The sequence below is a fragment of the Trichomycterus rosablanca genome, chromosome 11 (genome assembly GCF_030014385.1).
Source record: "Trichomycterus rosablanca isolate fTriRos1 chromosome 11, fTriRos1.hap1, whole genome shotgun sequence".
Lineage (NCBI taxonomy): Eukaryota > Metazoa > Chordata > Actinopteri > Siluriformes > Trichomycteridae > Trichomycterus > Trichomycterus rosablanca.
The window spans coordinates 34,931,135-35,485,482 of NC_085998.1; the positions used below are offsets into that span (position 1 = coordinate 34,931,135).

At 38.9% G+C, this 554,348-nt stretch overlaps 19 protein-coding genes and 1 long non-coding RNA gene across 27 annotated transcripts; 9 read left to right on the top strand and 11 right to left on the bottom strand.

Moving 5' to 3' along the window:
- Positions 1-5,009: 5,009 nt before the first annotated feature.
- Positions 5,010-126,554, bottom strand: hipk2 (homeodomain interacting protein kinase 2). The gene is made up of 15 exons (XM_063004259.1): positions 126,235-126,554; positions 86,869-88,018; positions 33,424-33,547; positions 30,077-30,196; positions 28,948-29,034; positions 25,507-25,691; positions 24,622-24,784; positions 20,713-20,935; positions 19,732-19,853; positions 14,982-15,112; positions 11,968-12,147; positions 11,531-11,866; positions 11,177-11,424; positions 10,650-10,810; positions 5,010-9,962 (listed from the first exon to the last, which is right to left on the bottom strand). The coding sequence occupies exons 1-15, from the start codon at positions 126,251-126,253 to the stop codon at positions 9,498-9,500; spliced, it is 3,714 nt and encodes a 1,237-aa protein (XP_062860329.1). The 5' UTR covers positions 126,254-126,554; the 3' UTR covers positions 5,010-9,497.
- A 3,273-nt stretch (positions 126,555-129,827) lies between these two features.
- Positions 129,828-205,112, top strand: tbxas1 (thromboxane A synthase 1 (platelet)). Of its 2 annotated transcripts, none has more exons than XM_063004262.1 (14): positions 129,828-129,860; positions 133,757-133,888; positions 152,504-152,597; positions 166,353-166,405; positions 172,850-172,946; positions 175,482-175,598; positions 179,329-179,417; positions 179,562-179,710; positions 179,980-180,110; positions 180,211-180,534; positions 202,143-202,231; positions 202,428-202,565; positions 203,406-203,568; positions 204,684-205,112. In XM_063004262.1, exons 2-14 carry the CDS (start codon positions 133,794-133,796, stop codon positions 204,780-204,782), a joined length of 1,638 nt encoding a protein of 545 aa, XP_062860332.1. In that variant the 5' UTR covers positions 129,828-129,860; positions 133,757-133,793; the 3' UTR covers positions 204,783-205,112. The 2 variants fall into 2 exon arrangements, with proteins under 2 accessions (XP_062860332.1, XP_062860333.1); XM_063004263.1 differs by lacking the exon at positions 129,828-129,860 and adding an exon at positions 133,651-133,670.
- A 1,153-nt stretch (positions 205,113-206,265) lies between these two features.
- On the bottom strand, positions 206,266-215,670 carry LOC134322864 (protein mono-ADP-ribosyltransferase PARP12-like). Its single transcript, XM_063004261.1, has 12 exons — positions 215,357-215,670; positions 213,111-213,246; positions 212,276-212,546; positions 212,074-212,187; positions 211,441-211,567; positions 211,182-211,350; positions 210,957-211,077; positions 209,769-209,865; positions 208,419-208,506; positions 208,147-208,277; positions 207,280-207,431; positions 206,266-207,015 (listed from the first exon to the last, which is right to left on the bottom strand). The coding sequence occupies exons 1-12, from the start codon at positions 215,668-215,670 to the stop codon at positions 206,690-206,692; spliced, it is 2,046 nt and encodes a 681-aa protein (XP_062860331.1). The 3' UTR covers positions 206,266-206,689.
- A 5,853-nt stretch (positions 215,671-221,523) lies between these two features.
- Positions 221,524-229,888, bottom strand: LOC134322868 (protein mono-ADP-ribosyltransferase PARP12-like). 2 transcript variants are annotated; one of them, XM_063004266.1, is made up of 12 exons: positions 229,481-229,888; positions 228,192-228,264; positions 227,831-228,107; positions 227,439-227,537; positions 226,875-227,007; positions 225,922-226,090; positions 225,185-225,296; positions 224,358-224,451; positions 224,154-224,238; positions 223,646-223,776; positions 223,113-223,264; positions 221,524-222,798 (listed from the first exon to the last, which is right to left on the bottom strand). In XM_063004266.1, exons 1-12 carry the CDS (start codon positions 229,795-229,797, stop codon positions 222,545-222,547), a joined length of 1,896 nt encoding a protein of 631 aa, XP_062860336.1. In that variant the 5' UTR covers positions 229,798-229,888; the 3' UTR covers positions 221,524-222,544. The 2 variants fall into 2 exon arrangements, with proteins under 2 accessions (XP_062860336.1, XP_062860335.1); XM_063004265.1 differs by having other exon boundaries at positions 228,192-228,327.
- Positions 229,889-229,951: 63 nt separating this feature from the next.
- On the bottom strand, positions 229,952-242,796 carry LOC134322867 (protein mono-ADP-ribosyltransferase PARP12-like). The gene is made up of 12 exons (XM_063004264.1): positions 242,474-242,796; positions 236,785-236,920; positions 236,408-236,696; positions 236,192-236,293; positions 235,315-235,447; positions 235,042-235,210; positions 234,838-234,958; positions 234,590-234,686; positions 234,194-234,269; positions 233,673-233,803; positions 231,416-231,567; positions 229,952-231,177 (listed from the first exon to the last, which is right to left on the bottom strand). The coding sequence occupies exons 1-12, from the start codon at positions 242,794-242,796 to the stop codon at positions 230,894-230,896; spliced, it is 2,013 nt and encodes a 670-aa protein (XP_062860334.1). The 3' UTR covers positions 229,952-230,893.
- A 6,780-nt stretch (positions 242,797-249,576) lies between these two features.
- Positions 249,577-336,841, bottom strand: srgap1a (SLIT-ROBO Rho GTPase activating protein 1a). Its single transcript, XM_063004267.1, has 22 exons — positions 336,766-336,841; positions 310,956-311,151; positions 305,223-305,385; positions 296,897-296,959; positions 291,052-291,234; positions 287,871-287,999; positions 286,317-286,538; positions 284,038-284,139; positions 277,575-277,772; positions 277,247-277,331; positions 275,824-275,851; positions 273,517-273,544; positions 272,466-272,526; positions 271,417-271,494; positions 270,520-270,654; positions 266,009-266,114; positions 265,020-265,244; positions 261,371-261,450; positions 255,945-256,125; positions 253,001-253,135; positions 250,986-251,349; positions 249,577-250,878 (listed from the first exon to the last, which is right to left on the bottom strand). The coding sequence occupies exons 1-22, from the start codon at positions 336,833-336,835 to the stop codon at positions 250,537-250,539; spliced, it is 3,174 nt and encodes a 1,057-aa protein (XP_062860337.1). The 5' UTR covers positions 336,836-336,841; the 3' UTR covers positions 249,577-250,536.
- A 1,410-nt stretch (positions 336,842-338,251) lies between these two features.
- On the bottom strand, positions 338,252-344,102 carry rxylt1 (ribitol xylosyltransferase 1). The gene is made up of 6 exons (XM_063004268.1): positions 343,958-344,102; positions 342,309-342,476; positions 341,364-341,466; positions 340,416-340,730; positions 340,148-340,318; positions 338,252-339,444 (listed from the first exon to the last, which is right to left on the bottom strand). Exons 1-6 carry the CDS (start codon positions 344,100-344,102, stop codon positions 339,042-339,044), a joined length of 1,305 nt encoding a protein of 434 aa, XP_062860338.1. The 3' UTR covers positions 338,252-339,041.
- A 927-nt stretch (positions 344,103-345,029) lies between these two features.
- Positions 345,030-347,685, top strand: LOC134323320 (cytochrome b-c1 complex subunit Rieske, mitochondrial-like). The gene is made up of 2 exons (XM_063004808.1): positions 345,030-345,211; positions 347,000-347,685. Exons 1-2 carry the CDS (start codon positions 345,055-345,057, stop codon positions 347,608-347,610), a joined length of 768 nt encoding a protein of 255 aa, XP_062860878.1. The 5' UTR covers positions 345,030-345,054; the 3' UTR covers positions 347,611-347,685.
- Positions 347,686-348,856: 1,171 nt separating this feature from the next.
- Positions 348,857-353,230, bottom strand: zgc:112052 (protein C19orf12 homolog). Its single transcript, XM_063004809.1, has 3 exons — positions 353,144-353,230; positions 349,727-349,918; positions 348,857-349,407 (listed from the first exon to the last, which is right to left on the bottom strand). Exons 2-3 carry the CDS (start codon positions 349,884-349,886, stop codon positions 349,142-349,144), a joined length of 426 nt encoding a protein of 141 aa, XP_062860879.1. The 5' UTR covers positions 349,887-349,918; positions 353,144-353,230; the 3' UTR covers positions 348,857-349,141.
- A 1,297-nt stretch (positions 353,231-354,527) lies between these two features.
- LOC134323322 (mucin-2) lies at positions 354,528-362,259 on the top strand. Of its 2 annotated transcripts, none has more exons than XM_063004812.1 (7): positions 354,528-354,609; positions 355,448-355,671; positions 356,625-356,723; positions 358,104-358,205; positions 358,334-358,447; positions 358,767-358,875; positions 359,078-362,259. In XM_063004812.1, exons 2-7 carry the CDS (start codon positions 355,546-355,548, stop codon positions 360,805-360,807), a joined length of 2,280 nt encoding a protein of 759 aa, XP_062860882.1. In that variant the 5' UTR covers positions 354,528-354,609; positions 355,448-355,545; the 3' UTR covers positions 360,808-362,259. The 2 variants fall into 2 exon arrangements, with proteins under 2 accessions (XP_062860882.1, XP_062860880.1); XM_063004810.1 differs by lacking the exon at positions 354,528-354,609 and adding an exon at positions 354,632-354,772.
- Positions 362,260-366,647: 4,388 nt separating this feature from the next.
- Positions 366,648-373,140, top strand: tat (tyrosine aminotransferase). The gene is made up of 12 exons (XM_063004271.1): positions 366,648-366,736; positions 367,236-367,537; positions 368,068-368,172; positions 368,527-368,594; positions 368,677-368,835; positions 369,264-369,402; positions 369,579-369,631; positions 371,732-371,884; positions 371,977-372,105; positions 372,199-372,282; positions 372,467-372,565; positions 372,725-373,140. Exons 2-12 carry the CDS (start codon positions 367,243-367,245, stop codon positions 372,863-372,865), a joined length of 1,425 nt encoding a protein of 474 aa, XP_062860341.1. The 5' UTR covers positions 366,648-366,736; positions 367,236-367,242; the 3' UTR covers positions 372,866-373,140.
- Positions 373,141-374,856: 1,716 nt separating this feature from the next.
- On the top strand, positions 374,857-379,000 carry zgc:56622 (uncharacterized protein LOC326033 homolog). Its single transcript, XM_063004813.1, has 10 exons — positions 374,857-375,117; positions 375,554-375,724; positions 376,179-376,295; positions 376,404-376,481; positions 376,561-376,677; positions 377,484-377,596; positions 377,730-377,817; positions 377,928-378,011; positions 378,627-378,709; positions 378,809-379,000. Exons 1-10 carry the CDS (start codon positions 375,028-375,030, stop codon positions 378,840-378,842), a joined length of 975 nt encoding a protein of 324 aa, XP_062860883.1. The 5' UTR covers positions 374,857-375,027; the 3' UTR covers positions 378,843-379,000.
- A 677-nt stretch (positions 379,001-379,677) lies between these two features.
- klhl36 (kelch-like family member 36) lies at positions 379,678-385,069 on the bottom strand. The gene is made up of 5 exons (XM_063004814.1): positions 384,995-385,069; positions 383,722-383,795; positions 382,299-383,372; positions 382,050-382,207; positions 379,678-381,200 (listed from the first exon to the last, which is right to left on the bottom strand). The coding sequence occupies exons 2-5, from the start codon at positions 383,779-383,781 to the stop codon at positions 380,621-380,623; spliced, it is 1,872 nt and encodes a 623-aa protein (XP_062860884.1). The 5' UTR covers positions 383,782-383,795; positions 384,995-385,069; the 3' UTR covers positions 379,678-380,620.
- Positions 385,070-389,665: 4,596 nt separating this feature from the next.
- cotl1 (coactosin-like F-actin binding protein 1) lies at positions 389,666-395,906 on the top strand. Its single transcript, XM_063004816.1, has 4 exons — positions 389,666-390,000; positions 390,743-390,825; positions 393,601-393,758; positions 395,071-395,906. The coding sequence occupies exons 1-4, from the start codon at positions 389,924-389,926 to the stop codon at positions 395,179-395,181; spliced, it is 429 nt and encodes a 142-aa protein (XP_062860886.1). The 5' UTR covers positions 389,666-389,923; the 3' UTR covers positions 395,182-395,906.
- Positions 395,907-409,121: 13,215 nt separating this feature from the next.
- Positions 409,122-415,831, top strand: meak7 (MTOR associated protein, eak-7 homolog). Of its 2 annotated transcripts, XM_063004275.1 has the most exons (8): positions 409,122-409,176; positions 410,777-410,939; positions 412,108-412,335; positions 412,536-412,680; positions 413,732-414,130; positions 414,417-414,535; positions 414,741-414,929; positions 415,528-415,831. In XM_063004275.1, the coding sequence occupies exons 2-8, from the start codon at positions 410,781-410,783 to the stop codon at positions 415,639-415,641; spliced, it is 1,353 nt and encodes a 450-aa protein (XP_062860345.1). In that variant the 5' UTR covers positions 409,122-409,176; positions 410,777-410,780; the 3' UTR covers positions 415,642-415,831. The 2 variants fall into 2 exon arrangements, with proteins under 2 accessions (XP_062860345.1, XP_062860346.1); XM_063004276.1 differs by lacking the exon at positions 415,528-415,831 and having other exon boundaries at positions 414,713-414,877.
- Positions 415,832-419,839: 4,008 nt separating this feature from the next.
- Positions 419,840-452,908, top strand: plcg2 (phospholipase C, gamma 2). 2 transcript variants are annotated; one of them, XM_063004273.1, is made up of 33 exons: positions 419,840-419,902; positions 426,729-426,925; positions 428,835-428,984; positions 429,552-429,645; positions 430,329-430,376; positions 430,512-430,596; positions 430,743-430,826; positions 431,271-431,314; positions 431,419-431,491; positions 433,656-433,757; positions 433,847-433,965; positions 434,072-434,157; positions 434,878-434,995; positions 435,890-436,058; positions 438,635-438,730; positions 438,993-439,076; positions 439,212-439,390; positions 439,626-439,826; positions 440,806-440,925; positions 442,401-442,581; positions 442,718-442,783; positions 443,931-444,040; positions 444,151-444,247; positions 444,380-444,446; positions 445,482-445,642; positions 446,211-446,313; positions 448,258-448,461; positions 449,057-449,196; positions 449,296-449,410; positions 449,776-449,955; positions 450,052-450,140; positions 451,559-451,755; positions 452,667-452,908. In XM_063004273.1, the coding sequence occupies exons 2-33, from the start codon at positions 426,748-426,750 to the stop codon at positions 452,704-452,706; spliced, it is 3,780 nt and encodes a 1,259-aa protein (XP_062860343.1). In that variant the 5' UTR covers positions 419,840-419,902; positions 426,729-426,747; the 3' UTR covers positions 452,707-452,908. The 2 variants fall into 2 exon arrangements, with proteins under 2 accessions (XP_062860343.1, XP_062860342.1); XM_063004272.1 differs by lacking the exons at positions 431,271-431,314; positions 431,419-431,491.
- LOC134322875 (uncharacterized) lies at positions 426,665-439,688 on the bottom strand. The gene is made up of 3 exons (XR_010013990.1): positions 439,604-439,688; positions 428,625-428,723; positions 426,665-426,768 (listed from the first exon to the last, which is right to left on the bottom strand). It is a non-coding gene; the product is annotated as an uncharacterized LOC134322875 (long non-coding RNA).
- A 1,305-nt stretch (positions 452,909-454,213) lies between the features above and the next one.
- cmip (c-Maf inducing protein) lies at positions 454,214-497,967 on the bottom strand. Of its 2 annotated transcripts, XM_063004277.1 has the most exons (22): positions 497,188-497,967; positions 475,289-475,414; positions 474,986-475,036; positions 473,873-474,034; positions 473,061-473,102; positions 472,127-472,189; positions 469,462-469,542; positions 469,255-469,358; positions 468,078-468,182; positions 465,875-466,213; positions 464,503-464,568; positions 463,946-463,972; positions 463,605-463,653; positions 462,347-462,454; positions 462,149-462,265; positions 461,918-462,058; positions 459,731-459,778; positions 458,902-459,048; positions 458,420-458,525; positions 458,021-458,091; positions 457,090-457,139; positions 454,214-456,996 (listed from the first exon to the last, which is right to left on the bottom strand). In XM_063004277.1, the coding sequence occupies exons 1-22, from the start codon at positions 497,539-497,541 to the stop codon at positions 456,963-456,965; spliced, it is 2,391 nt and encodes a 796-aa protein (XP_062860347.1). In that variant the 5' UTR covers positions 497,542-497,967; the 3' UTR covers positions 454,214-456,962. The 2 variants fall into 2 exon arrangements, with proteins under 2 accessions (XP_062860347.1, XP_062860348.1); XM_063004278.1 differs by having other exon boundaries at positions 454,214-457,139.
- A 9,425-nt stretch (positions 497,968-507,392) lies between these two features.
- On the bottom strand, positions 507,393-520,942 carry gan (gigaxonin). The gene is made up of 11 exons (XM_063004353.1): positions 520,746-520,942; positions 517,271-517,385; positions 516,736-517,086; positions 516,394-516,614; positions 515,828-515,949; positions 514,807-514,919; positions 510,430-510,582; positions 510,193-510,329; positions 509,636-509,770; positions 509,428-509,537; positions 507,393-508,637 (listed from the first exon to the last, which is right to left on the bottom strand). The coding sequence occupies exons 1-11, from the start codon at positions 520,940-520,942 to the stop codon at positions 508,456-508,458; spliced, it is 1,836 nt and encodes a 611-aa protein (XP_062860423.1). The 3' UTR covers positions 507,393-508,455.
- Positions 520,943-527,095: 6,153 nt separating this feature from the next.
- On the top strand, positions 527,096-548,720 carry elapor2a (endosome-lysosome associated apoptosis and autophagy regulator family member 2a). Of its 2 annotated transcripts, XM_063004822.1 has the most exons (21): positions 527,096-527,268; positions 527,781-527,928; positions 528,384-528,473; positions 529,005-529,110; positions 529,194-529,346; positions 530,732-530,820; positions 530,928-531,108; positions 531,406-531,534; positions 531,750-531,840; positions 532,466-532,568; positions 532,664-532,801; positions 532,879-533,142; positions 535,545-535,718; positions 535,817-535,997; positions 537,147-537,243; positions 539,056-539,157; positions 541,532-541,658; positions 542,061-542,239; positions 544,163-544,328; positions 545,798-545,815; positions 547,666-548,720. In XM_063004822.1, exons 1-21 carry the CDS (start codon positions 527,111-527,113, stop codon positions 547,732-547,734), a joined length of 2,763 nt encoding a protein of 920 aa, XP_062860892.1. In that variant the 5' UTR covers positions 527,096-527,110; the 3' UTR covers positions 547,735-548,720. The 2 variants fall into 2 exon arrangements, with proteins under 2 accessions (XP_062860892.1, XP_062860891.1); XM_063004821.1 differs by lacking the exon at positions 545,798-545,815.
- The last annotated feature ends 5,628 nt before the right edge of the window (positions 548,721-554,348 follow it).

The following is a 554,348-nucleotide window of genomic DNA, read 5'->3' on the forward strand; positions in this document are numbered from 1 at the left end:
AAATAACATAACATTATAATATAGAGAACAATGAGTGCCATCAGGTAAACAGTTAAATAGAGTAATAACTGTTGAGACATTTTGTAAAATACAGTACAACAAAAGAAAAACAATATTACTAATGTTTCACTGATCGACTTCTGCCAGAGGGATTGTAGTGCAGATTTAACTTTGTATTACTAATACTTTAGAAAAAAAACCAACAGAATTCGTATTTTCTAAATCTTGGTATTGGCATTTTTGTTCAATATGGTTAATATGGTCCACATCCTTAATTTTATGATATATCTGCTATTGTATCATAAACTACACTGCTTTAATAGAGAATTAAGGGAACACTTAAATCATCCATTGGATCTCAATGAACGAAAAAGATGAAAGCTGAAAATATTTACTAATTTAAACTGTAATTTGTTGAGAACAAAATGACATAACGATGGTCAAAGGAAACCAAACTCAACCCACTAAGGCCTGGATTCAAATCCACACAGAAAATCAAATAAAAATGAACCAACTCTATTGACTTTAAATGTACTGTATATTACAACCCCTGGCAAAAATTATGGAATCACCACTCTTGGAAGATGTTCTGTCAATTGTTTAATTTTGTAGAAAAAAAATAAATCACAGACATGCCACAAAACTATCATTTTTCAAAATGTCAACCTTCTGGCATTAAGAAACAATAAAAAAAAGAAACAAATATAATAGTTGTGGTCAGTCACAATTGCTTTTTTTAGATCAAGTAGAGGAAAAAAATATGGAATCACTCAAATCTGAGGAAAAAATTATGGAATCACTCTGTAATTTGCAGTTTAAAAACAAAACATCTGCAGCAGATTAGATTTGCTAATTATTCTTCAGTTTAAAAAGAGTGCTTACACCTCGGAGAGCTGTTGCACAAAGCAGATTGTCATGAATCATGGTTCCAACACAAGATATGTCAGTTGAAACAAATGAGAGGATTATAAAACTCCTTCAAGAAGATAAATCATTGTGGAATGTCGCAAAAGATGTTGGTTGTTCCCAGTAAGCTGTGTTTAAAATCTGGACCAAGTACAAACAAAATGGGAAGGTTGTAAAAGGGAAGCATACTGGTAGACCAAGTAAGACATCAAAGCATCAAGATAGAAAACTTAAAGCAATATGTCTTGAAAACAGAAAATGCACAACAAAACAAATGAGAAACAAGTGGCCGGAAAGTGGAGTCAATGTCTGTGACTGAACTGTAAGAAATCACCTAAAAGAAATAGGATTTACATACAGAAAAGCCAAACAAAAGCCATCATTAACACCTAAAAAGAAAAGAACAAGGTTAAAGTAGGCTAAAGAAAAGCATACTTGTTAATTTCCACAGTTGTTGATGATATGGGCCTGCATGTCGGGTAAAGGCACAGGGGAGATGGTCTTCAATAAATGCCAAAGTCCACATTGAAATTTTGGACGCTTTTCTTATTCCATCAGTTGAAAGGATGTTTGGTGATGATGACTTCATTTTTCAAGATGATAATGCATCTTGCCATAGAGCAAAGGACGTGAAAACTTTCCTTCAAGAAAACATATAATGTCAATGGCATGGCCTGCAAATAGTCCGGATCTCAATCCATTTGAAAATCTCTGGTGGAAATTGAAGAAAATGGTCAATGACAAGGTTCCAACCTGCAAAGCTGATCTGGCAACAGCAAGAGACAGTTGAAGGCAGATTGATGAAGAATACTGTTTGTCATTAGTTAACTCCATGCCTCATAGAGTTTAAACCATTATAAAAGCCAGAGGTGGTGCAACAAAGTAATAATGGTGCAGTGTTTTCTAATGATTCCATAATTTTTTCCTCAGATTTGAGTGATTCCATATTTTTTTCCTCTACTTGATCTAAAAAAAAGCAATTGTGACTGACCACAACTATTATATTTGTTTCTTTTTTATTGTTTCTTAATGCCAGAGGGTTGACAGTTTGAGAAATGATAGTTTTGTGGCATGTCTGTGATTTCTTTTTTTTCTACAAAATTAAACAATTGAAAGAACATCTTCCAAGAGTGGTGATTCCATAATTTTTGCCAGGGGTTGTAAATGTTCAATATAAAATTGAATGGTTAAATTTCTTTGCTCAGCATTTTGCATGAACCGTAAAGAAACATCTGACCAAATAGGTAAAATCAAGCATATACCTACATTGGTTTAGTGATTGAAGGATATTGTAGTATTTTATAATTTTTTTTGCTCCAATTCCTCATAAAAATCCTAAAGTGGCAAGAATTGCAGGAATTCACTGAGCTCACGTCGCCCTCTTCTGGTAACAAAAGACAAGGACACTAGAGCGGTGTTAAAATACAGCATAACGCAAAAATAACTCCGGTATCATCAAATATTTTGTGACATTGTTGTTTAACAATTTCTCGTACCTTCGCTTGCAAACACTGGATGTTGTTTACAGACTACAGGATCAGCCTAAAATTCTTTAAAGAAGACTGATAACATAGCAGTTCCAACATTTTCTGTATTTGGGATGCACTAAAAGGAACTTGGAACGTTAGTATTATAATACAGTTAATACAGTTTTGCCCCCTAGATGTATGTATGAGTCTGACAGCCTCATGGACCTGTGTAAGCCATATCAACAGAAGAGCCATGCAAATAAACACACAACAGCTCTTTATTTCTACTGTCACAGAGCTGTAAAAGTAGATTGGTACATTGTCTGCCTTATTATTTGTAAGGGAAATGCATGATTACATAGAAATACAACGTACACCACATAAACAGTGTACATTATGGAATAAAAGGTTTGTAGTGTGCACTGAAAAAACTCCCCAAGTAAATAAAAGTGCACTGACTAACAAAACAAAACACTAATGCTGTAAAACATAGAAAAATGATAAAAGAGACCAAAAGACAGAGATTAATGGTGTGACTTAACAGTTTAATGTAAATCCAAGACGAAGTGTGATTACATTTCTACACATATACAATATGCATATGTGAGCATACAAATTTTCATTAATAACTCGATTCACCTTGGAGACCGAAAAAATGATCAAAAGTAACAGTGAATAACAAGCTATAACATAGTTCACCACAATGCGAGCCCCGTCTCACCCTACAGTTAGTAAATATAGCAATTAAAATAACTTTAATCTTCTATAATCCAGATGTTTGTCCATAAATGTACACTGCTCTTGTTAGTTGTTGAAGCCTATTATAAATTCACTCAATTTTTCTACAACGAAAATTAGGAGAAGCACACAACATTTCAATGGTAACACAAGCGCTTAGTAGCTAATACCTAAAACTTTTAGGAGTCAAATCATTCTTCTTACTATCAATAATATATTCATTTTAACATTCTAAAAAGCCAGTAAAATATGAATGTTCATAACATAATAATATTAGTCTAAGGTATAGGGTACACATAGCATTACACTAACAGATTGAAATGAGACTTGACACATCTTTATACCCTTAAAAGAACAACAAAATAAAAAGGAGACAAATAAAAGTAATATATATAGAAATACTGCTGCACACAATAGCTTTGACAATAACTAATGAGATACACCATTGAAAAACAATACAGTAATAGACAAAAAAAACTCGGATCAGGTCTGATGCTTCTAGAGGTCTTGATATGTTTTAGAAAATATTTTAGTTTCTATTTTACTGTTGTTTATTGTTGGTAAGCAAGTATAAAAATGTTCATGTTATAGAGAAATGCACAAAAGCTACAGACCATCACAGCAACAAAATATTACTGGGTGATTTGTGTCATGTCATTACCATTGTCTGGCTGATCGATTTGGGTTTGATAAACAGCATCTGCAGTGTCTTTGAAATAAGAACCTACTGTAGTTAGTACACCTTACTGTAAATCACCATCAAACTGAACTGTTAGTAAATGCAGGGGCCATTTAGGGTTGTTTAAAAAGGTTTAAGTCCATTATGAATCTTACCAAGGTTTAGGTTAAACATTTCTGGTTTGATTTACTTATACTGTACGGAAAACAAACAAATTCTATTTGACCTCCTAGCACATTTTCACATATTCTGACCCACACCAGAAAGACAAAAATGAGTCTTAAACATATACACTTAACAAAATGACTTTAAGACTGTGACAATGCTGCTTCTGTATCACTTAAATAAAATGATAAAACACTTGTCAGCGTCAAGATTCTTCAGCAGTGTGTGCTTTACAAAGTATTCTTCGGGTGATAAATAGGAAACCACGATTGGAAACTGCCAAGATGAGAATAAGCAGATATTTACTCCAAACATACAATTTGCAGATTTGATATAATAAAAAAAAATCCTGTTTATTGCAACGGAATTTTTTAAATCTATTTATCTATTAAATAAATCTTATAAAATTTTAATTTTCCAACAAAAAAGGCTCAGAGGTGTGCTAATTTGTTTCAAGTGTTTTCAGCCCACAAAAATCTAAGAATTGGTCAGTTGGCAATTAATGCACTTTTAATGATAACCAACACTTTGTCTTGTTTTGAGCTGGCAATCTGGCACAAGAAATGTCATATAAACTGGGAGAAATTTCTATACAGAGTATCACATAGAATTCTGGTTCTGGTTTTGAAAATGAATTACCAAAAGGCATGTATGAAAATATCTAATAACTACAGAGTTTTTTTATTTTAAATAGTTAAGTATAAAAAGGATGTTTTTCTTTCCAGGCATAACATTTTGGTCATTTAAGGTCACTACATTTATACTAGTGCTAAGAGTCAGTTTAGGGATTTAGGGATTTTGATTTTATTGGGTCTAAAGACGTAAAGCTAAACAAAAGTTGATCAAAAGCAGAGCTTAATTCAAGTTAACAATTTTTAGAAAATTCCAAACATAATAGTGAATCAAGTTTCACTCAAACTTATTGCATATTAAGAAAATGTACAGAGTAACAGTAAAAAGTACAATTAACTTCTAGTTATATACAAGACATTTAGTCTTACATTGTACATTCCTTTTTGTGCTAATGACCAATTTGTTAACAATATCTTATTTCGGTCATTAAGGAGCACTGATACATCTTTGCTTACTGATTTACATATTTACTACATTACAATAAAGCTAAAAAAACAAGATGTACTTTAAAATAAAGACGACAGGATAAAGCCCTGCTTTCATGAAAACACAGAGATAATTTCATACAGAAATTATCTGTCCATTCATTGTAGCACAAAAGACTAAACACAATAACATCTACGACACGATGTACATGCTGATTTATTAATAATGTCTACTCTTGTTTAAATAAGTACCTGTTGTGTGTATGTCATATGCTCTAATGTTGGACCCCCACATGCCACCAGACGAACTTTAATGTGCCTTAGGATAGACTTTACAAGTCTCTGGTGTTGTGCTAAAGTGATGGAACATCATTCTTCTAAAATATAATTTCTTTGTTATTGTGAAGATGGTGGTGAATAGTGCTAACACATCAGTGCAAAATTAGGTTTTTAGGAGATCTTTCGACTGCCTATAAAGCATTTAGTGACCCCTCATGCCCTGGAAGCACTGTCATCCTGGCAAAGACTATTTATGTCAGGAAAATATTTTTATATTAATAAGGTGATCAGAATAACATTGTATTGATTTGCAGTAACCCAAGTGAAACCAAACTATGACAGAAAAATGCCCATCACATGATGAACAACAGAGACACCAGACCTCCTCACTGCAGGGAAAACCTTAATGACCTTATCTGACCATATTTCTTAACTGTACATCATCTTATTTTTGCAGCACTTTTGCATTTTTAACTTAATTAAATATATTCCTCTTCCCACCTAAATGAAAAACAAAGGTGAACTGGGACTGCTTAGTATTTTATACATGACATAAAGCATGAATGATGTTAATTGCTGTATGACGCAGTAAACCTGTCTGGAAGCAACCCACACTGATTATAGTTCTCCTCTGTTTATTAGATTTTCCAGATATATTGTCACCTATCACTTACTTCAATGGACAATTTGACACATCAAAATACACCGAATGTCTTAGGTGGGAGAAACTTAAAATGTTAAATGATAACTGAAGACTAGAGACAATACAAAGATAAAATGACTCTTGGAATGTTACTGCAGGCGAGCCACTCCCTAGTGTTAAAGCCTTTATATATAACTAACTGAGTAAAATTCCTAAGCAGTCAGAACCAGAATCGTGTGGCCTTTCTGTGAATGTTAAAGACATTATTTGCACAATTTTAACCTGCAATTATTGAAATTTACTGTAGAAACTGTAGAAAGTTTGTCTACTTGCTGGTGCCACATAAAATCAGCCACACTTTAGTTGTAGTTTTGGCAAAAGCATTCGCTATTCATGACCATTAGTATTTGGCCCTGCTGTTTGGTGGGGCTGGCATTTCTCCTTAAACAACCATGTGACACTATCCAATCTTGTGCTTATGTAAATGGAAAAGTAGAAAACAGACATTTTATTTTTTCATCTTTACAATGGAAGAGTGGAAGTAATAAGCTGACTTGCTTTTGTAGTCCACAACAATGCAGCATGACATACAAAACAGTTTTCCCTACTTTGATATAATTGGCCCTTTCTGAAAAAAACTTCGAATGTTTGTTTTCATTTGCATTATTCTAGGTTTAGTGACATGCTTCAAATGCCCAGACAAAATTGGGAGTCCTGCAAATACAGAGGATTGGTTGAAAATGTTTGCTCTTTGCACAGGTACAAGCCTCCTGACAATACTAAAATTAGCTTAATTAATAAAAATAATTAAACTAAAACTTACACAAATAATGAATAAACACTTCTGACAATCTAAAAAGTACAAGTACATAACATACATGTATCAAAGCATACTAAAAAGCCTTAATGTAAAATAACACAACTCCAAATACTACGACATGACACAAAATAGACATGTGATCTCATTGAATAAAATCTCTAATTTATTGGCTAATAAACCGACCTGCATTCACATAAGCAGTAATTACAAAACACTGGCCCACAAATTCTGTGCCTTATTCACTTTACTGTTACCTCATAACATGAGCTCTGTGTTTAGACAAAGAGAAAAAAATATAATTTTGGCAGCCTGACTCTTCCAGATGTACACTACAGAGCCTAGATTTAGTTCATGCTGACTATTATAGCCTTTTAAAGCACATAAAACCAGCACAGATCTATCCAAACCTGTTCAGAAACCCTTTGGATTATAAAATAGTGTGTTTTTACACTGTGTCTCCTGTGGAACACTATAGCACAGCCTCCTCCAGGTCCTGCCAACATGCTCAAAGCCAACATGCTATTCTCATAGGACGTGGAATTTAGTCCGCCTCTCCTCTGATCCTACGATTTCCATGCACATCCATCCAGTGCCGACCCATCTTTTAGCACCTTAATCGGTCCTGTTCCTGACTCAAACCTCTCGCTTACCCTCCCAGGTTTACTGTTTCAACATCATTTCCACTCTCCGAGGCCATTCAGTGCTGTTCACTCTGCAAACACAGATACACTTCTGACCTCTCCTCGAAATGCCTGATGTGCTAAATCCAGACATAAAACAGTTACACTCCCTTAGCAAATAAGATTCTTTGTAATCAAACCCAGAAAGCCATCTTCATGACTGTTTAATCTAATAACACAGGTCTTTAACACATGTAATGAAAAAGTTATTCTATTAATGTCAAGGTCAATCATCTTTCATGATAATCAAGCAAAGCATCAGTGCAACTGGATAGCTATCAAGGTTCCTAAGACACAGCTATGATACACAGTAAACATACTTTACATAATACAGTAACAAGTGTTACTTTGCTATATGGCAACTTTGGTTTATTACCCCAGGCTAAAATCTATTTTTTATGTGAATTAACCTCATGCGAGCAAAACAAGAAGTACTGTTGTACAAGACGGCTTTGTGTACAGTGATACAGAGTTATATTAAGTTTGGGCTGCTTGAGTCAAATCACAAGTTTTGCTGATTTGCTAATTAAAAAGAAGTTTATGCTGTCTCTGCAAGAATCATTAAGTATTTCTGCAAATTTTAATGCACAACTTTATTTAAAAATAATTCTATTTATGAAATTTTACATATTAAAATAATAATACAACATTGGACCTTGGGCTTTTTTACTCTAGGCTTCTGCCTAAGAAGCAAAGAATTAAAAATAAATGACTTAAAATATCTATAAATGTAATATCAAGTGTCTATATTGTCCAGAACATATGGAAATTATGGGGATCTTTTAAGAATGAAGTGAAATCAGAATCAAAGACATCTGGGGACAGTGAAATTAAAATAAGAAATCCCAAACTTTTGCACAGGCCATATTTACAGTTATATTCCTTTTCTGTGTTAATCATTATGCTTTAAAATGTGCAGAAATTTATAATGTGTCATTTAATTGCAATTGCAAAATTAGAAAAACAACAATATGTGATTCAACAAACTTTCACATGCAGCTGTAGCTATTAATCACAGCTAGGACTATGCACACACCTGGAAGTTAAAAAAGAACACCTCAAACAAAGATGTTCAACCTAGATGTCAAACTAGACTCTTAAACTAGTTCCTGTATTTTCTAGAGTGTTTTCAGGCGAGTAAACTCTTGTTATCTGTGTAAGGCACTACAAGGGAACAACAGTAAATCTAAGACCATGAAGAACTTAAGGATCACATACAGGTGTACAGGAAGGTGTACCACACACATGACTGCACAAACGCACACAGACCATAATGTTGTACATGCTTGTTATTAGAATCACTTTGTGCAATCACATTAAAGAAGGATTAAATTCTATTGGTATCAGAAAGGATCTTCATAAAATAAATGAGTGCAGTCTGCTACATTCTAAAAAGAATGCTTAGCTAATATTTTCCTAAATGTGAACACAAACAGACAAGTCTATAAATACACTAGAAAGGTTTTTTTTTCTTTGTCGTCATATTTCCAGAAAATTCCTCTAGCTGTTGTTGGGAGAGGACGGTGGAGTATGTGATTTGGAAACATTTAAGACGCAAGTTCAAGGCCATCGTTATTTTTTTTACTTTGTAGAGCAGCAAATATCCGTATTACACCAAATCCAACGTTCTCGTCCATCATGTGACCGAGTCCGAGTCAGTACATTATTTTTAAAACCAAAAAAAGAAGTCTTGGGTTAACAAAACTCTTGGTCGCTTTTCCAAAATGCCAGCAGATATGACCATGCTGTGAACAAAACTGCAATACAGTTGCAAACAAATAATCATTTTTGCTTTGAGGATCACAAGAAACCAAATTAAACAAAACAAAACTGGCCTTTTCTTGACGTAAAGCAAACTCATATGCAAACGAGGCTCCTTTAAAACTCCTGTATTTCCTTGTAGAGTACTTTTCTTCCTTTTTATCAGCATATTCATCTTCAAGTTTAAGCGTGACAGGGAAATGGTTTGGGGATCTTTAGGCTTGAGCACATCTCTCTGTCCCAGTCCATAAGGGGGCAGACAGGAAGCAGCATTGGGCTTAGCTCCAGTGTTTTCAGCTCTAGAGGTACGGGTATTGGTTCACCTTGGTGGGGCTCAAAGGATATCCAGTGTAGACGGTGGAGACGGGCGAAGCACTGATGTACGTCTGGTGGGCAAACTGGGGCTGGTACTGACCATGATGCAGCGTGGGTGAAGGCAGCACACGGTGACCCATGCTGACAGGCACCTGATGCACAATGCCTGGTGGGTAGCCAGCGTGCTGGACAGAGTGGTGGGCTGAACCCTGAGATGTCACCAGATGTGCCACAGTGCCTGTGGAGCCCAGTGCGGCAGGGGTCGTGTACGTGTAAAGGTGGGGTTGGCCCGATAGGTGAGTGGGAGCTAGGTGTGGGTGCATGTTGGTGCTGTGAGAGGGACTGTTGTGATGAAAAGAGTATGGAGCTTGGGCAGCCATGGTGGGAGCGATATAGGCCTGTTGTCGTCTGTGCCCTCCGTTTCTCTCTACCGCCATGTGCTGTTGGGCCTGGAAAAGAGGAAGTAGTATAGAGCTTGAACCAATCACCCATAGCCCACAAAGCATCATATATACAGTTATCACCCAACCTCATCTTACAAGGTATTATTATGTATAGAATTGAAAGAAACTATAAAACAAGAGGTCTTGTTCTGGAATAGAAAGAATATTTATTGAGTAATACAAGCAATCCTAATAAGTTGACATAATTGTGGGTTTAAATAAAAAACATCCTAGTTCTCTTGATAAATGACTATGTGCACTATTATTTAAACCCCAGCCTTAGTACTTGATGGAACATCCTTCGATAACTTCTAATGAGCTTTTTTCTGAAACATCTGGAAAACATCTGGCCTTTGGGTGCAATTAAATGATGTTCGCAAGACACCCTGACCACATAAATCTTTAGATGGTGTTTATATAACATCAGAGCTAAAGCAAATTAAGGGTGGTTCCCAATGGTTTAATCATGTTGTTACCCAACTTTAGATCACACAGATTATTTTACACACAGGTTTTAAGATCAGTAATATTACGTAGGGGTTTAATATTTGTGACTTGGCAAAAACCAAAATCTAGCTCTGCATAAACGTTTCTGAAATCCTTCTGTATGTGTGGGTGGGGAGGGTGTTGGGTAAAGCACAATAATAAAGCAAATTAGGACAAAAAGTACACATAAGCTGCTATTTTTCTCACCTGACTGAGATTAAGTGGGTGTTGCTGGAAAGGGTGTGGTCCAGAACGCTGCTGCCGATACATCCCAGCTCCAGGAATTCCCCCTGGTAACTGATTGTTAACAGACAGCCCTCCATTGGAGGATTTTAATCTGTAGGCAGGATTCTGGTAGTTTAAGGTATCTGTAGTGACAGAAGTGTCAAAAATCTTGTAATTCGCATAACAGGGAGAAATCATTTTTTTCAAATATATAGCTGCTGTGTAAAGCGAATAGTATTTAACTATCTAAATGTATAATTTTTTGATGAATAACAGAGATATTTTAACACTGTTTATTACATGCAGCCTTTAGAAGTAGTGCAACCATTTTATAGGGAAAACAACATTAATGAATGTTAAACAGCACTCAAAATCTTTATAATAGATTTTATTATATTTAATGATGTGATTTAATGTATCCGCTTACTGGCTACAGCAGTAGGTTATACAAAACATCTGTTAGCTGCTACCTTAACTGCTGACATTTTGAGATGTGGTTAAAGCCTCACCTGGTAAAAGTCGGTCACACTCACTCAGGTTCTCACTGGCCTGGCTCTTCAGAGGAGGGATGATAATGGTGCGAGAGTTTCCATTGCTGTAGTTATCCATCACTGCGACCTTAGAGTCATAGTTGTTAGCGTTAGGGCCAACGGTCCGAGACTTGACACCATAGGGACTGTTATTGCTAAAGTCGGAGTCTGGGGAGTCGTGTACCGTCACACAGCTGATGACGTTCTTGCGCTGCTTGGATGACGTGCTGTGCGGAGGTGAACGTAAAAGGAAAAAAAAAATCCATGTTATTTTACAAATTACACTATAATTATCCTGTAAGGCATACGAGTGATTTGCTCCCTTCTGCTGACCTGGTGTTGCTGGGCTGCTTGTGCTCGTCCTCCTCGTCTGTGTCGCTGCTGATGGTGATGATGCTGACAGCTGGGCTTGGGGTATCCGGGATGACGATAGTCTGGCGAGGGGGTTTCTGTTGGTTCTGTTGTCCATGGTGGTCTCGTGTTGTGCTGGAGGCCTGCTCTTCACCCCACCCTCCTCCTACTCCTGTGCAAGCCTGGGGAGGGGCGCACGGAGCAGATGGGCCGTTCTGGACCACAGCGCAGCGTGGAGGTGTGTTCTCCTTTACACGCTTAGAGCGCTGAGGGGAAAACACCGCCTGAGACGAGGACACCTCATACGCTGGCACGTTCCTTAAAAAAACATTGAGTTTTTAACCTCCTTATCAGATATAGAAATTTTGCAAAAACATTTTAACAAATGAGACTCATGAGTTCATGAGACTCTTACTGACCTGTGGTTCATCTGGTGGGGCTTACTCTTTTTGGAAGAGGAGTTATTATTTGACGGCTGCCTCATCACATGGGCCACACCCACATTTAAAGGCTGCTGGGATGGCAGTGACATATGACCAGCAAGCAAGGCTGGTTGCTGCATGATAGGATTGTAATGGCTTCCATGGGGGTGAGAATTCCTGCAAGAAATTAAAGCAACGTTTATGTGGCCGTAGCCTTTCGAGGCAACAGTAAATACTGAGCAAGGACAATACACACTTTCATAGTTTTCATCATTTTTATTCTCTTTTCTATGTGTTGATATTTTAAATATACTGTTGCTAGAGATGTTTTTGAATTAAATTTGCAGTAATTTTGCTTAGAGTGATGTCAAACAAGGAAACCCTGTTAATAATGAATCTATCATTTAAACATTCCCAGTCTCTGTTTTTAGATTTTAATAATTCCTCCTAGCCTCAAGTATTCTTTTCTTTCTTTTTCTTTGCCATGTTTCACATAATTTAATTAATGCCAATTCCCCTGTTGCAATTCTCTTGTCGCTTGTACCACCCCCACAATGGCCAGGGAAATTTGACACTATTACCAGTTGTGGGCTGCATTATTTCACCTGCCAGTGGCAGTCTTCCAGAGAACCGGAACATGTTTCCACTATCTTTTGGTTAATCTGAGATGAGTTTGGGCCCTGAGAACTCAGTGGCATTTCTGCATAAAACTCATGTATAGCTTTCTGTTTGCATAACTAAATCTTGCTCTTTTTTTGATGTAGCTACAGACCGCACTAAGTGACAAACAAGTTTCTGAAGTAGTCCTGAGCTCATGTGACTATATTTATTGCAATAGCATGATTGTTTCTCATTCAATGCTGTCAGATGGCTTGCAGGTCTTGCACATTTACCAATCGTTTCTTCAAAGATTTCTTCAAATTCCCTGAATCCTTTTACAATATCATGTACAGTTATATTTTGTCAGTGATGACATCTTAAGCAAAACTTTGGATTGATTGAAACTTACACATGACAAAGACTTATATCTAGATAAGAATGTAAATAATAAATATATTATAAATAAATCCAGTAAAAATAAACTAAAATGTAAAAATGTTAGACTAAAAATACTTTTATCCTTTAAATCCTAGGGGCAGTTGTAGCCTAGTGGTAAAGGTACTGGACTAGTAATCAAAAGATCGCTGGTTCAAGCCCCACCACTGCCATGTTGCCACTGTTGGGCCCTTGAGCAAGGCCCTTAACCCTTACATGCTTAGAAAATATGCTATCACGGTACTGTGAGTCGCTTTGGATAAAATGCCGAAAATGTAAATCCTGCTATAGAGGTTTTGATCAGTAGAGGGCAGCAGTGTGTGTGAGACGCTGAGTGGACTAACAGTGGAGCGATGGCTCTCAGTGGGGAGATCTGTGGCTCTGCAGTGCGAGTGCGACACTCCTGCAGGCGGCCTCACCGAAGACAATGGAGCCGTCAGGGCTGGGCCGAAGCCTCCCAGCTCCTGTTCTCACGACATCAGCAAACCCACATCAGCCTGAGCTGGCTGCCCACACAGCAACATGAGCCAGCTGCAAACCACAGCCTTCTAGTTAACTTAGTGACCTGCACTGCCCGGAGAACCACTCAGGAACTTAAAAAGATTCTTAATGCAACATTCAGCACAAATTCTCCAGAAGTGCTGAACATAATATGATGTGATTCTGACTACCAGATTGAAACTAAAACTGTACTTCAGTGTGGATGCATAATTCATGTGCAAATCCTGCTGCTAGACTGAGTACACAGCTTCCTCAAACGTTTAACTTGCTCATTCATCAAAGTCAAAAAGCCATGAAACATTACGCCTTCCCCAGTGAATTAACGGGAATATTTAAAGGTGCAAATAATTATCAACATGTCTGTGACAGGACACAGAGAGGTGCACATTTTTAAGGTATTCGTAATAACCTGCAGGGAAATGAGAAATAAAAATAACGCATATCAGGATTTTTTTTTTTACAGACATGGAATCATTTTTACAGATTAAACATGGTCCTTTTTTTGGTTAAATTTTTTAAGTAGTTTTCATAATCCCTGCAATATTTACATTTTAAAGGAGCTCATTTTAGTTTAAGATTAAAAAATACATTAGTAAATTAAAAGACAGTAGCTGCTTTATGTGTCTTTCAAAACAATCACTAAAAAATACGTCATTCGTTTCAGGGTATGATGGAAATGTGGATTATAAATCTAAGGGGAAACATGATTTTTATCAACATGGATTTTACATGGATTTGTCTGTTTGGACCAGATGGGAAAACATGACATTTCAGATTCTTAAACTGTTTTTCAGTCATAATCTGCAGGTAATACAGCAAAGGCAAAGGGGTGTTTTAGAGCCAAACCTTAAGCTTGTACTTTTGTAGTAGAATTCAGAGACCTGGCAACCTAATCCTGAAATATCTTTTAGTTAATGCATGCTTTATTTGTTTATTAATACTTCAGCAGTTTTAGGTCATGTATAATCACTCTATCTTATAGTAGTTATCTTTAACAATGCATACATTTTTATTAACAAGCCATACATCTCAAACTTCATCTTTCTACACTATAGTACAGCAATGATGAGTCACAATACAAAGTAATATAATATGTGGCTTACCACACAGCAGGCAAATCAAGCATTATAGGAAAATTTTGTATTGTAATGTAGACAAATGGAGTTGCACAAATTGGTAAATGCATACTCAAATATATTAAATAAAATAAAACAATAGTGGGATTAAAAACTTTGAGCTAAGATTAAGCTAATGGTAAAACTAAAAGACTTTTGGCTGCAAGGCAAAACAAACAAAAAGACAACATCTTATTTCTTAAATCCCCAAACATGTGTTGATGTGCAGATGTTAGTTTAAATGACCAACGTGGGAGAATGAGGCACATTCTCCTGCATGCATTTTTTATTTAAAGTTATGAAAAAGTCATGGATTTGTTTGACTGTGTAAATGCAGGAGTGACTCAGGGACAGGTTTACCTCCAGTTGGTTAAAGGCTGAGAGCTGCTCATGGACTCTGGAATGACAGTGGCATGCTGTACAGACGTGTGGGTGAGCTGCTGCCATGCCGAGGGCAGCAGGATCTGTTGGGTACCAGAAGGCCAGGCCTGCTGCAGGATGAAAATAGACAGAAAGGTATATAAGGTTCATGGTGTAAAGCACTGCACTGCAGGTGGTAAACAAGTGTGTGAGTGTAGAATGACCAATCCTTAAAACATGGCAAAGACTCAACAATTGAACACCCACTGATTTAGATTAAGAAGGACAAAGCTATTTGCAGCATGACCGCTGGTAACTGTGCCAAAAAAGTACAAATGAGCTACCAAATGGGTCAAACGATGCAGTGACTGAGAAAGCAACACCAAAACATTTTTGCCTTTTTCTCTTAATCTAGTTATATCCAATTAACCAGCTGTATCTTTCTTCTACTGCTGCAAACCCCTACCCTGACCGAGGAGGGCTGTACCTAACAAACACTGTCTCCGATATATGTAGTACTCAACCACTTCTTTTCACCAGCAGGAGTTGGGTTCACACAGTAATCAGTGTCATATATCAGATTAATGCACCGATTCTCTGTGCAGCCGCCATCAACTAGCCAGCAGAGGTCGCAATTGCATCCCTCCCTCAGACACAGTCAATCACCTGTGTAGTTGCCTGGATGGCCGATAGCAGAACTGAGATTTGAACTTCACAACTCGTGATTTCACCAACACTTTTTCACTTAGTTGTTCTAAAAAAACTATTTAAACTCTTTACCACTGCACCTTCGGGCGTGTTCGTCAGTCACCTCTTTTTTTTTTCTTTTTTTTCTTTTTCTTTTTCTCCCCCTTTAGTGCATCCAATTGTTCAATTTGCATCGTGCTTCCTCTCTGTCTATGCCGAACCCTGCCCTGACCGAGGAGATCGAAGCTAACCCATATCCCCTCTGAAACATGGGCAGCAGCCGGACGCATTTTTGCCACCCACACATTGATGAGTGTGGCGCCACCTAGCGTTGCAACCGGAGAGACACACCCTAAGGGCACTCTTCCTCATCTCTGTGCAGGCGCCTCTAATCAGCCGGCAGAGGTCGTAATCACATTCTGACAGAGAGAGACCCGCATCCGGTTCTTTGTCCCACCCCCCAACTGAGCAACCGGCCAATCGTTGCTCATACAGCCACTCAGCTTCGAACCGGTGAAGCAGAGCTGGATTCGATACGAGGTACTCAGAATCCAGCCCTGGTTGCAGCGTGTCTTTTTACCGCTGCGCCACCTGAGCGGCGTCAGTCACCTCTTTCAAAAAACAGCTAAAGACCCATCTTTTTCTGACTGCTTTTCCTGATTTTTTATTTTAATTTGCTTATGTTTTGTTTGATTACTATATATTTGACCTTTATTTTAATCTGATTGTTGTCTGTTATTTTTATTTCTTTGTTTATGTTGATTAATGTCTGTGCTGTTTTAGACCTGTAGTTGTTGTAGAGTTTCCTGAAAGGCACTTAAAAATAAAATTTTATTATTATTATTATTATTAAAAACATGCTCAAGATAAATTATTCACAGCACAAACCACACAGTCCTCTTTTATCCACTGCCTGTAAAAACTCATTTTGCGGGTAGTGAATTAAATTGCACTGCCTGACAAAAATGAAACAACTTAGTAAGCAAAACAAGCACCTGCTTTATAAAGGACAAAAAGCCACTGTGGAATAACAAAAAGCTTTTGTCACCTACATTTTAACTTCACTCTCTTTCCTTGGCACCGATATCTTTGAGATTCATATTAAGCCTGGAAAAACTAAGCATGCCAAGACATAAAGATAAGACCCGGTCTTAATAAAGACACGTAGCATCTCCCAGGCAGTGCGCTGATGGGTCAGACATTTTCCAAATCAGCTCAGGATTTAATTAAATTCAGGGGCCTCCATTCATTGCTTTGTGAGGAGCTGCTCTGTATGGCTGGCATGCAGAGAGTGCCAGGCATAATTTGCTCAGAAACGTGGCAAGCAAAGAAGTGTCCGCAGCCCTAATGGCTTAATGTAGCTCTACTGATTAGCAGTTTAATGTACGAGTAATGAATTGTTCCTTTAATACCGTTCGCACATCTATTTTGCCATGCATTCGGTATGAGCTAAAGCATTCGGCTCAAGCAAAGGGGGCCTACCCCAAAAACAGCAGGGGACCATTATGATTAGGCTTAGCGACAGACCAAACATACCAAACAAGGGCCTTAGAAATGAAAAAGGTTCAGTTATGTTTGGCTATTAGTAGAGCACATTGGGAGGTCATTGGTAGTGCATAGCCCTTATTCTACTTACGTTTTAATATAATATTCTCAATGCTTTTTTACTGAGGGGCCTAAATTGCCTGGGTTTTTAATGGCACCTTCTATCTAGTTTGCTGTTAGTGCTGCTGAGAATTTTGTTTAAGGCAAAGGTTCAAGTAAAAGGAAAGAGTCATTAATATTGCTAATTTATTTCTTTCAAAACAGTACCAGACTCAAGCTGAGAAACATGACACTACATGAAAGAAAATGTCTTCTTTAGTTAGGTTAGTTATGTTTTCCCTGTGGTTTTGTGTGTAAGGAGGTGGTTTTAGCACATTTAGAAGCTTTCCGGGTCCAGCTAGAGGTGGTGGCAGTCGAACGCTTGCCACCCAGTGTGATCTTAATCCCCCTTTTATTATACTGTATACAAGGCTGTAGCTGCAGCGAAATAAGATATTAAACCTGTAGAGCACTAATAGGCACTAACAAGATTTAACCATTCAAAACTGTAGCCTTGTGGTTAAGGTACCGGACTAGTAATTGAAAGGTTGCTGGTTCAAGCTTCACCAGCTTGAGCAAGGCCCTTGACCCTCAATTGCTTAGACTGTATGCTGTCACAGTACTGTAAGTCTCTTTGGATAAAAGCGTCTGCTTAATGCTGAAAATGTAAAATAAATTAAGTGAACTTAATTTCAATCCTTTTGTATGGTCGCTGTACACACACTGACACAAATCATTATGTCTATACTAGACAGTATCTCCCTGCAGCTCCTTGCCTAAATTCCAGGCCTCCCTTCTCTCATTCACGCTAAGGCTTTGTAATATTTCTGTCCACGCTGGACCGCTAACCCAGATAAGCGTCCTTCTTTATGCAGAAGCATCTTTTTACACACCCTCATTTTTAACATGGTTGCAGTGTCGTCCTCGCTGGGTGAAAGGCCTTTTTCACTCCCAGAGGCTCTGAATGTGTTGGTCCTCCTTTCCCAATTGTTCCCACATTTTCTGCATTCCTGATCCAGATAAAGACCAGGGCAGACTGGGGCCTTCTGAGTCCAGCCTTCTATCCATACACACCAACATGTCTTTCCCTTAAAACATCAGCTTATTTATTGTAATCCCAGTAAAACCATGGGTATTAACATGGAATCTCATATCTAAAATAGCCTTCACTCTTCTAGAAAGGTATTTCAGAGTGTGTCTGTGGGAATTTGTGGCTTGCAATGAACATTCCAATTCATGCCAAATGTGATAAAAGGGACTAAGGGCTCCATTCAATCTTAACCATGTCTTTATGGACCTCTCTTGGTACTTGGCATCATAATGTAACAGAAAAGGTCATCACTGATCATTTATTTTACATTATTGATTTTTTAAGGGGGCACCAGGGCTTCAGGTTTGTTGACACAGTGACACTGCTGGCCCTTCAACCATCCAATTCTGCCCCTACTAATAACACTAAGGAGCATGTAGCTTAGTTGTTGCTTTTTAAAAAGTACACTATATGGCCAAAAGTATTTGGGCACCTTACCATGAGCTTGTTGGACAATTTAAAAAAGCAAATGGTAATAAAATTAAGTGACATCTGTGTGTTTTTTAAGCTATAAAACAGCCTTTCTTCTGAGATAGCTTTTCTCAAGAATCTGTGTCCATACACTGATGTTGCTCAAGAAAGCTCAAGAAAACAATTGTTCTGGTTCATTCCAAAGCTGTTCAGTGAGGCACAGTAAAGCTTGAAAGGGCCTTCCCTGGACTGTTGCTGCCACGTCAGAAGCATATAATTGCCTTTATATAATAGATTTATTACACGTGTTTGCAATTGTTTTGGTCAAAACACATACATTTAAAAATTAGAAGTGGTGTCCCAATACTTCTAGGTATTTTGTCTAATTTGGGCACTCTGCACTACTTTTGTAACACTGCTACCGCCTTCATCCCTCACAGTTGATTAGAAAGGAAGTACCAGTTCTTTGTTCTTTTATTATTTAATAAAGACATTTCAAAAAGGTAAATTATGAAGAGAAGTGATAACACATTTTTATAAGCTTTGTAGAGGTGAATTACTGCTTGTTAGGCTTTTTGTTAGAAAATCTCATCATCATCATTACAGAACGCATTACTAAAACATCTCAGATTCCACCTCTAGAAGTTAAAGCCAAACATCATCAGTCCACTGCAGGTCCTGCCTTGTGATCCCTGAGGGTAAAAACTCAGTCAGCATTCATAGATCTCGCCGAAAGCTAGCCTCCGTCATGACCATCAGACCATAACTAGCTCCCACTCCAGGGAATAAAAAACAAGAGCCTCAGCAGACACAGAACCTGCCTGGTAAAACAAGCTGAGACCAGCTTCTGAGACTTACATGCTCAAAGCTATTATATAAACGTCAGAGGAGGTGAACTGCTGAAAGCCCGTCTGAGTTTTTTGAAAAGCTACAGGGTTAAATTAGTTTGGGAAGTTTTCTTTGTGATGCTGAGGTTACCTGTGTGAGAAGGCCAGGTTGAATCTGCAGGGGTTGACCACCAGGGGCCTGGGTAACTATGGGAACAGCATTATCCATCCGCACCGAGTAGCCACTGTGTTTGGAGGGGGAAGCCTGCAACCCTGAGGACACAAAACAGCCAACACCGTTTTTTTAAAACCAGTTTTTATGTTTTATACTGTAAGGCTGTAAGGTAGCCGTGGGCACCTAGTGATTACACAGAAGAGTCTGCTAATTACTGGTGATACTCATGTACACAGCTGATGTATATATAAAAAAACAAAACAATGTAAATCAAATGCTTTTCAACAATATATGGCCAAAATATGTGGATGCCCCTCTTAATTATTGAGTTAAGGTGTTTCTGCCACACACATTGCTAACATAAGGCTTTTACAGTTTTGGAAAAAGCACTTGCCTGTTCCAGCATGACTGTGCCCCTATGCCCAAAGCAAAATTCATAAAGACATGGGTCAGTTAGTTTGGTGTGAAGGAGCTCCAGTGGCCTACATAGAGCTGTGACACCTTTGGAATGAATTGGATCATCGACTGCAACCAGACCCTCTTGTCCATAATAAGTTATTGACCTCACAAACGCTCTTTAGACAAAGACACCTTTTAAGGGTGTTATAGACACAAAAGGGCAGGGCACAGGCATTTAATGCTCAAGGAATAGGATCACCAACAAGATATTGGTCAGGTGTCTGCAAAGTTTCTGACATGTAGCGTATTTGTACCTTGTACTTGTGTCACAGATTTGATTTCAATGAATTGCAATTTGTTCCTCCTTGGACCACGAGCTATGAGTATTCATTATGCCTTTAATCATTATGCCATTAATCAGAATGGACACACAGTGCCATAATACTACATAATTGAGAAGAATAAAATATATTTCAGAAAACAACAGACTGTACTGCAGACCTTAAGCAGCTTTATTCATATTAAGTAAAACATTTTTTATTGAAATAAAACTCTTACCTTGGAAGGTGGGCGGGCAGACAATCAGAGCTTGCTGGAAGGGGTCGGGCCGAGTGGCACAGAGCTGTGGGGCAGCCGGCTGTAGGGGCATGGTCCTAGGTGCCACGGCAGCCATGGGTGCTGCGGAAGGCTGGTAGAGTGCAGATTGGTAGTTTAGTATTGAGACATCGGGATTGACAAGTGAAAGGGTGGCACTTGTGGAGGAGGAAGCCAGGTTGGTGGCCTAAAGGAACCGATGGAACCAACATACAAACAAAGAAAGACAAACAAACAAAAGTATGAGCAGTGGGTGTTCAGGGGGTATGGGGAAGGGGGGGGGGTGGTATGGATTCGAGCAGCAATGAGGGAAGCAAGACAAAGTATTAAATCATAAATTATAAAAATGCTTTGATTATAATAAGAGTTAAAGGGGTTTTATTGATGAAGCACATAAAGGATGTTTTAAAATGTAAAAAAATGCAACTTGTGATGCTGATAATTAAAACAATGTGCATTTCTAAACTTGCATTTTGGTGTAAATGTGCTAAATTGACTATTAATTGAAAATGTAAGCTTTAATAAGTTCAAAACATTTCCAATACTCATGGCCAGCACTTTTTGACGTCGGTACCAATTGCACTAGAGGATAAATTCTGAATTAAAGACAAGCACGTCATCAAAAAACATTACACTGCAAGCATCCTGTCATTCTGGTGATCATTAGTAATTCATTATGAATCCACTATTTTGCTTGGCTGAGGCCCAAAATACATTCACGACTCTGTACTGGACTTTCTCCCCAGTGTCTATTTTAAATGTATTTGCTTTGTGCACCAGGTATCATTTTAGCTTATGTTTGGGTCATGTACTCTCTTTCACTGCTATTAAAATTTTATGTGTTCCTAATAATACCCTGGTGTAATTGGTCAAATACTTATCTTGTCTTTAAAAGATATTTAGCATGCACAACTACCTTTGGAAATCTGTGCTTAATTTGTCAAGATCAAACCAGTCAAAAAGGTTTGTTTTTGTTCATATTTTATGTGTGTACATAGTAGATTTAGACAGTATTCAAAACCTTTGACTTTTTCCACATTTACCGCATTATCATTTTACCCATTGATCTACACTTAATCACTCACAGTGACAAAGTACACCAAACATAATGACCACTGACAGGTGAAGTGAATAACACTGATTATCTCTTCATCACGGCACCTGTTAGTGGGTGGGATATATTAGGCAGCAAGTGAACATTTTATCCTCAAAGTTGACGTGTTAAAAGCAGGAAAAATGAAGCACAAAGATTTGAGCGAGTTTGACAGGGGCCAAATTGTGACGGCTAGACAACTGGGTCAGAGCATCTCCAAAAGTGCAGCTCTTGTGGGGTGTTCCCGGTCTGCAGTGGTCCAAGGAAGGAACAGTGGTAAACCGGCGACATGGTCATGGGCGGCCAAGGCTCATTGATGCACGTGGGGAGTGTAGCTCAAATTGCTGAAGAAGTTAATGCTGGTTCTGATAGCAGGGCTGTTTTGGCAGCAAATGGGGGACCAACACAATATTAGGAAGATGGTCATAATGTTATGCCTGATCGGTGTAATAACGTTTCACAATTTTTTTGAAAGCTAATGAAAAATTCCATTCACAAAATTTATCTGATCTTTTATTTACTACTTTGTAGCAGCTTCTTTGGCAGCAGTTACAGCTGCAAGTCTTGGATAATTTGCTACTAGCTTTGCACATCTGGCTTTGGGCAGTTCTTCCCATTCTTCATGACAGGTCCTCTTAAGCTCTGAGACTGGATGGCAAGCATCTGTGAACTGCCATCTTAAAGACTCACCAAAAATGTCCAATAGGGTTTGAATCTGGACCGGCTGAGCCAGACAAGGTCATTCAAAGACTTGTACCAGTGCCACTCCAGTGTTGTTCTGTCTGTTTGAAATCAGCTGATTCATTTTTATATTCAGTTATTTCTCCCTCTACTAATAATGTTTGGATATTTTACAACGCTATGTAATAATCATACACAGAGCATCTGCTGTTCTATAAAATGCCGTATTGACCGCTGACCTTGGAGGTGGGAGACAGAGGAAGAGAATGTGTCAATCAATACTCTAGTGTTACATTTGATGCTAGCACATTGAACTAGCCCAGTGTCATTAGCAGCTAATAATAATTCCTCTTTACTCTGCACTGTAATTAGTCATACCCACACACATCTGAGCACTGAGTGTTCAGCAACAAGCTCTTCAAATAGCTCAGTCTGCTCCTCATTCCTCTACAGAGCACTTTGTTCTGTCTGATTCAGAAATATTTCACATGCTGTTTCATTTTTATTCATCTAGGCTTTCACAGTTAGTACATTTGTTTTAGTTCAGGAGTTATTCCAGGTCAGCATCTAAAGCCTTTTTCACTCATTTACACTGGAATTTACCAGCAGTTTACTGGGTAGGCATTTTGTGTGAACACATCAGGTAGACTGACACAGATAATTCTGGAGACAAGACCTGGTACAATTTTTGGGTATTTACCAGGTCAGATCATGTGAAAACAAAACAAGAGTCCGTTTTTTTTTCTTATAAATAAGGTCAAGATGGTGGCTGGTTATTAATTGGCCATTAGAAGTGGTTGTTGATGATGCCACTTGATTACAGAACCAACAGTCATCGCTAAATTGATGAAAGATACGTATATACATCAATAATAATAAATATGTTTGTAATTGATTACCTAATTGTACATTGGACTGATAAAAAGGTATTTGAGAATCGTTATAAGGCTGTGACAAGACTAACAGAAACTTTTTTCTAAATAAAATTCTATCCAACATGATAATTGAATCTGTACATATATTAGCTCTACTTTTATTTACATAATAATGCAACACTATCATGGTTAGAATCAATAGGGCTTTTAATCAGAGCAAAGCGGCACTTAAAAAACTAGATTAATAATAATAATTATAAAAAATAATAATAGTAATAAATAAGCTTAAACAAAGAGCTAAGTGGCTCTTTATAATAAAACTATAATACAGTGCTTTGGTTACAATAATACTTGACTGCACAATACACATAAAAATGCCAAAAGAAAATGCCTGCACCATGCGACCCTTAGAATATTGCTACAGTCGCAGCCAATTCAGATGCGCACAACATAATCCACAGAAACAACAAAAAAAAATTATAAAAAAGCCCTTGATTTACATTTTTAAATAGTTCAGCCTTATTTACTTAAATTTAGTGTTAAGGCAATCCTGTTTCACTTCATGCCATTGCTCGTAATTACAGCCTTTTCATTAGAGCCTGCATGGGGGGAAATCTGAGCGGCACATTTCATTTTTCATTCTCTCTGTTTAGCTCGGCCGGCGATCACCAGGGGAGAGAGTTAATCAATACGCCACTGTGGCATTCATCAAACAAAATAAATACTTCATCTGGCAGCCTGCTAATACAACCTGTACTAGGCCTCAGACACACTCGCAATCACATACGTCACACGCTTCACCCCCAGCAAGTACACTCAGGACAGAGAGTAAACAGTGATGGAGAGGGGGAGAGGTATCTGTTCTGTTTATGTACAAATTTTCATCACATTTTCTCATATCACACATATTATATTAAGCAATGCATTCAATACGTTACTCTGAATTTCTCACACATACTGTACACACACACTTAGTTGTACACACTTAGTATACAATAAACAATTGTTGAAAGCTTGGACATTTTGTAGTTTATGCAGTGTGATAAGGTAAACAAGTCACTAACAGTTAGTCATCATAAAATAAATAAGATAAAAACCATGTATGAGAAAATATCCTTTATTTACAGATGGTGAGGGTTAGTTTTTTGCCCGCAGGTTGTAGAAACAGAAAAATAGATCTATAAAAAATTGTGGTATTTATTATTTTAGAGAACAGACACTTACCTGGCTGTGCACAGTGTTGAGTTGGTTGTTGAAAGTCATGGTGAGATTGGTGGAAGTGCTGGGAGCTACATGAGTTATAAACGGAGTTTTGCTCTGGCTGACGGCATCGTACACGTTCACACGCCGCTTACAGATCTCCATGTTCTGGAAGCAGGATTTGACACTAAAGGAAATGATGAAGAAATAAGTGTTCATATTAACTTGTACATCACAAAGCAAATATGACCATTCATAACCATTCATTAATCTATAAAAAGAGTTGGAGGGGGCTGGGCCATGAGGAGGGTGAGGGGTCCTAACTTCACCTAGAAACACTGGGTGCCAGGCAGAAAAGCAGCTTGGACAGAGCGTCAATGTATTGCAGGGCATTACAGTGTAACCTGTCATGTTTTACACACTTTGGGTACATTCATGACAGGACAGGTAGTTACTGGTTACATAAGATTCATCAGTTCAAGTTTTTTTAATGTCAAACACAGTCATGGACAATTTTGTATCTTCAGTTCACTTCACTTGCACGTCTTTGGACTGTGGGAGGAAACCTGAGCTCCCGGAGGAAACCCACACAGACACATGGAGAACATGCAAACTCCACACAGAAAGGACCTGGACCGCTCAACCTGGGTATCAAACCCAGGACCTTCTTGCTGTGAGGCAATAGTGCTACCCACCGAGCCACTGTGCTACCACTTGGGGTAATTGAAAGCACTAATCTGCTTTTATAACAGGGGTGGGGGTGGTGTGACACCCACACTACCTGTTGTCCCATCCTTATATAGTAAAACAGAGAGTGAATCAGTTTAATTAATAATGCAAACATGATTGCCTATGTTGGGGGGTCGTTCTTCCAACGCTATGTGTGTGTAGTGTCTGTTGAAAGCTCACTGTGTGCTGTGGGGGAAGTCCAGCAGGTGTGTCATGGTAACAAAGGGATGGTTGAGTGTCTCAACAGGCGTGATCCTTTTATCTGCATCGATGGTCAGCATTTTGGTCAGCAAGTCAATGAATTCTCTCCGGTCTGATTTCTCCGCCAGCATGTCGCTGCCTTCCAGGTCTGTGCTCACGTTCACCTGCACGTGACAGACAGAGAATCAAGTTTAGACCCGACACCAGGATTTAATAATCCAGCCGTTAACACTCGGCTCACAACCAAGTGCTTGGGATCAGATGAGCCACAGGTGTTCTATTCAAAGACAAATTCCTTCAGCATTGATCCAAAAGAAAAGAAGAAGGTTTTGTGGGCCTAGCATAAAATTCCTACTCTGGAACTGGAAAGATACTTAAGAACATTGTTATAGTGTAACAAATGTGCTTCATAAAAAGGTGAATGAGTTTCATGTTAAAATATTTTTAACAGCTGTGTAGGGCACATTTTCTTCACTGTTTCAATATCTGAAAGAGGGGCAGGAATTTAACCAGTAAGTCAAACACACAGATACGTTATCAACTTGTCACCGGCCTCGGGAAAATATGGGTAACCTTGCACCTTTGTGATATTTCTAAATATTTGCATTATTATAAATGACTCTTCACAGAGACACTGGAATGTGTCTGGCGCCAGGACTAAGATCCTTATCAGCTGAAAGCAGTCAAAATAAACAATGATAAATAATTCTACTAATTAAAAACAGTAGATTTTAGTAACACCTACAATGTGTCTAAAAATTAAAATGCCAGGTTTACGTCATGCAAAATTATACCAATAATTGTCGAGATTATAGGTCACATCAAAGGAGGAAAAGGGTCTAAAATTATGTATCTTTGTCTCATTATTTATATAACAAAACCTGGTATTGTATCAGGGGTGTGTGGACTTTTATATCCACTGTAGTGTTCATGGAGCATGTAATGTGCTGTTTAAAATGATAAAGCTTTGAAAGGCTTTCTTTTATTTAGTAATCTATTTAGTGCTGATCCAGTGCTCCAAAAGAATTCCTGCCTGAATCTAAAAGCTGAGGAACGCTACTGGAGGGCAGAAAAGTGAGAAAAAAGTTAATATGTTTAGTAGGAATCTCTTCAATAGCACTGGTATTAAACTCTGACCACACCCCTCAAGGCCATCTAATAAACTGCTAGTCACTTCACTTTTGCCTCCCCTGCCCTCCTATTAACCCGAGCATGATAAAGAAACTTTCAACACACATCTCATCTCATATAATCAGCCTGACCTGTGTGCTGAATGAGGTACGATTGGGAAAACACACGGAAGGGAGTAAAAATATGCCGAAGCAACACTCACATTTCATTTTACATAAATACTGTACAGCATAATGGACAGCGAGTCCTCAGAGTAAACTGTCCCATCAGAAACAATCACGTCTGTATGTTCAAACTCAACCAGCACCAGATGCGTCCTTCAGGTAGGAATGTCTTGACACGGCTAACGTTACAAGATCAAACAGAGCACACTTTCCTTGACACTCTTACATGAGTGAATGCTACTTACTGGGCAAATGTTCACAATAAACTTTAATCACACGTTTTAACATATAAATACGCCACTGGGAATTACACTTTGGGTTAGTGAGAGGATTTGGATAGGACTTGGCATTTTAATCCATGCCTTTGGTCGTTGTTTGTGTGAAGCTTGACTTGTGGCCTGGTTATGCCGTGTTGCTCCTACATGTAAATGTGTGATGATTTGAAGCAGCCCCGGTTCTGGACTGCTTTGCTTGGGGGGGCAAAGACACAATTTGGGGGGGCAATGCCCCCCTCAGCCCCCCCTAGCCCCGGTTCTGGACTGCTTTGCTTGGGGGGGCAAAGACACAATTTGGGGGGGCAATGCCCCCCTCAGCCCCCCCCTAGCGCCGGCCCTGATTTGAAGGAATATGTTTGATGTTTATTAATAGAAGATTTTAAAAATGCAGAGTGGAATAGTAAAGCATTGCTAGTTCTCATAGGATGGTTAACGTAATGTAGTGTAAGCGTGAGGCAGTTGTAGCCTAGCAGATAAGGTACTGGACTAGTACCTAGTAATCAGAAGGTCACTGGTTCAGGCCCCACCACTGCCAGTCTGACACTGTTGGACCTTTGACCCTCAATTGCTTAGATTGTGTACTGTCACAGTAATGTAAGGAAAAATTAGTCCACTAAATGCCAAAAATATAAATGTAACGGACATCAGAAAATTATTATTATAACACGATTATGAACAATATTTTTTGCTGATTATTATTTATGGTTGCCTTGGGGAGGAAATACAGCATCATCATATTTCTGCTCCACTGAAACATAACTGTTAAAAAGGGCTCAATTCATTTTCAGTTAATGTTTTTCATAAACTCAAATGCATTAGTGTCTTTAAATGATATTATTATTCTAATTTATTCAGATAACAATCAACCACTGACTGGCACTGCAGACCATCACAGAATAAAGTGGATCCCTGTATAATGTGCATCATGCCAATCTAGAGATCATCTTGGCATTATATTGGCATGTGCCAGTCAATGCAGAGACAGGCTAAGGACAAGCATGACTTTCAAATGTTTTTTTACCTCTGGTTGCTCTGTTAACCATGTGCTTATACCAGATGTCCTTTGCTCAATATATCTCAGTATTTCCTGTCATTCTGTGGATGGAGAGCAGGCTCAGCTCTTCCACTTCCTGGGCAGTTATCCCAGCATTTAGGCCCTCAGCAGTCATCCATAACACAAACCACGTACATATCCCAAACATCTCACTACTCATTCATCCAAACCAAAACCTGAATCACCCTGTAATATCAACATTTTGTCTTTTAAATGTAAGCTCGGGCTTCGCCTTTATTCGTCTGTCCGTCTGGAGTCAGTAACCCAGGGGAGCTTTTGTCACTTGCTGTACAGAACAGAGCTGGAAATTTCCATCTAAGCACCGGCTCACTACAGATATAAGCTACAGAACATAATGTCAGAGGTTCTGACCTGAGAGAAGATAATGTGCTGTAACTGCACGGTTCTCAGAGCTCACATGTATGCTGACCATCCGTTATGTCAATTTCAGGAATTTATTTGATTTCATGGTCAAATGGCTCAGGGTCAAGCCAGGGGGGTGGGGGTGGGGGTGGGGGTGGGGGGGGGGGGGGGGGGGGTTTGTGAGGCTTGTATTACTGTTGGAAAATCATAAATTGCACTGAGAAGTCTGGGTAAAGATTAAGAGTTAATTGAACAAGCTGAGATTGGCTATGGATTTGGCTTGACGTAGCCAATTACAGTCTCTTGTAATATGCTTGGACTGGCTCTGATACAGATTTATCAGCTTGAGACATATATTGTATTTTACTGTTTGACTGATCTGAAAAATGGATATTTAAATAACAATTTTTTTTAAGATTTTGTTTGTGCTTACCTGTGCCATGTCATCCAAGCAGTTAAAGATGTATTTGCGGGCTTCCTTAGACTTAATGCCGGTCTCTCCCTCATGATCCTCTGGTGTCTGTGAAGGTAGGAAGCATCAGTCAACATGTACTTCTGAATGTTTTTTTAATGTTGATCAAAACCTATATAAGATAACTCAGCACTGCTACCGGCCGACTGGGCGTCCCCTAGTGGGCATAATTGGCAGTGCCTGCAGCAGACAAAAATTGGCCATTGAGTCTGCCGGGTAAGAAAAGACCGGACTGAAGAAAAGACCGGGTCTTCAACGCTGTGCAAGGACCCTGTTTAGTAGCCCGAGGAGCCTGTACACAAATTCTGGCCTCATGCACGAACTCACCAGGTTTGGGCGAATAAGAAGGGGTTGGTGGACTGTGCACGCATCGGGGAGCGTAAGTCAGGTAAATGTACCCTCCTCGGACACAACCGAAGTCTCCAGCAGAGGACAAATTGTCCACGTTTAATATAAACACATTTTTTTTGTTTTTAAGATTTTTATGTCAGATAAGGTGTTGCCTCGGACGTAACAAAAAGTCAGACATAAAGCTGATGTGTCACAATGTTGATTTTGACACAAGCTAATGATTGAACAGCAGGGTTGAATACATAGATTTAATCCCTTTTTAATGTTTCCAGCACAGTGTGAGATCGATACACGTCCACTCAGCTAAGCGGATTTTGCTGCTGCACTGAAACCTGTTCGATACTGGAATAGTCTGTTTTCACTCAAACTCTCAACTTCTGATGTACTTCTGATTGCATTAAGAAGCCTATACAGTCATAATGTGGAGGGTATATGGGGGTTTGGGTTTGGTGGGTATTTGGTGGGAGGATCGACAGTGACCAGGATCCTCTTCTTATCCATTTGCCAAATGATCTTACACTAAATCCACTCTGCTTCCATTAGGACGCGGGCAAGTTTGCCAACAGCTATATGAGCATCAGTGTGTAAGTCCTGGGTTTAGGAAGAGATAACAGGACAGGACATTGTTTCGAGCCCGTCCAAAAACAAACAACTACAGCAGAACAATCACTAATCGTGAGAATTGGGTTTGAGAATTTGGGAATGTGAATAGTGTGTGGGACTAAAGGTGTAAGCGTACCTTCAATCTCCAGAGTGGATAGGTGGACTCTGGGTCCCTGTTGAAGAACCTGGTAGTTTTGGTGCCAGCGCTCAGTAGATATTCTGCTGGTAAGCCTTGTGTTTGTGAAATGTAGCGAATCTGTGGAAAAGGACAAAAATATCTTAATAAAAGCATTTTAACTTAACATTCTTAACATTCAGTATTAATAGTTTTCTAGTTTTTTCTCTTACAAATAAAGCGAGTTTGTCTCTCAATCTAATATTACCCGTAAAAACTGAGGTAAAGGCAGGATTTTATGCTGTGATTGTATACCTTTTTTTAGTTAGTGGTATAAACACACCCCACTGGCACTGCATTCTCCAAAATGTGAACATCACTAACTGCATTCCTAAACCACTAGCTTTAGTAACCCCCAACACTTGACTGGCCAATAGAGCCACTTGTGGATTCAAACCCTTGATCCCAGCATCTGAGAACATTTGTACAAAATACCTTTTAATTTATTTCTATTCATAATTAATAAAATGTTAACAAAAATTTCTCTTGCTGTGATCCTTTTAATATTATTGCAATTACTATGAAATGTTCGAAATAGGTTTAAGATTGATACCAACCCGACAGATCTCAAATCAAGGCACCTGGCACACTCAATTTACAACACATGATTAGGTTTCCAGTTTTTAGTCCACAAACAGGTTTGTATTAAGTTCAGTTATAAACTATAAGTTAAATTGTTAACAAATAAGTGACCCTGTAGGGTGAGAGGCCACAATAAGCCACTACAGCAGCTTTAATAAGCCTTGGCATTAATTCTGCAGGTCTCTGGAATTGTATTTAAGGTAGGCAACATTAAATAAATACCCCTAATCTGTGTTTTGATGGTGGGGGATCACACTCTCTAACATTTTGCTAAATAAATTCTTGCACACGTTTAACTGGGTCATGATTTTGTGAATTTAAAGGTTGTGCCATTTGATTGACTTTATTTTTATACTCATCAAACTGTTTAATAACTTCTTGAGCTCTGTAGAAAGGAGCTTTGTCATCCTGGGACAAAGACTCACATCAGAAAGAAAGCTTCAAATTTAGCTTTTCTGAATTGCATTGTGGGGCTTGGCCATGTTGTAAAATGCTGATTTGTTGTGAAGTCATTTTAGTTCTAGTGTTGCAAGTGTTTCGACCATTGGCTGACATTACCAATAAACTCAGACAGAATCTACATCAGGAAAGTCCATGTCATCATCTCAGTTCCAACTTCTACCCAAAATCCCCAACATAATAGTTTTAGAAACAGTTACCAGTAAACAGTTTCAGAAGAGAATATCACTACCAGGTTTATTTTGTTCCAACCCGAGAGCTGCAATTACACTAAATGGCATTCATCCACTTGAAAGACATCTAAATGCAGGAGCCTGACAGATGGATACATTCACAATAATCATCTGTCCTCATTCTGTATTTGCTCAGCCAATCAGTGCCTCTTATCCTGATCCTCAACCCACTCCGCTCCTGAAACCCTGATCACAGTGTTGGCTTAATTTACACCGTGGGAAATAAAATTAGAATTTTTCAAACTTGTGGATGATTTTATCTCTTTGAATTTAAAGTTTTGATTAGAAACCGGCTCAATATGTGGTATTAACCAAAATACCTCCCACCAGCACTTTCAGGCTGAAGAATTAAAGTAATGTCCAGAGGTAAATGTTTACCAAAAACTTGAACCCTCCACTTTCATTCCAGCTTGCTTTTGTGTTTTAAGAGAAGACCTCGCTCAGGAGCTGTGGATTAATTGGGCTGCTTGTGGCATGTGTCCAGCACTCCTGAGTAATCTGGGCAAGATGAAAGTCTCAGAGCCAAGCAGACCCAACCCCACTGAACTGTGAAAAACCTGTGGGAACGGCAGCCACGCTAGGGCTTTGTTTTGTTTTCTCTCCCTGGAGCGCACGCAGTAATTGAGTGATGTTTTTATGGTCATTTACTGAGTGGGAACCTTCGCTGCAGGCTCAAACTCCACAGCAGATGCCCAACAGGAAATACCATTTCTCACTTACTTATAAACATTTTAATGCATGATGAATTCACGCATTTTTAAACAACAACCTGTCCACAGATGATCTGCACAATAGAACAGAATTAACTAGCTAGAATTAAGGACAAACATGATATCTGGCCATTTAAAGTAAATTTAAAGACTGTGGTGTTAAATTATGATTTTTTACTGGTAAATTTTAGTACTGTTATTACAATGACGCAACAACTGCTAACGTTGGCTCAGCTTACAAAATACTTTGTAACAGTACTACAAAAGTACATGACAATTTTTTATATGTCCCCTTTATTAAATGAACTGACATGTTACAAGAATTGACTTCAACATTAAAGGCAGAGAAAAAAAGAAGACGGAATTAATCTGGCATGAAAGAATCTCATTTTCTTACTTAATATCTCATCCATCTTTTAGATTTTGTTTAAATTTGCAACAGATACGGGAAAGATCCTGGCGTCAGTTTATTATTCTTTATCAGTCAAATCAGCACACACTTTAATAAATGCAGGCTGAAGCTTTTGAAAAGGCCCAGCAGTACCCTGACCGTAAGACCACTGAAATCCTCATGCACTCAAGCTCAAGCTGACTTAGCAAGGTGTCCAAACATTTGAACCGGCCACAATTTCTCTTTTTTTCCCTATTTATTTATGCATTTTCTCCCCTTTTCTCCTGATTAAGCATAGTCAAGCTGTCTTCCACTGCTGAGGATCCCTGATTGCATTCGAGGAGGGTATATAGCTGCTCACACCTCCTCCGACCCAGTCCTAGCGAACCCCTTCTTTTCACTCATGCTTTCTGCACAGTGTTTGAAAACCCCGTCCACTTTAGTTCTGTCATCCCACCCAGAAGACACGATAGCCAATTACTGTCTGCTGCAGGCACTGCCAATTGTTCAGAATCTTGGCGCTGGTGTGCTAGCGGAATATCCTGCTGCGAATTTCTCTTTTTTTAATTAAAGTAATAATAGTGCATTACATTGGTAAATTTTGTAAATAATTTCTACTAAAGGATTGTTTTATGAAAGCAATTGAATTTAAAAGAAATCCCACAAATTATATAAAAGCAAAATGATTCCACCATATGATTCGTGGAACAAATGTGCTCAAAATTCAAGTCATAAATTAGAAGTGAAATTTCTGATTTGCCTGACAATCTTGTCTGAACACTCAAATGCATTTGTTGGGGCGTGGTCACAGATGAAAAACCTTTATTTCAGGAAAACCTTTAAAACATATTATAGCTTTTTCTTCTCTACCAAGAAATGACTAAACAACCAGCGTTCTGTCACTGTGCAGAATACGTTTGCTGATTTTCTTACTTGATCATACTCGGATGCACCAGGGTACAGCGGCCAGCCCAGGAAAAGCTCTGCGATGACACAGCCCAGGGACCACATGTCTATAGCCTCACAGAAAGGCAGGCCAAGGATGATCTCTGGTGCTCTGGAACACAATCACACAGAAGCAGAAGGTCAGTAAAGGACACAAACACAAAGAGCAGCCAGGCTTTTACTAACCAGGATTTACATTTTCAACAGAACAGCCACTCAAAACAAATCATTAGTGGCTTATTTGTCCATCACTGGATTGAAAAGTTTGTATAGCGAGTGTGCAATTACCATAAACATGTTTACTATTACAGAGCTCAGGTGGGGCAGGGGTCTGTTATGAAAGAGCACCACCACTGAGATCCGGGTTCGAATGTCAGTAGATCAGATTGGAAAATCTGTAATCTGATCTGTTACCAGTTCATGATGTAAGGCCAGTATCTGCCCTGATATCAATACTTGACATCAAATTTAGACACCCCTACAGGTCATTCCCACTTAAAGAACATTACGACCAGTTATGCTCCCCTGAACTAGTGTGGACTGATAGCTATGTGCATGTAGTTGGAATGTGTGTCTGTATTGTTTGTTGGGTGGAATGGAGGCCTGGGTTCTGTATAGAATGCAGGGGCAGCTGTAGCCTCGTGGTTAAGGTACTGGACTAGTAATCAAATGGCCGCTGGTTCAAACCCCACCACTGCCAGGTTTACACTGTTGGCCCTTGAGCAAGGCCCTTGATCCTCAATTGCTTAGACAACATACTGTCACAGTACTGTAAGTCACTTTGGATAAAAGTGTCTGCTAAATGCCAAAAATGTAAATGTATATGAATGCCTTTTGTACTCACTCCAAAAACAGACCAGTATTTGGACTGGCTAATTCAAGCTGACAGTAAGAGTAAATGCATGAGCGTCCTGCAATGGATTGGTACCCTGTCCATACCCTGATAAACCACTTACTTAAAAAACATCTCTTTATTCATTAATTTTCATGTTGTACCACTGCTTTATCCTGGTCAGAGTCGAGGTGGGTGCTGTTTTCTCAGAATCACTAAGTGCAATGCAGTAACAAACCATGGGCAGGATAACCATCCATCAAGGAGCTCTCAATCATAGTCAATCATGTCTGTATGTAGACGCCCGATCTGCTGAGAGCACTGCTGGGGATTTGAATCCTGGACCCCCACCAGTAATGGGCGAGCGCAATTTACCACTGCGCCACCAAAACGCCTCTGTTAAAAATTATTGTTCATGGTAATTAGGCCCATTCTAGATTTTATTAGCAGAGATACGGTGGAAAATGATTCTGAATATTTATGTCCACTTCCGTGCTGACTTCAAATAACTGCAGTAACACGAAATTGATGCAATGAAACTTAAATCCAGCATCTGTCACCTAGGAAACACAAACCCTTGTACTTCATATATGTATACAGTACACAACAATGATAAATGTTAGGGCACTTCATTTCCACAGATCTAATGTTTTCATGTAAATTACAACCACTTCTCAGGCGATGCGCTGGAGCCCAGCAAATTCATTCGGAAAACCCTATGGGGGGCGAGTTTTGAGTTGAGGTGAATTTCCACTCAGTCGCATGCACTCTCTCCGGGGCACCACGCTGGTAGGAGAGACGCCGGGAGACTGTGTGAGACACAGAGCCACTAGGAACAGCTGGGTACCAATCCATCACTACTCTCTCAGTGCAAATCCATAGCGCATAAAATATATGATGAGCCGGAGCATGAGCTTAGGGTTAGAACAGTGATTGTAAAAAGAATGCTGGAGGAACATGCTGTTCTGAGACAGGAAGTGCATAACGAATCAGCCAACCCATCACCATTGTTCAGCACCAGCCGAGCATACACCCACGGTCTGGGTCAAAGCGGCCGGACATTCTGCTACCACATATTCAAACTGTGGTCCGTCCTCTAATCTTCTCTTACTTCTACTCCATCTGCAGCGACTGGCATATGCAAAACTGGCCAGCAGCTGCTAATGTAGCGCTTCTGGTGAGTGTGAGCTCACACATGCATCTGCACAACATGATTTTACTCCAGGCTATTGCCCAAAATGCAGAAATGATTAGTGGAATGTTCACTGCTCCACATTAGAGCCCTGTGTTCTCCTGGCTCTCCCTCCTTCATACAAACACACCCGTCAAACAGCAGAACATTATAAAGTAGTTAATGGAACACATTTGCATTGGGTGATGTGATGTTTTCCAAATTTTCCATTAAATTTAACGTTTTACTTTCAAAATCCCGATGTCAGTGAATATGTGAGTGTCAGTATGTTACAAATGCAATCACACAAACAAAACACAGAGTGCTCTCAGATTCCTAGTTCTGGATTTTCTGGTCTCATCAAGCATAGAGGTAAATCTCTACCTAATTCACGGCCGTGAAAATCATGTCACGAACCGTGAAATGAGCCGTTCCATGCGTAATTTGCTGTGAAATTCAAAATTTTAGGTTTGTGTTTAGTGATTTAACATTTTTCATTTGTGTAGCGTATGTAATATGAAGCGCAATATGAGGCTGTCATTGCAATCATACAGCATCTTAATTAAGTTAGAGTAAGACTTTTCTGTGGTGTAGTGTACTGAAAATTTTTGATTTATGTGTTTACATATTGAGTGCATTTTGTCTCTTCGTGGATTCCATAATCAATAGAAAAGTGTGCTTCTCTACACACGTGATCATCTCTCTGTAGTCTGTGCTGCACCTCAAAAGAACAAGCCAGTAAAGTAATATGCTCCCGATAGTTCGTCTATGTACAGTTTATTTCTTATTTTATAAACTCAGTACACTCTAAAGACGCTCGGTTACACTCGCAGTCGATTAGACAAAATGTGCAAGATGTCAAAGTCTAAAGCAGCTAAAAACATGACTCGGGTAACTGAGTTTGGAATACTCCAACCAATACTGGGGAAGGTGGTCAACACACAGACATCATTCAGTTTTTGAAAAACGAGGTCCGTGAAATGAAGCAAATTTTCCTGTGAATTTAGGAGAAGATCAGTGTTATGTTGGAAACAGAACTTGCATAATGACTAAAAGCAGAAATACAAACAACTACAACAAATATTTTATTTATTTCTATTTTATTTTCATATTTTACAGCCCCTTTACCCTGGTCAGGGTTTCGGTAGCTCTGGTTTCCCAGTATTACAAAGTGCAATGCAGTAACACACCCCGGACAGGATGTCGATCAATCGTGGGTCCTTCTGAATGTACTGTAGAAGCCTATTGGGCTGATCCCTGGATTTCAGCAGGAGCGGGTGAGCACAATAAACAACTGCGCCACCCGAGCGCCACACTATAAGTATATTTTTGTTACAAACTGGGCTTAAAGAATAATTTTTCAGGAAATTTATTCTCATATTGGGGTAATTTATGGTCACATTCATGGTAAGATTGAGCTTAATTTTTTCCAAGACCTGTTTACAAATGTCTAACAAGGGTGCCAATAATTCTGGTGCTGACTGTATCCACACACACACAGACACACACACACAGCTGCTATTCAAAGCTCTGACATCACGCTCTTTGGGCATGTCAGGATGCATCCATCACAACTGACCTTCAGTACAGAACGCTACACACTCGTCTCTTAATGCCATGTGGACTCCTAAATAAGCCTCAGAGTTATTCATTCAATCATTTTCCCAACTGTGAGCCTGGTCAGGGTCCAAAGACGGTCTGAAAACACTTGGCACAGGGCAGGAATACACCCTGAATAGGACAAAATTGACGCAGAGCATCACACCCTTACAATAAGTAATACACTGATTTTAAAAGGAGATGGAGGGGCACCAATCTTGCCTTAATTAGAATTGAAAACTAAATATCTTAATTCTACACACAGAGCCTGGCGGAACGAGTCCAGATTGCCCGGTACACGGTGAGACAGAGAAATCTCCCATTTTACCAGGCTGGATTTTTATTTCTCAGGTTTCTCTAGTTCACACATCTTCCTGCCTCTCTTTTTCTCAGATAAAAGCCATCTTTATCTTTTCTGAGCTCTGTGTACCTGTATCCTGTCTCTCTTTCCCCCTGAGATCAAGTTTAATATTTATGGCATCACAGCCAGGCGAAGCATCTAAGGTCAAAGCATCCTGGGTGCCTTTTCAATAAACAATGTGAAGTGGACAGAGCATGGACATGTCCAATCTACACACCCACTACAGTTTGAAGAAATGAATCTAAAGTGAGGGGTGCACAACATGAAAGTGAGAGGGACAGACGGATGGGGAGGGGAACCAGTGAGGCTCATAAGGAAGGGAGGGATCCAGACACAGCTTGAGATGATCCCAAAGCGGGAAATACGGGCTCGTCCACTAGTCCCCCTGATGAAAGCGATTTATAAATTTCTCTGAGTGCAGGAGACGAGCTGTCTCTGTAAAACGCACCAGCCGACTTTCGTGAGGGACCTCGGAGATCCTTCTGTCATGGGCACGCTCTTTCATTTCAAGGTCTCGAGAGAGCACAACACACCCAGGAAAATGCTGACAATGCTGACACCTTCTTAGCTCCTTCTCTTCTGTCATTATTATTCCCGGAATAGCAAAAAAGAGACGGAGTAAAAGAAGATGATGACCACTTCTTCAAGAGGCCACTTCTTCAAATGGAAAAAAACAAAACAATTTAAACTTAAAAATATGAGCATTGCTTATTAAAAAAAAAAAAGTGAAATATAACACGCTAGTCCACCAGGCCTGAGATCTGGAGCTCAATCAGCCATAACATTAAAACCACCTCCTTGTTTCTACACTCACTGTCCATTTTATCAGCTCCACTTACCAAATAGAAGCACTTTGTAGTTCTACAATTACTGACTGTAGTCCATCTGTTTCTCTACATACCTTTTTAGCCTGTTTTCACCCTGTTCTTCAATGGTCAGGACCCCCACAGGACCACCACAGAGCAGATATTATTTAGGTGGTGGATGATTCTCAGCCCTGCAGTGACACTGACATGGTGGTGGTGTGTTAGTGTGTGTTGTGCTGGTATGAGTAGATCAGACAGCAGCGCTGCTGAAGTTTTTAAACACCGTGTCCACTTACTGTCCACTCTATTAGACACTCCTACCTAGTTGGTCCACCTTGTAGATGTAAAGTCAGAGATGATCGCTCATCTATTCCAGCTGTTTGAGTTGATCATCTTCTAGACCTTTATTAGTGGTCACGGGGCGCTGCCCACAAGGCGCTGTTGGCTGGATATTTTTGGTTGGTGGACTATTCTCAGTCCAGCATTGACAGTGAGGTGTTTAAAAACTCCATCAGCGCCGCTGTGTCTTATCCACTCATACCAGCACAACACACACTAACACACCACCACCTTGTCAGTGTCACTGCAGTGCTGAGAATGATCCACCAACCAAATAATACCTGCTCTGTGGGGGTCCTGGGAGAGTTCTGAGCATTGAAGAACAGGGTGAAAGAGGGCTAACAAAGCATGCAGAGAAACAGATGGACTACAGTCAGTAATTGTAGAACCACAAAGTGCTTCTATATGGTAAGTGGAGCTGATGAAATGGACAGTGAGTGTAGAAACAATGAGGTGGTTTTAATGTTATGGCTGATCGATGTATGCGTCCAACTTTGCAGCAACAGACATACTTCTTCGTCTAAGTCTTGTAAAAAGCCTTCTCAGAAGAATCACGCAGAGGTCAGTCTATTTTAATACTACTTGTTTTTTTAAGTAGATGTCCAACCAGCTCACGATCAGGTGTCCAAATACTTTTGGTTACAGAATGTATGTTTGTCACAGAACAACACAAAAGACAGGATTGTACGTGCACCAACCTACATTCTAACATTCCTCCTCCTCTCTAATTGCTTTTTCTGTGTGTCAGTCAGGAACAGGAGAAGACGGGGTGGCGTAAGGCCACGTTCAGCCCATAGATCACACGGGCGTACATTAGCCCTACTAACAAAACAAAGAAAAGCAGGCAGGCAGGCAGGCTGGCAGTCTCCGCACTGTAATCACTTCTTCCTCTGCTCCTCATTATTCCCCCCACACTACCACACAGACTTATTCATAACACATCCATTACACACCCCCACACCGGGTCACACACGTACAGTATACAGTATGAGAAAACTAGAGAAAAAGGGAAACAGGTGACATTCAGAGGAACAGACAGTGGTACATAAAGCCGTCTGTCTGTATCTATCATGTTGTTAACATTACTTTGGGTCCCCACAATTGAACATTAAATAAAACTATTTCATCAACTGCTTAATCATGGTCCAAGTCGTGGCAGATCCAGTAGTGGCAGACTGGGTGCCAATCCATCCAAAAATGGTCAGCTTCTTTGACACACACTGTCAGACTGGTCAGCTGTGTACAGACTGTTAGAGATGCTGATAGGAAAATCCAGTGTTTGAGAAATCGTTAAACGTTGGTCTGGAACCTGTTTGCAGGAGCGTAAGTGGAAGTTTTTTATGGCTCCAGCTCTTTTTGGAGCAAAGGGCACTTGACTCGAAGGTGTCAGAGCAATAAAGGAGGGGCACAGCAGATGTGTGTGTGTAAAGTAAAGTTTAAAGCTGGTGCGACCTCCCGGAGGCTACCTGGAGCCCCCCATCCTACTGCATAGTACTTGTGCCCTACTATCCTCTCTATCTTAAATATCCAGACTCCCAGCTCTACAGCCATGTGTTCTCTTTTACAAGCATCACACAGCACAGACGCCTGTCATAACAGGTCTGGTTTTACCCACAGCACAGCCATCCAGTGTGCAGCCCTCCGTACCGAGCCGACAGTACCAGCCTGCGAGATTAATCTGTGACTGAAGCTTGGTGCTGTGCTGACATCAGCCTGACAAGCAGAGACGGGGGGAGTCTGGAGGCTGAGCGACTCACCTTCCTCCTCACAGTGGCGCCCGACTGCCAGGGAGCCTCCAGGGGGCAGCGCCAGCCTTAAACTTTACTTTACAGAAACACACACACACACACACACACACACACAGCTTTGCCCCTCCTTTAGTGCTCTGACACTTTATCACACAGAATTTACAGTTTCTTTTGAGTTTTTTGTTCAAGGTAACATGTTTATGTTCAATTATGAAGCCATTATATTTCTTATTCTTACACCTAGTCAACATGACGGGGTGGAGATGGTTAACTTAATGGATGAAAGAATACTGAAAAAATTAAAATGTTAAATCCAGTTCATCCAAAAGAGTTTAATGGGATTGAGGCCAGAGCTCTGTGTGCTGACCACTGTAGTTCCGCTACATCAAACCCATCGAACCATGCCTTTATGGACTTTGCTTTGTGCACAGGGGTACAGTCATGCTGGAACTGGTTTTATACACCTGCTAGCAATGGATGTGGCTGAAAGTAATTCCAATGAACTCAGTAATTAGAAGGAGTGTCCACATACTTTTGCCAAGTTGTTTAAATAAATGGTCTATAGAGATGAGAATATAGCAGTGATAGAGCTAATCTCTGGGATGCACATAAACATACATCTACAGGAATAATGGACCTAAAGTACAGAATTTGTACTGTGTGTAGGGCCATAAATGACTTGTGTGTTGCAGGTTGAGAGCTTGAACGCCGTGTTTACTGCTATTTTACTGATGTTACCTGTATGTAGTGCTAGTACAGTGGACAAGTATGTAAGATGAGCATGTTATATCGTATCCAGTCTACAGAAGCATATTACTCTGTGCTCTGTGATTTATAGAGCTGCCCAAAGCAGGTACCAAGCTCACGGCTCAGAGTGTGTATGTGCATGTACGTGTGTGTGTGTGTGTGTGTGTGTGTGTTGATTGTGCTAAAGCTGTAGAAGCCACAGTGGCATAAGAAAAGCAACACTGATGAGGGCAGCATGGGGCTCAGGGGAAGTATGTCATCATAACCCCCTACGCATTAGCATCCAATACCCTGAGTATCACATGTTCCCTGATTCTGCTCTGGAGATGAATCATGTGGGCTCTCTTTACACCTGAATAATCTATAACACTCTACCAAGCGCACACACACGTTCGCACAATACACACCTCTTACTCCTTACTTATCCATCCATGAATTACTCCCCCTCGCTGTCTCATACGACCTCTCATACTTTGTCTTTCTCTCTTTTCTCTTGCTTTCCTTTAATTCAAGTCCCCCATACTTCATCTGTAGCCTTCCAGCTGGTATCTGGTTCTTATATACCCCCTTCATCAACCTCTTTGTAAGACCTGCACAGATTTAATCAGATTGCGAGTGTGTCATGCTGCCCAGAGCTGCTTCTGTGTTCAGAGGGATATGAGAAGATGAGCTGGAGCTATAAGACTCTAAGACTTGTGACTCCCTAAGCTCATTCTTCTTCAGTCACCACTAATACAAGAGGGGCTTCGGGTAGTTTGTCTTCAAACGTACATAAGAACCGCATACATGATATAAAAATAAAGGAACTGGAAGAATGCAGTGGACTAATTATGTTAGAAGAATGAGACACAAAATCAGTAATGTCACAGACATTCTACAGTGTGGTCTGTGTGGGCTCACAATCAGAACTTCTGAGGTCGCTCTCTGATCCAAATACATCACTGGAAAGTCTGCGTACCTTAAAACTGAGATAAGATACCAGATACCATTCCACAAAGAATCCATTTTCCTCCAAGCATTTGAAGAAGCAAAAACAGTAACATCCCAACCTGCCATGCCCACATTGGCCAGCAGGCTGAGGAAATAGGAAGTGGGGGGTAAATATGGAGTTCTGAATGGAGTTCTCTCTAAACTACACATTAAAGCATTCTCTAGACCTCATTAGTGTTATTGCTGCACTTGAGGAAAATCATATTTGGGACTTCAATGCTCGATCCTTTGACTTCCTGTCTCGTCTGCTTGCTCACATTCTTTGGTTTTGAGGTCTCCCATGGTTGGCAAGGCAGCTTTTTTGGTTTAAGCTGCTACTGGTTTTCTGAGTTCCCCTGTCTTGTTCCTCTAGTAAGTGTTTGGATTTTAACTCGCACTGCCTGCATAGCCGGCAAAGTTGCACCCAAGTGCTCTTTTGTTTTGGCTGAAGTTCTTTTTCATTCCCAACTTTTACTTTTAATTATGTAGCGTGGAGTGCAGCGTTACTGCCCCCGTAACACGGTCGCCTTCTTTTCTTCTATTGTTCTTGAATCCTGCTTCATCCTTATTAAAAACCCCTTTTTTATCATTAGGTAAACAAAGAAGCAGCTATTACGCTAAAGTCTGTCCAAGCACCGAGCTATTTACAAGCTAGATTTGACTAAACTTGCAGCAAAGCACAGCATGTAACCACTTTTATAAACCAAATTATTTATCTGTAATTGCAACTTCACACAACATAATGGGTTTCCTGGAAGGAATAATAGAAAGCAGATTAGTTTTCAGATGAAATCATTTGTTTTCTCTTTCTTCAATTTGTAACAAAAATCCGCAATTTCAGGTTTAAAGAAGAATCATTTAGAGCTTTTTCATTTGAAGGTTTTCTGTTGTAAATAAAACCGGAGATGTCTCTTTCTGCAACACAACTGATATGTTGATGAATCAAGGTGTTTGCACCAGTTATTTACAATACCAGAAGTACTGTAATATTTCCCAGATACATAATAACAGCACTCCAGTCCACTTGGAGAAAAGCATTTGTCCATATTTCATGTCCATACTGTCCATAAGCATTTGTCCAAATTCATGATTATTAGTGGAGGAAATGTGACAAAAGGAAATGCATTTTACCCCCTTTTTCTTCCAATTTAGTAGGGATGTAACAACGCACCACAAGACAGTTAAAAATCGGTGCACATGTGCCATGATTCGAATCGGTTATTCATTTAGGATGATTCAATATTCACTTTAAACAGCAGAGGGCACTGGCGGTATTCACCTTGCCTGGTTAACAGCACTTACAAAGTTGCCAGGTAGGGGATTTTCCAGCCAAATTTATTTGTATTATTCATTTATTTATATAATGTTGGATTTTTTTTTTACACAATAAGCATTATTTGGCATAGTTTGTACCTACTCCAGAAATAAATGGGCGTTCATTATTTAGATAAATAAATACAGTGTTTTATTTTTTTAAAGAGAAATAATAAAAGGAAACTGTTATAATTTGTCTTCAATTTTCTTTTGTTTAAAAAAATCAGGAAAAAAACATACCGTGAATCGTATCGCATCGTGGGTAGAGTGTATTGTTACATCCCTACAATTTAGGGATGTGTAGCCTACAATTTAGTGTAACCAATCCATTGCTGGGGACCCCGACGGCATCCAGAGAGTGTTAATTTGCCTGTCACATACTCCCTCCGATGTGTGCGCAGTCCACCAATCCCTTCTTATTCACCCATACTTCTGTGGATTTGCACGTTAGGTCGGCTTCATGTACAGAGAAACACTAAGAAGACCCACACCTGCAGTACAAACAGTACACATCAATAAAACATATTCCCTCCTGCGTTCTGTTTCTTTATTCAGCTATTTAAAAACACTAACAACCAACCACGAGCAATTAATAACATAAAATCACAGTAAGACAAACAGAATTAAAGCTGCCGCTCAGCTTGAGCGGCTCCTAACAGTGCAGAGCATATGCACACAGTACTCATGTTCAGCCCCTTAATGTGACCATTCATCCCAACCTGCAGTCCTGCACGGTTCTCCTGCACGTCTCCATGAATGTGAAGCAACTTCTTCATTAATAATCGGTCAGAACGACAGGTGATTACTTCAGCTCTTTGTATGCACCCTGCAGCCAGGCACAGCTATAGGTGCAGTAAATCACCTCTTCAAAACAATGGCTCAGTGTCACTTTTTTTTTTTCTTCGCACACCAGTAAGCGATTATTCTGCTCCTGCTTGTTCTTGCCATCATTAAAAACGAGGACACACAGTGTCACTGATGCTGCTTCAGTGAGTGAGTATGTGTGTTAAACGTCAGGTCCATATGGTGCTTATAAAATAATATAGCTATTGTATTCCAGCCTAGTGCTCCACTAACATTACAAATATTAAGAAATAAAATTTTATGGTAGGGTAGCATTCGCAAAGACTTTAAGACTTGCACTGTAAAACAATTTCCAAGCCACTTTTTGTTGTGTACTGTGTACAGATGTTAAAGAGAAAGAGAGAGACAGTATGTGTGAAGTAAAGTGGGGGGGGGGGGGTGATAAATAAATGTGTGGCAAACAAAGTAGCCACATCTGTCCGTTAAGTCAGGGGTTTTTCAATCTTGGGTTGCGACCCTTGTGTGGATCGAGAGGCAAAAATGGGTTGCAGAGAAAAATAATAATGATTAAATAAACAAATATTAACACGCACATAAACACGAAATGAACTTGTACAGACACCCAGGTGGCACAGCGGGATATTCTGCTAGGAGATTCTGAATTCCTGAGTTTGAAACTCGGCGTTGCCATCAGCCGGCTGGGCGCCATCTAGCAGGGATGACCGGATTATGTGGGCGGGGTCTTCAAATGCTGTGTAAGGACCCTGATTGGTGGATAGAGACGCCTGTGCAGAGTGCATGGGTGGAAAAGGGTTTTGTTAAGGGCTGCACGTGGGTCGGAGGAGGCGTGAGGAGCAATATACCCTCCTCAACTGCAAAAAATCAGGGATCCCCAGCAGCGGAAGACAAATTGACTACATTAAATTGGGAGAAAATGCATAAAAATGTAATAATAAGAAATGAACTTGTACATGAATGCTCCCTTGTGGAGGCTTTAGGTTACATCTTGTAAACCACAGTGGGACCAGATTACCACCATTTGTATAAATTAAGTATATTAAGCTGTAAAAATAATCAAACATGGGTGGCTTGAAAAAAAGTTTGAAAAACGCTGCACTAACAAAGTCAAGATGCATCTGACCACCTCATCAACACCAACACAAGCTCACACGTGTACAGTGCTGACAGATGATGTGTAATCGAGGGCTGCACAGGTGTTCCACAGCGAAGCATTAGACACACCCAGTCACGCTCTGTGACGCGTGCATATGGCAGATATGCAACATAACTGGCTTTACCTCTTAGACTCTGCAAACACCTGGCTAGCACAGGAGAGAAAAACCACATTTATCAGATAAACAAGCCCATACAACAAAAGGGCAAAGTAATAATCTTCTATAACCTCTGACGACACTCCGCCTCAGCTGAACCCAAATGTGGCTGAGCTGAAAATCTCTGTCTGAGCTGAAAATCTTCCAAAGCTATCTGAAGGACGAATATTAAATTATAAAAAAAGTCTTTAGTTGCAGTCATCGCTACTCAAGGAGGTGCAGCAAGGTAGAAGGTTCAAGGGAAACGTATTCTATTATATGGAATTAGTTTATCCAAGTCAGGGTTGCAGTAATACCAGAGCCTACATAAAACTGTGTATAGGTCCTCAATCCATGTCAGGGCGTCACACACTTGTTTACTTAGTTACTCACACTAAGTAGCAATTAAAAAATACCTAGTGAGTACCTGCCTTCAGATCAGTCAAGACTGCTTTCTAAAAAAGTGAAAGAGCTTGCATGGCTCTGTCATGATGCTTATTGAGATCCTATTAAAATGATTAAGGATTTAAACATTTTAAGGCCCCTCAGTGGAACCTGCAAAGCCTTAAGTAAATTAAACCAAAAAAAACAACGGACTAAAATAAAACCACAATGCTGCGAAATGCTAATTATTCCCTACTGCAGATGTCTTGAAGCTGTCACTCTCAACAACAGCCTTCTCACTAGGAACTAGAATTATTATTCATTTATTTAAGCATATTTTTGTTTATGTCTATGCGTACATACTCTGCGTACTACAAGTCAATGGATATGTTCACCCTAAAACTCTAAATATTTATTTATTTCATTAGGATTTTATCAATATATCAAACACAGTTATGAACAATTTTGTATCTCCAATTCACCTCACTTGCACGTCTGTGGGAGGAAACCGGAGCTCCTGGAAAAAACCCACGAAAACTCCACACAGAAAGGACCCGGACCGCTCCACCTGGGATTCGAACCCAGGACCGTGACTGTGAGGCGACAGTGCTACCCACTGAACCACTGTGCCGCCCCTTAACTCTATATTTACAGTGGGGCCAAAAAGTATTTAGTCAGCCACTGATTGTGCAAGTTCTCCTACTTAGAAAGATGAGAGAGGTCTGTAATTTTCATCATAGGTACACTTGAACTATGAGAGACAAAATGAGAAAAAAAATCCAGGAAATCACCTTGTAGGATTTTTAAAGAATTTATTTGTAAATTATGGTGGAAAATAAGTATTTGGTCAATAACAAACAAGCAAGATATCTGGCTCTCACAGACCTGTAACTTCTTCTTTAAGAAGCTCTTCTGTCCTCCACTCATTACCTGTATTAATGGCACCTGTTTGACCTCGTTATCTGTATAAAAGACACCTGTCCACAGCCTCAAACAGTCAACCATGGCCAAGACCAAAGAGCTGTCGAAGGACACCAGGAAGAAAATTGTAGACCTGCACCAGGCTGGGAAGAGTGAATCTACAATAGGCAAGCAGGTTGGTGTGAATAAATCAACTGTGGGAGCAATTGTAAGAAAATGGAAGACATACAAGACCATTGATAATCTCCCTCGACCTGCAGAGAGCTGGGACCAAAGTAACAAAGGCTACCATCAGTAACACACTACGCCGAGAGGGCCTCAAATCCTGCAGTGCCAGGCGTGTCCCCCTGCTTAAGCCAGTACATGTCCAGGCCCGTCTGAAGTTTGCCAGAGAGCATATGGATGATCCAGAAGAGGATTGGGAGAATATCATGTGGTCAGATGAAACCAAAATTGAACTTTTTGGTAAAAACTCAACTCGTCGTGTTTGGAGGAAGAAGAAGAACCCAAGAACACCATACCTACTGTGAAGCATGGGGGTGGAAACATCATGCTTTGGGGCTGTTTTTCTGCAAAGGGGACAGGACGACTGATCCGTGTTAAGGGAAGAATGAACGGGGCCGTGTATCGTGAGATTTTAAGCCAAAACCTCCTTCCATCAGTGAGAGCATTGAAGATGGAACGTGGCTGGGTCTTCCAGCATGACAATGATCCTAAACACACCGCTCGGGCAATGAAGGAGTGGCTCCGTAAAAAGCATTTCAAGGTCCTGGAGTGGCCTAGCCAGTCTCCAGACCTCAACCCCAGAGAAAATTTGTGGAGTCCGTGTTGCCCCAAAACATCACTGCTCTAGAGGAGATCTGCATGGAGGAATGGGCCAAAATACCAGCTACAGTGTGTGCAAACCTGGTGAAGACTTACAGGAAACGTTTGACCTCTGTCATTGCCAACAAAGGTTATGTTACAAAGTATTGAGTTGAACTTTTGTTATTGACCAAATACTTATTTTCCACCATAATTTACAAATAAATTCTTTAAAAATCCTACAATGTGATTTCCTGGATTTTTTTTTCTCATTTCGTCTCTCATAGTTGAAGTGTACCTATGATGAGAATTACAGACCTCTCTCATCTTTCTAAGTAGGAGAACCTGCACAATCAGTGGCTGACTAAATACTTTTTGGCCCCACTGTATCACTTTGTATTAAATCCTTAATACCTACTCATTGCACATTCACAATCAATAACGATACTGGGCAATACACACCCACACAAGATAAACCTGGGGTGATGTCACTGACATGTTGCTTGCTAGTGTGAAAGCAGGATAAGAGACTGAATGAACAGACAATGACAAAGCCCAGCCGGAAGGGTATACATACACACACACACACACACACACACACACACACACACACACACACACATAGTTACTGATGTGGAAGGTTTCTACAGTGGAAGAGCAAATGCAGCTGTAACTGTGTCCACTACAAACACATGATGAGAGATAACACTTCATTTAAATGTAGAACATTCCATGCTTACAACAACACTGTTAAAGACAGAACGGGCTGGAAATTAGTGAATAATCTGTGAAGCATAAAAATATTCCAACTTATTACTGGGAAAAGAACTGATATCAGCTTCAGATTTATTTCCAAATGACTGTCATCGCCATGACTTCGTCAAACAAGCGTCATAATACAACGAATCATCAAACAGACAAGCCAAGAACATGATGATAGGGAAACAAATGATGCATATATACTATCCAGCTGTCTCACATCTTCACTCGCATTTACCGATACTCTCACTTCTGTCTCTCTCTTTCAATTCATCTCTCAATTACACCCTCACTATCTCTCCTGCTCTCTCACTATCTCTCTCTTCAGAAATGATGAAAGCTTCTCAAGAAATGAAACTCATTCAGAGAATGGTACTGGCTGGTGCGGGCACACCCGCCTGCTCTTGTCATACCCACATGCCTCATCCAAATGATAATCAGAGGATAACGTGAGGACAGTTGTGCGTTGGTGTCAGGGGAAATGACCAGTAGGTTTTCAGCAGTGGTGAGACACTGTGTCTCCAGAACTCAAACCTACAGACAGGACAGGACAGGCCAGGACGCCAGTTCAACCACAGTCAGATAAAAGAATAAAAATAGGTTGGTAGAGAGGACAAGCTCAACATCAAAGGAGGATTTGACCAATAAAGCTACACTTAAAATCCAGCTAAAACAATGAATTTATGGCACAAGCATTCCAATTAAAGAACAAAAGGAAAAATCCACTTTTATCTTTCAATCGTATAGATACTTTGATAATGCCCATAAGCATAAATTAAACTGTAGATATTTTATACAAAATAAAAGCCAGTTGTTTTAATTTTATTAGTGTTACTTTTTAACCTTTAATTACCACACACCTTTCCCCTTTTATCTATAGCACAGAGACGTAGATCAAGAATACAGAGACAGAATCTGTCGAGAATCTGTAGAGTCACATAGGCAGCCACATTTGTAGCACAGAGACGTTAATTAAGTGTATAAGTCAGAGCTGTAGCACAAAGACAGATTAAGATCGACAGAGAGGCCTTGCACAGAGACATGGATTAAGATTAAGACAGAGCACTAGCACAGGGACAGATAACAAGTGACAGTATGAAAGCTGTTGGAACAAAAAGAGTAATGCGGAGTGATGCAGAGCTGTAGCACAAAAACATGAACTGAGAGTCAGACAGAGATGCAGCACAGAGACACATTAAAAGTCAAACAGATGTAGCACAGAGACACATAGGGAGAGTAAATAAGAGATGTAGCACAGAGACACATTAAAAGTCAAACAGATGTAGCACAGAGACACATTAAAAGTCAAACAGATGTAGCACAGAGACACATTAAAAGTCAAACAGATGTAGCACAGAGACACATTGGAAGTCTAAATAAAGCAACTGTGGCACTGAAACACTAAGTCAAACAGATGTAGCACAGAGACACAACACAGATTGAAAGTCACAGAGACACACATTAGGAAAGTAAAACAGACAAATTAGGAGTGACAGTAAGAAAGCTGTTGCACAGAGACACATTAAAGAGTAAGAGCACAAAAAGCAGATTAAGAACAAGAGTGAAAGCTGTAGCACAGAGACACGGATATAGAGTGAACGTTCAGCTGTTGACCCTTTTGCAAAATAGTTCAGATAAATGGACAAATAAAAGACAGACAGAGGGGGCAGATAGAGAGAGAGAGGGCACACTGACCCCAACACAGGATGTGAGATCATAATGCAGCTGCCAAGAGCACAGCTGCATCTCCTCTCTGTATGTTACCTCTCCCAATTCCTCCATCCCTCAGTTTTCATCTCTGCCCTCCACCTCACTCCATCCCTTCATTACTACACCCCTCTCTCAATATCTACCCTCTACCTCACTCCATCCCTTCATTACTACACCCCTCTCTTAATATCTACCTTCTACCTCACTCCATCCCTTCATTACTACACCCCTCTCTTAATATCTACCTTCTACCTCACTCCATCCCTTCATTACTACACCCCTCTCTCAATATCTACCCTCTACCTCACTCCATCCCTTCATTACTACACCCCTCTCTCAATATCTACCCTCTACCTCACTCCATCCCTTCATTACTACACCCCTCTCTAAATATCTACCCTCTACCTCACTCCATCCCTTCATTACTACACCCCTCTCTAAATATCTACCTTCTACCTCACTCCATCCCTTCATTACTACACCCCTCTCTTAATATCTACCCTCTACCTCACTCCATCCCTTCATTACTACACCTCTCTCTCAATATCTACCTTCTACCTCACTCCATCCCTTCATTACTACACCCCTCTCTAAATATCTACCTTCTACCTCACTCCATCCCTTCATTACTACACCCCTCTCTTAATATCTACCCTCTACCTCACTCCATCCCTTCATTACTACACCCCTCTCTTAATATCTACCTTCTACCTCACTCCATCCCTTCATTACTACACCCCTCTCTTAATATCTACCTTCTACCTCACTCCATCCCTTCATTACTACACCCCTCTCTCAATATCTACCTTCTACCTCACTCCATCCCTTCATTACTACACCCCTCTCTAAATATCTACCTTCTACCTCACTCCATCCCTTCATTACTACACCCTTCTCTTAATATCTACCCTCTACCTCACTCCATCCCTTCATTACTACACCCCTCTCTTAATATCTACCTTCTACCTCACTCCATCCCTTCATTACTACACCCCTCTCTTAATATCTACCTTCTACCTCACTCCATCCCTTCATTACTACACCCCTCTCTCAATATCTACCCTCTACCTCACTCTATCTCTTCACTGCTACACCCCTCTCTCAATATCTACCTTCTACCTCACTCCATCCCTTCATTACTACACCCCTCTCTTAATATCTACCCTCTACCTCACTCCATCCCTTCATTACTACACACCTCTCTTAATATCTACCTTCTACCTCACTCCATCCCTTCATTACTACACCCCTCTCTCAATATCTACCCTCTACCTCACTCCATCCCTTCATTACTACACCCCTCTCTCAATATCTACCCTCTACCTCACTCCATCCCTTCATTACTACACCCCTCTCTCAATATCTACCCTCTACCTCACTCCATCCCTTCATTACTACACCCCTCTCTTAATATCTACCCTCTACCTCACTCCATCCCTTCATTACTACACCCCTCTCTCAATATCTACCCTCTACCTCACTCCATCCCTTCATTACTACACCCCTCTTTTAATATCTACCCTCTACCTCACTCCATCCCTTCATTACTACACCCCTCTCTCAATATCTACCCTCTACCTCACTCCATCCCTTCATTACTACACCCCTCTCTTAATATCTACCCTCTACCTCACTCCATCCCTTCATTACTACACCCCTCTCTCAATATCTACCCTCTACCTCACTCCATCCCTTCATTACTACACCCCTCTCTCAATATCTACCCTCTACCTCACTCCATCCCTTCATTACTACACCCCTCTCTCAATATCTACCCTCTACCTCACTCCATCCCTTCATTACTACACCCCTCTCTCAATATCTACCCTCTACCTCACTCCATCCCTTCATTACTACACCCCTCTCTTAATATCTACCCTCTACCTCACTCCATCCCTTCATTACTACACCCCTCTCTCAATATCTACCCTCTACCTCACTCCATCCCTTCATTACTACACCCCTCTCTCAATCTCTGCCCTCCACCTGTTTCAATACCTACACCACAACATCCTTTCGTCTTCATGTCTGCACACCAACTCATGTTAACTCATCCCTTCTACGTTGCTCCTACCCTTCATCACTGAACTCCCCTTTCATCTCTGCCCTAGACCCCTCCATTTCTTTATTCCCTTCTCTCTATCACTGTCTTCATCTCACTCGATCCCTTCATCCCTCCATCTCCATCTCTGCCCTTCACTTCAATCAATTCTCAGATTTTTCACTCTACATTTTTTGCCCTCCCCCCGACCACATCACTTAATCCTTTCCTCTGCATCTCTGTCCTCTACCTCACTCCATCCCACCCTCCAGCTCCATCCATCTCCAGCTCTCCCTCTCTCTCTCTCACCAGCTGTGGAGCAGCTCTGTCACAAAGGCTGGGCAGAGAACAGAAGCATTCACATCTTTCGCAGCGCTCCCCCTCTTCTCTGTATTCTCCATTCTCTGAGGGCATCTGTCTCTACATTCAGCAATAAAGCCATTCCCTGGCTCATAAATTTAAGATGGCAGTAGCCCACAGCTGGCATGCTTTGCCCTTAAAGACTTTCCTAAAAACACACAGCACCAGCACTTCTATCAGGTTGCAGGATGGTTTATATTTGCAAACAGTTGTATGAATCAACATTTACCCAAAATCCTTATTACTTTTAGGATCCAGTACTTCAAAAACATGGAATATTTATACAGTTTTACTTCCTTTCAGTTTCTACCACCACAGGGAAACTAAACAGGTTTATATCACATCAACCGTGGGAGCTGAAATATGTGATGTGTGGTACATTTTCAGAGGAAATGAAAAAGCATGTCATAATGGAAAACTGTAACGTTTCTGATTCATTTTTAGTTTTTTTTTAACCGTAATGTTTCCTGAGAGGAACCGTGGCTAAACAGGCAGTGCTGGTTTCAAACAGTTCCAGAGATTGTACCTGTGCTTCTTTTATTACCCCAAATCATGTCAGTAGGTGTGTCGGCTGTTTAAAATTGCCTACAGCAAAAGTAGGTAGGTGGGTGTGTAAAAACGACTTTTATTTCCTAACTACCTAATGTTTACATTGACGACCATTTGAGATGTTTTTTCTACTCTGTCCTGTTTTCTACTTTGTGCTTAGTGTTACCTAGAAGGGCTTTACATTTACTGTATGAAATTTAATGTCATTCAATAATGTATTTTAACTTTTTTTTCTATTTTATTTCTGCATTTTCTCCCAATTTAGTGTAGTCAATTTGTCTTTCGCTGCTGGGGGATCCCTGATTGCAGTCGAGGAGGGTATATTGCTGCTCACGCCTCCTCCGACCCACGCGCAGCCCTTAGCGAAACCCTTTTTCACCTATGCTCTCCGCACAGGTGCCTCTCTATCTGCCAATCAGGGTCCTTACACAGCGTTTGAAGACCCCACCCACATAGTCCGGTCATCCCACCCTAGCTGAACCGTGTCTGCTGCAGGCACTGATAATAATGCCCGTTAGATGGCACCCAGCCGACTGGTGGCATTGTCGAGTTTCGAACTGAGGAGTTTAGAATCTCGGCACTGGTGTGCTAGTGTAAAAGTCGTGCTGCTGGTAACAGCAGTGCCTGAGACCTAAAGGTTCGAATCCCAGGCTGGGCTCACAAATAAAGACGATGCATGGTGTTACTTGACTCTAGTCTTTGTGAGGACACACGTCAGCACACCCTTAGTGCTGATCCCAAACCCAGATCTATAGAAGGGCTGCGTCAGGAAGAGCATCCAACATAAAAACTGTGCCAAATCAAATACAGAAACATGATTTGCTGTGGCGACGCCTAATGGGAGCAGCTGAAAAAAATCATTCACAGCAGAAGCTCCTGAGGATGCGTGTTTGATGTTCTCCAGGAACTCTGGTTTCCTCCCATCTTCTAAAACACGGAGACGAATCGGCTGCTCTAACCTTCCACGATGTGTGAATTAGTGAATTAGAAAATGGGTAAGCACGTGTTGCTCTACAATGGACTGTTGGTTTTCTGGAGCCACCATGACCCCAACCAGGATGAACGAATGAACAGTATTTGAGCAGTGAAATGATTTCTGACAGTCGTGACACATCAGCCCATTTTACCCTCCCTGCCAGACGCCTGCTTTTCTAATTGAGCGTAGACGTCCCAATCATAGGAGGATCATTTACACAGCTATCAATCAGCACTCAGCCACTCACTCTCGACGGTATAATAAGTCAGATTGATTACTTTGCATGGTTCTTTAGATGAAATAAGATCCCTGTTACCCCCCCCCCCCCCCCACACACACACACACCACTCATGCTCTCCTCCTTCACCTCTGCAGTTAGAAATCACACCCCTGTCTCAAACAGAACCCCAGTCGTTCTTCTATTACACAGCGTCTCTTCGTTCTGTCCTCCAGCTGCTAACATTCTCTCCCTCTTACCCTGAAATCTCTTCTCTCTTCTCAGTCACTCTTCACCCCGCTCGGTGAGCTGAAAACGCTGAGTATGCATGCATGTGTTCAGTCGTGAGGGAATTTAGGAGCTACCTAGAGCACCACACGCTCTGTAAAATACAGTATTATACCCGCTCTTCTGCTACCCTAGCCACTCTCCCATCTTAACATCACGAGGGCTGTCATGATAACCACGGCAGCATCAAACTGAAGGTTATAAATCAGCTTGTTATGGTGTCACGGTTAGTTTGGGTGTCCTGACAGTCACCACACTGTCAGCTTTTAAAAATCCCAGCTGCATGTCATGGAAATTCATTTCAGCCTCCAACTGTAGCTATTATTATTATTTATTAGGATTTTAATGTTTACATTCATGACAGGAATGGTAGTTACAGTTTACACAAGATTCATCAGTTTTAATATCAAACACAGTCACAGATAATTTAGTATCTCCAGTTCACCTCACTTGTACGTCTTTGGACTGTGGGAGGAAACCTGAGCTCCCGGAGGAAACCCACACAGACACTGGGAGAACATGCAAACTCCACACAGAAGGACCCAGACCGCTCCACCTGGGAATCAAACCCAGGACCTTCTTGCTGTGAGGCGACAGTGCTACCCACAGAGCCACTGTCCCCAACTGTAGTTTAAAGTATATTTTAGCAATCTTGGAATTTTACTAGTTTATAAAACTCTTCTTTTTCTATGACTAAATAAAGCAATAAGCCACGAGAGGCCATGCATTACTGTGATTTTAGCACGGGGATGACGTTTTTGGCACGACGCGAAGCGGAGTGCCTAAAACTTCTTTCCCGTGCTAAAATCATAGCAGTAACGCACGGTCTCGAGTGGCTTATTGCTTTTATAAAACGGCGGTCAACATAAAATACAATAAATACAACAATGTTTAATTCATAAATGTATTTATTGTGTATAAACTTACAATAAAGCATTCTTCCGCGACGCAAAATAGTTCGATTAACAGTGTTGCTAGGCAACATGAGGGCGAAAATAACATTAACTTTTTCGATTCAGTGGCGTAGTAATATGGAATGATGTGAGGTGGTCCTAGGTGTGCGTTTATTGGGGATTTTACAACGGCTTCGAACGCGGCTCAGCCAATCAGATTTTAGGACCGGAACTATCCGTTTTATAATCATCATCGTTTTGTTCTACACCCATTAACATCTCAGTTTCCATAGCAACATGATACACATTTGTTATGATTTTTCCCCACCCATTTTTCCCACTTAGTTTAATGGCTCATTCCCTAATGTTTAGTTTCCTCTGATTAGAAGCACTGAGGAATCCCCCACTGAACAGACACAACCAATCGTGTCTTCATAGCGCCCGGCTGGTCAGTAGCACAGCTGGGATTCTAACAGCACATTACACCACTGCACCATCCGAGTGCAAAAAGGTTTATTGTGGGTAATTAATTAATAACAATAAACTACAGCTCGTGACTTCTCTTTGCCCACATACATAGGGCTAGTTTGACCGCACTCCGTACTTTTATATTTTGGTTGGTTTGAGGGCGGGAGAAGTAGTAATTGGTCACATCTGAGAGACTGAGAGATGCTTATAGTCCGGATTTAGCATCATCTGATTTCCACCTTTTTGGATGCTCAAAGAAGCTTTAAAAGGAAGAAGATTTTCATGTGATGAGAATGTGAAAGCAGCGCTGCATCAGTGGGTACACACTCAACCAAAAACATATTTTGCTGATGGCATTAAAAAGTTGGTACGACGCTGGAAAAAATGCATCGGGAGGTGACTAAGTAGAAAAGTAATAAAGTAAAAAAAAGAAGTGCTGTGTGTGTCGACAGATAGATAGATAGATAGATAGATAGATAGATAGATAGATAGATAGATAGATAGATAGATGTATATATAATATATATAATATATATATGTATATATATATATATATATATATATATATATATATATATATATATATATACGTATATACTGTATATATACATTAAAAAATGTTTTTAAAAAAAATCAGCACCTTAAATATTATATGAGGTTTGTATGAGGCTGATCAAGAGTACAAGTCCTGATTGCAGACTGCAGCATGCATAATGAGTTCTGTAGTGTTTTTGCATGAAAGCAATAATGCACTGCAAACAGACAGATGTAATCAGTGTGCAGGACTGTAGCTTTGCTTAACAACCTCACACCTCATGCAAAACCACCTTCTATTTTATCACGTCAATCAAAACTAAAGCCAGAATGTCACGGATAATGTTGTTTTGTTGTTTTCGTGTGTGTATATGTGTGTTTTTGTGCATGCTGGCTTATTAAAACGCCATGTTTACATGAACTAATCTTGGACTGGTTCTGATGAGATTCAAACCCAGATCCAGCGGTGGTGGGCTGCGCCACTCGAGCGGCTGCTCCCCCACATGCCATTCTCAATTAATATCACATAACAGGTCCTTCAGTGTTGTATAGAAGAAGAGCAACTCATTACAGCCTTCCTTTCCTTTTACTTTGAAATATAGATCAGGAAGCGCAGCATCAACCAGTGAGGGATTCATTTAAAAACTTCAACTTCTCTTTTCTGTAGCTCAGTTTTCATTATCAGTCTGCACATAATTCAATCCATAAAACTAAAATGCTGCAGACGTATCATTTTGCTGTCGGCAATTTTTGCGGCTGGCAGCTCATTTTCCATTAAATTGACTTTTTGTGATTAAAAAAAAGCTTTGTTTAATGACTTCATTTCCTAGAAAAGGCTGCAGGAATTTTTTGCTTTTTTAAAACGAGTGTTTGAGGTGTTTTCATCAATAATTTTCTACCGGGTTTTTTACAAGGTGCAACACAAAACTGTTCATCTTAGAGTGGGAGGGTCGCTAGTTCAAATTTTTCCATCACCTATTAATCACACACTTGACAATCGTGACCAAGCACCAGATATATTCACAAAATACGAGCCCGAGTCAAGTCACGAGTCTTTAGGCTAAAGTCCGAGTCAAGTCACAAGTCAATATAATCTACACAAAATATATATTGGAAGTGTAGTGTAGAAATAATCAAATAATATGTAAGTTCAGACAAAAAACAACAGATTAGCAACTGTATTTTGCCGTTTTACTTCGTGCCTTCACTGTCCTAGTCATTGTGAAAATGAATGTAATTTCTGTAACAAGAAGGTTCCAGTTAAAAGCACGTGATAAATCCCAAACAGAGCAAATAAAATCATAACCACTGCTTACCTTAGCTTATGTTCTTCCAGATGCTACTAAATTTATAACCGTATGTCCCATTAGGAATAGAATCCGTTATTTTGTAAATGTGCGCTTATAATGAAAAACCTCCAGACTTTTCCCAGTTGTGAAGTAAAACACGAACTCGTAAGAAAGCCAATCAAGTGTTTCATTGACACGTTATCTGTGTGACGCAAACTGAATAAATGCAAATGACAGCATTTCTTACTAAAAATTAAAATCAGAAGGTCTGGTTCAGAAAGCGCTCTTTCAACCTTTAGCGCCAATTCTGTAGGAGCGTTCCATTCACCCCAGTTGCACTTGTCACACGTAACTAATGTTAACACATGCTGATGCTAGGGACTCTTGTCTTGAGTCGAGTCCGAGTCAATTGAAACGAGTCCGAGTTGAGTCTGAGGTCGCTGTGTGTGTTTAGCATTTAGGCAGAAGCTCTGAGTATCGACACCTATTCAACACTACCACCCAGCTGGCTGACAGAACCAGAAGATTTTGTGTGTGACCCACAGCTGTGACTAATCATCTAGTGTGCACTACTCAGTCATTTCAAAATGTTCATCATACACATCTGAACGGCACAGCATGCCGTGTTTAATTATTTTCTTCTTTTTGCTTTTAAAATTGTGTAGTACGATCTCACTTTGATCCATCTGCTCACATTAGCTGTGTGTGAAAGGTGTGAAATGTGTGAAAGGACGAGCTGTGAACTTGTTTTCCAATACAAAGCTGCAGTTGTAATCTCTCATCACTCTGCTAATTGAAGCGTGAGAGGAAACATGTGACTAGAGCAGGTGCCACCCCTGTTCCTTTACTTCCTCTATCTCAGGAGTGTCAACCAGCATGCAAACACACACACACACACACACACACACACCTGTTCTGTAAGGTGCACAGTGAGAAGAAGCTAGCCAATTATTACAGTTTTCAGTTCAGATTGAAGCGTGAACCTACACACACACAAACTTTTATTAACTACGTGCAGTGTACACACACACACACACACACATTTTTGTTCTTACTGCTTACATTTAGTATTATTACTGTCACTGTACAACCCCAAATCAGTAAAAGTTGGGACAGCATGGAAAATGCTAATAATAACTTTTATTCAATTGCAGACAGGATGAACCTGAGATATTTCATGTTTTGTCTGGTCAACTTCACTTTATTTATTAAGAAACATCCATTTCTGCACTTCAGGCCTGCAACACATTCCAAAAAAAAGTTGGGACAGTAAAGCATTTACCACTTTGTAATGTTGCCACAACAATAAGGGGTCGTCGTTGTCGCATTTTTCGTTTCAAAATTCTCCACACATTCTCCATTGGGGGCAGGTCGGGCAGGCCAGTCCAGTACCCATACCCTCTTCTTCCGCAGCCATGCTTTCGTCATGTGTGCAACATGTGGTTTTGCATTGTCGTGTTAAAAAATGCATGGACGTCCCTGGAAAAAATGACGTCTTGAAGGCAGCATATGTTGCTCTAAGATCTCAATGTACTTTTCTGCATTAATGCTGCATCACAGAAGTGTGAATGACCTTTGGCAAGGGCACTGACACAACCCCATACCATGACAGACCCTGCCTTTTGGACTGCTGATAACAGTCTGGATGGTCCTTTTCATCTTTCGTCTTTAATACAAGTCTTTTGGGGTTGTACATTTTATTTAAGTACTATTATTATTATTATTATTATTATTAACAACATTATTATGGTTACACTGTTGTTACGACTTGCACCGTTTTTCTTGCTTTGAGTTTGAGTTTAATAGTGAGTGAATCTCACACCTCAATCACACACACACACACACACACATACACACACACACACACACAGCGAATAGAAGCAAAACAGTGGAACCTGAGAGTGCGGGTGTTACAGCAGGGACATTTCCACGGAATGATAACCTTGTCAAAAGTATGACTGCTTTATGGTATCTCGGTACATAGTAAACACTTCGAATTTAACAAGAGGGTGGACAGTCCAGTTTATCCTAAACAAGTTAAAAGATGTTGAGGGAAGGACTTTGTGGAGGCCACTAAAGCTTGCATGGTCATGCACAGTCAAGGGCATTTCCTGTTTCATCAGTTGGCACAATTTAAGAAGCCTATCATTAATATAATACTGTATAAATCATTTTAAACATCTGCTAGCCATGGGGGTGCAACAGAATTAAAAAGGATGCCCTTACACTTGTGGCTGTATTGTGTATCTATTAAACTTCACATTAGAATCATCATTTATAAACGACAAATTTTAAACAACTTTATATTGATATTTTTGATATTTAAGATGGTTAAGTTTGGTACTGTGACTGTATCTTGTACCACAAGTGGCTTTATTTGGAAAGCACTCATTGTTAACTATTAAATTAAAATGTCAGTTTTGAAATGTAAACAATTAAATACAGGTAATTGAATTAATTTCGGGGCAGAATGAAAACACGGTGGCTGGATCTTTTTGTTATGTGCTATCAATACAGTTTTGAAAGTAACAGCACCATTCTGAGTGCTCTTAAGGAGGACTGGGGGAAATGGAAAAAAACGCCTGCAACATAAAATTAATCATTCAGTTGGTTCAACCTTTCATTGAAAATAGCAGGTAAACCCCCCCACACACACACACACACACACAGCTTTGTTTTACCAGAGTTATACCTTTCTCCCCTTGAACTATAACATACACAATACACAAATATTTCACACTGTTCTGTAAGATTTAGAAGCCAGTGTGCCAACATGAACTTACAGTAAAGAACTGAACTGTCACATGACACTGTTACTGACCAAACTACTGTCACACAATCACAAACTAATGTCCAGCCGGCAAGAGTCACTGTTGTGTGACATTTACATTTATATCATTCAGCCAAGCTTTTATCCAAAGCAACTAAAAACTATGACAACTGAGAGTTAAGGGCCTTGCTCAAGGGCCCAAAAGTGGCAATTTTATGATGGGCGGGGTCCACCAGCAACCTTCTGATTACAAGTCCAATACCTTAACCACTAATGCCTAGTTCACACTACACAAGTTTTGCCCTGATTTTCGCTCGCCGACTGGTTGAGTCGCTCTCAATCGCTATGTGTGAACTGTTCAACGACTCGATCTGAGCAGCTCGATCTGAGCGGCTCGCCGAACGCTCACCGACTGAAGAGAGATATCTAGCATGTTGAATATCTGGATCAGTTGGTTGTGACTGGCAATGAGTGCGGTGAGGGGGGTAATATAGTTTCTATCAGAATACATCGGCACACACATAAGCTTTACAATATTTGTGAACTTGTCGTCCATGCCAAACCATAATACCAACACTGCATTACAAAATATATTTATTAACCTCCAACTCGCTACAGAACAGATGATCCCTGCTGGTCACGTTGCCAAATCCACTCAGATTCATTTATTTTTCTCTTTGCTTTTACGCTGCACATCAGCGCATAAACAACTTTGATCACTCGCTACTTGTTGGTGTGCATTTTTGGACGTGGTATCACTTAACCCCTCGTCACTTCTTGCGTTTGTTTTCATGACAAAATTTGGTTTGGGAGACCAGAGAAGCTCGCCTGCGATTCCAGTTGGTGATAGATGGTGTAGTGTGAAACCCCCTATCACTGATCAGTCGTGTAGTGTGAAATACACACCGACTTGAAAGACTCCCGATTACAAGAGATCCAGTTGTGTAGTGTGAACTGTACAGAGACCTAACCACTTGGTAAGTCGTGTAGTGTGAACTGCTGCTGTTGCACCAGTAAGGAGGTGATTCCCCATCCACAGCCTCCCTCAGACACACATTACAGTGTTTGTCGGAATGTTTTAGTGAAACCTGAACCCAGTATTCCGGCCTGTGGTGGTGGGCCTGCATAATAACATGCTTACTTATGAGTAATCAGGAAACGCTGACACTACAAGTCTGAACTGGGACTAGGGTTTGTGGAGCGGCAGGTTTTGTTAATGCAGTACAATTTATTAGTTTCATACAAGTAACGTCACTTGATATTTGATAAAAGTGTAAACATAATGCACACAAAAATAAAGAATGAATAAATAATTATAATTTATTTTTTAACATGTCAAACGTTTCACTCTGTAAAACATTAGGAACATTGACGGACTTTGAAATTACGATAAAACGATCTAGAGAACATAATGTAACAGTAATAAATATTAAATAGCCTCTGTGCTGTGCCACCCAACATAACCTTGTATAACCCAGAACTGCAAACAACCAACACAAACAATGTTTCACTGGCACCTAATTACCAGTTTTGTGTCTCGTGTGAATGGCATTTTTCCGTCATGCTCGCTCCACTTGGTCTGCCGTGTTATGTGCACATGCCTGTCTGCTGGTGCATGCCATATCTGTGCCACTTATATGTGATGTCTTTAATTAAGGAGTGATTTGCAGTACAGAATCAGGCTACAGTGTGAGACTCCCCATGGCTCCAGACTTCACCCCCACAATCCCTAGCATGGTTACACTGTTTCTAGGCTTCTGACGAAGGCTCGCGAGCAGGATTTTTCACGGGGGGTGAATGAGAGAATGCAGGACTGAGGCTGAGAGCAACGAGGCCAATTCTGTTCCTGATTTGCTGAATGCAAATGACACGGATCCCAGGAAGTGCCTCGGCCTCGGCGCGGCTTAATTGCTACAGCAATAACAAAGACCTGCCTCGGAGCGGGAGGCAAATTAAACGTTAGTTTAGGATTTTCATAGAGGCTGGTGGGATGCTCTAATTACAGTAAACGAACGCGTCAGCATTTTAAACCGGCGCCACACATTTCTGCTTAACCGCAAGTGCAACACACACAACAGCTTCACACGTTGTGGGGGTAGAGAACACATCTGTGGGGAACTGGGAGTGTGGATCAGCTTTTTCAGCTTTTTGAGAAGTGAAAGAACTTGGCATGTTTTTTAAAGCACCGACCTCGTTCCTAAAGCTGACCTTAAGCACCTCAATTAGCATGATGGTCACAGTGAGCAGGTTCTCTCTCTCTACACGCTGCACAGTCGCCGTGAACACAGGCGGAGGAAAAAGGAATTGTTTTTGTCAACTGTTCTCTCATACCCCTTTTCCACCAAAAAAAACCATGGTTCTTGAACCGGTTCTGTTCTGGTTTCTCTGAACCTTGGTGTTCTGTAGAGAACCGACGCGCGTTTCCACCAGTTTTTGAGAACCAAGCAGCGTCATCATCGGTGGGCGTTACTTACTAAGAGTTAAGAGAAGTAATAACATGGCGGAGTGTGTGGATTATGTGCGAGGATTTGTGCTGCTGTTACAGATGTTTGTTTTTATGTAAAAAGCAGCGATCTAACTATCGGTGATAAGAAGACGTGACTTGTTTGTCTCAGTTGTTGTTTTCTTTAGTTTATTGATGTGAGAGGAGTTTTGCGCTTCGCTTTCACCGCGACTCTCGCCGCAAATAGCCGATTTGCTCAGCGCTCAGCTTGAGCGGTGAAACATCATTAAAGTTCCACAACACGAACATCCATCTGTGTGAAATAAACATCAAATCCACTCTAAAATACCACGTGTATCTGTGTTTAACTGGATTTACTTCACGTGAGTTTATGCAGCTCGGGGAGTTGAAAAAGCTTCACGCTTTATTTTTCACGTTAAGCGGTTTTCGTTCTGTCTGGGTCACTTTTATCACGTAATATCACACAATTCACTTTTTTAAAGGCGCTTTGAAAATATAAGCAGCAAACTGGTTCAAAATGTAATCAGGTGAATTTTAAAAGATAAAAATGCAGCATTAAGCTCCATACGAGACTCCAGCGGACGGCATTGTTGCTAACGCGCTGTACAACATGACACGCCCACTGACGGACTTCACGGTTCGGGCTGAAAAACCAAGTATTCTGTGGTGCCAGATTGGCCCGCTAGTTCACTGTCTGAAACCTCTTTATTCCGGTGATAACACGCGGAACCGGTTCAAAATCAAGTTCGGGAACCGGAAAAAGCTCCGTGCCGCGTCTGTGGAAAAGGGGTATCACAGGCTCATTCCTCTGGGTTTGGCTCCTGCAGACTATAAAATTCTGCCATACCAACATGCACAATGAAGTGTGGGGCAGTACAACAGTAGGGATTTTTACTACGATTTTTTTACTTTTTATTACTTCAATGTCAAACACAGTCATGGACAATTTTGTATCTCCAATTCACCTCACTTACACGTCTTTGGACAGTGGGAGGAAACCGGAGCTTTTGGAGGAAACCCACACAGACACGGGGAGAACATGCAAACTCCACACAGAAAAGACCTGGACCACTCTACCTGGGAATCAAACCCAGGACCTTCTTGCTGTGAGGCGACAGAGCTACCCACCGAGCCACTGTGCCGCCCTGTGCACTTTTTAAAATGAATACAAAGAATGACTTATTACAGGGGTGGCTCAGTGGGTAGCACTGTCACCTCACAGCAAGGAAGTACTGGGTTCGATCCCCAGGCGGGGGTGGTCCAGGTCCTTTCAAAAGCATGTGCACACCTAACCATAAGCTTATTGGACATCCCACTACTCTCTCCTCTCAGGATTTTGGAGTGTCAGTCTGTTTGGAGAGCATTTGTGAGGGCAGGCACAGATTTTATATGAAACAGACATCATGGGAAATTTACTTGCCTTATGTTTTTGGATTGATGTTTTGCTGCAGGTCAAGACATTTATTCTTACATTTTTGGACGAGGCTTTTCTTTATGACCCACCCTGTTGCAAACACTAAAGGATAAATAACGGATTGCTTACGATGATCAAATTATCAGTGTAGTATCAGTGTAGTTTTCCTGCATTTTCAGTCGTCTCCCTCAGGTACCATTTATATTTATTTAATCCTGAATAACCCATCACCTTATGGCTCTCTTGACAGCTGCCCTGGCTGAAAAGTCCTCATCTAGGGAGAAGCAGATACTCATACTGGTGCAGCATTAAATCTAAAAAATATCCAGCAGCAAAGTCATTCCCCCACAACACACTTCACCCCCCATATCAGCCTGTAACCCTAACGCTAAGCTGGATAAGCGTCCCACCTCACAGCCAATGCAGGTCTACATGTGAGTCTAATCCAGAGTCAAACCCTGCAAATCTAATCATTGATCGCAGCTGGGTGTGTAGCATGACACATGCAAACATACAAGCAGGCAAACACACACTCACACACACACACACACACACACAACATGCTGGTTTTGATTGACACTGGCAGCTCATTCTGTTAAAATTTAGGCAGAAGAAGCAATCAAGCCAAAATTCTGAGCACAACATGTAAGCACACAGTTGTTTGTATCCACTCCTGAGCCAAAGCAAAATCTTCACTTCACTCACTAACATTTTTAGTAAATTGTCTGTACAACATTTGCATCCTTCAGTGCCAGTATGAGCAGATAAGCAATGGCTGCAAAAAAAGTCTGTCTGTGCTTTAATTTATTGGTCGCATTACTCAAAAAGACGGTAAGTGCTTCACAGTCATGATCATTTAGTTTCACCTGAACAGAACAACCTTGTATAGAACAGAACACTTTGTACAATTGGAACATTGAAGTGTGTGTGTGTGTGTGTGTGTGTATACACACATTTTGTTTTTATTTTTAAAAATCCTGAATTTATTTACAGTACCCTTTCTATCCAGAACAGAGTTGAGGTTAGTCCAGCTCCCACCCCGAAAACACTGGGATGAAAAAAAGACTTAGGACTTTGCACCTCGGACAGGGTACTAACCCACACGTACCTTTTTGTTAGTTTTTTTTCTTTTTGGGTTTGTTTTTTTTGCATTTTCCCCAATTTTCCTCCCAAACTAGTCATATCCAATTACCCGATTGCATTACGCTTACTGATGCTGATCTCCACTGCTGATTAAGGAGAGCGAGACTGACACACGTCCCCTCTGACACATGAGCAGTAGCCGACTGCATCTTTTCACCTGCACGAGGCGAGTTCATATGCGGATCAGCTTTGTATACGGGGAGACACACCCTGATTCTCATTATCCCTCGACTCTATCAGTCAGGAGAGGTCGTAATTGCATAAGTTATGAGGTCCCTATCCGGTCAACCCTGTAGGACTGTGGTGGGTCCTGCATCACCAAAAACACTGGGTGCAAGCCAGTAATTCAGCCTGGACCGGACACCAATCTGTTCCAGAGAATAACTCATCAATTTACTGACTCACTCAGTTATTTTGCTACATTCCAACACACTCTGGTACTAATAAATACATTCATAAGAATATATTGATTCATGTTGATATTAAATATTTATTCCTTTTCTTCTGGGTCGGCTATGTTAATGCTAAATGCCAACATTGCATACACAAAATAACAGACGGAATATTCTGGAACATTATTATACTTTTAAATCAGTTTCTGGGATTTTAATGATGTAACACTAGACTCCACTAATGGAGGTACATTCACAACAAGTTTATGAAGGCTAAATGGTTGTCTGATGCATAATGCATACCACACAGTGAATAGTTACAAACAACATGGCTAGTGCACTAAACTGACATACTACTTACTAGAAATGTGTGTGGTTTAGGACAGAGCCAAAATAGTGGATGTTGTCGTTTTAAGCACTCTTACTCCCTGCTGTGTTTAGCTGGCTGATGGACATGAAGGGTTTAAATATAATGTGGTATTTTAATGAGGAAAGAAAAGTAGTAGTAAGTAAATAGGTAATAAATCTTTTTTTTATTGTTTTTTCATTACCTGACACAAACATTATAAAGCCAAAAGCATTTGGACACATTTCAGAATGATTTAAGTTTAACAGGTGAATAAACTCATTATTTTAAATAAATAATTTGCATGAAATTTTGTGGCAGCAGTTTGGTAAATGTCATTTCCTGCTGCTAATTCTGGTGGCCTGTACAGAAGCTCTGGTCCTAACTCTATAAAACACATTTAGAATGAGTAGGAATGTTTAATGCACGTCAGGCCTTTGTGTTTATCACCAGTGCCTGACTTTACAGAGGCTATTTTTGAATAAATGGACAGAAATTCCAACAACTACTCTTGTACAAAGCCTACTTTAAAACCGGAGTTGCCCATCCCGATACAGACTAAGACGCAGAGCTTGGGGGTTCTAGGTCATAGAAACTTGTGGAGATCAGAGATGTTGGGTTGCTGTTGTTCTGCCTCTCTTGTCCGATCACTCAGGTTTGATGATGGTGGGGAAGGTGGGTGCTGATGTCCTGTGAAAGCCTTCATGACTGTGTTACCTGCTCGCTCTCCCTTTTAGTTATGCTGTAATAAATAGGGGAACTCCAACTGTTTACATTATTATTATTTTTTATTCAACTTAATTTTATGTATGTATGATTTGTGTAAATCCTATTTATTCAAACTATTCTCCAGGCCACCCAAGGAGGATGGGGCTCCCTGCTGAGTCTGGTTCCTCTCAGGGTTTCTTCCTGTATTTTTAAGGGAGTTTTTTCTTGCCACTGTTGCCCTCGGCTTGCTCAACAGGGTTTTTTTGGTCTGTTGGTCCTGGATTCTGTAAAGTTGCTTTGAGACAATGTTCATTGTAAAAAGCGCTATACAAATAAATTTGACTTGACTTAACCCTTAAAAATATTAAAGGAGATTTTTGGAATAGGATGTCCAACAAGCTTACACTCAGGTGTCCACTTACTTTTAACTGTACAGTGTACACAGACACTTTAATAAAGACCATAAACGGTTCAACGGTCAGTGCAAAACATCCAGACAGTATACATTTCAAAACAGATGCCGTCAGGCATGCTGAAATGCAGCATAAACGGGTACCAGTTTCACTGGTTGAATATGATCATCTCTATAGAATTTAGTACTGGGGGAGTCAGGGGGTATATGGTGTCTGCTCTGTTTGTTATGAGAACACCGGAAAGCACTTGGTCCTTCCTCCAAGCATCAGAGTCCAGCCAGCTCCATACACACACATCCTCACTATTATTACAGATTGCTCTGTTTGTTGCCAGCTCATGTAAAAATAAACCCAAACCTCCTCTTTCAGTGCAGGCAACTCTCACAGGGTTTCAACTGAGAAATGATTTTACAACCTGCCCCCCTTTAAACAGGGATGCGTGTGGTACTACTGGGGCGAATATGGTGGAAATAAAATTACATGAACCTTTAAGCTAGTTTCTGGGTTTAGATGCCAACCTTACACCCCTACACTTGTAAAAAGGGAACTGTTAAATGATCCAGTTGTAAAGACCTTTAAGTTTGTGCATCCCAGTATATTTAGAGTTGCCATATTTGTATCAAAAATCAGCTAAAAGATCATATTTATATTTAAAATTCTGGAATATATGTAAAAATGGTCAGCCAGCATAATGTGAGGAAAAAAGCTAGATGCACCTTTTTACTTATATAACTTGGTACTACCTCTATTTAACCATAATCACCTGATTTGGGTATTCATGGATCTGCATCTAATTTCTCTTCTTGCGATTTTCAATCATCTATGGAATAAACATATTGAATTACCTCAGGTACAATTTATCACAAACACAGCTCACATAATTAGCCAGCCTCCTCGACATTTAATTTATGGAGAAAAAAAGGAGGGAGTAAACGTCCTCCAGAAGTGGAGCTGGAATGGAGACGGTCCTGTTATGGCAATGCAACTCATTAGGAATGCAAGGAGCTTTGTTGCCGCCTTTCACCCGAGCCTGTCGATAGCACAGCGAGGGAAACAAGGTGCAGGATTTATGATTGATGGCTGTCACAGTGGGTATGCGCAGTTCCTGTCATGCAGAGAAAAAGGAAGTGAGCCAGTCCCACAGGCACATGTGGCCTGAAGCCTGAGCAGGATCCATCATTTCAGCATTTCATTAGAAAGATGATTTTGTGGCATCAGCCATTAGATGAATAAATGATCATTAGGGAGTCTTAAATTCACCGCTGTAAAAATCATTCCTCAGTGCTTCTACTGATGGTTAAGGGTTTAGGTTGGACCCTTCTAATAGTAAGATATAAAGGTTATTTTCTGTTCTAAAGGGTTCTTTGTACCTCAGATTAAACAATGTCATCAAGAAGCTGTTATCATGCTCATGCTGGCATAATGGTACTAATTACAGTACAGTCGTGCCTTGTAACTCGACATACCCAAATCTCAAAATCTTTGAAACTGGATGTCCTTCGACGAGAAATTTGTACCCTTAAACTCAACGTTTCCCTTAAACTGGACATGTGAGCGTTATGGCGGTTTCCTAAGCGGTGCGCACCGCACAAAGTGTTGTATTTTTTATTGATTTTTAACTGTTTTCATTGTATTTCAGTGTTTTTATATTATACTTGTGTTATTTTCAGTGTATACATGTCAAAAACAACCTCATTACATCAGCCTAAAAAATATGCAGTTCCACAGGACCATGGAACGCATTAACAGGAGAAAAAAATACATTGAAACTCAACATCTTTTAAGCTCGATGCCAATCCCAGAGCCAATTGACGATGAGTTTTAAGGTACCGCTGTATACCTAAATTCACTGTCCTTGCCGACACCCACAGCTGTGCCGGACGGGTATGAGTTGGATCGGGTCTGTGAAAAAATTAAGCTGAACCAGTCCTCCTCAGCAAAAGCAAGGTGGCAACCAGTCTACAGTGCAAATATCCCATGAGGAATCAGACACTGGGCTGGACTCACAAACACCTGCGTCAGTCTGATTACAGGCCAGAGAAGAGCTTAAGCTTAGACCTCACAAACAACTGGACTAGACTCACAGTACACTTACCAATGTAAACACCAAACAAACACATACTTACATAAAAGAAAAAACCCTAAGACACTGATGTAATGCAGCAGATGCATGTTTGTGTATGTTTAACTAGAACCATTTACATTTATAGAATAGATAGATAGATAGATAGATAGATAGATAGATAGATAGATAGATAGATAGATAGATAGATAGATAGATAGATAGATAGGTACTTTATTGATAGCATGATACAACAAAGAACAAAGAATTAACAGTACAAGTACAAAACAAAAACAAACAGAACAGCTAGAATTAAATATTTCTCGTACTTTACATATAATGTAAACCCTGGTGCTATAAAGCTCTCTCACTACCAACAGCCACAGTTACCCACAAAGCAGAGCTGGTAGTATTGGTGCTGCACAGCCACATGGGTTCTGGGTGCAGTCCTCGTCCTGATTCCCTAAAACATTTCCACCAGATGTGAATGAATTCCTGAATAAATATGAGTGTGAGTGTGTGATGCCCTGCAATGGATTGTGGCCCCCCTGTTGGTGCCTTGTGTCCAGTGTTGCCAGGTAGCACCGGACTCACTATGAGCCCAACCCTATTAAATCAGTTAATAAAAGCATTGAATAAACAATATTACATTTGATGTTATGCCTTTATTTATAAATGTATCCTATGAGGTACCCACAATGCTCAGAAACAATCCTGTATAAGCTGATTAAGTCAGCAGATCATTAGCAAAACCTCCTACAGCTTCAATTCAACTAACAGATTTGGTTCAAAGACTCACGTAATAGTGGAAATGTTCATGAGAAAAGAAACCGTATCTAAAAATCACTGCTAATCTCACACTAATGATCAAGTACAGAAAAATAAATGACAATATAAAAAGTACAAAAAGTGCATCATGTATTTTTTATTAGGTTTCTCAGAAAAATCCTTTAATGTGCTATTTAATGAACGGAGCATACTTTAAATTAAGTATAATTCTTTTCTAATCTTCTCACCGCAGTGCACGCTCCATTTACTCAGGCAACATGTGTCGGGGAAACATTACTCCTTGATTGTTCTAGGTTTTGTCTGCCGCTGGTCGATCAGCAGCTCTGTTTAAGTTGGAAGCAGCTGACAGCGCATATACACACTTAATGGGGTTATTGTGGTTGTTTATTGGTTTTCGGGGTTTCTTATATTCTCAGTAGCACAGCCTCTATCACTCTCTGCTCTTGCCATTTTCTCGGCAGAACAATCCTCTGTGTTGTCCTTAAAACCCCAATCAGGAACTGCTGCAACTCCTGGAGGCAAATGATTTTTCAAAAGTGCTGCAGCTTTAGAATATTAAGTATAAGACATGAGTGCAGGTACTCTTATTGTCCTGGATGTTTCTCTCTTTGTCTCTCAAGCTAGAAGATAGTCATTTCTAAATCCTGATTGAGATAGAAATAGAGCTGAATTATCATGCAACTCTCTGACGTGTGTCCAATCTGCGGCCGCTTCTTATTACCTGCCAGTATTAAGTTCTCACACAGAGCCATATTGCATACTGAGAGTCCTGCTAGGCTCCCTACTAGCCCAATCAACCCCCCCTCACCCTGGAGATTGCATATCACAGCGTTTGCATTGTATACAACTTCTTTAATGTCTGATTAATAGCTTTATATCTTTCGAACTGTCAAAAACTAGGATTTTGGCATAATTCTTTCACTAATTGGCAATTTAGATATATGTCGCGATAGAAAATGTTTCAATAACGGTGATATGATTTTTAAACAAATTCGATCGATATACATTACGTCAGTGCGTGATGACGTATGGCACAGGCACGAAGCCAGTGCTCAGCGTTACCGCTCTGATTACACTCCGCTACCTACAACACGGTGGATATTAACGGCTAAATGAGTTCAACAGCTGTGAGTGAACGAGCATCCACAGTCAGGGGCGGAGCCAGGGGGTGGCCAGTGGTGGCCACCGCTTTGCCGGTGTTACTTTTTTGCGGAAGCATTTTTGCACGCAGGTGTTCACACAGGAATTCAACAGCGCACCTCAAGCAAGTAGTTCTCCACCAAAACAGTGCAGTAGTACACTCAACATGTCAACCACCAACACTATTACAGAAAAAGTAGTACTACAGAGTACTAATACTACTTAGTACTATTACTACTTAGTAGTTGTGGCGCCCTACGAGTAAAGGCTCTGAGCGTTCCAGTTTAATAGCAGTTAAATAACACTTCTATTTAACAGAAAATATTCCGTTTAAAGAAGCCCCAGCATTGTAGAAGGCTATTAAAAGTAAAGTCCATTTTCAATGCTGATTTGGCTTAATAGTGTTGGTCAGTCTGTCATATTCTTGAAAGAAAATTAAAATGTGTTTTCCATGCATTCACGCTAGCATGTTCTGGGGTTCAAATGAGTCTCATCAGTACACACAAGTTTGCAGTCAAATGATCAAGTATTGCAAAGGAATATCTTTAAAATTCTTCCTCATAATGTTAAGGTTGCTATATTTTAGTTTTTTACTTGTCAGGGAAAATGAGAAAAAATAAAAAGCTTATTATGCTGGGCTTGATGTAATTCTACATGGCACTCACTACCTGTATAGGTAAATGAGTGAGTGACCAAAACACTACTAGATCCACAGCAACTTGCCACATAAAAAAATAAGGTATCAGACAGTTTCTGTGCCACCCCTGTGTGAGCAATGGTCTCAGTCTGGCCACCCCTATGAAAATTGTCTGGCTCCGCCACTGTCCACAGTTGAAAAAGAAGCAGACGAAATAGCTGATAAGAGAGGAAGGACTAATTCAGTGGTGTATTCAGCTTGTATTTCTTGCCAGAAACCAGAAAATAGGTTTGCAGGTACAGCCATCCAATTTTGGTGTTCTTGGCAGTTTTTCTGACATTTGTATTATTCATATCGATATCGGAATTATATCGTATCTACCGAAATTAGGAGTTATATCGTGATATACATTTTAGCCATATCGTCCAGCCCTAGTTATAGTCCAATATTTTACACCAGAACACGTTTTCAGTTATGTTGGATCTGTTGCAAAGATCCAAACTAATGATTTCCAGGCAATATCCACTGTGGTTGCAGATTCATCGAACTCAAGCAGTTGCTGACCAGAGAGTATTCCTGCCTTGCTGCTAATGTTCCTTGTATAGGTCTTTCCCTCACAAATAACAAAACCAATTACGAGTATATATTTTTAAATGTAATATATAATTCATTTTAAATGATATACTTTATATTATATATTATTCTGAATCGTGCCATCAACAGGATTAATAAGTGTGGCCTCTCAATGGGGGAATACATTTGATTCTACTTCTCAAACATTTAAAAAAGACAGGTTTTAATTGTAACTAATCAGAAAACTCAGCTCCGCCATCCGGCTAGTCGGCTACATGAACAACGATTGGCTGTTGTTCATACAGGGTGGGATAGGGGATAGGGGCCTCATAACTGTGGCAATTACAACCTCTGCTGGCTGATTGATGGCGTCCGCACAGAGTCGAGGAATAATGCGTTGATCAGGATGTGGCTCTCCGTACACAAAGCTGATCTGCATATGAACTCGCTTTGTGCAGGTGAAAAGATGCAGTCGGCTACTGCGCCGGTGGGGGCATGTGTCAGTCTCGCTCTCCTCAATCAGCAGTGGGGATCAGCATCAGTAGAGACAAAGAGTAATGCAATCGGGTAATTGGATACGACTAGATTGGGAGGAAAATTGGGGAAAATGCCAAAAAAAGAAATTATAGTTGATTTAATATTCAATGATTTGTTTTTCAAAAGATGGAATTAGCTGTTGGTTCTGCTTGATTAGAATAAAAACCTGAAGCAAGATGAGTTTCCCCCTCTGCTTTTTCAGAGAGGTGCATAGTTCAGTTCATTCATGAAACTACAACAAAACTAAGACAAGATCCAGACACTTCACCAACTCCAGACTAAAATTTTAACACAACAGCGCTAACAGAACTTTCACACACCAATGGCAATTGCAGGGCATCTAATTTTACCCTTTAAGCCTCTGCTTGTCCCCACAGTGGCTAATGAGATGAAGCAGTCTGACAGTGCACAGTTGCTGAAAGCAAGGACATTCGGTCTGGACATCAGAACAGACTGTTTCCACTTACTGTCGTCTGCAGAATCAGAGAAGGGTCCTTAACATTCATTCACTACTCGCCTCATCCCACCAGAGACTCTTCTAGCTGTGGCACCCCAGCTAGCCCTCTCAGGAATCTCTCTTTGTGTTCATGTTGCCATGGAGATCGCTGTGAATGATGCAGACTGATTGGGATGTGGAGAGGTCTTTTTTTGGAGTGCAGGGGGGATCGCACCTACAGTGTATCACAAAAGTGAGTACACCCCTCACATTTCTGCAAATATTTCATTATATCTTTTCATGGGACAACACTATAGACATGAAACTTGGATATAACTTAGAGTAGTCAGTGTACAGCTTGTATAGCAGTGTAGATTTACTGTCTTCTGAAAATAACTCAACACACAGCCATTAATGTCTAAATAGCTGGCAACATAAGTGAGTACACCCCACAGTGAACATGTCCAAATTGTGCCCAAATGTGTCGTTGTCCCTCCCTGGTGTCATGTGTCAAGGTCCCAGGTGTAAATGGGGAGCAGGGCTGTTAAATTTGGTGTTTTGGGTACAATTCTCTCATACTGGCCACTGAATATTCAACATGGCTCCTCATGGCAAAGAACTCTCTGAGGATGTGAGAAATAGAATTGTTGCTCTCCACAAAGATGGCCTGGGCTATAAGAAGATTGCTAACACCCTGAAACTGAGCTGCAGCATGGTGGCCAAGGTCATACAGCGGTTTTCCAGGACAGGTTCCACTCGGAACAGGCTTCGCCAGGGTCGACCAAAGAAGTTGAGTCCACGTGTTCGGCGTCATATCCAGAGGTTGGCTTTAAAAAATAGACACATGAGTGCTGCCAGCATTGCTGCAGAGGTTGAAGACGTGGGAGGTCAGCCTGTCAGTGCTCAGACCATACGCCGCACACTGCATCAACTCGGTCTGCATGGTCGTCATCCCAGAAGGAAGCTGACGCACAAGAAAGCCCGCAAACAGTTTGCTGAAGACAAGCAGTCCAAGAACATGGATTACTGGAATGCCCTGTGGTCTGACGAGACCAAGATAAACTTGTTTGGCTCAGATGGTGTCCAGCATGTGTGGCGGCGCCCTGGTGAGAAGTACCAAGACAACTGTATCTTGCCTACAGTCAAGCATGGTGGTGGTAGCATCATGGTCTTGGGCTGCATGAGTGTTGCTGGCACTGGGGAGCTGCAGTTCATTGAGGGAAACATGAATTCCAACATGTACTGTGACATTCTGAAACAGAGCATGATCCCCTCCCTTCAAAAACTGGGCCTCATGGCAGTTTTCCAACAGGATAACGACCCCAAACACAACCTCCAAGATGACAACTGCCTTGCTGAGGAAGCTGAAGGTAAAGGTGATGGACTAAACCCAATTGAGCACCTGTGGCGCATCCTCAAGTGGAAGGTGGAGGAGTTCAAGGTGTCTAACATCCACCAGCTCCGTGATGTCATCATGGAGGAGTGGAAGAGGATTCCAGTAGCAACCTGTGCAGCTCTGGTGAATTCCATGCCCAGGAGGGTTAAGGCAGTGCTGGATAATAATGGTGGTCACACAAAATATTGACACTTTGGGCACAATTTGGACATGTTCACTGTGGGGTGTACTCACTTATGTTGCCAGCTATTTAGACATTAATGGCTGTGTGTTGAGTTATTTTCAGAAGACAGTAAATCTACACTCCTATACAAGCTGTACACTGACTACTCTAAGTTATATCCAAGTTTCATGTCTATAGTGTTGTCCCATGAAAAGATATAATGAAATATTTGCAGAAATGTGAGGGGTGTACTCACTTTTGTGATACACTGTATTAGACAGACAACTGAAAGACATGGGGTGCAGACAGGGACTTTTTTGCCATGGATGATGCATAAAAAGATCCTATTTTTCAGCTTTTCTGTACATCTGCAACACTATTCTAGTCCACAAAATAAAGTCGACCACCGACCTGCACATTTTAAACTGTGAAACAAAAGACAAGTATCTTTTAATAAATACCTTTATTACCTTTATTTTACTACTTTTCTCAGGTTTTCTTTTGTCATTGGGCAAACCAGTGTGTTCAGGGAAGGGGACGAAGAACAATTTCCTGTACACACGAGCTCACAGACGCCTAACAGCACGGCCACCGTCACTTGATTAATAAAGTAGACAGGAATGTCATCTCTTCCACCCAGAGAGCAAAGACGATCGGCTCCCGGCTTCCGACCACAAATGACTCTGCATTCATCAGGGCTCACACTCAAAATTATCAACCAAATGCTTTTGTGCCAAACGGTCAAAAATAAACGGTCAAATTAGTTTTCATACTGTCCATATTTCACACCAGTGTTGTTTCCCCAGCCCTGGCTCAAAAAAAAAAAAAGTTTAATAATATTATGAACACCATCAAACCACTGCTATTTTGGAGTGTATTATAGCAAAGGTTCTACCTAATTCACAGCCATGAAAATCGCGTCACAGACTTCCTAATCCTCTGGTTCTGTCTAGTCTCTACCCGCATTAGACAGGTTCTAGATGTTGTCATTTGCTCTTTAGCCTTTGTTTTAATTATCAGTGTCATTGTTTGGGATTATATACAAATGAGGCACTAATATATAACAGGTCAGGGTTTTTTTAATTTTTGTTTTGTGTGGAGTTTGCATGTTCTCCCCGTGTCTGCCTGGGTTTACTCCCGGTGCTCCGGTTTCCTCCCACAGTCCAAAGACGTAAGGTAAATTAAGGTAAGGTAAGTAAGGTAAATTGGAGACACTAAATTGTCCATGACTGTGTTCATTATAACCTTGTGAACTGATGAACCTTGTGTAATGAGTAACTACCGTTCCTATCATGAATGTAACCAAAGTGTAAAACACGACGTTAAAATCCTAATAAAATAAATAATTCATAAGTGTAATTGACTGCTGTGAAATGTGGCACTTTACCTTAAAAATCTGTTAAATCTGTTTTTAAAGTTTTTAAAAACGAGGTCTGTGGAAATTAACCTGTGAATTTAGTAGTAATAGAGATGATTAGTATATAAAATAGTTGCAATGTAGCCTATATGCAGAGAAGAGGCGAGCCTCAACTACCTTCAATTCAGCTCTATCCATTCTGTCCTCCAATCCAATCTATTCTCTTTTAAATTGGACGGAGCCCCTTCAGGCTCTGAAGCTTCCATTCTCTGTACTCATAACAACATGCAGCTGGACTGGATGGTATTTGGCCTCGTGCTAACCCTTACAACAGCTGCACACAAAACAGTAATACCATGTAAATTAATCATGTAAATTAACCAAAAAAAGGAGCTGATTTATCTTTAATGAAAAACACTTTTCTACTAGGCTTAGGGCACCATAATGGGTCTGTCCAGTGATAAGCAACCGTTCCAGGCAAACTTCATCACATGCAGCACATTTCAAATGCTAACCACTTTAATTATTAACAAGGACTCAATACGGGGGTAATTATTTTTCCAAACAAACGGTGCCAAAGGCCCAAACTGCTGCAATATGATATATGGTAATTCAGTTCTGCACCACAAAGCTTTTAATCATATTAGATTATTTATTAACCTGAGTGAAATATGACTGGACTGGCAGTTATTTAATAATAATAGCTGACAACAAATCCTGGAAGTGGTGTGATGGGATCATAAATAAAAGGTGGCTAGGAGTTGTAAATTAAATCCTATATTATGGTTTAAACATGGGTGACTGACCATAGCACCACTTAGTATTACAGACCAGTCTGGTAATGGAAGATTAAAACAAAGAAGAAGGTAGAAAAGGTTCGTTTACTAATAGCGAACTAAACAATTCTGTAGTTCATCAATGTTTCTGGGTCAGGGCACCTTTACACCTTTAAGTCTATGTGGCAAGACTTCATGAATCTTTTGGGTTCAGGTTTAACCAATACCATTGCAAAAAGATAGATAAAATCAGTTTTCTAAAATAGATTATATGTTTTCAGATTTGTTGCAGCACTACTGTCAGGTTGCCACTGTTGGGCCCTTGAGCAAGGCCCTTAACCCTCAATTGCTTAGAAAGTATACTGTCACCGTACTGTAAGTCACTTTGGATCAAAGCGTGCACTAAATGCTGAAAATGTAAATGGTTCAGGACTGAAGGTAGAAGGGGGCAGTTAAGGCCACACTCACTCAGGGCCTCTGCTGGCACAGCTAACTAGGTCTGGTGTAAATTAGCCAAACTACTTAACATTGTACACACATTAACAAATTCTTCCACTTGAGATGGCAAACGGATGTGTTCCATTTGTGGGGGTTCATGGGAAAATGCACAGCTGCCCAAGTGCATCACAGAGAGCAGAGGAAACGGAATAGCCCCGCTGACCCGTTTACAGTGTCCTACTGCTGATTAGAGCCAACAAGAAGCAACTAAAGAGAACTTCAGAGAGCGTTCAGCTCCAACATGAACTCAGTTTAAGCTGAACTGACACTGCTGAGCTGTTGCACATCATTATTAATATATTTACACAGTTATATAGATGTTAATATGTTAGTCATTAACATAGTTATACATTAAGTTTTTTTCAGCTGATCTATACTGCCTATGTCTTAATTAAACAAATAGATAAATAAGAGGAAATGAAATCAACTGCGTGAAACCAACGCAGCATCCTGTCTAAGTGCATTACTGCATTGCGCCTAGTGATTACAGAGAAAACTGGACCCACTGTAATCATGACCAGGATAGAGCAGAAGAAAAACATGATAATGAAATAAAATGACATAAAAATCTAAATCTAAAAATCTAATCTCAGAAGAACTAAAATGACAATGTTAGCAGAGCACACCTCACTTTTACTAAATTATATACTATACTGCTCAATTCTATTTTATTACAAATACTTTACAAACTATATATGCAGATGGATTATGTAGATGATTGTATTGAAATAATTTAACAATATAATAATAAAAAAGTGTGATAATTATTTGTTGTATAAATAAACTTTGTGCAAGTAACACAGACACTAAAGAAGTTTCATGTGTTAGAAATAAGGTAGAAAAAAGGAGATGGATAAAATAAAAATTTTAAAAAGTAAAAGTAAAAAATTATCGGTTGATATTAGTGGGTTTGTTAATGACTTAAACTAATAACTTAAATAAATCTGCTGGGAAATTCTTACATCAAGCTTAATAATAAAAAAACATGAACGCAAGAGCCTAATTTTCTTTGCTGGCTGATCAGACAGTACTGTACATAAAACACTTTCCCATGAAAGAATGAAACTTGACACTTGCACAAGGTCTGCCTGCTGTTGATAGTGTCCAAAACATACCAGTATTCCTAAAAATCATCTAAAGAAATCAAAGCAATGCCTGACAAAAAATACCCAAACAATCGTCTGAATGTTTAATTTCTCAACCAAGAGAAGTTAATTAGCTACGTAACTGTAAAGCAGGTAAAACCTCACATGACCTGCTGGTTATTACATTTCTGTCTGTCATCTAAGCAAAGAAACTCAATAAAGGAAAAACACGCTTTTATTACCTCCCCTGTCTGTTTGCTTTTAATAAAATCTTGTAGTTTAGCCAGTTTAATCATTTTCATATCAAAAGAGCTTTTAAATAAAGTTAAAGATATGTCAGCATCAGTAACTTAAGTTCGCAAGTAAAAAAAAAAAAAAGGTTTTATGTATTTAATGTGTGGTTGTTTAGGTGGTACAGTGGTAAAGTGCACTAGCACACTACAGCTGAGATGGGGTCCGAATATGAGTGGTGCTATTGGCCGGTCGGGCGTCTTAATGGACATGATTGGCTAGAAAATGAATTGGCCAAAACAGCCTGGCCACTTGGAGTTCCCCTTGTCAGTGCACTCTCAATTTGATTTAAATAATAAAGGAATTTATTAAGGTTTGCGTCAGGAATATAACATAGCTGAATCTCATTCAAGGTTCATGGGTATTTATACTTTACAGGTAAACAGCATGTGTGCTCTCCAGAAGCTCACCCTCATTTTCAGATAAAATTCACCCTGAGTAACAGGATCCCACCGTTCACGTTCTGCAAAACTAAAAAAATGCTTTACTCATGCTTGAGAGAACAGTAACTAGTGGCAACCTCATTCATTAGCGTGCTCTTTAATGCCTGCCACGGAGCCACGGTAAATGTCCTGGAACGGCACTTCATTTATTAAAGCGGTTCTGACTGCACACCAGGCTTTATTGTTATGGGAAAAACAGATCATGTTCTCTGTTAAATGTAAAATCTAGATGGATACATAAACACGGGCTAGTTTTAGTTGTTTGTGCTTTTGTACGAGCTCTGATTGTGAACAGATTCTTATCTAGACACATAAAAGGTCTGGCTTCAGTCGGGTGTCTGGTTTGAATTAAGCAACATCAATCTCATGCTTGGATTTTTATTTAAAGTAGATACTAAACAAAGGCTTGCTTTAGGGTCCACCGTCAGCTTAAAATTAACATAAACTAATAAATAACAATCACAATATGCCATTTTTAAATGCTCAGGTGATGCAGCTGTCTATTCTGCTAGCTCACCACTGCTGAGATCTGGGTTCGATTCTCATCAGTGCTATCGACCGGCCAGGCACATAAACAGACATGACTGGCCGAAGAGGGTGGCTGAAGCTCTGTGAAGGATTGGTGCTTTGTCCAGAGTATTCCAAGAAGGTCTGGCTTGTTATAAGTTATACGGGAGGCCAGTAGAGTTCCTCCACATCTCATCAAACCATCTCTTTATAGACCTGTGCAAAGAGGCACAGCCATGCTGGGGGGGGCTGGGGTTCGGCAACTCATTCAAATCTCATTCAACGTGACATGAAATCAAGTGATCTTCAAAAAAAAAAGCAAATATATGAACTGTTTGGAAGAGGTTCCTAGGGGCAGGACTGCCACAAGACCATTATTCAAGGTCTGAAAACAATATTTGTCCTTATTTTTTATTTTTGGCAAATAAATGCACCAAATGGAAGTTCAAGACAAATGTTGTCAGTAGTTTATACAATGAAACAAAGAAGGTGAATCATGTCCATTAGGGGTACAGAATAAATACTTTTTGTGTGTTTGTTTTTTCTTGGACCATCCTTAGACTTGGTTTGTGCTGTTCTTTGCATTTCAGCTACTGATACCCATAAAAAAAATCAACAAAATCTAGGAAACAGAAAAACAGGTAAGCCTGTAAAACTGCTGATCCTTATTTCCTAGTCATGAAGTCATTAGGGACTGGATATGCATAAGGAAGCAAGCTGACATAAAGCAGATGCACCATTAGGCTGAATTTTATCATTAGGACGCCTGGTTTCCTTGGAGTCCTCCTATATAAAGCCTCTTGACGTCTACAGGGTATTGACTGACATGCTAAGAGGCCATGCTGTTTCTTCCTCCATGACCTCCAGCTGCCGTGACTCACACAGATAGCAGGGACCTCCATGTGTGTATAAGTGATGCAAAATGAGGACAGCAAGGGGGAAAGAGAGGAACAGAGATCTATGAAAGAAAAGGACAAGGAGACATGTTAACGTTTCTATCACGCCCCTCATTCCAACTACGACCATACAAATGCAATCTGCAAATGTAGTACCCTATAAAATCCACAACATGGAGAACACGAACAAAAGTGCACATTTGAGGCATAAATATAGATTCAAACTTGCATAGAATTTGAAGCTTCTGATATACATTCAGATAAGACCAGTAATGCTCAAACACTTTCTGCAGTGCTTCTTTTGGTCTGGAAAGCAGTGTGCAAATAGTCACCAAAATGTAAACTTCAAAGCAGAGAGATGCATTTGGGACACATCCATTGGACAGGACCTTGATGTGCCATGTGTACATACATCACAGCATGCACAACGGTACCCTTCATTCAGCAAAGGTGCATTTGTTCACTAGCTGCATTGAACCAATTGACAAAAAGTCAAAGTTATTAACACCAGGTACTTTCAATAGCTCATTGAGCTTTGTGGAGTGTGGAGTTAACTGAATAGCTGTACAAACTCACAATTCATAAAACTATGAACTAAAATCAGGCATGGATCATGCTGGATGAGAGGGCATTGCTGGTAATTGATGCTTCAATTCATCCCAAAAGTGTTCAGGCCTCTGTGTAAGTCACTGGAGTTTCTTCACACTAAATGTATCAAACCTTGTCTTTATAAACTTCACTTTGAGTGCAGTGGCACAGTTATGCTGAAACATGGAAGGGTATTTCACAAACTTTCAAAACCATATATATCCTGTATAATCCTTTTTTTATATTATACCAGTTAGCAGTGGGTGTGACTTAAATACCTAAACTCAATAATTCCAAGCAATTCACCATATTCTTTATCATGTATTTTATTTAGCATATTATTACAAATCAAGCTACAGTACCGTTGTTTTTGTTTGTTTTAATTAATAGCACACATCTACGACCCTATTAAACTTTAATTAGAGCATTTAGAGCAGAAGGTTCTTTTCTTTTCCTATTATAGATGAGCAGATAAAAGACATCTAACTGGAACATGCCAGTAATCCTTCTTATCTGGTATTGAGGACGTCAACCAGCTTTACCTGTTACATCATTTGCAAGAGGGCATTACTAACAGAATAGAAAATGCTAGCTAGCAAGCATAAACTCAAAAAACACACAGAAAAAGTCATTTGTTCAAGCCCCAGGATGCCAGTGCTGGGCGCTCAATACTCAGTCGCTTGGATTGTTTACTTCTGTTAAGTATTTACATTTACATTTTCAGCATTTAGCAGACACCTTTATCCAAAGTGACTTACAGTACTGTGACAGTATATTGTTTAAGCAATTCAGGGTTAAGGGCCTTGCTCATGGGCCCAACAGTGGCAACCTGGAAGTGGTGGGGCTTCAATCAGCGACCTTTGGATTACTAGTCCAGTACCTCAACCGTTAGGCTACATAGATGTAAATGCAAGTGTAAATGTAAATGTAAGGAGGACGGAGTATTAAGAGGAACAGACATGACTTCTGAATTACCTTGAGCTAAAGAAAAGCTTTGGCAAAATAGATTTCTTTCTAAGCTGTAGCTAATCTCCGTGCTTCTCTATGTCAGATCAATGAAACATAGAGAACGTGCCAAGTGCCCTCATCCATACACATGAGGTCTCAGACGCCTAAGATTGGCTAGAGTTGCATGACTGATCGGAGGAGTGCCAATAAGCTCCAAGCTTCTGCCCGTAGTCACCCAGCCTTTTGGCATTTAGAGAAAATGTATTTTTGTTGTATTACTCAACAACTACTGAATCTTTTTGAGCTTTTACTGCTACATAAAGTCTCCTGCTGCATTTCATGCAAACAAATACGCAGCTCATCCTCTTCACGTCAATGTTTACCTTAATTAGCTATGCAATGTTCTTATCTTTCTCTACATTGATGTATTCCCCAATGGAAAATCCATATCTGAAATGCAGCTACAGCCTGGAAATGTAAGCTTTTTAATCTTATACAACACATGCACCCACTTCCAATAGATCCAATTCCATCAGAACAGACAGGAGAAGAGCTCACAGTAAATACAGCCTATAAAGATATGAAGATCAGCTGATCGAGTCTGAGCTGCCGGTACCAGGGATAATTTAGTAGGAATAAAAATTTTAACTGAAAAGGTTTTTGCTTTCACAATCCTTTCTACAGCGGACTAAAAAGGAACTGTGAAGCAACTGGAGAGAGGACCAAGTTTAGAATACGCAAAGAGGGCACATGGTGCATCCTGTCATACAGTATCAGTGGTCATGAGGAATCGTCCCTCAGGTTTACCAGCACGACCAAAAGAAACAGAGGGACCAGACTGAGGGGTGCACGAGTAAGCACGGCTTTACATAATAATTCTCTATAAAAAGCAATTCTTTCCTTCAACTGAAACACTCACTCATCAGAGCATGATTAAAACACACTGGTACTCACGTTACTTTTAATGTTCAGTTTTTTCTGTTCGCCAATTAAGTACCTCTTGCAAACCAATATAGAATTAGCAAACAGAGACAGACTGGAAGAAAAAAAACAGATTCTAGTTTTCCTCTCTGGAGAGGCTTTACAGCTCTCTCTTTCTCTCATGTGGTCTCTTTTAGCACCAAACCAGCAGGGAGATTCGTTCACAACCTCCTCTCAGATCTGATCTGAGATGGGAAATCAGTCATTTATTCTCAAGGAGCTTCAACTCTGACAGCAATTTGCTTGGATTTTTGCAGTGGATTCTTCCAAAGACCTAAAATTTAAAAGCTCACCCTCATGGACTTGAGCGTTTGAATATAGAACGATAAAAAGAGACACAAAATAAGAGCTACACTATACAGTTTAGACAAAGTATTGGGACACATCTTCTAATTGCTGAATTCATGTGTTACTTTAATCAGGTATAGAAAGGAAATGATATTCTTCCATCTTTGCAGCAACAGTTTAGAGAAGGTACTTTTTTGTTTCAGCATTAGTGTCCCTGTGCACAATGCAGACATGAGGAAAATCTCAGCTTAAAGAAACCTCAGTGACCTGCACAGAGCTCTGACCTCAGCCCAACTAGACAGCTTTGGAATACCATGGAACTGGAACATTTGGAGCAATTGAGGCTTACTTGACAAATAAATGCTTTTATTGAGCTGAATGGGTACAAATTCTCATAGCCATACTTCAAAGTCTTGTGAAAAGCCAAGTCAGTGGTCGAGAAGTGGCTGTTGTTATAACTGACAAGATCACAGAGGTTAGTCTATTTTAATATCATTTGTTTTTAAACAGGGGTGTCAGACAAGCTCATGATTAGCTCATGGTACTGTGTGTTGAGGCTTTCCCACATGGGTCAGTTCTGGTGCACAGAAGCATTGTGGGACTGTGCGATGCTGCTCTTGTTCATATCAGATCCATTTTTCCTCTTTCACACAATTGTCTGCTAAGTAGTAAATATTAAAACTTAGCTCAGGGTCAGCTGCTTTTTATGTCCTTACTGCTGCCAGAAAAAAATTGGAGGGGAAAGTGTACCCCTCCATGCACTCCTACACAAGACGAGGGGTCCGGCTGATAGTAATTCCACTTCACAGCCCAGTTCTTACCAATTACTGACCTCCTTAACCCACCAATCAATAAAATGCAGCACATTTCTGAAGATTTGGCCCTGCAGTTCAGCATGTTGGGTTTGAGATGAAATAACTACTGTACAGTACAGCGGTAAAGTACAGACTGTACAGTCAGCTTTAATTTAAGGGTTTGTGCGGCCATTCTAAACAGAACCATATAAATTATACAGTGCTTTTCATATGTAGCAGTCATTATTTTAGGGGATCAAAAGTCAGGTAATGGGTTCCTTATTTAGTCTTCTTAAGTAATGTTTGTCCTTGCATTAACAAAAATGATACATTATTTTGAACTGTAGTGAATCACTGTTGCTGACCAAACTATACTGTGCCCAAACAGACTTAGAGAAGTATCATAATATTTGTCTGGCTAAACACTTTATTAGGAACACTTTATTATTCATTACAATCACAAGCACAGATCAAGATCTTCAGGTACTGTTAACATTCATCATCACAGTAGTGAAAAGTGTCTTTAATTGTGGCATGTTTGCTTATGCCAATGATGCAATGAGAACATGCAACGAAATGCCAAAAACACCAATTTACCAGCCTTCCAGAGAATGACCAGACTGGTTTGCACTGACAGGAAGGCTGCGGTAACTTTAAAAACCATTTATTACAGCCATGGTACAAAAAAAGTCTCAGAATGCTGAACTTGAGGCAGTTGAGCTACGATAGACACAAACTAGGACATTTAGGACTACAGTGGACACAGGCTCACTAAAACTTGACAGTTGAAAATTCTGAAAATGTTGTATGGTTTGATGGATTTTAATTTCTGGATCAGAAATTGGTGTAAACAACATGAATTGTGAAACTACGTTAATTGTTTGTCTATTTGATTTTTCCATTGTGGAGAACACTGACAGACACTGAAATGGATTTCATATATAAACATTGACATGTAAGAGATCTGGTAAGGTATTGATAGGGTTTCTGGATTGTTCGGCTCGCACAGTGGTCTAATGCGCTAGCCCACCACTGCTGACAATCGGCTGTGCCTCCTAAAATACGTGGCTGCATCAAAAAGGGCTTCCAATGTGATCAGCTCTGATGAGCCCTAAATGCAGGAGCAGCCAAAAGAACAAAAAGAACTTGTAAACCTCTTCCACTAATTATCCACCTACTTTCTTACATTCACATGCAATCTGTTTGCTGTGCTGGGATTACGACCTTATTAACATTAATTAGTAACTCTGACCTTGGCCTCCTCACAGAAGCACAGCAAGATGCACATCTGGCAGCAGTCAAGTTGACCCCTACCAAACTGAGAGACTTACACACACAAAAGCATAAATAAATGTAGGGTGACTAAGACTAAACCAGGTTCAATCCTAACAGCCCCTCAGTCCCTGGGACCACTGTCTTAGTAAACCCAAACACAGCGTTCTATACAGGAACGGGAACGTGAACAGTTAAACAGTAAAGGAAGCACAACACAAAAAGAAGCTCTCAATCAAATCATCTGTTTCTAATGCTGGTGCTCTGGTGTGGATTACAGGAAAGCATTACTGGAGAACTTGGACTGACCCCACATCTCCAACCCTGGGGAAACAGTTAGCAGTGACGTTGGGGTCAGGTAAAGGAAAGAGCACATGCCTAATGCAGCAGTTCCCATTTTTATTACATTTTTTATAACTCGTACAGACATTCCAGAGGAGACAAGCAAGAGACTGTAGCAGAAATCTCACAGGCGCTGGGACTGTAAACCTCCATGGTGTTGAAAAGCATAAACCAACCATCTTCAAAACAGCTATCCACCTTTATCCAAAGCGACTTACACTACAGTCACAGTATACAGTCTGAGCAATTGAGGGCTAAGGGCCTTACTCAAGGGTCCAACAGCAGCAACCTGGCAGTGGTGGGGCTTGAACCAGCGACCTTCTAAACAATAGTCTAGTACCTTAACCACAAGGCTACGGCATGCCCGGTAAGCATGATAAAACATGATAAGCAGCTGGATTCTTCTTATTTATAGTTTCTCCCAATCTAATCGTATGCAATACCCAGTTGTATATCCGCTACTGTTGCAGACCCCTACCTTAACAGAGGAGGGCCGTACCTAACACACAGACCCTCTAACGTGTGTAGTAGCCTACCGCTTCTTTTCACCTGCACTAGGCGGGTTCACAAAGTAATCAGTATTGGATACTAAAAGTCATGCACTGCTATCCGTTATTCCCCATCACCGTGCAGGCAGAAACAAGCAGAGGCAGCAATTGCAGCAACAAAGAGGAATTCCCTTTGGCCCGTCCTCCCTCAAACACAGCCAGTCATGTCTGTGTAGGCGCCTGGCCGGCCAATAACAAAGCTGAGATTTAAACTTTTAAATTTTGTTAGACACGCTGCCTTACCTGTAGTATCTGGACTGCAGGTAAGTGGAGCACACAGCTTTGGACACATGACTTGCAGAGCCGAAGTCGATGACCTTGACTCTGTAGGGTTGTCGAGCAGGATCCACCAGCATGATATTTTCAGGCTTCAGATCGGCGTGGATCAGACCCAGACTCTTCAGCTTCATCAGGGCTGTGGCCACCTGCTGCAGGATAGGCCGGATGTACTTGAGGGGCAGTGGGCTGAACTTGTTCTGCTTGAGGAAGTCGTACAGGTTCTGCTCCAACATCTCAAACACCAGGCACGTGTGGTTCTTGTGCTGGAAGCACTCGTACGCCCTCACGAAGTTGAAATCGTCCGCGCTTTCTGTGCTCAGACGTGCCAGGATGCTGACCTCGATCTGGCCTTGGCGTGCATATGATGGGTGGTTCTTCAAGATCTTGATAGCCACAATCTCACTGGTACCGCGTTTCCAGCACTTCACTACCTGACCAAAGGTCCCCCGACCTAGAAACTCCAAAACTTCATATGTATTGGTCATAGAGCAGAGTACCTCATGTTGCAGGAGCTGGTAGTCACCCTCGCTGTTTGCGCCGCTGGTCTTGGACGTGGCTGTAGTGGAGGCGGTGGCAGCAGTGCCCGCCGGGCCACTCTGTCCGTTGTTCTGGAGCATAGGTGCTGCCTGGGGCGGCTGTTGTTCCTCCACCACGTGCACGCTGCTTCCACTGCCGTTGTTGTTGTCAAGCTCCTCGCTCTTGCGCTTAAGCCCACATCGCTGGTACGTATCCAGCAAGCTAACAGTGCTGCGGCGTGTCAGGTTGTGTCCTCCACTGCCACTGCCACTGCTGCTTCCCGTGCTCCCCAGAAGCTGGCCAGCCACCCCAGAAGTGCTACTTGCCGAGGCCACTACAAAGTGACCCGAGCTGGCTGGGAAGAGAAGAGCCTGTTCGTAGGGTAGGGAGGCGTTTGAGACCTGGAGCGGGGCGGCGTTGATGCCCACCGGGGCGGTGGACACACACTGCTTGCTGTTCTGACTGTAGACCTTGCTGTGCGTACCGTACCCTGTCATATCCCAGTTGCAACTCTGCTCCACTTTTAATTTCTTCACGCTAAAGAAGGCACTTGATTGAAGAGTGTGGGGGGAGAAGACTTGCACTTGCGAGGCCATACCTGAGAGAGAGAGAGAGAGAGAGAGAGAGAGAGAGAGAGAGAGAGAGGGAGAGGGGAGAAACCAGAAGTGAATATGAGACCTTGAAACTTGAGTGTTAGCTTTAAATACAAACTGTACAGGCCAAGGCAGAGTCCTGACGCTAATTTATTGCAAAGATGCTTCGCCATTCATCTTTCTATTTATCTACTGCCAGATTCAAGATTATGTTAGAAGTACCTGCTTCAGAGCTGCATAAGGTTAAGACTACATCAAGATTAGCTTGAATACATTAAAAAATACACAAAGTAAACTAAATAAAATAAATTCAGCATTGCTGTTTAGTAGCTGGTTTACATTCATGCCTGTCAGGCTTTCTTTGTAAGGACTGCAGCAGGATAAAGAGCTTTGATGACACAAACGCTTCCAGGATTAGCAAACGTAGGATTTCTCCTTATGTCACAGCTCACTAGTCGCCGTGTTGTGTTTTTCTAATTTAAAGTGGAATCCACACAGTTCAGGCTTTTGTGAAACAGTGAGAATCAGTTTCGTCATGTCTGTGTTTCGCTTTTGACGAAGCCATATAAAAATGTGTGTTAGTGGTGGCGCTTTTAGAAGGTCAGTGGCAAATTTAGTTTAGGCAAAGTTTAGTCCGATTGCAATGGTAAGCTGTAAAAAATGAGCAGCAAATCTGTTGCTGATGTGCAAGGTTCAGGGTGGCATAGTGGCTAGGTAGGCAGAACCACCTCTGTAAACATGAAACAATGGCACAGTCACGCCAAAAGCAGTTTGAAGCAAAATGTTATGTATACAGTGTAAAATGTGCATATGCACAGCATCAGACCACTGCAAACGCATCAGCTATTCTTTTATTTACCCACCTAAATGATGATGAACTCCCGACGGTCTAAATGACTGACTAACAACATATTTATTATGTGAATTAAACAAACGTCCTGATCTTTTACTCAGTGTTTCTATGCTATTGAATGAGTGTATAGCCTATATTGTGCAAACATGAAGATTCTTTCAGTATGTGGCTATGCATACATTTCATGTTAATGTACAGTTAAGGTATATTAACTGTACCTTCATCCATCAATCCATCCATCCATCCATCCATCCATCCATCCATGCATCTATCTATCTATCTATCTATCTATCTATCTATCTATCTATCTATCTATCTATCTATCTATCTACAGTGCCTTGCAAAAGTATTCAGCCCCCTTGAACTTTTCAACCTTTTGCCACATTTCAGGCTTTAAACATAAAGATATGAAATTGTAATTTTTTGTGAAGAATCAACAACAAGTGGGACACAATCGTGAAGTGGAACGAAATTTATTGGATATTTTAAACTTTTTTTAGAAATAAAAAACTGAAAAGTGGGGCGTGCAATATTATTCAGCCCCCTTGCGTTAATACTTTCTAGCGCCACCTTTTGCTGCGATTACAGCTGCAAGTCGCTTGGGGTATGTCTCTATTAGTTTTGCACATCGAGAGACAGAAATTTTTGCCCATTCTTCCTTGCAAAACAGTTCGAGCTCAGTGAGGTTGGATGGAGAGCGTTTGTGAACAGCAGTTTTCAGCTCTTTCCACAGATTCTCGATGGGATTCAGGTCTGGACTTTGACTTGGCCATTCTAACACCTGGATACGTTTATTTGTGAACCATTCCATTGTAGATTTTGCTTTATGTTTTGGATCATTGTCTTGTTGGAAGGTAAATCACCGTCCCAGTCTCAGGTCTTTTGCAGACTGCAACAGGTTTTCTTCCAGAATGGTCCTGTATTTGGCTCCATCCATCTTCCCATCAATTTTAACCATCTTCCCTGTCCCTGCTGAAGAAAAGCAGGCCCAAACCATGATGCTGCCACCACCATGTTTGACAGTGGGGATGGTGTGTTCAGGGTGATGAGCTGTGTTGCTTTTATGCCAAACATAACGTTTTGCGTTGTGGCCAAAAAGTTCGATTTTGGTTTCATCTGACCAGATCACCTTCTTCCACATGCTTGGTGTGTCTCCCAGGTGACTTTTTATAGATATCTTTGAGAAATGGCTTTCTTCTTGCCACTCTTCCATAAAGGCCATATTTGTGCAGTGTACGACTGATTGTTGTCCTATGGACAGAGTCTCCCACCTCAGCTGTAGATCTCTGCAGTTCATTCAGAGTGATCATGGGCCTCTTGGCTGCATCTCTGATCAGTCTTCTCCTTGTTTGAGCTGAAAGTTTAGAGGGACGGCCGGGTCTTGGTAGATTTGCAGTGGTCTGATACTCCCTTCATTTCAATATGATCGCTTGCACAGTGCTCCTTGAGATGTTTAAAGCTTGGGAAATCTTTTTGTATCCAAATTCGGCTTTAAACTTCTCCACAACAGTATCTCGGACCTGCCTGGTGTGTTTCTTGGTCTTCATGATGCTCTCTGCGCTTTAAACAGAACTCTGAGACTATCACAGAGCAGGTGCATTTATACGGAGACTTGATTACACACAGGTGGATTCTATTTATCACCATCAGTCATTTAGGTCAACATTGGATCATTCAGAGATCCTCACTGAACTTCTGGAGTGAGTTTGCTGCACTGAAAGTAAAGGGGCTGAATAATATTGCACGCCCCACTTTTCAGGTTTTTATTTCTAAAAAAAGTTTAAAATATCCAATAAATTTCGTTCCACTTCACAATTGTGTCGCACTTGTTGTTGATTCTTCACAAAAAATTACAATTTCATATCTTTATGTTTAAAGCCTGAAATGTGGCAAAAGGTTGAAAAGTTCAAGGGGGCTGAATACTTTTGCAAGGCACTCTATCTATCTATCTATCTATCTATCTATCTATCTATCTATAGATCCATCCATCCATCCATCCATCCATCTATCTATCCATCCATCCATCCATCTATCTATCCATCCATCCATCCATCTATCTATAGATCCATCCATCTATCTATCTATACATCCATCCATCCATCTATCCATCCATCCATCCATCTATCTATAGATCCATCCATCCATCCATCCATCCATCCATCCATCCATCCATCCATCCATCCATCTATGAGGGTTCTTCATAAAGTTTTCTCACTTTTTTAAACTCTATTTATTAAGAATTTCAAAAACAAATAAAATAACTTTTCTACATCGTCACCCTCTGATGAATTTTTCCCAGCATTGTACCAACTTCTTGGTTTTGTTTTTGGTTGAGCACGTAGCCACTGATATGCCGCTGCTTTCATCATCACATAAAAATCTTCTTCCCCTTAAAGCTTCTTTGAGTGTCCAAAACGGTAAAAATCAGATGGTGCTAAATCCGGACTATAATACTCTCAGTCTCTCAGACACAACCAATTACTACTCCTCACACCCTCACCGCTTCCAACCAAAATCTATCTATCTATCCATCCATTCATCCATCCATCCACCCATCCATCTATCCATCCATCCACCCATCCACCCACCCATCCATCTATCCATCCATCCACCCATCCATCCATTTATTCTAAAAAACACTTAAAAAGCATATATCATTAGATGAGTAATTTTCACACAGATGCCCAGTGGAGACTAGAAATCTAAAATCTCATTTTCTATCCTCTAGTGCACTGTGTGCATGTGTTCTGTTCTATATGTAAACTGAGAACAGTTTAGGACTTAGTATATTAGCTTAATATCACTAAGCATCTTAGCTTACTATCACATTTAAAAAGAGGTTTGAGAGAAACTGTGCTAGTATGACACATACTGAATGACCTTTGACTGACGTTAAACCTTAGATTGAGGTCGTATTGCCATAGATTGAAAATCTAAAGTCTTGGACTTTAATATCACATATGAAAGTAGAACAGATCAGATTCACAGATGCCAGTTTTTATGTCATTTGACTGTTTATAGACACATCTGGGTTACATTTGGGGAAAAGATTTGGGCGACTTATTCTAGCGTGAACGCACCCCAGAGACTTGATCTTGGTGTTAAACAGCTGCATCACCCAAGCACATAACCTGCATATTTTAACTCTTATACTCAAAATGTATTATAGACCTCAATAGAAGTATGTGTTTCATTCAGTCAGTTACAGGAAAAGAACAGTTGCAGAAGTGATTATCTCCAGAGAACTTAAAGAAATATTTGAAGTATTTTAAGAAATAAAAGCAATGTGCCGTCCTTATGCCAGGATGACCGACCACTCAGCCTGCTTTCACTGCAATTCACTTTTGTTTACTGACAGGGCAAAGACGCCGCCCTTACAGGCGTATCAACAAACACGAGAAGCATTTAAACCGTATTTCAACCTCAAATCCTTTAAAAAAGGCAACAAAAGCAGAGCAGAGCACACTGGAGCTCCTGGGAACCCTCTACTTCAGAATAAGCAGCGCTTCTCCCAGCAAACAACAGCCCAAAAATAGCCCTTCCAAACTGTGCTGTTCAGAGCACTAAAATAATGATTACAACAGCTCTGGCAGAATTACACAGAGGGTATTGCTCCAGTTCCAGAATCTCCAACGTGAAGCAAATTAGTGATCTAACAAATCAAAGGAACCTCCTGCGCAGATCTCACACACCTGGAGAAACATCTAACACACACCAGCCGCGATACACACACTCCCAGACACGCAGCAGGACGGATTCAGACTGCATCAGGCAGCCTTCTTTTCACCGCTCTGTGTTTTCTTGTGCCAGCGAGTCTCAATTATGCTAATGTATTACCTGCATGAATTGAATTAATTCACTTCTCTGTGAGATGAATGTACAAGCGATGCTCTAAAATCTGTTCCGCTTACAATAAACCGCTTTGCGTCCATGCTGACTCGCTGGCGTGGGGACCTGCTGATGAATTAAATAAACAACTAAATGCCGGTCCTAATTTCAATTCAAACCTGCAATACATCTATGTAAAAACAGGTTTTAGATATTAAAATTTGTAAATGTAATCTTGCAATCCCCATTTCTCTGATTTGTATGCATGGACGTATGAACCTTGTTTAAACTGAGTTTGTCCATATTGCTGAAGTAATCATACAGCTGCTGTATAACGAGCCAAACACATCTGTGTCTGAGTGTATTTTTGTGTGTAATTTTTAAGGGGTGGATAAAATTACAGAAATCCCAGATGAAGATTGGCTTGGCTTTGATGCTTGAGTCAGCATGTGTCAGCTACACTATGTGTCGACACCCGACTATTAGCCAGTCGGACAGCCCACAAATGAATCAAACATATTTACAGGACCAGGTGAACCCAGTGGTGCGTTATCCTGTTGAGGTTTCTACACAGTCGAGTCACATTATTATGAGCACCAGCTGATTTCCAAAATAACCGCTGTGTGCAGCACGGACAGCAGCTAGACGAGCAGGGAGTGACTCAATAAGGTCCTGGTAGGTTGTCACAGGTATCTGGAGCCATGCTGACTGCACTGCATCCCACAGCTGCTGGAGGGTGTGTGGGGGAGGATCCATAGAGCACACACGACCGTCGAGGTGGCCTAACAGATGCTCAATTGGGTTCAAGTCCGGGAAATTAGCGGGCCAGGGTAGTACTTAGAGTCTTGGTCATGCTCTTTCAACTTATTTAGGACATTTCTAGCATTGTCTTGCTGGAAGATCCCATCCCAAAGATTTTTATTAATGGTTCATACAGAACATCCAAGATCTCTAAGATTTTAAAGCACCGCAAAAAAACTTGAGGTTGCGCCCCGGTGATTAGTCCACTAGCACACCAGAGCCGAGATTCTGAGCTTCCCAAGTTTGAATCTCGGCTCTGCTACCGGTCGGCTGGGTGGCTTCTGGTGCCTGTAGCAGACAAAATTGGCCTCTAGTCTGCTGGGTGGGAAAGATCGGACTAAGCGGTGGGATTATTAACGCTGTACAAGGACCTTGGTTGTCCGGGGCACCTGTACAGAAGTGGAGGAGTGCAGAAATCAGGGTGTGGCTCTCCACTGAAGTATGGGAGAATAAGAAGTGATTGGTGGACTGCGCACACGTAGGGAGGTGTGTTAAGTAAATGTACACCCTCCTTTCATGCCAATGGGGTCACCAGAAGCGGACTGTCTACGCTAAATTGGAAGAAAAAGCGCTCAAGCTTTCTCACCACAACTAAGTCTCGAGTTTGAGTTTTTGTATGCCACTGGCCAGGCTGGCTGTATAACACGGAGGAAATGCTGGATGGGTTATAGCCGCCTTCCAACTGAAAAACTGACTTCCACTGCCTTGTCAAAGTGACAAAATAATAGTGCTACTTATTTTAAAATCTCTATAATTATATTTTATAAATATTTCCTTATTTATTAACGTCCTGTAAAAAGGATCTCATATAAACATCACATTGCCCACGGCTGTCTATAAGAACAAGTTTCAGTTTGCTGCTTTATGTTCATCTCCAGAGAACATACAGAACCTCACTTGGTTTGAGGAATTCCTTGACACAAGGACATTCTCACGGAAGGAAGCGGAGGGAGGACGCTCAGCAGGGCACTCTGTCATTATTATGCATTTCTCACTTGTGCTGATAGCTACAGTTTCAAAGCCAGCCTGCTTTTCCTGGACTCCCTTTGCCCTTGGTTAAATCCCACAACGTCTCCTCCTGTACTTGTTCATGCAGACAGGTGGTGTCAGTTCTGACAGGCTCATCGCGACTACAGTCGTCCAGTCTCAAGTTAAACGACTCTGGGTTTATTTGTTGTTTTAATGGCTGTTCTGGAGCCATGATGTTCCTTTCTCCTTAAGTCCTTGTGTTGATCACATTCTGAAATCATTCTGTGTACAGTTGAAAGAAAAAGGTTTGTAAAGCATTTGGAATTACCTGGATTTCTGCATTTATTATTATTATTATTATGTATGTACTAACCGTATCGTGATTGATTTGTTTTTCTTTTCTAATATTCAATATACAGTGTATCACGAAAGTGAGTACACCCCTCACATTTCTTGTAATGAATGAAGGCGTAGGACCCAAAGATGCGGAGCAAAAAATGATATTTATTAACAATAAATATATATATACAGATGAACAAAGGAAAGGAGTTAAACAAAAACAATTCGGGAAATCCCGAACGACGCCTTTCTCGTCACTGGCAACTGAAAAGGAAACACAAAAACAGAAAATAGAAAAGCAGCCAACGCGAGGCGCGAACCCGGGTCGCTCACTCGCGGCAATTATAATCACCCCGCTACGCTACGGCGTTGCTGAGGTTACACACTCGCCTTCTGAATATGAGGCTGAAATGAGAGAACGGATCTCAGTAAATAATCCGTAGAAAGGGGCAAAACTTGTAAAGATAATTGTGAGGGGAATAATGGATCGGTTGTGTCACCAGTTTAAAAGACTGGGAAGAAACCGATGACTGAGTTTGGAAAAAGGGTTCAGGCGAGTGGATTCGAACCGGGGATTCACGCATGGAGGAGCGGCGACTTACCGCTCAACCAAACAGCAGTGAATAACCCTGACAAAAGTTCACGCCTTTAAAGGACTGCGGAAGGTGGCAATTAGCCTGATGCTAACCCGCTGCTAGCTTTGCAAGCGGGGACCATATGTGGCAACGCCAAAACAACCACAGCTCGAGGGCTGTAAGGAATCGCACCAGCTCTCCCTATTAAATGAAACAAAGACCCTAAGTTACCTCAGTCTTACGACTTACACACCCAACCGCGCTACCAGGCGCCTGGGGATACCAAACTAGCCCTGCAAAAGGAATGGCTGCAGCAGTGCAGCCAGTCGAAAACAAAGAACAAAGGTGCGACGCCTGCAGACTGGCGACGCCCCCTTAAGTAGGAAGCTGACAGCTGCAGGTCGTTGCCCTAATCAGCTGGCCTCCTATTTGAGGCCACGCTGCTCTTTGTTCTGTAACGCCTGCAACGCTGTGAATTGGTGGTACGTTCGCCAGACGTTGCAGGCACCCTAACAGGACCCCCCCCTCTAGGGACAAAACTTGTAAAGATAATTGTGAGGGGAATAATGGATCGGTTGTGTCACCAGTTTAAAAGACTGGGAAGAAACCGATGACTGAGTTTGGAAAAAGGGTTCAGGCGAGTGGATTCGAACCGGGGATTCACGCATGGAGGAGCGGCGACTTACCGCTCAACCAAACAGCAGTGAATAACCCTGACAAAAGTTCACGCCTTTAAAGGACTGCGGAAGGTGGCAATTAGCCTGATGCTAACCCGCTGCTAGCTTTGCAAGCGGGGACCATATGTGGCAACGCCAAAACAACCACAGCTCGAGGGCTGTAAGGAATCGCACCAGCTCTCCCTATTAAATGAAACAAAGACCCTAAGTTACCTCAGTCTTACGACTTACACACCCAACCGCGCTACCAGGCGCCTGGGGATACCAAACTAGCCCTGCAAAAGGAATGGCTGCAGCAGTGCAGCCAGTCGAAAACAAAGAACAAAGGTGCGACGCCTGCAGACTGGCGACGCCCCCTTAAGTAGGAAGCTGACAGCTGCAGGTCGTTGCCCTAATCAGCTGGCCTCCTATTTGAGGCCACGCTGCTCTTTGTTCTGTAACGCCTGCAACGCTGTGAATTGGTGGTACGTTCGCCAGACGTTGCAGGCACCCTAACATTTCTGCAAATATTTCATTATATCTTTTCATGGGGCAACACTATAGACATGAAACTTGGATATAACTTAGAGTAGTCAGTGTACAACTTGTATAGCAGTGTAGATTTACTGTCTTCTGAAAATAACTCAACACACAGCCATTAATGTCTAAATGGCTGGCAACATAAGTGAGTACACCCCACAGTGAACATGTCCAAATTGTGCCCAAAGTGTCAATATTTTGTGTGACCACCATTATTATCACTGCCTTAACCCTCCTGGGCATGGAATTCACCAGAGCTGCACAGGTTGCTACTGGAATCCTCTTCCACTCCTCCGTGATGACATCACGGAGCTAGTGGATGTTAGACACCTTAAACTCCTCCACCTTATACTTGAGGATGCGCCACAGGTGCTCAATTGGGTTTAGTCCATCACCTTTACCTTCAGCTTCCTCAGCAAGGCAGTTGTCATCTTGGAGGTTGTGTTTGGGGTCGTTATCCTGTTGGAAAACTGCCATGAGGCCCTGTTTTTGAAGGAAGGGGATCATGCTCTGTTTCAGAATGTCACAGTACATGTTGGAATTCATGTTTCCCTCAATGAACTGCAGCTCCCCAGTGCCAGCAACACTCATGCAGCCCAAGACCATGATGCTACCACCACCATGCTAGACTGTAGGTAAGATACAGTTGTCTTGGTACTTCTCACCAGGGCGCCGCCACACATGCTGGACACCATCTGAGCCAAACAAGTTTATCTTGGTCTCGTCAGACCACAGGGCATTCCAGTAATCCATGTTCTTGGACTGCTTGTCTTCAGCAAACTGTTTGCTGGCTTTCTTGTGCGTCAGCTTCCTTCTGGGATGACGACCATGCAGACCGAGTTGATGCAGTGTGCGGCGTATGGTCTGAGCACTGACAGGCTGACCTCCCACGTCTTCAACCTCTGCAGCAATGCTGGCAGCACTCATGTGTCTATTTTTTAAAGCCAACCTCTGGATATGACGCCGAACACGTGGACTCAACTTCTTTGGTCGACCCTGGCGAAGCCTGTTCCGAGTGGAACCTGTCCTGGAAAACCGCTGTATGACCTTGGCCACCATGCTGTAGCTCAGTTTCAGGGTGTTAGCAATCTTCTTATAGCCCAGGCCATCTTTGTGGAGAGCAACAATTCTATTTCTCACATCCTCAGAGAGTTCTTTGCCATGAGGTGCCATGTTGAATATCCAGTGGCCAGTATGAGAGAATTGTACCAAAAACACCAAATTTAACAGCCCTGCTCCCCATTTACACCTGGGACCTTGACACATGACACCAGGGAGGGACAACGACACATTTGGGCACAATTTGGACATGTTCACTGTGGGGTGTACTCACTTATGTTGCCAGCTATTTAGACATTAATGGCTGTGTGTTGAGTTATTTTCAGAAGACAGTAAATCTACACTGCTATACAAGCTGTACACTGACTACTCCAAGTTATATCCAAGTTTCATGTCTATAGTGTTGTCCCATGAAAAGATATAATGAAATATTTGCAGAAATGTGAGGGGTGTACTCACTTTCGTGATACACTGTACATGTTTTACACACTTTGGTTACATTCATGACAGAACAGGTAGTTACTGGTTACACAAGATTCATCAGTTTACAAGTTTAATGTCAAACACAGTCATGGACAATTTTGTATCTTTAATTCACCTCACTTGCACGTCTTTGGACTGTAGGAGGAAACCGGAGCTCCCGGAGGAAACCCACACAGACACAGGAAGAACATGCAAACTCCACACAGAAAGGATCCGGACCGCCCCACCTAAGGATCGAACCCAGGACCTTCTTGCTGTGAGGAAACAGTGCTAGCCACTAAGACACTGTGCCACCCTTTTTAATATTCCTCTATGTATTAATATTGCAGATGTTTTATCAGAAAAGCAGACTTACATTGAGTGTTGAAATGCAAGGCACCTCTACAACCCAATCTCATTTCATTTAATGTAAAACCTGACTTCTCAAAAAGTAATTTTACAATAGTGAGTTTACACAGATTTCCAGGCTGGACTGTAAACCATAAATTAGTGACTTTAACATGGACATGATTTACAAGTATTATTACTTGTGAATGTAAGACCATTTATTAGCAATTAACACTAAAATACAGTAAAATACAAAGTGTTAAGTTTTTTTTTATTTTTGTTGTTGTAATTCTAGGCCTGTGGTTGCCTGGTTGCTGACAGCGCATGTAACTGAGATTCTTTACCGTGGGTATTAGAACCATGGGCCTATGCTAATCCCATAAGCCAACGGGCCAGATGTCACTACTTGGATAATGTTTTTCTTTGCCAGCTCTTAACTCTAAAAATAACTGGATGTAATCGGGATGACTGTGACTACACATGCGCTGACGTATTTGTTTATTAGGAAGGCTGATTAGGAGGGCAAGTGTACCAAGCCGATAGTCGTTCAGACAGAACGTTTCCAGAAGTTGTCTGGTAATCGGCTCCTGAAGTCATCTGGTGGGCTCAGTACATTCCCACAAGCACAGATGTTTTTGAGGTTGTTTTTAAGATGTTGTTATGTTTTTAATAAAATGCCTGGAGAAGAACAGTAAAGCATGCATACTGCACAATATATGAACTGGTGGGTGGATTAAGATGTAAAGCTTAATCCAGCACTGGGAGTCCAGCATTAACAAACACACAACTGTAACCCTTTTATCAGCTGTCAGGTCTGAGCACATTTTCAGTAAACCAAGTACGAGCTGATGCTGTGACATTAGCATTTAAAAAAATTATGGTTTACCCTGTCCACCCCGAGACTAGGAAAAGTCCTTAGAAATCTTCAGCCTGGACGGTGCTTTTTGTGACTCACTCACTAACATACTCATATTTTTTAGGCTAAGTCTTCACAAGTTGTCTTTTTTAGGCAAAACAGTGTAAAATACAATTGGAGACAAAATAATGATGCATATATCAATACTGACAGCTATTTTAAATTTGCTGTTTGCTGTTTTTGACAGCAGTGTAAAAAAGATCCACTAACTGATGAGCACAGCAGGAGCAAGAAAAGAAGCTCAACCATTTTCATTTGTTAGCTACGGTAATGTGATCAAACTGCCGAATGTCTAATTATCTTGTCAATCAAGGTGGACCAGTGGAAGTATAAAATACAGCATATCTGTCATTAAAAAAATGAATAAAAAACACAGTTCATTTACATTTTCAGCATTTAGCAGACGGCTTTATCCAAAGCGACTTACAATACTGTGACAGTATACAGTCTAAGCAATTGAGGATTTAGGGCCTTGCTCAAGGACCCAAGGCAGTGGTAGGGCTTGAACCAGCGACCTACTGATTACTAGTCCAGTACCTTAACCGCTAAGCTACAACATCCCTACAATGTACACAGTAATGACAAAATAGGAAATGGGCACATCCTAGAGGCACCGATCAATTTTAGGGCTTCACACACATGCATTTACTTTCTCACCTAATACCTATGGGGCAGTTTAGAGTGGCCCATGTACATTTTAAAAGGTGAGAGAAAACCCAGAGAAAGCCCAAGCAGACCTGGGAAGAACAGCCGAAAAATCCTCACAGACTGTTACCTGAGGCAAGAATCACAAACTTGCTTTCACACATGCCTAAACGCAACAAAATCCACAGGTCAAGAAGGACTGGGTTTCCTAACAAAAAGGCAAAAGTAAAAAAAATGTTTTACAGAATAAAGTTACAGTTTTTGCATCAACTATTACCAACAGCACAGCAACCCTTGGTCTGGGGTTAAACTCACTAGAAGCTCCAAAGCTTGTTATGTTGTTACAGTCAGTGAACAGAAACATCATCAGTGAACAGAAACAAACCAGAGTTCATGTCCTCTCTTGGCTTTAGAACCGGCCTTTATTCAAATATGCCTTTTGAAAAATGCTGATAAGTCGATTCGAGTACAAAATGAGAGTTCACATGGCAAGAAGCTTATCTTTTAACAACATGCATCCGCAACAATGCGTTCAGTCCCACTTGACAGTCTCTCAGCGGTTAGTTATTCATAAGTGTTTATAGCCTGGACTACGACCATACGCTCTGCTCTCACTGGGTTCATTACCTCTGCTTACACTGTATAAAAGAACACAACTCAGCACACAACTTTTATTTCAATGTTTGAACTCAGTGGAGGTATAAATCTTCTACAGTCCATTGTTTTAGAATACAGGAATGTGAGCATTTATCATACCTGGCACGTCTCATCTGTCAAAGAGCTCGTTTCCTGATGATGGTGAACTGATACTGACCAGTATTTTTGGGTTGGTCATTTTTCTGTCAAATATTAGATCAATGCCACGTTTGACGTGGGAAGTAAAGATGAGGTTAAGGGCATTGGGTGCACAGCAGAGGTGGGAGAGGTACACAGAATCCTTACGTTAAATAGAAGTATTTTAGAAATATTTTATCCAAAAAAAGAATGATAATATTATTAACTCAAGTAAATGTATAACATAAGTACATTAAAATCTAAATGTTATCCTCTATATTTTCTCTTGAGTTTTAAAAATTAAATAAATAAATAGTATGATTTCATTTCTCAAATCACATTGTGGTTTAGAATAACATTAAGTGGTATTTCCTTCTACATCAAATAATGATTTTGTGGTTTAAAATTTCATTTTACTAAAATATCATTAAACTTTATAGCTGTCAGGATTGATGCTGTAGTGGTAAAAGCATTTGTAAAAGGTTTAAACATCATAGTTCTTGGATTTGGCTGAAGGAAACCAACATACAAATCATTTAAAACCACACACAGCTAAGAAATGCCAGACATACAAAAACACTATGTACCCAAAAGTATGTGGACACCCCTCTGAATGACTGATTTTGTTTTTTCCTGTCTCATCCATTGCTATATGGTGTATAAAAATAATATAAGGTAATTGATATGTTTTTAACATAGTGGCTGGTTGGGGGATTTCCCTCTTCTCTTTCAGCATGATGATGCCCCTGAGCACAAAGCAAGGTCTGACTAGTTTACATAAAAAACATGGTTTGACTAGTTGTGTTCAAAAGAGCTCCAGTTGCCTACACAGAGCCTCGATTTCAACCCAGCTGAACACTTATGGGATGAAATAAACTTGGACTGCACACCAGACCTTCACTTCCAACAACAGTGCCTCTACTACCTTGACTCTATTGACTGAATGGGCACAAATTCCCACAAATACACTGTAAATTATTGCAGTAAGACTTCCCAGGGACTTAAGGAGAGATTCAATATAAATACCCATGGTTTTAGAATAGAATGTCCAACAAGCTCATGGTCAGGTGTCCTAATACTTTTGTCCATATAGTGTTTATTGCTCAAATAGCATAAAATCACATAGTTACTAATGCCAATAACATACTCTTAATCATTTTAGTACTGTTGTATCCTTCCTCTGGGGTCTGCTCCTTATGAAGCCCCATTGCACACATAATGTCTAGTAAACAGCACCAGTTTTTTTGTTAGATGTACTTATATTCTTATTTAATATATAATAATATTAAAATAAAATAACATATTTTATTTCCTTGCACTACATTGACGTGTCGTTGTGTGATGCTTGTGATAATTGGGAATTGCTGCTGTAACACAGCAATTTCCCTCCGAGGATCAATAAAGAAATTAATCAATCAATCAATGAACTAGTGGCTCCTTTAAAAACGTATATTAAAAATAACCAGTCCTATAAAAGAAAACTGCCAAACTACTGTCTTTTTAATCAATCAGACCTTGGTTCTCTAAAAGCACTGCAATTTTACTAATAGTCATACAGCATGAATCACTTTACACAATCTCATGCCACATAATAAGTGTTATACTTAAAAAAAAAACTTCTAGGAAACGAGACCCTGAGCGATTTCTCAGAAAAATATTCAAAGAGAAAAACAAGACCTTGGTTTTATATCCTATTTAAAACTAGTACAATAATAACTTGGTAGCAAATATATCATTTATCTGAAGTGTGACCATGGCATTAAGGATTCGGACAAGGACAGAGTAAAGTCACATGTTTTGACTCATCTCCTCGGGCCAAGCCAGGAAAGAGGCATTTTAGTAAATCAGTCTGGTTAATGAATTGACCTCAGCTTGTCTAGACAAAGCCCAGTCCCCTGTGGCTCCGAGCGATGGCCAATACGGCGTCCCATTCAAAAAGAAAAAGAAGAAAAAACCCTCCAGAACAGAGTGAATTTTTTCTCTGCAGAACAACCTTCGCTCAGCTGTAATGTACTGTACTCCTGTCCTCGTATACTGAGCTGTTTCTTATGGAATTTATTACCACAGGAACAAGTTAAAGAAGTGCTTAAAGATGAACCCCAAATGGTCCGACTCATGCAACTGATTTTATACATGACACTGCCAGACTCATGGAGCATGATCTGGCACCCTGTTTATGGAGCCTACATTACACTCCTGTTAATATTTACTGCAAAGAACACTTTACAACAGTTTATTATATCACACATTACATATCTAATCTGATCATATTTACTGCAAATGACACTTTTAATCGTTTTTTTTATATTACATACTAAATTTCTTATTCTATTTATTTAATTACAGTGTTATACAATAGTACTTCTGTATTTTAATACTTTTCTTCAATGTATCTTGAGCTGATGTAATAACTGACTTTCCCTATGAGATTAGTACAGTGATCTGTCCATCCATCTATCTGTCTGTATATCTGTCTGTCTGTCCGTCTGTCCGTTTATCCATTCATCCATCCATCATTACCCCTGGATAATTTTGCTCTTTACCACCTGTAAATGTCCATTAGAAATCTGGGTTTAGTTTTATAATGGATGGCAATATGGCGCCGGTGAGGTCGACTGCCATCACAACTGCTCCGGCCACTTTTTACCTATTTTTATTTATTTTGCGCTCTGTTATCAGTTCTAGTCTCTTTTTCTTTTCACCACGGCTCGTATCAGCTATGATAGAAATACTCTTATTTCTATTATTCTACAATTCACTCACCTTCACCTTTTTAAACTCTGAATCAAAAGCATTTCACTGCTAGTTATAACCTGTATGACCTGTATGTGACAAATAAACTTTGATTTGATTTAATGTTTATTACATTTTAACTTAAAATAGATGAACGCCATGGTTTTAGGTGATAACTGTAAAATCTGATATCTGATAAAAAATAAAATCTGACTGGACGAACACTGTATGTTAACTTAATTAAACTGTAAATAAACTTTAAATTAACCTATAACATTAACCTTTACATATTTGCACTTAATTTAATATAGACCTGTTAACATCTGGCCAGCTTTTGGTTTTCCAAATTCTGTACACTTAGGAAACAAAGATAGAAGTAAAGACAACAGTTACTAAAAAATATAATAACTAAAGAACTGCTAATGTTCACTGAAACTGCTTCAGTAATTTAAGGTTGGTGTATACCCCCTTTGCTTTTCGGGCTCATCACAGCCTTTACTAACTATTTTACACACTGTACTGCTCAGTGTTCCCTTTAAATCCAGCTCCGTCTTTTGAAGCGTCCTTTTCCTGAAGTGAGACACATTTCCTTTTATGCTTTCATGGCCATTTGTCACCTCTTCGCCCCTCTGCCCTGGATGCCCTTTTGTTCTTGGCGCTCCCCTCATCTCATCTCTTCTATATCACTGACCTTGTCCACCTCCATTCTTTACTAGCCCCCAGACCTCATACCCCCCTCTTCTCATTCCTTATCAAATAAAACACTACGGTTCCTGGGAGAGCAGAGAGATGGATTCTCTACCATACGGTCTTTGTCTCGACACATCTCTCAGCCACAGCTTACATTCGTTTAAAAGGAACGTGTTCTGCATTTTTGCGATAATTGGATGTTAAAAAAGGGATTAAAAAGGCGGATGGTAGCAACTGACTACTAATTTACAAACACCATTTCCAAAAAAGTAGGGACATTCTAAAAATACATGATTAGTTAATTATCCTTTAATTAACCGACAAAACTACAAAGACAACCCAAACTTGTAAATGTAAACTATTTTAGTACTTGATGCCTGTGACAGACTTAATAGTATGCTATACTCTGTCATGGTATAGGGGTTTATTAGTGCCCCCAGCATGGGTGTGAAGGTACCACAGACGCAGAGGTGTATACTGGGATTTTAGAGAGACACATGCTGCCAATAAGGTGACGCCTTTTCCAGAGAACTCCATGCTTGTTCCAGTAAGACAATGCCAGGCCTTCTGCACGTGCAACAAAAGTGTGGCTTCATAGACACAGAGTGCGTGTGCTTGACTGGCCTGCTATCCGTCTTCTATTGTCTCCTATTGAAAATGTATGGTACATCATAAAGAGGAAAATCAGATACTGTCAGACTGTTTACATTTTTGGCATTTAGCAGACACTTTTATACAAAGTGACAGTATATAGTCTAAGCAATTGAGGGTTAAGGACCCTGCTCAAAGGCCCAGCAGTGACAACCTGGCAGTGGTGGGGCTCGAACCATCAACCTTCTGGATTACTAATCCGGTACCTTAACTGCTAGGCTACAACTGTTGAGCAGGTCGAGTCTTTTATCAAGGAAGAATGGACAAAAATTCCACTTGAAAAACTAACAATTAGTGTTGTCAGTTTAACCTTTAAAAAGTAAAATGAATATAAAAGTGAGTGTGTTGCAGGCAATAAATTCAAAATTATATAAATACATTATTTGTCAGTAAAATAAAAGTTCCAGTATTGAACAAATTTATGTTCATAGTTCATACTGTCACTGTGATGAACTGGCAACCTGTCCAGGGTGTTTCCTACCTTACAACCAGTGAATCAGACCCACCGCAACCCTGATTGTGACCTTAAAAGCCATGGTCAAACAGACAATGAATAAATGGATGAATAAATGGATGAATGTTCATATTGTTTTTTATTAAATGTCCCAACTTATCAGATAAATTGGGGTTTGTTCTTTCTGAGTGTCTTTCTCCTGCAGGCTGGTCTCAGTTAATCACATTAGGAGATCACATACCAGCATATTTTTAGATTAATGCAAACAAAGAGGCATCTAGTCTCTCTGAATCTCTCAGCACATACCCTCACAAATGCATGAGCAAGATTCGTGAATTTGTGAAATTCCAGTGCACACAAAGCACCTTTCAAAAGCTTTTAAAAGCTCAGAGTTTTGTGATCATGAGAGTAATTTGGTTTCTAAACCCCTCAGACTACACCGGTGATCATAATAGGAGAGTTTATACACCGATCACCTAGAGGTTTGGGCATCTTACCAAAATATGTTGGCAATTTTTAAACCTGGCTTAAATCTGAGCGGTGAGCTTTGAGCACCAGGCATAAGACCTTTCTGTAATGACATGTGGCCACTGTCTGATATTCCAGCAGCAGAAGCAGAAGGAGGCGAGCAGGCTTGGCAGCTGTGGCTGGTGAAGTGAAAGCCATTGACATGTGTTCCAATGGCCTCTGAGAAAGAAAAACAAACACAGCACTGTCACACGGAGCCCTGGCCTCAGCACGGCCTGTTACTGATGCCTTTATCAGGCCTGTGTGTGCAGGGGGGGTGGGGTACGCTTCTGTATGTGCAACTACCTTTCAGAGCTGCATTTATGTGAAACGGAGCACGTATGAGGGTCCAGCACGGCTAGCGTAAGTATTTTCCATTGCTCAGAAACTTTCCCAGTTCACAAGAGACAGTTTGAACAAACCTGTTCTGAAAAACAACAGGCTTTTAAAAATGGGGAAATACATGAGATCATATATAGAGCTCATAAACAGCCGTGATTATACACATTACACTTTCTCTTCTGGAATGCAAGCTATTAAACCATTTTTCCAATTACAACCTCTATTTAAACTAAAGATCTAAATGGTGAATGTGCACTTCTTTAAAGCCTCAGTTTCAGAAACATTTCAGATCAGTTATTTTCATAGACGTTTAAAAAAATTCAAATAAAAAACATAAAAACAAGAAAAAAAAGGCACAATTAGACTATTAAATATATACACCGATCAGCCATAACATTAAAACCACCTCCTTGTTTCTACACACACTGTCCATTTTATCAGCTAAACTTACCATATAGAAGCACTTTGTAGTTCTACAATTACTGACTGTAGTCCATCCGTTTCTCTGCATGCTTTGTTAGCCCTCTTTCACCCTGTTCTTCAATGCTCAGAACTCTCCCAGGACCCCCACAGAGTAGGTATTATTTAGGTGGTGGATCATTCTCAGCACTGCAGTGACACTGACATGGTGCTGGTGTGTTAGTGTGTGTTGTGCTGGTATGAGTGGATCAGACACAGCAGCGCTGATGGAGTTTTTAAACACCTCACTGTCACTGCTGGACTGAGAATAGTCCACCAACCAAAAACATCCAGCCAACAGCGCCCTGTGGGCAGCGTCCTGTGACCACTGATGAAGGTCTAGAAGATGACCAACTCAAACAGCAGCAATAGATGAGCGATCGTCTCTGACTTTACATCTACAAGGTGGACCAACTAGGTAGGAGTGTCTAATAGAGTGGACAGTATGTGGACACGGTATTTAAAAACTCCAGCAGCGCTGCTGTGTCTGATCCACTCATACCAGCACAACACACACTAACACACCACCACCATGTCAGTGTCACTGCAGTGCTGAGAATGATCCACCACCCAAATAATACCTACTCTGTTGTGGTCCTGTGGGGGTCCTGACCATTGAAGAACAGGGTGAAAGCAGGTTAAAAAGGTATGTAGAGAAACAGATAGACTACAGTTAGTAATTGTAGAACAACAAAGTTATTCTATATGGTAAGTGGAGCTGATAAAATGGACAGTGTGCGTAGAAACCAGGAGGTGGTTTTAATGTTATGGCTGATCTGTGTATACTTACTTCACTACACCATGATATCTGGGCAGTGGTAACTGGTAAACAGAAGGTTGCTGGTTCAAGCCTAATCGCTGCTAGGTATGTACTGTTAAGCCCTTGGGCAGGGCCCTTAACTGCTTAAATTATACATGGTCACTATAGATAAAAGTGTGTGCTAAATACCATAAATGTAAATATACTTATAACATGATAGCAAAGTACATATAGCGTGATTTTGATTTTATCATTACTTTACTATTTGTGTTATTATTTACTGATAGTTGATGTTGCCTGACTACGAGCTGTTTACATAGCTTGGTGTGTTTGAGGCTTTGTACCCTACTGTAGGTGTGTGTGTAGGTGTGTGCATGTGTGTGCGCGTGGGAGTCTGTATGTGCTTGTGAAATTGTTCTGCAGGTTTTGCAGTACAGGGCGACACTTCAAAGAGTGAAAACTGAAGAGCTTGCCAGAATCTAACCACAGAGCCACTACACCAGGGCCAAGCCTGGTACAGATAAAATTAGAACTGAGCACCTTTATTTTACACCTTGGTGGAATCAGAGCAGATGCAAACTATACCCTGCATGCAACTTTCAAAGGTGCACAGATAATAGCATGGTCCATAACTCACATTATTAAATATAATATAGCTCACATTATTTAATATACTAATTATTAACTGAAACCATTTTGATACCAATACAGATATGTAGTACAAATATTTACATTTTACATTTACATTTTCAGCATTTAGCAGACGCTTTTATCCAAAGCGACTTACACAATGAGTGGAACACGATGAGCAATTGAGGGTTAAGGGCCTTGCTCAGGGACCCAACAGTGGCAACTTGGTGGTGGCGGGGCTTGAACCGGCAACCTTCTGTTTACTAGTCCAGTACCTTAACCACTGAGCTATCACTGGCCAAATATCAATATCAACCAAACATAATGTTATGGTGAATGAAAGATTCCTTTCGACTGCTCCTGTTAGGCATCCCACAGCAGATTAATCATGCAAATATTTAATTTGGCATTGTTAAACCGGATGCCCTTCCTGGCACAACCCTCCTGTTTATCCAGGCTTGGGACCAGCATTAAGAGCGCACTGATATTAACATTAACATTTTTGGCTTTTATCCAAAGCGACTTACACTACTGTGACAGCATACTGTCTAAGCAATTGAGGGTTAAGGGCCTTGCTCAAGGGCCCAACAGTGGCAACCTGGCAGTGGTGGGGCTTGAACCAGCGACTTTTTTTGGATTACTAGTCCAGTACCTTAACCATTCGGCTACAGCTGCCCCCCGCATGGCTAGGTTTACGTCCCGCTACACGGCTTCTGTATTTGTAAGGGATTCAACCCCCTGGAACTCAGGCACCGTGGTGCACAATAAATCAACTGTGTTGGTATGTTCTGTATCACAAATATAACATGCAAAGTTTGCATGAATAACTTTTACTGGTTAGATAACTTCAAGTTAGAGTTGGGTGATAGCATTCAAAAGAACATGAGCTAAATATACCAGAAGTTTATTACTGTTTAAAACGTGAGCTTAAAACTCACTAACCCAGTGAAAGTGATCTATGCTTAATTAAGTATTGCACTTGTATAGACCTTCTTATTGTACATACTTTTGGAATTAAAATACTTTATTTAGATTTGGTCATGGATTGGTTGCAAACTTGGATGACTGGTGTTGGTATATGACTAATATTTGATATATAAATTCCATTTCATTTATTGTAAAATTGTGGTCAAGAATAAAAGATACACACAACATTGTGAGCATCAGAACTGACTGATATGGCAGCTGTTATGGTGTAACTCGTGTACTAAGGGCTCTTTGAAGTGGGCGAACAGAACTTTTATGGTTAAAGACCCCTTTGATCAAAATGTCTTACTGCGAGCAACAAGCAGCTTTGGGGTTTTGTTTGTGCCTAGAAGGAAGCAAATTACCAGAGTTTAAGGGCATGATCAAATGAACTGCAACTCAATAAACTCGTGTTGAAAATAGTAACTATTTATATAGGGTTGTGAGAAATCTGGCAACCGTAAGTGATTTGCTTTGTTTTGATACTTTATTGCCCCGAGACTACACCATGCACAACAAAGCACCAAAACAACAGCTAGGCTAACACTAGCTGGCTGGCTTAAATGCACACTCCGTCGCTTGAGATAAATATTTTTGTCATCAGATTTGTATATTTTGTTAATCATCATGAAGTACAAGAGTGGAAGTACATATAAATGGTAGTGTTAGCAAAATACCTGGCTGTTGTTTTAATAGCTATTAGCTTAGTAACTGGATGTTCTTTCCAATCAAGTTTAAGACATGCTGATATTTAATGTATCATGATAACCTGTGGTGAGTGCAACTCCAAACTCCTAGAAAATGGTATTTGACAGTTCCAAAGAAACCCACAGTAGCTCAGCAACGTTGTTAGAGCAACTTATCATATTTAAAAAGGTAACTTGCTCCATTATCAAATTTTACCAAAAATTAGCACTTACTAAATAGCTGTTTAAGGAAATGTCTAATAAGTAAGGTCCTACCTTATTCACGGCCATGAAAATCACGTCGCAGATTGTAAATTGAGCCTTTTCCCATGTAATAAGCAATTTGCTGTGAAATTCTAAATTTAAGGTTTGTGTTTAGTGATTTAACATTTTTCATTCACGTAGCGTTCAAGTGCCTTACATTTACTGATTAATTTGCAATATGAGGCGTCCGAGCACTCCAACATCAAATCATTTAGCAATCGGTTAATTACCTCAAAACATCCCAGTTTTTCGAAGTCTAAAGCAGCTAAAAACACAACTCCGGTAAACAAATTTGGAAATTCTGTGGACGCAAGGGGGGGTGTCAAAACACGAAGAAGTATTTTCGTCTTTGAGACAGTTGCTGAATCATTTAATTTAAGTGTAATTTATTTTATTTTATTTATTTTAATTTACTAAAAATTTTCTTTATAAATCTGTGAAATCTGTGATTTTTGAAAAAAAGGTCTGTGAAATTAAGCACATTTTTACATGAATTTAGTAGGACCCTACTTATAAATAAAGACACCTAAACTTTAGAAAGAAATTAACCATTTCCTCTTTGCCATAAATTGGTCAATTTTCTGCTAAATTCATTTTCATATTGTCCGTCGCTGGCTGAGGTTACACGTTTCCTCTGAAGCATAATCTTTATACAAAGCCTGTCCTGGTAAATACCACCAAGATAACACAGGCAGTAAAAAGACGTACATGACAAGGCAGCTTCTTGCATGTGTTTTTGAGTTCATAAGTTCATGGAAAACACTGGCGGGTTCATGGCCTCATCTCCTTCATCCATGTGTGAAGCTTCAGAAAGCCTGAGAGCGCTCAAATCCCATGAAAAGCAATCCCACGTGCACCATCCGGCTCCAGTCTTCCGTTAGATACACCGAGCTAAATGTAAACGTTCGGATATTTTCAATCCTTGCAAACGTACATGAAATAGTCTTCATATCAACAGACCACCAGTTAAGAAAAGTCTGTAAAATAAAATGTGCAATTTGATTGGAGGACGTTTTGTTCTGAGGCAAAAATTGAAATACAGACATAAAAAGATCAAAAACATTACACACACACACAAACACACACACACACACACGGCTTTAATTTAATGAAATTGAATGCACTTCCATCAGAGATTGTGTGTGAGGATTAATCAGGTCTGGGTCTGGCAAAAAAGCAGGTGAACAGGAGTGTATCTGTAAGTTTGTACTCCCAAACCATATCAAAATCAAACTGAATAACAAAATCAGTATTGCATATTTTGTAATTTAATCATTATCAAAATAAAAAGCATATGTAAGGTCATGACCTTTAAAGAGATGGGAAAGTTAGACATCTCGAAATCTATTAAATAAAAAGCTGTTAGCTGTTTCCAGGTAAGTCACTCCACACACACAACAAAATATAGTGTTCTGTTCTGACTGTATATTCTCTTACAGTATTATAGCTGTGACTGGCAATGCTGCACATATATTCCTTCTGTTCTTAGTAGTCCCACCATCTTCACATGCAGCTGTACTTCTAACCCTCAGTAAGCTGAGAATATACCCTCAATGTCTGATAGCCTTGTTGATAAAACATGCAGGCTCTGAGGACAATCATACCCAAATGACAGACTGATGTGCCCCGAACTGAAAGCCATTAACATAAATATGCAGCTGGGATGCCGCTGGAGCTCGACTGGGCCCACAAATGAATTACCAAATTGGTGCGATCGGAGCTCGTGTTCGTAAAACATTTACAAGATCAAGACTGTGGTGTTGTATCCCTTATCTAAGTTTAGTATTTTACTTATGCCAGGCAGATGGCTTTGTCTTATTACATATAAAATACATATACTCATTGTCTGGAGTACGCAGGTCTGTGTCATTTAATTAGTATTTTAGCAAACAACCAAAAAACAAGCAAAACAACCTTCTTTAGAGATTACGTCTGCGTTACCAGCAGAAGTACATTTTCAATGGACTGTTCTTTTCACTTCAGGGGAAATAGTAGGTCCACTAAACAAAGAATCAATCTAACAAATGAAAACAATATAGACACAGTAATCAAATAAGACTAAAACTTCCTATTAGTGCTATGTAACCTGTGTCATGTGACACATGGAAGTGCAGTCAACATTTCTGTACCACAGGCTTGTGATTACTGCCATGAGACTTGTGCTTTGGCACTGCTAAAGCTTAGCTGGGTGCTTGGGTGGCACAAAGGTCAATTATGAATTATGCTGAACCGACTACCACTAAGATACAGGGTTCAAACCTCAACTAGTCCACATACAGACATGATTGGCTATGGGGGAGGGAGTTGCTGGAGTGTTAAGTAGTTTCTCCTTTGGCATATTGGTAAGAGCCACACAGCTGGTAACAGCAGTACCTAAGTTCCAGAGGTTCAAATCCAGGGCTGGGTTCAGAAATACAGAAGGTGCATAGCACTTTATGAACCTAGCCATAAAGGTGACACACATCAGTGCACCCTGGGGTGACACACATCAGTGCACCCTAGTGTCAGTCCAAGCCCAGATAAATATGATAGTTGTGTCAGGTAGGAGCTTAAGATCCCAGCAGTCATGGGCTAGTGTGTTTTACTGCTACCCCACCTGAGCGCCCAGCAAGCAAGCCAGGCAGGGTTCACATATACATTATTAATAAAATGTGTACTGTATTTATAGATTCTGGTACTGAAGCATCTGTGTGTCTGAGGCCGTCAAGTTTTTGAGCTTAACAGCCAGAGAGGGAACTAATTAACCCTGTGTTTATTAAACCCTCTGTAAAATACAAAAAAAAGATATTAAATAAGAGTTTGCATATTTTTAGTTTTGTATCATATTCGATACATCCAGTTTTAATGTATTTTTTAATGTATAGTTCACAGCATGTTTTTTAAACAAACAAAAACATAATTTTTTGGGTCCTTGATCTAGGAACAGTGTTGGGAAGGTATTTGGTCAGGTAGAGATAGATTTGGGAACATACATGCAGAGACGGAGGTAATGGATGTTGTTAAATCTCATAAAAAACAACTCTGCTGGGGCAGATGTGCAGATAATATTATAAGTTGTGTCAATATTGATAATAAAATTTTCATACTGGTCTGACCCTAGTTATTACACAACTGAAGGAGCTAAAGGAGTAAAAGTGACGAATGAACTCGGGGAGTCGTCCGCCACACTAACTGATCCCTCAGCCTGAAGCTCCCACGCTCCCTCTGGCTCTGGCTCATGAAGTTTGCAAGGTAAAGACAACATTCTCTGAAACAGAAAAGGCCAGGCTTTTGTAACAAAAGGTCAGCACATGCCCTTTTTCCAAAGCAGCTACTCAGGGAGACGGCCGGGGAAAAAATTGTGTTGGCTGGGCTCGAGTGTGCCTACAGCTGCCATGGCACATCAAGGCTGATGCAGGAGGAAACCTTGTATGTGTCATTGATCTTCATCAGGAGGTGGAATGGGTCAGGGCTTCACACAAACTCATCTGGACAGCCTGCTTACATCACATATTTACAACCCATAATGATCATTTTACAAACTGAACACCAACACCCAGAATAGTGCATAATAGTGTATATAGCACACCCCTAAATCCTCTCTCTCTCTCTGGTCAGGACTGCTGTATGATGCCTCAGATCTCTGTATGGTGTCAGAGCAAGTGCCAACAGCAATGGAATAAAGAGTAAAAGTCTTGCACTACATACACCAGGGCAGGGAAACAGGGAGCATATATAACCTATAATGCTTACTTGTGCTTCTTAATGTTTCTAATGAAGACATTTATTGTATTGTCAATCTAGTGGTATACACGTAATGCATTTTGCTTGCACTCCTGAGCGAGGAGAGCTGTGACTATGATACGACACGTGTACAGTAGCCGACCGCTTCTTTTCACCTGCATGAGACGGGTTCATATGGAGATTTGTATCACGTACGGAGAGTCTCGCCACCGTGCTCCCCAAATGCAATAAGTAACAATACGTCTAACAGTACATACAGAAAAATTCTGAACTCATTAATTTATTCATTCATTCATTTTCTTATCCGCTTATCCAATTTGGGTCGTGGGGGGGTGCTGGGGCCTATCCCAGCTTTTCAATGTGCGCAAGGCACACAGTAACACCCTGGACGGGACACCAGTCTATCGCAGGGCATACACACAAATACACACACACATACACACACCCATTCACCTATAGGGCAATTCAGTGTCTCCAATTAACCTGACTGCATGTTTTTGGACTGTGGGAGGAAACCGGAGCGCCCGGAAGAAACCCACGCAGACACGGTGAGAACATGCAAACTCCACACAGAAAGGACCCGGACCGCACCGCCTGGGGATTGAACCCAGGACCTTCTTGCTGTGAGGCGACAGTGCTACCCTCTAAGCCACCGCGCCGCCCTCATTAATTTAACGTATGGCAAAAAGTCTGTTCTGCCTAATTCCTCTCACAATCCCCCTGTGCGAATAAAGCGCTGCCTGTCCCACAATAAATCAAGTCAAACATAATTAATGAACAAAGCAAAACTGCCAATAATTGCCCATTATATACAGCAGCCCAGATGCTACAGCTGTCAGACTGAGGTCAGAATTTACATCCAGACGATCATGTTTTTCACCTCTGCAGCTTGCTTTATTTTCCACTCACATACATGTACTCCTGTACTTCATGTATCCTCCCTAATGCACTCCCACTCAGTAGGGTGTTCCCACTTAGTCCATCCATCCATCCTTCCTTCCTTCCTTCCCTGTTTTTTAGTATGTACATCTTTCGGTGCAGAACAGCTGAAATCTAATGATGTCAGTGCAGCTCTAGACTGATATGTCCAGTCCGACTATTAAATTATACCCAAATAAAGCAGCACGTCTGTTCTGTTCTGCCAGGCCTGCCTGAACTGAAAGCCCTAAGCTAGTGGATATTGTAAAAAAACAAAAGGATTTAGAGCATAGATGATGTGCCCGCTGCAAGCTGGCAGCGTATGAGCAGAAGGGGGATGGATCTGCTGAAAGAGCAACAAAAACACTGTGAGCCATCCTGGCTAGCCCTCCTATCCCATGACATACCACACTCTCACACACACACACACACACACACACACACACACATGGCACATCCCTGGGCTCCAAATCTGCACATCAAGCTGTGTGTACATAAATGGGCCAAATCTTTGCTGACCAGATACATGTTATAAATATGTCAATGTTAGAAGAAAAAGGAAAGAACGGATTTGAACTTTAAACTGTCACTATTAAAAATAGCACATAATAAATGATAAAAGAAGAATGAACAAAATATATTGCTTTTATAAAAATGCAATCGAAAATGGGAATAACTCACACCCTTGGCTTTAAAGAGGGTTTATATAATATAGTGGTTGGACAATGATATTAGAGTTCCAGGAGTGTTTATATATCAGCCTTAAAAAATTGCAATAATGTTCTTTAGTGGTTCTGTCCAAAATCCTGCCTGGGGGCCAAACGCAGGCCGAAAACAGATTTGATCTGGCCTGCAGTTTCGTCTATATAATACATTTATAGGTGACACACAATACCTACACACCAGTACACTACTGTAAACTAGCACTTAACCTCTCACGAACCACAAATCATTCTGGCATGTAAATTATTACCTTATAACTCGCATAATAACAATGTTTTAGGATCTCATTCTTACAAAACCATTAAAGACCAGGTTCGAAACAGACCTAAATGTTTAATATAACAATTTATATGTATTTAAATGAATTTTAAATAACATCATATATTTTATATCATGCTACAGCTGTTTTTAATCCAATCCGTTATTTCAGCATAAAATATTAAGCAAAGAAAAAGTTACAAAAGTAAAGAAATGATTCCAGCTTCAGAAATTATTTCAGCAACCTGGTTCTGATTTATACTTTCTTCTTGCTCAGTGCTGAAATTGTTGCACTAAACCGTTCTGACCTCTGACGAGATGTTGCTTCACACTGATGCACCCTGGCAGACATGCTCACTATGCCAGTGTATCGCCTGAGATTTTACAATGATCACCATATTACCCAAGCCAACTATAAATTATCCTATAAAAATGTAGCAACAAGGTTGACAGACTGTCTGAAGCCTGAATTAGATGGAGATGATGTAAATGTCTTACACACACGAGTATTGTCCTGTTTGCCAAGTTAGCTTAGCTTGGGTAGGTGTACAATAGCATAATATATAACATGTTGTGTACATGTAGGACTGTATTGTATGAACTAATTTAGGAATGTTAATTTGCCTTTTCAACATGCACATATTTGACATCAGGCCAGCATTAGACGCAGACTGTGGTGCATTTTAAAGCCTAATTTAAACGTTTATAAATATCAACTCTTTTACTCTTTTTTTGACATTATGAAGAATAAAGGATGGTTACACCACACAATTTTAAACTGAGAAATAATCTAAAATTTGTCAAAATTAAAATAGAAATAGTGAGGAAATAAAATTTAATTTCTTAGTATTTAACATACAATTTATAATTTTTTTAATACATAACGGAAGCTCAAAATTACACTAAACGGCTTGTCAATGTGAAGAGTATTGTCATGTTTGCCAAGTTAGATTAGCTTTATGATAAAAAATCATAATGTATAAATCTTTGTGTACAACTGTATTATTTTTAAACTAAATTAGGAATGTAAATTTGTTTTTTCAACATAAATATATCTGACATCATGCCAGCGTTAGACTTGCCTGTTTGCAGTCTAGACCTGGTGCCCATTGAAAATGTGGTGCTTTTAAACGCCTAATATAAAGGTTTATAAATATTTACTTAATATTGTACTCTTTATTTAATATTTTGACATTATAAAGGACAAAGATGTTACATTACACAATTTTAATCTAAGAAACAATCTAAAATTAAAATAGAATTTGTAAAGAAATAAAACTAAATGTCACAAACATTAAAACAAAACAAAAAGTCACAATAAATAAACGAATCTCAAAATTAGACTAAACAACTTGTCAATGTGAAGAGTACTGTCATGTTTGCCAAGTTAGCTTAGCTTAGGTAGGTGTACAAAATCATAATATATAAAAAATTTGTGTACATGTAGGGCTGTAGTATTTTTTTAATTTAGGTTTGTTAATTTGCTTTTTCAACATGTACCTAACCAGAATTTATTCTCAATTTGCCATTTTGCCAAAGGTAAAATGTAAATCTCTGCTGAAATGCTAACTGTTAGCTCAAACTGTTAATGCTATATGATCACAAAAAATAAATACACCAACAAAACAGCTGCAAATTGGACCATCATACCAAATATCAGCCAGTCTGATCTTATTAAAGCTCTCTTATTAAAGCTCTCTTATCAGGGTAACATTTTAGTCAGGTCTTGCTTTATTCTGTTCACAGCAGCTCTTTTGTGTGAACCAGGAATTGTGTGTCGCTGTTTACATTCCATCAGTCAGTGGCCGGTGATATGAGTCTGGGTGGCAGTAACTATAGGTGTGAAGAGAGAATGAATGCTGCCCTTCACCAGGAGTAATTGCCATGTGATTATAGCCCAACAAATCCGGCCTCAGCAAAGCCCCCTTTCATTTCCCCTGACTGGCGGAACAATGTGTCAGAAAGAGACCCCGGCGTGAACCCATCTTCTCATATCTGATCAAAGGGAACATGTCAGCGTGGACCCCCACCCTGAAAAAAAAAAAAGCACAGCCACCACCGGACCAGGATAGAAGGATAGAGTTCGTTAGAGTTTGTAAAGGGGGCATTTGTAATCATCTTAGAGATGACTTTCATGCCTGTATTCCCTTTTCCGGCTTTCACTTTCCTGCATTTCTGCTTTAAAGTACAGCACACATACACACTTCACTCAAAGTTGCCAGGTAGCACAGTTTGGAGGTTAGCAGAAAACAGAATTTGTAGACACAGGAAATTCACAGCAGGAAAGCACTACGCTACCTGCAAATGCAGCATTGTGGGAATTGACTTTCACCTCAAAAACAAACAGGAGCCTAGCTTGAGGTCGGGTCGGATTCTTTCGTCTTTCTGCACGACTGCAGAGAGCTGCTGAACTCACACTCCAGCAGCTTTTACCCGAATACAAAGTGCATGAGGTGAGATTCACAAAGTGCAAGTCAGAGACAGATGTGCACAAATATTCAGTTACAGGAATAATCCAGCCGTTTCAGCCTTAATTTTTTTTAAAAATATTTTTTTCTGTAGAACTGGCAGTGAATGCCCTCAAATTGTAGCTATAACAGCTTCCACTCATCTTGGCTTTCTGCAAGATTTTGTAGTGTGTATATGGGGATGTTTGCCTATTCAGTTAAAAAAAAAAGCATTTGAATGGCGCACAGGTGCAGCAGGATATTCTGGTAGCACACCAGCACCGAGATTCTGAACGTCTCGGTTCAAAACTCAGCGTTTCCACCAGTCGGCTGGGCGCCATCTAGCGGGCATAACCTGTGCAGAGTGCATAGGTGAAAAAGGGTTCCGCAAAGGGCTGCACATACCCGGCAATATACGCACTTCGACTGCAATCAGGGATCCCCAAGCAGCAGAAGACAAATTGACTACGCTAAACTGAAAATGCATAAATAAAATAGAAACATTTTGACTGATGTCACAATAAAGTCCGGCTCACAAAGGGGATTCCAGTGTATCCAAAAGTTGCCAGTAAAACAATCATCAAATATTTGCTGACAACATATATATGAGGTATATGTACTTCCATTGATAACCCAACCTCAACATTCATAACCCAATTCTTTAAAAGGAATTCCATGTGAGGTACTGTCAAATTAATTAAAATAATCTGTAAAAAATATGGACTATGAGTGCATTGTGATTCTGGAACAAACTGCTCTCATTATGTTCCATGTTGATTAAGTAATCAATCAAATTCTTAGAGCTGATTTGCAGGAAACTTTCCTCTTAGCCAGAAACAAATCAATCAGATCTGACAAATCAATCTGAAAATCACAGAGCCAGGCCGGCCTGTTTCAATTCCTTCTGCTAATTACATTACAGACATGCACCCAAGAGCCCTTCATTACACCCCTCATCTGTACTGATCACAAATAGAAATACGGCTGACATGCCAAAAGAATGATCCATTGCTGTAGTTCACCTGGTAGCAACAAAAGCAAAATTCAACACCCTACACTCGTTTAATGGTCGTATTAAACACAGAGTATTTGCAAATGTGGTTTCTTTTTCAGCAAATCTGATGCCGGTACTGGACCTGTGCGATGCATCTTATTCATTAGCTCTGTCGGATTCATGCAAATGAATCTTTTTAAACGGAAGACTTAACCCTAACCAAACAACCCTGATAAACACACCCACCAGCAGGGAGCAGAGAGAGAGAGAGCTCCATACAACCACAGAAAATGCAAAAGTACCATTAGTCATGACACATTCAACACTGCTAATATTGTATACCCTAGACATTTCATTTCAGTTTCATCTTTACCACCACTTTATTCTGGCCATGGCCGTGGTGGGTCCAGTTTTGTGGAAACACTGGAAGCCAGGCAGGAACTCGATCCCAGACAGGGTGTCAATCCTTCACAAAGCTTCAAACATCCACCATCCCACTGTCCACCCCCAAGAAATAGCTAATTATGTCTGTGTGGATGCCTAACTGGCCGAATGGCTGACAGCATGGCTGGAGATGCAAACCCTAGATCTCAGAATAGAATAGAATAGAAACTTAATTTGTCATTGTACATACGTAGTACAGCAAAATACTGTGCAGTACTTCTCAACATAAATGAATCATATAAAAAGAAAAACAGCAACAAGAAAAACAACACACAACAGCACACACACATAAAACATGCAGTCAATAATAGCAGAATATAAGGATTTAAGGTGCAAAGTGGCAAAAATGAGGTGCAAGTTCTTAGGGGTTTGGGTAGGGGTGTACAGAGGGAGTGATGGAGGTCACAGCTCAGCAGAGGTAGGCTAGCAAAACAGACCACTGCACCATCCAGTCCCTAATTTTTTATTATTGTAAATATTTCCTGAGTGTCTTAAGATGTATTTGCCAATAACTTCGTATTACTTCATGGATTGTAGGGAAAAATCCTCATCTGCATGACTGTATCTCATGCAATCCAACATGAGGTCACAACATCAAGGCTGTAAACCTTTCTTAGGTCCCTGCGCTACACTTTTACTACACTTGTATACACACTACAGTTCACACATCAGATTCAGATTCCAGTTTTTCTTTCTAACAGTCGTCATGTAAATGAGCTTTTCTCATTACATCTAAATGTGTTCAAATTATACATCTCACAGACAGAATAGCTTGAATGTTTCTGATATATTTACTTCTAATTAGATTGAAAGACAACATTCCTTTCCACCGCTAAGGAAACTAATAGATCAGTACTGTGGGTGTAACAGAGCAAGTTAATTAGAGGATGTATTACAATGCTAGAAAAAGCTTCTAAAACATTTATAATCAAGTAAATGCAGCTAATGACCAGTGCACTTTTCACTGAACACTGGTCTCTGAGACAGAGGTGCAGGTTGTGTTGGTGGTTGGTGGTATGTGTCAGTAGAACATAACCCCCCATCTGCTCCCCACAGCACACCTGTGAGCCATTTCCCTTCAAACATCTAAAGGCTCAGATGTCCTTCAGCCTTCAAAAGGCTAAAAGTGAGATGCGGACAGTGTAATCACCCACACTCTGACCAGAACTCCCATTTACTTCAGCATAAATACCTGAAGGATTGCTCACTGGGGTTCATTTAGTTCTAGTGTTTAAAACAGTGTGTTGAACAGTCCTGCTAGTTTGGGTTTGAAGAACTGTCTATATTTTAGCCCAAACACAGCATTTCCTAACAATCAGCAGGATTAGAATACAAATTTGTGGTGATGACATTGAAATGTGGGGACTTTCCTGCACCCACAGAGGAAAGACCTTGGAACAGTGAGTACTGGCTGATGTCAGCTGCATAGTTTTTTGGTTAAAAAAATCTCCAAAACAGCAGCTTCAGCAACGGACCAAAGCCTGAATGATAAAAATCCACAGCACAGAGTAAATTACTGTATTATTTTGAATTAATTTAATGTTCATTTGGGTCAAACTGGACTCCTAGAAGTACTATCAGTGTAAATCCAGCCCTCGTTTTTTTGTCATGTGTGATTAAGACTGTGCAGGACCATGATGACCAGCATTCTTATATAGCACACAAATACCCACAAAGCACCCACACTATACACAATATGGCCAAAAGTATGTAGACACTACAAAACCCTCCGAATTACTGTGTTTGGGTATTTCAGGCACTCATTGGCAACGGGGGTTGAAACTCTAAATACTACATAAAACTGATTATATGCTTTCTGGTTCTGGTTAACATTACATTAATAAATGGCTTTACCAATTTGGTGTAAATAAACTCCATTATAATGTCCACTGTGAGTCAGGCCATCTCATCCATCATCAGTGTCTGATCTGATCTTGCAGAAAGCATTCACAGTAGATGGGAGACCTCCTAAAAAGAGGGGGCAACTCCATGCTAATGCCAGTGGTTTTGAAATAGGATGTCCAGCAAGTTCATGATCAGGTGTCCAAAAAGTCATTTAAAGACTGATTGGCATGATTTTTTTTTACATATTTTTATTACATATACCGCTGTACAATTTAAAGTGTGTCTTGAATTAAAATAAAAGAAATACACCTGGCAGAAGTGAATACTGTGGTGGACTGATTAAGACACAGTACGCCAAAAGAAAAGGAATTCATATATTTTTTATTAAATATGACACAAGGTCAGCCTGGATTTCTGCTAGTTTCCATCTATTCTTCAGAAATGTATGTAGGATGTATAGGGGTTTATAGTGTGTATTTGTGTGTGGAGACTGGACTGGAGTGTGTAATGGATTTAGAGAACTAATCATAATGTGGTTCACTGGATCCAGTTAAGGGGCACCGACAGCTGAAATACTGCGACATGGATCATGAGAACCTGGGTTCAAGCCCCGTCTATGTTCTGTCAGGAGTCTGTAAGGAGTTTAGAAAGTCATCTTCATGTCCATATGGGTTTCCTCAGGGTGCTACAGTTTCTTTTTACTCCCCCAAAGACATACAGAAGGCAGACTGGCAAGCCGGAATTGGCCGTAGAAGTAAATGTGGGACATGAGATCAGGATAAACTAATAACTTGTATTAACAAAATCCTCAAGCAAACTGTAAGAATGTGATACATTTTTATGAATAACCCCTTTTATGGATAACCAATTCTAAAAATAGCTGAATACTTTCACTTTCAGACTTTCTTTTGACCCAAACTCATCTTAGATGGAAAAGCTCTTTCTATTTGATTAAAATATACCCCATATGACCCAACAAGTCATCGAAAACTTCAAATCACACATCTAACAACCATTTTCCAAAATACAAAACCCCCAAAACTATGTCTTTTTCGACCTACTTGTACGCTCTGTACCTTTTCAACTGCTTAAGACAAGTCATCCTGTTCCTCCCCACAGGCATTCATCAACATGTCAGTATGGGTTACAGGGCCAGGCTCCTGGGCTCCTATGGGCCCAGATTACTCTTCAGTCTGAACATGAGAGTCAAAACAGTGGGCCTGAATCGCTGCAAAGACCTCCAGAAAAACCTCCAATCTGAGGGAAATAACAACACTGCACTAGAGCTACTGTCTAACACAACAACAACAGCAAAGTAATTAAGAAACAGCTGTGCTAATCATACAGGAAAGTGAGAAGAACAATGACTAAAGCACAAATTAGAAGAGTTCCTTTTAAATAAACAGCTGAAAATCACAATACAATAAAAAAACATCCATTGTCAGACATTTAAACAAACATAACACCAACTCTACAAACACAACTGCTGTTAAAAGTGTGCAATCTTCAAGCCCTCAACGCATTGCAGAAGAAACCGTCATTCTATTGTAATAAACACATGGGAAGTACTTTAAGTACAATTTTTTTCAAAGAGAAAGCCACTCATCAATCAATGCAGAAACGTTGGTGAGTTCTCTGAGCCGGAACTCTGACATAATAAGAAAGACAGTGGAAACAGGAGCTGTGGTCAGATGAGTCCACGTTTCAGCTTGTGTTCAGGAAAAACAGCCGCAACGTCGCGTTCTCAGTATCAAAGACAAGTGTCCAGTATCAAAGTCCCTCCAGACTGTAACCAGCCAAAAGTATAAAAGTCAACATCTGTCATGTTAAGGTGGGGGGTGGGATGGGGCATCAGAGTGATTTCATAAACTCAGAGTGTGGGTGCTTGATCAGTCTGCCTGCAGTCATGATCTATATTGAAAACGTATAAAGAGGAGAATCAACAACAACCTTAAAAGGTGATGGAACACAGTGGTCAACATACCTCAGTCCCAACTTTTTAGTGTGTTGCAGGTATCAAATTTTAAATTTGTTTATATTAACAAAATACAAATTAGGTGCTCAGTTAAATGCAGGTTCAAGAGAATTAATAAATCTCAACTTCTTGTATTTATTGCCTGTAAAAATGTTCCCGCTTTTTCATAAATGGGGTTTGTTTTTGTGTATGTAAAATCAAACGGTTCTTGTGGGACCAATGTCCATAATTAAATGGACTATAAGTAACAACAATAAATTATTTATTACTTAACAATATACCAAATATTTATTGGCAAACGTACTATTAAATGTGAAAATATGTAGAATCAAATACATGAATTCACTGTATTATTAATAGTAATAATAATAATAATAATAATAATAAGAAGAAGAAGAAGAAGAAGAAGAAGAAGAAGAAGAAGAAGAAGAAGAAGAAGAAGAAGAAGAAGAAGAAGAAGAAGAAGAAGAAGAAGAAAATAATAATAAATTATGATAAAGTAATAGACTGGTTGTTACAGTAGCAGCTCTGGAAACACTTTACATCACTGTGTGGGTCATGTGTCCATCACATATTCAAACTCAGATCTTTTTAAAGAGCGGTATCTAATTTTAGTTTTAGTTTCATATTACTTAACTTTAATATCCGTGCAACATCTGCAACTACACTCTGCTTGAAGCCAATTAAGTTTAAATTGGTCGGGTTTCTTATGACTTTATGGCCTGTTTATTGGCTTCTAAAATACCACTGCAGGATGTTCACAGCTATGTGTAATGAGGGCCAGAGGGTGATGGCTTTGTCCTTTATATTGTCTTTTTCTTCTACTCACTCTGTTATACCACCGGATCAGACTTTCAGAACACAACACACCAACACCGCACATCCTATATCACAGACATGCCTTCAAATCACAACATGCATCAACAATGCATCTTTTAAAAACACATTACACAAGTGTTTCATTTCCATTTAAGCTCTTTGAGTGCTTTTCTTGTCAGTGGCTTTAATGAAAATTATAATTATATTAACAACTTGTTGCTACGGTAGCAATGAACCTTGAATGAATATGATGCTGTACTGTTCTAGAAATTGGAAAATAAACTTAAATGAACTGAAAATGAAATTGGAAAAGAAGCACATTGCTTACACTGCTGGTAAAGGACCTCTGTCAATAATATATGATTTGTCTATCAAGCCATCCAGCCTTCCGTTTCTACAAAAATGCAAACTACTAAACTATTATTCTTCAATTATTCATCCATCCATCCACTTATTTACGCTTTTTGCTCTCACATGTAATAAACACTCCAAGTTAGGGATGTCAGAACAACAATCAATTGCAGGGCCTCTGCCATCCCCTCTTAGACAGAGCCATAGACATACACATGTATGTAAACGCCTGACCGACCAATAGCACCACTCAGGATTCAAACCACAGATCCCAGTGGCAGTGGGCTTAGTGTAATATACCGAGCACCATTGCATAGACTAAGCATGTCTGTACATATTTGATTGACTAAAGTGACTGAAAGTCAGTTTAAAATTCACTGTGTGTAAATTACTTGTGTTCATTTATGTTCAAAGGTATTTAGAAATGTGTGCGGCTGATTGTAAATGTGTGGGTTTTTTTTTTTCATTTTTGGCAATTAGCAGATGCTTTTATCCAATTTAATTGGCTTTTAGCCAATTACAATATTGTTTTAGCCAGTATTTTAGCCAGAAATTTTAGCCAATTACAATACTGTAACAGCATATTGTCTAAGCAATTGAAGGTTAAGGGCCTTGCTCAAGGGCCCAACAGTGGCAACCTGGCAGTGGTGGGGCTTGAACCAGTGACCTTTTGATTACTAGTCCAGTACCTTAACCACTAGGGTACCACTGCCCATTCAGACTGGGAGGAGATTCAATTTGTCACATACATCCAGCAGGTGTTGTACACGTGTACACGTGTTTTACACACTAACAGTCTGAGCTCCTGTGTGCTGGTGTTTGTGATTACTTCATGCATTTGGGCTTGATGATGTCTGAAGATCAGTAGTGCAAACTGTGGCACAGCAGACAGGAGGACTTGTACTGATAAAAGATTAACATTACAGTAACACTCGGTGCATGAAGCACATGGACCATAAACCAGGTACAACACAAAAACGTGTTCTTTACTGATGGGCTCTTTTAATGGATTTTCTTGCTCTATGACATGATGGAGCTTTTGACAGTTTAAGCCAATCCTGGTACAACCGGTGCTTTTTTACACAGATGGACAATCATCAGGATCAAAATCTAGACTACCTGATCAAACCGTCAATAGATTTAACTGATATGGATTGAGATTTACGCGCAATTTGCGCAAACAGTGCGACGTTTTGCAGATTAATCAACAGCACCATTCGGACTGCTCATTAAGACTTGTATTAGTTTTATCTATAGATTAAGGACAACATTTAACAAATATAGTGTGGGTTATTTGTTCACATAATAGCTATAATATTTACAAAGTAATTTCTGAGCTTTATATATAAATAAAGCTTATAATTTAAACCGCTGCGTGTCTGATCAAGATCCTGATATTCAGCCTGTTTCCAGCTACTTATTTACCTATCTCATCTATCTTATTTTGAGTCGTTATAGCTAATATTATAGACATGTCAAGAAATTAATTTAGTAGCATCTACAGAACAAGAAAAATAACAGAAGAACCTACAGAAACGTACTGAAGAAACCAACCAGCAAAGCGCGACAAGACACGGACCTTAAATATCTGCTAGAAATATAAAAAAAAAAAACATACTGACAAAACTAATACACATTTTATAATCTGCACAAGTTAATCCACAAGAAATATATTTACCAAATTAATTTCTATTAATAATCCAAAGGAAAAAGCCCGTGGAGAGAGTTCCGAACCCTGACATTCACATTGGCTGCATGTTCCACATTATAACCATGTTTTCATCCATTAAAACACTTAAATCCACACAGTTTCTTACCTTCGTATACAGGGGCCATCTGTGCAAGGATTCCTGCTATTCATTGCAAAACTGTCAGCAGATCTTTTAGTCCCGAACTCAGTAAAAATCTGCCATCTTGCGCCGCGGACACGATCTGATCATGATCCCGCATTACTGACCCACTTCAGCAGGGCACAAACCACAGCAGAGAGAAGAATATTCACATCCACAGCTGCAAAACCACACAAATCACGGATCCCTTAACTTCTCCAATCCCGAGCCAGTGAGATGAGCAGTAAGGCTCGGACGCAGAGGCAGGGTGCAGGGTTATGGTCAGTCTGAGGTGGACATGACTGCACACCGAGAGCCTGCAAAAGTTGCAGCGCTGAAGGCAGCGGAGCGAGACTATTAGAGCCGAGACTGTCACTCAATCAAGCGCCGATCTCATCCACCACAGCCGGACCGCCCACCTCTAAAAGGAGCGCCACACCGACTCACCATGTACACAACAATCAAACCATTCACATTTAAACTTAGAATTTTAGCTACTAGCTACTATGTCAGTTAACGCATATATTACATGCATTTCAGTGATCTCACTCAAATCAATAATAAAACAATTAAAAAGAAAGTGCCACAACCTGCATAGGCCACCCTGTTTTCATGGTTCTCCTATAAAATCTGATTATTTTGATACATATTCTCCTAGCATGAGGTGTTGAAGTGGCAGTAAGACCACTTATTTCTTTAAAAGTCATTTTTAAAACGACAATATAAGCACTTTATTGGCTATATAACTGAATGGATAATCAGTTAAAAATAGGTTGCTGTATGTACATTTTTGACTCCACAGATATGTACTATGACTAAACGCATAGTTTCCCCTTGACATAGAATTATGCTTTCCTATGACTTGTTTTCAGAATTTTTTTTTTTTAAATCAACTCTTAAGACAGCCATGACATGCACTGTACTTCATTTACAAATGTATGTAAACCTTAAACTTTTCACCTTAACTGTATTTAACATATTTATCAAATAATGCATTTAGATATAATATGCTATGTAAAAGCAGTAATCCTACAAAGTTTGTTTTGTTTATTAGGATCAGTTCACACAAGATTATATCGAACACAGTCTTGGACAATTTAGTATCTCCAATTTACCTCACTTGCACATCTTTGGACAGTGGGAGGAAACCGGAGCTCCCGGAGGAAACCCACACAGACACAGGGAGAACATGCAAACTCCACACAGAAATGACCCGGACCGCCACACCTGGGGATCAAACCCAGGACCTTCTTGCTGTAAGGCGACTGTGCTACCCACTGAGCCATTATGTTGCCCTATTGGCTACATAACTGAATGGATAATCGGTTGAAAATAGGTTGCTGTATGTACATTTTTGACTCAGCATATTTTTCAGTCAACCCACAATAATGTACTATGACAAAACCCCTTGACATAGGAGTATGTGTTCCTATGACTTGTTTACAGAAAAATTACATTTGCATGAATCAATTCAAACTCTAACAACAGCCGTACAATTTGCTGTATTTTATTTACAAATGTATGTAAGTTTTTACTTCAACTGTATTTAAGATATTTATTAATTGGTGCAATTTTAAAATACATTTAAAAAATAATGTGCTATGTAAAAACACAAATTCCACATTAAATACATTTAATTACATTTAATTACTGTTGATTTATAGTCATAAGTGGGTCAAATATATTTTGTGCCTGCTAATAAAACAGTCCAAAAAGTGGCTGCTACTCCTGGAATCACTGGTTTAAGATAGCAGGCTGGCTGTTAGTTTATGGCTGGTAAACATCTGGTTCATATTGCATTTGCTGGTTAAATCAGTTTGGCATCCCCACACACTGTTTAAAGATCTAGTGTTTTACCATAAACACTGTAAAGTCAGAGGATTTTTTTACAGATAAAACCAACTTCTGTCTGTATCAATAATTTATTTAAACAGATTTATTCAAACATTCATCCTATGTGATAATGAAAGCTGTGCAGTATGTCATAAATATATTACTAGAGATTTTCTTATTTTTACTCTAGCAATTGTTTAGATAATTAGTTGTAATTAGTTCATATAAACCAATTGTATTTGTAATTGAGTTCATGGATTTCTGATATTTCTGATACTACGCTAAGTAATTAAAATCTAATGCCCAATTTTGCTACCAAATAGGCTAAGTATTAAAATAGGTAAAATCCATTAGCTAAGCATAACTCAATCCAGTCTGATTATATAATTTAAGCTCTTTATTTGACTTGAACATTTCTGACTGATCAGTCACTCATGTTACAACTGGTGTAAAATGCAGCTGTAAAAATGTTTGAAATGAGAACTTGCCTCTATAGTTGGATTACTCTGGGCTCGGACAATTTGGTCTGAATGAGAAACTGGAGTGGAAGTGAGGGAGTTTACTGTGTGTGTGTGTGTGTGTGAGAGAGAGAGAGAGAGAGAGAGAGAGAGAGAGAGATTCCAGGCACTTTCTTAGCCAGCCGTCTTTCATCTATCAACAACTACTAACATCATCTAATTACATCTTCATCTGTTCATCAGAAATGTGACTACAACATACAGCAGGTCCTTCTGACTACTGCAAACAGTGTTTAACACTTAAGTCTGCTGATCAACTAGTACTTTCCCGTTACAATTACCAGCCTTTGCATCACTTAAACAGTATCAATAATGTCACTAATCAACAGCAACATTTGAATAAAACTGGAGTAGGGTGTATGGTGGCACTGCACAGCAAGAAGGGCCTGTGCTCAGTTCCCAGGCAGGGCGGCCAGGGTCCTTTCTGTGTGGAGTTTCCGAGTTCACCCAGTGTGTGTCCGTGTGGGTTTCCTCCAGGTGCTCTGGTTTCCTCACACAAGTCCAATATCTTGGAGTTACAAAAAATGCCCTACATTTGTATATTTGTGTGTCTGCCCTGTGATGGACTGGCAACCTGTCCAGGGTGTTTCCTGAGACACAGAGCAACTCTGAGCATGATAAAGAGGTGGTTAAACAGACAGTGAATAAATGAAATTATGAGTAAAATATAACAATTATATATAACATGTTATTTATATGTTAATTTTAATTATAATAAATATAATAATTATATATAACATGTTTAATGTTATTATTATTGTTTTATATTATTTGTATTTTGTCTAATCATCTTATTACTACATTACTAATATAATATTACTATATTATTATAAAAAATAATAGTACTACTACTACTAATAATAATTATTATTATTATTACAATTATAACTATTATTATTGTTGTTGTTGTTATTATTATTATTATTAATGTGAAACAGTTTTATGAACCTAATTTTGCAGACTATGGTATTAATAATTAAAATTATTTAGTTAAAATTACTTTAAACACAAGATCAGCAGCAACAATAATAACAACAGTAATAATTATAATTGTTTTACATTATTGTTTTATTTTTACTCATGCTCTTGATTACTGTCTGTTTTAGGCATGCTATCTAAGACACAGAGCTGTTTTAAAGGAACATCACGGTTGAACTACAAATACCAGAAGGCGATGCAGAACTGTAGTCATTTACACCCATAAAAACTACAATACCCAGATATCATTCATGTAAACAAGCACAGGGCACTGCAGAGAGCGAGGTAAGATTTAGTCAGCTCATTAACTTGTATTATCTGTACTAGGTTGGTGAAAGTCTGTAATATAATGCATATAAATTAATCAAACAAGAGGAAACAACGTTAAATTTGTACATTTAAAGCTTCCTGTAATAATCTGGGTTACAAGTCACTGCGTTTTAACCCGCGGCTACATGAGACGCAGAACATGAGAAACACATGATCACAACTTTAAAATGCGATGTGTGTACAGTTAGGTTCTAAATCTATTTAAAAAACATTTACACATTAGCTTCATTATTATTATACTAATTAAAGCATTTCGTTTAGGTTATTGCATTGTGTATGCTGGCTCATTCTGGAATGCCAGATCCCCTCCACCACACTTCTCCTCCACCCAAACTGTTCCATTATCTCTGTTAGGTTTCAGACAGAATACATTTAAATTACATTTTACTTATAAAGCGTTTTCAACAGTAGACACTGTCTCTTCACCTTGAGATAAACCAGACTTCTTATGGAAACCCATCCATGAAAATAATGCACCCTAAAATATAGGGTAATGTACAGATAGTAGATTTGCAGTGACCCTTTACTCCTTCCTCTAAGGCAGTGGTTCTCAAACTTTTTAGAACAAGTACCACCCATTATCAAACCAAAACTTCCAAGTACCACCTACGTTTCTCATCACAGAACCACATATGGCACACATTAATTAGGTGTGTGTGTGTGTATATACTGTATATTAGTGATGGGAATTATGGCTTCTTGAAGGGAGCCGCATCTTTTGGCTCGGTTCCTTTTAAAGAGTCAATCAAAAAAAATGGCTCTTCGTTCTTCGGGAGACGCTACTGGGTAAACTATAAGACACCCCCGATATTAATATCAAATTTTGCTACTTTGCCTTAAATGTATTCCTAATTCAAACAACACTTAAATGAAAAAAAAAGATTTATTTTAAAAGTAAAAAAACTACAGAGAAGAGACAGACTGTGGTTGCATTGCATTAAGTTTCAGAAAAATCCTTTCTTGTATTTAAAACAATTAAACAAGTTTATAGTTTATTTCTCAATTATTTGTCATTATACTACTAGCTCTCTCTCTCTCTCTCTCTCTGTGTGTGTGTCTCGCTCGCTCTCCGCGACACTGAAAGTGTTTCGGATTTGAATTTCGACAATAAACAGCTCTTATTACGATTTACGATTAATTCCCTCTACTGATGGAAGCTGAATGGGTTGATTAGATTACAGCCGATAAGAACGGCGCAGAAATAAAAGACTCGGTTCCTTTCGTTCATTTCAAAGATCCGTTCAATAGAATCGGATCGTTCGCGAATGACTCATCACTAGTATATATGCAGTTAGCATTTCAGTGAGTGCGCCTGTTTAGCGGAGCAGCCTTGTGATGTCAGGAACGAGAGCAGTGAGATTCAAACGCAGATCTGCTCTGATAAAAGCGAGAGAGCTACTGATAACTTTACTGATAACTTTACTGATAACGTTTCGGAAATTCCGAGATGGAAACCGCGAACGTGAAGTACGGTGAAGTACGGTGGCTGTGTACGGTGTACACAAGTACGGTGGCTGCGTAGCCCCGAATATTTTTAAAAACACATTAGTTTTAATACAATTTGTTTTCATTAAACTGATTTTATTAAAACAGAATTATAGTAATTTACACAATTTGTTTCATATGATTTTTTTTATTTATAATTATTAAATTATTTATTTTTTCGGTGCATGTAATTACTTTTCCGAGATTATCTGGCGTACCACCTCGTGCTGCTTCACGTACCACCAGTGGTACGCGTACCACAGTTTGAGAACCACTGCTCTAAGGTGACAAACATACTGAAACAATGGCAACAAAATAACCACCACAGTTTTAAAAGAGCCACCACAGTTTTAAAATAGCCACCACAGTTTTAAAAGAGCCACCAGCCCCCTTTTCTTTAAGAATCAGGGCAAGTGCCATTTTTTTGATGTACACCACTTGATTAATTGAAAACATGATGATGGACGACTCATCTGACTGCATCATTCGTTTCACACCATTTTTGTCACCTAGATTTTCCCCCTTTTTAATGAATTTTACAAAAAACACTTGACAATTGTTTTCTATTTTCCCCCCATTTTGTCAATATGGGTGATTACGTGTAGAATAATGGGTAAAAATGGCACTCATATGCAATCAAAATGATACAGGAGCACATACAATAAAATCAGCCTCTTTGGAAGATCGCATGGACAAAGAAATCAGAAGTAGGCGCTTCTTTCTTGCATTAAAAATTAAAACGATGGCTATGTAAAGCTTGCTTGACTAGGTCGTGTATATACAGGGCTACATTTTTGGAGATATTTTGATATGAACCAAATTTACTTGCATCCACTTTTTCTTAGATGGATAAATATGAATAACTGTTAAAAAACTTTTTATTTTTACAAACAAAATCAAAATAAATTACTGTGTTAAAATGTAGATTCAGAACGTTTAATTTAATTTAAACCCCCATTTTAGAAAAAAAGTCATATATATATATTTTTTTAATATTTATTTTTATTTTAACTTTTAAACAACACAGCAAAACATTCTGGATATCAAAGTGTACATAGTCGAAACAAATTACAAAGCAATACCCAGGAGAGAAAAAAATATATATATATATACAAAGAGTAAAATAATAAAAATAAACACAAATAAACCAAATATAGAAAAGAAGTGGGACAGTCACACCTAAAACAGAGCAAAACATGTAGTCCAAATACAAACTTCACAGTCAGAATCTTAATAATTACAGAGAAATCACAAGCTAGATGTAAATCAAAACAACATCTAGCTTTTAAAGTCTATATGTAAAATGTCTCAGCTTTACTTCTGGGTTGAATGAATAACCAGCTCAGCTAATTAAGGACAGTCTAATGTAGATAAATTTCTAATATGGTCTAAGAAAGGGTCCCAAACTTTGTAAAATGTGCTTACTGAGCCATTCCTAAGATGCCTAATTTTTTCCAGCTTCATTACATAAACAATCTCTCTAATCCACATAGTATGTGAAGGAGGTATAGGTGATTTCCACTTAAGCAATAACAATCTCTTGGCAAGGAGAGTGACAAAAGATATCAAATCGGCCTCTGTAGAAGAAACCGGGGCTGATATAGGAGGTACCCCAAACAAAGCTGTAAGAGCATTGAGGTACCCCAAACAAAGCTGTAAGAGCATTGAGGTACCCCAAACAAAGCTGTAAGAGCATTGAAAAAGTCATAATTTTTATCCAATGAGTTTTAAATACCCAGTTCAATAGGTTCATGGTGACTAAATGTATAAATATTTTTACATTGGTTTCCTTTTACTTCACATTTAGTTCACTTTGCATTTAAATTGCTTCTACGTAATAAGAAAGTCGGGTCGGTGGGAGTCTGGCACCCTGTCCAAAGTGGTTTCAAAAAAATAAATAATGTTGTAATAAAACAGTTGCAGACTCTCTGACAATACACCCCATATTCCACTTTAAAAATCATACCGGTTCCTCAGAGCTTTGTTTCTTTAAATTGCTTGTTGATGACAGAAGTTGAATACCTTTATGTTAAATGCTAGTGAAAAATAATGAACAAATTAAGTAGGGATTTAAAGATACATTCAATGCCCCAGCGTCATTGGTGTGAAAAAAAAAAACACTTTAGTCTGCAAGTCTTTGTTTCCTGACTTTTTTTGTTTGTTAATTATTTACAGTTTAACATGGACACATTGCATTAGTGAGTAAAGGTTTACTCTATTGATCAGAACTCTTCATTATAACAAATACAGCACCAGTTGCAGTTAGTTTTGTACAGCAGTGTATGTTTTTGGTCTTAAGTATATTTAGTTGTTTTGTGACGCTGTTTCATTGTTTCTGTCTTATTTTTCTTGTCTGGATTGTACAGGTTTCTGGTGGATCTTAAATTTGGCTCAGTAATTAACATGCTCACAGGCATTCTAACGATGTTTGGAGTTGAAGCAAGTGGATTTTCTGTCACCATCAGCCTTTTTCTGCTCTTTCTGGGTTTGCTGTACTGGTAAGCACAAATCTAAACATACCTGGCATTACACATTGAGCATACACAGATGAGCCAACACATTAGGACTACACAACAGATATGACCTGCCTAGATATTGACTCCACAATGTTTAGTGTTTTTGGATAGCGTGAACCCGCTGCAAACTTTTTAACATTGTTCATGAAGGCCCAGTGCCCTGTGGAGTTTCAGGTTTTTCTTGCTCCTAACTCACCACATTTAACTAACCTGGTTGAGCTTATACGTAATTCAGCTGAGTTGGGAGTCAGGAAAGGTTAAAACCTAGCAGGACGGTGGGTCTCTAGAACTGGAGTTTAGAAGTACCTGTACTAATCAGACATGACAATTAAATTTCTGTGACAATTATTTTCAGGTATCAGCAGCAGGTTCACACAAGAATAAACACAGACTGGAAAACAATATTTCAAATCATGAATTTATATCACAGTAAGATCTCCAGGAATTTGTTGGTCTCCTCTGGCTTTGTTATGTATGAAAGCAGCTCACCTCTTTAAAAAGAGGTTCAGATGTTCCTGTTCCAGCTTTAAGCCGTCCTGCACACACTTGGCCACTCAGAACAAGTAAATTCCTGCCTGCTGGCAAGATCTCAACTCCGATTCACACTGGACTGAAGGAGGCTGGTTATGTAAGTGCCTCTTGTGCTGTCATCTTGCAAATGAAGATTTATATCAGAGGATGAAACCCTCCTACATGTAGACAAACCATGACACTAAGGTTAAAAAAAGACAGGGTTTGGGATTTAGGAGGGATAGCGTTGATGGGCTGGGTTGGTATGTCCCCTGTCAGAAAGAAGCCACATTGCAGGAAAAGTTTAAAACTATGTTTGAAATTTTAGTTAACCATGCTGTGCTCATCTAAACTACAAACCACATGAGCTAATCCACATAGATGAGAATGATAGGCAGCATGAATTACTTTCATCACTTATGTAACTGGATTTTTGTGTAAAACAATGTAACAACAATGGGGGAATTATCTTTTTACACACTGTAAATAAATTTACAGCCTTTATGATTAACAGTATATTACATTTTTACTTTTACATTTTAAGCATTTAGCAGACGCCTTTGTCCAAAGCGACTTACAACTGAGACTGTATACATTGCAAGCAATTGAGGTTTAAGGGCCTTGCTCAAGGGCCCAACAGTGGCAAGCTGGCAGATGTGGGGCTTGAACTAGTAACCTTCCGATTACTAGTCCTGTACCTTAACCGCTGAGCTACCCTGAGGGTCAGGGGTAGTAAAGGTCCAACATGATTGTATTACCATCAGTGACATCGGTGTTATGGTATCCATGCTTCATCAAACAAACCTATAAAAAACTCTTAAACATACAGCGATACATTCAGTCTGCTTTTCACTGCCCCTGTGTCACTGGTGTGAAAAGAAAAACACTTCAGGCTTTGAGTCTTTGTTTCCTGACCTGCATTTTTTCGGTTAACCATTCACAGTTTAACAGTTAATTATACACATATGATTCCCATATAATACAGATGTTGTAGGTCAAGTCACGCCTGTAGGAGCAGAACATGTGAGAAAAGGTTGGGTTGTTTAATAACACTAAATGAGTTCTTGAAAAGCTAGTGTTTACTAGGTGTATCACAGCTGAGGAATGTGTATTAAAGCGGAATGGGCTAGGTGCTGGTTAATCAGACCACACTCCTGCTGATCACCAGTAAAATCTCAGCCGTGTCATTTCCTGTGTTGCTTGTGGGTTATATTGCTGGTGTGCTTGTAACAATGGTGAAAATACAGCTTACTTCTCATTCTGCCAAGAATTCCTCATGTGTGAAATGTGAGAAGGTTTTTTTTCTATCCATTATGGACTTATCTGATAAATCAGGAGTATGTACCGTAAAATTATTCTAAATGTAGACTAATTAGCCAAAACAGTAAGACCGCCCACAGAAATGTTCATGACAATGCTAATAATGTAACAGTCGTGCATGTGACAGTCGGGGATCTATTGAATGTTGGGCTGATGGCAGTTACTTGTGTCAAATTCAGCAGAAATGATCAGGCATTACGGCCTGAATGACTTTCCCCAAAACAGAAAGTGGTGCTTACAGACAGCTGTGGTGAGTACCCCCGACAGTGGTCTGACAGGGGACAAGCCACAAACTGGTGTGAAATATTTTGATATACAAAACACAGAGCAAAAAGAACCCTGCTTACACATCAAGCTGGAGGACTCAGCTGGGAGTGTCTCACAGTTGGGAGTGTCTCACAGTTGGGAGTGTCTCACAGTTGGGGGTGTCTCATAGTTGTCTCAGTTGTGTCTAAATTTGCACACAAAATCCTGTACAGTGTTCTTAAAACAATAAAGCACACTTTAGTAGTATGTAGGATAACAATATATTAGAAATAAAATGGATTACTTACTGTTAACCCTTGAATAAGCTCTTCTTTTAACATCGTTGGTTAGAAGTTTGGCAAGTAAGATGGTTAATGCGTTCCTACAAAAGTCACTGAGCACAAAAGGCCATGAGCCCCAGCTTACAAAATAGTAAATAATGAATGTGTTTATCATACACTGTTAGAATCCAAATCTGCAGGAGAGACAGTACAGAGTCACAATGACTGACTTTGACTGCTCTCCAGTGTGCTATACATTCTAGCACTGAAGCCCAGCTGATGCTGATTGGATCAAACTATGAACCGCTGACCCAGCAGTTACATAGTCAGTTTGACTTTCGTTGTCATTGGAACAGTTATTGCTTAATTGAGGGATTCTGGACGGACCATCCATCACAGGTGCTAATCATATGAAACCTGCCACCCTCAGCCCTTTTCCTGACCATAAGAACATAGATTCCTAACAACCGTCTAATAATTACCCAGATTTTACTGAGCTCTGTAAATAAATCCGACAGCAGTACAAACGCAGACCAGACCGCCACCACGCAGTGCAGTCCTGTTGTCTTCACACCTCTTGTGTTGCTTCTGAGCTCAATATGAGCGAGACTGAATTTCAAATTGCTGGATAGAAAATGCAGCAGGTGAAAATCATCCCTCTTCTCAGCTTGGCTGGGTTGGGCTGCTAATGTAACTCTGGCGCTGACGGGCCCTTTGGCAAGATGTGTGTCACGATTTGGCAGCAGACTGCATCAGTCTATTCACCTCTGAGGATTTTTTTCTTTTGAAATTGTCCTCTTTGTTCTTGACCTTTCTGTGTGTAATACTATGAAATTTTGTGCTTTTATGAAGTGTCCATAAAAGCCATGTCAAATTTTACTGACTCACTAGTTTTTAGTTTTCACTCAGACCATCCAGTATTATTATTATTATTATTATTATTTTATTTTACTAATCACCTTATCCTAGTAAGGGTTGCAGTGGGTCACAGGGCAGGGTATAATTTGCTGAACTCAATCAACTTGCTCTCAGTAACTTAATTACATACCAAACTGAACACAGACAGTGGCTGGAACCCCAAAGGTTTAACCCACGCTTCCCTGGACTCTGATGTTGTGTAGCACTCGCATCTGCTCTACCGTCTGCCCACTATTGATGAATATTAATGAACTGACCCCTCATTTAAAGTTTGTCTTTCTTGATTTGTGGGTCAAGATGAGCAAAGCTTGTGGCTTAAAGGTTTAAAGGCTCTTAAAAATGTTTTGTTTTTAATATAAATTTTCTCCATTCAGAGATGTTGGCTCTCACTGTGGTTATGTGGAGTGTCAGAAGTTCTTTGTAACTCTTTAGACTAATATATTTTCATAATTATTTCTATTCTATTTTTAAATAAAATGATGATTTAAATGCTTTTTGTGTGTACCTGGATTGTTTTTACCCTTCCCCAGCACTGTATTAAACAGTTTTTATTTATAAATGTATTGTTTATGTATGAAGAGCAAGTGTGAGCACTGCATGTGATGTATTAATGTATACTATGCAATAAATTTAATTTAAATTGCAATTATTTTATGAAAACATGAATTCCAAAAAACATGGCCATTTTAGGATTGGCTACTTTAAATCCCTGCCTGGTTTGAGTAAGTGTGAATAAGTGATTAAGAGAAGTGCAAGACTTTACAATGGGCTGCTGCCCTGCATGTAATGTATTCATTTGTTGTGCAGAGTGTTTCTGTGATTAGTTCTGGACACACCTTGAGCCAGACCATGATAAAGTGATTCCTGAAAATAAACAGTGAATGATTAAATTATTATTTTTTGTAAAAAGAAGCTGCTTATTATCTGTGTGATTATAATCTTCAGCCCTTGCTCTTTCTCTCTGTGGGTTAACGATCATCAGTGGCTGAGACAGACAGACAGACAGACGGTGTGGTCCCTGCTGAAAGCTGGAAATAGCACAATGTTTTTCCAGTGCTAATACCCCAGAAGAGCAGGTCTGGGATTTGAAGAGGTGTTTTGGAACTAGAGGGAATTGCATGACTAACACAAACTGAAGGGAAATTACGGCCGGGCCATTCGTTTGTCTGTTACACCTCTATTTTTGGTGATTATTGTCTTACAGCTGGTGATGTGCATGCATCTGCATGCCAAGTGTTCTGTAGCTGCAGGAAAACACAGTAGCACAAGATTCAGTGCTCCTCTGAGATATTTATTTTCTCTGCATTGTTTCTGCCTATTGTGGTCAAAATGCTGGTGGATTATATAGTAAATGCTGTATTTTAAACAAGCGGAGAGACATCAAGTAAGGAAAAAATCATTCAGTGTCCCAGATTGCTTTGACCAAACACAGCACGGGCCCACCTGCTTTTAAGACTGGTAGTTTTGGGGGGCAGGGATGAGCACGAAATTTGGCTGGCACCGGGGGCGTAGAGGCACAGATGATTGACATGCCAGTCGCCTCATTGACCATCAACACTCCCCAGGTTGAGATGTGTATGTGCATTTAATCATAGTTTCTTACTAATGTGTGGCAGTGTGGTTGGCTCCTCTGTTTGCACCTGTTCTTTTTCTCTGAAACCATGATACCAGACTCGATTCAGTCCAGTATTTTGCCAGTGCAGATGCTGACACTTTATCTTTTCCTGGGAAGCCAGCCGGCATTGTGGCACTTTTTTTAACTATAATGACAGAACTGCTCTGGACGGGCGAGGAGCGGACCCCATGTTTGGATCTGTGCTGGGTGTGGGCTGTGCCAGTTGGAGCATAAATTATAGAGAAAACAGACAGTGTAGGGCAACCCAACAAGCAGGGTTTGAAATCACATCACTGAGTTAGAAGAATGTACTAATTGGCAGTATCAGTCATACTCGTTAACAAAGGAAAACAGTTATGACAAACACTGTTGTGCTGGAACATTGTATCAGCTGGGTTTGTATCAGTTGCTGGGCATCACACACTTAACAATTTATACATGGGGTCAGTTTAGAGTACTCAATCCACTTACTGGTTTGAAGGGGGGTATTCAGAGAAAGTCTATGTGAATATGTAGAATACAAGAGAGCTTTCAAGCTGTGAGAGGCATCACTACCTGCAGAACAACCATTCTGTTTCTAATGAGGAGATAATAAAATCTATTAAAATTGAGACAAAGGTTTTCCAGGCACTATTTTTTTCTTTTCCCTTGTTTGATTAATATATATTATATATAACAGTGATTAGAAAATGTGCTTGTACTTATTAAGTGCAGGCAACATTATGGAAAGTGTTTCTCCAGAACATCCTGTCTTTTGTTTGGTTCTTCAGGCTTTTTAATGGCTCATTCATAATTCCTCTAATTGTATCCATCCATTGTTGTGCTGGCTGTCGTTTTTCTCCTTTATCTGTATTCCTGTAACTAATTGTCTTTTCCAAATAATTGGTTCTTTCCATAATGTGTCCAAAGTAAAAGGAGATTTAGTTTGGCTTTCTGGGCTTTGAGTGAGAAGTTTGGTTTGACTTGGTCAAGGATGAATTTGTTTGTCTTCTTGCAGTCCAAAGTACTCTCAAGTGTTTCCAGAACCAAAGTTCAATGGCGTATATATTCTTCCTGTCCTTTTTTTATCACAGAGAAGACCAGAGTCTGGACAGTTCTGATCTTTGTTTGGAGAGACAAATCATTCCATCTGAAGATCTTTTCCAGTTCCTTCATTCTTGTTTTGCCAAGTGCCAGTCTGTGTCATATTTCCTGACTGTTGGATCCCTTGCTGTTAATAATTGATCCAAGCAGGCTCTGTCCACCACTTCGACTTCTCCATCAGCTGTAAAGTTAGTGGTCTTTGCTTTTGTTGTGACTTTTCATACATGAACCTTTTTACTCTGTTCTTTCACTGTTTCTCTAAGGGCCTTCAGGTCTTCCTGATATTCTGCTAGAAGTTTTGTATCCTCCAGATATAGAAGGTTATTGATGTTTCTTCCACCAATCCTGAATCCTTGATCATCTTCCTTCATTCCTGCATCTTTCATGTTGAGGGTACCGCTAGAACAGAAATGGTAACCAAATGCAGCCTTTTTGCCAATGTGGAAGCAGTGTGTCATTTTTTGTCATGATTCAAATGACTCAAATACATAATGATGATCATTTTTGCCTCTAATATAAATTCTTGGTTTGGGACAGATGTTAGGATAGACAGTTTTTAGATTATGCACTGAATGGACTACGACCCTGACTAGAGTAATATTGTGACAGAAGATTAATATCTGCATTACTTGATTGTGTAATAAATGTTCTTGTCCTTGATCAGCGCAGTGTTAGCTCAGTGGTTAAGAAACTGAACTAGGGTGGCACCCAGGTGGAGCAGCAGGATAATCTGCTAGCACACCAGTGCTGTGATTCTGAACTCCGGTCGACTGGGCGCCCTCTAGCAGGCACAATTGGCTAATGCCTGCAGTAGACACAATCGGTTTCCAGTCTGTAGGGTGGGAAAGACCGGACTAAGCGGTTTGGTTATCAATGCTGTGTAAGGACCTTGATTGCCCAGGGCGCCTGTATAGAAAGTGGAGGAGTGCAGAGATCGGGCATGGCTCTCCATAACTATGGGTAAATAAAAAGGGATTGGTGGACTGCGCACATATCGGAGGGAACGTGTGTCAGGCGAATATACACCCTCCTTGGATGCCATCAGGGTCCCCAGCAGCTGATTGACTATGCTAAATTTGAAAAAATGGAAAAAATGCAAAAAAAAAGAAACTGAACTAGTAATCAAAAGGTTGCTGGTCAAGCCACACCACTGCCAAAGTGCTACTGTTGGACCCTTAAACCAGGCCCTGTCCCTCAGGGGTCCCAACTGTACATTGCTTTGGATAAAAACATCCACTAAATGCTGTAAATGTTCTGTAAACATTAATGATCTGAGATGGATTGGTGCCCTGTCCACATTGTATTCATACCTTATGACCAATATTATGTGAATGGATGAAACAAAAGCTAATTAACAGCTAAATTTAGGGATATATTCTACATTACACTCCAGCATTATCCAGGTTGTGGGTTGTAAATCTGGTGCTGCCAGCTGTTGAAACACTGTTGCTTGTTTACAGATGGTGTGTATTTGTGTGCACGGCTCTGTGAGACCATTCTTTAATCAAGGCTAATATTAATGGCAGTAAAAGTGAAGGCTGTGGCTCACCGCTTGAGGCGTGAGCTTTCATCTGCTGTGTGGATGATTGATAATGTGATCGTTCAGCATGACAGTAATGTGAAACTACAGGCCTGCTTTCGGCTCTGCAGCCCCGTGTGCTCGGCTGCTCAGTGACTCCAGTTCATTTGCCTTTTACACTCAGATTTAAGGCAGATTTGAGTGGGGTGCTGAGCAGGTCTCTTATCATATTTAAAAGATTAAATATGGTATTTATGTCAAGATTGCAGTGGTGATAAGGAACATAGTGTAGATAATCTAAAAATAGGGTGCACAGAGGCGCAGTGAGGCGCTGTTGCCTCACAGCAAGATGGGCCTGGGTTCAAATCCCCAGCTGGTGACCAGCATCCTTTCTGAATAGAGTTAGCACATTTTCCCTCCATCTGTGTGGGTGTCTAATGATTCATTGCTGTTTGTTTAATGATTCAGACACACCTTGACCCTGACCATAAAGCAGAGGTAAAACAGACAATGAATGAATGTTTTCTTTTATTAAACATGCATATTTACATTAAACCAACAAAATAAATCATACAATGTGAAAATAGAATGTAAAAAATGGTCTTTACTTAAAAAAAAAAAAAATACAGCTTTTCAGGCATGATTCAGCTATTCAGGTTTGATTCTCGGGTGGAGTGGTCCTGGTCCTTTCTGTGTGGAGTTTGCCTGTTCTCCCTGTGTCTGCGTGGGTTTCTTCTGGATGCTCCGGTTATGGCTCTGGATTTACTAAAAGCAATGTGTGTGTGTGTTTGCCCTGTGATGAACTGGCAACATGTCCGGGTTGTTTCCTGCTTTTCATCTAGTGAATCGGACCCACCACGACCCTTAATAGGATAAAGAGGTGGTAAAACAGACCAAGAATGAATCTATCTATCTATTTCCTCGGCTGCTCCCGTTAGGGGTCGCCGGCGGATCGTGATCCGCACTATTGATTTGGCACAGTTTTTATGCCGGATGCCCTTCCTGACACAACCCTCCCTATTTATCTGGGCTTGGGACCGGCACTATAATGCACTGGTTTATGCATCCTAGCGGCCAGGTACCTATAGAACAATTCAGTGTCTCCAATTAGCCTGGCTGCATGTTTTTGGACTGTGGGAGAAAACCCGAGCACCCAGAGAAAACCCACACAGACACGGGGAGAACATGCAAACTCTGCACAGAAAGGACCCGGACCGCCTTACCTGGGATCGAACCCAGGACCTTCTTGCTGTGAGGCGACAGTGCCACTGTGCCACCCAGACCAAGAATGAATAATTGTTGCAAAAAATTGTAATTAAAAATACTTACTTACACAATTACATTCTCATTTTCCCTGACTTTAGGTCTGCACCACAGTTAAAGTCTAGCTTTAATTTACCAGAGTTCAGATTGACAGACATTTAATAGATGACAGGATTAATTTGAGGAGCAAACCTGAGTTTGCACTGTTGAACCCTGTTAATGTAAAAATACACATCCTGTCAGCTCCTGAGTAATTGGCACCTTAATAACAATGGGTAAAGATAGTGAAGAAAATTCAGTGTGTTTAATTAGCTTAATCTCACACTCTCAGTAGATTTAAAATCTGATTTATGATAAAGTATTTTAGTCTTGATAAAAACCCCTTATGAAATACATTTTTAGGCAAAAATATGTTTTTGTTTTTATTGGCACCTCTACATTGGATTCCACTGGACAAGAAAATCAGAGCCCATCATAAACAAAACCCTGTCCAGATCCTCCAGACACATTTACATTTTCGGCATTTAGCAGACGCTCTTATCCAGAGCGACTTACAGAAGTGCTTCCATAATAAACATTTCATTACTCTAGTTTAAGTAAAACAACAGTCCAAGAACACAAATCTGCTGATCTTCTGCTCAGGTTTTTATGGGGTTTAGTATTCTTCTGTATGTACTGTATGTACACAGATGAGCCAAAACATTAGGACCAACCCCCTTAAAAATATGCATGACAAAGTCTATTTTGTATATGTCTCAGTCTTGGATATTAAATAGTGGTAGAGGTAGAGGTGACAAGTTAAATGCATCAGATGATTACTATCAGCATGAAGACCTAAGTAACTTTTATAAGTGCCAAATCTTTATGGTCAGACAACTGGGTTTAAATTGTAGATCATTTTAATACTGTTTATGAGGTGAATGTATCACAACACACTAGAGGGGCATTTTCTCTAGCAGCCATGTCACCATGTCTGTGTAGATTTTCTTTGGTCATACACAAGCATGCAGATGGTGGATTGGCAAGTCTCTTTGTTAGAAGTTAGTGAGTGAATGTGTGAGTGCATGCTGCCCTTTGACAGTCTGTCTAGGATGTACGAGGGGTCTTCAAAAAATAAAATGTATTAAAAAATTAAAAACAAATAACATCACTTTTCTACATCGTCACCTTCCGATGCATTTTCCCAGCATCGTACCAACTTTTTAATGGCGTCAGCCATCATCATACACCTCGCCTGGTCGACGTCACTGGCGCTATACGCCTGGTTGCCAGATTCGGGGGGTTTCAGCCAAATTGGGCTGATTAATTAAAAATTGTTTTGCATAGTTTGTACCTACCTCAGAAATAAAAGGGCATTCATTATTTAGATAAATAAAAGATAATCACAAATACAGTATTAAATTTTTTAAGAGAAATAATAAAAGGAAACTTTGTCATAATTTGTCTTCAATTTCAGTTTTAAAAAATCAGGAAAAAATCGTATTGTGAACCCAGTATTGTGAATTGCATCTCATCCTGGGTAGAGTGTATCATCACATCCCTACTGCTTTCACATCATCATCACATGAAAATCTTCTTCCCCTGAAGCTTCTTTGAGCGTCCAGGAAGGTGGAAATCAGATGCCACTAAATCCAGACTATAAGCGTCTCTCAGTCTCTAAGACACGACCGATTACTACTTCTTCCACGCTCACTGTTTTCAACCAAAATATAAAAGTGCGGAAACTTTTTGAAGATCTTTCATAGTCCTGCCTTGTGCTTAGTGTTTTTGGGTGGCACTGAATTCAGCACAATGCTAAAGAGAATGAAGCGGATACAGTTAAAGTAAGTATTAATTATATAGTGAATGTTTTAGTCACTTTTTTACTTGACCAAACACCTGGCAACCCTACTTCCAACATAATCTCATTAACAAGGTATGAGTCAACTTCATAAAGGGTTATTTTACTGGGGTGATACATTAAGGCATAATATTTCAGCCCACTAGTTTAAACACCCTGCATATAGCCCAGTTAATCATTAAGCTGTGTCAGTGATGTCTGTTTTTTGTCCCCTTATCAGAATTTTCCATGTGCTGCATCTATATTAAGAGTGCAGCCATTTTCAAGGACTCGTCTCAATGGCTTGGTTCAAAATTGGCTTTCCACAAACACACGGTGGCCATTTAGTCCCGGGGAAGCCACTGGAGAATGTCATTGCTCGTATCCGTGTTAATCCTACTGAGAGATCACAGTGGGTGAGAGTATAATGGCAGTAGAGTTGAGGATATAAGAGGCTGCTCTTATTATTCTGCTCTATCACTGGTACAGACTGTCCTGACATCCACAAGAGTCAGATTGGCTGTCTGTGCGCCACACTTTCTTCCCTGCGTTTTCATTCTCTTACCATGTCATTTTCACCTGTTTTACTAGTAGCACAAATTAACCATAACAGCACTTTATATTTACATCATTATACTGAGTAAAGTGACTTTAGGAACAGGCACAGAAGTGTAGCTGGTGTAGATAGTGTGGGTGTCGCACAGTCACATGCATCTGGTGACTTGGGTTTGATCCTCATTTTCAGTCTGTGCATGTGATGCACTGAAATATATTGTTGCCTAATCCAGTGTGTTTTGTAGACGTTGGACCCACCAAAACCATGATGAAATTTCACTCAAATAAATACATATATTTTTTTGGAGTTCCTGTCATTCAGTCCGTTAATAAAAAGCTACAAAGCTGCAACAAGCCATTCCAAGATTAGTAAATGTGGGATTGATAGCTAAATACACACTATACACACACACACACACACACACATACACTTGAAAAATAAATGGGTTTAAACCCTGTATTTGGACAGAGACTATATACAATACAAAATACCTGCACATACTGGTATTATTATATTACAGCACTATGTACATAAATACACATTCAGACATTATTGCACAACACAATACAATAATCTTTGCACATCCTGACATTTTGGACTTAAACCTTTACCTCCTCAGCCAGTCTGTGTCTGTATAGTGTATGACCAGGCCCGTAGCACAACTAAGACTCTACCCCTGGTCTCTGATGTAGTGATTAGCGTATTAGACCCCTGCACTGTCTGTGTGCTCCAAATCTTGTTTTTCTCTGATATTTTTTGATGTGCTGAGGTTTTTTAATACTCCGAGTGGCTTCCACTGAGCTCTAATACTGCCAGGCTTTGCAACTGTTTTTTTTTTTACCTACCAATTACATCTCACCTCAAAAGACCTTTTTCTGTCTCTCTTATACTTGCTGTGGCTGTCTTGCAAACTCTCTCTCTCTCTCTCTCTCTCTCTCTCTCTCTCTCTCTCTCTCTCTCTCTCTCTCTCTCTCTCTCTCTCTGTGTGTGTCTCTGTCTTTCTCAAAACTCTATTTTTGAGTTTAACAATCGACTAAGCTTTATTGGCATGACCATATTCTGTTACAGCATTGCCAAAGCATTATTAAGGAACACATATGAAAAAGAAAATGTATTAATAAATGTATGTAACAATAAAGAGGACATTTAGAACATTAAAGAGAACATTTGAAAATTCAGAACTCTAACAAGTATAACACTTAAACATGTTAACAAACAGGTCCATGTTTAACATCTCTAGTGTGTGTCTTATTGTTTGTTTATGAGGATTTTAACATCATATTTTACACAGGTTCAATTGTGGCTTGCGCTTTTGAGGAGGGTATATTGCTGCTCACGCCTTCTTCGACCCATGTGCAGCCCTAATGGAACCCTTTTCCACCCATGCACTCTGCACAGGCGCCTCTATCCGCCAGTCAGGGTCCTTACACAGCGTTTTAATACCCCACTTACATAGTCCGGTATCCCGCCCTAGCAGAAACGTGTCTGCTTGCAGGCACTGCCAGCACTGCCAACTACCGGTGGCAACGCCGAGTTTCAAACCGAGGAGTTCAGAGTCTCGGCGCTGGTGTGCTAGTGGAATATCCCGCTGCGCCACCTGGCCGCCTTAAACATTTAGAACATTAACAAGTATAACAACACTCAAAGTTAACAAACAGGACCATGTTTAATATCTTGGGTGTGTGTTTTATTGTTTGTTTATTAGAAATTAAAAATCATATTTTATACTGTGCTTACAGTTATGTTTAAGTTCTATGTGACCTGGACTGCTTCATCTGGGAATCAAAACCAGAACCTCCTTAATGTGAGGCAACAGTGCTACCCACCTAGCCACTGTGCCGCCTGTGTGCGTGATACATATCGTCCTGCTAAAGCACAGCTTTCACTCTTTTCTCCTAACAGAATGAGCAGTTTGTCTTAATGAGAAAAATGATTAAATTGGGGGTGAATTTGTTGAAATTTTATAAAGTAATTGTTTGTATTTTTATAATCAGTAAGAATGCTCAGCTGTTTCCACACTGTTTCTGTTACACTGCTGACAGAATCAGGTTCTCTTATAACAGCCGCTCTCTCTTTGTCCTCATTCATTCTGTTCTCTGTCTCTGTGCTGCAATTGTCTGCAGGTTTAATAAGTTTCTTGGCTGACCCGTGTCTTTTCTCTTCTTGGAAAAACAGCACAGTGACTCACAGTGAGACAGACAGGCAGTCAGAAGTGTCTCTCACTTTCTGACGGAGCGAAGTCAGATCTGAATCAGTCATTGCTCATTCGGTCAGGTCAGGTCAGTTTTTCTCAAGCAGCGACGTAAAACTCAAGCTGGACGTGTAGCATGAAGTGCATTTGAGACTGGACTTTGTGTTGGGAAATTTACCAACAGTGCTTATATCTCCTGATCTATATTTATTGACTGTGAGTCTGTGCATGGGGGCTTAATCATGGTCTTATGTCACACCTCTCAGTTCTTACTCAGTGGCGGTGAGACCCAAACCTGACATGTCGTGCTGAAACATGAATTTTTAATATTTAAAACCAATTTTTGATTTTGAGTTTACTGTTCTGATTTGATTAGCAAATAAAAAAATGTAAATTGCTGAGGTGTTTCACTTTATTTTGGGATTAGCTGTAGATGCATTTGATAACAATTTTACATTTATGACATTTAGCAGATGCTTTCATCCAAAGCGACTTACAGTCTACGCAATTTAGGGTTAGGGGCCTTGCTCAAGGGCCCAACAATGACAACCTGGCAGTGGTGGGGTTTGAACCAGCCTCTGCTTACTAGTACAATACCTTAACTGCTAGGCTCAACCTTCTTTACTTTGCTAGTTGGTGCCTGGCATATTATTGTTAGTAGTAATAAATTAGTAATAAAACACGGCGATAAAACACACTAGCACACCAGTGCTGACATTTTGAACTCGAATCCTGGAAGGCCAGGTGTCTATATGGACAATGATTGGCTCGTCCGAGGGTGAGAATACCTGAAAGGATATCTCATGACTGCTGCAATTATGACCTGCTGACTGATCGATGGCACCTGCACAGAGACGATGGATAATGGGGATCAGTGCAAGATTCTTCGTGTGCAGTACATATCTCCATATGGACCCAACATTACAGAGGTGAAAAGAAGCATTTTGCTACTGCACACGTGTTGGAGGGGGGGGTGGGGGGGGTGGGGGGGGGTGTCAGTCACGGTTCTCCTCGGTCAGGAGTGGAGGTCAGCAGCATTATAGGTCAGCTTGGGAAAATGCATTTTTAAATTTTTAGTTGCCTAAGTTGGTCGACATCTTAAAGATAATTTTGTTACACATAACACTTTAAGTGCTCCAGATAAATCATCATCAACATGTCAAAAGATTCAAAGTCACCAGCGCCGAGATTCTGAACACCCCGGGTCCAATCTCGGTCAGCTGGGCACATCTAGCGGGCACAGTTGACAGTGCCTGCCGCAGACTCAAGTGGCCACCCAGTCTGCTGGGTGGGAAAAGGCCGGACTAAGTGAATTGGGTTTTCAGTTTTTTGGGTTAGCAGACCGAGGCGCCTGTGCAGAAGTGGATGAACCTCATGTGCAAATTCACCGAAGCACGAGTGATAAAGAGGGGCCATAAATTATTCATTCATTCGTTTTCTTATCCGCTTATCCAATCGCGGGGGGGGCTGGAGCCTATCCCAGCATTTCAATGGGCGCAAGGCATACAGTAACACCCTGGACGGGACGCCAGTCCATCACAGGGCACACACACACACACACACACACACACACACACACACACACACACACCTATTCACTTATAGAGCATTTCAGTGTCTCCAATTAACCTGACTGCATATTTTTGGACTGTGGGAGGAAACCGGAGCTCCCGGAGGAAACCCACACAGACACGTGGAGAACATGTAAACTCCCCACAGAAAGGACCCGGACCGCCCCGCCTGGGCATCAAACCCAGGACCTTCTTGCTGTTAGGCGACAGTGCTACCCACTTTGCCACTGTGCCGCCCAAGCCATAAATTAGCTATATGATAAAAACTTGGTTCTCTCACCCAAATGTGTCACCCAAATAGTTCTTGCAATTTGACCAAACTTAAACTTAACTGTTTACCTAATTTTTATTTTATTTTTATTTTAATGTTTATCTTAATTTATTCTATTGTGAATTTTCCATAAGTGTAATACAGAGTGTAATTCAGTACCTTTGTTATGCTTCATATAAATATATACAGTAGTTCCATAAATCTGCAATAAAAATACATTTTAGTCACAATTATTTGGACCGGAGCGACAGAGCAAACAGTAATGTGTTTCATTTTCACAGAACATTTTGCTCTATTCTGCTTGTACTGAACACAGCTGGTCTTTTCGGACCCCCCGCTGCAATAGGCTATGACATAGTTCAGACAATTATGTGGCACAGTGTGCCATCTTTAAATGTCTACCAACTCAAACAATTCCTAAGCAGAATTTAGATAGAACCTCAGCGTAGTCAGTAGATGGTTTTACCGAAACTGTGAATTCATGTCTGTAAACCCAGAGCGAATTGGATGTCATTTTGCCAGACCCTAACAGATGCCCTCTGTCTCTAGTGCATTTTGGGTAGCTGTCAAGGCACGGCTATAGACGCCGCTGTCAGGATTCTTGTATTGGCCTGAAAGCATTTATAATCTGAATGAATCGAGACTGTCTGTCAGTGGAATATTTGGCAGCGTCTGGCAGCTGATGGTAAATATATGTGAGAGAAATGGGTCCAGGTCCGAATGCAGGCAGCTTGAACCAGTGATTCATCCTGATTGGTTGGAGGGGCAGTGTGTTGTGAAGCCTGGTGCTGCAGAGTAATTAAGGAGGTGTCATAAAATGAGCTACTGTTTCAGCTTTTTTACAGCACAGATAAAACCTCCTTAGCCAAATTTTGCAATTAATATGGTAATGAACTCCTGCTGAGTTGGAGATTGGAAGAGAGATTGGTATTTTTAAATACAGTAAAAAATTGGTGACTGTCAACACTTGGTTGTCGGTACGCCTACTTTGCACCTACACATATAGGACATTTATCATTTCCATTTAAAATTAAGTTTTTAGACAATTGTAAGTGATAGATTGCATTTTTGGGTTTTTAATGATTTCTGCAAAAAAGATGCATGCTTTACAGAGCTTCCGTTCCGGTAAGAGGTCAGTGCTCCTGCTTTTTTCTTTGTCTAAGTCAGTGATCCCCAACCACCTGTACCAGTCGTGGGTCATTTATTACCGGGCCACACAGAAAGAATAAATAATTAAAGATTGCTACAAAAGCAATGAAAACACTGCTTCCATTTCCAACATCCTATCTTTGTGAAGCGGGATTTTAAATCCTCCCACCCCTGACGATCTATAAAATTTTATCTTATATGAAACCGGTCCGTGGTGCAAAAAAGGTTGGGGACCGCTGGTCTAAGTGATGTGTTTACTCCTATTTGTATTAATCACAAACTACAGTTGATTAATTACAATTAGGAGACCATGGAAATATAGATTTAATAGGTTTAAGCCCTTTAATATTGTCATATAATATAATATAATTATATTATCAGATAGTCTATATTTTCAAATTAATATTATCACTTATATTACCATATAATATAATAATTTTATATTATATATTATACTGTAGATTATAATGTTATATATTATATTATCAGATATTCTATTTTATTACATTAGTATTTTCAATACCATTTTTTGTGTGGGGGGAATATAACCCTGTTATTTTATCATATAATATAATAATATTTTATATTACATTATAGATTATAATGTAGCACTTTTATATTATCATATAATATATTAATATTATATATTATACTATTAGATATTATATATTATCAAATTAATATTCTCAATACCCTTTTCTTTTTTTGGGGGGGGTATTTTTATCTGCAGAAATCATAAAAATCCAAAATCTGTCATATCTGGTGCTATGTTATGTATATCTCATTACCCTGTTTGTCTAAAAGTAAAGTAAAACCACCATAGGACCAACACTGACTAAAAGTTAATTGTGAGTTGAAGCATTCTCAGTACAGTTCAGATCAAGTCACACAGAATCCTTTATGGGTTTATGGGTTTATATCTGGACTCTTACCTATTTTTTTTATGGATTATTCTGTAGTTTTGTCTTTATGAATCATCCGACTGGTACCTCTAAAAGGGTCACAAACATTTTCTCATCTACAACCAGCTGTTGTTAGCATATTGATATCACTACAACCTGCAGTTGCTGAATTAGGTTGAGACGAAGTGACTCAATGCATAAAATATAATCAGAATATAAATCAGAATATAAAAGTTCCATCATCTGATCGAGTGATCCATCAGAATAACTTTGTATTCACTGGCGGTGGCTGAATCACCAGGACGAGGGACTAGTTTTGAAGCTGACCTCAGACCTGTCTGAGTGTGCTGCTATATAAATGTTAGCACTCATGGACTGTCATGTCAGCAGAAGCAGCACTTTTGCATAATGCAGGACTTGATGTTACATGGAGCAGATCCAGCGCTCTCCTGCGCTCACACATTCTTTATGTGTCATTATAATTCCAGGGTGTTTTTAAGCAGCACGTCTGTGTAATTAAGTCCTGTTATATCTGCTGTAACATTGATTCATATCTCTCATTTGGCTTGTTGTACACAGCTAATAAAAGCTTGTTTTTCTCATTTGGCTTGTTTTTCTTTCTTTCCCTCTGATTTATTGAATCTGCAGTTTTTATTCCTTATTTCTTGTCCTCTAAAGTCACCAATTTTACACACATTTACCTTGTCTACAGTTGAAAGAAACATGTCATGAGCTTTTGGAAAGTACCTGTATTTATGGATTAATTTGTAACAGCCCCAGCTGCCGTGGAGATGAGGGTGGCATGGGTCGGTTTTGGAATCATGTCCTTCTGCTTTGTCAAATATGGCCGACACAGGGGGCACAGAGGTGCAGATTTACTGTTAACTGACTGTCACTGGTGCCGCTGAGCATTAATTTGTGGAAATAATGGAAAGGGAGAAGTGTTTCTATTTGTTTATCAGTGTTTCTGTATCGCAGGTTGTCTGTTCCTTTGTTGGAAATTTGCTTGTTCTGAAACTTTGTTGCCAGGCTTAATCCATTCTGGTTTTCGGTCCACACAGATGCCCGCACACTTCAACCTTTTTTTTTTTTTAACTTATTCGGCATTTTCCGGAGTGGGTCTCACATTTGGACCCATGCTGGGCACGGGTTGCGCCAGTTGGTGGGTTGGGGTGCTGCTTTAGTGCCATCTCTGGCTTGTTCTAGGTTTTCTTTCTTCCCTCATCTTCCGAGAACTTGAAACAGATGTATAATAATTGCAGAAATCCACATTCTTCTACAGACTTCACAAACACGTGGATTATAGCATCACACAGCTTCAAATCACATTTTATCAGTTACGCACCTGCTTATAATGACTTTATTCTTCTGTGTCTTTTATAGGTATTCAGTCTATCCATACTCAGTCCTGCAGCGATGTGGGATCAGACACCCCAAACCGGCTCCATTCTTTGGAAACATGATGCTGTTCCGACAGGTAAGACTAATTACCATTTACAAACTACATTTCCAGAAAAAATTGAACATTTTTTGTTAATTCTTTTAAAACTTCACTCATGGTACTTGTATCTGATAAATATTAACAAATATTGAATTTAATGCCCGCAACAAATCCAAAGGCAAGGTCAAAGAGTGAAAAGTTTATGAGTTTATGCAATATTCAAGTCACACTATTTTAAATCTTTCGAGAACAAGCAGATGAGTTAGTAACAGGTAAGGGTATGTGTGTGTGTGTGTGTGTGTGTGTGTGTGTGTGTGTGTGTGTCTGTGTGTGTATATGTATGTGTGTGTAAGTGTATGTGTGTGTAAGTGTGTGTGTGTGTGTGTGTGTATATGTATGCATGTAATATATTTATAGGTTGTTACCTGTCGAATGTTAAACTGTAATACTGTTCTGTTTGGACTTTGATCATCACCAAAGGCCTGATTCCTTAAAACTGCACTTTATTAAATGTCCTCATTAAAGATGACTCAAAACTAACGAGTTTGATGCCATGTGATTCCCAAATAGACCACCAACTTAATTGCTTTACTTCTAGAAGGAGCATGTAAGAGATGAGAGATGAGTGGGTGGCTTTAATATTTATTACTGCTAATATTAATATATGCTGTTGTATATGGACTTTTGTAAAATTGTGTGCATAATAAAAAGCAGATTTAATAATTTACATTCTAATTGTGTGAACAAGTATTAATCAAAGCACTTATATAAACACAGGACACAGGATCGGCACTTTCCAAAAATGAAGTGATACGTAACCGTGTACATGCTGTGAACTGAAATACATACGACCAGGACTATAAAAGGAAATAGACTTTTTAAAAAACCTGATCTCTGACATGTATTCATTTATTTATTGTCTGTTTAACCACCGTGTTATCCTGGTCAGGGTCGCAGTGCGTCTGATTCACTGGGCGAAAGGCATGAAAATACCTTAGATAGGTTGCCAGTCCATCAAAGGGGAAAATCACAAACACACACACACACACACACACACACACACTCAGATTTAGTACAGTTTTTAGTATCCAATTGACCTGGCTGCATGTTTTTGGGAGACATAGTTCTAGAACTTGTGGGAGGAAACCGGAGCACCCGGAGGAAACCCACACATACACAGGGAGAACATGCAACTCAACACAGAAAGAACCCTGGCCACCCAGTTGGGGAATCAAACCCAAGCCTTCTTGCTGTTAGGTGACAAAGCTACCCAGACATCATGGTGATTTGTAAATGTGTAACTAATGTTTCAATAACAATCAGGCAGTTGTTGCCCAGTGGTTAAGGTACTGGACTAGTAATCGAAAGGTCACAGGTTCAAGCCCCGTCTCTGCCAGGTTGCCACGGTTGGGCCCTTGAGCAAGGCCCTTAACCCTCAATTGCTTAGACAATATATACTGTCAGAGTAATGTAAGTCACTTTGGATAAAAGCATGTGCTAAATGCCGGAAATGTAAATGTTATCAATTACATATTTGGGTCACATAAGATTCATCATACACTGACCCTAACTCACCTTAACCTTATTTAACCCTGAAATACGCCTGGATAGTTTGGTTTGGTGGATGTGCTTGCTGAGGGAAGTTACAGCTGAAGCTCTGTGCTCCTGCAGTGCTGATCCGGTCCTGATTACATTTACAGATCAATATTTTCCTGTCAGGTAGCCACGCCGGGCTCGATGGCTTATCGTTCATGGAAGGCTCATCTTTGTGTCTTTGTATCTTTCGGTTAGAAAAAGGGACAGAATGTTTGTTTACGCTTCATGTTGCTTATATTCCTTTTTCCTTTTTTATAAATCTGTTAATCCTGAGAGGAGCTTTAAAGGCATGACTGTTAGAATCATATGTCAGACTGGTGGTGAATGATCAGTAGTTTTTTTTCTTTTTCTTTTAATGTACACAGACAGCTACCAATATGAAGATTTATTATTATTTTTTTAAATGAAATGTTCCAATTTGTATTGTAATTTTAAGACATCGTAAGACGTCTAAGTGCACTCGTGCTGCGTTCGTACGCTGCCAGTGCACTCATACCAAAATATCACCTGTATTTGAAAATATTTTGACGTCTGTTACAGCTGCAATGAAAAGGTCATCTGAGAAGAATCGTCTTCAACACTTTATTTTATGGCAGCCTGTTTAAACGGTTAATAAAAATCAGCCATGAGCCAATTAGGCTGAAATGGAGATAAGAATCGGCCATAAAGATTGATGAACGGTGCACCTGCAAACTGATCCATTTATTAATTAATCCATCCATTAAGTTTAAATAATCGTTTTATCCTGATCAGAGCTGTATTTGGTCCAGAGTCTGTGCTAGAATTATAGATTCAGGACTGTGCTGCACCAACAATATCTGCTGCACTGGCACTTGTCATATTAACAGTTTGCAAGATTACTCACTCACTCACTTTCTTAACTGCTTATACAATCCGGGTCGTTGCTGGAGCCTATCCTAACTTTTCAATGGGCTCAAGGCACACAGTAACACCCTGGACGGGGCGCCAGTCCATTGCAGGGCAGACACACATACACACACACACATACACCCATTCACCTATAGGGCAATTCAGTGTCTCCAATTAACCTGACTGCATGTTTTTTGGACTGTGGGAGGAAACCGGAGCTCCCGGAGAAAACCCACGCAGACACGGGGAGAACATACAAACTCCACACAGAAATGACCCGGACCACCCCGCCTTGGGATCGAACTCAGGACTTTCTTGCTGTGAGGCGACAGTGCTACCCACCGAACCACCTTGCCGTCCAGTTTGCAAGATTATATTTTCGATTTTTCAGTTTGTCATGGCTTCAACGTGTTTAAATAAGAAATGGAATGTATCCGTTGATACTTAATTTGTTACTCAGAGTGTCATACTAAATAAGATTGCATGCACAAAATACTATAAAATATAATAAATATTTAATTAAGTTTATAATCGGATCACTGGCGGCACGGTGGCTAAGTGGGTAGCACTGTCGCCTCAGAGCAAGAAGGTCCTGGGTTTGATCCCCAGGCGGGGCGGTCCGAGTCCTTACTGTGTGGAGTCCAAAAACATGCAGCCAGGTTAATTGGAGACACTGAATTGCTCTATAGGTGAATGGGTGTGTGTATGTATGTGTGTGTGTGTGTGTGTATGTGTGTCTGCCCTGCGATGGACTGGTGCCCCGTCCAGGGTGTTACTGTGTACCTTGCGCCCATTGCTGGGAAGGCTCCAGCACCCCCCACGATCCTAATTGGATAAGCAGTTAAGAAAGTGAGTGAGTGAGTGAGTGAGTAGCTACTGAGTAGCGCTGATAAATCTGTTTATTTTATTTTCCCCATATTTTTTATTTACATGTAGATGTTAGAAATAAATTTGCTTTTGCTCTTGCTCAAGTTTACCTTGCTCCTTACCCCCACTTGCCCCCAGTGTTGATTGATGTGGATAGCAAGCAAGGGAGGAGAATGCAACTGCCAACGAATTCTATTTTAGGCTCATTAGCTTATTTATGTATAAATTTTTCTACTGTATTTTTTGTTTTGGTATTGGTTGTGGTGATGCCGAGTTCCGTTCACGGTCCTCTCTTTTGTCTTATCTGGCAGCATTTTGGCAGCATGTGAAACGATAAATGAATATGCAAGCAGCTTGTCTAGCACAATTACATCCCGGTCTCTGCAGCGTCAGTTCAGCTGGGTTCTTTGACCTAGTTCTAGAGTCCGTCCTCCAAGCCTGGTCTGGGGTCCGTGTGAGAAATGCATGTGTCTTTCATATCAGCGGTGTGCTGGTACACAGACAAGCCCTGAGCGTGAGGTTATGATGTGTCAGGTAGCAGGTAGGGAAGAAAGTATAAGAGAATGAGTCAGAGTGTTTGGTTAAATAAGGGAAATTCGGGTAGGGTAAGACGAGCTGCATTTACCATCATTTATTAGATTGGGGAAGGAGTTCAAGATATTGCAGGGTAAGTGGTTCTAATCCAGGGTTCATAAATCTAGATTATTATTCAGCGTATTCAATTCCAGACATGGCAATAAATATCTCATCACAGTCAGGGTTCTGTTCAACATTGTGGCTGATGTTACTCGTTACTCGTTGAACATGGGTTGACTGCAGCAGATATGATCATGCATAAAGACCAGAGTAAAGGCGCGTTCACATGAGAAGCGGCAAAACTGCTTTTGCGCCAGCTGTGTCGTTGTTTTCTATGGAGTGTGGCGGTGCTGCTTCACCTGATTGAACTTTGACCCAGTTTGCTGCTGACCTTTTTAAAGAGCCTCCAATGAGATGAACTGTTTGTTATGATGCAGTAAAAGCAACTCAGGCTTAATGTGAACAAAACTTAACGTGACTTATAGTATTAAAATAATGAGAGAGGAATTCCATTAGTGGAGAGAACTTATGAGCAATAATGATTAAGAGAAGTGTAGTGTTCTTGTGTTGTTCTTTTAGTTTGTTTGTTTATTAGGATTTTAACGTCATGTTTTACAATTTTGGTTACATTCATGACAGGAACGGTAGTTACTCATTACACAAGGTTAATATCAAACACAGTCTTGGACAATTTAGTGTCTCCAATTCACCTCACTTGCATGTCTTTGGACTGTGGGAGGAAACCGGAGCACCCGGTGCATGCGGACACGGGGACAACATGCAAACTCCACACAGAAAGGACCCGGACCGCCCCGCCTGGGACCTTCTTGCTGTGAGGCGACAGTGCTACCCACTTAGCCACCGTGCCGCCCTGTTCTTTAAGTACATTAAACCATGTTAAACTTTTTTTTTTACGGTAAGTGTTTTAGACTCTTGGAAAAGTCGATTCTTAGCGTTTCTCAGCACCCCGAGCTGTAACACACGTTTAAAAGTGAAACAGTGAGGAAATCCCAGCTAAACACAGATACATGTGGACACTTTCAAAGTACATTTGACGCTTATTTTACACAAATGCAGATTCGTCTCATATTTACACTTTGATGACATTTTACCATATGCTACGCAAAGAACATGCAAAAAGGGGAAAACATGCAAACTCCGCACAGAAAGGACCTGGACCGCCCCCGCCTGGGGATCGAACCCAGGACCTTCTTGCTGTGAGGCGACAGTGCTACCCACCGAGCCACCGTGCCGCCCACCTTAAAACTTACAACTACAAATGTATTAAAACATGACTTTTTAAACATCTCTAAATATTTTCTTTCCAAAATTAAAGGTAACCAGGCCTTTTGATTTGTATTCACAGTATAGAACGTAACAGCTCTACATTATTTGCCAAATTGTATCATGCGGTACACCTGATATCATCTAGCTGATGATATCCTTCAATTTGTCACTCATGTGTATTAAGTTTTGAGTACTCATTCTGCCTTTTTCCTCTTCGCCATCATTTTTTCTCATACACATCAACACTCAACAACCCACAATAGCACATTAGCAGGATGTGCTCCATTAGGAAACACAACACTCACAGAGGTGATGGTATATCCATTTAGAGCTTCAGGCATCTTTGTACAGCGTGCACGTACATCTCACTCTCATTTCCTGTCTCCATCTATCAGCTTTAATTGATGTTTGGGCACTGTAGATGTCACAGTATTCATTGCGTGTCATTCAGAAATAAAACAGGAATTCACACACCCTTGAAAATGAGAGAAAACGCTTTTAAAACACTGAGAAAAGCAGCACAGCGTCAAAACAAGTAAAAGTGGCTAATCTTTTTGGATTAGGAGAATTCCGATAGGAGCGACTTTCAAATGTGGCCTGTCTGCTTCAGTCAGGTCTGTTTTATTGATCTTGCCCATCTGTGATGAATCCTCAATTAGACCATTGGCAGGATGCTCTGAGCCAGCCAATCGTTTGAGTTTAGCCCCTCTGCACTGTCTTCTGTTTAATGTGCCTCACTTAGACATACCCACACACACCCACACACACACACACACATGCATGTACAAAGTGGACATACAAACATTCTATATATACAAGCACACACCAACATGCACATCCAAAAATCTATAAAGATTGTATTACGAGTTGAAGTCAATGCACAAGCTTGTAACTGCAGAGAGCCAAGTTTGAGTCTTAAGTGTCACCAGCATAGTCAGGTGCTTAACAGATACAATACTTCATCTACTTGAAGATGCTACAATGGTCTAGTTGACACATCTACACAGATGGTGGAGGGATACAGGATGCGAAGCGTAGAGCTCTCTGTAAGAATCTGCTGCTGGCTGGTGTGAAGAAGTGGTCAGCAACTTTTTACATTTTGGATGGGATGTGGGGCAGTCTGTGTCTCTTTTCAGCCAGTGTTGGTGTGATTTATGTGGCAGAAAAAAGCTGGGGATGTTTTTGATTTATGCTACTCAGTACCCCATAACTCCCAGTGACTGGTGTGACTCATAATGCTAATAAAGATCAAGAATATAGATTAATATAGATTTTAGAATATAGATTATCTACATAGCACACTATTTAGTAACTGTAAAATTCTACAAGGCAACATGCTAATTGTATTATTTGGTTATATCTACACAGTTTAATATAGTTTTATTATGATAGTCATTGAACATAGGACTGGCATTTCTTCTTTGGTGTCAATGTGTTATTAAAGCCACATTTTGGTGCTAGCCATACTTGCTATCAAAGATTTTTAATTGTGACAACTTTATTATTGCTGTTAGCTAAGGAATAAACTATTATTTTTATTTTATTATCTATTATAGATAGATTTATTACAGATATCAGTCATTACAGCAGCTCAAGGTATAATAAAGTAAAAAGTATTAAAGTAAACAAGTGTTACTGTACAATACTATGTAGTTGAATAAATAAAATAAAGAAATTTAATATATAAATATGTAAAGTGTCCTTTGTAGTAAATATTAACAGTTGTGCAATGTTGTGCAATACTATATAGTATTATATACTGTATAATATGTTGGTTGTAAATGAGGTTTTATTTATATATTTTTCACACCATTCACTGTCTGCTGACTATAATGAAGAGGTACCTGGAACTTTAACCTAGATAACTGCCAAAAGCTTCTAATAAAACTCTTCCTGGTCACTAATCTGCCAAGCATCAAAGACTAGTGTGACAACACCAGCAGGTGATCTGGACAAAGCAGTTCCAACCCAAAGCAGCCTGATACACCTGCAGTTAAAACTATTAATAAAATATACAGTATAATGTCAAACCTGACACTTGAGAGTATAGTAGACGTCTATGTTACAGGTACATACACATCTAATCGAGTCAGACGCTGGCTATTTATACACCTGCACTAAAAGAACATGCAGTTTAAAATGCATCTTGGAACATAAATAAACATAAATACGTCATACTTTTACGTTCTGAATCCATATTCTAAATACAGATGTGCAGATCCTGATCTCTCTGAAATGACAGAACAGTAATGAAAGCTTAGGGAGATAAGATTAGAACAAAAGGCCACATCCCACTGCTTAATGCTCACTGAGGAATGGACTCACACACATCGCTGCCTAATGCCCACCAGGGAATGGCACTGGCCAGTGTAGAGGGGGAAGGGTAAAGGGCACAGTGCCAGTACTGTTCAGTCCTTCATTAGCTCTGGGTCGCAAGCTGCCATGCATACAAAATCCCGACTTTGTGAGTGGGTTTGTATAGTGAGGGTTTTTTTCTTAGACTTTTTCAGCCAATCCTTAAAACCACGAGTTTTAAATGGTAACTTCTGTGACAGAGATGATACAGATTAGGACTCTGTGATATGATAATATTCTGAGGGGAAACTGCTGCTGTTCAAACATTTTTGTTTCTTTTTTCTCATTTAATATTCTTCTAGTGCAAGATTAAAAGGGTCCATCTAATGGATTTGCAATTTTAACGTCCCCCATAAATGTTTAATAGAATTCAGGTCAGGAGATTGGATAATCCCTGCAATCGCATCTTCTTTTTGGAAAATAAATGCAGATTTTAGCGGTATGTTTGTGGTCATCCTTTAGTTAAAGCTCCCTTGAGATCATTGACAAGCTCCTCCCGTGTAATTCTGGACTGACCTCACCTTTCTCAGAATCATTCTTACCCCACCAGGTGAGATCTTGCATGGAGCTCCAGAGTGAGGGTGATTGACTGTGATCTTGTATTTCTTCCATTTTCGAATTATCACACCAACAGTGGTCTCTTTCTCACCAAGCTTCTTGCTGATGGTCTTGTAGCCCATTCCAGCCTTGTGCAGGTCTACAATCTTGTCCCTGACGTCCTTTGATAGCTCTTTGGTCTTGCCCATGGTGGTCGAGAGATTTGAACGGAAGAAACTGATTCTGTGACAGGAGTCTTTTATACAGGGACAGGACTAATTTGTGTGCCTCATGGGCACATAACCGGTCTGTGGGGGTCAGAATTCTTGCTGGTTGGTAGGGGATCAAATACTTATTTCCCTTAATTAAATACAAATTAATTTATAACTTTTATTTAATGTTTTTTTTCTGGATTTTTTTGTTGATATTCTGTCTCTCTCTGTTAAAATAAACCTTCCATAAAAATTATAGACTGTTCAAGTCTTTGTAAGGGGGTAAACTTACAAAATCAGCAGGGGATCAAATACTTATTTCCCCCACTGTATGTATATATATATATATTTTTTTTTTTTTTTTTCCCCTAATCTAGTCATATCCAATTACCTCTACTGATACAACCCTCCACTGCTGACTGAGGATCTTCGCAACTGACACACGCCCCCTTCGACCGACTGCCTCTTTTCACCTGCACGAGGCGAGTTCATGTGCGGATCAGCTTAAATCGTGCACGGAGATTCACACTCTGATCAGTATTATTCCCCAACTCTGCGCAGGCGCCATCAGTCAGGCAGCAGAGGCCATAATTGCACCAGTTATGAGGATCCCTGGTCTGACTTTGTCCCACCCCTATAAACAACAGCCAATCGTTGTTCATGTAGCCACCCAGCCCAGACGGATGGCAGAGCTGAGATTCGATACGATGTGTCAGAGATCCCAGCTCTGGTGTGCTAGCGTATTTTACCACTGTGCCACCTGAGGATGCCACACCATTTTTATTAGATTTAGTTTCTTAGTTGATGAAATTAACCTCTCCTCTCATACTGGTACATCGCTGTATTCATGCTTTTTCTGTGGGTGTGTATTGCCTCAATACTTTACACAGTAGCAGCCCCATATCATGATGCTCTCACCTCTATACTTTACTGTAGGTATAGTGATCATGTGCACAAACTTTCTTCTTACAAACATACAAAGCTGAATTATTGTCAGTAATTATTAGTCGGACCATTGTACCTTTTTCTAAAAGTGTTCCAATTTGTCTAAATACTTGTTTGCAAATTTTAGATGCAAATCTCTTCTTTTTTGTAGAGAAGTTTAGTATAGGATGTAAAAATAATAATTTATGTGATGCATAATGTTGCTTCTCTTTTTAGATCCAGTGACTGGTCCTTTTTTTCCTTTCTTATCATTATGCAAGTTCACATGTTCTTAATTACATGGTTTCATGAACTTTTCACACGGGATGTTTTAAGTGTTTGTTATTGCTTTGTAGTTTAATCCAAAACTCGTGTGATTGTTATATATTTTCAATCACTGCCTTTGTAGGTCAGCTCTAGTTATTTGTACATGTGTAATACTGCTACACTTCTCTATATATCTTATATACAGTATATATGTTTTTTTATATACAACAACAATAAAGGCATTAATTAATTAATTCATTCATTCATTCGTCAGAAAAGCTCCTGATCTGAGATGTAGGAGTCACTTTTTGCTCTGCACTGCCCCCTAGTGGTGGACAGGAACTCTTAACCCTCACTGAGCTGCTTTAATCACAATCCTCTGCACCCGTCACATCCCTCTTTTAAACCACACTGCAGCTCTCATTATGGTTTTACAGATGTTTGAGTGGACTTTATGTTCTGCACTGTCAGGCATTGTTAGTTTCACCCATGAGGGAGTGAATAAAGAAAAATTAGACGTGAAGCACCAGTGGTGTAAGGTATTATACAGTATAACAGATGTTAGAACTGGACACTAAAATAGATTCCTGACTTTGATTACCAGTGTGCACATATCTTTATTATTTCTGTTCTGCAGACATTTAAATTAGGTGCTTTGCTTTTTTCCTGGATTTTTATAAGGAGCACCATACTGTTATTTATTTATTAGGATTTTAACGTCATGTTTTGGTAACAATAATGACAGAAACGGTAGTTACTCGTTACACAAGATTCATCATCTTATCTTATCTTTAATTCACCTCACTTGCATGGTTTGGACTGTGGGAGGAAACTGGAGCTCCTGGAGGAAACCCACACAGACCCTGGGAGAACATGCAAACTTCACACAGAAAGGACCCGGACCGCTCCACCTGGGAATCAACCCCAGGACCTTCTTGCTGTGAGGTGACAGTGCTACCCACTGAGCTACTGTGTCACTAAGCAGAATACTAATACTAATATTGCCACCAAATAGCCTCATGTTTTTGTGGCATGGGTTTCACACATGTTTGTAAACATTCCTTTCAGATCAAAATTTGGTAAATATTGACATGATTGTACCACAAAATGCTGTAAATTGTTTGTTTTACCACCTCCCAAATCTGCACTATTGAATTCACACTTTGTGAACTTCAAATATGTTTATCTGGTATTGGGTCCCTCAATGTGCGTCAAGAAAACACAGTTATACCACGCCCAGCCTGAACTGTTGATACAGAGTGGATTCCTACTGTTTAGACCAAATTTTGACCCTACCATGTGCGTGTTGCAGATTCATAATTTTTTTAACCCTTAACCACCCAGTTCTATTGAGGTTGTACCCACTGCAGCCTCAGATTACTGTTCTTAAAACCAAAAGTAATCTTCTGCTGCTGTGGCTCATCTGCTTCACGGTTTGATACCATGAGCATTCAAAGATGCTTTTCTTCTCACCATGAGTTACCTAAGCTCCTTATTTTGCCATTTTCTTCACAAATATCTAGTCAACAAGGTATTTCAGCCCACAAAGCTGTTCTTCTCTGGATACTGTTCAATTTAAATTGAATTTATTTATTTTTTTATTGCTTTATTGTGTGTAAATTTGGTGCTGTTGTGTATTGTGTGTATAAACCCCAGGAGATCAGCGGTTTTAGAAACACACCATGACCAGGACATCAGTCCATTGCAGTACATTTACCAAATTCACTCACTTCCTCTCTCTTAAGGGCAACCTAAAGCAGCCAATCCAAAGCTGACGTACCCAGAAAATATCCTTGGGGAAAGAACAAGGCAATCATTGTACATACAGTGACCAGAGGCAAGGTTTACAGCCAGGTCCTCAAGATCATGAAGCTGTCCAGCAACTACAGTACCTGGGTGATATCTGCTACCATATCACCCAGCACTATCTAACTTCGTTTATTATAAAACATTAATGACCCAATCAGGTCACATTTTGTTCTGTATTACACATTGATTAGGGAAGTATATAAATATTTAGTGAATAAAAATATGTAAATAATGCAGTCATTTTTTAGTTTTAATTAAATTAATTTTAAATGAATATAATGGTAAACACATGAAAGATTTAATATAAAAGTTGTGCTATTAATTTGCATATAAAATAAACAAATCTGTGTGATTCTTAAATAATTTAGTGTAATGTTTTGGTAAATTATTCACTTGTTGAACATCTTTATCCAAAAGCAGAGCAGCACAAAGGGCTCGGTGGGTGGTAGCACTGGGTTCGATCCCCAGGTGTGGCGGTCCAGGTCCTTTTTGTGTGGAGTTTGCATGTTCTCCCGTGTTTGCGTAGGTTTCCTCCGGTAGCTCAGGTTTCCTCCCACAGTCCAAAGACAAGCAAGTGAGGTGAATTGGAGATACAAAATTGTCCATGACTGTGTTTGACATTTAAAACTTAGAACTGATGAATCTTGTGTAACCAGAAATTACCTGTTCTGTCATGAATGTAACCAAAGTGTGTAAGACATGATGGTAAAATCCTAATAAATAAAGTAAATGATCCAAATGTAACTTCTAAGTGAAGAGTTAATGGTTACAGGTTTTAATAAGGACCCAAAAGTGGCATTTTCTAAATGTCAGAATTTGAACATACAACCCTTTGATTTTCAGTCTAGAGCTTTAAATAGTGAGCCGCTACCCTTGACACACTTATCTAACTGTAACCTAAATGATTTGGCAAGGGCTTTGATCCAAAGTTATTTAAAATCAAGACAGGATAAATACAATGAGGGTTAATACATACTATGAGGGTTAAAGGCCTTGATCAGTTAGCCAGCAGTGACTGTTTGGCAGTACTGGTACTTAAACCCTAAACCAGTGCAGTATATCTCACCCACTGAGCCACCGCTTCCCTCTGTAGTTTTGCAACATTCAAATTTTTATTTCATTTTTTCATGTCATTTCCATTTGTCAAATTGGTATCACATACCGCCTGTTGTTTGCTTTCCATTGTACATCATATTCCATGCTTGATTGAATTCCAAAAAGAGCAGGCATTGACCTTGGTGATGAGAGGGTGGGGTGACAGCGATTGATAGAAGAAGATTAGATGACAGGGCAGAAGTAATTACTGCCACTGCATAAACGTGAATGTATTCATCTTTGCAAAAGTGGCCACCCACAGAGTTTATTCTCCTCAACTCTGTCTGTCTTTGTCTTGTCCTCTTCCTCTTGTTTTCTCTTTTTGTCTGTGCAACATGTATGTCATCTGATTTTGTAGCAAGAAATTTCATCTTTAAGCTTAAAACCACCCTGGACAGCTGGGTTGATCTTGTATTATATATTACTAAACAGTCAAGACATAGAAGTGGAACAAAACAGCATTTAAAAATTCAAATCAATGCCGCTCAGGTGGCGCAGCGGTAAAAACACATGCATCTCGAATACATCGTATCGAGTCTCAGTTCTGCCTGCCGGCTGGGCTGAGAAGCCACATGAACAACGATTGACCTGTTGTTCAGATAGTGGTGGGATATTAAAGCTGGATAGGGACTCTCTCTCATAACTAATGCAACTACGACCTCTGCTGGCTGATTGATGCCGCCTGCACAGAGACGGGAAAAGAGTGCTGTCAGGGTGTGTCTCTCCATACACAGTGCTGATCAGCACTGCACTCGTCAAAGTGTAGGTGTCAAAATGCATACGGCTGCTGCCCACGTGTCAGCTTTGTTCTCCTCAATCAGAGCGGGGATCGGCATTGGTGGAGAGGAAGCATGACGCAATCGGGCAATTGGACGTGTTAAAAGGGGAAAAAAAAGTTTCAAAAAAATTCAAATTAATTATAGAGATCTATGAGTTCTGATATGAGCTACTTTACCTGTTGTGTGAATATTATCATAATCAAAATCTTTTTAAACATTTACAATATTTAATCACAGTTTCAGCTTACAGAAAATCTTTTATTCAGGTTTAACATTAGTCCGCAGAAAGTGACCTGGTGTACACACACTGAACCTGGGTTTATTTTTCATGGTTTATGATGTTAGATTTATTAACCTGTCAGTCAGCTGTCAGTCTCACCTATAAAAACACATCAGAGCTGAAAAGCAGCAGCAGCACAAAACAGAAAAACAAAAACAGCCCAGAGCTTTCACGCTTCTCACTTTCATTCGAAATCATTCTTCTTCAAGTGATTTTACATGCTTAAATTACTTAACTGACATTTTTAATATATTGATATATAACGTGATAATTTGATGTGTGTGTCTGGCTCTTGTGGCAAACACATTGTAAATGACACTTTTCTGTTTGGTTGCAGGGGTTTTATGAAGCCCAAAAGGAGATGATTAAACAGTATGGAAGAGTGTGTGGGTAAGTTTTTTTCTATTTTTATAATAAATTACATTACTTATATATTAATAAACTATATTACTTAAATGATCTAAATAAGAAACTGGTTATTCTATATTTTACAAAAATGATTTGTTTATTGAATTATTTACCATTTTTATCAGCAACAAAAGGGGGCGCTTGGGTGACTAGGTAAAGTACGCTAGCCTAGGGTCGCGAGCCGAAAAAATGGGTTGCAGAGAAAAATAATAAATAATAATAAGAATTAAATGAAATAATAATTGAATAAACTTGTACCTGAAAGCCCCTTTGTGAAGGCTTTATGTTACCTCTTGTAAACCTCAAAGAGAGTAAGATGCTTTGCTTGTGTTGCCTGAGTCTCGTAAAAAATAATGAACAAAATGTGAGTTGGGATCTCGAATACATCGTATTGAATCTCAGCTCTGCCTGCCTTCTAAGGCCGAACGGCCACATGAACAACGATTGGCCTGTTGTTCAGATATGGGCGGGACTAAGCTTGATAGGGTCTCTCTCTCTCTCATGACTGGTGCAATTACGACCTCTGCTGAATTTTAGCGGTGCTATCGGTCAGTCAAGCTTTTGCAGTTGGGACATGATGTCTGAGGGGGGATGCCTAAAACAGCCTAGCCATTGCTAGGTGCACTTGTCAGTGCGCTCTCAGTGCTGGTCTCAAGCCTGGTCAAAAATAGGAGGGTTGTGTCATGAAGGACAGCGTAAAAACTGTCCAAGTCTGGTATGCGAACCAAATCCACTGTGGCGACACCTAAATACAGAAGCAATCAAAAAAATTGCAGCAAAAGCAGGTTTTACTTTATAGGTTAGGTTAGGTGTATGAGACTAGAACAGGTGACTGACTAAACTAATAACCAAGTAAAGTACTTCACAGATTCTAATCAAAACATAAAAGGCAAAATCCCACAGAATTGTGTACTTGTATGTGGAGAGCAGTTGGGTGGTAACTCAGTGGTGGGTTGAGTAGCTGGCCAGTTTTACCTGAATGCTCTTCTCTAATACTGTCCCTGTGTTTTCCTGGTTTGATGGGTATTGTGTGGAGAGTTTCCACCTGACCTGCCACCTGTCATTTTAATTTCAAATCCCGCTTCAGGCTGCAGTTTATCACTTTTTAATTCATTCAGTTCTGATTTTCCTGGCTTTTGTTTTTATGGCTTTTCAGACGTAGTCTTATTCTACCCTGTTCGTTCCTCTTGTGATTGTGTTCACCCATCTAATATCACAGTTGCTGGTTGTTGTAGTACCTGAAGTGTCTGCTTAAGTGAACTGATTGACACAGGTGGTGTCGTATCGGGTCTCCAAAGATTTTTACAGCTTGGCCCGTGGTTCTGAAGGTTCTGAAGGTGAACAGTACAGATAAAGTTGAAAGATTACCACCAGTGGTCTTTTCCAGTAGACTGAATTAATCGCTATAATTTGTGAATGTCATATTCAGTAACAGACTGGACTGGATATTATACCAGACTGTAATTAAAGACTTTATGACAGCTCTGAAAAATCTGCCCCATCAGCTCTTGTGCAGACTGAACTTCCTCACCTGGCACAGGAAGTGCACATCATGCTGGCTCCTTCCTGTGATGGATTAATGTTCTCTATTCAGTTTAGGTCCTTTGTGATTGTCGTCCCTAAGGGACTCTACATCCAACACAGTTATGTCAAGAATGTGTAGGGCAAGCAGAAATGGACGGTTCCTTTTCTTCTTTTAAAGGAGCTAAGCACTCCTACTCATATTCCCATTTATACAGTACATGATGAACAACATTTAATCGATCATATCAACAACTTTAACCAGCTTTGTGGGTTTGTTACCTCAATCTATTCACAGTCCATGCTGTGCTTTTTAATATTTGCATTTTTTACCTAAACCAAACCCCCCACACCCCATTGTAGGACAAGGAAAGCTTTATTTGTATTTTTATTACTTACACGACAGAACTCCATCAATCCTATACGAGAGAAGCACTCAGACAAGGGACAAGGTCTCAAAGTTTGAGATGCCTTCATTCATTCTGAGTACTACAATAGCTTATATAGACACAGCTATCTGTGGAATAGGCTTAACATTTAGTTAGAATAAGTGAGATAGAAAAGGATGTTAAAAACAGGAACAGAACCAGATCATAATGGCTTTGTGGTTAGCGTTATCTGCAGGAGCAGAAGTGTATAACACTCAGCTTAACACTCAAAAAGTGCAGCACCATAAGTACAGTGGGGTCAAAAAGTATTTAGTCAGCCACTGATTGTGCAGGTTCTCCTACTTAAAAAGATGAGAGAGGTCTGTAATTTTCATCATAGGTACACTTCAACTATGAGAGACAAAATGAGAAAAAAAAAATCCAGGAAATCACATTGTAGGATTTAAAAAAAAAATTTTTTTTAATTATGGTGGAAAATAAGTATTTGGTCAATAACAAACAAGCAAGATTTCTGGCTCTCACAGACCTGTAACTTCTTCTTTAAGAAGCTCTTCTGTCCTCCACTGGTTACCTGTATTAATGGCACCTGTTTGACCTCGTTATCTGTATAAAAGACACCTGTCCACAGCCTCAAACAGTCCAACTCCAAACTCAACCATGGCCAAGACCAAAGAGCTGTCGAAGGACATCAGGAAGAAAATTGTAGACCTGCACCAGGCTGGGAAGAGCGAATCTACAATAGGCAAGCAGGTTGGTGTGAATAAATCAACTGTGGGAGCAATTGTAAGAAAATGGAAGACATACAAGACCATTGATAATCTCCTTTGGGGTCAAGATCTCATCCCGTGGGGTCAAAATGATCATGAGAACGGTGAGCAAAAATCCCAGAACTATACAGAGGGACCTGATGAATGACCTGCAGAGAGCTGGGACCAAAGTAACAAAAGCTACCATCAGTAACACACTACGCAGAGAGGGACTCAAATCCTGCAGTGCCAGGCGTGTCCCCCTGCTTAAGCCAGTACATGTCCAGGCCCGTCTGAAGTTTGCCAGAGAGCATATGGATGATCCAGAAGAGGATTGGGAGAATATCATGTGGTCAGATGAAACCAAAATGGAACTTTTTGGTAAAAACTCAACTCGTCATGTTTGGAGGAAGAAGAAGAACCCAAGAACACCATACCTACTGTGAAGCATAGGGGTGGAAACATCATGCTTTGGGGCTGTTTTTCTGCAAAGGGGACAGGACGACTGATCCGTGTTAAGGGAAGAATGAACGGGGCCATGTATCGTGAGATTTTAAGCCAAAACCTCCTTCCATCAGTGAGAGCATTGAAGATGGAACGTGGCTGGGTCTTCGAGCATGACAATGATCCCAAACACACCGCTCGGGCAATGAAGGAGTCGCTCCGTAAAAAGCATTTCAAGGTCCTGGAGTGGCCTAGCCAGTCTCCAGACCTCAACCCCATAGAAAATTTGTGGAGTCCGTGTTGCCCAGTGACAGCCCCAAAACATCACTGCTCTAGAGGAGATCTGCATGGAGGAATGGGCCAAAACACCAGCTACAGTGTGTGCAAACCTGGTGAAGACTTACAGGAAACGTTTGACCTCTGTCATTGCCAACAAAGGTCATGTTACAAAGTATTGAATTGAACTTTTGTTATTGACCAAATACTTATTTTCCACCATAATTTACAAATAAATTCTTTAAAAATCCTACAATGAGATTTCCTGCATTTTTTTTTTCTCATTTTGTCTCTCATAGTTGAAGTGTACCTATGATGAGAATTACAGACCTCTCATCTTTCTAAGTAGGAGAACCTGCACAATCAGTGGCTGACTAAATACTTTTTGGCCCCACTGTATATGGACACTTATATAAAATTTCAATATATTATATGCTTTTAACATGATGGCAGTTTTGAGGCCCTTTTCTATTCCAGTATGATGGTCTGTAAAGACTCAGTTTTACAAATTTGGTGGGGATGAAGTGTAGTGGCTTTCACAGAATTCTGACCTAAACCCCACTGAACTTTGTGAGTGGCCTTTTCATCCAACATCAAAGCTAGATGGGCACCAATCCCTCTTACACAAAGGGTGATTTTAATGGGGTTTGGATTAGGATGTTCGGCAAGCTCATGGTCATGTATCTACAATATGGTACTGTGACTTCTACACTTTATTTTTAGTGGTCATCTTCCCACTGGACAGACCTACATTTCAAATGAAGCTGTTTTATTTCTTTACATATTTATTTGTCCAGATTCGATTGGTCGCCCGGTGCCATGTAAAACTAGCCATAGCCGCTCAGGTGGCGCAGCGGTAAAAAGAAACGCGCTGCAACCAGGGCTGGATTCTGAGAAGCGTGGTATCGAATCCAGCCTTGCTTTACCGGTTCGAAGCTGAGTGGCTATATGAGCAACGATTGGCCGGTTGCTCATGTGGGGGGTGGGACAAAGAACCGGATGTGGGTCTCTCTCTGTCAGAATGCGATTGCGTTCTCTGCCGGCTGATTGGAGGCGCTTACACAGAGATGGGAGAGGGTGCCCTTAGGGTGTGTCTCTCCGCATGCAACGCTAGGTGGCGCCAAACTCGTCAATGTGTGGGTGGCAAAGATGCATCTGGCTGCTGCTCGTGTTTCGGAGGGGATACGGGTTAGCTTCAATCACCTCCGTCAGGGCAGGGTTCGGCATAGACAGAGAGGAAGCACGATGCTAATTGAACAATTAGATGCGCTAAAAGGGGAGAAAAAGGGGTAAAAAAAAAAATAATAATAATAAATAAATAAAAAACTAGCCATGTACTGGACTCACCAACAGTCCATTATACACTGCACCAGATCTTTAAAATAATCAGTGACCATTCACAGGGCTTCTAGTGTGTTATGCTTCAGTTCATTTCTGTTAGATGGGCAGCGAGAATAGCTCATGTTTGATACCCCTGTCTGCTCCAGGAAGATCAAAGAAAAGAAGGAGACACCAGGCTTCCTGTCTTAAATATGAGCTGTGCTGTGTGTAGGAGCTGAGAGTCGAAATGGGAGGGAGGAGGGGGAAATGCTTTATTGGCTAAAACAGAAAAAGGGGAATTGAGTCGGAAATGTGTGGCTATAGTGAATGTCAGGAGGCATTACCAAAGCTTTCAGATGGAGTAACCCAACAGTCCAGGTCTGCTGCAAAAAATCAAAGATTTTGAAATATGTATGACTCTGTGCACACTCAGCTCCATACCTGTCAGCTTCCACTCCACCATTATCAGTCATCAGCGTTCAGAAAAACTGAAGATAACAGTGAAAAATCTCAGAAGGTTTACCAGCTACAGAACAGGTCAGCTCATGCTGACCAAACACTTTTTGGGAACATTATTAACTTTTATGTTTAAGTATCTGACTGCTGACCAGAGGCTGCTTTTAAGGCTTTTAAGGCTAAGTGAGGATTACCACAAATAATATAGCCACGAGGGTCACATGCTTGGAATCTAGACCATTGAACATCTAGACTTGTGTTAGAGCCAGGATCTCAAAAAAGCCTCAGGACTAGATCACACTTACACATTTAATCTTTTTAAACCAGCGTTACCTTTTTTAAGCTATTAAAATGCAGCCTTTGGACACAGGAGAAACAAAGTTGAACTGAATACGTACACAGATTAGGCATAACATTATGACCACCTTCCTAATATTGTGTTGGTCCCCTTTTTGCTGCCCCATATGCAACAAACTGTGATGCACTGTGTATTCTGACACCTTTCTATCAGAACCAGCATTAACTTCTTCAGCAATTTGAGCTACAGTAGCTCGTCTGTTGGATCGGACCACACGGGCCAGCCTTTGCTCCCCACGTGTATCAGTGAGCCATGACCCTGTCGCCGGTTTACCACTGTTCCTTCCTTGGACCACTTTTAATAGATATTGACCACTGCAGACCAGGAACACCCCACAAGAGCTGCAGTTTTGGAGATGCTCTGACCCATCTCTTCTAGCCATCACAATTTGGCCCTAGTCAGACTCACTCAGATCCTCACGCTCACCCATTTTTCCTGCTTCTAACATCAACTTTGAGAAAAAAATTTCACTTGCTGCCTAATATATCCCCCCCACTAACAGGTGCCGTGATGAAGAGATAATCAGTGTTATTCACTTCACCTGTCAGTGGTCATTATGTTATGCCTGGTTGGTGTATTTAAATTACTGTTGTTTGTTAATGATTAATAGAAATAAGAAGCATTATAGTGCAAATTCAAACGTCATTTACTAAGATACTGGTATTATATCTTAAAGCATGTGATTTATTTATGTATCAGTATCGTAGTGCCTTATCACCCAGCCCTACTTTAATGTAAGTGTTTAAGTGTAAGATATGCTTGTGTGTGTGTGTGTGTTTATGTGTAGGTGGGGCTGAGGCTGTGTGCTTACAATGTGCTTATTATTCTGCTGTAATTAATGTTAGTAGCACTTTGTTACTTATTCATTTATTTCCACTGTGTGTGTGCGTGTGTGTGTGTGTGTGCGTATTTGTAGTTATTATCTGGGCAGACGGCCAGTGGTGGTAATAGCTGACCCAGACATGCTCAAGCAAGTAATGGTGAAGGACTTCCAGAATTTTCCTAACAGAATGGTGAGAATGACACACAACTGCACCCACACACACACACACACACACACACACACACAAACCTAAACAATTTGATGAATGGGTGTGAGGCAGTTTGGAAGAGTCACTCTGTAATAAAAGAAGCATCTGAACTCACCACCCATCTCCACAGTGGTCAGTAAACATGTGCGGTCAGATGTGGGTGTATAATAAATATCTCAGTATCTTCATCTTAAAGTCACAGCAGGTCTGTTCAAGTCAGAAATTCACATGATCCTAATTCAGGTCACATGATGCACCCAGGCAGGGCACCAATCCACTGCAGGGCACTACACACTAACCCATTTACTTACCTACCTGCTCACATCAAGCGCCACAAAGACAATCTTATGGCCTAAGTTTGTGTGTGTAGATGCAGGTGTCTGTAGCGCAGCTGCAGGTGTATGTAGATGTAGGTGTGTGTAGGTATAGTTGTGTGTGTGTTTGTGTGTGTGTGTGTGTGTGTGTGTGTGTGTGTGTGCTTTGGGAGGTAAGAATCAATAATTGTGTGTGTAGGGTCACTGAGCCTTCAACTCTTCTAGACCTCTCAGGTCACCACTAATGACTACATGACTTATTTATTGAAGTAAGGGGTTCTGTTTTGAGTTAGCCTGGGCCAGAGTGCAAAGCCTGCTGGGTAATGACAGTGATGAAAGTGAGATCATGTGAATTTCACATGTATATAAATCAAGCAGGTTATAAATATCTCAGTGTTTTTATAAATTATCCTAGCAATTACCTGCGGAGCTCTGGGCTATGGGACGTTGGTCAGTATTGTGTGTGTGTGTGTGTGTGTGTGTGTGTGTGTGTGTGTGTGTGTTTTTGTGTGTGTGTGTTAAGCTTCAGTGAGAAGCTTAGGATCTGTACACCATCTGTGACAGTCAGCGGGAGAAAACCCATAAAGTGGATTACCATGGCAGCCCCGAATCAAACACAATGTGCTGGCTTCTGTTTGCCCAAATAAATACTTAACATTCCTACTCCACACACGCACACACACACACACACACACACACACAGAGAGACACACAGAAGAAGGAATATCTAGTCAATAATCAATATATCTGAAGCAGCACTCTGTCTGGTCCCTGTTATCTTTAATGCCTTTTTTTATTTTAAAAAACCCTTTTAAAACATTTAAACATTTACTCGAAGCGCAAAGCAACTTTTCTCTAAGTGTTCTGTGTTTCACATCACCTGTGCATAACCATAGAGTTTTTTTGTTCTTTGAAACAGTTAATGAGATAGAAAGCAATAAAAAAATTTCATTTTGCCTGTACAAAAATAGAAAAGAAGCTTTTTCCTAACAAATCAAGCATCTACTTGATGCTTTCATGTTAAATCTAATTGGTTGACTTGTTCTCTTTATGATGCAGACACACATTGACATAACTGATTAGTTTTCTTCATTTTTATCCTATAAATAACTTTGAGGAATAACAAAGCATTGTACAACCACATTTGCTATCAAAAATAGTAACAAAGAAGCAAATTATTTACATGCAGTTATTTTTGCAGTTTGATTATTTCCTGTCTGCTGCTGACTGATGTCAAAACAGAATACAGCAATAAAATACAGCGATGTCTGCATCAGTGGACAAGCAGAATAAATAAGCAGTTTTTTATTTCTTAGTCACATGATTTACACGATGCCCTCAGCCAGTCAGGGTGTTGAGGTTGTGAAGGACCATGACATTTCCATCTAGGATCATTGGCTTAAATTACAGCACCTTGCTGTAACAAAACCATTTCTAGATTTTGTCTCAGATTGCATTTTCCCAAATTTGTATACAATGCAAAAGCCCTAAAACCATCTACTTAGATTTAAATATAATACAGTATATTTACACTAGATTTTATATTTATTGTAACTCAGCTAGACGCTCCTGGCTACAGAAAGCACGAGGTGAATCCAACACACCTGCAAGAATGAGAAACAGAACCAATTCGCAAATATTTGGAAGCTTGAATGAAGTGATATACAGGGAGAATGTTTGAGAATCTGTTTTAACCACCAAGAAACTAAATCTAGAAAGAAACTTAACAATCCCAAACATTAACCCAAAATAACCCAAGACTGGCCTCCATTAAGTGAATGTGATGCCTTCTAGTTAATCCCTGACTAGAAAAGTGTGTGAAGTCTTGTTGTGAACTGACGTCCTTTTTCCTGGGATTGACCACTGACTTAAATCAAGATGAATCAGTTACTTAAGAATAAAGAAATAATTTCTGAAAAGTGTATAAATCAGTGGTATCTTCTGGAGGAAAAGAGGAATTGATTGGAGAAGAATATTAACTATCTATTTTTTATGTAGTTTGCCTTATAACCAGAACAACAATAATAGCAAAAGAAATTAGACATATGGTTTTCTTTGCACTGAAAGAAATTTGCATAGTAAAAACTAAATAAAAAAAGTCCTAATATTGTACCCTTATACTAATACCTACACTAATTGTAAATTTTCTGTTTTGTTAACCATTGCTAACTGATAATTGCTCTTTTTGTTGGATGTTCTTTAGAAATTTAATGGAGCAACTAAGCCAATGAGTGAAAGTCTGATCATGCTAAGGGACGAGCAGTGGAAACGAGTTCGCAGCATCCTCACACCATCCTTCAGTTCTGCCAAAATGAAAGAAGTAAGTTTCTGTATATTATAGTATATTATCAGAAATAATAGGAATATTGGTTTAAAAAAATGATACACTGGAAATAGGTTTAATTTATAATTGGTAGAGTTTACACAGCTCTGTGTGGATGATCACAATAGTTAGACAAATAAAAACTCAGACTAAGTACAGACACTAGATTCATATGCACACACACACACACACACAAGAAGTTTCATTATCTTAAATATGGTATCTTGTTTTCACTCACACATCTGAAATACTTTAAACGTAATCTGTATCAGATGAAAGGAATGCACATCCATCATCTGCCCTGGCCCTGAGAGGAGTCTGCTCATTGAACTGATGTGTGAAATTGATGTGTGATGTGTGAAATTCTGGGTAGTCAAAACAGTAAGACAAACACTGGGAAGAGTTTAGGAATTAAACTGGAATATGATGTAACATCACATAACATTGATATGAGCTAAATATCATTGTGGTCATTGGCATTTTCATTTTAATTAATAATGAAATTGCCAAGACTGGTATGGAAGAATCGACTGGTCTGAAGCCTGACCTCGGCCCTATCTTACACCTTTAAAATGATTTGCAATCACACCAAGTCTACAAACCTTTTAGTCAATCTTTCTTCCTAAAATAGTAAATACTTGATTTTGCCATCACGCTTCTTTTGCAATAAAACTGTAGAACATTTAGAGGTACAAACAAAATGATGATTAAATGTTCATCTGCGTTTTTAAACAACAGACTCAAGATTAATACAGTTTCTCAAGACAGTAATCTACACACACCCTGACTCAATAATCTGTGGTTTAATAAGAAAAGGATAATTTCAGAAATACTGGCTACAGCAGGCGAGCAGGAAGATGTTTTAAATAGACGGGCTGCCGACTGAATCTAAAATAATGGACTGGCGACCTGTTCGGGATGTTTCCTGTCTTTCGTTCAATTAATCAGACCTACCGCAACCCTGACCAGGATAAAGCGGCGATAAAGCAGACAATGAATAAATAAATAATTCACTGGTCAGTTTAGTTAAAAAGGAAATTTATTACTGCATGCTGGTGTTGGAAGAACCTGTGATGCATCTCTGAATATGAATATGCATCGTTTGTGGTTTAGCATTTAAAAGACTTTAGCAAAGTTTACATAAGTGTTCCTATTGTTACTCTAAACACCATAGAAACTATTAAGATAAAACATAATTCTGTGTTTAATGAGTACAATTTGGACATGAACAAGAACCCCTAAGGAACTGATTTATTTTTAGTTTATTCCTGTGAAATGTTCTGTATTATTTTTATAACCAACACTTGGCTGCCTTCTTAACGTTTGACCCCAAGGACTTTAGCATATTTAACAAGTTGTACATCCTGTTTTCTTTTTCAGCGGTTGTGCAGGATTAGCATACACATTTTGCATTTTTCCTTCAAATGCTACATCTGCTGAAAAATCTAAATATCCCTAAAGACAAAACTGGCTGTTCATTAGTTAATACATCTCATATTTTATATTTGCCCTATTTTAGTCAATTACATAGTTTCTTTTAGTGCAGGAAAAAAGAGATTTTTAGTTTAGGGATGGGTAATATGCAGTGCCCTAGGTAAAAAATTATATTAATAATAAAATTAAATTGTCTCCCTGGTTACTTAATCAAGCAGTACACCAAATTTAATTGGTAAGCTAATTTAGATAATTAAACACAGCTAGGCTTAATTTCAGTGTAGCTGGGGACTTTCATAAACTCTAAAGCTAAAATTAGTTTTTATGAACTCACAATACAAAAACGACTGGGAATCATGGGTAAGATATCAATTAAAATGATAATTAAGAGAAACATCATATTAAAAAATAAATAAATAAATAAAAAAAATAAAAAAAAGCACTTGAGCACCTGGATAGGCCTCAAACATTTTAGGAAAGAAGAATGTGGACAGAATAATAAAAAAGAAGAATGAAAATTGCCAAGGGTTGGTTCAGAAAGTGGTAACCAAACTTGTTTAAACTGCTATGTTTGGTGGAAACATGGTGGTGGTAGCATAGTGTTGGGGAGATTGGGGACACTGGCCAGGGTTGATGGAAAGATTGATAGAAGCTGGTAATAGGGATATAGGATAATGAGATACACTATATAACAAAAAGTATGTGAACATTATTCCTTATTATTCAGTTTAGGTGTGTAATGAATTGTATTGATACTGTAATAAATGCCTGTGATGATGGTCTTGTGTAAATGATATCTGAACATATTGATAATGTAAGTTGCTTGCTGATAAGCATGGCCAGGGCTTGGTTATGGGTATGCTAGAGTAGAAAGTGCTGGTCAGTACAATATCATGTCTGGTTTTGTAGATTTTATACAGCAGCCTTAGGTCAGTTCTAACACTCTGGATGTGTCTTGCTTTAGTGTTTAAAAAATCTCCAGGGCTCAGACTTGCTCCACATGTGCCTTTCACTTTTGCCCAGTTGTTCATTTTCCCTCTTTCCTCTTGTACCCTCTTCTCTTTTTTTGTGGTGAGCAGAATCAATAGGCAGGTCTGGTGTGAGATGGAAGCTTATCACAGTTGCAGTCATGGGCATCTGAGGGACAAGCTTGAGTGCCACAGCCTGAACAGAAAAGGGGGGTTAGTGGGGTATGGGGTGAGAGAGAGAGAGTATCCAAGAGCCTGAACACTAGAACACTTTCATTACAGGACTGACAGGCTGACTACATGTGACAAAATCCATCTAGATTTTTAAAACAATACTTAATAATACAGTAATTAGCTGTAGTTTGATCCATTAGTATATAGACGCCTTTTATCCAAAGCAACTTACACTACAGTTACAGTGTACAGTCTGAGCGATTGAGGGTTAAGGGCCTTGTTCAAGGGCCCAACAGCAGCAACCTGGCAGTGGTGGGACTTAAACCAGCGACCTACTAATTACTTCTCCAGCTCCTTAACCTATAGGCTACGTGCCCTTGTTGCTGACCTTTAAAAAGAATGAGATTTTATTTCATTTCATTTAACCTGATTTGATTATAGATTAATTTTTTAAAACCTGCCACAATGTTTTCCTGAGTTTTGGCTAAATGCATCACCATATTTTTGTTCTATTCTCATGTTTTAATGATTACTTACTTATGATTGTGGTTACATGTATCAGTTCACCCTTAGCGAAAGTCACAAGCCTGGGGAAATAGGGAGGGATTGCACCAGGAAGGGCACTCGATGTAAAAATGTGCCAAATCAAGTTAGCTGATCAAAATTTAACAACAATCACCAATAGTACTGTTGGCCAGCAGGGTGCCGGTGGAGACTCTGCTACTGCTGGAACAAGGAATAGAAAAAGAGAGGGAAGGAAGGTTTACATATTTAACATAATTATATTTAAATATTGTGAATTAATTTGACTTTATTTAGTGGCATCAAAGAACAATCATTCTAATTTGGATGGGACAGAGGTTGCATAGCGGGAGGAGCACTTTAGGCTGCAGTTTTAAGGTTGTGGCTTTGAATCCTGGCTCTGCCATGCAGCCGCTATTGTTGAGACCTTGAGCAAGGACCTTAACCGCCCAATGGCTGACCCTGCATTCTCACCCCAGCTTCCAAACCAGCTGTGATATGCGGAAAAAAAGAGTTTCATTGTGCTGTACACGTGTAGATATATATATATATATATATGAAAAATAAAGGCATTCCTTTAAAATAAACATTGTTTGTGAACTCTGGTGTCTGTGTGTGTTTTGTTTTAGATGGTTCCTCTCATCAATATAGCTACAGAAACATTACTGAACAACCTGAACACATATACAGAGTCTGGAGAGAGCTTTAACATCCACAGGTGAGGCTTTGTGTAAATGTGACTATACTGGGTAGGACTTAATAAAAGTGAGGAAAAGATCCCCCATACTTAACTATAATGTTTAAAAGAACTGTTGTATACACACTAAACTTAGTGGTAATAACTGCTAATATCTTTTCACAGGTGTTTTGGTTGCTTCACGATGGACGTAATTGCCAGTGTAGCATTTGGAACGCATGTGGACTCTCAGAACAACCCAGATGACCCGTTTGTCCATCATGCTGCCAAGTTCTTTGCCTTCTCTTTCTTCAGACCCGTCATTCTAATCTTGAGTGTGTATTTCTATCACGTTTATTATTTATTACTCAAATCTCCTACAGTGCTCAATAATTTTTCCTTTAATTATTTAAAAGTGGTGGTCACGTAATAAAATCCCTCATAATCCACTTTTAAAATGACCTTTAATGATGCCAGTAAAAAAGATATAGCACATTTATTGTTGGAGGCTGGAAAATGAGGTCTCATTTCAATGTCTTTGCCCTTGTGGTTATGACTTATGAGGACTGAAAAAAGCTTCGTCTCATTCTCATCATGCTCCCAGTGATGTTCCCGTTCCTGATGGCGCCCCTTAGTGGCTTGATCCCAAGTAAAGACCGTGATGAGATGAACAGCTTTTTCACTGCTTGTATTCAGAAGCTTATAAAACAAAGAGATGAACTGCCACCCAGTCAGGTACTACTAAATCCCCAACATGTAAACATTATCTTCACCTATGCATGTTTCTCACTAACGTCGTGCTTTAACGTTTTCCGTTGGTTTGTGTTCTTGATAGAGGCGGAGGGACTTCCTGCAGCTGATGCTGGATGTCAGGAGCAGTAAGGAATGCGTAGCGCTGGAGAACTTCGACGTTGTCAATCATGCAGATGAGCAGGCTGGGGTCGACGAAGACACCGGATCAGCACATGAGCTCCCAAAACGCAGTCAGCAGAAGAGGATGATGACGGAGGATGAGATTGTAGGCCAGGCCTTCATCTTCCTCCTGGCTGGCTATGAGACCAGCAGTAACACGCTTGCATTTGTCTGCTACCTGCTGGCACTTCATCCAGAATGCCAGAAGAATCTACAGACTGAGCTGGATGACTTCTACAGCAGATATGTGAGTTCGAATAAGTTCATTTACTTTTGTCCACACTTACGTCCACCTATGCTCTTGTTTATGAAGGTTTATGAAGTCTTTCAAACCCTAAGCTTCCTAAATACCCTAGAGCCACCATATCCTAAGCTGGTGTAGAACACACTGAAGGATTTTTTACCCCAGTAGTATGTGACATTAGTGCACGTCCAGTGATTTGTTATTTTGGTTGACTTTGTAGGATTCCAGATAACTCTAACCCTAACCTTAACCCTCTTCTTGGTCAGGGGTTGAGGTCAGCAGCAGCAGAGGAAGCGAAATGTTATAATGTAATTGTATACAGACAAAAACAAACATACAAAAGAGACTATAGAGAATATTTTACATATTTCAAGGATGTATGAACCTAAAGCACTTTAAAAAGATTGAAGTTTATTAAAACCAAACCTGATGGTAAAAATCTTCACTATTATGCATCAGGCCAATTCCCATTTGTAACTAAAACAATAGTTTTAGCAGTTATGTTACATTGCTGAAGAAAGCTGGCATTTTTTTCCATACATGCACTCAGTGGAATGGTGCTTATAAATATAGCTCAGGTTTGCAATAATAGCAGTACCGTGTGTACATGTGTGTGTGTATACACATATACAGAACTAGAAAACGTTGAGAAAAGATTCTTAGCTGAAACCTGTAATCTGTGGGTTCGGAGTGGGGGGGTAATGGTGGGAGGGCAGCGAGAGGGGCCTGAGAGCAGGTCTATGGATTGTGTGCTGTGAAGGGAAATGCTGTAAAAGTAGCTTTGGCTGACCCACATTACTTTTCTGTTATTTTTACTGAGATCAGTTTACTACTTCTTAAAATCAAGGACCTTGAAGAAGCAAAACATTGCTTAGGTTTTGCATAATGTGGTTTTTATAAACTCAAAATAAAGTATTTTGTAAAAGAGCTAGGGAGTGGACAGTATGAAGCACCAAAGTAATCAAAATAACGTGAATAAGTATTTGGATGCTTAAACATATACAAATGTACAGTACGACGAAATTCTTTCTTTCTTATTGTTTTGGAAGCTGTAATCAGAGCACAGCGTCTGCCCTTGTATGGCGCCCCTGGAGCACAGAGGGTTAAGGGCCTTGCTCAAGGGCCCAACAGTGGCTGCATGGCAGAGCTGGGATTCGAACTCTCAACCTTTTAGTTAATAGCCCAAAGCTCTACTCACTAGGCTACCACTGTACCAGCTCTACTCACTAGGCTATCACCGTCCATAAGCACCTTATGATGAACTAAACTGTTCATTTACAATAATATATTTTGTTAACCTGAAGGTTAAACATAAAATAATTAAATAAATAATTCTTCATTATAATAATAATAATAAATGAACAATTCTGCGTAAAAATAGTAATAAAACAATATTTAAAATAATAATAATAATACATTTATTACATTATTATAAATAGAACAGAAATTTAACAATATATGTCAACCTTAAAATAAAAAATAAAAATTATACAAATACATTTTAAAATGCAAATAATCACATTATTTAACATAACCTGAAGTTTTACAGCAATATATTTTAAGGTAATATATTATAAATATTATTTTAAATAAATAATTATATTTAAATACAACAGTCAAAATAATGTTTTATGAGAAATTAATTTTATATTATTTTTTATTATATTTTGAGTACTATTTAAAGCATGACATGACCCTTTGTCAAAATGAACAGCTAGTTGAGAGATATCAGGAAACTTTGAGCTTGGACTGGAGCTGTTTTGTTCGCTGCAGCACTGACTGTTCAGTTCTGTGCTCATAATGCCGGTGTTATAACTGAGACATAAACCCAGCCTTGTTATACACACGCCTGCAGCGGCTGAATCTTAATACCTGCAGCCAAGTCCCGCCAGACGCTCAGATCAAACGCTAAACTGGTCCATCTCAATGACTTCCTTTCTCCACTTTCATCTTACTCACTTCCACTGACTCTCATGTGCTCCATGTAGCCTGGCTCAGGAAGTCTGCCTCGTTTTGCCTTTTTTTCAGACATTGGGGAGTTTTTAAACTTTATGGGTATCGTTAATCTCAGAGGAATGTAAATACATGTCAGATTTTACATCAAGTGTTTGATTTATCTTAAGTTGTGTGGCAGCTATTTACAATTCAGATTATTCATTCATTCATTTATTGATGTTATGCCAAAACCACTGAATGCAAGGTGGGAACATGCACTCATTTATGACTGGGGCAATTTAAAGCAATAATTTACTCACTGCTAGAGCTGTGTGGTTTGGCAAAAATGCTTCCACAGCTTTTCTATAAATTTAGCACAATATAGTTAGCCCTCCTAGATCTGAGGTTTGTGCTATCACCCAGTAGGGCACCCACACACACGTTATTGGCTTTGTTGCTACAACAGTTTTCATTCCTCTGGAAAGATTTTCTACAAGCAGTTGACTAATTTACCCCAAAGGTATTTTATTGGGGTTAGGGTCAGGGCTATGTGCAGTTTGCTGGTGTTCAGCTACACCTAGATTGTTAAACCATGTCTTTATGGCTCTTGCACAGTCAGGCTAAAACCACTGGTACAAAGTTTGAGGCATATCATTTTTTCATATAATTCATGTTTACACACCGTGGCTGAAACACTCGCACTAGGAGGGCGATACACATAGCAAATAATTTATGTGTACCCTCCAAATAGCCTTCAAATAGTTTATTGTGCCCACATACTGCAATACTGATTTGAATCATGTCTCTTACCATAAAGAGTGTTAAGGACGATTGGCAGCTAATAACCGAACTACTTTACCTGTAGATCAACACATATTCAATCCCTGTCCAAGTGTCTGTTACAATGTTTGTGTGGGCTTCCTTTCAATATTCTGCTTTCTTCCAACCTGCTGATACCTGCTAGTTTGTGAATTAACTACTTTATATAGCCCCTAATTATCAATAAGTAGGTTTGGGTTGTGTTATGGGAATGTAAAGCCTGTCCACTGTGTGTGTTCATACTTCACAGTAACTGTGTCTGGAATATGCTAAAGATAAATGAATGATATTTTATCATTTATTTATTGCTGATGCTGTATCAGCGTGTGGAGGTTGCAGTCTGTTCAGTTTGGCATGTTGTCCCGTTGTCCTTGTGGGATTCCAAAACACATCAATAATTGAGTGAATTTGTGATGGACTGGCTTCCTTTTCAGACCGCATTCTTGCCTTGTGCTCTGTTTTTTAGGACAGACTGTAGACCCACTGTGATCCTAAAACAGTAATTAAAATAAATGAATGAATGAATAATATCCATAGTACGTGCATTATTCATCATTTTCAAATGTACCTGGAATTTGCCATCGGTTGTTGAATTAGAAACTCTACTAATGTTCTCATGTAAATATTTTAAGCTTTTAAAGCAGAGCTTGCCACAGCAAACGGTTTGTGTTTGGTGTATTTGGGGGCGTGAGTGCACACACAGTAACAGCACACTCTGTAAAGTTTATATTGACGAGCTGGGCATCGCTCCACGGCAGGCTCTCTGACTGGAGTGAATATGAAGGTCATTGTGCCCCCCTAGCTGAGGCTGCAGTGCCCGGCACCACTTTTGAATTGAGCTCACTGAGAAGGGAAGGGCCTTTCTGTTTATTTTGTAAATGCATCTCGCTGTGCTCCTGCTGAAGGCTTCAATAGTGAAAGCTTTTCAAATGTCAGTCAGCTGTACAGAGCACCGACTTTCTACCGAAACACTAACATAACAAAAAATTACCTTACAATGCCTGAATGAGTAGAGCTGGTTAGTAATACTTTTTATTTAATCGTACAAATCTCATTTCCAAAAAAACTGATAACTGTACAAAGAAATTACTTTTAATGTTCAAACTGATCAGTTTAAATGTAATGTGTAATTCTAAACACATTTTAAATTTGATGCCTACAGCACACCCAAAACACACTTTTATTTGGGACAGGGACAAAATAAAAGTAAGAAGATTTTTTACTCTTGATTGGGTATGAAAGGAGGATCCACCAAAGGCTGGGTCTGCAAGTACAGATGGGTCACAGATTGCAAGCTATTAGGACTGCCGCGATTGGTCGACCTAGTCGATGTTAAGTTGATGCATCGTTTTTAAAACTATGTTTATAAATGATCCTTTTTAATTTCTACAACATCTCCATAGTGTTCATATGATTACCCTCAGCACTACTTGCTGCATGCATGATCTAAGTCATATTTGAGCTTTCAAAGAAAAGCTAAAAGTTTTCCACGATCCAAATCATCACAAGTTTGGTGATACTTAAAATTGGCACAAAACAAAAAGGTGGTTTGTACACTGTGCAAAGCTTTGATGGTACCACAGCAGCACTAGCGCCGTGTCGCACGTCAATATTGTTTCATTATGCTTCTTAATCGCGGAGATCTTGGGATACCATATTTCTGAGTGAGTTCAGTTAGACCGCAGCACACTTTTCTGTGTTAGGCTTGCGATTTTTGCGGTTGCCGCGGTGCTCAAAAAGCTTCTCATGTGAAACACTTACCACTGTGTTTACATCACTTAGAATGTGAAGTAAGTTCTGAGCGAATGTGTAGGTTAGAATCTGGGCTCATTCTGTCGTTACTGTACGATGAACTTAGTGAGACGTGCCTCCCTCTATTTTATTTCTGCCATAAGTTTAAGCACATTGCTTTGTGTACAGAATGCCATAAACACATGTTGCACTTTGTTTAACATGGAGCACTTGAGAATTTGATAATATACCTTTATTTATTTATTGGCATAAACCCTGTTTACATTTAGTTTTGTGCCATATTATTATGGCATACAGTTTGTTGTTAAAATAAAAGTGACTACTACTACTGAATGTGTGTGACCTTTAAGCCCTCAGGTGGTGTAGCACGACGGTTTAAATTTATGGGAAAAGTTCTCAGGGCTTGAGCACATCTCAGATGGACTAAACGACAGTGGGAGATGTGCTGTGGTTAGATGAGAGTGAAATTCAAAATATGTCGATGTACAAATATGTAGTTCAACATTGAAATGTTGTTTTTTATCTTTATTATTATTTCAAATCGATGAATGGCATTTTTATTTCAGTTTAGAAGCAAAGTAGGAGGGGGTCCTCCTTTTTGCATTCTTGTGCCAGTCCCAAGCCCAGAGAAAAATAAGAGGGTGCGTCAGGAAGGGCATCTGGTGTAAAAACTGTGCCAAGTCTGGTATGCAGACCAAAATTGTGGTGATTCCTAATAGACAGAAATAAAAGAAACTAAATGTTGGATGATTATTTACATGATTTGATATTGTTTGGTGGATTTGTGTATACAAAAATTTGGATTAACAGTTACAGTAATATGTTTACCGTAGTAAATTAAACTTTTCTGTAGAGGAATTGTTTTTGACTCTGAGCTCCAGCATGTAACATTTTTACCACTGGCTGGTTTAAGTAGTAAGGACACAAATGCCCCGCTGCCCAGCGAAGTGTGTGGCACACATTGTGTCGAGTCTCTCATTTTCTCGAGCTGGGGTGTGAGGTGGCTCCCCAGGGTGTCCCTCATTAATTTGCCTTTTTTATCTGCATAAATAGCAGAGTGAGATGAAGCAGAGCATCGTCTAATGAGTCAGCTAGAGGTGGTAACGAAGGGCGGGAGGGCAGGCCACACGACCAAATTATACATTTCCAGCTTCAGCCTCATCTGTTCTCTGACAGGGGTGAGGGCAGTGAGGGCAGGAGAGGGGTGAGCAGGGGCATATTGGAGAACATTAGGACAGAGATATGTGTAGAACCTGCATTGCTGACCTTTTTTGTCAATATTTGGGCAAATTATTGCTTAGGTTAGAATTTGTCCTTGTCTTTGGACTGTGGGAGGAAACCGGAGCTTCCGGAGGAAACCCACACAGACACAGGGAGAACATGTAAACTCCACACAGAAAGGACCTGGACCACTCCACCTGGGAATCAAACCCAGGACCTTCTTGCTGTGAGGCAACAGAGCTCCCAAAGGAAACCAACACAGACACAGGGAGAACATGCAAACTCCACACAGAAAGGACCTGGACTGCCTTTTAAAGCTTCAGACTTCAGTATGTTGTGCTTGCAAGCTTGTGTGGTCTGTTGCTTAATTCAATTAATAAATAAATAAGTGGTTTAGGCCATTTGCTTCAGGTACTCTGGCTTTTCTTTTAATGCACTGCATCAACAAGCCTTCTGATGTGGGTTACAAAATCAATACAACGAAACATCGACCCCTTTTTATCTCACCTATTCTCATGCAAGTTCCCAGTCAATTTCAGAACACGGTATTTGTGTTACGTTGACAGGAAAACCTTTGTTTGATGTTTGATGTATTTTATTGTCTATTTAATGTTGGATTGACAAGGTTACCTTTTAATTGTAGGGTGAAAATAAGACAGATGGGTTTGATTGCCAAGTAAATGCATTTATTAGCAATAAAAGAGCTCTGACAGTAAACACTGACATTTTAAAGCAACATGAGGTGACTATCCAATTGTGGGAGCACAATCTCTAAATAAAAAAATCTTGTATCGTGTCATAAAACAAGGACCAATCATAAGAAAGCTTACCAGCTATTACCTGGCTTTACGCTGCTAAGTAGATAAGATAAAGAGCAAGTACAGCGAGCTAAAGAGTCAGACATGATTACACTTTACTGTTTATTTTTTATTTATTTCAGTTTTCTGCAATTACTGTAAAATTTGTATGTTTATTAGTCATAAAAAGAAAACCTGGAATATAATTACATGTTTCTAAAAGGAACATGGACAGACAGCATAGAAGAACAGTGGGGTGGATGGCAAATGTTGATAACTGGCCCAAAAGTACAATCACAAAAATAATCACAGGATTAAATATGCACCTCTGTGACCCAGTTTCAAAAACCATCTATTAGCAATTACAAAAAGCAGTGATTGCTTCTCATAGCTGTACAAAACAATTAGCCAACAATTATCATTTTTGACAATGTTTCCATATTTTATGAACATAATTCCCCCGTACTGCCTGCCAATTTATTCAAGAGAGATTATTAAGAGAGTATTTTAAAAATTTACTTCACTTACTTCACTTACTAATTGTGCAATGTGCCACAACACCATACATGTTAAAACATAAAGGATCGCCGCTCATGTGGCACAGCAGTAAAACACACTAGTGCATCAGAGCTGACATTTCAAACTCGTTGGTTCGAAACTCAGCCCTGCCATCCGGCTGGAAAAGAAACTAAAGAAAAAAAGAAACTAAATCAATTATAAAAAGAAGCTATGACAATAAATTTAATAATTCATAAAAATACTCTCTAGGGATTTTTTTCTAGTTTAAATAGTTCGCCTTCAGACACAAAGATGTTTAGTCTGTGACCCATTTACTAATAGAGATACAAAGTATGACAGCTCTATTAAATACTGTAATAATAATGACACAGAGCCTCAGGGAGGACGAGCAGATAAGAAGAGAGGAAGCACAGACAGACTGGTCAGAATTACTTAGGTAAGGTGAGGTGAGTTACAAAAGAAACAAAGATAGAAAGTACTGGTGACTGGTGGGAGGTGAAAATCCTTGAGCGATGAGGGCTAAATAGAGACGCGAGAGCTCAGCCTGGCTTTCCTACATGTGAATTATTCATTCATGCTGTGCCTATGAGCCTGAGCCTCCAGCCGACACTTCCTGTATTCATCACCCCCTCACTCATATCACTTTACCCCCTAATAAAGAGCATTCATCTCCTCTGCTATTCAATAACACGACGTCTAATTCTCTACCCACCTCACCACTGCTGATTATAATTTCTATTGAGATTTCTACTGTCCGTGTTCTAGACTCCACAACTTTATTTTAGTTTTAGATTTTAGACCTTGAAATCATGAATGGTGCTCATTATTTTTGCTATTGTTTTTGTAATTTTACGAGGAAAAAATGAGGGGGGAAATGAAACAACATTCATAAATTGAATGATAAAATAAATAGAATGCTACAGTACACAGCACAGCTCACCTCAACGGTTGAATGTAAACTTAGAACATCCAGCGACGGTTCTTTTTGCTGTTGTTTTTGTAATTTTATTAGGAAAAAGTGAAGCTGATACAGTTACACTATATAGCCAAAAGTATGTGGACACCTGACCATGAGCTTGTTGGACATCCCGTTTCGAAAACAAATACACTGACCTCTGTGTGATCTTTTCAGGTATAACAACAGCCACTCTTCTTAGATTTCAAGATTTCAAAGATTTCAAAGCTTTATTGTCATATGTACAGTAGGAAACGTGTTTCCCTGTACAATGAAATTCTTATTTTGCTGTCCACACATGATGTAACAAAGTACAAAGATAATAATAAAATAAAATTAAATTAAGAAATAAAAGTTAGATATAGTAAAAAAAACACGCTGAGTATAAGTTATGTACATTGTGCAAGAAAAGAGCAGATATATTGCAATCAGACAATATAGTTACATGTGCAAAATGTAAAGACAGTAGTGTAGAAGGCTTCTCACAAGACTTTAAAGTATGTCTGTGGAAATTTGTGCCTATTTTCAAGAGAGTATTTGAATAGCTGGGCACTGACGTGGTCAATAAAGACTCAATTTATGTTCAAGTTAAGTTCAAAGCTATTCAGTGGGTCTGAGGTCAAGGCTCTGTGTAGACCACTGGAGTTTCTTTAAACCGAGCTTCTCTTCATGTACTTATAGACCTGCACAGGAGCACAGTCATTCTGGAAAAGGAAAGGGCCATGTTTATTTTTCTATTTTATTTCTGCATTTTCTCCCAATTTAGTGTAGTCAATTTGTCTTCCGCTGCTGGGGGATCCCTGATTGCAGTGGAGGTGGGTATATTGCTGCTCAAGCCTCCTCCGACCCGCGTGCAGCCCCTAGCGGAACCCTTTTTCACCCATGCATTCTGCACAGGCGCCTCTCTATCTGCCAATCAGGGTCCTTACACAGCGTTTGAAGACCGCACCAACATTGTCCGGTCGCCCCGCCCTAGCAGAACCGTGTCTGCTGCAGGCACTGCCAATTATGCCCACTAGATTTGATCTGTTGGCAAATGTGGCTGAAACTCATGATTTCAAAAATCAGAAAGGATTGTACTTATAATTGAGTGTAATAATTGAGGCAAAATACAGAGAAAATAGGATGATATCCTGTGCTGGCAACCGGCAGAGGTTGCCAGAGTGCACAGAATCAAGTTTCTCCAAATTAGGACAGGGTAGAAAATGAAAAAAGAAAAAAACTTAATGTGATTTCAATCATTTATACACATAATGGAATGCAAAAGGAAATAAAGCTAACTGCAGGGGTGCGGAATGTGATGTAGGCTGAACTTGTGGGTAACCTGCTGTGGTAAACTAGTGCATGCATACTAAGGGGGTTGAATTTGTGCTAAATTAGCTTTCAGCACAATACTGGTGCACAATACCTGCTGCTTTGCTTTAATTAATTATTTAAACACAAATGCAAATATGTAAATATATGAATATGTAAATACTATTGAATATAATTATTATCATTAATGAATGAATTGGACCTCTAGAGCAGCAATAAAACATTCATGTTGTTATTGAAAGATCAGTTTGAATCTCAATAATTACAATTTATTTATTCATTAGGATTTTAACATTTTGTTTACACACTTTGGTTACATTCATGACAGGAACAGTAGTTACTCATTACGCAAGATTCATCAGTTCAAGTCTTAATGTCAAACACAGTCATGGACTGTGAGGTGACAGTGCTACACACGGAGCCACTGTGCCGCCCCAATAATTTCAAAGCTTTGTGTGTCTGACAGTTCAAGAGAGCATTATTAGTTCTACTAGCTCAGTACAAAGGATAACGTTATTCTATTTACACGGCTTATCTTTGTTTGTTTATTTGGATTTTTAACGTCATGTTTTACACTTTGGTTGCATCCACGACAGAAACAGTAGTTACTGGTTACACAAGATTCATCAGTTCACAAGTTTAATGTCAAACACAGTCGTGGACAATTTTGTATCTACAATTCACCTCACTTGCACGTCTTTGGACTGTGGGAGGAAACCGGAGCTCCCAGAGGAAACCCACACAGACATGGGGAGAACATGCAAACGCCATACAGAAAGGACCCGGGCCGCTCCACCTGGGGATCAAACCCAGGACCTTCTTGCTGTGAGGTGACTTTTCACTTTGTCAGAGTATTTTTATCTGTTTTATGACCTTGTGTGAATTTCAAAAACACAGCATGACCGGCAGCACATGTTTTATAGAAAACAAGTTCAAGCTTTCACTCTTCCAGATTGCATATATTATGGAGAACTAGGGATTATTGGATTTAAATCTGCAATCAGCGAATTAAAAGAAATAAAAAAGGTCATGAGGAGTAAATCGCATTTCAATGGTAAATCCATTCTGGCAGATTTTATGGGCTGTGGTTGAGACGAAGGCTCTCTAGTGTGATTAGCTCTTCACCCCTCGGGTCAGCACTGTAAATAATGGACACTTTGATTAGGAGGGCTGATGCTCAGCAGGTGAAAGACACTGAACTACACTTCTGTTTTGTATCTTATCCCAATGGCACAGAAGAGAAATATAAGAAATTAGGGAAGGGAATAGCTGGAAAGCATGAATGTGCTGCAGAACGTGTGAATAGTTACACTTTGAAATCCAGCAAATAGAGACACCTGGAGGTAATGAAGGTCATGTACTGTACTACACACAGAAGGAGGTGGATTTGCATTGCACTTCTTCTGTTTCCCACTGTGCAAGGGCTTTTTTAATCAATTGTATGCTTGTCACGCTCAGATGAAAAGACAGTGCAGGGATGGAGGTATGTTCTCCAAAAAGTGAAAGACATAGGGGTGAGCTGAGAGCTATAGAGGGGTGATCATGTGAGGAAGGTGACTCCTCTCTCCTTCTGTCTCTCTCTCTACATATTTTTTCTTTGTCTCTTTGTTTCTACTCCCGACATGGACACTCGGGACTGAATGCTTGATGCGTTTTGCTTTTTGTAACCCTGATTTCCTTCCACCTTCCAACATGTAGTGGGTTAACTGGCTACTGTAAACTGACCTGAACTAAGAGTGAGTAAGGAAACATCTGCATGTTTGTGGATTTTTTTATGGACAGTCACACAGTCTGGGGTGTAATTTTGCATTTTGCCTAAATTAATTATTCAAATTAATAATCAGATGGCACAAAGACTAAAAAGTGTGTGTAGCAGGTGGCACAGCGGGATATTCCACTTCTCGGTTCAAAACTCAGCGTTGCCACTGGTCGGCTGGGCGCCATCTAGCGGGCATAATTGGCAGTGCCTGCAGCAGACACGTTTCTGCTAGGGCGGGATGACCGGACTATGTCAGTGGGGTCTTCAAACGCTGTGTAAGGACCCTGGTTAGCAGTTAGAGAGTCGCCTGTGCAGAGTGCAAAAGGGTGAAAAAGGGTTGCGCTAAGGGCTGCACGTGGGTCGGAGGAGGCGTGAGCAGCAATATACCCACCTCCACTGCAATCAGGGATCTCCTGCAGTGGAAGACAAATTGACTATGGGAGAAAATGCATAAATAAAATGTATGTGTGTGTGTGTATCACACATTTAAATCAAATTAACATTAAGCTAGTGAATAGGTTGGTCCCAGCATTATTTTTCATAATTATTAATGTATAGTCGTGGTTCCTAAACCAAACCCTTGTCTACCTACAAAGTTTATCTAAATGGCCAAAAGAAGCAGTAGCCTAGTGGTTAAGATACCAGACTAGTCATCAGAAGGTTGCTGGTTCAAGCCCCACCACTACCAGGTTGCTGCTGTTGGGCCCTTGAGCAAAGCCCTTGATCCTCAATTGTTCAGACTGTAACTGTTATGCAAGTCGCTTTGAATAAAAGGCGCCTGCTAAATGCATAAAATGTGAAACGTTTAGGTAAAATGTAAGTGTAGTTAAAGATCCACATCTTTTTTAGATTTCTTGTTGAACTGGAGCAATAACGCTCACCCTAATACAGCATTTTTATTAAAGCTGTACACTGTGTACATCTTCTCTGTCCATTTGAGCTCTTTATATTTCCAGAATGTATGTCACACACTAGGATTTGTGCCCTAATCTCCTGCCATTGTTATATTTGAGCCTCAGATCTTCTTATATTAGTGAGTCATGTCTAAAAATAAAGGTTTCCCAAGAGCAAAATGTTTTAGCTATTCGTGTTACACTGTTGATGTTGGAGGACCACGATAACAACTCCCTTGTAAGTTGTTTGGCTTTTTGTATTCTGGCTATTTTTATTTTCTTGGCTTCACTAATGGATTGGAGCAGATGGAGTCCTCAAAAACCTTCTGGCACAGTCAAAGAATCTATGAAAATGCTAGCGCCCCGGGGAACAGGACCGTCCTCTAACTTAAACATTCATAAATAAGTGCTCGGTAATTCAGTCATGCTCTTCTGACTGATGTGACTCGAACTACAGCAGCTGTCAGACGCTAACCGTTTCATAACCCCCTACCTCCACACCCTGTTTGCTGACTCCTGGGGACGTGTAAATAGTGGCAGAGATAAAAATATACTGTATTATTGACCAATCCCTTTTTTGTGCTTTTAACCAGCTGTGCATGAGAGACTTTTCACTATGATTGATATAGTGTGGTGATGTGTGCAGATGTGTGGGTGTCTGCTGTCTGATCACATATTTTGTCATTAAGACAGCTTAAAGAAATACTCCAGCGTTTTTAAAGTCAACATCACTCCACCACAGCTGGAGCAATTAATAAGAATGTTCATGATAGTACATAATGCTGAGTAAATCTACTAAAACCTACTAAATTGAAACAACAGTCTTAAACCAGTTGTTGTGTCAGTAAACTTTACTGTACACTGCAAATTAAAAAATACAGCTTGACACTATGACAGATTTGTAAAAAATACAGCTTTTCCACAGCTGTTCTAAAGTACTTCTGTTCATCGTTTCTGCTATGTATCTTTTTCTTAAGGTTTGTTTTGGATTAATACATGTTTTGTTTGTTCGGCTGCTCCTGTATATAGTGGTAGTCACATACTGGGAGTCACACATTCCCCTCTATTATTCTAAATCTTTGTACAGGTGATTCAACCAGCCAGCAGAGGCCACAGTTGATACATTCATTCAATGTTTTTCTATCGCATTATCCTGGTCAGGGTTGCGGTGGGTATGATTCACTGGGCAAAAGGCAGGAAACACCCTGGACAGGTCACCAATCCATCACAGAGCAAACACACATACACACTCTCACACACTTATACCTAGTGGGACTTTTTGTATCTCCAGTTAACCTGACTGCATTCCTTTGGACTGTGGGAGGAAACCTGAGCTCCTGGAGGTGAACATGCAAAATCCACCTAGGAATCGATCCCAGGACCTTCTTGCTGTGAGGCGACAGTGCGGCCCACCGAGCCACCGTGCCGCCTGAAGTTGAAAAAGTAATTTGGAATCCCTCTGTATACGCACCTGGCAATAGTACAACTACACATTCTCAGCAGTGCTGGGCTGGTGCATTAGACTTATGCACCACCTGAGTGCCCAGATTACAGATTCTTCTTTTTTTTATTGCATTTTACAAAATGCACCAAGTGTTTCGGAAACAGGGTTTGTACTTGCATGTTTTTATTAGTATAGAACATTTATAAATATTATTGAGACACAAAAGTAACTGTATCATGCAAAAGTCTGGACACCTTAATACTAAAAAAACGTATGCCATAATGGACAACTTATGTATTGTTGAGCAGGTCAAGGATTGTCATTAGGAATAATTAGCTAATGGCAATTTCAAAGCATAAAAGATTTGCAATTTCTACTGTCCTAAATGTTTTGACAAAATACTGGATGAAGTGAGCTGTTGAACTCTCTGATGCAACTTACCAGAAAGTCAAAGCAAAACCCTTGGATGACAGGAAAGGACCCGCAGTGCTGCCTGTACAAACATCATCTGTCAGGGAGCCATGAGAAAAAAAAAACCCTGTGGCTTCATCAGTAAACATCTGAAGTAGCAAAGCAACATTTTGAAGTCATACACATTTTAAAACAGATGATGTGGACTGATGAAGTGAAAGTGAAACATCTGTATTGGAAGGGGGTGAACACATTATTATTTAGGGTTGTGTGACAGCCAGTGGTACAGGAAGCATTACACAGGTAAATGAGGGAAGACTCAACTTAAAACTGAAGCTACAAAGAATCAGCGATCTAGAACATGACAATAATTCAAAACATACCCTAAAATCCACCATAAAAACTTTTGGAATGACCTTTATGTCCTCAAAGGAACATCTTGATAACTCGATGACTTTGCACTATAAAAAATAACGAAAAGTAGAAAAGGTCCTACTCAGGTTCTGCTTGTGGAAATAATGTTTCGACTAATAGTGTTTGACCAATTAAATCAGCACCCCTGTCCCATGCATATAGAATAAATAATGTGGGCTAGTATAGAACTGAATGTGAATAATAGCTATTTTTTAGTGTTCGCCTGTAGCATGTTATAATCATTATGGCAAACCTGCATATTTGCTTTGACTACAGGGAGCCTTATGACCTGTCATTTGAATTTCCATTACAGCTCCATTATTCAGCACATCAAGCCAAATTTAATAAAAGCTGCTCGCAGTATCAGTAAGTGCTAGATGCTGAGGCTGCACTGACTGCTTTAATGGTTTTGTCACTGATGCACAGAGGGGCTATATGTGAGGACCATAATGAGACACGGATACATCAGTGGAGTCGTGTCTGGAGTTCATGTCCCAGCCATTCACAGGTAGGATAGAACAGATCTGTGGTGGATATAGAGGTAAAAGATTTCCTGTTAGATTCCAGTGGATGAATGGAAATTGAGTTGTGATCATGTCCATTCACCTCCTAGTTCATCCATTTACATTTTCAGCCATTTCATTATAAACCTCTTAGAAGCATCTTCAAAAAGCCTGTCTGAAAAAACTTCTGCCAACTGTTTTAATGCTTAATGATGATAAAGGTCTGTTACTTAATATACATTCACAAAATATAATCCGGAAATACGCTCTACATTGCGGAAAGTATTCTGTGTATGTTTAGATTAGAGTATTTTACTTAGTCCAAAATACTTCCAACATAATCCTGCCACACCAAAACAGACCAGAGAAATGTAAAAGAATAACAAAGGTTAGAAAAGTCAGAACTAAAAGACCTACATCTTTCTATTAATCCTTCAGTTAATAGTAAGTTCAGAAGATTCAGATAATATATTAACAAGCTAAATATGAAATAAATCAACGAAAGCTTGAGTAGAACACTGCTTCAATTCCAAGTGACTTACTGATTCCCAGAACTGTTGTACAATCCAATATTTCAACAAACAAACAAACAAACAATATGTTAGGTTGAAGAAAAGCCACACTGGTTTGTTTTCTCATGCTTTAGTCGGATCTCAGAGCCTGAATCATGAGCTGTGGGAATAAAAAGCACTTTTTGCAGTGTTACCACTTCCTGGCTTTGTGTCTGCAGCTGTCTGTGTGTTTCTGCACATTTCACTCAGTCTGACTGAAACTGTAATTTTCTGTTCTGCCGTCAACCCGTCAAGCTCTTGATTTCATTTTAATAAGACTGAGATCTTATAAAGGAAGCTCTAAAATCCCTGTATAGAGTAAGAAATGTTATAGATGTGCTTTACTGATTTATTACTGACACTGTAAACCTGATTTATTTTTTTTATTACTTTGTTCTTGTTATACTGATAAACATCTGTGTAAGCCCTTAGGTATTAGTCATGCATTATTTTAGGTTATGGACCTATCTTAATTTTAAGTTCCTCTGAACTAGATATTTTAAGCTATTACACTACTATACTATGTGTCAGTGGGTCAACAAAGTTATGTGGAATAATAACCGTCCAAATGTCATATTAGTGCACTACCTAGAGTGTTACAATTGTTTAGACAGTGTAAAATGTATGTAATTTGGGATACAGCCTTTTAGCACTAATTATTTTCATGCCAACATTAGAATTGTGGCCTCTTCTGTGTGGTTGAGGTTCCTGCACTAGCGGTAAGTAATCTAGAGAGCTTAGCGTGTCTCTCCAAATATGATGCAACTCTCTCTTAGACTCCACTCCATTGCAGGCAGGTGAAAAAATGTGGTCGGTGAATGTGTGCATGTCGGAGGGGCGAGTGATAGTCTCAGCTAATCCGGAGAAGGGGGCAGTGCAAGCCACATTATTCCAACCTGAGGGAATTAGTGACTACTAGATTAGATATTTTGGAGGAAAGTAGGCAGTGGTGCTTTAAACTCAGTCAAATAATAATATAATAATTTTATCCACATTATTATTGTAGCACCAGTGCCAAATTTAAGAAGCAAACATCTGACACCAAACATGTCACCTGCATTTGAGATTTTGTACATATTCTACCTTGATGGCAAACTAAATCTCAGACCACACACCTACTCGGACCTAAACACGTGATGCCAGCCATAAACAAGAGGTTACATCTACAAAAGAAATCAAGAAGTAATTGGTTGTTTGTGTGTTGTTCCTGATGGGTGCTGATGGAAATGAATAGGTAGACATGAATAACACCGGCAGGCAGATGTGAAGAGGCAGAATGCTGATAAGAGCCTCTGCTCTGAGCCCAGCTTCCACCTCACATGTGGGCAGAAAGAATTTCATTTGCAGAAAGGAGACTGACATTATTAACATCAGGAGTCTTGAAAATATGCACAGAAATGAGTTTTTTTTGCTTTTGCAGGACACATGTTTACACACCACACAGCCAGGCTTTTTTCCTGTAGCCATACATATAAATGTAATATCCAGAAGCTATTTTCAGGTCACCACATTTCTGTGCTGCAATCTTTTGTCTTAAAGACGCATTTCATAATTTGTGTTGTAAATAAAATTTTTATTTAACTCAAGAAAATGGGGTTGACTAGAATTTAGGTAAGACGGTGAATGCAGTGTATAACTGTGTGTACCCAACCCAAAAATACCAGTCCTTGTAAAACATTTACTGTCATTGATTTGTTTTTTTATATCCTGTATTCAACTTCTACTGGGTATTTTACTGAATAAGCAGGAATCAGAAAAAGCCTTATGAGGCAGTACATGAATATCTTATCAATTTGCAGTTCCCGTGAGTGCATTGTATTTTAATTAATCCCCTCCAGTATCACCGTAGTAAAAGTAAAGCTGTGTCTGTGCATGTGAAGCACAGTTATATAGCACATAAAATGAGCTGTGATTGAAACGACTTATAATTACAAACAGCACAGCATGACTTTGTGTGTTAAAGGTCATGGCACTGTATGTCAAACGTGGATAAATGGCATCATGAAGAAGAGCAAGGGTCACAGGTGGAAGCTCAGTGAAGGAAATTGACACAGTTTACATTAGAACTGCTAAACAGTTCTAATGTTCACTGGCCAGTGATAGCTCAGTGGTTAAGGTACTGGACTAGTAAGCAGAAGGTTGCTGGTTCAAACAACAATAAATAAATGCTTTTTGAAAAGAAAATGTGCAGAAAAAACGTCTGAACATTAAAAAACTCATCACTAGGCCACTCAGGTGGCGCAGTGGTAAAAACACACGCTGGGACCAGAGCTGGCATCTCGAATACATCGTATCGAATCCCAGCTCTGCCTGCCGGCTAAGGCTGAGCGGCCACATGAACAACGATTGGCCTGTTGTTCAGATATGGGCGGGACTAAGCCGGATGGGGTCTCTCTCTCATGACTGGTGCAATTACTGCTGGCTGATTGATGGCGCCTGCACAGAGATGAGAAAAGAGTGCTGTCAGGGTGTGTCTCTCCGTACACAATGCTGAGCTGCACTGCACTTGTCAAAGTGTAGGTGATAAGATGCATACGGCATGCTGCCCATCACTTAAACCATTTTTGTACAGTGAAGTTATTCTCTTATCCTCTTCAAAAGGGAATGTGTATCATGTTAAAAGCAATAGATATACAGTACAGGCCAAAAGTTTGGACACACCAGCCAAAAGTTTGGACACACCTTCTCTTCAATGTTTTTTCTTGATTATTTTTATTTTCTACATTGTAGATTAATACTGAAGACATCCAAACTATGAAGAATTATGTAGTGAACCAAAAAGTGTTAAACAAACCAGAATATGTTTTATATTTTACCAACTCTACCTCTGCACAACCCAACTGATGGTCTCAAACACATTAAAAAAGCAACAAATTCCAAAAATTCACTCTAGACAAGGCACAAACATTCATTGAAAACCATTCCAGGTGGAAACCTAATAAAGCTGGTTGAGAAAATTTTAAAGAGTGTGCAAATCTGTCATTAAAGCAAAAGATAGCTACTTTGAAGAATCTAAAATATAAAACATATTCTGGTTCGTTTAACATTTTTTTGTTTACTACATAATTCCATATGTGTTCCTTCATAGTTTGGATGTCTTTAGTATTAATCTACAATGTAGAAAATTTAAAAAAATTAAGAAAAACCACAGGAATGAGAAGGTGTGTCCAAACTTTTGGCCTGTACTGTATATAAATAAATTTATATTTTATTTAATTATTGCATATGTAAAATTGCAATTATAATCATTAACAATCAGTATAAAAATGCACTTGTCCTTAAAATACAAGCAGTATGGTTTAATATGCTTTAAGCATATGCACATTTTCTGCATAAATGAATTAAGATTAGACAGATGTGTGCGACCTTTTGAAGCTCTTTGTGTTTTTGCATCCGCCTACAGTCATGTCCTGGTTCACTGGTCAGTGATGTGCAGCCTCTGGGCTCACTGGACCCTCCATTAGCAGCTTAGTGCCGCTCCACAGACTTGTGTTATTTTAGTACAGGCTCACGCTGTGCAGAAATGTAATGCCAAACAGTGCTGAGTACACTTATTAGACTGGAAATGTTTCCTGCTCTACCCTGTGCGGTGGATGCAGCCAGATTCTGTCATTCTGTTTTCTGTTTGGCTTTGTGTCGAGTCTGCCAGACCTTGAGCACAAGCGAGGCCAGTGTCACTGGGGAGAGGTTATTCAAACACTACAGAGCGGGGCTGAAACTACCGTCTGTGCAGCTGCTGGCTTGAGCTGTGGCTGGTCTAGCTCAGGTGTAGATTAACAGTATTTACATTTACACAGAGGCAAATGCAAGGTGCTTTTTCCAAAGTGACTTAAAACTGTTACAACTGAGTTGTTGCACAAAAATACAGTATGGTTCACTGATTTATCATTCTTCTTACATCATTTCTTACTTCTTACAACTCAACGTCCCCAGAAATTGATGCCCTTTGTTGAGAAATGTGTACCCTTAAACTCAATGTGTGTGCGACCGCCGCTTTGTTCAGCGGCTTGAAGCAATATTTTTTATTGATTTTTAACTGTTTTTAATTGTATTGTAATTCTGATGCACCTTTACCCCTTCCTTTCTCTCCTCACTGGTACTGTGTGGTACAGCTGGCCTTGTTAGACTATAGACTAACCTCTTAGCAGAATTAATTTCAAACACCCCCCTCCACCCCAGTTTTTTCTTCAGTGCGTGTTATTAAAAATCACATCTTAGACAGTGTACAGCTACATCCTTCTCATCTGAGTGCCGAGTCTTTCTAAGGACGCCACTCTGGTCTGGAATAGTGCAGCTGACAACGAAAAGTGACAGACCAGCCAGACAACGAGGGCATCTGTAGAGCTCGAATGTGGGCAGCGTGGCAGCCTCCCTTCGTTATCTGCTCTTTTAACCCCTGCGGCTGCTCCCTTCATTACGAGAGCAGTGTGATTTCAGGCAGTCAAGTCATTCATTGTAGTCACAGCAGACAGGAACAGGGAGGGAGGAGAATGAAGGGGTTCATAGATGGTCCATAACACTCATATTCAGCTGCTCTGATTGAATAACCTTACTTACCTACTGCATGAGGTGCTGCATACACAGACACACATGTGCTTCTAGTAATTGATTTGTGCTACATATGCAAACAGGATTACTTAGGCAAGCTGGTTTTGTGCTGGATCCCAAAATTAGGTTAGGATTTAAGATTAGTCAAGCAGCCACTGTATGGAGTTCAGGGTAATAAAAAAATCATTATATTCATGAACTGATGGTGTCTGTCTCAGTGGGGGGCATTTATATGAAACGACCTTGCTTTTCAGAAGGACTGGGAACAATGGTGCAACGTTTCCCCCTGCTGGACATTGGTTAATACTACACCCTACATAACAAAGAAAATACTTATGAAATATAAACTAAATTATCTCCTCATGTATTGTCTTTAGTAACTCCATTCAGGCGCAGGTGTAGTTCTGGAGCCTACTGGGAACAAAGCTGATACTTGTCACTGGTTCCCAGTCTCCTGAAAGGCACACAGAGCTCCTCATCTGTGCACATACAATTGCTAAGTAGGAGTAGCTCGGCCAATTACTGGCATGTTCTTAGAGGTGGGAGGAATCTGGAATACCCAGGGAGGAGCAGGACAAACTCCACAGCTATTAACCTCAAGTAAACCTGGGTCCCCCAAGCAGCCACGGAAACTACCTGCTACAGCACTGTGACACCAATGTCATTCCATTTTTATAAAAGATCTGTATCCCATTGGCAATTCGAAAATGATGAATTTCAGGGTCTTTATTTAGGCCAGATGCAGTTTTGCTGATGATTAGTTTTAATTCAAATAACCATGATCTATCTTTCCTGTCGACTTTCTCTGTTTCTCTGTCTAAATTATAGATAAAATCTAATCAGATCAACCTCTACACTATGGGGACCAGCTATTAATCAAAATAAACCATATACATCTACAGTGCTATTTTTTTCATTTACTATTTTTGTCACATTTTGTTTTTGTTTCATATCTTCAAACTCAATTTAATATCAGAGCAGGACAACCAGATGAAATCATGTTTTAAAATACAATAATTGTATTAATTTAAGGGAAAAATGCATCCAACACCCAAATGACCCTGTGTGAAAAAGCAACAACCCTCTTAGTTACTCAATCAACCAAATTAATCACATTTAATGGAATGTTTTGTTTAATTAGTCCAGTTATTTATTTATTAGGATTTTAACATCATGTTTTACACACTTTGGTTACATTTATGACAGGACAGGTAGTTACTCGTTACACAAGATTCATCAGTTTAAGTCTTTAATGTCAAACACAGTCATGGACAATTTTGTATCTCCAATTCACCTCACTTGCACGTCTTTGCACTGTGGGAGGAAACCGGAGCTCCCGGAGGAAACCCACGCACACACAGGGAGAACATGCAAACACTACACAGAAAGGACCCGGACCGCTCCACCTGGAAATCGAACCCAGGACCTTCTTGCTGTGAGGAGACAGTGCTACCCACCGAGCCACCGTGGCACCCAATTAGTCTAGTTACATCCAGGCTTGATTACTTCTGAATCTTTTAAATAGGACCTTTCTAAAAATGTGAAGTCGGCTTAAAGGTCTCAACATGCATCACATTATGCCACAATCAAAGAAAACTCATGAGGTGAGAAACTAATTAGAATTATTAAAATAGATCAGACTAAGAATAGTTACAAACTGTTTCCCAGGTTTTTGGACACAATGAACTATAGTAAGAGTGAATATCTACTATATAGTGTATAAGTAATAGAAAAGTCAGTTAATTTAATGATCTCTTTGTTTCCACTGTTTTGTAGGAATCAGCGGATTATACCAACATTCAGGAGCTGAAGTATTTAGACATGGTGTTATGTGAGGCTCTGAGACTCTATCCACCTGCATTCAGGTATGGCTATATCCAGCATTGGACAGCTGATTCAAGAACACGATCGTAGTATTTCCACACTAAACTAACCATGGTTTACTAGTGATGTGTAACATTTATACAGCAAAACTACATTACAATTCTCAAATCCTTTGTTTTAATTGCACAGAAATGTCATTTTATATTCCACTGTGACTCTTCTGCTGTATTATTGTAGATTTGCCCGAGAGGTTGCGCGGGATTGTGTGGTGAACGGACAGGCACTGCCTAAAGGAGCGATTATTGAGGTTGGAGCAGGATTCCTGCATTACGATCCAGAGCACTGGTCTGAACCTGAGAAATTCATACCAGAGAGGTACGAAATCATCTACTTTTTAACTTGGACTTTACTTTTTCCAAGCTGTTAAATATAATGATATAATGACTTTTACACATTCATACATGTGTTTACGACCATAGGGGCAGGTTATCCAACTGCCAATTCATGCTGAAACAGAATTTTTCTGAAACTGCGGCTACACTATTAGTAATGGGATTGTTAAAACACCTAAACTCAGTAAATAGTGGTGTAGACATACGTTTGGCCATGGTGCCTAACTGATGCCCCCTCAATTCCTAGCTTCTATGTCCTTGAGCCCATTACCCAGAAATCAATTAAAATCATCCATCTTTAAGTACATCTCATTATTTTAAATGCACAAAGGAATAAAAATAGTAGGTAGAAGTCTTTTTCATCCTGTGATGTAGCCTATGGTGAAATTAATTATCAGCCCCCATTTTCAGATGTGAGGCTAATTTGCAGGCAATAATGGGACTTAAGTGCTCTTAGCACTAGTAATTTAGATGCTGTATGTAGGTGTAGGCTTGGCACTGTAACTAAGAGTCCTGAGTCCTGCAAATAAAGTGTTTTATCAGCGCCTGTGTGAAGCTGAAGTTCTGGTGTTTCCAGGAAGACATTGCATGGTCTGTCATTGGTTATGACTTTTTGTGCCAGTTTTGTGTTTTATGTGTTGTGTTCGGCTGAACACTTTATTCAAAACTAAACTATACAAGTGTGCAAGTTGTGTATAGATGCTTAGCATTGCTCTAAAGGCTTCAATGATTAGTTTTCTGAAACAGAAGAGTATTTGGCAGTCTGTATTTTGAAGCACATGAGCTGAGACTGCAGGCTGATATCTGCTCCTCTTTATCTCAGGTTCCTCCCTGAAGCCAAGGCCAGTCGACACCCTTTTGTGTATTTGCCGTTTGGAGCAGGGCCTCGCAGCTGCGTGGGCATGAGACTGGCCCAGCTGGAGATTAAGATGGCACTCGTCAACATCTTGAAAAGATTTAATGTGGTGTCCTGTGAGGACACTAAGGTGTGTGAATGTTACATATTTGCATAAAAATAGTTTTAACATAACCAGCAAAAAATCTTGAAAGCCTATGTTAGGGATGAAATGATACACTGTACCCACGATGCGATACAAAATGAAATTGAAGACAAATGATGACAGTTTCCTTTTATTATTTCTCTTTAAAAAAAAATAAAATACTGTATTTGTGCTCATCTTTTATGTACCTAAATAATGAATGCCATTTTTTCTGAGGTAGGTACAAATAATGCATGCTTATTGTGTAAAAAAAACCTGAAATGAGGTAGGTACAAAAAAAGCTTATTGTGTAAAAATTTTAAAACAAATCAAACATTATATAAATAAATGAATAATACAAATAAAATATCCTCACAAATAAATTTGGCTGGAAAATCCCCCTACCTGGCAACTTTGTGAAGTGCCATCAACCAGGCGAGGTGAATAGCGCCAGTGCACTCTGCTGTTTAAAGTGAATATCGATTCATCTTAAATGAATAAATAAATAACCGATTCGATTCGTGGCACATGTGCATCGATTTTTAACTGGGTTGTGGTGCATCGTTACATCCCTAGCTTATATATAAATAGCAGTAGTATACTTTAATATAAAATGCAACCCTCCTGATCATTATATTAATTCATTATATCATTAGATTATTATATTACTGATATAATTATATTATTATATCATCATTATATTACTTATATTAAAGTAGTATACTTTAATATAAAATGCAACCCTCCTGATCAGTGACTACACGTGTTTATGGCTATTCAAATGTTAATAAATCAAAAACATTTGGGTCTTATCATTTTTGTGAGCTGAACCATAATGGGCAGCACACAGGCATCAGTGCCTAGTATTGCTAGACCTAAATAAAAGCACGGGCCGCACTGATTTGTCGCACTGATTTAAAAGCCTGCAATATTCAATGATGAATTCAGGATAGATCTGGTGCTTCTCAAAGATGACGAAGATACTCGGATCGCTGATGTTGTCCACACAGTAGTAGTTGTAATTTTAAGACTAGTTGTTTTTAGGACTAGTTGTTTTCAAGACTAGTTGTCATACTAATTGTGCATGGCTAAATCTCTTGTTCTTTTTTTATGTCCAACAGGTTCCACTTGAATTAAAGTCAAATACCACCCTGGGACCCAAGAATGGCATCTATGTTAAAATTACCAAAAGGGAGAGGTTTGATGAGACGGCACTGTAAATAGGGGTTTGTGTGTGCGCCACATTTGCAAGGGTTTTATATAATCACAAATTTTTATTATATATACATATATAGAAAATCACAAACTTTTATGAATGTAAATCTACCTATACACATATTTTATAATCAAATCAATGATCTAATTTGCAGTAACACATACGTTATATTAAGGACTGTATTAAGGACAATATGTTTTGTTCAGTCACCAGAGCGAGTTTGTTCCATGAGTACTTGCTCAGACATGTTCAGTGGAGTAGGCGGGGTAATGAGGTTCCCAGCAGATTAAAGTTGATTAAATATTTTAAGGAATAATAAAGTGTTAAAACGAGACTTAATGATTTGTGTGTTATCAGAGCTCAAAAATGACAAAAAAGCTCAAAATATAATGAAATTAATCTATCATGCAACAATTAATATATTTAAGTGTTTGCTAAAGGTACTTAAAGTGAGCTCAGATTAGAATGATATACAGTGTTTTAAATACCAACAATTTCAAATCTTATAGAGCATAAATAAGAGAAATAAAACCCAATACTGAAATTTGAGGGGCTTTTTTTAAATGTACACAACCATGGTTTCTCACTACAGACAGTATATCTTAATAGCAACATGCCAAGGTTACATGGCCTCAGTCCTCCCAAATATTCCAGAGGCTTCAAGATAAGGGAGCAAATTCCCATAATGGGAGCTTTTTTTTTTTTTTCCCCAAAATAACCTAGTGGAAAAACTTCACCCTTTTTAATAACAGTATATTACCATTAATATATAACATTACAACAGCCCTGGATAGTATTGTGGGATTAAAGTAAATGTGCATCTTTATCAGTTTTATTCGTTTATTGTTTTTAAGTAAGATAATTTCAGCCATGTAAAAAGTCAACTAACATTTTTTGAGGATTACACAGTAAAAAAAACATTCTGGGAGCTGTCTGGGTAACAAGAACAAGTAGAAGAATCTAATTTTTATACATTGCGAAAAGCAGACAGACAAACAGTTCTCAGGGGAGTGCATCTGGCAAAGTGGGTGCTGCCCAGCAAAAGAAGTTCAAGGAGACCTGGCTGGTTAGTTGTAGCTGTGGTGTAAATGGTGTAAAAAAAAATACATCAGGTCTCTGTAGGTTTGTTAAATAGCATTCTTATCACCACCAACTGTTCTGATGAACTGTTCTGTTCTGGGCCAGTGATAGCTCAGTGGTTAAGGTACTGGACTAGTAAACAGAAGGTTGCCGGTTCAAGCCCCGCTACCACCAAGTTGCCACTGTGGGGTCCCTGAGCAAGGCCCTTAACCCTCAATTGCTCATTGTGTAAGTCGCTTTGGATAAAAGCGTCTGCTAAATGCTGAAAATGAAAATGAAATGAAATGATGACATTAAAGACACAAATGCATTTCCAAAGAAGAAAAACTAATTATTAATCATCTTTGTATAACATGTAAATATAACAAATTGTTATATTTAAGCTTTTTAGTATTCAAATGAAATACATTTTAATACAAATCTAAACTTGTAAAGAAACATGATCATTAAAGGGTTTCCACTGTAATTTTTTTTATTTTTGTTTTACATTGAATTAGTCAGCAACAATGTTTAAATGTATCTGTGATTTTACAGGTTTGTCTACTATTAAATAAATGGTTTTAAATGACTGTTCATTTTATTAAGAGTAAATGTGTAAAAATTTCTGGGGACTATAATTTTAGGCAATACAGTTTAGCAAAAACTGCTATCATGATTTAAAATTACATACTAACAAAAACTTTAATATAAAATGCAACCCTCCTGATCAGTGACTACACGTGTTTATGGCTATTCAAATGTTAATAAATCAAAAACATTTGGGTCTTATCATTTTTGTGAGCTGAACCATAATGGGCAGCACACAGGCATCAGTGCCTAGTATTGCTAGACCTAAATAAAAGCACGGGCCGCACTGATTTGTCGCACTGATTTAAAAGACTGCAAGTTTAGAACCGCTGTTCCAGGCCTGCAATATTCAATGATGAATTCAGGATAGATCTGGTGCTTCTCAAAGATGACGAAGATACTCGGATCGCTGATGTTGTTCACACAGCTGTCGTAGAGGTCTTTTCCTGTGGTTTTAGCAGGAGGACGAACCATGCTACTGTTACCATAGGTATAGCTACCTACCAGAACTCGTGCCACAAACATCATCTTGTTGTTTACTGAGTCTGAGTATCGATCAGAATAGGAAGCGTCTGTAGCAAAATAACTTCCTGTAAAAAACAAGAAAGACTCAAGATAAACAAAACAAAGCTGTTAGTATTTGACCTGTTATGTAATATTTTGGAACATAAGCTACATGCAAGACATTTATTTAGAATATTACTGGTAAGCATGTAAGTGGTGACCCAGTGATAAATATCGGTTCATATGTAATATTGGTTCTTATAAAATTGGTACCATTGATACATGTATAATACATTATCCTTAATCCATGATGTTACTAAAACAATATATTATTAAGAGTATTAAATTACCTTTTCCATATGATGTACCATGTTTGCCACAGATCCTCCAGTCAAAGTTCTGCTCGCAGATTGGATCAATTAGAGACTGATTTGTACCATGGAACAAGAGCTTCTCGTTCACCTCTGCCCCCCCATTCCTCACCTTCATCTGCTCCTTCTGCCTGAAAGATATCAAACAGGCAGTGAGCGATGCAAACATATTTCAATTCAATTCTTACTTGTGGTTATTGTCTTTAACAAGTTAATGTTCTGCCTGCATGAGTTTGGGTTTTTTGGGTTTTCTGGTTTCCTCTTACCTCCCAAAAATACACATAAGGTGGCTTGCCAGAAGGTTGATTAGCCTCCAGCAGTTTCCCCTGAGAACTTCTGTTGCTCTTTTTGAGTGAAAGAACCATTGGGTTCTTTCTTACTTCCCAGTTCAAGGCCCTTCAAACTGCAAAAACTGGATTCCAGCTGAGTTCAGGACCTCAAGAATAATTTAAGTGAACAGGATGCACCTGACCCCAATTTAGAGTGCCACAGCAAAGGGTCTGAAAACTTTTTGTGATAACAGAGAGCCTCAGCATGTCCAGAGGAGCACACCTATCGATCCATATTCTTTCACTGCTTGTATCAGCAGCTTGAGAAGATGGTAGGAGTTGCTGTTGCAGAGAAATCGAGGTTTCACCCCATCTGGCCTTTTATTCTTTAGACATGGGCTTGTGATGCCACAGTGTGGACTTGTAAAGGACAGTTTACATCTCACTGATTTTTGTGTTTGTTTGTATTATACATACTGCCCCAAATCTCTTTGAATTGGGTTTGTAGGTCGGTGTCACAAATAAAAGTCCTTTTAAAAAATAAAGTGTGTCTCATTATTTTTGGTTAAAGCCTTACCACTGGAAAACCTTCCACAGAGAGACGTTCTGATTCCTTTGCATTTTGACAATAGTGTAGTTTGGCATGGTCATCTTAAACAGCTTTTCTACCTTTTGATAGTCTGACTCTGCCCTAGACAAAGAAACCAGCTGCAAAAACAAAGTTTAAAAGTAATGTACGTATTATGCAAATGAGCCTTTAAACAAAATAAATATGGCAAAAAATATATAATATTATGTCACTGCATAAAATAAACAATCAATAATTAAGCACAGATAATAGAGAATAACCTTGTAAGAGTAACTGGGCAGAGCCCCTTTATCCCAGTGAGCAGGAACTACATCAGAGACAGAGCTGGAACTGGAGCTGGAGGTTTCACTATTGTACATGGTGAAAACATGAAAATAAATTATAAAGTGAAGTTGGTCCTGCAGTGTTTTTTATTTCTGATTTTCTTTATTTTTTTATTTTTCACACTTAACAATTTTAAATTCTTTAAATTATCATACATGTAGGATGTTAGTAAAGACACATTATGTAAGGTATTTTTTTATTTAAAGAACTAAGCTATCCATTTAACACACAAAAAGTAAATGTTTACAATAATAATGTTATTAACAGTAATGACCAACTGAACGTTCAAAAAAATAATTGATTTCAGTCCTTTTATTACTGATGAGAAATTTAGTCCACTTGTTACACACAGCTAGATTTTAAGGCATGAACATTTCACTTTTATGTCTTGTCAAGTATCTTTACTGGATTCGATGACAGACTTTGACTCAGAACGCTTCTATCTCTTTACAGCCACTCAGCTGTAAACATACATTTGTAATTAAGATTATCCTGCTGCATACCTCTTTTACACTTCAGCTATAGTTTACTGACTTTTTGTATATAGTGGAATTCATCCTTCTCTTAGCGCAGTAAAGCACCCTCAGAAAAGACTGTTAGTATAGTGCTTTTACTTTAGAATGCTGTTTGCTTTTCACCAGACATAAAAGAGCCATTGTTCTTCAAAACAAAAGATACTTTAGCTTGGTCTGTTCACAATAGCCCAAAGGCAGAGGGATCATCCATGTACTTCTGCTAACATTAGAAGGGTGTGTCTTGGTTAGAAATGGTTTCCTCTTACATAATGTGTCATAAGCTCTAACCATAACTGACGCTGGCCGATTCTGGTGTACTTTATATGTGTTTTATCTTGTTGTTGTTCCTGTTAGGTTGTTGCTGAGCCCTTGGAGAATTGTTTGCAGACTCTCTGTGGTTTAAAGAAGTGTTTAAAAATGCTTTGTTTTATTTTTATTTTTATTGTTTATATTTTAAATAACTTTTTGTCTTTTCTTGAATTACCTAAGATGTGGCAGTGTTTCTGTAGAAAATTCAAAGGGACTTAATTACAAGGTTTACAATAAGTGAAATTTGTGTTTTAATTAAAAATTAAGCCACAAAGGTGGAAGTTTAAAATAAATGCATGCATGCAGGAAAAGGCATGGGGTAGGGCAGGGGTAAAATGTACACAAAGTGAAGTATGAATACAAACTCTTCGCATAGTTTGCACCTACCAAAGTAATTACAAATTAATAATTGGCTTGATCATTGCCCTACAGCAGTTATTCAGTGCAGTTTTAGACTGATACCTTTTTAATTTGCTCTTGACCTCTGAAGCAGAGACAAAGCGAGGTCTCCTTCGAATCTCTCTCTTGGTTTTGTACACAGTGTTCTGCTGATACATATCTGCACATAGATCATACCAAAACAAAAATGAAGAAATACAGCATATAACATTTTTAATACAAGACAATAATGAACTATTTAGATGTAATTGTTTCCATAAGTGCTAAATTGAGGTTTTACTGCAAAATCAGCTGAACCATGAAAAAAATACATTATTGCAAACTCTAGCAGAGCATTATGAAGGACAAGAGTTTTCAACCTGAGGCGTGTGAGGGTGTCAGATAATTGGTGATTGTTATTACAATATGCTTGTCTAAGGTTCTCTTACTAGAGAAAAAAATTAAAACTGCAACAGAACTGCTAACAATACATTATTGTACTTCATTATTGTTGTTTGTTTATTAGGATTTTAACGTCATGTTTTACACTTTTGGTTACATTCATGACAGAAACGGTAGTTACTCATTACACAAGATTCATCAGTTCACAAGGTTACATCAAACACAGTCATGGACATCAAACACATGATGGGAGGAAACCAGAGCACCCAGAGGAAACCCACACAGACACACAGAGAACATGCAAACTCCACACAGAAAGGACCTGGAGCGCCATACCTGGGGATCAAACACAGGACCTTCTAGCTGTGAGGCGACAACGCTACCCATTTAGCCACCATGCCGCCCCTGTTGCGTTTTAGTTGTATGTATTTGTACACTGTGTTTTATATTACCTTTACCATTCTTGTCGTGGTTAGGAGCATGGAGCTACTGTGTTGTGTGTTTTTTTGTTTATCTGTATTTGTAGTAATATTGTAAAATTGTCAGTAACAATGATTAACATATGGAAAACATTTTCTGTTTTAATTTTACCTGACAAATCAATTTATTTAAATGACAAATCAGGAAGAAAACCACAAAGTGTTAAATATTAAGATTAAGCTTATTTTGCCTTTTTGTTTATACAGATTTACCCACAGCAATGAAAATAACAGAAAAGAGGAAAGACTTTTATTCTACATGTGCAGAAACACAGTCAAACAACAAGACAACCTAATACATTCAATTTTTAGGATGTGTTGCTAGAAGTGAATAAAAATTTCCAAAACATAGAATCTTACATATTTAAAAGTGATATACTGTTAAATTTACCTTTCAGGTACAGGACGTAGGCATGTTTTGGAGAACTGACAGGAATATCACTCTCAGGATCAGACTGGTAAATGTTTTCTATGGTCTGTGAGGTGAGAGGGGTTCCATGCTTTTTGTCCATCTGTAAACAATGATATCATGTAATATCTCCAATAACACAAAGTGAAAACATCTAACAACTAGGATACTTCGTTTTATCAGAGAACTGCAATTAAATTTACTGACCCCCTGACCATATTCAATCCATTGTCCCAGGTCATCCTTCCAATACCAGAGCCACTCAGTAGTCAGGAGGAAGTGAGGAGGTTTGGTAACGGAGGATGGTGTGGATAGACGACGGACCGGCAGCCCTTGACGTGTCATAGAGCTGAAGTTCACTGAAAAAATCCCTGGACTGTGGACAAGTACACACTTGTTATTAAGTGTTCAGCTGTGCTTTTGTTTTTGCTATTGCTAAGCAATTACTGTAATAATTTACAAATACCCCTTGTCTTTAGCTGGATCACAGTAAGCTTTCTCGATTTCCTCTTCATGGGACAGATCTTTCCATGACCCATTGCATGAACTCTGCCATTTATAAGGCAGATTATGATGTACACGAATGCATTTCTCTAAATGAGGAATAAAATCATAGGAGAGATAACGTGAAGTATAATAACAACAAATAACTTTACACACACACACAACCCAGATATCTACACACACACTGGTCTAACATTAAAACCATCTGTCATATCTGATACCAGGACCTTACCAGCAGATCCTTCAGCTTTCGTAGGTTGTGATGTGGATCGTCCTACAGTGCATCCTTCAACATACAGTGTATTAGGTGTAGGGTGCACAGATTTTATCTCATTACTCATCACAAGACGTAAAATAATACTGAGATACCATGAATTGTGACATCTTACACAAACCTGTGGACTCTATGCCATGATTGGGTGTATGCTGTCATTACAGCAAGAGGGGGCATACCATATAGTAAGAAGTATTAAAATATAAACATTGTAATCATCTTCTTATACTTATGCTTTCTTCTCTTTTAATTTTCTACTTTACTTACGCTATTCGATTTTTTATATTGCACCTTTGGAATAATGAGGTCAAATAAGGTTACCCTTGTAAGTACATCCTCTGCGTATGAAATAGAGGCAGATTTCTTCGGCATCTTCCTCACTCACTGAGCTGCTGGATGCTGTTTTGGTGCGTGCTGTTGGTTTAGCTGCACAAACTACACAACAGAGCATATGGATATAAAATTAACAACATTTACGATGAATCGCTAAGGATCACTACATTTTTATTTTTCCACTCTTTACCTGTCTGTGTTCTCCGAGCTGGTTTGTCTTTGTGACAGGTAATAAGATATTTGTTCTTGTAAGTTTTAAGGAACTCTTGAATATTGTCTTCACTGATTCCATGACGTAGGACCTTCAAACTGTTTGTATCAAAATTATGAGCCCGTTTGCATTTAGTTCCAAATTTACAGTCATCCTGCAGGAAGTGCTGGCAGATGTGCAGGTTGATGCAAGATGTGTTAAATTTGCAGCTTCCATGTTCTCCATTTCCTTTATTGTAGTGAGAGCAAGCCTTTGTGTTAAAATACAGAAAGTACATTAGTGTAAGTTTAACATTGCATTTTGGATTGTTTGAAGCTAAACAAAACGTCTTGATCTAGTGTGACATATACACGAGGGTTCTTTAAAAAGTTTCCACACTTTTTTTTTTAGAATTTTAAAAACAAATGACATCACTTTTCGACATCGTCACCTTCCAATGCATTTTTCCCCAGCATCGTACCAACTTTTTAATGCCATCAGCAAAAAATTTTTTTGGTTGAACACGTAGCCACTAATGTACCACTGCTTTCTCATCATCATCATCACATGAAAATCTTCTTCCCCTTAAAGCTTCTTTGAGCATCCAAAAAGCTGGAAATCAGATGCAGCTAAATCCGGTCTATAAGCGTCTCTTAGTCTCTCAGACACGACCAATTACTCCTCCTCACACCCTCAACGCTTCCAACCAAAATATACAAGTGCAGAAACTTTTTGAAGATCCCTCGTAGTTTATATGTCAAGACAAACAGGTTCAGACAAATGGCTGCATTCAGATACGTCGATTATGAGTAAAAGTTATGCAAAACACACTTACTTCAGGCAGGAGAGTCGGGTCATTCTGCAGCAGAAGTTGAAATAATTCTTTTTCCTTAAGATCTTGAAGACCCATTTTTCTTAGGAGTAAAGCATTATGTGCTGACTTCAAGTCATGGGAGGTTTTGCACTTGTGACTAGAAAAAGATATGTTTGTAACTGAAAATAAATTCCTTCTTAATCATTTTGTATTTTCCAGTAATATAAGTAATATAAGAAAACATACAGTAATGCCAAATGTCTGAAACCACTAGTGAATATGTTTCTATTTTGCATCTTAAATTAAATAGTTTTTTTTATCACAAAATCAGCAGAACAATTTGAGACACAATTCGAACAAACAAATAAAAGTAAAATAAAAAAATAAAAAAATAATAAAGTTTAACCTTTAAATATAAGTATTTGTTATGGCAAAATGTGTGAACAATTGTGTAAATTAACTAATTTTATTTCAAGCAACCCACATTATGTCCCATGATTTTTTACGTGACCCAGGCAACACAAACAATGCATGTTACTCTCTCTGTTTTGCTCTCTACAATCTGGTCCCACTGTGGTTTTCAAGTGTAAATGCAAAACAAAAGGTAAAATGGGCCAATTTTTCCCAAAACAATGTAAGATTAACTCCTACTAAAATATTTACTTAAGGTTAGTGTTTGCTAAAGGTGGTTCTGTTTGCTACTGAATCACAGGGTGTTCTTATTTTCCCCACTAGGTGGAAAAATGACTACTTCTTCAAATCAGTTTTATTTTGTTGTTGTCACTTGAGGTTATCTGCTGGATTATAGAAGTTTATGAGGAGTATGTGTAAATATACACATACACAACTATGCCAAAAGTTTGTAGACTCCACTTCTCTGAGAAGGCTAGTCACAAAATGTTCATAGCCTGGAGGTGTTGATTAGGGTTGAGAGTGTTGAGATGGTTGGGTGTGTTGTGTGTGTGGGCTACTAGAATTCCTCCACACAATACTTATACCATGTCTTAATGGTACTTCCTTTATACACAGAAATAAAAAAGAGCTGAGCTTTCTTAAGCGTCTTACTTCATATCATTGATTTATTTAAACAGTTTAACTTAATAATTATAAGAAGTGTACACATAATGTATTATTAGAACATAATTTGTTTAATTATTTTAGTACTTTGGTCCTCTATAACAGTCAACCATTAACACCAAACTTGACAGGGGAAGTGCTTCATCCCTTCCTGTTCTCCACCTCCATCTTCCGCTACACTATACATCAGGGGTGGGCAATTAAATTTTCGAAGGGGCCACATAAGCAACTGGGACTGGTGTAGAGGGCCGGACCAATAAGGTGAACTTAATTCTGCTCAATATACATTGTATCTCTTTATTTACATTTTCAGCATTTAGCAGACGCCTTTATCCAAAGTGACTTACAAAAAAGTTACAGTATACAGTCCGAGCAATTGAGGGTTAAGGGCCAGCAGCAACCTGGCGGTGGTGGGGCTTGAACCAGCGACCTTCTGGTTACTAGTCCAGTACCTTCAGCACTAGGCCACAACTGCTCACTCTTTATTAAAAGCAGTAAATTGTACAGTTCTAATAAGCTGTTAATGTTTAGATGTTACAATCATACAATTAGAAGTAGGCAGAGTAAAACATCAACATTATTTTACTATTAAAACAAACAAATGCAAAAAAAAAAAAAAAATGTGAACAAAATGTGCAGGTTTTTAAACTTTACACTATTTTGTCTAATTAGTCTAATTACCTCATTTGTTTTTCAGTCCTTCGTTATTGTTGGATATTCTTATTAAAATCACAAAGCTGGTCCTGACTGCTTCAGTTCTGGATGTGTTAAACTTTATAAAAAGTCCTTGTTGCTTTTGCAGTTTAGTTAGTGAAGCTTCAGGTGTGACGCTCTGCATCGTTCACGTTCTTGTATTTCTCAGTTTAGTACCATAACAGCGATTTAAACTTTAAATTGTGATCGTTAAACAGCGTTACATCTGACTTCAGTAAATAAATACTTCGGAAGTTCATGTCTTGTTAAAAACTCCACCGTCAGTCACACTCAGTCGTGTTCGCATCACTACGGTGAAGCTGATACACTCGCACACACGTAAATCGAAACTTAAAGATATTTAGAGACACAGCGGTCCCGTTTGATGTACATTTATTTACGTCTAATTTTTAATTGCCACGAACCTCATGCTCAACTAACACAAGTAATTGTATACAGTAACCTAGTTAGTAAGTGAAATAATAGTTTGTGCTTACCCAAACTTACAGGTTCCGCAAACAAAGAACTTGCAGATTTGCAAATGCTCACAGTTTCCACAGTCAGAATTATTTGGACACAATCTCAGAGTAGTTTTGGCAATGACTAAGGTTTCAGAAGCAGAAGCAGAAGCAGAATCACGTTTGCTGTTTTCCACCACAATAAACTGACTACTTGAGGAAATAAGAGCTAAAAGATCCTGGTCAGGCATTGAATGTATTCGACCAAACATCCTGCTGAGCTCCCTGAACTCTAAACTGCCCCAATTTTCCAGAACGATTCTCATTAGCTGACCTGTAACTACAGTCGCCATGTTTATGACAGTGATTCAGCTGGACTTTGTGCAGGTAAACATCGATCATCTGTTCAGCTCGGATTAGTGTTTCAATTTTGCGGAGATGAAACCGAAACTACAGTGTGTGTGTGTGTGTGTGTGTGTGTGTGTGCTACATCATGGCGGTACTGCCAGTTCTCAAATACAGGGGTGTCAAACTCATTTTCACCGACGGCCACATTAACAATTTTGTGGCCCTCAAAGGGCCGATTGTAACGTATCCTGCTGTGATTGCAGTCTGTTGTTTTTCTTGGAGGCTAAATTCTGCATTTATATTGTCCTCCTTTACCACAGACACGGCCTCATAACACAAGAGACGCACCGGTTTCTCTTCCTGAAGCACAAACTTGTTTTCATTTTCATTAAATTTCCTCCTTCTGCTTAATTTTCTTACTTATCTTCTTGTACATTTTGGGATTATGTGTAAATATTTCTTAACATCATCGACTGGCGGGATGTGTCACTGTGCAGGTCACAAAATCAGCATGTATTTTGAGAGATGCAGTTAATGTAGGATTTTACAGTGTCTTTTAAGACAATTGTTCTGCCCTCACTAATAGTTTATCCCCCTTGCTCAGCTAGACAGACAGACAGACAGACAGACAGCTCCCTTCAGAATACAGTCGGTTTTATTTGCTTCCCAGCTGTGTGATACACTGTGAGCACCAGAATGAAGTAAAAATACAAACAATAAAAACAATAAAGAACCTAATACAGTAAAAGCACACAGCTGTAGTCAAGTGTTACATCTGGTACAATATGAGATTTAACCAAACGTAAAATAGCGCTAATGAGTTAGCATTTTGTGTAAAGATACTAATTGCTATAGTAACGGTAACAATTGTATTTAATTACGGTAAATTTGTAACTAAAACGCTGTGATATACTCACTAAACATTTACTAACAACTGAGAATATAAACGGCACGACTTACAGACGATGCTTTGGTATTATATTGCAAGATAATTATTTATATTTATTATTTTTGGTTACATTACTGCCCGCGTTCTTTTGCCGTAAAAGTCACATGGCTTCTCAGCGAAGATCAAAGTTAGTTGCCATGACTACGATGTCACGGTTGCACTTAAAGGTGCAGGTGTCCCATTAAATTATAAGCGCGTCTCTGTAACGACTAGAACCATCACAACAATCTCTTAAGCTCTCACGGGCCACATAAAATGACGTGGCGGGCCGGATCTGGCCCGCGGGCCGTGAGTTTGACACCCCAGATTTAGAACAACTGATTTCAGTTATATGCTTTTATACGGAAGTACTATACGGTTATACACCGATCAGCCATAACATTAAAACCACCTCCTTGTTTCTACACTCACTGTCCATTTTATCAGCTCCACTCAGCTAACAAAATTACGTTCTGAGAACGTTCCCTAAATGTTCCATTTTGGTTGTATGAATGTTTTATTAGAACGTTCCTTCAACGTTATTTTGTCAGTTTTTTGTCAGTTTTCTTAATATTCTCAAGACATTTAATACAAGTTAAAGAACAAACCCAAAAATGTTACTTTAACATACTTTAAACATAACTGCAGATAATGTTAATCCAAGACAATGTTAATCCCTCTGTCTCTGTGATATATTGGATGAAGGAGATTGCAGGCAGAGAGAGAATCTGTTTAACTCTGCACATTTATTCTCCACACACACACACACACACACACACACACACACACACACATTCATGTGCATTTACTTAGTAATTCTACCATCATTATCTTATATAGTCATGAAGTATTTACTGCCACCTTCTAACCGTTAACTAACTTACAGTTATATATCACCAAATACAATTCTAATATACTACAGTCTTGAACCCCCCCAACCCCCTCAGACATTACCATTCATTCAAAAAAAATATCTTTAATCAAATTCAATTGAATCAACGAAAAATGAAAAAAGAACAATCCCTCAATTTTTCTATCCATTATAAACTGAGGTAAAATCAGTTACAATATATTGTATTTATTATATGTTATTATTATTATTATCAAGCAATTAATTCAAATTAATCAGTGGAAAATGGAAAATATATATAAATTCTAATGTAAATGAATAAATAGAAAAAGGAGAAAAATCTAATAGTTAGGTAGTAATTCAGGACGTCTCTGCATTCTCCACCTGCAAAGTAAACAAAGAGATTTTTTTACAAAAGCTTCCTTAAAGTTATGTTGCAGTCTTTAATTTAATTAAAGTCTTCAATGTGCAAGAGGTGTCTGTGGCTCTTTTTTAATGGTTGAATTACTCGTATATGTGATTTTACAGTGAAAATCATGAAATAGCATTATTTCATTAGGTACATAGCGGTATTTAATATGCCATAAAATAATTAAACAGCCAGCTTGATTAAACAAAATTAACCCTTTGATAGGTCAAAAGTGACCCTACTGAGTTTTTATTTTCTATATTTTCTATATAATTCTTATTTACAATAAATTAATTTCGTCATTCAAGCTTTCATGAATTTCTCAATTAACTTGTTTTTGATCATCACAAATCCTTATTTCAGTTTTATATTTTTTGTTTTTTTAATAAAAATCATTTTTGTATCACTACCCTTCTAATGCACAACATGGGTCAAAAATGACCCTTATGTATTTACTATGGAATTTGACAGAAACTACTGACATTTGTAAGTGTTTGTAGTCAAAAACATATTTACTGATCTTTTGAAAGACAACCAAAAATTAGGCTCTTGAATCTTGAATATGTCCAATACTATTAGCTTGCTAGCTGTTTACATATTCTACTGTAGTATGGAACATTAAATGGTTTCAAAATATATACCAAAAAGATACTCAGTAATACATGAAATAACATAGGAAACGAATATGGGTCATTTTCCACCCATATTGTGCATTAGAAGAGGTTTGCTTAGCTTGTGCATCAAAGGGTTAAGAAGGGAAATCATACTAGTGTTGTGGATGTTTTAATATTTTTTGTAAATATTGTTTCTGTTTTTGTATTTTAAATAATCCAACTAAACAATTAATCAAAAACATAATCACCAGATTGATTAGGAAAATAATCGTTAGTTGCAACATGTGCAGTGAAGCATTTTTGTTTTGTGCATACACGTTAGTTTAGGATTATAAACTGTTCAGACAAATGTAGGATATATGTCACATTAAAAAGCTACGGGGGAAAAAAAGACTAATTTAGTGTTAATCTTTTTATCTAATGAATCTTCTTTTTACTGAGAATAGTCCACCAGGTAAAAGTGTCAGTATAAGAGTTGTAGTATCTATGTGGGTTACACTTGATAAAATAGAACTTGTTGTAGAGCAATCTGATAAATATTTTAAAATCTATTGAAGTTATTAATATGCTGAATACTTTAAATGCTATTGAAGTTATGAATAAAATAAAAGAAGTAATAAAGGGTAAAAGTGTCAGTATAAGAGTTGTAGTATCTAATGTGGGTTACACTTGATAAAATACAATTTCTTTTGGAGCAATTTGATGAATATTTTAAAAGCTATTGAAGTTATTAATATGCTGAATACTTTAAATGCTATTAAAGTTATGAATAAAATAAAAGAAGTAATAAAGGGTAAAAGTGTCAGTATAAGAGTTGTAGTATGTAATGTGGGTTACACTTGATAAAATAGAACTTGTTGTAGAGCAATTTGATGCATTTGTTAAAAGCTATTGAAGTTATTAATAAGCTGAATACTTTAAATGCTATTGAAGTTATGAAAAAAATCTGTTTTTGCACTGATGAAGGACTAGAGGATGACTAACACAAACTGTGCAGCAACAGATCAGCTATTGGTTGCTTCCTCAATCTGTGCTTTTTTTTTCACTATAAACTTACCTGTTATGGCTCTGATTGTGAGTCAGCAGCTGGTTTGACTGGTCAGATTAAATCTTTCACTTGGGAAGAGCACTTTTCTTACAGTCTCTTGGTACAATTCTCTTGGCTGCAATATGGTATTAAACTCTTTGAATGTTTTTTTTAATAGTAACAGCACTGAAAAAAGATCTTTAAAAAGAAAATAAATACTTTTATGGTGACAACATTCATTAAGCCTAAGCAGGAGTTAAAGGGACAGAGTATCGTTATTTTCAAAGATAATGTTATTTAGATAATCTGTTGTTTGGGTGGTCAGTATATTGCAAGAGATATATAAACTTTTGTGATGTTAGCATACATTTTTATGGTGCACAAAATATTTATTGTTGAAAAACATGACTTACCTTCACCTGCACTAATGCACTGCCTCAGACAGATGTTCTCTCTCTTTAACTTCTTTATTTTATGCTGCAGTACATCTATTTTGCAAAGTAGCTCAGGTGAACACACCCAACAAAATTTGATAAGTCAGGGTTTTAGGCATACAGAGGTGGGCGAGAGGGCACAAAGGTGGATGAATGAATAGACATTGTCAGCACCAGAACTGAAAAAAGCGAGTTGTTCCACAATATATTTTTACACAAATATATTTTCAACACAATATATTTTAATAAAAAAGTCAACTAGCACTTACTTCAATTTATTTAGGATATGGGCTACAAAAACATTGACGTTCTGTGAATCTGGTTGTGGAGCAGTGTACTAAATGTCAAACTTGTTGCCACTATTATAAACTTGAATATGGGCAACCCATTCTTTTGTGCTGATGTGAATGAAGGCAAATACACTGAGACTCTCTCTACCTCAGCAGCCCTCCTTGACATGTGGTCATTTTCCTGGAATAAAAAAACCTGTTTTTAATTTCATATTTTAAATCTGTAGTTAACAGAATGCTACAATAACTAAACACAATGGCACAAATGCAGGGTTTTACCTGGGTTGTTGGTGGGTTTAGGTGGTTTAAAGCACACATATAACCTATTATTTGAAAGAAAATTTTGGACCTCCAGTATTTTAAGTGTAACATGCAGGTTAACGTCCACATTTAATTAATGTGTACAGATATGTGTATAGATAAGCACTTTTGAACATATAGAAGCACTTTGTAGTTCTACAATTACTGAATGTAGTTGAGTGGATCAGACACAGCAGCGCTGATAGTTTTTAAATACCGTGTCCACTCACTGTCCACTCTATTAGAAACTCCTACCTAGTTGGTTAGCCTTGTAGATGTAAAACTCCATTAGCACTGCTGTGTCTGATCCACTTATACCAGCACAACACACACTAACACACCACCACAATGTCAGTGTCACTGCAGTGCTGAGAGAGTTCTGATCATGAAAGAACAGCATGAAAGGAGTTAACAAAGCATGCAGAGAAACAGATGGACTACAGTCAGTAATTGTAGAACTACAAAGTGCTTCTATATGGTAAGTGGAGCTGATAAAATGGACAGTGAGTGTAGAAACAAGGAGGTGGTTTTAATGTTATGGCTGATCGGTGTATGTGCTGTACTGAGGCACATATGACGTATGGTTATATGTAGCATACTGAGTATTTTTAAAACACTAGAATTAAATCACATAAACACAAACTAACTTTTTACCTAACATCCTATTCACTGTCAAATAAATAATAATCTGCTCTAGCGATCCTGAACATGAGCAACACAAAAAAGAAGAAAATATTACATATATAATACTATTTAATGAGGGACAGTGGAAGCCTAGTGGGTAGAGCTTTGGGCTCTCAATTAGAACATTGTCTGTTTAAATCCAGGCTCTGCTATGCAGCCACTGTTGAGCAAGGCCCTTAACCCTGTCTGCTCCAGGGGCACCATACAATAGCTGACCCTGCGCTCTGACCCCAGCTTCAAAACAAGCTGGAATATGCAGAAAAAGAATTTCATTGTACTGGACTGGTGTATATGTATATATGACAAATAAATGCATTCCTCATTCATATTTACCATAAACCCTGTTACAGGTGTGTTTATTAGTTTTATTTACAGCATTCACAAGATTCTTCCTGGTGCCAATAAACATTTCTCAGATTTCCAAGGATATATTTAAAATCTTAAAGCAGTCAATTCTAACAGTGAAAATTGCAGAACACAACATCAGCAACAAACAGTTAAAGTTGTAACTGTATCTGACAGGAAGTGAATATAAATGCTGGTTAAACTCTCTGTATTGTCTTGTAAAGTATCTTACAGTCATATTGTACACTATATGACCAAAAGTAGGTCGATACCTGACCATGAGCTTGTTGGATATTCTATTATAAAATCATGAGCATGTGTTGTTGCTTACAACTGACCATTTTTCCCCCGAGGTGTTTATTAGGTTTAGGTTGCGTGCTAAATGCAGTCAAATGTAACCAAAAGTTAGAAATGATGTCCACATACTTTTTGCCATAGTGTGTCATGGAAATTCTTTTTTATGTGATACCCTCTAAGCCTACATTGATGTATAGCTTGCTTGACTGTAGACAGACCACTGCGCTATTTTTAAATGAGTACAGTTAAACTATCTTTATTATATCCACACAGAGAGGCATTACTAACGAAGCTTTAGGAAGCCACATCACTTAATTAAGTGAACTTAAATAAAATATATAGAAGTTAGAGCATATATATTCAGAAAATTCACAATAAACCTTTCAATAGAACTTTTCAAAGAGAGACTTTATGTGATCTTTTAATCTTTTTAGAAAGTTAAATTGCATACACAAAAGCTTCTTAAATCCCAATCAAGCTATAGATAAAATGACATCAAAGTCATAAAGTCATTATTTTACAGGTAACTACGCCACAGTTAGACTAGGCACATCTTCAATCACCCATTCCTAGCCTGACGATACTCATTTTTTTTTATTTTTGCTCCTAAGAGCAGAAACTCTTAGTATATGAGTTATTTGGTAAAGAAGATATTCAAAACAGTCATATAGTTTAGCACAGCTAATACACATTTCAGCAACTTAAGAATATTCAATAATGTACTCAGGATAGATCTGAAACTTCTCAAAGATTACAAAAATAGCAGGGTTGGTCACATTGTCCACACAGCTGTCATAAAAACCTTTTTTCTTATCATGTATTGGAGGTCGCTGGTAGCTGCTGGATCCTTTGATGAATTCACCAACAAGGACAAGTGCAACAAACATCATCTTAGCGGCACCCTTGGATTTCGCATATTTATCTGAGTACTTTGCATCTCTGGCAAAGTAACTTCCTGCGGAAAAGAATAAAATATGACTTAAAGCTTAAAACATATTATAAGGGTATGCTTTATAACCAAAAGTATGTGAACACCTGACTGTTAGCTTGACCTGCATTATTAGGTATAATGTGTCTTTCATAGAGTATTTCATTTAATGTTTTTCTGATTCACATTTGAACTGTTGTAACAAAGGTCAAAAATATTTTTATATGATTGGTTTTATTTGGCTAATTAGTGGAGTGTTCACATTTTTTGGCAATGCTGTGTGAGGTAGCAGTTTGAAATTGCTAAAGCAGAGTGTACTAAAATAAAAGATATGAGCCTACCTTTGCCATAAAGTGATCCATGTACACCGCAGACTCTCCAGTCAAAATTTTGTTCACAAATAGCTTCTATTAAAGACTGATCTGTGCCATGGAATAGGTATCGCTCAACCACATCACTTCCTTCATTCCTCTCCTTCATCTGCTCTTTTTGCCTGGAGATCATTGTCATTGTTACTACATGTATTTGTTTTGTATAAAACCATTATTTTAGTTGTAGGGTATTTTGTAATGTATTAAATATACACTTATTCATTACATTTCACTAAACTATTTATTCACTGACACCTAGAGACAATTTCTAGAAGCCAATCTGACCTTTTCCATGTTTTTGATATTTGGGGAACAACTGAAACTGTAAACTAAAAAAAGTGAAACCGTAATTGCACAAACACAGTGGGTAAAGTGTATGTGTGCTATTATTTGTTTGCTTTTCATTTATTTAATAATTAATTATTACTTATCCTAAGTCCTAACAAACTGTAAGCCATAACTATCAGGACACAGTACAAGACATGTTTTGGAAATGTACCTACCACTGAAAGAACTTCCAGAGTGAAGGATTCTGCACCCTCTTGATGTGGTGAACGGTGTTTGTGGGCATCGTACGCTTAAACAGTGAATCTATTTTTTTGTAGTCATCTGCAGAACTTGACAGGGTAACAATCTAAATGAATACAGATACAAGTACAGATACAAGTGTGAAAGGTTTCAACAATATTGCATAAAACATGTTGTAGTATGTCCAGTGTAGGCAGAGTATAGATTATAATGTATGTTGACACCTCTACTAAAGTTTAGGTGTTTTAGCCACCATAGCTAGGACCATGAAGTCAAGGTTTGAAGTTTGGTGAAGAAACCAAAGCATCAAATGTCTTTGAAAAAAAAATCAAAATTCGGAATTTTAAAACCCCATTTTCAAAACGTTTGGGACTCTTGATTTTTGCTTTTTTGAATCTTACAATATGTCCCAGCCTCTCCAGAAATATGGTTTGTATGTCCAACAAGACCTTTAGCCATATAGTGTATGAGTACATTTTGTACCGTGTAGGAAACGCCAGGCAGAGCTTCTTTATCCCAGTAATCAGGAACTGCTGTAGTAGAGGAGCTGGAGCTTTCTGGAGCATCACTAAACATCAAATATTTTCATTAGTTACATGTAAATAATAATAAACCATTAATATAAAGTGCAGCATTCTAAAACTGTACATTTCAAATTGATAGAGTAATCTTTGCTTGGGTTCTTACCTCTTGGATTCACCTTTATCTTGGGCTGAAACAAATCGAGGTCTCCGTCGAACATCTCGTTCTGTCTTGTACATTGTGTTTTTCTGATACATATCTTACAATAAAGATATGAAACGAATACATAATGAATAAACGCATATCTGATACATAACATCTCAGAGGTTTCCCGTTGGACTGAGGTCTGGGGAACGTAAGGGCCAGTCAATGGCATTGATGCCTTTGTCATCCAGGAACTGCCTGAACACTTTGGCCACATGAGGCCAGGCACTGTCCTGCACTAGGAGCAACTCAGGGCCCACTGCATCAGTGTAAGGTCTGAAATTAGCTCTGAGGGGCTCTGAGGATTTCATCCTGGTACATAACAGAAGTCAGGGTACCGCTGGCTGTCAAGTGGAAGTTTGTGCCACCCCTAAAGGATATGCCTCTACAGATCATCACTGACCCACCAACAAACTATATATGGTCATGCTATATGGTGTCGCAGGAAGGATAACATTCGCCCATATCTTTTCCAAACCACTTCATGTGGAATGACCCACCACCTAAATAATACCTGCTCTGTGGTGGTCCTGTGGGGGCCCTGACCATTGAAGAACAGGGTGAAAGCAGGTTAAAAAAGTATGTAGAGAAACAGATGGACTACAGTCAGTAATTGTAGGACTACGAAGTGCTTCTATATGGTAAGTAGAGCTGATAAAATGGACAGTGAGTGTAGAAACAAGGAGGTGGTTTTAATGTTATGGCTGATCAGTGTTTATAAATGAATGCTATAGAATTGTAATTTGTAAAAATAAATGTACTGTTTGTGTATCATGAGAGATTGGTACCTTTAAAATTTAGCACATAATTATTATCCCCCAAAGTGAAAGGAATTTCAGTTTCAACTTCAGCAAGGTACAAGTCCTCCAAGGTTTTTGAGTTGATTGAGTTTGCATGCTCCTACAAAACAACAGTTTAAACATTATTCAATCAAATATTAAAAAATTTAATTATCAAACAGGCCTACAATACATTATATGACCAAAAGTATGAGAACACCTAACCATGAGCTTTTGGTACATCCCATTCTAAAACCATCAGAACTTTACCAGTCCCAATACATCTTGGAAGGCCTTCCACAAGATTTTGCAGTGCAGTGTGTTTGTGGAAATTTCTACCCATCTAGTAAGAGATAAGCATTTGTGAGGTTAAACAACAATGCCTGGCTCGCATCAGTGATCCAGTTCATCCTGAAGGTTTTTAAATGAGTTCAGATTAAAGCTTTGTGGAGTTTGGTTGTATGTTGGTGGTCTTAATCATAGTTTTATTTGTTTGTTTACAGAGCAACCGAAAGAACCCCAAAAAGTCCCGAAGTATCTATTTCACTGTCAGCAGCCATACTGTAACAAGGCTGCTGCCAAATTTTGTGTTTTAACTACCAAACTGCTGACCGTACCTTTAAAAAAGATTTACTTATATTGGTCTGTGGAAACATGAAGATGCAAATATTTATGGTAGAAATACTTGCTAATTAATATAATAAACATTGATTATACCATTAAAACTGATAATTAATTGTACTTACTGTCTGACCATATTCGATCCATTCTCCTTCCTTATTTTTCCAGTACCAGAGCCACTCAGTAGTCAGGATGAAGTGTGGAGGTTTGGTAACGGATGACGCCGTTGACAGACGGCGAACCGGTTTCCCTTCACAAATCATTAAGGTAAAGTCCACTGGCTGATCCCCAACGCTGCATTAAAAAACACAATATGTTTACAGTGAGTTCTTTCTTTGTGTTCCTTTATGCACTGACTGGATTACTGTGTGATTCAGGCTCTTGCTGAATTATTTACGTACGTATGTATTGTATGATATCTAGGATTAAAAATAATTGAGGTACATAAGCGAAAAGGCATTCCAGGCGTTCAAGATCCATTTCCCACATTGTTCGGTTCCATAATGCCTCCCAGGACTAGGACTAGTACATGTATACCATTATATACTAGTATATCAAAGCAAAGAGCAAAACAAAGCCAACGTAGAGCAAACACACATCCTATTGTGCATACATAACCTGCCCTCTCACATTACATTGCAGTTATAAACTGTGGGCAGTAATAGCTCAGTGGTTAAGGTATTGGACTAGTAATCAGAAGATTGCTGGTTCAAGCCCCACCACCACCAATTTGTCACTGTTTGTACAGCTATGGATCATGGGCAGCACTACACTTTATTTAAAAACATGGGGTATCAGGGTATATCAAAAAGAGATTTATCTGATTTTCTTCATTTGACTTATTTCTTGATAATGTGGCTTGTTGCCACAAAGTTCGAAGCATACAGTTTATTAAATACTGATTTTATATACTTATTAGCACTAGTATGGCTGAAACTCAGTACTTTGAGTGTCCACATACTTCTGCCATTATAGTGTATTGTATTATAAAAATAATACTACTAATAACTCCAAATAAAGAAAGGACACAACTTTAACCAAGCAAACACCTTGTAGATTTACATAATATTTAAAATACCTTTTGTCATTAGTTGGATTGCAGTAGGACCTTTCAATATCCTCTTCACTGGGCAGAGGGTTCCATGTCACTCCATCTTTATCCAAAATCTCCCATTTATAAGGTAGATCGTGATGAACACGGACACATTTTTCTAAGGAAAAGATCAGCTGGAGATCAAGTCATGGTTCACTCAACAAAGTAATATAATTTCCAGATTATTTAACACTCTCAAGCGTAAGCATTAACAGACCCATGATGTATTTGACCAGGTTAATATGCACACAAGTATAATAGTCTGAGGTGTTAGTAATATATGTTGGGTGTCTGTTATGTGATCTTGTCACAGGTTGAGTTGGCATGTGACTGACACTCACTGACACAATACTAACTTAAATCTTGAGCAATCTTTACAGTAGTCAATCCAGCAAAAGCTGAATTACAGGAAGTAAACAGACGTGTGATCAGAAGCAAGCACCAAACACAGGGACTAAGAACCTTATAGCTTAACCCATTCTACCAACTGTGTTACTGTGTCACTTGTAAATTGTTAATAAATTGCATAAATATATTCAAGACTTGTACCTTTAAAACTACACCCCTTTCGAATGAAGTAGAGGCAGATTTCATTTCTGTCTGCCTCACTCACCGAGTTGCTGGAGTGCTGCTTCCTAAATGGTCGATCTAATAAAGAAGAGACACTTTTAGAAGTAAAACTCTGCTCATGAGGATCCACTTCTACAAGCATAGCTTTAGATAAACTAAGACAAATCAAGAGTATGTGATGCAATAAGTACCAAGTACCACAAAAATTAGTGATTCCAATACCATCATTAATGGCATAAGATCACAATTAGTTCTACAATAAAATGACTGATAATTATTCACTAAATGCTAAAGTGCTGAAAGTTTAATTATAAAACCACATTAAATACAAAATTGGGGAAATTGACAATATTTGTATCCCTTTAACATACCTTTCTGGGCAGCTTTGGAGATCGGTTTGTCATTGTGAGCAGCAATAAGAAACTTATTCTTGTAGATTTTGTAAAGATTGCTAATATTTTCAGGACTGAATCCTCTGCCTTTTAGATTTTTTATGGCGGCTTCATCAAACTGATGAGTCCGTAAGCATTCCTCGTTATATCGACAGTCATCCTGCAAGAAGTGCTGGCAGATGTGCAAGCTGGTGCAGGATGTGTCAAATTTACAGCTCCCACGTCCTTCATTTCCTTTATTATAGTGGGAACAAATCTAAAAACAAAATACATTACGATAAGTCAGACTATGAGAAGTTACACTTAGTATAGTTTTTTATTCAAGTGAAGCTAATCTAACCTCAGGAATAAGGGCAGGGTCGTTCTGTAGCAGAAGCTGAAACAGTTGAGCTTCACCAAGGTTCTGCAGATTACTTTTATTCAGAAGAGCAGAATTATGTGCAGATTTCAAATCATGGATTTTTTTGCATTTAGTCCTGAGATTAACACAAGAAATATTTGCTTAGAAACAATCAGAGATTAAAATCATTAACTATGAATGATAAGTAATGATTATAATAAAGTATTATAATAAAAAAAAAGTTCCCTCAATTAATGAAAAAGTAATGTGCTTATTGAAATTGCCTTTGTCAGCTCCAATGCACCAATGTACTAATTAAACAAATATTTAGCATGTGTCTCAAAGCATATGTTTTTTTTATTTTACAATAAAGATATGCCCAAAAATCTTAGGAATTAGGTGTTTTTTGTACACACTTTCAACTGGCCTAACACCCAACAACTGTACAAGCTAAAGTGAGTTAACCTGAAAAGCACTCCAGACCACATTTAATCATTTATTTATTGTCTGTTTTACCACTGTTTTGTGTTATTTGGGGTCGTGGTGGGTCCAGTTAACCAGGCAAATCGCAGACTACAAATAAATGTAATTGTGTGGTTGGCAACCACAATCTCCAGCTTGAATAAATTTTCCTTCACAGCACTACAATTATTTAGCAGGTGTAAAACATTAACTAGCAATGTTTGAATATTCCTCACTTTATCTCGTATTTTTTACTTCATCAGGTAGTTCAAAACAGTGAGATATAATTTAAAGCTTGGCATTACATGCTGTGGGTGGCACAGTGACGCAGCTGGTACATGTTTCCTAACGTCCAATCCACGGTCACTGTCTCTGACTGGTTTTGCATGTTCTTTGCCTGCATGGGTTTCCTTCCACCCAGGGCCGGCGCTAGGGGGGGGCTGAGGGGGGCATTGCCCCCCCAAATTGTGTCTTTGCCCCCCCAAGCAAAGCAGTCCAGAACCGGGGCTGCTTCCACCTCTAAAAATATGCGGAGTCTGAAAATGGCTACTCTGGATTGCCCCTGTAAATAAGGAAATGTGGACTTGAGCCTTGTCTAGTGTACATTCACCTTGTGCGTAGTGAGACGGGTGGTGCCAGGCCCACCGCGACCCTGAGCAGGATCAAAATGTTAGTGAAAATAAATGTGTACATTTATTTATTTGATTAAAAAAGCTCAATTTACCCAAATGGACACCAATATTCTGAGCAAAATGCAACTGTTTGTACATTGGTAGAATTATTTATAGAAAAGTTTTTAAGTCAGGTGGAATGACGCAAGTTCTTACCCGTGTTTGCAGTTGCCGCAGACCAGGTACCTGCACAGGTGCAGCTTTTGGCACTCACTACAGGTTGAAGGGTCGGTACAGAGGCGCAGTTCGGTTCTGGCTAGAATTAAAGCTGTAGGACTAACTGCATTGATTGCGGAATCCCGCTGTTCCTCGTCTATAATACAGAAACTTCCGCTGTTCGTTAAAACCCGCAACAAGAGCTGTTCATCCACCGTCAGTCTCTGGCGCAGCGTAGCAGCCAAATGTCTGAACTCCATCCAGCACTGATGATCACACAGCACGTTCAGGACATGGTTGGATACCACAGACTCCATTGTTGTGCCTGGTCTCAGTGTTGAACTCTCTCCTCTCAGAACAATTTCATTCTCGTTGTAAGGAAAACGAAAGTAAGACAAGTGGGTTCATTCTGATGCTTGGTGGCGCTGTTTCTCAGTGTCCAGTATACAAAACAACAAGGGCTTAAAGTCATCAGGGCTATTAGGCTTTATTCTGAACATCTAAACACTCACACATTCCATTCTGTTCACTTTCACAATGACATAGACCAGAGAAAATAGTAGTGAAACGAGATTCAATAAAGTGTCCAGTATCAACCAGAATAATAACACAACTTTAAACAATCATAATTGCTATGCAAATCACACACAGCTATTGAAAAGAAATACAATTTTTAAGCAACACGGGAGCAAAAAGTGTGTATACAGTAAATTCAGGAAGGATTCAGACCCCTTGGTGTTTGGATATAACTGGCATTTCTTCGGATATTTCTCCCAATTGATCACTGGAAATTCCCCTACTGCAATTTTCTTGCCGCTTGTACTACCTCTGTGCTGGTTGAGGAGAGCTGAAACTATCACCCATCCAATCTGACACAGCACAGTCTGAATACCCATCTCTATCATGAGTGTAATGACTGTAATGTCCCATTATTAAAGATGTGACGACCATCTTTACCCCAAGTGTAACTACCATGCCCACGATGTGTCATAATTGTACGAACCCACCCCATACAAACATTGGAGTGACTCTTCATAAGGGCATCAACCCTCCCCATCATTAATAACATTCATCCCTAGTATGAGCATTGCAACAACCCCATTATAAGTGTACAACCATCCCAATCAGACAAACATCTTCATTATAATTGTAAAACCACATAATTAACATAATTAGAAAAATGGATAACCAAAGTATTAATATTTTTAAAAGGGAAAATAAGTGCTATGACAATCAACCCCATTGATTCCCATATTTTAAACAACTATATGATGTGCAAATAACCTTTAATGATTCACAGTATGTAATTAAATACTAAATTGATTGCTTACGACTTCATATTTGCCTTATATTTTATAAATTAATAAAAACAATCTTATACGTTAAGAATATATATTCAAAAGTACTCTTCACTTATGAAATTAGACATCTGGACTCCTCAGGTGAGTATTCAATGATGAATTCAGGGTAGATCTGGTACTTCTCAAAGATGACAAAAATACTCGGATTGCTGATGTCGTCCACACAGCTGTCATAGAGGTCTTTGCCTGTGGTTTTGGCTGGAGGACGGACAATTGTACTGCTGCCACATGTGTAGTGACCCACCAGGACTCGTGCAACAAACATCTTTTTCATAGTGCTGTTAACAGACTGTGAGTACCCATCAGAGTAGGAGGCATCTCTGGCAAAATAACTCCCTACATAAAAAACAAAAACACCAACTGATGCTGAGAAAAAGGAAACCAGTCACAGACTTCAAGTAACTGCTGCATGATTTTGATTTAAAAATTCCATTTAAATATTTACATACAGAAGTCTATAACACTGTATATATTTATATATATATCGTTTTAAAAAGAATACATTTCCAAACAGCTTTTATAAACAAAGAATAAGACCAAATTTGTTAGTAGTAGTTTACTTAATTACACTTACCTTTGCCATATAATGTGCCATGTTTTCCACAGATCCTCCAGTCAAAGTTCTGATCACAGATGGCGTCTATTAGAGATTCACTTGTGCCATGGAACAAGAGTCTCTCATTCACATCTCTCCCTCCATTCCTCTCCTTCATCTGCTCCTTTTGCCTAAAAAGTACACAGATTTAGGCACAAACACAGTTGTAAGAAAATGTTAGTATTATTATGATTTCTGAAAATAATTGCCTGTAATACCACACAGACTATTATACTGTATTGTACTCTTTACTGAGGACATGCATTAATCATTTACAGTCCAGGCTGGATACAAAATGTGTTTTAATCTAGGCATGGGTCATATAAACATATATTTCTAAAGAAGAGAGGACTCAACAACTCATTGTTCACCATATTTTAAGGGCACTGCAACCCAGATTTTCAGAACACCTACATTACAAATAAGTCATTTTCTATCTTTCCTGGATAAATTATGTTTTTAAGTTAAGGCAGAATGTGGTAGTTTTACATTATGACCGTATTAAGATTTTTGAGTGATTAATACAGTGGGGTCAAAAAGTATTTAGTCAGCCACTGATTGTGCAGGTTCTCCTACTTAGAAAGATGAGAGAGGTCTGTAATTCTCATCATAGGTACACTTCAACTATGAGAGACAAAATGAGAAAACAAATCCAGGAAATCACATTGTAGGATTTTAAAAGAATTTATTTGTAAATTATGGTGGAAAATAAGTATTTGGTCAATAACAAAAGTTCAACTCAATACTTTGTAACATAACCTTTGTTGGCAATGACAGAGGTCAAACGTTTCCTGTAAGTCTTCACCAGGTTTGCACACACTGTAGCTGGTATTTTGGCCCATTCCTCCATGCAGATCTCCTCTAGAGCAGTGGTGTTTTGGGGCTGTCGCTGGGCAACACGGACTTCACAAATTTTCTCTGGGGTTGAGGTCTGGAGACTGGCTAGGCCACTCCAGGACCTTGAAATGCTTTTTACGGAGCCACTCCTTCGTTGCCCGAGCAGTGTGTTTAGGATCATTGTCATGCTGGAAGACCCAGCCACGTTCCATCTTCAATGCTCTCACTGATGGAAGGAGGTTTTGGCTTAAAATCTCACGATACATGGCCCCGTTCATTCTTCCCTTAACACGGATCAGTCGTCCTGTCCCATTTGCAGAAAAACAGCCCCAAAGCATGATGTTTCCACCCCTATGCTTCACAGTAGGTATGGTGTTTACTCAGCATTCTTCTTCCTCCAAACACGACGAGTTGAGTTTTTACCAAAAAGTTCCATTTTGGTTTCATCTGACCACATGATATTCTCCCAATCCTCTTCTGGATCATCCATATGCTCTCTGGCAAACTTCAGACGGGCCTGGACATGTACTGGCTTAAGCAGGGGGACACGCCTGGCACTGCAGGATTTGAGTCCCTCTCGGCGTAGTGTGTTACTGATGGTAGCCTTTGTTACTTTGGTCCCAGCTCTCTGCAGGTCATTCATCAGGTCCCTCCGTGTAGTTCTGGGATTTTTGCTCACCGTTCTCATGATCATTTTGACCCCACGGGATTGAGGGAGATTATCAATGGTCTTGTATGTCTTCCATTTTCATACAATTGCTCCCACAGTTGATTTATTCACACCAACCTGCTTGCCTATTGTAGATTCACTCTTCCCAGCCTGGTGCAGGTCTACAATTTTCTTCCTGGTGTCCGTCGACAGCTCTTTGGTCTTGGCCATGGTTGACTGTTTGAGGCTGTGGACAGGTGTCTTTTATACAGATAACGATGTCAAACAGGTGCCATTAATACAGGTAACGAGTGGAGGACAGAAGAGCTTCTCAAAAAAGAAGTTACAGGTCTGTGAGAGCCAGAAATCTTGCTTGTTTGTTATTGACCAAATACTTATTTTCCACCATAATTTACAAATAAATTCTTTAAAAATCCTACAATGTGATTTCCTGGATTTTTTTTCTCATTTTGTCTCTCATAGTTGAAGTGTACCTATGATGAAAATTACAGACCTCTCTCAGCTTTCTAAGTAGGAGAACTTGCACAATCAGTGGCTGACTAAATACTTTTTGGCCCCACTGTAGAAAAATTGATGTCATTCCAGAGGTCATTCATCTTTTTTTGAAACTGTTGTTAGCAGGTCTAACAGACAAGTCTTGCAGTCACAGACACTGAAAATTTCCATAACTTCCATAAGCCAACTTTTTGTGATAAATTCAATGCCAGCAGACTTTAAACTTACACTTACCACTGAAAGACCTTCCACAAAGAAATGTTCTGGTTCCTCTGCATGCTGACAATCTTGTGGTTTGGCATAGTCTGTTTAAAAAGCTTTTCCACCTTGACAAATTCAGCCTCTGTGTTGGACACTGAAACAAGCTACCAAACAAAGTTTAAATTTGAATTAAATTACTAACACAAATGTAATTAATAAAACTTTAGACAGTAAGTAAAATGAAAATAAAAGAAATCAGAAATCACTGTTTTTACAAATTTTGATTTAAAGCAGCACCACAAAGAAATATTTATTATTTAATTGTTGTTACCAATGCAGGGTTCATAAGATAGCGTTTGTCATGATATACAATTGTTAATGTTCGTGTTAATGCTGATGGCAAGGGTGGCACATCTGGAAAGGCCAGCCTGTAGTCAAGACTGTAGAGACTGTAAACTGTCACAGATTAAGACACTTTGGATAAAAGCAACTGCCAAATGAACATAAAATGTACATGTACATAAAATAAATGTAGATATAAATGAGCTGTGTACCTGGTAAGAGAAGCTGGGAAGTGCACCTCTATCCCAGTGAGCAGGAACTACCACAGAGGGTGAGCTTGAGCTTTCACTGGTGTAGTAAAACATTTGCAAATAAGAGTTAAAGACAACATTAGCTTCAAATAATAGAGGAAAATTGAAGATTATTTTGGTTTGTCTGATCTAGTTTTACTGTCATCTACAGTGCTATAAAAAGTATTTGTCCCTTTTTGACTTGTATTACATTTTGTATAAAGATGTGAAACCATTTAGTGTGACAAACATGAAAAAACAGAGCTGTGTTTTAATATAAAGCTCACACAAAATTCAGATTTCGGCTAGAAAAGAGCATTTGTGAATAAGGGTATACTACAGCCATTATTTAGTTTAATTGACAGTTTAGGCTGTTACCTTTTCAGCTTGTTCTCGACTTCTAAGGCAGAGATAAATCGAGGCCTCCTTCGTATGTCTCTTTTTGTCCTGTACACAGTATTTTGCTGATACATTTCTGCAGATAAAACATAGCAAAATATAAATAAAGCAAAACAGCCCCCATAAATTTCAACTATGTATGTACAAGCCCACAAAAGATTGCTAATGTCATTATGCTGTATACATTAAAATTATAATATAATTAAACACAACAGTGTAAAATTTACCTTTCAGGTACAGGACGTAGGCATGTTTCTGAGAATTGACAGGAATTTCACTCTCAGGATCAGACTGGTAAATGTTTTCTATGGTCTGTGAGGTGAGAGGGGTTGAGTGCTTTTCGTCCATCTGTAAACAACAACATCATGTAATATCTGCAATAACACACAAAATCATCTCATGAAAAGCATCCCTAAATAAAATTCACTGACCCCCTGACCATATTCGTTCCATTCTCCTTGTTCATTCTTCCAGTACCAGAGCCACTCAGTGGTCAGAATGAAGTGAGGAGGTTTGGTGACGGAGGACGCTGTGGACAGACGACGCACTGGTGCCTTTCCACATGTCATTGAGATAAAGTTGACAGTTTGAGGTCCTGGACTAAAAAAGTCAGATTAACATTACATATTAACTTATATTTCGACGTTATAAATTTAATTGTGTTTACTTACTATGAAATCAAAGTCATTAAAAACAATAAATACCTCACATCATTGGCTGGATTACAGAAGGCCCTCTCAATGTCCTCTCCATTGGGCAAATCTTTCCATGTCTGTCCATTTTTATCCGAAACCTGCCATTTATATGGCAGATGATAATGAAGACGAACACACTTGTCTAAAAGAGAAAAAAAGACTTAATTGCTTGTCCTATTAAATGTATTTACATGCATACTTTAATCAGATTGTTATCATATTTTAGCTGTAGTGTAATTATTTAAGCTCTCGTTCACATCATACTCAGTTATTCATTCATCTTCAGTAACTGCTTAATGATAATTTTAAGAATATGAACATTATCACATTTTAACCCAAAAGTGCCGCTGTTTTAGTTAAGTAACTAGATGACAGCACATTTATCACATAATTAAATTGATATTACTAATATCATAAAAAAATAGAGCATAAAGGAAAGTATGTTGAACAGGCACAGTTACTGTTTTACTATATATTATCTATCTGATTTGCTGTCAATGCAAAGAACACAATGTCCTATACAGGAAAGTATAATTCCAGATAATGACTAACTGAACTACAGGATTATAGTGGTTCAAGCCCCGCCACCACCTAGTTGCCACTGTTGGGTCCCTGAGCAAGGCCCTTAACCCTCAATTGCTCATCGTGTTCCGCTCATTCTGTAAGTCGCTTTAGATAAAAGCGTCTGCTAAATGCTGAAAGTGTAAATGTAAACAGGAGCTTTACTAAAGCACTACTGTCACTGATCTAGCCTTTGCTTAATATTTACTATATTTACTAGTTTGACCTCTATCAAAAATCCAATTTGCAAATACAAATAAATGTCTACTAAACCCTAGTTATAACAAAATCTCTATTAGTTCACATGGTCTGTGCAGTTCTCTACCTTTAAAGCTGCATTCTCTGCGAATGAAGAACAGGCAAATCTCATTTGAGTCAATTTCATTTGCAGAGATGCTGGAAACCAGCCTTGAACCTTCTCCAGCAACTGGACAAAATAAAGAGGCAAAAATATAATAAGTATTTCCAGACAAGACAAAGTAGAAAATAATTTGGCCCAAGAAACATGAAGAAGGCCATAAGTGTTCTCTCTGGTTCTAACCTGTTTTGGGGCTGGCTGGGTTCCTGTGAACTGCAGGTTTTTCTTTGTAGGAAGAGATCTGAAATCTGCTTTTGTAAATCTTGTGAAAGTTCCTAATGTTTTCTGGACTAAGTCCTCGGCCATTAAGAATCTTTATAGCATTGGCATCAAATGAATGAGCTTTTTCACATTCAGTTCCAAATTTACAATCATCCTGTAGGAACTGCTGGCAAACGTGCAGGTTGATGCAGGAGGTCTGATACTTACAGCTCCCGTGTTCTCCAGTCCCCCTGTTGTAGTGAATACAGACCTGGATCCATAACAACAAAGAGTCACATTGGGATTACCAGATATTATTATATGAACAAGTATGTAAACCGTGCCACTCATTCACTCACCTCTGGTAGAAGAAAAGGGTCATTCTGTAGCAACAGCTGAAATAGTTCAGATTTTCCAAGGTGCTGGAATTCCACTTTGCTCAGAATAGTTGAATTATGAGCAGAATTTAAGTCATGGCAGTTTTTGCATCTTTCCCTATAAGAAAAATAGAATTGATTCATAAAAACAAAGCATAATTTTCTATTGTATTACTAACAAAAATGTCTTTATTAGCAAAGCTTGAATCAAAAACATAGCACATGGATGGTTAAAATGCCATACTATGCATACTATTCGTATTCGCCCTACCAAAATCTAGTATGTAAAATGTGAACAAAACAAACATGTTCAGTACACCATAAACCTGATTTTACATTTATATAGATAGATACACTTCACACACCAAATATTTTACCCAACAATAAAAACAACAAAAACACTATTAAATGAAGATTTTTAATTTGAAGAAGTTCTGATTGCAAAAAGAAAAAAAGACTAGTTGCAAAATTCGCAATACTCCATCTAGAAGCATATGTAAACTTTTGACATTAACTAAATATAGTCACTGGAATAATAATAATAAGTACTTTGGAACTGTTTGAAGTCTACAGTGTACACTGGGATAGTATGCAGTATGTAGTATACAGTGTACAGTGTAAGAGTATGTAGTATACAGTGTACACTGGGACAGTATGTAGTATACAGTTTACACTGGGACAGTATGTAGTGTATATTGGAAGAGTATGTAGTGTACAGTGTACACTGGGACAGTATGTAGTGTATAGTGGAAGAGTATGTAGTGTACAGTGTACACTGGGACAGTATGTAGTGTATAGTGGAAGAGTATGTAGTGTACAGTGTACACTGGGACAGTATGTAGTGTATAGTGGAAGAGTATGTAGTGTACAGTGTACACTGGAAGAGTATGTAGTGTACAGTGTACACTTGGACAGTATGTAGTATACAGTGTACACTAGGACAGTATGTAGTGTATAGTGGGAGAGTATGTAGTGTACAGTGGAAAAGTATGTAGTGTACAGTGGAAGAGTATATAGTACACAGTGGAAGAGTATGTACTGTATAGTGGGAGAGTATGTAGTATACAGTGGAAGAGTATGTAGTATATAGAGTACACTGGAAGAGTATGTAGTGTACATTGTACAGTGGAAGAGTATGTAGTATACAGTGGAAGAGTATGTAGTATACAGTGTACACTGGGACAGTATGTAGTGTATAGTGGGAGAGTATGTAGTATACAGTGTACACTGGGACAGTATGTAGTATACAGTGGAAGAGTATGTAGTATATAGAGTACACTGGAAGAGTATGTAGTGTACATTGTACAGTGGAAGAGTATGTAGTGTACAGTGGAAGAGTATGTAGTATACAGTGTACACTGGGACATTATGTAGTGTATATTGGAAGAGTATGTAGTGTACAGTGTACACTGGGACAGTATGTAGTGTATAGTGGAAGAGTATGTAGTGTACAGTGGAAGAGTATGTAGTGTATAGTGGAAGAGTATGTAGTGTACAGTGGAGGAGTATGTAGTATACAGTGTACAGTAGAAGAGTATGTAGTGTACAGTAGAAGAGTATGTAGTGTACAGTGGAAGAGTATGTAGTGTACAGTAGAAGAGTATGTAGTGTACAGTATAAAAGTATGTAGTGTACAGTGTACAGTAGAAGAGTATATAGTGTACAGTGGAAGAGTATGTAGTGTATAGTGGAAGAGTATGTAGTGTACAGTGGAGGAGTATGTAGTATACAGTGTACAGTAGAAGAGTATGTAGTGTACAGTAGAAGAGTATGTAGTGTACAGTGGAAGAGTATGTAGTGTACAGTAGAAGAGTATGTAGTGTACAGTATAAAAGTATGTAGTGTACAGTGTACAGTAGAAGAGTATATAGTGTACAGTGGAAGAGTATGTAGTGTATAGTGGAAGAGTATGTAGTGTACAGTAGAAGAGTATGTAGTGTACAGTGTACAGTAGAAGAGTATGTAGTGTACAGTAGAAGAGTATGTAGTGTACAGTGGAAGAGTATGTAGTGTACAGTAGAAGAGTATGTAGTGTACAGTATAAAAGTATGTAGTGTACAGTGTACAGTAGAAGAGTATGTAGTGTACAGTGTACAGTAGAAGAGTATGTAGTGTACAGTGGAAGAGTATGTAGTGTACAGTAGAATAGTATGTAGTGTACAGTAGAAGAGTATGTAGTGTACAGTATAAAAGTATGTAGTGACAGTGTACAGTGGAAGAGTATGTAGTGTACAGTAGAAGAGTATGTAGTGTACAGTAGAAGAGTATGTAGTGTACAGTATAAAAGTATGTAGTGTACAGTAGAAGAGTATGTAGTGTACAGTGTACAGTAGAAGAGTATGTAGTGTACAGTGGAAGAGTATGTAGTGTACAGTAGAAGAGTATGTAGTGTACAGTAGAAGAGTATGTAGTGTACAGTATAAAAGTATGTAGTGTACAGTGTACAGTAGAAGAGTATGTAGTGTACAGTGTACAGTAGAAGAGTATGTAGTGTACAGTGGAAGAGTATGTAGTGTACAGTGTACAGTAGAAGAGTATGTAGTGTACAGTGTACAGTAGAAGAGTATGTAGTGTACAGTGGAAGAGTATGTAGTGTACAGTGTACAGTAGAAGAGTATGTAGTGTACAGTGTACAGTAGAAGAGTATGTAGTGTACAGTTGAAGAGTATGTAGTGTACAGTAGAAGAGTATGTAGTGTACAGTGTACAGTAGAAGAGTATGTAGTGTACAGTGTACAGTAGAAGAGTATACAGTGTACAGTAGAATAGTATGTAGTGTACAGTAGAAGAGTATGTAGTGTACAGTAGAAGAGTATGTAGTGTACAGTGGAGGAGTATGTAGTATACAGTAGAAGAGTATACAGTGTACAGTAGAAGAGTATGTAGTGTACAGTGGAGTATGTAGTATACAGTGTAGACTGGAAGAGTATGTAGTGTACAGTGTACAGTAGAAGAGTATGTAGTGTACAGTGTACAGTAGAAGAGTATGTAGTGTACAGTAGAAGAGTATGTAGTGTACAGTAGAAGAGTATGTAGTGTACAGTGTACAGTGTAAGAGTATGTAGTGTACAGTAGAAGAGTATACAGTGTACAGTAGAATAGTATGTAGTGTACAGTAGAAGAGTATGTAGTGTACAGTAGAAGAGTATGTAGTGTACAGTGGAGGAGTATGTAGTATACAGTAGAAGAGTATACAGTGTACAGTAGAAGAGTATACAGTGTACAGTAGAAGAGTATGTAGTGTACAGTAGAAGAGTATGTAGTGTACAGTAGAAGAGTATGTAGTGTACAGTGGAGGAGTATGTAGTATACAGTAGAAGAGTATACAGTGTACAGTAAAAGAGTATACAGTGTACAGTAGAAGAGTATGTAGTGTACAGTGGAGTATGTAGTATACAGTGTAGACTGGAAGAGTATGTAGTGTACAGTGTACAGTGGAGGAGTATGTAGTGTACAGTGTACAGTGGAGGAGTATGTAGTATACAGTGTAGACTGGAAGAGTATGTAGTGTACAGTGGAGGAGTATGTAGTATACAGTAGAAGAGTATACAGTGTACAGTAGAAGAGTATGTAGTGTACAGTAGAAGAGTATGTAGTGTACAGTGGAGTATGTAGTATACAGTGTAGACTGGAAGAGTATGTAGTGTACAGTGTACAGTGGAGGAGTATGTAGTGTACAGTGTACAGTGGAGGAGTATGTAGTATACAGTGTAGACTGGCAGAGTATGTAGTGTACAGTGTACAGTAGAAGAGTATGTAGTGTACAGTGTACAGTGGAGGAGTATGTAGTGTACAGTGTAGGAGTATTTAGTGTACAGTGTACAGTGGAGGAGTATGTAGTGTACAGTGTACAGTGGAGGAGTATGTAGTGTACAGTGGAGGAGTATGTAGTGTACAGTGTACAGTGGAGGAGTATGTAGTGTACAGTGTACAGTAGAAGAGTATGTAGTGTACAGTGTACAGTGGAGGACTATGTAGTATACAGTGTACAGTGGAAGAGTATGTAGTGTACAGTGTAGACTGGAAGAGTATGTAGTGTACAGTGGAGGAGTATGTAGTGTACAGTGTACAGTGTAGGAGTATGTAGTGTACAGTGTACAGTGGAGGAGTATGTAGTGTACAGTGTACAGTAGAAGAGTATGTAGTGTACAGTGTACAGTGGAGGAGTATGTAGTGTACAGTGTACAGTGGAGGAGTATGTAGTGTACAGTGTAGGAGTATGTAGTGTACAGTGTACAGTGGAGGAGTATGTAGTGTACAGTGTACAGTGGAAGAGTATGTAGTATACAGTGTAGACTGGAAGAGGATGTAGTGTACAGTGTACAGTGGAGGAGTATGTAGTGTACAGTGTACAGTGGAGGAGTATGTAGTGTACAGTGTACAGTGGAGGAGTATGTAGTATACAGTGTAGACTGGAAGAGTATGTAGTGTACAGTGTAGACTGGAAGAGTATGTAGTGTACAGTGTACAGTAGAAGAGTATGTAGTGTACAGTGTACAGTGGAGGAGTATGTAGTGTACAGTGTACAGTGGAGGAGTATGTAGTGTACAGTGTACAGTAGAAGAGTATGTAGTGTACAGTGTACAGTGGAGGAGTATGTAGTGTACAGTGTACAGTGTAGGAGTATGTAGTGTACAGTGTACAGTGGAGGAGTATGTAGTGTACAGTGTACAGTAGAGGAGTATGCAGTGTACAGTGTACAGTGGAGGAGTATGTAGTGTACAGTGTACAGTGGAGGAGTATGTAGTATACAGTGTAGACTGGAAGAGTATGTAGTGTACAGTGTACAGTAGAAGAGTATGTAGTGTACAGTGTACAGTAGAAGAGTATGTAGTGTACAGTGTACAGTGGAGGAGTATGTAGTGTACAGTGTACAGTGGAGGAGTATGTAGGGTACAGTGTACAGTGGAGGAGTATGTAGTATACAGTGTAGACTGGAAGAGTATGTAGTGTACAGTGTACAGTAGAAGAGTATGTAGTGTACAGTGTACAGTGGAGGAGTATGTAGTGTACAGTGTACAGTGGAGGAGTATGTAGGGTACAGTGTACAGTGGAGGAGTATGTAGTGTACAGTGTACAGTGGAGGAGTATGTAGTGTACAGTGTACAGTGGAGGAGTATGTAGTGTACAGTGGAGGAGTATACAGTGTACAGTGGAGGAGTATGTAGTGTACAGTGTACAGTGGAGGAGTATACAGTGTACAGTGGAGGAGTATGTAGTGTACAGTGTACAGTGGAGGAGTATGTAGTGTACAGTGTACAGTGGAGGAGTATGTAGTGTACAGTGTACAGTGGAGGAGTATGTAGTATACAGTGTAGACTGGAGGAGTATGTAGTGTACAGTGTACAGTAGAAGAGTATGTAGTGTACAGTGTACAGTGGAAGAGTATGTAGTGTACAGTGTACAGTGGAGGAGTATGTAGTGTACAGTGTACAGTGGAGGAGTATGTAGTATACAGTGTACAGTGGAAGAGTATGTAGTGTACAGTGTACAGTGGAGGAGTATGTAGTGTACAGTGTACAGTGGAGGAGTATGTAGTGTACAGTGTACAGTGGAGGATTATGTAGTGTACAGTGTACAGTGGAGGAGTATGTAGTATACAGTGTATAGTGGAACAAGATGCAGTATACAGGGGGTTTGGTACGTCAGTATTATATGTGTTAAGTACTCACCTGAACCTGCAGTTGCCACACACTAAATACTTGCAGAGGTGCAGTTTTTGGCAGGCACCATCACACTGTCCTGGCAGGGTCAGACACACTCGCACTGAGGTTTTAGCCAAAATGACTCTATCCTCACTCACACCAGCCGAGTCTTTTCTCTTTCCTCCACCTTCAACCACTACAAACTTCTCAAAGTCACTCAGCACCTTCACAAGTTCTGTATCCGCCACCGTGTAACGCTGCCGCAAACTCTCGTCCAAAGTTTTGAGTTCCAAACTGCCACCATGCTGACAAACTATACGAAAAATACACGAAGATACAACCTGTGACATCGTGTGCAGAAGAAAGTGGATCTATACACTGTCGTGATCGGATGTACCGCTCGAGTTTTATTACGGGTTGCCAGATAAATATTTCCTTATTAAAAGTTACGAATCTTTGGAGGTCCAACACTACATATACTGATGCAAACTAGTGTTATTACTTTAATATCTATTTCTATTAAGCATATACACAAATGTACATATTTTATATCATAATCGTATTTATTAATGTTAAAAGAGTGGAATGAACTGATCAGGCAACACGGCGCTTCCCAGTGGAGAGCGTTTCCTAACAATCGAAACCGAAAAAGCGGCTCTGCTTGTGTGGTTCACTCCCAAATGACTCCTTAAATCAGACGTAGTGCACTACGTAGTGAGTACAGGCTGAATACTTTTTTTCAAAAAAGAAAAAAAAGTTGCTTTAAAATAAAATATTCTATTAATAATAATAATTTATTCATTTGGAATTGGGAAACCTTATGTTCTTAGTTTTATTAGGATTTTAAGGTCGTATCTTACATTTTGGTTCCATTTATGAATGAACTGGTAGTTACAGGTTATTCATCACTTCCAGTTCAATGTCAAACACAGTCACTGGCAATTTTGTATCTCCAATTCACCTCATTTGCACGTCTTTGAACTGTGAAAGGAAAACGGAGCTCTCGGAAGAAACCCATACAGACACGGGGAGAACATGCAAACTGTACACAAAAAGGATCCAAACTGCTCCATTTGAGAATTAAACTCAGAACCTTCTTGCTGTAAAGCGTCAGTGCTACCCACTGAGCCACCCCAACCTTATGTTCTAATAATTTTTTATAATATAACCTGGCAGTCACGAAGCATCAACCTTTTGTTCAATAGAGCACTACATTAACTGGTGAGCTAACACTGCCCATGAATACTAGCTACTGTGTAATTAAATATATATATAATCTGATCTAATCTACAAATTAAATTAAGATTAATATACCACATTTTAAGTCTACAAAATTAATTAAAACATTTTTATTTTTCAGCTTCATTTTTGTATTTTAGTTGTTTATCCTGCTTCGTGGAAAGGACCTTAACTCACCCAGCTGTTCTGTAAAAAGTGTTGTTTGTTGTTCTCATCCACTAAGCATCGTAATCTCATGACTCATGACTAATCTTAAAGGGTTAGGGCTAGTACCTCTTTCATTAATGCTACATAAGGACAGTCACCACATGACTGAGGGGAAAAAAGAAAAAAAGTGCCACAAATTCCACCCAAAAAGCAAAGCAAACCTTGCTTCTTTGAAACACTAGGTGGAACACTGGGTGGATTGTTATCATCGGGGCAAGAACTCAAAGAATGACAACAAAACAGGACAACAGAGTGATCAAACTAAGTTTTTTATTAGAAAGACATGATCCAGGGAGCAGGCTGCTCCAAAATGCTCTATAACTTGTTAGGATGTTACATGCCAAATATACAGTTTATACATAAAAGTGCAATATCACATCAGATAAGCAGTAATATATTTCTACTGATCATGAATGCATTCACTATCTTTCCCTATGCACCGGTCCAGGTTTGTGATAGAAACGTAACAGCACAGAGGACGTTGACTTGAAGCTCCTCTAAAGGCACTTTCACAAAACCATGCCACTAATAAACAGACACTGACGTAACAGCAGGCGAGAGGTGGCTTTGCTACTGTACAATTGTGGAGGGATCAAGCCATTTATCAAAGCTTATATTAAACCCTGAAAGAAATTAATACTCTAATAGAGCACTTTGTCTGCACTGTACATTATCTTACAAACATGATAATAAAAAAAGTATTATTACAGTTATTCAAAAGGCAAAATAATGATAGTAATGTTTAAAATATATTATAAAACATTAGTGACATGTCTTACATTTATTTCCTGGCAACACTGATTTAAAAACAAATGTTTATATGTTACATGTTGTATTTTATACTTCTTTATGAGCAGATGATTTACACAAACACATACACACTGTTCAGTTTATTTGCCAGCCAGCTTACACAGAAACCAGTATAATCTAAAGAAATGTTGCCTAGTTCTGTGGATATGCTTTAACTCTTTAAAATTATAACCCATTTTATTACATAGTGGTATTTACACTTCAAGTTTCTTTTTGGCTACTTTGTCTTTAAAAATAATCAAAGGAATGCTATAAATGCCTCTTAAAGCCTAGAAAACTTTATTATATTCTACCCTAAAATGAACTTCAAAGTCGCTGTTTACAGCTGGTTAATAATGCCGAAAAGCTATAGTGAAGCTCATGTCAAAGTGTTTTAAACTAAGTAGCTTCATAAGAGTTAAAACATTTTATCAACCCAGCAATAAAGCAGCATTATATACTTTTATTTTCTTAAAATGCACATCACGGTTTTGGTTTGTATGTGTACACAATCTATTGACTGGGAATCCAACACAAGAAGGACAAAGTTCCCATATTCATACTCTGAGAACTAAGAGTTGACCCAAAAGTTGATGTTTTCAGACAGAGCCTGACTGGGTTTTCAAATATTAAGTGATAAACACTGATACTCTGGTTAGGTTTTTACTATAATTAGTATAAAAATGGTTTAGTTATGCTAATTATTTCTTTGCTCGATCCCACAACAGTGTAAAGAAGAACCATGGGTGAATTATTAAATGGAGCTTTAATAAATACCACCTCCATTTCTATTAATAGGAGAATTGCTTCACTGTAGCTGAACTACCTTTCTTTGTAAGTAGCTAGTAGTTTACCCAACACAATCTCTGAATCATATTTGGATGGTATCCTGCTAAGAATTCATAACCTATTCATTTTAAAATTGTATTTAAATGTGTTCAAATCAGGCAGGTCTGAAATCTATAAGCTGCACCAGCAAAATATGCAAAACAAATAATACAGGGGAAAGAAAACCTTGACAATTAGCTTTGTGTTAAGACTCACATTTTAACTTTTCTGTCAGACTTAAACAAGATTGGTTTAACTGGTTCCTGTTGTCACATGGATCAAGAGTTTCAAATATGTGGTGCACTTGAATGATACGTGGCTAAAGTGTCTTAAGCCACCTTCTAACCTTTTTTTAATTAAATTTACATGTGTTGTAATAGCATCATGGGTGCGTATATATATATATATATATATATACACACCTGCAGTGTTATGTGGATAATCCAGATACAATCCTGTTACTTAGACACAGAATAGGATTACACACACAGGAAAAATTCTGAGACACTGATTTACATTTAAACACAAAGCTAAACTAATCTAGAGCTCTCGAGGCAGTTCAGATTCTAACACTTACACACAACAAGCGCCAGGAAGGATGATGACATAGAATTTACAGTAACAGTCACTGAGTCCATGGCTATTGGCATTACGCCTTTGTTTGGTAAAACTACAGAAATATTGCCTTGAGCTTTTCCTAAGGCCCACACAAGGCTGTTGCATATTATAGCTAGTTAATAACCATTCTATGTCATGCTCTACAGATTAAAGACTTCTCATTCTGAGAGAGTTTGTCATTTTGAGAAGTTAAGTCTTGTACCCTCTGTAGAAGTGCAAGGACGTTAAGTGGATAAGTGAAATGTTTTCGGCATCTAAAGTGGATAATTAATAACACCACAGCTAAATTACATTTCATTCTGGTAAAATTCTGTAAAATTCTTTTATTTCTATAAAAAAACAGAAATAATGAAAAAGTAAATCACCTGGTTTAACTGTCATATACAGTGGGGTCAAAAAGTATTTAGTCAGCCACTGATTGTGCAGGTTCTCCTACTTAGAAAGATGAGAGAGGTCTGTAATTTTCATCATAGGTACACTTCAACTATGAGAGACAAAATGAGAAAAAAAAATCCAGGAAATCACATTGTAGGATTTTTAAAGAATTTATTTGTAAATTATGGTGGAAAATAAGTATTTGGTCAATAACAAACAAGCAAGATATCTGGCTCTCACAGACCTGTAACTTCTTCTTTCAGAAGCTCTTCTGTCCTCCACTCGTTACCTGTATTAATGGCACCTGTTTGACCTCGTTATCTGTATAAAAGACACCTGTCCACAGCCTCAAACAGTCAGACTCCAAACTCAACCATGGCCAAGACCAAAGAGCTGTCGAAGGACACCAGGAAGAAAATTGTAGACCTGCACCAGGCTGGGAAGAGTGAATCTACAATAGGCAAGCAGGTTGGTGTGAATAAATCAACTGTGGGAGCAATTGTAAGAAAATGGAAGACATACAAGACCATTGATAATCTCCCTTGGGGTCAAGATCTCATCCCATGGGGTCAAAATGATCATGAGAATGGTGAGCAAAAATCCCAGAACTATACAGAGGGACCTGATGAATGACCTGCTGGGACCAAAGTAACAAAGGCTACCATCAGTAACACACTACGCCGAGAGGGACTCAAATCCTGCAGTGCCAGGCGTGTCCCCCTGCTTAAGCCAGTACATGTCCAGGCCCGTCTGAAGTTTGCCAGAGAGCATATGGATGATCCAGAAGAGGATTGGGAGAATATCATGTGGTCAGATGAAACCAAAATGGAACTTTTTGGTAAAAACTCAACTCGTCGTGTTTGGAGGAAGAAGAAGAACCCAAGAACACCATACCTACTGTGAAGCATGGGGGTGGAAACATCATGCTTTGGGGCTGTTTTTCAGCAAAGGGGACAGGACGACTGATCCGTGTTAAGGGAAGAATGAACGGGGCCATGTATCGTGAGATTTTAAGCCAAAACCTCCTTCCATCAGTGAGAGCATTGAAGATGGAACGTGGCTGGGTCTTCCAGCATGACAATGATCCCAAACACACCGCTCGGGCAATGAAGGAGTCGCTCCGTAAAAAGCATTTCAAGGTCCTGGAGTGGCCTAGCCAGTCTCCAGACCTCAACCCCATAGAAAATTTGTGGAGTCCGTGTTGCCCAGCGACAGCCCCAAAACATCACTGCTCTAGAGGAGATCTGCATGGAGGAATGGGCCAAAATACCAGCTACAGTGTGTGCAAACCTGGTGAAGACTTACAGGAAACGTTTGACCTCTGTCATTGCCAACAAAGGTTATGTTACAAAGTATTGAGTTGAACTTTTGTTATTGACCAAATACTTATTTTCCACCATAATTTACAAATAAATTCTTTAAAAATCCTACAATGTGATTTCCTGGATTTTTTTTTCTCATTTTGTCTCTCATAGTTGAAGTGTACCTATGATGAAAATTACAGACCTCTCATCTTTCTAAGTAGGAGAACTTGCACAATCAGTGGCTGACTAAATACTTTTTGGCCCCACTGTATGTCATGCTAATATCAAAATTAGTGATACTAAAATACTAAACCAAGAATCTGTTTAACTAAGCAAATTAACATTATTAAACTTTTATGGTTAACTGTACATAACACACTGATTCTATAATCACTATAAAAAAAATATAATTGCATACACTATTCATTTGGTCTAAAAAAAAAAAAAAAAGTCCAACTGAGAAATTAGCAGCCTTTTTGAAACACCACCAAAGACTGGGTCCGTTTGTTATGTGGCAGTGCTGCTTTTTCTTTTTTTTTTTTTTTTTTTTTTACAAGTAAAACCACATTCATTGCTTAGTAACTTGTCAGATGTGGGTGCAGGTCCATTTCAGACATAAAAACTACATTTCCCACAATCCTGAGGCTGTAAACAAAGAAATAACAGAACCTGCTTTGTTTCTGGATTATTCACATTGAGCAGTCCGCTAGTGGATGTAACCTACATGTATTATTTCGATCACAAAGAAAGCTTTTGTTATTTCTTGCTTTCTCTTAGTTTTTTGGCTAATAGTTTCACTTATATAGTCATGAGCCCTAATCAGACAGGAATAGTTTCACTGAGGGAGCAGTGGTGAATTCTTTCTATTATAGATGCTATTTGGGGATATAGTTCTCTCTGGAGTCATCTCCATGTTGGGTTCCCCCAGCCTAACAGAAAGAAATACAGATCAATTTATCCACATATTTAAAATAAATATATGCATGCAGTAACCATTTAATTAGCAATAGATGAAAAATGACAGCTTTATGGTTGTCATTACATAAAATATAATTACATGCTTCCAGCAATGGAGGAAGCATATAATTATATGTTCTAGCATGACTGTGACATATTTGGTGGTAAGGAACTTCAGTGGCCCACACAAAGCCTTAAGCTTATTGAGCACCTTTGAAAAAATTGGATTGTCAGTTGCAAGCCAGGTCAGTATTACTGCCTGATTGGGATGAAAGAATGATACACATTCCGACACACTCCAAACAAACAGCAAGCAAAAGCAAAGGATCAAACCTTATGTGGTACCAATATTGAATATTGCACCAGCTTGCTTCCGTGTACGATATCGGTTTTACATTGGTAGAAAAAATAGTTTATTTACCTTCAGTAGTTGCTTCATTATTCACAGTGTCCACAGCCTATCTGTCACACTTACAAACACCATGGGGCAATTTAGTGCAGCCCATCCACCTACTGGACAGTTAATGAATTATACTTAAGTCAGTTCATTAGTTTATGATTTTCTTCTGTTGACTGATTAAATAAATAAATAAATGACACATCTTCAACAACTACTCTGTCCTATCCAAGTTTCCATTGTGTCCAGGGTCTATTTTGGAAACACAGGACACAAGGTGTGTCAAGATGTTCTCCAAAAACTAGAAAAAAAGAAACGGCTGGAAACCTGCTTAATAAATGTCAGTTTTACTGCTGTAAAATTTCCAAATGCAAGATAATTTATTTAAAAACTTTATTACAAATCACCCTGGGAAACAAATCCTGTTCGAATAGGGCTCTAGTGAAAGTTACAGAGGAATCTAACTTATCTCTATGTACATGAAAATGTGACTACATATAGTACATAGTTTAAATCTCAACAAAAGACTCAAAGCAGGTGAACGTTAAACTATCATAAACAGTTTTTTTTTTTTTTTGTCATGCCCAAGCACTGCTGGGATTGTTACAGTTTATTATTGTGACCTGTGTTACTGACCTGTGAAATTATTAGTACATGGATAAAAGTGTGTAGTCTTAAGCAATGGTTTGGACACCCCTGCTCAAATGTCATGTATTTTGCTGGTCAAAGTGAAAATGCATTTAAATAATCTTGACAGGAAAACTGAAATAAGACAAATGTGATTTCTGAGCACAGAGGTGTTACAGCAGTGAAGTATGCTAGCCTACAACCGCCGAGATCCGGAGATCCAGGGTTCAGATCCCAGCTGTGCTAACGGCTATCCTGTCTCATGGGGTGTGGCTGTAACAGCCAGCCACTCCTAAACTAGGAGGGTTGCGTCAAGAAGAGCATCCAGCATAAAAACTGTGCCAAGTCGGATATGCAGACCAGATCCATTGTGACAACCCGTAAATATGGGAGCAGTATTTGCTGAAAAATATATTTTATACTAGTATTACTTAAAATATTTGCACATGCCACATTTTAAGCTCCCCCTCATTAAAAAGTGCAATCGTGTGCCATGTAGATAGTATGTTAATTTACTTTCACCTCATAAATCAACAAAACATTACATTTAACCAGGGGTGTCAAACATTTTGCACAAGACTATGTAAACATTCTTTTCCCTGCAAGATTCCAAGTCTCCATTATCAGTCGAGTTTTTATTCTCGGTTTAGTCCAGTCCTCTTGTAGAATACGTGAGATGTCATCCAGAAAATTATGTAACCAAAACAAACTCAACTAAAAAGCACCGCGTTTTGAATTCACAGCATTGCTCACATGGTGCAGGACTTGTCGAGTGGATCCTGTGATGGCGGTGATGAAGCCTGAGCTGTCCCGGATTTGGGTACCATCACCATCGGCTTGGGACGGAGGGCTGGTGGTTTGAGCTGCACACCCATCCGTGGGGCCACGGCGGGTTTAAAGGTGCTCGTGGCGTCGTTGGAAGAGCTGGTGCTGCGACGGAGCGGCAGTCGATTCAGGGACTCGCTGGAGCCGCCCGCGCTCTTCATCTGCTCGAGTGTATCCAGCACCACGTCAGGTGCGTGTTTAGCAGAGCTCTGTCGCTCCAACTCACGCAGCTCGTTCAAAGCAGTGTTCATCGTCTCCTCTATGTCCTGGTTATAAAAAATAAAATATTTAGCCAGAGAAAACATAGAACTAAAATAGAAACAAGCTCCTCATTTTTCATTCATGAAAATCAAGATGAAGACAGATCATTCACCTGTGCGATGCTTTCCGGGTCCAGACCCTTGGCCATGTACTGGCCTGAGGAGGTGGACCTGCGTAACGGGGGACTTTCCATCTTCTTCAGCGACTCGTGTCGGCTAATGTTGGTGAGGCTGCTGTGTCCACTGAGGCTGCCGTGTCCAGTCCGCCTGCGTCTCTCTGGACTGTCTATGACCATGGGACCCCGGCTTCTCACCACCTCACGAGGGCTGTAGTGACCGAGCACGGGTGAGCCTGTGGCTGAATTTCCATGATGCCCATGGTTTCCGTGGATTTGGGATGGATGGACCATGCAGTGCACATCACTGGGCCGTGCTGGAGGTTTGCGGTTAGGGGGGTCACTTCTCTTTCTGTGACGGCTGTGGGGGAAAGGAGGAAAGACATCTATGTAATGACGGCAAAAAACTGAAATGCCCTGTTTATAACAATACTTTTCTACTCTGCTATCTCTACTTAAGAGTGACCTTTGCATAAGTACTTAATTTATTTGTTTCCACTGATTGTACTGTAGTACATGGTAAATCAACAAAGCAAGGTACCAGGTACAGAATGTGCCAGGATTAAAAAATATAAAGGCTTTTCTTGTGTGCACCTTTTATAAAATTGTTATCCATCTCATTAAAATGCAGCCAAAAAGGCTTAAAAGTATCAACATGTGTTATGCTTAACTGAGGCCTAATCAATACAGATTATATAGGTCCTAAAATATGCAAATTATAGAAATAACCAAAATGCATTTACTTAAATAACTGTAATTAAAATTGATTTCATTTAATGAGTTCAAATCCCAGGCTGGATACATTACGTAATGTAAATATAGTCATTAGGGGACACATCAGTACACCCTTAGTGACAGTCCCAAGCCCAGATAAATAAGATGGTTGCACCAAGAAGGACATCCAGTGTCCAGACTGGGCCGAATTGCTGTGGCAACATCTAACGGGAGCAACCAAATTGAATCATTAATTAATTAATTAATTAATCTTTATATACATTTTTCATATATAATTAAATTAAAGTATTTGGAAATACTTGGAAATCGTTATACCCATAGGCATGATTCTGTCACACAGAACGGTTTCTTTAAATAAAGAAAATTATACAAATTGCCAGAAAAATTGGGACACTTTCTAAAAATAAAAACTAGAAAATTTCGACTCTATAAATCACTTAAACTTTAATTTAACTAATTAAAATGAGAACATGTTTAGACTCTTTGAAAGCAAGGAAGGGTTGTGATTCACCACTGTGTGCCAAACCTTCTGTTGTTTCTCATCTACAGTTACATACATAATATCTCTAATCTAAATAATAACTAACAATAATAGGTGATTAAATATTGATCCATTATTCTTTATGCAGACAGAGACCCCTGTGATTCCAGAGAAGTTGCTACTGAAGCAGACAGAAATGTGTTAGTGCACTCTGTGTCCAGCAGGGTGTGCTCTATACCACACTTTAATCATTCAGTCACAGACTCACAACTTACCTCTGGAGAGCGACCCCATGCTTAACATGCTTGTGACCCTAATACAAACTCACTCTTCACTCAATAAATAGTGCTAATTTAGTACTTAGGGGGTTATTTATTCAGGAAAAACAATAAATAATTTATTTGTACTTTTGTCAGTTAAATAAAGGTTAAAGAAGATTGTTTTATTGTATCTTACAAACTTTTCCATAAATATTAACCCACCATTTAGACAAAAAAAGATATAAACTTGAAAAAAACTTAAATTTAATCATTCAGTCACAGAAAAAGCCACCTAAAACTGCAATCATTTTGGAGTCTACTTCTAAGTAAGAGTACGCCAAATATTGTATAAATATTGTACATGTGGCATGTTGAGAGTTTTAACTGACTCTGTATTTATTATTTATATAAATATTGTATTAAAGCTGTGTTTAGATCTGTAGATTTGTGGATTGCTGTATCAGGAGACTGGATTGGTACACCGTGAGTGCTCGAGTATGTTGTGTGTTATTGTAAGAACTGTAGTGTTGACTCACCTGCTGCTGTAAGCTTCAGGAACTCGGTCTGTAGGAGAAGCCAGATCTCTGCCAGAGAATTTGTCGTCTCCTCCATGCTCACTGCCCGCTTCGCTGTCAGCCTTCTGACTCAGAGTGTCTGAAAATGTGTCGTCCCTGAGACACAGAGGGCCAGAGGTCAAAACGCTGCTGATTAACTGCAGGGATTTGCTCTCATTTAGCTAAAAGAAATTTATTGAAGTTGAGTGGTTACGATTAGCTCTCAGTCTGTATTCCAAAATATTAAATAGGGACGAGATCAGGCCTCGGTGTAGGACAGTTAGGTTCTTAAACAACTGGCATTTCTTTAGGAAGCTAGCTTTGTTTACAAGCCGCTGATATCATACAACAGGAAATGACCTTTCCCAACCTACTGTTGTCACAGAATTGGATGTTAACAGTCTAGAATGTCACAGTATTATAAAGCAATAATATATTTTATCTTTAGCTAGGGGGCCAGCCCACTACTTCATAACCAGACTTCTGAACTGCTCTAGAGTCCAATGACAGTGTTCTTTACACCCCAGCTAATGCTTGGCATTACATATGCTGATCTTATGCTTTCGATCACTTCGTTTACATTCTTGGCTGCTTTTTGTATATAGATTTATACTGTAAATGTAAGTAAATTCAGTTACTGTAAATTCAATACCAATTCTTGGTAACATTCTTGGACATAAAATTTTTTATTTTATTGTGTTTAAATGCTCATTCATCTTATTATTCATATTAACTGCCCTCACATTTATTATTATTACAGGTTTTGTGGTGGTGCAATCAGTTTAAAGTGTAGCAGACTTATTCTGAAAGGGCGGCACTCTCGCCTCACAGCAAAAAGGACCTGGGTTCGATCCCCAGGTGGGGCAGGCCAGGTCCTTTCTGTGTGGAGTTTGCATGTTCTCCCCGTGTCTGCGTGGGTTTACTCCGGGAGCTCCGGTTTCCTCCCACAATCCAAAGACGTACAAGTGAGGTGAAATGGAGATACTAAATTGTCCATGACTGTGTTCGATATAACCTTGTGAACTGATAAATCTTGTGTAATGAGTAACTACCGTTTCTGTCATGAATGTAACCAAAGTGTAAAACATGACGTTAAAATCCTAATAAATAAATAAACTTATTCTGAAAACTCCTTACATGTGCGTGTGGAAAAGCTCAATCAAAACCATTAAACAGTTTAACAGAAACAAATCTTTTACTCTTAATGTATTAGTTTTACCTTTGGTGCAGTGTTATTACTTATGACTTATTTCATTTTGCAGTGCATTATATTATCTAAAGTCATAGCTTTGCAATATGTAATTCATCAGTTTAATATGCTGCATACACTAAATAAGTCGTGGATTCTTAGGAGAAATGAATTCAGGTCAGTCCTGGCTCTGAGCTTACAGAGGATATCCTGCCTGTATGGGAGCTGTCCTACAAACTTCCTCTCCTGCTAAAACGTCTGCCTTTACAGGACAGAACGCCTGACACGGTCTGCCTTTCCACCTTCAACTCCCTTTCACCCCACGCTGGCCTGTACGTTCACTCACCCCTGATGCCATTCTCAACAGAGAAGCTCCATCTGAAGTAAATATAAACTCATAATAATAATAAAAAATGATGGGGTGTTTTTGATCTGGATTAGAAATTACTCGGACCTCTCCTGTTAATACAGGGTCTGATCTCTTCAATTAGGTAAGAGGTTGCCCTGTCAGTAGGTGTCACGGCTGCAGGATTTGTTAAACCAAGGGTTCCCGATGGAATGAATGAGCTAATGAAAATGCATCCTAACCACTGCCAAGATGTGCAAACCAGGGGAGGTCAGCCAGCAGGAGACAGTCTGAGTAATCCCTGGCACATTCTTATTGATTGGCTTATTTTACTTGCCAAGTTTGTGTATCTGCCAAAAACTGGCAAACTTAAAACCCTAAAAAGTGAGATAGCTAACTAACAGAGCAAATCATCATCAATAATAATAATATTAATATAATCCTAAAATCAAAATAAAACATTCCCAGAAACATAGCTACAGCTAAACCGTAATGTTTTGAACTCTCAATATGTATGAATATACAAATTGGAAACATGCCATCCTATAATAACAGGCTGGATTTCTAATGTTAGCTTGCATTAGCCATTGGTTGGCCGACCTAGGATTTCAGTTTCAATCTATAACAGTTAGATCAGAGCCGTCTGAGTATAAAAAGAGCCGCCTGACTGATGTAGGAAGCAAATCCATTTGAAATAATCCTTAACATAACTGTAGTGAACAGAATGTCAAATTATTGCAGTAACAATTGTGTGGTAGTGTACTGAGACCATGTAAAACCCTGCAAGTAGGCAATAGTCAAATAAGCAAGCTGACCAAGCTGAGTGTCAATCCTTAATTTTACAATATTAAAATGATAAATCTTAAGCATTGACAATGACTTTGGAATTGCAATAGAAATGTCTTTTATTTTAACACCCTTTTAAAGGGCACTTCAGATTCCACACTAAAGAGTTTTAGCTCAGCGTTAAGACAGCAGTAGGTCAGTGGTTAAGCTAATGATCTATAAATAAGAGAGTTGCTGATTTAACCTCACCACCACCGAGTTGCCACTGTTGGACCCTTAAAGCAAGGCCCTTAGCCCTAAATTGCTTGCATTTGATTTGGTCACAATTGTAGTTCACTTTGGATAAATTCGTCTACTAAATGCTATAAATCTGAAGCTGCTGGTGAGTTTAGGCAGTCATGATAATACCTTTCAGCAGAAGAGTCTAAATTCATGACATTACATCAATCTTATGTATAACCAGAGGGTGAGTGACCCATAGCATAGTATTTGGCAAGAAGCAGGTGGAGACCAGATGGGACTGACCAGATGGGACTGCTGAAATGTTTGGAGCTTAGAGTTGTCATATCTTTTCTGAAAATCAAACTAGAGCAACTCATACTTACATGTCTTGCACTACAATGTACTGGTGAGGCACCAGACCATCGATTCCATTGTGTCTTCCCTCCCACCAGTCTTCAGAGGCACGCTGATACAGCAGCAGCGACGCCCCTTTCTTGAAGGACAGCTCACGTGAAGAGCGTCCAACGTAGTCAAACTTAGCAATTGCCTCAATTGGCTCGCCCTCTGCAAATAACATCAGAGAAATGGATTTATATGTTATCGAAAGGGAAAATAAGCACTGAATAAAGCATTTACCCAATTTCAGATAGCTACCAATTACCATTATGACAATTGATTCATTAAAAAAAACCTGAAACAAAAGAAATTACATGTTAAAGTTGCAGAAAATTCTAATTCACTTCTACAGTTTGCTGCAAGATTACTTAAATGAATAAACTGTAATTCAATGTATATATTGCTAATGTGTGGTAAAGCTCAGCCAGACTACTTTATTGGGTGATTTAAATCACAGAAAATCTAGTGCAGAGACAGAGCTACGTCTGCACAACCTGATGGCACGACCTGCCAGGAAGCCTAAGTGGAATTGCAGAGTTGCTCGTTTTTTCCAACGGCAAAGCAATTCAGCAAACAGCAGGGCACATGCGAGTGAGTCCAGACTGACAATAGTTTTGTACAAATTTACCTTAAATAATAACAACAGGTATATCAGGTCTCATAAGCAGAAAAAAGGCAGTAATTTCATTTAACGTCCTTAAACAACTAGCTAAGCATTCTTAAATTCATAATCAGCTAGGGACTGTTGTTTAACCGTGACCTTTCTGCACGACCTGGTCCATCTGCCAGCAAATGTAAAAATCCCCATGTTGGCATAATAAGTTTTTCCTATTTTTCCTGTAAGAACTGCTTATTTATTTTAGCAGCAGTGACAAGGACTACCAGAGGATCTATAGATACACAAGCCTACATGGAATACATCCATACAGTAAATGACACTCAGCACAAAGTCAGTGCTGGTTTGGCACTGAGTGTTAGAATGAAACTTTTATTCTAAGTACTAAGTTTAATTATAGACCAAACTTTGTGCTTTAGCTGTCAGTATGCTTTATATAAACGACCATTAGAGCTACAGAGCAATCTGATGCATGTAAAGTAGCAGCAGTCGTGGCAGCACGGCCTGTTCCAATCCTAAGCTGTTGCTTTAGCAACGAGTCCTGACTGGGATCAGAGCCCATTTAAGTCTGCAATTAAATCCAGTACAGGAGAAACCTCTGATGAGAGAGTGGAATATTAAACTGTTTGATTAACTCGACACACCAGACACAATAGAAATAACAATTAACTTTTAATAATTCTGCCCTTATTTTACAAGTGCTTTGGTCGTGCAAACACCACACACGCTTCAGTTATTTCAGCAGAATATAAAATGTGAAGCATGTTTAAAAAAAGCAATCATAAAACATTAAAGGCATAAAAGAGTCTTACAGGTACTGCAGTGAAGCAGCACAGTCATGAGGGGGCTAGAAAAGTAAAATGCAGATCTAAATATAGCTACCGCTCCTTTATCTCCCAAACCCCATTAAGTCAGACAGGGGGTCCCTGGGCACTGGCTTTACTGCTGCTGTCTATTTGCAGAACACCTTCACGTTGAGAGACATGTGCCATGCCAGAAAGCTCAGTATTGTGGTCTAGATGTATTATAAAAAGTGTTCTTTATACGCAAACTTCATTCGTATTAGTGTATAATTAACCTGACCTGTCACTATGTTTTTAGGAAGACAACTCTCATTAACTACCCATTTTCAGGTAAAAATCTGGTTGATTCTTCATGCAAAATAGAAACACCATTTCTGGAATAAATTGAATGTTGTAAAATGCAAAAAAAAAAAAAACAACAACAACAAACAAACAGAATCTGTGATTTATTAATTGAATTTATTAATTGAACCCATAGGGGAACTGTCAGGGTCCCTTACTATATAATATCATAATATCTATCCTAATATTGTGTTGGTCCTCCTGTTGCTGCCCCCCCAACAAACTGTGATGCACTGTGTATTCTGACACCTTTCTATCAGAACCAGCATTAACTTCTTCAGCAATTTGAGCTACAGTAGCTTGTCTGTTGGATCGGACCACACGGGCCAGCTTTTGCTCCCCACGTGCATCAATGAGCCTTGACCCTGTCGCTGGTTTACCACTGTTCCTTCCTTGGACCACTTTTGATAGATACTGACCACTGCAGACCGGGAACACCCCACAAGAGCTGCAGTTTTGGAGATGCTCCGACCCAGTCGTCTAGCCATCACGATTTGGCCCTCGTCAAACTCGCTCAAATACTTATGCTCACCCATTTTTCCTGCTTCTAACACATCAACTTTGAGGATAAAATGTTCACTTGCTGCTCTTATATCCCACCCACTAATAGGTGCTGGGATGAAGAGATAATCAGTGTTATTCACTTCACCTGTCAGTGCTCATAATGTTATGCCTGGTCGGTGTATATAGTAATATAATACATTATATGATAGTTATATGAGTCTAAGCAATGTTTTTGTTTAATATTAAAATCAATATTATTATTTTAAATAACTTTATCCACATGAACATTTTTAAAACCAAAAAAGCACACCTTTTCTTTATATTGCTGATGTCACTTATTTCATCACATTAATCAAAGCAAGTGGTTCTGGTTTAATGGCTATTGGTGATCAGAATAATCTACTGAGAAACGTTTCCAGGAAGATAATAATGACTGACTACATGAGCTGAACAGTCAATTTTTACTAACAGAAGAGGTCCATGTAAAGCTCACAAGGTTCTCCAACTTGCTCCGAGTATGCTATTGATAGTGTGATCCCTTTACCGGCACCCTACCAAGACAAAAAAATTTGGAGTAAAACCATGGCAGCTGAAATTGCACGCTCAGTAATAAAGCTGGGCCTGAATGTAAAACCCTACACTGACCGATGGAGAACCTACACAATCAGATATCTGTACGAGGTCTGTTAGCTGAATAAATAAATACAGCAGATTCATGCAAGCTGAAAGGGCAGTAAAATGAGAACAGGCCAAACTAATCTTCTGCTTGTTGAAATGCTTTCCAAAGTCTTGATGAATGACCTTTGTGTGTGAGAGGACTGTATAAACACGGCAAACAAGGATTTAGGTTCATTTACAGTTACTATGGAAAAATGATCTGTCTCTTTAAGTGTTTGGAGAAGCCCTGATGATGAATGTGGGGTAATGGGAATGGACACTGGCGCCTGACATGGATGAAGTTCAACAGAACAAGTGTGAACTTCCTGTAATTCACCCTTTAATGGGTCTGAACACTCTGTCCAGCGTCTTCCATTTTAATGCAAAGCTGAACTAGACTGTCAATGCAGAATAACCTGGACTAGGATCATTTAGGACGTGCTAGGATTTATGACATAATTTTGGAGAATTTATTATTTATTATTTTAAAAGCAACCTTTTGGAAGTCTGAATTGTATGGCTGTCATTAATATTTAAAAAAGGCTAACACACACAATCTATTAAGAAGTTTAAGAGACCAATGTGAGAAATGTCCTATTTTTGTCTTACACATGAGATTAACATGAGCTTCATTTTCACAACAAAAGACATAAAACGTCCTTTTTTTAACGGATAGTTTCTCACTGCAACAAATTTCCTTCTTTCTTTGAAATGCTGCAAATAAGTGCAAAATGCAACATCAGACTTAAAACAATGTTATTTTGTTTTCCACATCTGTTCTGCAGCTATAGCTGGAATCAGGATAACATGGCGACGACTTCTCTTGAACATGATGAACCCTTCTGCTGTTCCACAAAGTGGCACAGTCCTTAAATATTCATGTCATTAATATGCACCCTACAAACTTGGGACTTTAATTAACAATAAATAACAGATTAATAAACAACAATAAAAAAATAAAATAATTATTATTGTCAGTTTAAAAGGTATTTTTAAAATAAAATGTAAATATCACAAATCAGTGCCATTTAGAGAAACTGACCTGGCAGCATTTTCCATCTTGCCTATGTTATGCCATGTTTTGCACCCTTGCTATCAAATGCATCACCTCTCAGGAAAGTAATCATAACATTTATTTAATAAAAAATAAGAATTAAGAAGAAAATGTGGCCTGAAGAGGACTGTGCACATGAGATGCCTTTGCAATCTGATAGATTTGGAGGGCTTTTGCAAGGAAGAGTGGGCAAATACAGCCAAATCAAGAAATGCCATGCTGATAGACTCCAAATTAAAAAGACTAAATACTGTCATGAAATCAAAATGTGCTTCAACAAAATATTAGTTTAAGGATGTGTATCTTCCACTTTAAAAGATTTAATTTTGTACAGATTAAAGGTCACATTTAAGGTGGAAGAGTTGATTAATCTGATTTTTTTACATTACAAAAACCTGGTAGTAATGGGGTGTGTATACTTTTTAGATCCACTGTACTATCTCTAATCATGGTGTTTATATTGTTATTTATTAAGCCTAAAACCTTGTTGAAATAAAACTAAATCATGTGCTCAGTATTTTATAGGTTGCTGCAAGACAGTTAACTGTTGATCATGTGACCATCAAAACATTGTGATGAAAAACGAGTGCAGATGACTTTATTTCTATTGAACTAAAGTTCTGAAAAACTTCTTTGAATCTGTAATTAAAACAGTTTGTCGCTCTGGCTGAAATTCCTGTCCAGTTTATCTGAAGCGCTACATTATAGAGCAGGATGTAACATCAAACAGATTCTTCAAATACTCTGTACGTCCTTATTTTATCCAGGTCTGTTGTCAAACCACTTCCTGTGACATGGTGAATTTTTCGGAAATCAATAAACTTCTCGCCAGAATGCAAAGAGAGCTGGCCGAGAAAAGAAGTATCTTAGAAATGCAATTAAATAAGAAATCAAAAACGTACATTGTCCGGACCTAGCACCTTCTAGTTTATTTTGAGTAACAGACATTAAGATGCTAACCCTGCTATATACTAACAAAATCAAGAGTCTAATTTTCTCAAGCTTTAAGATTAAGAAAGAACCAGCGGGAGCTGATCAAGTCCTCATGTTTAAAGACCGGCCCAAGTTTTCTGCCCTGTTTCCCAGGCTATTTTATTAAGATCTGTGAAAAGCAGGATTAGCTATAGAGCTACAGTGAGACCTGCTTAGGCCTCACGTATTTGCTGTAGTATACAGACCAGAAATTGACAAATACAAGAGCACCAGTTTGCTATAACTGGTATCAGAGACAAAATTAAAAACTTTTATGATGCTTAATAACAATGTTGGTATTGTTTTATGGTGGCCTGTCTTTACAATATATATGATATTTAAATTTGATAAAAAGAATAATGTTTAAAATTATATTATAGTTTAATCAACACATTATAATAAGGTTTACACAAAAATAAGTGAAAAGCCATTAATATTATGAGCAGTACTCAAAACCCCACTCACCATCCTCACTGGTGTGTGTGTCTGCTCCTCCATCGTGATCCACTTCTTCAAGGACTCCATGCTCACTAAAAGGACTCTCACTGCAGAGAAAAAAAGCCACAATTACATAAGGGTCATGGCAAACACACACACACTGTAGTAAAATCCAAAATAGATGCTAAAACTATCTGTGCATATAAACAGAACAGGATAATGTTGCAGTGAGAGTTTATTCCCTCAGCATGTGTGCACTTCTTAAAGAAGACCATCATTAGTATTCTGAGATTGTTATGAGGGTGATCAGGTTGTTGTCAGAGCTGCTGTGTGGGCACAAAGACAGGCACTAATGGTGGTATACATATAAACCCAAAGCAATGACACACAACTCACAACTATACACTGGTACTCAATGTCAGGGGAAGTACCTACATTTTAAGTGACTAAGGGCAAAGAATGTTGAAGCTGCTTAATATAAAAGACAATCAGTAGACTTAGTGAAGCATTTACACTGTGTAGGGAATTCTATTTTCCCTACATCATGTACCTGTGGCCTTTTTAACATGAGAGCTGATTCATATGTAGATTCACACAAATGGCAAAATGTATTTATTTATTAGGATTTTAACGTCATGTTTTACACACTTTGGTTACATTCATGACAAGAACTGTAGTTACTCGATACATGAGATTCATTAGTTGAAGTTTAATGTCAAACACTCAATTTTGTATCTCCAATTCACCTCACTTGCACGTCTTTGGACTATGGGAGGAAACCGGAGCTCCTGGTGGAAACCCACACAGACACGGGGAGAACATGCAAACTCCACACACAAAGGACCAGAACCGCTCTATCTGAGAATCGAACCCAGGACTTCTTGCTGTGAGGCGACAGTTCCACCCACTGAGAAACCGTGCCACCATAAATTGCAAAAAGTTGGTCTAAAGTCTCTAGTCCACTTTCTGGACTGTGGTCACTGCTCAACCAAAAAAGCCAGGCTTATTAATTTATAGTTTATTAAAGACTCGGGTTGCCAGTCCAACACAGTTGGGAATCAAAGGATAAATGGCACAGAAACATTGTATTGTAAGAGAGAAAAACATGTTTGTCTCTTTTGCAGTACTTTTTCTAGTTAGGGTTCATGACCAACATATTTTTGGTAACAATTCAGTAAGCTTGCTGATCGCTGTCATGTCCTTGAGAATCTGTAGATGTGTGAGAGGGGGAAAAGGTTTTGTTCTGCATATGAATGTGTGTGCTGCAAAAAAGAACCAAACAGCTCAAGGACAGATGCACACAGAGCCATGTAAATAGTTTCAGCTTTTTTAAGATTACAGAGTGACACACACACACACACACACACACACACACAGCTGCAGAAGCTCACAACAGACATTATCCTATTCTTCTAGCTTCAATTCAAGACTAAAGTAGTATGTTTTTCAGTTTTTTTGTGCCCTAATAACTATTATTTATTTTAGGAAACATTTACGTTGTCTTACCTGTCACCTGAACAACTCAAAACAAAAGTGTTTTGTCTCACCAAAAGCTCACCTACAGACCGTGTAATTTCATCTAATTATCCACACCGAAACAGATGCCTTTAGCCACTGGTTCTCAAATAGTAGTTTATTCACCAGTCCTTTAAATTCAGGAAGTTGAGAGTCTGGGAATCTCTTATTCGTAATATTGTGGCAGTTGTGTTGATAAACAACCACAGCTGTTGTAGCTGTTATTATAACAGATATACGTAAGCCTATGGAAGAATGATGCTTGTCCATGGGTGTGAAAGTAATAAACGTGCAGTGCAGGACTGATCAGCACTGGGTGGAACCGAGCAGTAACAAACATTTCAGTAACAAAAATCAATCAATCAATCAATCTATCCATCTATCCATCTATCCATCCATCTATCCATCCATCTATCCATCCATCTATCCATCCATCTATCCATCCATCTATCCATCCATCCATCCATCCATCCATCCATCCATCTATCCATCCATCCATCTATCCATCCATCCATCTATCCATCCATCCATCAATCTACCCCCCTCCCTCCCTCCCTCCCTCCCTACCTCCCTACCTACCTACCTACCTACCTACCGGTAAGTGAGGGAGAAATTCTGTCTAAAAATTTTGAAATACTTGCTGATGCTTTCGTTACACTAATATTCATGCTTCATAATGTGCCATGTTTTAAATGTATTTTTAATGTTGCCATGTTTAATTTTCATTCAAATTATTCTCCAGGACACCCAAGGAGGATGGGGGTCCCTGCTGAGTCCGGTTCCTTTTAAGGTTTCTTTCTGTAAATTTAAGGTTTTTTTTTTTACCTAGCCATTGTCACCCTCAGCTTGCTCAACAGGGGTTTTTAGTCTGTCAGTCCCGGATTCTGTAAAGTTGCTTCGAGACAATGTCTGTTGTAAAAAGCGATATACAAATACATTTGACTTGACTTAAATGGAAAACAGGTCAGTCTTGCACCCACACTCTCTGATCAAGCAGCTATGCTATTGTAACGTGCAGAATGCGGCTTGGGGTCATCATGTTAAAAGGTCGACTTTCCAGACACCTAAACATGTCTTCACTGGGCATTAGTCTATTTTAGGTGAGCTGGAGCTCAGAGAAGTAAGAGGTGTGTCTAGACGCTGTTGACAAATGGCTTCTGCTGTGCAAACTACATTCTTATATTACATTTGTGAGTGCAGTGATGATATTGATTATGATGTGATATTCAACACAAAAGCAAAGAATTTTTAATGCATAACTTCCCAAAGGGAAAAAAGGTCGAAGGCTTTATGTTTTGGTTTTCCCAGAATCTTTTGATAACACAGTGCATCATATTTTAAAGATAGTGAAATGTTTACATTTCAATTAAATCAATTTCAGCTTTTAATTAAATTCTACGTTGCCCCAGTTTGTCTGGAAACAGGTTTAGTAAATCTGAGCAATCATAAGAGCGTCTTGCTAGTTAGGGTTCATGACCAACATATTTTTGGTAACAATTCAGTAAGCTTGCTGATCGCTGTCATGTCCTTGAGTATCTGTAGATGTGTGAGAGGGGGAAAAGGTTTTGTTCTGCATATGAATGTGTGTGCTGCAAAAAAGAACCAAACAGCTCAAGGACAGATGCACACAGAGCCATGTAAATAGTTTCAGCTTTTTTAAGATTACAGAGTGACACACACACACACACACAGCTGCAGAAGCTCACAACGGACATTATCCTATTCTTCTAGCTTCAATTCAAGACTAAAGTATTATGTTTTTCAGTTTTTTTGTGCCCTAATAACTATTATTTATTTTAGGAAACATTTACGTTGTCTTACCTGTCACCTGAACAACTCAAAACAACAACTTTTTAATGCATAACTTCCCAAAGGGAAAAAAGGTCGAAGGCTTTATGTTTTGGTTTTCCCAGAATCTTTTGATAACACAGTGCATCATATTTTAAAGATAGTGAAATGTTTACATTTCAATTAAATCAATTTCAGCTTTTAATTAAATTCTACGTTGCCCCAGTTAGTCTGGAAACAGGTTTAGTAAATCTGAGCAATCATAAGAGCGTCTGTAGTTTCCTTTTTTACTAAATGCGATTACAAAATTTTAACCTTCTATTATTTAATCAACCAGAAATGCTGCAAACCAATCAGCGACTGTGTTTCTCACCAGTAATCTCCCCCAGCCATGCATTTCTCATACACAGGTCCCTCCAGCTCCTTGGCATCAGGAAAGATGGTTTCATGGTGGATGATGATGGTCTTGATAACCTCGTTGACATGGGCCTGGCAGGAAACCTGGTCCTGAGTCTCTGGGGTGGGCATGAGGGTGGGGCCAAAGCAGATGGCCAGGTTGTAGGGGTCCATCATGTTCTCATCATTGTACTGAGAGAGACTGTAGGTGGAAAAAAGTGCAGCATGAGTAAATCATACCCTAATATCTTAAAAACAGAACAAAAAACAGACCAAACGGGTAACGGTCAAGTAATATATGATGACAATTTAAATTAAAGCTAGTAAAACCAAATGCTAGAGTTAATGATAGAGTAATTCTATTTGGAAATGGCATCACATACAGTATAATCACAGTCACAACTGTCACAGTCAATGTTTTTCTGGGGCAGAGAGAGGGTCAAAAGTGTTCCACAATTTTAAATCAAACTTAAGCCACGGTTTGTCTGGTTTATTTAGCAAATCAGATGGTACAATGCCAAAAGAAACAATGTACATGAAAAATACATGTTTTTTAATATTAAATGACTAATTTTTAAATCTCTAGTAATCTTCACTGACTGGTTTATCATGGTCAAAGTCACGGTGGGTCCACAGCAGGTTGGAAAAAGCAGCTGCCAGACAAACGTACACCATGGACATTTGAGGGTCAATACATCGCAGGACAGTGTACACTCACCCATTCATTCACTTAGACCTCAAAAGAATTATCTGAATGACGAAACCATGCAAATCTCCTCACAGACAGGAACTGGAGTCAATAATCAAACCTGGGTTTCCAAAACCACAGTGTGTGCCACCATACTACATTTGTTTATTAATATTTGCTTAAAAAATATTGTCACTGATGCATACACAAGTGTTTTTTATATAAGGAAAACATTGTGTGTGTTAGACATGAGATGACGGCTGGATGTTCAGACTTACTGGTTGAGGAAAGCAAACAGGTAGCGCATGACTATGAGCACAGATCTGGGGACGGTCAGGAGGATCTTCCGAATGTACAGGGCTCTTTCGTACAGGTTATCTATTCCTGAGACAGAGACAGAAAAAAGACACACATACTGAAAAAAAACTTGAAGTTGAGAAATAAGAAGCTTAAAATCCTACTTAGGACTTAAAATGATTGAATAAGCAGCCAAGCCTGTCTCATAGGAATCAGCTTTAGAGTTTAGTTTCACAGTGGTGTGGCGTGACACTTAAAATCTGAGCCTGCTTTTGACATTTGAAATGCTACAGTGCAGAGGAATTAGATACACCATTAGTATTGAAATGTAATAATATATATACCCCTCCTATAATTGCATCTTTTGCATTTATTATAAAGAATTGCATTACTGATTTATTTAATTTTGCCCATTCTTGCTTGATACGAGACTTCAGCTGCTCAACAGTACATGGCCACCACTGATTGTCTGATTCACCTCTTGATGATGTGGCATACAGATCTGGACTGCAGAAGTACATACATTTATCTGTAGTTTTTTCTTATTTAGGTTTTTCTTTTTTCATTTAAATGTGACCTTAAAATGGTCCTAGTAATGAAAGTAGTCACAATACCACACTTCAGGCAGTCAATCCCAATACCTGAGTTTAAACCACAGTAAATACAGTAATGCCAGTTCTTATTAATGGCCTAGATAAATAAAAATATGACTGTTTAAATAAAACCAACGTCTGCATGTGACCTTTAAGCAATGTACAGTTAAGAATGTGGTACTTTAAGTGGTTAACAAAAGTAATTAAATGTTCAAAGTTTTATGTTGTATGTTAACCATTATTTACATAATAAGTTACTCCTGTGACTAAAAGATACCCTTTGGATCATTAAATACCATAAAATAAGAACATCTGCAGGAATTGTAAGCACAGCGTGGCATAACGGACTGTTCTAGAGATATTATTACAGTTTTATAATTGTGCCTTATTAACTTTTAACTGAGGATTCACAGACTTAACACTCACAGACACTTGAAAAGATGAAAACTAGACACTCTGGTAAAAGGTTTTTACTTAATTCAGTAAAAAGACAAATTGTGGTACAGTAGTACTGTACAAAACAGTAAAAAAACAGCAGTACTAAGCAATTCGAAGAACTAAACAAATCAAGCCAATCCTTCTGACTCGCTCTCTTGTGACTACGTTTCAGGTTTGTTGGGCTCTAAACTATCTAACAGTTCAGTGATCCAGATTCCTCTGATGAAAAACATTTGACAATTAGCAGCTACAAAACTCAAAAACTACTAGATATACTACCCATACTAAACACACACATATGTAGGATGTATGCTCAGTTATATCTGCTGCAGCAGATCCTTTAATCTGATGGTATCTTAAAATAGCCACGTCATGGTAAAAAAAAGCCTCCTACTGTGCCAACTGAGAGCTGGGCTTTGGGGAATTTGCCACGGTACATTACTTTGTCCTACACGTGCCTGCCTGCCTGCCTTACATACTTCCCAGTGAACGACGCACCAGCTGAACGCCTGCAGCTACAGACGCTAAAACCTCGAGCCACACAACAAACTGTGACAACTGGGACTGAATATATTTAGAGTGAAGAGAGAAAGACATGCAAATAATTTCTGCTTCTCCAAACTGAAGTTCATGTAGACCCAGGGGTAAGAAAACAGAAAGAGGGGCGTGTCAAATAATTCTGAGATTAAAAACTAAGTCATTTAGAAGACTTTGTCTTTATACATGAAAAATTTAATAAATAAAAGATTAATGTTTTAAATATGCAACTTAGTGAGCTGTGCAGACACAGCACAAAAAACTAGATTCAACAAGCAAACTTCATTGGCTGTAAGTGTATAAAATAGGTTTACACACAAAACACAGTCATATTCTTTGAGAATGTAGTGCATCTTAATTTAGCGTCAATTTAATCAGTCTGTTAATGATTTATTCTGTTTGCAACAACAGTGGAAGACTGAACCCTAATATACCCTCCCACACTGTGGATTTACACACACCATATTAAGCACATACTTATTAATCTGTGGTCTTCACTATTTATTTTTATTTACAATTATAAAATTTAATTTAGGTTGTTTGTGCATATTTAAATTAGTACCTTTACTTACTTTACTTATAAATGACACTTATGATGAGTAATATAAAAATGACAATGGGCAAGGAAGCAAACAAGTACATTACATTTTAAACAATCTAAATACTGATGTAGGGCGGCACGGTGGGTCGGTGGGTAGCACTGTCGCCTCACAGCACTGGGTTCAATCCCCTGACGGGGCGGTCCGGGTCCTTTCTGTGTGGAGTTTGCATGTTCTCCCCGTGTCTGCGTGGATTTCCTCCGGAAGCTCCGGTTTCCTCCCACAGTCCAAAAACATGCAGTCAGGTTAATTGGAGACACTGAATTCACCCGATAGGTAAATGGGTTTGTGTATGTGTGTGTATGTGTGTCTGCCCTGCGATGGACTGGCGCCCTGTCCAGGGTGTTACTGTGTGCCTTGCGCCCATTAAAAAGCTGGGATAGGCTCCAGCATCCAGTGCGACCCTAATTGGATAAGCGGTTAAGAAAGTAAATGAGTAAATACTGATGTAGTTACGTGCATTTAAAGAGAACATTTGAATGTTTGTTTGTACAGATTGTATGACTGCAATTTGTACATGATGCTGTCCCATGTTAAGCTGTTAAGTCAAGTGTGTTGAGCTTCCGACAACCGTTCTCTTATTACAGGCCTAAAATGAAGTGGGATGCCTTTCAGAGTGAATTGAGCAAGAGTAAGTGAGAAGTAGATGGCATGCAGCTGACTGGGCTACAGGTCGAAGCTTTGACAGCAGAGGTAAAAGGCCATCTGTGTGTAAACAGCAGGGAATTCCTATCTATCACACACACACACACACACACACACAGACTTACTGCCTGACTGAAACTCAGCTATGGAAACCATTCTGCCTGTGACTCACATTCACACACATGGTCCACCAGACTGGGTCTCATTTACCCAACAGAAGCAATGAAGTCTGCTCCTTATTGTCTATTAAACGTCCCTCCAGTATTACACTAGGAAACAAACTCAGTACAAAGAGAACACTGTGATCATGCTGATGTAAAAATCACTATGTCCTTCCAGCCGAGTGACCCAACAAAGTACCATTTACACCAGTACAAAGCTGAGCTGATGCTGGTGTGTGTCATGGCATGGTTGAACACATAGCTGTATAGTAAAGCTGTCAGTACTAGCCTGAGGCATCAGAGACGAGCTAAGACGACCAAAGTCACTGAAACAGACCTTCAGTAAAAGCCCATCACAGAGAGCTCAGCTTGTATGAATAAAGCCTTAAGACTGATATCAATGCCATCTTCATACACAGCACATACTGTATATACAATAACCAACAAATTCACAAAGTATTCACTATCTACAGTGTTATTTTTGTCAACATGAGCATCCTGACACAAAGCAGTCTGACAGTAAAAAGTGGTGAGAATGAACGTATCGAGAGGTGTGGTTGGATATGCTGTCATGATATCTAATCAAACCAGCTTCTTACATTTCCTTCCAAAAAATATAACAGGAACATTTTTACTAAGATGTGATTACATAAATATTTCACCGGTAGATATAACTGACTGACCAACATCATTTATAATGTTCTGTTTTCTTGTGACAAATGTATGAGCACAAAAGGACTTAATTTTAGTATTTTTTTAGGTTTGCAAAAACCTTTTTTTTTTTAACTATATTAGTCATATAATAGTTCATATCTACTGACTTGTAAATGTCAATTTACATTCAGTAGTCATGAATAGATAGAAATACTTCAATTAGTAATTGCTGAAGTTGGTTATCAAGTTTATTATGGTTTTGTTCATCCGATTAAAGAAATCAAGTGTTGGCAAATCAGCATCAGCAGATGTGAGAAACCACAGAATACAGTTGGCTAAAATAAATTCTGAGTTTGCAAATTTTCTTATTTAGAAAAATAGTGTCTATTTCGATAAAACTAAACACATTATTTTTCAATTAGTTCACAACTTATTTTAATTCCAAGTTATTTCATATTCATTACGTCTTTATTATAATTTTAAAAGATAGAAAATACTATAAATTAAGAAAGAGCACTTGTTAACCTGGGAAGTCTCAAATTTGCCTGGTTGTGTAAAAAGTAAACAGCCATAAAGCTGGATTGGAAAGAAAGTTTTAGTTTTAAGCATGTGCTATTATTTAGGACATTTCTATTTTGGTCTTACATCTGTGATAAGATGGGATTCACAAACACAAACATGGATCAAGGTTGGTTCAAAAATACCCTTGAGATTGAATGTCACAACACTGTTACATCATAGTGCTCAATCTGAGACCATAAAGCTTACGGCTGTTAAAAACTGAGGTTATACCACTGGATTTAGTTTGGCCATTATGACAACAATGGAGCTGTATAATAATGACATAGTATGTGTATGCACTTACTGATACAGGAGATGAGATCATTAAACCTCTCGTTTGGAAACAGAGGGTTTTCCAGACCCCGGAAGTAGAGTTTAAGAACTCCTGCGACTGAGTTAATGTCGTGGTTATTCTCTTCATCTGTCAGAGGGTCGTTACCTAAAAGACGGGTTTCATTAGATTATCTCTCTCATTATACATAAACATAGATGTTATATTACATAATCACATCCTCTCTCTAGCCAGGAACACAAAGCTGCAATATGTATGTCCTGAGTATGTTGATGCATGCTCAATAATCCAGGTACACAAATCCACAATGATGAATCAGTTCATCTGGACACAAGTTTGTTGTAGAGATACGTTTCGTCACTCAATCCGAATGACGATTGAGTGACGAAACGTATCTCTACAACAAACTTGTGTCCAGATGAACTGATTCAACTTTGTGGATATGTCCTGAGTATTTTTTCCCTTTGCACTCCTAATCCTGATATGCTTTATATATATTCTGAATTATCTTACCAGAAAGAATGCATTTATTAGGGCAATAACACCAGCATATCGTGATTCATTAAAATGTGCCTGGTTTGGCTGTTATACCAATCTACTAGATCAGATTAAACATTCCTTATAATTTCAATTCTGTAAGTTAAAGTCACAAAGAATAGGAAAGAAACAACAAAATATTGCTGGCACAATTTAGACCTACGCTAGTCTAGATAACAGAATATTGTTGGGTTAATACTGTAGAGTGAACGATTACTGTAATCTTTACCCAGTATAAACTCACTATGACTCATGCCAGATTAGAGTCACTACATTTATATAACACTCATTATTATGTTAGGAATTTTAGCACTGCAGGAGCTGTGAGAGCCATCAGGGAGCTTCACACTGTGACAACACATCACCACCCACCTCTCTCAAATGAATTTTTAATGTCGTTGACTTCTACTTGAGAGCCAGATACACGGAATATGCCTTGATGCTGAAGACCTGTAATAAAAAGGAAAAAAACACAGAGATGCAGTGTAAGTTGATTTCTAAGCATAAGCGCACAGTGCAAAGTAAAAAAGATGGAAAAGCTCCCATTCTCCCTAATTTATCTTCATATAGAACATTTATAAAGGACAGAGAGGTAGCAGTAAAATTTAACAAAAGTCTATGCTTAAAATAGCTTTTAATAAAAAGCTTGGTCAGGGGTCAGCCCAGACCAATAAAACATCATCTATATCTCCTCTGTATAACTGCCATGCTCAATCCTTACTGCTGAATTGCCTAAAATGAAAGTGATTTAGATGGCAGGGTCTCATACAGTTTCATGGGATATAGTGAGAGTATTAAGGTAACAATTTCTAGTTCACAGTTTTTTTTTAATTGCTCATGTTGACTAGAGACTAGACTAGGGTTTTTCAAATGCTGGGTTGCAACCTCTGGATGGGTTGAGAACCAAAAACAAAAGTAAATACACTAAATTTAACAGGTACAAAAAATAAAATGAACTGGTACACAAATCCCCCACTTGTGGAAGCTTTACGTTACATCTTGTAAACCCACAGTGGGACCAGATTTTCATCAATTTTCATCAATCAAGTATATGTCGTTTTGTGTTTCATTTTGATGCATTGTTTGTGTTGCCTGGGTTGTGGTTTGTTTGTTTGTTTATTAGGATTTTAACGTTATGTTTTACACTTTGGTTACATTCATGACAGGAACGATAGTTACTCATTACACAAGATTAACAAGAAGGTTATATCGAACACAGTCATGGACAATTTAGTGTCTCCAATTCACCTCATTTGCACGTCTTTGGACTGTGGAAGGAAGCCGGAGCTCCCGGAGGAAACCCAGGGCAGATCAGGTCAATAAAAAAGAGACTCTGTATAACATGCACTACAGTAAACTTCCTCTTAGAGCTGTTCTACTTCTGTAATGACAATAACCCTCAGTTTAACTGGAATGCTTACCATAAAGATTGATGAAGCGAATGCAGCTCTCAACCAGTCGTGGAATTGCGTGTCCAGAGTCCTTTAAAACAACATAACGCTGATGAAACACGGACATGGACAGAAGTCCTGTACAGTTTATTTTACATATAAATAAATAAAAAAACATAATGCATGCTACATGTGGAAGTGTTAGTACTTAAACCAAGAGCTTACAGACTCAGCAACAATGTCTTATTTAGCTCAAAATAAGGTTAACTTGGAATTTAATTAGCAAAAATCTAATTCTACACCTCATTGTGCACATTATTAGCTTAGGCATTTAAAAGAACACAAGTACACAAAGTCTTTATGATTCACAAAGTGCCACTTGCTCAGTAAAACAAGCTTGTAAAGAAAATCCCTGCTGTCTAATGGAAATGTTGCCTTGAATGGATCCACACGTACATAGTTTTAATAAACATAACACCTAGATTAGCCTGGTCTAAAACTCACAGTGGAAAGTCTTGAGCTAAACAGGAAAATATGGATCTACTAAAAAGAAGAGATTTTTGTTTTACATTTAAGGCTACTTTCACAATATCACTTCGGTATTTATTAAAATGCACTTAAATGTGTTGCTTCTTTGTCTTAAACAAACAAATGATTTCCATAAGAGCAAACACATACATGCACATATACTTTAGTACTCACTATACTTTACTTACAACAGATGACTTATTTTTTAAGCATGAAGGAGTGTATTTTATATATTGCAAAGCCATGGTGAATTGTCAGATGCCAAAATATATCCTTGTACATCAAAGAAATATAGAATTTAAATTTACAATGTCAAAAGATGTTACCAGTTTTAAACTAATCTTGGCCAAATCATCGGGATAAATGTTATTTTGATACAATTAATGATTCTGATCATTATCTATGACATTGATGAACTGATCCTGTGGTCTGTAAAGTCTGTGGTACTTTTCTTTCTTTATAATAGACAGTTAGTGGGCAGAAATAGACAATAAGGACTTTGTATCAGAAAAACATGCAGCGTAAATCAGTCATAGCACGATGGAGGATCTACCTGATGTCTGGTGTGAGAGTTCCGCCGTCTACAAACAAAAACAAAGAAAGGACACAAAAAAGAGAAAAGAGAAAAAAAGGTAAAATCCCTGTTTTGTGTTTTTTTTTTAGTTTGATCCAACAGCCTCCAAAGCTGTAATGAGTTTGGCTTACAGGAGAACACAGAGGAACTGCCAAAGTTGCTGGGCATCTAGGATGCCAGAAGACATGAAGGTTTTAGCGTATGGTACAGACCAACAGAAGAGCTACTGTGGCTCAAATTGCATATAATTTTAATACTGGTGAGGCAATGAATATGTCATGGAACACATGGGGTTGTGTCATCGCAGGCTTGTCAGAGTGCACAATAAAAAATGTAAACCCTGACAGAAAGACAGCAAGTCTGGAAGGGATGTTAATGAGAGTAATGAGAGATGTTATTTTCATGTGTAATTTTTAGTAACATGTGCATATAAACACAGCATGAGGTAACAAGTTACCTGTCACGTGACCTTTTTAAATAGTTGATGCTGATTAGACTCAACTTCACCACTAAAACTTTGAAAAGCTTTGTCAAACTAAAGCACTTGGTGGTGAAAATAATGATGCTATCACAGATGTAACAATAAGGCATTTGAGAAATGGGTGAACTTTTTCATTCAGGCTTAGGGAGTGTAAGATGAGTCCTGCTGAGTTCCACGAACTGAACACACTGTTCTCATACTGAAACACCTCAGTGCCACATCAAAGTCATGCAAATACCAGGCATGCTGGGAGCAGCGAGAGGCTTCAATCTCTGTGAGAGAAGCCACAAGCCCTGAAGATCAGACAAGGAAGCCATACGGGGGTCACATGTGACCCGCTGTGCTGGATTCTCCTTTATATCACAAGGGGAACTGTTTTCTAATCTCACAGTGACAAATTATTTGTGGCATCATTGCAGCTCAAGCTCTGAATGAAAGGTCAAGGGCTGGACATTTCCTTCAAAACATCAAGTTTTACTTACATTATACTGCGTGTAATAGCTGTTTTTACATGTGAGCAGCTTCTGTTTAATGTAATACATAATACTTGGCACTTTATTAGGAACATTCATGTGATTAGCCAATCAGCCAAGTCATGTGGCCATGTGGTAGCAGGCTGCTGGTGCTGGTCCTCTTTTCTTGGCAGACACTGAACCCCCTCATACCAACTGAGAATCAGTAGAATGTGTTTGTCTTTGAAATTTAGCATTTTCCAATTTAATGTGTAAATTCTTTCTCTTCTTTTCAACATATTTCAATCACATTATTCTCTCTCATTATTAAACATGACGGTTCTGTTTAAGCTAGCATTTCAATTATTAGAAGATTATTAAGGCTCCATGTAAACAGAGCTACTTTATGGGAAGAAAAAAAAAAAAAAAAAAAAAACCAAGTTACCAGACTATTGGACTTTTTTTAAAGGTCAGCACAAGGACAAATTAAATATTCATAGTTTCTTCTCCCCGACATCAATGACAGCCCAGCATCTCAGCAGCTCTTTCATAAAATAAAACAAAACACCCAAACTTTCCATCTCAGTGTTGTAGTTACAAAGCATGTCCTCAAAGCGTACTCTATTCCTGAGTCTAAAGAGAGCCTGTGGTGCAGTGTAATACAGGATTCAAGGATGGGACCCTGGGGATCAGAATACTGCCTGTCACACTACGAATTGTAAGCAATATTAACTGAACATTATTTCCATCCCACAATTCACAAAGATTGTCAAGACTATAAAATCAATTACACTGGATAGTATTGTTTAAAATCCCTGTAAAAACCTGACTATGATAAAGCTTTGGTAACACAGACAAGGAATGAATGAATGTCGCTGTATGTTTATTTCATTGAAAGCAATTTAAACACAACAGAAGATATCACTAAAAACACGAGCACTGTTATGGCATACACATGTACTTTACATGTACTTTTTTTACTACTTGTCTGATAACAGTCTGATATGTCATGTCTGTGACCGGCCTACACTGAACAATTTAAACGTTTGGTTACATTAATTAAAATTTAAAGCGACACAAAATCTTTCAGGTTTGGAAACTGACTGGTGCAGGAGTTGGAGACCCATGAGGAAACACACATGACAACAGCTAATAAAAAAAAACCAATAATAAAAAAGATGTCCCACAACATACAGTAACATGTCCCACGGAAATTCTGTTCATTAATTAAAGACCATATAGCCGTCATCACATACAGACTTTCATCCTTAAAAAACCCAAAATCTTTATTTACCCCATTACAATGTTATATAGTTCCTAAACATAAACAGCAATGAATGAATTGTTGAATACCTTGTGGTCATGTACTCTGCTCTGTGACCTAGACAGAGAAACAGACACAGAAAGATACAGAAAAATGAAGCAGGAGCAGATGTAATCATCATAGCTGAATGATTTGTCTATCAAAATCCCTGCAGAAGCTTGTTCACTCAGAGTGTTCAGTAAAGCATATGCACACTGTCATCTGGCCTTTACTTTTCTTTACATGTTTATAATTAGATGTGACTTCCATTTTACTTAGACCTAACTCAGTAATAAAGTGCAGAAACTCTTAAACGCCTCTAGATCTTAATCCAGCAGTAGTGTGTACCTGTCACTTTATGGGCCTAAGGCTGTAAATGAACTATTGACTACAGAGACTCCTGACTAACAGCTCAGACCAGACAGTGGAGACTGAACATGTCTATGCATCAACAGCACTAATAAGCCCACACACACACAAAGCTCGTACTAGCACAGAGCTGGACACCATCTACAGGTTTCTAAGACAAAGTTGGACAGCACTCATAACTGTGTTTATATAAAGATTTGCTCCACTTTAGTTCTGACTGGTATGGGCAGCCAAGCATGTGCCATAGTCCTGACTGATAAAAAACAGATTCATAATAATTGCAATTTATTTATTCATTAGAATTTTAACATCATGTTTTACACACTTTGGTTACATTCATGACAGGGCAGGTAGTTACTGGTTACACAAAATTAATCAGGTCACAAGTTTAATGTTGAACACAATTTTGTATCTCCAATTCACCTCACTTGCACGTCTTTGGACAGTGGGAGGAAACCAGAGCTCCTGAAGGAAACCCACGCAGACACGGGGAGAACATGCAAACTCCACACAGAAAAGACCTGGACCGCTCCACCTGGGAATCAACCCTTCTTGCTGTGAGGTGACAGTGCTACCCACCAAGCCACCGTGCCACCCCACAATTGTAAAAATTTGGGTTTAAAATTGTCTAGATACATCAGTATCAATTCTGTTTTTCTTGCCTGACCAAAGAAACTTGAAGATTTTCTGCCAGCCAATTTTTTATAAACGCAAAAACAGAAATGATAGAAAGAAGACTGACTTGTAAACTACAAACTTAATGATGATTCCAAATTGTTCACTTGCTGACAGTTAGAGAAAACAGTGATACTGATTCATCTCTGTACTAGTGATGCTTGTACAAAAACAGAACTGCTTGTTTTTAGCACCACCTACTACAACATTTTCTTTCTTTAACATTAAGCTTTTACTTCACTGTAAATGAATTTTAACTCACACTGTTTTCAGTGAAGTAATTTAAATCAAGCACATCTGAAGCTATAGATCGCCTGCCATAGCATCTCTTCAGGGTTTCTGTCAGAACTGATTAGACCATTCCAAAACCTTAACTGTGTTAAAGACATAATCAAAACTTAAATATTTTGTGTTTTATTGGAGAGTTACCTTCTCCCAGCGCTCTCTTCAGCAGGTCATGCTTAGCCTGGAGCTTTGCAATAAGATTGCTTCCCTCCAGAAACTCCCGGAATTTCTGCAAAGACACAACAGGAGGAAAAACTTAATACAAGGTAGTTGGCTAAAACAAGAGCCTTTAGTCTGCTGGTTCCTGTTTGGACCAGTTTTGGACCAGTTGTTGTGTTGTATGTGCAGTGGAAAAACGCCTTCTGGAGTTCATTGGGCTTGACATTTTTTTATACAGTAGAAAACAGTTTGTTAGAAATTTTTGATCAAATTTAAATATTGACACAGGGACAAAGGGTAAATTTGTAATTACCATAAAATAGAACTGCTCAGTCTCCTGTTGGTTGGCTCGTCTCTTGGCAATGCTGGGCTTGCTGAGATACGTCTCAGACACAGTGGACTTGACGGACTCTGTGGAGCGACTGTGGTGAAAACACTCAGAGACGTCATAGTCATCGATAGTAACCATGTCCTGGATGGTGGTCAAAGTGGCCTCTGAGGTTTTCTTAATCTGTAAGGAATAAAAGAATCAAAGGTTAGAAAACACTACCCATTTTTGAACCTATTACAACTGCTTTACTTTGGCCACATTAGAAACTTGTAGTTTGTGTCGCCTTTATAGATCAAGTTACGACTGAATTATGTGAGAAATGAGGAATGGTGCATCCATGACAACTTGAATATTTAAAAGACTAGACCAAACAAAATCTGACAAAAAAAATCTAAAATAATAACCATATTATTGATGTGCAAGGAAAAACAGAGAAAAAATCCTTGTGTATGAGACATGTATTACAAGCAGAACAGCAAAGTATTAAGATGTTATGTTGCTTATATAAAATCATGAGTGTTTGTGCTTCAGGGAAACTCTGATGAAACCGAAACCCCACTCCTCAGCAGATGCACACCTACACACACAGCAAATCACCTCTGCAATCAGCCTCGGGTTTTATGGGCAGTAAATGGGATTGACAGTTTTCCAGCACACACACTGTGTTCATACCCCTCATTAACCCTGAGGGCCAGAGTGAGCTGCTCCCAATTCCATTCAAATAAATGCAGTATGACCTCAGTGTTAATACAGAACAACAGCCTGATCCCAACTCAGTTACAAGACTCAGGATCAGAGTTTTACCCCCTGGGAGGCATTTACATTTACATTTTTAGCATTTAGCAGAGGGTAGGGAGGGAGGCAGAAGGTAGACGTGTATTAAAACAGTTTGGTTTTTAAGTTCTGCTGTGGCAAACGTACATACTTAAAGTTTTTAACAGTTTTTACCACTCGCATCTCAGCTGGTACAGATCGATAAAAATTCACCTCTTCTGGGTTTATGACGTCCTGTATCAGTACACAAAGCTTCACAAATGTGTTTCTGCCTGGCACCTGCCTGCCTCTGAAGTTCACAAGCTCCCCAAATTGTACTCCAATCTTCTTCCACCACTTAAAAACATGAAACCAATGCACTGGCTGCTCTAAATGGCTACTGGGTATACAGTGGCTTGGAAACAAGAAAGAATTACCCTGCTAATCCTGATGAATCATTTGCATGTTTGCTTTGATTTAAACCTAAACCCACTGAAAGACAAGTACATACCGGACTTCTCTGCTTTGCAGCTGTTAGTAAGACAGTTTAGTTTCGATGAGTGTTCTCCTAACCTTAGCTGCCACGCCTATTTGTGTACACATTTTAATAGAACAGATGTAGTTCATAGAAAGGTCATGCTTCTAAGAACAAAAGCTATAGGCTAACTCTGGCATGTTATAACAAGTTGACTGGCATAGAAACAGAACAAATAAATAAGAGAGCTTCAAATGTTATCAATCACATCCCAGAACTAAGCACTCATAAATATGGTGCCTTAAAGGATGTGTCTCAGGCTGATGTATTAGTTATGATAAACCCAACTGCAGTTCTGTGAGGTCAAAACCCGGCACAGTACTGTCAGATCACCGTTTTAAACAGCGACACACCAAGAACATCCTGTAGTTCTATTGTATGCAGTATGTAGTGATAACTCGAATGTTTATGAAGTAAATTACACCAAATTCAAAATGTGTGGATTTTTAAATAGTGATTTCAGATTATTTAAAATAGAAAACCCTGATTTTTTTCATCCTGCAGAAAAAACACAGATGTAGAAATGACTGAAATCCCAGGAGTGCCATGACATTACTAGTATATGTAAACTTGTATGTAAACTTTTGACTTTCACCACATGTAAATATTCTAACAGAGATCTAGGGCAATTGTTGGGACAGCCAACATCTTTATGCAAAACGTTTTATATTATAAATATAATATTCTTAGATTTGTGGTTAGGAGTTATCAACATTGTAATGTGGGTCTGACTGAAAATAAAATAATAGCACTGCTGCATGTATTAATTTAATTTAACAGCCACTATATGCTTCCACTTCAAGTGTTTTGAGTCAGCAGTTTTTTTTTGTACATGGAAACATGTTTGCTTTATCATCCAACACACTAAAAAACACTATCTATTATCTATGATTAATAGATAGAAAGACTCTTTTGAAATGTTTAAGTTCATATTTATGAATTATTTATCCATTCAAATCAATTTCCATCACAACTGCAGCAGTTACAGTGTTTCATTTCCAAAGCTTTATCTGAAGTAGGAACTGAAGCCCACAGGCCGAGCACTTGTTTAGCACTGTTGTGATAATCACTGGTGTGAATGTACGTAGCAGCCTGTTACATGGTAGACGGCCTGGTGTTAGACAAGTTAGCAGCAATCCGTGATTTCACGGGGCAGTAGGCACCGAGTACACAGCGGCTCAGCTTTGTTGTTCCTCCCTGAGGTTTATTTAACGCAAAACCAACAGATTCTTCCTACAGAGGACTGAAGATTGAAAAGATGTGGATTTAGTTCAAACTCTGACAGAATATATATATTAGGATGCCAAAGGCACAACGAGACAAAGAAAGTTTCATCAATAAAAGCAGTGATCATAAAAATATTATGTTTTTAAGCTATTACTGGGACTGAATGCTTGTAACACTTCTTTCTCCAAAAACATTTCCACACATATTAGTTCTTTAGTTTATTGTGAGTGTTCTTAGCTCTGTATATAGCTCTGAAAAGCTCTATTCTATCCTAGTCTGCATATAAATCCTGTCAGTGAATCTAGTATTCAGCAAAATGTTTCTCTTTTCGTGTCATGTATCACAGCATGGGCACTATAAAAACAGCTGCACTTCAATTCAAACAGAAAAAAGACGTTTTTACTTAGAGAATCTCTTGCTGCTTAATATGCAAGGATTTCACAACTAACTCACGACAATTTGCTAATTGAGAGTTTGAATCCCAGCTCTGCCCTTGAGCAAGGCCCTTAATTCTCTCTGCTCCAGGGGCATCGTACAATAGCTGACCCTGTGCTCTGACCCAGCTTCCAAACAAGAATTTCATTGTACTGTACATCTGTATATGTATATATGACAAATAAAGGCATTCTTAATCTTAGGTAAATATAACCTGCTTAATACTTGCCTACATTAGTGCATGTTTCACTGTAATGATGGTAAATTGTTTTTTTTAGATGCAAATGATATAGCTAATATGATTTACCAGTAGCAATCAGTTGTATCTTTCTGTGTGCTTGGATCTGCTTTTGTTTTTATGCAGCTTAGATGAATAAGTGCCCCTGAGTGCATTTATATGTACGTTTAATCAGATAGCTGCAAGAAATGAAATTATAGCTGAACCTTTAATGTAATCTGTTTTGCTGTTTTTATTATACAATTGTATTTCACAAATTTCATATGAGACGTTCAGTCCTTGAAATACAGTATTTTTATTTATTTTTATTTTATTAAGATTTTAACGTCATGTTTTACACTTTGGTTACATTCATGACAGGACAGGTAGTTACTGGTTACACCAGATTCATAAGTTCAAGTTTTATGTCAAACACAGTCATGGACAATTTTGTATCTCCAGTTCACCTCACTTGCATGTCTTTGGACTGTGGGAGGAAACCAGAGCTTCCGGAGGAAACCCAAGCAGACACAGGGAGAACATGCACACAGAAAATCCACACAGAAAGAATTCCCGCCAGCTCTCTGTCATCTTTATGATCCAAAAGTTATCACCATCAAAGTAAATGTAACAGTAAAATGCTGCCAGTTTCAGTTATGAAATGATTTGTGTTTGGTCATTCTGTGAACTTTAATTACTTAAACTGTTATTAATTAATTGCTATAATATGCAAATACTTGTGCTCATCATGAAAATTCCTTTATTTAACAGTTGGGTTTATTTTTTGGTTTATGTAACTAATTTAATGTTTTAAGCATCAAAGCTTAAACATTTTGGGCTTTAGCTTTGTTTAAAAATGTCTTCAAGCATTGTGAACATGGCAGGAACTCTGTGTCCTCCAGGTTAAGCGACTGCTGTATTATCTTCTTGTATAAGGGTACATTTGTCATGTGTAAAAACCCAAACTAACATGCAAGACAGATCCATAATCCAGCACAGGGTCTGGAACGGAAAAGATTCTGATCTTGACCTGCTGCCAGATGACTAAATCTGATTGCAGAATCAGTGCACTCTTCATGGCTATGATGAAGACATGGTGTTCTTTATGCAAACAGAAGAAATGCATGTGAGAGCATGAGGAACACTGAGAGTAAGGGAGGCAGATAGAGAAAGAAAAGTGGAAGATAAGACAGAAGATCTAACGTGATTAGGTTGTGAATGGGATGCTGTTGCCATCTTTTCCCAACCATCAAGTATCAAGAAATGTTACCGCCACAGCATAGGCATCAGTTAATGGGCTTAAAAAAACACAAGTCAGGAATAGTTGGGAAAGAACGTGGGGTGATTGAGAGGCGTCCGGCTGTGAGTCAGTGGGATCATTTAGAGGACACAGTCAGTCTCTCTAAAGCATCTTATACAATTAGCTCTTGGCAATTCAATTACAAAGATAAATCTACTCCCAGTGCTGTCTTATTCTGATGCAGCAAAAAGCTAACGGGTGTGTCCACAAGGTCTTCTCTATTTAAACAAGCAGAAGCAGAAGCAGTTGCACACAATGATGTGTATGTAATTACAAAATACCATGGTCCTTCACAATAAACATCAGCATCAGAACTGCATGTGAAATAGTTTGAAAAAGTAAAAGTACTATTTCAAAAAAATATAGAGAAAATATGTGAGCAATTATGGTCTGTTTTTAAAACAATGTTGGAGTGAAAATGCATAATAGTATATTGTATTGTAGTATAAAATTTGGGCGGCATGGTGGCTTAGTGGGTAGCACTGTTGCCTCACAGCAAGAAGGTCCTGGGTTCGGTGGGGCGGTCCGGGCACTTTCTGTGCAGAGTTTGCATGTTCTCCCTGTGTCCACGTGGATTTCCTCCGGGTGCTCCGGTTTCCTCCCACAGTCCAAAAACATGCCACCAGGCTAATTGGAAACACTGAATTGTCCTATAGATACCTAGCCACTAGATGCACAAACCAGTGCATTGTAGTGCCGGTCCCAAGCCCGGATAAAATAGGGAGTGTTGTGTCAGGAAGGGCATCCGGCGTAAAAATTGTGCCAAATCAATGTGGATCATGATCCGCCGAGAGCCGACCCCGCAACCGAACGGGACAAAGGCAGAGGAAGAAGTATTGTAGTATATAATTTAAGTACATTGTTATTCTAGCTGCCCCTGTTTTATTCTTTTATTTCAGCTTCTGTATATAGTTTTATTTTATGCTTTCTGGCTCACACAAGTCGTTATTGAGGTTATACTACATAAAAAAGCAGAACAAACAGGCTAAAAAATACCAACGGCTTAGTGAACTGTGACTGAGCTGTCTAGTCTTTACTAGCATAAAGTGCAACATTATGTATCAACACGGGTCTACAAAAAACTCCCCATAATCCACCTCTCCCTAATCTGCCAACAACTTTAGGTTTTAAGATGCAGTGGGTACAACATTCTAGTTACAAGGTGAGTTACAAAAGACACTGGAGTACAGTGGTACCTTGAAGTATCAAAGGTTCTGGGAGTGGCGTTGAGTTTGAAAGACGTTGACTTTCAAGGTATTTTTTCATATATGAACGTATGGGAAACCTGTTAATGTGTTACATGGTCCTGTGGGACTGCATATATTTTAGGGTAATGTAAAATAATGAGGTTTTGACACATATACACTGAAAATAACACAAATGTATTAAAAAAAAAAACAGTTTATTGTTATCTTATGCTTATGGTTGATCTTGGAATACCGTATAGCTTAGTGCAGTAAAGGAAAATACAGCTAAACATAGATTTATGTGGATGCTTTCAAAGTGGATTTGAAGTTTATTTCATACAAATGCATATTCCTGTCATAGAACACTTTGATGATGTTTTACCGCACCACTCAAGTCAAGCATCGATTTTAAGGGAAACGTCAAGTTTAAGGGTACAAGATTCTCTACGTAGGGTGTTGAGTTTCAAAGATTTCAAGTTTAGTTACAAGGTATGACTGTAGTGTTGTTAATATTTAACACTTTATTTAAACACACCGCCAGTGGTTCAGCACAATAGTCTGTGAAGTTTACAATGTAGTTTTCTTATAGCACCTGTGTTTTAGGCATGGTTCCTCAGCTTATTATACGCTTACTTCAATCAAATAGGTTCAACAACCTTATTGTGTCATGTACTTTTGGTCTATTCACTCAATTTCACTCTAAACAGGAATGACATTACAATATTATCCAGTGCACCTTTTGTACGATTATGTACAGTACACTAAGCACAGAAGAACTCAGACATGCTCACCTCCTCATTCTCAATCTTCAGTGTCGCCAGACGTGACTGCAGCTGCTGGAACCTAACGATGAGCTCGGCCTGGACAGGGGCCTGCGCTGTGATCTGACACACCTGAAAGAGAAAGTTCAACACGTCAGAGTCAAATCCGAAGGGTTCAAGGAACATCGTGTCCTGTGATTGTCTCCAGCCTAAACACACACCCCAAAATAGATCAATTCCAGTATTAGGAGAAAACAAATACCAATCAAAGGGTAACAGGTATTTAATACGTTCTGTTTTAATTTGATATACTTTCAGTTCATATGTCCACATTTAATCTTTTGACTAGGGGAAAAATGATGTTAAATAATATATTTACAAATGTCAAGGTGAGCCATACAGGATTGCACAACATGCTCTGAAACTAATAATAAGAAAAAGGAAGAGAGATCAGCGGCCACTAGGAAAGAAATGCAGAATGATCTTAAAGAAGCAGGAACAACAGTTACACAGGGAACAACAAGCAATATCATACCTGCAACCCACTCAAAACTACTGTACTTAAAAAGCACAGAGATGTACCCAATGATTCACATGATTCCAAGAACACCATACCCACAAGAACAGAGGTGGGAGCATCATAATATGGGCCGACCTCTCCACAGCTGGCACTGAGGCGTTTCACATCATCAAAAATATAATGAAGTGAAGGGGCACTCGCAGTCTAATCTTGAGCTCTAGAGACTGAATCTCAGCTGTGCTATCAACCTGGATGTCTTGAATATGTAAGTGGCAACTATAATGTTGCTTAATAGTACTAATTCTTTTCATTTGTTTACCCCACACTGTATGTTAAAACCCTCATAAAGCAAGCACAAATTGTGATCACAATAAAAACAGATCTGTGCAGCCCTGATCAGTACATATAAAAAACAAAATACCTTCTGTACAATCATCAATAAATCTTATAACATGCCCAACTGTATTCAATTCTATATTCTGTTCTGGTTTTACAGACCCAGACTCCAGGACCACAAAGCAAAAGCTCACGAACTGTGAACATAAATGATTTCCCAGACAAATTGAGAAGCAAAATTTAATAAGGCTGCAATAAAAAACACCTTGAGGGAAGGAACTGGAGAGTAATTTGTACTAGGCTGTCTGTAAATGCCTTCACGGCAGCTAGGATGTATTAAAACTGAAAAAATAAAACCTCTATAACGATATTAAATGAAAATCCACATTAGCATGAAGTTCACATGTACACATTCTTTAGGCTTAGAGATTAGAGATTTATTAAAAGCTTTATTTAACTTAACACATTAATGTAGGACATTTTACCAAAAAAAGGTAATCATCTGAAATAGGAACCAACCTTTTTTTTGCTTTTATTATGCATAAGCTTCATTTCTGCATTAATCAGTCATCAGATTTGATCTGATTCATGGAATATAACACTTACTAACTCATACTTAGGAGCAATGTGGAGAAGCCAATCCCCATTTCACATCAAGCTTTTGGGATGTGAGAAAAATACAAAAAGAATCCACATGAACATGGATAAAACCATGTTGCTGTGCTGCACCAACTTCACTAGCTAAGCTACAACACTACCCCATTCCAAAGTTTCCAATCACAGAGCTGCATAATACATAAAAACAACTCACAAAACCCCAGAAAGACTTAAAAAGCTGATTTTTTTTACAAAGGAAAAATTTACAAAGGCCAAGAGTCCAAATCCTAACCTTCTCCTAAACAGCTGCAGGAAAGAAAGCTCAGAAAGGTCTAAAAGTTTATTCCTCCTTCCTATCATGCAAGTCTGATCAACAGCTCAGGAAATGTTGCTGCTAAAGTAGATTTAACAGTAACTGAATGTTGTTAGTTTATGCAGGATGCTTCTGATTTTGACTAATGAAAGCAGAAATGCAGGCAATTAAAAAGGGTTCACAAAGTATTTCCCAGAAAACCAAACTGAGGCTCTCTTATTTTGGACACATTTTGAGAAGAACCAATTCATTGAAAACAACAATTATGATTGGAAAAGTTAAGGTAAAAGAGAAAGAGGGTAATGGATGGAAACAAACAGAGAAATAATTAGCAAGTCAATCAAAGCCTAAAGACCCAAACTGTAGCCAGTATGTTCTGAAGACCAACCATGGCCTCCAGAAGCCAGAATCAACTTGAAGGCTCTTAGTAATAATAAAAGGAGCTACACAAAGTATGCCCTGACCCCCGTATTCTATACACACGTATTTAATGCACAGAAATAAATGTCACATTTAAATAATGTGTGTGAAAACACTTCTAACCTCGTCTCCCATATGTGGCTGGAACTCAAATTTAACTGGAGGACAGAAAGCGTTTGGGTACATCTCCATGAAGCGCTGACGGTCACTGCGAGGGTCCAGACTGTCCACAGCATTCTCAATGATGTCCAGCCCCTCATGACGGGACGTCTCCAGGTTATACTCAGCCGAGAGGTAGGTGCGCAGAGCCCGGTTTAAAGAAGCATGATAGCCTAGATCACAGCACTGTTCAGCACAAGAGAAGAAGAGGAAGAATATTAACTAATTACACTCATGACATGATTCAACATCAATCTATTTACATGCCCTAATTATCTGATCTGTAAATATCTGTAGGTTTATGAATAATTACACCCATGTTAAAGCTCTACTCGCTCTCTTTCGGCCGAAACAGCACATCTGCGAGACGTCTAAATTTCCAGCACAATCAGAGACTGATGCCCAATGCTCAAGCAGAAAAGAGAACTTGGTTTGAAATGACAGTCTGACAGTGAGACAGGGTCAACCTGACCCTCTCTTACCCTGATGCTTTACGAGAAGACACTAGTGTAGGTGAAAATAATAATGTCCAGAGCTTGGGATATAATTAGCAGCTTTAATATCTCTGAACTAGGCTACAGGATTGGAAATAGATTGGAGAACTGACTGAACTATTCTAAATCTGGGGTGACCTAAAAGACTCAAGTAATTCAAATAACTGGGTTTTAAGAGCAGACACACATTCCTCTGTCTGCATATGAAATTAAATATATACTAGGACAGAAGAAAGAAATATGCAGGAATAACTCAAGAATAACTTATATAACTTCTATCCTTAAATATGAATCATTTATTACTAAAAACACTGTATAAAATGAATACGTCTCTTTATTTTAGTAAAATACAGTTACTCCTGAAACTAAACTCTATTTTTCTTAATTTACTGTGACAATGACATAATAATTATTATTTTCAGACAGTAATATTAACAAATCAGCAACATTTTCGGAGGTGCTCACCAACAGCTCTACTGAGGAAACGAGGCTGAAACCAAAGGAAAGTTGATGCAGTCTTTTTGGAAAGAGTTATTTTACTGTTTAAAAGCACATTATTTAAAACATAAAAGCTCTTAAAAGCTTGAACTTTATATTGTATTACATTATACTCTGATATTGTATTATATTGTTTGCTGAAATGACAGCTGATTCACACGATTTGACGAGATCAAAATGAGTAGTCAGTTATCAGATAACACATAAACTCAAAAAATAGGAGACATGTCCACATATTTTTGGCTATATTGTTATACATTTAAGTGACAACATTATGCCCCCACACTCCACCCTCGGGTATTAGCCAATCATGTCTGTGCAGACACCCAACTGGCCGATAGCACCGGTGAGATTTTAACCCCAGATCACAGCAGTCGTGGACTAGCATAGCGTGCTTTTACTGCTGAACATCCTGACAAAACCTGATCATTTTAAAAATTAAAAACAAACTCCATTTACTCCGTTTTACTTGTCACAAAGCATCTTTAACTGAAAAAGAGAGTGATTACACATCACACATACTTACATCTATTAGGTCTGACAGGTCATGGATGTAATATTTAAAGACTGAGGAATTCGTGGCTTCCAGAGTGAGTAAGTACTCATTCCGGGCTTTGATCGATTTCAGCTTGTTCTCAGAGTACTTGGCTTGTCTCTGATAGGAGAGAGAGAGAGAAGAAGAAAGACATACAAGAAATGAGAAGAATATAGTGAGCAAATATTTCTAAGTACAGACTCATACAAACATATGAATAGCAATATAGAAACACATCTGAACATCCCTAATGGCATTACTAACAGAATAATAATATTCACAGGACTAGAGAGTCAGTTTAAAGGTGTCAATCTGCTGTAAGAATACAAAACCATATTATTTTTATTTCAACATGATAATGTAACTCAAATCAAAGGCCCTCAACTTTCTAGGCTGAGTGTCATTAAAACTACAATTCAATTTTTACCTCAGTTCTCAGTTTACATTTAGTTTAAATGCAAAAAAAATCTGGCTTTTTAAAGAATTTATATCAAGTCACTGTCAGAGTGTGACTTTTGTGAAACATGTCACAGCAATGTCAGCCTGGTTTTACATCATCAGCCTTCTAACTGACTTAAATATTGTAAAATTAACAAAAATGTATTAAGGTTAATTTAAAAAGGTTTTACGTAGCTTAAATTTAGTTCTCATTAATAGCCGATATGTCATTTAGCCATATTAACATTACTTTTAAGAACAGTGCACACTAAATAATTTACTAATGAAATGTATAAATAATCCTTTACATAACTCACAGCATTTGTTAAACAGATAAAACAGATTTACAATTCATGATCAACAGTGATAACAATGAGTCAATTAAACCAGACAAACAAGAGACAAATAAACTTAAAATGAACTTTTTGCACTTTATTTGTTGATTCTTAAGACTTCCAGTCACTTTTGCACTTGCTCTCAGCAGATTTTCAACTGTCTGTTGTTCTGCACTCTTAAACTGTCACCCACTGTCGTTTCAGTGTTTATTATATGTTGCACTGTCTGTTTGCCTGATTTTCGCAATGTTTGTCGCTGCTTAGTGTTTATTGTTGTATCTCTTTGTTGTGGATTCTAATTCAGGCATGATCATAATCTATAACCTCTGTGAACACACAGAACACACCATTTTGATCAATGGTTACGCTAAATTCAAAATGTCTATGGCTGCGTCCGGAATCGCATACTTCCATACTCAATAGTACGCGAAATGAGTATGCGAGAGCGGTTAGTATGTCCGAATACATATTATACACAAAGAGGTACGCGAGAAGTACCCGGATGACCTACTTATTGGGCAGCCATGTTTGAGTATGCAAGCGATGCACACTTGCGGTCCGTTAATGTATCCCATAATGCAACTGGAGCTGCGTAGGCGTTCGAAGCGTAATAAGAAACAAGAAAGATAGCGGTCCTCTGTTTACGAGTGTAAGTAAGATAAATAAAATAAAACATTTTAAAGACGAATTAATAACAAAAACACGATAAATATCCAAAAGTTTGGCGAGTGGGGTTTGTAATGAGTCTGTAACCATGGTGATATTACGTCATCACGTCCCACGTCATCACTTGACGTTGGAAAGATGGCGCATGTAGTGCGTAGCAGTGTTGTGTGCATACTGCATACTTCTGTACTGGAAGTATGTACTTTTTTACCTGCAGAGTAGTGCATACTTTCTCCAATCTAGTACGTACTCTCTAAGTATGCGATTCCGGACGCAGCCTATGTGTCACTAAACCTGTGGAACACAGAGCCTGAATAGTGCAGTGGACGTGTATTTATTTTACATTTACATTTTACATTTTCAGCATTTAGCAGACGCTCTTATCCAGAGCGACTTACAGAAGTGCTTCTATAGTGAACATTTCATTTCTCAAGTTTAGGAAAACGTTAGAACCAAAGTGCCTTTTTTTTTTTTTTGAAATGGAAAAGAATGGAACAAAATGTTAGTAAATTTTATCTCAGAAAAATTTGGGAAAATAATAACATGCTAGACTGTCATGGTAGGTAACAGAATATTCTAATCTAATCTCTCCATTTATTAAGATTTTAACATCATGTTTTACACACTTTGGTACATTCATGACAGGAACAGTAGTTACTCATTACACAAGATACATCAGTTTAAGTTTAATGTCAAACAGTCAATTTAGTGTCTCCAATTCACCTCACTTGCTTGTTTTTGAAATGTGGAAGGAAACCGGAGTTCCCTGAGGAAACCAACTCGGACACAAAGAGAACATGCAGACTCCACACAGAAAGGACCCAGACCGCCCCCTACCTGGGGATCGAACCCAGGACCTTCTTGCTGTGAGGCGATAGTGCTACCCACTGAGCCCCTGTGCCACCCATCTAAGCTTTCTAAATAAAAGTAAAATTTACTGTGATTGAAACTTGAACACAACAGTTCAAGTAATTGAACAACATTCAATTACTAAAGTCAACAAATTGGCATGAATGGTGCACACTGATACCAAAATAAATATTTTAAAATGTAAGAAAATTAAATACAAATATGTTTTATTCTTGAAATGTTTTTAACAAAGTTTTAAATGTAAATGTAAATACATGCAAAATAGCTAAACCTTCCAGCATCACAAATTAATTCCATGTTTGGATATTTAAATGCCATTTGTTTAACAATGTGTATATTCAAATAGCAAAAACGGTTAAAGTTCCTCTTCCTTAAAGAACACTAAAACAAGCCTACAGGACCTAAAAATAACACCATTCATAAATAAATCACCAGATATTACTGGACTCTGTTCAGTGACTGTTTCTATTGCAGTACAAAAGTGTGTTAGCTATACATGTTTACTGGCTGACCAACAGACAGTGACTCAAACTCACTTCCATATTTAACAACCCTACACTAAAACATTCCAGGAAGCAATAAGGGGTAAAACAGAACAATACATCCCACAGCTGTAAAACTATTTGTCACAGAGCAGCTAAATGCCCTTGTCTCAGGGCTTTTTGTGCATAATATCCTAAAAAACAGCACATTAAAGGTTGACATTTGGAACTGACCTGACACGTCAGGCATTTAACTGACTAAGCCCATGTGCTTACTTGAAGTGGGAGATAAAACTGTGTGGGATGATTGTCTAAAATAACTAAATGTAAATACCAAGGAATGCAATAACAGTGTAAAAGAACAGAAGCAAAGTTTAGTACCTTCTCCTTCATCTTCTCAATCTTTTTAACAGAGCCGCGTCTGGGGTTCTTGTCCTCCAGACGGATGTGAAAGACCGGATCTCCAGTGCGGCCGATGTGCCTCTCCTCCTGCTTCTCGAACTCTTTCAGCTTGCTCTCGGCGCTGATGCTCTCCGTGTGGTACATGTGGTAGGTTTTCATCACCTGCAGAGATGAAAGATTAAAGCTCAAGCCAAGTCAACTACGCTCCAGAAAATCATTGCGCCGGCTCAAATTGATCACTTGACTTCACACGCTGCTTTTAACTCTTTTTAATTATCCTGTAAATGTGTGTGCATGTTTTTGCATGAGCTTGAGAGCATGAGATTAGTTAAACGCTTGAGCTGCACAGATGAAAGAGGAATTCAGACATTTCACACATTCTTCTGATGTTTCTGGATGATTACTGCTGTTTAGATATGGGTTTGTCAAAATGAGAGTCTTTGACTCTAAAGGCCTGGACTAGGATGTCTTTTATTTTATTGGTAATGTTTTAAATATCATGACGGTTGCAATCACCATGTACTACTTGATAAACACATTTTTTAATCCATTTTCTCCCTTTTTCTCCTGATTTTTAGTGCATTCGATTTTTACCCAATTGCATTACGCTTCCTCTCTACTGGTGTTGACCACCGCCCGATTAAGGAGAGTGAACTGACACACGCCCCCTCCGACACGTGTGCAGTAGCCGACTGCATCTTTTCACCTGCCTGAGGAGGGTTCATATGCGGATCAGCCTTGTGTACAGAGAGCCACACCCTGATCAACGCGTTATTCTTCGACTGTGCAGGCGCCATCAATCAGCCGGAAGAGATCGTAATTACATCAGTTATGAGGTCCCTATCTGGCTCCCTCCATGTATGAACAAGGAGCCGCCCAGCCCAGTCGGATGGCAGAGCTGAGATTCGATACGATGTATTTAAAATCCCAGCTCTGGTGTGCTAGTGTATTTTACCGCTGCGCCACCTGAGCGGCTCGATAAACACATTTTTAACGCATTTTTGATGGATTTAAGATTATAGACTACACTTACACAATATACAATATAAACTGTATTGTAAACTCGATTCATTTAAATGACCCCGTCAACCCCAACATAAACAGAAAGTTTAATAATTTACTAAAATCTTAACAAAAAACCACTGAGATTTGAAAGGTATTTATTCCCGGAGAGAATCCCCGGAGTTATCCTTACTCGTAGTAGTAAAACCAGCCTCAAAGGAGTGCAAGATATTACCTTTGTATTTCACTTAATTTGTTCAGTCAACACACGAGTATAACATTTGTGGATAGGCTGGTTTTAAATAATTTACAAGAATAAATACTACACTTCTTTGTGAGGTATATCATTATGGTAAAGTGTGTCCACAAGGCAAACAGAAATACATTCAAAGTAAAAGTCTAATCAGGTTGGAAATTGGATCATAGCAAGCACAGATCAGGAGATGAACACAACACATTTTGTTTAGCACAGGCGCCTGAGACCTCGACTAAAGGTGATGTTAACAAAACAGCTATATTCAAAACAAAAGTGCTTTATGGAACAATTTCAAAGAAGAAAACAAGCTCATCCCTGCCTGCATTGTTTAGCAAGTCTCTGCTACACATCGCTTTGAGGACGAGGGACGTGGTGTTTGGTTGTTGTGTTGATAGTAGCATAGTTTGTGAATGTTTTCTTTTCACAGGGAATACCAGAAAGATAACATTTGGGAAGGACATTGACTCTAAGCATGCTGGCAAAACAACATTTGAGCCAAATAAAATGAAGAATAATTCTGTCCTTGAGTGACCTTAATTCGAATCCTTATCTAAACTATCTGTAGCAAAGGCTCCCCAGTTAACCTGGAGGAGGTTAATTATGGATAGTTTAATGGGTTATTATTACTTAATAACTACTGGATACTTTAATACATTTTTAAATACATATTTTCTATTTATTTGATATGAACAAGAACACCTAATACAGTTTAAGAAACTGATACAAATCCCATACCATTAATAAATGTATAAATACCTTTTCAATGCACTGTTTTAGTTAATATTTGAATTCTATAACTAGAAGTATCCATAAATATTTGTTTTATACTGTAATGTTTCCTGGCTGGAAATGCTGGAAATGCTCAGTTTGGAAAGAGCTGAACTGAGCAGACTTTCCCAGAGTGGAAATACTATTAGCATGAAGTAAGGAGTTACTGTAACCATCCAGAGTCTGATATTCCCATTTCTTACTGCACTGACATAAGAAACACTACACCTCTAATGGGCCACAGAGGAGCTCTTTATTCACTCAAAACTCCCACACGCACCAAAAATCCTGCCCGGACCACAAGCAGAGACGAGTCAACACCTCGGAAGGGGCGTCTCAAAAATAATAATAATTTAAAAAAGTACAAATCCTACACTCTACCCAGGACACCTCAGTTCTTCCATGAGGAAACGTTTTAGCTGGAGTTTCGACTGTTGTTCTGCGAAGACCGAGCTGCTAACCAGCTTTTCCGATTGTATGAGTCATTGTTATTGTTACTGAGCTATTAGTAATTCTGAAATAACTTCAAATGTGTGCATTAGGAACTGACTCACCACAAACGAGTCTCGGACCGAAAGGTTAATAGTGTCTTCAAATGGAGACGCACAATAGATTCAATTAGACAACAGAACTCTCAAGCTGTCACAACTGCTAAAAGACTTGAGTAGTCATATTTATATTTCAACCTAATTTTTACCTAACACATCTGTAACGTACAGGGTGAGTCAAAATTATCTTAACACTTGAATGGCGGAAACCATTTATTCACAAAACATACTTCATATGTGTGAGATGATTTACAGGACAGTCTCAACCGGTTTGCCATCATGTTTAACACATAAAAACATAAAAGTTGCTTTTATCCAAGGCAACTTACAGCTGTGACAGTATACAATCTAAACAATTGAGGGTTAAGGGGCTTGCTTAAGGACCCAACAGTGGCGACCTGGCAGTAGTGGGGCTTGTACCGACAACCTTCTAATTACTAGTCCAGTACCTTAGTTTTAGGCTACAACTGCCCATTATTAATTTTATTATAATAATAATTTGCCCTTTTTAATGTGACTATGGATAAGGTGCCAATCCAAAGTTGGGCAACACAAAGCTGGGAGCTGGGACAAAGACAGTGTCCAGGCAAGTCAAGATTCCAATTCAGGTCCACGGGACTCACACTATCTACTAGCTGCAATACTGATCCACTCCTAACTTCACTTCATGCCATATTCATCCACGTGTTTATATCTCCACAGCTGACCCCAGTGTGGTAAAGGACGGCCCGTTTAAAAGCAGAACCCTCATCTACGTTCACTTCGGTCCATAACTAACTTGCAGAGCAACCACACTCATAAAACATGCTACAGTAAAGCCACAACTCTACTCAAAACACAACCTGCCTATAAATCTGTACCAAAACAAACAGAGTCAGTGGAAGTGTAGTGGAGGACAGGCTTTTACTGGGCCATCCTGGCTCCTCTGGAGTTCTGAGGCATATAATTGAGAACATGGCTGACCAAACCACAAGTCCAACTCTTTACTTATTGGTTTTATACTGTGTTTACGTTTCTGCATTTGGAAAAGTCATTTTTAGTAACATGTGAGCCCTGTTATTTTAGGCAACGGGTGTTATTGAGCTTAGTCTTAGTTTTAGGATAGTGAATCCCTTCTAAAAAGATACATCAGGTTTAAAAATGAGATCAGGCACCCAAAGAATGCGACAGTGGAGGTTTTGTTAATATATTAGCAACACCATAACCAGCAGTGGTCATGAGTCAAAAATAACATACAAGATATTTTTCTGAGTGGAAGTGATGTTGTTCCCTGTTTTCCTGTCATAAGAACAACACAATAGGCTCCCTGTTGATTTTCCAACGTGTGTCACAGGGAGTACAGCATACTAGGGATGTCAGTGATTAACTGGTTAAATGATAAACCAACATGAGTTTCACATCAAATCTACATTCTGATTGTTGGACTGGTTCCGCTCATGATGTTTATGTTTATTTAGTTGCTAAACTTAAATTCAAAGCATGTCAAAGCATGAAGACTTGTGAATATGAAACCTTGTGATGTGTTTCCTATTTTAATGGGGAGCTAGTCAACTCTTATTATTAACAATTATTGGTTAACTGTTGACTAGTGATGTTTGTTTATCGATTATCGATAAGGGCAGCTGTAGCCTAGTGGTTAAGTAATCAAAGGTTGCCGGTTCAAAAGGTTGCCGGTTCAAGCCTCACAACTGCCAGGTTGCCACTGTTGGGCCCTTGAGCAAGGCCCTTAATCCTCAATTGCTTAGACTGTATACTATTGTAAGTCGCTTTGGATAAAAGTGTCTGCTAAATGCAGTAAGTGTAAATGTAAATGTAAAATGATTATCGTCACTACAACATACTAAATACCTACAAAACCTGGTGGTGCATAAATATGACATACTACTTAACATGACTGTGTGGTTGAATTGGCTTATACATATTAATTTTACATTGTTCCTATCCTCGAGCCTAAAGGTCAAATTTCTGTCAAATTTTTTCCCTAAATAATTAATCAAATTTCTAACAAGTGACAGTAAACAAAACTCAACAGAAGTGTTGGAATACATGGAATATCCCCATGTTTATGCCTAAAGAAGATAATTCATGAAACTATAGCCACTTAAGAACTGATAAGCAATATTAAATGCTACAAGACTACAGGAAGCACTTTATCTGGCTTTCTCATCAGCCGTGTCATTTCCTGTTGAGTGTGTGCCTGTAACACACAGCTACCGCTTGCTTTCCTTAATGGTCAATCTCTGCCAGCAACAAAAAACAGCATTATTAATATTATTATTATATTACTAATTTCTTATAATATTTTAACTCCAGGGTTAATTTAATGGCCAATTATGGTAAAACAGCATGTAACAGTTATAAGTGAAGTATAATTTCTGAGTTCTAATATGACATTTATTTGTATTTTGTATTATATACAACTGTAACTTTATGTAATAATGAATTCTTTCAGCATCAGTAAACACTTAGTTCTTAGTTGAAGGACCAGCTATTAATGTCCTGGTACCAGATACCACAGGACGCCTTCAGATGTTTCTGAATCCATGTCTCTGTGGGTCAGAGCGGTTTTGACAGGTGGTCCTAATGTTTTGTCTCATGGTTGTGTGCACTCATATTATATGTAATGACAAAAACAAGAGTGTTTGAATATTTGATATCCCTGCTGAACATGCATCTTCAGAGCATTCCCATGACGCCTGACAACCCTAATCCCAGCAGAGCAATGAACTATTGAACAACAGTTTAAGTGTCAAGCAAGAGGCGGGCATGCAAAGCTAAAATCCAGCATAACACCTTCTGTGAACTACAAATTTCCAACAGACTGTAACCCTGGACAGGACACCAAACCATCGCCGTGCCTCAGCCAAACCCCCTAGAACATAGCCAATCATGTCTGTAGGTAGACATAACCAACCAATAGCATAGCTGAAAATTCAACCCTGGGTCTCAGAGGTAGTTCTATTTATTCTATTCTATTCTAGTCTAGTCTAGTCTAGTCTAGTCTAGTCTAGTCTAGTCTAGTCTAGTCTAGTCTAGTCTAGTCTAGTCTAGTCTAGTCTAGTCTAGTGGGCTGGCATAATTTACCATTGCACCACCCGAGAGGCCCTTGTATTAAGGTGTTTCATATAATTTATGTTGCAAATCTACAGTCTGTTACACTTAATAAAACACCTAGTACAGCTGTATGTATCGTACTTAAGCTAGGAAAACCCAGAACACAGTTCTTTACAGTGTATTGTTTGGTACTTACAGTGTAGAGCTCGTTGAGGACTTTCATCAGATCCTCCTGCAACTGAAAGGCGATTTCTTTACTCTGAAGAGAAAACAAGAGAAGAGAGTAAAACATCTTCATATTTTATACAACTGATAAATCAAAAGGGATGATTTCATTTCTAATCCCACTACTGGTATGTAGTGCCTAATGACAATCAAACAGTCTATACGTGACAGCCAAGAACACATGGATCCAATCAGTGCTGATAAATGCATGCAGTTTATAACAAAACATGATGCTTTGAATTAACGGGACCTTACCTTCAAAAAGAGCATTTATCTGTCCAACAAATGATAGATTTTCATTCATTTATTTATATTCTGACAGAATAAGGTAACTTTAAAAATGCCAGAAACTAAGATGTAAAGAAAGAGCAGGTAGACAGCATCAGAATTTCTGAAGAGCTGTTCTACAGTGCTGCTGCACGTGCAGATAATCAGAGATCAGTGATGGCTTCCGGTCTCCTGCTAACACAATCATACCTTCACTAATGTGATTCTGAACATACTTCCTAGCAAGCAGTTAGTGGAGAGGTGAACAAGTCAGTCAATCTTTAACAGCATCAGACACAGTACTGTACATTCAGAAAGCAGTCAGACCTCTGCATTTTGGCCCAATTCTATTACACATCCAAATCCAGAACTATCTGGAACTATCTATCTAATTTGCCACTGTTTGTTTCTAGCCACGAGTCTTCCTACTCGTGAAAGTAGGAAGAGTTTGTTCCAAGAAACTGCCTGTAATACAATATTTGAGTGTTCCCAAGACCACAGTGGCCTCAATAATTTAAAAATAAGAAAAAAATCTTGGTCAGAGAGGTAAGAAGAGCCAAACAATCTATCTAATAAAGCTCCAAATGTCATGTCTGGAGATGGGAGAACCTATATGGACAAACAACTATCTTTACTAGGCCTTTATGACAGTGGCAGGATAAAAGCCAGAGTTGAGAAAAAAGCATTTCATAGCCTGCACGGAGATTGCTAAATATAATTTTTAAACATGAGGTTAAAAATCTAATGAGATGAAAATTAATAAATTAATAACAGCACCTCTGGTGAAAAACGTCCCTACAGTATAACACCGTGATGGCTGCATAATGCAGTGATAAATGTGCTTCTCAACAGCAGGGACAAGAAGTCTGGTAAGATTTAAAGGATAGATGAATGCAGCCAAATACATAAAACATCCGTAATGAAAACCCATTCCAGAGTGCACACAAGCTCAGACTAAGATGACGGATCACCTTCAGCATGACAAGGGCCCAAAACATACAGCCAAATCAACAATGGAGCAGCATAAGGACAAATCTCTGAATGTTCGAGTGGCCAAAAGCCAAAGCTAGACTTGAACCCTATAAAAAAATCTCACTATCCAGCCTGACTGAGCTTAGAAGGATTTGACATGAAGAATGATTTTCACTTTGTCATTATGCGTGATTGAGTGTAGACTGATGGGTAAAATGGTAATGGCCTGAATACTTTCTGGATTTATTGTTTGCCACTGTTTGCTTAAAAATGTTTGTTTAGGCTTCATTTTCGCACTGACAACAATGTTCAAAAACAAACAAAACATGAATTTAATGTGATTATCATGGCAAATCTGGTATAAGAATAACTGATATTAAGGTTCAAGTCCCATTCGTATCAATTTTTCCACAAACAAATCAGTTTGAAATGTCTAGTCAAGCACCTGTGGGTTTTCTCATTTAAATTTAGTTGGTTGTTTTAAATCTAACTGGATCAGTCTGCATTTTTTCTTAACCTACTGTATGTTGTCACACAATTATTCTTCACCATGATTTTAAATATATTTTTTTCTTTTCTATCCTTTTCAATTTTGCTGCAGTCTTCATTTATACTCACTCATAAACAACTATAGTCAATTTAAAATGGTACGAGTCAAACTCACAGTTTTTTTGTCCAGATCTGCCACTGGCATTAGTCTAGCACTCACATAGGCATAGGGTAGAAAGCTCCAGTTTATGTGGTATTTTTTTCTTTTCTATTCTTTCCAATTTTACTGCATTATAAGTTGGTAATTAAAGTGAGGTTTACAATTATATGAGGTTTACAATTGAGGTTTACAATTACAGGTGAGTAATAAGTTGCAAATTAGATGATGATCAATTGTTTGTTTGTTTATTAGGATTTTAACGTCATGTTTTACACTTCATTCATGACAGGAACGGTAGTTACTCATTACACAAGGTTCATCACCTCACACAAGGTTAAATCAAACACAGTCATGGACAATTTAGTGTCTCCAATTCACCTCACTTGCATGTTTTTGGACTGTGGGAGGAAACCGGAGCACCCGGAGGAAACCCACGCAGACACGGGGAGAACATGCAAACTCCACACAGAAAGGACCCGGACCGCCCCACCTGGGGATCGAACCCAGGACCTTCTTGTTGTGAGGCGACAGTACTACCCACTTAGCCACCGTGCCTCCCAGATGATGATCAAAACACCAAGCCTTACAAAACCGACCAAACAAATTCACTCCTCATTATTGCTCTTTTTAAATGAATCCAGTTGGGTAGAGATCAGCACACAAGCTGTTGTTGATTCTGTAGCAGTAGCAACAGACAATCATGACTGTATGCAAAGCTATGACAAAGCCCGTCGTAAATCAGTGCAGATGAAATGTACTGGCTTGCAACAGCTCAGAGGCTTCACAGCAGCAGGTTATAAATTCTGAAGCCATATTCCAAATGAGGACAAGCTTAAGTGCTCGCCAGTTTTTGCACTTGGTGTATTTTACAATCACAGTGAAGCTGAAGGTCACAAAAAAGCTCTCTGGCCAAAAGTATGTGGACACACCTACTCATTAAGGAGTTCATTGATTTCACACACCTATTGCTAACAGATGTATTAAATCAATAATATTAAACAAATTATAGTTGCAATCGAAAAATCACCCCCACGTTAGGTATTATGGTCATGTGTATAGAATTTAATATATCAAAAAAGAGAAGATTTAATTCTCTTAACAAATATACAGGTGCACTATTATTCAACCCCCAGCCTCAGTACTTGGTAGAACATCTGTTTGCCTTGATAACCTCTGATGAAGTTTGAATTTTGGTTGAATGCTAACAAGCTTCTAAAGCCTCTCTTGTGCAATTTACAACCTAAAATCTTCTGAAATGCCTTCCTAGAAAAGGACTTATAACCCATAATAGAAAGCAACTAAATAAGTGTATACATAATGGATACAAAATGGAATTTCCAACAAGCTCATGGTCAGGTGTCCACTAACTTTTGGCCATGTGATGTATTAGATCCACAGGAGCTATTACATTTACATTTACGGCATTTAGCAGACGCCTTTATCCAAAGCGACTTACAGTACTGGGACAGTTTACAGTCTGAGCAATTGATAGTTAAGGGTCTTGCTCAAGGGCCCAACAGCAGCAACCTGGCAGTGGTGGGGCTTGATCCAGCAACCTGCTGATTACCAGTCAAGTACCTTAACCGTTAGGCTACAACTGCCACATTACTAGGCCAACTGCTGTTACATGTTTTGAAATAAACAAGAAGTTTTTTCCCCTGTAATTCCCCTTGTAGAGACACAAGATGAGATAAAGCAAAACCCAGCCAATCACAAAGCATCACACCTTTACAATTCCATTTATACTTGGATAATGAAACATATACTGAAGCACCAACATGCATCCTGTGTGTGGTCCGACAGTGAATCATCTTCAAAAACAGTCAATCAGCACTTTTTTAAGATTTAAGCAAAAAAGCCCAGGTGAACGCAGCCGTACTGTTCCTGCTCACCAATCCGTCTCGTTTTCATCAGATTCTGTAAACTCTAAGAATTCTTCGCTCTTCTGAAGGACCATAAATGTCCCAGGCTTTCAAAAACCTCTGTCACATATTACTTAGCCACACTTCTGACAAAGTATCAAGCAGGTTTAACAGCGTATGAATAAATCAGCTGTGTGTACATGCCAGTAGGGGTTCATGCTTAAGGTTTATTACTTAAACTGGGCTGTGATCAAAGGCAGCTGAACACGCTGATTACAGGGCAAAGCACACTTTTAATCCCGCTATGAATTCCTGACTTCAATAAGACTCAAGTAGAACACACCGCTTCCTGTTCTGTCAAAACACTGACAGAACACAATGAAGTGCAAAGAGTGTGAAGTCAACGACATGACAGAAACGTCCTAATGTGATGACTGAAGACATTTTAACACGACATGTAACATTGTACAGTATATTATATATTTTATGTAACATTTATTGCAAAAACAAAGATACCTTATTTAAGCAACCAAGTACTTACATATATAAATAGCTATGGCACCCTTAGATGACTAGTTAGGTATTATTTAGACAGCTACTTGATTAGTTTAATTTAATTGAAATTTAAATTAAAGATAATTTTGGCCTGACATGTAAAGTATTTAATATATTATTAATTATCAATACATCAACGAAATAGGTCTGACATGTATCAGAATACGTGAAGCTGCAGCTGATCTTGGAGTTTCTGGTTTCTAAACCCAGACTGATGTTAACCTCACTCATCTGTGCACAGTGTCGCTCACATTCCAGCAGCCTTCGTTTTTAAGGTGGTTCTTGAATTACTGATCTGATGACGCAGAAATATTTTTCTTAGAATAACTTGACAGTTTGTGTTTTCTTCCTGACTTTGAAAAGAAATGACTGTTCCATTTACTTTTCAGTCAGTAGCCTGGTCACATGGTCACAGAGAAGTCTGGAGATAAGATCTACCACTAACAAGAACTTAAGAGGCCATGCCACAAAGTTAAATTAAATTATAGAACTTTCTACATAACCAAAAGTATATGTATACGTTTTACTTTGACTATAGCAGAAAAACGATTGCTGACTTCAAATTAGTGAGGTGTAGCTCATTTTGACTATATAAAGCATTTTAACTTTATTGGCTATATACAGCTATTGTATTTTCCAATTACCCATCTATTCATTCTGTAATTTGATCATTTAAATAAAGTCTCTAAACAAGACTTTATTGTATTATATGAGGGTTTCTTTGGTTGGTTTTTAAATTTAACCTAACTGTTCGAAATTTTTCAGTCTTTTATGGTGGTGAACTGAACACGTCATCCATCTTTAAACTGTCTCTATTTTTTCTTTATATTTTTTGTTTATGCATTCTCCCCTTTTTCTCCAGACATTTTAGCACGTCCAATTGCCAGATTGCGTCATGCTTCCTCTCCAATAATGCCGGCCCCGACTCTGATTGAGGAGAGCGAAGCTAACCCACGCCCCCTCCGACATGTGGGTGGCAGCCGTATGTATTCTGTCACCTACACTAGACGAGATCAGCTGCGGATCAGCACTGTGTACGGAGAGACACACCCTGATCAACGCACTTCTTCCCCGCCCATGTGCAGGCACCATCAACCAGCCAGCAGAGGTCGTAGTTGCATCAGTTATGAGAGAGTCCCTATCCGGCTTTAATATCCCACCCCTATATGAACAACTGGCCAAAGCATTCACTAATGGACTAAATAATGTCACCACAGAAGCACTAAGATTATGTACAAGGATTGTATTTATTAATGGGCTAAACTACAAAAAACCAACAATATCATCACAATAGAATACATTGTTATACATATGTTAAGTTAATATCTGGTAGTAGGGGTGTAACGATGCATCGCGATGCAAAAATGTAGCGATGTGCATCGTGGACATCTTCGCGATTGCACGTGCGTTCTGTAATTTATTAGTGATGGGTTACTCTTAAAGTAAACGACGGGATCCGGCTCCTCATTGGGAGCCGATTCGTGTTTTTTCCGGGTTTTTTTCTGTTAAAGCCGCACGTGATTGATTTACACTGAGCAGGAGGGGAGGGGTTACATACACACACACACACACACACACACACACGGAAAGCGAGCACACAAACAGGAGGGAGTGAGAGAGAGAGAGAGAGAGAGAGAGAGAGAGAGAGAGAGAGAGAGAGAGAGAGAGAACTTGATTTACAGAAAAAAGTTTTACAGAGCGCTTTACATTGTTGAGTGATGCTTTGATGATGTTGTGTTGTTCCACTGTAAATGCAAATTTACAAATAATATACACAATCAGACCTTTTTGTCTAATTGAGATGGGTCTTTTTTGTATTTTATAATTTATTGTTGTGGCACTCTGTTCCACGTTAAGTATATAAATAAATCCATTTAAATAATAAACATTTAATAAAATGTTTTTTTTTACATTAGTATTTCATTATACATGTAATTTGGTAATAAATTAGTTTAAACAACAACAAAAAATCTGTTTAAAGACTCAGCTCAGCTCAATGAGCATGTTTGATTACTTTGATTTTCAATTTAAGATGGCGATAAGTAATTTTAAATTTGGTAAACCTGTTAGTAGGCTACAGTAAAGTACTCTGTTCTTGGTAATTACCTTTAAATTGCAGGGGACTGAAGTTTTTTTTTTGCTTAAAAATGTACAAGAAAATGTGCATTGTTTTGCACTGTTTACATTTCAGAAAAAATCGCGAGAAAATCGAATCGTGAACTCGAATCGAATCGTGAGCAGAGTGTATCGTTACACCCCTATCTGGTAGTGATTGAATTAATATGTGCATGAGAAGGCAAATAATAATCAATAATAATAATAAAGTAAGGAAAAAAGTGAGCAGGAGACAGAGCAAGGCAAAAAATTTATGAATGAGGAGAAGACACTGTTCCAAAAATACTTTCTAATATTGTAAGTTAAAAATAGGTCAGAACTCACAAGAATTTAGTCACTTTATTATACTCCACCTTTAAGATGAAAGCAGCTGTGGAGCACATGTGGCAGATCTGTTCTTTTATCATAATCCCTCTAACATCCCACACATTAATAAGTACCTTTGCCACATGTCAGGACCAACTCACATCAGAACATGCCATTCCTGCTCATGTCAAGACAAAGCTACTATTTTCCTGCTATAAAAACGACCCTCTCTGATTCCCCAGCTCAGGGCCTCATGGGCAAACTTCTCAACTACCCTCAGTTGACACTAACCATCTCTCTCAATATTCCAACCTTGTAATTTAAACCTGTGGTCGACTTAAGTGACTCCACCGTATGGGAGCACATGATCCCTTTAGGAGTTGTCCTTCCTGTTTGTGGTTTGCACTGAAGAAAGAACTGCAGAAGCTCCTCCTAAACTTGTCAGAAGGAACCGTGATTAAAGCTTCTCTTTGGATGTTTTTCAGAGCAAAACCACAAATGACCACATGGCCAGACCTATACCTTACTGCTCCGAGGAAGAAATATTGGTGCAGGCACTGTTTAAAAGAAAGGCAGAAACCACAAGACTAGCAGAATATCCTGTTTTACTGAGGACTAAATGCAGAGAGGTCAGCCATGTCTCTGGTGGGTAGTAGTTTACGACATCACCAGCAGAGACCAGATGCTCGGTATTTAAGGAATATGGTAAGAGTTAGTTGGGGGGAAGCAACAGGAGACCAAACTGTATTAAACATTAGTCAGATAGAAGGTGCTTTAATATGGTTGGAATCAGGGGCAAGCTTAAACAGTATTTAATTTATTAACATGTATTTTGACAAAACTGCATCCCAAACCACATATTACTCCAGTAAATAGCAAGTCAGATTAGTACATCAACAGTTGTGACATTAAGGTTTTGTCATACTATTTAGTAAACAGTACGTGGTTTGGGACATAGCTGAGTACATGTGTCACTGAGCTTAGCTACATTTGCTGGTGTGAACCACAGTCAACAATAAAATACAAGAAATTGCATTACAATCCTAGTTAGAGCATTAATAATAATAATTAGCATTATTATTATTATGTTTGTTTAATAGGATTTTAACGTAACCTTTGGGTACATTAATGACAGGAACGGTAGTTACTCATTACACAAGATTCATCAGTTCACAAGGTTATATCAAACATAGACCTGGACAATTTTGTATCTCTAATTCAGCTCACTTGCACATCTTTGGACTGTGGGAGGAAACCGAAGCACCCGGAGTAACTCATGCAGGCACGGGGAGAACATGCAAACTCCACACAGAAAGGAACCCAGGACCTTCTTGCTGTGAGGCAACAGTGCTACACACTTAGCCACCGTGCCACCCTTTTATTATTAAAAACATACATGTGAACAACAGAATTGCTACCCACCATAATTACACTACCAACTTCTTTACTTAAAAGAGTACTGAACTTGTTCCTCCCAATACAAAATTTGACCGTGGCTTAGCATCAAAGTATCAACATTCTTAACATCTCTAGTTCGCATAATTGCCAAATAAAACAGAAGCATTTCTAACCTTTTTCATCAGGCGTGTGGAGTCCTCGCTGATCTGCATAAAGCGCATGATGACGTTGTTCAGGTAGATATCACTCAGCGTGGCGTGGTCTTTGCTCTCCCGTCGTACCTGGTTCAACAATAAATACCAGCAGTTCACTGGAGAAAGGAGGTTCTGGTCTTTCCTGGAGCAAAATAAAGAGAAAATTAAAATGTAAGTTGGCTAGACCCTGGAAAAGTAGAAACAATAGCAAATGTGTTTTAAATCTAGTTAGGCTTGGAAGGCCTGGCTCGCAATAAACGGTTGAAAACATCCCAAAGGTGTTTAATGTGGTCAGGGTGTAGTGCAGGCCACTGGAGTTTCCTCGCAACAAAATAGTCAAACTATATATTTATTTACATTTTCAGCATTTAGCAGACACCTTTATCCAAAGTGACTTATAACTAAGACAGTATACATTGCAAGCAATTGAGGGTTAAGGGTCTTGCTTAAGGGCCCAACATTGGCAAGCTGGCAGATGTGGGGCTCGAACCAGTGACCTTCCCATTACTAGTCCTATACTTTAACCTCTGAGCTACCCTGCCCCCTGTATTTAAGAACCTTATTTTGGGCACAGTCATGCTGGAATAGGATATGACCTTCCTTTGTGAACTGTTGCAGCAAAGATCAAAAAACATCATTTATTTAATAAAAAGTAAACACTCTCTGGACGGACGGACGGACGGACAGACAGATACTTTATTAAGCCCGAAGGAAATTAAGGCCTCAGTAGCAAGTTACATAAATCAAAAGGTAAAAGTAATAGTACACACTACAGAGATTCACATTATACAAACAAGTATCTGTATAATCCAGCAACACTCAGACAACACACAACAACAACAACAGGACCTGAGGGTACATATGGAGGTGTTATTTCGGTTTACATCGCAAGGCTGGTATAGATTGTGAGTAACAGAAATAAAATATAAATTATAAAGTAAATTGTAAAGTGAATTAAGAGCTGTAGGGTTTCCTCATAACTGCTGTAATTACATCCTTCGCCTCCTGCACAATGAGACGAGGGATAATGGAGATCAGTGCGTGACTCTGTGCATGATACAGATCCCTATATAAAACTCATCAAAACCTATAAAATGGAATCCTGCTCTTATCAGCATGGTGTTATTGGTTCAAGCCCAAACAACTGTACAGCTGAACACGTTTAGCATGAACTGGAAAACTGATTTTGAGCCAGGCCTTCTCATCCAACATCAGTGCCGGACATCACAAATGCTTTTTTGACTTATTGGGCATACATTTCCACAGACACACTCCAAAAACGGTGTAAAGCCTTTTTAGAAGAGTGTGAGCCACATATTTACACACATGGTTTTGGAACAGGATGTCCATCCAGCTCATGTTCACATACATTTGGTATTAAAAGCTAAGTTTGGAGAATTCTCTGCAGCAGGTCTATGTTGCGTGGGTTGTTCGTGTAGTACTTCCTTAGGATAATCGAAACCACTCACTACCCTTCAAAGCATGCAAAATAAGCAGCACGTGTCAACACAACAGGTGCTTCGACACACAACACCACATCCTATCCCTGAACCCTATGGCACGGACATCCACATTCCACACTGACACAGAGGCAGAGAGAAGATCCTACATCCTGATCAGCTGAGATGGTGAAAGAAACTCACACTTTTATGAACTGCAAAACATTCCTCAAAAACAGGAAACTAATCTCAGGAATTAAACATTATATGTGTGAATCCACTGCACGTGGATTTCTCACAAGAACCAATCCTCAGAGTTACCAAGAGGCTTAAAAACCAAGACTGAATGTCCAGTCATGCCAGACTGGATCAAATGGATAATGAAACTGAGCTAAAGCCAAGCGAGGTGAGTTTTGTAGGAGAGGATTTCGGTCTGGAGAGACAGTTATGGCAGACCACACATGCCTATTTAGACTGCAATTAGCATAAAACCTTTCACGAGACTTCACCAGAATCCTAAGCTGGCTGCCACTCATTTCTTTTTTTATATAGATTAACATATGGAAGGCATGTGACGAAGCTGAAGAGTGCTAATGGGGGCTAAAATGAGAAGTGAAATCATGCAAGTTTCCTTAAAACTATGTGGTTAGTGTCTGCAAAGTCAAACAAAAGCAAACGTCTGCCTTCACATGACACATGGTTCTGGGATAATCGTATTTTTAGGAAACTGTGGGGCTCAGAATGTCCTGTTTTTACCGAAGTGTGAAATCAATCTAATTACGTGGCTTTAACAAAGACATTCTCAAGTACTGATAAGTACTGTGTCATATGAATTCGGAACCGGCAACGCATCACACTACAAAGAGTCACCGTGTTCAGTTATATCAGTGGAAATCTTTAAATAGCAAAAATAGTAAAAGAAGAATTAGTAAAAATTAAGCAGAGACAAAGGTACAGGACCAGTCAAAAATATAAAGAAAGACTTTCTACTCCTTCGGTCATCCGTCCCCGTTCTGCCCTGTAATAGCATGTAACTGTGTAGAAGTCTTCCTAATGGTAACAAAAGGAAACCAAATTACCAGGAAAGAATTCCATGTGGTCACAGACTGAACATACCAAAATCCACAAAGACAGTAACTGGAGCTTACGATCAATAACCAGATAAGTGCAGAAATCATATTTTGGTAATAATTCAATCAACAGTTTACAAGCACTCAAGTAATCTAATGATGAAAAAACTCGGGGTCCACGTACATCAATGATTAGATTTTCTTTCCGGAGGGGAGGTGGTAGTGTTAGTACTTTTTAAATCAAGTATTTTATAATTAATCTATTTTATCAGCCAAGTAGAAAAGAAAAGAACAATTGGTTAATATCTACACCAACTTAATATCTTTATACCATCGGCTTATGTATTTGTAGTTTTTTCACCTATTTTAAAGCATTTAAAGCATTTGGTTTACTGATTATTTACTTATATATTTGGGTGTTTTATGACAGTATATTACACATAATTGTCATTTTTCTTCATTTGGCCTAATCAAGACAGCTAATTTCACAGTTGCAGGTTTACCTACAGATTGAAAGGAAACATTAACTGGGTTATTATTCTGTAAATAAAATAAAAGTAAAATGCGAAGTAAAATGACATGCCAACTGGGTCATAAACTAAAATAATTGCCAGATAAATAACCAGTAAGCTGCTACTCAGGGGATGTGCAATACCCCACTACTACCTCACTGCAGTTTTTCAACTATCATCGATTGTCTTTTTTACAACTATAGTTTTTAGCTTTTATTCCTTATATTTAAGATTTTTTAGGCATATATATATATATGTGTGTATTGTGAATATGTATATACTTCTTGCTTCTTCTTTACTTATTGTATGTAAAAGCGCAGTTGTATTGCTGCTCAATTTTGTTGTACACTCTGCAATAAACAATAAAGGCATCTTATCTGATCTTATCTTAAAATGTGAACAAAGGCTGATGAATTACCACATAAACACTGGGTCAAATAAAACTAAAGCAAGTGATGATTCATGATTCATCAGTTCAGCTTCACTGTTAAACAAGGACAATTTTGTATCTCTAATTTAACTAACTTGCTTGTCTTTGGACTGTGAGAGGAAACCAGAGCTTTTGGAGGAAAAACCCACACATACACGGGGAGAACATGCAAACTCCACAAAGAAAGGATCCAGACCACTCCACCTGGGAATCAAACCCAGGACCTTTAATGCTACCAAACAAGCCACGTGCCACCCCTGATAGAGTTTTAATTATTTATTTGTTATTAATTCATTATTATTTGGAGGCCAGAAAATCTCACTGGCAAATGTTTAGTAGCATCATTCAGGTTTGCTTCATTGTGGTTTATTACTAGTTATTACTGTTTGTTCTTTGTTCTGTGATAAGAAAGAAAAGGCAAACATGTTATTACATTTATTAATTGTACATATGTTTTTTTAATATTTAGGAATTGTTTCCAGCTTATGTTTAGTATTTACTTTAAATTTCACTGAATGTAGTAACTACGGTCTGTTCTTTTTGCTGTTTTCCAGTGCAGAGAAAATCTCATGAGTCAACACACACATTTTAATGCTAACTCATTCTCATCCACCAGCAGCTGGTGTTTCAGCCGACACTGTCTGACCCGAAGCATCATTTTCAATCTTTCAAGGGAATCCTTTGCAACAGACAAAAACCTGCAATGTATTTGGCATTCTGTGTCAGTATTTAAACCATCCATGATCTGACAGGCTTGTATATCACACAGTAAGAAAACAGGGACTCTTGGGTGCTGTAGTTACACTCTTTCACAGATGCTGAACTCATCTGGCTCGGCAGCAAACAGGCTGCTTTATTTACAGAAGCCCACAGCAAACACAGTTTCTTTCTTTTCCACTAGTTCAGACATTATGCAAAGGATGGAAGACGCTGGCAGTATAACAAGATCACAGACTTGTTTTAAATGCAGATTAACGTTCCAGGTTCACCATCCTCACTTACAGAAAACTTTCAGACAAATGTATTTAATAATCTTCACTATTCAACAATGGAAATCTCTAAATATTAGGATTTATATGTACATATTTAGATGATCAGTGCTTGGTATCAGAAAATACTTGAGGATTGAGTAGCAATTTTTGTATAGGAAGAAAAAAAGTAGTATTATGCACTATTCCTTAAACTATGCAGCTATTAAGTAATTACAATAATTTGTCATTGGAATATGGAGACTGGAATAAACACACACCATTTTCAGGAAAGCTGGGTAAAGGATCTGTGATTTGTTAATTCTCTTAAACTGACAAAGTACAAAGAAATGATTTACCAAAGGTTCTTGATTTTAGTTCATAAACATGAACAAGTTTAGAATTTAATGCCCACAACACACTCAAAAAAAGTTGGGAGTTTTATCATGCTGCGAATGTTTATGCGAATGCGAATGGCCTAAACCCTATCAAACATCTGTGAAGAAACCTGAAGCAGGCAGTTCACAGATGTTTGCCCACTTATCAGACACAGTTTGACACACATCTGCCCTAAAAAATGGGATAAACTACCAAAATCCAAATGTACAAAGCTAGATACCATCCAAGAAAGCTAGCAGGTTCTATAAAGCAATGAATAGTCTAAATACTTGTGTGAATAAGATATTTCAGTTGTTTTTTTTATGAATGGTAAAAAATCTAAAAATATGTATGTTCACCTTGTCATTATGAGTGATTAAGTGTAGATTCATGGGTAAAAATTACAACCATTTAAAATCAAATCCTCTCATGTGTGCACAATTCAAGTGGTCTAAATACTTTCTGAATCATCTTTACATTAAAAGTTTTTAAAGTCTTGTACTCAAACTTATTTAAAAATATCTACAATAACAATGATAAAAAGTAAACGTTATAAATGTAGTGTCCCTACATTTGCATGACATATACATGCTGCTGTACTGAGACTATATGCATCCCAAAATAGCTTAACATGCTGACATGGAAACCTTCCAGGCTCTGGGTTTAGGAGTTTTGGCCTGGACCTGCTCTACAGCATGTATAGCTGTTCAACCTCCAGATGCACAACATATATTCAGGACTCTGCTCATTCACATCTGTTTTGTGCACATTCATGCATGCCTTCCTAAAAAAATCCAGATAAACCAGGCTAATGTGGGCAGCTGTTTATGACATGACTCATATGGATTCCTGTAACTCTAAGCTGATCAGAGAGGTTTACCAGGTGAGTATCTAGTTAGTACACTTTGTACTTACTTGTATTGCTGGTGATCCTTTGTGCTTCTGGTCTTTGCCATGAAGCGCTCAGCCAGCTTCTCAAGGTTACGAGAATACTCCATCTCAATCTCTGCCTTCTTGCGAAAGAAATCCTGGAGGTCCTGCAGGAGCTGAACCCTCATCTCCGTCTGCTGCTCCAAACATTTCTGCTGTTCAACCAGCTGAACTCGAATCTCTGAACGCACACAAACGAATATCTCAATCAAATCATAAGAAAGCTATACAAGATCACAATAATGCCATGTGCTATTGACATCAGTAAAACCTAATACAATAAACCTACAAAAAACATGGGCTAGCACATATGCTCTGTATATGTGCTCAAATTATTTACATTTAAAATGTGTTTGTCTGCAACAATACATATCGTTACCCTGTTTGATGAGACTTTATTATATAATATATTTTTATTTAAATCTATACGTCACCTTTTAAGGTGAGGTTGAATATTTCCGAATTGCATTATTACTGTAAAAAGCAAGGCTATGCATACACGAAAATGTACAGATGTGCGACATTAAATAAAAAACAACAAATTATTGAAGAGAGATGGAAAACTAAAACAGCTTTGATTTGTCTTGGTAAAGTCTTGAATTTGTTGCTTAAATATTAACATTCTGCATATGAGAATTTCTAATAAATCCTTTAGGGAAATGACTATTGTTTGATAATGTTAGTCCAGTATTAGACATCCATGTATTTATCAGTTTTTTAATTTAGCTGATGAGTTTATCATGTGCCATGAACAGACAGTTAATACACCGTTTTTAAAAGAACCACATTAACTTAAATGAAATCAGACATTACCACACTTACAGAGAACTTTAATAAGGTAACCCACCTCCCACTCCCCATGTAATACTCACCTGTCATAAGAAATAGAGTTTATTAAAGCTGAATTTCGCAGTGCTCTACACTGTTCTGAACACGCTAAGTGCACTTGCTCTTCCCCTGAGAGTTGCCGTGTTTAATGGATTCTTTATAATACGAGATATCAGGCCCTGACATTTTCACTTCGGGAGGACACAGATGAATGAGGTAATCTAGAGGCATACATGCTCAGATAAGAAGCAATAACATCATACTTCATTCATACAGTGAGCCTTTTTTCAAATAAATAAATTAAAAAGGTCATTTATGTAACCTCAGCCAAGAGCTACAGGAGCAGACTTTTCCTAATAAATCCTGATCTGTCTGAGATCAGACATCAGCAGGTTTGGAAAATCTAACTCTGCTAGACAGTCATGTATTCAGGTAGATCATGTGATTAAACCAGCATAAGTTTTAGTCATTACCAGCATAAATGCAGGCATAGACTATATTGAGGACGAGGAGAGCAACATGTGGAACCAGACAGTTGTGTTAGTTCCCAGTAAGTTTTAAGCTCAGGTAAATACAGTCCCTGATTTAGACTTCCTTCCGAATAGTCTTTGGACAGTGAGGTAAGTGCTTTGTAAATATGGGACAATGGCAGTTTGGAGAATTTAAGGTTCTAATTTGCTTCTTCAAAAGTACATCTGATCACATTCCAAGGAAAAAAAGATTTAAAAAAATTAAAAGCCTGTATCTTTTATTGTAAAAAAAAAAAAAAAAAAAAAAAAGAACAGGGCAGTAAAAACATGGGAGAAAGATACTACCCACCAACTTTAGGACAATTGTAATGCTTTAGGTTAAAACAAGTTTAAACATGACTTAATGTACCAAAACCGTAAGGTATACACAGATTACATATACATTTATCTCTAGTTTGATCATAACAGCTGTAAAACAGCACTGTTTTGGTGCATAAAACACTTATAATAAATAAGAGAACCTACGGTTAATAGCGTGAACCTTTGCGAGTTATATACAGGTTGTGTCACTCTTGACAGGACACAGTATTTATAATAAAAAGAGTGAGGAGCAAATGTGTTTCAGGAGAAAGTTTTAGCACATGAAACCACATTAGTCATTTTTGCAGCCTTGCCGAGTTGAGAGATTTGCCTTAAATCAAACCTACACAACATGATGGATGAAGGGATTAAATACAGCAAACATAAAAGCTGCACTATTACTCAAAAGATGTTGTTGCTGTTGTTAGACATTAAATCATGTTAACAAGCACAAGACCACCCAAATACCAGAAAATTAAATTTAGTATAGTTTAACAGCCTTTCCACAAATCAGATTACCTGTCCCAAACCCAGTGACACATTTACTAACCAATCACTCTGGAGGTGAGCAAGGATTTTGGGTGTTTCTAAAATGTTTAAGCTACAATTATCATACAAGATGCCTGATTTTACAAGAGCACACTTTACTCTTTGGATCCTCATGAAACGCTGTCGTTTAGAATCAGATTCTCACTTTGCATTGATTCTAATTTTGGTACCAGAATTTTATGATAACAAAAGATGTATGTTTTTGACTTTGTTAGACATTGAATAAGCATGAGACCACCCCAATGTCAGAAAATGAACTTAAGCATCACTATTGCGCAACAGTACATCTTAAGCCTTTCAACAAATCAGATAATCTGTCTTAGATTACCTCAATACTAAGGCCCTACCATATTCATGGCCATAAAAATCATGTCACAGGCCTTGAAATGAGCTGTTTTCAGTGTAGTATGCATAGTATTTAGTGATTTAACATTTTTTATTTGTGTAACATTCAAGTGCCTTAAGATTACTGGTTAATCTGCACTATGAGGCGGTCTTAGCAGTCCTACGGCAATTCAGTTAGCAATCGGTTAGTCAAAATGTCCAAGATGTGGAAGTGTAAAGCAGCTAAAAACACGACTCAGGTAACTGAGTTTGGAAAACGCCCAACCAAAACACGGATGAAAAGCTGTGCTGTCTGTTGTAGCTTCCATTTATTATATCATTTAGTTTACGAGTGTAATTTAATGACTGCTGTAAAATGTGGTGCTTTTCTTTAAACAGCCGTGAAATCCGTGATTTTTGAAAAACGAGGTCCGTAAAATGAAGCACATTTTCTTGTAAATGTAGTAGCGCCCTACTCATTACCTCCAGCTGAACTTATATTTAATATAGTAACACTACCAAGTTTGTTTATTAGGATTTTAACGTCATGTTTTTACACTTTTGGTTACATTCATGACAGGAACGGTAGTTACTCATTACACAAGGTTCATCAGTTCACAAGGTTATATTGAACACAGTCTTGGACAATTTTATATCTCCAATTTACCTCACTTGCACGTCTTTGGACTGTGGGAGGAAACCGGAGCAGCCGGAGTAAACGCAGACATGGGGAGAACATGCAAACTCCACACAGACAGGACCCGGACCGCCCCACCTGGGGATCGAACCCAGGACCTTCTTGCTGTGAGGCGACACCCCCGTGTCACCCCACTACCAAGTACTATTGATACAGCAGAATGGGGTATGCTACAATGCATCCACTCTTAATGTGCTCATGCACAGACAAAACCAATCAACCACTGATTGGTGGATTGGTAGTGGCACTCACACACAGTAAGACATTTAATCTCTTTAACCCAAGTCTGTCTAAACTTGCAATTAAAGCCCCTTAAAATAACTGGAACACACTCAAACATGCACTCTACACAGATCTTTTCTTTAAAAAAAAAAACTTCAAAGTGCTGGTATAAGGTTTACTCCGTCCCCCACCACCTTTGACGCCTCCTGGTATCAAGTGAACCAACATGATTACAAAGAAAATTCCTCAACCCATGAGGTCACCTGTATTGTAAACATCTGTGACGAGCCATCATGCTCGAGAAAGGCAGTGGCGGGGGGGGGGGGGCGTTTGTGATCAAAGCCCCCTGTGATCTACTTCAAACAGAGAGACAGATGAGACACCTGTGCACTGAGTCCTACACAAACAAGATGTGTAAAAGTCAACCATAGTGTAGAAACCAGGTCGAACCAGCATTGTCCTGGTGTCTCTGGATTATGAAGACATGAAGCAACATGTGATTTTATAGAGGAGTGAGGGTAGAATCCAGTTTGTTGTTAGCAAAATTTCATCATCCACATTCACTGCAAATATGTTTCATTTGAAATACAGTTCAGCATTTTGAATCTGCATCATTAATACTCATTATTTTGCCATTTTAACTGATTTTAACTAAACACCTAACAACCAACATGGTGTGGGTGTGACAGCTAGCCATGTGTATGTGAATAATGTATGTCAGAGACCCTGGACCCATGACAACCTCCTGATCAGGGTCTTCACTGGTTCAGAGCCTACCAGGAAAACATACTCTACAGTATGCCAATCTACTGGACAATATCACACATGTACATTCACTCACTAACATACATCTAGAAGTAAATCCACGTGCTGGCCTGTTCTTAAAGTTAAAAGGAAAGCATACCACATTCTCCAGGACCGTGAAGCTGTGCTGCAACCACACTACCTGCCCTGACGTTTATAATATGTGCAACAATTACGCACATCAGCGTGATAAATTTGATCAAAGTTTTGGGCCAGTATTTGTTCCTTCGCATCAGATCAACCAATCACAACTTGACCACACCAAACAACAAATGTGAAGTGGTTTTTTGAGCCTCAGATGCCAACCTTAAACATAGCAGCCATTTTAAGTAAGCAACTGATGCCCAACCAAGAGGCTTTTTGTTCTGTACTAGCCAGCATATCCCTTTGAAGGCTGCACAAAAGGAACCTTGCAACTATGCCTTTCATCATAGGAAAAGAGCCAAACTGGCCACTTGGATATTCCTCTGTGGACAGATGTGTTGCATAATAAAAAAAAGCCTTGTCAAGAAAACAAAGCACATACAATAAAACACTGGCAGGAATAACCTTAGAAATTAAACAGTTAAAGATAATGTCCTACATAACGAAGCAAAATCTTCACAGGTGGACTTTGTTTGGGATTAGAAGCAAATTTTGCATTGGTTCTAATTAGCAAAACTGTGTGACAGGTATGTGGGTCATTCTGTACCACAAGATGTCGTCATAATCAGTGGTGCCCAAAACAGTAGCAGTTTTCACAAGGGTACATTTAACGTAGATGGCCGTCCAGCACCGAACAACCACGTTTAATAACATCAGATGGAAAGAATCCAGCCCACATTTACAAACCAGGAACACACAACAAAGCCAATAAAACAACAAAGCCAATAATATCCAACATAAGGTCAGCAAGAGTGTACAAGTCAACAATTTGAAAGTTACATGAACTTTGTAACAAAGTGGATGATACAGTGAACACTATCACTGATTTTATAATACTAGATATCACAATTAGTAAACTATTTATAGAAAAGTGGTAGTAAAATACACCGATCAGGCATAACATTATGACCACTGACAGGTGAAACGAATAGCACTGATTATCTCTTCATCACGGCACCTGTTAGTGGGTGGGAAAAATGGGTGAGCGTGAGGATTTGAGCGAGTTTGACTAGGGCCAAATTGTGATGGCTAGACGACTGGGTCAGAGCATCTCCAAAACTGCAGCTCTTGTGGGGTGTTTTGGTCTGCAGTGGTCAGCATGTATCAAAAGTGGTCAAGGGAAGGAACAGTGGTAAACCGATGACAGGGTCATGGGCGGCCAAGGCACACTGATGCACGTGGGGAGCGAAGGCTGGCCCGTGTGATCTGATCCAACAGACGAGCTACTGTAGCTCAAATTGTTGAAGAAGTTAACGCTGGTTCTGATAGAAAGGTGTCAGAACACACAGTGCATCACAGTTGCTGGGCTGTATTGGCAGCAAAAGGGGGACCAACACAATATTAGAAAGGTGGTCATAATGTTATGCCTGATCAGTGTATGATCAAATGATGATTTGTGTAGTAGAACTGTTGTGTAATCGTTGACCCATAGTTTTTTTATTTGTATTTTTTCCCTTCAGAGTATGGTCAGTGCATACATTATGCTGCAATGCATGCTGGGAATTGTAGTGCAGTGCACTGTGAAATGGGCAAATATTAATGGAAAATGAAAATTATTTCACACTTTAAATTAAAATTTAAAATTTAAAATTGAAATTGAAATAACCTGCTGAGTAGTCAGTCCAAGTCTAACCGTACCGCTCTTTTAAAAATTAATATTTGACATTAGAAAATTACATCATTAAAACACAGTGTTTTACCATTTATTCTCTTTAAAAACAAACAGTAACAAAACAATATGCACTACAGCTTTATTAAACATGTTTTGTGTTGGTTTTTAATAAATTGACCTTATAATAATGATTTCAATTTTTAAGATCACTGCTTGCTTTTACACATCCTATTGAAGAGTAATCCCTCTCAGCAATCTGCTGTGTGGAATGAAATAAAGAACCTGGAAATCAATCCCACCTGCTGATAGATGGGCTTGTGCTTTCCTGGAAACACAGATGAGGCTCTGGGGAGTCCTCACTCAGCTCGCTAGTCATGAGCCAGAGCACCAAACGCACAGATGCATGTGAGACGAATACCCATGAGTCAACTGATCTTTCCCAGACCCCCTCAGCCGGGGAGTAAACTGCACCCTGGTACAGAAAAGTCTCCTGGCTTCACAAACACAGAGTCAAGAGTTCTGATTCAGCCTCACCTCTGCTTGTGATGTCAAGTCTCGACCATTTAAGGCGATTTACATTCCTCTGGGTGGTTGGGGTAACCTTACCTTCTGACTAAAGTCTGTAAAAGCAATACAGTGCCAACCGCTCCAAATTTCTCATCAGGGTTCAGTCATTTCCCATCATGACTTCGGAATGCAGGGTCTGAGTAACACACTTACCCAGTCATTGTGTTTGCCCGATGTGTGACATCCAAACTGGCCTCAGGAGAAACAGTCACAGGCCAACAACTACAAACTAGGCACCAGGAGAGCGCAACAACATTTTCTATTGATTCTACTTATTTTTAAAGCCAACATGCTGTCTCATCGGCAAACGAGAAAAAAATAAGAATTCATACTATTTAGTTAGTTTAAAAACTGAAGAACAGTTAAGTTTAGGGTAAGTGGTGGAGTTCTGGAGATCTGTGTTTAAACCTCAAGCCAACTCGCAGTTTGTGAGGAGTTTAGCATGTTTCCCCCATGTACACAAGTTTTCTCTAGATATTGTAATTACATACAATCTCCATAGGTGTAATTAAATGAGTGTTTGGTGCCCACTGATCAATTGGCACCCTGTGTGTCTCTCTGGCCTTGCACCCAGTGTTTTAAGGTAGAGCCAGACACAACACAATCCTCATTAAAATAAAGATATTATTGAAAGTAAATCACAGAATGCATGTTTTACCACATAATCCCCCAAACCCCCAACATTATATAGTATTATATAAAGAGTATTTTGTTTATGGGCTAGGCTACTTCACAAGTACACCCGGAGGGCAGAGGCAGTACTGTTATTAGCATATGACTATTTCCTGAGATGTCTGCATGCGCACACACACACACGGCTTTTGTTTATGTAGGCCACTGGTTAAATTCGAACTTGTGTTGCTGACCATTCGAGCACTTTCCTTTTAACCAACAAGCAAAAAGCATCAACTGGCTAAATATGTGGTTACACAAGCAACCAAAAATTTGTCTCCTTGTGTAACACACAGGATTTGGCTGTAAATAGAACCACAGTGTCAAAAAGTCCACACATCTGGTTTGAAGTTATCAATATAAATTGCACAGGAAAGCAAAAAGAGCAAAAGTTTAGAATCATTTAGCATTTAGCTAAAATAAGTTCAATACTTCATCTAATTTGAAAACATATTAGCATTGTTGGTTTTGCACATTAGGAATATGCGTTGACCATCAGGGAAAAAAAAAATCACCACACACTTCAACGACACTTCAACAGTAAATTTAATTACGTTAAGTTAAGTAGTCTAATTAAATTAAGTACTTTTAGCCACAGTCAATACCAGCGCCAGATTTCAAAATGCACATTTATCAGGTTAAATAATAAAAGCAAAATGCATCCTGGATCTGTTTTTGACACAAAAGCAACTTTGAAAATACCAAAACTAAAGTTGCACAGGTGTCATTTAACCACACAGCTTGATAAATCAGTACGGATGTAACGATGCACCACAAGGCAGTTAAAAATCACTTCACATGTGTAACGATTCAAATCGGTTTACATGTACAATGAATTGATATTCACTTTAAACAGCAGAGGGCACTGGCGCTAGTCACCTCGCCTGGTTGACGTCACTACAGGGTTGCCAGGTTCGGATTTTTCCAGCCAAATTTATTTATGTGAGGATACTTTCTTTATTTGTATTATTCATTTATTTATTTAATGTGGGATTTAATTCATTTCAGTTTTTTTTTTTTACACAAAAAGGGAAATGTGCAGCATTGTTTTGCATAGTTTGTACCTACCTCACAAATAAAAGGACAGTCATTATTTAGATAAATAAAAGATAAGCACAGTGTATCGTTACATCCCTACAAATCAGCATCCAGTGTGGCCAGACGAGCAGTCTTTGTTTCTGGGCTACCAGTGTAGCTACCTGATGAGCAAAAGGTTTACTAGGGTTTTTTTTTTAAATGTATTTTTATTGGCTTTGCATTAAGATTTAAATGTATTTGACAGGCATTTGGTTTCCTGTGTGTTTTGGTTGTAAAACAGAACCTTTATGAATACCTTTTATGCTTGTGCAGTACATGAGGTTTGATCTCACAGTAAATTGGGCTCCATTCCCGAAGAATGTTGTTACACCCTTGTATAAATAAGGTAAGTTTTCACCTCCAAATACGACTGGAAATGAAGAAAACTGCTCGAGTTTTAAAGGATTTAGGTTTTTGGTTTGATACTGTGAATTAGTTAAAGTAAAATGTGTTTTAAAAATGGATAATTAAATATTATTAAATATTACTTTATGCAATTATATGGTTTGGTCTTTGCTTTATGTGATTGGCAAATCTCTTAATTCACATCACATGTAGAGGTTAACCAAGTCTTCTTGTGCTACACAGTTTATTTACATTACTTATGTTAAGCTATTAATCATATCAATTTGTCATACACATACAAATGAATGACTAAAAATTGTTTTAACCTCAATACATTTCTAAACACAGAAGTACAGCAGCATGTGAGCCAGATGCAGGATCATCAATCACTGTGTATAACTACGGTGGCCTATCAGATCCAAGCATAATATATAGGCATAGTCCAAGAAGCTCTAGGAGACACAGACAGACTGTTAAAGAGCAGTTATTTGTTCAGCTGCTGTGTGATATCCTGAGTGTCTGTTTATGCTGGATTGAGTTGAGAATGTCAGCCAAGAAAACAAAGGGTAGGTAGTTGGGACGTTGATGATCAACCTGTTAACCAGTAACTAAGAGAGAAGTCATTGTTTGATTAATAAGCTGGGTTAAAAAAGTTGTTTAAATTCATTAGCAACAGCTGATGCTTGATTTGATCCGAGAGCAAACACAGAAAAGTTCAGACTGATTTGAGACTCAGAAAGTGCACTGCAGCTGTAATCCAAACAGAAGAAACTCTGTACACATTGACATTGATTAATTTATTTAAAGTATGAACAAAGGAAGTATAACACATTAAAATTACAAACAGAAAAAGCCAATATGTGCGAGTATGGCCTTTGACTGCAAGAGCTGTAATGTTAATTTTATAGAAAAATATTTGGCATCCTGCCCCAGTATAAAAGTAAAGCTCATTGGTCATTGTGAACTAATAATGACTTTACTAATGATGTTGATTGATTGCTATTATGATTTGTATGTTTAGTTAGCTATTGTAATGAGCTATTCTCAACAGGCTCTGAGTAAAATCTACATTAGCCCAACATTGGAAGTTGAAAAAGGCTTCCTTTATCTGTCTGGCTAACATTCAACAGATGAGAAGCTGAAAGTTAGACTGGTTTTTAATAACCAGTTGCTATTTTAAAGCATTACAGTAATTCCAGCTTTATAAATATGACCATTTATTAAAATTTTAGTAATGTAGCCTTTCTATTACATGTACAAGCTTAGAAACAGAAAGGTAGTTTGCTCATGTTGTCAAATAATCTAATCAAGACAAACACAAACCAGTATTCAACAGACAGAGATTCCAGTTTTACCAAGATCATGTAGACGTTTTTTGATTAATGCAGACCAAAATAATTAATTAAACTTTGCAGTACTCTAACACATGACCAGGAGACTGCTGTCCGAGTGTGAGGGATGGGAATATTATCCACCCAAGGAAAGCATGAATCTGACTCAGTGTAAGAAAGCAGGTATCTGGCACAGTGGAAGAAAGCAAGTGGTTGAAAGACAGCAGGCATTTGGTGCCATACAAGAAACCCGGTACCTGCCACTGTGCATAAAAGCTTAAATATAGGACTGTGCAAACACTAAAAAGAAAGGAGGAGTTGTAACTGTGTGAGGAATGTGGTACTGTGTAAGAAAATGGAAATCTAAATACAGTGTAACAGTGTGTCCCATAATTTTTATACAATTGGCTCTAATTGTAAATAGCCTCTATTTATTACTAACATGATGATCAGTACTGTTTTATATTGTTGATGTTATGCATGTAAAATACTTCCCAAAACTGATTAGTTCAATAAATAAATTAAATCAATTAAACAACACAAGCAGAAGAACAAAGATTACAACTCTTATTCTTTAAGTAAAGCTGAAATTTGCATTAATAGGAACTGCGCATTCACTGCTCACTATGAACATCAATAAAATACACTCACACACAAAAAACCACATGGAAATTTCTTTTTGGATGTTGTTTGCTAGTGAATGGCAGTTAGGATAGATATCACAGAGGGCTAAATATCATATTTCATTCTCAGAAACATTTTTCACTGGTCAGATCAAGGACAGAACCTGTAAGGACAAGTCAGTGCTGAAAGAAACGTTCCTGTAACTCCTGCCCTGCGGTATATATGCTCAAGTTGTACTGAGGTAAAAATCTGGCAACAAGCCTGTAATTAGCCGGGGTTTTCCTGCCATGGTTAAACGCCGTGCACACTATAAACAAATCCCAAAGTTTACTTGCATTTTAAAAACATTCACCCAGTCATATCTGGGGATCAAAAGCATGTTCTAAGTTGGTCAGGAAGAAAGCAGCTCCTAAACTCACCACATCAATGACCATTATGTAACTACTCAAACCTCTCCGAAGCCTGGGAGCAGATTGTCTTCAGTAAGGAACGGGTTCAAAATTTCTCACTGTTCACAGAGGCTCTAGAGAGGCCTGAAAGGGTGAACGGACCACACACAGTGCCTACACACACCTGCAGAGGTCCATTACTTATTTCTTATCTTAACGTACACAAAGTCCTTCCAAAATATGTACACTAGTACAGTTCTAACAGTTTTACTGTTTTTTTTTTTTTAGTAAATTAGTAAATTAATTATTTCAGTTTGCATACCTCGCATACACAAAATCTTAATGAACTGGTTATAGTAGTTATTACTAACATCACAGGAGAGGGCAGGATGTGCACATGAACCTCATAATAAAAGCTTAACCACAAGACAGACTCGAACCCTCAGTTATAACACTGACATAAGTACGTACATGTTCAGTCATAAGCAGTCATAAAGTAGTCATAGGAGTAAATGTCAGTGTTAGGGTACCAGTACTGGAAAATGTCATCATTCACATTTTCGGCATTCAGCAGACGCTTTTAACCAACGTGACTTACAGTACTGTGGCAGTATATCGTCTCAGCCATTGAAGGTTAAGGGCCATGCTCAAGGACCCAACAGTGGCAACCTGGCAGTGGTGGGACTTGAACCAGCGACCTTTCAATTACTAGTCCAGCACTTTAACTGCTAGGCTACAACTGCCCATAAGCTTAATCAGCTTTTGTAACACAATAATGGCCTGAAGTATGTGGACACCTGACCATGCACTTGTTGAATATCCCATTGCAAACTGATTAAGACATTGATATGGTGTTGCCAAACACATCTAACCTTGATTTTATGGATCTCAAGTCATGCTAATATAATTTTCCTCAAACTGTTAACAAAGATTGAGGTCGATTTATTTTATATTGTTGGTTTTATATTGTTCACTGAAACCTTTACTCAATATTCTACACAATAGTTGTCACAATGGGTGTCCACATACTTTTTTAGGTACATAGTATATGTGACGTAATAAAATGTACTTGCTTAGATTAAAATCAGGCATTTAACCACAAGTCGTGACTTAATGCTACTTCTTCAGAATTTGTTGTGAATGAATAAGGGTAACCCAACAAAAATGTGTCTATGTTACACCTCATAAAGGTTCACAATAGCCAACATGCTCTAGCTTAGCATGTCCGTCTGCATGTGGTATGTGAGGCTCAGCTTCTGGCATGTGAAAAGAAGCCTGTGCTCGTCGGAGGGGGAAATAATAGTCTGCGACTCTCTTCGGTCAGGGTGGGGGTGTGCAGCAACAAACGAAGTTACAATCGGGCAACTACAAATGAATAGTTTTAGGAGGGAAACAAGGAATGTGCAAAAAATGTTCAACAAATGCTGCAAATTTTCTTGAAGAAGTGAAGTGTCTGGACAAACAGGAACCAAAAGAGAAGAATAACCAGTTTTGTCTGGTTCTTCAACATCAGCTTGGTGGGTAACAGCCTCAACACATCCCAGTAGTGCACGTACAACACTGATTATGTGAGCCAGCTATAGTGAAAATAGTGAAAATAGTGAGGAAAGTAACCATGAGGTTTTTAAAACACTGCAAAATAGATAGATAGATAGATAGATAGATAGATAGATAGATAGATAGATAGATAGATAGATAGATAGATAGATAGATATACAGTATATCTATTTTACTGTGTTTTAAAACCTCATACTTTTAAATAACCATCCTTAAGTAACCACACTTAATGCAAATTTGATCTGAACCCTGTTTGACCCCATAACCCTCTCATTCAGCAGCTCCGATCCTCTGAGACCCCCTTCTACTAACTTTTTGTTACATTAGACTGTGGTGTAATATTACACCAGTGATTAATTAGATCACATCTGGCAGGGTTCTTTACATCTGGACCTGTTGGCCACAGCAATTTAATAGTCCATAACTTATTACACATTCTATCCATAGTCACATTAAGCCAATTCAACCAAATATGCACAGCAGGGCGGCATATGTGGCAAAAGGACAACATCAAATAGCACTGCAGTACATCATTACAGACTTTAAAGGCGAGCAATAGTGCGTGAATACCACTAAGCCACATGAAAGCCATTATCCAATTCAGTGGGACATGCACTATGGACGTTATGCCATAAAACAATGCATTTCTATCTTCTATATTCCACAGTTAAACCAGAACAGGACAAATGCAGGTGAGCAACCGTTGAGGAAAGCTTTTGTTCTCGAGACAATAAAACAGTGTAGAAGCTATTTTTGTATTACAGGGAAGTAATTATGGGAAAGAAACCTCAATGTGGCGCAAGAGTCCAGACAAGTTTAGTGATTTTCCGGTTTTCAAACACCTACTAAACCTGGTAAACCACTGATGAGTTGAATAAGGTCTCTGAAAGTATGAAAATCACAAATGATGTTTAGTACTCTGACACTCCAAGACCAAAGTAATGCAGCACTGTACTAATCATGCGTCCATAAACATAATTTGAGATTTGAACCATCCTGAACAAACAGGATCAAATTAAAGTGCTGATGTTCCCAATAAGTTGCCTTTGCCCCAGTAGACCTGTAGGCATAGCAAATCCAGCCGGCGAAAGATAATAAACCTACTGTACATCATGTCAAGGCATGCCAATCCTATTATATAAACAAAAAGAAGCATTAATTTCCACATCATGGGTACAATAAAAAGATCACATGTGCACAGAAAGTGCTTTATCCTGTTGGTACTGGCAGTTCCTGAGAGGGCAGGGTTGTGGAACAGGACTTTCACTGTGGTTAGGTTAATGTGAATGCATTTTTTTTTTAATCTGAGAAGAGCAGCTGGGAGACGAACCACATGCAGTTCACAGCTGGACACACACATTCAAACACATCACAATGACTAAGACCCTTAATCAATCTCTGCCCTCCGAGAGGAGAACAGTCCTGTAGAGATTCACTGCTTTTAGGAATTATTTCCTTCTATGAAGCCTGGTGCGTACTGGACAGACAGACTGACCAACAGATACTTTATTAACAGACATACACCTATCAGCCATAACATTAAAACCACCTCCTGGTTTCTACACTCACTGTCCATTTTATCAGCTCCACTTACCATATAGAAGCACTTTGCAGTTCTACAATTACTGACTGTAATCCATCTGTTTCTCTGCATGCTTTGTTAGCCTCCTTTCATGCTGTTCTTCAATGGTCAGGACTCTCCCAGGACCACTACAGAGCAGGTATTATTTGGGTGGTGGATCATTCTCAGAACTGCAGTGAAACTGAGTTTTTAAACACCTCACTGTCACTGCTGGACTGAGAATAGTCCACCAACCAAAAATATGCAGCCAACGGCAGCAATAGATGAGCGATCGTCTCTGACTTTACATCTACAAGGTGGACCAACTAGGTAGGAGTGTCTAATAGAGTGGACAGTGAGTGAACACTGTATTTAAAAACTCCAGCAGCACTGCTGTGTCTGATCCACTCATACCAGCACAACACACACTAACACACCACCACCATGTCAGTGTCACTGCAGTGCTGAGAATGATCCACCACCTAAATAATACCTGCTCTGTGGTGGTCCTGTGGGGGTCCTGACCATTGAAGAACAGGGTGAAAGCAAGCTAACAAAGCATGTAGAGAAACAGATGGACTACAGTCAGTAATTGTAGAACTACAAAGTGCTTCTATATGGTAAGTGGAGCTGATAAAATGGACAGTGAGTGTAGAAACAAGAAGGTGGTTTTAATGTTATGTCTGATCAGGGTACATTATCCTGAAAGAAATTATGATTTAACAATCAGATAAATAAACAAATAAAATCAGAATTGATGTACATTGCTCATGGCAGAGAACATTTCCAGAACTACTTCCAAACAAGAACAGTACGTTGACATTTTCGGTATTTAGCAGACGCTCTTATCCAGAGTGACTAACAGAAGAGCTTCCATAGTAAACATTTCTGTCCTCTAGCTTAAGTAGACAACAGTCCAATGATACAAATCTGCTGGAACCCATACCCATAACGTCCCAGTAACAGCACTATGTGACAAAACAATAGTCATAAAATTCAAAACACAAATTATCACCCACTGACTGAGACAGGGTGGAAGTGGTGCCGGATGCAGAGTGAATCTTGCCTAGGACACCAAATATGACAGAGCTGGCCCTGCCACCATTCATATTTGTCTTATACCGCTCCAGGATAAGAACAGTAAGCGGAACAATCACAGGATATGAGTGACGTGTGACATACACGTACACTTGGTTAAAATGAACTATTACCCTAACACTCCCAAAGATAACATTTTATTAGCAAGTGTAATGAGTTATGATTGGTGATAAGTTTGAGAAAACTCCAGTAGCCAGTTGAGTTAATCAGGCTTATCACCTTTTCCAGCACATCAGTTCCAGAGACAAAGCAAAGCCTGTCCATTTATCACAACGAGAATCTCGATCTGATAGATGAGCCAGGCTAGAAAAGTCTAAGCCAGCAAGTTTCACACAGAAAATAAGAAACGTTGAGAATTTGCTGAGCCCTCATGGACTGATCTCATGCTTGTTATTTGACAATCAATCTTGACTAAACTGGCAGGATATTCATGTGGGCTATTGAGATTCATCTCTCTTAGCAAAACTACAGAGTCTGCTCTTCTCATGCTGGTGTCGAGTTCAGCTGCAATTCGAAACCTCAGACTGAAGTACGTGGATCAGGACAAAGACTGGCTTTCCTGCAGGCAACAGTGGAAAAAAAAAAGCAGCCCCACCTCCACCCCTCATTCCCACCAATCGGGTTTCACCCGGGACGAGACCATGCCTCAGGGTGGCCAGATTCACAGGTAATTACGGTGAAAAGCAATATGGAAGAAGTGACAGAAAAACACATCCCTTCCCTTCCTAAGCGAGATAACTGTTGCTTCAGGGCATAATTCCAGCCCGTCATCTTTCCCCGGCTTTCCCATGGACTTAACAGACACTTTGAAATAGAAGAAACTCGACCATTAAAAGGAGGTTTATGTTTTGATCAGATAAGTTGTTTTTTGGATGAGAATTCACACAATATGACTCACAAAGTTACAAATTCTTATTCTCATTTCTTTATTTCAGCTGCCAACTCAAACTGCAGCAAACTTTGTAAAAAGTGAGAAGTTTGGGGTGGGTGAAAATTTCCAGTTGCAACTGTAGACTGTTTAAAAGAGGCTCTGTACATACAACTAAGTGTGTATTACAGATTATCCCAAAGCCAACTTTTATATACACTGATCAGCCATAACATTAAAACCACCTCCTTGTTTCTACACTCACTGTCCATTTTATCAGCTCCACTTACCATATAGAAGCACTTTGTAGTTCTACAATTACTGACTGTAGTCCATCTGTTTCTCTACATGCTTTGTTAGCCCCCTTTCATGCTGTTCTTCAATGGTCAGGACCCCCACAGGACCACTACACAGCAGGTATTATTTGGGTGGTGGATCATTTCAAGCACTGCAGTGACACTGACATGGTGGTGGTGTGTTAGTGTGTGTTGTGCTGGTATGAGTGGACCAGACACAGCAGCGCTGATGGAGTTTTTAAACACCTCACTGATCTACTCTGATCTACTCATACCAGCACAACACACACCAACACACCACCCCCATGTCAATGTCACTGCAGTGCTTGAAATGACCCACCATCTAAATAATACCTGCTCTGTGGTGGTCCTGTGGGGGTCCTGACCATTGAAAAACAAGGTGAAAGCAGGCTAAAAAGATAAGTAGAGAAATAGATGGACTACAGTCAGTAATTGCAGAACTACAAAGTGCTTCTATATGGTAAGTGAGCTGATAAAATGGACAGAGTGTAGAAACAAGGAGGTGGTTTTAATGTTATGGCTGATCGGTGTATATACATTTTTAAAAGCACACATTTCTGGTATGACCATAATTACTGTGGAAAAGGTCTACCCATCGAGGAACTATTTTAATACCTGTTTGACTAATTTCTAAACAATTAAAAGTAATCCAAAGCAAACTACACTTACAATCTGGGGAAATATTCAGCTAGGATTGTGTATAATTGCTCTATTCTCTCTCACTAAAGTGTCTCTTCAGCAGATAAATGAAGCAGCGCATCAATTGAGACACAAGTAAAAGCAGAGTACTCCACCAGAGCACACTGTGTCAAGTGCAGTCTATTTTCAGCGCTCGCCCTTTTGCCGTCCTCGAATAACTGTTCAGAGCAATGTTCAAACTTCTGACGTTCTACATCCCTGAAGCTATTAATAAAATAAACCAGGTCTTTTGGGAGTCTCTTCAAAAACTCTGACCTCGAAAAGACATTTCAGTAGAAATGTGTGGAGAATGTAGCAGGTACAACCTACCTTAACACGTTTGTCATGCCAGCACATGTGTGCAAAGTGGTATTTTACAGTAAATCAGCAGAAAATCTAAGTTATGTGGTTGAATCATGTCCAAAATTTAAAGTAAGAAAGGTGTTAAGTACAGAATCCAAAAATCACAACTTGGGTATTTAAGCTGTGCAGCGGAGTAATCTGCAATCTGAAACTCTCAGCAGTTCCTCCACTAGCTCAAGAAATTCTATTGTTCGTGTCTGAGGGAGGGGGGTTGGTTAGGGTTTCTCTTGATTGTCGCTGCATAAGTGAGTCCTTCTGTCTGTGGGGCGGGTGCTAGCCTGCAGCCCTCTTTGGCCACCATGTCGAACAAGGAACTGTAACAATAGGTAAATAAAGAGTAAACTAGAAAGGAAAAGGAACGATAAAAAAAAAAAACATGGTAATCTTTACTAAACTGTACTTGTTAGTCTTGGATTCTGTTATAGACCTAAATAGGATAGCTCCCAATCTGCAGAGAGGTCTAAAGAAGCAGATGATTAGTTTTAGGACACAGTTGTGTATACCTGCCAGTCACCAATGTCATGGAACGCAGGTAACAGGTGTAAGAATATGATTGTGAGTTAAAGCACTGGAAAACAGTGGACCCCTGAGCACTGGGCTTACTATCTGTAACGGGCTATGAAGCATTACAATAGTGGACAGCGGTTGGGTAAGGATGCTGCTCCTTTGAATTTATAAAAGCTCCAATCGTTCTTCAGGATTCTCTTGGTTGCCTAAAGCTAGAGCTAGACCCCACAGTTTTACATCTTATATATCTTATATACTACAACCTGTAACAATCCCCGGGAGAAGAAGTTGGATCATAATAGTTCTTGATAGACAGTTATTGCTATAGAAGTGGAACTTCCATCTGAGTGAAAGATCATTCATTAAAAAAACAAAGAAAAACCCATAGATAAAAGTGCTTGAATGAGGCTCAGGGTATGTGTATAGGCCACAGACTTCTATCTTTAAATAGGCTTTAATACAGGACAGTCACATACTGTCAGTGCTGAAACCAATCCCGGCTCCAGATTTGCCCCGCGGGAAGGGTTCAGCACCATTCAGCCGAATTCTGTAGCTCTCGCATAAGAACATAAAGAGAGACTTTATTGTGTGTGAAATAGGCAGAACACATGGTCTTCACATACAAAGACTACTCCAGAGGGGTGACACTGCTTTGAATAGCTGACGTAAATAAAGGCCCAGTCACGCCTCCGCCCCAAGTGATAATCAATCAGCACAGAGGAGGAAGAGCTTCTGCTGCTATTTCACTGACCACCGGATCCTAAATAATCTGCTGCAGATCTACTCAGTGCACTGGCCCCAGATATTCTCAGAAGATAACCTTGCTGAAGGACGGCATTGGGCTATTGATCATACGGGACCGAGAACCCTGCCCCCTTTAAGGTTCAAAAGGTCAAGGTAGGAGGAAGGGCAGGAGGGTCAGAGGTGACTAGAGCTGTGAATTAATCTCCCCTCGATCATCGAGCGGGGTTGAACTGGGAGTTTACTTAAGGTGAAGCAAAAAAATATAAATGTTACCCAGCAGGGCAGTCCTGGGAGGTTACCAATGCCAATTTAAAGGCATCCAGGCTCATTCTGGTTACCTTTTGTCACTCTGTTTAATGTACTGAACAGGGACATCTGGGTGGAGCTATAAATAGTACAGACCGTGTAAACATTACATTACAGTATGGCACAGAGAGGTTATACCTTTTTATTTATTTAACCACAGCAAAATATTCGTCTATTTAGTTTCTTTATTTTGGACCACCTGTTAATGAAGTAATGCACTACAATTAAGTGAAGCAAATCCAACATGTTCCCTTAACAATACAACTAAAAGAATCAGTACACAGTGCGAAGCATAATGTAATACTCAACTAAATGCTATACAAGATGAAAGTACAGCCTCATATTTCTTCCTTTTGGTGTATGTACTGACATTACCATGTTCACTGCTGCTGTCAAAAAACTGGGAAAGATATGTGACATGGGTTTGGGTAACTCTGGATTTTGATTAGTAAATGTACCAACTAAAACTATATATCACTGCACTGAAACCCAAACTGTTTAAAATATCTGTTGTGGGTGATCATACTCTGATGTACGACTTAAATGAGACAAACAAGCTTTTATCTATCAGTGGAACTTTCCTCTGGTTGCTCCATGCTAAATCCATAAAACAGAATGCGTTACTCTTAAGGAGAACAAGATACAGAGGTAATGTGATAATGTGATGAATAGTAAAATAAATACTTTAGTGTAGCACCTGTGTTACTGTAATTTTGGCCAATATTTTTGTGTCTTTGGCTACAAGTCTACAATTTATCAGAATTTTCTTTAGTATTGTCAAGCTTTTCGTGAAAGATTTAATGTTGCAGTGCTATAGTCTAACAAAAGGTCTTAGAAATAAGCAAACATCTTACAGGGCTATAGTATTGATGCAATCTGTATTACCCAAATTTCTATCTATATTTCTATGCAATACTGTATTAGTAATTAGTGCATTTTTGTCTCTACACACACTATAGTAATATGTATGTTGTCACACTAAACAATTCCTTTAAGTATGCAAAGAAAATCCAAGTTTGGATGAGGCCTACCATTCAAAATAAGTAGAAATGTTAAGATGCAGCTGGTAGAAAACTTAATGATAAATGATTCATAGGTTTTTTACTAATGTATGACCCAGTTACATAATCACAAAGCAGCATTTTGAATCTTTAAAATAATCTCTAACCATTTACATCAGCAGCAAAAAGTCCAAAAGCAATTCATAATTTATAGCCAGACTATTTCATAAACAGTGCAAGGAGATCATTTAGAGCCATTTAGGAGATAATATGCTATGAAGTAGCCAACCTGGACAAAAGTGTGTCAGTTGTAAACAGATTGCTGTGGTCAGTCTGGCTTAAATATAAATAAAAAGAAAACTAATTTTGGCATGTTTAAATAAATAAACACATGGGTCTAATCTTTTTAAAGAGAGACTACAAAAATAAGGATTAAATGCTTCCACCCAATCATAAACATAATACATTTACTAAATTTAACAGTGGCAATCTGGTGGGGTGGGGGGTCCTGGACCTTCTGATAACTAGTCCAGTAGTTTAACCATTAGGCAACAACTGCCCCTTATTTGTACACATCTTCCTTCCTTGCTTTAAAGACAATAGAAACACACTATGTAATACAGACAATTAACTTAATTCAACAATTTATTGAAGACAAAGACCGGTCAGTCAATAATACTCGATTGACCCTTGTATTGTTGAAATTGTGGACAATGTGTGGTAGAGAAGGGTGTTAATAGCCTGGGGAGAAAAGCCAAGCATGCGCTAAAATGCAGTGAACGAGTATATAAAACCTTAGAGAGTGAAAAAGGCCACAGATGGTGCCGTCAAGAGCATCCACACCCTCCACCATGCCATCAAAAGCAAACACACATGCACACTCACACCCGGACCACCTGAATGCAGTGCAAGAACTGAGGGGTTGGAAGCAGCAGATGGTAGGTGTGGGAGCCTTAACAGCATTACAATGTAAAGTACCTACATAAGAAAGTGCAGGAATTGTTTGGTTGGGTTAAGAGAGGCAGAGAAGGACTTCATGGCTTCTACTGAGTGATGCAGACAGCTGTCAAGAAGTGATGTCAACCTAATCGCTTCTAATTGAGTTACTGAGAGATTTAAGTCTTTGGAGCTCATTCTCAGGCTTAATTATATTTTACTTTCCCAAACTTTTTATAAGAGTATTATGTGTTTGTTTGTCTTTGTCGTACATTAAATGCTATTTAAAGATATGAAACAATTAGGTGTGGTAAATTTGCAAAATAAAATACATAAGAAAGAAGGGGAAAAACTTGAACACAACAGAACACAAATACTACAAATACTAATACCTGCACCTTTTAAAAGCTGTACAGTATTACCCAATTCTCCACTGTAGGCAGATAGCTGTACTGCTGCACAGAGCTGCCATAAAAACAGTGAGTAATTTCAGAAGGAGCCAAAACCTACACTGGAATCCCATGGTACTTAGAAAAACACAGCTTTTCAGATAATACTATAAAGTGTTTATGAGATCGTGAAATATGAGATGCACTGACAAGCATATGGCATAATGCTGTGAAAAATGCAAGCTGATTCAGCTAAATGATTAAGTATAGAGTAATGAAGCAATTCTAAATATATTTGACCTATGACTGATACATAAGGCATAACTTTACATATCATCCTGCATTTAGTCATACATTTAGTAATATTTACATACTCATAATGCTGTCATAGGTCAGTGCTGGGTCACGTCAGACTGATAAAACACAAGTCGAGCTTACGACGTGGCTTTAAGGATCAGTTAAACACACATGAGGTCATAAAATTCTTTTCCGGAGCACCCGGTAACCCGGTTGGAAATTAGTAGGTATTAAAGTAAGGAAGGACAGATCAAAGACAGTCAGGGCAGCTTAGCTGTCATCAATCAGTATGAGAGAACCACATGACCAACAGTCACACATGGAACGTCATGCAGGTGACATCAAACTAACAGCTGGGCCAAAACAAAACATGGGTGCAGCACTGAGCTCAGCTGGTTCCAGACCGTATGACATGTTCACTCCTCGCTCTCTTAGAGCTGCTGTAGACAGCAAAACAAAACGAATGGTTTTGTCAGACTGATATAGCGGTCATCAGATGTATCAAAAATCTTTAAGAACAGGACATGTGGAACACTGGACAGGGAATATTCTCTGCACATGTTAGTCCTATACAGTACATCACTGTGGAAGAATTTAGGCCCAGTCTCCTTTGCAGAATGGCTTCATTTGGCTACTTTGGAAGATTTTCAATCATGAACTACACATTTAAGTTCTTGCCCTTACGTCCCCTGACTTGAATCCCATTCCAAAACCTTATTTTTTTTCTTTTTTGAGCTTTTCAGAAGACACACTTGTGTGCTTCAGACTATCGTCCTGCTGCAAAATCCAACTGCCCTTGAGCTTTAGGTCACAAGCTGGCAAAAACTCAGATTTCAGGGGAATTATGACAAATCATCCAGGTTCTGTGAAAGCAAAGCAGCCCAAAATCATCACAATACCACCACTGTGTTTGACTGTTGTATTAAGTTTTTATGTTGGAATTAGCTGTAGTGTTAGTGGTATGCCCAATGTAACGGGACCCATGTCTTCTAAAAAGTTTCACCTTTGACTTATCAATGCAAGATTATTAACCCAAAAGTCTTGGGGGTCATTTAAATGTTTTAGGCTTTTTGGTAAGCATTGGATTGTGCCTTGCAACTCCGATCAATGCCATTATCTATGCCATTTCTGCCCAGTGTCTTGTTTAATTGTGGAATCCTGTACATTGACCATAACTGAAGCAAGCAAGGGAAACAAGGGTGTTCAGAGGTGTTTCAGACACATTTGGTTTCTTACGAACATCTTGTACAAACAAGCTTGAACACTACGCATGTATTGTATTAGGAGAACTTAAGCACATGGTGTTAAAAACCCACTATTGCCCAGCAAACAATTCTCGACCTTTCTCAGGTGCTATTAATGACATGTTTCAGTTTACCACCAAAAGCCCTACAGATAAGATTAGGACGACCATCCCAGAAAATAGTGTAAACCCATAAAACCAAAGGATAATGAGAAATCTGAAGCAGTTTGGGCTAAGCTCAGGATTAGACTAACAAAGCCAACAAGAATGTGTGAACACCAAAAGCCAGGGATTAAAACACCACAGCTCTAGCCAAGATCATCATGAAAGCTGATAAAGGATTCCAGCCATCGCATTGGCTGCCCTGTACTGCTATATATTATTAGCACATTGTTGTAGGCACACACTATCAAGACATCAGGTCAGTACATACTGAGAAAAGCCAAAGAGTTAAGCAACACCAGGTAATTAAACATAAACAAAGACCTTACACCACTAGACCATTTCACATTGTGTTTTACATGACTGTTGACATCTGGCAGCAATATTTAGTGCACTCTGCATGATTTTAAAACAAATTTTCCAAAGAAATTTTACTAATAATTTTTGAGATTGTGATCTAGCCTCCACTTGATCAGAAACTGGACTTGGTTTCTGCACTTAGTGTGCATTAATCTTAAACACAATTACATAAAAACCCTCTGACTTTTAATTCTTGTTTTTAATACGCTGCTTGTCTTAAAAGGTTCATGTCATATTTTAGAAATAGAAAGTTGAACTAGATCTTTGTTTAGTAGTGTGGTTACCGTTTGAGCAAACTTAAGTAGGAAGTGTGTAGTTTGAGACACAACCCTTCAGCTCACCGCCAGCACCTTCTCTACAGCCCAACTATCTTGTGTGAATGTGATAATTTCATAATAACCAACCAATTTGTATTGTTTGACACTTGTGTCAACAATTAATACATCATGGAGTGTGTGACTGACTGAATCACGTGTGTTGCCCTATGATCATAAATCGACAACCAAACTTTGCTCAAGTTGCTAAAGTGGAGAAATATCACCTCATTGTTTTCATTAGCTTTTCAATAATGCATATAGACCTTACAAAACAGTTTTCAGAGTTACTAGTTCGCTGAGAGCTGCTTTGGCTAAAAGTCCAGCCAGCAATGTGCAGTTTATAGATGGTAGAACTCATGTTGAACACAGATGTAGAAAATAGGAAACCCCTTAGACCATTTAAACCATTTGCTTCATTCTACAGCAGAATGAAAACAACGGTGACTTAACTGGTGAACCATACAGACACTAATTATGCTTTTTTAAACATGGAATCAGGTTTTTAGTATCAGTTCTGTTACTGCTAATCCACTTAACTACGCTTGCTATTGTGGTTTATTACTGGCTCTGCCATGCCAGTAGGAAAAATGACTAAGGATGGTGGATGTAGATTTTTCCTACAGCTATGCAGTCAGGTATGTAGATCTAAGAGGTGCCATTATGACATTAAGTGGCTGGCTGTGCATGGCTAATGAGCTGCTATGAGAATGATTCTGCATTACACTACTCAATAAAGGCCTTAGTCATCACACAGTCCTGTGACATGACTCCAGCGCAATGCCAACTCATCTCAGCGGCTTCCTCCTCTGTCTCGGTATCGAAAGATGAATAATAACTATTTCAATCCTGCAAACTGTGCCTGGATTGTAGCCAAATCCCCATGGTTACTACAGTACAGCTGCTGCTTCTTTCCTCCACCACATGAGGAAAACACACAGAAGGAAGCCACTAAAATGTTCATACGGATGTTTGACACTTTAGTCCTTATAAAACCTGAGGATAGTTTTGCATTGCTGAACTTTGAGAAAAGCAGAAGACTGACGGGCGTAGAAAGTATGTCAATGAGAGGAACACATTTTCCATAGCCTTGGTAACCCAGTGTTCTCATGTGATGACAGTTTATTAATCTACAATTACAGCACTATCCCAGGAACACTGGCCAGAAAGTTATACCAGCCCATCTCAAGACAACACACATTTACTCACAGGGAGACTGAAATATCAAATATTTATATCAGAAGATTGCCGGTTCAAGCCCCACCAATGCCAAGTTGTCACTGGTGGGCCCCTGAGCAAGGCCCTTAGCCTTTAATTGCTCAAGCTGTATTCAGTCATAATTGTAAGTCGTTTTGGATAAAAGCATCTGCTAAAATGTTGCAAATGTAAATTTACTTTCTGACATGTTTCAAATGTTAAAGGAAACCATGGGGCCTAAGAAAACCCACACAGGCACATGCCAAAGTGTTTAATCCATGTATTAGAATAGTATGTTATAACTTACTTAAATTGCATCCTGTCTAGTGAGTAAAACCCTGAGATCTGGTGCCTCCCTGTCCAGAGTGTAATCCTGCCTCTACTACTGGGAAAAGAGATCACTGAGTGTAAATGAATGGTGACTATTGTATCAGCCATTCATCTCTGTCATTAAATATTCTTTTAATTTATAATATTGCCTTATTCTGTTTTAATTGTTGTCACTGATTTATACTCAGGTAAAAGAACCCACCTCCCCCAACTAAACAGGGTAAAGTGTTTAAACCTGTAACCTGTTGGTGTATGTAATGCATGCACTGGGTCACTTGAATATAAAACACCAGCCAGGTGAGAATCTTTGTGACTGAAGCTCCTGCCATACATCAACCAGATGTAAATCAGCTTTCAAACGGATCTTAATCTTTTCACATCTAAATCAATTTAAATCTGTTAAATTTGATCATGCAAAAATGGTCTAAAAGCATCTTCACTTGTGTTTTCCTCCTCACTGAAAACTCAAGTTTTTCCTTTGTTACAAGTCTATGTGCTGAAGCCAAACCCAAACCCCAAACTAACCTGATCAATACTAATCAGATAACTCACCTTTCACTTGACTCTCGTACTCTGTGATGATCTCTTTATCCTTTTTAAACTTGGCAGAAGGATGCGACATTTTGCAGCCGTGCTGCAGCGACTATTTAATAAGTTACTAACAGTTTGTTCTGTAAACACTGATCCGTGCGAAGTTCTAAAACTGCATCCCGCAAGTGTTCAGCTTTTTCAGTTTAGAATCGACAGAACAGAGCAAGTTAAAGTCCAGCCAGAGATCCGGTTAAACCAGGGTTAAAGATGGACTCAAACCGCAGAGGATCCAGATCCAGATCCAGCAGATCTCAGAATGAAACCGGTTACAGACGAGTTTCAAATGTCTCCCACATTCACACAGTTACAAGTCTCCGACGTTCATCTATCTAACTATAAACTTTCTACTAATATTTTCACGAATAATCCGTTAGATGAAATCCTCCAATCCACTCACGGATTTGTCCTGATGATTAAAACAGCATGTGCAGTAAAGTTGCGGAAAACACGACAGCAGCATCGGTACATGAACTCGACTCCTCATAATGAATCCGCAGATCTGAGAGCAGCAGCTGCTGGAGACGCGCTGGGAATGGGGAGGGATCCCGGTCCGGGTTGCCAGATTGGGACTTATAACAACTACAAAAAAAATTCTCTTCGGTTCACTATCGGATACAGCGCATGGGTTCGAGTTCCTAATGCAAAACTTCTTACCTCGACTGTATAGGTTTTCCACTTCAGTACAATGCAAAACTTCACATTACCCATAAATGTGTTTGTGTTATTCTGCAATGGATTGGAACCCTCAACACTGACCTGAAAGCTGTCAGTGTAAATGGTTGGATTATAAATCAATACATCCATTGTTCTGCATAGTTTTTACAGTTAAAGTCTAGTTAATACATACATACAGACAGATTGATAGATAGATAGATAGATAGATAGATAGATAGATAGATAGATAGATAGATAGATAGATAGATAGAATAGTAGTATTAGTGTTATAGTAGTATGTAGTATATAATTGTGATAGTATTAAAGCTATGTTTTGTATAAAATAGAATTTTAGGTCTGACAGGTAAGGGTTAGTGAATTTATGTATAAAAGGAAAAATTCTTATTATGATAAAAAGAAAATTCCCCCACCAAAACAGATAATGATGATTATTTAAATTTTTTGGCATTTTATCCAAAGCGACTTACAGTACCGTGACAGTATATTATCTAGGCAGTTGAGGGTTAAGGGCCTTGCTCAAGGGCCCAACAGAGGCAACCTGACTGGTGGGGCTTGATTACAAGTCCACTACCTTACCACTAGGCTACAACTGACCTTCTATAATGTTTAATTAATAAACATTATAGAAGTAGTAATACTGAATAACTACTTCATAAATACTAAATAAACACAAATCATTCATTTTAAAATGAATTTGACAATTTTATATGTTCAACAGTTTTACTTCACCCTCCATGCACTTATAAAAAATTTACACTAGATGGGAGACCAGCACTTTTAAAATCTTTTACTCCATTTCTGCACCTTCATCCTGTACAGTATGTTTACCTACAGAGCACTGTTTAATGGGAGAAAAAAACAGATTAATCACCAGTAATAATAATCATAAATAAATAAACACACATTTGTATAATCCCTCACTTTTCATATCTGATTTTGAAATAGACATGCTAACAGGAATGAAAATGCATCTTTAAAAAGCAGTTCTGTATTTACGTGTATGATCAGTGTCCAGCCAGTCATAATCAGTTCTAAATCTCAAAAATGCAATTAAGTCTGTTCCTGCAGTAATCCTACTTATGGGACATATGTTAATCCATCTTATCTTTCTCTAAAAGAAACATTATTTGAGATGTGAAAGTGCAGAGCGTCCACAGTCTGACTAGAACAGTCCACTTATATTGAGTTTTTACTAATTGTTTTAATTGGATTTGGCGCCACCTACCTACTGTAGGGCAGAAATACACCCTGCGTCAATTCATCATGGATCAACACAGACACACTCATTCATTTACTCTTGTATTCATTCATTCATTCACTCACTCACAGATGCTATTTAGAGCAGCCAAGTCACTTTTTGGATAATTGATATATTGACGACCGGGGACCTGGTCTTTACTCAGGACTATATTCAGAGCATTTTAACATCAATAATAAAATAAATAAATAAAATACTGTGCATCAGTAGTGACTTGTGACATCATGTGACTTAAATAAACAGTAAATATTCAGTACAGTCCTGATCGGCTCTCCTTTTCTTCACCATTTCTAGTCAATATTTATTAGCTGAGTTTGAAGAAGGTCTCTTCCAGTACTTCAGTAAACTTCTCCTTCATCTGTTGACGAAATCCTGTGTACCACTCCAGCAGCCTCATCCTCCTCTCCATCTTCTCAGCCTGTGACATCGTTTTCTCCTTCTCCAGGATGGCTGGGAGCTCCTTCCAATCCTTGAGGAAGATGAAAGGCGCTCCTGCGTCTTTGAGCAGCCGGAGAGGGGAGCTCCGACCGTTGGCACAAGCTCCTGGAGTCAGGACATCCTCCACCACGGGCACAGAGCCATAGGCACAGGCCTCGTAGATGCGGTAGCACTCAGTGTTCACTCCAACCGGACACAGCGTCAAGTCGCTCTGAGCCAGAGCCATCTGGTACTGTCTGGAGGTTTCTGCTGTCTCCTGAGGAAGCCACCTGAGGAACAGGAAGCATGGTATTACCCAGGATACGGTCATACTGGGAATACAGGTTTGTTGTTGTGTGTACAAAAGGTGACTGTGTGTTAAAGTCAAACACAACACATAAACAATCTGGCATCAGAAGTATGTGGACACCTGATTATGAGTATATTGGACATGCCATTCCAAAAATGATGGGCATGAATATGAAACACCCCCCTCTCTCACTCATGTTATAAGCTGTTTTATAAGCTGCTTATCCTAATCAGGGTCGCAGGGGTGCTGGAGCCTATTCCAGCTCTCAATAGGCGCAAGTCACACAAAAACACCCTGGACAAGGCATCAGCCCATCACAGGGCAGACACACAAACACATTCACACTTTAACACACACACACGCATCTAAAGGCAATTTTGTATCTTCAATTAACCTGACTGCATGTCTTTGGACTGTGGGAGGAAACCGGAGCTCCCGGAGGAAACCCACATGTAAGAAGAACATGCAAACTCCACACAGAAAGAACCCAGACCGCTTCACCTGGGAATCAAACCCAGGACCTTCTTGCTGTGAGGTGACAGGGCTACCCACCGTGCCACCCATAAAATAAGTTATACTGTGTAAACAGAAACTTGTATAAATGTGATTTTTGTTTTGCTGATTTTTTACTTTCCAAATGCTTAATAGACTGTCTGAATCATAAATAAAACAGAAAGACGTACTTTTCCCGAGCACTCATGAAACATTGTTCTTCCAAGCCATTTTGTTTCAGGATGCTGAGAAGAATTTCCCGAGAGGAGTTCTTGTAGACCGTACCAAGAAAGTTGCAGATATAGGGCCGCACAGAGCTTACCATCTGTGTGTTAGGTGTTACAACAGGAAAGTTCCTATACCTATAACCAAAAGAAGAACTGTAAGGTCAGTCCTAAAATTATGCTACAGTTTAACCAGTAATGCTGTCTGAACAAAAGTTAAAAAGAGAAATCTCACGTGGCTACGCCAAGAGGCCACTGGAAGACGTCTTTGTCATTGACCCAGGGGCCATCATAGACGAGAAAGAGCTGATCCACAAACCCACCATGTCTGTTAAGATAAGGGCTGATCCAGTCATTCATGCACTGCTCACTGCCCAGTAAGACGACAGCTACTTTAGAGATGGTGTGGGCCTGCACTAGAGCCTGGACATGTTGTAACCACTGAATAGAATGAGCAATCTTCTGCTGCTCACGTCCATTCAGCACCAGCACTACACTGTCTGTGTCCAGAGGAATGTGACCCTGCACCACCGCTGGACCTGTATAGAAACTGTCACAACACAATATGGTGTGTAGTATTTATAAACACAGACTGAAACATGCTTATAAAGTTTTGCACAACATGTATGGAAAAAATGCAAAGCAGGTGCAAAGGCTGGCTGGTTGGTTTTACTAGCATAGTGGATTCTGGGACAGAGGCTAGAATGACCATAAAACAGATACCATGACATCTTTTCATTTGGTAGAAATGGGGTAAAACAAGACATTATACAACATTTGTACTTTTAACAAGGGTCAAATGTTGTGGTTCCTCTTTACCAATATTAAACCAACCACATTCAGTATTGATACTAGAGGATGATGTGGATAATATTATAATTGAAATAGAGGGTTGTGGACTGGTGAGCAGTGAGAACTTGTGGCCTTTCATTCCACAAGAGCACTCACTATATATAAATACAGTATATCCCTATTTTGTATATAAGAACAAAATTAAAACAAATGTGGGTGTAGTATATGCGACAATAATCAAAAAAGACTAAAATAAAATGTGAATACGAACTAATCCATGTTAGTAGTAAAATGGGAAACACTGATCTACACCAGTCACTGTTCGAGTCTGGCCATGAAAACTTAACAGTGGACACTTTAGACACGTTCAGTTGAAAAACCAATAGCTTACCTGAAATTGATCCTTCCTGACTGAATCTCTCCTTCTTTCCATTGACCTGTTTTGTCGGTAGGGTTTAAAGGTCCCTCTAAAATGTGTTCCCACAAGTAAAGCCCTAAAAACAAGAAAATTATTGATTTAACCAAGGGTTGTACATTTCATGTACTTAAGATACATATTGTACCACATAAAACTTTAATACACAAATCATTTACACATAATGTCTAAATAATTTTCTACAGAGCATCTGAATTGGTATTAATATTATCCAAAGCATGCAGTCAGATCTGAGTTTGATCTGTGTCAGACCTGCGTATGATTCCGAGTGTTTGTCTTAAGGCTGCCACCATCAAACCTTTAATACTGTTATATAATGAGCTTGTAGAAACTCAGCTTAGTTACTATAAATATGACGGTATCAAATCAGTTTTAGCCACTGGCTGATCAATGGATGAGAGTGGAAGTGGTTATTCTTCAACAATTATTTTTTTAATGGTTTGAATCACCAGTTGAGCAACAGTTAGTATTCCAAATGGCTAATTCCAAGAAGCCTACTGAAATTTCCATATTTGTTACTTTATTAAACAATCTATTAAACAATTAACCACTTTAGCTTAGTCAGGGTTGCAGTGGGTGTAGTGCCTATCCCAAAATACAGGACACAAAGCAGGAAATCACCCCAAACAGAGCGCCAGTCCAATCATGGTTTTTTCAGAGTACTATGGTATTCACCCACCTACTAAAAGTGAACAGGCTACTTTAAATGAACTTTGGTGTGCGAGAAAATGTGAGTGTGTGTTGATCTGCAATTAATTGCCGCCATGTCCATGGTGTGGTCTCGCATTGCACCCTGTGTATGAGATGGCACTAGACTCACCATAACCCAGACCAGGATGTAATTAGCACTAATGTTGCTCACCATTGTAAAAAATAGTAATATAATAAACATCTACTTACCTATAGCTGCTTTCCCCCAGATCTGAACTTTGTACCTTTTAGGCCTGTTTTTAGCAACGCGCTCTTGATACGACCTGTAAGTCTCCCTCCGTTTCTGAAGCTGAGCGAAGTCTGCATGCTCATCCTCCTCCCATGGGTTCCATTCCTCCTCACCTGCGTTGGCTTGGTCTGCAATAATGACATTTAAAAAACAACAAAACTATTGCACACAAACTTGTCAACCCTCAATCTACACATCAACAAACATCTTCATTACAGTTTTACTTGTTTGGTATGGAGGTACTAAATTTGGCCTGCAAAGAGCCCTGACCTCAGCAACTGTAGGATGAGGTGAAAGTTGATTGCACTTTAGACCTTCTTGTTCAACATCAATGTTTTAACTCAAATATGGTCTTCTGACTGAATTAGCTTAAATTTCTACAAACACACCTCATATCATATGGAAAGCCTTTCTAAAGAGAGGTGAATGTTACAGCCATATCACTGCTTATGATATTTAAATTTTATTCTTCAAAAAGCTCATGTTCAGGTGCCCAGATACAAAATAGCCAAATAACTCACTAAACACTTTATTAGGTACACCTTTCTGGTATATGCATTTATTGATTATTTTATAAGCTAAACATACCATAAAGCTGTGTATACAATTTGTGGGTATACAGGTACTGACTGCAGCTTATGTATTGCTCTGCATGAACGGTCACGCCCTTGTACCCCATTTACCAACTGAAAGAGTCCGTCATAGGACCCTCATTGACCAGATTATGTTGGATAAATGTTTGGAGGTGAACCTTTGTCAGTACGGCATTGACACTTACATAATAATAACATAGATGACAAAGTGTACAGAGCAAAAGATGGACTACAGTCAGTAAATGTATACCCACAAAGTTAATCTGAATTGTAGGTGTTGCCGTCCTATAAATTAATACTGAGTGCTTGTATCACTGTATCTAATAAACTGCTCAGTGAGTAGTGTAACTACAGTAGCACTTTAATGACCGTGCATAAAATAAACCCCTAGTAGGTTATTCCCCTGCATTTTACAGACACAGTGACATCACTGTTCCACTAATTCTTCAGCTCTTCTTGCTTAACGGTTAAATGGATGGTCTTTGCTGTTAAGTGAGAGCCAAATGTAAGAGTTGCTCTTCGGTTATAGCAATCCGGGTGGCACGGCGGCTCGGTGGGTGGCACTGCTGCCTCACAGCAAGAAGGTCCTGGGTTCGATCCCCAGGTGGGGTGGTCCAGGTCCAGGTCCTGTGTGTGTGTGTGTGTGTGTGTGTGTGTGTGTGTGTGTGTGTGTGTGTGTGTGTGTGTGTGAAGTTTGCATGCTCTGCATGTCTGCGTGGGTTTCCTCTGGGAGCTCCGGTTTCCTCCCACAGTCCAAAGACGTGCAAGTGAGGTGAATTGGAGATACTAAATTGTCCATGACTGTTCTATCATGAATGTAACCAAAGTGTGTAAAACAAGATGTTCCTAATACAGAAAATAAATAAATAAATAAATCAATACAGCAATCCAGGCCCTGGTACAGTTGGTGTAGGTATAACCACCCTTGCATGTTTATTTTTATTGCACAGTTTGCACCAATCCACCGCATTATTATCAAAACAAAGCGGTTCATTGATTTCTAATCAGCAACGTACCTGCAGCTAAAGAGCCTTTCTTCCCCACTCTGTGCACCCGAGAAACACTTTTCTTATTAAAAAACACGCTGTAAGCAGCATACAGTGAGAAGAAAACATAAACTAACACAGCAGCTACAGCTACCTTCCTACTAATCAGTCTCATCATTAAACCTCAGTGGAGCGGCCATCCTGTGCTGGAGTTTTAACCACACCCGCATTCCGCAAACACCCGCATTCCGCGCTGAACTTGGTTGCCAGGTCCACAAAAAGAAGCGGACAGTGTTTAAAGCATTCAGTCCACTGGTCGGGATCGCAGTAGGTCTTGCTTTTCTTTAAAAAACACTGGGCGCAGGGTAGAAATATGCTCAAGCAGGGAACACACACTTATACATTTATTTATATTTATGAATAAATTAAAGCAGCCAGTTTACATTCTACATGAACCTGGAGTACCGAGTGGATTCTGTTTTTGAGAAGTTGTTCTTGCTGTGTTATTGTGGGTTTCTTTCGGTACTTTAGTTTCCTCGCACCTCTTAAAAAACAAGCAGCAGTTGTTTTGAACTGGCTACTTCAAATCCCCCTTTAAGTCTGAGTGTTTTTGTGATTTTTTTGGAACGTCAAATTGAGGGTAAAATAATAAATCTGGCAACATGATGTTCTGTGAGCGCAGATGAGCCAAACCAAAGGTGACAGTTTAATATACAGCAGCATTACTAATAAAGTAGCCAATCATAGCGCTGGAATATTACAGTAGTAGCCAATCAGAGCGCAGGAATTGGGGCCTGGTCCAAATATGGGTGGGGATAAAGATCCTGCGTACTGTTTAAATGTACAGTTTAAAGAGACAGGACGGGAGGGTTTATAGTTGTGTCATGTAATGCCTGTTCATAATTTAATGTCAGCATGTTTAAAGATGATCATTTTGACCACAAAATGCAAGGTTAAATAAAATAAATAAAATTTTTAAACTGTATATGTAATAATATTTACATTTTAGGAAGCGAAATGAATAACATGCTTTATAAAACCAGATAACACGCTGGCATTGAGTGCAGGGTGCTATGGTATATGTTGGTTAGCATTTTAGCTGTGAAGGGTGCGCAGTTCGGGTAACGATGGTGTCCTTGCTGGGTCGTTCAGGGTCTCTGTACCCTTACCTACACTCGGCTAATTTTCTGACATGTAGATCAGTTACAGCTTCAGTTCCTGCTCTTCTAAATACACCTGATCTGCTGAACCAGAGGAAATCCAGCAGGGATGCTTCACACAATGGTAATGTCACAGAGCTGCGTCTGTTAGCCAGTTAGCTTCGATTAACGTTACATAAACTCTCTTACGCTTATTAACTTTCTTTTTAGATACCATAATTGACATCAATTCAGATTAAGATTCCTTTATTGATCCCCATGGGGGAAATCCGAGTGTTACAGCAGCACAGAGTAAATACAGATATAGAAAATAAAACAGAGTAGAATAACATAAAAATAAGATAAAATACAGTAGTGGCAAATTTTTTTTATATATATATATATATATATATATATATATATATATATATAATATATAATATATAATGTACACACACACACACACATATACTACAGTACAGTGACAGTATATTGTCTTAGCAATGAGGGTTAAGGGCCTTGCTCGAGGGCCCAAAAGTGAGAACCTGGCGGTGGTGGGCTTGAACCAGCGACCTTTTGATTACTAGTCCAGTAACCACTAGGCTACAACTGCTCCTACACGCACACACACACACACACACACACACACGGGTAGGGTATATGGGTAGGTCTTTGGGCTGTCAGCTGAAAGGTTAAGAGTTCGAATCCAATCTCTGCCATGCAGCCACTGTTGGGCCCTCGAGCAAGGCCCTTAACCCTCTCTGCTCCAGGGGTGCCGTACAATGGCTGACCTTGTGCTCTGACCCCAACTTCCAAACAAGCTGAGATATGCGAAGAAAGAATTTCATTGTACTGAATACCTGTTTATGTATATATGATAAATAAAGGCACTCATTCATATGTGTGTAGTATGTAGTGTAAAGTCAAATGCCCAAATGCAAGAAAAAAGGTAAGGTGTCTTTTTTTTGTGTGTGTGGAGGTGGTTGAGCTGCTGGTCAGTTTGAGGACAGCCTGTGTATTCTGCAGCTCTTATGCAATCTGATGGCAGTGGGCACAAAAGAACATCTAAAGCGCTCCGTCTTGCTTTGGTGGAATAAGCCAAAGAGCATTATCTTTGGGGTCAACATTTTGATGAATGGAACATCTTCTCTTCAGATAAAGTTTATTGGTCGATGTGATTAAATTAACCTGTTTGCGTGAGTTGTAAAGCCTCAGTATCATTTGTAGGAAAGCAGCACCATATTATGATGCTCTCACTTCAATTCTTCATTGTGAATGTTGTTCATTAGATTATACACTCGACCTTTCTCTCTCCAAGCTGAATGATTGGCCAAAAAGTTCTATGTGTGACTAGCTGATTGTTTAAATTGATTTGATTTGACAAGATGATTGGGTATCACACCTAGACAGAGACAGTTGCATACATTTTTATCTTGTGTATTATTAAACAAATTGTGATAGGGATGTTTAGGGTTTAGGGATGGTATGGCTTTAGATTTTTTAAAGCTTGTTTGCCTTTAACATGTTTGCTGCTTGTTGTTTAAAATCTGCCCAGGCAATAGCAACAACGTTTAGAATTAAACCAGATGTTTTTTCCCAGTGTTACTACATTCCTTTAAATACATTTAAAAAATTTTAAATGTCAAAAGTCAAATGTAAAGTTCACCTAAAGGATTATAAATACCAACAACTGGCTATTGCGTCTACACAAAGATGATTGGCTGTGTCTGAGGGATAAATGGTCGATCCCCTATCCTGTCCAGGGTATTCCCACTCCCCCCCCCCCAGTAGTTCCTGGTGTAACTGGAATCACTGTGACCTGGATTAGTATAAAGCAGGAAATTAAACAGATTTTGTATATTTATGTACTTGATTATTCAAAGTATTTGATTTGTGTTTCTTAATGACTCATTCTTTCTGTGATGTATTTTAGGCCAGTTTGGAGTCCGTTATGCCCACACTGACATCAAGATTCCTGACTTCTCTGACTACCGTCGTACTGAGGTCAGAGATCCAAAAAAATCTTCCCAAGAGAGCAGTGACAGTCGCAAGGCTTTCTCCTACCTCTTCACAGGCTCCACTGCGATTGTGGGGGTTTATACCGCTAAGACCGCTGTGACTCAGTTCATCTCCTCGATGAGCGCCTCCGCTGATGTTCTGGCCTTGTCCAAAATCGAGATTAAGTTGAGTGATATCCCAGAGGGAAAGAACATGACATTCAAGTGGAGAGGAAAGCCCTTGTTCGTCCGCCACAGAACCGAAAAGGAGATTGCGTCTGAGGCCGAGGTCAACTTGTCAGAGCTCCGCGACCCACAGCACGACCGAGACCGTGTGGTCAAACCTTGCTGGATGATCGTCATCGGGGTGTGCACTCATCTTGGCTGTGTTCCCATCGCAAACGCTGGAGACTACGGTGGATACTACTGCCCATGCCATGGCTCACATTATGATGCTTCTGGCAGAATCAGAAAGGGACCCGCACCCCTTAACTTGGAGGTGCCATACTATGAGTTTCCTGATGATGATACTGTAATTGTTGGATAAATGTGGACATTTTTCCAAATACTACATAATACTAAATGTGTCTGGCCTAACTAATAAATACTTTATCAACTCAAAGTTTAAACATCTCTGTCTTATTTATTACAAAAATATACACTCACTTTCTTAACCGCTTATCCAGTTAGGGTGCTGGAGCTTATCCCAGCTCTCGGAGGAAACCCACGCAGACACGGGAAGAACATGCAAACTCTGCACAGAAAGGACGCAGACCACCCCGCCTGGGGATCGAACCCAGGAACTTCTTGCTGTGAGGCTACAGTGCAACCCACCGAGCCACTGTGCCACCCAAAAATATACACTAAAAACAAATTATTTGTATTATGCATGATAATGATGGGAAATGCAGTTAAAGTAATAAATAATATTATTATAAACAAATCAAAAGATTTGACAGAAGCCCTTTAAATTTTATAAGCCATTCATGCATTATTTATGCAAAGCTTGAGGTACAAATACCTGCTGTCCAAACGATTGTACACTACTGTACAAAATAATAATTACACTAGAGTACCATTAAGTTCTAAATCCAGTGTAATGCACATAGAAAGTTAAGAGGAAGATCATTGGGTACGTAGTGGTATTTCTTATATAGATAGAAAGTAACAAATCTTGCTAAAGATCAACAACAAAATGCTTCATTTAATTTAAAACTAAATAATAAGAGTATTTAATAAAACATACTGCCTCTTAATTTTTCCAAATGTATGTTCTGCATTTGAAGGAAAAACATCAGAAACCAACAATATACAACCAAAAACCACAGAGGAAAACGGCATTTACAACTGGAAACTAAATATGCACAGATAAAAAACTAATGAAATACCAGTGAAGGATTTTCTTTTGTTTAATGATCTCAGTAGTGTTTCTTATATGGTCAGGAGGTGGCACGGTGGCTTGGCGGGTAGCACTGTCACCTCACAGCAAGAAGGTCCTGGGTTTAATGCCCAGGTGGAGTGGTCGAGGTCCTTTCTGTGTGGAGTTTGCATGTTCTTCCCGTGTCTGTGTGGGTTTCCTCCGGGAGCTCCGGTTTCGTCCCACAGTCGAAAGGCGTGCAAGTGAGGTGAACTGGAGATACAAAATTGTCCGGGACTGTGTTTGACATTCAACTTGTGAACTGAATCTTGTGTAACTACCATTCCTGTCATGAATGTAACCAAAGTGTAAAAAATAATGTTAAAATATATGGTCAGGAGGGTTAAAAACTGAAAAGCAAGAAACTACAAATATATTTAAGTTAACAGTGCATTTTATTTTGCACAGTTCAAAATCATCACATCAGTTCCTAAAATTGTCTTGTAGTGTATCTCTCATCACAACACACATTGCTGTCAAAATACATGATTAGTAAACCACAGGTTTCATACAATAAATAGGCAAAGTGTTCAATTCTCTTCAGTTTTTGGCTTTTTTCAATAAGCTTCAGTCCAGACTACAGATGCAACATTCTCTCCTGGTACATTCTTTATAAATATCTGGATGCAGCTCGTCAAACTGGCCTTGACTCTCATTTGGTTCAATCCACATAATGTACCTCAGCCTGAAGCTCCTTCTGAACATAGTCCATTAATGCACCGGTAACTCGCTGTTGAAGTGACGTGCTCCCCTGTACTATAATCAGTAACTGGGCTACATCAGTCCACTCTATCGAGCCCATGGTGACCATGATATTCTCATAGAGCTTCTGCTGCTGCTGGGGCGTCATTTCCATGATGATCTGAGGAAGTGGTTTGAACTGACCACTTGTCATCCAGCATCCCAAAAGTCCTCCAACAGCACCTCCTTTTTACAGAGAATTTGAACATTATTCTTTTTATACATGCTGCACTAATATTTGTATTTTTTAAATTTCAAATTCACTGATTTAAATCGAGCCACTAACAAGTGCTAAAGATTTCTGCAACTGCTTTTATTCTGTGACTAAAAGAATAAAACATATTTTCATGGTTTACTGACTGACCGGCTTTGGCATGTGTTTGTCAGTTAAAATACAGACTTAAGTCAGTAATTTACAAACCCATTTCGAGAGAAGTTAGGACACTTTCTAAAAATGAAATAAACATTCAAAACTGTGGCATTAGACACCAACACAGATACTTGCCTACTGCAATACCAAGTGGTCCACCAACCAAACCTCCAGCAAATGCTAGTCCACCAGCCGTCATCGCCCCTTTACCAGACTGCTTTACTGTTGTCTTTATCTGTTGGTTTGCAGACAGCTCACAGCATAACTTCATCACATCATCAATGCGTGGAGGCATCTTACTTGGGTAATCTGTATACTTGATTTTTTCTTGGGAAAAACACAGAGAGCTAGAAATCAAAATCAGAAAACAACAATGGCAATGCTAAAAAGCGAACAGCTCAACAACTAAACATATTTGTTGCCTCCCTTTAGTATTCCCTCCAAAGATGAACCCTCTAAACCCACATGGACTCACCCATACACAATGGGGTTCAAAATCTGAAGTCACTAATCAAAATGATTCTATTTTGCTTAATACTTAAAATTAAGAAACAAAATTGTATTACAAATCAAACAGTCAGCTTACAATCTGAGCTAAACATTAAATACTTGTAAAATGTACATGTAATGACTGTATGCACTCTGGCATGGAATCCACAAGTTTGTACACAATATTCCACGGAGCATCCTGTGATGTCCCTAAATGCTTGGCTTTCTCCGTCTTTAAGTGCACCAAGAATGCTTAATAGGGGTTAGGTCAGGTGACTGTAGCAGAAGGTCTATGACAGTTAGCACTCTTTATTCTTTTGTCTTCTTTTGTCTTCAATAGTTGCTGAAAAGGTTTAAGGTATGTTGGTTCATTATTCTGCTTCTAAACCAGCATGTTTCAGAAGAATGAGGTGGTAATTCTCGTTTGTCAGGGTGGCTCTGTGCTGATGCCCAACTGAGTAGACAAAACACCAAACTTTCCTGTTGTTTTGATTCACTGTGATATGAAACTCTTTTTTTCCATAAATACTAAATAAATTTGTTTGTGCAATACATCTCAAATCTTAAATCATCAGTGAAACATTTGTGTTGTAGCTAGGGCTGGGCGATATATCGATATTTTAAAAATATCGATATATTTTCATACGCGATATAAGATAAGACAATATCGCATATATCGATATAAATGTTGCGTTCCAGTTAGATCCGACAGTTCGTCTTTCTCTTCTCCCAGTTTGTCTCTGCACATGTTCACCTGCCCCGCCCCCCTCCCTCACTGCCCCGCCCCTCTCCCTCACTGCCCCGCCCCTCTCCCTCACTGAACACAACTCCCCCCTCCCCACCGCTTCACCAGTAAGTCCTGCAGGCAGCGATAGCATGGAGACGGATAAAGACATGACAGAAGCTATCGAAGAGGAGCTGTTTACTAAAAAGAAAAATAATGACTAATTTTGTAATTATTTGGAGATGGTTCGAATTCAAAGTGTCAGATGAGCAGCAGAATAATGTATTCTGTAGAGAATGCCGAAAACAAGTCCAGATAAAAGGTTCCAGCTCCGTGTACCTTCATTCGTTTTTCACTTCAAATCCCAAAGTTAAAAAACAAGAAAACGAGTCGTTATTCGTTTCAAAAACCAACACAAGCGCATGTACGCGCTGACATGCACGTATTTACTTCACATTAAGTGTTGAGAAAGTAACAATAACGTAACGGTGCGTCTCCTGTTGTTCTGACTCTTGTGTTTGTATATGTGATGTGCATATATTTGCTCTATCTGTAAAAACAAACATTATGGGGATTTCTGTACTGGATCTTGTACGTGGTTGTGTTAGTTTATACTGGACGATTGCCCGACGTCCGACACGTCATTTATTTATTTATCTTCTATTATAGTATTTCTTGTTGTCGGCCAATAAACAACCAAACATTATTAAATTGCATGAACTAACTGCAGTAAACAAGGAGCAAACAGCAATTAAACAGCAAATAAAGCTGTTAAATAATAATAAAGTGCATGAAGAAGAACGCTGATTAAAATGCATTAAATGTTGTAATAGTTACACAGTAACATGAACGATTAGTTCTGCCTGTATTACAGAACTGAGTTCTATACAGTAAAAGAAAATATTAATGTAAATGTTAATGTTGTGGCGACATATACATAAAATAATGTATAAAGTCCAAACATGTGGGGGTGGGGGGTTAACGAGGGGTTTACTTTAACGGGGTTTTACTTTTAATGTCACACAAGCTCAGCCGGAAACCGTGTCATTCCAACATCTTCCCTACACACTCGCTCCCTGCGCCCTATAGTACACTTAACATTCTTAAAGGGCCAGACAATATATTTGTAATTCACGTTAGACAACAGGAGATGCCTTAGAAAACAACTTTTTTTTTTCTTAGAATAGCTCTTTTTTTTTTTTTTTAAGCAAAAATAATTCTTGTGTGAAGCTTCCCCAGCATGAATATTAATAAAAGTGCCTGTAAAAAAATTGGAACATGTAGCTTTGTCTCAGAAGTGTCTTTTTGTTATTACCTTATGGAATAAAAAAATATCGAGATATATATCGTATATTGCCATTCAGAAAAAAATATCGAGATATAATTTTTGATCCATATCGCCCAGCCCTAGTTGTAGCCTATGTCAAGCATTTTCCCTTATTTTCCTTCCTGTTAAGTGTTTTAAAGACAGCTAAACCACAGCTAAATTACTTACTTTTTACCAGGATTTAGCTGATTGGAGTCTCTTTATTCAGCACATTCTGTATCTGTGCTTGCTTCTTTGTCTCTTAGGTAAACAAAGCTTTATGTGTTGGTCTTCAGATGGTGTGGTCAGTTTTAGTCTGTCCAGTTCTTGTGTTGCATTTACATTTGGTTTGAATACCAATTATCCAGTTCTGGCAAAGTGGCATCCTTTACCCTTTGTGAAGATCTGTTTGACTTCTGACACATTCACTTAACTCTGATGGTATATTTTAAAGTGTGTTTGACAAAAGCTATTTCTAAATCTATTTTTGTTTTGCTTTTATCCTGTATCTCATTAACCAAAATACACAGAGATAAGCAGATCCTCAGCACTACTAAAATAAAAAAATCAATACTGTAATCCATAACTTTATTTTTTTTTTTTCAGCAATAGGAACAATTTTACATTTAAGTGGTACTGTCATTTCTGAAAGTTATTAAAATATTGTTTGTCAAAAATGTTAAATATTACAAGTTGTTTATGTAGACATGTACAGTTAAATACCAGGTAAATGTATAATGTACTTTTAATATAACAGCCTGTTCATAGCTGCAATAACATGGGCTATAACCAGGGGCAGCTGGAATGTTAATAAACAACACAATAGAATACATTTCTTATCAAATAATACATGTTTGGAAAACCTATATGCTTTAGAAAGCTTTATCCTATATATGATATTATATAAGATATAAGTCTATTTAAAATCCCTGACCCCTTATTTTAGTTCAATTTAACAGCAAAACACCATCACATGAAATAACACGTACACGAAATGCATGTATTAATACAATAAAAGATAACAGACTCCTACCTCTTAATTCTTACTAAACGTTATAGAGAAGAAACCTTGAACACATGTGAACCATCACCGGACTGAATCATTCTCAGGAGTCATTCTGTACAGCACGTCAGATCAGCACTAATAATAATGTTTACAATGACCAATGGTTTTCAAAATAAAAGTCTCATCTAAACTACCTACTTACATGTTCTCGGTAAGTTTTGTGTATTGAATGAATTGACATCATTCATAATTTATCCTGCAAACCTTATTAAACTTCTCTAAAACTAATCTTTTGAGAAAAACAGCTGGTTACTCTACAATTAAGATACAAATAGAAATTAGAATAGAAATACTTAGACATACTACATAAGGCTGTCAGAAAATATACTCTGTATAATAATAACAATAATTATAATCATTATCAGCATCATCATATTTGGTGGAGCTTAAGTGGCACAGTGGTAAATTGTGCTAAAGTTGGCTATGTCTAAGGGTTGATGGCCAAAGCCCTGCAATGGATTGGCATACTGTCTGGGGTGTGTTTTTTTCCCCAGTAATTCTGAGGAAACAGGACCCACAGTGACCCTGACCAGGACAAAGCAATGGTAAACCATGAAAATAAAAAAACAATTAATGTAGCACAGCAATAATTGTCCTGATGACCTGGATTTGCTCCTTGCCTCCAGTTACTGGCTGTAAGAAGTTATGCATCCTCAGCCTGTTTTATTTAGGTGCTCTCACCTTTTAAATAAATAAATAAAGGTAAATGAGCTACTTCTCTTTCTACTTTTGTATGTTAAACAAAAATTCAAAAGAATTAACAAATCAAAGATTCATTTTGTATTGCATTTCCCCTCAAAATGCCCTAACCTTTTATATAAATAGGGTTTGTGTATTGACCTGTGATAATTAAACTGTATAATAGCTTTTGACATGCAGTCAAACGTCTGGCGCATTGTGAGGCTAAACAATAACCTTAAGTTCACGTGCAGTAATGTCAAAACATCTGCATTATATAATAAACATCTGCGGTATAACTGCGGTATAACTGTTTAGATCATTGTATTTATTTATTAATTTTGGTTGTGCTATTGTATAGAGTGCAATGTATTCCCTGTATATACACAGTTTAATGTTCTTAAGAAAAAGGTTAAAGGCACTGTTAGAGAAGATTGAGAAAGCTTTAATGTGTTTTGCTTGTAATGCCTTTATAAAAACAAAAAAACATATAAAACACCAAAGTAACGAGTAAAAAAGATATTTAGCTTTTAGTTGATATAAATAATCTAGATGAAATGTAAAGTTGTGGAGAGAAGCGAATACAGTGACTGACTGCTCTGTGTTCTGTGTTGAGCTTTGAACAGATGACTGCTGGACTTGTCTGAACATGTTCCCTCACTATGAATATCCATGAACATGGAGGCGGATCCACCAAACCCGGGGTTTCCATAGATTTAAGACATTTACTCCTGTGTGACTTAAAGATGGAGAAGGTAAATAAATATATAAAACATGACGAGCCTAAACTATAATGTTTAAAGATTTTTTACGGAATGGACGACGGTTTGTTGTCAGAGCAGAGCGGCTTTACATCTGCTTTACCTCTGAGGATCATTGAATATGCGTTTACTCACCACATGATGGATGTTTTACTGGGTAGAGAGCTTCATTATTCTTCATTTCTTTAGGAACACTGCTTATTGGAAATGTTTTGTTAGTATTATGTTTTGAAAAGTATATTTTCTTCTACAGTATTATTTTATATTATATTTTATATATATATATATATAATGTAATTCCATTAGGCTTGTTTTAGAACAAATTTGTTATTGATATTAAAAAAAAAAACTTACTATACTTATTTTTTTAGAAATGTATGTTGTTATTATGTACTTTCCTTTGTAAAATTTTTTAAAAACTACTGAAAATATATCGAATTTAATGTTGTTTTATTTGGATATTTTCGAAATGGATGTTTGAATTATTATTATTATTATTTTGTTTAGTGTTTCTAAAAAATCTATTTCTTTGTTTTTAGAACCAATGATACTATTAAACGATCTGTTTTGCAATTACTATTTTAGTAGGTTATGTTTTGTTAGCATTCTTTTAAAATTGGATTATTAGAATGTAAAACAAAACGATTTCTACTTGGTAATTCTTTGTTTTAGAAGGCATGCAAGTCATGAGTATTTGTTAAAGCTGTGTTATACATATTAGGAATATTTCTAGGGAAATTGTTAGGAGCAATATGTTATTGAGATTTCTTTTTATTATTAATGTAATAATATGACAGATTATACAATTCTTATTTCTTACTTTTCTTTAAAGTTTTAGGGCCTCCTCCATGGCTGGAAGTGGACCTTGGCTGTCTGACTCTTGAGGATTCATGCAGCATTCGTGTTGTGGCGGCTGAGGCCTGGATAATCATGGAGAGAAGAGACATCAAACACTCTGAACAAGTGATGGAGTTTCTGAACATCACTCACACATTACTACCTCACATAGTGACTCCCATTAAACACATGAAAATTGTGTTTGGTTTGAAGACTTTGGTAAGTACCGTCTCATTACGTGTTTGCTATGTTAAGTGATATGTGCTTATTAAGATACTTGTGTTTATTAGAATGCTAAAGGGAATTAGAGATAGTGGTAACATTATTACTATTGAGATAAAAACAAGGGCAAAGCAAACAGTACTTCCAGTGACCAGTGGTATTGTTAAATACAACACATGGCTAAAGAAATTACCTGATAAAATGCTAAGGCATGTAAAGTTGTCTGTTGCGGGCTCGAAGAACTCATAAAGTGTAAATAAACATTGTCTTTTAAAAGGCATACAGACAGCAATTTAGAATTAGAAAATTTTGTATTCTTGTATCTCTGCTGTATCTCTCAGTAATTAAAAGGAACAATAAAAGTAAAGTGTTAGCAAACTAGCTCTGAGATCCAGGGATCCTGGGTTTGAATCTTAACAGTACTATCAGCTGGTCAGGTGTCTGCACTGACATAAAAGCTAATGTCTGAGAGATGCGAGGATGGACAAAACCACCTGTCAGTGCCCTCTCAGTGTTGGCCCCATGCTAAAAATAAGGCGGGTTGCACCAGCAAAAGGATCTGGCATATTAACTAAGGCAAGTCTTGTATGGGACCCAGATCCGCTGAGCCAACCCCTTAATATAGGAAGCAGCTAAAAGCAAAAAATTACTTCCTATTCCAGGAAAATGCAGTATATACATAAATACGAGGCTAAAATATTGAACATTAGCAGTACTTTTATGTAGAATTTTTATTTTACTTCTTTCATAAGGGAAATAGTACTTTTGAATTCCTTTTCCAGGGTGACATCAGCTGTGTCACTATTTATAACCTAGGTACTGCATTCTATTGTGCATAGTAAATTAAGATCTGCTGTCATTATATGCAGACTGTTTATTGGTAAACATTGAACCTGCCCAAAACCTGCCAAAGACTGTATGTAATTATTCTATACATATGTTTGTTTCAGATCATTATGTGGATGCTGACTGATGACAAAAGCAGTGCCAGCATCAATGACAAGATCATGAAGTTCTTTCCTGACACTTTGCCCCAGTATCACAACAGTGTAAGTGCAAGTGAAATCCTTCTCCTCTAGAGAGCAGTAAAACCACATTCATACTGAACTGCAGAGCTGAATTCAAGATTGTTGGTTTGCTTTTCTACTTTCTCCCTAGATTTTTGAGTTACGTAGGTTGTCTGTGAAACAAAAAGGCAATGCGCTTTTCTGTGTACTTTTACCTTTCAATGAACTTTTAGTTATAAATTCAATGTACATATTTAAACATTAATTGCACTTTTCAAATAATACTAAATTATTACTAAATGTAAATAAATAATCATAAATAGAAGTGTGATAGTAAAAATACAGCACACACTTTAGTTCTCTTTAAAACAGATGTACAACAAAGGATTAAAGCCTAAATAAGCCTAAGTTACTGTTTTTGGCAGTAAAACAAAAGCAGAAATGCAGCAACAATAAAAAAATTAAAAAATTAAATTTTTATTTTTTTATTTTATGTATTGTGTTCATGCCTTGCCAAACTCGAACTCAAGACTCAGGATGGTGAAAAAGCTTATTAGACTGCTGTACCACTCAAACACCCCAATAGCTCTTATTGTGTGTGTGTGTGTGTGTGTGTGTGTGTGTGTGTGTGTGTGTGTGTGTGTGTTCGCGATAACACACAACCTCAAGTGTTCTATTGCTTTTATACAACAGATTTTACAAAATAAAGAAAGAAAATAAATTAAAGAAGCCCTGAATTTCATTATAAATATGCTTTAATATTGACAATACCTTCCGCCAAAAAGTAGTTCCATAACGAATATAAAGTTTAACACTACAAAGCAGACATCCCAAGTTGCAAAAACTCATTTCAGGGAGGTAAGAACAAGAAGAAGAAGAAGGCAAGAACCTCCGAAGGGAAAAAAAGAAATAAAAAACCTCTCGCACACACCAAATGATATGGGTAATAACAGAACTTTTATGAGCTGCTAACTGGGCTATTAAGCTAACTATTCGTGTTACAAACACATTAATGTTCCCTACATAGTGCACTAGATTGTGTATCAGATCACGGATTCATGTTCCCTACATAGTGCACTAGATAGTGAATTAGACAATTGATTTATGTTCCCTACACAGTGCGCCAGATTGTATATCAGACAATGGATTTAAAACGCGATCAGGAAAAAAGTCTGTGTCGCCTGCGTGCGCGTTTATGTGCATGAAGCTTGTCGTTACTGGCAACGCATCAGCGGAGTAATACAGTTGTGGTGTGAAAAGAACCACAACTTAGAACGCTTCTCAACCAATCAGATTGTAAGGTCGAAACTATATATATATATATATATAATACTGTATAATTTACAATATCAAACCACATACCTGCATATATACAGCATACTGCATTAAAAATAATCAAAATGTTTGTTCTAAATGGTACAGAGCCGCAGACACATGGAGCTGATGCAGAGGACCCAGCAAGACTTTAAAAATTTTGCACAGTCATTAGCTATAAACCCAGAAATACGCAAAGCCTACGTTAAGGTAAGTAAAAGTGCTTTCCTGTGCTGTTGTTATTATGTTGCTTTATGCTATGCTGCCTTTTGCTTGACTTATTATAATTTTTTTGTTAATTTATTACATTATCTTTTTTTTATTACACTCTTTTGTAGGATGGGATGGAGGAGCAGTATGGTGAGTGTTATGCCAAAAAGTTGGAGGAGAGATTATTACATTATCTAGAAGAACTAGACAAAGCGCTTCCTCAGCCTACGTATATTGACCAGGTACACTACCGTTATTACTATGTTAGTGTAATTGCAGTGCTGAGAAAAGTCCACCATTTAAACAACATCTGGTCAGTTGGAGTCCCATGAGGGTCCTTTTTAACTAATAAATGAGGTACAGGGGGTGAAAAGTGTTCAGAGCAATTGATGGGCTCCATTCAGTAATTTGTGTACAATTATCATTAAATGTATGGACCAGATAAGGTGTTCTGTGATTAGTGAATATTTAAATATGCATGTGTGTGTGTTTGTCAAGTGACGTACTTGGTTTTGTACTAGTCTAGGCTCTTTACATGTGTTTCTGTGTCTGAACCCACAGGTTTTAAATAAATCACAGCTGTTGGGAGGAAGAGAAGAGTTGCTGCATCAGATACTTACCTGTGACAGTGCTCCTCCATCCACAGCGTTGAAGAGACTCCTAAGATGTGGTAAGGCTCTTAAAGTCTTTTTTCAGATGCATTTTTAGCTTTTCAGATTTTCAGAAATTTCCAGTTACATTATTTGAGTATTTACTAAAATGGCTCATGTTAAATAATGCAGACCATTAGATTCATATGACATATATCTGTTTTGGCTGAAATTTAAACCCATTTTAACCCACAATGCATTTTATGTTTCCTTTTATTTCAGCTCTTGCAACCAACTCAGTTTGTGATAACCCTGGGTCCGTCTGCATTGATCTTAAAAAATCTTCCAAAGAAGCAGATGAACACCAGAGCTTCAGGCTAGACAAAGACAAGAAATCATTCCTACAAGAAGGTTCACTGAAGATTCGTTTGAAAAGACAGCTTGATAATACTGATAATACTGGTGTAGTTTTAGAAGTGTGTCCTCAAATGGCAAAAAATGCACCAGTTTCAGAAAAGAAAGGAGTTAGGAACGAATCAACAGAGCATCTGTGCTCCAGACATGGCAAGAAAATGAGAAGTATTTTACTAGAGTGCTCGGAGGAGCTCAGGGATTTGGACTTCAAGGTTCCCTCAATGCAGGCAGAATGCACTCCTACATCACCTCACACTCCACTGCTCCAGTCTACATCTCACAAAGGGACTCAGACCTCAAAACTGTCACCTCAAGACTCGTCTTGTTCTACAAATATATCTTTGTCTTTAGATCCTGACTCCTCAGATCTGGATGAAGTATCACAGATTATCTCTGCACAGTCGACTTCATCCCATCAGGTTAATTCCTTACGTACTTCACTAGTTTATAGTAACTCTAGTGCATCTTTGAGCCAAGAACATCATGTAGCATTAACACCTACATTTTCAGCACAAACCTCACTTTCTAAAACACCTTCATTACGACCAATTACTTCCTCTCCAGTATCTGCAGTAAAACCTGTTCCATTTTCAGCTGATCCAATGCAGGCGTTTGACCCAACAAGGCAAGCTTTAGATGAAGGAGTACTTTTTGTTAGTCCCTTAAAAAGCATACCTGAAGTCTCACTTATTTCTTTTCAAACTATCACTCCTTCACCAGAACCTTTACCAGTGCGACCAGCATTATCCCAACAATCTTCATCTTCCTTTAATCTTTCACCATTTCCACTGAACCAGACTCTTCAAGCATCAACATCTTCAGATGAACAAATCCCTTCTTCAACAACATTCACATTACGTCCTACCAGTCCACTAAAATCTGTATTCCATCAAACCTGTTTATTATCACCATCACCACCAACAACATCTGCTTCCTCGGCTCCAGTGGCAAATTCTCCAGGTCAAAATCAACACCAAAAAACAGTGAGACAATTTTTAGATGCAGATGCAACTTTAAGTTCAAGAACACCATCTCCATTACCTGTAGATCCAATCAATAACTCACTGTTATCTTCCTCGAAACCAGCATCCCAAATGTCATCTTCTGATGAGAATTCCTCATTTCCTGAAATCACTCAAGCATCAGCATCATTGGTGGAGCAGGAGTCTTTCTCACCATTGTTTCACCAAATATGTACATGCCATCAGCTATTATCATCAGCTACTTCTTCTACATCTTCTACTTATTTTTTCCCTTCCAGAGCAACTCTCACTCCAACACAAAACGCCACACATATTTCTGACCCAGCTAAACAAGGTGAAGAACTTGGTGTAATTTCATGCAATCCGAGGCTGTCATTGGAGACACAATCATTCCTTCTGCTGTGTAAGTGGATGCAGCCTCATGTGAAGCTTTGCAGGCTAAGCCAGCGTAGAGTCAGCCAAGCCACAATGACAATGAAACCCACAGAACAGTCATTTGAAGATGAAGTCTATTCATTTGATGTCAATAGACTTTATTCTCAATCAGATTCTGAATCAGATCCACAAGATTCTGATGATCCGGATTATAATCCACCAAATAAATGGAAGCTATAGATTAAAATTGCCTGCTGGTGCTCCCAATTAATTTTATCATTCAGTGCAATAGTAAAGCATTATGCGTAGCTACAGGAGATGACAAGTTTAATCCCCAATAAAAAACAATATAAAAACAGCCATAAGTGGCTAAGGAGGATTAGATCAGTAATCCAAAGGTTGCAATCACCACCAAAGTGACACTAGTCAACTGTGGAAATTTGTTAGTTTAGTGTTTCACAAATTCTGTCCTAGAATAAACCCTTTCCTGCATGTTTTATAGTTTACCCTCTTGTAACCTGTACCTTCTAAACACTTTTTATTTTGACAATGTGTTAAATAAGGGAAAGCTTTAACATGTGTAATGCATGGGTACTTCAGGAACAGAGTTAAGAGAAATTGTGTTGAGGCTTTGTATATAAAATTGGGGAGGTGAGAACTCTTGATGATAGTTGATGGCAACCTGACCCAGCTGATGACGTTACTTGAGTACTGTTTTTTTGGTGACCTGCTGCACATTTTGAACCTTCACTAGATGACACTCGATAAGTGTAGTGGGTTGGATTTGGCAACAAATAAATTGGGTGGCAAGAAACTATGCATGATGTAATCAAGTAATGAGCTCAGATTGACAAAAGACATATTAATCATTAATCACAGACATTTGTTCAACTGAGGTTTTTAATGATGTTGCTTAAAGAGCATTTCAAAAGTGCCTTTTGGCTCTATTTAGTTTTTATTCAGTTATGGATAGCTCAGAACTGCATTTAGGTTTTTTGTTCAGTTAAAACCAAATCAGTTATAAGCAGAAGAAGAAAAAAGGAATGTAAACAATATTGCAAATTTTCAATGGTATTTTCAAAACTACCTCGTGGACATATTTATTATCACAGTAATATATCAGTGTGTTTACTATATGGAAAATCTGAACCTGTTTAAAAATGTTGTGACCATACCCAGACATTGTGTTGAGGCTTTGTATATAGAATTGGGAAGGTGATAACTCTTGATGATAGGGGTGATGGCAACCTGACCCAACTTATGATGTTAGATGAGGTTTTTTTGGTGACATGCTGCACATTTTGAACCTTTACTAGATGACACATGATAAGTGTAGTGGGTTGGATTTGGCAACAAATAAATTGGTTGGAAAAAAACTATGCATGATATAATCAAGTAATGAGCTCAGATTTACATAAGACATATTAATCATTACACAGACATTTGTTCAACTGAGGTTTTTTGTCATGATGTTGCTTAAAGAGCATTTCAAAAGTGCATTTTGGCATTATTCAGTTTTTTTCAGTTATGGATAGCTCAGAACAGCATTTAGGTTTTTCGTTTGGTTAAAACCAGATTCGTTTGAAGCAGAATTTAAACAATATTGCACATTTTAAATAGTATTTTTAAAACTACCTCATGGACATATTTATTATCACAGTAATATATCAGTGTGTTTACTATATGGAAAATCTGAACCTATTTTAAAATGTTGTGAATTAATAAATTCCAATTGCTTATTCTGTGGTGTGTCCTTTTGTCCAGTTTTAGGCCATTATGTGTGTTTACTTTAATGGCACAGTTTCAAAATTCATGCACCCTGTGAAAGATCAAATGATCTCCGATTCATTAATGTTTGTGCTTAGTCTAAGGGTCATGGTCCAAAGCCTGCACGCTTCCTATGAGTAGTAGTTATACAAGCGACCAATTTTGCACACTCACCCAACAATGCATTTAAATATCATTCATTCACCACTTTATCCTGATCAGAGTTCCAGTAGGTTTGAAACCCCTCCCAAAAGCACAAGGCAGGAATACATCCTATTGATAGTGCGGGGCAATCACATGGCATTACGTACATTCACTCACATACTGAAACCCTGGAGCTGCAGTTAACAGTAATTTACCTTAGTTTACCCTGATTTACCTGATTAACTTTTTTTAAAGTTTGTACATTTGTTTCATTTTTGTCAACTGCTTTATCCCAGGAATCCCTTTATCACCAGGAAACACTAGGTGCATGGCAGGACTACCCTACACAGGGTGCCAGTCCATTGCATTAGTACATTTTAGTGTGACATTCAAGCCTATTTTAGGAGCACATCAACTTAATTTGTGATGTGTTATAAATATACAGTTCTAAACCAATCATGATCTATTTGCTCCAAAACATACTGACTGCTTGATGTCTTAGTTATTTCTGATTATTTCTGAACTATAAAACATGGAAAAACATGTAAGTTAGATTACACTTAAATTGTAGTAGTGCAACAACTGTGCAATCAAAGACCTGAGACTTTTTCACAATAAGATTTAGTTTTTTTTTCCTTCAGCCAGTGTAGTTCCAATTAAAAAAGTTTTTTTAATCAATATTAAATGATTAAATGTTTTTACTGCCCATTTTGTTCATAATTTCTGGCAATGCAAAGATTTGTGGAGAGTTTGAGTCTGGGTGATTCCGGGTTCTGGTCCTTTGTGTAATGTTGACATGTGATGTTTACTTTAAGGTGGTATCAAGATTAGCCAAAAGCGTCAGAGGCCGGGTGAATGCAATGGTGGCTGATAAAAGTTCAAGGATAGCACTGTTTATCCTGGCTCACTAAAGCAGTGTTGATTTTGATGTTCTGATTTGATGGAGACACCAATATTACCAAGTTTTATGACATTACACCATTGACTTTTTGTAAAGCCCAATCCAGCCTCTAACAAAGATACCAGGGATGAATCAAAATTAGTGCACATATATTAATCAATATATTCAATTCAATAAGCTTCTTTTGTGCCTCTGGAAGCAATTCTTGTTGGAATTATGTCATTGTGTGTCCTGAACGTTTGGTTCAGTATTCAACACGACTTACAAGGATTCAGTAATCTGGTCATTTAAGCTTGACTGTTATTATGTTCTTTAAACCACTTGAAGAGAAACAACCACTGTTTCTCTTTGCTGTTGCTTTTGTCCCATGTTTGACATGCAGTTGAAGTTTAAATACAAATAAGAGATGCATCAGGCCAGATTTTAATGGTGAGTCTATTGTTATACATTAATTGTGGATTTTTTAAAAGTATAATAAGTCAAAATGTAAATACAACAGCTGAGATTATTAATTTGAGAAAGCTCTGTGATGTGCTTTTATTTTAGTTACATAACATATAATGTATTCCTTAATTTCCTTTGGGATTAATAAAGTATCTATCTATCTATCTATCTATCTATCTATCTATCCATCCATCCATCCATCCATCCATCCATCCATCCATCCATCCATCCATCCATCCATCCATCCATCCATCCAGCCAGCCAGCCAGCCAGCCAGCCAGCCATCCATTCATCTATCCATCCATGCATCCATCCATCCAAAATGCATGGGGCACCAATAATTGTGGCACACATGGTTTTGTTAATCATCTTTCTGCCTTTCTGTCCACCCCCTTCCTTCTGTCCATCCGTCCATCTATGTATGTACAGTGTATCACAAAAGTGAGTACACCCCTCACATTTCTGCAGATATTTAAGTATATCTTTTCATGGGACAACACTGACAAAATGACACTTTGACACAATGAAAAGTAGTCTGTGTGCAGCTTATATAACAGTGTAAATTTATTCTTCCCTCAAAATAACTCAATATACAGCCATTAATGTCTAAACCACCGGCAACAAAATTGAGTACACCCCTAAGAGACTACACCCCTAAATGTCCAAATTGAGCACTGCTTGTAATTTTCCCTCCAAAATGTCATGTGATTTGTTAGTGTTACTAGGTCTCAGGTGTGCATAGGGAGCAGGTGTGTTCAATTTAGTAGTACAGCTCTCACACTCTCTCATACTGGTCACTGAAAGTTCCAACATGGCACCTCATGGCAAAGAACTCTCTGAGGATCTTAAAAGACGAATTGTTGCGCTACATGAAGATGGCCAAGGCTACAAGAAGATTGCCAACACCCTGAAACTGAGCTGCAGCACAGTGGACAAGATCATCCAGCGTTTTAAAAGAGCAGGGTCCACTCAGAACAGACCTCGCGTTGGTCGTCCAAAGAAGCAGAGTGCACGTGCTCAGCGTCACATCCAACTGCTGTTTTTGAAAGATAGGCGCAGGAGTGCTGTCAGCATTGCTGCAGAGATTGAAAAGGTGGGGGGTCAGCCGGTCAGTGCTCAGACCATACGCCGCACACTACATCAAATTGGTCTGCATGGCTGTCACCCCAGAAGGAAGCCTCTTCTGAAGTCTCTACACAAGAAAGCCCGCAAACAGTTTGCTGAAGACATGTCAACAAAGGACATGGATTACTGGAACCATGTCCTATGGTCTGATGAGACCAAGATTAATTTGTTTGGTTCAGATGGTCTCAAGCATGTGTGGCGGCAATCAGGTGAGGAGTACAAAGATAAGTGTGTCATGCCTACAGTCAAGCATGGTGGTGGGAATGCCATGGTCTGGGGCTGCATGAATGCAGCAGGTGTTGGGAAGTTACATTTCATTGAGGGACACATGAACTCCAATATGTACTGTGAAATACTAAGCAGAGCATGATCCCCTCCCTCCGGAAACTGGGTCGCAGGGCAGTGTTCCAGCATGATAATGACCCCAAACACACCTCTAAGACGACCACTGCTTTATTGAAGAGGCTGAGGGTAAAGGTGATGGACTGGCCAAGCATGTCTCCAGACCTAAACCCAATAGAACATCTTTGGGGCATCCTCAAGCGGAAGGTGGAGGAGCACAAAGTCTCGAATATCCGCCAGCTCCGTGATGTCGTCATGGAGGAGTGGAAAAGCATTCCAGTGGCAACCTGTGAAGCTCTGGTAAACTCCATGCCCAGGAGAGTTAAGGCAGTTCTGGGAAATAATGGTGGCCACACAAAATATTGACACTTCAGGAACTTTCACTAAGGGGTGTACTCACTTTTGTTGCCGGTGGTTTAGACATTAATGGCTGTATATTGAGTTATTTTGAGGGAAGAATAAATTTACACTGTTATATAAGCTGCACACAGACTACTTTTCATTGTGTCAAAGTGTCATTTTGTCAGTGTTGTCCCATGAAAAGATATACTTAAATATCTGCAGAAATGTGAGGGGTGTACTCACTTTTGTGATACACTGTATATATGTAAGTATACGGTATATGTACGTGTGTAGGTATTTATGTAGAAATGCATATGCGTAGTGGTCTGTTGCCATGTCAATGTTAAATTGTCTTTTCATTTTCAATCTTGTTTTTAATGAGCAGTTTTGTTTTTCTTTTCAAGTTATGTTGTCCTTGGTATGCCCACCTGATCCCAACCTAACGACATATTCCTAAAAGCACTGTCTGCCACGTCTATCTGTTTTCATATATTATGTAACTTGTTACTTCAAAGAAGTGACGTAGGTGTGCACATGTTTTGCGTGTGTGCCCTCACTGCTTCCAGATGTTTTTCTCATGCCAACTAACAGTTATCAAAAAACAAGCATAACATAACATTTCTAGCAATTTCTTTATTCTCATCTATTTTGTTTATTTTATTCTCGTGCATAATTAATTTTAATTATTAATGTCCTAGTTTTTGTAAAGCTAAATGACCTTCTGTACATGCAGTAGTTTAAGCCCAAATGCCTATAGTTCTTTCTCTCTCACCTTGGGCTTGCTTTGGACCCTGATTGCCTGCAAGTGGTTTAGTAAAAATGTAAATATTCAGGATAAATGGGCACCAGGTTGAGACCATGTTCTTAATTGTAAATCCCTGGAATATATAACTATGAATGTGCAACATCAAAAAGCATGTTTTTAATATTTGGATCTACTATAAATGGGGTGTGTGGAACGACCCTCAGTTTGCACCAATGAAAAAATGGGCATGGCCAAACTCTCATTTCTGGGGAGCTCCAGCTGGAAACTATAAAACCTGCCTGCAGACAAGGCACACTGGAGTAAATTCAATCAGATTCCAGAAATTTCACTTCTGAAAGGTATTTATTTCTTTATTTGCATTATTTAGAATGAAAATTAGGTATGCATAATATTAACATTATTCTAAAAGGATTTGCTTTCGACCAGTGGAAGATTTTGGCACGTTTTGCATGATTTTTTGGAATTAAAATGTGTTTAGTAATTTATGAACATATCTCTGTTTTTGCTTTGGCATGCTTAATATTTATGATTACACATGTGAAATCACGTTCATATTTTTATTGTCTTAATTTAAAAACTTTAAGCAGCAGTACTGGTGTAAGTGCTTCACATATCCATGAGTCCTGGATTTGTACGCTGTCTGCAATCATAGTGGATATGCTACTAAATTGCCTCTAAGTGTAAAAAGTGACTAAATAGGTGGTTGTGGGAGTAATGCCCAGATTTTTTTTTTTTACCTCCAGTATTTCTGGGTGTCTCTGATGTTTCTAGGCTGATTATCCTGAGTTGCTATTTAAGCCTCCCTTTCATAATTTTGCACATTTTTGTTTCTTCCAGAGAGAAAATGTCTCACGTCAACAAAATCAACAGCAATGGTGTTTCAGACAATGGCATTCACAATTATGCCCTCAACAACAATCAAATAAATGATAAAGGCATCTTTGTGAATGGTAAAAATAAAATCCACCCAAGTGAGGTGTCATCTTTAATCAGCACCACTAAACAGGAGGCACGCAAGCAGCGCTGGAATGTGCGAGTCTCTGAGATGGCAAAGAACACGCTCAATCCAATCCGTGCTATAGTTGATGGCATGAAGCTCACCCCGAATCCTGACAAACCAATGATTGCCCTGTCCATTGGTAAGATTACAGAATACACTTAAATGAATAGATTTTAAATACAAACTAGTGGGCTATTTTGGGCCACTTTTGTATAATGCAAAAAGCATAAATATGTGATTTGTTAATTCATTTGAAACTTTCTATTTGATTTCTTCCCCAAATGATTTATAATATTTCACTGACCAACTTAATTTTTGAATTTGATGCTTGCAACACACTGAAAAACAACAAAATAAGAGTAAAAAGTTTACAGAATATTTAAGTAACATTGTTTTGCAACATTTTACAGTATGCAGGTGAACTGGTAACATTTGAGGAAATCTTGATTGACTATAACCAATTATAAAACTCTATTACACTAAGAAAAAGTCATACATCTCCTCTAGTTCTCTGGGCCTGAGCTCATCTCAGATGCACCAAAGGAAATTGAAATGAATATTTGGGTGACAATCAAAGTAGGCAGTTAAGTTGACCATCCTTTCGGCTTTAACATTTTGTGCATAGTTTCCAGGTTTTTGACATATTCTCTTGCATTCCTTCCATTGTAGGTGATCCCACTGTATTTGGAAACTTGCCTACAGATGACAGTGTGCTTCAGGCTATGAAAGATGCTATTGATTCCCACAAATACAATGGCTATGCACCATCAGTAGGTAAGACAATATGCACTAAATCTGCTATTAGTCATGTTTATTCTTAAAATATGGTGTGGAAGAATGTTTTAGTACTCATTGGAAACCCACACTGATTATGGAAGAAACATGGTAATCATAGAAAGTAACCAAGGGCAAGAATTAAACCCATATCCTCCGTATGTGTTATTGCTTTAAATAGTAGTTTCCTGCTGGCTAATGAAATGAAGAGCCACATGGCTTTAGATATGTCAGAAGGGGGCATGTTAGTCTATTGTTCTTTTTAGCCAGCATAGATGCTGTGCATGAGTCAAAGATTAAAAGTGTAATATTTAAGCATTATCATCTCTTATTTCCTAATATTATTCTTATTAGGTTACCAGAAGAGCAGAGAGGCTGTGGCAAACTTTTACAGTCAGCCAGGTGATCCACTGGAATCTAATGTAAGTAAACTTTAAAGGCCAGTATCAAATTAAACTAAATATATAAAATAACAAGAAGTGTAACATTCTGTTTCGTGTTCAGGATGTGATCCTAACCAGTGGATGTAGCCAGGCTATAGAGTTGGCCATCAGTGTGTTGTGTAATCCAGGAGACAACATCCTGGTTCCTTGCCCTGGATTCTCTCTCTACAAAACCCTGGCGGTGTCTATGGGCATCCAGGTCAGACTGTACAACCTGCTGGTAAGTAGCTATAACAGACTTTACAAAATCCAAGAGTCCACAGCTGATTCTTATTAAAATTGTCTGAAATGTGATCTGAAAGATGAATGGGTACAAGCCATCAAATGAAGCTGAACTACTTGACTTTTTGCCAAGAGTTGCATAAAGTCACCCAACAGCAATGTAAAAGACTAGTGGAGAGAATGCCACCAAACATGAAAGCTAGTATTGTGTTCTTTAAAAATGCATATGATCAGGGTTATCTAATTTGGAATAATTTGCTGCAGATCAAGTAAAAATCTTACTTGTGTAAGGCAAACCAGAATTAGTTAACAGTTTATAAATGTATTTTGTATAGGAAAGCAATCATTTTAGATCTCAGACATCCATAAATGGTCAACTTTGATAATTTTATTAAGTTCTCAAATAAAATGGTTCTGAACCTGCAGCCGGAGAGATCATGGGAGATTGATTTGAAACACATGGAGAGTCTGATCGATGAGAGGACAACCTGTATGATTGTCAACAACCCCTCCAACCCCTGTGGCTCTGTATTCTCCAAAGATCACCTGCAGAACATAATCTCAGGTTTGTACATGATCGTTCATATCTATCCACTGCAATTTAGTTCTAAGTCAAGTCAGTCCAGAGTATTATACTTATATGAACATGGTATTAATTTTACATATAAATTTGCCAGTATGAGATCATGTTGGTGTATATAAACCTTTAATAATATTAGGTATATTTTTGTGCGGTTGCAGTTGCCTCAAGACACTGCATCCCTATCCTCGCAGATGAAATCTATGGAGACATGGTAAGTTTGCTACACAGAAACACTCTGTAGGCTATTGGAGTACCTCCTGATCAAACATGTCAAACCATGTTTCTATGGATTGTATATAGTTTAATTATATAACATACATGCAATTATATGATTAAATAATACACCTGTTAGCAATAGGTGTGCTGAAATAATTAGAAAGAGTGTCCACATACTTTTGGCCATAAACTGAACTCTGAAATCTGACTAATCTGACAAAACCTCAAAGCATAGTTTTTCATCATCTGTAGTTAGGAGTGTAAAGTGCCGTGCTAAGGTGATTATTTCCAGATAAGCTTAGGTGGCTAACCTCTGTAGAGTCACTGGCTTCACAATACCAGAAAGTCCCGTTCATGAATATGGCCAAATCCTTTTTCTGGCTCAGCTCAGTAGGGATTAGAGAAATGTGATTGTGAATAAAAGTCTGGCACTGATTTGGACTGTGCCAAGCTGCAGGTCATCAAGGACAGAGTGCTTCGGGTTCACAAATGAAAAAAAAAACATACAAGTGATTATCAGGCTTAGCACACTTCCTTGTACTAAAAGACAAATGACAAAATGGGAGTCTAAGGTTGGATGAGGATCGTATATATAAGAAATACCTAATAAAATCAAAACTACAGTCGCAACTCTTGTGCAGTGCCACGTGTAGAATGAGTAATGAGTATTGCATAACATCATGTGTCCTCCAGTCAATGTCTGTGAGATGTTTTGCAAGAGATGTCCCTATTTACTCTGATGACTGAGTGAGTAAAGAGTGAGAATGTGAGTGTGAGTTAAACTAAATTGTCCCCTGATGTGACTGAGTTGGTGTGTGATCCCTTGCGATTAAATAGTGTCTGCTAGGTTGTATTTCTGCCTTGCAACAAATATTCCTCGGATAAAAGCCATGATTTAGATGCATGATTTTCCATGATCTATAAATAAATCAGATCAGATAAAGGAAATGAATAATTAATGATATTTTTTGATAATATGAGTCACATGACTTATGTATGTAAGAAGTATGACGTTCTGAAAATCAAAATAACAAAAACAGAAAGTCCATTGCATCCATGTACTTCTAAACCAGGTGTGTTTAATCCGAACAGCATGAAATCATTTATCATGCCTGTACGGTTCCACCCACAATGACTGTGCATTTTTTGCATGTGTTTGCCATTACAAATGATGTCAAACTGAGGCTGTAGAGAGAGCCAGCGGAGTGAAATCCACTTTTGCGTGCATGCAGGACTCTAAATGAGGAAACTGATTTGGACTTGGAAAAATGCAGATGTTATAAAACACACAGAAGTTTGCCAGAACCACCAATTTATGGCCTCACCCGACAGCCAATGAGAAGAGGGATGGATCCAGCCGCCCAGCAGAAGGATGCCTGTGCTAATTAGATCCAGTCACGCAAATCACGCCAGTGGGCCGTTTCTTTCCTTGCTGCATTTTATTTCTTCCTCCTTTTTAGTTTCTGCAGTGCACAGTACAATGCAGTGCACAGTCCAGGGGAAATGCTCTGGACACACCACAACTCTGACCTAAATAATATGTTTATAGATGATGAATAAACATCAATTGGTCTACAATATAATAGTATATAATATGTTTAATATGTATAATATGTTATTTAAAAAATAAAAAGATAAACAGGGAGATAAACAGACATTGAGGTGAAGCATTTATTTTTGCTGTATTAATAGTTTAAGTGTCACAGAGCCCAAAATATCAGGGGTCCCGTCATTACGGGACACCAGTGCCACCCCAGTAGTTATACAATTGTTTTATGCTGTATCTGTTTCTTATATACTTTACTATACTATCTTATATATCTGTTTACTAACTGCTTCATTCTGGTGTTGATGATGATGAATCCTGGGAACACTTTACACAAGACCTGTGTGGACTGTGTACCAGTGTTTTACATGGAATTAAACACTCTTTCACACCTAGGGGCATATTACATCCAGTTCACTTACTGCCATGGTTTTTTTATTTCAAGGACAGCAGTGTGGCAGGAGTTATGTGGAATTACAGATATTCTGCTTTTTATCTTACATGTGGTTGCAACATTACTAAATCTAAGCATCTTATTATCTTTTGTAGGTCTTTTCCGACACTAAGTTCCATTACATGGCCCCTCTCAGCAGTGATGTGCCCATCCTGTCCTGTGGTGGTCTAGCCAAGCGCTGGCTTGTTCCTGGGTGGAGACTGGGCTGGATTCTCATCCATGATCATAACAACATCTTCGGACCAGAGGTGCACTAACCACACCAACTTCCTGCTTAGGAAAATACTTCATTTTCAAATGACAATTTTACCTTATATATTTTCATCTGATTTTGCTTTAGATTCGAGAAGGTCTTGTGAAGCTTAGCCAGCGCATTCTGGGTGCCTGCACAATTGTACAAGGGGCAGTTGAGAGCATCCTTAATGAAACCCCATCAAAGTTCTACCAAAGTACAATCAACTTCATAAAGGTAAGAGAAGAGTTGTTTAAACAGGTCAAGAATAGCACATAGATCTACCTTGGGATTTAATTATATTCTATCATCTTCTTTTATTCTCTCCAGTCAAATGCTGAGATTTGTTTCTCAGAGCTGTCCACAATTCCTGGGCTTAATCCAGTGATGCCGTCAGGAGCCATGTACCTAATGGTAAGCTCATCCCACCCCCACTCCACAAATGATTATATGGTAATATTAAATAGAATTCAAGACAAAAATACTAAGAAATAAAATGATTTCTACTGATGTCTTAGAGTATACAATGAATCTTGCTTTTGTATTATTTATTTTTACCCTTTATAGGAAAATGTTTATTGTGTATCTTTGACTTCAGGTTGGAATTGAAATGAAGTACTTTCCAGAGTTCAACAATGACGTGGAGTTCACTGAACGGCTGGTCACAGAGCAGTCTGTGTTCTGTCTACCTGCCACGGTAAATAATTCGGGTCTACATATCTTCTAGAATTTAGAAAACATGCAAGTATTTTGGTCACATTAATGATGTAAAATGAAAATACTTTAGCACTACACAATATACAGTATAATAATTGTACTTAACTTTAACCTAACAAAATCAAATTTTCATCTATAGGCATTCGAATATCCAAACTTTTTTCGGATCGTTTTGACGGTTCCAGAGGAAATGATGGTGGAGGCATGTGAACGGATCAGGGAATTCTGTTTACGCCACTACAGACCCTGCAGTCAAGACAGCAATGACCTGGACCAGTGAAGAGTTTCAGCTGGACCATGTAGAGAAAAGGGTAGAACTAAAGGATGAGAAAAGAGAGTCGAGAGACGAGAAAGGAGAGAAGCACTTAAGAAAGTTATAATGAGTACTGATGTTCCTGCTTTTAGGGAAACCAAAGAAGTTCTTCGCAGACCTTTTATGTGCATGTTTATATAGACCATTTTAGTGTCTTATGTATATTTTATTTATCATTGCAGACTATGTAATAGCTTGTAAATGTATGCATTAAATTTATGGGCGAGAGGCCATCAATCTTTTCACTGTGTTATTAGAAGTTCTTATACATTGTTATTTACATGCTGTAAAACATACCTTGCCTCTACATTGAATCTTTAGTGTATTAGTGCTTGTTTTAAGTACCTTGACATTAACTTTCAGGTATTGGTGTAATACCTTTGCATGCCAGAGTATTTTAAAAACAGCCTTTTATAAAGTCAGATAAACACATTTATAATTTTTGCTTTTAAATATTGTATGTTATATATGTAATTTTGTATGATATTGCTTCAATATTATGTAATGTATTTTTAAATAAAATATATGTAAAACTCCCAGAATATAAAGTGTAAAATGTATGCTAAACTGGTAAAGGTAGCCTAGTGATTAAGTTACTGAACAAGCAATCATAAGGTTGTTGGCTCAAACTCCACCACTGCAAGGTTGCCACTGCTTGGCCTTAACCAAGCAAGGCCCTTAACTTTCAGTTTCTTAGATTGTATCCTATCTCACCTACAGTATGGCTGTTTTCTGGCTGCTACAGCTTTGAAACATCCTTAGTAAGAAATCATACATTTTGCAGCATTGTGGTTCAATTTTGATCCAATACAAGGGCCCTTCTAAACTTCCTTGTTTTAGAAAGCAGTCTTGAATAACGTTGGTTTCATGGTTGGAGTTGTTGTCTCTACATAGCTTTAATCATGATAACGTGCAATGCACAATAACAGAAGCAGCTCCTACAGTGATGTTCTAAACACCATATTATACCACACTGTTGTCTTATCTGACCATTGTTCTAAGTGTTGTAAGTTCAGTTTTAATATCTATAACTATATTTGTTGTTAATTAAATTGTACATCTTGTACAGATACTGTTTGTTAAAAGTCAACAGACATTATTTGACATTAACAGGCACTGTATGTAGTACAGGACGCATTAATGACCTTTATACACCTAAGCACTTGTTGACATCTGATCAACAATCTAGCTCTGACTTAAATTGTACTTAAGCTATTAAAATCAGGGAATCTGCTATGACTTTAAAGAACGTTGCTACCCCCTTCTGACTAATAGATGAATTGCACAAAAAACAATTGTTTATTTACCATCTGTTCACTTCACTTGTTTGCACTATATATAGTGTATTTTGGGTCATTATAGTGTTGCAACCCAAAATTCCATACAAGATTCAACCTCTTGGTTGATAGTTTGAGATTATGGTAAGGTCATAAGAAAGGTCAGATTTCTTCTTCATTATTCTGCCCTCAAGCATAATAGTGCTTAACAATATTTTGTTGGACTTAGTAATGTTTTTCTCCTCTAAACATACTTCTGTCTGTAATGACCAAATAACAAAGTTTTGTTTATATGTGTGAACAGCAACAAACATCAGTCAAGCTTTAAGGTGTTGAACTTGGAACAGGACATTGATTTTTTTTGCATGGTAGCCTTTTAGCTCAAGGTGTACTCAAGGTGTATTTTAGGCTCTAAATGTACTCAATAGTACAATGTAGATTAATTTAAGCTCATTATGTTTAAAAAAAAAAGAGACTGAGAGTGAGAGAGTTTCCTGCTTTTAAGGAAACAGGAGAGTGTCACATGGTTGTAGCTGTTAAGGTCACTTTCCTTAATTTTGCCAACAGGCTGCAGTGCATACATGCACAATAGTGGTAAAGTATTTAAACACATACACACACACACACACACACACACACACACACACACACACACACACACACACACACACACACACACACAGTGTAAAGCGTAATGATTAACTGTGGAGATAAAGTACAGCAGAAGCCTACAGAAGGGAAAATGCAGTAAAGCAAAGAAGAGCACAGACTGAAAATTAGAAATAAAAGAGGAAAACAACAGGAAGAACCTGACTTTACTTACCTGACACCTTATCTGGACCACATTTCCATATGGAAGAGACTTTTGAACAACCAAGAAAGATAGAGCTCAATGATGGCAACTATATGCCGCTGCTGGGCCTGGGAACATGGAGGCTAAAGGTAACTTTACAGTTTTTTAATTCATGTACTTAAGCTTTATAGATAACTACATGCATTGAACTTCAGAAATACAGGGAATTCATGTTTAAATAGGTAATAAATAGTCCTTGTGGTAAAGATGAAAAAAAAGCTTAATTTCAAACGTGTAAGGGACTTATTACCTTTCTTCATTTATTTATGCATTAATTTTTTACTATGACTTATTCTTAGTCAGGGTTGTGGTGGGTCTAAGCAAAAGGCAGAAAGCACCTCGGACAGGTTGCCAGTCTATTAGAGGGCACATATAACCTTTATTTAAAGTCAATTTATGCTACAGACATTAGGACTGTTATTAAAGAAACTCCTTAATAGAAATCTGTAGTGTGAGTTGCATAGCTTTTTGTGGTTATTAGAACATGATAAAACAGTTTTACTGTTTTTTTTTCATGGTTATCAGAGCACAAACCCAGATCTGTGTCAGGGCGCAGTTGAGACAGCTATAGCTGCTGGTTACCGTCACGTGGACACAGCTTACAGTTATCAGAATGAGGTGGAGGTGGGTAAGGCGCTCCGCTCCAAGATGCAGCAGGGCATCATTCGGCGCCAGGACATGTTCGTTGTGACTAAGGTGAGTCTTACATAAATCTTCTACAAGTACAAACCTTATTCAGAGAGAAGCTGGGATGTTTGGTAAAATGCAATATAATGACAAACTTTTTATTTTTAAAATATAATCAAGTCTTAAATTTGATGCCACCAACAAACTTGAAAAGAATTTGGGACAAGCAAAAAAGAGTGAAAACTGTGTAGACACAGAGCTCGTGTGCTTGACCGGCCTGCCAGCAGTGCGGATCTCTGTCATATTGAAAATGTACGACATATTATAAAAAGGAGATAATAGCTTGTTATTGCATTTTACAAAATGTTCCAACTTTTCCAGAAATAGGGTTTGTAAACACCCTAATAACTGTGACAACAGCACACAAACAATCATAAACCAAGTAACAAAGCCCATTCTTCAATAAAACTTAAATAATACAGTCTTAATTTAATTTAATATAACCTAATTTTGTTTTGAGCAGTTGTGGTGCACTTATCATGACCCCAGTCACATTCCTGACTGTCTAAATAAATCTCTCAGTGACCTGCAGCTGGATTATGTGGACCTGTACCTGGTGCACTTCCCTGTTGGACTAAAGGTAATTAAAATAGGATTTTTAAGAAGTAGAAAGATGAGCTGTTTTTTTAACCTGTTGTCTTTAACACTAGTCACTAATGCTTGTTTTTTTTTCTCCTGTTTTCTATAGAAAGTTGGTGATGCGCTTTTTCCAATGCAGGATGGAAAGATGCTTACATCAGACATTGATTATGTGGACGTATGGAGGGTGAGCTGATCTCTGGAGAAAAAATAAACAAAAAAATAAATAAAATATCACACTAACACATTATTTACCTACACTGTAGGGAATGGAAGCTCTGAAAACCTCTGGAAAAGTAAAGAGTATTGGCGTGTCCAACTTCTCAGTCCAACAACTGGAAAGGCTGCTGTCTGATGCTACAATCACTCCAGCTGTCAATCAGGTACTGAACTTATTCTATGTATTAATATACACTGTATATAAAATTATTGGAACACCCACACATAACATCTACAGAAGCTTTTTATCTTTTGTGACATCCCATTCTAAATCCATCAGCATTTTTAATTGTCTGTGTGAATTTGTGCCCATTTATTTGTGTATTGAGTATTTGTGAGGTCAGACACTGATGTTGGATGAGAGGGCCTGACACACAATTTCCATTCTAGTTCATCCCAGAAGTGTTTAATGGGGTTGAGATCAGGATTCACGGCCAGTTAAGTTCTTCCACACCAGACTAACCCAACTACGATTTTATGAACAGCAGGTAGGTGGACAGACAGACAGATCAATTAAACCCACCTGTCAAAACAGTCGAGACATGAAGTCCACAAGATGTCTCAAGGAGTTCTGTGGTATCTGGTACCAGGACGTTACCAGCAGGTCCTTCAACTTCTGCACATTGCAAGATAAATTGTCTTATGGTTCACTCTGGTGCTAAGTGATACACACAAGCCGGGCCATTTACATGACCTTGAAGAAGACAAGATTCGTCTGAGCAGTATACATTCCTCCAATGTCCAGTTCAGATGCCTGCATGCTTATTGTAGGTGCTTTTGGTCATGAAATTCTGGTCATGCACAATTGTTAGGGAATAGACATTTCTATGCACATCTTTGGGTCCTAATGTTTTGACTCATCAGTCTGTGGTATACATTTAAAAAGCCCATCAGCAGAGCAAATCTGGTCAAGGTTGAATTGAAAATTAGTTGTGCAATGTGTTCAGTGCATTTTATTTGTCATATAAAGGTCGAGCTTCATCCTTACATGGTGCAGTCAGGTCTGATTGAATACTGTAAGTCAAAGAACATCGCTCTCACAGCCTACAGTCCCTTAGGCTCACCAGGAAGACCCAAAGAGTTGTAAGTGCATTTTTTATAACATCATTATTTTGTTAGATTTGAATTGATATCAGTATGATATTTTTCATTAAATATTAAATGTACATTTATTTCTAAAGTACCAGAGTTTCTCCCAATACCTTCTTTTATACAGTCATAGAGGCGAGAGAGATCCTGATAAACTGCTGGAGGATCCTGTGGTTGGACAAATCGCTGCAAAACACAGACGAACACCTGCACAGGTTATAGCTCCATATAGAGGAAAAACCCAATTCCCTGCTAATACTTACATCTGCATCTTTTACTGTACATGATGGTTTCACTACATGATTAAATAATGAGTATGTTGCAGGTTTTGCTGAGATATCACACAGAACAAAACATTGCAGTGATTCCAAAGAGCGTGAAGCCAAACCACATTCTGGAAAATACAAAGGTAACTCGGTGCAGTTTGACCTTTTAAATAAATACTGTACTTCCCTTCTGACGTGTGAAAGGATTACATTGATTTGTGAACGGAAAAAAGCAGCATACACTGAATGAATTATATTTTTGAGCACAAATTAAATGAACACAGTGGTAGCTTAGCGGTTAAAAGTACAGGACTAGTAACTGGAAGATCACTGGTTCAAGCCCCACATCTGCCAGGTTGCCACTGTTGGGCTCTCAATTAACTCTTAATTGCTTGCAATGTATACAGTCTCTATAGTCTTGGATAAAGACATCTGCTAAATGCTGAAAATGTAAAAAAAAAAAGTTACAGGTTCAAGCCTCACCACTGCCAGATTGCTTAGATTGTACACTGTCACAACTGTAAATCGCTATGGATAAAAGCATCTGCTAAATGCTGAAAATGTAAAGTAAATGTAAACGCACATTCCCATAACACATTTGAAGATGAGGGGTTGAATTTCAGTGTGTAATACACAGTTAACATTTCCAGTGACTTGAAATGTCTCACATGTGCTAAAGGGGGCTTACCAAAAGTCTAATGTTTTGGAAGTACAGACAGGTAAAAAGTTTGTAATAATGTTGTTTTGTGTGAATGCAGATTTTTGACTTTTCCCTGGATGAGGAGGACATGAGGGCACTCAGGGCTCTAAATCGAAACTGGCGGGCCTGCATCATAGAACAGTAAACGCCCACATTACAAAACAATTAAACAATTCTTAACAATTTAGTCCAAACATGTGAAGTTACATGACTAGTTACGATGTTTTTTTTGTTGCACAGGTTGCAGTCTCATCCTTTCTACCCCTTTGAGTAAAATGTCGTCATCGTCTGCTGAAGCTCAGACAGAAAAGAACCTTTTTGTCAAAACCTGTTTACAAAAAAAGCAGACCTTGTTTAAGAAATAAACTGAAATGTGTTAATAACATTGTAATATCAACCTAAGAGAGTCTGAATAAAAGTTTTTTTTATGTCTTTACCTAACACAGCAAAGTTTATTTTAACTACACTGCTCTCAATTAGCAAATTTTGTGGCTGAAACATGAATTCAATAATTAGAAGTGGTGTTCCAATACTTGTTTATATGGACATTTTTTTTAAATAAGCCAGAAAACCGAGCGTCTGGCAGTGGCCACTACAGTTAACACTTTGTTTTGATCTTCTTTGATATAGTTGATATCATAACTTTGCTTACACTTAGGTTAAACACATTAAAACTCATATTTGGGCATTCAGGTGGCGCAGCGAAAAACCACACCAACACACCAGAGCTGACATTTCCAACTCATCGGTTCGAAACTCAGCTCTGCCACCCGGCAGGCTGGGTACCTACATGAACAACGATTGGCTGTTGTTCAAGGGAGGGTGCCGGAGGGGATTCCTCATAACTGATGTAATTACGACCTCTGCTGACTGATTAATGGTGCTTGCACAAAGACGAGGGATAATGTGTGATCAGGGTGTGGCTCTCCGTACACAAAGCTTCGTGCAGGTGATAAGATGCAGTCGGCTACTGCACTCGTGTCGGAGGGGGCGTGTGTTAGTCACGGCTCTCCTCAACATCTGTAGAGAGGAAGTTTAATGCAATAGGGTAATTGGATACGACTAGATTGGGAGGAAAATTAGGGGAAAAATGCAAAAAAAGAAAAAAAAACCCTCAAACTCATATTTATTCCCTTAACAGATTCTATAACACAACAAACAAACGTTTACAAAGAGATCATTTAACTGGGTCAGACATTTACACACACCAAAATGATTTGAGTTACTTGGAGGTGTATCTGTGACAGTATTATAAGGCCACCCTTCAAGCCCTGCATGCCTTTACCCTTGACAACAGTAAAACGTGTCCTATAGAAACATGACCTATAGCAACTTATGACTTTAACTGTAAATATAATGCAGATAAGTTCCATTGTTAGATTTGCTTGTGCGGTGCAAGCCAAACAAACTGCACTCATAAAAGCTAGGATGTTAATAATTAATAGCTAACTGACAAATGAGTCATTGTTTAAATGATTCTGTTGGTTTAAACTCTAACCTGACACACATCTGCTGGTAAATGGGCTGTATAATGTAATCATAATTATTAATAACTATATGACCAAAATATGACTAGCAAATGCTGATCTAGATTTGGTACTGAGAAGGTAATGTGCATATTAAAGTTCCTGCATTACTGTTTGCTCTAAAGTGCAGATACAATGTATTTGTACCTCAAAATTTACAAAAACCAGCAGCAACTTGAGTGACAGAAGAATTACAATAGGAGAAACAATCGACTTTTAATAACCTTTAACAGAACACAGGGTGGTTGTACCTCAGCAGTTAAGGTACTGGACTAGCATTTAAAAGATTGCTGGTTCAAGCCCCACTTCTGCCCTTGAATGAGGCCCTTAACTCTTAACACTTGATTGCTTGAATTGTATATGGTGACAATTGTAAGTCGCTTTGTATAAAAGCGTCTGCTAAATGACATTGATTCAGTTGAGAGGTGCTGATCTTAGCTCAGTCTGTGCCTCTCCTGCTGTAATCGGCATATTTAGATGGTAGAATTTCCCTTTAAGACAGGAGTCCTGCAATGTCCTCCTGAGGTCATCTGACTTGTCTTTGACTGCCATTCTGCTTGTCCCTCTTCTTTTGTCTCATTCTGTTTTCCTCTGAACCACAGGGATGAGCTTTGACAACACACACACAAGCCGACGCCCCTGCGATGTACCTGGGCAGACTAGGTCCCATCACCCACTGTCCCTTCTCTGGTACGAACACCTGCGTATTTTCAGAGAAGTCCATGTGCTCCCAGGTGTAGCCTCCCATCACGTAGATCTTGTCGTCCCATACAGTTACAGCCGCCTCGCTGTTCGGGAAACGCAGCGGGGCGACCCTGCTCCACTGCTCTGTCTGTGGGTCAAAGGCTTCCACTTCCAACACATCGAATCGCTCAATACTGTCCTCATGATCGTCACTGCCTCCAATTACATAGATTCGGTCCTGAAGCGATGCCATGCAGTGCCAGCCTCGCGCCAGCGACATGGCCTGCCGCTCTGCCCATGAGTCGCCAGCACTCGGGTCGTAGCTCAGCATGTCACGTCGGTAAGGCCCGATCTGATAGTCGTGGCCTCCTGAAATATAAACAACTCCTTTGTGCGTAGTTCCTGCATGGCCGTATGTGAATCTAAACAAGAAGACATGACAAGACCAGCACAGAAAAAAATAAGACAACACTTAAATCACACATTGGATTTTTGTGAACAAAAGATTCAAACTGCAATTTGGTCAATGGAAACCAAAATCGTCAACCCAGTGAAGCCTGAATTCAAAATCACACTAAAAATCTCAGGTAAAAAAGGGAAACTACAGGCTGATCCAATTTGTATGAATTTCATCACGGCAACTCATAATGTTACTAAGTAGTAAGTATGGCGCCTTCGTGCCTGTGTGCACTTTAGACAGCGTTTGAGCATGCTCCTAATGGGACAGCGGATGGTGTCTTTGGGGATCTTCTCCCACACCTGGATGAAGACTGGGCATTGTCCTGCACCAGGAGGAACCCAGGGGCCACAGAACCAGCCTGAGGTCTGACAACGACTTTGAGGATTTCATCCCATAAACCAACAGTCATCAGGGTACCATAGAGGTTTGTGCTACCCTCTAAAAATACAGCCCCTGACCATCACCATCACCCGGACGCCTTCATGTCGGTCACATGTGCCCAGTTCGAATCTGCACTCATTTTTTAAAAGAACGGGCGCCCACCCCTTAGTCCGGTCTTTCCCACCGAGCAGACTGAAGGCCAATTTTGTCTGTTGCAGGCATTAGCCGAATGTGCCTGCTAGAAGGCACCCAGCCGAGATTCGAATCCGGGAGCTCAGAATCTCAACGCTGCTGTGCTGGGGGGTTGTCAGCGCCACCAGGGGCGCCCCACATAAACTTCTTTAATGCACTACAGTTGTTGTTTAGTTGGAAAATTCTGACTTATTTTTCAAATCAGCCTAAAAAGACAATGTGTGGAAAAAATAAATACCTGGGCAGCCCTGCTAAGTAGGTCCACAAATCTTCGACAGGATGGTAGACCTCAACAGATGATAGTGCACCACTATCGTTGCGACCCCCAACAGCAATTAGAGAATTGTCCATCGTACCCAAGTAGAAATCCACCCGCTGTTGGTTCATACTGGCACCCTAAAGAAAGAGAATCAATAAAAGTTTTAAAATCAAGCATTATGCTCATTAGCAAATTAGATTAATGATAAAACAATCAGGAGCTGATTACCTTGGCCCACGTGTTGTTGCGTGGATCGTATCTGTAGAGTACATTACTTGCTGCGTCTCCACCATTATCTCGTGATGAACTGCCACCAGCGATGAAGATGAAGCCACCCAGCTCTGCAACACAGTGGTGGCTTCTCTGAGCAGGCAGTTGTGTCTCCACCACCCACGTTCCATCGTTCTCATCCAGCCAGCTCACATCAGTGCTCAACTCTTCTCCACGCTCATACACTTCTCCCCCGACCAGCAGAAGACGCTCTACCCCTCCTCTTATAGAAGACTGCGTGGTCTGTAGCACCGGCTGAGCACTGAAACGGGCATGGTAACTCAGTGCTTCCTCCACCAGAGCCTGGCAGCCTGAATCTGCTGGCAGCAAAGAGCACACAGCTGGCAGGACACTGTCTGCTAGCTCTGCTGGTGAGATCAGAGCCAAACGGACATGGCTCAGGAGTTGGTGGGCCGCTGCCAGACGCTCGGTTTTCTGGCTTAACCACTTAAAGGCAGTTTGGAAAAGAGCCTGCTCACTGTCGTGCTGCACATGCTCACTTGCTAAGTAACAACAGAGTTTTGATAAGCTCACATCCCTTAAAAACCCAGGCATGAATGATAGTGTAGCGAATCGTTCCAAGATGAAGCGATCAATAAAGGAGTCTAGTCTCTCCAGGCTGTAAAGCATGGCTAGTTCCTGCAGGTACAGGTAGTTCTCTTCATTCACCTGCTTCTCCAGGTACTGGCAGCAGAAATCCACCGCCTGCCAGACCTGCAGTAGATGAGCAGTTTCCAGCACGTAGTCGATGTTTCCGCCATCCAGAAGCAGCTCGCCACTGTACAGAAAGTCCACAACCGCTTTTACTCCCACATATGAAGCTCCCACGAGCTCCACCTCAGACTGGCGTTCCTCTTTCATGCCAATTGTAAACATAGCCTGAAAGTATGGGCTGGAAACGGCAAGCAAGGCACGGTGGGCAGGAACCCGCTGCCCGTCTGCCACCAACACCACATCACACAGCTGACCGCACTCTCGCTGATCATTCAGACCCTGAAGGAGGTAACTGGCTTGATCAGCCCATCGATACACCTGTCATAAGCAGAAATAGTAGAATTGGTGGTAATACATGGCCAGTTTTGTTATTCAACCAAGATAGTACTGAGAGACTCTCTCTATATACTAATTATACCAACCCACAAACACTTTACTTTAGCATTTTCTTTTAAGTACCATTTGTGTATGAAATTTGGGACAGTGATTATTGCCAAGCTGAGAGTTCTTTTATATCTTCTATAGCTTTTTTAGATTTTTTCATTTTTAGATCATCACTCAGCTGTTTAGAGATTTTAATTGTTGTTAAGCTGGTGATTTCAGAGAATAAAACATAACTCTAAATCTTCAAAAAATAGAATAGGTGCATGTCTATAACTATGAATACCTTTGAAAACTCGCTGATTTGTTGTGGGCGGCAAAGTCGGTTCTGCTTCCCACCTTCCATTCCGTCATCTCCTTCTAACAATATAATAAAAAATAGAGAGGATATTAAAAAAATTATTCGAATGTATCCACTAGGATTATATAATTTATGGAAAAAGATGCAAAATAATACAATAAATGAAAATGGAAAACAAATAAATGAAAACAAAACAAAAAATAGTACCCAAACAAATAGTAAAGATCAAGTCATGTATTTTTGTACTACTCAAAAAATGAAGGGAACACTTAATCATCACAGTAAAACACCAAGTCAGTTAAAGTGAAAGGTGCACTGGAGAGGCAACAGCAAGACAACCATCAAAAAGGGAATGGTTTACAGGTGGTGGCTACAGACATTTACACTCTCCTTTATCCCTCCTGACTGATTCTTCTCTAGTTTTATTTATTTATTAGAATTTTAATGTCATGTTTTACACACTTTGGTTACATTCATGACAGAAATAATAGTTACTCTTTACTTAAGATTTATCAGTTCACGAGCTTAATGTCAAACACAGTCATGGACAATTTTGTATCTCCAATTCACCTCACTTGCATGTCTTTGGACTGTGGGAGAAAACCGGAGCTCCCGGAGGAAACCCACACAGACACGAGGAGAACAGACAAACTCCACACAGAAAGGACGCTAGAGTCCCTGTTAGAACTGGTAGTATGAGGTGGTACTTGCAGCCCTCTCAGGTTGCACAGGTAGTCCAGCTCCTACAGGATGGCACATCCATAGCATGAAGGTTTACTGTGTCTCTGAGCACAGTATCAAAAGCATGGATGAGATACCAGGACAGGGGGGACATAAGAAAGTTTCAGACTACATTTCTTAATGCAGTGGGGACTGTGTTAAGTGACAACAGTTTTCTGAAGTACTAGAGACCACGTGACTATATTCATAGGCTCTCATATATGTAAAAAAAAAAAAAAAGTATAAATATGTATAACATTGACAGCTAACTATAAAATGCCTAATTGTTGAGAAACAATGCTGACTGAATCGCACATGACTTAAATAATGGACATAAATGTATTATTTTGTATAAATTGAACAACACTTATTTTATAGTGCACTACGTGCTACATAAAAAGGTTATTCTGATAAAACCACAACAAAAGCACAATATAAATCTGGCGAAGTGAAACGAGAGCTGCCGTTGCACCTATACTGAGTATTTTATATGAAGAACCAGGTGACAACCAGTTGGTAAAATAAACAATTATTTTACCTGTTTTTCATGCTGTTCCTGTGGGGGATTTTATTATAAATAACTTTAATTACAACAAGTAAACAAGTTATACTACATTAGGCATATGAAGGAAGTGTGAAGCTCACATTAGGGCTCAGTCTTTATTTTTCAAAATAAAAGACATTCCAGGATAGTGATGGAAAAGCTTGTTTTCATGTGTCATTCATTCTAACTGATGATTAAGTATTTATTCAGTTGAGCTGTCAGGAGGACATTGGGTTATGATTGGCAAGAATAAACTAAAATGAAGAATTATTTACTGCTTAATTCTGTGTTCTTGTAGGCCAGGCGCCACACTAAAATACTGGGGTCAAGGCAGAACACATTCAATTACTCACTTAGTTACTATGGAATAAAATCTTTAGTGTGTTTGGAAGTTTGAATGAAACCTTCACAGACACAGGAAGAATATACAAAAGGGCTTGGCACTGATATGTCTTTGGCTTTATGACATTGGCCCACTGTTGGCTAGCCCGCCATGTCTCTGAATGGGGCTTGTTAAAGTGGTAGCTGCCCACTAAAAAGCTTAAGCTTTTAGCTGGCCCATTGTGCTACAAATGCAACAAACGTGCTACAAGCCTACACAGGGCCAGAGGCTCCACAGAGGTACACAACAAGGGATCCTGTCAGCTTTTCGGAATTCCTTGTTTTGTCACAGATATTATGCCTGGTAATTTACTGATTAGTTAAATCGTGTGTGTTTGAGCAGGAAAATCACCAAACTGGATCAGAAATTTGCATTCTCAAATAATCTCATGTATACACTTCCAACAGACTGCTCACAAAGAACCAATTTGGACATGTTGCTTAAAGACTGATAATGTTATTGTCTATGCCAGCTCTTCAGTTGCAGTGTACTGCTGTTAAATAGTTTCATCCTAATTTACGCCAAGTATTTGTTCTGATGTAATGTGTTTGTAAGAAAAAAGTTACAGTATTGGAACTGAAAATAATTCATACACACTAGGAAAAACAAATGTTAGAATTAGTTTGTGGGTGCTTTATTTCTTAACTTTGTTTAAATTTATAATAATTAAAAAAAACTATAAATAATGTTGATAAGGTTTAAAAAATGCTTTTGTTAACTGACACTGACTATGTTGCCAGTGCATTAGTAGCTCTACATAGTCCCAAGGTGTGAGTAAATATAAATGATTAACTGCACAGTTATCCTTTGTACTTAGCACATGGCCTGGAGAGGTTATAGTAAGGATATATTTGGTTTTTAGATCTTCAGTGGTTTAATAACTGCTGAAGATGTAATTAGTTACAACAAATGCTTATTTGTTACATTTAAATGACTAAACTGATGAGTAATCTTGTTTGGTTTAACAGTGATCACATTTGCTCTATTTGACACTGATAATATTGTCTTTCATCACTGCTTAACTACTGAATCAATTTATTTGGTTAAAGATACTATGTAAGAGTGGAACTTTGAAAGAAAGATTAAAGCACACACACTTAAGAGATAAAATCTAAAACACAGCCTGTTAGACTTAGGAACTTAATATGCTTAAGTAACATGGTAAAATGCTTAAAGATTAAATATCATTTAGTTACAGTTTTTAACACCAACAACAAGAAATCTGTCTGTAGGGCAAGACTAGAAACCACTGCTAAATGTGCATTATCTTTGAGCTCTCAGATGGCATTGCATGAGAACATTTCATTTGACTCTGACAGGTAAAACAAGTAAGTTGGGAGTACTTTGGAAAAAAATTGTCACTTAATGTGGTCTACCACTGCATCAAGAAATGTAACTTTAAACTGCCTTATGCAAAAAGATTTTTTTTAGTTATATGCACAAACCAGAGCTCATTTAATAATGGACCAAAAAACTGGTAAAACAAATACTGTGTTTAGATGAGTCCACATTTTAGCTTGTTTTTGAAAAAAATGGACCAGAATTTCTTTGTGCTAGAGGATGAAAATGACCATCCAGGAAAACCAACATCTGGTGTGGTATTTGGGTGCCTCTGTGCACACAACATGGGTCATTTGCATATACAGTGTATCACAAAAGTGAGTACACCCCTCACATTTCTGCAGATATTTAAGTATATCTTTTCATGGGACAACACTGACAAAATGACACTTTGACACAATGAAAAGTAGTCTGTGTGCAGCTTATATAACAGTGTAAATTTATTCTTCCCTCAAAATAACTCAATATACAGCCATTAATGTCTAAACCACCGGCAACAAAAGTGAGTACACCCCTTAGTGAAAGTTCCTGAAGTGTCAATATTTTGTGTGGCCACCATTATTTCCCAGAACTGCCTTAACTCTCCTGGGCATGGAGTTTACCAGAGCTTCACAGGTTGCCACTGGAATGCTTTTCCACTCCTCCATGACGACATCACGGAGCTGGCGGATATTCGAGACTTTGCGCTCCTCCACCTTCCGCTTGAGGATGCCCCAAAGATGTTCTATTGGGTTTAGGTCTGGAGACATGCTTGGCCAGTCCATCACCTTTACCCTCAGCCTCTTCAATAAAGCAGTGGTCGTCTTAGAGGTGTGTTTGGGGTCATTATCATGCTGGAACACTGCCCTGCGACCCAGTTTCCGGAGGGAGGTGATCATGCTCTGCTTCAGTATTTCACAGTACATATTGGAGTTCATGTGTCCCTCAATGAAATGTAACTCCCCAACACCTGCTGCACTCATGCAGCCCCAGACCATGGCATTCCCACCACCATGCTTGACTGTAGGCATGACACACTTATCTTTGTACTCCTCACCTGATTGCCGCCACACATGCTTGAGACCATCTGAACCAAACAAATTAATCTTGGTCTCATCAGACCATAGGACATGGTTCCAGTAATCCATGTCCTTTGTTGACATGTCTTCAGCAAACTGTTTGCGGGCTTTCTTGTGTAGAGACTTCAGAAGAGGCTTCCTTCTGGGGTGACAGCCATGCAGACCAATTTGATGTAGTGTGCGGCGTATGGTCTGAGCACTGACAGGCTGACCCCCCACCTTTTCAATCTCTGCAGCAATGCTGACAGCACTCCTGCGCCTATCTTTCAAAGACAGCAGTTGGATGTGACGCTGAGCACGTGCACTCAGCTTCTTTGGACGACCAACGCGAGGTCTGTTCTGAGTGGACCCTGCTCTTTTAAAACGCTGGATGATCTTGGCCACTGTGCTGCAGCTTAGTTTCAGGGTGTTGGCAATCTTCTTGTAGCCTTGGCCATCTTCATGTAGCGCAACAATTCGTCTTTTAAGATCCTCAGAGAGTTCTTTGCCATGAGGTGCCATGTTGGAACTTTCAGTGACCAGTATGAGAGAGTGTGAGAGCTGTACTACTAAATTGAACACACCTGCTCCCTATGCACACCTGAGACCTAGTAACACTAACAAATCACATGACATTTTGGAGGGAAAATGACAAGCAGTGCTCAATTTGGACATTTAGGGGTGTAGTCTCTTAGGGGTGTACTCACTTTTGTTGCCGGTGGTTTAGACATTAATGGCTGTATATTGAGTTATTTTGAGGGAAGAATAAATTTACACTGTTATATAAGCTGCACACAGACTACTTTTCATTGTGTCAAAGTGTCATTTTGTCAGTGTTGTCCCATGAAAAGATATACTTAAATATCTGCAGAAATGTGAGGGGTGTACTCACTTTTGTGATACACTGTATGTGAAGCTACCATTTACACAGAGCCACACATTGGGATTTTAGAAAGACATATGTTGTCAATAATACCATGTTTTTCCCTGGGAAAGTCCATAGTTATTTTAGTAGGACAGTGTGGCTTTGTAGACACAGGGTGTGTGTGCTAGACTGGCCTGCCTGTATTTTATGTACTAAAATCAAAGACTGACTGCTGATAAATTAGAACAGAAGTGTTCAGGGTAACATACTTGATGCATTGAAGTATTACAAAATGTCAAAGGCATGACTGTGTGGTGTACAATAATTTTTATGACATGTGCTATCAGGACCTATATTAATACTAAGTATAAAATTAGCACATTTCTATTACATTGAGCAGCAACATTTAAAAATGCACAGACAACCCGAAGATATCTTTTCATGGTACCGACTGTTCATGTACATGATATATCGTGTTAATCTGTAAGTGTTTGTGTCAGCCAGGCCTACAGTTTGTGGATCTCTTTCTAACAAAGCATTGGTGCATTATGACGTAACTATTTCTCTTTACAGCTTCAAGGCAGTCATGTTTTGTGTGTATGTGTGACAGACAAATTGGCTTAGACAGACATGGCATACAAATAATACATTATAGATACATTATACAATTGCAGATGTTTTATAAAATTGACAGCTTTGTATATAATATGTTTATATTCTGTCCTCTTGCATTGTCAGCTAAATCCAAACACTTCACATGTACACGTCAGTCATGCTGTCCTTTTAAAGACCCACTGACTAGCAGTTATTATGTGGTTTTTGTTATTGTATAACTCATTCATCCACACACTGAAGAAAAGCCTGCAAACATGTTCTGTATTCTTCATTCTGACATGAATGACAATGTAAACATTGTGATCCACAAGATGGCAGAATAGCTCTCTTTAATGCCACAATGCATTTGGGTGGATTTAATTTGACTGAATCCCCTAGTTGGCCATTAGGAGGAGGTGAGGCTTGCGACATTGAAAGAAAACAAGCCACATCCATAGAAAGAGCCAAATATGAGAGTAAAAGATCACCCAACACCAACGCCCATGAAGTGCCAGTAGGAAAAGAGTGGTGTAGACACAGGAGCTGCAGCTGAGAGAGAGAGAGTCTATCTACAACCACACAGCAAAGCATCGCCTGTCTGCTTGTGTCGCAGCGCTTTTTTCAGTGGATTTTAACCACTTACTAACGCTGCTGTAAATCTACACTTCTTGTTTTGGGCTGTTTATATCTCCTTTTCATCCGAAATGGCAACAAAGATCGACAAAGAAGGTTGCAGAGAAGCGTACAATCAAGTCCGGGATGATAACACAGATATAAGCTGGTGAGACCTGTTATTATAGCGGGTTCATTACTTCATTTATTGCAGTGCTCATTCATTCATTCATTCATTCATTCATTCATTCATTCATTCATTCAATTACTATCCTAATGACTGACTGCCAGTCTTAATAGATTTGGTCTACTTAATAGACTATGTAATACAGTTGATTTTCTTAGTTTTCATACACAGAAACACAGGCTCCATTAAACACCTTTAATACAGCGTTAACCATGAAATTTCCCTTAAAGCTGCAGTATGTAACTGGTCCATGTTGCTTTTTATTTCACTGACTACATTTCAATAAGACTTGTGCTTAATTATGTTCAGTTCAACATGAACTAAAGCTTTTACAGCAACAATATCATGTAATACTTACTGTGTTGATGTGTTTTTGGTTGTTAATGTTGTAAATGTAGAAATGATATGTACATTTGTTAGGCTTTCAAACTGTGGTAATTTATGACTTTTAAATAACACATCTGCCAAATCATATTCAAAGTCAATAATAAAGGCTTATGTCAATATTGCACCTTTTTTCATAAAGTTATCACCTGAAACCAACAATGTTACCTACATTTGTCTGAACCTCCGAATAAACTATAACAATGAGTGCTCCTTTAGCAGTTGTATTTTGCTATGCTTTGGCTTTGTTTTCTGTTGTAGACTGTGGATACTTTACAAAGTAAAAAGAAACACAATATGTTTTTACATTAATCGTTAATCACTGTTTCATTTTTTTAAGGGCATCTTTTAAGTATGATGGCTCCACCATTGTGCCAGCAGGAAGTGGAACAGATTATGCAGAATTTAAAAGCCAATGTACAGGTAAAATTGCATCAATTTGATTTTAATATAATTAACACTTAATACACAGTGATAGTTTGTTGTTCCTTCTTGCAAATGGTTCAGTCAGCTCAAATTCATATTCCATTTTGGTCCTTACTTGTTTTGCCTGTCTTTTCCAGCATTCTGATTCCAAAATATAGTCTACATTGATGAAAATGATCTTTTATGCTTTTTTATTTTCTTGGCTTGTATTTGCATCACTGTCAATGTCAAGCTTGACAGCACTTACTACACGGAAGTGTCTCTGTTGATCTAGGTTACCTTATATGGTGTCATTCTAATTACTAGAAAACAGAAGAGTAAAATAGAAGAGCAGCATACCTGAAACAATTAACAAAGTCTAAGCAATTAAACAACATTAAAGTTTATTTTACGTCTGGAAAACTTTAAGGAAACTTGTCTTGACTAAATTGTTTAATATCTAAAAGAGGGGTTAACTATAAGTAAGGTAAGATAGTACTGTCTGAGAATAAGTGTCCACCAGATACATGTATAAATACAGTTACTGCCTGTATGGGTTCATTCTGGCATTTATGAGAATTGGAATATGAGAATGGTGTCAACCCTAAGGTCCATGCTAATGTAAATTTGGGCGTGGTGCAGCTCCAACCAACATGCAACCATGGTGGTGCAGTTCACCCAAACTAACATTTGTTTGACCAATTTACTAAATTATCCATTCTATAAATGTAACAACTTTATTTAAATTTTAGGCCACACCCAGCCATTTTTTGGTACACGTCTTGACAACCTGACTAGCATTTCAAGTATGAATGAAGTTTAAAGCAAATAATTTGAAACGTTTGGAAGTCTAAGGACAGGATTGTAAAACATACTCTTTATGTGAGATCATGTGATAATTCTGGATCTGATGAGCTTTCAGACCAATTTGCTTTACACAACCTGGAGTAAATCTGTAGAGGCTGATGGGGTCTGATAAGTGTTGAGTAACTGCTAAGCTAGAAGTTAGTTTTTACCATTGTTTAGAATTTGATAAGCTATATCTAAAATCTGGGGGTGGGGGTGCAGCACTGTGTGCAAATAGAGGAATCTGGAGTGTGCTTGTTGCAAGATTGTTTCTAGGCTATAAATGACCTTTTGTGCATGATGTTTTTAAAAATGTTTTCATTCTTCCATTATTATTTAGCAGCTAAGCATTAATGAAACAGTTAAGACGATTGTATTTCCTTTTATGCCACATCATCACAGTTGCGGTCTTGGTTTGAGGATATGTTTGCGCAATGTTCCTTTAAGAATACAGGCTTTCTGGAGCTGAGAAGAAAGAACATTTTAAAATTGTGAAACTCCAGAAGGACATTACAACACTTTTAATACATAAAGTACATGTTTTAAGTTACAAATTAGTCATCAGGTGGACTTGATTCGAATTTGCTAAACAATTTCTTACTTACAGTGACTGAATGTAATGAACGTTTTGAAACAATAAAACTAGTACGTTTCAATTATTAAGCTCATTAAGAATAAATCCAGTTAATAAACAACAGTGTTTATCTGTTTCGCTGCAGTGGGAATTGGTGCCAGGTTATATTACTAACAGCGGCTTGCCACTTGGCAGAAACAGCTATGCATTTATAAACGGTTAGCAGGAAATCTAAGTGCATAGGTCAGTGCAGAACGAGATGTTGACCTGCTCTAATAAGAGATTAACAAATTTTTTTAACTTTACTTCTTTGTCAGTGCTCATGTAATATCATTTGTAATGCTAGCACCAGTACTACATGTTTTATATAGTTTTTAAATTAAACCAATGTTAATTATGCTGTTTGAGTTAGTTTATACAATTGTAAAAAGTTGCAAATACCAATACATACTTAACATTCATTCAGATACAAAATGCAATGTGTATCTGTTTTATTAAATTACCCATTAATTAATTCAGTCAGGGATATAAATGTAGAGGTTTGGTATGGACATTTTCTGTCAAAGAAGAAGCAAAATTAATCCAATAGCAAACATACTATATAGCAGTGCTTTAATCTTTATTCACAAACTGCCATTGTGCCCATTATTATAGTTCTTATAATACTCAGACTAACTTGCACTACTAATTCAAAGTCAGATCTGACACTGTTGCATAAATGTGACAATTATACGCAATACTAACAATTCTGTTTGAACTACTGCCATCCCCCAAATCCCCAAAATGATGTACTGCAGCTTTAAGGTTGGTATTACACAAACTGTATCAGGATGAGGAAGTGAGGTTATGACACAAAGGCATGTATGAACTTTCATTTCCAGTTAACACATTACTCCTCAACACGGTACTTCTTAATTTGTATATAATTCAGTCATTTCTTTAATGTATACCTTCAGTATACCTAAGTGCAGTATAAAGACTGTAGAGGTCATGTACAGAAATGTACAGGTCGTCTGTAATGACATCAATAAAACGAGGTATGCAGACTTGTCCTGTAGGACCAAGAACAAATTTGAATTTTCTTTTAGGTTCAGTATATTCCTGAGCCACCTCAGTCTATTTGTTTCCATTTAAAATAATAGTAATAATCATGAGACACTCTGGCAGCTGTCAGTTGAATTAATACTTATGCAAAAAAATGATGTGGACCATAATTAATTAGAATTAGACAGTGATGCCTCTCCACATCTCAGTCATTCATTTAAGTGTTTTAGCCCAGGCAACACAGAAGAAGAAACACTGATGTTGTAACATTTTCCTTATAGTCCGTTGTTTTTTTTCTTATTGTCTGATTTTTTCTGTTTATTTTTTAGATGATTCTCGTCTGTTTGGTTTTGTGAGAATCCAGACGGGTGATGCCATGAGCAAAAGAGCCAAGTTCACCCTTATCACCTGGATCGGAGAGAACATTAGCGGCCTGCAGAGAGCCAAAATCAGCACAGACAAAACACTGGTGAAGGATGTATGTCAGGTGAGTCTTGAACCAACTCCTACCTGAAATGTCAGATTAGCAATTATTGTAACGGCTGCAATTAAAATGCACCAAATTTACAGGATTCTTAAACCGAGGTAGAGAAATACTATAACTAAAACCCACTAACAAAAAGGGTGCTGGCCAAAATAATGGAAACAAAGTAATAAATGAAAGACACGAACCCTCCACATCTTTCAACAGAGAAAGTGGATGGAAAAGAGACAGCGCAGAAATGAAAACTGGTTGTCACATTATGGCCTAATTAGAGCACCTACAACAACCAAGTTTTTGAAGAAAAAGGAAAGAAATAAAACTCAGAACAAGCTGGGGACAGCAATGCAAGGGCAGCACCCACACCACTAACTGGCACAGCCAGGGCCAGCATGTGTACAAACTTGGACTCCTTTCCAGAAAAGGGCCATCACATCGCGTCTGGGGGAGCTTGCTCGTCCAGGGTGGTTCCCTTGTGAGGCCCAAAAATGACGTGACACCGGATGAGATAAACAGATCAGGCAATAAATACATTAGACTGGTTATATGATCTCATTACTGATCATTACTGAGAGCTTTTAGGACAATTAGTGTTGTGTTCATGACCGTATAGATCTTTACTGTTAACTTTTACTGTTAACTGTGTTTTTCTAACCAAGTGCCTTGCAGTTGCAGTGATCATATTTCTGTCTCCTATTTAGTTTCCACTGGCTACCTTTAATTACTTAAAGTGGTATAGTCTGTCCTGTTAACTTTGTTCAGACAGTGATGGAGCTCTATTAATAGTTACAGCTCAGCTCAGCTTATTATTTTGTCACTAAACTATGAAATGGTGTCCCAAATTATTTTAAGAATGCCAATGTCAAATGAGGACTATGTAAGTGCTAATAATAATAATATTAATAATTATTGTTGTTGAAGTTGTCGTTGATTTTTTGTTGATATTGTTAAATAAATTTGCTGCATGAAGTATGTCAGTGGACTGGATGGAAAGAAAAGTCCAAAGGCAAACCGGTGTAATACAGCGTACATTGTACAGACTCCTATCAGCTCGAATATTGATATGATTGCTGATATTTTACATTGTTGTCCCCATGTTTCTCCCTAACTAGTGCCTCTAATTTTCCACTCACTAATACTATAACCCAACAGCCACAATGTACAGCTCACATACTGTTAGTGTGTTTGGAGGAGGGAATGAATGAGCTCACAGAGGCCCAGAATTAGCTGGCACAGATGGTTTCTATAGGGGACAGTGTTTGGACTGTACATCCCCAAAACCTGAATGTTTTGACATGACCCTCTTTTCTACTTGCAGAACTTTGCTAAAGAATTCATGGTGAGTGATATTCGGGAGCTGGAGGAAGACTACATCCGAAATGAGCTGAAGAAGGCTGGTGGCGCCAACTACGATGCACAGGCAGAATAGAACGTACCAGGGAATTTACAGAGGAATGGGATGGGGTAGAAAGGAATGGGAAATTTTCATCTTACACTCCACATACACTTAAACACACACACACACACACACACATGCACGCACACAAGCACACAAACATGTGCACACGTTGATCTGCTGTACTGTACATCATCTCACTCTCATCCTGAGTGCAGAATGTTTTGTGTGTTTAGAATAACAAATGTAACTGGAATTTGAGCGAAAGAGGCTCCTTTGGTTCTTAATTAATAAGCAGTTTGTTTGTTTTTTTCTATTTTTGTTCTTTGTATTTCTGGCTTTTTCTGTAATACAAGTCACTGTGGTTTATGGCCTCGGTCTCCTGTGGAGAGAGGGGTGTCACTGGATGTTTGGGTGTGTGTGTGTGTATGTGTATGAGTGTATAAGTGTATGACTGCAGACACTGCACTGTGACTCATTGGCTCCACACAGGGATTTTAAACACCTTACGTAGCCCTGGATGCAGTTTGATGAGCTGTGTTGTTACTCAGCCCAAGTGTGGAGCAGCCATTTTTTTCTGGTGTAGCTTTTTCTTTTGGTCATTGAGTTTTGTGAAAAAAAAAAGTTTTCATTTTCAAAATTATGCAGTGATCTAACTTTTCCAAACTAATTTCATCAAGGAACCGAGAAATGAAAGAAAACATTGTGTAAGCACAAACACAACAAATCATTTAAAAATAAAAGCTTTTTTCAAGAGGTTTTGTTGTAGTTGTACATTTCTGGTGTGTTTGTACTGAGTGATAGATCAGCCTACTTTAGCCAGGCTTTGTTAAGGACTGTGAGGTTGAATCTGGCTTATGTAATGCAAGCTGCTCAGCACAATGCCCTATGGACCTTTGGGGAGTCCCATGGGTTATTGTGGTCAATGCTGAGAGCCAATCACAGACATGAGCCAAGGCTTTTTTTTCAAAGACAATATCGACCCCTTCTTTCCCCCTGCTTACCCCCCTTTGCTTCTGCTGTCCCCTCTCACAATGTCTGGTAAATTTTGAACCCATTTTTATTTTAATCCTCCCCATATATTGCTTAGATTATATTGTCATCTTACACTAATTTAGCTAAACAATTCAGTGAGGAATATTTATTAGCTCAATGACAGCATTTAAAATGAACCTGCACATCCTCTTTCTCTTTTGCCATGTACCCCTCTCCGGCCCCCCTAATTTTTCCCCCTATTCTTTGCTTGCCCCAACCACAGTTTAGTACAACAGATGTGAATTTAATTGCCTATTTGATTAATCTATATGCCCCTTACTTTCTTGCAATAATAACACGGGACAGTTTTTGGACCTAACAGAACACAAAGGAGGAGTGGGAGAAGAAATTCCTGCATCTCATGCAATGTGATTTGTTTGTGCTCTCCTCAGAGTTGTTTGGATTGTCTTAACCAGAGCTGGAACAAAAAAGAACAGCTTGGAAAGGATTTAGCTTTAGGGGTCACATGGCTGAATCCAAGAGAAAGTATAGAAAATAAATAAGTGAACTAACAGTGAGTAAAGATGCTTCCAGATTAAGCAATTAACATCATATTATGCTCTGTGGTATGATATAAAAATGCAGTTTCGCCTCAGTTAATCTTGGTTTTGAATCAAGAAAGCAACAGGTTTAAGTGACCTTAAAAGAGACTTAATATATGGGGCTTGGATGGCAGGATTTTCAGTCACAAATTGCTACCCAAATGGTTAGTGCTGTAACAGGGCATGTGGCACACACCAAAACAACAGGCCTGAATTCTGCCCCCTATAGCAAAGAGTTTTGTAGCCTTGTTATGCTATACTGGGCATGTTATTGGTATGATTTGGGTCTACCATATAGTAGGAGGGATCACTGCAGATCAATACAAAAGTATTCTAAGTCATCTGAGCATTAAGATGGAACGTCTGTTCTGAATTGTCTATCCTGGTGGAAGTGATCATCCACAGAACACAAGTGGTCACAGGCATGACCAACTGTGTTTGTAACCCCATAAAGTCCCCAAAAAGTCTTGTATATTATAAAAGCAGCCTTTAACATCTGAGCTGTACTTAAAAGTAAACCCACTGGTTTCCAACACCATTGTAATGGTCACTGTCTATGAGAAGTTTTTATGTTCTTTCTGCCCAGTGGGAATTCCTCTGGGTCCTGGGGTTTTCTCCCACCTTTCAAAAACATGCGAGTGGGTGGACTGGCTGCGTTCAATAAATGCTTTTAATTGTGAGTGAATAAATGTGTGTGATTCTGTGATGGATTGGTACCCTGTCCAGGTGGTACACCTGCATTGTACCCAGTGTTTCCTGATTTCTGATTCAGACTTCCAGAAGGTGAGAAGCACTACATTGAGTAATAATAAATGACTCCTTCATTATTCCAGCCCTGCCAGACCATGTTGTTCTATTGGACTATAAAAGTGCATAGTGCATTGTGTCATACAACCCTAGTTAGCTGTTATGGATCTAATTGTTAATGATTTGTACTCTCATCTGATGAGAGAATGCACTGATGTGTGACTAACTGTCTGTAGACTGTGTGAGTAGAGTTGCATTCAGGTGTGGGACAGGTGTTGCTCAGGACCTGCTGGGATTGCAATAATAAGATTAATGACTGCAGGGCCTTGATTAGTCTCTCGCCACAGTGTCACAAGCTGTGTCTTTTGCTTTATGCAGAAGCTAGTCAGCCAGGGTGTAATCTCCCGGCCCTTTTAGCACAGATTCCAGAGTGCTGCATGTCCAGACAGCACCGAAGCTCATTCCACAAGCACTGCAGTTTGCTTCTCTCTGTTCTTCTAAATGTGTGTGGGTGAGAAAAAAGGGGCGTGTTTCAAAAAGCATCTTGTTTACAAAAGAGGAACAAGTAGGTCCCTGCTAGCTATTCTTTTCAGATCCTTCCTGCATTCCAGAAGCCTCCCAGCTCCAGATATTTCAAATCCCACACACATTGCTACTGCAGTCATGTGTTGCTCTTTGTGTGTGTGTGTGTGTGTGTGTGTGTGCGTGTGCTTGGGGTGGGAAAAATATTTCTTTGCTTGCTTGCTATTGCAATACTTACATTGCATCATTAAAGCAATAAGCCACGAGAGGCCGTGCGTTACTGTGATTTTAGCACGGGGAATGACGTTTTTGGCACGACGCGACGCGAAGCGGAGTGCCTAAAACTTCTTTCCCGTGCTAAAATCATAGCAGTAACGCACGGTCTCGAGTGGCTTATTGCTTTTATAAAACGGCGGTCAACATAAAATACAATAAATACAACAATGTTTAATTCATAAATGTTTTTATTGTGTATAAACTTACAATAAAGCATTCTTCCGTGACGCAAGGTAGTTCGATTAACAGTGTTGCTAGGCAACATGAGGGCGAACATAACATTCACTTTTTCTTTTCGGTGGCGTATTAATATGGAATGATGTGAGGTGGTCATAGGTGTGCGTTTATCGGGGATTTTACAACGGCTTCGAACGCGGCTCAGCCAATCAGATTTTAGGACCGGAACTATCCGTTTTATAATACACATTTTAACTCAGTAACTGCTGAACGATGGGGTGGGCAATTCCATAATATTGCCATCATTATTGCAAAAATTTGATATTCAGTATATAATGTTTTATGAGTGTTTTTACCGTTTAACCGTTATTCAACACATATCACCCTTGTAAAAAGTAAATGTTTGAATAGTTATTTAATCAATCAGTTAGTCAATATTAACTGGTAAACTGATTTAGTTAACTGAAGTGCTAAGTTCCCTCTTTCTGCCACGTCCAGGTAGTGTAGCCAGTGTTCCTTTCGACTATATCTCTAGAAACATTCAGTGCCTTTGTTATCTTTTTGTATCATTTTCCTTGTTTGTGCAAGGAAATTATTTCTTGTCTTAACTTTTTGGAAAGCTGTCTTGACTATCATGCAATCAAACGTGACAGTCAACAGCCCCCTAGACAGTCCAGGTATTTTATGTGTTATGTCAAGCACACCTGATGCAACTAATGAAGCCCTTGATTAGTTGAGTTGCATCAGATAGGCTTGAGAAAACACCTGATTTGCAAATGTGTGAGGACTTTTATTCAGTCTTATTTAGTCATTAAAAGTGGCATTTTGTGTTGAATTTGAAGAAACTATGTAATATGTTAGTCAATATGTTGAACTATTTATGTTTTTGTTTAATTGGTTTAAGGCAAACAGCTGAAAGTTTGTACATTTTGCTAATAAACCTAATTTGCAACTGTGGATTAGTTGTTGTTTGCATTTAGTGGTTAGTGTAGCTTAGCATAGGGTGTAGCTTTTGTGTTTTGTTTGTTTAGCATAGCTTAGTCTAGTGTGAGGAAAATCTGTGTTTAGCATTAGCGGTTAGCGCAGTTTAGCATAGGGCTTAGTTTATTCTTGTTTCTTTTAGATGAAACGTAGTGTTTATATTTTTATATTCGTGTTCATAGTTGTGTATTTTGGTTATTTTGTTTAAAAGTCTGCGCACCTGTATCCTGCCTACTCACCCAGTCTAACGTTACACGACCATTGCTGTGTATGTGAGCATAAAAAGACTTCCCTATTTATTACCCAATGTATAATTTGTTATTCAATGTTTTAATGGCCAGCAGAAAAGTATTTTTATCGGGCAGCACGGTGGCTTAGTGGGTAGCACTGTAGCCTCACAGCAAGAAGGTCCTGGGTTCGATCCCCAGGTGGGGCGGTCCGGGTCCTTTCTCTGCGGAGTTTGCATGTTCTCCCCGTGTCCGCGTGGGTTTCCTCCGGGTGCTCCGGTTTCCTCCCACAGTCCAAAAACATGCCACCAAGCTAATTGGAAACACTGAATTGTCCTATAGATACCTGGCCGCTAGATGCACAAACCACTGCATTGTAGTGCCGGTCCCAAGCCCGGATAAATAGGGAGGGTTGTGTCAGGAAGGGCATCCGGCGTAAAAATTTTGCCAAATCCTGCCGGCAACACCTAACAGGAAGAAGCTGGAAATGCCGACCTCGTAATCGAAAAACGGGACAAAGGTTGAGGAACAAGAAGAAGAAGAAAAGTATTTTTATCCTGTGGCTTAAGATTTATATAAAAAATGAATGTAGTTTTAATATTTCATCTTTTAAGTTTTTTTTTTTTTTTTTCAGTGGAGCATTACTTTCTGCTCTGCCAGCTTAATACCCTCAGAAAAAATCCCATAATGCAAATAAAATACCATGTCCACTTTATCAAGGGGTGAGAGAAAAACAGGAATGTCCACATTGATGTAATATTTTAATAAACAACGAGTTGCTCCTACACAGGCCTCGGCTGCCATACCCTCCATTCTTGCTCTTTGTGGGGTATTTGCATGCTTCCTAGCACATGTATTTACATGTTGTCTGCACTGGCCAGAAGCAGTTCATAAAAGGGATGTCTGTACAGGTACGAAAGACAGAGTTAGATGTGGTTAGTTTGTGGTTAGATGGTCAGCTTGGCCCAGAGACAGCCCCGGGGCTGATGGGGGCGGTGTTGGGGCAAGTGACTCTGACCTTTTAAGGCTGAATGAATTGGAGAATGCAAATGTGTCCTGTCTTTGTCAGCACTAATAAGTTGAGCCCCAACCAAATACAGAGACTTTGTCATCATCAGAGTGTCAAGCACTGAAACGTCATCAAAGACACACGCAAAACCATTTTCTCTGGAACACTTTGTGCTATGACTTCCTCTTCACACATATTCAAAGGTACTAGTACAGCCTTTAAATCCAATTGTGAATTCCAGTGACAATGGTGGTTATGGGCAGCTTTTAAATGAAAGGAACCCTAATTAAAGGTACAGGGTCCTTAGCAACTAGTATAACACAGGTTCACGACAGACTGATGGCTGATCCTTGCAAGATGAACTTTTTTCAGGACACTGTAGAATTGGAGCTCCCAATCCCAAATTTCAGCATATGCCAACATGTAGCCTCCTACCAAGTGAGCTGGGCTAATTTTGATGTCTTGGACTCTCGCTCATAGAATACTTTGGCATCGTCAAGTATCAGACCATAATCTTCCTATGCTTTTAATATTATGGTACTGGCACCCGATTGATGACCGCTACTGTGATAAACATAGCCAAATTGGCTCACGAATACTTCAGAAAACTGTTGTCACTCAACACAGTCTACCACTGCATCAAACATGCAAACTTAAACTCTATTACACATAGAGAAAGCCCAGAAATGCCTCTAAGTTCTTTGGGTCCTAGCTCATCTCAGATAAACCAAAAGACACTGGAAAGGTCTGCTGTGGTCAAAAGAGTCTACGTTTCAGTTTGTTTTCAATGTGCCGAAAATGAATGTTATCAGCAAAAGGGGAAATAGCCAGTATGTATCCTGGTATTGCAGTGCATCAGTGCCCATGTCATTGGTGACTTTTATTTGTGTGGAGGTACCACTGATGCAGAGGTGAATTTCAGGATTTTAGAGAGACATGCCACCATCAACAGTTTATGGTTAGACAATTCCAGTCCAGATATTGAAACTGTATCCTGGATTATGAAGAGTGGTAACCACAGACCACAAGTCTTGATTAAGTCCATCAAGCACAATGGCCTCTTTTTGGGGCACTAATGCTAACTAGTTTTAAGGAACTGCTGAATGGACTGGGTGGAAAATAAAAACCTTGACCTAATACAGTATAACATCCACTTTGGGCTGTAGTGATGGGATGTTTTAAATGTCACTACACTCCTCATGCTGTATAAACACCCACTCTTACACCCACAGCTGTATCAGGGTTTATTTAATTAAGTTATAACTTTTGTGCATGGATCAGTGGGCTTGTAAAATATCTGAAAATTTATTGATAATTGTACTACTTTTGGCATATTAATGACATGGGACATGAAACCATGTGAAAGGTCACAAATATCGTTTGAAAAAGGTCATATTTCAGAGTTCCTTCAGGGTTCAATTCGTTGGATGAAAGTTGTGTAATGGTACTTCGGAAGTCTAACTATGAGCCTGTGTGTAAAAACACAATAGGTCGCTTGTATGTGTGTCAGGTTTCAGGTTTCTCGTCTTACATAATCTGCAGTACTGTAAACAGAATATGTGTGCATGTGATTGTATACAGAATTATTAAAGCAAATATGTAAACAGATACAGCACATTAATTAGTAAACACACATTTGTAAATAGAATATTACATATTGGGGTTTAACTGTTCATCTGTTGGCACTGTTTCCACTGCAAGTACCCATGAATGACTATTTCTTTAATTTTCTGACCCTTAGGGTGTTGTACTGAGCATGGCTTGTGTGGTCATGCTTCTAACCTTAAATTACTGCAATCTCTAAACAAATCTGTTGTAATGGTTCAGTGGGCGCCTCGCCACACAGGCACGAGTTTTAACCCTAAACCTGAAAGGGTACAGAAGAACTGCAGGATACATAAGGAACGTATAACAATACTAACAAAATCTATTAAATTGAAGCAAAAAAATCCCCAAACCATAAGTTGCATCCTGATGCAGTGATAGAAAGTCTTAAAAACACAGATGAGCCATGTCTCCTGCATAATCACTAAAACCCCCAGTGATAACAAGGCAAGACAGAACAGGTAGAAGTAGTGCCAGCTACTCGATCCACCAGCGAGTGACAACTCAATCTCTCCAAAAAAAAGCCGAGCATGTCCTCAATCCCAACCTTCTACTATTAGTACAGAAAATGCCTTTAAATTGCCTTTTGAAGGGAACGACACTGTCAGTCATCTGCACCTCTGTGCCCCCTGTCGGCCCACAGGTGGGCACAATACCTATCAACTGCGTTTTGTTTTTTTTGCTGTTTCACCCATAAAGGCACAGATGCAAATAGAACTCCTTACATCAGAAGTTTTTGCAAGGCAAACCATTTAACCCCACTGCTCTCTTAACCATAAAGGCCATGCCTTGGTCACACTGCACTGACTCCCTTAAGAGTGCGATCATTCATGTTTGCCCAAAGACAAAACTACAACCAAAAACAGAGTACATAGCCAACAGATTTGCTACAAGTGGCAAATATATAAGGTAAATAATTCATTCCTTTGTACATTTATTTTTAGATAATTCCATACTGGTCATGGTCCTGGTGGGTCTGAAGCATAACTGTGAACACTGTGCATAAAACAGGAATAAACTCATGATGGGGCAACAATCTATCTCTGGGAATTACACAGTCATGACTTTCACCTAGGGGCTATTTCACAACAGCCAGTTTACTGACTGGATTGTTTTAGAGAGGTGGAAGTAAACCAAAAACCTGAAGAAAACACACACACACACACACACACAAGGAACAAGTTTACGTTTACATTTCTGGCATTTAGCAAACACTTTTATCTAAAGAGCTAAACAGTTGGGACAACATATAATGCAAGCAACTGAGGCTCAAAGGCATTGCTCAGGGCCCTGACAGTGGTGGGGCTTGAAGCAGCAATCTTCTGATCACCAGTACAGTACCTTAACCACTGAGTTACCACAGCCATGTCACATATCAAGTCCCACATGTGACCTGGGGGTAAGGATTTGAACCCAGGCTGCCTGGATGCTGGAGCTGTGCAGTACCGACACTTCCTGCTGTGTCACTATGTTAACTTTATTTCTCAGTAATGTGGTTGTATAGCTATTACTAATATAAACAAGCAGCTTTTAACTTTTACTTAAGTTATTTAATAAACAGAGTAGCAATTCAATCATTTTTCTTTTCCAACTTTACATTTTCCATTACAGTTTCTATGCTGCACGCGCTACACCCACGCTGACCACGGAGAGCCTCAGCCTAGCACTCGTCTCTTCTTTCTTACCAGCCAGGAGCGATTTCTCCAGAGAAAGGAAACTGTCTTTATATTTTATAAAGAATTATTTATAACTTGTTTGTGCTAGCGGCTCAACTTGACATTAGGAATGAACGTACTGTATATTTAAAACAGATATGTTGGGCTACTGGCATTATTCATTCATCAGTTTATGGCCAACACACTGTTATCCTGGTGAACTTTTTACTGTCATTATGTTGTTCATAAGTTTAATATTAGCACTTTGTGTAGCAGCATCAGCTTATTTAATTGTGCATGAAAATGAGCATATAAAACCCTGTACAGCTGTAGAGTGTTTTATGTTAATTTTAATACAGTAAATTATCATAGTTTACTTCCTTTATCTAATACAAAACAATTTCACAATAAATAGTGTAGTATTATAGGATGAAAACATTAAGCTCGAGTGATTATTTTTATTGTATTATAATCATTAACACAGAGAATGTGAGGCCGTGTCAGATAAGGTCATTTGAAAGGTATTATCTTAGTTCCTTGTTTGATACATTAAATAGTAACATCCGCTCATTGGTCAATACTGTTAAGTCCCCTGATATGTCAGTTTAACCAAGACAGAACACAGAGACAATATTTTACATTTTAACGTGTGTTTTTGCATGCACACTCCTCTAAATTAATGTAAAATATGTAATGAAGTAGGCTGTAATGTTCAGCATGAATGAATGTGTGGGTGCTTCAATGTTTCCTGTATGTTCACTCAGCAAAAACCGTTTACCATATAGGGGTATAGAAAGCTGGCAGACAGTGGAACAGAAAAAAAAAAAAAGTGAAGTAAAAGACTGAATATGCTCGTGTCTAAACTTGCACTGTGCCGCTATGGTTGCTGCTATGGTTAGTCACTCTGAGGAGACTGTCAAGAAAGCTCTCGTCCATAAAGAGTTTTATGAGCTTGTGCAGGTAACAAGCTGCAATGGTACTATATTACATTCTGCCTGTGCCTGCCTGACACATGCCCCAGTGCAGATATGAAGCCAGTATACTGTATAACCACACAACTTATCAAAGATGTTTACTGCCTAACAATAATCTACTTTGCTATGTTTACAGTGTGGTTTTTTAGCTTACAGGTCATTTCCACAGGATCTTAAAGCTTCATTATCCATCAACTATTAATACTAACAACCTGCTGCATAACATTTTATAGTTATTGTAAAGTGTGTTTTACAAAATTGAAATTAATAAGGAGGTGATACCTGGATTCATCTAATAATTTCTGCTGAATTGTATTCACATTTTCTTCACAAATAAAGGTGTTGTAGTAAAATCCAAACAATCAAGCAAACAAAGTGTATCTCATTTTGTCAATGGTGATATTAATAATGTGACTGGGTTTATGGCGTTCAATGAAAGGGATGGGCAGCATTAGTTTATATTTGAGTTTCAAAACAGCTAGTTTCAGCTAACTAGTCAAAATTTAAGTAAGTAAATTCTATCAAGGAAGTATAAGCAGATTATGGACTATGGAGGAAGTGGCATGTCATAGATATTAAGTTTGAACAGTGGTTAACCTTCCCCGAAGTGACCAGCCTACCAAGATTTCACCAATAACCCAGGCGAAGATCTAAAGAACTGCAGGCTGTCTGAATGTCCCCCAAGATTCTTGGCATAATATTTTGTGGACTGATGATTCAAAGGTGGAACTTTTTGGAAGATGTGGGTCCTGGTACATCTAGCATAAAAAACATTTTTTAATTAAATTTTTTATCAGGCGCTGTATCCTGGTCAGGGTCATGGCAGGGTCCGGTTCCACCAGGAAACACTGGACGCAGGGCAGCAGTACCCAGGACAGTGGGCGAATCCATTGCAGGGCTTTGGCCATCTCTTCCTCAGACATAGCCAATTATGTCTGTGTAGACTCCCATGGGTTTCGAACCAACTGAGCACCTGTATTTCAACACAAGAACGTCATACCAACCGTCAGCTGTTATTGTGATGGTCTGGGTCTGCTTTGCTTCCACGGGACCTGAACAACTTGTCATAACTGATAGAACAATGAAATCTGCTATTTAGCAGAAAATCCTGAAGAAGAATGTCCATCCATCAGTTTGTGACCTAATATCAAGTTTGATTGTGCAGTTGATTGTGCAAGTTTGATTGTGCACACAAGCATGTCCACCTCTGAAAGATTGAGATTGAGATGCTATGACAAGGCCTTAATCAATAAATTAAAAGATCATTTAAAACCTGCATTTTGTGTTTAGTTACGTTGTCTTTATCTTATATAAACATGGTTGGAAAATGTACAAATTAGCCAAACTAGAAGAAATTGAGTAAGGGGTAAATACATTTTCAAAGCACTATATATGGTAAGATTTTCTTGGGTTATTATGACTGTTACTATAGTGAATATAGTTTTGAAGTGGGTAAAACAGGTTATTGTGTAACAGCTATGTGGTCAGTAATTTTTGCCTAGTGGTACATTTTCTCTTCCCTGCACTGTAACCAGTATTCAGTGCTCAGATTGACATGTGTGGGCATGACAACAGCACAAATATCTTATTTCCCTCCTCACAAAGAACCTGCTCTGAGCAGTAAAGTTCATGCATTCCAGTAGACTGTAGGTAAGTTGCAAACTGAAGCAGTTAAGTCAGAGTGAAACATACTCAGATGTGTTTTGAGGTGGGTACACTTTGCATGCAACACTGCAGCTACCACTGTTCTGAGCCGCTGCTGAGGTTTTTTTTTTCCACAGTAGGTGCAGAGACATTGACCATGTTTTGCCTCTCATTAAAAATGAATGATTGAAAAAATTCGGCATTGAGTCACGTTCCTTCTGAGTTGCCATTTTGGCTGGCAGAGGTGCAGATGATTGGTGTGTCAGTTTCTCCTAATTTACAATAATGTACATATTTTTAAAGTTCTTCTATATATCATGATTCTTCCTCTTAGTTTTGCCAGCTCTTTTGTTGGGGACACTTCTCTGAAACTGTGTACCTAGCCAGCATTATTTCTTTTTTTGAGAAACTCACTCATAGTGTTTAAGGCCTCACGGTGGAACCGCCCTAGGAGAGCAGATTACCCCAGGGACATTGCCATCTGTACCACCATGCTGACCAACTAATCGCTTCTTGACTGGTCAGGCTTGTGGTGGGAGCAAATTGTAGGTAAAATCCAGTGAAAATGCTTGTGACTTGTGGCAAGGATTGAACCTAGATCCCCAGGACCCATGTTGCTGTACAGCACCCACTTAGGTTACACTAAAGTTGCACCTAACTGCAGATATTGTATTGTTAATATTATTCATCTATTTTTTAATATTATCTACAGCTGTGGTAAATTAACTGGCATCTTATCTGATCTTTTTCTATCTTTATGTCATTTTATTTTAGAAAAATGAAATCCACCTCATGAAAAATTAAGTGGCCTCTTTACCCTTTCATTGGGTCGAGCTCAGCCCACCGTCACGCCCAGCTCTCAGCTGTATCTCATGCCCTTAAAAGGCGCTTTTTCAACGCCTGCTGCTTTGAGGAAAAGCGACCGAACACGCAGAATGCGGTGCAGAAAACAGTCGCAATTCTGCCCCCTTCTGGTGGATGGAAGACCGTGCAAAATAAAAACACAGACATGGTTATTCATTCAGTTTGGTACACATCCATCGTAGGTTATCATGCACTTTCACTGAATTTACTTACTATGGGCAAGCTAGAGTAGAACCTTTTGCATGTTCTTCGAAAGTGAGAGGAAGTCTGGGAATAAAATCTACGTCTGTTTGGGGAAAACATGCAGTAATGGGAGGCAATCATGAACCTACCAGCTTTGTTACTGTGTCGCCCTACACAAACAATTGCATTTTTTTTTGTGCATTTTTCCCTATTTTCCTCCCAATCTAGTCATATACTTGATTGCATGACGCTTTCTCTTTACTGACGCTGATCTCCACTGCTAATTGAGGAGAGAGATACTGACACACGCCCCTCTGACGCGTGTGCAGTAGCCGACTGCATCTTTTCACCTGCACAAGGCGACTTCATATGCGGAACAGCTTGGTGTACGGAGAGACACACTCAGATCAACACATTATCCCCGTCTCTGTGCAGGCGCCATCAATCAGCCAGCAGAGGTCGTAATTGCATCAGTTATGAGGTCCCGGCTCCGGCCCCCACCCTGTATGAACAACAGTCAATCGTTGTTCATGTAGCCGTCCAGCCTGCCGGATGGTTTCCACTCTCTGTGTGAAGTTTGCATGTTCTCCCTGCTTTGAGCTTTTCAAAGTCTCACTGTCTTACAGATGAGTGCTTAATTTTACTCAACCTTTGAGGGCGGCACGGTGGCTAAGTGGGTAGCGCTGTCAAGAAGGTCCTGGGTTCGATCCCCAGGCGGGGCGGTCCGGGTCCTTTCTGTGTGGAGTTTGCATGTTCTCCCCGTGTCTGCGTGGGTTTCCTCCGGGTGCTCCGGTTTCCTCCCACAGTCCAGTGAGGTGAATTGGAGATACTAAATTGTCCATGACTGTGTTTGATATAAACTTGTGAACTGATTAATCTTGTCTTGTGCTTACATTGCAGTTACAGTAAACAGTCTGAGCAACTGAGGGTTAAGGCCCTTGCTCAAGGGCCCAACAGCAGCAACCTGACAGTGGTGGGGCTTGAACCAGAAACCCTCTGATCACTGGTCCAGTACCTTAACCACTAGGCTACAGCTGGCCCAGTATGTGTGTATATTTAACAACGATAATAATAATAATAATAATTATTATTATTAACAGACACTAGTATTTGTAAACGTGAAACTTGCGATATTAACAACGTTTTCTGCAGAGGACGCTTTAAGAAATGAACCGATCACATGGTTCTAGTACTCCAAGCCAATAAACTATTGGACACTGTCTGGCCAATGAACTAGGATTTTTATTCATAACGTTCAGGGCTGTGTCCTTATTTGCTTCTCCCTCCCTACAAAGTGCACAAGGCATTAACATTGTTCTACAACTCTAAAGCTACATGATTGAAAACTGCCGTACTGAAATGAATCGTAAGGTTTTAATTGTGTTGAGTATTTTAACTGTGGATTATATATGCTTTATACAATTAAAAACTTCTTGGATGTAGTGCAGTATGTAGTGGATAGGATGTAGTTTTGGACACAAGCGTTACGCAAGTCAAGGAAGCGCCTGACTGTGTTTACCCTGCGGTAGCGTCTAAAACCAAGTCGTGGTTTCAGCACTTCAGTATTCAGATGCTCCACTATTAACTGTAAGTAGTTTCTTTATTACTGTTTTATTTAGGCAATATACTGATCCTAATAAGCTCTAAACTGAAGGTTAGTTATTTGCTTTTACAATATTATTTGTTTACTGTATCACATATATAACGTATTACATATGCAGTGTATAGATTACACACATAAACAATATTAGTTGTATATTGCATTAGTTTCAAAGTGTTTTAAATTTTATATATATACTGTATTATTTATAAACTGTTTTAGATATATACTGTGTTATTTATAAACTGTTTTAGATATATACTGTATTGTTTATAAAATGTTTTAGATATATACTGTATCATTAAGAAATTGTATTAGATATATACTGTATTATTTATAAACAGTTTTAGATGTATACTGTATTATTTATAAACTGATTTAGATATATACTGATTATTTATAAACTGTTTTAGATATATACTGATTATTTATAAACTGTTTTAGATATATACTGATTATTTATAAACTGATTTAGATATATACTGATTATTTATCAACTGTTTTAGATATATACTGTATTATTTATAAACAGTTTTAGATATATACTGTAGTATAAACTGTTTTAGATATATACTGTATTATTTATAAATTGTTTTAGATATATACTGTATCATTAAGAAATTGTATTAGATGTATACTGTATTATTTATAAACAGTTTTAGATGTATACTGTATTATTTATAAACTGATTTAGATATATACTGATTATTTATAAACTGTTTTAGATATATACTGATTATTTATAAACTGTTTTAGATATATACTGTATTATTTATAAATTGTATTAAATATATACTGTATCATTAAGAAATTGTATTAAATGTATACTGTATTATTTATAAACTTGTAGATATATACTGTATTATTTATAAACTGTTTGATATATACTGTATTATTTATAAACTGTTGTAGATATATACTGTTATTTATAAACTGTTTGATATATACTGATTATTTATAAACTGTTTTAGATACATACTGTATTATTTATAAATTGTATTAAATATATACTGTATCATTAAGAAATTGTATTAAATGTATACTGTATTATTTATAAACTGTTGTAGATATATACTGTATTATTTATAAACTGTTTGATATATGCTGTATTATTTATATAGCCTACTGTAATAATTATATGTCGTAAAGTTATATTCTTTATTAACTATAAACTGTATTTGTTATACAGTGTTTTATACACTATATGTTTATTTGGTATATCATTTATAAACTGTTTTATATATACACATACATACATACAGTATATATAAGTTAGATGTTACTATGTAGTTATATTCTGTTATGTTAGATATTTAGATGCTGCATAAATACATTAATTGCAAATCCAGTTCCAAAAAAATAGGACAGTAGGTGAAATTTCCTATATTTATTTCTGCAACACATTCAAGAAATGTTGGGACTGGGGCAATGCAAGACAGTACAGTTTGTAAAATTATCAAAAACACCTGTACTACTTGTATATAGTATTAGTTTCATACTGTAACATTTGACTACTGTATATTTCAACTCTTCTATTGGTATCAATTGTATACTAAATACTCAGTATGTGTATTTATTTTTCATCAGATCAATGGGAAACACAGAAAGTGCGGTTGTCCAGAAACGGCTGGCCCGATTTCGCCCTGATGAGAGACCAATAATTGAGGGGGTATTCGACAGACTTCACAGGACAAGTGGCACCCCTGTGCCTGCTGGAAAAGGCAAAGTTTTGTGTTTAGACACAATCAAGGTTTGAATCAACATCTAAACTACTTTTTCTTGTCTTCTGTAGAGATGCATATGATTTTACAACATGCATAAAATAACTGCAACAGTTTTTTTGACCCAGTAAATACTTTAAACTCTAATTTTGCCATAATTTTGTCGTGGAATTATTGAAGCAGATCTTAAAATTTGTGGCACTGTTAAGTTTTTGGGCAAAAAATACTAAGGACTTTAGAAATAGGGTGTTACGTGAGGTTGTGATGAGGTCATTGATATTTTGATCCCTAAAAATGTGGCCACTGGCCAAAAAAGGTTAAGAAACCCTGTGCTAGGCTTTATTGATAGCAGTGTCTGCGATTGATTAGATGGTATCATTACAGATCTGCTAAATCCTAAACATGCTAATGCAAGTGAGTTGTGCTTTTGACCAAAATTTGATGGTACATTTTGTTGATCCTTTACTCTTCCTCTTAGTGTGGAAAAAAATAAGTGAAAGTGTGTTTAACTGGCTGTACATGTGATTCATGTTCTGAACCATCCAATAAGGTGAAGGCAGAGCGTCAAGTCAGACGACAGTAAACTCTTATTTTTGCTAACATCTAAAATACTTTTAACACTTTTAATTTTGATAGTCAAAGCAACAATAATAGTGGAGATAAAAAAGGTGTTGGTCTGATTGCACGAACACCACAAAACTTTATGATGATATGTCTGACTTGATAAATTGATCAGACTTCTTGTGGACGTGGGAGTGTGGACACTATTCATAATCAATCATGGACAAAGGTCACATGCTACATGATCTTTCAACTGAAGGAATTATTGACAAAGAGCTCCTTATCACAAACTTCTGCTTTCTCTCAAAAATCAAGGTGTTTTATCACTACTTTATCCGTCCCCTCAGGATCTCATGAAATTTTTTGAGATTTTAGTCGACTTACAAACACCAGCTTTTTACCAAAGCACTCTTTGTGGCACTACTGATTTTATTTTAGTCAGACTATAAAACAACACAGAATTTTGTAAGTTTGCCAACTAGTAGCAGGCCAGAAAAGCACTTGCCCTAACATCTGGACCTGTGTACTATAAAAATAGCTTGTAAACACATTCTAATTTTGCAAATACTGCACATAGAGATAAGTTAAGAAGTAAACTGATTGACTCCAAGGTTTGTGTGAATGATTGCTTTATAGGTAACTATGGGTAAAATGGCCCCTGAATCAATGATTATGCGAGTATTTGAGGGAATGTGCAGCATGGACTCTGGAGTGACGCAGCCACCAAGTGGAGGGGTCAGTCGAGAGCAGCTGGTGATCTTTCTTGCAGATACTCTTCGGGGCACAGCAGAGGAACGGGCACCTCTTGTCATGTCAATGGCACACGGGACAAAGGGAACAACCACTACTGATCAGATTAGAGATGTAAGGTCCAGCACTTTAAACTATTTGTCTGCCTTTTTCTGAATGACTTTTGTTTGCTTGTCACAGGTTCTGATATTCTGATGTGTTCTTTAAGGAAGCAAGTAAACCAAAATTATGTGTGTCTCAGGTCTGTGTACCTAAGATATCAATGTTTAAAATCCATATTTTTTATATCTAATTAAAAGCTACATTCTCCACAGTTTTTGGAGGACTTGGTTGCAGCTGTAGTTCAGACTCTTACACACAAAGGACGCTTACGAGGCTGGAGACCCGATCTCATGGGTGATGGTGGTCAGGGGGTGAAGCTGTTGGCTGAACAGTTAAGCTCAGAGTTAAAACCTTCAGGTTAGTAACAATGAATAAATCTGGTGTTCAGATTGATCTTGTGCTCAACTGTTTTAATGTTATTCAGTGAATCTATATTAATTAACTGATAATCAATGAGAATTTCTTATTAAATCATCAATTATTTTGTGCATTAAAAAGAAAAGAGGGTAATCAGCAGTAAATAATGGTAGCCCACTACTTCTGGAATCCAGAGAATCCCCAGTGGTACTGTCAGTCGGGCCAGTTGGGCATCTACATAGAAGCATGATTGGCTATGTCTGGATTGGCTTTCTATCCCAGCGTGTTACTGCACTGTGCCCAGTAATTCTAGGGAAAACCAGACACAACGCAGCCCTGACCAGGATAAGGTGGTGGTAAATGTTTACAATTTAGATTAGTGAATTCCAGGCACTGTAACATCTGAGCATGCCAGTGATGATTCAAGGCTCTAGGATGTCAGGTTCTCGTTTTGCGTTTCCAAAGGGTGCAATTATTAATTACAGTTGATGCAACAACAACAAAACATGTATTTATTTGTGTCTTATTAAAGCTTGCTGAAGTAGTTTTACCACGTGGTGGCACTGTAGACCATTGTAGGATATCAGGTGCCTGTAACTTGTGTGCAACATGTGGTGTTGGTGCCACCTAGCTTCAAAGTCCCAGTTAAGTCGTTGTCGTCGGTCTAGGAATTGTTTTCTGTTTCTTTCTACTTTCTGAAACATGACAACAGGTCGACTGGCCACTCTATATTGCAAGAACCTGTCAGAAATAAAATATATGTAATAGGTTGGATTCCTGTTTTGTGTATAATGATTTGTTTAGGAACACAACATTCTCTGTTTAACGTTTGGAACTTAAAGCTTAAAAAATGGCACAGGGTCTTTTAAGACTGCACTTTTCAGAACCTGTGCACTTTGAGCTTTTTTTTTTGGTTGTTTGTTTTAAAAAGTTGATTGCAGACTGTTTTGCAGACATGCAAGATTCACTTTTTTATTGACATCCTACCCTGTATGACTCTTTTGAAGTACAGTACATGTATGGTTTGATCAGCCCTCTTCTCCCTTTATAGATCAGAACATGTGTGATGTTGCTTGTGTTGAGGACTGGCTATTCCGGAACTCAAGTGTAGCCACATTCTTAGAGCTCTTGATCGGTGAGGGTCTTGAGGTGGGATTGACCTCACGCCCAACTTCCACTCTGCTACCCCAGTGCCGAGACACCCCATGGGCTGAGCTACACTGTCTACTGGATCTACCTCTTCTAATGTTTTTAACCCCTGAGTTACCTGGAGGAGACACTGCCCCCTGGAGGCTGCTGTTCTCCACAAACGTACACGGGGAAAGCTTTACCCGTCTGGTTGGTAACTGCAAATGCCGGGGCCCCTCTGTTTTACTGGTAAAAGACACCAAGGGACACATATTTGGAGGCTTTGCTTCTCACAGCTGGGAAGTCAAACCTCAGTTTCAGGGTGAGTAAAAGGAAAGGGTCATCATATGTGAATCTGTTTCGTCTGTTTGTGAATCTTAATGACAAAAAGTTTTGACAGAATGTTACATCAGATATGATGTATGATGATGATTATTATTATTATTACACAGATATTTATTGGAATTTCCTGATTCTTTTAGTGATAATAGAGAATAAAATATTAATCAAATACTGCAGTTAATAGGGTTCTAAACTGAGGTGTATAATACATAAATGTTTAACATTCTAGACTTATCAGTGCTAAATATCATTGTTTTTTATTCCAGGTGATTCCAGGTGTTTTCTGTTCTCAGTGTTGCCTACTATGAGAGTTTTTACCTGCACAGGTTATAATCAGCACTACATGTACCTGAACCAGGCCCAGCAGACCATGCCAAACGGTCTGGTAAGAAAATGTATTACTGTGTCTGTGTCTTTCGGGCTTAGAGGCTGTAGTGCAAATAAGATTGCCCTGCTTCAAAATCACCATCTCAAAGGTCTGTTTGTTGCTGATCACATGGATAAAGAGTATGGAGCAATGTGAAGCTTGCTTGATTGTGGATGGTTTCTTCTGTTTCAGCAGCTCTCTGTCTCTTTGTTGCCCATTTTAGGGAATGGGTGGACAGCATGGGTACTTTGGTTTGTGGTTGGACTGTGATTTTGGTCATGGTCACAGTCGTGCTCGCCCACGCTGCACCACATACGGCAGTCCTCAGCTCTCGGGTGAAGAGGAGTTTACAGTGGACACAGTAGAGGTGTGGGGGGTTGGTCAACCCCCCGAGGAACAGGAACAGGAACAGGTCAGAAATCCATCAAAAACTTAAAAATACATTAACTTAATACTTCTCCTGATGATCTGTCAGAATATGCACATAACGTCATTGATTTTCTTTTAATATGTTCTACTATTAATGCAGAACTTAACTTAAGACAACATGGAGCTCCAGTCGGCCCCAAAATCAGTTATAATTTTATACAACAGCATATCTCGAGTATTACAGCTTGCATAAATCACGTTTAAAACACATTACACATAAACTTGACTTTTTGTACAATACGTACAGTTTACAAGGTTTGCATATGATGTCATCAACTTTAGTAACTGTCAGTTAAGTGATAACTGCAAGGCAACAACACACTTTTGATGAAAAAAGTTTATAATGATAAAAGCCATTAAGCACATGCACTCAATCATATTCACCTACATTGTATTATGTAAGAAATAAAGCTGCCTACTTATTTTACAGTGTATGTCATTATAAACATGTTTTTGTGAATCATTGCTATTTAAAATTCCCTTCCAAATTAATCATTACAAATATAAGATTTGATATGCTTTTGATATTTGGAGTTTATGAGAGTCAAAGTTCACGTTTTACATTTTGGGTTGGTTCACAGGAGGAGAATAAGAGAAGTATTCTGGATGCAGATCTTGAGACACAGGCCATCATGGAGATGACTGGAAAAACTATGCACAGCCAAGGCCTGAGAGAGCCAGAAGAGGATAATTGATGAGAAATACACAGAGTCGTTCAAACAATTGGTGCTGCTTTTAAAAGGACAGTGTGGGAAAAAGAGAGCTGGTGGTTATTTATTTGTTCTACAAATGCTACAAATGCTACAAATGTGTGATATAGTCTGGACTTCCCACAGACGTATTAACAAAACATCCAAATATAAATGTAAAAAATAGAATTTGAAAGTGGCTGAGTAAAGCTGTTTAATATGTTGCAAATATACAGATATTGATGCTGTGTTGCTTTATAAAAAAAAGATGAATACTGCTTTAACAGTATAACCGGAATATATAACAGGAATAACCATACAGGACAACAGTCCATTGCATCATGATATGCTGCTTCTTTGCACACGGTACTGGGGCATTACACAGAAGATACAAGAACAGATGCATTTTATATCTCTTCAAGTTCTTAGGGACATATAAGAGGAGAATTTAATCTCATTTCATTTCTATCAATTGCTTTGGCATGGTCTGAGCCACAGTGGGTTTGGTTCTACCTGGAAACACTGCACACTAGGCAGAAACCTTGGTCACCCCCTCTCCCCTCAGACATAGTCAGTCATGTCTGTGTAGAATCCCGAAACCGGATCTCAGTGGTGGGCTAGTTTAATAGGCCGCTGCACCAACTGAGTGCCTGAGAATTTATTTTTATTAACCAAAAACCTGAATCTAAATATAGCCAAAATATAAACAAAAAACTAGTTTGTAAAAAAGGGATAGCTAAAGAATTGTCACTATGATGCTAGATGTTTATGTGTAGTGTATGTGCAAAGCACAAGTATTTCAAAGTATTTTAAATTATATTTATGCACATGTAACTTATTTTGTAGATGATTGCTGATTGCCTCATTGATTCTAAAATTCTAAAGCACTAACAAAAAAGGTTACAAAGAATGAAATACTATTAATAAGGAAAACCAACTCCCTGACCTCTCTTTCAGTGAAATTACATCACATCACTGACTTTGAGGACAGAAAGGAGAACAGAAAGAAGCTGTGTTTAAATAACCAAGACAATGGCTGATTACACCTTTAACGTACAGACTGAGCCTACATTTTATTTAATTATTGTATTAACTTAATGAGTACCATATTAATTGAAATAATAGAATAACTTTCTGATAGCGGCAGGTGACTTTTTAAACTAATATCAAGATTAACAAAATTTTAAACAACCGGTTTTTGAAAGAGGTTTGAGGTAATTCCTTTCCTAACTGCTGTGAAATGTCACCACCCACATATTTACATCAGAGTTTCCAGCCACAAATACAGTAAATTTTCCTTCATTTTATTTTTTCTTACATTTTAAGGATACATGAATTTTAAAGGATAATTAATAGTGTCTGATTTTAATGATTTAGACAGTATCAGGGAGTTGTCAGGGAAGTAAAGAAACATCGGAATACTACAGGGTATAGTAACATTTTATGATTATTTGAAAGATGTGGTAAGCCCCTTTCCTGTTTCATTATAATGCACCGGTTGGCAAAGTAAACTCCATAAAGAAATAATATGCCAAGATTAATGTGAAAGCTTGCATTTGCACAAAGACCTGACCTCAAACACCATTAAAATAAATTGAAACACAAACTGCAAGCCATCTCCTGACCTAAAAAAACCCAAAACATTACAAACCATACAGAGAAACCTTACATTCACAATGCTTTTGTGAGTTTCAAATATGCACCCCTAATAATCACTGGGCTTTTTTAAACTAAGAATAGATGCGGTTTGGATATGCAGAGTTGACAAAAATGTTTTTTTATATATATATACCACAGCTGTATATTTCTAAGGTGTACATGTGGTTTTCTCACCTTTTTACCACTGAAAGTACATTTTATCTGTTAGAGTTTATAGGCCAAACCATTTATAAATCTGTATAGTGTAGTCACATAATATTCCTTTACTTATTTGCTTAAACCTGTACAGAACCATATTTTAAGTCTACAAATATTAATCAATGCATGTATTACATTCTGTTTGAATTACCTTAGGACATCTGCTCTGCTTGGTTTGGATATAACAGCTCCTGGGGATCATTGGGACCTAGATTTCAACTTCACCTTCAATGTCAATATATATACATTTCTGACACCTCTTTTGAGGGATCTTTACTCATTGTTCCTGTGCAAAAGCTTCCAGCTCATTGAGGTTTGATGGCTTTCGTGCTGCAACTGCGTTCTTTAATCCCACCAAAGATTTTCCATGGGATTTAAATTGGAAGACAAAGAAAGTCACTCCAGAATATTTAAGGACTGATTTCTTAGTCAAGCTTTGGTTGACATGGCAGTGTGCATGGAATTATTCTCCTGCATAACCCTATGATAAGTTGTCCAGTTCTAATGGCTGCATGCCTGTCCCTATGATCTCATTTTTTACTTATATCTCACATGATTTCATTCAAGAGAAACAGCAAAATAGAAGCATTTTACTAGTGGTCTCAGACTTTGGGCCACCACTGTAAAATGCCAAAAGTATGTGGACATTTGACCATAAGCTTGTGGGACATCCCATCTCATTTTATAGCATTTCTGAAAACAAGCACTAAAATGGACTTAAATCAATGTTCCAATTCAACTCAAATGTGTTAACTGGGTTATTACAGCGGTGTTGGAACAGCACAATACATTTACCACATTACATATGATTCATTTTATCATGGGCAACACGGTAGCACTGTCGCCTCACAGCAAGAAGGTCCTGGGTTCGATCCCCAGGTGGGGCGGTCCAGGTCCTTTGTGGGTTTCCTCTGGGTGCTCCGGTTTCCTCCCACAGTCCAAAGACATGCAAGTGAGATGAATTGGAGACACTAAATTGTCCATGACTGTGTTTGATTTAACCTTGTGAACTTATGAACCTTGTGTAATGAGTAACTACCGTTCCTGTCATGAATGTAACCAAAAGTGTAAAACATGACGTTAAAATCCTAATAAACAAACAAACAAACTTAGACTTTGGGCCACAACTGTAAAAGGCCAAAAGAATGTGGACATTTGACCATAAGTTTGTGGGACATCCTATTTCATAGCATTCATGAAAACAAGCACTGAATTTGACTTAAATCAGTGTGCCAATTCAAGTCGAACGTCTGTTGATGCATGCTCAATAATCCAGGTACACAAATCCACAAAGTTGAATCACAAAGTTGAATCAGTTCATCTGGACACAGGTTTGTTGTAGTTTGTTGTTCTCTGCAACAAACTTGTGTCCAGATGAACTGATTCAACTTTGTGGATTCAAGTCAAATGTGTTAACTGGGTTATCATAGTGGTGTTGGAACAGGAAAGTACATTTACCTCTTTGCATATGATTAATTTTATATCATTTATCATAAGTTATCAGTTGCTAGTTGGGTTTATTTGTGTGCTAGATTATTCTGTAGGCTCTTTCCACTGAACTGTTCTCCAGAGCAAATCAATGAGCAGTGCGTTACATATGCAAATGTCGGGTTTCCGAGCCGAGCCCACATTTACATTAATGTTTGTTTTTTACCAGTTGAACAATGCCTCTAAGTGCGGTATTTTCTACGGAAAAGTGTGGGTTGTGTTGTCTGCTGTTACTGAGATAACTTTCTCTCGCCCCCTGTTTAAACCGAAACATTTACATTTCGGCATTTAGCAGACGCTTACAGTTATGACTGAACAGGAGTTTGAGCAATGGCAGTGGCAACTTGGCGGTGGTGGGGCTTGAACCTGCAACCTTCGGATTGCTAGTCCAGTACCCTAACCACTGTGCTCATCATTGCACATGTGCTAACAGGTGCTTTGGTCCATGTAGTTCTAAACCACGTACACGTATTTAATTTAAAACAAGTATGCACTGTGATAATTAAGGCTACCTTTACATTGTGTTTAGGTGTTCAGTGAAATAAAGGGCTGAATTGTAAGCCCTGGTCTATCCTGTCTGCTGCCGCTGATTTGCATTGATAGCATCTTAACTTCCGTGTGTTTTTATTAAGACCACTGGCGATGTACCAGACCGCATACTACCCTACTATATAGTATGTTAGTACCCACGGTCAGTTCTGTTCGTGCATACTATTTAGTAGAGTAGTATAGGTTTTTTGGACGCAGCTTATAAGGCTTACTTCCTTGTGTTAGAGAATAGAGGAACTAAGTAAGCGCTTTTTAACTAAGCAGTTAAAAGCTAACTTTTTAACAGGCTTCAGATTCTTCTCTGGCTGTAAAATGTGAATGTGAAAGTGTTTAGAAGGACTTCGGAGTGACCAGTGTTTCCCTTAAGACGCGGGTAAGTTTAAATTGATTTATTGTGGCGTCTCTATAGAGGTGTGGGGTTTAGAGGAAAGATAGTTTTAACACTCTGCATGTAACATTAAGTCTAAATGTGGTAACTAAAGCTGTCAGAAAAGCTTCATTGTTCATAGGGAAAAAAAAGCACTCAGTAATGCTTTATAAACACAATATGGATTTGTTATTCATATACAGATTGTCAAACAAATTTCATATAACTTGGATAACAAATGAAAGATGATCCAGCACCGCCAAGACCTTCACAATGTCGTTCTATATTGTTCAAGCAGGACAAAAGTATATTAACATTTTGGTCCCTTTTAACCATGACCCCAGTGTCTTAATATAAAACATAATTATTGACATACGTTCAAACACCCTTATAAACACCCTTTTTCTGAAAAGTTTACTTTATCTTGTAGAATCTCATATGTCTGATTTTTAAATATAGTACCACCTCAAAGTTTGACCCCTTACATCCCACCGATAAGCTTAGAATAACTTTTAACACGTCAAGATAAAGACCTTCACAATGTCTTTCTAAATTGTTCAAATAGGACAGTAGTATTTTACCATTTTTGTCCCTCTTAACCATTATCCCTATGTCTTAATATAAACATAATACAATTAAGGACAACTGAGCTTATGTTAATGTTTGTCATTTATTTTACTATTGTTACTAGTGTACTAAAGTAATTACATTTAAAAAGTCTAAATCTATTCATTTTATTTGCATTAACATGCTGTTTATTACATTAAAATATTTTGCATTTAATAAAGATTTTATAGGCTTTCAGATAAAGATGCCAGCATTTAGATATCTTTTAATTTGTAGGATTAGGCAAGAAAGTCCTTTGTTCGCTCCCCAGGTGGGACGGTCCAGGTCCCTTCTGTATGGAGTTTGCATGTTCTCCCCGTGGCTGTGTGGGTTTCCTCCCACAGTCCAAAGACATGCAAGTGAGGTGAATTGGAGATATATGTTTTATATAACCTGGTGAACTGATAAATCTTGTGTAATGAGTAACTACCGTTTCTGTCATGAATGTAAAAGTGTGTAAAACATGATGTTAAAATCCTAATAAATAAAAAGATTTTTGTAGGATTAAATAAAAAAAGATTTTAAATGTTCTCTATCATATCAAAATGCTTTTCTGCGCTAAGCGTTTACTACTACAATTAATAGGTCGGTTTTCTTTCTTGTATGTGTGTATAACATTGCAATCGGAAATATTCAACTCACCTTAAAATACAGTATACAACAGAAAGTCTTAGTAAATAGAGAAAGAATATTTATTGCCAGATACAAGCAATTTTGAGTTTAAATGAATACCATCCTATTGCTTTGATAACCTCTAAGAAAAGGGTGTGCTAAGTGCTAACAAGTCTTCTCTAGTGACATTTTTGCTTATTGTTCTTGGGTAAAAGCTTACAGCTCACTGAGTTTTGATTCATTTTATGCTGCAACTGCTTTCTTTAAATCCCACCAAATATTTTATATGAGATTTATATCTTGGGACTGAGAAGACCACTCCAGGATATTCCAGGACTGGTTCTGTAACCAAGCTTTGGTTGACTTGGAAGTTGTGCTTGGGATCATTGTTTTGTTGGAAAGTAAAATAATCATCATAAATTAAAAACTTGTCAGTATTTCCAGAAATGTTCTAGAAACTTTTCCAGTAACGTTCAAGATCTTGAAAATCCTTTCATACTCATTGCCCTTTCGGTGCAATGAAATGATCTCCTCTCCTGTACTTACAGACACCCTTTTCCAGAAAAGTTTACTGCATCTTGTAAAATCTCATATGCCTGATTTTAAAATATAATACCACCTCAAAGTTTTACCCCTTACACCCCACAGATAGGCTCAGAATAACTTTTAACGCAGGACATTTATACACGTCAAGATAAAGATGATCAGGCTGTGACACACTTTAACCTTTGCCCAACGTAATCAACATTTACCTTTATACTACCACTATATACTCAACATACTGCCAGTAAGAGAGCAGTATGTAACCTGCTGAATAAACCCTGGTGTAAATGTACATTTTACAGAATATACACAATTCCATGTGCCACTTTCTGTCTAGATGCCTTTATTAGTGACATCTCTGCTTGTGCTTCTGCAAAAAGTGCAGATGATAGACAATCCTGCCTGCAATCCAGACCTGTTTCTCATTAAAAACATGCGGCAGTATTGAACAACAGAGACCAGCAGCTAAAGTGTCATATAATGCAACATTTGTTGTCCTAGGTTCCCAAATAATTACGGAACACTGTTAAAAGGTGATGAAACGCAGTGGTGACCATGCTTCCTGTCACAACTTTTTTGAAACGTAGCAACCAAATATAAAATGAGCTTCAGCTTCCTTCCACAAGACATGCAGTCTTAAAATTGCCATAACTTAAAATTGCCGTAAGTTTGTGTGTGTGTGCATGTGTGTGTCTGGCAACCTGTTCGGGGGTGTTTCCTGCCTTTTGCCCAATGCAACCCTGACCAGGATAAAGTGGTGGTAAAAAAAACAATGAATAAATGAGTGAATGAAAATGTATAAATGCAAGGCAGGAATACTCTGGACAGGGTGTCAATCCATCATGGGACTTTGGCCATCTCTCCTCAGACATAGCCAATCATGTCTGTGTAACTGCCTGGTCATCAGATTGCACCTGGATCTTAGCGGTGGGCTAGCGTAACTGGCCGCTGTGCCACCTGAGCACCCATCTTGTCCCTGTACTGTTTTCAATTAAAGTTTTAGTTTTGGCTGCTCTAGTATTTGGGGGTCATCACAGCGGTTCATTGTGGAATTGTTGAATAGGAAAAGGATTGTTGAATAAAAAGTAATACAAATATAATTATGAATTGTATTCAATGACAAAAACAAAGTGGTTAAAATTGTTTTAGTTTATTACATTTTTACGTTGTAGTTCCCAGTTTTGTTTGGTACAATATCTTACTTTTACTAATTCCACTCCATTGTTATTAATTTGGTTCATGTAATTATAACCTAGGTGTCTAAATATGCTATTCAATAGGGCTGCTCAGGTGGTGCAGCGGTAAAAACACATGCTGGAACCAGAGCTGGGATCTCGAATACATTGTATCGAATCTCAGCTCTGCCTGCCGGCTAAGGCTCAGCGGCCACATGAACAACGATTGGCCTGTTGTTCAGATATGGGCGGGACTAAGCCGGATGGGGTCTTTCTCCCATGACTGGTGCAATTATGACCTCTGCTGGCTGATTGATGGCGCCTGCACAGAGATGAGAAAAAAGTGCTGTCAGGGTGTGTCTTTTTGTACACAACGCTGAGCTGCACTGCACTCGTCAAAGTGTAGGTGATAAGATGCATACGGCATGCTGCCCACGTGTCGGAGGGGGCGTGGGTTAGCATCGTTCTCCTCAATCAGAGCAGGGATTGGCATTGATGGAGAGGAAGCATGACGCAATCGGGCAATTGGAGGCGCTAAAAAGGGAGAAAAAAGGGGAGAAAATGCATAAACAAAATAATAATAATTAGAGATGGGACGATCGATCGGCTACGAATCGGTATCGGCCGATTTTTAATCAAAATATGCTATTGGCGATCGGCGATATTTCCTAAAAGTAGCCGATTCGATCGTGTGATATATAAAGACCATGTTAAGTTAACAGCTCAGTGGCTTGATCCAGACTTTGAGCTACGAAGCACCAACCATCACATCACCATTCATCAACAATCGTACAGAAACCATCGTGAAAGCTCTTACGATGTAATTTTGCTGATTGTAATATTTACTTTAAAAAGATAATTCAACCCGGTCACATCTGAGTCGATTCTATCAGCACGTTATATAAACTCCTGGTTCACTTTGGTAAATCGTAAGCGGTTCTTACTTGTGATGTACAGTAGATGAGAACAGAAGACGTTACAGAGCCAATCCGAGGCAAAAGTTTATTCATTACCGAATTCGTTAGTTCAGGATCATCTGCTGAACTTTTAGCTCCTTAGACGGAACGAGTCTGACTCGGTTACAGATCTGTGGTAATAGCAGTTTAATTAAGCTTTTTAATTAATTTTTTAATGTAAGAGAGTCACACAAAATGTTCTGTAGTAGCTGGTGTTTATTTAAAACCACGACATTTAATTAATAACAGTAAACACGGAGAGATAACTGAGAAGAGAAACTTACGCTTCACATAAAAACGAATCAACTCATGAATCAATGAATCACTTATAGCGATACTGTGAACTCTGCGTCTCTGTAACTCTGTAACTGCGTCTCTTCTAAAGGCACAAACACACACACACACGCGCGCGCTGCTCCGGTTTATCTTTACTGTGAGGCTCTTTTTAAGTTTATTTACTGCTAATACCCCCCCCCCCCCCCCCCCCCCCCCCCTTCCCCGATCGGAATTGGCTATCGGCCGATGTCCCTGAAAGGAGATCGGAATCGGTGCCAAAAACCCTGATTCAGTGACTTGGACAAAAGCAACAGCATCATCACAAGCTCTTTTTGTGTCACACTGCCCTATTTTAAAATTGGGTTAAAATGTTTAGGATTAGCTGTCTTTTTTATTGACAGCTTAGTGGTATAGCATGTAGTGTTAATTCTTATTTTTAGTTGCTGTCTGTGTTCAGTTCGGCGTGTTTCAATGCACTTGCATCACTGTTCTAAAACTGTATGTCCTAAAAACCATATTTGACCAGCTGTTGTACAGTTTCTTCCAATGCTTGCTAAAACAGGTCAGAAAAAAAAACTTTAAACTGCTGACAGAATTAGACGTGTTTTGTGCTATTTGTGCAGTTTTATAAAGAATTACACTTTTCTTGAGAAGTGTATTTTTATGTGTTAGAAGAACTCCCATTGAAATCCCATTTAACTTCCTAGTCCACCAAATGTGGTATAAATAGTGGCTCTGTGCTCTACGTTAGCAGATTCTTAAAAAGTCTGAAATTACATTCTTACAAAGCTTTAAGATGTTTAAATCCTTTATCTGTATTGACATATTTACTGAAATGAACTCAGAAAACAAGCATCACTGTCTGGATAAGGATATAAACCTACTCTTATAATAGGTGTCAAACTGAACTCATAAACACTAGAATTTCTCTGATATTTTTGCCTGATTTCACTTTCACCAACTTTGCTTATTACAGTAAACAATTCCATTATTGATAGTATAAATGATAATTACAGTTATTTATTCATTTTATTTTCTTCAACCACTTTGACCTGGCAAAACCTAGACAGGGTGCCAGTCTATCGAAGGGGCTCTGCCATCCCTATCAGACATAGCCAATAGCACTGCTAAGACTTGAATCCAGATCTCAGCGATACCCGAGATCGACAAAGACATAGTGGATTGTGTCCGTGTAGACGCTTGCTAATTTATATAAAGACAAACATTTCTCTCTCTCTCTCTCTCTCTCTCTCTCTCTCTCTCTCTCTCTCTCTCTCTCTCTCTCTCTCTCTCTCTCTCTCTCTCTCTCTCTCTCTCTCTCTCTCTCTCTCTCTCTCTCTCTCACACACACACACACACACTCTCACAAGCAAGTTTTTACTCACTATATTAAATTCCCCGGGTTAATGTTTCACCAAAACTAAGATTTTGATTACAAAACTCTCTGGGTTTGTTGCTGTACAGCGTTCTCTTGTTCTTCATTTGCGATGCAAATGCTTTCTGCTGTAAGACCAGGAATTCCAGCTGATTTGCTTGACATGGTGAAGCATTAGGAAAAACAGACTGATCTCTTTCAGAGTAAAAAATATTGCTTTGTTTTCACACACCAGGTTAGACAAAGTCACATTTCAAGCTACAGGTTACTATTTATGACCTGGTATATTTTTCAGTTCTTTGCTTAACATTATTGATCTCCAAAACAAAGGTGAATAATCATTACACAAATGAATGTTTAAAATGGTATAATGGTGTTCCTGATTATTGCTTCATATACTTTAATGTCTTTTGATTTTTGTACATGGAAATTTGAACAATTGAAGTCACAACCTTCATTGTTTTTGATGGCTTTGAAACATCTGCAGTAAGAAATATTATTAATTAATAATTTATATTAATAATTAGTAATTAATATCAATTAAAAATGAATAATTGGCATTTTTAACAGACCAGTAGTTATTTTGGCTATTAGTTTTAGTTTTGTTCAAAAATTTCAAGCCATTTCTTTTAAAGCCATGTTTCCACTGGTGCAATAGAGTCCAATAGTGGTGTGATTAATACCATGGAACACATGGTAACAGGTTTCCCATACATCCTTATGGGGAAAAAATAACTTGAAACTCAATGCCTTTTAAACTCAACGCCACTCCCAGAACCAACTGACGTCGAGTTTCAAAGTACCACTGTAATGGGATTTTGTGTGGATACCAAGGATGAAAAATCATTACATTCTACACATCGCAGTACTGTTTGGCTTGTGCATGTTTTTACATTTTTTAAGCTTCTAGGAATTAGTGAGGTCAGCCACTGCTGTTGGACAAGAAGACCTGACTGACAAACTGTGTTACAGTTTATCAAAAAGGTGTTCAGTAAGGCTGGAGCTGCTACACCCCGAAAAATGTTAAACCATGCTTTTATGAACCTTGCTTTGCACTCTGGGGTACAGACATGCTGGAAAAAGAAAAGGTCCTTGCTAAATTTTTGCCACAAATTTGGAAGCATATACATTTTTTGTGTAGAATTGATTTTGTGTACCTGTTTGCAATTAATTGAATTAATTAATTTGTAGGTGTGTCCACATACCTTTGACCTTAGAGTGTGTATAACGTTCTTTATTTGTATTTACATACAGCTTTAAGTGATAGGATACGTCTGTATGTGTGACAGTGTGCAGCCAGAAGGAAAGATGGCGGGTAGACAAGGAGACCTGACGGAGTACAAGAAGAGTCAGATAAAGCGCTACCTGGAGAGTGGCATCATAATGACTGTGTACAGACAGAAGATGGAGCGTCTCAGTGTACAGATTATTATGGAGACCAGACAGGTGGCATGGACACGCGTAGCTGGCAAGACAGACGGAGTGTGTGAGTAGCTTTATTCAGTTATAAAAAAGTCTTAATACCTTTAAACTTCCAATGTCCATTTCATTTTCATGCTTTACCACCACTTCATCCTGGTCAGGCTCACGGTAAGTTCATTTTTCCTAGATTCACAGGGTGCAATCCAGTAAAACATGCTGGACAGGGCAGCAATCCATCGCAGGGCCTCAGCAACCTTCCCCCAGACATTGCCAATCGTGTCTATATGTAGACACTTGACCGGCTTATAGGATCACTGTGGATTTTAACGCTGGATCCCTGTGGTAGTCGCATTGATTTCGATGTCTTATACAATAATAAAGCAGGTGTATCCTGCTACATTTCTACATTCATTAAACATACCAAAGTATACTGGAAACACCCCATGTTCTCCTGTGAACCAGTAAGAGCAGGTGTCAAAAGGGCTTAAAGAAACAGCATCTTCACTATCAATATGTATCATATAGATGGGTATTCAATTATAGACTGTAGCCCATCTGTTCTGCTGTGCACTTTGTCAACCCCCTTAACTCCATTCAGTATTAAAAAGGTTCCACTGCAGGACCCTGATGATCAGATAATATTTAGGAGGTGGATCATTCTCAGGACTGCAAAAACATGGTATATTAGGTACAGCAGTGTTGTTGGGAGGAAAATAGTGCTCCAACCAAAAATATATGTGTGCATGTTGGCCTGTGATGGATTGTTAGACTTTCCTGGGTATGTTCCTTCCTTGCTTCCAGTGTTTCATGGTGGCATTCAACCCACGGCCCGGGTTATTATTATATTATTATAAACTGCTGCCCTGATGGACAGATGCCACATCTAGAGTGTATTTCTGCTCTGCTCTACACACACAAAAACACTCACCTTTTACTTAAAAGTAGACAAAGAAATGGAAAAGCCCAGATAATCAAACTGAAGCTTTTTTATTGTGAAAAGTTCATTACAAGAACCAGTTAAGGATGGCCAGCAACAACATTAATGGATGGAATTAGAGGAATCACAAATGATTAGTTAGTATGATTAATTAGCCTGAAGAAAAATGGTTTCGGTTAGTTGGCTCAATCTCAGATAATATCTTTTTTTAATCCAACGTGAATTTAAAATGAATGAAATTAATTGAAGATGAAGTGTTACTGAAGAGGAATGTAGTGATTGGTAAATTATATGTTAAAATACTTTTTAAAGGATTTTGTTATTATTATTATCATTGTTATTATATTGTGTGCACATTTAGTTTAGTTTCTCTTTATTATTTAAAGCTAGAAAGTTATTACACTTCGGTCTTAAACATCACGTTTGCTTTTTTACTTTCACTCTCTCCATCTTACTCATCTTTATACTTTCACATTTTTTTTCACTAACTCCATCTGTCTTTCACGCCTTCATACTCGCCATCTGTCTCTTCTTAAGCTTATAGTTTTCTGCCCCCGGTCTTTAATTGTTCCATATTTACTCACTCATAAAGGGTTTTTTAAATGTATTTTTATGTGTTTATTAATAAATATTTACAATTACTAGTTCACTGCAGACTTGAGAACATATTTCATTACATTTTGTGTGATGTAAAACAAACATCCCTTTTTTCAAAAGCATGTTGTTATCAGTTACAGTAATTTTGGTCAGACCCCAGTAAATTTGGTTAGACCCCAGAGAGACTACAACCACATTTTCCCTCCCCCAAAAATCTTAATATACTTACATTTCCATGATATGGTCCAGGTGCTCAAGTGGCACACCAGTCTGTTGTGCTAGCTCACCACTGCTGAGATCCAGATGCAAATCTCAGTGGTTCTACTGGCTGGCCAGGTGTCCACACACATAAAAAAAATAAAAATCATATGTTGGAAATGTTGCTTTGTTTCTGCCGTGTGTTGTTCTATATGAATACTGACTTTATCATGTATTGCAGTGGACATTTCTGAGATCCGAGAGGTACGAGCAGGAAAGAACTCCAAGGACTTCGAGAGATTTAAGGACAACAAGGACAAGCATTCTGAAAACATGTGTTTTACCATCTTCTACGGCTCTCAGTTCGTTCTTAACACTCTGAGCCTGGGGGGTAAGTGTGTGTCTCTGTGCTAAAAATGTAACAGCTTTTGTTCATTAGGGGCACATGGACGGCCCATTAGTTCTGAGATTTGTGAATTGAATCTCAGCAGTGTGATCTGGAGATTAGACGTCTAGACAGACATAGTCGGCTATGTCTGAGGAGGGAATGCAATAGATTTGCACCCTGTCCAGGGTGTTCTTGTCTCACGCCCAGTGATCCTGGGTAAAAACAGGAAAAGCAGTTAATGAAAATGAAAAATGTGACAGACAGGGTTTTTAGTCTGTTGCAAAAGGTGCTTGGATTTTTTATTTACGTTACTATTATTGTTATTTTATATATACATATAAAATCAAAAATGTAAAATGTCAGGTCATGCAGCAACATAATAAAATGTTAAATTAGTCTTGACAATCCTTAAATATCACATTATTATGAATATAAGATTTACAATAATTATTTGATCTTTTTATATTGATACTTTGAGCAAAATATTATCATACAAACAATGAAAGTACTTTAATTTAACTGATATGAGGTTGTGTATCACCTTGATATAATTTAATGTGTGTTTTATAGCGGATTCAGTCGATGATGCCGAAAAATGGCTGCAGGGACTTGAGTTACTCAGACAAGAGACACTGCAGGCCTCTACACCAGAGATCATAGAGAGGTATGAAGATGTGTCTGATTTACTTCATACATCACTAATCACTTGGGGAAGCTTATTTCTGAATTAGGTTGTCATCCTTTTCAATATAATATCATTAGCCAGATGTATGCTGTATACATGTATAATATCCATGCATAATAGCAATAATAATAACCAGTATTTTTTGTTGTTGTTGTAATAAAATCATTATTACTAGGACTAAACTACCAACTACTAAACTATATGTAAATAAGGGAGGATCATGCAGAAGTTGAAAGTCTAAAGCAAATTCTCCAAATTTTGAAAGCCAACCTTTACCCTACCCTGTCCTTTAGTTGATAGGGACCACTATATAACCACTATTGAACAGATATTTAGATGGTGGACCATTCTCAGCCCAGCAGTGGCACTGACATTAGGTGATATGACAGTGTGTGTGTGAAGCTTTCATTTCAAAGACAGGAAGAAGCTGATACGGTCTATAGTAAACACGCTTTGTGAAGCACCATTGTATGTTTACCCACCTATACTAGGTTTTATGCACAATAGTGTTGGCTTTATTTTCTGTTAGTTCCACACTGTAATATATTAGATACACCAAAATGTTGATTATAAATCTAGATCTGTTTACATAGACACCTATATGATCTCTCTCTTTTATTTTGCTTCCCTGTTTCTGCATCATTGTGTTTATTTCTCCGTAGTTGGCTGCGGAAGCAGATGTACTCTGTTGATCAGACAAAGAAAAACAGGTATTCTTTTAGTTTATATGTTTCACATCTATCTGTTGTATCCTGGCAAATAAGTAATTAACAGCTAATACTGTACTAACAAAGTTATGTGTGTGTGTGTGTGTGTGTGTATATATATGTGGGTTTGTTGTACAGCATCACTCTAAAGGAGGTCAAATGTTTGCTGAATCAGATCAACTTTAAATTACCAGGAGGAAAATATTTGAAGGAAAAATTTACGGTATAAATGCCAGCTGGTACATTTTTACATGGATATGTGCTGTGCAGTAATGCATGATTTTTAGTCCTACATGATTTTCTTTGCTGAAACTTGCGAACAGTTTCTCTGATTGTACATTTTGGATCATATTTGCTTTCTGTTTCCAGGCTGTTGGAGAAAAGAAGGATGTTCTTCACTTTGAGCAGTTTCACAAGTTCTACAATGAGCTTATGTTTGAAAACCAGAAATCAGTGAGTGTGACAATTTTAAAACATCATTTATTCGAACAATGCTTGTATGCTTTCTACTGTTTAACAACTTTTTTGTTTATCTAAACTGTTGCCACAAATTTAAAAGCATATGATCTATTTTATATCATTGATATTAAACACTTCTTAACAGTGGGTGTGGCTGAAACACCTGAACATAGTAATCAGTGGATTAGTGGTTTAGTGGATAAATTTAATTTGATTGGACAAAATAGTAGATCTAGAAAAAGTAAACATTTTATCAAGACATTGATCCCAAAATGCATTCTTGTGAAATAGGTACTAATTTGATTGTCATTGAGGTTTGTTTTTAGTGTCTGTAGTAAATGGTACATATACACTTCTGGTTAAATAATTGCTGTGTATTTTTTTACCTTGTTTAAAAAGATTTAATATATTTTCTGTATTGTGTGTTTTCTGTATCAGATTCTGGATGAGTTTAAAAATGAATCCTGTGCCTTTATCATGGGGTAAATCGTCCTTTATTTCCAACGAAACAGACTGTTTGTTAAATCAGTCACTTTTAAACCACACTTATCTGTGATTTTAATATTAAATGTGCTTGTGCTTGTAGTAAAACAGACAGAACTGATTCTTCTGCAGTTCTGTTAAACGACTTCCAGCGATTCCTTGTTTATCAACAGAAAGTAAGATTGATATCTTTCTTTAAGTGTTTTATAATTTATCTCTTTCTTTGTTGGAAGATGGTTTCTTTGGAACCATTTTTGTTGTTTGAAAATCCACATGTTCAAAACAAATTAAAATATCCCAATCCCTAGGATAAAGCAGTTATTAAATATACAGTGTATCACAAAAGTGAGTACACCCCTCACATTTCTGCAAATATTTTATTATATCTTTTCATGGGACAACACTAGAAATAAAACTTGGATATAACTTAGAGTAGTCAGTGTACAACTTGTATAGCAGTGTAGATTTACTGTCTTCTGAAAATAACTCAACACACAGCCATTAATGTCTAAATGGCTGGCAACATAAGTGAGTACACCCCACAGTGAACATGTCCAAATTGTGCCCAAAGTGTCAATATTTTGTGTGACCACCATTATTATCCAGCACTGCCTTAACCCTCCTGGGCATGGAATTCACCAGAGCTGCACAGGTTGCTACTGGAATCCTCTCCCACTCCTCCATGATGACATCATGGAGCTGGTGGATGTTAGACACCTTGAACTCCTCCACCTTCCACTTGAGGATGCGCCACAGGTGCTCAATTGGGTTTAGTCCATCACCTTTACCTTCAGCTTTCTCAGCAAGGCAGTTGTCATCTTGGAGGTTGTGTTTGGGGTCGTTATCCTGTTGGAAAACTGCCATGAGGCCCAGTTTTCGAAGGGAGGGGATCATGCTCTGTTTCAGAATGTCACAGTACATGTTGGAATTCATGTTTCCCTCAATGAACTGCAGCTCCCCAGTGCCAGCAACACTCATGCAGCCCAAGACCATGATGCTACCACCACCATGCTTGACTGTAGGCAAGATACAGTTGTCTTGGTACTTCTCACCAGGGCGCCGTCACACATGCTGGACACCATCTGAGCATTCCAGTAATCCCTGTTCTTGGACTGCTTGTCTTCAGCAAACTGTTTGCGGGCTTTCTTGTGCGTCAGCTTCCTTCTGGGATGACGACCATGCAGACCGAGTTGATGCAGTGTGCGGCGTATGGTCTGAGCACTGACAGGCTGACCTCCCACGTCTTCAACCTCTGCAGCAATGCTGGCAGCACTCATGTGTCTATTTTTTAAAGCCAACCTCTGGATATGACGCCGAACACATGGACTCAACTTCTTTGGTCGACCCTGGCGAAGCCTGTTCCGAGTGGAACCTGTCCTGGAAAACCGCTGTATGACCTTGGCCACCATGCTGTAGCTCAGTTTCAGGGTGTTAGCAATCTTCTTATAGCCCAGGCCATCTTTGTGGAGAGCAACAATTCTATTTCTCACATCCTCAGAGAGTTCTTTGCCATGAGGTGCCATGTTGAATATCCAGTGGCCAGTATGAGAGAATTGTACCCAAAACACCAAATTTAACAGCCCTGCTCCCCATTTACACCTGGGACCTTGACACATGACACCAGGGAGGGACAACGACACATTTGGGCACAATTTGGACATGTTCACTGTGGGGTGTACTCACTTATGTTGCCAGCTATTTAGACATTAATGGCTGTGTGTTGAGTTATTTTCAGAAGACAGTAAATCTACACTGCTATACAAGCTGTACACTGACTACTCTAAGTTATATCCAAGTTTCATGTCTATAGTGTTGTCCAATGAAAAGTTATAATGAAATATTTGCAGAAATGTGAGGGGTGTACTCACTTTTGTGATACACTGTAAATGAATAAATGAATGGATAATGTCCATAAAAAAGTAGAATAAAAGATTTTACTTGAGAAAGGAAATTATACAGAGTGCTGGCATCTGATCAAGCAGAAAACCATACTGGATCTAGTCTGGCATCATGGTTTCAAGAAAAAGCAGTTAATGGGACAGGTGACTGTCATTTAAGAGGAACTGACACATCACGTCAATTACATGTGTCTTCACGGCAAGTCAGCCTGTTACAAAAATGCATATTTTAAGGGGTGAGAACAACACAGAACAAGAAGGAAACTTACATGAACACATTTGTGTTACAGCATTCTATTTGATTATGGCTTTATGTCAAATGATGTATTCAGATACCAGAATAAGAGAGCAAATACTTACTCAGATATCTGCATATACCAGTAAGCAATTGTCTCTAAAAGAACACAATTTTATTTTATTCATTTGTGGCTCACCCTTGTAGGAGGCCTGGGCTAACAACATAATCCAAGTACGAGAGCTGATGACCACTTTTATCGATGACAACATGAGAAGAACCAATGATCCAGAGTTTACAGTTGGGGAGGTACAGGACATTTTCATTCACTCACCTAAGATATATTTTCTGTGAATGTGTAACTATTAACATATTTTTATTTTGTTATTTCTTCCTAGTTTTTGACCTTTTTGTTTTCTAAAGAGAATTCAATTTGGGATGAGAAGTACTCAGAGTTGTCCAACCTGAACATGAACAACCCTGTTTCTCATTACTGGATCAACTCGTCTCACAACACGTCAGTGTGCATGCAAGCAAAACCACATTTACACACATTGCCCTGCTTCTGTAGTGCACTTCCTGTGACTGAGTGTGATGCTTTTTTTTTTTTTTTTTTGTTACAGTTATTTGACTGGTGACCAGCTGCGCAGCGAGTCGTCTACAGAAGCGTATGTACGCTGTCTGAGACTGGGCTGCCGCTGCATTGAGCGTTAGTAAACTACTCACTTATTTTATAGTAACTGATATATTCAGTGTCAGATTCTTATACAAAATTTTACTCATTACACAAGATTAATCAGTTCACAAGGTTATATCAGACACAGTCATGGACAATTCAGTGTCTCCAATTCACCTCACTTGCACGTCTTTGGACTGTGGGAGGAAACCGGAGCACCCAGAGAAAACCCACACAGACATGGTGAGAACATGCAAACTCCACACAGAAAGGCCCCACCTGGGGATCAAACCAGGACCTTTTTGCTGTGAGGTGACAGTGCTACCCACTTAGCCACCTTGTTACACCAGATGTCCTTTCTGACACAACCTTTATCATTTTATCTGGGCTTGGGACCAGCACTGAGAGCGCACTGAAAAGTTCACCTCCCAATGGCTATACTGTTCTGCCATTCCGTCCCCAGCAAACACAGCCAATCTTGTCTGTGTAGATGCTTGATAGCCCATAGCACAGCTAAGTTTTGAGTTCGGGATCTCATGCCATTTTCTAGTTAGTCGCTTTCTAATATTGGAATTATGAATGCTGCTTAAAATTAAGCATTTATTAGGTAAGCCTGTTTTATATGTACATTTACTCCCCTGTACCACATTTATGAATTGAAAGAGACCACCACTGACCAGATGTTATTTGGGTGGTGTGTGGTCAACACATTGTAAGTGCTGTTTCTACATTTGCATGTTTTTACATACGCAGTGGACTGCTGGAATGGACCAGACGAGGCTATTATTTACCATGGATGGACCAGAACAACCAAGATTAAGTTTAGAGACGTGGTCAAGGCCATAAATGACCATGCCTTCGTAACATCAGAGTAAGTTTAACAAACTTCTTGTCATATTGTTCACTCGCTCCTGATTTGAATGAGGTTTGATATTGCAGGATTGAGTGTATATAATAAAGTTATGATACAAGGCTTTTATTTACAATACCTGTTATCCCACAGTTAATAACCTAAACATTTTTACCTTTACAATATAAATGTTACTGGCGCAGGGCAGTCTATCACAGGGCTTGGTCTGGTCTGCTCACAGCAAATCATGTTTGTGTAGATGCCCATCCCAACATACTGCACCGCTAAGGTCCAAACTTGGATCTCAGCGCTGATGGCTGAGTGTAATAGACCGCTGTGTCATCCGATCACCTAAATGTTGTTGCATAAGCCTTATTTGAGAAGTAAATTAGGAACGCATATTTCATTTTGCACAAAGACACCATTATTGAGGAAAAGTTCTGATGTTCCTTTTTAATAAATATTTAAACTAGGTCATTTTACATGAAAAACAGCAAATACTTCCGACATCAATGCAAAATGTTTCACTGTCTGCACAAGCTGAAAATAAAAGATTCAGTGTGCTTTGTGAAATATTTTCCATTATAAAGCTGTCTATCAAAAACCTTCAGCAGATGCTGTTCATGCACCTATTTAGCAATTTCTTAAATTAATAATACAATGTTTTTAACAACAAAATACTAAACTCACAGGCAGGGAATGCACGGAAGGTTTAAATCCAGGTCTCCAGGACCATAGCAGTGTCAGCACCAACACTAACTGGTGTGTAGTTCACTAGTGTTTCACTCCTCACATATTAATCTTTTCATAGGAAGGTCGAATGGATTTGCTTTTAAATTTCCACATTAGGTGCATTAATATGAAATGTTATTAAATAGGTGAAGGATTGTTAGTAGCGTTTGCTGCTGTTTTTAGGTACCCAGTCGTGCTGTCCATAGAGGAACATTGTGATGTGAAGCAGCAGAAGTTTATGGCCCAGTTCTTCAGAGATACCTTCCAAGATAAACTGCTGTACGAACCTGTGGAACTGGATGCAGAACAGCTGCCCACACCCAATCAGCTCAAGGGCAAGATTATAATCAAGGTGCACATTACATATTTCACCCGCTTATTAGAAGTTACTTTTTATGACTGTAGTAAGAACAGTAGATGATTTTAGCTGAACACCTCTGTCAATAGGAATTCAAATGTTATAAATGTGCATTACCCAGGTTTCAATAATTTCAGTAATTTTACAATTTCTAATTATGTACAGAGGAACCTTGATTTAATGAACTAAAAGGGGGAAGCACTGCTCCATAAAATGCGATTGTCCAAACACACACATATGATCAACAGTAAAATTAACACTGGAAATACATATGCATAGTTCTTCTTTAGACCTACATATTTTACTCACTGTCTGTTTCTTAACACCATATTCCTCACATACGCAGGCCACAGAACCACCGCTTTCCACTTTCTTAAGAAGTTCTAACTTTTCAGCAATACCTAGATATACCATCTTTCACTTATCACTTCCCTTGTCTTTCGAAGCCATAACTAAGCACTAGAACTTGCAAAAATTAAGCATGAAACACAGAGAAAGGCGAGAACAAAGTGAGTTTCCCGACAAAACAAAGCCTATTGCTTATGTAAACAGAGAGACGTGCACTGGCTAGTGGACAATTACTGAACTACTGGTCTTGGTGCACTTCTCACTGGAATTTTAAACAACCAGACCACTCATTCGGTTTTCAAAATTTTGTCCATTAAGTCCAGAATCTGTTAAATAGAGGTCCTTTAAATCGAGGTTCCTCTGTATAATGATCAGATTGTGTGAATGTGTTACAAGCTGGGATATGTGGAAAATGAATTTTACTGTACTGTACAGTGCCTTGCAAAAGTATTCAGCCCCCTTGAACTTTTCAACCTTTTGCCACATTTCAGGCTTCAAACATAACGATATGAAATTGTAATTTTTTGTGAAGAATCAACAACAAGTGGGACACAATCGTGAAGTGGAACGAAATTTATTGGATATTTTAAACTTTTTTTAGAAATAAAAAACTGAAAAGTGGGGCGTGCAATATTATTCAGCCCCCTTGCGTTAATACTTTGTAGCGCCACCTTTTGCTGCGATTACAGCTGCAAGTCGCTTGGGGTATGTCTCTATCAGTTTTGCACATCGAGAGACAGAAATATTTGCCCATTCTTCCTTGCAAAACAGCTCGAGCTCAGTGAGGTTGGATGGAGAGCGTTTGTGAACAGCAGTTTTCAGCTCTTTCCACAGATTCTCGATGGGATTCAGGTCTGGACTTTGACTTGGCCATTCTAACACCTGGATACGTTTATTTGTGAACCATTCCATTGTAGATTTTGCTTTATGTTTTGGATCATTGTCTTGTTGGAAGATAAATCTCCGTCCCAGTCTCAGGTCTTTTGCAGACTGCAACAGGTTTTCTTCCAGAATGGTCCTGTATTTGGCTCCATCCATCTTCCCATCAATTTTAACCATCTTCCCTGTCCCTGCTGAAGAAAAGCAGGCCCAAACCATGATGCTGCCACCACCATGTTTGACAGTGGGGATGGTGTGTTCAGGGTGATGAGCTGTGTTGCTTTTACGCCAAACATAACGTTTTGCATTGTGGCCAAAAAGTTCGATTTTGGTTTCATCTGACCAGAGCACCTTCTTCCACATGTTTGGTGTGTCTCCCAGGTGACTTTTTATAGATATCTTTGAGAAATGGCTTTCTTCTTGCCACTCTTCCATAAAGGCCAGATTTGTGCAGTGTACGACTGATTGTGTCCTATGGACAGAGTCTCCCACCTCAGCTGTAGATCTCTGCAGTTCATTCAGAGTGATCATGGGCCTCTTGGCTGCATCTCTGATCAGTCTTCTCCTTGTTTGAGCTGAAAGTTTAGAGGGATGGCCGGGTCTTGGTAGATTTGCAGTGGTCTGATACTCCTTCCATTTCAATATGATCGCTTGCACAGTGCTCCTTGAGATGTTTAAAGCTTGGGAAATCTTTTTGTATCCAAATCCGGCTTTAAACTTCTCCACAACAGTATCTCGGACCTGCCTGGTGTGTTCCTTGGTCTTCATGATGCTCTCTGCGCTTTAAACAGAACTCTGAGACTGTCACAGAGCAGGTGCATTTATACGGAGACTTGATTACACACAGGTGGATTCTATTTATCACCATCAGTCATTTAGGTCAACATTGGATCATTCAGAGATCCTCACTGAACTTCTGGAGTGAGTTTGCTGCACTGAAAGTAAAGGAGCTGAATAATATTGCACGCCCCACTTTTTAGTTTTTTATTTCTAAAAAAAGTTTTAAATATCCAATAAATTTCGTTCTACTTCACGATTGTGTCCCACTTGTTGTTGATTCTTCACAAAAAATTACAATTTCATATCGTTATGTTTGAAGCCTGAAATGTGGCAAAAGGTTGAAAAGTTCAAGGGGGCTGAATACTTTTGCAAGGCACTGTATATGTTTATATGACAAATAAAGGCATCCATCTGCCTTACATTATTATTAATTAAAAAAAATTGTAACAGGTGATGTAACACAGCATTAAACAGCTTTTACATTGTTTTTTTTACAAACCATCCCAGCTAGCCTGAAATATGTGTTAAGAAAATGTGACTAATGTGTGTGTTATTTTTTTCAGCATAAAAAGCTAAATATTGGTGAAAGCTTTGACAGGAAAAACCTCTCCAGAGGAGAAAAGCAGGGAGAGCTTTACATCTGGGACCCTATAGATGAGGTGCTTTAAGATAAACTCTTCTGGGACTGTCATAATTTTACTATAAAGTTCTTTTCAACAACATTTAAAACTATATTAATACATTGTCATTACTGTATTAACAAATTGAATAAATATAATCAATAATGGCATCTTATGATCTAGAATAATTAAGTAATAGTATTGACCAGCAGCACATTTGGATGAATACACTGCACTTTATATATTATTCCACCATTCATACTAGCACCTTAATCAGATTTATTTATTTATTTTATTTTAGAGATGGTATAAGCACTACTGTGTGGTTTCCAAAAACAAATTGTACTATGCAGAGGAGAATGAGCAGGAAGATGAAATTGGAAAGGTAAGGCTACAAAAGGCTATCATCTGTTTACACTTTTACTCAGCATTTTCTTACGGTTTGGTTAATTCTGCATCAGGGCCATGTACAATGTTGTATGTTTTTGCTACATTGTGTTTTTTGTGCTCTTGCGATCAGCCTGCTTGCGGTGTAGACCTACACCAGTCGGAGTCCTGGTTTCACGGGCGTCTGGCAGAGGGCAGGCAAAGTGCTGAAAGGCTACTTCAGGAGTACTGCGCTGAGTCTGGGGGCAAAGATGGCACTTTTCTGGTGCGAGAGAGTGACACCTATGTTACTGACTGCACACTCTCATTCTGGTACGTCCCGCCATCTCCTTTAGTCTCACCTTCTAACTACCAACACCATGTTTTACTATGCAATGTGTCATTTACTGTTTACAGACATAATGACCCTTGTTCAACTTAAAAATCTAATTTTACTTTGTCAAAGAGTATTAAAAATGATATAAAATAATGTGTCAATTGTTTTTTGATCATCTGTATTGAATGAATATAAATAATTACACTTACTGACACCCGACATGTTGTGCAGGCGCAGTGGGAGAGTCCAGCACTGCCGGATCCGCTCGGCCTCAGACATGGGTCACACCGTGTTCTTCCTGACAGAGAACCTTCACTTCCCCAGCATCTACGCTCTGATCCAGCACTACAGGGAAAACCCACTCCGCTGCAACGACTTCAATCTGCGCCTCACTGACTTCGTGCCCCGGCCCAACCAGCACCTTCAAGAAGGGTCAGTGATTAGTGTGAATAAAATAGAAAGTCTGCTGTCAGCTTCAGAATTGTCTGTTAGGATAGCAGAGGTGACATACAGTACAGGCCAAAAGTTTGGACACACCAGCCAAAAGTTTGGACACACCTTCTCTTCAATGTTTTTTCTTGATTATTTTTATTTTCTACATTGTAGATTAATACTGAAGACATCCAAACTATGAAGAATTATGTAGTGAACCAAAAAGTGTTAAACAAACCAGAATATGTTTTATATTTTACCAACTCTACCTCTGCACAACCCAACTGATGGTCTCAAACACATTAAAAAAGCAACAAATTCCAAAAATTCACTCTAGACAAGGCACAAACATTCATTGAAAACCATTCCAGGTGGAAACCTAATAAAGCTGGTTGAGAAAATTTCAAAGAGTGTGCAAATCTGTCATTAAAGCAAAAGATGGCTACTTTGAAGAATCTAAAATATAAAACATATTCTGGTTTGTTTAACACTTTTTTGTTTACTACATAATTCCATATGTGTTCCTTCATAGTTTGGATGTCTTTAGTATTAATCTACAATGTAGAAAATTTAAAAAAATTAAGAGAAACCACAGGAATGAGAAGGTGTGTCCAAACTTTTGGCCTGTACTGTATGTACCAGGGATCTTCTAAAAGTTTCCGTACTTTTATATTTTAGTTTATAAGCGGTGAGGGTGGAGGAGTAGTAATTGGTCGTGTCTGAGAGACTGACAGACGCTTATAGTCCGGGTTTAGCACCATCTGATTTCCACCTTTTTGGACGCTCAAAGAAGCTTTAAGGAGAAGAAGATTTTCATGTGATGATGAGCGCTGCATCAGTGGCTACTCATGTCTTTTTTCATAAGGAACACTGCTACCATGTACTGTCCCCACATTGACCTTATGAAAGCATAATTTCAGTTGTGTTCTTTGTTAAACCATTTGTTAAACTTTTCATTTGTTCTTTTGTTCTTGTGCAGGTGGTTTTACAGTAACTTGAGTCGCGGTGAAGCAGAAGAATATCTGCTGAGGATTCCTCGAGATGGAGCTTTCCTTATTAGACAGAGAGATGAGTCTGACACTTACGCCATCACATTTAGGTCCTGAACTGGTTTCTGTTTTTTCATTTCACTCAAACGTTTGTGTAACGGAGCTAAGGTCAGTTTCATGGTGTAAACATGTAAAAGTTTAGAAGAGAACAGACACAGTCCCTACACTATTGTTTGACTGCTGCAATGTACAAACGCCACAATCATTAGCTTTGTAAACAATGCAAACTGTGATTATCCAGCGGAAGGTGTGGATGATTTGTTTATGTTTGGTTAGCGGTGATCACTTTTTTTTTGTTTAAAGTTTGGTAAAAAGTAATTGTACTTACAGGTTACATCAGGCATGCAGGCAGCTGTGCTGGGAATCAAAGGACCTAAGCACTGGTGGTTGATGGGATTTGAAGTCCTTGGACTGCACCATTTTGGAAATGTGCTATTTTGAATGTACAGGGGTGGGGGAGGGTGGTTGTAAATTATCCTTTGTATGGTGTTCTTATATAATTGGGTTAGTGATGTTGTCTTAAGGTAATTAATATGAAATTATTGTTAATGTAATAATGTAATGTATTGGTTTATCCTTGACCAATGTATTTCTAATAATGGTGAACTTGTAGAAATGCTGAGTTACCTGTAGTTGGTCCAGTCCCACAGAGTTTTTAGGGAGCAGACCCCAGCCAATGTGGGGAAAGAGGTTTTTCTTTTGTCATGGTGATGTAATGGTGGTGCTGTAGTTGAGACGCACTTTAGCTTACGTTTTTATTTACAGTTTCAGCATTTAATAGACACTTTTATCCAAAGTGACTTAGTTATGTGACAGCATATTTTTCTGAGCAAATGAGAGTTAAGGGCCTTGCTCAAGGGCCCAACAGTGACAACCTGGCAGTGGTGGGGCTTGATCCAGTGACCTTTCAATTACTAGTCCAGTACCTTAACCACTAGGCTACAACTGCCTTGTTTAGTTTAAGTTTATTAGTTTAGGCCTTATCTGAGTCTTGGTATATCTCATTAAAATGATTATTCTTTATGTATAATATTTTGCATCCGTCATTGGACTTGGAGAGATAAATCACCATTATTGCATTACAAATTCCTGATCCTGACTCAGTTTTTCCATCACTGATTAGCTTTCCTGTAATGTTTTGCCATTCTATCAATTTTTCATTAAGATGTTGAACTTACGACCATTAATGTAAAGTTGCCCTTCCATGCAACCCCTGCAGCTATAACAGCCTTTACGGCTATAAGAAGACTTTCCACAAAATAGTGGAGTGTGTCTATAAAAATGTGTGCCCATTTAGTCAAGAAAGCATTTGTAGGGTCAGCCACTAATGTACTGGACTAGAAGGCCTGACTTGCAATTAGTCTTCCCATATTTCTTAATGCTGTTCAGTTCCTCCACCAAACTTGTCGAATCATGTATTTATTGATCTCACTGTTGCCAAAAAGCTAAACACATATAATGAATTGAATGATTTTTTTGTGCACAGAGCAATAAAATGTTTTGTTAACTTTCTTTGCTGTTACAGAGGTGAAGGCATGGTCAGGCACTGTCGCATTCACAATGAGGGCAACCTGTATGTGTTGGGTTCTTCTTCTGAGTTTGAAAGTTTGGTGGAGCTGGTCAACTATTTCCGCAAGACTCCTCTGTACCGTAAGACCAAACTGCGCTATCCTGTCACACCAGAGCTAATGAATCGCTTTTATCAGGTTAATGCTTTCATTTTTGTTTTTATTACTGATCTAAATAGGCATTTGTTGAAGTGGTAACTTTAATACAGTGGTAATAAATAGGTGTAGGTGATTGTACTGTCTGGTAAATGTTTTTACCTTCTTTTTCTTGCAGGTGGACACAACAGCTGCAATTTATGCCACACAGTACGTGGAGCCCAATCAAATCGAACCGACTCTGGTATGTAACACACAAGCATTAAAAAACGCTGAAGCTCACATACATTATTAGCTGCTGCATTTCTATCTATGGCTCACAGATAGGAAATGGATCTGCAGGAAATGAGCCACAGTTGACATAGCAGTGTCACGCCTGAGTGTATTTAGATTATTATACTCTTTCTGTGCAGCTGTGCGCTTATGTCTGCTCACAAGTCTCATTTAAAACCAGTTCTTTCAACCAGAATTCCTTTTGAAACTAGTTTTAAGATGGGCATTTTCAAACTGCTCCATATGAGTCTCAAAACTGAACCCATAATGATTAGAATTGTAAATTGGATTTGTTTGAAATAGTTCTCACTGCCTTATGCAATAAAACAACGTGTTATATAATGTCATTACAGATGTGCAAGTCAGCCATGTCATGAGCACTATTTTACCCCTATAATAGAGGACTAACATTCTTGATGGTCCTTTTATTCTTTGGCTGAAAAAGCTATTCTTTCTAAAAATTCAGCATATCAGACCACTATAAATGTTTCCCCTGTGCACTAGTACATTTTAGGTGAGCTTGTTGATGGCATATGGCTGCCACTGCCTGAAGTACAGTCTTAATTTGCATTTGTGAAAGCAGAAATAGTGTAATGCCCTAGCATCTGAGTGTGAATCTCAGCTGTGCTATCGGCCAACTGGGTGCCCACGCACAGGCATGATTGGATGTGCCTCTATGGGAAAATAAAGGTAAAAAAAATTAATCGCTGCAGTATAATTGCGGCCTCTGCTGTCTGGTCACGGCTTCTACACTAACGATGGACGGTCTGGAGAGCTGGAAGGGTTTGAGTTGGGGGTGGGGGGGTAATAAGTACTGACCAATTTACTATTTTACATACTGTCACAACATACCTGGAACTGAGGTTTTTAAATTCAGTTAAACATTTACATTTTCATCATTTAGCAGACAATTTTATCCAAAGCGACTTACAGTATACAGTCTAAGCAATTCAGTGTTAAGGGCCTTGCTCAAGGGCCCAACAGTGGCAACCTGGCAGTGGTGGGGTTTGAACCAGCAAACTTCTGCTTACTAGTCCAGTACCTTGGTATTTAAACCATTCTGTAGTGTATCCAGCTTCATCACAACTTCTAATCTCAGGCTGTTTGCTTCTGTGCAGCCTCCGAGCACAGTGAAAGCCCTGTACGATTACCGTGCTATGCGGACGGATGAGCTCAGCTTTTGCAAAGGTGGCCTGATCCACAATGTGACCAAAGAGAGCAGCGGATGGTGAGACAATTCTGAAAACGTTATGTTTCACCTGTGCATGTCCATCATTAATGATACTGCATGACTATATTAGATTAAAATGAATGTTTCAATATGCTTCTTCTCTTCAGGTGGAAAGGCGATTATGGTGGGAAAGTGCAGCTCTATTTCCCATCCAATTACGTCGAGGAAGTTGCTAACTCTGCTAGCTCTGAGCTGAAAGACCTGGTGAGTCACAAGCTAAGCATGCTTACAGTCATTCATGTTTACTTCTGTACCTGAAGAAGGCTGCATTATAGTGAGCTGTAATTCATCATGTAAAGACTTTCCTATTCATGGGTACACGTGAATGTTTTTCAGACTGATGATGATAATCCGCTGGGTGACTTGTGTAAAGGTGTGGTGGACATTTCTAAGTGCACAGTTGGTAAGCTTTTGTAAAGTCATAATACACATATAATACACAATATGGCTAAAAGTATGTGGACACCAGAACCAGTAGTTGGGTGTGTAGTACATCCGACACTTTGGCTGGCCTTATTTATGAAACTCAGCAGTAAAGTGTGTACTTTATTGTGAGTTGTGCCAAACTAACTGTGTTTTACTGGCCTAAATATAATGATTTTTTGGGTGATTCAGATCCCAGTGATGCTGTCAGATGTCTACACAGACATACGTAATTGGCTATGTCTAGGGTTGGAGGAGGGCTGGCCAAATAGCCTAGCCATTGGGAAGTGCACACCAACAGTGCCTGTCCCAAACCCCCATAAAAATAAGGAGGGTTGCATAACAAAGGGCATCGGCGTATAAACTGTGTCAAATGAGGTTTGCAGACCAGAATGCCCTTGATGGGAAGCATAAATACTGGAGCAGTTGAAAGAGAAAAAATTATTATAAATTAATATAAATTTTTTATTAGCATGCAAATTTTATAACGATGGTCAGTAGTATAGAACAATGAGACTGTATGGGATATCCTGAACTTACCTTACTAGATAATTGGTTTACTTAAATTTGAGGGATTTAATACTGTACTTTTATATTATTCATTTATTTTATTTTCATTTTTACTTCTGCTTTATCCTGGTCAGGGTTGTGGTGTGTCTGCTTGTTTTTACAGCAACTAAAAATCATTTTAATTAGTAAAGTTCACCCCACTGACACCGATGCGGTAGAGCTCTCTACCATAGTGAAAGCGATGCAGCAAAAAATGTACTTCAGTAAAGATAAAGTATTTGAAATATGTACTTCAACTTTCAAGATGAGTCATTACAAGGGGGTTTTCCAGTTTACAAACTGGAAATTCTCACTCGAGGCTATTTCCTTACTGTGATAAAAACCGTAAAAGCATGTTCACTGACAATTTATCATTCTGTTTTCATACGTCATGCATTTGTCCCTTTAATATTATCCCTTAATTTTTCATACCTGATAATTTTAATTCTGTGTTCATTTTCCTCAGTGCGTTCAGCTAAACACGGCAAGTCTGTGGTGGTGACGCTGCAGCATAAGGAAGAGAATACCATGCCATTTGATTTGGCTACAGAAACCACAGAGGAGTTATATGAGTGGTACCAGGTGGCTTGGGATATCACCCAGAGAGAGGGCAACCGCGTCTTAGAGGTCAGTCCCACATGAGAATGTCCACATTGTCACTAACTTGTACAGAGCAGGTGCAAGGAAGGCTTGAGAGCCAGTCTTCAGCTTAATGGTTTAAAATAATTAAATAAAAAGAAAAGGGCGCCCAGGTGGCGCAGCGGGATGGCGGACTAGCACACCAGCACAGAGTTTATGAACTCCTCAGTGTTGCTGGGCGCCATCTGGCGGGCATAATTGGCAGTGCCTGCAGCAGATACTAATTGGTCACCATATCTGCAGGGTGGGGGCCAGACTATGTGTGGGTGGGTGGGTCTTCATACGCTGTGTAAGGACCCTGATTGGTGGAAGAAACGCCTGTGCAGAATGCAGGGGCGAGAAGAGCAGGGCTGTACACGTGTCGAAAGAGGCGTGTACAGCGACGTGCTCTCCTTGGATGCAATCGGGTATCCCTTAGCAGCAGAAGACAAAATTGAGTGTGCTAAATCGGGAGGAAAATGGGGAGAAAATGCATAAAAAAAAATAAAAGAAAAAGAAAATATTGTATTGTTTTTTTTAAATCATCCAATCTCCAACATTTCTCCCTTCTGCACAGCAAAAGCGGCAGGAAGAGGTGGAGACCAGAGACGAGGTGGCTAAAGAAATGTCAGACCTGGTGGTGTACTGCCAGCCACGCAGCAAAGACAAGGACAGATTTGGTATGAACCTATTGGAACTACACGTACACTGTATGGCCAAAGTATGCGGGCATGGTTTCTTATTATTGAGTTTAAGTTTTTCAGCCACACATATTGCTCAAGTTTAAATGATAGCAATTATATAATTGACTTCACTTTGTAGCAGCAGTTTGTAGAAGGCCTCTTTCTGTTTTAGAATGACACTGCACTTACAGTGGTGTTCAAAAAAATAGCAGTCCAACACCATTAACCTGATAAATCACTGTTTTTAGTAGAAGTGATATTTCTGCATAGAAAAAAATTTACTTGAAAGTGCAGTAGAGTAATGAAAACAAAACAAACCCAACAATTAGAACATGCATGCCGCTCATTCTGAGTAATCGAAGCATTGATTGAAAGGGGGTTGTTCAAAATAATAGCAGTGAGGAGTTCAATTGGTGAAGTCATTCATTCTGCAGAAGAACGGGTGTAAATTTTGGCCCTTATTTAAGGTAGGAGGGTGGCAAATGTTTGGTTGGTCAATAGCGCATTTCCTTCTGAAATACTGGGTAAAATGGGTTGTTCCAGGCATTGTTCTGATGAACAGCGTACTTTGATTAAAAAGTTGATTGTAGAGGGAAAAAACATACAGAAAAGTGCAGCAAACTATAGGCTGCTCAGCTAAAATGATCTCAAATGCCTTGAAGTGACAACCAAAACCTAAAAGATGCGGAAAGAAGCGTGGAACTACTGTTCAAAAGGATCGAAGATTAGCCAGAATGGCAAAGGTTCAGTCAATGATCACCTCCAGAAAGATCAAGGAACATCTGAAGTTACCAGTGAGTACAGAAGATGATTAAGTGAAGCCAATTTACCAGCAAGAACTCCTTGCAAAGTCCCGTTGTTAAGAAACAGACGTGTCCTGAATGGGTTAACATTTGCCAAGGAACACATTGACTGGTCCAAAGAGAAATGGCTTAACATTTTGTGGACGGGTGAAAGCAAAATTGTTCTTTTTGGGTCTAGTGGCCGTAGACAGTATGTCAGACGACCCCTGAGCACTGAATTCAAGCCCAAGTTCACTGTGAAGACAGTAAAGCATGGTGGTACAAAATGATGATATGGGGATGTTTCTCATACCGTGGTGTTACGCCTATTTATCGCATACGAGGGATCATGGATCAGTTTAAATATATCAGAATACTTGAGGAGATCATGTTGCCCTATGTCGAAAAAGAAATGTCCTTAAAATGGGTGTTTCAACATGACAATGACCCAAAACATCTTGATTACAGACAAACAAGATTGAGGTAACAGAGTGGCCAGCCCAATCCCCTGACTTCAATCCCATACAGAACTTGTCTTCTGACATCTGAAACATGTTTTTTGAGGCAAAACCCAAAATTGCAGAAGAACTGTGGAACGTAGTCTGATCATCCTGGACTGGAATACCTGTTCAGAGGTGCCAGAAGTTGGTCGACTCCATGCAACACAGATCTTAGAAACAATTGTTATATTAAATATTAGTTCAGTAATTTAAAGTAAAGTGAAACCTCAAACATTTTTTCATGTTATAGATAAATTTTTTTTAGTTTTTTTAAGAAAAATGCTGGCACTGCTATTTTTTTGAACAACCTAATATTCATTTTTCTTAATTTTCTGTAAAGGATAAACGCAAACTGGCTGAATTTTAATAATGTTTTGATTTAGAATTGAAAGTGTAGTATTTTCAATGCATTTGCATTTATGGAAATAAAAGTTATTATAATGATTTTGTGCTTTATTCGGTTTTTTGAAATCACTGCTATTTTTTTGAACACTACTGTATGCACACACCATGGTCCATAAACACATGCTTTAATAAGGAACTCCAGTGACCCAGTCCTCAACAGAAATGACGTACAGTTGCATGGTTACTTTGTGTTGCTGTTGATGTGAAATATAATGTCATGAATTTAGTTCATGTGTATCTGGGTCTCCTTTCAGACAATTACAACTACAAAGAGGTCCGATCCTTCGTGGAGAATAAAGTTCCCAGCAAAAACAAAACGAACGACTTTCTGATGTACAATCGCAAGGCACTGAGTCGCATCTACCCCAAGGGCCAACGGGTGGATTCATCCAACTACGACCCTTTCCCCCTGTGGATCTGCGGCTGCCAAATGGTGGCGCTTAATTTCCAAACTGCTGGTGGGTGAAATGTTAAAATGATCTACATTAGTTAGCTACATTAGTGGAGTCTGCGGAGCCCCAAACTTTCTTAAATATCAAGTTAAATTATTGAAATCAGTTTATTCAACTGCCACTACAAAGCCTGGAATAAAACAACAACAATAAATCATTTTATTGTTATGATTACAAGTGTTGTATTCTAGTCAGGGTTGCAGTGGGTTCAGTTCTTCTCATAATGCAGTAACATACACCAGACAAGACACTAATCCACTTGGCCATCGCCATCCCTTAAACGTAGCCAATCTTGTCTGTATGTAGTCCCCCCATCAGCCAATAGTACCACTGTTAATTCGAACCCTGGATCCCAGCAGTAGTGGTAGCTAGCATATTTTACCACTGCACCACGCGAGCACTGTTCGAGCCTCTAGTACTTGATCATATAATGCTAATTTAAATATGTTACTATATAAATAGAAAACTGTTTTATCAAAGCTGTTGTTATTGTCTCAGGCTGGACATTGTTCTTAAATTTCCCATTGTAAGCCAGACTTTAAAAAACATAAATATAAGTTCATGTTTTTTTTAAAGACTTTGGCTCTCTTTTCTTTTCCAGATAAGTGTACTCAGCTGAACAGTGCTCTCTTCAGTCTGAACGGGGGATCAGGGTTTGTGCTTCAGCCTGAGCTTATGCGCTCAGACAGCTATGATCCTCAGCTGGACAAGAAAACAGTCAAATTCACCCTGTCTGTCAGGGTAAGACTATCATAGTATTGTATTTACCCTTATTTGACTGTATTTTGGCTGACTGTGGTGGTTAAATTTGTTCCTAAACTTGTGTATGTTTGTTTATAGGTGTTAGGTGCTAGACATCTACCTAAGCCAGGTCGCAGTATCGCCAGCCCTTTTGTGGAGATTGAGCTGTGTGGCCAGACTGATGACAGTTCCAAATTCAAGACCACCGTCTGTCGTAAGGAATGGGAGTGGGTGGGAAAAAAGATTTCTATACACTTAAAATAATTTTTAAATATTGTTATAATATATAAACAGGTAAATTGTTTATTTGAGCTATTAAGCAATAAAATGTGCAATTTTGGCCCTCTTTTCAGAATTTCTTTCAAAGCCACACCCCTTAACAAACTAAAATATGCTACCTATCCTAATGCCTAAATGCTAGTGCAACACAGAGCTGGTTAGATGTTGATAAAACACACATTTTTCTTTCCTTATAAAGTGTGGGTCTCCACAGAGACCAGATTTTTCCATGTATGTTATTGGCAACTGGCAGAATGTGTAAAGTTTGTTGACCAAACCTTTAAACATGTGACTTTGCAGACGATAATGGACTTAACCCGGTGTGGCTCGGGCCTCACAGACAAGACGCAGAAACGGTCACCTTCACCGTGTATGAACCAGAGCTGAGCTTCCTGCGCTTTGTGGTGTTTGAAGAGGACATGTTCTCAGACCCCAATTTTCTTGCTCAGGCTACATTTCCAGTAAAAGGGGTTCGATCAGGTACGACACCACTATAAACAACCAACTTCACCAAACGCAGTGGCCTGATACCTAGAAGTGCAGATCATGTGGCTGAACTGTGTCTCTGTGTGACAGGATATCGGTCAGTTCCTCTGAAAAACGGCTACAGTGAGAACCTGGAGCTTGCTACTCTTCTGGTGTGTGTCGACATTCAGCAAGTAGAAGTGAGTACAAATATAAGTCACCCAGCTTTCCTACCCAGATTCTAACAGAATTTTATTACTTTTCATTTCATAGTGTACCTTCAGTAATTAATTGAGCTTAATATTAAATTATTAAATCATTCTTAATTAAACAAAAAGTAAATCAAGGAACGATTTCTGAACTGCTGTCATTCAAGTAAATAAAAGGATCTAATATGAACATACACTATATGGCCAAATATATGTGGAACCACCAAGTTGTTTGATCCACTCTTACTGCTAATGCCAAGTTCACACTACACGACTTTCCAAGTCGTCAGGTCACTGTACAGTTCACACTACACGACTGGATCTCTTGTAATCGGGAGTCCTTCAAGTCGGTGTGGCTTTCACACCACACCACTGATCGGTGATAGGGCAGCAAGTAGTGAGCGATCAAAGTTTGTGTGCTGATGGAACAATAGGAACAGCATGAATTGTTCTATAGTGAGTTGGAGGTTAATAAATATTTTTTGCAATGCAACGTTGGTGTTACGTTTTGTAGAGAACGATAAGGTCAGAAATACTGTAAAACTTGTGTGTGTGCTGATGTATTCTGATATAAACTATATTACGCCCCTGTCCCACCTTTTTACACTCCTCCCCTGCGTTTCCCCTCACACCGTATCTTGCGTTCTCATTGGCTGTTTGACATAGCACTCATTGCCAGTTGTGCAACTCAGATCCAGATATTTTACATGCTAGATATCTCTCTTCGGTCGCCGAGCACTCGGCGAATGCTCGGTGAGCCGCTCAGATCAAGTTGTTGAGTAGTTCACACATAGCGATTAAGAGCTGATTTTTAATCGCTGAGCGAACGCCGAGCCGGCAAATCTAGTGCCGACCAGTCAGCAAGTGAAAATCAGGGCAAAAATCATGTAGTGTGAACTAAGCATAACAGGTAATAATACTTGTTTACACAACCAATTGCAGCCATCTGTGAGCTTCTTGTCTGCTGGTAGTTACTTCCACTCCTTAACTGCAGTTTTCACAAAGCCGTTGATAAAGATTTTTAATTGGATTAAGATCAGTTTATTAGTCTGCTGTTTTTTCCTAACAATTCTTGTGCACTTTCAGTATGATCCTTTTTTGTTTGACTCAAACAAGTTGTTTTCTAGTTTTCTTACACTTAGAATCACACATGTACACAAGCACACATGTAGCCTTCGCTGTAATCTGTATCTTGAGGTGTGTTTAAAAGAAAACCCAATTTACACTGTTAAATACTGTGGAGGATGTGATGTTTTTCTCTAAAGTACCCTACTATTCATATTTCAGCAGAACTCTAATTTAAAACTTAAGTCGACTGATTACAAAACCAAGCTTTCCTTTTACCAGTTCCTACCAAGGTTGCAAATGTTTCCAGAACTGACTGTATTCTGTGTGTGGTCTGTTCACAGAAAGCAGAAGAAGAGTTATACTCATCCTCTAGCCAGTTGCGAAAAAGGCAGGCAGAGCTGTGCAATGAGCTCTTCCTATACGACACACACTCCAGCATTCAGCACGCGGCAGCAACGAGCCGCCACGATGACCTCATGCAGGAGTTCAGACACAATGAGAAGCAGCTGGAGAGTAATGACGAAGCATGCAAAGAGAAGTGAGTACTGGCGTTCATCAACCCGAACAATAAACCTGATAAACCCGTACGACCTACTCCACATTCAAAAGTTTATCACTCGCTTATTTTAGTGTCCGCTCAAGGCTGAAATGAATCAAAATGATTTAGTCATACAATCCTGTTATAGAAAGAATTCATTTGTAGACAAGTTGCGTAGTCTTGTAATCAATTTAGGACAGTACAGTGCAGTAGTAAGTACCTCCCGCATTTTGGATGACCTGTGTATCAATGTGAATCACTGCAGATGTCCTATTACTTCAGCTAATTTGCTCTGTCCAATTTTATTCTCGCCAAGAGTTCATTTCATTTGTATTAACTGCATTATCCTGGTAGAGGTCGTGGCAGGGCCAGTTAATAGGTAAACAGACAGGACGCCAATCCATCGCAGCAATTTGGCCATCCCCTTCATTCAGAAATAGCCATCAGATGACCGGGCCGACTGATTGCACTGCTGATATTTGAACCCAGATCTCAGCAGTGGTGGGCTAGCGTAATAGACTACTGCTTACTATGAATGTAAGTTGTGTTGTGTGTAGGATTTTCCATCCATAAACCTGAAGTGACCTGAAGTGAAGTGAGTTAATAAGGTAATGCTTTCTCAGGGCCTGATAGACACCTTGTTTAAACGTCCATGCAGTGTAGAAACACCCACAACATTTTAAAAGACCCACCCCAATTCTACCCCAAGTCTTTTGCTCAGTACAGGAAGCTCACAACAGGCACTTGTCTGTAGTAGATGACACTGTACATCAAGATTATGTTGAAAAATGCTGGACTCATCTTCAAAGTTGAAAGTTTCTTATGATGTACAGGTAGACCTATTTCTGCACACGGTACTTAACTATATTTCAGTGGTCTTCAAATCCAATCAAATCTGGTCTGTTTTGCAGGATACAGGAGAAGAAAATTAACAACAGCAGGTTCCACTAGTGATGGATCGTCGTACTCATTCTCAACCCTCTCCAGCCTACAAACATTTCTTTGCTTGGTTCGGAACTTTGCTGCCGATAGTCAAGCAGATCAGATGAAGGCAGAAAGTTGCGGCGGATCGTCGGTGTCCTCGGCAGATAAACGAACCATGAATGAACCATGTTAAATTAAAATGCTTTTGTTTGTTTTCAGTGTCACCCAACGTTTGTCCTTGTTATTATTATCATATATATATATATATATATATATATATACGGCTCTTTAAAAGGAACCGAGCCAAAAGATCCGACTCCCCATCGCAGAATTCACTGCAGCAGTTTCCCAGACGCGATTTTTTTAAAGCGTTTTTTTACTCAGTAATGGATGTTATTTAAAATGTAGCGAATTACAATTCTTAATACAAAACATACTTAAGTAAAATTACTGGTTGTAAAATCCACTTAAAAAAGTACAAGTACACAAAAAAACTACTCAATTACAGTAACGCGAGTAAATGTAAATGTAACTGGTTACTTTCCACCTCTGACTATAAGCATCTCAGTCTCTCAAACACACCCAGTTACTACTCCTCCTGCCCTCACAGTTTCTAACGGAAATATAAGTGTGAAAACTTCTTGAAGATTCCTCATAGTTGCCAATCCACCATGATTCTGGAGGTAAGAGATCATTAGAGATCATACCAAACCACAAACAGACAGTGAAAGCAAATACCAAACCCAGTGCCCAGGGCTTTCTGGAGGGCAGGGAGGTTAAAGCAGTTACTGAGGTTGAATGATTAAATAATATAAATAAATGTATGTACTTCTTGATCTCTGGGTGGTAAAGCGCAGTACATGGCAATCAAACATGGGTAGCAGCTAAACATGAAAATTAGATAACTGAAATCACAAAATAACAAGAAAAACAAAACACACTGGTCTCCTGAATTTACCAAAATCTGAGTAAGTAAAAAAACGTGACAACACAACTAACTGTGCATGCCTAACTTTTTTAAACTAAACACCACGGAAACACCAACCCTAAGGCAGTGATAATAATGAATCACAGGGTTTCAGACTAACAAACATTTTCACGTCTAGGAATAATTTAGAACTGGCTTTTGCTTTGTTTACAATACTTGATGATTTGACGTTATGAGCAGGTTACTAAGCTCCAAAACATTTTGCAGTATTATGAACCTCTAGAACTGAAGTTGAGAAACTATTCACTAAAGGAAGCCCAGATGTCATTTTTATGTTAATAGTATATAAAAGCTCCTGTAGGTGTAATATGTTGGTGTCCCAATACTTTTGTCTATATAGTGTGAATAAACTTACCTTGCATTTAGTGCTTCATGTGAAAACACTTTAATTAACCTAATGATGTTAAAATTACTCATAAAACCCCCCGAACAATACAAGTGCTTAAATGATGGCTAATAATGCATTTTAATATAATAATTAATAAATTATAAATAATTGAGTCTGAATCTCTGGCTCACATTGAGTGAAATGATGATGTCCACAGCTTTGTGTTTGAAACATATTCACAGACAGTTTATTCTGATTGAAATTATTTCACATCGTAGTTCTTATTTCCTGTTCAAGGTCTTGTATTGTAATATTACAACAGCCACAGAGCAGCAGCAGCGACCCAGCTGTAGAAGCAGATAAACACAGACAGGAGGAAACAAGGGCAGAAGTTCCATCTGCAAAAAAAACTCCAGGAATCATGGGAAATGTAGTTCATTTATGTACAAGACTGCACCCAGGAGGGGACAGCAGTGGTGGATGTCCCAGTCATCACTGCATTAAGACTCAGTCACAATTTCAAAATGATAGAAAGCTCGTCATATAAAAAAGTCACAGAGAAAAGATTTCGCTGATCTTAGAGAGCAAAAAAGTCTGGAGGCGAGGCAAAAAGCAGTGAGCTACACAGGATCAAGATATGACTAATAAATGATTCTATAAAACTAGTTACTGCCACTTGTAAATGGGTTCCGGATTTACTCAGCCTATCTGCATTTGCTTCTCTGTAAGGACTGGAGTATTTGAGTGTTTGAGATGCTTTCAAATAAAATAAGAATCAGGCAACACTTTATGATATGTAGATCCCCCGAATCCCATCTTCCTTACTGAGGAGTCTAGGGGGGCAAAAACTTTCCCTAATAACTAGTTACCCCTTACTAGTTTTAGCATTAAGGTATAAGGTTTATTCTCGTTTAGAATGGTCGATCATTACATTGGTCTGTAATTCAATTTGCTTCTCGCCCTCTAATCCTCTCTGATTCATGCGTTCCAAATTAAAAGCTCTGCTTAAGCAACATGTACATGCAGCAATAAAATACAGGCGAAAAAGCACAAAAATAATACAAAGAAAAGAAAAAAACAATGACATTTCAGAGTAATTACAGTGCACTTGGTCTGGGGGGGGGGGGGGGGGGAAGCTAATCAATCATGAAAACAAAAACATGACAGAAAAACACATAAATATACGAGATGCAGAGTGGCTGAAGGAAATTATATACACTTGTATGTACATTATACACGATGCAACCGTTTATCTGGAACTGAGATGGTAGAACGCAAAAGACTTTTGGGCCACTACCACCAATGGCATACACAGTATTATATTCAGTGGACGGCGTTCGTCGCCATGCTTCGGAGGAATCAAAAACAGCTAATTAAAGTCCAATAAATCAGAGACTGGTCGAGCAGACTTGGATGACATATGAGGGCACAATCTGGCTGTCTGTGTGGGGAGTACAACGATTTTAAAGTTGTGGACAAACTTAAAACTAAAGCATTACTTTAGCCAGATTAGCACATTAGCTGTTTAAACGTTTGAATAATAAATACTAGAGGTGTAATGATACAAATTGTTACAAAACGTTTTACTTTAATTTCAAACTATCTGACCGTATCTGTCAACACATCAAATAACTGTAACCATAAAAAAGTAAATTGTGTGTCGCTTTACACCCCTGTTAAATACGAACGTCTTTGCTGATGGTTTTTCTAAGGTTTATGAAATGACTTGTAACTAGTAACAGTAAAACCAATGTGAAAAATGTTACACCCGTGACAGTAAAAAAGGGAAATAGAAAGAATAAAAATAAAGAAAGAGAAGCATGAATAACTTAATCATAGACTTGAATTGAAATTATGGCTTTATGTTTGATTTCTTATTAATGTGCAGAATTTTATTAACAGTTCACTATAGAAAAATCAGCCACTATAGGAAATCAAACATGTCACCATTATTATCAGTCTGAAAAGTTAGATCGATTATATTTACACAGATTGCATCTAGCAAACCCCGTGCCATCCTCTTAAGTGGTGCTTTCTTCACAGAAAAAGTCCTCAGGCACCAGCTTGGGGTATTTCATGGACAAAAACAGACAAACTAGTGGAAAGGACCTGGGCTGGGTCACATGAACGAAAAGGGTTTTATAAATATCGAGTAGTCCCAGACTACATTTCAAACATCCATTGTTAAATATGGGTGCATGAACAAACTGTACAATGCGACAGAAAAAAACGAACGAACGAACGAACAAAAACACACAAAGCTAAAAATGTACTTGTCTTGTACGTATGAACTTACTTCTGTATCGACTTCTTAATGTCAAACTGGATTACAGATATAGATATACTTTATACTGTATAAACACACAGTTTATGAAAGCAGAGATGTGTGGAAAAATATGCTCATTTGCTCAAGTTGATAAAAATGTCAGCGAGATACAGAGAGACAATAAAATGAGTGTGTAGGGTGGACACTCAGGACTCCGCCTTTCTACATTAGCAACGTTTCATGGATAGAAAATGGTGAGGCTGAATGACCAAGCACAAATCTAGCGATAGCGGCTGGCTTTCCACAGGGAGGCAACATCAAAAGTGTACTGGAATGTGGCTCTGGCTGCTAATCGCCTCACCAGTCAGGGGTGCACCTCGGAGGAAAAAACACCCTAAAAGCAAACTAAAATCCAGAGTGTGGTTTTGGTCAGAGATACAGTATTAGCAGGGGGGAACCGCTGCACCTAACAACTGTACGTGGAGCGTGATATGCCTCTAAGAGGAAAAACAGTGAGACGTGGACACAGAAAAAACTGAAAGGGCTAAAGTCTTCTTAAGATATAAATAAAACGAGCCTCCTTGCTGTCTGATGTCACTATAAATATTCTTATGTTTAACGCAGCTACAAAGAAGGTCCTGGTGTTCTAGAGGTCCTCAGATCTGAACAATGTTCCTATAAAGACAGTCCTCATCTGTCAGTTACTCAGTGATGATGCTGATGATGTTGAAGTCCCTGTGTACAGATGATATCAGCAGATTCTCATGATCCAAAGATGTTTAAATGATACCGGATTCCTTGAGAATGATTGATGCTGATCATAATTACCAGGCCTCTGTATAACGAACATCAACTTCCTTCAGGTTGGGAAGCTTGGCCTTAAGAGAAAAGAAAACATTTAATACAAAATTCATGAGCCAAATACAGACAGCTGAATAAAAGATTATTGTTAAAGAACCTAATCTCTGTTCACTGTATATGCAGCATATACACCACAATCCTTTTCAGTCTCTATGCTTTTAATGGATAGTGAGTTATTAAAAAAAAACCCACGTACAGCCATTGGGGGGAATTAATTCCTAAGAAACTTTTCCTTTTTATTTTGTAGAAAATGTATTATTTCTTTAATTAAATGCATTTCAAGTTAAACAAATTTGGACCAAATCACTATAAATCTGGCTGGAATAATAAACTTTATTTAGGGCTTTATTTTCACACAGCAGCCTTTAAGTCCACAATGATGTAAAAAAAAATTTCACCTTTGGTCCTGGTGGTTATTGGAATAAATCTGACCATTCAGACAAATTAATAAGTAATAAAAAAAATCATCATTTTTAATATTAAAGAAAACCACTAACATAATGTTTAACCTTTTAAATTGATTAAAATGTCTAGGAGTGTAGGCTATTTTATAAATGTGTAACTAAATGAGCTTAGTTTGTTTGTTTATTAGAATTTTAACGTCATGTTTTAAATGAGCTTAGTTGCTTTTCCCCCCTAAAAGCATCAGCAGGATTTATAGACTTAGTTAAACCAATGACATGACTTTTTTTGACTGCATTTGAAATTAATCAAACAGATATTAATGTATGACAGATTTTTAATACCATGATATATAAATACAAAAATATTTTATCCAAATAAAATAAATGTAAAGATTCTAAACAGTGCCTAAAGTGTTGTATATAAAACATACGGCTCTTTAGATATGTTGTTAAATTATAATAGTATTTAAAAGTTTGGGTTTCTTAAAATTTACCTTAAGGTCCTCATAGGTGTCAGCAGTAAGTTTTGTGCTGTTCATATTTAAACTACACAGACTCTTCATCGCTGCAAAGCAAAACACAAAATCAGACACGTATTACTTTTACTGTACCAGCTATTTTTGTGTGTCCAAAATGTTTATACATTTACATTTTCGGCATTTAGCAGACGTTTTATCCAAAGTGACTTATAGTACTAAGACAGTATATTGTCTAAGCAATTAAGGGTTAAGAGCCTTGCTCAAGGGCCCAACAGTGGCAACCAAGTCCAGTACCTTAACCATTAGCTACAGTTTTATAGACAGAATGAACACTCTTATGGCTTTGATCTGAGGTTTAGGATGTACAGAGATATGAGCTGTTTGCATGTGTTGTACCGACATGTATGTACTTACAGCTGAGGGCGAGCAGGCCTGCATCAGTGACTGGTGTTTCACACAGGTTAAGCACCTGCAGACAGGCTAAATGCTCAGAGAGCAGTCGCAGCCCAGAGTCTCCAAACTGAAACAGATAAGATATTCATGAGTCAATAACTTAAGCTTAAAATACTTTTAAACTGTTATTTGTCAGGGTGAATATTGTTATAATATATGCTGATAAACCTATACATTACGACCCCTCAAACTGCGTATGGCAATGACTATTTTGTAACAACTGTGCATGTGGCCGTCAGTGATTTATTACATGTAGGGCTGATTGTAGTTACTCATAGTACTTAAATGCAGCAGAAATGATAACATAAAGACCTGAGTGACTTTAATAAAGGCTCAATTGTTATGGTCAGACAACTGGGTTCAAAGAATTGCCAAAAAAGCTGTATAATCTAAAAAATAAATAAATGGTTATTTAATCTGAGTGTTATGGATTTCAGGATCACCTGGGTGGACCACAGATTGAGCTGTTTGAGGGAGGGTAACTTGATGAGCTGCTCAGCACAGGCACTGGTGACGTTGGTGAAGGCCAGACTCAAATTCTCTAGATTTCCAAAAGAGCCAGAGCTCAGCAGACGAGCCAGATCAGCGTCCTGCACAGATAATATGGTACAGTCAGAGATGATAAAGAAACAAGATTACAGTCTGGCTCCTGACGAGCATTAAATCATTATTTTATTAAACAAAAACAGATTTAACAGATAAAACAATTCAGATACAGACGTGACATGTTTCTGTGTGGCTGAAAATGTAGACAGAGGATTTATTACTTTACACTACGCTGTTACACCCTTAACCTGTTGATAAAGCCAAACCTTCACAATGTTACCAAAGTGTGACTTCCTAGCAAGGATGTGCTGATTTTATACAATTTCATATCAAATTCATGAAGTCATGATTGAGGTGTAGGCTCATTGTGAAGCTGTGTTGGATTGATAGCTTTTTATACTAACATTAAATGAATGAACAAAAGGTACTGGCAGGATCTCAGTTCACTTTATTTCTTAAATAATACACTGCTTGGAAAAGTTGATTAGCTATGGTGTCAACTTTTTCCATGTGTAACAAAAGCCTTATGCAGCAGATATGATACATATTGTATCTGCGATTTGAGGATCATTATTTTCTCAATGTTTGCCCATTACTGATAACAAATCTTTATAAAAGTACGGTCAGCTCATTTTAAATGATTGATATAATGTGCAACATTTTTTAAAATAATAATAATAATGAGTTTATGAAGAGGAGAAGTGATGAAGAAAGGAAAGCACTCACGGTGGACTTGGACGGTAGGGTGAGTCGGGTGGGGCCTCCTTTCCTTTGCTGTAACAAAAATACAAAAACAGAGAGATGTTAGACAGTGTTTCAGCTTCCATGTTTCACCAGCAGGTGGTGTGTGTGTGTGAGCTCTGAATGCTGGATGTCTTTAAATGGGTCACTGAGAGGTGTGGAAATGAGAGCACTGCATCACACTAGCAATATGACACAGTGCTTATTTCGAGAAACACCACCAAGACCAAGAGTGTGGTTTGGTGAACTTTATTAAAGTAAGTTTGTATTAAGAACAATCCTTTTAATTACTGCATCCAGCTATTCAATAGCACCTTTATCTAACAGGTGTACAAAATCAAGCATTAAGCTATATAATCTCAAATATTAAGCAGTAAAATGGTTTATATTAAAAAATATGCAGAACTTTGAACAAAACGTTTACCTCACACATACCTGCACAATTATATTAAATTATATACAATTATATACTCTATGTATAGCTCTTTATTTTACATATTTATATTATTATACAAGCCTAGTATTCCCATTCTTATGCTTTTATTATTATTAATAATATGTAACATATACATAATAATACTATGTATCTAGCTACCTATCTATCTTGTGAGGGCTGCTGTGGCTCATTGCTTGTGGCTTTGGGCTACTAATCAGTTCAAGCCTTTACCAGTACTTAAGCAAGAACCTTAACTCGGTGCGCCAGGGTCACAATAGCTTGTGCTGACCCAAATTCCCAAATAACTGGAATGTGCAAAGAAATTAATTTCACTGTACTTTAGACGTGTATATTTACCAAACATCCTGTTTCCTTTGCGAAGTGACACAAAACATCCCAGCAGCAGGCAGAACGGGACCGCTAAGTGCTAATAATGCTTATTGTTTAAAATAGGTTGTCCAAAAAGTCTAAGGTCTGGTATTCACATATATTTGACCATTGTTTTTAATGTGGTATTTCATCTTAAGCACAAGGAGTGAGATTGGCTACAGGTTTTCATATCGATTAAGAAAAAGGTTCAGCAGATACAACTAATCCCTGATTTGTTGATCTGTACCAACTAATTAAACCATTAGAGTTAAGAGTAGATAAAGCATACTAAATGTCAATAAATAAAGAATAAAAAAAAAAAAAAAGGAGTAGATAAAGCTTGGTTGGGAGGAAAATTTAGTTCCACTGCTGTAAAGTGTGGTGAAGGAGGAACAACGGCCCTGTACTGATACCCAATACGAAACAAAGTAAGGTCCATATAGAAACTTTTTCATGCATTTGTTGTGGAAGAACCAAGCCCAAACCTGGTGCCCATCCAACACACAGGGAATAAACTGGGACACTGGCTGTGAGATAGGACTTAACACCAAGCATGACTTCACATCCTTACGATATTACAGTCGAGTCACATTATTATGACCACTTCCTTCTTTCGCCGGCGGTAGCACGTAGCTCATGAAGAAAGTCATGTTTTGTGAGCTGGCTTGGTGGGTATATAAGGGGTGTGATAGGCTGTCTGCACATAGATCCCTCGTTGGTGTCATGTGTGAAAGTACCATGGGTAAAACTGTCTTTTTCTGGGGTGGATGGGATCTTCCAGCAAGACAAGGCAACACGTCACATGGCTAGAAATGTCCGACATCGGTTGGAAGAGCATGACCAAGACCTTCCAAGTATTACTCTGGCCCCCTAATTCCCCAGATTTGAAGCCAATTGAGCATCTGTGGGAGCACCTCGATTATTGTGTTCGCTCTATGGATCCTACCCCACTCACTCTCCAGCAGCTGTGGGATGCAGTGCAGTTAGCATGGCTCCAGATACCTGTAACAACCTCCCAGGACCTTATTGAGTCACTGGATACTAGCTGGTGGTCATAATAATGTGACTCGACTGTGTATTTAATATAAATAGAAATGTATCCCAGCAAATGTGTTTCAAAACAAAGATGGACCAACTCCATATTATAGCCCTGGTGTCCATGATGGAATATTTAAGGGTCCAGGAACTTCAATAATCATTACGCTAATGTTTATTAATCCCAATTTTCCTGTTGGGATGCTTTTGGTTGGACCTTTTTTGCTCATCACAGTCATACAGCAAAATTATCATAGAACAACACGAGCCTGTTATTTCCTTCAGTACCTGCATACCTTCTAATGCTAACGTGATTGTAGACGTTCACTCACCAGTTCCTTGAGCTCTCTTTGCCGGTCACACAGCTGTTCGTACATGCGGAGGCCGACCTGGGTGCTTTCCAGAGTGGAAATGATCTGCAGCTGTGTGTCCTTATTCTCTATAATGTTATACTCCAGCATCAGGCACAAGATCTGTTCCACACACACACACACACACATGAGGCTCTTTTGCATTTGAATCTAGTTACATTGGTTTTTTTGCTCCAACATGTGAATACTCACCTCCACCATAGTCTGGTTCCCCCGCAGTGCCAGCAACATGCAGGGCCCCAGCTTGTTTTCTGCCAGTGACAGGAGGAATTTCTTTGTCTTGTAGCAAGAACCCATAAGTATGTGAACCTGCAGTAACATTAAGATGTTAGTTACTGGGCCTGGTCAGCACCTCAGTATCTATTCCTCAAGCCAACAGTACATACACACCATGCTAGCAAACAGCTCTCCATCATCATCGCAGGCGACGCCCCCCGGACTGTAGAGCTGAAACCAACCGTCTTTTCCAGAACGCACACTCAGCAAACATGAGTGAACCTGTAACACATACATACCAACCTTAATGTTTTAGACCCATGTCCCATTCGCTCTTTTTATAAACATTCCTCATCCTGGTCAAAGCAGAAAATGGCTGTTCGAGTTACTTTAGGAAGGGGCTGAGGTCAGGTTGAAGCTGGAGGGATTTGAACCAGAAATGATCTGCTGTTGTATTGCTGTATTTTTGTATTTTAAGAAATTAAATATTAAATGTTTGGACTAATAATAATAAGTTGACTCTGTTCAAACAAGAACATTTTATTTGATCTGTTTAATTTAATCACATTTGGTTCTGACTTTATGGAATTGTTAAATGCTTAATTTTTAAAACTCCATCGATTCCATCGATCAGCCAGGTCACTGTGACGTCCGTTTTGTTTTTTATCTTGGCTTTTTTGTGCAGTCTGTAATTGTAGTTACTGGGTCAATAGCAGCTTACTGATCGACTGTGCTCATGTTTTTATTAACAGAATGTGAATGTATGCAGACAAATCTCCTCTTAAACCTGACTTGATGGTGATTAAGACTAATAAAGTTTGACATTCTCATTTATGTAGGATAAGCCTTTAAAAGAACAATACCAACCAAACAATACCTAAAGCCAAACCCGACATGGGTAGATGCATGAATGTGTTTCTGCAGAACTCTGTGGGTAAAATGTGACGCAATTAAATGCAAATCTAGTGTAAGCAAATGTATCTTCTCATAAATCACCCAGACTTAGTTAGAAAAGGCAAAACGACATACTCATTAGGGCAAACACAAAGGGAACAAATGTGTTATTTTACTACTTCAAAAGAAACAATCCTACACAGAGCTAAAAGTAAACCAACTGGTCAAGATATTTAAAACGATACACATGCATATTGTTAGAAATTCAGGACATAACACAATATGCAAAAGGTGTAAACACTAAACACATCGCAGCATGTGGTATGTTAAATAAAACAGAATTAAATAGAACAGAAACTAATTTATTTGTGCTATTTATTACATTGTGTTTAGTTTTTGCTAGTTGTTTTATTTTTTATTTGTGCCTTTTGTACCTGAAGTTTTTAAGGCTTTTTATTCAAAAGTTTTATACGATAAAAGCAAATTTACACTTCAATGTTACAGAAAACCCCCTAAAGAATTAGAAAAAAACATTTACCTCCTGTCTGGGGTCCTCAGCAAACCTCTGAATGACGTACTTCAGCTCTCTGAAAAGAGACGTGCTATTGTAAGACTCGATAAAAGACAGGAAAACACAGACCAGCATTTACACTGACTGCCAACTTTAATGACTGTGGTTGCATTAGCAGTTTAACTGGACGTATAAATCTCATTGCTTTCACATTGCTTTATTAATGTTTTCACATTGAAACTGTGTTTGTCTGGATTGTACTTGTGACAACAATTATTTTTAAAACATTTATGTTGTAATCCTTCACCTGATGACAAAGACAATTATAGGCCTGAACAATGCACAGTGATATAATTAATGTTACTTACTTTGTGAATTTGGCATGAGCGAGGGCCCTAAAGGGGAGAGAACATCACAGAAAAACAGCACATAGCAACAGTTAGTACGTGATTACATCCAAGACTGGTACATAAGATACGTTTTCAAGCTGTGCTCTGGGAAGCTTCTGCCTGTTGTTGCTTTTTTCCTAATGAGGCCTGAAAGCTCATATTAACGCATGAGTACAGGTGAGTTCCCCACCTGTGGCAACAACAGCGCTCTGCAGAAAGCACATAACGAGTCCCCGGCCGGCAGGGCTAATTACGCCGAGCTCTGAGGTACCGCAGCCACCGCGGGCTCAACCCACACCATCCCCCTGCAGAGCCCAGCTACGGCTCAACCATGTAAGCAGCCTCCCTGACCTCCAGTGAGATCCCCCTCCCAGCTTAACTACCCTTCCTGAACACCATACACAAAAATCTGGAGCTGCACAGGTGGGAAAGCTTAAAGTGTGGTACCAAAAGAAAACAGATAGGTCATGTTTTTTGGGAATTTGTTAGATCAGATGAATAAAAGAAAAGCCTAAAACGGAGAACGCAACACTTACTCTTTGGGGAAGGGGATGGGCTGCAGCAGGCTAGCCAAGGCTGGTCTCCAGTCGTCATAGTCCGAGCTGCACAAACAAGGCAAGAGGAAAAAGATTTGAGCAATACAAAGAAATTCCAGCAAAGAAAGAATAACAAATTTGAGAAACGTTTGCTAAGAGATCTTAGGACAAATGAAAAGAGACAAAACCTGAGCAGTGGTGCTGGGATTTCAACCTGTTTGCAGTATTTGTGTAAAGAATTTACATTTGCTCACCTGCTTTAATGTGGAAATGGTTCATGTACCCAACTTATGTGTTAAAATAGCTAAAAACTGATTGATCTATATATTTGGTCAGGCTTAACTTCACTGCCTTCAAATTTAAACCAACACACTATAAGGCCAAAAGAATGTAAACACCTGACAAGAAGACATGGGTTTGTTGTAGATATGTAAATATGTAAATATGAGGGGTGGGTCTGTGGGGAATTTGTGCATATTCAGTAAGAAGAGCATTTGTGAGGTTCATCACAGTCAAGGTTCCAATTAATCCCAAAAGTGTTTATTGGAGGTCCATCCCACTTTTAGGAAGGAAGGGGGTTGTTAACGATGAATACTAAAACAACAAAATACCTGCTCTATTTGGCTGAAACATTTTGTACTCAGGCGATTTAGTCATTTTTCTTATTGCTACTATTGCACTTTTAATAAACAACAGCAGTGCCGTTTTATAGTGCACTGTATAGCAGGGTTTTATATCGTCCCACCTGTCATATCAAGAAAAATAAAATGACTATACCTGAAACTAAATCTGCTACAGCCAAATAAATAAATACTGAATAAATGAATATGAAAAGAAGCATAACTCATTTTAAATATTAAATACTGTGTAATTACCATTGCACTTACAGTAAACAAGAACACATCTGTTATTTGACTGAACCTGAGGATGCTCATTTTTTTTAACAGATTAAGGAAGTACCGGACAACCGGAAACATATAAGTCTATAATGAAATTGAATTCTAATAGATTCTGATTTAATGATTCAGTTTTCAAAACACAGGTTTTAATTTATGAGGTTTATATATTACAAACACCAAGTGTAGCACTTTAGCTACATGTTCACTCAACCTATGGAAGTAAAAACAAAAGCTTGTGCACGACTGGTGATTTAAAGTATGTAGCTCTATTATTGGTGAAGATGCATTAAAGCAAAACACCACCCTTATTTATTTATGGTATGGTATTACCAATAATAATTTTGGGATTGTATTTGACTACTTCTTGAGAACATCCATTCCTAGTCTGCCCTCGCTAAAATACAAAGTCCTTGACGTTAATGTATGAGGACACACGTTTTGTCATAAACAAACACAGAGGCAAGGACACTCACAGCATCTTGAGGATGAGGGCAAAGCAGGCCAGCACTCGGTCAGCCTGAGCAGGGAGCTGGATGGACAGGGCACTGAGGGCTGGGCTCACCAGCAAACATTCGATCAGGTTGGGCTCACTGTCGCCCCCCGCAGGAGCCTTACGGAGTGCGGCGTTGGCAGTGTTGTTGTTGCGCTCCAACTCTACTAGAATCTCGCTGGAGTTGACTATGGAAGGCGGAGGAGGTGAAATAGTGGTGGGTGGGTTGGGACGCATTAGCCGCAGAGGCATGGGGGGCTTCCGATCGTTCTGTTGCTGGCAGCCGTTCCTGATCTCCTTTAGACTGGGTGAGTTGTCACGACTGAAAGGGAAAAATCAATGAGACAGGTAAAGCAACAATGTACACTTACTAAATACTTATTCCTGAACAGGGATGCAGTGGGTCTGAAGCCTTTTTCAGAAAAAAACATCTGTGCTTAATCAAAACAACTATCAAAGGAAGCTTTTACAGTGAGAACATGACCACCTGAACACAGACAGTACCCTCTGGCAAGGCACTGAACCTGGGTGGCATTAAGCTGTCTGACACCAACACTACCGGCTGCACCACCACGCTATTAGGCTACAACTGTAATGTAAACACTTCTGAACCTTCCCCATTTTCTTTCTTTATTACTAATGCTAAGCTGTGATGTATGATGCACTGGGCTTAAGGAACAGGCACTGGGGAAATGCCCAACGATGCAAAGCCAACTATGATCGGGATTTCCAGAGAGCATAATGGGCCCTAATCTCTGGGAGGAAGGGGTAGCAAAAATCTCCATCTGCTCAATGGACAACTGTGCCAGCTCTCACCCTGTCTAATCAGTAGCTTTAAGAGTCAGTGATCGGGCACAGTAAGTGGTTGTGAACTGGCAACAACGGCACAGAGGAAAACGTTTTGGTGTTAACAGGTTTACTGCTACAGCGAGCTGCTACTCTGCTGTTCATTGTAGATTATTTTAGCAGCTTGTAGTCCATAGCAATCTAGCTCATATGTCACAGTTAGCCATGTGTAAGATTTCGATTTTAATAGCTGAGTTTTGAGTTGCATTATCATATTCTAAATGGATTATATAAAGATATCTATGTAAGTGATTATATGTATGTATGCTTACATTAAGCATACACTAAGCTTGATAGCACTGAATGCGGGTTCTGCTCTATAGCAGGAGTCAACAAACCACTAGCCTGAACACCTGAGACCTTACGCGTGGTAATTTTTTCTTTTACTTGGCCAGCAGACAATCGACTCGACAGACTGCTAACCTAGCACTCATTACTGTCATCTGTGCGTTATTCTACCCCTAATTAATACCAATCTTTCTGTATAAACACATTTCTGCATAGTCATTAGCACATCACATATTTAGGTTAAATCCAAATGAAAGTTTCATCATTTTTGTGATGTTTGGTAGAGGCTCATAAAAAAAAAATAGTGTGCACTAGTAAAAAAAATTATTAATTGTATGTTGTTGGTATAGCACCATGAAACGAAAATGCAAAGAAATTATTTTTAAACATTATTTTCTTGAGGAGACCATTAAAAGGTTAAGGGACTGACAACATTTGTTTTTATTAAATAATTGAGATTCTAGCACTGTGCTAATTAGTTGTATACAATTTCCTGAAGTAAGTCACTCGGTTTTGGCCGCAGCAGTAAACCACACTAGCCCACTACAGCTGAGATCTGGGGTTAGAAATTCTGTGTGTGTGTGTGTGGGTCACAAGCCGAAAAAATAATTAGGTTTAAGTCAGTAAAAGGGCACTCGGTAAAGTCTGTGCCAATTCAGGTCTGCGGACCAGAAGAAGCAAATAAAACAAAACCACAGTTAGAAGAAACAAATGCAAATACTGAATTTACATGAGTGAGGTGAAATGCATAGTGAGAATGGAAATTATTTAAATGATGAGTGGGACGAAATGCCGGTGGGGAAACAACAAAGCGGAGGTTTGGGACGATTCATTCCCTAGACACAGAAAGTTAATGACAGGGTAATGGAAAATAATTCCATCCAGGTATGTCTATGAGGAGCAGGGACTCGGGGATGGATGATGTAAATGCTAGACGCAGGACTCTGAATAACAAGTGCAAAATAGCAGAGCGAATCCTCAACAACAACAGTGAAAAAAACATGACACACAAGTTGGACTTGACGTTTATAAGTTGGGGGTTTACGGCTTACCTGTTAATGAACTCCTCGTAGCAGGAATAGATAGCAGCCAGACACACGGCCACCAGGTTTGGAAGAACCCGAGGATGAGGGCACTGTCCAGTGGGGCCGTGCATGCTAAAACAGATACAGACATACATATTAAATACACATTACGACACAAACTAACATCATAAGAGATAAAAGCTCACACACACACACACACACACACACACACACAAAGGTACAGGACACAAAACGACCACACCTGCCACACAGGTCATTCGTAATCCAGAACAAACAGGGTGTGCAGGAGTATGTAAACATAAATGTGATAGGAAAGTCTGCCTGTGTACATATATAGGAATACATGCAAAAGCAAACTCAACTTATGTAAAATGTTTCCTTAAATGTTTAGTATAACTATAAAATAAACACAGTAATGTGATAATATTTTTGCCCCCATTCCTATTGCCAGTTAATCCATATTCATCACACTGATCATTATCAGAAACATGATATTATGCAAACACCACATTTTGTAAAACTTATTTATTTATTTATTTGGATTTTAACGTCATGTTTTAATCCTTTGTTTACATTCATGACAGGACAGGTAATTACTGGTTACACAAGGTCCATCAGTTCAAGTTTGTAATGTCAATTTTGTATCTCCAATTCACCTCACTTGCACGTCTGTGGGAAGGAACCGGAGCGCCCAGAGAAACCCCACGCAGACACGGAGAGAACATGCAAACTCCACACAGAAAGGACCCGGACCGCTCCACCTGGGAATCAAACCCAGGACCTTCTTGCTGTGAGGCGACAGTGCTACCCACCGAGCCACCCCATTTTGTAAAACATAATTTTATACATCCATCATGTTTGTTCCCCTTGTAATTTGTATATTTGGCTGCTTTAAGAAGTCGCTACAGCAGATTATTCTGGTTCATGTACCTGATTTGACACAGTTTTGACACCCGATCCCCTACATATTGTAGTAAATGGAAACAAAACGTCTCCATTAGGTTTTTGTTATGGCACACGACCTTAAACATTTAAATGTTGGGGTTTCTGTCTATAAATAAGTAAATATGAACATTAAAATGATATTTAAAGAGGCATATTTGTTTTGACACCCTTAGCAGACAGTGTGCTTTACTCCTATCACAGTGGATGTTTGTTCACATTCATACGTAACAGTTCTCACCTGTGAATAAACTTCTTGACTACCTCCATCCCAGCATTGAGTTCATTTAAAGCCAAAATGTACTCCTGAGTAAAGAGGCGCAGTCTGGGGCACTTCCCAAAGTCCTGTACAGAGAACAGGGGGGACAGTAGAGGCCGTAAAATGAGTTATTAATGCAAACATGTGGCCTGTGATGGACTGTAAATGCTGTAAATGGTGACCACTCACCATATTGTGTTTGAGAATTCTCTGGACCACCGGAGTAAACACTTCAATCACCACCATGGACCGGGGACGCTCACGACAGTGCTGCAGAAACAAACACACCTTCTGCATGATGTACACCAAACAAAGCCTGCAGGGTTGTTTTGTTTTTTAAATAACAGTTTTTGTACATGTTAATGGACCTGTAATTTACAAAATGTAAAAAAAAGGCATGTGCAATTGCTTTCTGCAGCCAGATGGAAGTCTTCCTTCCTTCTTTCGTCTTCCTTGTGGAATCATTTTTGAGATAATTTGAGCCTTCTTGCATACACAACACCTATAACGTCCAGTCAGGAGACTGTAATAATTATTCTAAAAGCACTTTTTAAGTAGTTTAAGGAACATTATGGATGTGTCCCTTTTGTTAAGGCCAGCATCATTTCAGCTTCAGTTTTAATTTCTTGACTGTCACATTTGCTTCCAAAATTGAACATTTATAAAAATTCCATCCTTTAATCTACCAATGCAATGTTTCCTGTCTTACCACATAAGCTTGAAGCATAATAAATTTACCTTAACAGAGTTGAGGATGAAGTTTCATTTAATAAACCAGAGTTTAGTTTTAGTTTTTGGGGGGTTTTAAGGACATTTCAGACCATAGAAATTGCATTCTAATATCTTTTCATATCATTTTAATGCGTTGTCTTTAGCTGACAATTTTTGACCTGCCTGTCAAGTCTTTACAAATGAATTAGGCCCTGGTGAGTTAATTAAGTTTTGAGCCTTCACAACTGAAGAGGTGTCCTAGATGCATGCTACATTTATTATTTTTAAGTTTATTTAATATAAGGTGATTGTACATCAGTTAGAAACAAATGGTGTATTTGTATTAGCTTGTAACTTTTACATACAATTATATTTCAAGGAATTATTACAGTCACAAAAGTGATATAGTTCTGCTTTATACATGGTTATATACTAACTGGCCACATAATTATGAACAGCATATTAATATTAAAAAAGACCCCTTAGAACAGCCTTTAAACACTGTGGATTGGATTCCAGAAGTTGTTGCAAATATTCCTTTAAAATAACAGTGTCTTACGCAACTGCTGAATATTTGTGGCTGTACATACATGCTGCAAATCTCCTGTTCTACCAGATTCCAGGATTTCGTCAATAGATAAAAATCTGGTGACTTAAGAGGAAGCAAAATCCAAGCAGATTTTATCATGATGTTCATACAACTGGTTTAAGGTAGCTTGTGCTTTATAACAGGGCACATTATCATGCTAGAAGTAGCCACAATCACTTATGTTGTTTTTGCCAAACTCTCACCCTACCATCTGCATGTTGTAGCAGAAATCTACATTATTTAGACCAGGGAGCTGATATCATACTTCAACTTTCCAGATCAGGTGAGCCTGTGCCTACTGTAGCTTCAGATTCTTAGCTGATTTTTTATTCTACTCCTGATACTTAATGTAAACATGAACTGAAGCTCCTGACCCGTGTTTGTATGATTTCATAAACTAAGCTGCTGCCACTGATTGGATTATTATATAAAAGAACAGCTGTTTTTAATAAAGTGGTTGGTGACTCAATGTAATAAAACTACAAATTACAAAAAAGGATTTATAATTTTTTTTTATAATTTAAAGAGTATTTGTTATTTTATTTGTACTCAATTAGAAAACGAAACAGAAGTAATAAATGATACTGAAATTAAAACTGTTTTAGTCAATCATGAAGTGCTGACACAGATATTTAAATGTACAAGTGTCACAGTTTCAACCTGATTTACGTAAATACCACAAACCCAGACAGTTTTTCTGCTGTACTGCTCATGTATTGGAAACAGCCCATTTACACAGACATTTCCTTATTAGAGTCTCATTCTTAAACCTCTAAATTCATGCTATATAGTTGGGTACTTTTAACATTTATTGTTTGTTTATCAGGATTTTAACGTCATGTTTTACACTTTGGTTTCATTCATGACAGGAACGGTAGTTACTCATTACACAAGATTCATCAGTTCACAAGGTTATATCAAACACAGTCATGGACAATTTTGTATCTCCAGTTCACCTCACTTGCACGTCTTTGGACTGTGGGAGGAAACCGGAGCACCCGGAGTAAACCCACGCAGACACGGAGAGAACATGCAAGCTCCACACAGAAAGGACCCGGACTGCCCCACCTGGGGATCGAACCCAGGACCTTCTTGCTGTGAGGCGAAAGTGATACCCACTTAGCAACCGTGCCGCCCCTTTTAGCATTTATTATCAGACAAAAACAAGTACAGTGTTAAATCCATGTTACTGATTTATCTACAACATTTTTTGTTCAGATGTGATGTGTATAATTTGTGTACATTGAAAAAATTGTGTACTTGTAACATTTATTAATGGGAATCGACTTTGAGGCTTTAAATAAATGTAAGTTTTAGGTGAATGGTTTTATTTTCTCAGTAAAACTATTATTTTAAAAATGACCCCGTGTTGTACTTCCATTTAATCCATAAAAAAAACTCCTATCTTTTAACTCACCTCTACTATACACACACAAAACATTCTCTATGTTAACTTGTACACTTATTGTTCCTAAGAAGTGAATAAGTGTCCAATCACTCAGCTGTGTGGGGTTTTGTAGTCTGGTAAGAGGTTGTAGTAGTGATGCACCTTACCTTACAGAAGAATTCACACAGGTCAGGGGGAGGGTGGTTGTTTTCCAGTAGAGGAGCAATCGCCTGCAGGCAGATCACACTCCTATTAATTATCTCTCTCTATCTTACACACACACACCTAAACACTACATTAAAAAAACCCTGGGACAGTAGGTAAAACAATAGGTGATCATATTTAATTAAACAGATCACAAACTAATCAACTTTATACTCTGTTGTATATACAATTGCAATCCGAAATAAGAGAATAGAATAGAGTGCCTTTACGGTCATATTTACATACTTGTTTGTAAGCTGGGTTCAAAGCAAAGGGTCAGAAATTGTACTACATCCCTGGAGCAGAGAGGGTTAAGAGCCTTGCTCAAGGGCCCAACAGTGGCTGCATGACAGAGCTGAGATTTGAACTCTCAACCTTTCAATCGATAGCCCAAAGCTCTACCCACTAGGCTCCCACTGTCCCACATAAATAACACCCCCCCCCCCCCCCCCCCCCCACCCCACCCCACCAAAGGAAATAAGGAATTATAACCCTAAACTTTACTGCAGAGCTTAAATTTGCTTTAATTGAAGTCATTCTTAGTTAAATGATTCAGCAAATGATTTTATATTTATGTTACAATTCTTTCTGCATTTTTGACAAGCCTAGCAAAGTTTGGGGAATAAAAAGGTAACAATTCATATAAATTATTTAATAAGACGAAACTTCCAAACCAGCTCAGTTTAAAAACCACCCACCCACAACACATTCCACAGTTTGAATACGTCTGCCCTGTGTTATTACACATCAGTTTAGATCATGTTTCATGTTCTATTTTCATTCATTCAACATTTTCTAAACATTAAATACTTATTTTACAGTGTGAAAACACCCCAATATGTTTATTATCTTTTTTAGAAGTAGAAGCCAAATATATATTTCAGTAAACCCACTCACCACAATGATGCTCTCATGGTCCTGGGCACTGAGGTTGGTGTTCTGAGAAGGAAGTGACACAGACGTTTTACTTTTAGCTTTGTGTTTCCCTTTTAAAGCCACACAGCAATGAATAGACAGTCGAGAACTCTGCTTCACGTCAGCCCGATCATTCTGCACTGTGCTGCTTCATCATAGTATATATCTTTATAACGATCGTGGCTAACCAAGGCTGAAACTGATTCACTTACATAATAGATGTTACGATGTGAATCTTACTGTGAAATATGTAAGTAAAATTATGTGGTTTTCTATAGTTTAAGCTAATATTTTACTTAAGAAGAAACCTTAGGTTACATCTAACAGCACACATTTCTCTTTTGGCAAAAGATCATACAGTAAATTATATTCACTGGATGTTCTTTAAACCAAACGTTTCTTCATGTCTTCATAGAGCTTGCTTTGTGCACAGGGGCACAGTCATGGTGGAACAGGAAAGGGCCTTCCCTAAATTGTTGCTACAAAGTTGAAAACAATCATTCCTTTATATAATTATTTTAATACACCTGTTGCAGCTGTTGTAGGTAAAACCCATGAGTTCAAAAATTAGGGGTGTCCCAGTCAATCTATCAGTGTGGATTGAGAAAAGCCTGAGAAATGTAAAATCTAGCCTCATGTCAAGATTTCAACAGGTAAGTAGAAACAAATCCAACACAAATGCAGTTTTTTGCTGCTTATTATGTTCAAATTATAGTTTCATTAATATTTAAATGCATTTAAATACCAAATCCTAAACAGTTTAATTTTGCTAAATGGCTGACGATAAGTTTTACCTCAGCGAGCAGAGTGGAGATGATGTGCAGAGGCGCCTGGTGGATGGACTCGTCCTGCAGCGGTGAGTTAAGAGCCATGTCCACCAGAGCTCGGATCTCCTTCAGCACCACGTCCCAGCGGCTCGGGTTATTCAGAACCTTACGGTACTTATAGATCTTTTTCTGTTTACAGGAATGGAAAATGAAGAGCTTCACACAAACTAATCATGGTAATTGACACTGTGGTGATGAGGCACTTATTCTGCCCTGCTTTTCCTGATTTATCTAGGCTTGGAACCAGCAGTGAGCGTGATTTTTTGTGTTATTTTTTTTGTCTCAATCACGCTGTTCTAACACATGCAGAATGTGACTTGCCATTGTTTTGCTGACAAAAGCAGAAATGTCTGTAATCAAAACATCTCAAGACGTCTTGATTGCAGAATACACATACAAAAATGTATTTATTATTTATTTATTAGGACACCATTGTTTAACGTAATGTTTTACACACTTTGGTTACATTCATGACAGGACAGGTAGTTACTGGTTACACAACAAGTCATCAGTTCAAGTCACGGACAATTTATTGTCTCCAATTCACCTCACTTGCACGTCTTTGTTCGTTTGTTTGTTTGGTTTTTCTAACGCCTTGTTTACTCTGTTGAGTTATTTCAAGGCAGGACCGGTTATTTGGGGCAGGAATTTATTGCGTTTATAAAAAAGTCCTCAAGTTTGTATTTGTAAGAAAGTTTATGATCATGTTTGCATTGTTTCTGGTAAAGATATTACTTATAGAGTCAGTTGTTTTCAGTCTCTCTCTCTGTTATATTTAACACATTCTTTGTACTGTGGGAGGTAACCAGAGCTCCCGGAGGAAACCCACACAGACACGGAGAGAACATGCAAACTCCACACAGAAAGGACCCGGGCCGTTCCACCTGGGAATCGAACCCAGGACCTTCTTGCTATCCACCGAGCCACCGTGCCACTCCATAAAAATAAAAAAAAGTCATATTGTAATACATCACATCTTAGTAAATATCTGGTTGGTTGGGAGTTTTACAAACCACTAGTTTTATTCACACTTTACCTGCTGTTCCACATTTACAGAATTTGATTTGTAGATTAGCTTACCTTCCACTGAAGAGAGTGAAACCACTGGTCTCGCAGATAGCTGTTGGCAGCCTGTAAACGGACACACACACACACACACATCAGTAACCTGATACAATGTGAACATTAACAGGTTTTCTTTACAACTATAGAAGCTGTCCAAAAAAAAATCTAAATGCTGGAATGCAGACCAACATCTGAAGAATACAGTACTTAAATATTGCCCTCAACTTTACACTGATTAATGTTTATAGTGGTCTATAATTCTAAAAAGTCAATTATTGTAATATGTACATGCAGATAGGTCATGCTGAAGAATAGTACCTGCAAAAGGACAGTCCCTCCAGGGACACTAAGCTGGACACAGTATTTGGGAGCGTTGTCCCAGGACAGCAGCTGCAGGTCCTCTATAGAACTGTAGGACAGCGCGTTTTCCATATAACCAGTGGGCTAAAGATACACACAGAAAAAACAGGATTCATTTCATATGCAGCCGTGTTTGTGTGTAATTTCATATGCAGCCATGTTTGTGTGTAAAATGTAGCCAAGCCGTAGCCTAGTGGTTAAGGCACTGGACTAGTAATCAGAAGGTTGCTGGTTCAAGCCTCACAACTGCCAGGTTGCTGCTGTTGGGCCCTTGAGCAAGGCCCTTAACCCTCAATTGCTCAGACTGTATACTGTAACTGTAACGTATGTCGTTTTAGATAAACGCGTCTGCTGAATGCCGAAAATTTAAATTTAAATGTGTCATCTTATGCAGACTATACACTGAGCAAGCTTGAACTGCAAAATATAAACTTACAAAATCAATAAATAAATGAAAAAACTCTTAATTCATTCTTTTTTGGTCTGATTTATTAGGAATCTGGGTGCACCGATGAGACCCGACTTCAAATCTCAGTGGTGCTATCGGCCAGCCGGGCATCTACAGACGTGACTGGCTAGGTCTGATGCCCTGACCAGGGTATACCTACCTAGTGCTCAGTGTTTCCTGAGGAAAACAGACCCTCCGCAACACTAAAGGACAATAAAATGATAGAATTATACTGTGATAAGGAACCCCTATTAAAACCCTAATTAAAAATTATGTATTTAGCATACTGACAGTAAAGCTCTTGCAATGTTCATGCAGCACTTACTGAAGCCCCTAACATGCCTACGACATTATGCATAACTGGGTAAACCAGATTACTTTAAAGATTTTAGTCACTGTATACAATAGCAGAATTCAAAAAAAGGAAAAATATTGCACAGGTGCCTCCCTAGTAATTAGCTAAATGCAACATCATTACACACAATTCTTCAGGCCTCCCAAGGAGTTTGGAGGACCCTGCTACGTCCTTCTTTGCCACTGTCTCTTTTGGCTTGCTGAACAGGGGTTTTTGGTCTGTTATTACAATTATCTGTTAATCTGTTAATAACTCAGTTTTTGGGAGCATTTGGTTTAGCTGTTGATGCGAAAGATTCTGGTGTATTTGGTATGAGGATCTAAAACCATTCAATGTAACAAATAAGCAAAAACAAAGAGGAAAAAGGAATCAAATACTCAAACGTCACTGTTCACGCACGTTCTTTTATGTGTTCTTACTCAGCAAGTTCTTTAAACACAGTGGCGTACAAATAGATTAATAATAGCACAGCTGCTGTTTTATGATTTGTAATATACAAGCCAAAGAACAGAGTGTGTGGTGTGTTTGATATTTACTTTCTGCCAAGTTAATGCTAACCGTGTATATTACACTTCTAATAATTACACTTTTAAATACATATTTTTTAGTAAATTTTAAAAGATTCAAAAAGTCACACAATATATTTCAATCACAAAAAGCTAGAGAAAACTGGACTGTTTGCATGGTTGTGTCATCACACTCAAAAGCTAATCCTAAATATGCGCCGACTTATGCCAGTCATTACAGGAAAGATTATAGACCTCCTAGTTTTTGCCACCACATGTATTCTTGGTACTGAGTTCTTTCTCTGCAAGATACAGAAAGAATGACTTCGTTTGTCCATTTTACATTCTACTACTAACAAACAGAACATGTATTTGTATGTGCTGTCTAATCATCAGTAGTTGTTTTAGCATTCACAACCAAGACCGAAATATTGAATGCAATGGATGCACATTCGACCTTTAAAATGAGCAATATGTAGTGCATTAAGTGTAATGAGCATTCTGAAATGTTCTAAGGAACCGTGGTGGCTTATTGGTTAAAGACTAGTGATGGGAAAGCTTGTTGATTCAAGTCCCACAACAGCCAAGTTGCTAATGCTGGGCCACTGGGCAATTGGTTGCACTGCACCAGTCACAACTGCAAGCCGCTTTGGATTGAAGTCACTGTTAAATGGCGTAAACGTAAATGCTTTATTTCACTCTGAAAACAGATCCATGTGGAGTGAGAACTGCTGGTTGACTCAGGGTTTTAGCGTAACCACTACGTGGTGGTAATGGATTAAAGCATTCTGTGTATCTTTGGCATTTCGTTCATTATAAACCAGCATGTACAGAGATACTTAATCATCCTGTAAAAAGGGGCAATTCGAATAAGCCTCTCCAAGTTCTCCATGATATGGAAGATGAGATGGGAGAACCCAGGGTACACCCATGGAAAAAAAAAAAACATGGTCCTTACAGAAAGTGACCAGAGATGCCATGATTCCAATGTAATGTTTGTTTGTTTGTTTGTTTATTAGGATTTTTAACGTCATGTTTTACACTTTTGGTTACATTCATGACAGAAGATACACAAGATTCATCAGTTCGCAAGGTTATATCGAACAGTCTTGGACAATTTAGTGTCTCCAATTTACCTAACTTGCATGTCTTTGGACTGTAGGAGGAAACCGGAGCGCCCGGAGGAAACCCACGCAGACACGGGGAGCACATGCAAACTCCACACAGAAGGGACACGGACCGCCCCACCTGGGGATCGATCCCCGGGACCTTCTTGCTGTGAGGCGACAGTGCTACCCACTTAGCCACCGTGCCGCCCCTCCTATGTAATGTGCAATGTGTCTTTGTTTCATGTTTATAAATGCATAACTTTTAGTGGACAGTTCATGTTGTGTGGTGATTCTCTGCTGCCGTTTTTGACATGGTGATCATGCCATACAATCACAACCTTACTGTCTAACAAACCCTGTCTCAAAAAGTAAAACCGTCGAGCATTAAAAAGTAAGGTCCACATCTTAAACAAAGTCATATTTCGAGCACTACTGTGCTTCTGTGGTTAGTTTAGCTTTACCTGAGCTGGCCGCTGATCTGAAAATGACTGTAACTGACTGTAACGAGTAAGCATTCCTGTTATTTATCACCCGGGCGTCTGCATCTCATCTTTCAGCCTCACTAGGTCCTGCCTGTAGAGCTCGTGGTCACATGGCTACAAATGTCAACAGGCTGTTCCCAGTCTCCATCTCTCTACAATAGAACACGGAAGCTGTTCCTTTATTAGCACCCCCCCCCCGCTCGGAGAGCTCGGTTACGGGCTCTTCCATTATGAGAGGCGGCCTCCCCCTGACGTTGAACAAACAAGGCTATTACTTGATTTGCGCCGTCCTCCCTGTAGAGTCACACCGAACCGCAGTTCCTGTATTTGTGTCAGGCACCCCGGACTTGTTTTTGTGTCCTGATTCGCCTCTGTCTGACATTCCCGCCCTCCCTCTGTTAGATAGTAAAACACCCTCTTCTTATATTCATACATAAGTACTTTTGTAGCAGATCGATGGATTATCTGATGGATTAGCCGCAGACATGAAATGTGCATCATCACACATGCTGCATGTGAGGAGACCGATGACCAAACAAGGGGGGAAAAAAGAACGAAAAGCAAAGAGAGAGAGACAGGTCTGTTGCAGAAGCAGTCACATCCTTAAAAAAAAAAGGATGGGGGGATAAAAAGTCAATACGTGAGTGTGGAATAAGTGTACGGCGAGGCTTGGAGCCTCTTAGCCCAGTTGTCATAGTGACAGTATCCTGAACGACAGCCTGCCGAGGTAATTCTGCTCCGGCTTCGATCTGCAGCCATCACCCTTCTCCCCGTACCCGTCTCCTCCTCTACCTTCTCTAGCGCCCTCCGTCCTCCCCGCTTCTGCCTCATCGCATCCCGTCCCTTGTTATGCTGCAATTCTTCCTTAAAGGAGCTCTTTTCACTACAGGTTGCCATAGAAACAAAGATGAAAAAGAGACATATGTTTTTCGTTGTTGCCAAGGAGATCCAGATGGAAAAAGGATGGGAGGGAAAAAAAAACAAAACACATCAGTATATTCACATGCTGTTGCAGAATATTATGGACTGGATGAACCATAAATCGATGCAGCTTTTTTTTCTCAGTAATCGGGAAATCATGAAGCTACATCAGTTATTAGTGAGTAACCATCATGGAGGGACCGACCATGACACACACATACCAAACGCTGAAAACGTAGCTGGAGCCTTCATGAAAAATAAACACACAGACACAATAAATAATGTAAAATACAAACAAAACAGAAACAACAAAAAAGTATAATGGCTCATCTGTATTTGGCTCATACTATATATATATATAGTCCATTTTATCAGCTTCACTTATAGAAGCACTTTGTAGTTCAACAATTACTGACTGTAGTCTATTTCTCTGCATACTTTTTAACCTGCTTTCACCCTGTTCTTCAATGGTCAGGACCCCCACAGGACCACTACAGAGTAGGTACTATTAACTCCATCAGCACTGCTGTGTCTTATCCACTAATACCAGCACAACACACAGTGTCAGAGTCACTGCAGTGCTGAGAATGATCCACCACCTAAATAATACCTGCTCTGTAGTGGTCCTGTGGGGGTCCTGACAATTGAAGAACAGGGTGAAAGCAGGCTAAAAAAGTATGCAGAGAAACAGATGGACTACAGTCAGTGATTGTAGAACTACAAAGTGCTTCTATATGGTAAGTGGAGCTGATAAAATGGACAGTGAGTGTAGAAACAAGGAGGTGGTCTGATCAGTGTGTGTGTGTATATATATTATAAACACAGCAAACTTGTGATATAGTGTGTTTACGTTTTCATTTAGGGTCAGCTTTTACATCGATGACCCTTCCTGAGAAAACCCTCTGTATTTTTACCCAGGCTTGGAGCTGGCACTAAAAGTGCACTGACCTCCCAATGGCTAGACGTAGCCATAACCAATTCTGTTTAGGTAAATGCCAGCCGGCCGATAGCACCGTTGAGATTCAAACCCTGGACCTCAGCAGTAGTTGGCTGGTACATTTTACCGCTGAGCCACACAAGCATGCTTGTGTTTCTACACTAATGGTGTTAATATTTTGCATCGTGCTCATAACGACACAGATGTTGTCAGGATGAGCTTTCATACAGAGACTTGATTCATCTCTATCTGACACTGTATTCAGAATGCAGAACTGGTGTTGCTCAGTGTTTATGATGATCATATTGTTCTACTTTAATCAATAAAGCATGTGTGTTTTTTTAATATGAAGCCTGGTGATGTATTTTATATTTTGATGGGATGCTGTAAGCTTGTCAGCTATCGATTAACTGTCGACCAATGTCAGTCAAAAGAAATTGGCAACACCTGCATCGTCTTCAATTTATTACAGGTTAAAAATGAGTTGCAAGACTTCTTCCCTACTGTACCAACTTTGGGTTGTAATTGTGGTTTTGTTTTTAAACACAGCCTTTGAAACGCTGCCTGACATGCACACAAATGCTGATGGAAATGCAAACAAAATGCAAATGGGATCAGGTCCAAGTGTCAAAATGTCATCGAACACGTTTGTTATAATTCCACTGAAGAGGAAAGATCAGCATAAACCACAAGCTCGGCTCGGTCGTCATGTTCCTGATTCACACCTAATGTAAACTGCAGAGCGCAGCCGAGGCAAAGTGCAAGACATAAGCAGGAATCTAAATCAACTCGGCCGTGCTGAGAGCGAACAGGTTCAATAAAACCTGATGCTCGCAGGCAACCTCGGCCAGCAATAAAATGGCTTTGTACACAGAGCGACAGAGAAAACACACAGCAGACGAGCCATTATACTTAACCTAGCGCAGATAGCATCTGCATCACTTTCGGTCTTGGCTGTGGTTATTATATAAAGCTTTTTTTTTTTTTTTTAAAGCTACGTTGCAACAATTCCATGTGGTTTACAAACACACTAGGTCATCATTTCCCATGAAAGCACCTGTGCTTACTTTAGATTTACACACGTATTTACCTTCCAACACTGTAAACACATCAGGAGTGCCGGGTCACAGTAACTAACCTTTAAAGTAACAAAGAATCTTACATTTCTAGTTCTTTTAATACAAAATAATACTTCAAACCTTTGGAGTAATAACAAATAAAAATTAGTTTTGTGTGTATCAGTGACCAATTAATCTTCCTTTATCTTTAGTTTGACCTTATTCACTGTTTAACATCTCTAAATAAATGATTGATTTCATATTTTATGACTTTCCCTAATTTAATCAAAACAACCAGGTTTAAAAAGTTGCATCAGTGTTCTTTCAGGGTCAGTTTAACTCCAGGCTGTTTTAGCTGCATAAAACCTAAATAAATCACAATATTTACACACATTTAAAAGTTGTTTTAATTGTTTTGGATACAACTCCCTAGCAGACCTCTTAGATCACAGCAATGTAAAGCTTGCTTGACTTTGGACAGTGTCACCCATGTTCTACAAGCTTTAAATTCATACCAGACCTGTTTTTTGTGGTTCTTGGTAAAGCCTAAAAACCCTTCGTAAACAAAGCCATTGCAGATTAAACTACAGGTCTGTAATACACTGAATTTTTTTCTGTACTGGTTGAAGTTACATACTTCCTTGTATGTGGTTAAATGCACCCCATAAGCACAAGTAAACCTACTACTGTTTCCTTTATGTCATGTAGTTCACCTTCCTTTCACACTTAAAAACTATTAAATATTGGTGAACCTTCACTTGACCCTCTAACAAACTGCACTTGTGTGTGGATTTGGTGAAATAAATGTATAAACCTTAATGTTTTCCACGTTTCTATCGTCAGTCACAACTGAATGACATTTGGCTGCCTGTTGAGTTTTGATCCTTGACTGTCACTATGCAAACGTGGATAAGGAAAAATAATATTAACTATTTTTTTTTTTTTTTACAGTTAACCTTTTTTAACCTTTTCTCCACCCACAGTCGTCATCAAGAAAAAAATTCTGAGCTGATTCATTTAGAAATGTGTTCTCATTAATTATAATTTCAGTTTCACACCGGCTTAAACCTGCTGCTGTCATCAATTCTGACTTGACTGGCAACATTTTTTGATTTACCAGCAGTCTCCAAAATGTATTTAGAAACACAGGAGGTGTTCTGCTACATACAGTACAATCGTTACTTAAACTCTTGGTGCATTTAAACACAGTTTAAATTCTGTTTAAGTTACCCACATCAAAATGTTAATCCACTAGAGATTTTAGGAATTATGTTCATTTGAACAGACTGATTTGTTTTTAACCAAAGAAATGACCAAATGCTTTACTTAGGTGTAAAATTATCATAGTATTTTGGGTCACTGGGTCCTGCCACATAATCCAAGTATGCTTCGACTTCATTTTCTTCAGGTCGTGATGCAGCGAATCATCACGCCATCACAAGAGCACTGTTTAACTGTTGGTGCTTAGGAACCTGCATGTATGAACAGTGTTTTATGGACAGCACACTAGAAACACCAGCATAAAAGCTTAACAAATGAACTTCAAATGCACACGTAAGCATGAACTACTAACATTTACAATAAATAAAAAAACTAATGAAAACCAGTGTCAACTACTTTTATTATTAAATTTAATAATAAATATTAAAATACCCAGAAAATGTTAAAAATCATAATATGTATGTATATTTCTAAAAAGCAGTTTTCTTAAAAAACAAAGAGTACAAGTGGGTAAACTTTTCCAACAGTGCATCGCATGACCTACAATAACCTGTGGCTGAATTCGCTGTCATTTCCAGAAAAACTACAGCAGTCTCAGTTTCAGAACGATTGTAAATAGACGAGAGTCTGTGTAGAAATGTCAGCCGAACAACACCGGGCCTGAAGAAAGCTTGGAAAGAACTTAACATCCAAGAAAAAGTGGTGACAATAATGGTGATTCTTTACAAAAAAAAAAAGGCAAGAAAAAATATATATGTTTGTTCCACGTGAATTTATCAGTGCAGTAGAAAAATGAACTAGGGCTTCAACAACCGACTGATAAAATCTATCAAAATGTTATAATCAGTTAGTCTATGATAAATTTCACTTTCTGTTGTAACTTTAAAGCTCCGTTAGCACCTTTAGTTCATTATAAAGTTTTTGTTTGTATTTCTAATTTCTTTCTGAAAATGTTTTAATGTGTTTAATATGTTGATCTTGAACTGTTAAAATCTTGATATTCAAATAAGTTTAAGTTATATGGACAGTAATACATCACAAACTTTTACACACATTTAAATGTTGTTTTAATTGTTTTGGATAGTATCTCCCTAGCAGACCTCTTAGACCATGGTAATGTAAAGCTTGCTTGACTGTGGACAGTGTCAGTCATGTTCTACAAGCTTCTAATTTCCTGTTTTTTTGTGGTTCTTGGATTACATATTAACATTTTCTGAGATTAAGTTATCTGGACAGTAAAACATCACAAGTGGTGTATGTGGTTGAGTGGCCTATAGGGCATCTCGTATAAATGATTTGGTTTAATCAGTTTTTGAGACAGAAGTGTAGAGCAGTCATTTATTTTGTGATGTGAGTAAATATAATAAATTGTAAAGAAATACCAAATGCGCCAGCTCACCCGTGTCCTCAGCTGAGTTTTTTTTATTCATGTACAAATGACTAAATAACTTTTTTAATATATGGTTGAAACCATGTGGGAACCACTTGTGTGCTGCTCTTTAAAAGTGGATAAACAGTGATGGGGGGGGATGTATATATACACCGATCAGCCATAACATTAAAACCACCTCGTTTCTACACTCACTGTCCAGGTGGACCTTGTACTAGATACTAGGTAGGAGTGTGGAGGAAGAGTGGACAGTGAGTGGACATGGTATTTAAAAACTCCAGCAGTGCTGCTGTGTCTGAGCCACTCATACCAGCACAACACACACTGACACACCACCACCATGTCAGTGTCACTGCAGTGCTGAGAATGATCCACCACCTAAATAATACCTGCTCTGTGGGGGTCCTGACCATTAAAGAACAGCATGAAAGGGGGCTAACAAAGTATGTAGAGAAACAGATGGACTACAGTCAGTAATTGCAGACCTACAAAATTTTCCTATATGGTAACTGGAGCTGATAAAATGGACAGTGAGTGTTATGGCTGATCGGTGTAGTTACTAGTAAGATGTCAGTAACCGGTATGCCGAATACTCTCTGCCGAAAGCTCTGATATTGATAAAGAAAATGGAAAAACAGACTCAGCACTTAGGATTCTGGTCTAGCAATCGTAGGGTTGCAAGTTCACATCCTGCTTCTACCGAGTTTCCACTTACAGACTTGTGAGCAACGTCCTTAACCTTTAAATGTCAGTAGCTTTAAATAAAAGAATCTGGCAAATGAATGAATGTAAACACAACTTCATCATGTCTAGAATATGTGTCACTAGTGTTCAGTAACTGTTGATCTGATGACTGATGTATGGTGACCTGAACAACAAAGCAGAAAACAAGGTAAGAAAAAGTCTAGACTCTAAACCCTGTATTTTAGGTTCTGGAGGCAGAGGTCTCGCCAGGACAGAGCTGGTTCAGTCCTGCGGTGCAGAAATTTTCAGCTGCTCATATGATGGAGCATGAGGAAGCTCATGTAGTCTGCGTGCCATATGATCAGCTGAGGTTTCTCTGACCACTCTTTATTTATGCTTTCAGTCTTTCAGATCTAACTTAAATGATTCACAAGTTTTATGCAATTCACACAATTAATATACATGTTAGTAGAGTTTGGTCCGACCAAACTTTGGGTGTAGTTATATGATATTCGACTTCTCTCTGACTAAACAGTTGGGTTATTCTTTACAAAGTCAATAACATTTGAAACCAATTCAAACATGACTCGAATACAGAAGCTGATTTTTACGTTCTCCTGAGGACCAACCAGGCCCAGACCTTCAAGGTGAAGTCAGTGATTTTAGTCAGAAAACATTAGAGAGCGAATAAACTTGAGTTGAGTTTTAAACCTGTTAGTTGTTAACTAAAGAAAACTCTGTTCCTCATAAACACTGACCACCTTGGTCGTTGTTCAGGGAGGGTGTTGAAGGGGGGATTCCTCATAACTAATGCGATTACGATCTCTGCTGGCTGATTGATGGTGCCTGCACAGAGACGGGGATAATGTGTTGACCAGAGTGTGTCTCTCCGTGCACAAAGCTGATCCACATATGAACTCGCCTCGTGCAGGTGAAAAGATGCAGTCGGCTACTGCACACGAGTCGGAGGCGGCGTGTGTCAGTTTCGCTCTCCTCAATCAGCAGTCGAGATCAAGTGAGTAGAGAGGAAGCGTACTGCAGCTGGGTAATTTGATATGACCAAACTGGCAGGAAAATTGGGGGAAAAATGCAAAAAAAAAAAACAAAAAAAAAAAACTGACCACTGCTCATGTAAACAAACGAGCAAATTATTAAGTAAATCAACAGAACAAAAAAGAATGAACATTAGCCCTCGTTAGCCCACCAAGACAGAGACCCGAGTATGAGTCTCAGTGGTGCTTCCAGCCTCGTTGGACACTTTATACACACAGTTGGACGGGTCTGGGGGAGAAAAGGCTGGATGTCAAGTCACCTTTGACTTTACTTTCTGGTAGCTGAAGCACTGGTAGTAGTGGAAAAAAAACAGATAGCATAGCGTGTTCCCTATACTTTTTTAAGGTTTTGTGTAGGAAACTGACACTGGCCAACGGTCCTCAACCAACGGTCCTCAACCAACGGTCCTCAACCAACGGTCCTCAACCAAACGGTTCTCAACCAACGGTCCTCAACCACCGGTCCTCAACCAACGGTCCTCAACCAACGGTCCTCAACCAATAGGTCCTCAACCAACGGTCCTCAACCAAACGGTTCTCAACCAACGGTCCTCAACCAACGGTCCTCAACCAACGGTCCTCAACCAAACGGTTCTCAACCAACGGTCCTCAACCAACAGTCCTCAACCAACAGTCCTCAACCAATAGTCCTCAACCAAACGGTCCTCAACCAACGGTCCTCAACCAACGGTCCTCAACCAAACGGTCCTCAACCAAACGGTCCTCAACCAAACGGTTCTCAACCAATACTCCTCAACCAACAGTCCTCAACCAATAGTCCTCAACCAATAGTCCTCAACCAAACGGTCCTCAACCAACGGTCCTCAACCAACGGTCCTCAACCAAACGGTTCTCAACCAACAGTCCTCAACCAAACGGTTCTCAACCAATACTCCTCAACCAACACTCCAGCGTGTTTTAATGGGGACAACATCGAACAACAAAAGGGGAAAATGAAAAACCATGTATAATAATTAAGAAAACAAAAAATATATAATCAGAAACGGCTTGATCTTCAATAACATCCACTAGCAATAGCTATCAGTCAGACAAACTGTGCTGATACATCTATGTTTCTTCTATCAGATAAATGATTTATAATGTGGTTTTGCTAACCCTGAATATGGTGTTAGTCAACATCATATGCTCACAGCACAAAATAAGTCAATTACCAGAGTGCAAAATGTGATACTGGGTGTTTTAGGCCAGAATTGGTCCCAGTACCAGGATCAGATCATTAAATCTCTAGTGCGAACTACAATACATTCATGTGTATGTATATGTATATGTACATGTATACAGCTGAAAGTCTTTTAGCCATCCCATTTCTACATCAGTTCATTTAAGAAGTCAGGCACTGATGCGAGAAAGGCTGGCTCACCATTGACTTTCTAATTCATCCCAAAGGTATTCATTAAGGTTGATGTGAACTCTCTGTACAGGCCACAATGTTTCTCCAGACCCGACTTATCAAAACATGTCTCTACGGCCCACACTTTGTGCACAAACGTTCAGTTACTCCGGCAGCAAAAAAAAAAAAACCTTGCGCTCCCAGATGTGTTCATAAATAAAATGTGTATAAAATAAACTTTTAGCTACATCAACAGAATATTACATGGACCTTTTGTACGGGAACATTTTAAACAGCTGCTGTGTTACTAACAGTCAGAAAACAAAATTACCGAAACCCGTCCATCCCTGGTTCACCCTGCAATCCTAAAAAAAGCTGCTACGCTTCTTCTGTAAATATTTGTACACCGCACCAGATAAATAGTTTCTCATTAAAATAACACAATCCTCTTTTGGTCCAGATGAAACTGTTGTGTGTCGATGTTCCGAATGAATAAACTTGTTCCTTCTATCCATGTTAAAATAGCTTGAAAAGGGAAGGATTGGTAGAACGAGTCTTTGAAGAAATTTCATGAAAGAGTGACAGGAAGTGGAAAATGGATTGTTATTAAGCAAAATACACATCTGTCTTACAGCTTAATGAAAAGGTTGAGTCACATCGTTCGTATCGTTCAGTGAGATCAGATTTCAGAAGGACACACCATGTACACTAGCTTAGAAAAATAACACTGGCTTTGTTTGACTGAAGAGAACACCGTATGCCTTAAAGTGTGTGGACACGTATTCTTTTAACTGACCATCATTTCCTGACGGTTAACTATTTAATGACAAGCTTATAGTAACCTATTAAACATTAAACACACCACTGGGACGTATATCAACAAGGCTCTGTGCTTCAATGGATAAAAAAAAACAGCTCAACCTAGCAGACGTAGCAGTGACGTTAAACTGTACCATAAACATAAACAGGATGACCAGAAAAAAGTCCAAAATTAGAATTCATGTTTTCAAAAAGAAACCATTTTGTCCATTTTGAGGCATGACCAACTAAAAAGGCCAATCAAATACAGTAATACAGCCGGCATGTCAAAGCTAAAGCAACGAATTCCAACTCTGGTTGACCAAACACGCCATAGGTATATAACCGACGTCATCAACGTGTTGTGTAAACACGGGGCGATGCGTAATACACTCCTCGTGTATAATTTAAACACATTATAGTTTTCTAGTTTGATTTAGAATTGACGTAATGGACTGCTCAAACTGTCAGATTTCTATATTCACCAATCAGCCATAACATTAAAACCCCCTCCTTGTTTCTACACTCACTGTCCATTTTGTAGTTCTACAATTACTGACTGTAGTCCATCTGTTTCTCTGCATGCTTTGTTAGCCCCCTTTCATGCTGTTCTTCAATGGTCAGGACTCTCCCAGGACCACTACAGAGCAGGTATTATTTAGGTAGTGAATCATTCTCAGTAGTAGTGACACTGACATGGTGGTGGTGTGTTAGTGTGTGTTGTGCTGGTATGAGTGGATCAGACACAGCAGCGCTGCTGGAGTTTTTAAACACCTCACTGTCACTGCTGGACTGAGAATAGTCCACCAACCAAAAACATCCAGCCAACAGCACCCTGTGACCACTGATGAAGGTCTAGAAGATGACCAACTCAAACAGCAGCAATAGATGAGCGATCGTCTCCGACTTTACGTCTACAAGGTGGACCGACTAGGTAGGAGTGTCTAATAGAGTGGACAGTGAGTGGACACGGTATTTAAAAACTCCAGCAGTGCAAGCTGTGTCTGATCCACTCATACCAGCACAACACACACTAACACACCACCACCATGTCAGTGTCACTGCAGTGCTGAGAATGATCCACCACCTAAATAATACCTGCTCTGTGGGGGTCCTGTGGCGGTCCTGACCATTGAAGAACAGGGTGAAAAAAAGGCTAAGAAGGCATGCAGAGAAACAGATGGACTACAGTCAGTTATTGTAGAACTACAAAGTGCTTCTATATGGTAAGTGGAGCTGATAACATGGACAGTGAGTGTAGAAACAAGGAGGTGGTTTTAATGTTATGGCTGATCCGTGTATATTCAGGTATGTTGTTTATTTATATGCACAGCTACAGTCTCCAAACATCCTCCGTCAACTAATAAAAACTACATTTAAATTACTTTAACAAACAGTACTGGTTGAACTACGAAACCTAACATCACTATTACATACACAGAATTGTGTTATTGCCTCTAGATAAAGGCAAATGGTTTTTAATAGCAGACAAAATCTGTTACTTTTGGTAGCTTTAGCAAATAAATAAAAGATTACCCATTTAAATATTCAATCTGATTGATTAAATAGTGACTTCACTATATTTAGGCAAAAATAAATAAATAAATGATAAAAAATAATCTGTAAATAGCTTTAAGGATGCATTTGTGCTTTGTTCAGTAATTATTAAGCTTATTTATTTATTTATTAAGTCTTATTTTTACATGCTACTTCTGTCCAGTCAAATACTCCTCAAGCAGAAGGAGAAAACATGAACCTGAGAAGAAACGTAAACGTAACACAACGTAACACAGTTCAGAGGTAAGTTAAACAGACGTGTTATGATAATCTCGAACACGTCTTCCTCATAGCCGTTTTCCTGGAAAACCTGTATAAAACGCAAACATTACACACACCAAGTAAAACATCCCAACCTTTGCCAAAAATAAACATTAGCCACAGTCAACTACCCTTCTATTAGCTATGGTCAAGTAAACACAGGTCAGCTGCTAAACATCTATTAGTCTAGAGCTCACAAACACGAGCAGATGAATTTTACTGCCCAGCCACCTCACTGCACCGCACCGCACCTCACTGAACTGTATACTTATTTATTTGGGATTTTTACGCCATGTTAAACACATGTGTGTCATTTAATGGCAGGAACTGGGTATTATATATCTGTCTTTATCATTTGGTCCATTTTATATTTTCATTTTTATGTTTGCGAGGTAGGTTAGTACTGTTCTTGTGTTGTCGTGTGTAAGGATTTCTTTTATGGTTTCAGGCATGTGCACTTGTTGTCTTTCCTTTGTGTATTTAGGGCATTCTATCAAAATGTGTTTTATAGTTGTAACTGTTTGGCAGGTTTCACATGTTGGTGGGTTTTCTCCTTTTACCAGGTATTGGTGGGTTACCCTGGTGTGGCCAGTTCTGCATCTTGTGTGTATTGTTTGGTCTATGCGTCGTCCCTGGTCACAGCACTGTATAAAAATTAAATCCTGTAACATTCAGACCAGCCAACAGGACAAACTTAAATCATTTTTATTCCTCAAAAATAAGAAACGTTAGAACCAAAAATATTCCCTCAATGAAAAGCTGGATGAACAGCTATCCATGGGAAACGCTCTGAAATCGCAGGCACACGGAAACCAAGATTAAAACGGCATTACATCTAATTCAAGAAGCATGACTAAGTCTGAAAGGACTTTAATTTGATAAAAGCAAATCAGTTTTCCACAACAGTCCACCCGCATTTCCAATCTTAACTTGTGCAACGTCTAAAACGTCTAACGTAATTCAACAAGACTGGATTGCATTTACAGTGAACTGTGAGTCACAGGCACAACGTGAAACAGGCAGCAAGATTAAAACGGTGATGTCAGTTCTACAGAAGAGGGCAGCCATGGAGGTTTTTATCCAGAATTTGATTTGTATCTGTTGAGCTACTAGTCATTTTTAATATTTGTCTGGCTTGAAATATCTTTAATACACATAGATTACAACTGTATGATGTGTTTTTATCAGTTGAGATAAGCAGCTAAAACTTGCTAATTACAACTAAACCCCTGAACATAATTCTTTTTGCTATTTTTGCAGTTACTGCAAATACACTTTCTTTATCTTTCGTTATCCACATTTACACATGAATTCTGCCTTTTTGTGGCATTACAAATATTGTAGACTGGCACAATAGCTAATACATTACACTGTTGTATTACCATTCAATCATTCATTTATCTATCTTGACAACTGATTAAGCAAGATAAAAGTCACAGTTGGTCTAGTGACACCTAAACAATGAATACACCTCAGACCTGCAGGATAATATTGCAATAAATGAATAAAATACCATATTATAAACTTTTTTTTGTCTCTCGGCTACCCCTGCATTAAGTGGGAGTGGCCGCATCCCTGCATAACTGACCAGCACAGTTTTTAGGCTGGACGCCCTTCCTGACGCAACCCTTCTCAGTTTATGTGAGTTTGGGACCGGCACCGAGTGTGCGGTGACAAGAGCACCTCCCAATGGCTAGGCTGTTTAACCATCGCCAATGGTTGCTCATCATGCCCGTGTAGCTGACCGACCGGCCGATAGTACCATTAAGATTCAAACCTCAGATCTCAGTGGTAGTGGGGTAAAGTGTTTTACCACTGTGCCACCCAAGGGCCTCTATAATAAACTATTTATATCACCAGTAATAATCCATTAATGCAACAAAAAGGTGATGGATCATGAACCCCTACAAACATGAGTCGATACAATCAACACTGAAAATGTTTTATACCCATTTTATTTTTGTACAACTGAAATAAAACAAATGATAACATTGAGATGAAAATCACCAGCTAGTCTGGATAAATCCCATGATGAATCGAGTTCTAGTTGATGGAGAATAAGGAGGCGTAAAAGGTTCCGTAAAACGCAAATAATGAAACAAAGCCACACTGTAGCTACCATATCAGCTGATAAATTTGAATCAGAAGATAAGGGAACAATGACACTGTGTCTGTGTCACTTACGTGGCAAAGCCCTAAACATGCTGTGGTTAAATTATATGGCACTACGTACAAAAGCCTGAGCTCTTCCACAGCTCGATGTTTTTGAAGCTGTAACAGCTTAGGTGCTGTAAAAGTGGTTCAACATGGCTGTTACTGCCAGGAAGAAGGGATCTCTTTCTCTTTTTCTATTTCATTCTCTTTCTTTACCTATCTATTTATTTTGAAGGATGAAATACTGGGCCTATAGAGATCAGAAATGCAAAAATGATGAATCTGTATGGCTGTTTAGGATTTCAGTGTTTTTACAGCCAAACTGGCCAGCATTTTAGCTAAATTATTTTCTGAATTTATTTTAATAGTAGTAAAATTATAGTAAATGTATTTTACTGATGTTTAATTGTTTGACCAATAATAACATTAGTATTATTGAAAAGACTTTTTATTTAATGTTATTCTTTTTACATAACAGGAAATTGAATAAAGTACAATTTATTTCCAAACAGCTAATATGTCACAACGAATTCAGAGGTGGTGTTTAAATGTAATGCAAGTGTTCATCTACTCATAATATTAAAATCACAACACAGATTGGCAGATTTCAAATATTTATGGCACAATAATATTACATGAATAATACGATGGGAAAACTGCTGGCTATGGTAAAATAATACAGCAATATTACCTAACCATATTTTAATGATACACAATTTATTTATTATGATGTAAAAATATATATATATAACTATTTAATGAATTATAAACAATTTACAAAAAAGAAGAAAACACGATGTGTTTTTTTCTTAAAATTTTCACTATTGTCTGTGTTTTAAAATGATAGTGACCACACACAACAAAAAATCTCATGTACAATTTTGCAACGACTCCAGTACGTACGTGCACAACCAATCAGAACCATCTTATATTTAAGATTTATTAAAAGAACCTCAAGCTGAGAGCAGTTTTCTCATGCATTACTTTTTAACAGTCTTACAGAAGTGGTCAGGTTTACTGAGAGCACTCGGCTGGTTTTCCTTTACTGATTTAATCAGATATATTCTGACAGATAGGTGTTTGTGGACATGACAAGTGTATATACATGTAGATGGCAAGCTGTATGTTTGGAAAAGATCTATACAGATAGGTGTATATAAGGATAAACTGGTGTTTAACCCTTTGATGCACAACCTGGGTCAAAAGTGACCCAACTGAGTTTTTATTTTCTACATCTTTGCAATAAATTAATTTCGTCATTCAAGCTTCCATGAATTTAACTTGTTTTGATCATCACAAATCCTTATTTCAGTTTTATATTTTTTGCTTTTTTAATAAAAATCATTTTTGTATCACTACCCTTCTAATGCACAATATGGGTCAAAAATGACCCTTATGTGTATTTACTATGGAATTTGACAGAAACTACTGACATTTGTAAGTGTTTGTAGTCAAAAACATATTTACTGATCTTTTGAAAGACAACCAAAGATTAGGCTCTTGAATCTTGAATATGTCCAATACTATTAGCTTGCTAGATGTTTACATATTCTAGTATAGATAGCTTTTATTAGCTAAGACAGCAAATACATGAATAACTGACAAACGTGCATATGAAAATATTCTTGAATGGATGAATATGGGTCATTTTCCACCCATGTTGTGCATTAGAAGGGGTTTGCTTAGCTTGTGCATCAAAGGGTTAAGTGAATATATTGAGTTGTATGTACAGGGCTGGATGAATTAAAATGCTAGCTAGCCCACCAGCCTACAGATGAATGGTTCGTTAGGCTGGAAACATCATTATTCTACAAACAACACCATAAGTAGCATAGTGTACTAGTTAATCGGTTCAGTGCAGTAATATAAACTGGGATTAACCAGAGGTCTAATTACCAGTGACTGAACTGATAACAACAAACTGCATGTCGGCCAACTTTGTTTGTTAGGCAAGCAAGAATAAAAAATATGGGTCCATGGACACAAAATCTGGTTGTCACAGAGTGCCGAATTAGTGATTTGACCCCTGACCCATCTTCGTCCAGACTGACTGGTGTACATATAGATCTAGAAAAACAGGTATAAACCTTTACAGGAATATGGGTTTGTGCAGATCCAGATATACAGTGTATCACAAAAGTGAGTACACCCCTCACATTTCTGCAGATATTTAAGTATATCTTTTCATGGGACAACACTGACGAAATGACACTTTGACACAATGAAAAGTAGTCTGTGTGCAGCTTATATAACAGTGTAAATTTATTCTTCCCTCAAAATAACTCAATATACAGCCATTAATGTCTAAACCACCGGTAACAAAAGTGAGTACACCCCTAAGAGACTACACCCCTAAATGTCCAAATTGAGCACTGCTTTTCATTTTCCCTCCAAAATGTCATGTGATTTGTTAGTGTTACTAGGTCTCAGGTGTGCATAGGGAGCAGGTGTGTTCAATTTAGTAGTACAGCTCTCACACTCTCTCATACTGGTCACTGAAAGTTCCAACATGGCACCTCATGGCAAAGAACTCTCTGAGGATCTTAAAAGACGAATTGTTGCGCTACATGAAGATGGCCAAGGCTACAAGAAGATTGCCAACACCCTGAAACTGAGCTGCAGCACAGTGGCCAAGATCATCCAGCGTTTTAAAAGAGCAGGGTCCACTCAGAACAGACCTCGCGTTGGTCGTCCAAAGAAGCTGAGTGCACGTGCTCAGCGTCACATCCAACTGCTGTCTTTGAAAAATAGGCGCAGGAGTGCTGTCAGCATTGCTGCAGAGATTGAAAAGGTGGGGGGTCAGCCTGTCAGTGCTCAGACCATACGCCGCATACTACATCAAATTGGTCTGCATGGCCGTCACCCCAGAATGAAGCCTCTTCTGAAGTCTCTACACAAGAAAGCCCACAAACAGTTTGCTGAAGACATGTCAACAAAGGACATGGATTACTGGAACCATGTTGTATGGTCTGATGAGACCAAGATTAATTTGTTTGGTTCAGATGGTCTCAAGCATGTGTGGCGGCAATCAGGTGAGGAGTACAAAGATAAGTGTGTCATGCCTACAGTCAAGCATGGTGGTGGGAATGCCATGGTCTGGGGCTGCATGAGTGCAGCAGGTGTTGGGGAGTTACATTTCATTGAGGGACACATGAACTCCAATATGTACTGTGAAATACTGAAGCAGAGCATGATCCCCTCCCTCCGGAAACTGGGTCGCAGGGCAGTGTTCCAGCATGATAATGACCCCAAACACACCTCTAAGACGACCACTGCTTTATTGAAGAGGCTGAGGGTAAAGGTGATGGACTGGCCAAGCATGTCTCCAGACCTAAACCCAATAGAACATCTTTGGGGCATCCTCAAGCGGAAGGTGGAGGAGCACAAAGTCTCGAATATCCACCAGCTCCGTGATGTCGTCATGGAGGAGTGGAAAAGCATTCCAGTGGCAACCTGTGAAGCTCTGGTAAACTCCATGCCCAGGAGAGTTAAGGCAGTTCTGGGAAATAATGGTGGCCACACAAAATATTGACACTTCAGGAACTTTCACTAAGGGGTGTACTCACTTTTGTTGCCGGTGGTTTACACATTAATGGCTGTATACTGAGTTATTTTGAGGGAAGAATAAATTTACACTGTTATATAAGCTGCACACAGACTACTTTTCATTGTGTCAAAGTGTAATTTTGTCAGTGTTGTCCCATGAAAAGATATACTTAAATATCTGCAGAAATGTGAGGGGTGTACTCACTTTTGTGATACACTGTATAGACTTTTTGTTCAAAAGTACATGGACACTAACCAGGCACTTGCTGGACATTCATTTACATTTACACCTTTATCCAAAGTGACTTACAGTACAGTTACAGTATACAGTCTGAGCAAATGAGGGTTAAGGGTCTTGCTCAAGGGCCCAACAGCAGCAACCTGGCAGTGGTGGGGCTTGAACCAGTGACTTTCTGATTACTGGTCCAGTACCTTAATCGCTTGGCTACGGCTTGCTTCAAAACCATGAGCAATATTACCCCTGGCCCCATTTTACAGTTATTACAACCTCCACTCTTCTGGAATGGCTTTCCACAAGATTTTAGAGGGTGTCTGTGAAAATCTGAGCTCATTTAGTCAAAAGAGCAACTGTTAGGTCAGGAACTGATATTGTACAAGAAGACCTGAGTCGCAACTGAGGTTTCAATTCAGCCCAAAAGTGTTCGATGCAGTTTACGATCGGGGTGCTGTTCAAGCCGCTGGGGTTCCTCCACACCAGACTCACCAAAACATGTCATTATGGACCTCGATTTGTACAAAGAGGCACAAGAAACGTACTGGAACGGGAAAGGGTTCGCCTTAAACTGGTGTCACAAACTTGGAAGCATGTGCGTTATTTTCTAGATTTATTTTCTAGATTTGTCAAACACAGTCGTGGACAATTGTCCAATCTCCAATTCACCTCACTTGGACGTCTTTGGTCTGTGGGAGGAAACCGGAGCACCCGGAGGAAACCCACGCAGACACGTGGAGAACATGCAAACTCCAAACAGAAAGGACCCGGACCGCTCCACCTGGGTATCGAACCCAGGACCTTCTTGCTGTGAGGCGACAGTGCTACCCATATAGACAGTGGTAGCTCAGCGGTTAAGGTACAGGGCTAGTGATTGGAAAGGTTGCTGGTTCAAGACTCACATCTGCCACTGTTGCCACAAAATGTGTGTGTGTGTGTTGATGAGAACCAGGGCAGTTGTGGCTTTGTGGTTAAGGTACTGGACTAGTAATCGAAAGGTCGCTGGTTCAAGCCCACCAAGTTGACACCTTTGTGTGTGTGTGTGTGTGTGTGTGTGTGTGTGTGTGTGTGTGTGTGTGTGTTGGTTGAGAACCAGGGCAGTTGCAACCTAGTGGTTAAGGTACTGGACTAGTAATCGAAAGGTCACTAGTTCAAGCCCCACCACTGCCAGGTTGCCACTGTTGGGCCCTTGTAATGTATACAGTCACAACGGTTGGACAAAATGTGTGTGTGTGTGTGTGTGTGTGTGTGTGTGTGTGTGTGTGTGTGTGTTAATGAGAACCTAGTGGTTAAGGCACTGGACTAGTAATCGAAAGGTCACTAGTTCAAGCCCCACCACTGCCAGGTTGCCACTGTTGGGCCCTTGTAATGTATACAGTCACAACGGTTGGACAAAATGTGTGTGTGTGTGTGTGTGTGTGTGTGTGTTAATGAGAACCTAGTGGTTAAGGTACTGGACTAGTAATCGAAAGGTCACTAGTTCAAGCCCCACCACTGCCAGGTTGCCACTGTTGGGCCCTTGTAATGTATACAGTCACAACGGTTGGACAAAATGTGTGTGTGTGTGTGTGTGTGTGTGTGTGTGTGTGTGTGTGTGTGTGTGTTAATGAGAACCTAGTGGTTAAGGCACTGGACTAGTAACCGAAAGGTCGCTGGTTCAAGCCCCACCACTGCCAGGTTGCTGCTGTTGGGCCCTTAAGAAAGGCCCTAAACTATCAATTGCTTAGACAAGATACTGTCTGCTAAATGCCCTAAATGTGAATGTCTGTTGCTGATGATGATGAGGGTCTCTTACCGTGGCGGACATGATGCTGCTGTCGGTCAGGGTGAGGTGGTGGGGTTCCCATCTCCGGAGGAATTTGGAGGTGAGGATTTTGCTGAGAAAGGTGCGCGGATGTTTGACCGCACATACCTGAATGTCGCCCTCCTGCAGGAGTTTATAGCGCATACCGCTACCAGCGTTCCCCGCGTTGCCACCACCGCCGCCGGTGCTGCAGTGCAGGGCGCTCCGGCGACACGGCCCCGCTCCGAGCTTACTGTTATTATTATTAATGGCGTCCTGCTCGGCTAGCAACGGTTTGCTCTCCTCGCATTGATACGACTGGTTGTTGTGCAGCTCGCTGCCTCCGCAGTTAGTGCTAAAATCCATAGCCGGACTAGATTGCGCTCGACGGTTGGAGAAAAGACTGAGTGGTGTTTCGAGCAGAAATACGGAGCTACCACGAGTCGAGCTCGGTCGTTTTAATAACAGATGTTTGGGAAGCCATTAACCGATCCGTGATGTGAGAAAAGTAGAGATAAATAGTCCGGCTAATCTCGCTATTCCGTTTCTGTCGAAGCTATTCAATATGTTCGGGCCATTTTATCCTCTCTGTTAGTCTCCACGACAGCATATTCATATTCCTATCCCGTATTCCGACATGACACCGCGTTTATAGTCGAACCAGAATCCGAAAGCTGGTTTTTGTTCTTTAAACCCTGGTAGACATGGTTCCCCTTTCTGCCTTTCTTCCCCCTCGCTCTATCTGTGCGGTGAAGGCAACCAAGTGGTCCGCTCTGGTCACATGACTCCGAACTGACGTCAATAGGCAGGCGAGCGGATGCGCCGTTGTGCGTCTTTTACCTCACACCCCCCCCCCCCCCCCCCTGCCTGATAGCAACACAGCGAGCCCTCAACCACACCGGCCTCCCTACATAGTGCACTACCTACCCTAGCGAACCTGACCAGTTTAACTATCTAACAACACGTCTCGATGCCTAAACAGAATATTCACCCCACCTCAGACCTACCACCAACAATTTAAGACGGTTAGAGTCCGAATAAAAGCACACTGACACCCTAAATACACCGTGGACTTGAAGGGAATAGGAAGTAGGGTGTCATATAAGACAGACCCACAAATCACACAAAATGGAGAATAAAGAGTGCTCACCAATATGCCTTTTTCAAACATTGTCAACGTCTTTTAAGCGACTGATTAAAACAATTGTCACTGTTTTAGCCCCTAAACATGGGCCGAGGACCAGCCTCACTTACATTGCACCCTGGTCTTTGATGGCCCACATGGAGTTGATGCAGTTGATGGACAATTTCCAGGTGGTCCAGACTTCATTCAATAGCAAGGCGACAAGTCCAGACCCACACTGCCTACCCTAGTAAACCTGACCAGTTTAACTATCTAACAACACGTCCCAACGTTTACACACAATCTGCAAACCAGCTCAGACCTACCACCAACAATTTAAGATGGTTAGAGTCCGAATAAAAGCACACTGACACCATAAATACAATTTGGACTTATAGGGACTATGAAGTAGGGTGTCATGTAAGACAGACCCACAAATCACACAAAATGGAGAATAAAGAGTGCTCACCAATATGCCTTTTTCATACATTGTCAACAAACAGTTGTCACTGTTTTAGCCCCTAAACATGGGCAGAGGACCCAGCCTCACTTACATTGCACCCTGGTCTTTGATGGCCCACATGCAGTTGATGGACAATTTCCAGGTGGTCCAGAACTCATTCAATAGCAAGGCGACAAGTCCAGACCCACACTGGCCTCCTTAGGGTTGCCAAATTTCAGAACTGGAAATAAGGAACACCCTGGGCTGGCGGGTTGGTGGAAGGCATAGGGTAGGGGGGTTATATGGCGGGTGTTTACCTGAGTGGGAGCGGGGGTAGGCGATTAGGGTTGCACCTATAAAAACATAACGGGTCTTACACCGTCATAGGAACATTATCAAAATGTTTTATTTAGGTTGTTTAACATTTATTATTTTCATTCTTTATAATAATAAATCAGAACCATATTTTAGGCAAAACAACATGCATAAAGAACATCATGTAAAATGTTTTCTCAATAGTGCAAACAACATTTTTACATAATCCATCTTCACACTGACATGCAGCCCCGGTTCTGGAGTGCGTTGCTTAGGAGGGCAGTGATCAAATCTGGGGCGGCAAATTCCGTATTTTACGGGATGGTTGGCAACCCTAGGCCTCACTACATTGTACCTGACCAGTTTAACTATCTAACAACACGTCCCAACATTTACACACAATCTTCAAACCAGCTCAGACCTACCACCAAGTAGGAGTCAGAATAAAAGCACACTGACACCCTGAATACACTGTGGACTTGTAGGGAATAGGAAGTAGGGTGTCATATAAGACAGACCCCCAAATCATTCAATAGCAAGGCGACAAGTCCAGACCCACACTGGACTCACTACATAGTGCACTACCTACCCTAGCGAACCTGACCAGTTTAACTATCTAACGACACGTCCCAATGTTTACACACAATCTTCAAACCAGCTCAGACCTACCACCAAATGTTAAAGAGGTTAGAGTCCGAATAAAAGCACACTGACACCCTAAATACACTGTGGACTTGTAGGGAATAGGAAGTAGGGTGTCATATAAGACAGACCCACAAATCACACAAAATGGAGAATAAAGAGTGCTCACCAGTATGCCTTTTGGTACATTGTCAACGTCTTTCAAGAGACAACAATTGTCACTGTTTTAGCCCCTAAACATGGGCCGAGGACCAGCCTCAATTACAGTTCACCCTGGTCTTTGATGGCCCACATGGGCTAGCAACACATGGGGCCCTTATGCAGTTGATGAACAGTTTCCAGCTGGCCCACAACTCATTCGATAGCAAAACAACAAGTCCAAACCCACACCATACTCACCACAGACAAACCCACGTCATACACGACATACACTAATCCTAGATGCCTTTGCCATTTCACATCAGAGGCTTACGGGCCTCACTAATAGTTCACCCTGGTGTTTAGAGACCCAGAACGGCTAACAAATGTAGTTGATGGACAATTTCAAACACAGAGAAACCTTAGTAATGCCCTTTACAGAAATGCTGGACTTGCACCATATTCAGGTGGTATTTCCATCTTGTGTAAGACCCAGTGACTCTGACCAGAATGAAGCAGTTAGTGAAAATTGAACACAATAATATCATGCAAGCTGTCGTGGCAAATGAATGATTGTAAACAATTTCACATCCTGTTGACTTTTCTTTTGGTTTTGGTTTTGAATTCATGCATTAATCATATCTTAAAACACTGCTGCGTTACTGATTTCACCACTTCCCAAATACTCCTAAAACTGTACAGCAGCACTCCGGAAATGAACAAGAGCATGCAATGCAATATTCAACCAAACTGTTACTTCCCATGAGTGTGTCAACATCATAACGGCCTTCAGTTTTCTCACTGAGTTATATATGACAACATATGACAGGTTTTTTATAACAGTATTGTTTTAAATTATACATAATATATCCACCAGACACTTTATTACCCAAATGTATTATTTCATGTCATTATTAATGTATCATAACTTATTGTTGATAAAATCAAAGAAGCATTGTGATTGGTTTGAGCTAAAAGAAAAGGCCATGACAACTCAATGACTCTTCACAATCTTAGGAAGCACAACATGTAAAACCTCAAAGAGGATGGGTTACAATATTTGATGGTTTGACGTGTACTAATTTTTGCTGCAATATTTACATGGATGGGTCAGAAATGACTGTAAACATGAAGCCAACCTGCCTTCTGTCAACAGGTCAGGCTGCTGGTGGTGTAATGGTGTGGGAAATGTTTTCTTGGCACACATTGGGCCCTCTAATACCAATCGAGCATCGTTTGAATGCCACAGCCACACATTCCTACAAATACACAAGAGATGTGTGTGTATATGTGTGTGTGTATGTGTGGGGGAGATGCTCATGAATTTGAAGTGGGATGTCCAATAATCTCATGGTGAAGTTTCTAAGATAAATAGAAATAGCAGAAATAGCAAACCCATAGCAAGAGCCATAGCAAACACAACAAACATCCCTGTCCTGGTTAATTTATTTAACATTAATAAAACCTGTATTAACTTCTTTATTAACATGTATTACGTTTTTACTGACCAACTTATAATTCTAATAATTGTAATAATAAAAAGATAAAGTTGGGACAGACACATGTTTACCACTGTTACACCTTTCCTATTAATTAAAATTTTTAATCATTTAAAAACTCAGAATACAAATTATTACAGATTGCAAGAGAAATTCTTGCTTGATACGAGACTTCAGCTGCTCAACTGGCCGTGGTTGCCACTGTCTGATTATCCTCTTCAGGCCAGTCAAGCACGGACACTCTGTGTCTGTAAAGGTGTTGTAGATCGTGACCTGGCATTGTCGTGCTGAAATAATCATGGACTTCCCAGAAAAAGATGTCACCTTGATGGCAGCACGTGTCTCTCTAAAATCCCAGTATACACCCCCACATCAGTGGTACCTTTACACATATGCAAATCACTTATGCGGTGGGCACTGATGAACCCCCATACCATGACAGATGTGGACTTTTGCTCCTATTACTGAAAAAAGTAATCATGTTTGGAATAGAGAACCATATTTCCTGAAGACAAGCTGAAACCATGGACTCATCTGAACACAGTACAAGTTTTTACTGTCCTTTGGTCCATCTGGATGGGTTTTAGCTGAGAGAATTTAAGTGGCATTTCTGTGTAGAATTGATATTTGTATTTCTCTTTGCAGTAAAGAACTTCAGTGACAGACTGTGTTAAGTGACATTTTTTGTTTTTATTGCATTTCACAAAATGTTTCAACTTCTCTGAACATTGGATTTGTACTTAGAAGCCCATGTGGCTATAATAGTAACAGTGACAGTAACAGCGGTGCCTGACCTTGCCCTACACTGACTAAGAATTTCCCAAATTTCCTAAATCTTTTACAGTGTTATGTATGGTAGATGGTAAATGACCTTAATTATTTGCAGTCTTGCCTTAAGAAATGTTCTTTTTGAACTGACTGACCAGACTAGTGATCAGAAAGTTGCTGGTTCAAGCCCCAACCACTGCCAAGTTGCCCTTGGACCCTTAGATGATGTTCTTAACCCTAAATTGCTTACAGTTGCTTTGAATAAAAGTGTCTGCTTCATGCCTTAAATATATCTATTTAAAAATATAATAAATATGTGAACTACATAGTCCAATCCATGATTCATTCATTAAAAAAAGCTATAGTTATAAAAAAATCTATTTTTAGTTCAGTGGTTCCTTAAAGTAAGTGTCACAGCGTCAAACCTAGTATGCAAACCATCAATACACAGGCTCATAAAATGCCATTTCATATCAGCTAGTGAAAGGGCAACCCTTATCTCCTCTCTAATTCAGTGCTGCCATAAAGTGCAGCTCTGTTTTGTTTTGCCTAAAGATTTAACCAACAGCATTTTTCTTCATAAAGTCAGACATTCTTAACACAGTTACACTGTTTACTGAACCTCCTATCTGCAGAGTAGTGATGTAGAGGGAGACCGCTATATGTTACTGTAACATATGCCGTGTGCTATCTTTGACCTCATTACGGTCAAAGACGTCACTGTGAGAGGCAAAGATACTGGCTTGATTAGTACCCATGAGAAAAATCTTAAGGTCTTCTGTTTTGTTGACAGTCTGTTTTGTGTGTGGTTGCTGAGACAGAGTCCTCATATCCACACTGGATATACTCTGATGATAGGCTGCACCGTCCCACAGAGCTTAGGCTGAGGGCAAGAAGCTCTCCAAACAGCCAGACACGTTCTACCCAAAGGCCTGGTGCTCATCCCCTCTGACCAGCTCCAGAAATGAATGCAAAAGTCATGCCAAGCAATACCAGCAATAATGATCTAACGCTCAATCACACGACCCATCGCAGCACAGGAAGCGTACCACAGGAAGACTTTTGTTATGCGTGTGAAGAGCCACAAATGGCATTGAGGTGCATTATAGGTCGTGAGTTACGTGCTGAAGAAACCGAGCATTATAAAATAGTCTTACTCCTGGGATTTGCACAGGAATACAGTGCATTTCCTACAGTGAGCTTCTTTCTTTCAGACCACCCACCCTGATTACTCAAAGCCAGCAATGACTTGCTGCATTTAGTGTCAACACATCAGGGAATTTTCAGCAACGCCATTACAGGCCACAGAAAGAAATGACTGTTATGATCTGACCTGAGGAGGACTTTGTAAAGACGGGATCTACCCTACCTACTGGGTTCTAACCGAGGCAAAAGACGTGTGTAAAATGTGGCATGAATTTAAAGTGAATATATGCACTAGAAGTAGATTACATTTATTTTATTAGGGTTTTAACGTCATGTTTTACACACTTTGGTTCCATTCATGACAGAACAGCTAATCACTGGTTAAACACATTCATGGACAATTTTGCATCTTCAATTTACTCACTTGCACGGTTTTGGTCTGTGGGTAGGAAACCGGAGCTCCCAGAGGAAACCCACACAGTCACAGGAAGAACATGCAAACTCCACACAGAAAGGACCTGGACTGCTCCACCTGGGGATTGAAACCAGGACGTTCTTGCGGTGAGGCGACAGAGCTACCCACTGAGCCACCAGGCCACCCTGAAGTGTATTAAATAAGATAAATAGATAGATAACTTTATTAATCCTGAAGAAAATATATTGGCCCCAACTATAAACAAGTCTAAATGTACACATGTACGTAATTTGTTATAAGATGACTGCATTGCTGTTTATTTATGTTTAAGCATTCCAACACATAAAACATGTTCTTGATTATTTCTTATTTTATTATTACCACACAACTCAAATTCCATTTCATTTAGTGTTTAATGATTGTCACTGACAGATACAAATGACAAAATGTAAAAAGACAGACATGTAAGAGGTGAGAAAATACTTGGTTTCCCTCATGTTCCAGCTATGGTTGGGAATGTAAACCATAATGAAGAAAAAAACACCCAACAACAACAAAAAGTGTGGTATTTATTAATAAATGGCATTTATTAAAATCTAGTCTAGTAAATTTAAATCCAAAGAACACACATTTTAAGACAAGTATTTCTACATGGTTTTGTGTTAGATGTTTAAAAATTCTTCTATGAGTTGCACTTCTACCAGGGAGGTTGCCAAATACCCCAAAAATTCAGCAGTTCCCATGCCTCGGTCATACAGCAAAGTGAAGACCTACTTTATAGTGCAAGTTAGCTCTACTGAATATATACTGTATATGTAGACTAAAGTTTGTGTCTTGTTCCCAGACCTACCAAACAAATTGTGTACAGTATCCTACAGAATTCTGCTCAATATGTAAATGTGTGCAAATGTTTTAAATATTTTATGGTACTGAACCACTTTATTAAGGATTCTACTACTGCTGCAGCACTCATTAAGAGTTGAGTTCATCGCATCTAGATACAGACACGGTGATATCATTGGTCTGGCGTCCTCTCAAGTACTTGTTTTTAAAAGTACATGATAAAAATTGACAAAGCTCTGATGTTAAACAGCATTTCCACTACTAATATTATTTAAAGGTGGCTGTTACCCTTACAGTTCCCAACAAACTTAAAAAATCTATGACACAAGCTGAGAAAAGCCAGAATTAATAATATAACTATTTATTTAATTTACTGTGTACAATTCTTACATCCCAGTAAATATGTACTTAACTAGCAGCCTGTGTGTCAGCTACCAATTTATATACTAGACTATTATGTTTTGCATAACCAGAAAAATGGTACTGAACACAGCCATTGGAGCATTTACAGAGAAATACTTGGAGCAAGCCAGGAACACATCCAGGACAAAGCCCTAATCTATTTGCTCAGTTAGATCTAAGGGCACTGTAAAGCAGCCAGTTTATCTACTGGAATGTTCCTGGAAGAAGAAGTAAAAATCCCACACAGATGTAGGTTAAATTCCTAGCAGACAATGACCTGAAGTAATGTTTGAACACAGGCCCCCAGGACCCTGCAGTTGAGACGCTTTTTTTTTCTTGGCACTTAGCCATTTCCAATTCCCATAATATAGAACTACTGCTGTTTGCCCTACCCTAGAGTGCAACACTAACTCCCTCACTTTCTTAACCGCTTATCCAATTAGGGTTGCAGGGGTGGAGCCTATCCCAGCTTTTCAATGGGCACAAGGGACACTAACACTCTGAACGGGGCACCAGTCCATCGCAGGGCAGACACACATACCCATTCACCTATAGGGCAATTCAGTGTCTCCAATTAACCTTGACTGCATGTTTTTGGACTGTGGGAGGAAACCGGAGCTCCTGGAGGAAACCCACACAGACACTGGAAGAACATGCAAACTCCGCACAGAAAGGACCCGGGACCACCCCGCCTGGGGATCACACTCAGGACCTTCTTGCTGTGAGGCGACAGTGCTACCCACCGTGCCGCCCTGTAACAGAATAGAAAAAAAAAATAGAAAAAACATGTATTTGATTTCATTTCTGAACATAAATGCAAACTGTGATACAAATCACATACTACTGTAGTAAATTGTAATTAACACTGTTTAGAAAAACCTGCCAAGGAAAGAATTCCCTTTAGTGCTAACAACTGCATCGTGATGGTGATCGCTTGCATTAACAGACAGCGGGATAAATATAAGGGCAGACTGGTGCACATCTCCTCAGACGTGTGAAGCCGACTGCTTCTTTTAACTAAGTAACGCTAGGCTCTATGTATTCACTCACCACTTATGACGTCTGTTGCAGTGGCAAGAGGGTAAATGCCTTTTCTTTCCATCAGCTGAGGACAATTAATTCTGTTGAGCGTCCACCCAGGCCGGTGGCATTGCTGGGACTTAAATCTGGGTCTCGGAGGTGGCAGGCTAGCTCATAATACTGCTCTGTCATCTGAGAGCTCTTAATAGAATATCAGTAGTTTTCAAGAAAGCACCCTATCTTATGGGATCTAACCACAGCTACACCCCATGCACACATGCATTCATGAATTTACACATTATTAATAGGTAAGGGATGTCTCGTTGTGCTGATGGGTTGAATTTTGTCTGGAAATACCCAGGACTTGCTGTGCCACCATGACACCCCAAAAATGTTTTAAATATGTAATGGACAGCTTGTTGAGAACTTTAAAGTCCCTGACCCCGTTTGTAAATTGGTATATACAAATTATTTACCTAAAAAAATAACTCATTGTAACTCAAAATGCAGTTTTTAATGTGTAATACTGTTAGAAGGGACACCTAAACAAAGCTGAAAACTTTGTTTGGTAAGCAGACATGGATTTCCTTGGTCATGGATCATGGTGTGTGTGTGGTTATGGGTTACTGTAGATGTGAATTTGTAACACACACTCCTCTATTAGAATAGACAGCAGCAGCTGAAATGTGCACACCATGAATGGGTCATCAGATGCCGAAACTGTCTGGGTCGGCTTCAAAGCCAGTTCAAAGGTCACCTCCAAACACACACAATGACTTAAATGTGCAAGAGCTACTCTGCATCTGCAACCGGGGTGTAAAGAACTGTCAAGCGAGATTATCAATCTATAGTATAGCATAATGATGATAACAGATGATACAAATGGTACAGTTGTTACTGAAGCCATTAAGCATTAAAGGGGCCTGCTCAGGGACCCAACAATGACAACTTGGAAGTGGTGGGATTTAATTACTATGTTTTGGTAATCTTAGGGCTTCAGTATTTTACACAAATGTTCTGTACCTGTGACTGAACAGTTAAATACATACTTATATGTATTGTTTATGTATTTTATGAAGTTTTATGAAGTATAATGTACAGTTAATAGTGAGTTTGCTAAAATATGTCAAGATCTGCTGAATCAGAACATACACACGAACAACAACCGCATTCTAAAATGTCATAGCATGACGACCTAATTCCTTGGTAGTGATGATTAACCTCAGCTGATGACGTCTCTGCCCATATAAACATGGCTAGCATGAATGCACCCAGTAAACTAAGCCACAGCATTACAATGGAAAAGTCTAGGATGCCAGGAGCATTGTACAAGCATACAGTGGTATCAGAGGCTGCTATGCAAAAGAGGAGGAAGTTTGCTGCTGATAATACAGACACAGATGAGTACAATGGTTTTATCCAATACTATCAATAATGAATGTTGTACAAAAAAGAAGGGGGGGGGGCAGTGGTTTATTAATCGAGTTTGCCTTTTCACTTCAGGGCCCAAGGGTGGTGTGCTTTACACCTTTACACTACTCTAGCAGCTGCTCACATGAGTGCAACGGTTATGAAACCTTAAATCATCAGTTATGACAAAAAATCCTTATGTTGCTTTTAAAGGCAATTCGAAATTGGTAGCGGATATTTTGCCTAAGAACAGACACCGTCCCATTATTTGAGAGCGGTTACTGCTTCTATGTTAACTCTTAATGCTTTATTCATGGCATTTATCACACCTTACAAGGCCTTGCTCATGAGCCCAACTGTGACAACCTGGCAGGGGTGGGGATTGATCCAGGGACCTTCTGATAACTTGTCCTGTACCCTAACAGCCCCTATTTTTCAATAACAGCCGTTACAGTTAAACACGGCAGCTCTAGCAGAGCAAAATTATGATTTGACTTCTTTGAAAGCTGGCATCCACTGACAGAAAGCTTGGTTTTGCACTTCTATGAATATTGTATAGCAATATGTTTGGTTATAAGTGCATCTTAGCAATAACTGTGGCTAAAATAGCAGAAAATACTAGTCAGAAAAGATGTCAAAATCCTTTTGGCCATGTATTATACATCTAAAGTAGTGTTTAATTATTCTGGCTTATGAAAGAGCTTCCCACTGAGAGTTCACTGTAAGACAATTCATGAATTATTAAACAATGCATTCAATTCAATAACGTCGTCTACTTGTTATGGAACAGTAGTGAGTAGTGTCAAGTCAGTAGTGTCAAGTGACACCATTTCTTCCACTGAAACCACCCAAAATGAATAACATATTACCAATAAAACTGCTATATTAAAACTATGAAACACAAATCCCATATAAAAAAAGACTGTGCTGACACACATTCCCTTAAGAAGGCATGTAACAAAGTAAACAAAGTGACTAAAAACATCCCCACATAGCTCACTCAAGTATCTCAGACTAAACTGAGCTCCAGTCTCTGCTACAGTAATTCCCACAAGCCCCTTGTGTGTTTTTTTCCACGCAGCAAGCAGAAGTGACGCAGTAAAGTGAATGTGCGTTTTTACATAGATGGTACTCGGATCCTGAAAAGGCCCTGTCTCAGCTGCAGCCGGAACAGCTTACAGTTAGCAATACGCAGGGCAGCACAGCCAGTCTTACACAAGTCAGAGGGCAGGAGGGGTCGGGTCTGGTGCCAAGTGCCCGTACTGCGCCGGAATTCTCGCACATAGTCATAACTGGAGCCTACACACAGTGTGGGAAGAGACAAATGACATGACAAAAGCCATTATTGTTTATAAAACAGAAGTGAGTTGAATAGTGAAACTAAACATTTGTATTGTTTAATGTAAAAGGACCCATTACCCAAAACAGTGCTTAAACACACAAAATAATATTAAATGCTAGGAGGTATCTTTTCCCTCATGTTTCCACAGTGACCTGGGAACTATTAAAATTGGAAAGGCATTCCTTTTTCCCTATTTTTATCCCATTTATAAAAATATCAGTTGTGTATAATACTTAAGCAAAATTACTGCTCTTAAGTTTATTTGAGGGATAGTAGGGGGGCTTAGTTTACTATTTTAAGAGAAAACTTAATTTGGAAATGATTACTTTTACTCAGATAAATGTCCAGTTTATACACCTCTAACTCCCGTTCCAGTATGTTTGGTATTAAGAAACTCCAGTGGAAGACCTTAATCCCACTGGACACCAAATGAACTGGAACACTGATTCACATCAATCCCTGACCTCAAAAAAATCCCTTTTGACAAAATGGGCACAAACTTAAGAAAAAGGAAAGGCAGAGCTGAGATTCGATAAGATGTATTCAAAACCCCAACTCTGGTGCGCTAGCTTACTTTACCGCTGCGCCACCTGAGCAGCAATAATAGCTTTTTTTGTAATTTTATAATAAACCAATGTTTTATAAGATTGGCAGTTTGTTTGAAAGAAATAAAAAAGGGAAACAGTGTGAGACGTTCATGTAAAATAATAATGATAATAATAATAATAACTCTTCCTGAGAGATTACCTGTATCCAATTCTCCCACCACATATATACTTGCACCAATGGCAACAGCTCCATACACAAACGATGACGTTGTGAGTTTGCATAGGGTCTGATCATCGAGTAGCACCCATCTGTACAAACAGATTTGTACAAACAGATTTGTACACCATTTATCATAAAAAATATCGCATTAACATTAAGCATCTCATCGTCATTCTAAAAAGCTCACCTGTTCAGCTCATCGTGAAAGAACTCAGATTTACAGATGGTCATTTGACTGGACTCAGGATTATCAGCATCTCTGCTTCTCACTCCTCCAAACACATAGAGCTCTTGACCCACGCCGCACGCCACAGCACCAAACCTGAAAGTAAAACTAAATGAGATCTCTATTTTACTGTGCAGTGGATCATGACTAAAATAAAACAAGTGTACTAAAACAAGACAGTAGCAAACGTCCAAGTTCCCAGTTCTGCTATTTCGTCTTCTTGTTTCAAGTCATGATAAACTGGTGCCACGCAATCTCCAAAAAGTAGGACAAGATACAGTATATCTATAATCATAATACTTACCTATGCTATGCATACACCACCCTCTAATATTTACATGTATATAGATATTCCTGTGAACTTTTAGCTTGTTTTTAACACTGTATCAGTGAATGATGTAGGTTTGTAACAAGTTATTTGTCTGATGTGAGCTGCTGTAACAAAGACATATCCTGCAAAGGATCAAACAAGTATCTATCTATTACATTTATGTGACTTCAACAGCACACGTTTGTACCTCCTCTCCTTCAGGGGGCAGAGTGTGGTCCACTGCTGGGTTTTGGGGTCATAACATTCCACAGAGTCATAAATCTTTCCATAAGACCCTCCTCCCATCACATAGAGCTTCTTCTTCATGGTAGCACAGCAACCAAACTATGGACAAAAGTGCATTAGTAAAAAGACTGGCCAAACATTTCAGTTTCTCCTGGTTCTTATTTAAAGCTGAATTAACACGTCTGTATTCGTGTGTCACCTTTCTAACTGTGGTCATGTTGGTCTGGGTGGTCCAGATATTAAGGTGGGGGTCAAAAACTTCCACAGTTAGAAGGACTTCAGTGTCCTCATTCTCTCCACCCAGAACGTAGATCAGTCCATCCAGCTCAGCAATACAAAAATGCTGCCTCGCCTAGTCATACAGAAACAATAATGATTAAACACTGACATCTGGTGTTAAGTTCCAGTTTCTCTCGTCATTGTCATCCGAGACAGAAGCCAACATGTTTATAAATAATGGCAAAGATGAATATAGAAAAATATAATGCTTATATTATATCCTATAATGCTTAATAAGAAATGAAAACACAGATATACAGTGTATCACAAAAGTGAGTACACCCCTCACATTTCTGCAAATATTTTATTATATCTTTTCATGGGACAACACTATAGACATGAAACTTGGATATAACTTAGAGTAGTCAGTGTACAACTTGTATAGCAGTGTAGATTTACTGTCCTCTGAAAATAACTCAACACACAGCCATTAATGTCTAAATGGCTGGCAACATAAGTGAGTACACCCCACAGTGAACATGTCCAAATTGTGCCCAAAGTTTCAATATTTTGTGTGACCACCATTATTATCCAGCACTGCCTTAACCCTCCTGGGCATGGAATTCACCAGAGCTGCACAGGTTGCTACTGCAATCCTCTTCCACTCTTCCATGATGACATCACGGAGCTGGTGGATGTTAGACACCTTGAACTCCTCCACCTTCCACTTGAGGATGCGCCACAGGTGCTCAATTGGGTTTAGTCCATCACCTTTACCTTCAGCTTCCTCAGCAAGGCAGTTGTCATCTTGGAGGTTGTGTTTGGGGTTTTCGAAGGGAGGGGATCATGCTCTGTTTCAGAATGTCACAGTACATGTTGGAATTCATGTTTCCTTCAATGAACTGCAGCTCCCCAGTGCCAGCAACACTCATGCAGCCCAAGACCATGATGCTACCACCACCATGCTTGACTGTAGGCAAGATACAGTTGTCTTGGTACTTCTCACCAGGGCGCCGCCACACATGCTGGACACCATCTGAGCCAAACAAGTTTATCTTGGTCTCGTCGGACCACAGGGCATTCCAGTAATCCATGTTCTTGGACTGCTTGTCTTCAGCAAAGTGTTTGCGGGCTTTCTTGTGCGTCAGCTTCCTTCTGGGATGACGACCATGCAGGCCGAGTTGATGCAGTGTGCGGCATATGGTCTGAGCACTGACAGGCTGACCTCCCACGTCTTCAACCTCTGCAGCAATGCTGGCAGAACTCATGTGTCTATTTTTTAAAGCCAACCTCTGGATATGACGCCGAACACGTGGACTCAACTTCTTTGGTCGACCCTGGCGAAGCCTGTTCCGAGTGGAACCTGTCCTGGAAAACCGCTGTATGACCGTGGCCACCATGCTGTAGCTCAGTTTCAGGGTGTTAGCAATCTTCTTATAGCCCAGGCCATCTTTGTGGAGAGCAACAATTCTATTTCTCACATCCTCAGAGAGTTCTTTGCCATGAGGTGCCATGTTGAAATATCCAGTGGCCAGTATGAGAGAATTGTACCCAAAACACCAAATTTAACAGCCCTGCTCCCCATTTACACCTGGGACCTTGACACATGACACCAGGGAGGGACAACGACACATTTGGGCACAATTTGGACATGTTCACTGTGGGGTGTACTCACTTATGTTGCCAGCTATTTAGACATTAATGGCTGTGTGTTGAGTTATTTTCAGAAGACAGTAAATCTACACTGCTATACAAGCTGTACACTGACTACTCTAAGTTATATCCAAGTTTCATGTCTATAGTGTTGTCCCATGAAAAGATATAATGAAATATTTGCAGAAATGTGAGGGGTGTACTCACTTTTGTGATACACTGTATAAGAGCTTCAAAACATATATACACAATATATATATATATATATATATATATATATATATATACAGGGGTTGGACAAAATAACTGAAACACCTGGTTTTAGACCACAATAATTTATTAGTATGGTGTAGGGCCTCCTTTTGCGGCCAATACAGCGTCAATTCGTCTTGGAAATGACATATACAAGTCCTGCACAGTGGTCAGAGGGATTTTAAGCCATTCTTCTTGCAGGATAGTGGCCAGGTCACTACGTGATGCTGGTGGAGGAAAACGTTTCCTGACTCGCTTCTCCAAAACACCCCAAAGTGGCTCAATAATATTTAGATCTGGTGACTGTGCAGGCCATGGGAGATGTTCAACTTCACTTTCATGTTCATCAAACCAATCTTTCACCAGTCTTGCTGTGTGTATTGGTGCATTGTCATCCTGATACACGGCACCGCCATTGGATGCACATGGTCCTCCAGAATGGTTCGGTAGTCCTTGGCAGTGACGCGCCCATCTAGCACAAGTATTGGGCCAAGGGAATGCCATGATATGGCAGCCCAAACCATCACTGATCCACCCCCATGCTTCACTCTGGGCATGCAACAGTCTGGGTGGTACGCTTCTTTGGGGCTTCTCCACACCGTAACTCTCCCGGATGTGGGGAAAACAGTAAAGGTGGACTCATCAGAGAACAATACATGTTTCACATTGTCCACAGCCCAAGATTTGCGCTCCTTGCACCATTGAAACCGACGTTTGGCATTGGCACGAGTGACCAAAGGTTTGGCTATAGCAGCCCGGCCGTGTATATTGACCCTGTGGAGCTCCCGACGGACAGTTCTGGTGGAAACAGGAGAGTTGAGGTGCACATTTAATTCTGCCGTGATTTGGGCAGCCGTGGTTTTATGTTTTTTGGATACAATCCGGGTTAGCACCCGAACATCCCTTTCAGACAGCTTCCTCTTGAGTCCACAGTTAATCCTGTTGGATGTGGTTTGTCCTTCTTGGTGGTATGCTGACATTACCCTGGATACCGTGGCTCTTGATACATCACAAAGACTTGCTGTCTTGGTCACAGATGCGCCAGCAAGACGTGCACCAACAATTTGTCCTCTTTTTAACTCTGGTATGTCACCCATAATGTTGTGTGCATTGCAATATTTTGACCAAAACTGTGCTCTTACCCTGCTAATTGAACCTTCACACTCTGCTCTTACTGGTGCAATGTGCAATTAATGAAGATTGGCCACCAGACTGGTCCAATTTAGCCATGAAACCTCCCACACTAAAATGACAGGTGTTTCAGTTATTTTGTCCAACCCCTGTATATATATATATATATATATATATATATATATATATATACTATATATACAGTTTTCCTTGAATTCAGTTTAATTATAACAAATGTTTTATTCACAAATCATATAACATATAGATGGTGAGATGTAAATAGACAGGTCTGTGCAGTGTTGCAGTAGATTGTAGGCTGGTATTAATTTCCTCCTCTTCTAGATCTTTCATGCAAATAACTCCTTTTTTTAGTATTTAACGTTGGATGAGGGAAGAGGGGAGGCATTCATGTTCATACCTGCTATCATAGTGGTTTGCAGCAAGTTTTCTACTTGTACCTTCTTGAGACATTCCATCTACATTTGTCTACATCTCAGCTTGTGTCTTTAAGTATCCCCGCTATTCCTACAATACCCTTCTGAATGGCAAAAGGGACAGCGTTGTCAACAAGAACTCAGCTGTCATAGACTCCAGCATGATCAACATTTGCCAGTTCTCTCTTCAAGTCTAGTTCCAGTTCCATCATGCCACTATATCATGAAATGCAACCTGAAACTCTGTTTTGCAAAATGAAAGCCAGACATCAATTCTATGCAGAAATGCAGCCGTGTTCTCTGGGCCTGAGCTTAACTCAGATGGACCGAAATACAGTGGTAACATGTGTTGCTTAGAGTCCATGTTTCAGCTTGTTTTCATATATTTTAAAACTGCAACAATTAGCATACGCACTGCCCAAACCATTAAAAAGTGAAAATAATAGGAAAAGTTATTTAACACAGTAAACATTCGCCCGTCACCAGTTTTTATTGTTGCAGGAATCAAATTCTACAAAATACTAATCTTTCGCCCAGTTAAATAAAGTTTCAAGAAAATGAACAAATTATAGATTATTGCTCTTGCATTTCCCTGTGATGGACTGGCGCCCCGTCCAGGGTGTTACTGTGTGCCTTGCGCCCATTGAAAAGCTGGGATAGGCTCCAGCAACCCCCGCGACCCTAATTGGATAAGCGGTTAAGAAAGTGAGTGAGTGCTCTTGCATTTTATATAATATCCCAACCTTCTGTTGTTAATACACACTTTACAATTACAGCTGAAGTATTTAAATATGTAATTAAAGTCAAAAATGATACTTTTGGGTAAAAAAAAATCACTACACTGTTTAACAGTGTATTAAAAATGTGCATTATTGTTATTTGGATACCTGTTTCATTGGTAGAATGTGTGTCCATGTGTTGGCCTCTGGATTATATTTCTCTCCACTGCTCAGTACCGTCTTGTTTTCATTCATCCCTCCCATCACAAACAGGCACCCATCTGTTTGGACACAGAAACAATATAATGAAACCAATGAATTGGAAGCAGTAAAGACCACAAAAGTGATTTATACTACAAAATAATCCGAAGAATGTGTTTGGCATTAAATATTTAAAGGCCTCGGGCAGATAAGGAGAAGCCAGACTCACAGTTTAGGCTTGTTTGATGATTTGCACTTTGTTAAATTTATAAAGACACTATCCATCAAGAAAAAATGTCTAACACAAACAATCACACTCTAAACCAGAGACTGGGTAAGTACCACTCCAGATCTTTCTCTTTTTATTGTAGTCCACTAGTATTATACAGTAATACAAACGTGACTTCTATAACTTAATGATATAAAATAAAATACAGAAAACTTTTTTAACATCCCTGTCAGTAAATTGTTTACATTATCTGCAAGTGGTAAGTTAATGGATTTACAAATCATACCCACACAGGAGGGGCACACTTGACTTAAGAATGTGCTTTCGGACTAAAAATAAGGTAGGTAAAAAATTAGAACAAGGGTCAGATTAAACACAGAAAAAGCTTTTACACAAAAACTTAGATGTGTGGAAGAAAAAGGGTTGTGGCCCCTGTGATCCTGGTAACACCATTGTCACAGGAAAGTATAAATGTAGAAGCATTGTGATATGCTGCTGCTTTTCTGCATATACTGTGGCATAACACATTATCTAAGGAGACATGTGGAGCAATGTACCAGGACATATTTAAGAAGAACTGCATATCAAGAACTTTGTCACATAAACAAGACAACAACCTCAAATACTTTTTTTAATCTCTTTCAGCTGATCCTGTATTTAGATGTAGACACAGTGGATCAACTTGTGTACTATATATATAGAAAACTGTATGGAATAACCAAAAAACAAGGACAAAACTGATCTGAAGAAACATCTGACCTGCTGTCACCACTCCATGGCCGATTCGTTTTTCATTCATTGGTTGCAGATCAATCCACATCTGTCGGTTCCTGTCATAAAGAGGGCACATGCAGCGCGTCACTGCAGACGGAGTCCGAGTGCTAAACAGGACACAGTGAGGAACAGGAGGAATTAACACAGTGAGTGTGAGCTGATGTATGGTGTGTGGGTCAAACATTTGATCTCTAATGTAATCTGATGATTAGAGATCAGTAAGCCAAAAATTAAGCCACATCAATGCCTTGTCCAACCAATGCCCCAGTGAATGCAGCCTTGGTAACTATTACAAAGATTTAGATAATAATAGATGTAATTATCTAATCAGTACGCGAGCACTCAGAGCTTTGATATGACATCAGATCATTTAAAAATGAGAATTTTTAAGAACAAACATCACTTTTTTGAAACTTGACTCAGAATATTGCATTACAATATCAATGGACCTGATCAGCGGAGAGCTACAACAGATTTAACTGGCTGAACATTCTGGATCCCCTTGTTGCATCATCCACAAATCACATTCTGTGTCATGTTCCAATACTCACGCCCTGTCCTCACCCCCTACAATGACGATGCACTCGGAGTAGCCGCGGGGTTTGAATGCAGCAAGAAGTGCCTCTCCGTGCTGTGCAACGCCTCGTAATGGGTCCATGCAGCACTCTCCAATCACCTCCCTCATGAGCGGGTCTCCCAGCATCTGCTCCTGTAGGTAAGTCTGGTCCAGCCCCTGTACCCACACTGCAGACATCACTTCCTTCATGTGCACCTACACACACAGAACAAGAAAAATCAACCAATCAGAGGTCGACTCGTCAGCTCACGCTTCCACATACATTTTCCTCATATAATGTATTAATTATAATAAAGGCAAAATCCATTTTTCTTACCCGTCGGGCCTCGATGTCGAAGCTGAGCCAGCGCACCACAGCTTCCAGTACATACTTCTCATTGCCCACATTAAGCTTTTCCATGGCGAGCAGCTCACACAGGCGGTCAGGTGGGAGCTCACGGAACTCATCAGTATCCGCCACGTCTCTGAAGTGCGTTTGCAGGTACTCGGTGGCGACGTGGTGCACATGGTGAAGGCAGTAGTGCAGAGAGAAAAGCCGAATTCCGATGCAGTTCTCTGCCGTGATGCAGCTCTCCAGGAACTGGCAGCACAGTGACTTGAGGTCAGTGAGAAGCAGCATGTCAGCAGCCTGCACCACGTCCTGGATCGTTTCCTCACTCAGCGTGACCTACAAGCAGAGTAAACGGGTAGTCCAGACAGCATGCATGTCAGCATAAGAAGCAGCCAATTGTTTATTTTTACTAGCCACTTAATCCTGGTCAGGGTCAGGATGGATCCAGCACTCCCAGGACCAAATACAAAGCAACATCTCAAAGAAAAAAAAAAAAATTAAACCAATTTTAAGAGATCACCTCTCCACTGAATATGTAGTCCAGGATCTGCTTTATGATGGGAACGGAAATACCCTGCAGCTCAATTTTATACGCTGAGCCATCCTCTTTAGGAGGGTTGTAAACCAACTTGGTCCTAAGAATATAAAAAGACAGAGTGAAAAACATGAAGTCAAATAAATAAAGCCTCACGGTAAGAAGGTCCTGGGTTTGATCCCCAGGTGGCGTGGAGATACAAATTTGTCCATGACTGTGTTTGTAAAATGATGAATCTTGTGTAATGAGTAACTACTGTTTCTGTCATGAATGTAACCACAGTGTGAAACATGACTTTAAAATCCTAATAAATAAATAATTCAAATGTTTGTAGATACTTGTAAGAGATATATGTCATAAAAGTCATAAAACAACTTTTCTTTCGCCAAAAACACAAAGAACACTCTCACAAATCTGAGTGTTTATAAGTTTATTGTGGGTTCGACCTTGATTATTTAACGGTTTTAACTTTGCACACTGCATTAAAGGTGGCAGTAATGTGAAATAGTAAAATGAGCATAAACACTGAGTAGAACCAGTTTAGTTTCCACATTTCCATTTACAACATTTAACAGACATTTTTATGCAAAGCAACTTACAACTGTGATGATTACAATCTAAGCAACTGAGGGTTGCTCAACAGCCCAACTTCACAAATGTGGGGGTTGAATCAGTAACCCTCCGATTGCACGTTTAGTACCTTAACCGCTGAGCTACCTCTGCCAGTGCCATTCTGCTGCTGAATGCTGATATTACACAAAAATGCATGTTCAATACAACAGCCAACATCCTAATCAAATACATGAGACACAGTCTGTATATTAAAGCTCTTACTGACATTATTAAGGCATTATTGGAGCCTTTATACTGGGACATGGTGCAAAATCTTCTGCGTCACTCCCAGATCTAAATGTGTAGAGTTTAACATGCATTCAGACTTCATACTGATAAAAAAAGTTCCCCTTAGTGCAACAGTGCAATTTTAATGTGTAACAGTTCTGTCGATCATGATTTAAATTTAACTTTGTGTCATGACCTCTAAATTCCATGTTAGTAATTATTATAGACTATAGCCACCAACTTCTCTGTGCCTGTATTCTAAATTATATAAAACTTTAACTGAATGTGAATGGTTGTTATCAGACAGATAAGCAGAGGTAAGGACAGAGGCCAGCAAACCCAGCTTCTGAAGATTTGTATTTAAGTGTATCTACTCTGTAATCTGACACACCTGATCCAGTTCATCAAGGCCTGTTGAATTTAAATGATACAGCAAAGTATGTAACTAAACTGCGCCATCAAAGGCAGGGTTGGGCCTGCCCATTATGGACTGTTCTTTGTGGTTAAATGTACTAGTTACTTTTATGTACCAAGCCAATGCTGAAAATAAATATGCAGCCACAATGGGAATGATTAGTATTGAAATGATTGTGCGACAATTGTGACAGAACACACTCTAAGCAGTTGAGGGTTAAGGGCTATGTTTAAAGGCCCAACAGTGGCAACCTGGTGGGGCTTGAACCTACTGATTACTAGTCCAGTACATTAACCACTAGGCAACAGCTGCCCTGCCATGTACATGAGATGAAATGCCCAATTTTGTATCTCCAATTCACCTCACTTGCACGTCTTTGGACTTTGAGATGAAACCGGTGCACCCGGAGTAAACCCACGCAGACACGGGGAGAACATGCAAACTCCACACAGAAAGGACCCGGACCGCCCCACCTGGGGATCAAACCCAGGACCTTCTTGCTGTGAGGTGACAGTGCTACCCAGAGCCACCGAGCCATCCACATTTTCAAAGCACCTACAAGGAACACAAACTACACCTTTCATCACCTTTAAGTATGCAGTGCATGCAAACTGGCTTAAGAACTTCCAAGAACCAGACGTTTTGCATGAAAAGAAGGATAAAAATATCCCAAAATAAATAACTGACTCATAACTGGCTAGAAAGAAGTAACCATGTATTAACAGTTTTTTTTTTTTACATAAAAGTGCATTCATTATTTTGATAAATAAAAGATAATCACAAATACGGTATTTTCTTTTCTTTTTTTAAGAGAAATAATAAAAGGAAACTTTGTCATCATTTGTCTTCAATTTCAGTTAAAAAAAAAAAAAATCTGGAAAAAATCGTATCGTGAACCCAGCATCGTATCGTGGGTAGAGTGTATCGTTACATCCCTAGTGAATTGTGATTGCACTTATTGTATCTCCCCAATTACTTAATTGTACTTCTTTATTCATTGCACATCAGCCCCGATGCCTCTTTATTCTGGATCTGCTGCACCTGAAATGAAATGCTATCTGATGAAGACTGAATTAACTTGTTAGGGTGAAGGCTTTACTTCATTTTATGATTAATGGTAGAGCTGGTCTCTCTCCATGTTGAAAGTTATTTGTGAGGGCAAACTGACAGATGACTTAAGATGTTAATTATTTAAGCTTTAATTTACCCATTAAATGGGTCACCTTGGCCATCATCACAACAATATAAAAGGGTGTCCCAAAATTCACGCAAGAAGTAATTTTGATAGAGAACACAGGTTTTTAATTACAAATTGTAAATTTTTAATTGATTCATAAAGTATACAGTATAGGGTTATGTATGGATAAGCATATCGGGTAAATGGCCTAATGTTATGGCTAAATGTGACATACAGATGAAAACCATAAAAATAATTGGTTATAATAATAAGCCATCAAGATGAAAATGAGCCTCATCGCTGAAGATGACTTTGTTCGAAATATTGGCATCCACTTGTTGTTGTTCCAAAATCCATTCAACGAACTCTCTTCGCTGTGCGTGGTCAGTAGGCTTCAGTTCTTGACTCAATTGAACTTTGTAAGCATGAAGATGCAAATCTTTCGTGAGAATACACTGTAGAGAGCTTCTGGAAATGTTCAATTCTTGACCACGGTGCCGAATTGATGTTCCTGGACTCTCAGCAACTGCTTCGATGTTTTGTGTTGAACGACTTGTTGAGGGACGGCCAGAGTGTCTAAGATCACTAATTGATCCAGTCTCCCAGAATTTTGTAATTAATCTCTTCTTAAAAAATTCAAATCTTGCGTGAATTTTGGGACACCCTGTATATATATATATATATAAATGTGTGTTGTGTGATTTGACCAGAGGTGGCGCTCAAACTTTTGCATAAACAGTAAGAGAGAAAAGTCTGAGCTGAAAGCTGCCGCCCTGGTGGGGTGTTCTGACTCTCCTGACACACCCTGCTGTTGCTCCAGGCTTTGCAGCTACATGTAACAATCTCCACAAGCATGACTAAGTCCAGACATGCACACTAGCGTACTAACTAGTGTGTAAGAACAGAAAAAAGCAAGTGCGTAGTTAACATACTAATTAGTAGGTTAGAATAGTACGCCATCGTGCCGGGCTGTAAACGTTGGTTTTCAGGTTAAATACGTAGATTTAGAGGAAATAAAAACATTGTACCTGATATAAGGACTCGCTGCTGCTAGAATATTCTTTTGTACGGGAATTTCTTCACCTTCCACCACCAAAATAGCGTCATGAAAACTGCCATCTTCTCTAAAGGACCGCAGAGATTTCAGAAGCTTTTGGGAATGTTGTGGGTCTGAAACAACAGTACCTGCCGCTTCTGTTCCTGGACCTGCCTCAGCATTAGACATGTTCAGTAAACAAGAAAACAAAAGAAGCCAAAGCCTCTAGCTAGAAAATAGAGGATAGAAAATATAAACAATAGCTCAGAACACTAGAAGGCAAGACTTCAGGTTTCAGAGTACTTTCCATATAAAAGTGCTAATAATGACAGAAGTGTGCTGGCTGGTTTCTGGTCCCTCTGACTGTCAGAACATCTTCCACAGAAGTGTAAATAACGTGGATCACTTCTTCCTCCACTACTGCCTGACATGGCTGAGAGCTGTTTATTTAAGCTTACAGCCACCTACTGGACTACTGAGCAATAAGCAATCTGTTTATATTAGGGAGACCATACTTTCATAGCTTGAGATCTACTTCTTAAAAAGGTTGACCTCATCATTTTTCAATAAGGCTTTGAAGCTTTTTTAAATGCACTTCAGTTGCCTGTACTGACATTCAGCGTTACAGAACAAGCAACTGGGCGGCTCGGTGGGTAGCACTGTCGCCTCACAGCAAGAAGGTCCTGGGTTCGATCCCCAGGCGGGGCGGTCTGGGTCCTTTCTGTGCGGAGTTTGCATGTTCTCCTTGTGTCTGTGTGGGTTTCCTCCAGGAGCTCCGGTTTCCTCCCACAGTCCAAAAACATGCAGTCAGATTAATTGGAGACACTGAATTGCCCTATAGGTGAATGGATGTGTGTGTCTCTGCCCTGCGATGGACTGGCGCCCCGTCCAGGGTGTTACTGTCTGCCTTGCGCCCATTAAAAAGCTGGGATAGGCTCCAGCACCCCCCCTGCGACCCTAATTGGATAAGCGGTTAAGAATGTGAGTGAGTGAGTGACAACAAGCAACTGAAGAATCACACTTTCACAGGTTTGTGTAGTTTGGACAGTAGCTGCTGATACCAATTCTCAAGCAGGCTTTCAAATGTTCATCAGTAAGGGTGGACAGATATTTAGACTTTATTATTTTCATGTGGAAAAAGGCTGATTCATACAAGTAGGTTAATCCAAAATGCTGTCAAATATGTGGCACATTTTCTTATGTTTGGATATTTTTCCTCAGACAGCAAGTTTCAAAATTGTCCAGCAGAGGCCCTTGACTTCATATGAATGTCAAACTGTAGGGTTAAAATGTCTGTATGTAACATGAGATTTGAATATTCTCTGTCAGCTTTTTCCAATAACCGTCTTTGCAGTGTTCTTGTACGAATCAAAGCGTTTTTGGTTTCTTTGTGCTTGGTTGCGCACTCATCTTCACAAACATTGTAGGTTACAAAAGGAAAAATGCAAAAATGGCACAAACTGGCTACTGATGAATGAAAACTTTCTAAATTCGCAGTGCTTATGCGGGCTGAGACATAGCTATGGTAACAAACCTCAAATTAAAGAAATACTGGTCACATTTTACGTCAATTACGTTGACCTGTTTGAATATGGCGCGATCTACCAGTGTGCACTAACAACAAGCTCATGGTCAGGTTCGTTGATTGATTTAACATTAGGCAGTGGTGTCTCAGCAGTAAATATACTGGTGTGGTAATCAGAAGGTTGCTGATTAAAGCCCCATTTTGTTAGGTTGCTATTGTTGGGCCTGTAAGCATGGCTCTAAACATTATATTGTATATGGTCACAGTTGTAAGCTGCTTTGGACGCAGACGTTTTGTTTTTTAATCCAAAGCAACCTACAATTATGACTGGATAAAATTTGAGCTATTGAGGGTTAAGGGCCTTGCTCAGGTGCCCAAAGGTCACAACTTGGCAGTGGTGAGGCTTGAACCAGCAACTTTCTGGTTAGTAACGTACAGTGTATTAACCACTGTACGTGTCTGCTAAATGCAGTAAATGTAACTCTGCTGCCCCCTCCTCTATCTGTTTTTTTTCTTTTCCCCTTTCTTGACCTCAGATAGTTTTGGCACTGCTGGCCTTCCATACAAAATCTCTCTCTCTCTCTCTCTCTCTCTCTCTCTCTCTCTCTCTCTCTCTCTCTCTCTCTGTCTGTGCTAGTAGCTATTTATTTCTGTATGGTAGGGCATCGGTTTTTAGCTGGTCGGTGGAGCACCTGGTGAGAGAAATGTTGAGTAGATATTTGGTGTGGTATTTGGTCATCCAGCTCTCTGCTTCTTCTGTAAGGGGGACCAGTAACCTGCCTCAGTGCACCGAGGTGAGACACTGAACATGGATTAGATTGAGGATGTTTAAGTTACCCAAGATAAGGATGAGGTTGTGTCCACATCATAACCAGTCTGATGAGCAATAGTTTGCTTCTTTTAGTCTCTTTTCAGTTTCTTGTCAGACAGGAAATGAGATTAGTTTGTTTGAACCAGCACTGTGTTCATAATTAGGGATGGACCTACTTTTGTGCTGCAAATGTTCTACAAAATATATTCTTAACATTGTCACTATGTCTAAAGGTTTATGTTATATTGTTTTATATACAAACCCTATTTTCTGAAAAGGGACCTTTTGTAAAATGCAGTTAAAAAAGAAGAATCTGTGAAACTAGTTTGAGTTCTGAAAATCTCAGCGCTGGTAAGCTAGCACATTAGACCACTTTATTCATAATTTAAACCACTCTTTACCCTGTCAATAACAGGAACACACAAACAGTGACCACCTCTTTAAGTTGGTAGGTACTGACAATAGGTACTGTGTTGCTGGGTTTAAATGCTTCACCCTTTTTTCTCCAAATATACAATTGGTCACTTCAGTTAAGCTATTAGGTACACATTTGAAGCAGGGCTTACTAATTAAATGGCAGCCTCTGCAGCTAATGTAAAGCTAGTTTGACTGTGGACAGTGACACTTATGTTTCTTAAGCTATTTTTTGGCAGACCATTTTTAGGTTCTTGCATTATTTCTGATCATCAGGACATATTTCTTCTCAGCACAAGGCAACAAGTTGGATTTTCTTTTCTGCTTTGTCAAAGAGTCCTGTATTCCACATGCTTTACTGTGCTTAGGGACAATGTAGAAATAGAAATTGTTAACTTTATTGACCTGTGAAATCCCACAAACCAGTGGTAGAAATCTGTACAAATCCTTCAAATTTTATTGTTTCTGACTTCAGTCCAACTATTCCTATTTATATGGACAGAAATAGGCACCAGCTATAGTCTTATATTCTCTTTTGAGTTTTATATTCTGTTCAGTAAAATGATCAAATAAAATTCAAAAGCTTTTATTTTAAATCGAAGAAGCACATGTTCTAATAATTTAGTTACCGCAAACATTCCAGGATTCCTATTACTTAACATTACATGTTAATTACTCACTTGTTACAACTTACATGTACAACTTTATCATTCTGTTCCATACAAGCGTATGTATACATTACACCTCAATTCTACCCAATAAGGTGTTACTTATTATTGTCTCAAGTCATATGTACCCAGACTAGTCATAAATATGCTTAATATGCTTCTCTGATAGCACATTCTGCGAACAACAGCTTTTCTCAGTTGTTGTATTTCGATGTAATCTAGTTCTCTGTGATAACTTTGCAGAAGGTCATGGGTCATGCACACTTATTTACTTTCTGATTTATAACATGATGGGTCAAATTCAGCGTGGTGCAATTATTTCTGATATGCTGATCTGATTTATAAAGCTATTCTAATGCATGGGGACGATTAGACGGGTGTGTTAAGTGCTGCTTTTCACCACTTCTGCAACATCCATGTTCTTATCATAAGTGCTTGGAGATAGTAGGCTTAAAAATAGTCTCTTTAAACTAGCTCCCTTTTTAAACTGAACACATTCTTGGGTGGACAAAAGTATTGGGACACCTTTTTAAAATTTTTTACATTTATGTGTTTCAGCCATAACAGTTGCTAGCAGCTGTATTAAATAAATCATAAATTATAAATCTTTCTGTAGTTTGCACTCATCCTATAGAACAGTAGGCTGGCACTCATGTGGACCAGGTCTGTAAATGTTGTTCAGTTTAGCTAGCAGTTTTAAGCAGAGTAAAGCTGTGCTCAGCTCAGCTTTGTTTTGACCTGCAAGACATTCTGAGGCTTAATTATCAGTTTCCTCCTGATGGCAGCATTTCCTTCCCTGTCTCAATCAGCAGTGGAGGAGAACGAAAGGAACGAAACATAAATCCCTCGAATGGTTTACATTTGCTTTATTCTGTCAAAGAAGGTGAGAGTAATGGATTATAAGAAATCATTTAATGCTTAGAAATTATTTATTTTTATAGCAGAAAAAGCAGTGTAATGCAAAAGCTAGAAAAAAATTTTTATTTAAAAAAAAGGAGAAAACTGGACCAATGATAGTGTCATGTCTGTACCAAGCATGAGAAGAATGTAAAGGTGTGGGGGTGCACCAGTTCCCACAACATGAGTGACTTGCATATGTGTGAAGGTACTATTGACACAGAGGCATATATTTGGATTTTATAGAGAATTATGCAGCCATGTTAATGTAGGCAACATATTTCTTGGGAAGTCCTCGGTAATTTCAGAACAATGCCAGGCCTCATTCTGCACATGCTACAAATGTGGTTTTTATAGAGACAGAGTGCATATGCTTGATTGGCTTGCCTGCACTCCAGATCTATCTGCTATTAAAATACATTATGCATCTTGAAGAGGAGAATTATACCTCAAATGTGTAAACAAAAAGTGTAACTTTGGTAATTGTCATTTTAGTATATATGCTATTAAGATGTATCTCCTTATTTAATGTCCATAACAGTGGACATGGTGTGCTGATTGAACTTATGATGTGGGGTTGGATGTTTGAGGAAAGGATGGGCTGGCATTGCTGTGTATGACTCACATTAACTTTTCTATTGTTCAGTTGTGTTTATCTTGGCTACACTTTCCGTTAGTTTTGATTTAATTACCACTTCTAGCAACACGGAACATGTATCTTGCTGACTGCTAGAGAGAGAGAGAGAGAGAGAGAGAGAGAGAGCGTTCACTAGGTTTTTAGTGATTGAGAAAGAGTGAGTATAATGGCCCCTGAGCAATATCTATGCAACAAAAGAGTATCAGAAACTGTTTTTGGTTTGGTGCCTGGAAATTTGAAAGAGGTGTAAGTATGGCTGCCAGCTCAGGTAAGGATTCCAGTAAGTAAGTAAGTAAGTAGTAACAGCCAAAGCAAGAGAGACAACGGTGATAGAGCTGATGGAGAAGCAGATGGAGCAAGAATCCACCAGACAGGATCCCACTTCTGACACCACTTGTAGTTGTCCAAACAAAATACATGTAGATGGGATGTCAAACTGGGGTGCAAAAGCAAGTGAAAAAAGGACAATATTTACAAATGTACAAGAAGTTCAATCACATCTGTTTATTCACATATAAAGCGTAAATTAGGGTCCAACTCTATTCCATTAAGTTTACACACAAATTAAAACCTTACAGGCAAACAGTAGGTGATGTCACGTCACTTCCACTTTTTCAGCATGAAAAATTAAAAAATAAGCTTTAGCTGTACTGTTAGTTAAGCAAAAATAAAAATGAATTATTAAACTTGTTAAAAGAACATGTTTCCCCTTAATTGGTTATGCAAACTTCTGTTTCTTCTCCTCCTGTAGACAGTAAGACTTACTTAAAAACAACCAATCAGTAAATAAAGATCATTTTAACAGGGATGCGGTAGCATATGTTTATGTATACTTTAAAAAGTCTATAAATATAGTGATTAGTGAATATTACTGAGTGAGAATGAGGGAGTGATTAATGAATGAGTCAGTGAATGAGTGTTATAGTATAATTCCCTCTGTGGTGTGTTTGCAGGGTGATTACTACTTTCAGTACACAGAATGTGACAGCAGTGGCTCCAGGTGGAGAGTGGCCATTCCTCATAGGCAGAGCAAATGCAGAGGGCTGCCAGACCCTGTGCAGGGCACTGACTGCAGTAGGTCTATATTTTCTGTGTGTGTGTGTGTGTGTGTGGTGTAAAAACCCATAATAAATCCAGGAATTATTATTTATTTTTCAACAATTTTACAAATTCTTGAGGTTACTGTAGTTACCATTAAAATGTTAGAGCCAAATCTTTATATTATTTGACAGTATGTGTATAACATTGGGCCACATTTGGTCAACATTTACAGCTATTTTCATCATCAAGAAACCAAACATTTATTGCCACTTTTTCAGATACAGACACTTGTCAGTTTTCATGTCATGACTGATTAACCTTGTCTTTGGCAGCATTTTCATGTGGGGCGGGACAGTTTTTGGAGATGACCTCTCAGAAGTGCACTCAATGTCCAGCAGGCTCCTTCTCACTGGGCAGCGGCATCCGTTTTGATGAATGGAATGACTTTCCTCCTGGATTCAGCAGCTTAGTGACCTCTTTTAATAACTCACCTCATGGACATGAAGGACCAAGCTGTAATGGGTGAGTGGCATTATGGCAGGTTAGGATTTTTTGTGGAGCTTATTTTTAAAAATGCAGGTTGCAATGAATGTAGCTATTTCACCATCTACAGTCCATGACATTATAATCAGAGAATGACCTTTTGGAATGTGTTGCAACCATAAGATTTAAAATAAGTGTATACATACAAAAAACACAAACATTAAATGCATGTATTTTTAATTATATACAGGTCAAAATAATTGTGAATTATTGCTGTTTTTACTGACTTTTTTGTTACTGTGTTTGGCTTGTATAATAAATTTGTATTTTATGTATATTTTAAGCATTAAGCATTTAAAAATGTAATGAGTATTTTAATACTGCCTCTTTAAAATGCATCTTGGTCTGAATAGTAATAATGTGTGTATTTAGACTACATATTCTCATTCATGTATTTTGTTTCTCCTCAATCATGTTATTAGATTAGTCCTATTTTTTTTATTTTACATCAATTAAGCACTACTGTGTCCTGTTTGTCTCCTGGTTTCCAGTTCCTCATGGATTGCTCAGGGTAGTTACATAGAATCTAACAGAGATGAGTGCAGTGTTTCTCTCATCTATGCTGTTCATCTAAAGAAATCGGGTTCTGTCTCTTTTGACTATCAATATGTGGACAACAACATTATCTTCGAGTTCTTTGTAAGTAAATGATCTTTCCTTCAAACATATTTTGTTGATTTTCAAGTAAAAAGAAATAAACATGAATTCTATTTAAATTTCTGCAATCTGGCATAAAGACTGCCAGGTCTGGTATGCAGATCCACTGTGGTGACCTCTAAATACGGGAGCAGCCAAAAGAAAAATGAAATGAAAGAAATGTCCTTTTCCCCTGCAGGTCTTTCTGGCCACCATTTCTATCTGATAGTTGTCTTGGTGTTTCAGATCTTTCTTTGAATTTTACAGTTTCTCTATACTGCAGTTTTTTTATTTGTACAGTAAAAATTGTGAGCTGTTGGTGTTTTAATTAATATCTTTTTATAGTGCTTCCCTGTTTTGTAGGCTTTGCTTTGCCTTGTTTTTTCCCTCAAATATAAAGTAACCTTGCATTAGCAGAGTGAAGTGTGAAGTATTAAATATGTTGCTCATTGTAACAGATACAGAATGACCAGTGCCAGGAAATGGAGAAGACTTCAGATAAGAAGTGGATCAAGCTGACAAAAAATGGAGATTGGTCCAAACACACGGTACTAAAATGTTTGCACATCAAAACCTCACACATTGATTAAATACATGGTGGACAGTATGACAGTAGTTGAAAGGTAAAGCAAAAAGATTCGGTTCATGCTGCTGAATGTATGATTTTAACTATTTTAACCCCTGACCCACATCTACAATAAAAGGCTATGGTTACACTGTAGATAAAAGTAGCCCAAGTTTATTAGTTTTGTTCCTCATATATGATCCAGATTTGCCTGATTTAAGATTAAACAGCAAATATGACATTTCAGTACTGATTTGGGCCCTTTTTATATGTGATAAAATCAGATACATATCCGATCTACTAATGCAGCCTTAACAGCAACTTAAATGATCCAAACAAAGCCACAGGATCTCACTGTTAACAACATAACATAAGTGATTTTACCCTGCCTTCATGGTTTGCTCCCACTTGTGTTGACCATAACAAATACTGGAAGAAGTCAGGTGGACACACTGACCGAAACATTGTGTATTTGAGTATTTTGTGTATTTTTGTACCATTTCTTCCCATACAGGTCAATCTGAAGTCTGGCACAAATGTGCTGTACTGGAGGACCACTGGTGTTACAGTGGGGGTTAAAGTAGTGAAACCAGTGCTGCTGAAGAACATTCAGATAGAAGGTGATGTGTAGAAATTAAAAATATTAAACCCTTTACACTGCTAACTCTCTAAATCTCTTTCTTCCTCTAACTCTGTGTTTTAGGTGTTGCGTACATGTCGGAGTGTTTGCCGTGTAAGCCGGGCACGTTTAGTAACGCTCCTGGTTCTGCCTCATGTGAGTCCTGCCCCAGAAACACTTACTCTGGTCGAGGAGCCAGCTCGTGCACTCGCTGTAACACCACCACACACTATTCATGTAAGTAAACAGCATGCATGTCTGCTAACTGATTCCTCAGTAAATGTGAGCCTATAATTATAATTAAATAATAATATAATAATTATAATGATTATAATGTGACTTAAATCACATTTTGTAGGGCAGCTAGGCAGGTCTCTGGTTCAACACCACTGCTAGGTTGCCACTGTTGGGCCCTTAACCCTCAATTGCTTATACTAGTATATACTGTCACAACTGTAAGTCGCTTTGGATAAAAGTGTCTGCTAAATGACAAAAATTTAAAATCTAAATGTAGTTAATACTTGGTGATTTTAGGGACAAGAATGTAATTTGTTTATGGGAAATGTCACAGTTCTTATTACCAAAGATATTTGTATAGTTTTCTTACATTGTATTTTTACCCTGGTGTTCTAGTTGCAACAAAACTATTAAATAATCAGTCTAATTGGAGAAATTAAAATCAATTATAAACAAATACATTTAGTCATTAATAGATTAATTTTCAAACAGTGGTTATACTTGACGTAGTTTTAAATGCCTGAAGTTGTGGAATTCTTAATAGTTTGGCATCTTATAGACCTCAGTGATAAAATAGGCCACAGTGTTTAACAAATGAACACCTATTATCAAAAACAATAACTTAGAACATACAGTAACATTAACAGATAAGCAATGGTGTGGGTGTGCATGTGTGGGGGTGTGAGCGACCCCTTAGAGGATAACAATGGAAGGATGTGGGTGGAATGAAAGGTGTAGATATCAACAGTATATAAAAAAAGTAATTATAATGCAAATCTAAGAAAGTTACCAAAGAGAAAAGCTAAAAAAGAGATATAAGTGAGAGGAAGGTTTACAACCATTCTGGAATTTCCTTTCTCTCTAAATTGTGCCTATTTTGGTTACTCATGCTTTTAAACAAAAGTTCTTGATGTTGATTCCTACATATTGTTTTACTGGCACATGCAGAAAAAGGCAAAGATGAAGCTCACATGAAGAAGAGTGTCCATGTGAAATTGCTGCCCTCAAGCATGATGCTACATTGTGATGTTTTTTTGCGTTTTGAGGCATTTTGCTTTTCTCTAAGTATTCTTGATCCACCATGATTTGCTGGGTGATAACGTTACTGCACACTGCAGAAAATCTAAAGCTTTTCAGGTGAGGGGGAATAAAAATGTCTGATTATAACTGTAGATTTTTTACATTAACAAAAAACCCCAAATAATTCTGGACTTTTAAAACCCTCTAAACATAAAACACAATATTAAACGGTAAGTATTGTTCCTGAGGTTAACAAGTACATGCCATGAATATAGTCACATGTGATATGGTAACAATTAACAATAACTAACTAGAATTACTGAATAAATAACCTATGTAATGTGTCTTATTTTTACTGGGTCCAGTGGAGGGCTCTTCATCATGTCAACCCAGGCCTGCATGCTCAAAAAAAGACTATTTCCAGGTTCACAGTGTTTGTGATAAGGAGGGCAAGGTAATCTAATCCTACACTACTGCATGTTCAACAATAAACCCAATGGATCTGAATCAACTCATGATTTTACAGCCTGAGATGAGACCTGTTTCTATTTTCTGTCTCAGACTCAGGTCAGGTATAAATGGATCGAGCCTAAGATCTGTCTGGACGATGCTTCAGGTGCTGTAACACTTCCCCATTTTGGAGAACGTGAACCTTGTCCACCCTGCAATCCTGGCTTTTATAATAACAACACAGCTAAATGTTCTCCCTGCCCACTAGGGACCTACTCTGATGGTCTTAAAGGTAATTTGTTTTGCTTAATTTGTTTTATTAGAGCTCTTTACAGCAGCCTGAAACAGGTCACTTTAATACAGGCCACTAATTCTAAGTAGATTAATAGAGTACCTGTTTTACAGCCAATACATTTGAATATGTACAGGGTATTATAAGCAAATGGGTGCATGTTCAGTTTTAGTATGGTGTTTCTAATAAAGTGACCAGAGAGTGTACATACTGTATTCCAAAAAACTCATCATTTGATTTCTCAAATTGGAAAGTACTGTTGTGTTTTTTATGTGTGATTTGTTTGTCTCCACTTAGAGTGCCAGCCTTGCCCAGCAGGCACAGAGCCTGCTCTGGGCTACGAGTATAAGTGGTGGAATGTTTTGCCTGCTGGCATGAAGTCATCCTGCTTTAACTTGGCCAACACCAAGTGTGATGGCATGAACGGTGAGGGATGCTTGAATCGAATTCACATGTGGAGCCAATCAGTGACCGCCAGATGGCAATGTTGCATTGTGAGCAACTGCACTTGGAGGAAAACCACAACACATTTGCTTTTAAATGGCAGATGTGTGTGTGTGTGTGTGTGTGTGTGTGTGTGTGTGTGTTTTTTTCTCCTTCTATGCAATAAACACATTACTGTATTCATGTATGTGTGTTAGGTTGGGAAGTGGCAGGAGATCACATTCGATCTGGAGCAGGGAGTTCAGATAATGATTATCTCATCTTAAACCTCAAAGTTCCTGGATTCAGGTGAGCCAAACTAGCGCTCTTAAAGTGGAAGTAAAATTATTCATCACAAAATTAAAACAATAATCATACAGATTTAAATGTATTATTTCCAAATAAAGAAAGGTGTATGCAAAGAGCAGTCAGCTAAGAACAAACACTAGCTCACCACCACTGAACTCCATCACAGAGATTTCACAGAGATGCCCATCCACCTTCAGACATAGCCAATCATGTCTGTGCAGACGCCTGGCTGACTGGTAGCAGCACTAAGATTTGAACTCGGATCTCAACAATGGTGGGCTAACGTAATAAAAACAAATAATTATCCTGAATCTTTACATAGAAAAAAACCCTGAAATGCAGCAATAACAAGGAGCATTTTAAAGGAAAGTAAACTACTTTATGTCTAATTTTTTATTACATAATCTTTTATAGATTACAGAGTTTGATTATTATTATAATTTTGTTCTATAATTGACCTAAAGTGCTGTAAAAAGTAATCATCTCTCAAAATCCTATAATTTTAATTAATAATTTTGATTACATATCATAGGTCTAACAGGGCAGCAATAGTCTTATAAGGCAGCAATAGTTTCAGTAGTAAAATATCACTTGCAATTGTGCCATAAATGTTGGTGTGTCTCAGGTTACCTACATCTGTCAGTGGAACCAGTGGAACAGAGTATGGACGCATCACCTTCGTGTTCGAATCCGTTTGTTCAAGCAACTGTGTGCTGTACTTCATGATGGTGAGGGCTTTGTGAGAATGCATAGTTTCAGTAGCATGTTAGTGTTTTAACTAATTTTGTATCTAAGAAAACTTGTGCGTGTGTTTGATGTGCAGGACACAGACAGACGGAGCACCAGTGTAGTGGAATCGTGGGAGGGCAATAAAGAAAAGCAGTCCTACACCCATATAATGACCAAAAATGCATCTGTATCTTTTACATGGGCTTTTCAGCGCACTAACAAGGCTAAAGACGTCAGTACACTTACACACACTCGGACACTCTGATGTTTTTAAACAGGCTTTACAAATAAACCATGTGTGTCTTATAGACTCGTCAGTATGTCACCGACATGGCCAAGATCTTCTCCATCACAGTAACGAACGCAGTGGACGGTGTGGCCTGGGCATGCAGAGCTTGTGCTATTGAGTCTCAGACGCCTGGCTCAGCCTGTGTGCCGTGCCCATCCGGTCACTATATAGACGAGAAGACCAACCAGTGTCAGGAGTGCCCACCCAACACATTCCTCTCAGGACACCACATCTATGGTAGAGATGCGTGCCAGCCCTGCGGTCCAGGAAGCCACAGTAACAAGGTACGGGCAAGGATTTGGGTGCTTGTATACGAGGGATCTTCAAAAAGACCACTTTTATTTTTGTTGGAAACGGTGAGGTTGGGAGGAGTAGTAAGACTGAGAGACGCTTATAGTCCAGAATTAGTGCCATCTGATTTGCACCTTTTTGGATGCTCAAAGCTTTAAGGGGAAGAAGATTTTCATGTGATAATGATGCGAAAGCAGCGCTTCATCAGTGGCTATGCTCTCAACCACAAACATATTTTGCTGATAGCATTAAAAAGTTGGTACGATGCTAGAAAAAATGCATTGGAAGGTGCCGATGTACAAAAGTGATGTCATTTGTTTTTGAAATTGTTAATAAATATAGTTAAAAAGTGCAGAAACTTTTTGAGAAACCCTTGTATACACACTGGTGTGACAAAATAACCTTCAACTTTGCTCTGTTTAGCTCTGTTATTGCTTAATTCATTGTCACATCTAATTTTGAACTATCAAACAAAAATGCTGTTAGACAAAACAGACAAAAACTAATTTTTTTCCATTTCATATTCATATTTTACCACTGCTTTTGAAATCCATTTATGCCTATAGTCTTTTCATATTTGTGGAGTCAAAAACACTTAGCTGAGCTAACGAGTTTTAAAAGGTTTTGTGGTTGTTTCTGAACCCTGTTAAACATTTTACCCAACCATCCACATCTGGCTAGATGAACCACTGTTCCAGGTTTCCTTTACTGAAAGATAGTGATAGATAACCTAGAGCCTTGAACATGTCTTTGTAACTCCTGTCGGAGTCTTGTTGTGGAGATTGGCAGCTGTACATGGTTACAGAATCATGTCCTCACGCCTTGCCATTTACGTAACAGATGATTGACGTGTCGGTCCTCTAAACTGACACTTTGTTGAGCTTTCCAGGTGGAAGCGTTTCTATTTATCATGGTTTCTTACTTACGGATTTGTCAGCCCCTGTGTTGACAATCTGCTTTCTCTTGAAATCGTGATGCGTGATGAGATCGAGATTTGATCTGATTTATATATTGAAGGACTGACTGAAATCAAGTCTGACTGTGTTAAATGAGATAATTTGCCTCAACATTTTAACTGGTTTATTATTATTATTTTTTATACATATTTTATGAATTTTTCTCCCATTTTCTCCCTATTTAGTGTAGTCAATTTGTGTTCCGCTCCTGGGGATCCCCGATTTTTTGCAGTTGAGGAGGGTATATTGCTGCTCACGCCTCCTCTGACCCGCGGACAGCCCTTAACGGAACCCTTTTCCACCCATGTACTCTGCACAGGCGCCTCTATCCACCAATCAGGGTCCTTACATAGCATTTGTAGACCCCGCCCACATATTCCGGTCCACCCGCTCTGCAGGCACTGCCAAGTATGCCCGCTAGATGGCACTCAGCTGACCGGTGGCAATGACGAGTTTCAAACCGAGGAGTTCAGAATCTCGGCGCTGGTGTGCTAGTGGAATATCCCACTGCACCACCTGGGTGCCTTTAATTGGTTTATTAAGTAACCAAAGGGGTTGCTTTTCATATGAATACCTTTATTGTCATTGTGCACGTACAGTAAGATTCAGTGTGCTTTACTTAGGAAATAAAATATATATATATATACTGTATATAAGATGCCAGTATGAAGTGACACCAACAGGTGCACCCAGCATATTGTTACCAGGAAACTAAACACTGAGTACACACTCCTCATACACATTCCCCTTGTTTCTTCCTGTGTTTTATTATCAGTGTGAATACAAATATCCAAAACAAGACGTTGCACAGTATCATAATAATCACAATTAAAAGAGCATTAGAGACATTTTCTCCGTAAGTGCATTTGAAAATCTCCTGCTGTTCTTATACTGCAGTGTGTTGTGCTGTAGTTGTTCATTCCAGCAGTGAAGCTCGCAGAACAAAAACAGCAAACCAATCCAGATGTTTCATCTCCGAGCCTGGCAGCAGAACAACAGGATCTTGTAGATTCGTGTGATCCGATTGGTTCCTATATATAGATCTAAGAAATGCTATTTATTGGTCTGGTTAATAGTAGCATGTAGCGTCTGGATGCAGTGGAGTGAAAGGAAATGAGTATGTGAGCGATCATAAATCATTTATTTAGATTAACGACATTTTTGTCACCGAGGACAGTGGGATGTTAATTACTTAATTGCAAAATGCTGTCTGAAAGCATCTGCACGTCTTGCTCGTCCACCCATTTATTTATGTTTAGCTTTTCCTTTGTCTCCTTGTGGTCCCACTACTGCCGACAACCACAGAATCCATCTTACACCATGAGCTTTTGTGTTGGAACTCACATTCTGCTTATTCTGCATTAGTCTCATGTTCTTATTGTAGGTTTCTGTGCCTGGCTATAAATTGCATTACATTTTTGTTGTGTTTTGTGTTTTAGGAGCATAGCTTGTGTTACAGTGACTGTTTGTTCACTCATACGGAGCTGAACCGAACTCTGCAGTATGATTTCAGTCCTCTGGGCTCGACAGGATTAATTATGAATGGTCCAAGCTTCACTTCTAAGGGCACCAAGTACTACCATCTCTTTAACATCAGCCTGTGTGGGACAGAGGTTCTCAGATCACACACACACACACACACACACACATGTTTATGTAGTGTTGTTTCAATTACTTAACATTTTCTGCTCTTTTATGATCTTGTTTTTAGGTTTACACACCAGCAGTCTGCACAGATAACGTAACAGAGCTCTCTGATAAGGAGCATCACAGCACTGAGACCAACTCTGTACAAACATTCATCTGTCAATCAACCATCATCCCGTCTGATGGGCGGGGCTTCAGAACCGCACTCGCCTCACAGTCCATCAGTCTGGCAGATACATTTCTTGGTGAGCAAGAAAACAAGTACATTTACAGTATTTGTACATTTGTGGCATTTAGCAGACGCTTTTATCCAAAAATCTGGATACAATTTGATTAATTGAGGGTTAAGGGCCTTGTTTAGGAGCCCATAAGTGGCAACTTGGTGATGATGGGGCTTAAACTGACAACCTTCTGCTTACTAGTTTACTACCTTAGCCTTTGAGCTACCACTGCTGTGGTATACCTTGAACAGACAGTAAAACAAGTATACCTAGATGTGCTAAAAATGCACATTATGTTTAAAACTGGTCTACTTACCATGAGCAAAATTCAAATAGCTCTTGTTTACATGATTCATATGCATTTTTTGCATTTCCCCCATATTTCACCCAATCTAGTCATTACCAGTTCCCCTACTGTGATTCTCCTGCTGCTTGTACCACCCCTGTTCTGGCTAATAAGATCTTGGCAGAGCTTCACAAAGAACCATACCACACACAGAGAGACACGAAATTGTCCACCACTGGTGCTGGAGGCCTGACAATTGTACGTCAATCATCTGGGCCTCCATGTCTCCTCTGATAGCCATGTTTGGCAAGGCAGACGGACATTATTCTGTAACCAAGCCCTACCACCAATCTCCAGAGCAGATGGACCAGTTACAAAAAAGGCCCCACTAAAACAAAGAGGCAATTTATAGCAGCTTATCGGCATGTTTTGAGAGGTGAAAGAACACAAATGTTCTTGGAGAAAACCTGCACATGCTCAGGAATGCACAGCACAAACAAAGATCATCAGCGAGAATTAAACCCACATTCCCAAGAGCCTGGTGATGTGCAGCACCCATATTGCCTGCTGTGCTACTCAGTCACCCGGTTTCATTTTTAATCCTAATAATACAGATCACAGTACTGTCAGCTTCATGCTGTTGATACCGAATCCATCCACATACCCTGAAGTAAATTTGCACATATTTATAGCTGCTTTTTAAATGATATTTTTAGAATAGTGTGCAGCAAAGCTGGTAAACATCCAAACTCATCTGAGCCACAGCGGTGCATCACTAAGATCCTAAATCTACTCTTCATAAGCAATCCTTGCTGTTTATGTATGTTTGACAGTAACATGTCAGAACTAACCCTCTGTGATTCTCATTAAGTCTGACTGTTTATCAGGAGCCACGGTGGAGAAATCACTCAGCGGAGTAAATGCCAGACCAGATCTGTTTCATGCTTCATCCAAGAAAGTACCAGATATCTACTACTATTATAGGTACCACTGCACCACTCATTACCTTATTACCTTTTTAAATATTTATACAGGAATTATTCTGTTATAGGCATTTACAGTGGATTAGGGAAGCATTCAAACCTTTGACTTTCTGCACTCTTTGTGTTGTAGATTTGATTTTGAATGGATACAGTTACTATTTACTGTAGATGCATCAATACTTAATCAGCATAATAGACTTTTTCAAAAATGAATAAAAACTAAGAATTAAAATCTCTTAATTACAAAAGTATTCTGGCCCTTTACTTTGGCTTGATGAATTGTGACCATATTCTTTTTTTTATTTTCTTCAAATTATTCTGAGATGTGTCTAGAACTCACATTCACAATTTGATCAGACATCATTTGGAAAAGCAAACACAAGGGCTCGCAATTTACACTGCATTGTCCTGACAAAAACAAAGCCTTGACATCCAAGGAACTGTCTGTGGCATGGTAAGGCATAGTACGAGGGATCTTCAAAAAGTGTCCTCACTTTTATATTTTGTTTGGAAACGGTGAGGGTGGGAGGAGTAGTAATTGGTCGTGTCTGAGAGACTGAGAGAGAGCTCATAGTCCGAATTAAGGACCATCTGAATTCTACCTTTTTGGACACTCAAAGAAGCTTTAAGGGGAAGATGATTTTTATGTGCATTAGTGGCTATGCGCTCAACCAAAAACAATTTTTGCTGATGGCATTAAAAAGCTGGTATGACGCTGGGAAAAATGCATCGGAAGGTGACGATGTAGAAAAGTGATGTCATTTGTTTTTGAATTCTTAATAAATAGAGAAAAAAAGAACCCTCGTATAAGACAAGGGTGTAAAACCATATCTAAGGCTTTTAGTGTTCCCTAGCACACAGTGAGCTAAATAATTTGAAATAAACTTGGTACTACCCTGAACCCTGAAGTTGGTCTTGGTCAGGGAGTTAGTCAAAAGTCTTATTCAAGTGAGAGATGGGAGATCCTGTTTGACAGACAACAGTCCCTGCTGCGCTGATGGGTGAGATGGAAACCACCGTTGTGTTGGAATTTGCTAATGGCATGTAAAAGACTGGCAGCATGAGAAAAAAAATTCTCAGGTCTTATGAGACAAACTCTAAAACAAATTAAACTCTTATGGCAGAAAGTGAAGCACTGTGTCTGGTGTGTCTGGTCAGGCACTGCACATCACCTGGCTAATACCATGCTTTCATCATGCTAGAAGGGGTGCTTCTCAATAGCAGGGACAGGGACACTGGTACGAATTGAGGGACAGATGAATGCAGCCAATGACAGGAGCATTGGGCGTCCGGGTGGTGCAGCGGGATTCTGAGCTCCTGGGTTCGAATCTCGACTCTACTACCGGTCAGCTGGGCGACCTTTAGGGCTAATGCCTGCAGCAGAACAGGGCGCCTGTACCGAAAGTGGAGGAGCGCAGATATTTGGGCGTGGCTGTCCATACACAACCCTACCTCATGCACAAATCCACTGAAGTATGGGAGAATAAGAAGGGATTGGTGGACTGTGCACACATCAGAGGGAGTGTGTGTCAGGCAAATATACACCCTCCTTGGATGTCATCGGGGTCTCCAGCAGTGGATTGGCTACACTAAATTGGGAGAAAAGGAGGTAAATATCTAAAAAAAGACAGAAGCATCCTTGAAGAAGACAAGGTTACACTTCAACATGACAATAACAACACATTTAAGTGTGCAAAATGTCAAGGGGTGCAAATACTTTCTGAATTTCCTATGTAGTACACTATGTTCACTTTATTTATGTTCATTTAAGGCTGTAATATTTGGGGTGGTTCTTACTCATGACTGTGTTCAGATCTCCACAGACATCGACTTCTTGTCAGAACGGCAGAAACACAGTGCTCACGTTACGCTGTAACCCTGAAAAGACCTCTAAGGGAGAGATTTCAGTACCAGGGTACAGTGTTTTCATTTCTTAAAAGCAAAGCTGTCATGTTAGTGAAAGCCCAACATTGTGTACACACAGACATGATGGACAGAGTCATTCCTTTCCATTCTGCCCTGACCTCAAGATCCTATCACACCGATCACCTGCATGTCCTCCCTCACCTCCTCCTGCCTGGTGACTCCATCCTCAGCATCCCTCTCCCAATAAAACTCTCATCCTTCCTCTGCACATGCCCAAATCATCTCAATCTCGCCTCCCTACACGCACCATACCTCTCATAAACTTGTTTTATTATCTTGTCCTTTATTCTCTCGTCCATCTTCGTCACTCCCTATGAGAATTGCAGCATCTTCATCTCCACCACATCCAGCTCCCTGTTCTGTCTTTTTGTCTATGCCCCCCTCAAAGCCGTGCAACACAGCAGGCCTCACTACTGTCTTGTAAACTTTTCATTTCACTCTGACTGATACCGTTATACAGTAAATCACTCCTGCCCCCCACTCCACTCACTTTCACCACCTGAACTTTTTTGTTTATGCATTTTCTCCCCTTTTTCTCCCGACCCTTCAGCGCGTCCAATTGCCCGATTACGTCATGCTTCCTCTCCACTAATCCCGACCCCCGCTCTGATTTGAGGAGAACGAAGCTAACCCACGCCCCCTCCGACACGTGGGCAGTAACCATTTGCATTTTGTCACCCACACTAGGTGAGTGCATATATGCAATTCAGCCCCGTGTACAGACAGACACACCCCGATCAACGCACTTCTTTTCCCCGCCATCAATCAGCCAGCAGAGGTCGCAGTTGCACCAGTCGCCGAGGAGTCCCAATCCGGCTTAATACCCCACCCCTATATGAACAACAGGCCAATCGTTGTTCATGTGGCATCTCAGCTCTGCCATCCGATACGATGTATACGAGATCCCAGCTCTGGTGTGCTAGCATGTCCTAGCATGTACCATCTAAACATCTTGCAGCTGCACCTTTCCACCTCGTGTCCTCTTATTCACGCACATGGTCTCTGTTTTACTCCTGCTACCTTTCATTCTCCTTTTCTCCAGGGCATACTATCATCTCTTCAGGCTCTCCTCATCCTGCTCTCTACTCTTGTTACAATAACTTTAAGCATTTAAATGTTTTCCACCCATCAGAAGCTTGTATATGTTACAGTCATTTACAGTCGATGTTTACCTATTATAAATATGGCCAAGCCAGATACTAAAATATTGTAAAGTTAATTTCAAGATTGGCTCCCTTTATGCTGGTTGTTAATTTGTAATGAAAATTCTTTGTAACACAATTGAAAAATTTCACTAGTAGTCTTTGCATATTGGCCACTCTGTATATAAAAATGTGTTGCTGTTTAGATAGAAACTCTTGATGATAAATCTACTTTTTATCTTGTTTAATATACTATATTTGCAGTAAGAAAAACATTGTTTACATTTATTCAAACTAGCCACATAAATCTTGTTTCATAGTTAAACTGACAGTTAAAGCGACTGTAGTGATTTTTCTTCCCTATCTGCACTCAGCATGCCTTCATACTACCCAAATATTTATCAGTTTTTTAAACATATGGTTTATAGAATAAAGTCCCACTAGGACCAATCTTATCTTACATCCTGTAGCATAACACTTTTGGAAAAGAACAGAGACTACGCATAGCTTATGTATTGCATTTTCAAACAGTGTGAGAGCACCACTGTGCTCGGTGGGTAGCACTGTCGCCTCACGGTCCGGGTCCTTTCTGTGCGGAGTTTGTATGTTCTCCTCGTGTCTGCGTGGGTTTCCTCCGGGAGCTCCGGTTTCCTCCCACAGTCCAAAAACATGCAGCCAGGTTAATTGGAGACACTAAATTGCCTCATAGGTGAATGGGTGTGTGTGTGTGTCTGCCCTGCGATGGACTGGCGCCCCGTCCAGGGTGTTACTGTGTGCCTTGCGCCCATTGAAAAGCTGGGATAGGCTCCATCATCCCCCCGACCCTGATTGGATAAGCGGTCAAGACAGCGAGAGAGTGTATATCCTATATATTTTTTTAATTTCATTGTTTTTTTTCAAGCTCTTCATCCTGGTCAGGCGGGACCGGTTCCACTGGGGACCGATACACTGGGCTTAAGGCTGGAATAAAATAAACAGTAAAAATTTGGCATAAAAACTGTACCAAAGCAGGTTTATGAAACAGAATGATCCGCTGTGGTGACTCCTACTACAGAAGCAGAAAGAAATAATTACTCCAAATTAGTTCAAATTAGTTGATGGCAGTTTGTTTAAAAGAATTCTTCTGATCTGTAAAATTTCTGTCTCTTTTTAAAGTGTTAAGGAGATAACAGGAGGGATAATGAATTTACTAAGAGTTAAACTCCTGTGTTTCAATTTTAGGAAGTGTCCAGCAGGCACTTGTGATGGCTGCACCTTTTACTTTCTTTGGGAAAGTCTGAGCGCTTGTCCTCTCTGCACTGAGGAAGACTACCACCAGATTAAAGGAGCCTGCATGGGCGGAGTACAGGTGCAGTGCTCTTTATTCCACCAGTTCATTAAATCGAACTAAAATATGGCGCTCAGATGGTGCAGCGTAAAACACGCTAGCACTTCAGAGCTGACATTTTGAACTCGTCGGTTTGAAACTTCGCTCTGCCATCTGCCTGGTGCCTACATGAACAATGATTGGCTTGTTATTCATACAGGGTGGGAGCCGGATAGGGACTCCTCATAACTGAGACAATTACGACCTCTGCTGGCTGGTTAATGGCGCCTGCACAGAGTCGAGGAAAAATGCGTTGATCAGGGTGTGGCTCTCCGTACACAAAGCTGAGACTTTACAGAAATCACAATCACAGCTCTTCTGTCAAAACTACTAACTATAACGTTATTTTGTGGCTAGATCTGATCTGTGTCCATTTCTTTTTAGGACACCGTGTATGTATGGACGGAGCCGAAGCTCTGCACAGGAGGAGTAACTCTGCCCGTGAAGAGAAGCAGATCATGTGAGATGATAGACTTCTGGCTGAAGATGGGAGCTGTAGTGGGTGCATTCAGTGCTGCCCTCCTCGTTGCTATCACATGTCACTTCTGGAAGAAGAACAAAAAGTAAGATCTAACCTCGACCTGAACATAAACCTACAGTCAGTACTCAGCTAGTCCTAATTGTAACATTTTCAACATGAGAGAATCCATAAATCTCAGCTCTCAATTCACTGTGACACCTAGATGGGAATGTTTGTCACATTTCTGACAGGCCTGATTTTTATAAGCAAACCTGGTGCTTTTCCAATAGCTGCTTGTATGGATTAACATTTTAGTTTATATTTTATTAAAGATTAAAAAGAAATATTCAGATTATTTATATATTATATATTAGCAGTTTACACTGACTGAACAAAATCCATTATGAACTTCTTGAAGAAACACAAGTCAAAACAGTTAAATGGCTTCACAGTCCCCTGACTTGAATGTAATTGAAACTCTTTGGGTTATCTTGAATGCACACGGTAATTAAGATTTATCCTCAGATATTTAGAAGTTGAAATGTTTTGCAGGCAGGAGTGGGTGAAAACGACTAAAACAAAAATAGAAAGAATCCTAGCTGCCTACAAACTGTTTGAAAACTGTGGTATCTGCCACCGGGGCCATAATATGCTCATTCTACTTTTGTTTCTTTTATTTATTAATTAATTTATTTTAGTTATGAAAAGAAACAGGGTATAAACAGTTGCATTTTAAACAGGTTGCTGAAGAGTGGTAGTTTGTATCAGTTGGCTTTGAGTGACAAATTGTTTGCATAAAACTGTATAATGATGGTGAACTGTCTCACTGTTTCATGTCCTGTTTTAGGGTAAACTGGTTTATACCTACCAGTTCTTTCCATATCTACAATAATATTAGATAAAAATAATTCTAAACATTGAAACATTAAAACAAATGTGCAATAAAGCAAAAAATAAACATTTATATACTGTATATTTTACTCACAGAGACTAACAGCCTTAACAAAATATGGGCTCAGAAGTACTTTCCAGTCTGTCGCTAAAATAAAGAACTGCAATACCAGCTATGTGTGGTCACTTTTTACATTGTTTTTGGAAAAACGGATGTTAAGTTCTTCATGCTATAGACAAAAGAAGCCATCCAGACTACTTTCAGCTAGAGATGCAAAAGCTTCCAATAAAGAAACGCTTTTCCCGGTGGAGTCCATATTTATTTCAGCAAAACAATGTGTGTGCTTGATCTGTTTCCTATTGAAAATATATGGCTCATCATGACTTCTTGCATCAAGCAAGAATTGGCAGAAATTTTACTTGCAAAAAAACTATTATCCTTAATTTGCAAGTGATCAAAAAGTGCAACTGATAGGAAAGGTAAGTTAATTTAACATAGAAGTAAATGTGTGCATGTCCCAACTTTTGTTGAGTGTGTTGCAAGCATTAAATTCTCAATGTGTTTACAAAATAGAAATAAGTTGGGCAATGCTGTAAATCTTTGTAGTTTTGCCAGTTAAATAAAGAAAATTCAGAAAACTGAATAGTAGGACATACATTAGTAATGTAATTGGTAATAAAGTAATTACATACACAAGTAATTGGTTTTAAGGCTGCTCAGGTGGCACAGCGGTGAAAACACACGCTGGAACCAGAGCTGGGATCTCGAATACATCGTATCGAATCTGAGCTCTGCCTGCTCTCTAAGGCTGAGCGGCCACATGAACAACGATTGGCCTGTCGTTCAGATATGGGCGGGACTAAGCTGGATGCGGTCTCTCTCTCATGACTGGTGCAATTACGACCTCTGCTGGCTGATTGATGGTGCCTGCACAGTGATAGTAATTGGTTTTAAGAAGTTGATTTAAAGCTAAACTAAAATACTGTATATGAATATTTTAAATGTATTTACTTTAAAATGTACATAAATAAATCATTCTGTGGAGTTTTGACTCTTGGTGTCACTGGGTTAGGATCTTGAAAATATTTATGCTAACGACCCGTCTCCTTTTCCGTCTTCTTCTTACCCTGATAGGCTGGAGTATAATTATTCCAAGCTGGTAATGTCTGCCAATAAAGAATGTGAGATGCCAGGAGCAGACAGCTGTGCCATCATGGAGGGGGAGGGCGAGGATGCTGAGGATGACGTGGTTTTCTCCAAACCATCTTTACTGCACAAGCTGAAAGTGATCGCCAGCAAGGTACAATGATCTAGTGTACATCAATAAACACAGACAAAAACTGTAGATTATCTTTTCATTACCAAACCCCAAAATTACAACACAAAAAACTTTTGTAAAAAGTAAACAAGGTTGTTAAGAGGAAATTAAAAAAGGATTATAACTGATCTGAACTCAAAACGTGTTTTTAAAAATGGTTCTTGACTGTGTTGTTTTGCTTATGCCCTGCTCAGACCAACATAAGGTGGTTACTGGTTGCATAAGTAGTTATGGTTGATCTGCTGCTGGGTTAAGCTGGGAAAAGCTGATGTTTTATTGTTCTGTTCAGTCTAAGTGTGCTTAAAACGAACAGCAAAGAACAGCCTACATTTTCATCTAATTTCCTTTTCATGTTTTAATTTTGTCTAGCTTTTTTTATGGATCACCTCAGATAGGACGCAAATCCATCGCAGGACCTAGGGCATCCCCCCTCAGACATAGCCAATCATGTATGCATGTAGATGCCCAACCAGCCAATAACGTCAGGGTTTTGAACCCTGGATCTGAGAGGTAGTAGGCCAGCACAATTTACCTCTGCGCCACCTGATCAATGTCTGCTATTGATTGTTGGCCAGCCCAGGAATTGGCTTTGATAATGGTTAAAATTTTTGCTTAATGAAAAGCATTAAAAACACTTAACCACTTAACAAAACACTGACTAGAAATGGAGATTTTGAGGACAGAGGGTAATACCATCGGACTAACAAGGACTGAAATAGAACACCAGCAAATGCCAGTCTTTAGTCTTTCAAAAATACTTACCCTGGATCAAGCAAATAAATTTTATCTTATAACATTTGGTCTAAAAATATACCAGACAGACGAACCAATCAATTTTTCAACATAAATTATATTTCTGATTTGAATTCTACATTCAGAGATTTTTCAATTTCTGTGGGGTGTGCAGAGTGCCTCTCTGAAATGTGGCTTTTATTGAAGGAGGGAAATTGCGTCTGTAGGGCTGCATTTAATGTGTATTTAATGGGAACGGCTGTCAGCTCAGCATTTCAAATGAAACTTGCTTATCTGTGATTACAGAGCAAAACGTCTGAGCATGGAAACTGCATGCTTTTCAGAACGAGAGACCTCAGTTCAACCTCACGCAGACTTGTGTGTGTGTGTGTGTGTGCGTTTGTCTCTTGATGTTTAACTGAAGTTGCTGCTGTAGTCACTAAGGGGCTCCTTAAGGATTAAAGACCATGTTGAGCGGTAGAGGAAGATGCAGCATGTCACATTTTGTCTGCAGCCAATTAGAGAGACAGAGACAGACAGAAAGGGATGCAGACAGATAGACAGACAGCTGTGAACGACTTTTTCCCTTGAACTACTGTTGTCATTAAAAGAAATATAAGTAAAGGCTACAGAAGTTAGTGCTTTGCTTTCTCTGCACGAACATTTTAGCATTCATTTGCAGTTCCTTTACTTGTTAATTAAGAATCAATAATGATAAGGTTTCTGATCTTTCTCTTGTTATTTAATTAGGTAATTAAGGAGGACCTACATCTCGGTTAAACAAACATCTGTGATTAGCAGAATTGTAGTTATAAAATATGATCTTGGTCTTTTGACCGTTCTGAAGCTGCAGTACTCTGATCTTGGTCTAAAGCTCATTTAATCTTTGTATTTTGTGGATCTTAAGCAGAGGTCCTTAAGTTTTTAGTAAAATAATGTAAAACCTTTGAAAAAAAGTTGAATACAGTTGGCCGGGTGCCTGAACAGACAATGATCGGCTTGTTAGGGGAAAGGAAGGCTGTAGGGATTCTGCACAATGAGATGGGGAATCTGGAGATTGGTGCGTGACTCTCCGTGTGCGATACAGATCTCCATATGAACCCGCCCAATACAGGTGAAAAGAAGCGATTGGCTACTGCACACTTGTCAGAGGGTGCGTGTGTTGTTTACAGCCATGTAGCATTAGAGGCAAAAATACAAATTGGGAAATTGGATAGAACTAGATGGGGAATTGTAAAACACATTCATTTAAATAAAATTGACAAATGTATAAGGTGTGTATAGCATGGCAGTTTAGGGATTTTAGGCATTTCTGCAAATTATTTTTCTTTGTGACTGAATTACATTGTGAAACACACACACACACACAAACACACACACACACACACACACACACACACACACACACACACCCCTTAAAATGTAAATTTTGGATGCATTAAAACAAATTCTTCGCCAGGTCTTCTCAAAAGTCCTGTCCTCCCAAATGCTACTTTAAGTGATTTGATTTTGAAATGGAAACAAATGATCACAGACATACTCCAACATCTTGTGGAAAGCCCTCCTAGCAGAGTGTACACCTGCACATGTGTGTAAACATTACTGGAAAGTGAAAAAAGCTCCCTTTTTTACTTAAATTGGGCTTGTAAATGCCAAGTAAATCTTTGGATCATGACTACAGTAATCTGGGTCTACTCTTTTCTCACTTGTCTGTATTAGTGAGATGGTATTTCACTGACACCCACAGTTAAGAGGGGTATAGGGCGGCACGGTGGCTAAGTGGGTAGCACTTTCTCCTCACAGCAAGAAGGTCCTGGGTTCGATCCCGAGGTGGGGCTTTCTGTGTGGAGTTTGCGTGTTCTCCCCGTGTCCGTGTGGGTTTCCTCCCACAGTCCAAAGACATGCAATGAAGTAAACTAGAGACACTAAATTGTGTTCGATATAACCTGGTGAACTGATGAACCTTGTGTAAAGAGTAACTACCGTTCCTGTCATGAATGTAACCAAAGTGTAAAACATGACGTTAAAATCCTGATAAACAAACAAGAGTCTGTAAAATACCATCTCACTACAGTTAGTACTACAGTAACTCACTATAGTTAGCTAGACATGATGCTTCCAAAACAAATCTCAAAAACAAAAAGTGACTGTTTATAAGACAGTATTTGTTTTACTGTTATTAGAATAATTATGTATGTATTTGTGATTAAATTAAAATGTTGATGGTCATTTCTTATTAGGTAGCCTGTTATTATGTATAAATGAGTCCCTCACTAATATAAAAGCAGTGATTCTCAGCGAACACAATGCTATTGTATGAAGTCCTGATGTCCTTGAGCTGTGTAGGCATGTTGCTGGGTGCAGACTCTGATGGAGGATGGTGGATTATTTTTTCCTTTCACGTCCATGGCCACACACTGATGAATACACTTAAATGTGTGAATTGGTAGTCTAGGTAACAGGCGGCGTTGCCGGTTAGTCCTTGGCCTGTATTGAGCAAAGCAAGCTGACCTCCCGGGCCAGGGTGTAGCTTGGCGCGCATTGCTACATTTGTTCCATCGTGTAAACTGCATGTCGTTGTTTCTAGGGCAACGAGCAGAGCGCCGAAGCCGTCCAACTGAAATCCTCGCAGCCGGAGAAGTGGGTGTGGGGATAAAACAGTGAAGGTGGGATGGAGAGATAAGACTCTGAAGCCGTTCTGCATCTAAATGTATGTATGCAGTGGACCTACAGCAAAGTGGGGGAGAGCTTTGGAAAAGGAGCTGTGGGCCAGAATTACCAAATGATGACCTTGTGGGGTGGATTTCTTACTGTGGAATGTGTTTTTTTGCTTGTTTGTCAGTTGTTTTGGTTTATAAGTAAGAAGAATATTACTTGGGACTGGGTAAACTGGGTGGTATAGTACTTAAAGATGGCCACAAACATATGCACCATGTTCAGGGACAAAAAAAATCTTGCACATCTTTGATAGCATAAAGTATTAAAAATAATGATTAAGGCGCCAAGGTGGTGCAGCGGAATATTACGCTAGCACACCAGCGCTGAGATTCTGAACACACCAGTTCGAATCTCAGCTCTGCTACCAGTCGGCTGGGCAGTGCCTGCAGAAGGCAAAATTGGCCATCAAGTCTGCTGGGTGGGAAAAGACCGGACTAACTGGGTTGGGTCTTTAAATGCTGTGCAAGGACCCTGGTTAGCAGACTGAGGCACCTGTGCTGAAGTGAAAGAGCCTTATGTGCAAATTCAATGAGGCACGGGTGAAAAAGAAGGGGTCGAGGGACTGCTTATGCATTGGAGGGGTGCAGAGCAGGAGAATATACCCTCCTCAAAGGCAGTCGGGATCCCCAGCAGCGGAGGACTAATTGGCTACGCTAAATCGGGAGAAAAAGGGAGAAAATGCAGAAATAAATGAATAATAATGAATTTGGAAATTTCTGCATAAAAGATAAGCCAGACAGTTACACACCTGTTTGCATGGCTCAGTTATAATGCAGAGGTTATGGTACTGACCGGATTATTGCTCTGATTATTTTTTAAGCCCCACCATCACTACACTATTACTTCTAGGTCTTTAAGCAAGACTGGTAATCCTTATTTGCTTGGATTGTATCCTGTCTCAGTTGTAAGTTGCTCTGAATAAAACGTTGGCCAAAAGTTGAAATATTAATGAGTTTTTCCATAGCATTCACACTGCAAGTACTTTTGCTCATATGTGCTTTTTGTCCTGCTATCATAAACTGCAAAAATAAAATTACATTTGCTTTCTAATTCAGATCAGGTCTATTTGAAAAGTGGTACAACTATCAAAAACACCTGATACATGGCAATACAAATGAAGTCTAAACAGAGCTGCCCCAAAGGTGGCGTGTCGGCCCTTAATCAGAGTGGTCCCAACGTTTGGACTCATGTTGGCCGTGGGCTGTGCCAGTTGCTGGGGTGGGATGTGGCTCATGCATTCCAATCAGTAGCTTTCTTTCCTTCCTTCCTTCCTTCCTTCCCTCCCTATACCTTCCCTATTCTTCCTTCCCTTCCCTTTATTTCCTTTCCTTTCCTCCCTACCTTTCCTTTCCTTTCCTTTCTTTTATTACCGCAGTACTTTTTGTTTTACTTTAGCACCCATCTCTCCTCTCCAAATGTGTTTAACTTGAGAAATGACGGTCTTGCTATTCATTTACAACAAAGTGCCCTTTACCAGGACGACAGAAAGACCACAGAGGACATGGCCAGTGAAGTGATGTTCCACCTGGAAATTTACCTGCACCTTTATTTTTAGTCTCAGCACACAAGTGCTCGCTCATGCTCATTCACCTGTCCTCTTTGTTCTCTGCTCCTCTGTGGCTGATGAAAGAACTATTCAAAACTTCAGCAACTTTATTTCATTACTCTGACTGGAAAATCCCGGGCATATTTAACTTTTAATTTTCCCCACACATTTTATGATCAAGCTTCTTAGAAACCCAGTTGGACATCAGCGGAATAATTAAAGGCGTAAAAAGAAAGAGCTGATGGCCTTTTGTCACTATAGACGCCTCAATCTCTCCTGAGACCGAGACGTCCCGAGGTGTCTGAGGAGACGTGGTGCGTTTTAATGAAAATTATGAATTTGCTCATTCAATATGGAAATCCATGCCCTCAATACACCTACTGCTTAACTAAAGAGCTAAAATTAAACGTTTTGCCTCTGTATCATTGATCAGTATCATTAGCATCATTTATCAATGTATTAATTCATCTTTAGAAGAAAGCTTTAATGAACAGTTTGGACATTTTATAAAATGTAATAAAAATAAGAGTCTATGATGTTCAGAATCTTGAACCTTCACTTGAAGAAGAACAAAATTATTATAGGACAACAGAAGATGTGAAGGAAAGCATACAGGGGTGGGCCAGTAATTTAGCCTTACATTTTTAAGCTCAGAAAAGTCACCAGTTACTTATAGTCACTTATAATCAGTAACAGGGAATTAAGAAGCAATGCTATGAGTGACAGTGCCACTGGCCTGGTTGGGCCAGACACAACTGGCTGTGTCTGAGGGGGGTAAGGCCATATTGGAAGCCACCTTCATGCTGCTGCAAAGGTAACATGTACTGCCTGGTTGAGGATGCTGCATGAGCGATCGGTTTACAGCTCTCTGTAAGAATCTGTGAAGTTGTCATGCATTTAGAGGAGGTCAAAGGGGGGGAATAAAATACACTGATCAGCCATAACATTAAAAACACCTCCTTGTTTCTACACTCACTGTCTCATTTTATTGGCTTTACCCACCATATAGAAGCACTTTGTAGTTCTACAATTACTGACTGTTGTCCATCTGTTTCTCTACATACTTTTTTAACCTGCTTTTACCCTGTTCTTTAATGGTCAGGACCCCCACAGGACCACTACAGAGCAGGTATTATTTGGGTGGTGGATCATTCTCAGCACTGCAGTGACACTGACATGGTGGTGGTGTGTTAGTGTGTGTTGTGCTGGTATGAGTGAATCAGACACAGCAGCGCTGCTGGAGTTTTTAAGTGCCGTGTCCACTCACTGTCCACTCTATTAGACACTCCTACCTAGTTGGTCCACCTTGTAGATGTAAAGTCAGAGACGATCGCTCATCTATTGCTGCTGTTTGAGTTGGTCATCTTCTAGACCTTCATCAGTGATCACAGGACACTCATACCAGCACAACACACACTAACACACCACCACCATGTCAGTGTCACTGCAGTGCTGAGAATGATCCACCACCCAAATAATACCTGCTCTGTAGTGGTCCTAACCAGGGGCGATTTAATGCCCGGGCTTACCTGGGCTTCAGCCCAGGGGCCCCGAATAATTGAGGGCCCCGGATTGGCTGTTTAATTTTTTTTTTATTTTGTTAGTTATTTTGGTTAATTAGAACGGGGAAGCTTACAAACCAATGATTTTGTAAATCATTTACACATTATTCATATTTCTGACTGTTGATTGGTCAGATAAACTCTAACAAGCTGCTGTAATTCTGATTGGTGGTTTCAGTTAAGCAACGTGAACGTTAGAGCTAGTATGTGAGTGACATTCAGCTCAGCCAATCAGAATGCAGCACCGGGTTTTTACATGTGTGTTCGGACGTTCTGCAGTTAGTTTTGTATTTGAGACTCGCATTATGTCTCCAACATTGAAGTTCGGGTTCTGGAGCTAGGCGGTCTAAAGTGCTGTAACGCTCATTGAAGTCCTGACTAAACAGTTAAAGTGACTTTACCCTGTCGTGTGCCTTTATTCCCACACCTCCACCACCACACGCAGCAAAAGACCCGTAACATCCCCACCGGACAGCGGCTAGGTGAGCCGACCCTCTACAGAAGCAAGTGGCTAATGCTAGCGGTAAAGTGCCGCGATAGCAAAAGTAAAAATATAAAAATAACTACAAGACAATGAAATATCAGAATACATGTAATCACAATACACAGTGAGTGCACAGCAAGGGATTTTGGGAATTTGTAACCTGCTTAACATTACCAGACCTACTATATATATATATACTGTATATATATATATAGGATATATATATAGAGGAGGGGCCAAAATTATTTTTTGCACTGGGGCCCATGAGCTCCTAGTTACGCCACTGAACTCTGTTGTCTTGCGTTGTGTACTGATTTTATGAAAACTATACGTGGGGGCCCACAACTAGCAGTAGCCCCTGGGCCCACGATCAGGTTAAATCGCCTCTGGTCCTAACCAGTGAAGAACAGCATGAAAGGGGGCTAACAAAGCATGCAGAGAAACAGATGGACTACAGTCAGTAATTGTAGAACTACAAAGTGCTTCTATATGGTAAGTGGAGCTGATAAAATGGACAGTGAGTGTAGAAACAAGGAGGTGGTTTTAATATTATGGCTGATCAGTGTATACAACAATAAAGAAAACAGAGATGATTATATGACAGCAGTAGGTTATTATTTATTGAGATCATCATGTCCTTGTTATTGCACACACTGCACCATGGGTACTGTTCTATTGCTTTGTGTTCGGCCAGAGTTCAAAATACAAAGTTCAGAGTCACCCAAAACAACACATGTTCCTTAACATCACGGCACACTGGAGAAACTGGGAGCTTATAGAGAGAAAGAGGAAGACAAACTCCCTCTGCTAGAGCATCGTATCAAATCCACACACAGCACTCAGAACCTGTTTTCACTTTACCAGAAGAGTTTCATCTTACAATGATAACAAACGTTTTATCTGTGATAAACATTGACATTAATGGATAAAAAATATCTGCTTATGCAAAAAATGTCAGATAGGAATAGAAATGCACTGATTTTCTATAGTTGTAAGGGCTGAAACCCAGTGAAATCCACTGTTGTATATTTTGTTATGTGATCAGATGTTTTAATAATCTTAACTGACATGGCATTAATTCTACATTTGAGGATAATGTAAGGAAATAAACACGCAAATTTGCTCTTTAATTATTAACTTCAGTCACTGTATGTACGGAGTTTTGTTTGTATACCCCAGTTTCCTGTAATCTTTTAAAAATAGGCAGAAGGTAGATTGGCTACTTTAAATTGCTCCTATGTGAGGGTGTGTGATGGTGGTGAAAATTATACATTTATTAATGTAAATACATCGTTTTTAACTATCTGCAGCTACTGTTTTCATCATTACTGTTTGCATTAAGTCTGGATGCTGGTAAATCTAGTGCTGCACAGAAGGCTTTTCAATAAATAAAATGCCAATGAGCCCGGTGAACAGGGTTTGATCCTTGTCTCTGGTTACTGTCAGTGAGAAGTTTTGCATTCGCTTAAACTACTTTGATTTCCAGTAGATATAACAGGTTTGTTTTTCCATCTCATAAAATCATAATGTGGGAATAGAAAACAACAACTGGCACTTTTTGTCAGCAAAATGTACCCTGTTTTATAGCAGTTTTCCCATTGTTTATAATGCCATATTTACTACGCCTCATTCAGCCAGAAGTCAAAAGGAAACTAAAAATCACAATTTCCAATAATAAATAATAAGTAATCCATTAAATGTGTTTACTATTTTGATGTACTGCTTATTTTCAGAGAAGTAAATGCAATGAGACAAATCTGTGATATGTTAATTTTATAGTTATATTTATTAGTATATTTATTAGGATTTTAACGTCATGTTTTATACACTTTGGTTACATTCATGACAGAAACGATAGTTACTCGTTACACAAGATTCATCAGTTCACAATTTTTAATGTCGAACACAGTCATGGACAATTTTGTATCTCCAATTAACCTGACTGCATATTTTCGGATTGTTGGAAGAATCCAGAGCTCCCGGAGGAAACCCACACAGACATGAGGAGAACATGCAAACTCCACACAGAAAGGACCCTGTGAGGCGACAGTGCTACCCACCAAGCCACAGTGCTAATTTTAGTCTTATATAAAGCCATGTGGGTTACTTAACACATCTGCTGTACACTTAAGTTGATAAGTGGAAACATTAGAAATCTTTGTACTTAATAAAATAAAGTTAAATAAAGTGAAATAAAGATTCAAGAGAATTAACAAATCACAGATTTTTTTCTGGTCATTGCATTTTACAAAATGCCCCAGTTTATTTTTGGAAATATTCCTTGTACACTGCACACAGATTGTTATATAGCCCTAGACTAAAATAGGCTTCTTATTTTTAAGTAGCACCCTAAGGTTACTTGACAAAGTTGCTGCCAAAAGAAAGAAAGAAGATCACCACCTCAGCTTGGCACATGTTAAGTTTAAACCCTGTCAGTACTGAATTAGAAAAGGAAAATAAAAAGATTGGAATTGGTGCATCTCTACAGACTTTGCAACCTGCAGACTTTGAGGGGTGTAAATCTACTTTAAAAAGAGATCCTGAACTGCAGAAGCTGTGTGAAAATGTTTTGCTTTTCTGGAAGACAAAGGCTGTGTTGATCGGGCAGCTTCCTTCTTCTTAACCAATGTTAAATATATTATTAGTTTTATTTTTATTTTATTTATATCGTTCTCTTGTATTAAAATACCTCCATGACAATTCTGCTTTCAGTTGTGTCTCTACAAGGCTTCCTTTCTCAGTTAATCTTCTGTTTGCCCTGCCAAGTGATCACATTTCATTAAAAATATCTAATTAAACTGTCACATGAGATTAAAATGGGATCAAATGCAGGTACAAATTTAGCACAAACCCAGTGATATGACTGCACGTCATTAAATACATTAAATAAGATGTATCCCCTCTTTCAAATGTAGATAAAATGTATAAAACATAGAGATGTACAAAAGACAGGTGTAAAA

What these genes read in the sequence shown, in the direction of transcription:
- hipk2 (XM_063004259.1), bottom strand. An exon ending in CCCCACCAGATGAACCACAG is followed by an intron (nt 11,867 to 11,967) that starts GTCAGTAAGAGT and finishes TGTTTTTTTAAG; the next exon opens with GAACGTGCCAGCGTATGAGG. An exon ending in ACCCACTTAATCTCAGTCAG is followed by an intron (nt 9,963 to 10,649) that starts GTGAGAAAAATA and finishes CCTCTTTTCCAG; the next exon opens with GCCCAACAGCACATGGCGGT.
- tbxas1 (XM_063004262.1), top strand. Translation starts at nt 133,794, where the DNA reads ATGCTCACAGGCATTCTAACGATGTTTGGAGTTGAAGCAAGTGGATTT. An exon ending in GAGAGCTTTAACATCCACAG is followed by an intron (nt 179,418 to 179,561) that starts GTGAGGCTTTGT and finishes ATCTTTTCACAG; the next exon opens with GTGTTTTGGTTGCTTCACGA. An exon ending in ACCCGTCATTCTAATCTTGA is followed by an intron (nt 179,711 to 179,979) that starts GTGTGTATTTCT and finishes TCATGCTCCCAG; the next exon opens with TGATGTTCCCGTTCCTGATG.
- LOC134322864 (XM_063004261.1), bottom strand. Translation starts at nt 215,670, where the DNA reads ATGGCGACTGTAGTTACAGGTCAGCTAATGAGAATCGTTCTGGAAAAT. An exon ending in AGCTCGGAGAACACAGACAG is followed by an intron (nt 212,188 to 212,275) that starts GTAAAGAGTGGA and finishes TCTGTTGTGTAG; the next exon opens with TTTGTGCAGCTAAACCAACA. An exon ending in TGGTACATCATATGGAAAAG is followed by an intron (nt 207,016 to 207,279) that starts GTAATTTAATAC and finishes TGTTTTTTACAG; the next exon opens with GAAGTTATTTTGCTACAGAC.
- LOC134322868 (XM_063004265.1), bottom strand. Translation starts at nt 229,797, where the DNA reads ATGGAGTCTGTGGTATCCAACCATGTCCTGAACGTGCTGTGTGATCAT. An exon ending in ACCCTGCCCTTATTCCTGAG is followed by an intron (nt 228,108 to 228,191) that starts GTTAGATTAGCT and finishes TTTTGTTTTTAG; the next exon opens with ATTTGTTCCCACTATAATAA. An exon ending in TTATGTGCTAAATTTTAAAG is followed by an intron (nt 224,452 to 225,184) that starts GTACCAATCTCT and finishes CTTTATTGTAAG; the next exon opens with ATATGTATCAGAAAAACACA.
- LOC134322867 (XM_063004264.1), bottom strand. Translation starts at nt 242,796, where the DNA reads ATGTCACAGGTTGTATCTTCGTGTATTTTTCGTATAGTTTGTCAGCAT. An exon ending in ACCCTTTTCTTCTACCAGAG is followed by an intron (nt 236,697 to 236,784) that starts GTGAGTGAATGA and finishes TTATGGATCCAG; the next exon opens with GTCTGTATTCACTACAACAG. An exon ending in CAGAGAATGCAGCTTTAAAG is followed by an intron (nt 235,448 to 236,191) that starts GTAGAGAACTGC and finishes TTTCTCTTTTAG; the next exon opens with ACAAGTGTGTTCGTCTTCAT.
- srgap1a (XM_063004267.1), bottom strand. Translation starts at nt 336,835, where the DNA reads ATGTCGCATCCTTCTGCCAAGTTTAAAAAGGATAAAGAGATCATCACA. An exon ending in TTGAGAAGATGAAGGAGAAG is followed by an intron (nt 288,000 to 291,051) that starts GTACTAAACTTT and finishes CTCTCCTATCAG; the next exon opens with AGACAAGCCAAGTACTCTGA. An exon ending in CTGTTTGCTTTCCTCAACCA is followed by an intron (nt 265,245 to 266,008) that starts GTAAGTCTGAAC and finishes TTCCACCTACAG; the next exon opens with TCTCTCTCAGTACAATGATG.
- rxylt1 (XM_063004268.1), bottom strand. Translation starts at nt 344,102, where the DNA reads ATGAGACTGATTAGTAGGAAGGTAGCTGTAGCTGCTGTGTTAGTTTAT. An exon ending in GAAAGGCTCTTTAGCTGCAG is followed by an intron (nt 342,477 to 343,957) that starts GTACGTTGCTGA and finishes TCATTATTGCAG; the next exon opens with ACCAAGCCAACGCAGGTGAG. An exon ending in TCAGGAAGGATCAATTTCAG is followed by an intron (nt 340,731 to 341,363) that starts GTAAGCTATTGG and finishes GTGTTGTGACAG; the next exon opens with TTTCTATACAGGTCCAGCGG.
- LOC134323320 (XM_063004808.1), top strand. Translation starts at nt 345,055, where the DNA reads ATGGTGTCCTTGCTGGGTCGTTCAGGGTCTCTGTACCCTTACCTACAC. An exon ending in CAGGGATGCTTCACACAATG is followed by an intron (nt 345,212 to 346,999) that starts GTAATGTCACAG and finishes GATGTATTTTAG; the next exon opens with GCCAGTTTGGAGTCCGTTAT.
- zgc:112052 (XM_063004809.1), bottom strand. Translation starts at nt 349,886, where the DNA reads ATGCCTCCACGCATTGATGATGTGATGAAGTTATGCTGTGAGCTGTCT. An exon ending in ACCACTTGGTATTGCAGTAG is followed by an intron (nt 349,408 to 349,726) that starts GCAAGTATCTGT and finishes CTCTGTAAAAAG; the next exon opens with GAGGTGCTGTTGGAGGACTT.
- LOC134323322 (XM_063004810.1), top strand. Translation starts at nt 354,670, where the DNA reads ATGGACGACGGTTTGTTGTCAGAGCAGAGCGGCTTTACATCTGCTTTA. An exon ending in TGCCCCAGTATCACAACAGT is followed by an intron (nt 356,724 to 358,103) that starts GTAAGTGCAAGT and finishes TAAATGGTACAG; the next exon opens with AGCCGCAGACACATGGAGCT. An exon ending in TACGCAAAGCCTACGTTAAG is followed by an intron (nt 358,206 to 358,333) that starts GTAAGTAAAAGT and finishes ACTCTTTTGTAG; the next exon opens with GATGGGATGGAGGAGCAGTA.
- tat (XM_063004271.1), top strand. Translation starts at nt 367,243, where the DNA reads ATGTCTCACGTCAACAAAATCAACAGCAATGGTGTTTCAGACAATGGC. An exon ending in TGGCTATGCACCATCAGTAG is followed by an intron (nt 368,173 to 368,526) that starts GTAAGACAATAT and finishes TATTCTTATTAG; the next exon opens with GTTACCAGAAGAGCAGAGAG. An exon ending in ACAACATCTTCGGACCAGAG is followed by an intron (nt 371,885 to 371,976) that starts GTGCACTAACCA and finishes ATTTTGCTTTAG; the next exon opens with ATTCGAGAAGGTCTTGTGAA.
- zgc:56622 (XM_063004813.1), top strand. Translation starts at nt 375,028, where the DNA reads ATGGAAGAGACTTTTGAACAACCAAGAAAGATAGAGCTCAATGATGGC. An exon ending in ACATGTTCGTTGTGACTAAG is followed by an intron (nt 375,725 to 376,178) that starts GTGAGTCTTACA and finishes TGTTTTGAGCAG; the next exon opens with TTGTGGTGCACTTATCATGA. An exon ending in ATTATGTGGACGTATGGAGG is followed by an intron (nt 376,482 to 376,560) that starts GTGAGCTGATCT and finishes CCTACACTGTAG; the next exon opens with GGAATGGAAGCTCTGAAAAC.
- klhl36 (XM_063004814.1), bottom strand. Translation starts at nt 383,781, where the DNA reads ATGGAAGGTGGGAAGCAGAACCGACTTTGCCGCCCACAACAAATCAGC. An exon ending in GCAACAACACGTGGGCCAAG is followed by an intron (nt 382,208 to 382,298) that starts GTAATCAGCTCC and finishes CTCTTTCTTTAG; the next exon opens with GGTGCCAGTATGAACCAACA. An exon ending in TACTTAGCAGGGCTGCCCAG is followed by an intron (nt 381,201 to 382,049) that starts GTATTTATTTTT and finishes CTTCTTGTTTAG; the next exon opens with ATTCACATACGGCCATGCAG.
- cotl1 (XM_063004816.1), top strand. Translation starts at nt 389,924, where the DNA reads ATGGCAACAAAGATCGACAAAGAAGGTTGCAGAGAAGCGTACAATCAA. An exon ending in ATTTAAAAGCCAATGTACAG is followed by an intron (nt 390,826 to 393,600) that starts GTAAAATTGCAT and finishes TTTATTTTTTAG; the next exon opens with ATGATTCTCGTCTGTTTGGT. An exon ending in TGGTGAAGGATGTATGTCAG is followed by an intron (nt 393,759 to 395,070) that starts GTGAGTCTTGAA and finishes TTCTACTTGCAG; the next exon opens with AACTTTGCTAAAGAATTCAT.
- meak7 (XM_063004275.1), top strand. Translation starts at nt 410,781, where the DNA reads ATGGGAAACACAGAAAGTGCGGTTGTCCAGAAACGGCTGGCCCGATTT. An exon ending in AGTCAAACCTCAGTTTCAGG is followed by an intron (nt 414,131 to 414,416) that starts GTGAGTAAAAGG and finishes TTTTTATTCCAG; the next exon opens with GTGATTCCAGGTGTTTTCTG. An exon ending in AGGAACAGGAACAGGAACAG is followed by an intron (nt 414,930 to 415,527) that starts GTCAGAAATCCA and finishes GTTGGTTCACAG; the next exon opens with GAGGAGAATAAGAGAAGTAT.
- plcg2 (XM_063004273.1), top strand. Translation starts at nt 426,748, where the DNA reads ATGGCGGGTAGACAAGGAGACCTGACGGAGTACAAGAAGAGTCAGATA. An exon ending in TGGCAAGACAGACGGAGTGT is followed by an intron (nt 426,926 to 428,834) that starts GTGAGTAGCTTT and finishes CATGTATTGCAG; the next exon opens with TGGACATTTCTGAGATCCGA. An exon ending in AATTCACCCTGTCTGTCAGG is followed by an intron (nt 449,197 to 449,295) that starts GTAAGACTATCA and finishes GTTTGTTTATAG; the next exon opens with GTGTTAGGTGCTAGACATCT.
- cmip (XM_063004277.1), bottom strand. Translation starts at nt 497,541, where the DNA reads ATGGATTTTAGCACTAACTGCGGAGGCAGCGAGCTGCACAACAACCAG. An exon ending in TTCACTCTCTTCAGTGGAAG is followed by an intron (nt 474,035 to 474,985) that starts GTAAGCTAATCT and finishes TCCTGTAAACAG; the next exon opens with AAAAAGATCTATAAGTACCG. An exon ending in GAATTCTCAAACACAATATG is followed by an intron (nt 469,359 to 469,461) that starts GTGAGTGGTCAC and finishes TTCTCTGTACAG; the next exon opens with GACTTTGGGAAGTGCCCCAG.
- gan (XM_063004353.1), bottom strand. Translation starts at nt 520,942, where the DNA reads ATGTCTAATGCTGAGGCAGGTCCAGGAACAGAAGCGGCAGGTACTGTT. An exon ending in ACATGACCACAGTTAGAAAG is followed by an intron (nt 510,330 to 510,429) that starts GTGACACACGAA and finishes TTTTGTCCATAG; the next exon opens with TTTGGTTGCTGTGCTACCAT. An exon ending in TTTCACGATGAGCTGAACAG is followed by an intron (nt 509,538 to 509,635) that starts GTGAGCTTTTTA and finishes CTGTTTGTACAG; the next exon opens with ATGGGTGCTACTCGATGATC.
- elapor2a (XM_063004822.1), top strand. Translation starts at nt 527,111, where the DNA reads ATGACCTCTCAGAAGTGCACTCAATGTCCAGCAGGCTCCTTCTCACTG. An exon ending in GAGATTGGTCCAAACACACG is followed by an intron (nt 528,474 to 529,004) that starts GTACTAAAATGT and finishes CTTCCCATACAG; the next exon opens with GTCAATCTGAAGTCTGGCAC. An exon ending in TCAGCCTGTGTGGGACAGAG is followed by an intron (nt 535,719 to 535,816) that starts GTTCTCAGATCA and finishes TCTTGTTTTTAG; the next exon opens with GTTTACACACCAGCAGTCTG.